Source organism: Schistocerca nitens, chromosome 3 (genome assembly GCF_023898315.1).
Source record: "Schistocerca nitens isolate TAMUIC-IGC-003100 chromosome 3, iqSchNite1.1, whole genome shotgun sequence".
Taxonomy (NCBI): Eukaryota; Metazoa; Arthropoda; class Insecta; order Orthoptera; family Acrididae; genus Schistocerca; species Schistocerca nitens.
Genome location: NC_064616.1, coordinates 714,808,878 through 715,385,593, shown reverse-complemented (window position 1 = coordinate 715,385,593; position 576,716 = coordinate 714,808,878). Strand labels below are relative to the sequence as shown.

The window sequence follows — 576,716 nt, the reverse complement described above, 5'->3', positions numbered from 1 at the left end:
ACCAATGCATATCACATTGCAATTTTGGAATAATTTGCTGCAACACAGTTCATATTGGAGGACTGACAAGGCACTGCATGGTTCATGAAAGATGGGACCAGAGGACATCGCATCAAACAAGTGTTTTGCTTTCTTGAGAAATCTGAAATTATATCTGTGTTAATCCAAGAAATACATAATTTAAAGCATCAGTGTGTATTATTATTAGAACAGAAAAGACAAAACACACCTGAAGAACAAAGTGATTGCCTCAACGAGCAAAATAATACAATTAACAAATGCAGTCCTAGTGGACAGTGACGGGCATGAACTAGCAGATATTGTGAATCAGTGTAAACGGTTAAAAGCAACCAGTTTTATTAAGCCAAATGCCTCACTGTCAGAAGTAGGGAAGGTAGCACAATCTGCTGAGTGTGCAAAGCTCATTCAAAATGATTTTGTTGTTCTGTTAGGGAGATCAAATGATGTAAATAAAAATGAAACAAAGGAGGTTACACAGAATCTGAAAAGATACCTGAGCCATCTTACTCATACAAATGTAATAGTTTGAAATTTACCGCACAGGCACGGCCTGCCTCAACGGTCCTGTGTTAATAGTGAAATCACAGTGGCAAATAAACAACATACAAGCATTTGCAAACATTTCAGAAATGTGCAAATTATTGACAAACAATATTGGTTGTAGATTTTATACAGAACATGGGCCACATCTAAACAAGTTGGGAAAGCAGGTAGTAGCCAAACAAATAGCTAATACTGTTTCAGAAAAACAGAATAAAACATCTGAGAAGAAACTGGCACTTAATTGACCCAATATAGTGCTACATCAACTGTGGAAACATCATCATATCAAAATTTAGTAGCAGCTGAAGCACCATCTTCAGCAACGATGGCAGCAACACCACCTTCAAAAACAATAGCAGCAAGGTCAGCTGCAGCACCTCTCATAGCAGCAAAAGCAGAAGTTCAACCAGCAGATAAAACATAATGCCGACAGAAACAACTGTAGTACCAACATCAGTGACAATAGCTGCAACCACAGCATCAACAATAGCTCCAGCAACAGCAATATTAGAATGTACATCAATGACAGTGTCTACAATAAGAAGCAGTGAAAAAGAAAATGTGACCACCTTACCAACCAAACGGAAAACAGTGCCTCCCACTCATCTGAGTGATTTTTTAGTTGGAAGCAGAATAGGGAGGAAAACCAGAAGAAAAACAGACAGAAGAAGTTGCCTAAGGTAAGTGATGCGTCATAAATGAGGAAGACATGTCAAACCCATAGTCAGTCAGTGCCAACTGTCAATGAAAATTGTCTACTCTTTTTGCATATTAATATCCAGTCAATGAAAAATAAGCTCTTGGAACTGCAATATTGGTTGGAAATACTTCACTGTACTGTGCTTTTGGTAAATGGACATTGGCTATCTCATACAGAAATAGATTTGAGTGCACCTAATGGTTATGAACTAGCTACAGGGTACTGTGGAACTAACATGAAGCATGGTGGTGTAGCCAAATATATTTGTAAGGGACTGAAATTGATATATGAAGCTACAGATATAAGTAGTTTCTGTACTGAAACATATTTTTAAGCAGCAGCTGTATTGTTTCCAAGTATTGGTATATTAGTTGTCACTGTGTATCGCACTCCTAATCAATATGAGGACTTGTTTATACAGAGTCTTGAAAAACTCATAGTATTCTTCCTTAAGAAGAAAAAGTGCAAAGTTTTGATATTCGGTGATATAAATATAGACATTAGAATTAAAAGCACAACTGTAAACAATCTACTTAACACATTAAGAGCACTTAACTTTTACTGCATAAACTATACACCCACGAGACAGAATGCATGTCTTGACAACATAATCAGTAATTTTCAAATACATGAAAGTCAGAGCAACATAATTAAATTAGGCATTTTAGATCATGATGGGCTTTGGCTTAAATTTCCACTACATAATAAAATAGGAAGCTATTCAGATGAGCCAGGTAGAACAATAAGGAGACTAAATGAAAAAAAGCTATCTATTTAAAATCCAGGTTAAAACAAATAGACTGGTATGAAGTAATCACAGACACTAAGAAAGCTAATGAGTCAACCATTAAATTCCTAGATGTAGTAGTAAAAATATTTGAAGAAATCTGCCCTAAACAGTACCAAAGAACCCACAAGAGTAACACCCACCCCTAAACTAAAAGAATGGTACACACCACAATTAAACAATTTAAGAACAGTTATGCTCATGTATCGTGACAGGTCTCACCATAGTGAAACATATAAAAATACCTACCAACTAGCCAGAAAATACTATAGGTCTGAAGTCAAGACAGCAAAATACAAAGCCAATGACACATTCATAATCAATTCCACAAATAAATGCAAAGCAGCATGGAAAGTCATTAAAACAGAAATAAACTGCCAAAAGAAAGGAAACAGTATACAAATTCCTCCACATATATTAAATGCACATTTGGCGAATCCTGTCTCTGACATTAAGACAGAGGAAGATGTGAGAAAGGCAAAAGCACTGCTACCTACAATACACAGAAAGCTGAGTGATAAATTTGAATGGGCATTAGTAACTCCTAGACAGGTCAGTGCATCAATGGCCAAGCTCAGTAACTCCAGAGCTGAAGACTATTGTGGCTTATCTAATTATGTTATAAAAAATAACAGAGAAGAAATAATAATCCCCTTAACAAGGGTAATAAATAAGATACTAAATGAATGTGTTTACCCAGATTGTTTATCATACCTGTGTATAAGAAAGGTGACAAAGATTTACCTGACAATTACCGACCCCTTTCGCTAGTTCCCATAATTTCAAAAATAATAGAATACTGTATCCAACAGCAAATGAGCCAGTATTTTGAATCGAATAAACTGCTATGTTCCACACATTATGGGTTTAGAACTGGTCTCTCAACTGTGAAGGCAGAAGAGAGCATTGTCACTAAAGTATACGACTCCTTTGAGAATAAATCCATAATTAGTGCGAGACTGTTGGACCTTAAGAAAGCATTCATTCAATACTGTATCCTACAATATTATTATAAGAAAACTATAGTATTATGGAATAGGGGAGAGTAGTCTCTAACTATTACAATCTTACTTATGCAATAGAAAACAAACAGTGGCTATAAATGATAAAAGATCCAGTTTCATGCCTGTTACCAAAGGAGTGCCATAGGGCTCCGTACTTAGACCTTTTATTTATGTAGTCTACATAAATGATTTGCCTTCTTCATTACCTTGTGACACAGCACTGTATACAGACAATACAATGCTAATTACTCAGGGAAACAACTTGAATGAATTACAGAATAATGTAAAAATAGCAATGGAGGACAGATGCACCAGCCGGTTTCAGGCAAATTCATTACAGATAAATAATAATAAGACAGAAGATATTGTTTTTAATTTGAATGCCCCCAAACATGAAAACAAATCTGTAAAACTACTAGGGTTCCATATCAACCAAAAACTTAACTGGGAAACTCACACAGACATGCTATGCAAAAAACTCTCAGGTGTAATCTTCTTGTTACATAAATTGAGAGGTTCTAGTAGTAGAACACTCCTACTATATGCATACTTTGCCTTCTTCCACTCTAATCTCATTTATGGAATTACACTATGGGGAAACTGCCCAATTTCAAAGACTGTGTTTAGAGAGAGAGAGAGAGAGAGAGAGAGAGAGAGAGAGAGAGAGAGAGAGAGAGCAATCAGCTGCCCAGAGACTCGTGTAAGCAGCATTTTAAAGAATTAAATATAATGACAGTCCCTGGCTTGTATATTTATAGTTGCCTGATATATGTCAAAGAAAATTTAAATAACTTTGACTTTAGGATGGCAATGCATCTACATAATACAAGAAATAGACATCCCGTTTGCCACACAATCAAAGATTCACTGCAGTTATAAGTATCAAGCACCCACATTTTTTAACAAATTGCCCAAAAGTGCACATTCTATGCCCATGGATAAATTTAAAGTAAAAGTAGCAAAATGGATAAAAAGTAAAGTATTTCATAAAGTTCAAGAATTTCAAGAGAGTGCAATAAATGATATTGGATTTTGATGGTACGTTTTGTGAAAGGGGTATATATTACAAAATTAAAAATATAATATTATGCAGGCAATTCGTCTTGTCAAAAATATGTATGTATAGATGTATACAATGTATCTGTAACTTTTATTATATGACACCGATTACATGTAAAATGTTTAAAGGTGAATAAATATGAATATGGGAACAGAGTGATTGTGTTGGCATATAGCAAATTTACTGGCACGTCAATGGATTGCCTTCCACATTCACCCAATCTGACTCCTGCTGATTACTTCTTGTGGGGCACATTGACAGACATTGATTACCAGAAACATTCAGCCACACTGGATAAACTTTAATTGGTGATCTGTGTGGCACCTGAATCCATTTCCATTGATACACTACAGGATGTGACGGCAAATTTCGTTGTTCATTTGTGTAGCCTCTGTACTGCTGTTGGTGGACATTTCAGTAAGTTCATTATGCGATTGCAAAGACTACTTGCACAGAATTAGTTTAATTATGCATGCTGATACTGTATGGGCTGCACAGCACACAGCACCATTTGTTAGTAGCTTTTCAAACTATTTTTGAACATCTATATAATACGTGTATAAAATTCTTACAGTGTTCACGATAAACAATCCTTTTGTTTTTGTTGTCTATTGACCTTAGTTTCCAAGATATTTAATGCTCAAATCAGGGACTGCTTTGCTGGACACCCTTTAGCTTTTATCTATTAATTAACATTTTAATACAATTCAAATGTAATACATGTTTTAACAGTTTTTAGTATGCAAATAACCCCTCCCCTTTCCCTTCCCTGAACCATGGATCTTACCATAGATGGGGATGCTTGTGTGCCTCAGCAATACAGATAGCCATACCATAGGTTCAACCACAACAGAGGGGTATCTGTTGAAAGACCAGACGTACATGTAGTTTCTGAAGAGGTGCATCAGCCTTTTCAGTAGTTGCAAGTGTAACAGTCTGGATGATTGACTGATCTGGACTTGTAACATCAACTGAAATGCTTAGCTCGGCTGGTACTGTCAGCAGCTGTAAGCAAGGGGATGCAGCAGCCATAATTCTTCCTGAGGGCATGAAGCTCTACTATATGGTTAAATGATGCTGATGTCCTCTTGGATGACATATTTCTGAGATAAAATATTCCCCCATTCAGGTCTTCAGACAGTGAATTCTCAGAAGAATGTTGTCATCAGGAGAAACAAAACTGGTACACAACAGATCAGAATGTAAAATGTTAGATCCTTTAATCATGCAAGTAGGTTAAAAAATTAAAAATGAAAATAGATAGGCTGTAGTTAGATATAGTAGGAATTAGTGAAGTTTAGTGGCAGTAGGAACAAGATTTCTGGTCAGGTGAATACAGGGTTATAAAAATCAAATCAACTTGGGGTACTGCCTGAGTAGGACTAATGAATAGGCCTACAAAATAAAAAAATAAAAAATAATAGGAATGCAGGTAAGCTACTATGAACAGCATAGTGGACACATTATTGTAGCCAACATACACACAAAGCAAACACCCACAGCACTATTACAAGTTTATATGAGCACTAGCTCTGCACCTGATTAAGACATTGACAAAATGTATGAGGAGGTAAAAGAAATTATTCAAATAGTTAAGGGAGATGAAAATTTAATTGTGATGGGGGACTGGAATTATAGTGGGGAAAAGAAAAGGATGAAAAATAGTAGGCTGATATGGAGTGGGGAAAAGGAATGAAAGAGGAAACTGCCTCTAGGACTTTGCACAGAGCATAATATAATCATAACAAACACTTGGTTTAAGAATCACGAAAGAAGGCTATACACATGGAAAAGATGTGGAGACAAAGAAACGCTTCAGACTGATTATATAACCGTAAGACAGAGATTTTGGAACCAGATTTTAAATTGTAAGACATTTCTAGGTACATCTGTGGACTCTGAGTACAATGTATTCATTATGAGCTGTAGATTAATGTTCAAAAACTACAAAAAGGTAGGAAATTAAGGAGATGGGACCAGGATAAGTTTAAAGCGTAAGAGGTTGCTGAAAGCTTCAGAGGTAACAGTAGGCAATGGATGACTAGAACAGGGGGATGGAACATTGTAAAAGATGAATGGGTAGCTTTAAGAGACGATATAGTGAATGCAGCAGAGGATGAAATAGGTAAAAAGACCATGTTTAGCGTAAATCTTCAGATAATATGGGAGATATTCAATTTAAGGGGACTGGTCCATGAATACCAGGAGAAACCTTGAAAAAATTGTCAATTTTCTAAACAGTGTAACCCAAAGAACAAGATTTGTAAGCCCATATAATGCTCACTACATTTTAAGTCATCTTTCAAAACATTTTTATGTATGAACCACAGCTTTAACTCTCACACATTTTTTAATTGTATTTTTTTGTTGCAAATGAAATAAACCATGCTAATTATTTATGTACATCATAGGTACACATTACTCAAAATACAAACAAAGTAGAAGATTTATATTTTTCCTTTAAGTTCTTCACACTATTATCTTTAAAGCAGACTATTGAGAAGATGGTGCTGTCATACATTGTGGTACAAAAAAAATTTAAGTTTGATCAGGGATTATCAAAAATTTTGGAAATGAATTCATGGTTTTTCTTCAAAAAAGCATTTTATTTTCAAAGTTAAATCACAAGAGTAGTCTACTTTTTAGTTAAGCATGTTTTAAGACAGTATACAAAATTTCAGCGCTCTATTTTTAACCCTCAGTTGGTAACATCCATCTCTTAGGCAGGTATAAACACACTCAAATTTCTAGGTGTTAAGATAGCAGCTTTCACTTAGTTAATACTCTGCAGAAATCAAACCTGCATTTGGATCGGACTTCCTTAACTCTTGTGCAAAAAGGTGTGCAGTATACTGCTGCACCCATTTTCAATAAGCTGCCACACGAAACTCGAATTAAAAAATCTTAGCATTAATTCATGCACTTTCAAATCGAAACTGAAGAGTTTCCTCATGGGTCACTCCTCCTATTCCGTTGAGGAGTTCCTTGAAAAATTAAGCTTATTTTTATTGTATTGCTGATAGCGTTTACTTAAACTTATGGACTAACTTATTTAAGGTTCACGAACATTTATTTTTATCTGTTATTACGTTGTGTTGTAATTTCATGTACCATGTTCCATGACCTTGGAGATTTGCTCCTCTATTTGGTCCTACAGAACTTTATGAGTAAATAAAAAAATAAACACGAATTAATTTAACTTTCAGGAAATTCAAGTTAAAGTTAAACTTGCTATTTCTATTAAACTTGCATGACACTAATGTATCCCAGGTCAATATTCATCTTGTGTCCCATGTTGTTCTTCCTCCCTTCTTTTCACACCTATCCTTCTTATTCTAGGTTATTTGGTGGCTTCCAACACTGATTTTTCTGCTTCAAAGAGTGTCCTTTGATTAATAGCTACTAGAGCTCTATGCATCCACTAGGCACTCCCATCAGTTCCATAACATTGAGCTTTGACACTGCACTGTCACTGAAACATAGAACAGCATCTAGAACACCTATTTTCAAAGTATTTAGTCCTACTGGAACAGTTTTGGTATCCATTCCCATATACAATTGTTGAAACTTACCATACAAACATTTCTCTAATAATCTTGTGTCACTAAGATCCCGATGTACAGGTTTTATAACTTCCATTATAGCAAATGGCAAAGAAGAAAGAATGTTTATGGTTGTAGGTCATACCTTGACTAACAGCCCTCTGGTAGCCACACGTTGAAACACTGGCTGGTAGGCAGAGTGCATGACATGGGTTGTCATCTGTGGACCATTTGTGAAAGAAGCCCATACTGCCTTTTCATTCCTCAAGGTCATTTTTATTTTGTCTTGTGGTTTGTCCATAATAATACTGCAACCTGTCTGTTGGGCCAACCACATCCACTAATGCACTTACATCAGCTAAATTCTTTCACTTCAAATTACTCTTCAAGTTCCTCACACTTGTACCTGCCCTTTTCTGGACATATCCCACACATTCCATTACTTAAATTTTTGTGTCGGCATTAGGATGGATTCACAAACTTTTTTGTATCCTTTTGAATCTCCATCTCCTAGGAAAATGTATACATCACACCATGTTTCTCCACTGACCTGTGAAATGTCACCACAAAACCTTTAGATTCCATCCCTCCACTATAACCACTAAAGCCAATCAAACATTTATGGTTTCCAGTTCCACTAGTAAAGCCTCACAGTACTTGCTAATACTTTCCACATCAATGACTTAATCATTCCCCAAGGAGGTAGCTGTCACTACACCATTTAGCAAACTATGACCGCTTCCCTGCCAGGATGCATCCAGGGCTGCAGACATACATCTATTGCTTCATTCATGTCTACACTTCCCTAAACAGCGTATTTCATACTATCATTTGCTACTTCTTCTAAAGTCTATAGAATAATTTTATTGCACCTGTCAAGCCTTTTAGGCAGAGAGAAGTCCATAAGAGCACAGAAAATTTGAGCATCTCATGGAATAAGCAAGTTTAATGTTTGTGTTATACACTCTCCGTTTAGTTACGCCACAAGTACAATCACATTCGCGTAAATCACAAAGAATTCTTCATTTCGATGCACTTCCTCTTCTAGCATGTGTCTCCTCAACTACCTTCACACCACTATTGCCACATTCCTTACACCACCAGAGAGCTTTTTTATTAGTTCAGATATCAACACAAACAACCTGAGCCAACAGTTTGCGTCTCTATATTATCAGCATTAATACTGTCAAGCCCACTGCCCACATATTTCAGTTTTAGCTTTGAAGCACTTTGAGTAGTTGAAACTGACTGAAGTGTTGTATCACGTTGTATTTCAGTATTAACAGAGTTAATCCATTCGGTTAAGCGATTTCCATAAAAGTTACGTTGTTTAGCACCAAACTTCTTAATTCTTCCCATTGCTTTCAAGTGGAATAAGAAACTAATGCACACAATTACTTCGCTGTAGACAAATTATTTGCGCCAAAACAACAGCAAACAGTGACTACTGACTAAACTCTCTGTATAAACGAAAGATAAGGAACTGTAAACCTTTCGCAGGTTAGCCAACTTAAGGGACCAAAAAGTCGTAAAAACGAAACAAATGAGAGCAAAACTTTATTTTCAACATACCTGACTGTGTTCCATGGGGACGTCGTGGTGCATACAGCCACTTTTAAATTCCTATAATTTTGGTACTTTCCGTGGTCCATTTTCCTGAAAGTAAACTTTTTCTTCCTCAGAAAACTCCAGAGAATTTCTTGGGACAAAAATTAAAAGATCGATTTTTTGGCAGTTATTCATGTAATGAAAGGAGAAAATTTAAAAAATGCAGAAAATGAAGCAGGTGAAAAAGAATACAAATGTCTAAGAAATGAAATTGACACGAAGTTCCAAATGGCTAAGTAGGGATGGCTAGAGAACAAATGTAAGGATTCAGAAGCATATTTCACTAGGGGAAAGTTAGATACCATCTACAGGATAATTAAAGAGGGCTTTGGGAAAAGGAAAGCATCTGTATGAATGTCAAGAGCTCAGATCAAAACCAGTCATAACCAAAGAAGGGAAAGGTGGAAGGTACATATAGAAGGTCTATACAAGGGACATGAGGGAAGAGGACATAGATGAGGATGAGATGGGAGATACCGGTATGATACTGCAAGAAGAGCACTGAAAGACCTAAGTCAAAACAAGGCCCCAGAAGTAAACGACACTCCTTCAGAACTACCGATATCCTTGAGAGAGCCAGCCATGACAAGCATATTACATCTTGTACACAAGATGTGTGAGATGGGTGAAATACCCTTGTGGCGACCATCGACCACGAGTAACTGCCACCTGCAAAGTGCAGAGTAAAGTGTCTTTGGGACTCATGGCTCTTTGGCTTGTTCTAGGAGAGTTGGTTTATGATGTTCACGTTGGGATTCTCTGTATTGTTTTCTTTGTGTTATGTGTAATTATACGAACCTTAATAAAAGTGCCTGATCATAATAAGTTTGGAGTTTTCTGTGCACAGTTAGTTGCTATATGCAGAATACCCACATTGGTGACCCTGAGTCGCGAAAATACGTTGCATTCGCTCGCTATGTATCACCGGTTTCGCGCCAATAGACAATGTCGCAACCGCCAGTTCTTCCTGCAGTGCAGGAGACCGCTACTGCAGGATGGACCTTCGACTGTGAAGCGCAACGCTTTACCCCATGTGCTATTAATACACTGGGAATGTTTGTGTCTCCGGTGTTTGCTTTGACCGTCCAGGCGACCCTAACCTCTGCAGGCACACCACACTGAGCATTGTACACATTGTTGCGGACACCTTCTACGGCATTCTACACTTGACAGAATGCTCCTCAAGAACAAGATTCTGGAAACCCTTTGCCTGAGTTTCTACTGCACCCTAACATGGACCATACAGCTGTCCAGTTTCAGGGTCCACACGCATGGCCGCCCCCTCCTCAAATTGGTCCATCGTTTAACATGTCCCCCTCCACGGCTGTCAAAAGGATACTCGCGTCAACCGCACTGTGCCATGTATATGCCTATCTGCCCTGCCACCCCAAGCACACCTTGGGTGATGCACCAGCTGTGGTCCTGCCCTGTCACTTGGCACTCAATTGCGATTTCGCACCTCTGCTCGAAATTTTACCTGCATCGGCTATTGATCCTTCCATGCCTGCCGCACCATGCTTGTGTGGCCGTACAGATTTGCTGCCTACAAGGACTGGATATCACGTCTTGCCTACACAGCTACCAGACGTCCAACGCATCAAATCACCCATCACAGAGGAAGCACACACGTGCACTACTCATTGAATGCCTTTCTCATCTGCCAGCCAATATTATTCACAAAATTATTTATGACGAGACTTTAGGTGACAGAACCCCCCCCCACAGCTGTAACGACACTTGTGTGCACAGGTCAGTACTGAGATCTTGCCAAACATAGCGCTCTGGGCACTGTTGTTGGTGAAGCGGCCACAAGAACTGCAATTACATTTGCTTCCACATATTGCAGCATCACTCAAGGATAAAATACAGCTGGCAGACCAGACATACACAATTATTCAGCACTGCCACCTCCCTTCACACAACACAGTGCCTAATACTGCCGAGGTTGGTAATCCTATGACTATACTTCCACCATCGGGCAGTAGAGGCTTTGCGCGTGAATATCGCGGGCAGCACATGGAACTGCAGCCATCTAGTGGCCAAGACCGGGAATCGCCAGGGGGTCAGCGCCAGCCTCTCCCCACCCCCACCAGGCTAGCGCCTGCTCACCCTGTCTTCCCCTCGCCTGTCACTTCAGCTGGCAGGATGAGTACAGCTAACTCACGCATATGTTGGTTCCACTCCACTTACATGGACACTGCTTGCAACTGCCGTCTGCCCTGCACATTCTGAAACGCCTCATATACAAGACTTCATGCAAGTACTTAGCGGAGCACACATCTCAGTGTCTTGGACTACCACAAGGTGTATTGACAGATACCCATGGAACAGACTGACATACCCAAGACAGCACTGATCACACCTTTGGGCCTCTACGAATTTTGTTACATGCCTTATGGTCTCAAAAATGTGGCCCAAACTTGGCAACGTTTTATAGACTCACTTCTGTTTAACTGCACATATTGTTTTGCACACCTTGACAACATTCTTATTTTTTCCTCAATGACAAGTCACAACTTCGATGCACCGCTGTCACTTTTCTGGGATACACCATCTCCTCTGAAGGTATACACCCCCCTCCAGAGCGGGTTGACTGTATTTGTGATCTACCTCCCAAGTGTCAGTTCGTGAATTATGCCAGTTTTTAGGAACTATCAATTTGTACTGTTGTAACCTGCCAATGGTGGCAGCAATTCAAGCCCAGGAAACAAACCTCAGGCAATTGCCAGGTACAGTGGTCTGATAAAATGGTGATAGCTTTTGAAGACCTTAAATCAGTGTTAGCATGTGGTGTCAGACTTGCCCACCCTTTGCCAGATGCCTGCACTCTATTACAGCAGATGCAAGCAATTTTGCAATCAGTGCAGTTCTTCAACAGCACGTCAGTGATACAACTCATCCACTCCATTTTTTCCCCAAGAAACTATCTACGGCTCAACGTAAATGGCCACCATTTTGTGGTTTATGAAGCTGTAAAATATTTCTGCACAGACATCGAAGGAAGAAATATAACAATTTTCACATATCATCGCCCTCTCATGGGGGCTATCGATAACCCCACTGTTGACTTCCCCCATGTAGGTTTTGGCAGATGGACTTAATTTGCCAATATACAACAGACATCCATTAAATCCGATGTTCAGATAATGTGGTGGCTGACTACCTATCATGCATCAATGCAATTTCATCCCCTATTAATTTTGATAAATTGGCAGGCTTACAGGACAATGATACAAAATTGCGCAACCTCTGACAGAACCCAGATACTTCCCTCCAGGTCATCTCCTGCAAACTATCAGGCTCAGTCAGGCCACTGTGGTGCGATACGTCCATGGGCACTACCCGGCCTATTGTTCCCCCTGTTCTGCATCACTGAGTATCCACTACGTTACATAACGTTTCACACCCTGGTGCTAAGGCTACTATGTGCCTTGTTACAGAATGCTTTGAGTGGCCAGGAGTGAAGAGGGATTGTAATACTTGGGCTCGTGTTTGTTTACAGTGCCAGCGCAGCAAAGTCAGCAGGCACACATAACCCCTTCTAGGCAAATTCAAAATCCCGAAAGGCTGCTTCCAACATGTGAATCTGGACCTCGTAGGACCGTTACCCATGTCTGCTGGTTTCACGTACATCCTGTCTGTCATTGACCTCATTACACATTGGGTGGATGCAATACCGCTGCAGGACATCACAGCGCATTCTGTAGCATGCGCATTTGTATCCTTCTGGATAGCTAGATTTGGCTGTCCTACATCCATCACCACCGACCAGGGAAGGCAGTTTGAATCCCTGCTGTTTAACAAACTCTGTGTACTCTGTGGGGTAGATAGATTACACACTATGGCTTACCACCCACAGAGCTATTGACTGTTTGAGCGGTGGCACTGGACTCTAAAAGCGGGCCTTATGTGCCACAGTGGTGAGTGGTCTGATGCCCTTCCCTGGGTTATGTTAGAAATACACACAGCTTACAAGGCAGACCTCCAGGCTTCACTTGCGGAGCTCCTGCATGGCAAGACCCTACTTCTCCTCGCAGAGTTTGTCAACGACGAAGCAAACGTCAACCTGTCTGATCTCCCCGCTCTAATTGAGCATGTCCAGATGCACATAGCTGCAATCCACACGCCCCCTTCATGAGTACACACCCACCCTCGGGTCTTTCTGCATTCAGCACTGGACTTTTGTGAGGTCTTTATATTACAGGATGACACAGTCAAGCCAGAATAACAGCCGCCTTACTCTGGTCTGCATCGAGTAGTGGCTCACACGGACAGTACTATGGACATCCTCATCAGTGGCCGTTAGCAGACAGTTTCCCTTCAATGCGTGAAACCAGCCTGGACAATCGAGGAAACTGTACCACACCCTCCCGAGTCGAGTGTTCCTTCGTCAGGTGATGATGAAGAGTTAGCAGGTCATGATGAGTCAGCAGTAGCTGACTGAGACAGACGCAGCAACAGGAAAGTAATCGCATTTGTCATTTACGAGTTCCTAACTAGGAGCGAATTGTATTATATCATCTGTGTGCTTTAATAGTCCAGTTTCTTGTGTTTCTGCATATGGATTGAACATCTAATAGCCACAGTTGTCGCGTTTTCGTTTGCGTCGGAAAGTAAACCGATTTTCTGACATACTAAAAGTTCCCAATCAGGGGCAAATTATTTAGTTTCACCTGAGTGCTTCAGTAGCTAGGTTTTTGAATATCTGCGTATTACTAGATACAGTTCATGCATTTTCGTCAGGGTCTACAGTAGAGTTCCGCAGCACGTGCCGATAGTCTGCTTATCTGAATAGTTTAGTTTTCCACGGCCTATAGTATGGACAGGGACTGCGGTTGTTGTGTGCAGATGTGAGCCAAGTTGGTGACACTTCGCTCTCGGCTTCAGGCTGTGATGGCCTCGGTTACACAGCTTGAAGCTGTAGTGGATGGGCACCACTGTTGTGGGCCACCCGTGGGGACCCAGCAGACATCCAGCACGTCCGAGTCATCCGATCGGTTCTCGCCAGTGGCCATCCCAGTTACTGCTCGTACTGAGGCTGACACCTCACGTGTGGTCGAGTGGGAGGTCGCCCCGGGGTGAAACAGAATGACTTCCAGGCAGCCGCACGTAAGGCCTCCCTGGTTTGTCTGACAAACAGGTTCCAGGTTCTGTCTGTGGCTGACATTGTCGCTGAGCCAGATGCTGTCGTCTGTCCTGTTTCAGAGGAAACCACTCAGCCTGCAAGTTCCGGGCAATCGCAGAGGGTGGGATTATTGGTAGTTGGGAGCTCCAACGTTAGGCGTGTTATGGGGTCCCATAGGGACTTGGCTGACAAGAAGGGTAAGAAATCCAATGTGCACTCCGTGTGCATACCGGGTGAAGTCATTCCAGATGTGGAAAGGGTCCTCCCGGATACCATGAAGAGCACAGGGTGCAGCCAACTGCAGGTGGTGGCTCACGTCGTTACCAATGATGTATGTCACTTTGGATCAGAAGAGATTCTCTCTGGTTTCGAGCGGCTAACAGAAGTGGTAAAGGCTGCCAGTCTTGCTTGCAAGATGAAAGCAGAGCTGACCATTTGCAGCATAGTCAACAGGACCGATTGTGGACCTCTGGTACAGAGCCGAATGGATGGTCTCAATCAGAGGCTCAGACAGTTCTGCGACCGTGTAGGCTACAGATTCCTCGACTTGCGCCAAAGTGTGGTTGGGTTTCGGGTTCCACTCAACAGATCAGGTGTCCACTATATAGCCCGCATCTCGTGGTCGTGCGGTAGCGTTCTCGCTTCCCACACCCGGGTTCCCGGGTTCGATTCCCGGCGGGGTCAGGGATTTTCTCTGCCTCGTGATGGCTGGGTGTTGTGTGCTGTCCTTAGGTTAGTTAGGTTTAAGTAGTTCTAAGTTCTAGGGGACTTATGACCACAGCAGTTTAGTCCCATAGTGCTCAGAGCCATTTGAACCATTTTTTTGTCCACTATATGCAGGAGGTGGCTACATGGGTAGCGTGGACTGGGCGGTTTTTTTAGGTTAGAGGGTCTCGGGAAAACACAAGAAGGTCCAGGCTGAACACAGGAAAAACGTAGATACAGGAACCATTGGTTTAACAGTTGTAAATTGTCGTAGCTATGTGGGGAAAGTACCAGAGCTCGAAGCGCTAATAGAAAGTGTAGTGGACTGACAAGGCAGCCAGTCCACAGAGACGGGTAGCCGAGAGGGCACACGTACACACACGCCGACTGGCGCGAAGTCTGGAACAGGATACGTGATGAATGTGATAAAGAAAAGAACGTAGCTACTAGAACACTTTACTTTTATATCGTCCTTTGGTATACAGCATTCTTGATGATACAAGTGAGACTCTTTAGATTCATGAAGTAACTAATGGCGCCTTGCTAGGTCGTAGCCATGGACTTAGCTGAAGGCTATTCTAACTGTCTCTCGGCAAATGAGAGAAAGGCTTCGTACGTGTAGTCGCTAGCAATGTCGTCCGTACAACTGGGGCGAGTGCTAGTACGTCTCTCGAGACCTGCCGTGTGGTGGCGCTCGATCTGCAATCCTGACAGTGGTGACACGCGGGTCCGACATGTACTAATGGACCGCGGCCGATTTAAAGCTACCACCTAGCAAGTGTGGTGTCTAGCGGTGACACCACAGAAAGCACTGATGCTCAAATCGTTATAGGCACTGAAAGCTGGCTCAAGCCGGATATAAGCTCAGCCGAAATTTTTGCGAAGAACCTAATGGTGTTCCGAAAGGATAGGCTAAACACGGTTGGCGGTGGCGTGTTTGTTGCTGTCGGAAGTAGTTTAACTTGTCGCGAAATTGAAGTAGATACCTGTGAGTTAGTATGGGCAGAGGTCATTGTTGGCAACCGGAATAAAATAATAATTGGATCTTTTTACCAACCTCCCAATTCAGATGATACAGTTGCTGAAAGGTTCAAACAAAACTTGAATCTGATTTCAAACACGTACCCAACTCCTAAGATAATAGTTGGTGGTGACTTTAATTTACCCTCGATATGTTGGCGAAAATACATGTTTAATTCTGGAGGTACGCATAAAATATCATCCGAAATTGTGCTAAACACATTCTCTGAAAATTATTTCGAGCAGTTAGTTCATGAGCCCACGTGAATAGTAAACGGTTGTGAAAACACACTTGGCCGGCCGAAGTGGCCGTGCGGTTCTAGGTGCTGCAGTCTGGAGCCGAGCGACCGCTACGGTCGCAGGTTCGAATCTTGCCTCGGGCATGGATGAGTGTGATGTCCTTAGGTTAGTTAGGTTTGATTAGTTCTAAGTTCTAGGTGACTGATGACCTCAGAAGTTAAGTCGCATAGTGCTCAGAGCCATTTGAACCATTTTTTGAAAACACACTTGACCTCTTTGCAACAAATAATCCTGAGTTAATAACGAGCATCAAAACCGATTCAGGGTTTAGTGAAGACATGGTTGTCGTAGCGAGACTGAACTCTGTAATCCCCAAATCCTCGAAAAATGTACCTATTCAAAAAAGCAGATGAAAGTTCTCTTGACGCCTTCTTGAGAGACAATCTCCACTCATCCCAAATTAATAATATAAGTGTAGACCAGATGTGGCTTAAATTCAAAGAAATAGTATTGGCAGCAATTGAAAGATTTATAGGCTACCAAATAAATTAACAAACGACGGAGCTGATCCTCCTTGGTACACAAAACGGGTTAGAACACCGTTGCAGAAACAACGAAACAAACATGGCAAATTTAAACAGACGAGAAATCCCCTAGATTGGCGATCTTTTACAGAAGCTCAAAATTTAGAGCGGACTTCAGTGCGAAATGCCTATAACAGTTTCCACAACGAAACTTTGTCTCGAAACTTGGTAGAAAATCTAAAGAAATTCTGGCTGTATGTGAAGTATGTTAGCGGCAAGAAACAATCAATGCCTTCTCTGCACGATAGCAATGGAGACACTATCGAAGACAGTGCTGCCAAAGCAGAGTTACTAAACACAGCCTTCCGAAACGCCTTCACAAAAGAAGACGAAGTAAATTTTCCAGAATTCGAATCGTAAATAGTCCCAATTAGGTTCCTTTCAGAGTATGCTGATGCGTTAGCTCCATACTTAACAATCATATACTACCGTTCGCTCGACAAAAGATCCGTATTCAAAGACTGGAAAGTTGCATAGATCACACCAATATTCAAGAAAGGTAGTAGGAGTAATCCACTAAATTACAGGCCCATATCGTTAACGTCGATATGCAGCAGGATTTTAGAACATACACTACTGGCCATTAAAATTGCTACATGAAGCAGAAATGCAGATGATAAACGGGTATTCATTGGACAAATATATTATACTAGAACTAACATGTGATTAAATTTTCACGCAATTTGGGTGCATAGATCCTGAGAAATCAGTTCCCAGAACAACCACCTCTGGCCGTAATAACGGCCTTGATACGCCTAGGCATGTTCGGATGAGGCGGAGCACCAACCTCTGTGGGCGACGGCGTGACGGCAGCCTCAGCGTCCATCGGTTCCGGCACCGCGGGGGAACACGGCGGTGGCCGGAGGTTGGGCCGTGGCAGCGGCGAGAGGCGTCCGCCCGGCGCAGGGGACCAGACCGGCGACAGCGGCGGCAAGAGCACCAGCGGCGGAGGCGCCATCGGTGGAGTCTTGGGCTGAGGCGGCGGAAGCCGCGAAGCATACAGTTCTGCCGGAAAAGAACCAGCGGCAGAAAACCGAGGGCGGCATAAACGGATCTGGTTCCGCTGTTGCTTTACAATGCCGGAGGGACCAGATTCAAAAATGGTTCAAATGGCTCTGAGCACTATGGGACTTAACAGCTATGGTCATCAGTCCCCTAGAACTTAGAACTACTTAAACCTAACTAACCTAAGGACAGCACACAACACCCAGCCATCACGAGGCAGAGAAAATCGCTGACCCCGCCGGGAATCGAACCCGGGAACCCGGGCGTGGGAAGCGAGAACGCTACCGCACGACCAGGAGATGCGGGCGAGGGACCAGAAATGACAAATAAGGCGTGGCCAAGCTGGCAAAGAATGCGCCTATTATATCTCTTAAAAAAATAATGTGTAACTATTTATTTAGAGGAAACTCCTAGTAAATTTGTTTTTACTTTTATTTATCGTGATCTGTTACTGATTTTTAGTGAAGTTAGTTTTTACGTTTAGCTTTCAAAAAAATACAAAAGAGATATAATAAGCAAAATAATGAATTTCGTAGGTTGCCAATTGACGTATTATACCTGGTTTTATCGAGCGCCAGGCTCCCTTCAAATTACTGTAAATGCAATAGTGTAGTATTACTCACCTCCAGTTCACTGATCTGAAATTATTACTATCACAGAAAATAGACAAGTTTTAATAAAATTATTTCACTGGATTCCTTCAATTAATCTCACTGAATATTTTTACATAATTTCTTCCGCTCCAGCTATCAGACATTGTGCTTTGAAAAAATATTTTTAAATTTGCCGCGTAATAGCAGCTAATTGTTAACAGTCAGATCACTGTTACGCGCTCCGCAGAAGCTGCAAACATGCTAAATAATTTTCATTAAATATTCTTTTCATAAGATAAATGTGGCGTACGTTCTTGAAATAACACACGAAGATCACTTTATACTAATATATTCTTACTAGGACACAGTTTAGGACACAGTTTACACCATTAAATATTTGCAGTTACGTTACGACGGAAACAAATGCTAGCGCAACACAATAGCTTGCGTACCTTATTCCAGCTAACACCAGAACGAACAGAACAAAACAGACTAGACAGAAGAATGAGCATTGCATTGTGTTTTATACTCTTACAAAGATAATAATACTTCATTTAATTACTTACACATTATAATCTCATACAATAAAAATAATGTCTCTTCTGCATCTATCGATCTATATTGTATATTTTTACAGTTAGTGTTATTACCTTTCGCAGATAAATCGATGTTTGCAGTTCATTTTGAGTCACATAGTCATTTTTATTTATGTTTCACCTCGATAATGGTGAATTTTGCAAAAGGGACACTACACGCCCCTTCTCCCAGCGCTGCCTGCCAGAGAAAACACAATAGAACACCAAATCATGCGGCGCCAAGCCAGAACGAGGCGAAGCAGCGGGAGCGCGCTGCGGTGGGTGCAATAGCTGCAGGAGCTGCCGATGGGCGCGGCCATGTAGCAATTCCGCTGGGGGAACGGGTGACGCGCGGCTAGGAGCGATATGAAGCAAGGAAAGTCCATAGTGCGTGCTCGCGAGAGTGAGTGGCGCGCGACTTGCCCATTTGCGACTTAAGCATAGGCACAAAGCGTTCAGCCTCGCCGTTCGACTGGGGAAGGAACGGGGCTAAGGGCGGGTGGTTAATGACATTAGGAGCAAAGAACGCTTCAAACTCTGAGGACACAAATTGGGGGCCATTGTTGGAGACAATAACTTCAGGAAGGCCATCAATGCAGAAAACAGATGTCAAAGCCCGAATAATACTGGCAGATGTAGTAGAAGACATAGGTACAACAAAAGGAAAGTTGCTGTACGCATTAATAACTATCAACTAGTGGGTGTCCCAGAAAGGAACTGCAAAATCAATATGAACGCACTGCCAAGGCGCAGTAGGAGTCGGCCACGCAAAGAAGCGCTGGCGGGGAGCAGATTGATGCTCTGCACAAGAGCGACAATTAGCAAGCAAATTCTCAAATGGTTCAAATGGCTCTGAGCACTATGGGACTCAACATCTTAGGTCATAAGTCCCCTAGAACCTAGAACTACTTAAACCTAACTAACCTAAGGACATCACACACACCCATGCCCGAGGCAGGATTCGAACCTGCGACCGTAGCAGTCCCGCGGTTCCGGACTGCAGCGCCAGAACCGCACGGCCACCGCGGCCGGCCGCAAATCCTCAATTTGTTTGACAATGCCGACCCAAGTGCAGTGAAGACGCAGTAATTGCTTTGTCCGCACAATACCCCAATGACCAGCGTGCAGTAATCGGAGGATTTCCGACTTCAACGAACGAGGTACAACCACACGAGACTGATCATTATCAGTTCGTAACAAAATAACACCGTGGTGTACAGACACGTTGTGACGTTGCGCAAAGTAACGTCGAACAAGTGGATCACGAATCTGCGTGGCAGATGGAGACCATTGAATGCGAATATACTGCAAAAGAGTCTGCAAAGAAGCATCGGCGGCTGTCGTGGAAGCAACGCGACGAAAATCCACCGGAAACCGTCAGCTAATTCCTTATCTTCCGAATCACTAAACAGGCAGGACAATTCGGAAGATTCAAACACTTCATCAGGGCCGATAGGCAGACGAGACAAAGCATAAGCATTGCCATGCTAGGCCGTAGGCCGAAACAAAATTTCGTAATTGTAGTTAGACAAAAACAAGCACCAACGTTGCAACTTTAGTGCAGTATGGGCCGGAACTGGCTCTGACGAGTGAAACAACGACGTCAAAGGCTTATGGTCGGTGACCAAATAGAACTTGCGACCATACAAAAAATCATGAAACTTTGTCACTCCATATACAACAGCTAAAACTTCTTTCTCGATTTGAGAATAGTTTTGCTGGGCAGAGTAGAGCAACTTAGACGCAAAAGCGATCGGGCGATCGACAGAAGTAATGTGATGCGAGAGAACCGTCCCGATGCCGTGAGAAGATGCATCGAGAGTCAAAACAACTGGTTTGGAGGGATCAAAAGGAATCAAACAGCGATCACTCAACAAAGCAGATTTGAGCTTGTGGAAAGCAGCGTCACATTCCGAAGACCAAACAAAAGAAACGTTCTGTTACGACTTCTGCACCACTTGTTAGCAGCAGACACCGTGGCTCCGCCAAAGACTGAGATGGCGTGGAGTTTTACAATTATTTATTGAACTTTCTATACAATTTCTCCCTCGTCGTCGCTGCCCAGCCCTGCGGATCCCTCCACCTGGCTGCTGCTGTGTAGATTCTCCGACAATGTGCGCAACGCGCGCCGCTGATCGCACTCGGGAGCCTCAGGCCACCAGTGCTACGCTGAAGCCAGGATGCCCTGTGGTTGAGATGAACTCGTCTCCGCTCGGCGCCTCAGTACGGCACGTCCACGGAGCCGAGTCGCCGTGAGGTCAGCTGCCGACACCTGCTGCACCGGCGGCTGGGAAGCCGTCAGTCACGATGTCTGCGAGGTCCCGTCATGGACAGACCACGCACCGTGGGGCCGGGTTGCTGTGAAGTCTGGGCGTCAGTCCCTGGCGGCGCCTGTGACCAAGACCGCGCTGCGGCCGGTCCTGCTGGAAGTTCTCGCTGTAGTTAATCAGCCATGGTGCCGACCGAACTCGGTTCGACCTCCAGAGCTGAAGTTGACAGCTGGCGGCGAACAGATGACTCCTGCGAGACGGAACAGACTTCTGGAATCGTCACCTACGAAGACTGAACATTCGGACATGGACCACGTCCGTCCTCAGATCCCAACTGCTTCCTAATGGCTTCCGTCTGTTACTGCCTGTGCTCCACTATTTATATCCGGCAGGAGGACGTTTTTTACCCTCGGTGGTAGCTTTTTGTTCTTACTCCCGCAGTCTATTGCAGCGTAACTTAGCATGCTGGCCTCACTTCCCTTTACTCAGGACTCTCCAGGCTTCGCTCGGTGCTCGGTCAGTGTGCGTCCTTGCGTCAGCCTGTTGGTAGACTGCTGCTGTCAGCAAGGCTATCTGTGCGTGCTTACTTCGCAATGCCTCGGTCGCCGGCGTGCCTCTGTTTTGCCATTCTCCACTACATGAAGCAACGCTTACTACATGTGGCCGCAACACTGCCTCCTCCTAGAAATTAAATTCGTTCCCGAATTTACCCTATACGTTAACTCTAGTTCTATCCTATATTCTACTTCTTCCCTACATCCAGGTTGCCATGACTCATGCCCTACTGGTAATCCACTCTACAGGAATCTCATGGAGCAGTCTTGCATTAACATGCTGAATCCTCTGTTTTAATAAAACCAATAAATAGAATCAACATGGTAATAGTACTGGTTGAAATACCAATGGTCACTATGCTACATTTCCCCTTGGTATCGTACTCCTCCACATGCCTTAATAATTGCTGCATTGAAATTTGACCTTTCTCCGAATCTACTAGTTTATCTATCGCTTGCAATAGTGTAGCATCCAAGGTGTTGTTAATATACGTCAAATTTTCTCCTGGAGCGATGCTGAATGACGCATCTGGCCAGTACAACGTCAGATGAGTATCTGTAACCTTTGTGACTCCCGTGACTGTCGCTGGTAAGCTGAAACGATCCCCTACTATTTCGCAATTTGTCCCGTTGATTAGCAAACCACTGTCCCGTGATTCCATCTCCATGGTTGCTGACCAATTCCCATTGTCATAAGACTTGGCTTATATCCTCTCTGTAGCCATGCGGGATTAGCCGAGCGGTCTAAGGCGCTGCAGTCATGGACTGTGCGGCTGGTCCCGGCGGAGGCTCTAGTCCTCTCTCGGGCATGCGTGTGTGTGTTTGTCCTTAGGATAATTTAGGTTAAGTAGTGTGTAAGCTTAGGGACTGATGACCTTAGCAGTTAAGTCCCATAAGATTTCACACACATTTGAACATATGCTCTCTGTAGCAAATACTGAATCCAACCAATGCCTCCCAACTTGCTGAAAATGTGGCGTAGGCTTCACTATTATTCTCTGGCACTCCGAAGCTTCTACTTCTGCCCTAAATAACTGGATCTCACACGAGCCCTTGCCCGTGAAAACAACCCGTGATGGACAAATGGAAACTGACTCCGTTAGACATCTACTCAACTCTAAACTCGACATAGTAGCATGAGTATCCCCCTCCTTAGAAATTAATAAAACCTCCTGTGTCCTGAACTGTACGCCCTTCCCCATGCACTCCCATCTGACCGGATAATGATGCACTGTGTAACAGTGATACTGTCTCCCCACACTAGTTACTGGAAATCTAATCTCTATATATATCTTAACTAGATCCGTTGTTACCTTAATCGTAGACATATGATAAAAAAGTGACATACTCTCTTCAATTCTCGGCACTACGTGCTCTACCCCCTCTGGTAACTCTCCCTCCGGCTGCTTCAGACTCCGTCTGAATTTTTCTGGTGACATCAACGTCACACTCACCTGCCCGTGCAATGCGTGATGTACTGCCTTTTGCAATCCATCCATCCTCACTTGTGTGTCACCAATACTGTTAACCAGTTCCCGCAGCAATTTCGCCATTCCCAGCTTCCTATCCACTATATCCAATCGCGTTTGTACCTGTTCCACATCCGTATTCAATAATTTTTGTGTTTTTTCTGTATATGCTCGTAACCCTGTAGCCATCCCACGCACCACACATGTCACATTCAACAACTCTGTACCTAATCCAAGTGTGTGTATATCCACTAACTTCACTATGCTTTCCTCCCTGTTGTGAATAACTGTTAAAGAATTGTTCAAACCCTCAATATCATCTCTATCCGCTGTTCCAAAAATTGTTTTCAGCAACTTCCCACCTGCATACAACCAACCCCTCTTTACTCTCTTTCTCCTCCCTGGAATCATGCTCACGATTTGGTGCAGTTGTTCCCTTATTTCCTTACATGATCTATCCAAAGCCTCCTACTCTTCTTGCATGTCCCGTAATATTCTGTTCTCAGATACAACCGTTTCCACACTCGATACTACCTCCTGTAGCTGCCTCATCTCGTTCCTTACTTGCAGGATGTTGAGTGCCAGCCGAAGCATCCACTCGTGAATCATGAGGACTACATCCGGTTGTTTCCCGAACAACACCCCACTTCGCATCGGCATATCCTGTTACTATTCTCTTGTACCCCAGCCTGCGTTACCTACAGAATGGAGAGAGAAGGAAAAACCTCCCATCACTACCCATTAATACCAATAAAATAACCCTAGTCTGTGCACAAAAATAATACACACATGATAATTACTGGTAACTACACATCTCTCGAACGCAACTTATAATTAATACCCGGTTTACTGTCTGCTTCTGGCGCTTCTTTTCGCTTTCTGCCAGAAGGAGAAGTACATATACACGGATCTACTACCCCCTGGAACGGCTTAACTCTACTAACGTGAACCACCGTTGTCTTGGTAGGCAACTGTAATTTTACATTGACAGGTGATGTCATTTCCACTGCCTGGTACGGTCCCTGGGACTTGTTTGTGAACTTCTTGGTTCTCCCTTTTGGAACATACGGATTAGCTAGTAGCACCCATTGGCCTACTCTGTACTGTGGCAACTTCCTCGTTGTACCGCCGGCCGAAGTGGCCGTGCGGTTAAAGGCGCTGCAGTCTGGAACCGCAAGACCGCTACGGTCGCAGGTTCGAATCCTGCCTCGGGCATGGATGTTTGTGATGTCCTTAGGTTAGTTAGGTTTAACTAGTTCTAAGTTCTAGGGGACTAATGACCTCAGCAGTTGAGTCCCATAGTGCTCAGAGCCATTTGAACCATTTTTTTGAACCTCGTTGTACCTCCCATCCGTTCTTGTCGTTCCAATGCTTTCGTGTTAGCTCGTCTAACTCTCTGCCATACTTCCTTAACAGTTTTCGCAAATTGCCTTACATGCTCGCCCTCTGCTCCCAGCCTTGGACGAAGCATGTCAAAAGGTGATGACATCTTCCGCCCATACACCACTTCATACGGCGACAATCCTGTCGACGTATGTACCTTACTATTATATGCACTGTTTACGAATTGCAAGTACATATCCCAGTCGGTGTGTTGACTATTTACATAGACTCAACATCTTAGCAATCGTGTGAAGCACTCTCTCCGTTTGTCCGTTTGCTTGCGGATGGAATGAACTAGTCCGTAGTTTCTTTACCTTCACTAACTTACACAGTTGCTTCATCAGATCAGACGTGAAATTAGTACCTTGATCCGAGATTAAGGACTGAGGTATCCCATACCTGAGTAACCAATTATTAACTAAAGCTTGTGCCACTGTACTTGCTTTATGATCTGGTAATACGACCATGACTAAATACCTAGAAAAGTGGTCAATCACTGTTAACACATACTTATTCCCTACTGTACTTCTATTAAATGGGCCTAATACATCAATTCCGATTTGTTGGAAAGGTCTGTCTGCCTCTGGTAATCTTCGAAGCTGAATCTTTTGATGACTCAAGTCCGCACGCTGTGCGCATGGCACACAATTCCTGACGTACTCGTCCACGTCTTGACGTCGTGTCCTTCACCAATACTTCTCCACTATCCGCCTATCAATAGCTCTTCTCCCGCCATGTCCTGAAAGAAAATGGTTATGCGCCTGTTGCAAAACTTCAGATCTTAACGCTGCTGGTACCATCACGCACGCGCTGCATCTCGTCAACCTGCAAAGTAACCTGTCCTGTACTAGGAACTGTGGTTGCTTTCTGAACAATTGGCAATCACTATCCACGGCTTGTTCCCTTTTCCACTCATTTTCAGCCACCCCTGGTACTTGTAATACTGCCACTTTCCTGCTCAATGCGTCAGCACTGACATGTTTCACACCTGGCTTGTGTATTACCTCATAATCGAACTCACTGAGTTTCAGCGCCCATCTCACTAGCCTACTCGCTGGGTCTTTCAGACCTAATAAACATTTCAGAGCTGAATGATCCATCACAATCTTAAACCTTCTACTGTACAGATAACATCGAAAGTACGAATTCCCGTATATTACCACTAACAATTCCTTCTCCGTCGTGGAGTTCAAAAAAAAATGGTTCAAATGGCTCTGAGCACTATGGGACTCAACTGCTGAGGTCATTAGTCCCCTAGAACTTAGAACTAATTAAACCTAATTAACCTAAGGACATCACAAACATCCATGCCCGAGGCAGGATTCGAACCTGCGACCGTAGCGGTCTTGCGGTTCCAGGCTGCAGCGCCTTTAACCGCACGGCCACTTCGGCCGGCCGTCGTGGAGTAATTTTGTTCCGCCTTGTTAAGTTGATGAGACACGAACGCAATGGGATGTTCTTTGCCATCAATTTCTTGCCCAAGTACAACCCCAAGAGCGTGATTAGACGTGTTACATTATAGTATAAACTACTTCGAAAAGTCTGGAAACTTGAAAACTGGAGCTGATGTCAGTATCCGTTTCAACTCTTGAAATGCTTTCTCGTACTCTGACGTCCACTGTAAGGTAATACTTTTTCTTAGCAGCTTAGAAAGTGCCCTCGCTATTTCTGTGAACCCCTGTACGAATTTTCGATAATAGCTCGCAAGACCAATATACGATTGCAGTTGTTTAACCGTTTGCGGAAACGGAAAATCTCGTACTGCAGAAGTGAGACGAGGATCTGTCCGTACACCGTCCTGACTGATAACTTCCCCAAGATACTTTACTTGAGCTTGCGCAAAATGGCATTTGTCCAAATGTAATGTTAGCCATGCTGCCCCTAATCTTTTAAACACCTCCTCTAACCGTACCACATGCTGCTCTATATGTCTTGAAAAAACTATAATGTCATCCAGATACACCATGCATTTTTTCGGTTTCAGTCCGCGAAGGACTCCATCCAACAGCCTCTGGAATGTTGCTGAAGCGTTTTTTAGTCCATATGGCATTCTTTTATACTCGAAGTGACCACAATACGTCGTAAATGCTGTTTTCGGCCTGTTCTCCGGACATACTTCAATCTGGTGATAATCGCTTTGCAAATCCATTGTGGAGAAAAATTTACACTGCCCTAGGTTGTCTAACGTTTCTGTGATATTCGGAATCGGATATACGTCCGCCACTGTCCGTTCATTCAAATGATTTACCTTGTCACGAAGCGCAGACGTGCTGACGGTTTGCTTTACATCATAGTCTAGCCTCGAACTATCGATGCCACCTTATCCATTAACTCTACTGTGGCTACTACTAACCCCTTCGGCAGATCGACATCATCCCACCCGAAGTTATCTAAACTCACCGGAACCATAAACTGCCCATTTATGTCCGTTACCCGTGACACACTCCTACGAATAAAGCAATGCTTTTCGTCTAAAACCTCATTACTCGGTAGTGGCTCTACCAAGAATAACCCCTGCTGTGGCACATCGACATCCACCTGTACCCAGACCAACTTCCGTTACCTGTTCGTACTTTGTCACACGAAATAACTTTTAATGCACTTCTACTCAGTTTAGTTGGTATCTCCTTAGCTATCGGTGCACCTTGCGACTCTGAAACATTTGCAACGGCTGTACCCATTGAGAACAAGTTCCCATCAAGTACTAGCGTATGTTGCGAAAGGTCAATTTTTTGCGTGATGTTTAATCAGAAAGTCCAACCCAAGTATCCCTGAAAATCCCAATTCCACAGCCGACAACACCTCTATTTGCTCCCGGAACCACACGTTCCCTATCTTAAACTTGAGCTAAGCTGTCCCTAGTGCATCTAAGTTTTTATCACTTACTGCGCGCAATCTATACCTCGGAGCTTCCAATCCTTTCTTGCCCATGAGGTCCACACTGACAACTGATACATGCGCTCCAGTATCCACTAAAACTCTTCGCCACTTATCTTTTATCCAAACCATCAAACTACAATCCGCCTCTTAATGCACTCTCTGAGTACCTCTTTTTACTGCGAATGTCTCCCGACGGCAGGAACACTCCCTTTTTCGTTTAACAGTTTTTCACTTGCTGTATCATTAACCCGTTTCTTTGCTTTACATTGCCGCGCCTTATGCCCTATTTTCTGACAATTGAAACGCTGTGGGTCCCTTAAAATGACCTTGCTTCCCACAACGGTAACACTCTTTGGAAGACGAAAAAAATTTCTTGTCATTGCGACTTCTAGTGGCGTTATCCACTTCCTGCAAATGTGTAGCTACGCGCAATGCTGCTGCTAAGTCACTTGGATTTTCCATCCGTATCCGGCGTGAAAAATCCGGCGAGACCCGTCGCAAAAATTCGTCTAAAGCTCTATCCTCTGCTTCTTTCAATAGAACTTCATTTGCACTCGCATCTTGCGTTAACTCATACGTGTGCGCATTCGTTCTCCTAATTCTGTCTGAAAATTCTTCTCCCGTTTCACCTGTTTTTTGCATCATCCTCCCCAACTTTTCTCTAAAAAATCTGGCACTGTTTCGTTTCCTAAACCTTTGCAATAATCCCTCAGCCAACTCTGTGAACGTAGTAGCATCCTTTAACCTTTCGTGGTATGCCACATAAGTCTTTGCGTCACCTACTAACCGTAACCTCGCCATTTGCAAACACATTTCATCCAACCAGCCACACAGTCTACCCGTACCACATACGTCACCAATAAAAACATTCACATCCTCTGATGTTTTACCCGAGAAGGAAGGTATCAAATTAGGCGCTGAACAATCTGCGACTCCGGAAAAGACAGTACCCTTGCATTCTAAACTATCGCTTCCCGAGCCTGATTGAGTATTTTGCAACAATTGTTGCTCCATCCTCTGCATGTGCTGCTTTTGCAACTTATTTTATTCAATCAGTTTCTTAACTGGCTCTGTCAATGCGACTACGGCGTCACCTGTCTCGGTTGCACGAGTCTCTGGCATTTTCCGTGTGGTATACCTCACCTCACAAAAATAAAATTGTGTTACCCAGAAGCAAGTTAATTCCTAGCACGTCTAATGGCAAGCCATCTAGATTTACCACATTGCCTCGTTACATGACCATAGAAGCCACATACATCACAAGTGCTTGGTACAAATTTATTGCAAGGAGCGACGTGACCTGTTAATCCACACACTACACATTTAGGTGGTACTAAGTTAACGTGACTATAATTCCCAAGAAACTGCGATAAGTCTACAGTGCTGCTAGGCCTTTCAAATGACACTCTCACATCCCTTAACGTTATCCTCGACATGTCCGCCCCCGGTAGCTGAGTGGTCAGCGCGACAGACTGTCAATCCAAAGGGCCCGGGTTCGATTCCCGGCTGGGTCGGAGATTTTCTCCGCTCAGGGACTGGGTGTTGTGTTGTCCTAATCATCATCATTTCATCCCCATCGACGCGCAAGTCGCCGACGTGGCGTCAAATCAAAAGACTTGCACCAGGCGAACGGTCTACCCGACGGGAGGCCCTCGTCACACGACATTTCCGTTTACCCTCGACATGTCTAGCTACACAGAAAACATAAAGAGAAGGCAGTTGCTGGACTCGCCCTCTTCAGTGTTTCTCAGTTGCTCCGCACGGTGCTAGCCAAAGTCGTGGCGTGGGTGCACCTGAGACCACTTGTTACGACTTATGCACCACTTGTTAGCAGCAGACACCGTGGCTGCGCCTAAGATTGAGACGGCGTGGAGTTTTACAATTATTTATTGAACTTTCTTTACAATTTCTCCCTCGTCGTCGCTGCCCATCCGTGCAGAACCCTCCGCCTGGCTGCTGCTGTGTAGATTCTCCCACAACGAGCACAACGCGCGCCGCTGATCGCACTCGGGAGCCTCATGCCACCAGTGCTCCACTGAAGCCAGGATGCCCTATCGTTGAGATGAACTCGTCGCCGGTCGGCGTCCCAGTACGGCACGCCCACGGAGCCGAGTCGCCTTGAGGTCAGCTGCCGATGCCTGCTGCACCAGTGGCTGGGAGTCCGTCAGTCACGATGTCCGCGAGGTTCCGTCATGGATAGACCATGCGCCGTGGGGCTGGGTTGTTGTGAAGTCCGGGCGTCAGTCCCTGGCGACGCCAGTGACCAAGACTGCGCTGCGGCCGGTCCTGCTGGAATTTCTCGCTGTAGTTAGTCAGCCATGGTGCCGACTGAACTCGGGCCAACCTCCAGAGCTGAAGTTGACATCTGGCGGCGAACAGATGACTCCTGCGAGCTGGAACAGACTTCCAGAATCGTCACCTACGAAGATTGAACATTCGGACACGGACCACATCCGTCCTCAGATCCGAACTGCTTCCTAATGGCTTCCGTCTGTTGCTACCTGCGCTCCACTATTTATATCCGGCAGGAGGACGTTTTTTTCCCTCGGTGGTAGGTTTTTGTTATTACTCCCGCAGTATATTGCAGCGTGACTTGGCGTGCTGTCCTCGCTACCCCCTACTCAGCACTCTCCAGGGTTCGCTCGGCGATCGGTATGTGTGCGTCCTTGCATCAGCCTGTTAGTAGACTGCTGCTTTCAGCAAGACTATCTGTGCGTGCTTACTTCGCAATGCCTCGGTCGCCGGCGTGCATCTGTTTTGCTATTCTCCACTGTGTGAAGCAACGCTTACTGCATGTGGCCGGAACAGTTATTACGCCGAACGCGATGCAAAGGCGCTGCAATATGCGCTGTATTTGGTATAAACCGAATATAATATGTAATTTTTCCCAATACAGACCGAAGTTCTTTCAAGTTCCTGGGTGCTGGCAAGTCTCTAATCGCCCTGAGATGTGACGGCGAGTGGTCGATACCCTGTCTGTTAATCATATGTCCTAAATTGCGAGGCCAAAAAGTTCAAATGCGTCCATGCCAAAAATGTTCGTAGCATTACTAGAGTGGAGCACATGGAAAGACACTGTACGTGTCGTTGCACCATATGTGGCTTGCAAACTACACACGCCGAGCACTGAGATTTCCTGTCAAGTAAATGCAGTCGGCGTGGAATGCAAACAACAGAGTGGGGGCGAACGAAGCAAGTCATACACTGATTTGTTCAGTAAAAAAACTGACGCACCAGTGTCCAACTGCATGCGAACAGTATGTCCACAAAAGTTCAAAGTCACAAAAAGTTTCCTCGCGTCACGCTGAATGCGAGAGGAAGTGTCTGACAAAACTTGATTCACACGACGAGCTGTAGAAGCACATGAAGCAGAAGGCTGTGAATAAATGGCATTAACGTCCATAGGCTGATGGGAATCATGATCACGGCGGTTCCCATTGCGGTGACGACCATGTGAGTCACGCGAACAGGAGACAAGTTGTGAATTGGAGTTTCTCTTATTACACACAGCTTGCACATGTCCTTTCTTATTACAAAAATAACACTGTGCTTGACGGGATGGACAACTTCTAGGAGCTAGAGTCTGGAACCAACGACCGCTACGGTCGCAGGTACGTATCCTGCCTCGGGCATGGATCTGTGTGATGTCCTTAGGTTTGCTAGGTTTAAGTAGTTCCAAGTTCTTGGGGACTGATGACCTGAGCAGTTAAGTCCCATAGTGCTCAGAGCCATTTGAACCATTTTGATGGACAACTGTCCCATGGGTGGGCATGAAAGCAGTTCAGACAAGATTTCAGTTTCTTAGTGGGTGCCTGGTTTGAAACTTATTTACTTGCGCGCGAGCGGCGCGGCGTAGCGTGCTGTGATGGGGTCAGGCGGGAGGGCACGTGTTGTGCCGCACTAACAGTACGCACACACGGGGCCACGTCGAAGGCGAATGCAGCCATGTCTAATGTATCTTGTCTGTCTAGCAAGTCCACTACCTCCTGCAAAGACGGGTTTTTAAATTTGAGGATTTTCTCGCGGATGTGGTGATCCGCCACATTCTGCGCAATAGCATCTCTAATCATTATATCCGCATATGAGCGTCCACATCAGCAATTAAAGTCACAATCAGACGTTAGTCCCTGAAGGTCCGCTAACCAAGATTTATTGGACTGAGTAGGGCCACGCCGGAGACGAAAGAATTTGTAGCGTGCAACTAGCACATTTACACTGTCACGGAAGTGGGAGTTCAAGGCATCAATCACTTCGTCGTAAGTTTTAGTTTCTGGGCGGGTGATGGGAAACAATTTTACGAGCACACGGTATAATACAACACCCGCGTTGGCAATGAAAAAGGCAAGCTGTTCTGTACCTGCTATGTTGTATGCTGCAAAGTGTGCCTCCAGCTGGGCAATGTATTCTGGCCAGCGTTCAACGTCAGGACTGAAGGCACGAAATGGCGGCGCTGGAGGCGTCGTCGGCGTTGGTACAGGCCGTGGCGTCGGAGGCGCCGTAGTAGCTGCAATTTGTAGTGCGACCAGTCCATTTATGGCAGCAAGCAGTTGCGTCATTTGCTGAGCCTGAAAACGTACAAGATCGGACAGCGAAGCCTGTTCCCGTGGCGAAGCCATGGGTGATACAAATGAAAGTTTTAGAGCGAAGGGTGGAAGCTCTCGCACACGCAGTCACATTGGGCTAGCACGAAAAGAAAGCAATACCGAGCAAAAAACAGATAACAGGAGAGGAAAAAAAATTTAGTCCCTGCTCGTCGCCATTATTGTGTATCCCGCCTGGATAGGCAGCGCGTGGATCTGCGCCTGTGAACTGCTTCTGCAAAGTAGGCCGAGAGTGAAGGCCGCGAGTAGGAGCAGGAAAAGGTGAAGTACTTCGGTACTGTGTATAGGTTAAAGCTCTTTTACTGGTCTATGAACATATACAAATTATAGTATTACTTAATTTTGCGGCCGGCCGCGGTGGTCTCGCGGTTAAGGCGCTCAGTCCGGAACCGCGCGACAGCTACGGTCGCAGGTTCGAATCCTGCCTCGGGCATGGATGTGTGTGATGTCCTTAGGTTAGTTAGGTTTAAGTAGTTCTAAGTTCTAGGGGACTGATGACCACAGATGTTAAGTCCCATAGTGCTCAGAGCCATTTGAACCATTTGAACTTAATTTTGCATACAGATGAGCGCGTAGGTGCAAAGCCGTTCATGTATAAAAGGTAAGAGTTACGCGTAGTTGTGTGGTATTTCAAAAGTCTAATCAGGAAACATCGCGTTTCTCTACCGCTTGAGCGACGTCAGGTAAGATATGTTAATACATATACTTATTTATTTGTAGTGTGTTAAGTGGAGACTTGTTATTTAAAAAGATTTTGTTTCTTTTCATTCTTGTCGAGCGTGGCAGCAAGATGATCCAGTGGGGACTCCAGACGCAGCGGACGACGAGTGCTAACCACTATTGCATCGTGGTCGACGGCTGGAAGAACCGTTGAAACATCATGCTGACCATTATTAAAATATGTTTTATGTTTTTTTATAAAAAGGAAAGGAAGTTCAATGTTGAATGTGGAAGGATAAAGTTTGTAATTGGATGTCAATTGGTTATCAACTGTTAAATAAACTTCGAGTTGGAAGTTGGAAGAGTCAATTGACTCTGTTGTTACGACGTGCATCGTAAATATTACTTATGTGTGAGATTTGCAAGTTTTATTAAAATTCAGACTTCTTGAAGAGGTTCTGGCAGGGTTTTGTCGAGAGTCTGGATGATTTTCAATCGTTGACTGGTTTGAAGTTTTATTGGTGAGAGGTCGACACGTATTGATATTTTGAAAATAATCGATACTGTGAAGTGTGTTAGGATTCTGGTTTGAAACTTTATCGGCGATTGTGGTCGGGAGGATCGGTTTTAAAGTGGAATATTTCGTTGAATGAGAACAGGATTGATTCTTTAGTGACATTAATTAGTTATCTAAGGAAAAATCAGGAGAATTTCAATATATTCTGGCAAAGATATCAAGAAGTGTCAGACCGCACAATGAATATATAGAAACTCTGTGACTTTGTTGAACTGTCAATTTCTTTTTTTTTTTTTTTGCGATAAAACTTGTCTACAACAGGGACTGGTGAATTTTACTGCGTCTATCCTTATCTTTTAGGTTGAATCTGCTACAGAATGTTTTTCTTTCTGGATTTTTCAAGTAACTGGGAAAAGATAATTTTATCTGCGGCGGACCGTCGATGATGGGTACACGGTTAGGCTGTTGTGAAGCCTGTTGGTTTGCAGATTGCCTTTCTTTCCCCTGCTGCAGACATCGTTGCTGCGACAGGATCGGCGGTTCAGCGCATTTGGACAAACTATCATTGAAGTAACAAAGGCAAAGTCTGTCATGGCTAGCCCCCTATGAAGTAGGAGCTAAGTTGCTTGGTCGTCTGCTCTTGATCAAACGGCTGATCTGGAGCGGCGCTTGTAGAGCTGCACAGCGCTGGCTAGAGGGTTGTGTCGTCGGTGTCGGTGTCGTAGTGCCAACCTAAGAACTTGTACCTACGCCGTGGCATCGTAGCTATTGATACCACAATGCGACCTTCCAGATCTTCTGACCTAAATCCACGTACCTTCTGGTTGTGGGGATATCTGAAAGTCCGTGTCTATCAAGGATGTATCCAGATTGTTCATGATCTGAAAGACAGCATATGAAGACCCATCTCTCTGACTGGACTGGATATGCTGCAACTACCTTATGAGTACTAACAACTGCAAGGTATGAATATATGTAGATTGTACATTGTGATCTACCGAGACCGATTCCCTTAATCTCACTAGTATATAATTAAATGCTCTCTCCAATTTATTGGTAATGTCATATTTTGCAGGTAATATACAATATTGTTACAGTAAGGTAAAAAACTGTGTCCATGTGTGTGTCTTCAAAGAGCCTGTTGGATTCGTTCTGTACTTTTTTGTTCCACCCATGTGTCTCCTTCACTGCTCTAACTGAATAACACACAACAGTACTCATGAATGGAGTTTTCTGTAACTCAGAAGGAATCATATTGACTTAAGTTTGCAAGGGCGCTATCTAAGTTGAGGTAAATGTTGGAGAGAGAACACACTTCACAAAACAAACGTAACTGGTATTGAAAAAATGTTCAGAACATATGTTTAACTTGTATAATAAGCTACCTATGGAAAAGAATACTTCACAGCGACCATGAAATGTTGCTCTAGAAAACAAAGGTGAACTCCTTGGGAGACATAAAGAGATAAATATGGTCCATCTGGGATTAATTATTACAAATAAAAATGATCGCATTCTTGTAGACTGGTGACAGAGAGAAAAGGAAGGTGATGGCATGCAATGGGATGTGAACCCACATGAGTGTAATTTACACTAAAATTGGTTATCCATTTTATGTATCCAGAGAAAGTGGAGTGCATAGATATCTACAGACAGTCACTCAAAAAGTGACAAGTTTAGAAAACTGCCATTTTTTGTACAAGTAAGTTGATGAGCTTGAAGACATGTCAAGCTCCAACAACCAAATTTTGCAACAGCCACACAGAAGTTGTTAAATTCCAAACACTGATAATTACTCACCCACGTTTTTGTAGGTTGCCTACATTAACACACTGAAGGTAGGTATGATATCATAAATATGTGCTAAATGAATCATTTCATGTTATTTAGTTAGCGCACTGGAATCGTGTTCAGGAGGACAGTGGTTCAAATCTGAGTCCAGGCATCCTGATTTAGGTTTTCCGTGATTTTCCTAAATTGCTTCAGGCGAAAGCCCAGATGGTTCTTTTCAGAGGGCAAGGCCAACTTACTTCCCCATCTTTCCCTAATCCAATGGGACTGATGACCTCACTGTTTGGTGCCCTCCCCCGAATCAACCAACCACCCATGTTATTTAATTGATTAGGCCTGACACCTTTTTGACTTAATAATCTGAAACTATAGCCTCATATGATTAAATCTGCAAAGCATAGAACAAAATTGTCAACAACGTAGGAAATAAAGGTAGGAAATATTCACAAAAGATATTTCTATCCATATACTAAAATGTTAGGCTGACAACAAAATATCAAAATTGAAAATAGAAAAAAAAAGTGAATGTGAAGGAACAGGGTAACAAATATTGAAAATGCTTATCCAACATTTGTATCATTGTAACAATTTGTTTGCACTGAATGAGGCGAGGCACCAGTTAAACACTGCACTGACATTTGGAATGGGTCGCCACGGTTTTCCTGAAATCAATGAAGGTGAATGTAGGGAAATTTCCTTTCAAAGTACATAGCTAATTTCTTTTCTCATCATTCTCCTATGTCTTTCATCTCTAATGGTCTTGTCATCTATTAGGTGGAATGTTAAACCCTAATATTTCTTCCGTCTTTATTTTACTTGTATGCTTATAATCATTAACATCTGATCACCTTAATGGACATATTGTATGGTCTAGGATTGAACCAACATTATCCATATCTCCCTATTGTGAAATGTTACCATGCAGGATTTGTGATTCTATAATCGCTTCTCGAGGCAATGTTACCATTTCATCAACACTGTGAAGAAGCCAGCTGCTGAATATTACACCGTTTCAAGTTTGAAAAAAAAAATTACGGCCTTTTTTTTTTATTCTTGCACCGCAAACGTCATGATCTTTACCCGACTGATGCATTTGGGTTATTGGGCGGATCCAGCGCTCTGTTTTGGAGTGTCACAGTATTTTACTGTCCCCCCTCCACCCCCACCCCCATTGAAACTTATGTTTGCACCCACATTTAACATGCTACAAGTGCCCAGGTACATCAGTAGTGCCGGCCGCGGTGGTCTAGCGGTTCCAGGCGCTCAGTCCGGAACCGCGGGACTGCTACGGTCGCAGGTTCGAATCCTGCCTCGGGCATGGATGTGTGTGATGTCCTTAGGTTAGTTAGGTTTAAGTAGTTCTAAGTTCTAGGGGACTGATGACCACAGATGTTAAGTCCCATAGTGCTCAGAGCCATTTGAACCATTTTGAACATCAGTAGTCAACAGAGTGCTTTTGCTTTTTGGGGAAACACGGCTCCCAGGATCCCCCACTTGAACCTACTCCCTTGGATCTGTGGTGTCACCGCCAAACACCACACTTGCTAGGTGGTAGCCTTTAAATCGACCGCGGTCCGTTAGTATACGTCGGACCCGCGTGTCGCCACTATCGGAGATTGCAGACCGAGCGCCGCCACACGGCAGGTCTAGAGAGACTTCCTAGCACTCGCCCCAGTTGTACAACCGACTTTGCTAGCGATGGTTCACTGACAAAATAAGCTCTCATTTGCCGAGACGATAGTTAGCATAGCCTTCAGCTACGTCATTTGCTACGACCTAGCAAGGCGCCATGTTCAGTTACTATTGATATTGTAAATAATGTACAGACAAGAGCTACGTTCAACATTAATGGATTAAAGTTAAGTATTCCACCAGTTACCTCCTTTTTTCTGAAGTCTAAATTCCTTGTCCTGTTCCAGCCTGCGTGAGCTAAAACGCGTGCCTTTCGGCTTCCTCTAGTATTCCGGGATTGGCTCTCCTGCCAATCCACAACAGGATCCCCACCTGTTTGTGTACATAGCTAAAAGTATGGTACAACATCGTTGTGTTCTTCATGGTCTACTATGATTGTTCTGATGTGTAGGCCTATGGCCTGCAGAGTAGCAGGATGGTCCGTTAGGAGAATTGCGCACAAGTTCCACTTGCTGCGTCAGTTGTGCAACGATGCTGATATTAGTGGCCACGTGAACATTCACACTCATAGATGACGTTCTGGATGTCCACGCAGCACAGACGCCCGCCAGGATCATCGTATTGTAAGGGCAGCAATCGCAGATTGTTCAACTGCCACAGCACAGATAAGAGGGCTTATGAGCCCAGACGTGTCAACACAAAATCTTGCAAACTGGTTATCGGCAGTGGGACTACGTGCATGTACAGCTCTAGCCCGTCTTCCACTCACGCCACAGGATCAATGTGCATCGCTCAACTGGTGCTGTCAGAGAATCATTTGGAAAAAGGTCTTCATCGATGAAAGCAGATTCTGCCTGCACACAAGTGATGGTCGTTCACGCGTGCAACGTAGACCTGGTGAGCGCTGCCTCGTCGAGTACACTCATTCAAGAGACACTGGCCCAACACCAGGCTTTATGGTCTGGGGTGCGAGAAGGTACAACTCTCTTTCACCTTTGGTGTTTCTGGAGGGGATGCTGACTAGTGCTCAGTACATGCAGAATGTTGTTAGACCCGTTCTAAAATAGTTCAAATGGCTCTGAGCACTATGGGACTTAACATCTGAGGTCATCAGTCCCCTAGAACTTAGAACTACTTAAACCTAACTAACCTAAGGAGATCACACACATCCGTGCCCGAGGCAGGATTCGAACCTGCGACCTTAGCGGTCGCGTGGTTTCAGACTGAAGCATCTAGAACCGCTCGGCCACAGCGGCCGGCAGACCCGATCTTTTGCTGCTCTTGCAACAGGAAGGTGACGTGTTGCTCCGACTGGATAATACTCGTCCACACATTGCCTCTGAAACTCAAAGTGCTCTGCAAGACTTTTTTAAAAATAGTTTCTGTGAGAAAGAGTATAACTAAATCATGATGCTATCATTAAAAATATTAAAATAATTATTAAAATGGTAATACTAGAGAAAACTGCAAAGTTCTTTAAAGGTTTTGGTAAACACCGCATGCACGAAACCTAAAGAAAAATCAAAGTTCACGAAAATGATGCGAAATCCATATCCGAAACCGCCTACAATCACAAAGCAAGAGATTATGAATAAGTTAAAAAACGTAGCCCCAGGAGAAGATGGCACCATCGCCGAGATGACCGAGCAAGGTGGTGAAGTCTTTAGCACACGAATCACATTCGGGAATCTACATATATATCATATGAGAAAACGCAATACGTTGCAAGAAAGGACGACAATACACATACCACGCACAGAAGATATAAAAAGATTAAACGAGTGGAAAAATTCAAGTATATAGGTGAGTATATGCAATTAGGGGATCAAACGAGGCATCAAACATAGGAAGAACGGAGAAGCCTCAGAATGCGCTCAAACTCACAGGGATGTACTATAATACAAGAAACTTATAAAGACAGGCCTGAGTTAGCCACTATAATACAGAACGATCACAATAGGAGAATGAGGTATCACAAAAACAGAAAAAATTGAACGTAAAAATCTCAGAAATATTTCTGGAGGAATACACAGTGGTGGAATATGGATGAAGGCAACAACCAAATAATAATACAAACACACAGACAGTCAGAGGCATGATCAGAAAATGCTGGAGAACATTCTATGGACACATACAAAGAATGAATAACAGACTCACGAAGAGGACTTTTGATATAGTAAACAGCTCAAACAAATAAAGCATTTGGCTTCAAAAAATTGAAGAAGACTTAAAACAAGCAGGAGTCAATAGGGAAATGATAAATGAAAGAGGCAAATTCAGAAACAAAATCATGAACACGAAATTGGAAATAAAAGGAATGAAGAAAACATGGAAAATACGGTCAGAGCAAAGGAAACAGAGACACAATCAAAGAATGAAAAGATTTTGGAAAGAGAAAAAGAAGATGGAATCAAGAAAAGATTTAATAATCACGCAACATTCAAGTGAAAACACTGTCTTAAGGATAAAAATGTGTAATAAAATGTGTAATAAAAATAAATGTTAATCATATTGTACTGGGCGGTCAAAACAATTCGAAAAGTTTGTAAGGGTTTTGCAGGGTACGTTTCGTTGAGAGATAATTATTAAGAAAAAAAATCGCTATGTTACGCCGTTTCCGTGTTAATAAGCACTGAAGTTAGCCAATCAGCCAATTGCGCATAGAAATTCAAGCGGCTTGCCAGAGACAGTGTCGCCAAATGTGTACTTCGTTTGGTTTCCTAAATCCGAACAAAAGAGTGATATAAAAATTGGACATTGGATGGTAGTAAGGACTAAAACCAATCCAAATGCTGAGCAGTCTCATGCGCTATCATCTACGCTATAACAACTGACACTAACTGCATCTGGCAGGCTGCTTGAATTTGCGCATTCAACAGCCTGGATGGGTAACTTAAATACTAATACACTCGAAAACGGCGCAACATTTTCACTTCTTTTTTAACTATTATTTCTCAGCACTGTCTCCCCGGAAATACCCTCACAAGCTTTTCAGACTATTTCTGACCAACCTGTATAGCTATGCCGAAAATAATAATAATAATAATTATTATTATTATTATATGGTGATATTTAGGATACAAATAGATGTAAAAATTAATTTGCAGTATGAATGTAAAATGACTCGTTCCACATAGTGACGATTCATTATGCAAAAGCCGGCCGAAGTGGCCGCGCGGTTCTGGCGCTGCAGTCTGGAGCCGCGAGACCGCTACGGTCGCAGGTTCGAATCCTGCCTCGGGCATGGATGTGTGTGGTGTCCTTGGGTTGGTTGGGTTTAACTAGTTCTAAGTTCTAGGGGACTAATGACCTCAGCAGTTGCGTCCCATAGTGCTCAGAGCCATTATGCAAAATGATCTGTGGAACATGAAAGTAACTAACTAAGTAACGCAAGTAGGCTATCTCCAACGCGCTGTTTTAACCGAGCTATTTATCATGAAGCACAAGTGGGCTAGATCCGGCAGCAAGGATTTACTGTAGCACTGCGTGAGGTGAGGGAGAGGGGTTACAGGAGGGTGGAGGGGGGGGGGGGGGGGGGGAGGGAAATCTGGTAACTCTGTGTGGGAAGATGAAGAGGGTGACCTACATCTACATCTGCATCATACTCCACAAGCCACCTAATGGTGTGTGATGAAGGGTACTTCTGGTACCACTGCCGGCCAGGGTGGCCGAGCGGTTCTAGGCGCTACAGTCTGGAACCGCGCGACCGCTACGGTCGCAGGTTCGAATCGTGCATCGGGCATGGCTGTGTGTGATGTCCTTAGGTTAGTTAGGTTTAAGTAGTTCTAAGTTCTAGGGGACTGATGACCTTAGCAGTTAAGTCCCATAGTGCTCAGAGCCATTTGAACCATTTTGAACCTGGTACCACTAACTGTTCCCCCTACCCTGTTCCACTCGCAAATGGCACGTGGGAAGACTGTCGGTAAGCATCTACATTGGCGCTAATTTCTCGAATTTTCTCGTCGTGGTTACCTAGAGGGGGAGGGGAAAATCTGGCCATAATGCAACCTGCCCCTGTACTCCCCTTCATCCACTGCTACTGTAAGTTGAAAAGGTTAAATAACAATATAATCAAGAGAAAGGGAAAAAATCTCTCAGTTTTTTTTTTCTTTGTTTCTGTATAAGTTACAAGGTGTAGAACTTAGCTTCCGCCGTTTGCCGATAGGTGGCCACAACGGTAAGTAGCGGTCGAAAGAAACAGATCGCAGACGTCAGGCAGTTAGCTTGGATCTCGGTCAACATAACCTCATTCAAACATTAGTCGATTTGTGTCTGCATCATAAAGTTGTTCTTGATTGAAAATGTCAGTTTACGAGCCTAATTCTCGTCATTTGCAGGAGGTGTTACTGTTTTGTTTCAATATGAAGGAAACAGCGGCTGAGTCTCATCGAATGCTGTTAAGTACATATGGTGAGGACGCTATTAGTGAAAGAACGTGTCGTGAGTGGTTTCAACGCTTCAAGAACGGTGATTTTAACGTCGTAGACCGGCATAGTGGTGGAAGAGAGAATGTTTTCGAAGATGCAGAATTGGAGACATTGCTGAGTGAAGACTCGCGTCAAACTCAAGAAGAATTGGCATTATTAGTGGGAGTGACACAGAAAGCCATTTCAAAACGTCTCAAGGCTATGGGCATGATTCAGAAAGAAGGAACTTGGGTCCCGTGTGAGCTGAAACCAAGAGACGTTGAACGGCGTTTGTGTGTTTGTGAACAGTTGCTTCAGAGACAAAAACGGAAGGGATTTCTGCATCACATTGTGAGCGGGGACAAAAAATGGGTTCATTACGATAACCCTAAACGCAAAAAATCATGGGGTTATCCCGTCCATGCTTCCACATCGACGGCCAAACCGAATATTCACGGCTACAAGATCATGCTCTGCATTTGGTGGGACCAGCTCGGCGTCGTGTACTATGAGGTGTTCAAACCAAGTGAAACAATCACAGGTGCTCGTTATCGAACGCAATTAATGCGTTTGAGCAGAGCATTAAAAGACAAACGGCCGCAATACAGCGAGAGGCACGATAAAGTGATTTTGCAGCACGACAACGCTCGACCCCATGTTGCAAAAGAGGTCAAAACGTACTTGGAAACGTTAAAATGGGAAGTCATACCCCACCTTCCGTATTCTCCAGACATTACTCCCTCCGACTATCACCTGGTTAGATCAATGGCGCATGGCCTGGCTGACCAACACTTTCGATCTCATGAAGAAGTCACAAATTGGATCGATTCGTGGACCGCTTCAAAAGATGAACAATTTTTTCGACTCGCGATTCGTACACTGCCCGAAAGACGGGAGAAAGTAGTGGCCAGCGGTGGAAAATACTTTGAATGATACATGTATAACCAATTTATTTAATTGAAGCCTTAAATGTTGGGCAAAAAACGGTGGAAGCAAAGTTGTACACCTTTTACTATGGACTGTTTCGAATTTGGAAAAATTCATGGGAAGTTGTCTACCTTCCACTGTGTTATAACTAGGAATAACACAATAAATACATCATCATTCTACAGTTTATTGACACAACACCAAGACAAATTATTCTGTTACCGAGCGCCACGTTGTAGATAAGCACTTTATGGAAAATTATATAAATTGATGGTGGTTATACCGAATAACCGCCTTTCGCTGGACGGACCACTGCGAGACCCAGGAAGAGAGTCAGTGGGATTCTGGAAGGCACTGACAGGGATGTGGAGCTATGCCGAAGACAGTGGCCGAAGCCAGCTGCGCTAGGTTTCTCGACTGAGGATCAGTGGTCCAAACAGCCCGATCGAGTTGGTGCCGCAGATTCTCGATTGGGTTTAAATCCGGAGAGATTTGTCACCGAGGGATTTCAGTAAACTCATCCTGGTGCTCTTCGAACCACGCTCGTACACTGCGAGCTGTGTGACATGTTTCATTGTCCTGCTGCTAGATGTCATCATGCCGAGGAAGAACAAACTGCATGTAAGTGTGGTAGAGGGCCACAAGGATAGATTCATACTTGTGTTGCTCCAGTGTGCTTTCCAGAATGATAATATAACCCAGGGAATGCCATGATATAATTCTCCAGACCATAACGCCCCTTCTTCCGGTCTGGAGTCTCCCGAAAATTGTTGCAGGGTGTTTGCTTTCAGACGTTTCACGCCGTACACGCCAACGTCCATCGGTCCAGTGAACCATAAAACATTATTCACCTGAAAAGGCCACCTGTCACCACTCAGTGGACGTTCGGTTGCGGTACTGACGTGTAAATACCAGCCAACGTTGCTGATGCACAGCGGTCGGTACGGGTTAACGAACGAGGTGCCTGCTGCGGAAGCCCATAAGCAGCAATTGTCACCGAACAGTCGTTGAGGAGATACTGTTGGAAGTCTCTTGGTTCATCTAGGCGGTGAGCTTCGCTTCGCTAATTCACGGAGCGTCATGCTCCGGTGAGTTTTAGATGAGCGGGCCGGCCGAAGTGGCCGTGCGGTTAAAGGCGCTGCAGTCTGGAACCGCAAGACCGCTACGGTCGCAAGTTCGAATCCTGCCTAGGGCATGGATGTTTGTGATGTCCTTAGGTTAGTTAGGTTTAACTAGTTCTAAGTTCTAGGGGACTAATGACCTCAGCAGTTGAGTCCCATAGTGCTCAGAGCCATTTGAACCATTTGAAGGATGAGCGGATCACGCCTTTCCTACTTTTCCTGGGGGTGTTGAGTGCTGTCTTCTCGTCTGAATCGTCCTCACGGTTGCGTTTCTGCTTGTGGGTCGTCTCGCTCATGTTGTGGCGTTCCTTTACACCAGCAACAGGTCTGGCCACCTTGTGGTCGGGCGCCAGTGCACTTGGTTGCCCAAGTTGCGGACGAGGTCGTTCTCCGACATCCGCGCGGCCGCATAAAAACGATGCGCCGCTTGCCGGAATCGGTGTGTAAGCAGCGGGACTCCCGCTATCCTGTGGAGTTTTCCGGTGCTGAAATCTGGTGGCGGGTGAAGCGCTAGCCTAAGCGCCTTGTTATAGACCGTCTGCAGCTTTGCGATTGACGAGTTGGATGCGTTGCCCCACACCACAGCAGCGTACTCCAACACTGGCCTGATTAGTGTTAGGGACAGAGTAATGCCGCAGTGTGGGGGGGAAGGGTCGTCGCTGGGTTGAGTAAGGGGTATAACATGCGCAGTCTGATCTGGGCGGTGAGCTGCTCGACAGTTGCCTGTACACATCTCCGCAGCCATCATTCACTCCTGTCCACATTACGACAAAGACTGCACTGTTTTCCGCATCCCTCCAATCCGCGTTAGATACCCTCCACTACTAGTGCTGCTGCGTGTGAGTAGTTATTGCACCTTGACATCGAATGTAGGAGGTGGTCACATTAATGTAACTGAACTGTGTGTAACCATCTTTGTTCTCATTGGCACAAACAACCAAGCTGTTTGTTGCTTCTAGGATACTTTTATCTGAGACATTAAATGATAAGGATGGGAAGAAGATCATGATATAATGTATTGTCGCACTAGTTTGAAACTATAATTAAATTATCCTACATCGTTATTTATCGAAAGTAACGGCATGTCGCTTGGAATATTTTCACTTCATTTTTAACGCTTTTAAAATTTAAAACTTGCAGTTTTAACTAAATACAGTTTTCATGTACTTTTTTGATAGAAGATGGCTCTGTGACAAATAACTAAATAACTCTGGAATAAACAGTAAGCAAAATAAGCAACATCGATATAACATGCCGGCGACGATGAGATCGTTAAAGACGATGCTCAACATCGGATTGGTGAAGCGTGCGAGAGGAAATCGGCCTTGTGCTTTCTCTCCAGCGACTAATAAAATCATAGAAAACCTATATATGGAAGGCCAGACGTTGGTCTGAAATGCTGTACTGCCTAATGTGAGTCCAGCGTCTAACGACTGCGCAGCCTTGCGCGGTGAAACACAAAGTACCCTAAAATTTAGCTTGTTACAATTTCCAAGACCAAAGACATTCCAGTTATGTTAATTTGATAGAAGAAAATTATAATTTACCAGCAAAAAAACTGTTTAACAATTTCTGGATAAATAGTGTCGTATTATTTTGAACAAAACATTTAGCCCTTCCTTTTGATGTACAAGTTGGTGAGAAGTTCTAAATTTTCGATAATCTCATGGAAGTCTGCTTGTAACAACAATCGGAATAACATGTTTCCATTCAAATAGACTGAGGTGACAAAAGTTGTGGGATAGCGATATGCAAATATACAGATGGCGGCAGTATCGAGCGCACAAGGTACAAAAGGGCAGTACATTGGTGGAGCTGCCATTTGTAGTGGGCTGGACATCATGTACCCAAACAACAATGAAATTTTTATGGATGCCAATACTCCATGTCAATGGGATACAACTGTCCGTAATTGATCTGAAGAACATCCTGGACAGTTCGAGAGAATGATTTGGCCACCCAGATCTCCCGATATCAATCCCATCGAACATTTGTGGGACATAATCGAGTGGTCATTTCGAACACAAACTCTTGCACAGGTAACACTTTCTCAATTATGGACGGATATAGAGGCGGCATGTCTTAGAAATTCTGCAGAGATCTTGTGATGACTTAATGATTCCATTCCACGTCTAGTTGCTGCACTACACTGGGCAAAACGATGTTCGACACGGTATTCGGAGGTATCCCATAACGATTGTCACATCTGCGTACAACACGACAAGGTGGCAGGCCTGAAGCTCAAGAGAAGACCATCAATGGCGAGGAGGAATATCATTGTAAATTAACTTTTTATTCGAAGTGCTAAACATTTTCACGGGTGTACTTTTTTTGCGACAGTGTATGGAGCTGTAGAAGGTAACAGGCCTACTATAGCGAATCGATGCTCTGGGACTGTAGCCACGTACACTTTTCAAAAAAATTAGGTGATCACCCACTACATATGGATAAATGTGTGTTTCACGCTGATATACTTGGGACGATTTAGTTTCGGTGCAGTATAATACGGTGCATGGTCACGCTGACTAGAAAACACTACTTTGCCCCTCAGTGACATGGATTCGAAGAGATTAATGAGTATTTAAAGTGAAAGTTCAGGGAACGTGTGAGGCACCTCATTCGAATGATGTGGCGCTGACAGTGGGCCAAGCGTGGTGGGAGCACAAGCGTTCATATACAGAGCCGGCCGTCCTACTAGCGGATGAGACCTGTTGCGCAGAGCACAGGAACATAACCCTTCTGCCCTTCCTCCCCCTCACCGTACCAATCTTCCTCCTCCCGCCACGAGCACGTCTACGATCGTCTCCATGTAGTGGCGGGAACAACCGAATGAAAAGAGTCGATTCAATCGGTTGTTTCCCTATGCAACTGTTAGACCATTCATTCTTTTGAGTGAAACCAGTCTGTGGGGGGGAACCAAATGATCGATTGCAGTTGTACGTATCCGTAGGGTTATTATTTATTAATTTCTTTCCAGTTAGGGTGACCATATTTTCTTCGGACAAAAGTGGGACTTTCACACATTTTCTTGGCCAAAAAGTGGGACAATTTTTATTTCTCGTTAAATATCACTTTTAATGCAAACATTTCTTCTTCCTCTGCAAATATAGCCTTCACTGATATTTGTGTGTGTGTGTGTGTGTGTGTGTGTGTGTGTGTGTACAAAACCAAACAAAGAATGGAAAGACTGGAAAGAAATACATTTCAAGTTTTCAGAAATTTACTTATTAAGAAATGTAACACAGAATGTAGAAAGACATACAGTAACAATCACTACAAAAAATGTTCTTAGTGAACACAATGAATTTATGGTTTTGTGGATTCCACACTGCAATCATATTTCTTCGAAGATGAAAGTTCATTCAGCAACTCAGGTTTGCCTAATAGGTATGAATAGAAGTCAGTGCAACTGTCTTTACTGAAGTTAGTAAAATACACTTAACGCTCCTCACCGTAAATCTATTCCTCTCATCTGTCCACTGTGACGATAGTAAGCTGAAAACTCTTTCAACATTTGCATTGTGGGAAGGGAGTGAAAAGAAGTACTACGCTATATTAAGCGATTCTCTGAACTGTTCATTACACTGGCAAGATCTGAAAAACCTACACCATTTTTCATGTCCCATCAACTGATTCCATTGTTCACTGTCTGTTTCCACTTGTTGTTATACAAATGACTGTATATGAACTATTTCATCAAATAAGAGGCTGTCATTTATTAGAATGCCCTTTTCATTTAGCCACATTAAAGTATTTTCAACTACTGACCATCCTGGTGGTTCTGTGAGCATCATCCATGAGAATACAGAAAACTCAGCTATTCCCTGTAACCATGAGGATAAATAGTCTACTGAAGCATCATAAAACGTTGATACTGCTATGTCAAATTTCTTAACAGGCTGGTCATCACAATCATTCAGCAGTTTTTTCACACTTAGTGGTACAAAATATTCATGTTTCCTTGAATTTAGACTTGTCAAAGCTTTATTTAAGACTGCTAATACTTCACATATGGAATTATTCTATTTCTCAATGCTGAGAATGGATTGTTGTAAAACACTCATTTGTGAATGTACAAAAAGTAAATAACATTCATTTATAGGATCACTGAAAAAACTCCTTAAGATTGCAGGGTACTTAGAATTAGACAGTGAGAAAAAGTAAGATTTCAAAGGTTCATACATTTTCAAGATCCTTTCCATGGCTGGCAACAATGAAAGCCACCTTGTTTTGGAAAAGGAAAGTAAATTTTTGTAAGTGACACCAACAAATTCACAGAATTCAGTGAGTTCTGCAACACGAATAGAATAAATATGAAAATGGTTGTACAACTTCATGACAATGCAGTCAATGTCAACAGGTAAAACATCACAAGCACTTTGGAGTGTGTATTGAACAACATGTGCTGGACAACCTATGCCAACAATGTTGGAGTTTTGTAATTTTTTTTTCAGATGTGTGAAAACATTATTACCCTCTTTCTTCATTAATCACCCAAAATTACAGTTAGTATTGTCTGCGCCAAATGCAACACACTTTTAGATGATACTGAATGACTGTATAACATGAGAAAGATAATTGGAAATTGTTTCGGACTTTTCGTTCTGCAATTCATCAAGATCAAGCAATTTCGTCTGCATTCCACCCTCACTTACAGAAAAATACTGAACTATCACAGGAAAAATTTTCTGATGCCCATGGTTGCTAGCATCAGTAGATATTGAAAAGTATTTTGCGCTGTTTATAGCAGCTATTACCTGTTTCTGGAAATGCGGAGCTATAACATTGTTGATAATTGCTTCACACTTTGTTCTTCCACACGAAACATTTTCTGCAATCTTAGAATCAGGAAATTTTTTTTGTTTAGTTGAACACTGCAGTCATTAGAACGATAGCTTTGGTGGTGTTTAACAACATGGAATGAAATGGTTCCTTCTGTTGCAGCTACGTTTTTCTGTTCCTATGTATTTGAAGTAACAAAATATCTCGTCATTTTTTGCGAGGAACCTGCCGATCGAAGATTCTTCCTGTGTTTCTCTGATTCCATATGATGCTTGAGATCTGCAGCACCACCATGAGACACGGATACAGCACAGTTACATACGTTACATTTTGCTGAACAGTCATTTTCTGTAGCAGTGAAGCAAGGAAATTTCCTCTGAAGCTCTTCCGAAAACTTTGATTTTCGTTTCGGCATCGGCACGACGTGCTAGCACTTCACGAAACTCATACTGCGTGCTGACAACAATGGCAATCAAAAGCAAAGAAAATAAGAGTACGCGACAGTTATAGTGCTTAAGCTGTACATTATCAGGGGGTACCAACGTACGGAATGTCAGTTTCAATTGATAGTTTATAAAATCGACACTCAGAAAATATTTTAACCACTTTTTAAATGTCTGAAAATAATCCTTGAAAATCGGTACAAATTGCTTGTTTAAAAAAAAGTCGGGACAAATTTTTGAGCCTCAAAAAACGGGACAATCCTGATTAATCTGGACGTATTGTCACCCTATTTCCAGTGAAATCAGTCGGTGGTAGCAAAAGAAATGAAACAGTCGACGCAGTCCGGTGCATTCAGTTCTGAGCGGAAACATTCGATAGTTTTCCCATTGTTAAGCCATTACTGTTGACTGTACTCTGTTATTCCTTATTGTCACCATTATTGCTGTTCCGATACTTGCTTTTTATTGTGTGTCAGTAAGCGCTTTTAGTTCAGTTACTCGTTCATATTTATCACAGCCGTTTTCTTTGTTTTTTTCGTGAACTTTGCGTCTGCGTCAAATACAGAAAAATACGTGATGTGAGAATGGAGAAAATCATATTACTACATCAAAAGTGATCCTCAAGATAAATTCAATGTGATACACATAATCAGATCCAGATTATTAAACTATATTAATTAAACAAATTCAATCAAAGTTAAAGAATGATGAAAAAAATTTTTCCGACAAGTAGCAGTATATGCGTAAGAAGCAAGTGATTAAGTCACCAAACAATTAAAAATATTCTATCTCACATGCTTTCTGTTCACGTCACCTCAGCATTTACCAAACTAGAATTATCAAAGTTAGGTGCAAACAAGCAGGAAGTGAGAGACCAGAGCCTCAATGAATTTAAATAAAAAAGCAATTGTTCAATTATTTAAAAATAATTTTACAATCTAGGACCAGTTACTAACATTTTAACCCCCCCCCCACCCAAATTCCATATGTAGTGCTAGGAGTGCAAAATATGTGTATTTAAGTAAACAAATACATAAAATTTGACTGTGCGGCTGGTCCCGGCGGAGGTTCGAGTCCTCCCTCGGGCATGGGTGTGTGTGTTTGTCCTTAGGATAATTTAGGTTAAGTAGCGTGCAGCTTAGGGACTGATGACCTTAGCAGTTAAGTCCCATAAGATTTCACACACATTTGAACATTTTTTGAACATAAAATTTGAAAATATTACAGTTTCAGAAATACCGTTTTTATTCACCTCTCCTTGAAATAAGATACATTACTTGTTTCTAACTAAATTTGGTAAGCCTATTCATGGTTCACGTATAACTGAAAAGGCAGAAAAAATGTGTAAATGAAATTACTCAAAGACAGAGTGAAAACAGTCATATAACTGCTGTAACACCAGACAATTGTGTCAGTCAGTTGTCTCACATTAAGTGTAACCACTCAAACCGAGAAACTGAGCCAAAATGGTCGTTTAACTGCCGTAATTGTCACAGAATTGTGTCACCCGGTTGTCTCACATTAAGTGAAACCACTCAAACTCGGATACTAAGTGAAATCATTCATGTAACTGCTGTAACTGTCTGAGACTTGTGTCAGTTATTTGTCTCAGATTAAGTGAAGCCACTAAAACCTGGAGACAGAACAAAAACATTCATGTAACTGCCGCAGCTCGTCGGTTGTTTCACATTAAGTGAAACCACTCAAGCCCAGAGACTGAGTGAAAATATTCGTATAACTGCTGTAACTGTCAGAGACTTGTGTCAGTCGGTTGCTCATAGCAAGTGAAGTCACTCAAACTTGGAGAGTGAGTGAAAACTTTCAAATAGGTGACATGACTACTGAGACTAGTTTTCTGTGGTTGTTTCGTTCGACTGAAAAAAAACCGACTGAACGAAAAAGCAATTGAGTGGCCAATCGGTTGTTAAAACAAGTCGCTTGTCCCATCACTGCGTGTGTGACGGACCGTTGCTCAGTGTTATTTTCTGGGCTTTCCGCCTTGTTTCCACACGACTACAGCATTAATAACTCTGGACGAAGATCTATTTAAGAGTGTAGAAACCTCCAGTGTTGAACGAAACATGAGGAAGGAATATTCAGGTTAAGGTTTAACATACCATAGACGATTAGAGACAGAGAATGAGCTCGAATTGGGAAGGAAAGCTGTCGTGCTATTTCAAAGGAATCATCCCGGTATTCGCCTTAATCGATTTAGGGAAATCACGGAAAACCTAAAGCTGGATGGCGGGACGGCGATCTGAACTGCTGTCTTCCCGAGTACAAGACCAATGACTTACCACTGCGCCACTTCGTTGATTAGTCGTGGAGAACGACACCCAGCAAGCTGACCATAATGAAAGTTTATGAGCTGCAAAATTCAGCAAATTCCTATGTCTCACGCTATCTAACTGAAACGGTAACCACGTTTTCCCTCAGTTCTATGTCACTGTATCTCTGTCACTTTTATCGAGAGTTGTATTTATTCTTTCTGGTCAAACAGTTGCCACATATCACTTATTTCTTGACCCAGAAGTTGTAAAATGTCAGTTTTAACATATTTTATTTTGCAAGTAAAGTAATGTGTACTTTGCTTGGGGCCAGCTTTGCTTGTATCTATTACAACATTTCCGACAGTGTAATTTTCCTGGCAAAGGACTGAGATGTGGGAGGATAAACTCCTTAATCAACGGGTTAATCGTTACAGTTCACAATTTATTTCTTAATTTCTCCATTGTATCTTATGGAGTAAGAGTTTTGGAAATTTTTAAAACATACGTGATGGGCAGTTGATAGATACGTGAGAGCAGTTATTTAGACGTAGGCAATAGAGAACCACCAGCGACACCACTTCAAATCCACTGAAAAAAGAAGGATGCATATATATTAACGACCCACATTCCATTGACACTGAAGTGATGAGAGACATTGTGAAATAGATTCGCATTCTGCAACCGTGCAGTGACGTCAGCGGTTTGTGACATAGGGATATTTTTTGTGTCAGACCGTGACTCGAATCCAGATTTCTCACTTATCGCGAGCGAACGCATAAACCACTTCCGCTACCCGAGCACGCGTCCAGGTCCGAACCAAATTTCCGTATGTCACGTAATCATAGCCCTTTTGCTCGCACAATTTGTGGCTCCCACACAGGAAGACAGATACTATATTGTCATTTTAACACGTCAAGGCATAGATACATCATTGAAAGTTACAATGTTTGTGTTTATAAACTGTAATTTTTTTTTGTAAATTTCTGGTAAGTTCCTATGGGACCAAACTGCTGTGGTCATCGGGCCCTAGGCTTACACACTACTTAATCTAACTTAAACTAACTTACGCGAAGGACAACATACACACCCATGCCCGAGGGAGGACTCGAACCTCCGACGGGGACAGCCGCGTGAACTGTGGCAAGGCGCCTCAAACCGCACGGCTACCCCGCGCGCCTTATAAAGTGTCTGTTTCTTCACAGTATAACGTCCTTCAGACATGTATGCATGCAGACACAGTATAAATATAGACATTATGACCATTAGTGGTGATTAGGGGCGGATCAGAAGCTCAGATGAGCAAGAATGGGACAACAGATAAGCCTCTTTCATTCTTTTGAAGTAGACATTCTGCTTTTTGCTTGAATTGATTTAGGGAAACAGCGGGGACCCTAAATCTCTATGGCCAGATGGGGATTTAAATAGCCCTCTCCTTGTACATAAATCTAGTTTCCTAACCATAGTGCCACATCGCATCTAAAAATTCTCTCAAGTGGCAATAAAAAGCGCTTTCCCAGTATCTTGCATCAGTAGTCGGAGTCCATATATCCTGGCAAAGGAATGTTTTAGTACGGGTGGAACTTATTGGAAGTCTACGTTCCGGAAATAAGTTTCGAAATTAGTAATTTTTGTGACCAAGGGACGAGATGTATAATCATAAGCTTCCTGATCGATATTTGCAGACTGGCAGACGGTTAACCACGCGCAAGTCTCGTTCTATATTTCTCCATTACCTTTGTAGACCACACAACATACTTACATTCAGTTATGTACCGAATAAGGTGGCGCAGTCGGTAATAAAACGGATTCGCGTCCACGAGGAGTGAGGTTGAAGTCCTGGACCATTCTGTCCTACAGGGGTTGGACAAAAATATGGAAACATCGTGGGAAATGCATGCTTGAACATAAACGCTGATGCTAGCCAAGCTTGCACGTTGAGTTGTTGAATTTGCCAACGAACGGCACCTTTGCATTTCTCTCAAAACGTCGGAAGTGTCAGTCGTGGTTACAACAGTCTTCTGTGTAGTTGTGAGTGCAGTATGTCAGAGCTAAGTGAATTTGAACGTGGGAAAACTGTAGGTACTCGTATGGTGGGAGTCGAAGTATTTGGTGTCGCAAGATGAATGGTATCGAAAATTTATAAAATGGTTCAAATGGCTCTGAACACTATGGGACTTAACTTCTGAGGTCATAAGTCCCCTAGAACTTAGAACTACTTAAACCTAACTAACCTAAGGACATCACACACATCCATGCCCGAGGCAGGATTCGAACCTGCTACCGTAGCAGTCGCGCGGTTCCAGACTGTAGCGACTAGAACCGCTCGGCCACCACGGCCGGCGAAGATTTATACCGCATACATGTAAAGCGGAAAAATATCATCCTTAAGTCACCATGCAGGGAAAGCGTGAGTTAAGTGATCGTGACGGACAGTCATTGAAGAGGATTCTGACGAAAAATAGGAGGATGGCAGCAGAAAAAGTCGCTGACGAACCCTGTCAGTACCAAAACAATACGAAGGAAGTTCCATAAATTGGAAATTGCCTGGCAAACTGATATTGCAAGATCACTAATCAGTAATGCAAATGCTCTAACAGGAAAACGTGTTGCCGGAGCCATAAAACCTGGACTATGGAGCAATGGATGAATGTAACTTGGCACGAAGAATCTTGTTTCACACAGTTCCAACTTATGGCCGAGTTTACGTCCCAAGAGTGAAACATGGCGACGGTCCTGTAATGATATGGGTATCATTATCGTGATATTCCATGGGCCCATGGTTACTCTGCCGTGTCACTTTACTGCCAAGGATTACGTGACCATTTTGGTTCATCAGGTCCATCCCATCGTACAATGTTTGTTCCCAAATGGTGATGCTGTGTTCCAAGAAGACAGGACGCTTGTTCACACAGCCCGAATCATCCAAGCCCTGGTGTTTTTTTTTTTTTTTTTTTTTTTTTGCATGAGGATGAAGTATTGCCCGTAGCCACCATAGTCAGCCGGCTGCTGTGGCCGAGTGGTTCTAGGCGCTTCAGTCCGGAACCACGCTGCTGCTACGGTCGCAGGTTCGAATTCTGCCTCGGGAATGGATGTGTGTGATGTCTGATGTCGTTAGGTTTAAGTAGTTCTAAGTCTAGGGGACTGATGACCTTAGATGTTAAGTCCCATAGTGCTTAGAGCCATTTTTGAACACCATAGTCACCAGATCGTAATGATATTGAGCCTTTGTGGTATAATTCGGAGAGAAGAGTGCTTGATCGCTATTCACCTCCATCACTGTTACCTGTACTTACCTCTATTTTTGCAGTAAGAATGGTATAAGATTCCCTTGAAAACAGTACACGACGCGTATTTACCCATTCTCAGACGACTGGAAGCTGTTTTGAAAGCCAATGGGTTTCGTACACCGTATTAGGCATAGTAATGTGTTGAATTTTTGGTGTTTCGATATTTTTGTACAACCCCTGATTTTTTAAAGTTGTTTATCTGTATCTCCCGGCGTGGAGACTGTTTTAAATAGAGCTATGGTCGATTTTCCTCCTTACTGTTACTTATAGAAGGCATAAGCTTCGCTAACGATATAGACTTCAACGAGACCTTAATCTACAATCTTCCTTCGTCTACGGTTATTTGATCAGCATCAAATGGTTCAAATGGCTCTGAGCACTATGGGACTCAACTGCTGAGGTCATTAGTCCCCTAGAACTTAGAACTAGTTAAACCTAACTAACCTAAGGACATCACAAACATCCATGCCCGAGGCCGGATTCGAACCTGCGACCGTAGCGGTCTTGCGGTTCCAGACTGCAGCGCCTTTAACCGCACGGCCACTTCGGCCGGCCTGATCAGCATCGCCCATACTTGAGATAATACACGACATTGCACGAACAGAAGATATTCTGATTAGAAGTAATTCATATAATTGGCTGTAAACGTTTGTGTAGCGGGATTCTAGCACTTGAAGGTGTGAACATGTTTCGTACCATGCACATTTTTGGCGCGCGTTATAAAATTTGTGCCCGTCTGCACCAAATTGTCGTGCGGCAATCCAGGTTTAGAATGTCCATGGTATATGTCGACCACTCAAGCGAATGCAGAGATTATTCTTGTAATCATATTTCCAGTGGTCTCGTTATTGGCGGGACGTTAAACTCTGCTATTTCTCGTCATGTTTACATAAGAGACCTACATGCCAGGCTAGGGCAACACTGCATCTATGGTATCTTGTAGCGATTACGGAATTAGGCGTTCAAGAAGCTTCCAAAGGAGTTTAAGAGTGTAATTTCACTTTAATATCACGGAGAGACAGTATCTTTTATTAGACTCGGACCTTGAGAGGTTGATAACCCCAGCATTTTCTAGGAACTTATGAGATAGGTCGTTTTAAGGAAAGTTTTGTAGATACCAATAAGCAGCTGTACAAATCTTAAGTGAAATGATGACATAAGCAAAGACTCTCTTAATATTCGAGATAAGCGTTGTGGCGTATATACACATCTACATCTACATCATACTCCGCAAGCCACCTAATGGTGTGTGGCGGAGGGTATTTTCGGTACCACTATCTGATCCCTCCAACCCTCTTCCACTCGCGAATAGTACGTGGGAAGAATGATTGTCGGTCAGCCTCTGTATTGGCTCTAATTTTTCGAATTTTCTCCTCGTGGTCAATACGTGAGATATATGTGGGGGGAAGTAATATGTTGTCCGATTCCTCCTGAAAAGTGCTGTCCAGAAATTTCAGTAGTAAATCTCTCCGTGATGCACAACGCCTCTCTTGCAATGTCTGCCAGTGGAGTTTGTTTAGCATCTCCGTAACACTCTATCGCCAGCTAAACGATCCCGTGACGAAACGCGCCCCTCTTCGTTGGATCTTCTCTATCTCCTCTATCCGGCCTACCTGATAAGGATCCCAGATAGATGAAGAATACTCAAGAATCGGGTGAACAAGAGCCTTGTAAGCCACTTCTTTCGTGGATGAGTTACATTTCTTTAAAATTCTTCCGTTGAATCTGAGTCTAGTGCCTACTTTTCCCACTATCTGTTTTATATGGTCATTCCAAATGGTTCAAATGGCTCTGAGCACTATGGGACTCAACTGCTGAGGTCATTAGTCCCCTAGAACTTAGAACTAGTTAAACCTAACTAACCTAAGAACATCACAAACATCCATGCCCGAGGCAGGATTCGAACCTGCGACCGTAGCGGTCTTGCGGTTCCAGACTGCAGCGCCTTTAACCGCACGGCCACTTCGGCCGGCGGTCATTCCACTTAAGGTCGCTCTGGATAGTCATGCCTAGATATTTTATGGCAGACGTTGTCTCCAGCTGTTTGTCATCAATAGTGTATCTGTACATTAGTGGAATTCTTTTCCTACGTATGCGCAACATGTTACATTTCTTTATGTACAGAATCAGCTGCCAGAGCCTGCACCAATCATCAATTCTCTGCAGGTCGTTCTGCCAGTACTTACTATCTTCTGGCGTTTCTACTTTGGTGTAGACAACCGCATCCGGCTCTTTCTACTAGATCATTTATATATATTGTAAACAGCAACGGTCCTATCACACTTCCCCGTGGTACTCCGGATATTGCCTTTACATGTGTAGATTTTGTTCCGTTAAGAGCGACGTGTTGAGTTCTATCTGCAAGAAAGTCTTCACTCCAAACGCAAGTCTGCTCCGATACTCCGTAAGCTCGTATTTTTTTCATTAAACGGCAATGCGGGACGGTGTCAAACTACTGGTCACTACTGGTCATTAAAATCGCAACACCATCACGGATAGCAGATGACGAAATGTTGATCATAGTGCGAATACAGTATAGTAGAAAGAATAAATGATGAAAGTTTTGCTGGTGATTTGCGGGTATACACGGTAAGAAATTTAGAACACAGAGCTGCCAACTCTGACAGCAGTAATTACTATCTCAGCTGAGCTTGGAATGACAGACCCAGGTAGGAAATCTGGAGAATGTGCTGGCCAGGGCAACGGTCGAACGCCTCTTGTATCGAAGTAGGACAGGACAACACAGGCAACATGCACAGTTGTGTAACCTTGTTGAAAATTAACGTCATGAAGACCTCGAAAATAGGGCATGTACGTCGACCTTGACACGTCAGAAATACATCGCTGCTGTCCAGATCACCGACTTTGCGAACCAGAGGTGATCATGTGTATCCTTCCCAATATAAGTTTCTGTGCGAAATTTAGGCCAAACTCACCTCCCATTCTAAAAAAAAAAAAAATTGTACGTACTACCAAAACTATGTACCCACAAATTGTTCTCCAACTTAAACTCGTATGCAAACCTTTGGCTAAACAGAACCTTATTAGAAAAGAACTGTAACCGGTCTGGATACAACTTGTCTTTATATTCAATGCGCAACTGAAGTAAAACAATGATCTACCCATAATAAAAATTTCCACTTACCTCGCATCTTGTCAATAATGTTGCAGATTTCTCGAAAGCACGATAGCAAACAACTGCTAAGCTAGACTTCTAAATAAATATTCAAGCTGTTGCATACTACATGGTGCAAAGAGGTATTGCATAATGATAAACCTTCTTTAAGCAGTGGGATGGGAAGAGTAACTTTCATGTGAAATGATATTCCAAGACAACGATTTTAGACTGAAATATGTATTCAAAAAGTCAGAGTAAAATTTCGCGTGATCTTCGCACATAACAATGGTGTGAACAATACTATGGTTAGCAAAGTGAACAATGATTTGAAAGGGGCACATTGTTCACAGAAAATTTCTATAAAAACCAAGCAGCTTAATCAGTTGATATCTTAATGTATGGTTAGGGAAGTGGGGTGGTCTTTCTCTCAGCTCTGAGCAAGTTAACTAGCTGACTATAATTATCCTAAAAAATTAGCTGCGCAGTGGTGCAGTTTTACCTGAAACTTCTTTTCTTCAGAAATAATAACGTTATTCAAAATGTATATTCTTTTCGCCTTCCAATATTACCTCATATTCATCCTTGCTATCATTTACAGTATATCTTTCTTCATCTAACAAATACAATCACAAGTCAACATGGCACTACTGAATACGTCCATCACCTACCACATTCAACTAAGAGTGTATCAGACTGTGCAGAGTCAAATACTGTGCCACAACAATACCAAAGATTGTTTAACAGCAACACAGCTTGCTCTCTTTCTGACGTGCACATCGATAAGTTACAAAAATCAAAATGACATGACCAGCTTAGAGATGTAACAGGATTCCATACCATAATGCCATGTGCTGGGCCCGTGTTACTACGATGAATACAGTTTGGAAAAGTTCGGTTTCCTCAGAGGCACCACACATAGATACGTTAACTGAGATTCTGTGCACAGAAGCGGAAGGACGTGGTGCCACTCCTGCGTCCAACATTGCCATTAGATACAACTCTAATGACCCATGTCTCTCAGTTACCGCATCAAAGGAAACCGCAACTATGGTCACCATTCTGACAGTCCGTGGTGCTCCATACGCCGTTTCACTGTCCGGAGGGACACTTGTTTTGCAACCGACAAATCAGTTTGCTGACTTAAAGTAAGTGACGTGGCTGTACGACCTCACACAGGTGAGGAAACAATATGTCTGTCCTCTCTGGCGCTGCTTGCACGGGATCAAGGTCGTCCTGGTCCTCCCCTAGCCCTCAGGGAAAGGAAAAATGTGGTGTGGTCAGGTAATTTTCTTTCAAGAAAATGATGTAATGGACAGTATTTCACAGATTTTTAGTTTCGTCATAACTGGAACTTTTTTACGGCTACTTACAAGTTGCCATTCGTCGAGAGCCCTTGCACGGGGCCGCTGTTATACTGCAAGGTATTGAGTATGGTCCTTCTGAACCCGTAGATTCATATTCGCATGACAGTCGTGGGATTCCGATAAGTGGGATCAGTAGGATCGCGCAACGGTAAATCACAGTCTCCATGGATCGCAATCCTGTCCAACTGTCAAGTTTTTCGACATGTCCTGGTAGGCATTTCTCCTTCTGCCACGAGGTGTAACATTATCTTCTCAAAAACAACCAACATTCAAATGTGATTTCTAAACAAGAAACCTACTATGTACTCTTGCCCTATAGACACAATGTGGGTGGCGCCACCCCTACCTACTTACTTCAGTTGCTTTGAAATGCTAATGATAGTACATTTCACGCCAAACTGGGACTGGTTACATGTCATGTTTATGGTGTTGCAATTTTAATGTGCAGCAGTATTGGTTCAATAGTCAGGACGCAAGCATTACGAATAATTTGGGGTGATTAGGAGAAAAAAAACTCACCTTACCATTGAATTCGACACATATGAATCGACTGTGACGGAATTATGGAGTGTCTTACGAAATACAGGACTGATATACCTACATACGTTAAAAGGAGAGACGCGTTACTAGAGGAGACAACGAGAGCAAAATGTGTCACCGATGACGTTACCGATGAGTCATAAGTTTTCCCCACCGCCTCCCCCTCTAACAAAGGCCAATTGTTCTATGTATAAAAGGGTGGGGATTCAAATTTTGGCGCAAAATTTAAAATTGGCTGGAAATCAGAAAAATAGCCCAGTTGCACTAGTGTGTTTCCTGTGGAAGCAGAGCGGTTGTCCTAAGTGTAAGTTGGTGGGAAATTCAAATGGTGCATTGCCATGCTGGCTGAACTGGAATACTGGGACAGGCTCTATGGAACCACAATTCAATTCAGACCTGTTGGGCCATTTTTAAGAGTGTAGAATCCAGGTATACTGCCTCACATCTGGAATACTGGCACTGACACTGTGACGTCACACTTCAGCTCAGACCTGTGGGGCTATTTATAACATGAAGAATTCAGCTCTGGGCTTACTGGAACTGGTTCTACGACCCGAGTTCTGCAGTACGGGCTCTATGACGCCTGAGGTAACGGATGTTTTGTGTAGGCCCAGGCCTGCCTGCTGACCTACCTGAGGTGTTTTTCCCTCCAAGCTACTACTCAGTGAGAAGTGTCTGGTCACTGCTAACTCTATGTTTGGATGTCTCCACTTGCGTCTTTATTTAAATGGGAGGGTACAGGTCGCCCCCACTATCCGCGCCGCTCTGTAACGAGCGGGGAGCACGAGACCGCCCTGCCCGGGCCGCCGCCGGATACATGGCTGCTAGCGCCAAAGGTTTACACATTCCGCTTTTAAGCTGCCCATGCTTGCCTGTTAGCCAGGCAGGCAAGCTGCCATACATTATCAGCAGAATGGGCAGGCTGCTCTATTCCCATCCAAGCCAAGCTGTGCCCAACCCGAGCGCGCTACAGTAGCCTTGCTTGTCTGCTCGTCTTCCTGCTGCGCTACGCTACATAGTGATTTACTTTGTAAGCTTTCATAGCAGTGATATGAGTACGGTTCAGATGTTGATGAAAAGTCTTATTTTTACCCGAATATCACAAGACGAGACTCAATGAACTACATATTCATTTTAGTCATTGTAGGCGAGAAAATGGCGGATTTTATTTGTCTTTTTTTCAAATGGTTCAAATGGCTCTGAGCACTATGGGACTCAACTTCTCAGGTCATTAGTCCCCTAGAACTTAGAACTACTTAAACCTAACTAACCTAAGGACATCACACACATCCATGCCCGAGGCAGGATTCGAACCTGCGACCGTAGCGGTCGCACGGTTCGGGACTGCGCGCCTAGAACCGCGAGACCACCGCGGCCGGCTCCCTTTTTCATTTTCGGTATATTTCAGACTTATTTACTTATTTCGATATGAAAGGTTTTCTGTCCAACTTCACCCTCGTTCGATTAGATCTGGCTATTCTCAATTGGAACCAACATCAAGTCGCTTCTAATACACGTTTTCCTCAGTCAGCAGAACCATCTCCGAAAGTCGAGATCCTTTGACTTATGAGCCTGAAGATGTCTATAATACTGCAAAACCGACTAAAGTAAGATCTTGGAAGTCTGGTTTCTGTAGCATTAGTGTGTTTCAAATATGTTATACCAATTTTAATTACTTTTTCCAGAATGTTTATTGCAGGTCCACTGAATTCATTCTAACCAAAATAGTTGATTCTAAATTCACCAAATGCATCGTAGAAAACGCGAAGTTTATTTTTCTCACTATATTAGTCTACAACGTACGAGGGCAGTTCAATAAGTAATGCAACACATTTTTTTTCTCGGCCAATTTTGGTTGAAAAAACCGGAAATTTCTTGTGGAATATTTTCAAACATTCCCGCTTCGTCTCGTATAGTTTCATTGACTTCCGACAGGTGGCAGCCCTGTACGGAGCTGTTAAAATGGCGTCTGTAACGGATGTGCGTTGCAAACAACGGGCAGTGATCGAGTTTCTTTTGGCGGAAAACCAGGGCATCTCAGATATTCATAGGCGCTTGCAGAATGTCTACGGTGATCTGGCAGTGGACAAAAGCACGTTGAGTCGTTGGGCAAAGCGTGTGTCATCATCGCCGCAAGGTCAAGCAAGACTGTCTGATCTCCCGCGTGCGGGCCGGCCGTGCACAGCTGTGACTCCTGCAATGGCGGAGCGTGCGAACACACTCGTTCGAGATGATCGACGGATCACCATCAAACAACTCAGTGCTCAACTTGACATCTCTGTTGGTAGTGCTGTCACAATTGTTCACCAGTTGGGATATTCAAAGGTTTGTTCCCGCTGGGTCCCTCGTTGTCTAATCGAACACCATAAAGAGCAAAGGAGAACCATCTGTGCGGAATTGCTTGCTCGTCATGTGGCTGAGGGTGACAATTTCTTGTCAAAGATTGTTACAGGCGATGAAACATGGGTTCATCACTTCGAACCTGAAACAAAACGGCAATCAATGGAGTGGCGCCACACCCACTCCCCTACCAAGAAAAGTTTAAAGCCATACCCTCAGCCGGTAAAGTCATGGTTACAGTCTTCTGGGACACTGAAGGGGTTATTCTGTTCGATGTCCTTCCCAATGGTCAAACGATCAACTCTGAAGTGTATTGTGCTACTCTTCAGAAATTGAAGAAACGACTTCAGCGTGTTCGTAGGCACAAAAATCAGAACGAACTTCTCCTTCTTCATGACAACGCAAGACCTCACACAAGTCTTCGCACCCGAGAGGAGCTCACAAAACTTCAGTGGACTGTTCTTCCTCATGCACCCTACAGCCCCGATCTCGCACCGTCGGATTTCCATATGTTTGGCCCAATGAAGGACGCAATTCGTGGGACGCACTACGCGGATGATGAAGAAGTTATTGATGCAGTACGACGTTGGCTTCGACATCGACCAGTGGAATGGTACCGTGCAGGCATACAGGCCCTCATTTCAAGGTGGCGTAAGGCCGTAGCATTGAATGGAGATTACGTTGAAAAATAGTGTTGTGTAGCCAAAAGATTGGGGAATAACCTGGTGTATTTCAATGCTGAATAAAACAACCCCTGTTTCAGAAAAAAAAGTGTTGCATTACTTATTGAACTGCCCTCGTACATGTCTGAAAGAAGAAGCTTTTCTTTCATACAAAGCTTTTTTTTCAGTACGTTACAAACCACTAGGATGTGGTTTTTAATATCCATTTAGCCATATTTTTCCCCCATTTCAATCAATGTTTATCTTTAATTTAGAGGTCCTATATACGTACTACTAAATGGCCTCAACGCCTTAGCAAGCATTGTTACTCAGTTGTCAGCCACTTTTTCCCTGGTCAAAACGTTTATGGAGGGAGGAAACTGCTGCTAAAATTTAAAAACATGTAACACGCTTGAAGTTCCCGAATTAGTGTTTAGTAACTTCTTAAAGAAATTTCATTGTGAGATGCCTACTGATTTATTTGAAGCTGCCTCATAAACACTCGAAAAGATTTCCCATGCTGGACTTGAGCTCTGTTTCGTGACTGGTATACATTCGGGAATTGGTAACTTCTCCTCGTTCTCCTTTAAGTTTGGTTTGTTCATTCTGCTACTCCCACCGTTATTATGACGGAAGCGCCAAAGAAACTAGTATAGGCATACGTATTCAAATACATGCAGAAGACGGCGCTGCCGTCGGTTACACCTATATAATACAGCAATCGTCTGGCGTAGTTGATAGATCGGTTACTGCTGCTACGCTGGCGGGTTATCAAGATTTAAGTGAGTTTGAACGTAGGGCTGTAGTTGACGCACGAGCGATGTGGGACAGCATCTCCGAGGTAGCGACGAAGTGCGGATTTTCCCGTTCGACCATTTCAAGAGTGCACAATGAATATCAGGAATCCGGTAACACATCAAATCTCCGACATCACTGTGGCCGGAGAAAGATCCTGCAAGAACGGGACCAACGACGATTGAGGAGATTCGTTCAATGTGACATAAGTGCAACTCTTCCGCAAATTGCTGCAGATTTCAATGCTTGGCCATCAGCAAGTGTCAGTGAGCGAACAATTCAACGAAACATCATCGATATGGGCTTTCGGAGCCGAAGGCCCACTCGTGTACCCTTAAGGGCTGCACAACACAAAGATTTACGCTTCTCCTGTGCCTGTCAACACCGACATTGGACCGTTGATGACTGGCAACATGTTGGATTGCCATATGAGTCTCGTTTCAGATTGTATCGAGCGGATGGACGTGTACGGGTATGGAGACAACCTCATGCCGGCCGGAGTGGCCGAGCGGTTCTAGGTTAGTTGGGTTTAAGTATTTCTAAGTTCTAGGGGACTGATGATCTCAGAAGTTAAGTCCCATAGTGCTCAGAGCCATTTTGAACAACCTCATGAATCTGTGGGCGCCGGCCGCTGTGGCCGTGCGGTTCTGGGCGCTACAGTCCGGACCCGCGGGACTGCTACGGTCGCAGGTTCGAATCTTGCCTCGGGCATGGATGTGTGTGATGTCTTTAGGTTAGTTAGGTTTAAGTAGTTCTAGGTTCTAGGGGACTGATGACCTAAGATGTTAAGTCCCATAGTGCTCAGAGCCATTTGAATCTGTGGGCACTGCATGTCAGCAGGGGCTGTTCAAGCTGCTGGACGCTCTGTAATGGTGTGGGGCGTGAGTAATTGGAGTGATATGGGACCCCTGATACGTTTTAATACGACTCTGACAGGTGAAATGGTTCAAATGGTTCAAATGGCTCTGAGCACTATGCGACTTAACTTCTGAGGTCATCAGTCGCCTAGAACTTAGAACTAATTAACCTAAGTAACCTAAGGACATCACACACATCCATGCCCGAGGCAGGATTCGAACCTGCGACCGGAGCGGTCTCTGACAGGTGACACGTACGTAAGATTCCTCTCTGATCACCTGCATCCATTCATGTCCATTGTGCATTCAGACGGACTTGGGCAATTCCAGCAGTACAATGCGACAATCCACACGTTCAGAATTTCTACAGAATGGCTCCAGGAACACTCTTTTGAGTTTAACACTTCCGCTGGTCACCAAACTCCACACTCATGAACATTCTCTCTCTCTCTCTCTCTCTCTCTATTCGTTTAGTCGGTTCCGACTCTTCGTAACCCCATGAACCAAATCACGCCACTTTTTCCTGTCTTGCACTTTCTCCCGTAGACCTTCCAGGTTGGAACACATTGCTTCTGTGATGCCATCAATCCATCTCATCCTCTGACGTCCTCTTCTTCTAGTTCCTTCAATCTTCCCCAGCATTAATGTTTTTTCCAGCGAGGCATGCCTTCGCATTGTGTGTCCAAAGTAGGTCAGCTTTTGTTTTAACATTAGACCTTCCAGGAAGAAATCTGGTTTACTTTGCTCCAATATTGATCTGTTGGTTCTCTTTGCAGTCCATGGAACTCTAAGAAGTTTCCTCCAACACCACAATTCGAAGGAGTCAATTCTTCGCCGTTCAGCCTTTCTAATGGTCCAGGTCTCACATCCATACATCACAACTGGAAAGACCATAGCCCTCACAATACGGATCTTTGTTGCTAGTGTTATATCTCTGGACCTTATAACCTTGTCGAGGTTTGACATCGCCTGTCTACCGAGCAACAGGCGTCTCCGGATTTCATGGCTGCAGTCGCCATCAGCAGAGATCTGGGAACCGAGATAACTGAATGTGGTCACTACCTCCATGGTTTCTCCTGCTATATCCCATGAATTGGTAGGTGTAGTTGTCATAATTTTCGTTTTCTTCACATTCAGCATAAGACCGGCCATTTCACTTTCGTCTTTCACCTTCAGTAAGAGTGTTCTCAATTCTTCTTCACTTCCTGCCAACAGGATCGTATCATCCGCGTACCTGAGGTTGTTTACATTTATTCCAGCTATTTTAATTCCTGTTTCTCCTTCATCTAGCCTCGCATTCCTCATAACATGTTCTGCATACAGATTGAATAAGTACGGTGACAGTATGCAGCCTTGCCGGACCCCTTTCTGAATCTTTATCCATTTCGTTGTTCCATACATAGTTCTCACCGTGGCTTCTTGGTCAAGGTATAAACTCCGTATCAGATGAATGAGGTGATCTGGTACACCCATGTTTTTCAGTACGTTCCATAATTTGTTGTGATCGACGCAGTCAAAGGCTTTGGCGTAGTCAATAAAGCAGAGGTACACATCTTTCTGGAATTCTCTCGCTTTTTCCATAATCCACCGAATGTTAGCAATTTGATCTCTAGTTCCTCTTCCTTTCCTAAATCCAGCTTGTTCTTCTAGTAGCTCTCGATCTAGATATTGGCGAAGTCTATTTTGTAAGATTTTCAACATAACTTTGCTAGCATGTGAAATAAGTGCGATTGTATGGTAATCTGAGCATTCTTCAGAACTTCTCTTCTTTGGAATGGGGATGAATACTGATCTTTTCCAGTCTTCTGGCCACTGCTGCGTGATCCATATTTTTTGACATATTGAGTGCAGCACTTTCACTGCATCCTTTCCAGTGACTTTAAACAATTCTGCTGGTATTTCATCATGTCCACTAGTTTTGTTATCAGCCATATTTTCAAGGGCCCACTGGATTTCGCTCTCCAAAATATCTGGCTCTAGTTCTAAATTAACATTAACATCAGCAGTAGGAGCCCTGTCATGATGCAGTTCTTTCTTGTATAGGTCTTCTACATATTCTGCCCATCTTTCCTTAACATCCTCTGCTTCACTCAGATCTTTCCCGTTTCTATCTTTTATCATTCCAATTTTTGCCTGGAATTTTCCTTTAATTTCTCTAATTTTCTTATAAAGATCTCTTGTCTTCCCCATTCCGCTACTATCTTCAACTTCCTTGCACTGTTCATTAAAGAATATTTTTTTTATCTCTTCTAGCTAATTTCTGAAAATCTTTATTTAATTCAAACATAGCTGATCTATCTCCCTTGATTTTTGCTTTCCTTCGTTCTTCTGCAACTTGCAGTGCCTCAACTGATAGCCATCTAGCCTTCTTACTGTTCCTTTTCTTGGGAATGTGTTTCTCTGCGGCCTCCTTGACAGTATTAGCTACTTCTGTCCACATCTCTTGCGAGCTTTTGTCCTCCAGCTGTAATACATTAAATCTGTTTTGTACCTCTACAGCATAGTCGGAGGGTATAGAGTTAAGGTCGTATCTGCAAGTTGGGATACTTTTTGCTACATTCTGAAGTTTCAGCCGAAATTTTGCAATCAGGAGCTCATGATCTGATACGCAGTCAGCCCCAGGTCTTGTTGTAGCTGACTGAACCGCGCTCTTCAACCTCTGATTACAAAGTATGTAATCAATTTGGTTCCGGTGTTGGCCATATGGCGAAGTCCAGGTATATAGGCGTCGTTTTGGTAGTTGAAACAGTGTATTAGTAATTATCAATGAATTTTCTTGGCAGAATTCTAGGAGTCTCTGTCCAGCCTCATTTCTCGTACTAAGACCATATTTCCCTGTTATACCTTCTACAGCTTCATTTCCCACTTTTGCATTCCAATCTCCAACTATGAAGATGATATCCTTTTTTTGGTGTTGACAGTAGTAATTCTTGTAAATCTCCATAGAACTGGTCAATAATTTCCTTTTCAGCATCGGTTGTTGGTGCATAAACTTGAATTACTGTGATGTTGAGGGGCTGACCTTGAAGTCTGATGGACATCATTCTATCATTTTTATATTTGCATCCCATTACAGCTTTTCTCACTTTATCACTAACTATGAAGGCTACTCCATTACTTCTGTTGTTATCGTGCCCAGAATAATACACCATATGGCCATCCGAAGCAAATTCTCCCATGCCAGTCCACCTCATTTCACTTATTCCCAATATGTCGATGTTAATTTTCTCCATTTCTCTTTTCACTATGTCTAGTTTCCCTTGATACATGGATCTTACATTCCATGTTCCTATGCAGTGCTTCTCCTTGCACCATCTTACTCTTCGTGAAGCTCCTCTCAACCTGGTTCCCCCCGGAGATCCGATCGGGGAACTTGAAACTCCGGAACATTTTGAGCTGAGCGAAGCCATGGGGTTTTCTTGGGATAGTTCAGTGGTGGTTTCCCGTTGCCTTCCACTGTCCTCCAACTCCTATCTGCTCACCGACTCGGTTTCCCGCTGGGGTTGGTTACCCAACCTTCCGCTGAGTTGCTCGGCTTAAGAGGGGCACCACGTGTAGGTAGGGAGTTGGAGAATTGAGGTGACAGAGGCTGTGAGAACTCTCTTGCTGAGTTCTTGTAATCGCGTATCACCCCCATTTTATGCTAGAGTCTCATGATGTCTGCAGAGACACCCCCCCCCCCCCCCAGGTCATTTCCTGGGCCCACTCATGAACATTACTGAGCATATTTGGGATGCCTTGCAACGTGCTGTTCAGAAGAGATCTCCATCCCGTCGTACTCTTACGGATTTATGGACAGCACTGCAGGATTCATGGTGTCAGTTCCCTCCAGTGCTACTTCAGACATTAGTAGAATCCATGTCACGTCGTGTTGCAGCACTTCTGCGTGCCCGCGGGAGCCCCACACGATATTAGGAAGATGTACCAATTTCTTTGGCTCTTCAGTGTAAATGAGCAGCAGTGAAACTACGTACGCAAATATATACCTGGCTACCCTGTAGTCACGGTGGACTAACAGCACAACCTGTTGTTGGGTGCAGCAGTCTAAACGGGTCCAATGAAGCTTGCCAGGCTGGCCTGCTTTAATCACTGTGCTTCAGTACACCTGTACTCACGCGTCTCCGTTGCGGCAGGTTGAGCTGCTTAAATGGTTGCGGCGGAGACAGGGGCCGGCAGGCTGGAAGGAGAATTTGTACACTTCTGACTAGCGCTACAAGTCACCGGAGCAGCCGTCACCGCTCTAGCCGGCAGCTCCTAGGCGAATGAATGCTTCATGCAGGAGCCGCTACCCATGCTGGAGCGTTAGCGTCGCTCAGCCAGTGCCGCTAGCTGCTACCTGCACTCACTGAGGGCTTGCCGCCCGACGTGACTGACGTGGTACGTGGCGCTAAGCTGCCTATTCACGGGCCGACCACTCGGCCAACCACCTCTGCCGAACTCGTCTGCCCCGACACGTTCATATTTGTGGTATACGATTTTATAGCGTTTTGAGTGTAGGGTCTGGGTGCATCACCTCTACCGGCGCACTGCTACCTGCTAGCCACCACATATCTTCCATCCACATTCAGTCCTTTTTCCTTCTGGTTTGGCATGGCGAAAACTGTCAGGCGACAGGGCACTTAGATGCTACGCAGTCGCTGTGTGCGCTTGCAATCTTTCTTTCTTTCTCTTTTTTTTTTTTTTTTTATTTTCATTTTGTTCGCATTAGTTCGTTGCATCTGCTCGGGGCGGACGTCGTAAGACATCCATTTAAGTTCGTTGTTGATCTGTTAACTCAGTTTTTTTTTTATTACAGAGGGCACGCTACCCTCTGACCGAACACGCTGAGCTACCGTGCCGGCTGGTCAGATGGATCGGTGACCCGCTCAGTGGGGGGGGGGGGGGGGGGGGGGGTTGTTCGCCGGCTTGTGAATGGGCAGCTTTACCGTATTATTTTAGAGGTCGGGCAACCGCAGCAAAAAATGCACGTGACGAACAAAATCTCCCGCCCTGGGTGTAAAGACACTTTTATTAACTTCACAACCAGCTTCGCATCAGTGGAGATGGATCTTCAGGTGATCTGTTAAAGAAGTTGAAGCATTAAAGAATTACAATGGCTTTAAAAATCGCTGTGTCCTACCACAAAGCACAATATATCAGTGAGAGCTGGGTACTCACAGGTTTTTTTACTTTTTAAATAGTCATGGTGCGCCAAAGTCAATGCAAAGGACCAAGTTTCATCGTTCATTGTCAAGATTAAACCAATAGTGCGCTAAAAGCGGTTGTCTGTGATTGAACTGACTGGGATCACGCCACACCAATAAGTGATGGGAAGCTGGATAAAACAATTTAAATTTCTGACTCTAGTGTAATTATGTGAACTAACTAAGAACACCACATTAGCATGATTTAAGTCGTGTGATCGGTGTAACGCAACTGGTTTAGTCGTAGATTCCACACAGAGTCGTGGTAACATGTCTATTCAAGACATAGGCACAATGTTATTCCTCGCAAAGATTTTAACTTCATGTCCCTGCGTCTTACATACAGCTCCAATACATCGATCACTCACACTTTTCATGGAGTTACCAACATTGCGTTCCGAAATAAATATATATACCATCGATAAGTAATGATTTCAGTTTGCCATGTGCAATCGGCGAGGTAAGATTACCATCACGAAACGCCAGGCTCCATCTTAAACTTACATCATGTAAGTACCTTCAATGTGGGAAGGCGTGCCGGTGCCCAGCACGAATCCGCCCGGCGGATTAGTGTAGAGGTCCGGTGTGCCGGACAGTCTGTGGATGGTTTTTAAGGCGGCTTTCCATCTGCCTCGGCGAATGCAGGCTGGTTTCCCTTATTCCGCCTCACTTACACTATGTCGGCGATTGCTGCGCAAACACTGTCTCCACATACGCGTACACCATAATTACTCTACCACACAAACATTAGGGGTTACACTCGTCTGGTATGAGACGTTCTCGAGGAGGCGGGAGGGGGGGGGGTCTACTGGGGGCCGAACCGCACAGTAACCCTGGGTTCGGTGTGGGGCGGCGGTTGGGTGGGGTGGACTGCTGTGGCCTGTTGTGGGGTTGTCAACCACTGAGGGCTACGGCGGGGCGAAGCCTCTCCGTCGTTTCTAGGTCCCCGGTTCAGTACACGATACCCGCCGTCAATGTTCTTGCATACACATACTGATGTAACGTACTGTGGGTCTGTGGTTTAACTCGTTTTATTTTCCTATTTCCAGATGATGTTGTGGAGTACCCTCTTACGAAAGTGTCTCAGCAGGAGTACATATCCACTTTCAATATGTCTTTCACCCTAAATTCAAGCAGATGTAAACGCGTTAGCGTTGGAATGCTCTCTGATCGTGAATTCAACTTAGCAGTGGTCTTTGAAAATCACCATTATTATGGTACTAAAGTAATGTTAACTCCTATAGAGTGGCACAGGCTGCATGACAAACTCAATAGCCATTGCAGGCACATTTACTTGAAATACTCAAACAACATCTACAGTCACACTCCGTGATTGCAAGATCAATGCCGGTGGCTTCCAACGAACAATAAATTTTTCAATGAAACGGGATCGACTTATATGCAGGAACAAACTTCCAAGAAATTAATGTACAGAAGTTTTGTCATGCAGCACGCACTCGGCTAGAGATTGAGGTGGCAGCCTTACGTTTCCAGCTTCTACGAAACATTATGGGCCAGTTAACAGGAACTTCTGTGGCAACTCCGAATCTTACGGAAGAAGATATAGCTCAGTATTTAGATGGATGTTGCACGTCACTATGTATGAATTCACAACACTTAATGTACGCATACAATTGAGATCTTATCTGAGTATGTGTATATTCTCAGCTATCTGTAGAAATAGATGAAGCATATGTATGACAACTATGTCCTTATTTTATCCTGTAAAATCCCTTGTATGATGTAGGTATATAGTATTGAACATGAACAGATGGGAAAAGCATCCTCTCCGCGAGAATTTCATTGTAACTAATTGGTCTGGAAATGATTTGGAAAAACAGAATAAGAAGAATGAAACATCACTGCCCAGTAACATTAGATCCGTTACTGCAGTCCATCGTCTTGTGGGAAAACGAACGCCTTAATGTCCCTGCTAACGCATCCAGATGGTGTTCGTTTCGAGAATGTATATATATTTTCAAATACACTGTTTCAGTACTAGCTACTTCAGGAAACACTTTCAGATGCTAGTAGAATTACATATAAGACTTCCACCCAAAGTGAGGCGGTCCCACCATCTATAAAAGTAAAATCGATCACTGTACTCGTATTCGACGATTTCATAGTGGAAAATCAGGATCAAATACACAAATACTTCTGTTTCTCACCATAGAGGACTTGATATCTTTTATCCAAGCCAGACATGTTCAAGGATCCCAAAGCAACTGATAAGAGATAATGCAAACCTTATTACTGCTTTCAAACAGGATAATATGAATTTCAAACATACACTCCTGGAAATTGAAATAACAACACCGTGAATTCATTGTCCCAGGAAGGGGAAACTTTATTGACACATTCCTGGGGTCAGATACATCACATGATCACACTGACAGAACCACAGGCACATAGACACAGGCAACAGAGCATGCACAATGTCGGCACTAGTACAGTGTATATCCACCTTTCGCAGCAATGCAGGCTGCTATTCTCCCATGGAGACGATCGTAGAGATGCTGGATGTAGTCCTGTGGAACGGCTTGCCATGCCATTTCCACCTGGCGCCTCAGTTGGACCAGCGTTCGTGCTGGACGTGCAGACCGCGTGAGACGACGCTTCATCCAGTCCCGAACATGCTCAATGGGGGACAGATCCGGAGATCTTGCTGGCCAGGGTAGTTGACTTACACCTTCTAGAGCACGTTGGGTGGCACGGGATACATGCGGACGTGCATTGTCCTGTTGGAACAGCAAGTTCCCTTGCCGGTCTAGGAATGGTAGAACGATGGGTTCGATGACGGTTTGGATGTACCGTGCACTATTCAGTGTCCCCTCGACGATCACCAGTGGTGTACGGCCAGTGTAGGAGATCGCTCCCCACACCATGATGCCGGGTGTTGGCCCTGTGTGCCTCGGTCGTATGCAGTCCTGATTGTGGCGCTCACCTGCACGGCGCCAAACACGCATACGACCATCATTGGCACCAAGGCAGAAGCGACTCTCATCGCTGAAGACGACACGTCTCCATTCGTCCCTCCATTCACGCCTGTCGCGACACCGCTGGAGGCGGGCTGCACGATGTTGGGGCGTGAGCGGAAGACGGCCTAACGGTGTGCGGGACCGTAGCCCAGCTTCATGGAGACGGTTGCGAATGGTCCTCGCCGATACCCCAGGAGCAACAGTGTCCCTAATTTGCTGGGAAGTGGCGGTGCGGTCCCCTACGGCACTGCGTAGGATCCTACGGTCTTGGCGTGCATCCGTGCGTCGCTGCGGTCCGGTCCCAGGTCGACGGGCACGTGCACCTTCCGCCGACCACTGGCGACAACATCGATGTACTGTGGAGACCTCACGCCCCACGTGTTGAGCAATTCGGCGGTACGTCCACCCGGCCTCCCGCATGCCCACTATACGCCCTCGCTCAAAGTCCGTCAACTGCACATACGGTTCACGTCCACGCTGTCGCGGCATGCTACCAGTGTTAAAGACTGCGATGGAGCTCCGTATGCCACGGCAAACTGGCTGACACTGACGGCGGCGGTGCACAAATGCTGCGCAGCTAGCGCCATTCGACGGCGAACACCGCGGGTCCTGGTGTGTCCGCTGTGCCGTGCGTGTGATCATTGCTTGTACAGCCCTCTCGCAGTGTCCGGAGCAAGTATGGTGGGTCTGACACACCGGTGTCAATGTGTTCTTTTTTCCATTTCCAGGAGTGTATTTACCATGCGCATGCGAATGACATTAGATTAATTTATAAATCTATAAATTTATGTAAATGCTGGGTTCATCCACAGCATAGCTTTGTAGTAATCGATAAAACAGAACAGTTGACGTATGGATGGAACCGCGCGACCGCTACGGTCGCAGGTTCGAATCCTGTCTCGGGGATGGATGTGTGTGACGTCCTTAGGTTAGTTAGGTTTAAGTAGTTCTAAGTTGTAGGGGACTGATGACCTCATAAGTTAAGTCCCATAGTGTTCAGAGCCATTTGAACCTATTTGAACGAAGCCTGTAAATATCGTATTATTGCGTACGCAGTAAGTAAGGATCTCCCAGGACGTCACGCTGCAGATAGAATATTAGCCGACCAAGCCAAGCAAATACGTTCAAGGCAGGATATGGCTACTGGCCAGCGTACCGCCACACTTTTAGTAGATAAGGCAATGCATGCAAAACTTAAACTGGGTATGAGGTTACATTTCAGTCGAGTTATAAACACTGGCTGCAGATAAAAGAGCCTCTAAAGGAAAACTGATTAAAACGCCCAGAGTTCTACCACCACCAAACACATCGGGTGGATTCATTCGTTTCGTAATTCCAGGCTTGACGGGCCTTTCAGCGGTTGGTTCCGTGAATGGGGGTGTAGCAGTTATCGTTAGAACAGTGAACAATGCGGAAAACGCTCAGCAACAACATGACGAAGCCAAAAGGCATAATAGATTCATGGACTCTGTTTCTACTGGGAAAGGATTATATTTAAAAGCTCATAGGAAAGGGATTGGATTGTTCAATTAAAAAAATTAGTTATGCTGCTGGCATATCACTTACAAACATCGATCTGATTAAATTTGTCAAAAAGTTCTCTATCCCAAGATTTCGTCGGCCGTTCATGCAGAATACATTACTCGAGAATATATGAAAACCTAATGAAGGTGGAATTCTAAATTTAGACGTTGCAGGAGGACGTAGAAATCACTGGGTGACATATGTTAGAAGAGGAACGCAAAATAGTATTTATTATTTCAACTCATTTGACGATTTGCGTCCCACAGAGGAATTACGCCGCTACTTTTACGGCAACCATATATTTTATCATTTTCAACGCTACCAAAAGTTCAATACATACCTCTGCGGACACCTATGTCTCATGTTCTTCCTGGCAGCAACAGGAAAGATACAAACACGTGAAGGTACAACAAGGTTCCAAACACCACTGCATCAAACTGCAATCTGCATTTGGCAAATGGTGAAGTTTTGCAAGTACCCCATCGTGCATAGGGCATTAGTGATTTAAACGAAAATTTGAAACAGGCAGTACCAGGTTTCGAGTTATGAGTGATTGTCAACACATTTAAAACCGAAATCAGAAAAACCAAGCACATAATAGACTTTACAGAGGAAAATTAATTTGGATCGTTACTAGGTTTCTCAACGTATCAAATCCTGCTAAAAGATCTGATAAAATTTTACAAGTCAACTCATTCAGTGGATGTACTACCAGCTAACACAATTCGAATAGAGTGAAATATTGCAACGAATTCATTTCTCAACGACAAACTAATCGTTGCATCTATGGGTTTCTCCCTACAGTAGGTCTAAGTACAAAATTGTGGAGACACGGTAACGCAAGTTACATGCCAGTGACTATTCAAACATTAGACCATCTTGAGTTGAGGACTGTGGATCAGAACTATCGTCTCGTCGATTCTCACGGTTAAGAGATCGTGATATGTCTTCATTTGAACAGGATGGGCATATGTTATAAAACCGGTATACAGAGTCAGCAGCACATCACTTTACAACAGAAACAGAATTTATTAACGCCAAAGAATCGTCAGTTTCTTAAATCGCTAGGCTTAAAACCAGGTAATAATTATGTCATCACTCAACATAACCTCTCAAGTCCAGTATGATTAACGAATTATTCGTGGAAAATACTTCTCCCACAAACCTTTTACATGAACAGCATTTTAGAGTAATGATGAAATCCTCATTGTGAACCAACACCAGGATGCTTTGACAATTCCGAGCAGGAGTTTCCTATACTTGGAAGGTAAATTCACGAAGGAGGATGGTACTCCCACTACAACATTGCATCTCGCATTTGCATTCTTGTTTCAAGAGATAAGATACGAGCAATAGGAATGTAGGTGTAACATCATCCTAAAAAAAAAAAAAAAAAAAAAAAAAAATAAATCTGCTTCACAATCAGAAATGAAAGGTTAAGAAAATGCAGGATGGTTTATAGATAAACCCCCATCAGCAAACGTGTATAAGCGATTTAATTCATACATACATATGCTTATAATGAGGGTGTCAACGGAGAGGAGAACGAGATTGTGCTTGAGAAATTAATTTGGAAGGTGCCTCATGCCTCTGTAAGCGATGAAATATCTTTAAAACTTTTAAAATTACTTTGATCTGAAACTCACCTGACTTTAAATTTCAGATCATGGAAGCTGTTTGAATATCTTCTACTCACAAGCTCATGCCGTCAATCATGGACCGTTAAGACCTCCGCTACGGTCGCAGGTTCGAATCCTGCCTCGGGCATGGATGTGTGTGTTGTCCTTAGGTTAGTTAGGTTTAAGTAGTTCTAAGTTCTAGGGGACTTATGACCTCAGCAGTTGAGTCCCATAGTGCTCAGAGCCATTTGAACCATTTGAACGTTAAGACCTCAGCCCAAACGAAGACATCTCAATTTATCATGCTCGTATTTCAGACTGACAGGAAAGCGAACCTCAAATGTGATTCAAGTGAATTTGACAATTGTAGTTTAACAAACGCTCGAGTATACTTAAACGTTGAATTTTACTCGTAGGACAACTCACAGCAAGATTGATCTGACAGTGTATACAACCTGTTTTTTGATACGTATGCTAGGTTTCGTTCTCCTTACTACGAGAGTGAAGAGAATGCAGGTTGCCTGCTCGGTAGAAAGGAGTTTGAGGTGATAGCTCCAGTCGCTGTTATAGACTGCTCTAAACTGAATGAATCAGCGAAGGATGGTAGTATTGACGTTCTATCGAATTTGAAGCCTCTAAAAATGTTCCAAAAAACGCAGCAGCATACACATTAATACTAACTGATCAGATCATCAATTACAACCCACTTACCGGAATTGTGGAAAGACTTTATAAATGTAACACAACAACTAAACTATTTCACAACGCCATCTCAAACTGCTAACATTCTAATCGAAGTCCAAAGCTTTGTCGGTGAATATAGGTGTTTATACCATAAAGATGTTGCACTTTTCGAATTTACGAAATAGGGGTGAGTTACCACAACATATTCGACGATTGTGGCTCGAAGTAAACCTTTCAAAGACGTCAAGTGCCTCAAAATGCATAAAAGTGTGTCATGGGTGAGCCGATGTTATCATGACATATACTGGGAAGAACATCTAGTGACATTACTTCGAAATTTCGATCATACAGACTCAACTGTTTACGTGAAAAGTAGTGAGAAATTTTTATGGATACGTGATATTTTCAAAAACACCTTTGTTATAGACCTACAAAGATATGAATGTACTCCACTGCATCGTCGTAGACTGGAGATGAGGCATAATTATTATGTACAGGGTGACAGTTATTGAACTATATGAAAAAAACGTAAATTAGCTACAAATCACGATCTGCACACACTTTATTCAACATGCAAACGTCACTACAGATACTCGGATTTAGGTTATGATATGTTCGATATGCCCGCTATCGTTGGCGTGATGTGGTGCAGCCGAATAGCGAAATTCTGCATGACTCGCTGAAGTGTCGGAACATCAGTGCGTCGATGGCCCCCTAACGGCTGTTTTCAGCTCAGCAATGGTTTTGGAGTATTGCTGTGCACCTTGTCTTTAATATAGTCCCACAAAAAGGACTCACATGTGTTCAGATCCTGAGAATATGGTGGGCAATCGAGGCTCATGCCGGAGACGTCTGGGTACCCAAGAGCCAGAATGCGGTCCCCAAAGTGCTCCTCCAGGATATCAAACACTCTCCTGCTTCGATGCGGTCGAGCTCCGTCTTGTATCAACCACATCTTGTCGAAATCAGGGTCACTTTGGATAATGGCAATAAAATAATCTTCCAAAACCTTCACGTACCGTTCGGCAGCCCCCGTGCCATCAAGGAATATCGCGCCGATTATTCCGTGACTGGACACTGCACACCACGCAGTCACACGTTGAGGGTGAAGAGGCTTCTTGATCGCGAAACGCGGATTCTCAGTCCCCCAAATGTGCCAGCTTTGCTTACTGACGAACCCATCCCAATGAAAGTGGGGTTCGTCGTTAAACCAAACCACATTCTCATCAAAGACTTGTTCGTCAATTCTGTGGACAATAGTATCCCTGGGGCTTAATTGGCTAATGGGTTTGAATTTTGTATGGAAAGAGCTACTGGTCTTCAACAACAATTTGTCACAGTGTCTCCTGGTTGATTCCCACCTGTTGTGCTGCTCGTCTGATCGATTTCCTGGGGCTGGTTTGGAACACAGCGCGTGTCTTCTCGATGTTTTCAGGCGTTATCACCCTTTTTGGACAACCGACGTTGCCAACAATGTAATCACTAACATTACCCGTTCTCTCAAACTTGCGAATCAAATTCTTGATTGTTAGCACACTTCGACCGGTTGTCTTCAGCTTGAACTAGATCGCAAACTTCCTTTGAGCCACAGCTGGGCTGTTATTGCTCGCGTAGTAGGCCTTCACAAACGCTATATGCTCAGGCACGCTGTACCATGACAATTTCACGTGCAAATGGAAGACAACAAAAAGCGCGTGCGCATGCGCGTACTAATTCGCATCATGCCCCACGCCCAATCGTGCAGTTTGAACGTCCTAACGCAAACTGTTCAGAAGTTATGACGATGTTATTTCACATAGTTCAATAATTGACACTCTCGATGTACAACGGATAACGTAGAAGTGCTATTTAATTGAATTATAAGTAAATTATTTTGAAACTAGGTCTCAAGTCTTCTTCTTTGGCAAACACCCTCCCTCTATGGAGCTATGGTGACATGCAACCACTCCTGGTCAAAGTTGCAAGCACACTGACCTCATTTTACCCCCACCATATCTCCCACTTCTCCAAACCACCTCTCCACCGACCGACACTATAGAAGATGACTGAGTAGTCATTGTTAGGCATTGTTTCTCCTCAGTCTGCTTCTAGCGTCATGTGTGCCTCTCTGTCTCTAATTTTAGAATTCACCATCATGAAGAGGTCGTCCAGCAACAGCAGCAGCAGCAGCATCGCCTGCAGCAGCAGAAGGCATCCTCGTTCTGAGGATATTTTCCGCAAAGACAGTGTCCCAACGTACCTTTTCAATGATGAGACGTTTGTTAGTTTAGTGCACTTTGTTGAGGAGGATGAAAATCTTGAACCTACGTAACATTCTTATATATATATTTGTGTGTTTGTGTTTATCTGTCTGTTTTTTCAATACGTACAGATTGTTATGTTGTTGTTCTATAGTTGGTGAATGACGCCAGTTAATATTCGAAGCCCTAGCCTGTTTTCAGCATCTGAATGTTGGCATGCAAACATTACTCCGTCACAGGGTGATATTGACATCCCGTTTCCAGCGTCATCACCATCTAAAGGGTGGCAGGTGAACATTATCCCTTGTATTCACATGCTGCTCACGCTATCCCAGCCCTCTGTCATACAGAAAGATTCTAGATGAAATATCTCTTATTTGTCTGTTTTTTACTTAACCAGTGTATTGTTCTCGTCGCTTTCTCCATATATGTGTGCATACATGTTGGCTGCCACTACTTTTTATGCATACTTAACAAAATCGTTTTTGTTCTAGTGCGCCAGACGCAGCAAGTCATGCGCTACATGTGAGGCAAGACAATTCCCAAAAGCCAGGTGTCAGATAGTGGTGATGTTGATGATTATGATGATAAAAATGAGGATGATGAAAATGGTGATTTTTATGTATCTGTTTTAGGTGTGCATATTATATATATATATATATATATATATATATATATATATATATATATATATATATGTGTGTGTGTGTGTGTGTGTGTGTGTGCAAATTTTCAGATATTTGTAGAACTGCTTGACTGTGTGAGTGTCTAAATTTAAGTGCCTAAATTTTTTTCCGATACTTATAGACTGTTGTTCTGTGATGTTACAACTTGAAGCTGCCGTCCACCATCAAGTGTTTGAACCAAAGAATAAAAGGGCAAATACTGATGCATTTAAGATTCGCAGTTCTTTCAAATGGACTGATATCCCCCCACAAATCATCAACATGTACAACTGATCTGTCCACCAGCATGCGTCCTCATTTCAGATGGCTCTGAGCACTATGGGACTTAACTTCTAAGGTCATCAGTCCGTCCTCAATTCATGGAGGTTTTCGGTAAGGACAGTATCCCATCGAACCTCTTCAAAGATGAGGTGTTTGCTGCTTTAGTGTTCTGTGTTGGGGAAGATGAAAATCTTGAACGTAAGTTCCATTCCTGTAGTCCGTAGCTCGTGGTCGTGCGGTAGCGTTCTCGCTTCCTATGACCGGGTTCCCGGGTTCGATTCCCAGCGGGGTCAGGGATTTTCTCTACCTCGTGATGACTGGGTGTTGTGTGATGTCCTTAGGTTAGTTAGGTTTAAGTAGTTCTAAGTTCTAGGGGACTGATGACCATAGCTGTTAAGTCCCATAGTGCTCAGAGCCATTTTCTCCATTTCTGTATATGTGCTTGTTTGTGACTGTCTGTCTGTATTTTCAATACTTACGGATTTTTATATTGTTGTTCTAAGGCTGATGAATGACGCTAGTTTAAGGGCGACTCAAATTAATGTTCCAAGCCCTAGGCCGTTTTCGGCATCTCAGTGTTGACATGCTAATATTGCTCTGTCGCAGGGTGATGTTGACGTGATGTTCAACTGTTACGTAAGTACGCCATGTGATCAAAAGCATCCGGACACCTAGCTGAAAATACTTACAAGTTCGTGGCGCCCTCCATCGGCAATGCTGGAAATCAATAAGGTGTTGACCCAGCCTTGACCTTGCCGACAGCTTCCACTCTCGCAGGCATACGTTCAATCAGGTGCTGGAAGGTTTCTTGGGGAATGGTAGCCCATTCTTCACGGAGTGCTGCACTGAGGAGAGGTATCGATGTCGGTCGGTGAGGCCTGACACGAAGTCGGCGTTTCAAAACATCCCAAAGGTCCATTACAGGGATGTTATTGTCGTGTAACCACTCCGCCATAGGCCGTGCATTATGAAGAGATGTGCTCGATCGTGTTGAAAGATGCAACAATCGCCATCCCCGAACAGTGGGAAGCAAGAAGGTGCTTAAAAGATCAATGTCGGCCTGTGCTGTGATAGTGCCACGCAAAACAACTAGGGGTGCAAGCCCCCTCCTTCAAAAACACTACCGCCATAACACTACCGCCTCCGAATTTTACTGTTGGCACTACACACGCTGGCAGATAACGTTCACCAGCCATTCACCCTACCCACACCCTACCATCGGATCGCCATATTGTGCACCGTGATTCTCACTCCACACAACATTTTTCCACTGTTCAATCGTCCAGTGTTTACCCACCTTACACCAAGTGAGGCGTCGTTTGGCATTTACTGGCCTGATGTGTGGCTTATAAGCAGCCGCTCGACCATAAAATCCAAGTTTTCTCACCTCCCACCCAACTGTCATAGTACTTGCAGTGGATCCTGATGCAATTTGGAATTCCTGTGTGATGGTCTGTATAGATGTCTGCCTATTACACATTACGACCCTCTTCAACTTCAAAATGGTTCAAATGGCTCTAAGCACTATGAGACTTTACATCTGAGGTCATCAGTCCCCTAGACTTAGAACTACTTAAACCTAACTAACCTAAGGACATCACACACATCCATGCCCGAGGCAGGATTCGAACCTGCGACCGTAACAGCACGCGGTTCCGGACTCATGCGCCTAGAACCGCTCTTCCACAGCTGTCGGCCCTCTTCAACTGTCGGCGGGTCTCTGTCAGTCAACAGAAGAGGTCGGCCTGTACACTTTTGTGCTGTACCTGTCCCTTCACGTTTCCACTTCACTATCACATAGGAAACAGTGGACCTAGGGATGTTTAGGAGCGTGGAAATCTCGCGTACAGACGAATGACACAAGTGACACCCAATCATCTGACCACGTTCGAAGTCCGTGAGTTCCGCGGAGCTCCCATTCTGCTCTCTCGCGATGTCTACTGACTACCGAGGTAGCTGATATGGAGTACCTGGCAGTAGGTGGCAGCACAATGCTCCTAATATGAAAAACGTATGTTTTTGGGGTGTCCGGATACTTTTGATCACATAGTGTATATCTTCTACTTGAGTATGTGCGCGCCTTCGTGTGTGTGTGTGTGTGTGTGTGTGTGTGTGTGTGTGAGTGTGTGTTTTAGTGACTATATATATTTTTTACTTAGCCAGTGTCTTTCTTGCTGTTTCAGAATTATTGTGTTAATGTTCCGAGCCCAAGCCGGTTTCCAGCATCATCAGCATCTGAAGGGTGGTGGGTGAACATCCCTTGTATTTTGATGCTGGCCACGCCATCCCAGGCCTCTAATGAGATCTTCTTAAGGCTAGTGTCGTTCAGTGACAGCCTGAAGATGACAGAACCGATTCCCCATGTAAATACGAGTATCTCTTATTTGTCTGTTTTTGCTTAATCAATGAATCGTTCTTGACTTTTTCTCCATATATCTGTGTGTACATGTCAGATATCTCCTGAATGGGATTTTCGCTCTGCAGCGGAGTGTGCGCTGATATGAAACTTCCTGGCAGATCGGGACCGAGTTCGAGTCTCGGTCCGGCACACAGTTTTGATCTGCCAGGAAGTTTCATGTCAGATATCATTTTTTATGTACACTTAACAAAAACGTTGTTGTTCTAGTGAGCTAGATGCAGCAAGGCATGCTCTATGTGCTAGGCGAGATGATTCCTGCAAGCCAGGTGTCAGATAATGGTGATGATGATGATGTTGATGAGGAAGATGATGATGAATTTTTATGTATGTAGCTGTTTTGTGTGTGTGTGTGTGTGTGTGTGTGTGTGTGTGTGTGTATGTGTGTGTGTGTGTGTGTGTGTGTGTGTGTGTGTTTGTGTGTGTTTGTGTGTGTGTGTGTAGAATTGTCTTCTGATACTCATGGGTTGTTTTATTGTTGTTTCATAGAAATGCTCAGTGCACTTGAAGTAGCCCCTCACTCAGGCAGCCTCCAGTTCCGTAAGATAATGAGCTCTTGAGGGAGCTGGAGGACAGGCTCGATAGGGCTACATGCGGCCCTGAGTCAGTGGGGCAAGGCAGAATTCCTAAGTTGGATATTTTTGGAACTGCTTGACAGTGTAAATGTGTAAATTAGTTCTGACACTGATAGACTGTTGTTCTGTGACCTTTCAGAGCTGCCATCCCTGTCACCTGCCGCATTAACACCTGCATCATCCCCGTCATGAACAAGAGCACTAGGAGCTGAAGTGTGACGAGTAGTCCCATCTGCTTCAGTGTCCTGGCCTCGACTGGTAGAGCAGCAGCACCTCTGCCAGTGGTGGCCAGGTCTTCGTGAGGAGCCATACCTGTGCCGAGAATCACATAGTCGTGAGCGACATCACCATCACAAACACCTGGGCCATCAAGATGGGATTTCGGTCGTGATAGAAGCGATCAGCTGTCGGCCAGTAGAAACCCCTCCACCCATTCTGACAGTGATTATGAGGACGTTCAGGTATGTCACACAGAATGACCATTTTCAGTTATTCAACATTCATTCGGAGATCTTCCTTGCGTATCAGTAACATGGTCAGGTATTAAGACCAGATTCTTTTCATGAATGGGTGCGTGCCTGTTCTGAAAGGAAAGTGTCCTAGTTCTTAAAGTATCCTCTGTATCTCGCCATTAAGTTCCTGATTATGATATGCTGCGAGTTCACTCTCCCACTTAAGCAGCGTTTACCGAAGAATGCAGTCACACATAATCAAGGTAATAGTATCGAGATAATGCAGGGCACGTCATTTGCTAAACTGTTTGTTGATTGTACCCTGAAGCCCATACAGGACCAGCTCTCTGATTTCCAACAAAGAGATTCGGGTAAAGCTCTCTGTACAGTTCTGTATTTGGGCGGTCACTCAGATTTGCATGATCCTCAAACATCTACCTCTCAGAGGATATGGCTAGAAAGCAGGGCATTATTGCCGTCCAAAACAACGACCAGTACTTCTTTCTGTGGTCACTTTTGGCTTGCAAAAGCAATTATAAGAAATATGCCCAGCTATGTGGAAAATACCATTTGAATATTAGTGGATGTTATAAAGACAACGATATTATTCTCCATGAGTCCTCAGGGCATTGGTAAATTTGAGAGGCAGAACCCCCATATATTTATTCATGTTATGCTTTGAGGAAATGCAAGTCAGATGATGGAGTTGTTACACACATGGTCGTTGCATCCATTTACTTTTATAAAGTTGCTGGTAAGCGACTGAAACATGTAGATTTACTGTTAATCTCTGAGGGTGACAGACAACATTATTGTTGGATCAGAAGCACGTTCAATCTTCCCTCCACCCAAATGTCGAAGCATAATGGTAAACAGCAATTTTTCCCTAGGTGACTGAACTCGTTTCAGATGAGTGAGAGTTTAACAAAGCTTTGGGTAGATTGCTCTACCAAGGTAGTGTTGTAAAGCCTACTGAGGAGAATAAAATCTTAGAGGTTAATAATTTTCTCCACAATGAGCGAGTCACTTTGCCATATACGCCAACTCTGAATGTCTTCCCGCTCCCGTGGCAGACTGTAAGGACAATCCTAATGCCTGTCAAAACACTCACACAGGATGGCACGTATCTTTTGCAGCTGCTCGTCAAGCTGTATGCTCGTATGATTGAAGACTTAATCATTTTGATTCGTACGTTGGGGATAAGCATGTGGACTGGCTGCTCTCTGAGATTGGAAACTTTGCAAGGAAAGTTGAAGGTATTTATGGCAACATCGTTCGTATGACCAAAATGCAGGAGGATAAATTACTGTACAAGAACACAGCTGACTGTTTTATTTGGGGGCAGCTTTACACAGACAAGCGGAAACTGATGTAGGGATCATTGCATCTAGCCAGCAAATTCCACAGTGCTGCACACAGTGCATGCAACTTGAATTACCAACTCCTACTTTTATCCTAAATTTAAGTAGGTATGATGCTCACTTCCTAGTCGAGCCCTTGGCTGATTACGGAATGAGCAAAGTCCAGGTTACTGTCCTACCTGCAGCAATGACAGATACATTTCATTTTCGAAGAAAATCTCCAAGAAAGCTACACTGTAGTTTCTCGACTCACTTAGATTCGGGCAGGCACCACTACAGAAACTTACTGAAGCGATGCATCAGGACGACTTACACCTCACTCGAGCTGCAGTTCTTGATGATTGAAAGTTACAGCTTGTAACGAAGAAGGGGTTTTTCCCATGCAAATATCTGGATTCGCATGAGTAACTCAACGAAACCACACTACCTGACATAACCGCACTCTCCGGCGAACTTTCAGCCACTGCCATACCAGATGCGGAGTGTAGAGATGCAGCAAGTGCATAGCAGGAGTCGAAATCTCTAATTTAAAGCAATATGTCAAACTTAATATCGACATGGATGTAGATATTTGTGAACTATTCTGCAGTGCATGGGTAGACACATACAAACTGGGTCTTGCTTACTACTACACTGTACTGGGGCTTTCGTGGGATGCTATGTTGAAAAGAACATGTGTAAGCATTGAACTCTTGACTGATTTGGACATGCTGTTGTTTTTCGAACGAGGGATTTGCTTTAGTCTTTGTCAGTATGTCCATACGCATGTAAAGGCAAACAACAACAACTTATATGGGCAAGCCATGTAGCAACCTCTACCTAATGAAAGGTTTCAAAAAATGGCTCTGAGCACTATGGGACTTAACATCTGTGATCACCAGTCTTCTAGAACTTAGAACTACTTAAACCTAACTAACCTAAGCACATCACATACATCCATGCCCGAGGCAGGATTCGAACCTGCGACCGTAGCGGTCACGCGGTTCCAGACTGAAGCGCCTAGAACCGCACGGCCACACCGGCCGGCAATGAAAGGTTTCTGTGGCTGTTTTATAAGCAGTGCACCAGATTGGGTAAAAACATCAAATATGTACGGTCAGATTCTGAAAGGTTTTAGAGGTAGCTTTAACATACCCTATCAGTCTGAATGATGAGCATGGTGATTTCCCACTGCGTCCAGAGCACTGAGTTCCAAAAATCGATCCCCACCACAAGCTGATGAGAACGCTGATGGGAAGAACAGGGTTCGTACTACATTACCGTAATCTCCAGCAACGTCTCAAGTTCGGGTCGAAACAAAATAGATTCATTCGTGCTATTACCTTTAGGCAGCGTCTCTGGTTGAAGGAATACACGCATTTCAACACTGAAAAGAGGACTCTCGTGATGTGTACATTTGAGAAAGATTTTCACAAACTTATGAGCAATACCGTTTTCGCCAAAACAATGGAAAATATCAGCGAACATCGCGAAATTCACTTAGCTACCTGCTGGAAGGGGCATTTTGGGGCAGCAGATTATATTGCCAGGCCAAATTTTAAATGGGCCACAATCTTCACCAAAGATTTCGTTGCTCTGGAGGTGGCTAAGGTTTCGTTAGACTTCACGAAACCTGTTTTTGTGGGTATGTGTATATTGTATCTATCCAAACTCCACTTCGTAAATTCATAGTTAGTTCATTTTAATACCGACAGCTTCATCTATTGGGTGAAGGGTTGTAATCCATATGAAGTAATAAGCTGTCACCCTGACGCATGCGACACGTGGTTATGCGGCCAATAATCCTTATGGCATAACACCTGCCTACTATAAAACCATAAGTCTCATGAAAGACGAGGGGAATGGGTCATCAACTGTGGAGTTCATAGTCTCCGTTCAAAAATGTACGCATACCATACAGACATAGGTGTAACCCTAAAATGGGCTAAGGGTATGCAGCGAGTCATTTTTGCTGACGGGGTTGAAACCTTACAGTACGCACACTATTCACTTGGACGATAGAGTACGTGTGCTTATGGGAGGAAGGGGGAATGTTTGTGTGGATGTGAAATAGTATGACTTAATTGTCATAGTGTTTATAGGTGCATACAGACGCTCTAAAATTCCCCTTACAAACGTCTAGGACTTGTACAAGGATCCGAGTAGATAATATTTTGAATTTGAACCCATGTCTGTAAACGCACCATCTCCATGCAACACCCGTTTGAAAACATGTTGGTAACGAGACCACTTTTACAGGTAACTTATTAGACGTGGCCCAGTACGTCACTTGTTTTACAATTCCACTCGTTAATAACCAAAGGAATAAAAAGGAAACTTAATCAGTTTTCACAAACACTACTGTTTACAGTTAAATTTAAACCGTTTATGTCCTTTTCAAAGGAGGATTAGCATTCTGATCCACTACAAGTTGGAGGTGGCATGCCACCCCTCTCAGTTTAACAGCGTTGTTAGTAAGATTAACACTCATATTTTAGGGCATGATCTCGGTGTTCCCCAGTGCAACATCTGATACGTGTAGTTAATAACTTTTTCTACACGAGGAAATTGTGGGCAGAATGTTCTTGTAACTGCATGTGTAATCTGTAGAGAGTGTCTCTGTGAAGGGGGGGGGGGGGGGGGGGGACATAATGGAGGCGACCAAGAACAGGCAGGGAGCGAGATGAATTGGGGGCCATAAATGATAAATGCCAAATGCAGCGACCTGGCATTACGAGTGATTCTGGGAAACAGTGGTCAGTGGTTCTTACCTGCAGAGGGACTTCTGGCCAAAGCTCTCTTTCCTTCCACTTAGGGTCGGACAGAAGGAACCATTTCGCAAAACATTTTATCTGGGCCAGGCGCCAGTCCATCACGGAAGATGGCCAGCAGATGGCTGGAAGTAGATGGAGGAGCCATTTAAGAGAGACTGCTGTAAACTGAGCTTTTGTGCAAACAGTGGGAAGGAAAACTCCATGCATACTCATCTTAAAGGTTGGGATGATACAGACAGAGTGGCTGGCATATGGGTCTCATGGAAGTAGGACTGTAAGAAGTCCCCCGCCCCCCCCCCCTCCACCGCTTTTGACGCCAAGTTCTTTTAGTGAGCTTCGAAAACATATATTTCAAGGGCACGACTGTCTGGGAAGGTTGACAGCCTTTTTTCACAAATTGGAAATTGATTAGACCACTCTGTAAACGAGGAACTGTGGTCCCGTCTAGGTCGATGTTTTTGCCGTAACATGGATATGCTTACATTGAGAACGACGGTTCCGTGGTCTAAAGTCTTCTTTTTTCATACAAGAGAGATTTGGAGGCGCTGATTTGCTCCTCTCAGTATACACAAAGGAGAGGCTTGCCCCCCAGGGTGGGAACGCTGGTGCTGTGTTCGGATTGGCTACGAGGCCAAGAGAACAGTCAAGAGGGGAGATTTAATGAGTAGAACACTGTTTTATTGGTTTGTGCAATATGGGGGTGGTTTCATTTTGATAATTCGGCTCCCGTACTGAGGCTTCATGGAAACTGGTTGTGATCCTTTGAGGACTCGTCTTCTGGTCCTCCCTGGTGGAGAACTTCAGGTCTTTCCCTAGTGGGTGAGACTTCTGGTCTTTATCTTGTGGTGGACTAGGAGTCTGTGGTAGCTTCCAGCTGTACCCTCAGTTGAGCTGCATATCATCTCGGACATATCGTGTGCCACAAGTACAATTCCAGTACGCACTGCCGTGCCTGTGAGTCAAATTGGTTTGGCAAGACCAGCGAACGGGTGCACCTCAACCTGAAATCTACTGGGATTTCAGGACTCTAATGGAAGTTTTCCGCCTTCTGATAATCAGAACACCAGACCGCGTAGTTTACATATTTTGGTGGACACGTCAGAACATTACAGGTGCCGCAGCGACCGCTCCTCGCCCACACCGCACCGTTTTCTGCTGCCACTTGAATCAAGGTGAAAGGGTAAAGTACTTCTGCACTGGTACAGGGTTGTTAAACAATATTCACAGCTCCCTGTTCTCAAGTGAACCATAGTTTGTGTCATACTTGATCATAGCTGATTCGATTTGAATAGAGTTGGGCCTCACAGAGGATTCAGATAAACAAATGTATGCTTTGCCTATCAAACACCATCCCGTATCTGATTTGTGTTTGTCATTTTTGCACAAGATCTATCAACAGGTTCTCCAGAAAGTTGTAGTTGCTAAACATTTAATAAAACGTTTCATTATTTTGTAAATTAAATATGTCACTGTTCTCGTTCATACTCCCTCTACTATTCCCTGTTTTCATCTTACTGTGGTGATATGCTGGCCGCTGTGGCCGAGCGGTTCTAGGCCTTTCAGTCTGGAACCACGCTACTGCTACGGTTGCAAGTTCCGAATCCAGCTTCGGGCATGGATATGTGTGACGTTCTTAGGTTAGTTAGGTTTAAGTAGTTCTAAGTCTAGGGGACTGATGACCTCAGATGTTAAGTCCCATAGTGCTTAGGGCCCTTTGAGCCCGTTTGTGGTGATACATGAGTACACCAACAATTTAATGTTCAATATTATTAAATTAGTTAATGTGACTATTAATTTTACTTCTGAAAGTGATTACATGTATAGTGCAACAAAAGTGCCATGAGTAAATTCACTAATTCATGTAGAAGACTCATGCGGGTAGCATATGATTCGAAGGTTATTGACAGGATACTATTTTTCTTTATGCAAAGATAAAAAAATAACATTTATCTTCACTCAGACATTTATTTATGATTAAATCAAGCGACAGCTTCCAAATAAGGTTCGATGTGGTGACCACCAAATTCTGTGCACACATTGTACCTACGAATGATGATGTTCTCTTCATCGTGATGCAGTACGGCCTCTTCCAGCACGGGTGTGCAGAATTTCCCAGGAGCACCACAATCACTCCTGATGAAGGTGAAGGTATCCCTTTCTCGAAGCCGATTGTGTGGGACATTGTGGATAGCGATCTTGATAAAGGCGACAAGTAGTTGTTCCATTACCGTGAGCTTCGCCATACAGAAGGGTCGTGCCGGTGTATCCTGCAAACGTGTACTCAGCCATATTGCTTTAACACTAACAGACAAGTGAATGAGGCTCGAACCAGATCAGACGTCAAATGATATCAACCGATCCGACGTAAGCACCCCTCACCTCACCATGATTACCCTGTTCTCTCCTTACCTAGCAAACCTGTTTTCAAACGGTTGTAGCACGGAAACGGTACGTTTCCGGACATGGGTCACAATTCAAAGTATTGTCTACTCAGTCCCTTCTACAAGTCCTGGAAGTTTGTAAGGGGAATTTAGAGCACCCTGTATTCAGCCTATTTGGAAATTGTCGTTACAGACTTCTACGACATGAAGAGGCGAGTGTGTACATAATATTTTGAACGGGAACCTATGTCAAGAAACGTCATCCAATGACTCTACAAAGCGTCAAAGTTACAGGCGCCGGCACCAGTAAATGTATATATGTATCGGGTGATTCCGTGATGATGATTCAGAATTTCAAGGATGATGGAGACGGATAAATGTATCAATTTGAGGTAAGACTCACTGGTTCGGAAACGAACGAGTCGAAAATTTACAAGCGATAATCGTTCTGATACCTCTGGCAGTGGAATACATGTACTGGTAGTGTTGTTGCTAAGGATTTAAGGTATGCAACTTTCAGAGGCGGTAGTATGAACTAAAACAAGAAAAAATATCTTATAAACATGGGCTATAAAATACATATCTGAGGAGTTGTGTGCACTTGTTCATCTTCGCTAGTGCGAAACACGTCTCCTCTATCGAACAATTGCTCATAGCTCTTAAGGTATGCATTTTAGAGCCCATGTTTACTGGACATTTTTTCTTGTTTGATCCATACTACCATCTCTGAAAGTTGCCTACAATATACCCTTAACAACAACAGTACCGGTACATGTATTCCACCGTCAGAGGTATCAGAACGGGTTTCGATTATAGCTTTACATTCGTTCGTTTTCGGTACAGGGACCCTTACTTCAAGTTAATACATTTATCTTTCTCCTTCATCCATGAAATTTTGTAACATCATCACGGAATCACCCTGTACGTACGAGCATTCACAGCAACCGGCGGCTAAACTTCGACAATGTGTCGCGTCGTTGGATGACGTTTACTGACATGGATTCCTATTCAGAATATTATGCACTCACTCCTCTGAACAAGTTCTAGAAGTCCGTAACTGGAGTTTCCGAACACCCTGTATAGATCTGTGAGTGTTGTGTATGTGTGTGTGCGAGGCAGTGGCGGATACATATGAGTGGCGCGCGGGGCGTGCCCCTCCCCCCCCCCCCCCCCCCCCACAGTGTCCACGGTGGCTCAGATGGGTAGAGCGTCTGCCATGTAAGCAGGAGATCCCGGGTTCGAGTCCCGGTCGGGGCACACATTTTCAGCTGTCCACATCGAGGTATTTCAACAACACCTGTCGGCAGCTAAGGTTGTCAGTTAGTCATCATTTACTCCAGGGAAAAGCTGCACGGTCATCAACAGTAACTGTTCTTTCGAGAACAAGTTACTGTCTTCGTATATATAGTTAAAGAGGCTAACCAGCCATTGACCTTCGTCTGTGCGAATATGCACAGGTTGCCCAAACTCTTACGGGAATCGCCAAAGCGTGCGCGAGTAATGAGTGGGTGGGCAAATGTCTATACGGTACAATACATATGTAGAACTGTGGACAGTTGGGAATATGAGTCTCAAGGGAAGCGTGCAAGGGATAAGTCCCTGCAGTCGCGCTGTTCATCTGTGTCCTCGGTGGCTCAGATGGATAGAGCGTCTGCCATGTAAGCAGGAGATCCCGGGTTCGAGTCCCGGTCGGGGCACACATTTTGAGCTGTCCACATCGAGGTATTTCAACAACACCTGTCGGCAGCTGAGGTTGTCAGTTAGTCATCATTTACTCCAGGTAAAAGCTGCACGGTCATCAACAGTAACTGTTCTTTCATGAACAAGTTACTGTCTTCGTAATTGTAACTTCGTTGTATCATAAGATGGTATTGTCTTGTATTTGTGCATAATCAGTTTAAATAAAAGTTTCTCAAACTTTGCATGTAACTTGGTTACTTTTTATTACGGTAAAAGTAAAGGTAGCTCCGGATATCTTTAGCGCCCCCTCCCTGAGGTTTTTCTGTGTCCGCCACTGGTGCGAGGTGTATTGTTTTCTGCAAACCGTGTGTCACAGTTATTTTTTCTGCACACCGTGTGTGTATTAACTGTACATTAGGTCAAGTTTCACTACTGCTGCCCACACCAAAAGAGAGCACATTCGCCGCGCGGGATTAGCTGAACGGGCTAAGGATCGTTTAGTATGTAGTGGGACGGCTCCAGTGTGGCACTTGGCACAACAGATATTGGCGTTCCTGTTACGCTCCGCCCCTCACACAATTTCGTCAGACACACTTTTTTTCCCCCAAGAATCTTATTTCCCGGTCCAAAAAAACCAATGCGGTGACATGGGTGCGGGGAATGGTGGTGGGCTACGTATATAACGAATCGGAAAAGGACAAAATTGATTTTTGGCATTTTCTCCTGGATGGACACACGAAGCTGCAACAGCATACGAAATATAGGCAAGACCTCGCTAATTACTTGCGACTTACATTTACCGACCCGCCGGCCAGATGGGGTGTGACGGGTGAGAGATGAGATAGACGAAGAAGCCGAGATAGACATCGATCACACTTACGGACCCTTATTTAACTTCGAGAAGACGACCCAGTCTTACATCAACGTCTGGAGAACGAGTCGATAGATGGCTCTCTTGCTTTATCGAACGTCGGGTCGTGAGCAGATGTCGCCCCCGACACGAATTTCATTTCATTGCTACAGGAGCATGTTTCTTTTGTATTTGTACTATCCGCAATGTCTTCATGCCTTTCATTTGGACATTTTCAGTTTTATTCATTTCGTTGATTAATTAATTTTCTCATTAGCCACTATTTGTCAACATAGGGACTTTGTAGACACTATTTATGCGATAGTACCACAAAATGTATGTCAGCAAAGGTGGTAAGCCTGACATTCGATTAAAAAAAAAAAAAAAAAAAGGCGCTGCAGTCATGGACTGAGCGGCTGGTCCCGGCGGAGGTTCGAGTCCTCCCTCGGGCATGGGTGTGTGTGTTTGTCCTTAGGATAATTTAGGTTAAGTAGTGTGTAAGCTTAGGGACTGATGACCTTAGCAGTTAAGTCCCATAAGACTTCACACACATTTGAAGATTTTTTTTTGAGAGCACATTTAGTTAAGCGTCATTTCTCAGAGGAGAGAGCCGACTGAGCGAAATGGCGCTGTTTTTAGCACCCTGGACTTGCATTAGGGAGGACGACGGTTCAAACCCACGTCCGACCATCCAGATCTAGGTTTTCTGTGATTTCCCTAAATCGCTCCAGGCAAACGACGGAAAGGTTTCTTTGAAACGGCGCGGCCGATTTACTTCCCCATCCTTGACACCGTCTGAACATGTGCTCCGTCTCTACTGACCTCGATGTCAACGGGATGCTAAACCCAGTCTTCCTTCCTTCCAGAAGAGCTATAAATAAAAATTCCACACCAAAGTGTTGCTAAAATATAGATGTCTTTCAACTGAGCCACGAGTATTCAAATGGTTCAAATGGCTCTAAGCACTCTGGGAATTAAAATCTGAGCTCATCAGTCCCCTAGAACTTAGAACTACTTAAACCTAAGGACATCACACACATCCATCCCCGAGGCAGGATTTGAACCTGCGACCGTAGCGGTCGCGCGGTTCCAGACTGAAGCGCCTAGAGCCGCTCGGCCACACTGGCAGGCTCACGAGTATTCCTATTATCTCAAGTTTGGTTAAATCGTGTAAGTCTATATGATGTAAGTATACCAAGTTGATGGAAAAATAAAAGTCCATCAACTGTTTGTAAACTGTGAAAGCTGTTTGAAAATGTAACGTGTGAGACATATTTTTGTGTATATATTCCTACAAATTGTTAAATTTCTTCAGTAAATATGATATACAGTTTATGTTTGTAATATCTAATTGTGAGGCATATCGTTTATCTATGCTGAAAATATTTCAAAACTTTTTGTTGTAAGTAAGCATATTTTATGTACTTTATTTTCATCGTATTGTTGTCTGTGTTTCGAATAAATGTATTATTATGTGAAACAAATCAAATAGCCCAAAATGTGGGACATATTTTTATATTAAAAAAATTCTCTGTCACCTATCCTGATGAACAAATAAATGTATTTGTTAAACTCTAGTCATTCATTTTCCTTCATTCTAGCCTGCCATATGTATATAATTGTTCACAATATGCAGTTGTATCAGCATTGCACGTGTTCTTTTTATAAGAAATGGCACATTTATATTTCAATTTAAGCGGAGACAACTATCTTACAATGGGTGGAGACATCTCTATTGCACGTGTCCTTTCTACACTACTGGCCATTAAAATTGCTACACCACGAAGATGACGTGCTAGAGACGCGAAATTTAACCGACAGGAAGAAGATGCTGAGATATGCATATGATTAGCTTTTCAGAGCATTCACACACGGTTGGCGCCGGTGGAGACACCTACAACGTGCTAACATGAGGAAAGTTTCCAACCGATTTCTCATACACAAACAGCAGTTGACCGGCGTTGCCTGGTGAACCGTTGTTGTGATGCCTCGTGTAAGAAGGAGTAATGCGTACCATCACGTTTCCGATTTTGATAAAGGTCGGGTTGTAGCCTATCGCTATTGAGGTTTATCTTATCGCGACTTGCTGCTCGCGTTGGTCGAGATCCAGTGACTGTTAGCAGAATATGGAATCGGTGGGTTCAGGAGGATAATACGGAACGCCGTGCTGGATCCCAACGGCCTCGTATCACTAGCAGTCGAGATGACAGGCGTCTTATCCCCGTGGCTGTAATGGATCGTGCAGCCACGTCTCGATCACTGAGTCAACAGATGGGCACGTTTGCAAGACAACAACCATCTGCACGAACAGTTCGACGACGCTTGCAGCAGCATGGACTATCAGCTCGGAGACCATGGCTGCGGTTACCTTGACGCTGCATCACAGACAGGAGCGCCTGCGATGGTGTACTCAAACGACGAACCTGGGTGCACGAATGGGAAAACGTCATTTTTTCGGATGAATCCAGGTTCTGTTTACAGCATCGTGATGGTCGCATCCGTGTTTGGCGACATCGCGGTGAACGCACATTGGGAGCGTGCATTCGTCATCGCCATACTGGCGTATCACCCGGCGTGATGGTATGGGGTGCCATTGGTTACACGTCTCGGGCACCTCTTGTTTGCATTGACGGCACTTTGAACAGTGGACGTTACATTTCAGATGTGTTACGACCCGTGGCTCTACCCTTCATTCGATTCCTGCGAAACCCTACATTTCAGCAGGATAATGCACGACCGCATGTTGCTGATCCTGTACGGGCCTTTGTGGATACCGAAAATGTTCGACTGCTGCCCTGGCCAGCACATTCTCCAGATCTCTCACCAAATAAAAACGTCTGGTCAACGGTGGCCGAGCAACTGACTCGTCACAATACGCCAGTCACTACTCTTGATGAACTGTGGTATCGTGTTGAAGTTGCATGTTCAGCTGTAGCTGTACACGTCATCCAGTCTCTGTTTGACTCAATGCCCAGGCGTATCAAGGTCGTTATTAGGGCCATAGGTGGTTGTTCTGAGTACTGATTTCTCAGGATGTATGCACCGAAATTGCGTGAAAATGTAATCACATGTCAGTTCTAGTATAATATATTTGTCCAATGAATTCCCGTTTATCATCTGCATTTCTTCTTGGTGTAGTAATTTTAATGGCGAGTAGTGTATAAGGAGGGATGCATTAAAACTGTTAAAATATGAACATCTATATCTAAACGTCAGTCAGACAGTGGAGTGGACTTATCGATAGCTCTGCAGAGCAAGTCACAGGTGAGATGCCGGTTCCCCCGCTCATTGTTGTACTAACAGCCCAGTGTCCGGCGGCGGCACGGGCGTGGTGGCCTCGTGCACCCGCACGTTACAGAGCGGCGTGGAAGGTGGGGACGACGTTGACCCTCCCATAGTGTTTGTTTAAATAAAGACGCAGAGATTGGAGGGAAAAACATGTCAAGTAGGTCATCAGGCAGGCCTGGATCTGCACAAAATATCCTTTATCTCTGGCGTCATAGAGTCAGTACTGCAGATCTTGGGTCGTAGAACCAGTCTCAGTAAGCCCAGAGCTGAATTCTTCGTGTTATAAATAGGCCCATAGCTATGAACTGGATTGTGACGTCATAGAGCCAGTGCCAGTATTCCAGCTGTGAGATCGTATACCTGAGTTCTGCACTGTTAGAAACAGTCCAACAGGTCTGAACAGGATTGTGATGTCATAGAGCCTGTCCCAGTATTCCAGGCCAGCCTGCATGACAATTCTGAATTTCCCACCAGTTTATACACACGACAACAGCCGTGCTTCTATAAATAACATACTAGCGCAACTGTGCTATTTTCTGAATTTTCCACCAATTTTAAATTTTAATTTACGGCATTTTATACAAAGGGCAATTGGTCTTTGTCAGGCGGGAGAAGGCGTGAGGGTTGGGTAACCCATGACTCATCGATGAAGTGATCGGTGATGTCACCGATGAAGTCTTCAACGACACATTTTGCGCTTTTTTCCTCCTTACTACACTTCTAACGTATTCAAAAATAAGAAAAAAATATATTTATGATTTGGCGTCCACTCAATGGCGAGGATAGTGAAGATGTAATGACAAATTCGAATTAAACAGGGCTGGATCAGAAAATTGGCTGTAGCCTTTTCAAAGAAATCACTTAGTCTTAAGTGATTTAGGGACGTCTCAGAATACCTCAGTCTGAATGGCCAGACGGGCTCTGAGCTTTGCTCCACCTATCTTGTAACTATTGTGCCACCTCTTTTGGCCACATGTGAAACGAACAAGTTTGAATTACCTGTAAAGGTGCCGTGATACAAGTGCCCATGCCTACGCTAAATAACTTCAGAAAAATACGGGCATGATTTCTTGGACAAAGACATGACTCATCCCTTGCCCAGACTGTCTTAGTGTAATATACAGTCTATCCCTCGTGACTTTCATACGAATTCTGCCGAACCATCCATACAAGTTAGTGCGAGATAACAGTTCCAAGACGTCGACTGGCTGCGTGCTGCTAAACGGATACACTGAGCTGAACAGCCTGCGCTAAAAAATGTCTATATAGAACTCTATGAAATTATGCCATTGATGTATGAGCTGGACTTGCTCAGGATGGGAAATGAGCGGAAAGCGGGGCGTCCAGTGATGTTGGGAGAAAATCTTCGAAAGAAGGGATTTATACCAGTCACTAGTGAAAGTTTTATTTCAACAAAAGCCTACACCTAAGAAGTACCTCTAACCCAAACTCCCTACAGCAACAGGAGGCTGTCACAGTTAAACTGAGAGGAATTGTGCCCCTAAAGAGAGGAACTAGTGGACACGTATGGTCGCGGACCGTGCTGGCAGGCAGCAGAGCGTCCCGAATACCGGCACATTCTTATCAACACGTCCGACGCGAACTCATGTGACTGCCCCTCTGTCCTCCCATTAATGGTCAGAGGGTGCTTCAGTGAGCGTCGCTCCATCAGCGGTACTCAAGCATAGCAACCCTTTTCAGCGGTACAGCCGTGGAACAATGTTGACGTGGACTGAGCGTGGGTGTTATGCAAAACATCCAGTACTATGCCGGCCCAGACTCAGCCACTGTCTGGTCAAAGACGCAGTACTGTATGCTATATGAAAGACAATCAAAATGAAAAATTGGAAAAACTATTTTCCTCTCAATAAAACTGCTCACCATGTACATTTCCTCCCTCTTCTATGGCAGCCGTTTTACGGATCCGAAAAATGAGTTAAAAGTTATAAAACTGAATGCAAATTTAAATGGTTCCCTCAGGAAGTTCTGCCGACATTTATGATAGGATGGGACCTTAGAAATATTGGGGAGGCGGCTGAAATATACCAAATCGTTTAAAAAGGGGTATGGGTTATAAATCATTTTTTTTTAATTTATTAAATTAATTAATTTGCTTTTGACATTTGTGAAATTCAAGTGTAAATGACCACATAGAACTTCTTGCAAAATTAAACAAAATTAAGCATAATTTCATTGAATTGGCCATGTAAGTTGAGTGTTGATGTGGGCTTGCTGATGCGAAGCCGTCGGAGTGAGAGCGTCGTCAGGAGAACGACGAAGGCCGGAGCGGTCAGTCAGACAGCGCCTGAGTGGTGCGCGGCAGGGCTTGGGCGCCGCGATGTAGGGCTGCGGTCGAAACCGACAGGGCTGGTGTTGTCGTCGGGTGATGGGCAGGCTCGGTGAGCAGGCTTCGCAGATCATAGGCGACTGTAACACTCGAGGACGGAGCTGCATCAGTGGAGGGCCCGGCAAGAACTCCAGTGTATGGGGCCTCTCACAAGTAACAATAGCACAGTTGTTATTAACATAAATGCCACATAAAGGACCTCGTTCGGCAGATAAAGACAATTAGACACTCTCCGTTACTGTGGTTTACAAAAAATGACTAATTATCTACGTTTCTTAATAAAAGTTGCAGAATAACACTTGTGCCTGATTTGCAGGACTTTTAAAGTTCAAATACAAATAATCCTTGACACACAATTATTCGCTAAAGTGATCCTGCGTAATCCCGTGCCAAGATACAAAATTTGACAATTTAAAAGGAACATGAATACAATAATACAGACCACTAATCTCTACATCTTAACATAAAGGAGGGCCATGCCTGTAGTGTGACTAGGTATTAAACACGATACTCGACCGATGGCTGTTGCTCGTGTATTGCTTGGCGTCGTGGCTTAAAACATTTACGAATGCCATTGGCAAGCAAGATCTATACAATAAAGCAAAAGACGACTAGAGTTACAGGGATAGACGTAGCACTGGGAATAATCACTTGGTGCATGTAGTCTTTGGCGTTCCATTCAATGATACGCACATCTGCACGTTCAGGAGTCATTTGTCCATGTTCTTTAGTTAGTAATTTGTTAATAAAGTCTAAAAGTAGAATCAGAATTATTGGATAACACCGGAAAACTGTCTGGCTGTCGTAACGCAATAGGTACTTCAGGAACGTATAGCATAAAGGGCTTAAGACTAGCATAGTGGGAGTAGGTTGAATGAAAATGGAGCTTAACAATGGGTGTAACTATGTCGCAAGAAAAATCTTAAACAGGAGTCCACATATGACGACCTGACTAGTCTGAGACAAGGGCATAGACTGATAGCAAATCAAAATTATTCAGATAGGTTGTGACACAGAGTATAGCAAACTGTTTCCGACAGGGACGAACCAAGGTTCATGTATCTTAAGGATGATACGAGGGCAGGGAGAGGTTTCAATCTCTTCTAAGAACAATGCGATTTCACAGTTCCGTAACCCAGTATTAAATGATGGTGTAGAACAAATGTAATAATTGTGTACATAAATGAAAAACATTAAGAGATATCAACGCATGAGTTTGACGATCTTTACAAAGGATCAGGACATGCTGACTTTGTCAGAGGAAGAATTTCAGGGTGACTGGCTAGGCAACTGGAAAAGAGTGTAGGCGGTAATACTCGAATACACAACTGTCACAAGTGACAGACAGCAATATTAGTGCCCGTAAAACGTCTACCAATCGCGATAAGTACACCTCGGCAACGGAATAGTAATACTGCAGATTCCCATGTAGGATAAACAGTCTGCATTGACGACAGTAAATGAAAAGAGATATTACTAAGTGTTTGGAAGAACAGTTCAGTGGGTAATAGATTAGGGTGGAAGTTTTGTTGTATACCTATCTGAATAATAGCAGGCTGCGTAGTAACATGTAATTGGATTGGAGGTGTTATAGAATAGAGTTTGTAGTGCCTTAATTACTTCCAGGGTAGAGGTTAGGTTTCACAGTCCTTATACATAGTAACTAATTCATGTTGACTGAATTCCTCAGTTCGTCATATTGTTGTATTAGTTCAGTAGCTACACTAATCATTTGTTTGGTGGTAGACAGGAGATAGCGTTCTCTATGTGCCAGTCGCACATGCCGGCATACGAGGATTTCAAGGTTTTGGGAAGTAAAAAAACTAAATTGTCGAAGGGTTTTATCCCAACAATTAGCATCCGCTTGATCGGGGGTGCCTAATATTATTTTCAGCACAGCGCCGCCTGCGTTGAACCCAGTTCGCTTGGTTCGTTGCAGCGGCACGGCGTCCGAAATACTTCAGTTGTTCCTGGATGGTGATAAGCACCTCTTGAACGTCCCGTAAGGTACGATGTATTCTGCTTTGGCCCGACCTTCGCAGCAATTAATCAATTGGCAATCTGTTGTAAAGCTACTTCTTTTTCTTCTTTTAAAAGTGCCAATTTCTACACAGCCACTATATTGACTTGGGGGGGAGGGGGGGGGGAGGCGTACAACGCATTATCCAACCGTATAGTAGCAGCACTGTCTAATACTAGCCTGGATGGCTAAAATGTCTTAACACACCATGTTACAATAGGGCGAATAAGTCCTAGTACTATGTTAGTTTATCAGCTTCGAATGCAAAAGATACATTTCACGTAAGATGACTGGCAGCAGGAAGACCGTAGGACCTGTACGTCAGTCGTTCAATTTTCTACGTCTACATCTACATCTACATGATTACTCTGCAATTCACATTTAAGTGCTTGGCAGAGGGTTCATCGAACCTACCATTCCACTCCCGAACAGCGCGCGGGAAAAACGAACACCTAAACCTTTCTGTTCGAGCTCTGATTTCTCTTATTTTATTTTGATGATCATTCCTACCTATGTAGGTTGGGCTCAACAAAATATTTTCGCATTCGGAAGAGAAAGTTGGTGACTGAAATTTCGTAAATAGATCTTGCCGCGACGAAAAACGTCTTTGCTTTAATGACTTCCATCCCAACTGCGTTTCATTGGCAGAACACTTAGAAGATGCAACAAATCCACTAAAGAGACAGCTTACACTACACTCGTTCGTCCTCTGTTAGAATATTGCTGGTCGGTGTGGGATCCTTACCAGGTGGGATTGACGGAGGACATCGAAAGGGTGCAAAAAAGGGCAGCTCGTTTTGTATTATCACGTAATATGGGAGAGAGTGTGGCAGATATGATACGCGAGTTGGGATGGAAGTCATTAAAGCAAAGACGTTTTTCGTCGCGGCGAGATCTATTTACGAAATTTCAGTCACCAACTTTCTCTTCCGAATGCGAAAATATTTTGTTGAGCCCAACCTACATAGGTAGGAATGATCATCAAAATAAAATAAGAGAAATCAGAGCTCGAACAGAAAGGTTTAGGTGTTCGTTTTTCCCGCGCGCTGTTCGGGAGTGGAATGGTAGGGAGATAGTATGATTGTGGTTCGATGAATCCTCTGCCAAGCACTTAAATGTGAATTGCAGAGTAATCATGTAGATGTAGATCATATCTGCCACACTCTCTCCCCTATTACGTGATAATACAAAACGAGCTGCCCTTTTTTGCACCCTTTCGATGTCCTCCGTCAATCCCGCCTGGTAAGGATCCCACACCGCGCAGCAATATTCTAACAGAGGACGAACGAGTGTAGTGTAAGCTGTCTCTTTAGTGGACTTGTTGCATCTTCTAAGTGTCCTGCCAATGAAACGCAACCTTTGGCTCGCCTTCCCCACAATATTATCTATGTGGTCTTTCCAACTGAAGTTGTTCGTAATTTTTACACCCAGTTACTTAGTTGAATTGACAGCCTTGAGAATTGTACTATTTATCGAGTAATCGAATTCCAACGGATTTCTTTTGGAACTCATGTGGATCACCTCACACTTTTCGTTATTTAGCGTCAACTGCCACCTGCCACACCATACAGCAATCTTTTCTAAATCGCTTTGCAACTGATACTGGTCTTCGGATGACCTTACTAGACGGTAAATTACAGCATCATCTGCGAACAACCTAAGAGAACTGCTCAGATTGTCACCCAGGTCATTTATATAGGTCAGGAACAGCAGAGGTCCCAGGACGCTTCCCTGGGGAACACCTGATATCACTTCAGTTTTACTCGATGATTTTCCGTCTATTACTACGAACTGCGACCTTCCTGACAGGAAATTACGAACCCAGTCGCACAACTGAGACGATACCCCATAGGTCCGCAGCTTGATTAGAAGTCGCTTGTGAGGAACGGTGTCAAAAGCTTTCCGGAAATCTACAAATACGGAATCAACTTGAGATCCCCTGTCGATAACGGCCATTACTTCGTGCGAATAAAGAGCTAGCTGCGTTGTACAAGAACGATGATTTCTGAAACCATGCTGATTACGTATCAATAGATCGTTCCCCTCGAGGTGATTCATAATGTTTGAATACAGTATATGCTCCAAAACCCTACTGCAAACCGACGTCAATGATATAGGTCTGTAGTTCGATGGATTACTCCTACTACCCTTCTTAAACACTGGTGCGACCTGCGAAATTTTCCAATCTGGAGGTACAGATCTGTCTCCAGATGAGTGCGTATTATTGGTTAATCATAAGCAGACGTAAGCAAACATCGAAGAGCCCACGTCCTGCGAAGACCTCGCTTAGTGGACACTAACCCCTTTGCAGAGATGGTAGTAGACCTTTTGTGTTGTCCGTCACGCCGATGTGGGCGTGGAGGGGCTCCAGCTTATTTAAAAAAAAAAAAATTGTCGTTGGACGAACGGGTGAAATATGGTGTGTGGAATGTGGCAACATGAAACACCGAACTTGAACAACAGCCGATGGAGCAAGCCACGTTCATGTGTGTAATGATAATGCCTCGTGTCAATCCAGAAGTGAAGAAGAGAGGGAAATTATGAGACGTTGTGGGCTTCCAAATGCTTAAAAATCACATGAATTGCGGTTCGTGTGGAAGTGGGCGTAGTCTGAAGCCTGAAGTTGTTTGTCTTATGTCCGATGGATTCGGTAAGCAAAATCGGTCACACGTCGAGAAGTGTTGATTCAAGTGGCAAGTAACAGAGAAATCCAAGCACACTCAGCTGCAAACTTCAGTGTACAGTTACACAATAGTGTATATTTCCTGTCAGTGGCTAGGAGAAAGGCATGAGGCTGATACAGGTAGTTCAGCAAAATAGATACCAGATGTAGCATGGGAATCCATCCGTGATGGTGCTCTAAGGTGTTGTAGTGTGTGCAAAGTGTACCTGTTAGTGCAGTAATATGAGCAGCAAATAATTGTCAAGTACGACCGAACGGCAGTACGGGGTACATCAGAGCAAATCCAGATGGCACTCCTGCTTCAGACTGCCATTGGTTATGCAGAGGAACTCGCATAGGTGTACTTGGTAGTACCTCAGCAGTATGCCTTTTAAAATTCGCAGTATCAAAATCATCCAAAGGTGAAAAGTATGTCACATCACGTGTTCGTATAAGTGTCAGAACATACGAAAAACGTAAAAAGGAAAACATATGTAGCGGTGAAACAATTGAGAAGCCCGAGGACAGGACTTAGAGCTTGTGTAAATGTGTTGCGTGTTGTGCATGAATACATGGCGCCGGTATGCGGCTGAACACCGCCTGGCGCATTACGCATTCCGTACATAGATAAGGAACACGGCGTGTGGCAGCTCGGTCGCTGCCCATGTTTTCGCTCTGGTTTTTACGCCCCGTAAAGTAATGAATTAACGAGGGGATCGCTGCCCATGAACAAAAGAAGTGCTATCCTGTTGGTAAGTTAGGTCCAAGGAGACAGGAGCTCCATCCTCTTATGGTTTGTTAAGTAACGCATTGAGGTTGAAATATGGCTCTGAGCACTATGGGACTTAATATCTATGGTCATCAGTCCCCTAAAACTTAGAACTACTTAAACCTAACTAACCTAAGGACATCACACAACACCCAGTCATCACGAGGCGGAGAAAATCCCTGACCCCGGGTTGAAATATGGATTCGGTATCGAAGCGTAGAGGAAACCCAGGGCATGTAATTGGTAGTGTACCACGCGTAGGTTTGGGAAGCAGTTAGAGAACAGCAAGGAGAATTACAGCAGTAAACCCTACAGGATATGTGGCGTTTCATTACGTCGAATTATCGAGAACGAAATGCCTATTACTAGCGTCAAGTCACTCCCATCTCCTAATTTTCTGAGAGTAAAACTAGAAAGATACACAAGCAATGACTGTTCCTTAAGTTGTGTTGTTATTGTGAACGCTCGCCCTTTATCCGGTTTCTCAAGAGCTAAATTAAACTATCGAAAGTAGAACTCGAGGTCCCACCGTGATATACAGCTAACTGAAAGTCTCAGAGGAAGTAGGCGTACCATCACGCATAGGCACAGCCACCATCTAGTGAAAGTGCTACAGAATCAAGCCGGAAAAACTCCTTCAAGTGCATAGACGAGATGAGAGTTCGCCTCAGGAAAGGCGGAGTAACCGCAAAACGAATACAACTGCCCTCATTTATTACTTTGTGCGTTCATGCTTGCTCTTTGCGTAAATTCTTGAAGTTTTGAGGGGATATTTTCCTAGTATGTGTATGTCACATTTCTTTTAGTTGCTGTCAATAGTGAGTAGGGCCTACAAGAGATCTATAGGTGTGGAATAACAAAAGTAGTTGCTGTTCGATAGGTCAGGGAAACTACATCTCCGTAGGAGATATAATTATTCGAGCGAAGAATAACACAGGCAACAGAGCGTGACGTTTCACCTCCGCTTGCATCTTACTCGATTATACACTCCTGGAAATGGAAAAAAGAACACATTGACACCGGTGTGTCAGACCCACCATACTTGCTCCGGACACTGCGAGAGGGCTGTACAAGCAATGATCACACGCACGGCACAGCGGACACACCAGGAACCGCGGTGTTGGCCGTCGAATGGCGCTAGCTGCGCAGCATTTGTGCACCGCCGCCGTCAGTGTCAGCCAGTTTGCCGTGGCATACGGAGCTCCATCGCAGTCTTTAACACTGGTAGCATGCTGCGACAGCGTGGACGTGAACCGTATGTGCAGTTGACGGACTTTGAGCGAGGGCGTATAGTGGGCATGCGGGAGGCCGGGTGGACGTACCGCCGAATTGCTCAACACGTGGGGCGTGAGGTCTCCACAGTACATCGATGTTGTCGCCAGTGGTCGGCGGAAGGTGCACGTGCCCGTCGACCTGGGACCGGACCGCAGCGACGCACGGATGCACGCCAAGACCGTAGGATCCTACGCAGTGCCGTAGGGGACCGCACCGCCACTTCCCAGCAAATTGGGGACACTGTTGCTCCTGGGGTATCGGCGAGGACCATTCGCAACCGTCTCCATGAAGCTGGGCTACGGTCCCGCACACCGTTAGGCCGTCTTCCGCTCACGCCCCAACATCGTGCAGCCCGCCTCCAGTGGTGTCGCGACAGGCGTGAATGGAGGGACGAATGGAGACGTGTCGTCTTCAGCGATGAGAGTCGCTTCTGCCTTGGTGCCAATGATGGTCGTATGCGTGTTTGGCGCCGTGCAGGTGAGCGCCACAATCAGGACTGCATACGACCGAGGCACACAGGGCCAACACCCGGCATCATGGTGTGGGGAGCGATCTCCTACACTGGCCGTACACCACTGGTGATCGTCGAGGGGACACTGAATAGTGCACGGTACATCCAAACCGTCATCGAACCCATCGTTCTACCATTCCTAGACCGGCAAGGGAACTTGCTGTTCCAACAGGACAATGCACGTCCGCATGTATCCCGTGCCACCCAACGTGCTCTAGAAGGTGTAAGTCAACTACCCTGGCCAGCAAGATCTCCGGATCTGTCCCCCATTGAGCATGTTCGGGACTGGATGAAGCGTCGTCTCACGCGGTCTGCACGTCCAGCACGAACGCTGGTCCAACTGAGGCGCCAGGTGGAAATGGCATGGCAAGCCGTTCCACAGGACTACATCCAGCATCTCTACGATCGTCTCCATGGGAGAATAGCAGCCTGCATTGCTGCGAAAGGTGGATATACACTGTACTAGTGCCGACATTGTGCATGCTCTGTTGCCTGTGTCTATGTGCCTGTGGTTCTGTCAGTGTGATCATGTGATGTATCTGACCCCAGGAATGTGTCAATAAAGTTTCCCCTTCCTGGGACAATGAATTCACGGTGTTCTTATTTCAATTTCCAGGAGTGTAGAAGTGTATTTACTATCTAACATGACAAAATAAAATAAATATTGATTACGGAGTAGATTACGCTCCTTATGGACACTGGAAGGCTAGTGCTTTGTGTGCCTTGTACCATTGGCTGCGTACCCGACTAGGGAGAAACTGAAGTAAGTTGGTGCGCAAAGTAATTAATGTACAGTCTTAGACATAAAAACTGACCGCCGGCCGGTCAGTCGTTCTCTTAAGATGGCCAATAAAATCGACCGCCCCTGACAACGCAAAGTCCAGCCATCTGCACAATCTGGCAACACTGTTAGATGCGGGCCGGCCGGAGTGGCCGAGCAGTTCTAGGCGCTTCAATCTGGAACCGAGCGACCGCTACGGTCGCAGGTTCGAATCCTGCCTCAGGAGTGGATGTGTGTGATGTCCTTAGGTTAGTTAGGTTTAAGTAGTTCTAAGTTCTAGGGCATTGATGACCTCCGCTGTTAAGTCCCATAGTGCTCAGAGCCATTTTTTTTTTGTTACATGCGGAAGTGTCAGGAGGAAGTGTGATCTACTTCCGAGACCTCGTTGCGTTCCGTGAGCCCGTGGTCTGGTGTTAATGGTCGCAAATTCCGAACTTACAGCCGCGTGTTCGCGTCTAACTGCACTTTATTTTATTTTTTTGGTCACTTTTCAGCCCTCGTCTAAAGTTATGAGTCTGACTGAACATCGAAGATAACTGGCTTCACATCCTACCCACCAGTAATAACTAATACTTCGAGAAACAATTCCACACGACAGCTCGTGGGTGCATCGCGATCGCAACAGCTTACGCTCGAGTATTTCCTCGCGCTGCAGCGCCTACCGGCCACCGGCCAGACGCCACCCGCCGCCTGAAATCGGGTGCTGAGCAGGTGAACGTGACGCGACGCTACCAGTGTATGTATCAACTGCCATTTTCGAATTTGCAGTTCTAGGTATCATCTTGCAGTTACGCATTGGATTTCGCATACTTGAAAATCATGAACTACGGTTAAGCGTTGTAAAAGTGGGTCGCAAGTGGAAAGAGGTGTAACATTTGCAACACAATATTCACTTTTGGTATAATAGAGGGGTGAATGCAGAGGAGGCAGCTCGAAAGATTTTAACTGTGTGTGGAGTGAGAGCTTTTCCGGAAAAATACGCCAGAAAAAGATATTCTTGTTTCAACAAAAATCGTTCTGGCATGAATGATTTTCCGCATTAAGGAAGTCTCGACTAATGATATAAGTGATGCATTACCATTTAACCGTCATGCGACACTTACATTCAACAAACATGGTCCAGAAGTCTGGTGTAGGTGTACCGCATGCACTAATTCGAAACAAAAAAAAAAAAAAAAAAACCACAGCGCAGTGACTATTATTGCAGTTTTGCTTGAACGTCAACAGCTCGCTCATTGAGCATTCTTACGTAATACTGTAGCTGGTGACGAGTTTTCATGCCGACATCGTTAACTTCCTAAGTAGAAATGAAAGGCTGAGCCCTACCACAAGACGTAAACTCGAACAAAGAGTAATGTGAACACAAAATTTTCCATCTGATAGCTCCATATGTGTGTTTTGCACTACGAATTCTTCCACAAGGGTTTGTCCATCACAGCTGGAAATTGTTGCCAACAATTGAGATGCCTTTCGCTCGCAGTGTAAGAAAATCGACCAACAAAACTACATCATGTATGCTACTGCATGATAACGCACTCTGTTGATTTGAGAAACAAAGCTATCCAGGAGCTTGATAGGGAAGTCATCTTTCAGGCACTTGTATTGATAGGGAAGTCATCTCTCGGGCACTTGTCCCTCTTATCGTTTACTCGTAACCTTTTACCTTTCCCGCTCTTGATCGATCAACCGTCAAGGCGGTTAGTTTCTAGACGAAAATGCTCTTCAAACTACACTGGTTTAATGACATCGTTAGATCGAATAGGTATCCACAGCCATAGAATTGGTAAACTACTTTAGCATTGTCAGATTGTTTTACATATTGTGGAAGAATATACTGTTGCTGATTAATTTCTGTTTGATGATTACTGTTGTGTTCACTAAACTGTTGGATTCGCAATTAAAATTTTCACTATACTAATACAAATTAAATTCGACATACTACAGAAACATCACGACGGCAGTCTACCTCAATAAAGCATTAAGTGCCCGTAACATGACTGTGCCTATTTTAATACGAATTGGTAGGATATTACCAACTTTTGAGACCGATAAGGTATGTATTAACTTCATGTCCTGTATCATTATCAAGTATTATGGAAATGTGGCAGTTCATAGATAAAATTACGGATTCACAACAACAAAAAATATGTCGGCAGAAAACAAAAGTGGCATTACGAATATTTGCAGTACCAGAAGGTTTGCGCTCTGACACTAGGGAGTACTGAAAGTAGGAAGATGTCCTTTGCTCTAGCGTTGTCTTACGATTGCCTTATTGAGTCGCTACCTGCCTGCTTGTAGTTCTGCTACAAAAATAATTAAAAACCTGGCTTTCAGCGAATCTCGAAAGGCGATCGAAAGCAACTTGCACCTGGTAGGCAAGCACTTTACCTCGGACGTAGCGGGAAGGTACGGCATATGTGTCTTACTTATTGACCCAGTAGTCTCTATGACAGATAAATCGCAACACAAAACACGAGAGTAGTATTTCCTGTGTGGAACAACGTTCGTGGACTCAAAAGCATTAACTGATGTCCTTTTATCAAATCTAAAGAGACAATCACTCGCATTATTCAATTCAAATGACATGATAATATCAAGTGAATTTAGCAGGATAGATCTGTACCATCAAAGAATTAACTCGTCGGTCACAAATTAGCCATACATATTCTGTGTAGTTGCATTGTTTCAATTATACTAGCAGGAAGGATACCAGCTGATGTGTTCTGCGAGTGACCTCGGAAGTGACTACAGCTTCGTCTCAAAGCTGCAGGTGGCAAGGGCCGGAATATCCTCATTATATGTCAAGGAGTCTTATTAGCATTTCTCTAACTAGGTTTAGGGGCTAGAGTGTAATTACTTGCAACACGTCGATGCACTGAGTGCAAACGATACATCATAAAGTAATAACTGCGAAATTATTTATGTTTTACTGTCTTAATCGGTCCCAAAACTTAAAAGCGTATTCACCAGACACGATTCACAATAATGGAGCTTCTCCAGTGGTTGAGTTGGCAACGTATCTTTGCTATACAATATTGTTATTGAGATCACTGTCATTGGCACACCCTCCAGAAGACAGGCATGACCTGGCTTCCTGTTGTCAACTTTTCTGACGGATATTCTGCCGTTGCTCGAAATCTGAAGACTTAAATTGAATTCGAATATTCCATATAGTGAAAATCTGATGTTTCTATTCTTCCATCTCTAACATTCAAAAGATAGTTACAACAAGCGGCAGAAAAGTGCCTGTGAACCAACAATTAATAGAGCAGTCATAATTAGTGGAAACTGACCAACACCATCTGAATTCTGGTAACTGTGAATAACTTCTTTTTTCGTCTGCACAGCACCGCAGTATGAACTTAAGGGTTTCGTAGGATTCCTACACTTAATTTCGTTGTGATCGTTTTCAATTACAGTTAAGGAGGAGCAAAATCATCACATTTGAAATATACTTTTCCAGCGGAATTTGGAACTTTGCCTTCAGTTGCAGCAATACAGTGTTAATCAATTAAATGTCGAAGGAAGGCTGTGCAGGCTGCCACAGGGCGTTAAAATTACAGCTACGGCGGCAGATGAAAATTTGTGCCTGACCAGGTTCGAACACAGATTCGTGGTGTCTCTACATATACAGGATGTTTCCGAAAGAATAGTAGATATTTTAGCAGGTGGAGGTATAGACGAATTGTATAAAAATTCCATATAAATGCGTCCAATTTTTATTGAGTACGAAGATACTGCTGTTACAACGTAATCCTAAAAAACTCAAAGTAAAGGGAAATGAGGACGTTCAAAGTTTATTTTCAAAAATTCCCGTCACAACTTCAGTTCCCAATTTATAACACCAAGTGTAGCTCTTTGCGTTCTTTTATGAGGTCTACACTAGTCATAGCCCGAACGATTAAATCGGCTCTTAGATTTACGTTTTCTTTGTAGACTTCACCTTTCAACCGCTTACACAGGCAAAATTCCAAAGCGATAAGGTCCGGAGACCTTGGTGGCTAAGAAAAATACCCATATCTACTGATCCATCTTCCGCGAAATGTTGACGACTAGAATGTGCAGGAGCCCCGTCATCCTGGAGGAACATACGCTTTCTTGTAGCCAAAGGAACGTCTTCCAATAATGCTGGAAGCTCATTTTCAAGGAAGTGTAGACCACACAGTACTGTAAGGACCAACAAATGAAACGAAAATGCATTGAACCCAGCTGTACTCAATAAAAATTGGACACATGTTAATGGCATTGTTTTTGTAGTTTGTCTATACTACCACCTCCTACAATATTAAATATTACTCCTGAAACATCCTGTATAATTATTCAGGTCTCGATGGACCATCGAATGTTTTTAGTGCTAGACGCACGAAATTGTCCAAACCCTCGCGGGAATACAGTGTGGTTTCGAACGAGTGGAATAATGGCCGGCGGGGTACCGCGTATGTGGTATTCGGCAAAAATGGGAATTTGCGTCTGACTGGGGGCGTATGTAGATAGGTCCTGCAGGCAGGTTGACCGTTGTGTCCCGATAGTGCAATGGTCAGCGCATCCGCCTAGTAAGCAGGATGTCCAGGTCTGAACCCCAGTCGGGCACAAATTTATTTCTGCTGCCGTTACTGTATTTCAACGTCCTGTGACAATGTGGACGTCTGTCTTTCGATATTTAAGATGCAATTGTTTACTGAGGCAATACGGGAGATTTGCGAGCATTTATCTTGCCATCCATATAACGGGACTTCAATGGCATCCATTCCTTAGTCATTGCTTTGTGATGTCGCTAACCCATGTCATATACATGCGAATCAGATTCTAGCGCATATTTAGTCGAATAACGAATGGTCATTATACAAGTATTTATGAACAGTAGAAGCAGGATTGCAGCGAGCTGATCGTTTAACCAAGTGCAACGTAGACTACCAGTGTAGTGAGCCATTTCAGCTGCATAGCCGACGGTAATGCTTGTCAAGCAACCTACTGCAGAGTTAATGTAATACCCGCACAATGATCTCAGTAGTCATACTGTATCATTAGCAGCTCGTGAATGGAATACTGTGTTCGTTAAATCAGATTACTCAAGCTGATACCAAATAAAGAGGAGCGACGACACCACCTCACTGTCATTACTTAGGTATTCAGCGCTAGATTATGTGCGCCATCATTAACGTTATTGTTTGACAGCATAACACCACAACACCCACTGACAACCTGTACCATTATCATCACACAGTTGTTACTCGCAGTGATTACAAATTGCTGCTGTTTGTCAAGAAATGCGGAAAGCGCGTCATGGATGTGAAGTTCCATTCGCATCACGTCTAGGACAGAGAGAATCGTAAATAACAGTAAGAGATTACCCAGCGAATGGAAGAGGCCACGTATTGTCTCGAGTTCTTGCAGTTTCATAGCAGTGTAGTTCCCGGTGGTTTCACACTAGCTGGTTCTTTTGGCTGTCGGAATACTCATCTGGGCATAATCAAAGTGTGATTGCTAGAACACCCAACTACGTTAATATCACCTCATTTTTGACTGAATATGCATCGGAAAGCGACGTTAATTTGACGTTTCCGTCCGTCTCCTGACGACTTACTGATTGAATTCTGCAGCGCACTCTCAGTTGTTGCCTGCCGCATGAATTCTATGAAGTGTTGTGGCAGCTGGCAGTCATTTCTGAATACAGACATGTTCAAGTATCTTCACTGCTCTAGGGCAAATCGTCTTTGTTGCATTTTTCCACACCGTAATTATCACAATAACGTAAGGCTCATTCTGCAGAAGAACTTGATGCCCTCAAGTCCTTAAATAAGAATCTGCGAGCGGTAGTAATGCATGAAAGGAAACAATGTTGTACAAGAGGATGGAGAGCTCCCTGCTTTTTGCGGTTCCCTTCGGTTCGGCCTACGATAAGAATCTGCTGTCATATTATGCTTCAGAACCCTAAACTGTCTATTTTTCACTTCATACTAAAACAAGAGCTATGACATGCGAAGGAGAAATGACTTATATGCTTTTCCGAAACTATAGATTTTTTGTGTTTATTTTCTCACGTCAGGGGGGCCGGGGTGGCCGAGTGGTTCAAGGCGCTATAGTCTGGATCCGCGCGACCGCTACGGTCGCAGGTTCAAATTCTGCCTCGGGCATGGATGTGTGTGATGTCCTTAGGTTAGTTAGGTTTAAGTAGTTCTAAGTTCTAGGGGACTGTTGACTTAGAAGTTAAGTCCCATAGTGCGCAGAGCCATTTGAACCATTTTTTTTCTCACGTCATACTAAAACAAGGGCGTTGATATGATAGGAGGAAATGAAGTATACGCTTCAAGACATAATATTTCTTTTGTGCTACTAATACGTACATGAAAGCTCTGCAGTTAATTTTTGTGTGTTGGATAAATTTTGGTATCACCTATTGTCTTGGAATTCAAACAGAGTGGACATTTCTTCGCTGGTTAATATTCTGATGACTAATGAAATGATACCCTTTCCATTTGTTCCATGGCGCCTCAGAGTACAGTCTCACGTTGGTTACTATAAGATCATGCAGGCAGTAAAGCCAACTCACTGCAGCCAGAGCCGAGGTGATTTCTTTCTGTTTATGGCGCAGCGTCTGCTGCAGTGTCCACGCTCAGCCAACATTAATAAATCGCGGCGGCATTGGGTACTGCGAATCTCAGCACTTGCGAGTCGCGGCAACAGGAGCGCACTGTCTCTGCTAACTAAATTATAGAGTTAATAGATTATACTTACTTAACGTAATATGCAGGACATGGGTTTGATAAAAATTCAGTTTGTAACTATCCATCACATCAAAATACTTTACAGTTATATTTGATACAATTTTCATTGTTGCTTGTCTCTAGCATGTTAGTAGCATTAATTCAGATTGGTCGTGAATACAAACACACGCACACACACACACTCACACACATAGAGTTATTGATTCCAGAGGGAGTGACGCCTGCTGTCTGTTGAACAACACATGCACCCATCAGTTCCTCAGTTGGCGCCGAGTGGATGAGATTTTTCAGTTACCTTGCACTGCAAGAATTGTAAGGAGGAAACTGAAAGTAAAAGGGCTTGTATGCTAAATAGCTGCGACAAACCAAAGTTTGAGTGATTATTATCATATGATTCTCCACAGGGGTTTGGTGGACGAGTATACTTTTAGTAACTAACTCACACACCATCATTACGTAAGATTTCACAAAGGCGTCGGGGCATTGATTCCACTAAGGTCCTCGATAGCTTGATGTTTTACTTCACACCATTCGTTCTCTATGTTCGACTAAAGGTCGCTTGCATTTGTAGGTCCAAATGGCAATGGGCTCGTTATCTCTGCCCACATATTCTGTATGGGGTTGAGGTCCGGGGATCGTAGAACAGCTTTATCCTCTCTTGGCCTGAAACCAATCCTGCACTGTTGTGCTCTGTTGGCTGGGCATGTAGTCTAATAAATAAATTGCTATCTCGTTACTTCATATATTTACATTTAAATAACGTATTTGTAAAAAGCACATTGTATTAGTATTTTCCATAGTGTTTAAGAATTCAAACCCTGTGATAGGTAATTGATCTAGATTCAACAGTCCGATTAGGAATGGTTTACCGAGTCTATCATATAATGAGAGACGTAGTCGGAAATCCACGTTACGACTGACCGGCTGAATTCGCTTAGAACGATCTGGTATCGAACTGAAAGTGCAGAAATTGGATAATTTGAACGTCTGTATTGCAACAATGCTGCACACATAAATTCCTTTGATGGAGTAACAGGTAGCAATTGCTAAGAAAAAGTGAGGAATATGTTAACTAGCAGCAATGTAACGTCATTATAACCTATATTTACGTACTGCAAATATTCAATCGAACAATACACATGTATTTCAGTGGTGGAAAAATTCACCATATCGGATTTGCTGATGACATAATAAAAGTAATAATAGCAATAATAATAATAGTCCCGTGTGAGGTTGTTACATTCTCCACCGGGCGCCTCCGCAGGTGGCGGATAGGGGAAACGTCTTCCAGATACGGGTGGTACCGCGGAAATCAAATACTTGGGGTGGACCAAATACTAACACAATCCTCAATGGCTATTCAACCCGTTGAACCCAAAAACCAGACACGTCTGAGTGAAAATCGCCAGTACTCTGGTCAGATTCTGTTAGCGCAATGAGCTCGGCTGAAAATATTTGGTTCCAAGGACTTTAACAACTTCTGGTCCTATCAAGTCCTAGTATCATCCAGGCCAAACCAATGAAACACAAGCAAACATGAACTGTGCAAGTAAATTCAACTTTACCCCATGTGGTACACAACCCCCCCTCGACAGAAGGCAACTGGTCTTTCGGATTCTGGGGAGTCCTGTCTAACACAGCAGAGAATATGGGAGATCTCTTGTAAACTTCCCTACAAGCAGAAAACATGCATTGGAACACTAAATATCAATACATTGATCCAAAAAGGAAAACTACATAATCTCACATAAGAAATCGACCGACAAAGAATTCTCATCCTTACTCTTCAAGAAACATGACTAACTGACAATGAAGCCTTGCATTACGGAAACTATCGCATCTTCAAAATCAAAACGCAACAGAAGGTAGCGAAAGACGCACCAATCTACGGCAAGACATTTCTCCTACACAGATCCATCATCAACTCTGTCAAAGAAATCACACCCATTAACAATCGACTTACGACTATGCGCATTCGGAGCACCAAAAAGAAACACACACTCATCATTGCACATGCCCTCACCAACCTTGAAAATAAGAAAAACCCCGAAAGTGTTGAAAAATTCTGGAACACATTAAAAAAAAACCATAAGCAAAATTCACCAAGACGGCGTGAAAACCCTAATCGGAGATTTCAACGCTCAATTTGGGACATAAAATACCTACAGAAAAATCATCGTTAAAAATTCAGCACTCCAAAACACTAACACAAACAGCACACATCAGATTGACATTTGGCAACCATTGAACCTCATAATGATGTTTACCCACTTTAGGATAAAAACAGATTAAAAGAAAACATGGCGATCCTCGATCGAGCATCTTGATGAATACCAGATCGACCACGTTGTCATCTCCTTCTCCCACTACGGAATTATCGACGACATTCAAGTCCGAACATTGAGTCAAACCGCTACCTCACACGAGTCGAAGCGAAATTCTCTCCGAATAGAGTTCAGCTAAAAAATCTCTGTATCCAAAAAATAGCTACATCCCAGCTTTAAGAAACCCATATCACAGTGGAATGGGAGAATGGACCAAGGAACAACTGGACTGACTTCTGCAGTAGAGTTATGAGATAAGCCACAGTGTTAGTAGGCTGTTTATGTTTTCTTATTGGCAACGTTACGTAGCGCTCTGTATGAAAATCACTGGCTGTGCTGTGTGAGGTCTGTGGCTAGTTTGCATTGTTGTCTGCCATTGTAGTGTTGGGCAGCTGGATGTGAACAGCGCGTAGCGTTGCGCAGTTGGAGGTGAGCCGCCAGCAGTGGTGGATGTGGGGAGAGAAATGGCAGAGTTTTGAAATTTGTAAGACTGGATGTCATGAACTGCTATATATATTATGACTTTTGAACAATATTAAGGTAAATACATTGTTTTTTCTCTATCAAAATCTTTCATTTGCTAACTATGCCTATCAGTAGTTAGTGCCTTCAGTAATTTGAATCTTTTATTTAGCTGGCAGTAGTGGCGCTTGCTGTATTGCAGTAGCTTGAGTAACGAAGATTTTTGTGAGGTAAGTGATTTGTGAAAGGTATAGTTTAATGTTAGTCAGGGCCATTCTTTTGCAGGGATTATTGAAAGTCAGACTGCGTTGCGGTAAAAATATTGTGTGTCAGTATAAGCACAGTCATGTATAATTGTTCAAAGGGGACGTTTCATATGTCGACCCTGCCAGGATACCTCACTGGAATCTTCTGATTTTTTCTTGTAGTTTGTGTAATTAGTGTGGCTTTTGTTTATTGCTAGCGCGTAATTGTAGAGAGAATCTCCTTTGTAGTTGCAGTCTTTCATTGTTGTACAGTAAAACTTGTGGCATGCATGTAGATTTGCACCAAGTATTTCGCATTTGCGCTTGCGATTAACTAGAAATTATTTTCAGTGCTATGTTAATGTGTTGTCTTATTTTTGCTCTTCAAATTGTGCTTTTCTGTGTTATCGTGTGAAATATTGTGACAATTATGGCGTGTGAAAAAAGTAATACTAGACTCCAAAGTAAACTGAGAAATGACAGTGAAGACGAAAACAGTGCGTTAGCGCCACCGTGTAATGAATTAACTAATACAAAATTGTTGAGGCTTTCGTGGCCACTTGTTGACAAACTGCCTATTGGCTTCTGTCTCGGGTTCTTCGGCCGACGTTCATCTACTGATTTTTCTGACGTTTCGCCAGCACGAGTGGCTGGCATTGTCAAAGCTTCACCCTCCATTGCCGGTGGTGAACTGGAGCCGAGCTCGCGGGCGCAGACTATATGTACCTGGCGCGCCAACGTCCGAGGGCTTCTCCGCGGTCATTTCCGGTGCGGTTCTCCTCTTGCTACCTGCGACGGTCGTTCGCTGCAGTACGGGAAGCCAGGATCCGTTGACCTTAAGGCTTTCCTCTTTCTTGTTCAAACTGTTCGCGTGTTTTTGTATTTCTACAGCTTCTCTGAACAAGCGCGTGTGATAGTGGTTCTCTACAGCCAGAACTTCCGTGTCGGCGAATTTTATTACGTGGTCGGTCTCATTCAGTGCGTGTTCTGCCACGGCCGACACGTCACACACAGTGGTCAACCTCACTGAACGACAATTGACCGAAGCGGAAGTGTCTGTTCTTCAAAAAGGAGGGAATTTCGCTATCATCCCGAGAACCATACCTATGGAGGACATCATTGCCAACACCGAAGCAGCCATTCGTGCCCTTCCTTGTGAAAGGGCAGAGGAAATACGCACGGAAACAGCCAGGATACTGCGCCGAGCAAAACCGCCAGCTTGCAACCTGAAGAAAGAAGAGGTACAAGCCATTAAGAATCTCAACGCCGACAAGAGTATATTGGTACTGCCTGCCGATAAGGGGAATGCGACCGTCGTAATGAAGACCGAAGATTATGAGCAAAAGATCCGAGACCTATTAGATCCGACGACGTACCGAAAACTAAGCGCAGATCCGACGCAACGTATCACACGGAATACGAATCGATTGATCAAGGCGTCTTCTCTGCCGGCGGACATACAGAGAAACCTGCGCAACACAGAAGCCCTACCACCTCGGCTGTATGGATTACCCAAGATCCATAAGAACAACGTTCCACTGAGACCGATCGTTAGCGCTCCTGGATCACCGACATATAAGCTGGCAAAACACTTGGCCTCTCTGCTCCAACCACACGTGGGGAAGACCGACACATACATTAAGGACTCAGGACATTTCATTGAGAAGCTGAAGAAACTGAAACTTGCACCAAACGACATCCTGGTCAGCTTTGATGTTGTTTCGTTATTTACGAAAGTGCCACTCAGTGACGCTCTGGAGCACATCAGTTCCATTTTCCCGCCAGACATCAGAAAGCTCTTCCATGCATGTCTCACCACGAGCTATTTCACGTGGAATGGCGACTTCTACGAACAGCTGGAAGGCGTCGCCATGGGTAGTCCTCTCAGTCCAGTGGTGGCCAACTTCTTCATGGAACAATTCGAAGCACAGGCACTGGACTCGGCCACTTGCAAACCTAAGGTGTGGTACAGGTACGTCGATGATACTTTCGTGGTGTGGAGCCATGGTGAAGAACAGCTCGGTGACTTCCTAAGACACTTGAACAGCCTCCATGCCAACATAACATTTACCATGGAAGTAGAAAAGGACAAGAAACTGCCATTTCTAGATGTGCTGGTCACAAGGGACGGCGAAAACCTGGGACACAGCGTGTATCGAAAACCGACTCACACGGACCGATACCTGCACAAACTGTCAAACCACCACCCGAGCCAGAAAAGGGGCATGATTAGTACGCTCGTAACGAGAGCAGGACGAATATGTGAGCCGCAACACCTCAAACGAGAAATGCAACACCTGGAAACAGTCCTGAGGAGCAATGGGTACTCCACAAATTATATTAGAAGTGTAACTGAGCCAAACACTCGGCGAAGTAAGGAACCAGAAAAAGAAATGTCGGGTACGGCCTTTCTGCCATACATTCCCAGAGTAACGGACAGAATCGGCCGTATATTGCGCAAACATGGCGTAAAGACGATCTTCAAACCGACAAGGAAGATCAAAGAGTGTCTTAGATCGGCGAAGGAGAAAAGAGACCCACTTTCAATGTCGGGAATATACCGCATACCATGCACATGCGGAAAAGTTTATGTCGGGATGACTGGACGATCCATTAACACCAGGATCAAGGAGCATAAGCGACATTGCAGGTTGGGGCAGGTGGAGAAATCGGCCGTGGCAGAACACGCACTGAATGAGACCGACCACGTAATAAAATTCGCCGACACGGAAGTTCTGGCTGTAGAGAACCACTATCACACGCGCTTGTTCAGAGAAGCTGTAGAAATACAAAAACACGCGAACAGTTTGAACAAGAAAGAGGAAAGCCTTAAGGTCAACGGATCCTGGCTTCCCGTACTGCAGCGAACGACCGTCGCAGGTAGCAAGAGGAGAACCGCACCGGAAATGACCGCGGAGAAGCCCTCGGACGTTGGCGCGCCAGGTACATATAGTCTGCGCCCGCGAGCTCGGCTCCGGTTCACCACCGGCAATGGAGGGTGAAGCTTTGACAATGCCAGCCACTCGTGCTGGCGAAACGTCAGAAAAATCAGTAGATGAACGTCGGCCGAAGAACCCGAGACAGAAGCCAATAGGCAGTTTGTCAATTAACTAATGTTCAACGTAGTAATTTGGTAATTGTGCATAGGGAAATGGAGCGGGCTGCAAGTACTGGTGTAGGCAGTGAAACAATTAGTGAACAGGGAAGCATTATCGATCGATCGGTCGGCAACAGTTCGCCCCAGGAATCCGAAATGACAGGACACAATCTTGCAAATACTGTAGATTCAGGTTTTGGGTCCTCACAGTTTTCTCAAATAAGTCAAGACACATTTTCTGCTTGTCAAAATGTGAATGTTGCCGGTGCAACTTCACTGCCGAAAAGCACTGAGGAACATGTTTCAGACACCAGTGCGTTGTTATTACAGTTAATGCAACAAATGGGACAAAGGTTACAAAAGTTAGACACAACGCTTGAACAAAATCAGAAACAAATGGGACAAAATCTTCAAAAGTTAGACACAATGGAACAAAATCTTCAAACGTTAGACACAATGGAACAAAATCTTCAAAAGTTAGACACAATGGAAGAAAATCTTCAAAAGTTAGACACAATGGAACAACACCAGAGACAAACACAGCAACAGTTAGACGCAATGGAACAAAAGCTTCAAAAGTTAGACTCAGTGGAACATAAGCTTGAACAAACAAATGAAGATTTAACTACTGAGTTACATAACATTGAATCGAAATGTCAAAAAGTCTGTAATGACGTAAAAACACAAATATGTGAGCATTTTCAACCTATTTTTTCGCGGCATGAAAATGCATTACAGAATCACGAAGCTGCCATAAAAGAACTGCAAACTATTGTTCATGAAAATCATGAGATCTTGCAAGCTAAAATTGACTCAGTTGCATCTACCGATTCGGTTACGCAACTTGCAAAAACCCAGGAAAACTTAAAGGACACAGTAGATACTCTGAAAATTGGTTCAGAAAGACACATGGAGGAAATTAGTTCATTATCAGAGAAAGTAGTTGAACTTTCGGATCAGCTAAATAATTTATCTACTAAGGTAGATGATAATCTGAATGACACAAAACCGGTAGTCTTTAATGACACAGAAGAGTGCGAACAAATTAGGAAATTCAAACAAAATCAGAATCAAATTAATACGCAACACCAAAGAGAAATCCGGGAAGTACAAGATCAGCTGACACACATAATACAAGAATTACGTATTTCAGAGGACACTCGCGCCCCAATACGGGAAGAGGGACATAGAAATACGGAACAGCCACAAAATAATAACACAGCGCATTTCGGAAATTATGAAAGAAATTGGCAAGGTGCACCGAATTTTGAAATGGAACCGCCGAAACGACGTAACAATGACCGATATGCGACTCGCCGACATGATGATTTTGACTATAAGCTGTTCATTACTACACGTAAATTTAAAACATTTAAGTATTCTGGCAACGACATTCATCCACAAGCGTGGCTCCATCAATTCTCTCATTGTTTTCCTCCCAACTGGTCATTAGAGCACAGATTAGAATTTATGTGTGGCTATTTAGAGAATGAACCAGCTGTAAGAATGCGATCGGTCATTCACGATTGTCACAGTGAAGGAAAATTGTACCATGCCTTCCTCTCAGCATATTGGCCTCAAACTACACAAGACCGAGTAAAACATAGCATCATAATGATGAAACATTTCGAACAATCTGAATTTTCCAGTCTTGTGAAATATTTTGAAGACATGTTGCACAAGAATCAGTACCTGTCAACCCCATACAGCCCCTCAGAACTCATCCGCATTTGCTTAATCAAATTACCTGAACATTTACGACATATTATTTTGGCAGGACGTTGCAAAGACGACATTGAAGCTTTTCAGGGACTCTTACAAGAATTAGAAATTGACACTGACAATCGCGGAATGCGAAAACAGGAACACAACAATTACAGGTCACATCCGTCGCAATTCCGCGACGAAAGAAATAATAACTGGACACGACAAGGCTATTCTCACAACACAAATCGTGACCAAAACAGACACCACCGGTATGACAACCGTTGGCAGAGTAGTAATAATTACAGGGAAAGATCACCTCTCCGCGGTAGTGACTATCACAGAGACAATCAGAGAAACAGACAATATAGGAACCAAAATAATTATTATCAAGGGAGACAGAATAACTTTAGACGCAACGGTCCAGCGCGCAGTTACGATTCAGGGAGAAATTCTCCACTAAGTGACCGACAAGAAAGAAACTATGGAATCTACCGACATGACGATAGACGATATGATCGTAACGACAGAGCTGAATTGCATCAGAACTGGCGGGATTCAAACAGAGCAGGGCTCTCTCGACAAGGTGAATTTGTAGAAGTTAGGTCTCCAAATCCCAATAACGACGCGCACCAACAAAGACACAATAGGCAATGACTCATACCGCTGGCAGCCACAAAACGTACGTATGAAACTGACGACGCAGGTGCCGTAGGTAGTAATTACGTAAAAATGGAAGACATTAGGGACATCTTACTCCAGGAACACGACGTAAAACATAACAACATTGCATATCCTGTGATTCACATGACAGTAAATGACGTAAAATTTATGGCAGTACTTGACTCTGGCAGTCCCATTTCAGTAATTAGTGAAACAGCCTTTAGCAAATGCAACAAATCGAACGATTGTCCCACACTTCCGTTACGTAAGATTAAATTACAAGGTGCAATCTTTGGAAAAAGTGTAGATGTACGCCAACAAACCAACTTAGAATTCTTTTGTCAAAGCCACAGCTTCTCTATGAACTTTCTTATTGTTCCATTATTGTCGACGGAAATTATATTGGGAGTAGACTTTTTGAATGAATACAAAGCAATCTTAAACTTTCACGATGCTGAAATAAGTTTAGAGAAAGAAGGTAAGTCAATAGCTTTGAAATTTGAAGATTGGCTCTCAAACCATGACGAAGAAATTAATCGGCTTTACCTCTTAGACAACAGTTCGGAATTTTCGACGGAACTTGACACTAACAATCACTCTGCAAGTACTGACAGGGATGATATCGACGGCGCATTTGATACTAATGAGTTAATTCAGAATAAAATTCAAACAATTGAGAATTGTAATGACAGTGATAGGCAAGACCTTTTTGAGATTTTACAAGCACATTCCACAGTTTTTACTCACAAAACAGGAACAATCAAGGGATTTCAATACCAATTTCGTGTTCGTGAGCATACTAAATTTTGTGTTAGACCATACGTAATTCCAGCACATTATAGGGACCGTGTTAGAACAGAAATACAATCTATGCTTGACGAGGGCATTATTGAGCCTGCAGTAAGCTCATACAACAATCCATTACATGCTGTTGAGAAGAAAAATGGATCGATCAGGCTTGTCTTAGATTCGAGACAAATCAATACTATCATCGTTCCTCAAACAGACAGGCCGCAAACGTTAGAAGAACTACTTCAAAATTTTAATGGTGTGAAAGTGTTGTCTTCTATTGATCTCAGATCCAGCTTTTATCAGATTGAACTTCATCCAGAATATAGAAAATACACAGCTTTCCTTTGTTTCGGCGTTTGTTATCAGTTTCGGAAACTTCCTTTTGGTTTGAACATTTCTTCGGCAGCATTCATTCGCGGGCTAAATTCCATATTACCTGAGTTCTTAAAACGTCACATCACCTTATATGTGGACATGTGGACGATATTCTGATAGCAGAAGCCTCATGGGAACAACACAATCGCATCCTCAACAGCGTGTTACATATTTTTGCAGAATTTGGAATTACAGTTAACTTGGAAAAGTCTGAATTCGGTAGGACAAAGGTGAAGTTTTTAGGACATATTATTTCTTCTGAAGGCATTCAGCCGAATCCTCATAATTTAGAAGCCATCAGAGCCATTGCAGTTCCATCAAAAAAAATAAAAAAATAAAAAAGTCCGCAGTTTTCTAGGTCTCATAAATTTTTACCGTCGTTTTCTGAATATGCAAATTCTAGTTACACCAAAACTTTGTTCTCTCATTGGAAAAAATACTATTTGGAACTGGGACGAACAAGCACAGTTGGAATTCAGTTCTTTGAAAGAATCGCTACTTAACGCGCCAATACTAGCTCATACAGATCTGTCACAAGATTTCTGCCTTAGCACGGATTCTTCTAAAGTCGGTCTTGGTGCCCATTTATTTCAAGAAGCCACAGAAAATGACACTACTGTTCAGAAAACCATTGCTTTTGATAGCCGAGTGCTAACAAAATCTGAAAAAATTATTCAGTTACTGAATTAGAAGCTTTAGCTATCGTTTGGGCATTTAACAAATTCCGTTTCTTTCTTTCTGGCTTGGTTCAAATGGTTCTGAGCACTATGGGACTCAACATCTTAGGTCATAAGTCCCCTAGAACTTAGAACTATTTAAACCTAACTAACCTAAGGACATCACACACACCCATGCCCGAGGCAGGATTCGAACCTGCGACCGTAGCAGTCCCGCGGTTCCGGACTGCAGCGCCAGAACCGCTAGACCACCGCGGCCGGCTCTTTCTTTCTGGTAAGCACGTAAAAGTATACAGTGATCATCGTGCATTACAATTTCTTATGTCTTCAAAATTAAATCATGACAGGTTAAAACGTTGGGCATTGTTTCTGCAAGAATTCCACCACACAGTAGTCTACATTCCCGGCAAGGAGAACATTGTTGCGGACGCACTGTCACGCGCACCGGCTGGGCTTGAGAAAAGTAACACAGAAGGCAACCTCGAGAAAAATTTCAGTATTCTTTACATTCAGAAAGTCGCCTTTGAAAACTTCATCACTACATCTTTAAAGGACATTGCTCATGAACAAGATAAAGATCCGATTTGGAAAGACATCAAAAGTAAATGGCATGAAAAGACACACACACACAGATTCGGCATTATTACCTGGTTAGAAACAACATACTCTTCAAACCCTGCACTGTTGATGACAAGCTATGGGTACTTTGCATTCCAGACGATTTTGTTAATAAGCTCATTTGGTACATTCATTTCAGCTACGCACATTTTGGTCCACGAAAATGTTATCATATTCTTCGAACGACTTGTTATTTTAACAATATGGAAAAGAGAATTCGAAGAGTCTTGTCTATTTGTAAACTTTGTCAAAAGGCGAAACCATCTACTATCTCACATCGTGCTCCGTTGTTTCCTATTATTCCTTCTAAATTAAAAGAATTTGCTGCTGTTGATCTCTTGGGACCCCTTGTCAGAACATGGAATGGATTTTCGTACGTTCTAGTCGCTGTTGAACTTACTTCAAAATTTGTTTCTTTCACTCCGTTACGTAAAGCCACTGGACGGTCTATATCCAGCGCCTTTGTTAAAAATTTCTTACGTGAAGTTGGCTATGTTGCTAAAGTCATTTCAGATAACGGACCGCAATTCAGATCTGCTGTTTGGTCACGCATGCTTCGGAATCATAAAATCAAACCTGTTTTTATTTCATTGTACTCACCACATTGTAACCCGTCTGAACGGATTATGAAAGAAATCAATAAGCTTTGCAGACTTTATTGTCACAGAAAGCATCAGCATTGGGACAGATATTTACACTTATTTCAAAATGTGCTGAATGAAATGCCTCATGATTCCACTGCTTTACCACCTACTCTTGTACTGAAGAATGAAGAACCACCGAACAGTTCTAGGCGCGCAGTCCGGAACCGTGCGACTGCTACGGTCGCAGGTTCGAATCCTGCCTCGGGCATGGATGTGTGTGATGTCCATAGGTTATTTAGGTTTAAGTAGTTCTAAGTTCTAGGGGACTTATGACCACAGCAGTTGAGTCCCATAGTGCTCAGAGCCATTTGAACCACCGAACAGAATCAGAGAGCTTGTACTTTTCCCGAATACACGTAAACTTCGACACAAAGACATAATTGATTTGGCTCTTAAAAATATAATATCTGCAGCAGACAAAAGGAGAAAACTACACGGTAAAGCAAATGCAAAGAAATTGTATATTGGTCAGAAAGTTCTCATTAAAGCTCATTCATTGTCACATAAGAAGAAACACTTGAGTCACAAATTCTTTCTAGTTTACCATGGACCTTACAGAATCCGACGGATACCACATGATAATTGCGTTGAAGTTGAAACTCTGCGTACTAGGAAGAGTAAAGGTTTACACCACATTTCACATGTAAAACCGTTTCTTGAAAGATAATCTGCTTCTTAACTTTGTCTTTGCCATAAAACTTTTCACTTTACATTACTAGTATGCTTTGTCAGACTTAGAATCTGTTAACATGCAGCAATGTTTGAGGTTAAATATCCAGTCAAGAACCAAGAGAAATTATTTAAACAGAAATTACGAATACATTGTTATAGTGAGCAGACGACAAAGTGTTGTTATTTGTACATTCTTGCCTGGTAGTTCCACTATCACGTAACGACTATAAGGATCACATACTTAGAACATATATCGGCAACGCTAATGAGATTTTCATGCAACATTTTGGTTTACTTGAAAAGACATTCTTTATTTGAAGTACTTTCAGTGGAATTAGAGATGACTTAGCATTTGGTTTCTGTGACAGCTACACGATTATATCACGACGCTACTAATGTGTGACACAATTTACATTGTTGCTTTTGTGCTGTATCTGCTTTATATCTACACAGTTTTTTCTGAATTCTTCTGTAAAGTAAAACATGTTTTAGTAGCAACTTTTGTGGTATAGCTACAATGAGACTGCCTTTTCCGTAGCACAACAATACGTTACAGCACAGTAGTTTCTTCATCACGGCAATAAGCGTAATAACTAAGATATCTATACGCAAAGCATTTCACTTTTGTTTATCATGAGGTAAGTACATTGGCTTCTGCAGAACTTAGCTTTCGGAGGACGATAACTACGACACTTCCACAGAGATTATCTTCCAACAAGACGCACAGTTTAGCGCTACAGTACACGTATTTGAGTGACTAATTTTGTACTTAAAACATTTATTTAAATATTGTTGTAGTATGGTAGTTCAACTTAGGAAAGTTGTCAAGAGGGGTCAAATCATGTTTGTAGCACGTAAGTTCAAATGGTTCAAATGGCTCTGAGCACTATAGGACTAAACTGCTGAGGTCATCAGTCCCCTAGAACATAGAACTACTTAAACGTAAGGACCTCACATCACACACATCCATGCCCGAGGCAGGATTCGAATCTGCGACCGCTGCGGTTGCGCGGTTCCAGACTGTAGCGCCTAGAACCGCTCGGCCACTCCGGCCGGCCATTGGGAACATCAAGAGACTACCAGACGACGGAATATAATGGTTTCTTCGACACATTGTAGGCCATAGGATAAGAGTGAATCAGTATTTGCAAACTATGAAGCAGCTTTCATGCTACTTGCTGTTCATATCTGCAGGAAATAGATGTCTCCTTGAGGATACAGCAGCTCAGCACCTGACTTCATTATATGTTCTAAAATGTTAACATACGCTTCAATATACCCTGTTCCCCGAGCCGAGATGTAGCCCCAAACGCCAACAGAAAAGCGTCCACTTCTCTGTCTTTCCACGATATACTTCGGATTGCAACGCTCTCCCCGTGACCGGTACACATACAACATCAAAATCGTTTATCTGTTAAAAAAAACGCTGACGAATTCAATATAACCACGTATGTAACAAAGGCGATGCCAATCAAATTTAACGAAAACTAAGAAATCTCTCCCAATTGACGGCAACTGAGGAACTGATTGGTGTGTATACTGTCGAACAGACATCGGAAATATCTCTCACTGGACACACGGGATCGCCCACTCCTACTTACCGCCCGATACAGCCTGTTTCCATATAGTTTTTCCACGAACGCCTAGCCGTCCTCTTTGGTACTCCGCACCTCTTACCGGCTTCAGAAGGGCAGTAATTTACTTCCTCATTCACTGCGTTAACACGAACTCCTCTCTCTTGATTCCACTGAGCATGCATTATGACTATTGCTTTTCTTATGTAAAGCACAATTTATGTACCGTGTGTGTGTGTGTGTGTGTGTGTGTGTGTGTGCGAGAGAGAGAGAGAGAGAGAGAGAGAGAGAGAGAGTATGAATGTTCGAGTAGGACTGATTCTGGGAGGGGGGAAGGGCAGTAAGAGTCGAGGATCTCAGCGCCCTCACGTAAACTGAAGACAATTTATTGTGACACTGACGAATACATACGTATTTAATACAAAATAACAAGTTTAAATGGCTAATGAGATGGAAAACGAAACAAGTTACAATACTGGTAAGTATATATCAGGGATGATTCTGTACTGGGGATGGGAAATGACAACTTGGTCGCTCTGGTATTCACCAAGATGCTGGATCGAGGATCGCCATGTTTTCTGTTTTCCTGGTTTGAGGATTGTGTTAGTATTTGGTCCACCCCAAGTATTTGATTTCCGCGGTACCACCCGTATCTGGAAGACGTTTCCCCTGCGGAGGCGCCCGGTGGAGAATGTAACAACCTCACACGGGAAAATGTCAATCAGACGTGTGCTGTTTGTGTTAGTGTTTTGGAGTGCTGAATTTTTAACGATGATTTTTCTGTAGGTATTTTATGTCCCAAATTGAGCGTTGAAATCTCCGATTAGGGTTTTCACGCCGTCTTGGTGAATTTTGCTTATGGTTTTTTCTTAATGTGTTCCAGAATTTTTCAACACTTTCGGGGTTTTTCTTATTTTCAAGGTTGGTGAGGGCATGTGCAATGATGAGTGTGTGTTTCTTTTTGGTGCTCCGAATGCGCATAGTCGTAAGTCGATTGTTAATGGGTGTGATTTCTTTGACAGAGTTGATGATGGATCTGTGTAGGAGAAATGTCTTGCCGTAGATTGGTGCGTCTTTCGCTACCTTCTGTTGCGTTTTGATTTTGAAGATGCGATAGTTTCCGTAATGCAAGGCTTCATTGTCAGTTAGTCATGTTTCTTGAAGAGTAAGGATGAGAATTCTTTGTCGGTCGATTTCTTATGTGAGATTATGTAGTTTTCCTTTTTGGATCAATGTATTGATATTTAGTGTTCCAATGCATGTTTTCTGCTTGTAGGGAAGTTTACAAGAGATCTCCCATATTCTCTGCTGTGTTAGACAGGACTCCCCAGAATCCGAAAGACCAGTTGCCTTCTGTCGAGGGGGGGTTGTGTACCACATGGGGTAAAGTTGAATTTACTTGCACAGTTCATGTTTGCTTGTGTTTCATTGGTTTGGCCTGGATGATACTAGGACTTGATAGGACCAGAAGTTGTTAAAGTCCTTGGAACCAAATATTTTCAGCCGAGCTCATTGCGCTAACAGAATCTGACCAGAGTACTGGCGATTTTCACTCAGACGTGTCTGGTTTTTGGGTTCAACGGGTTGAATAGCCATTGAGGATTGTGTTAGTATTTGGTCCACCCCAAGTATTTGATTTCCGCGGTACCACCCGTATCTGGAAGACGTTTCCCCTATCCGCCACCTGCGGAGGCGCCCGGTGGAGGATGTAACAACCTCACACGGGACTATTATTATTATTGCTATTATTACTTTTATTATGTCATCAGCAAATCCGATATGGTGAATTTTTCCACCACTGAAATACATGTGTATTGTTCGATTGAATATTTGCAGTACGTAAATATAGGTTATAATGACGTTACATTGCTGCTAGTTAACATATTCCTCACTTTTTCTTAGCAATTGCTACCTGTTACTCCATCAAAGGAATTTATGTGTGCAGCATTGTTGCAATACAGACGTTCAAATTATCCAATTTCTGCACTTTCAGTTCGATACCAGATCGTTCTAATCGAATTCAGCCGGTCAGTCGTAACGTGGATTTCCGACTACGTCTCTCATCATATGATAGACTCGTTAAACCATTCCTAATCGGACTGTTGAATCTAGATCAATTACCTATCACAGGGATTGAATTCTTAAACAGTATGGAAAGTACTAATACAATGTGCTTTTTCAAATACGTTATTTAAATGTAAATATATGAAATAATGAGGTAGCAATTTATTTACAGGACCACAGGCCCATCCATCAGAGCACAGCAGTGCAGGATTGGTTTCAGGCCAAGAGAGGATAAAGCTGTTCTACGATCACCGGACCTCAACCCCATACAGAATATGTGGGCAGAGATAACGAGCCCATTGCCATTTGGACCTACAAATGCAAGCGACCTTTAGTCGAACATAGAGAAGGAATGGTGTGAAGTAAAACATCAAGCTATCGAAGACCTTAGTGGAATCAATGCCCCGACGCCTTTGTGAAATCTTACGTAATGATGGTGTGTGAGTTAGTTACTAAAAGTATACTCGTCCACCAAACCCCTGTGGAGAATCATATGATAATAATCACTCAAACTTTGGTTTGTCGCAGCTATTTAGCATACAAGCCCTTTTACTTTCAGTTTCCTCCTTACAATTCTTGCAGTGCAAGGTAACTGAAAAATCTCATCCACTCGGCGCCAACTGAGGAACTGATGGGTGCATGTGTTGTTCAACAGACAGCAGGCGTCACTCCCTCTGGAATCAATAACTCTATGTGTGTGAGTGTGTGTGTGTGCGTGTGTTTGTATTCACGACCAATCTGAATTAATGCTACTAACATGCTAGAGACAAGCAACAATGAAAATTGCATCAAATATAACTGTAAAGTATTTTAATGTGATGGAAAGTTACAAACTGAATTGTTATCCAATCCATGTCCTGCATATTACGTTAAGTAAGTATTATCTATTAACTTTATAATTTCGTTGCCGGCCGGAGTGACCGAACGGTTCTAGGCGCTACAGTCCGGAACAGCGCGACCGCTACGGTCGCAGGTTCGAATCCTGTCTCGGGCATGGATGTGTGTGATGTGATGTCCTTACGTTTAACTAGTTCTAAGTTCTAGGGGACTGATGACCTTAGCAGTTTATAGTCCTATAGTGCTCAGAGCCATTTGAACCATTTTTTTAATGTTCCCAATACTGTTGTTGCATTTTGTTCTGGTCATGATATCCTGAAAGTAGAGATTCCTCTTCGCCCTCGTAGCTCCTTGCATCTCACGTTGTCCGTAAATACATTGAAAAGGATGGTGATGTATATAAAGATGTATGAAATGATTTGCTTCTTCCTTCTGTTTATTTTCTCCATTTACCTTTCTTTGCGTCCCGTGATGCTTTCAGATTTTTCATTGTTTGCATCCATATTGTCCTAGTCGATGTCCCTTGCATGTAACCTACTGTTGCTTCCAGAAAGTTCTCTACTTAATTCCCTAGAGTTATAGAGATGTAAATCACGTATAGTTGATTTTGCAGTACATTTATGCATTACCTCTTTGATGTGTCTAATTGTTGAAATGTCTTGGCTGTAAATGCTTGCTTTGTTATTACAACTCTTCTATTCACGTGTACTAAGCATCTGTTATCGTTAACTAAAGACCACATTCGATGTAGTTGAAGAGCTCTACGTGATTAACTTTTAGTACGCAATGCTTTTCCGCCTGCATTGATCTCACTAGTATTTTTCCCCATTGCCGTCCATTCTGTAGTCTGCTTAATTAGATGTTACTTTGTATCATCTCTTTCGTAATGCGTTGAATGACACCTGCATGGTCATTTTTATTTTCTGAATTTTCTATTACTACTACTGCTACTACCACCACCACTACTGCTACTAGTATTATTTATTTCTTTACATTGTTTAGACCCATACGGAACCACATAAAGAAAATTACGATCTGTTGCTGTTATTTTTCTTGTTCTTCCAGAATTCTTTTAGCATCTCGCTGTGATAACGCGACTTTTTCTGTCCATTCTCTCCTAGCTATGTTGGATTTATCCTCTGGTACAGTTTCCTAGCGGTGGATTTTATGTCTGATGACCGCAGAAGTTAAGTCCCATAGTGCTCAGAGCCATTTGAACCATTTGATGAAATGTCCACTCTATTTGAATCCCAAGAAAATAGAAACCTTCTCTCAAAGTAATCTGAGGTGATATCAAAATTTATCCAACACACAAAAATTAACTGCAGAGCATTCATGCACGCAATAGTAGCAGAAAAGAAATATCATGACTTGAAGCGTATACTTCATTTCCTCCTTTCATATCAACGCCCTTGTTTTAGTATGACGTGAGAAAATAAACACAAAAAACTAAAGTTTTGGAAAAGCATATAAGTCATTTCTCCTTCTCATGTCATAGCTCTTGTTTTAGTATGAAGTGAAAAATAGACAGTTTAGGGTTCTGAAGCATAATATGACAGCAGATTCTTATCGTGGGCCGAACCGAAGGGAACCGCAAAAAGCAGGGAGCTCTCCATCCTTTTGTCCAACACTGTTTCCTTTCATGCATTACTACCGCTCGCAGATTCTTATTTAAGGACTTGAGGGCATCAGGTTCTTCTGCAGAATGAGCCTTACGTTATTGTGATAATTACGGTGTGGAAAAATGCAACAAAGACGATTTGCCCTCGAGCAGTGAAGATACTTGAACATGTCTGTATTCAGAAATGACTGCGTGCTGCCCCAACACTCTATAGAATTCATGCGGCAGGCGACAACTGAGACTGCATTTCAGACTTCAATCAATAAGTCGCCAGAAGACGGACGGAAACGTCAAATTAACGTCGTTTTTTCGAGTAATACTCAATCCAAAATGAAGTGATATTAACGTAGTTGGGTGTTCTAGCAATCACACTTTGATTATGCCCAGATGAGTATTCCGACAGCCAAAAGAACCAGCTAGTGTGAAACCACCGGGAACTACACTGCTATGAAACTGCAAGAACTCGAGACAATACGTGGCCTCTTCCATTCGCTGGGTAATCTCTTACTGTTATTTACGATTCTCTCTGTCCTAGACGTGATGCGAATGGAACTTCACATCCATGACGCGCTTTCCGCATTTCTTGACAAACAGCAGCAATTTGTAATCACTGCGAGTAACAACTGTGTGATGGTAATGGTACAGGTTGTCAGTGGGTGTTGTGGTGTTATGCTGTCAAACAATAACGTTAATGATGGCGCACATAATCTAGCGCTGAATACCTAAGTAATGACAGTGAGGTGGTGTCGTCGCTCCTCTTTATTTGGTATCAGCTTGAGTAATCTGATTTAACGAACACAGTACTCCATTCACGAGCTGCTAATGATACAGTATTACTACTGAGATCATTGTGCGGGTATTACATTAACTCTGCAGTAGGTTGCTTGACAAGCATTACCGTCGGCTATGCAGCTGAAATGGCTCACTACACTGGTAGTCTACGTTGCACTTGGTTAAACGATCAGCTCGCTGCAATCCTGCTTCTACTGTTCATAAATACTTGTATAATGACCATTCGTTATTCGACTAAATATGCGCTAGAATCTGATTCGCATGTATATGACATGGGTTAGCGACATCACAAAGCAATGACTAAGGAATGAATGCCGTTGAAGTCCCGTTATATGGATGCCAAGATAAATGTTCGCAAATCTCCCGTATTGCCTCAGTAAACAATTGCATCTTAAATATCGAAAGACAGACGTCCACATTGTCACAGGACGTTGAAATACAGTAACGGCAGCAGAAGTAAATTTGTGCCCGACTGGGGTTCAGACGTGGACATCCTGCTTACTAGGCGGATGCGCTGACCATTGCACTATCGGGACACAACGGTCAACCTGCCTGCAGGACCTATCTACATACGCCCCCAGTCAGACGCAAATTCCCATTTTTGCCGAATACCACATACGCGGTACCCCGCCGGCCATTATTCCACTCGTTCGAAACCACACTGTATTCCCGCGAGGGTTTGGACAATTTCGTGCGTCTAGCACTAAAAACATTCGATGGTCCATCGAGACCTGAATAATTATACAGGATGTTTCAGGAGTAATATTTAATATTGTAGGAGGTGGTAGTATAGACAAACTACAAAAACAATGCCATTAACATGTGTCCAATTTTTATTGAGTACAGCTGGGTTCAATGCATTTTCGTTTCATTTGTTGGTCCTTACAGTACTGTGTGGTCTACACTTCCTTGAAAATGAGCTTCCAGCATTATTGGAAGACGTTCCTTTGGCTACAAGAAAGCGTATGTTCCTCCAGGATGACGGGGCTCCTGCATATTCTAGTCGTCATCATTTCGCGGAAGATGGATCAGTAGATATGGGTATTTTTCTTTGCCACCAAGGTCTCCGGACCTTACCCCTTTGGATTTTTGCCTGTGTGGATGGTAGAAAGGCGAAGTCTACAATGAAAAAGTAAATCCAAAAGCTGATTTAATCGTTCTGGTTATGAATAGTGCAGCACTCATAAAAGAACGTAAAGAGCTACACGTGGTGTTATCAAGGGAAGTAAAAAGGGTGTTGTCGTGGTGCGGGAATTTTTGAAAATAAACTTTGAACGTCCTCATTTTCCTTTGCTTTGATTTTTTTAGGGTTACGTACTAACAGCTGTCATCTCTGTACTCAATAAAAGTGGACACATTTATATGGAATTTTTATACAATTCGTCTATACCTCCACCTGCTAAAATATTTACTATTCTATCTGTATATGTATATATGTGTGGTGTCTGTGTTTTAGGACATGTCCGGAAGAAAAGACACCACGAATCCGGGTTAGAACCTGGTCAGGCACAAATTTTCATCTGCCGCCGTAGCTGTAATTTTAACGCCCTGTGGCAGCCTGGACAGCCTTCCTTCGACATTTAATTGATTAACACAGTATTGCTGCAACTGAAGGCAAAGATCCAAATTCCACTGGAAAAGTATATTTCAAATGTGATGATTTTGCTCCTCCTTAACTGTAATTGAAAACGATCACAACGAAATTAAGTGTAGGAATCCTACGAAACCCTTAAGTTCATACTGCGGTGCTGTGCAGACGAAAAAAGAAGTTATTCACAGTTACCAGAATTCAGATGGTGTTGGTCAGTTTCCACTAATTATGACTGCTCTATTAATTGTTGGTTCACAGGCACTTTTCTGCCGCTTGTTGTAACTATCTTTTGAATGTTAGAGATGGAAGAATAGAAACATCAGATTTTCACTATATGGAATATTCGAATTCCATTTAAGTCTTCAGATTTCGAGCAACGGCAGAATATCCGTCAGAAAAGCTGACAACAGGAAGCCAGGTCATGCCTGTCTTCTGGAGGGTGTGCCAATGACAGTGATCTCAATAACAATATTGTATAGCAAAGATACGTTGCCAACTCAACCACTGGAGAAGCTCCATTATTGTGAATCGTGTCTGGTGAATACGCTTTTAAGTTTTGGGACCGATTAAGACAGTAAAACATAAATAATTTCGCAGTTATTACTTTATGATGTATCGTTTGCACTCAGTGCATCGACGTGTTGCAAGTAATTACACTCTAGCCCCTAAACCTAGTTAGAGAAATGCTAATAAGACTCCTTGACATATAATGAGGATATTCCGGCCCTTGCCACCTGCAGCTTTGAGACGAAGCTGTAGTCACTTCCGACGTCACTCGCAGAACACATCAGCTGGTATCCTTCCTGCTAGTATAATTGAAACAATGCAACTACACAGAATATGTATGGCTAATTTGTGACCGACGAGTTAATTCCTTGATGGTACAGATCTATCCTGCTAAATTCACTTGATATTATCATGTCATTTCAATTGAATAATGCGAGAGATTGTCTCTTGAGATTTGATAAAAGGACATCAGTTAATGCTTTTGAGTCCACGAACGTTGTTCCACACAGGAAATACTACTCTCGTGTTTTGTGTTGCGATTTATCTGTCATAGAGACTACTGGGTCAATAAGTAAGACACATATGCCGTACCTTCCCGCTACGTCCGAGGTGAAGTGCTTGCCTACCAGGTGCAAGTTGCTTTCGATCGCCTTTCGAGATTCGCTGAAAGCCAGGTTTTCAATTACTTTTGTAGCAGAACTACAAGCAGACAGGTAGCGACTCAATAAGGCAATCGTAAGACAACGCTGGAGCAAAGGACATCTTCCTACTTTCAGTACTCCCTAGTATCAGAGCGCAAACCTTCTGGTACTGCAAATATTCGTAATGCCACTTTTGTTTTCTGCCGAAATATTTTTTGTTGTTGTGAATCCGTAATTTTATCTATGAACTGCCACATTTTCATAATACTTGAGTATGATACAGGACATGAAGTAAGTACATACCTTATCGTACTCAAAAGTTGGTAATATCCTACCAATTCGTATTAAAATAGGCACAGTCGTGTTACGGGCACTTAATGCTTTATTGAGGTAGACTGCCGTCATGATGTTTTTGTAGTATGTCGAATTTAATTTGTATTAGTATAGTGAAAATTTTAATTGTGAATCCAACAGTTTAGTGAACACAACAGTAATCATCAAACCTATTCGATCTAACGATGTCATTAAACCAGTGTAGTTTGAAGAGCATTTTCGTCTAGAAACGAATCGCCTTGACGGTTGATCGATCAAAAGTGGGAAAGGTAAAAGGTTACGAGTAAACGATAAGAGGGACAAGTGCCCGAGAGATGACTTCCCTATCAATACAAGTGCCTGACAGATGAGTTCCCTATCAAGCTCCTGGATAGCTTTGTTTCTCAAATCAACAGAGTACGTTATCATGCAGTAGCACACATGATGTAGTTTTGTTGGTCGATTTTCTTACATTGCGACCGAAAGGCATCTCAATTGTTGGCAACAAATTCCAGCTGTGATGGACAAACGCTTGGGGAAGAATTCGTAGTGCAAAACACACACGGCTGGCCGCGGCGGAGGTTCGAGTCCTCCCTCGGGCATGGGTGTGTGTGAGTTTGTCCTTAGGATAATTTAGGTTAAGTAGTGCGTAAGCTTAGGGACTGATGACCTTAGCAGTTAAGTCCCATGATATTTCACACACATTTGAACAAAACACACATTTGGAGCTATCAAATGGAAAATATTGTGTTCACATTACTCTTTGTTCGAGTTTACGTCTTTTGGTAGGGCTCAGCCTTTCATTTCTACTTAGGAAGTTAACGATAAAGATATCATAACTCGTCACCAGTAACAGTATTGCGTAAGAATACTCAACGAGCGACCTGATGACGTTCAAGCAAAACTGCAATAATAGTCACTCCGCTGTTTTTTGTTGTTTCGAATTAATGCATGCAGTACACCTACACCTTCTGGACCTCGTTTGTTGAATGTAAGTGTCGCATGACGGTTAAATGGTAATGCATTACTTATATCAGTAGCCGAGACTTCCTTGATGCGGAAAATCATTCATGCCAGAACGATCTTTGTTGAAACAAGAATATCTTTTTCTGGCGTATTTTTCCGAAAAGCACTCACTCCACACACAGTTCAAATCTTTCGAGCTGCCTCCTCTGCATTCACCGGATAGAGTAGCATGGAAAGCGGCATCAAACCATTCTCAGGACTGAAGACCACAACAACAACAACTGTTGTGATCGCGACGTAGCTACGAGCAGTCGTGTGTGTTTGTTTCTGGAAGTATTAGTTATTACTGGTGGGTAGGATGTGAAGCCAGTTATCTTCGATGTTCAATCAGACTCATAACTTTAGACGAGGGCTGAAAAGTGACCAAAAAAATAAAATAAAATACAGTTAGACGCGAACACGCGACTGTAAGTTCGGAATTCGCGACCATTACCACCGTACCACAGGCTCACCCAACACAACGACGTCTCGGAAGTGGATCACACTTCCTCCTGACTTTTCCGCATCTAACAGCGTTGCCAGATTGTGCAGATGGCCGGACTTAGCTGTCAGGGGCGGTCGGTTTTATTGGCCACCTTAAGTGAACGACTCAGACTTAGTCTCTGTGGCGGCCGGCCGGCGGTCAGTTTTTATGTCTAAGACTATACGTTGTGACTGGGAGGGGGGGGGGGAGCATCATTCAATGTTTGTAAAATATATGATATACGTTAGAGAAGATCATAAAAATGCGTTAAACTACTGTATCACGTTAGTGATCAATGGGTAGCAGTGACGTCCGTAGCTGATGAATAATACCAGAGATTCGAACTCCTTATTGGCTCTGAGCACTATGGGACTTAACAGCTATGGTCATGAGTCCCCTAGAACTTAGAACTACTTAAACCTAACTAACCTAAGGACAACACACAACACCCAGTCATCACGAGGCAGAGAAAATCCCTGACCCCGCCGGGAATAGAACCCGGGACCCCGTGCTCGGGAAGCGAGAACGCTACCGCGAGACCACGAGCTGCGGACAAACTCCTTATAGAAAGATGGATTGCAGCTGTAAGCCCTCTGGGGCATGTGGTGTTTCATTACGACGAATTACCATGTACGAAGTGCTTGTACGATGGCAAGCCTCTTGGCCCTCCCACAAATGGTAGTAAGACTCATCACGCCAGTCTGTCTTCCATTATTACGTTTGATTCTGCATAATTGCAAATTGGCTTTAATATGCGATGGGCATAAAATCATTTTGCTAATCTCTGGTCCTAATTTGCATGTCAGTTAGTGACACCAACATGCAGCCACGAGCTAACTTTCATAACTGGCGACCAGTGCCCTAGGATCGATCCTCCTGGAATCTTCCCATCAAAACGTAGAAGTTCTTCCACAATTCTCGCCCATAAATTATTTGACTTGTCTTTTCAACATTAGTCCCATGGTAGCTTTTAAGACCTCGCGCATTTGTAGTAATGGTTGTTCTTTTTCTTTATTTAGCGGCTTTTCTTCAGTGATAATTCATGGTTCTGTGGGTTCTGTCTCACATATACTCTGAGTGTTGAATATCGGCGTTGTCACTGGCGTCGATAACCTATTTATGTTTTGTGCCTTTTTGGTTTTTGGAGGCGTATTTTTTTACGTTAAATTCTGCATGTCAAGAAGCGTAAATGTGTAGGTCAGTTTTATTTTTAAAGAGTTTTTGTTCGGGTTATGTCATTGATGCATGGACTCTGACGCGGAGTAGAGCACGATTATTAAGAGACGAAGGTCGCGCAGAGCCGTGTATCGTGATGGAGCACTTTGACGGCAGCGATGAGAACTTAACCGGGGACGAATTAACGTACGGTACCACAGAGCAGTCAGGGCGACATGTGGATGATTACCACTCGTCGGAGGTAGATCATGGACAGAAAGCATGGACACTTGAAGCTAACGCGGTGTTTGACATGACAGAGGGTAGGAGACATATTAAAGACAGGTCGCTCAGTCGTTGCCATTTCAACAGCATTTCGGAATCGCGAGTCACGTCAACAGTTATCGGTATGGCTGACGAACTACCACAAGATCAGGTGATTGCTCTCCTTAAAGAGATATACAAAAGGAGGACAGAGAGTATAGCAGAAATTAGAAAGCAAATTCAGGGCGCTGAGGAAAGGAAAGAGGACAGCTCGAAAGAACTACAAAAACAAATTACCCACCATACTGACGAATTCGGGGGCAGAGCAGCGGAGATGGCTCAAGTGAGTGCGGAAGCGAGACAATGGAGCTTGACGCTAAAAGAGGCGCGCGCCTACCTAGGATAGAAGCAGCAAGGGCAAAGAAATGGCTCTTGTTGCGGACAGCCGAGCAAAACTCACGAAATACACAACGAACAAAAATGTTACGACCTTGAGCACACGAGTGGGACAGACAGAATGCGGCCGAGCTGAACTCAACAAATTAACAAAATTGGACGACCGGGTAGCTCAGATCGAGATAACGCTCAGAACAGGTAACTCAGACATAAATGCATCCTATCCGGCACAAAACTATTGGTTCCCGGCGGTGTGAACGATGCCAAAGAGATCTACACCCAATACCTCAAGGCAAAATACGTGCGGGGACATGACGAGTGCGCACTCGAGGATTAACTTAGAACAGAAACAACTCCGGATACATTTAGCGGTGATTCAGGCCTTTATAACGGTAACAGACGGCATGAACTAACGCAAAAATCGCACAAATTCACATATCTGATTCCATGATATCCTCACGTGCGAGAAACAAACCACTTTGTCACTACTAAAGTTTCGACACTTCAATGAAACCGGGAATAAGCTGCACCCCAAAATTTGGATCAGACAGTTTAGTAGGGCGCTTCCAGCTTCATGGCCCACCAGCGCAAAATTAGAGTTTATTTGTGACACATGTCGAGAGAAGAGCCGCGAAAAGGATGAGCGATGTGGCGGCAAACTGTCAATCCTATGATCAGTTCAAGGAGGCGTTTCTCGCCGCTTATTGGTTACGAGACAGAACAAAACAGGAGATAGTGATATGGCCGGACTTTCAATCGTCAGGATGTTTGAGACTTTATTGCGGAAGGATCAGTTTCTAGACACGCCTTGCAGCGCATCAGAAATAATTTGGTTCTGTGTTGCAATGCTCCCGACATATTATCAAAAAGCTTTAGTAGGGAAATGCGGGCACAGTGCAGAAACATTCAAGACTTTACTTTGTGAGTTAGAGCTGATATATGAAAAATAAATCGCCAGGGACAAAAACAAGTTAATGATGGGAACAATCAGAAACTATGGCAGAACGACGATACGAGAAACGAAAGTGGTCGGCGGAAGGTGCACGTGCCCGTCGACCTGGGACCGGACCGCAGCGACGCACGGATGCACGCCAAGACCGTAGGATCCTACGCAGTGCCGTAGGGGACCGCACCGCCACTTCCCAGCAAATTGGGGACACTGTTGCTCCTGGGGTATCGGCGAGGACCATTCGCAACCGTCTCCATGAAGCTGGGCTACGGTCCCGCACACCGTTAGGCCGTCTTCCGCTCACGCCCCAACATCGTGCAGCCCGCCTCCAGTGGTGTCGCGACAGGCGTGAATGGAGGGACGAATGGAGACGTGTCGTCTTCAGCGATGAGAGTCGCTTCTGCCTTGGTGCCAATGATGGTCGTATGCGTGTTTGGCGCCGTGCAGGTGAGCGCCACAATCAGGACTGCATACGACCGAGGCACACAGGGCCAACACCCGGCATCATGGTGTGGGGAGCGATCTCCTACACTGGCCGTACACCACTGGTGATCGTCGAGGGGACACTGAATAGTGCACGGTACATCCAAACCGTCATCGAACCCATCGTTCTACCATTCCTAGACCGGCAAGGGAACTTGCTGTTCCAACAGGACAATGCACGTCCGCATGTATCCCGTGCCACCCAACGTGCTCTAGAAGGTGTAAGTCAACTACCCTGGCCAGCAAGATCTCCGGATCTGTCCCCCATTGAGCATGTTCGGGACTGGATGAAGCGTCGTCTCACGCGGTCTGCACGTCCAGCACGAACGCTGGTCCAACTGAGGCGCCAGGTGGAAATGGCATGGCAAGCCGTTCCACAGGACTACATCCAGCATCTCTACGATCGTCTCCATGGGAGAATAGCAGCCTGCATTGCTGCGAAAGGTGGATATACACTGTACTAGTGCCGACATTGTGCATGCTCTGTTGCCTGTGTCTATGTGCCTGTGGTTCTGTCAGTGTGATCATGTGATGTATCTGACCCCAGGAATGTGTCAATAAAGTTTCCCCTTCCTGGGACAATGAATTCACGGTGTTCTTATTTCAATTTCCAGGAGTGTAGAAGTGTATTTACTATCTACCATGACAAAATAAAATAAATATTGATTACGGAGTAGATTACGCTCCTTATGGACACTGGATAGCTAGTGCTTTGTGTGCCTTGTACCATTGGCTGCGTACCCGACTAGGGAGAAACTGAAGTAAGTTGGTGCGCAAAGTAATTAATGTACAGTCTTAGACATAAAAACTGACCGCCGGCCGGTCAGTCGTTCTCTTAAGATGGCCAATAAAATCGACCGCCCCTGACAACGCAAAGTCCAGCCATCTGCACAATCTGGCAACACTGTTAGATGCGGGCCGGCCGGAGTGGCCGAGCAGTTCTAGGCGCTTCAATCTGGAACCGAGCGACCGCTACGGTCGCAGGTTCGAATCCTGCCTCAGGAGTGGATGTGTGTGATGTCCTTAGGTTAGTTAGGTTTAAGTAGTTCTAAGTTCTAGGGCACTGATGACCTCCGCTGTTAAGTCCCATAGTGCTCAGAGCCATTTTTTTTTGTTACATGCGGAAGTGTCAGGAGGAAGTGTGATCTACTTCCGAGACCTCGTTGCGTTCCGTGAGCCCGTGGTCTGGTGTTAATGGTCGCAAATTCCGAACTTACAGCCGCGTGTTCGCGTCTAACTGCACTTTATTTTATTTTTTTGGTCACTTTTCAGCCCTCGTCTAAAGTTATGAGTCTGACTGAACATCGAAGATAACTGGCTTCACATCCTACCCACCAGTAATAACTAATACTTCGAGAAACAATTCCACACGACAGCTCGTGGGTGCATCGCGATCGCAACAGCTTACGCTCGAGTATTTCCTCGCGCTGCAGCGCCTACCGGCCACCGGCCAGACGCCACCCGCCGCCTGAAATCGGGTGCTGAGCAGGTGAACGTGACGCGACGCTACCAGTGTATGTATCAACTGCCATTTTCGAATTTGCAGTTCTAGGTATCATCTTGCAGTTACGCATTGGATTTCGCATACTTGAAAATCATGAACTACGGTTAAGCGTTGTAAAAGTGGGTCGCAAGTGGAAAGAGGTGTAACATTTGCAACACAATATTCACTTTTGGTATAATAGAGGGGTGAATGCAGAGGAGGCAGCTCGAAAGATTTTAACTGTGTGTGGAGTGAGAGCTTTTCCGGAAAAATACGCCAGAAAAAGATATTCTTGTTTCAACAAAAATCGTTCTGGCATGAATGATTTTCCGCATTAAGGAAGTCTCGACTACTGATATAAGTGATGCATTACCATTTAACCGTCATGCGACACTTACATTCAACAAACATGGTCCAGAAGTCTGGTGTAGGTGTACCGCATGCACTAATTCGAAACAAAAAAAAAAAAAAAAAACACAGCGCAGTGACTATTATTGCAGTTTTGCTTGAACGTCAACAGGTCGCTCATTGAGCATTCTTACGCAATACTGTAGCTGGTGACGAGTTTTCATGCCGACATCGTTAACTTCCTAAGTAGAAATGAAAGGCTGAGCCCTACCACAAGACGTAAACTCGAACAAAGAGTAATGTGAACACAAAATTTTCCATCTGATAGCTCCATATGTGTGTTTTGCACTACGAATTCTTCCACAAGGGTTTGTCCATCACAGCTGGAAATTGTTGCCAACAATTGAGATGCCTTTCGCTCGCAGTGTAAGAAAATCGACCAACAAAACTACATCATGTATGCTACTGCATGATAACGCACTCTGTTGATTTGAGAAACAAAGCTATCCAGGAGCTTGATAGGGAAGTCATCTTTCAGGCACTTGTATTGATAGGGAAGTCATCTCTCGGGCACTTGTCCCTCTTATCGTTTACTCGTAACCTTTTACCTTTCCCGCTCTTGATCGATCAACCGTCAAGGCGGTTAGTTTCTAGACGAAAATGCTCTTCAAACTACACTGGTTTAATGACATCGTTAGATCGAATAGGTATCCACAGCCATAGAATTGGTAAACTACTTTAGCATTGTCAGATTGTTTTACATATTGTGGAAGAATATACTGTTGCTGATTAATTTCTGTTTGATGATTACTGTTGTGTTCACTAAACTGTTGGATTCGCAATTAAAATTTTCACTATACTAATACAAATTAAATTCGACATACTACAGAAACATCACGACGGCAGTCTACCTCAATAAAGCATTAAGTGCCCGCAACATGACTGTGCCTATTTTAATACGAATTGGTAGGATATTACCAACTTTTGAGACCGATAAGGTATGTATTAACTTCATGTCCTGTATCATTATCAAGTATTATGGAAATGTGGCAGTTCATAGATAAAATTACGGATTCACAACAACAACAAATATTTCGGCAGAAAACAAAAGTGGCATTACGAATATTTGCAGTACCAGAAGGTTTGCGCTCTGACACTAGGGAGTACTGAAAGTAGGAAGATGTCCTTTGCTCTAGCGTTGTCTTACGATTGCCTTATTGAGTCGCTACCTGCCTGCTTGTAGTTCTGCTACAAAAATAATTAAAAACCTGGCTTTCAGCGAATCTCGAAAGGCGATCGAAAGCAACTTGCACCTGGTAGGCAAGCACTTTACCTCGGACGTAGCGGGAAGGTACGGCATAGGTGTCTTACTTATTGACCCAGTAGTCTCTATGACAGATAAATCGCAACACAAAACACGAGAGTAGTATTTCCTGTGTGGAACAACGTTCGTGGACTCAAAAGCATTAACTGATGTCCTTTTATCAAATCTCAAGAGACAATCACTCGCATTATTCAATTCAAATGACATGATAATATCAAGTGAATTTAGCAGGATAGATCTGTACCATCAAAGAATTAACTCGTCGGTCACAAATTAGCCATACATATTCTGTGTAGTTGCATTGTTTCAATTATACTAGCAGGAAGGATACCAGCTGATGTGTTCTGCGAGTGACCTCGGAAGTGACTACAGCTTCGTCTCAAAGCTGCAGGTGGCAAGGGCCGGAATATCCTCATTATATGTCAAGGAGTCTTATTAGCATTTCTCTAACTAGGTTTAGGGGCTAGAGTGTAATTACTTGCAACACGTCGATGCACTGAGTGCAAACGATACATCATAAAGTAATAACTGCGAAATTATTTATGTTTTACTGTCTTAATCGGTCCCAAAACTTAAAAGCGTATTCACCAGACACGATTCACAATAATGGAGCTTCTCCAGTGGTTGAGTTGGCAACGTATCTTTGCTATACAATATTGTTATTGAGATCACTGTCATTGGCACACCCTCCAGAAGACAGGCATGACCTGGCTTCCTGTTGTCAACTTTTCTGACGGATATTCTGCCGTTGCTCGAAATCTGAAGACTTAAATGGAATTCGAATATTCCATATAGTGAAAATCTGATGTTTCTATTCTTCCATCTCTAACATTCAAAAGATAGTTACAACAAGCGGCAGAAAAGTGCCTGTGAACCAACAATTAATAGAGCAGTCATAATTAGTGGAAACTGACCAACACCATCTGAATTCTGGTAACTGTGAATAACTTCTTTTTTCGTCTGCACAGCACCGCAGTATGAACTTAAGGGTTTCGTAGGATTCCTACACTTAATTTCGTTGTGATCGTTTTCAATTACAGTTAAGGAGGAGCAAAATCATCACATTTGAAATATACTTTTCCAGCGGAATTTGGAACTTTGCCTTCAGTTGCAGCAATACAGTGTTAATCAATTAAATGTCGAAGGAAGGCTGTGCAGGCTGCCACAGGGCGTTAAAATTACAGCTACGGCGGCAGATGAAAATTTGTGCCTGACCAGGTTCGAACACAGATTCGTGGTGTCTCTACATATACAGGATGTTTCCGAAAGAATAGTAGATATTTTAGCAGGTGGAGGTATAGACGAATTGTATAAAAATTCCATATAAATGCGTCCAATTTTTATTGAGTACGAAGATACTGCTGTTACAACGTAATCCTAAAAAACTCAAAGTAAAGGGAAATGAGGACGTTCAAAGTTTATTTTCAAAAATTCCCGTCACAACTTCAGTTCCCAATTTATAACACCAAGTGTAGCTCTTTGCGTTCTTTTATGAGGTCTACACTAGTCATAGCCCGAACGATTAAATCGGCTCTTAGATTTACGTTTTCTTTGTAGACTTCACCTTTCAACCGCTTACACAGGCAAAATTCCAAAGCGATAAGGTCCGGAGACCTTGGTGGCTAAGAAAAATACCCATATCTACTGATCCATCTTCCGCGAAATGTTGACGACTAGAATGTGCAGGAGCCCCGTCATCCTGGAGGAACATACGCTTTCTTGTAGCCAAAGGAACGTCTTCCAATAATGCTGGAAGCTCATTTTCAAGGAAGTGTAGACCACACAGTACTGTAAGGACCAACAAATGAAACGAAAATGCATTGAACCCAGCTGTACTCAATAAAAATTGGACACATGTTAATGGCATTGTTTTTGTAGTTTGTCTATACTACCACCTCCTACAATATTAAATATTACTCCTGAAACATCCTGTATAATTATTCAGGTCTCGATGGACCATCGAATGTTTTTAGTGCTAGACGCACGAAATTGTCCAAACCCTCGCGGGAATACAGTGTGGTTTCGAACGAGTGGAATAATGGCCGGCGGGGTACCGCGTATGTGGTATTCGGCAAAAATGGGAATTTGCGTCTGACTGGGGGCGTATGTAGATAGGTCCTGCAGGCAGGTTGACCGTTGTGTCCCGATAGTGCAATGGTCAGCGCATCCGCCTAGTAAGCAGGATGTCCAGGTCTGAACCCCAGTCGGGCACAAATTTATTTCTGCTGCCGTTACTGTATTTCAACGTCCTGTGACAATGTGGACGTCTGTCTTTCGATATTTAAGATGCAATTGTTTACTGAGGCAATACGGGAGATTTGCGAGCATTTATCTTGCCATCCATATAACGGGACTTCAATGGCATCCATTCCTTAGTCATTGCTTTGTGATGTCGCTAACCCATGTCATATACATGCGAATCAGATTCTAGCGCATATTTAGTCGAATAACGAATGGTCATTATACAAGTATTTATGAACAGTAGAAGCAGGATTGCAGCGAGCTGATCGTTTAACCAAGTGCAACGTAGACTACCAGTGTAGTGAGCCATTTCAGCTGCATAGCCGACGGTAATGCTTGTCAAGCAACCTACTGCAGAGTTAATGTAATACCCGCACAATGATCTCAGTAGTCATACTGTATCATTAGCAGCTCGTGAATGGAATACTGTGTTCGTTAAATCAGATTACTCAAGCTGATACCAAATAAAGAGGAGCGACGACACCACCTCACTGTCATTACTTAGGTATTCAGCGCTAGATTATGTGCGCCATCATTAACGTTATTGTTTGACAGCATAACACCACAACACCCACTGACAACCTGTACCATTATCATCACACAGTTGTTACTCGCAGTGATTACAAATTGCTGCTGTTTGTCAAGAAATGCGGAAAGCGCGTCATGGATGTGAAGTTCCATTCGCATCACGTCTAGGACAGAGAGAATCGTAAATAACAGTAAGAGATTACCCAGCGAATGGAAGAGTCCACGTATTGTCTCGAGTTCTTGCAGTTTCATAGCAATGTAGTTCCCGGTGGTTTCACACTAGCTGGTTCTTTTGGCTGTCGGAATACTCATCTGGGCATAATCAAAGTGTGATTGCTAGAACACCCAACTACGTTAATATCACCTCATTTTTGACTGAATATGCATCGGAAAGCGACGTTAATTTGACGTTTCCGTCCGTCTCCTGACGACTTACTGATTGAATTCTGCAGCGCACTCTCAGTTGTTGCCTGCCGCATGAATTCTATGAAGTGTTGTGGCAGCTGGCAGTCATTTCTGAATACAGACATGTTCAAGTATCTTCACTGCTCTAGGGCAAATCGTCTTTGTTGCATTTTTCCACACCGTAATTATCACAATAACGTAAGGCTCATTCTGCAGAAGAACTTGATGCCCTCAAGTCCTTAAATAAGAATCTGCGAGCGGTAGTAATGCATGAAAGGAAACAATGTTGTACAAGAGGATGGAGAGCTCCCTGCTTTTTGCGGTTCCCTTCGGTTCGGCCTACGATAAGAATCTGCTGTCATATTATGCTTCAGAACCCTAAACTGTCTATTTTTCACTTCATACTAAAACAAGAGCTATGACATGCGAAGGAGAAATGACTTATATGCTTTTCCGAAACTATAGATTTTTTGTGTTTATTTTCTCACGTCAGGGGGGCCGGGGTGGCCGAGTGGTTCAAGGCGCTATAGTCTGGATCCGCGCGACCGCTACGGTCGCAGGTTCAAATTCTGCCTCGGGCATGGATGTGTGTGATGTCCTTAGGTTAGTTAGGTTTAAGTAGTTCTAAGTTCTAGGGGACTGTTGACTTAGAAGTTAAGTCCCATAGTGCGCAGAGCCATTTGAACCATTTTTTTTCTCACGTCATACTAAAACAAGGGCGTTGATATGATAGGAGGAAATGAAGTATACGCTTCAAGACATAATATTTCTTTTGTGCTACTAATACGTGCATGAAAGCTCTGCAGTTAATTTTTGTGTGTTGGATAAATTTTGGTATCACCTATTGTCTTGGAATTCAAACAGAGTGGACATTTCTTCGCTGGTTAATATTCTGATGACTAATGAAATGATACCCTTTCCATTTGTTCCATGGCGCCTCAGAGTACAGTCTCACGTTGGTTACTATAAGATCATGCAGGCAGTAAAGCCAACTCACTGCAGCCAGAGCCGAGGTGATTTCTTTCTGTTTATGGCGCAGCGTCTGCTGCAGTGTCCACGCTCAGCCAACATTAATAAATCGCGGCGGCATTGAGTACTGCGAATCTCAGCACTTGTCGCGAGTCGCGGCAACAGGAGCGCACTGTCTCTGCTAACTAAATTATAGAGTTAATAGATTATACTTACTTAACGTAATATGCAGGACATGGGTTTGATAAAAATTCAGTTTGTAACTATCCATCACATCAAAATACTTTACAGTTATATTTGATACAATTTTCATTGTTGCTTGTCTCTAGCATGTTAGTAGCATTAATTCAGATTGGTCGTGAATACAAACACACGCACACACACACACTCACACACATAGAGTTATTGATTCCAGAGGGAGTGACGCCTGCTGTCTGTTGAACAACACATGCACCCATCAGTTCCTCAGTTGGCGCCGAGTGGATGAGATTTTTCAGTTACCTTGCACTGCAAGAATTGTAAGGAGGAAACTGAAAGTAAAAGGGCTTGTATGCTAAATAGCTGCGACAAACCAAAGTTTGAGTGATTATTATCATATGATTCTCCACAGGGGTTTGGTGGACGAGTATACTTTTAGTAACTAACTCACACACCATCATTACGTAAGATTTCACAAAGGCGTCGGGGCATTGATTCCACTAAGGTCCTCGATAGCTTGATGTTTTACTTCACACCATTCGTTCTCTATGTTCGACTAAAGGTCGCTTGCATTTGTAGGTCCAAATGGCAATGGGCTCGTTATCTCTGCCCACATATTCTGTATGGGGTTGAGGTCCGGTGATCGTAGAACAGCTTTATCCTCTCTTGGCCTGAAACCAATCCTGCACTGTTGTGCTCTGTTGGCTGGGCATGTGGTCTAATAAATAAATTGCTATCTCGTTACTTCATATATTTACATTTAAATAACGTATTTGTAAAAAGCACATTGTATTAGTATTTTCCATAGTGTTTAAGAATTCAAACCCTGTGATAGGTAATTGATCTAGATTCAACAGTCCGATTAGGAATGGTTTACCGAGTCTATCATATAATGAGAGACGTAGTCGGAAATCCACGTTACGACTGACCGGCTGAATTCGATTAGAACGATCTGGTATCGAACTGAAAGTGCAGAAATTGGATAATTTGAACGTCTGTATTGCAACAATGCTGCACACATAAATTCCTTTGATGGAGTAACAGGTAGCAATTGCTAAGAAAAAGTGAGGAATATGTTAACTAGCAGCAATGTAACGTCATTATAACCTATATTTACGTACTGCAAATATTCAATCGAACAATACACATGTATTTCAGTGGTGGAAAAATTCACCATATCGGATTTGCTGATGACATAATAAAAGTAATAATAGCAATAATAATAATAGTCCCGTGTGAGGTTGTTACATTCTCCACCGGGCGCCTCCGCAGGTGGCGGATAGGGGAAACGTCTTCCAGATACGGGTGGTACCGTGGAAATCAAATACTTGGGGTGGACCAAATACTAACACAATCATCAATGGCTATTCAACCCGTTGAACCCAAAAACCAGACACGTCTGAGTGAAAATCGCCAGTACTCTGGTCAGATTCTGTTAGCGCAATGAGCTCGGCTGAAAATATTTGGTTCCAAGGACTTTAACAACTTCTTGTCCTATCAAGTCCTAGTATCATCCAGGCCAAACCAATGAAACACAAGCAAACATGAACTGTGCAAGTAAATTCAACTTTACCCCATGTGGTACACAACCCCCCCTCGACAGAAGGCAACTGCTCTTTCGGATTCTGGGGAGTCCTGTCTAACACAGCAGAGAATATGGGAGATCTCTTGTAAACTTCCCTACAAGCAGAAAACATGCATTGGAACACTAAATATCAATACATTGATCCAAAAAGGAAAACTACATAATCTCACATAAGAAATCGACCGACAAAGAATTCTCATCCTTACTCTTCAAGAAACATGACTAACTGACAATGAAGCCTTGCATTACGGAAACTATCGCATCTTCAAAATCAAAACGCAACAGAAGGTAGCGAAAGACGCACCAATCTACGGCAAGACATTTCTCCTACACAGATCCATCATCAACTCTGTCAAAGAAATCACACCCATTAACAATCGACTTACGACTATGCGCATTCGGAGCACCAAAAAGAAACACACACTCATCATTGCACATGCCCTCACCAACCTTGAAAATAAGAAAAACCCCGAAAGTGTTGAAAAATTCTGGAACACATTAAAAAAAAACCATAAGCAAAATTCACCAAGACGGCGTGAAAACCCTAATCGGTGATTTCAACGCTCAATTTGGGACATAAAATACCTACAGAAAAATCATCGTTAAAAATTCAGCACTCCAAAACACTAACACAAACAGCACACATCAGATTGACATTTGGCAACCATTGAACCTCATAATGATGTTTACCCACTTTAGGATAAAAACAGAGTAAAAGAAAACATGGCGATCCTCGATCGAGCATCTTGGTGAATACCAGATCGACCACGTTGTCATCTCCTTCTCCCACTACGGAATTATCGACGACATTCAAGTCCGAACATTGAGTCAAACCGCTACCTCACACGAGTCGAAGCGAAATTCTCTCCGAATAGAGTTCAGCTAAAAAATCTCTGTATCCAAAAAATAGCTACATCCCAGCTTTAAGAAACCCATATCACAGTGGAATGGGAGAATGGACCAAGGAACAACTGGACTGACTTCTGCAGTAGAGTTATGAGATAAGCCACAGTGTTAGTAGGCTGTTTATGTTTTCTTATTGGCAACGTTACGTAGCGCTCTGTATGAAAATCACTGGCTGTGCTGTGTGAGGTCTGTGGCTAGTTTGCATTGTTGTCTGCCATTGTAGTGTTGGGCAGCTGGATGTGAACAGCGCGTAGCGTTGCGCAGTTGGAGGTGAGCCGCCAGCAGTGGTGGATGTGGGGAGAGAAATGGCAGAGTTTTGAAATTTGTAAGACTGGATGTCATGAACTGCTATATATATTATGACTTTTGAACAATATTAAGGTAAATACATTGTTTTTTCTCTATCAAAATCTTTCATTTGCTAACTATGCCTATCAGTAGTTAGTGCCTTTAGTAATTTGAATCTTTTATTTAGCTGGCAGTAGTGGCGCTTGCTGTATTGCAGTAGCTTGAGTAACGAAGATTTTTGTGAGGTAAGTGATTTGTGAAAGGTATAGTTTAATGTTAGTCAGGGCCATTCTTTTGCAGGGATTATTGAAAGTCAGACTGCGTTGCGGTAAAAATATTGTGTGTCAGTATAAGCACAGTCATGTATAATTGTTCAAAGGGGACGTTTCATATGTCGACCCTGCCAGGATACCTCACTGGAATCTTCTGATTTTTTCTTGTAGTTTGTGTAATTAGTGTGGCTTTTGTTTATTGCTAGCGCGTAATTGTAGAGAGAATCTCCTTTGTAGTTGCAGTCTTTCATTGTTGTACAGTAAAACTTGTGGCATGCATGTAGATTTGCACCAAGTATTTCGCATTTGCGCTTGCGATTAACTAGAAATTATTTTCAGTGCTATGTTAATGTGTTGTCTTATTTTTGCTCTTCAAATTGTGCTTTTCTGTGTTATCGTGTGAAATATTGTGACAATTATGGCGTGTGAAAAAAGTAATACTAGACTCCAAAGTAAACTGAGAAATGACAGTGAAGACGAAAACAGTGCGTTAGCGCCACCGTGTAATGAATTAACTAATGTTCAACGTAGTAATTTGGTAATTGTGCATAGGGAAATGGAGCGGGCTGCAAGTACTGGTGTAGGCAGTGAAACAATTAGTGAACAGGGAAGCATTATCGATCGATCGGTCGGCAACAGTTCGCCCCAGGAATCCGAAATGACAGGACACAATCTTGCAAATACTGTAGATTCAGGTTTTGGGTCCTCACAGTTTTCTCAAATAAGTCAAGACACATTTTCTGCTTGTCAAAATGTGAATGTTGCCGGTGCAACTTCACTGCCGAAAAGCACTGAGGAACATGTTTCAGACACCAGTGCGTTGTTATTACAGTTAATGCAACAAATGGGACAAAGGTTACAAAAGTTAGACACAACGCTTGAACAAAATCAGAAACAAATGGGACAAAATCTTCAAAAGTTAGACACAATGGAACAAAATCTTCAAACGTTAGACGCAATGGAACAAAATCTTCAAAAGTTAGACACAATGGAAGAAAATCTTCAAAAGTTAGACACAATGGAACAACACCAGAGACAAACACAGCAACAGTTAGACGCAATGGAACAAAAGCTTCAAAAGTTAGACTCAGTGGAACATAAGCTTGAACAAACAAATGAAGATTTAACTACTGAGTTACATAACATTGAATCGAAATGTCAAAAAGTCTGTAATGACGTAAAAACACAAATATGTGAGCATTTTCAACCTATTTTTTCGCGGCATGAAAATGCATTACAGAATCACGAAGCTGCCATAAAAGAACTGCAAACTATTGTTCATGAAAATCATGAGATCTTGCAAGCTAAAATTGACTCAGTTGCATCTACCGATTCGGTTACGCAACTTGCAAAAACCCAGGAAAACTTAAAGGACACAGTAGATACTCTGAAAATTGGTTCAGAAAGACACATGGAGGAAATTAGTTCATTATCAGAGAAAGTAGTTGAACTTTCGGATCAGCTAAATAATTTATCTACTAAGGTAGATGATAATCTGAATGACACAAAACCGGTAGTCTTTAATGACACAGAAGAGTGCGAACAAATTAGGAAATTCAAACAAAATCAGAATCAAATTAATACGCAACACCAAAGAGAAATCCGGGAAGTACAAGATCAGCTGACACACATAATACAAGAATTACGTATTTCAGAGGACACTCGCGCCCCAATACGGGAAGAGGGACATAGAAATACGGAACAGCCACAAAATAATAACACAGCGCATTTCGGAAATTATGAAAGAAATTGGCAAGGTGCACCGAATTTTGAAATGGAACCGCCGAAACGACGTAACAATGACCGATATGCGACTCGCCGACATGATGATTTTGACTATAAGCTGTTCATTACTACACGTAAATTTAAAACATTTAAGTATTCTGGCAACGACATTCATCCACAAGCGTGGCTCCATCAATTCTCTCATTGTTTTCCTCCCAACTGGTCATTAGAGCACAGATTAGAATTTATGTGTGGCTATTTAGAGAATGAACCAGCTGTAAGAATGCGATCGGTCATTCACGATTGTCACAGTGAAGGAAAATTGTACCATGCCTTCCTCTCAGCATATTGGCCTCAAACTACACAAGACCGAGTAAAACATAGCATCATAATGATGAAACATTTCGAACAATCTGAATTTTCCATTCTTGTGAAATATTTTGAAGACATGTTGCACAAGAATCAGTACCTGTCAACCCCATACAGCCCCTCAGAACTCATCCGCATTTGCTTAATCAAATTACCTGAACATTTACGACATATTATTTTGGCAGGACGTTGCAAAGACGACATTGAAGCTTTTCAGGGACTCTTACAAGAATTAGAAATTGACACTGACAATCGCGGAATGCGAAAACAGGAACACAACAATTACAGGTCACATCCGTCGCAATTCCGCGACGAAAGAAATAATAACTGGACACGACAAGGCTATTCTCACAACACAAATCGTGACCAAAACAGACACCACCGGTATGACAACCGTTGGCAGAGTAGTAATAATTACAGGGAAAGATCACCTCTCCGCGGTAGTGACTATCACAGAGACAATCAGAGAAACAGACAATATAGGAACCTAAATAATTATTATCAAGGGAGACAGAATAACTTTAGACGCAACGGTCCAGCGCGCAGTTACGATTCAGGGAGAAATTCTCCACTAAGTGACCGACAAGAAAGAAACTATGGAATCTACCGACATGACGATAGACGATATGATCGTAACGACAGAGCTGAATTGCATCAGAACTGGCGGGATTCAAACAGAGCAGGGCTCTCTCGACAAGGTGAATTTGTAGAAGTTAGGTCTCCAAATCCCAATAACGACGCGCACCAACAAAGACACAATAGGCAATGACTCATACCGCTGGCAGCCACAAAACGTACGTATGAAACTGACGACGCAGGTGCCGTAGGTAGTAATTACGTAAAAATGGAAGACATTAGGGACATCTTACTCCAGGAACACGACGTAAAACATAACAACATTGCATATCCTGTGATTCACATGACAGTAAATGACGTAAAATTTATGGCAGTACTTGACTCTGGCAGTCCCATTTCAGTAATTAGTGAAACAGCCTTTAGCAAATGCAACAAATCGAACGATTGTCCCACACTTCCGTTACGTAAGATTAAATTACAAGGTGCAATCTTTGGAAAAAGTGTAGATGTACGCCAACAAACCAACTTAGAATTCTTTTGTCAAAGCCACAGCTTCTCTATGAACTTTCTTATTGTTCCATTATTGTCGACGGAAATTATATTGGGAGTAGACTTTTTGAATGAATACAAAGCAATCTTAAACTTTCACGATGCTGAAATAAGTTTAGAGAAAGAAGGTAAGTCAATAGCTTTGAAATTTGAAGATTGGCTCTCAAACCATGACGAAGAAATTAATCGGCTTTACCTCTTAGACAACAGTTCGGAATTTTCGACGGAACTTGACACTAACAATCTCTCTGCAAGTACTGACAGGGATGATATCGACGGCGCATTTGATACTAATGAGTTAATTCAGAATAAAATTCAAACAATTGAGAATTGTAATGACAGTGATAGGCAAGACCTTTTTGAGATTTTACAAGCACATTCCACAGTTTTTACTCACAAAACAGGAACAATCAAGGGATTTCAATACCAATTTCGTGTTCGTGAGCATACTAAATTTTGTGTTAGACCATACGTAATTCCAGCACATTATAGGGACCGTGTTAGAACAGAAATACAATCTATGCTTGACGAGGGCATTATTGAGCCTGCAGTAAGCTCATACAACAATCCATTACATGCTGTTGAGAAGAAAAATGGATCGATCAGGCTTGTCTTAGATTCGAGACAAATCAATACTATCATCGTTCCTCAAACAGACAGGCCGCAAACGTTAGAAGAACTACTTCAAAATTTTAATGGTGTGAAAGTGTTGTCTTCTATTGATCTCAGATCCAGCTTTTATCAGATTGAACTTCATCCAGAATATAGAAAATACACAGCTTTCCTTTGTTTCGGCGTTTGTTATCAGTTTCGGAAACTTCCTTTTGGTTTGAACATTTCTTCGGCAGCATTCATTCGCGGGCTAAATTCCATATTACCTGAGTTCTTAAAACGTCACATCACCTTATATGTGGACATGTGGACGATATTCTGATAGCAGAAGCCTCATGGGAACAACACAATCGCATCCTCAACAGCGTGTTACATATTTTTGCAGAATTTGGAATTACAGTTAACTTGGAAAAGTCTGAATTCGGTAGGACAAAGGTGAAGTTTTTAGGACATATTATTTCTTCTGAAGGCATTCAGCCGAATCCTCATAATTTAGAAGCCATCAGAGCCATTGCAGTTCCATCAAAAAAAATAAAAAAATAAAAAAGTCCGCAGTTTTCTAGGTCTCATAAATTTTTACCGTCGTTTTCTGAATATGCAAATTCTAGTTACACCAAAACTTTGTTCTCTCATTGGAAAAAATACTATTTGGAACTGGGACGAACAAGCACAGTTGGAATTCAGTTCTTTGAAAGAATCGCTACTTAACGCGCCAATACTAGCTCATACAGATCTGTCACAAGATTTCTGCCTTAGCACGGATTCTTCTAAAGTCGGTCTTGGTGCCCATTTATTTCAAGAAGCCACAGAAAATGACACTACTGTTCAGAAAACCATTGCTTTTGATAGCCGAGTGCTAACAAAATCTGAAAAAATTATTCAGTTACTGAATTAGAAGCTTTAGCTATCGTTTGGGCATTTAACAAATTCCGTTTCTTTCTTTCTGGCTTGGTTCAAATGGTTCTGAGCACTATGGGACTCAACATCTTAGGTCATAAGTCCCCTAGAACTTAGAACTATTTAAACCTAACTAACCTAAGGACATCACACACACCCATGCCCGAGGCAGGATTCGAACCTGCGACCGTAGCAGTCCCGCGGTTCCGGACTGCAGCGCCAGAACCGCTAGACCACCGCGGCCGGCTCTTTCTTTCTGGTAAGCACGTAAAAGTATACAGTGATCATCGTGCATTACAATTTCTTATGTCTTCAAAATTAAATCATGACAGGTTAAAACGTTGGGCATTGTTTCTGCAAGAATTCCACCACACAGTAGTCTACATTCCCGGCAAGGAGAACATTGTTGCGGACGCACTGTCACGCGCACCGGCTGGGCTTGAGAAAAGTAACACAGAAGGCAACCTCGAGAAAAATTTCAGTATTCTTTACATTCAGAAAGTCGCCTTTGAAAACTTCATCACTACATCTTTAAAGGACATTGCTCATGAACAAGATAAAGATCCGATTTGGAAAGACATCAAAAGTAAATGGCATGAAAAGACACACACACACAGATTCGGCATTATTACCTGGTTAGAAACAACATACTCTTCAAACCCTGCACTGTTGATGACAAGCTATGGGTACTTTGCATTCCAGACGATTTTGTTAATAAGCTCATTTGGTACATTCATTTCAGCTACGCACATTTTGGTCCACGAAAATGTTATCATATTCTTCGAACGACTTGTTATTTTAACAATATGGAAAAGAGAATTCGAAGAGTCTTGTCTATTTGTAAACTTTGTCAAAAGGCGAAACCATCTACTATCTCACATCGTGCTCCGTTGTTTCCTATTATTCCTTCTAAATTAAAAGAATTTGCTGCTGTTGATCTCTTGGGACCCCTTGTCAGAACATCGAATGGATTTTCGTACGTTCTAGTCGCTGTTGAACTTACTTCAAAATTTGTTTCTTTCACTCCGTTACGTAAAGCCACTGGACGGTCTATATCCAGCGCCTTTGTTAAAAATTTCTTACGTGAAGTTGGCTATGTTGCTAAAGTCATTTCAGATAACGGACCGCAATTCAGATCTGCTGTTTGGTCACGCATGCTTCGGAATCATAAAATCAAACCTGTTTTTATTTCATTGTACTCACCACATTGTAACCCGTCTGAACGGATTATGAAAGAAATCAATAAGCTTTGCAGACTTTATTGTCACAGAAAGCATCAGCATTGGGACAGATATTTACACTTATTTCAAAATGTGCTGAATGAAATGCCTCATGATTCCACTGCTTTACCACCTACTCTTGTACTGAAGAATGAAGAACCACCGAACAGTTCTAGGCGCGCAGTCCGGAACCGTGCGACTGCTACGGTCGCAGGTTCGAATCCTGCCTCGGGCATGGATGTGTGTGATGTCCATAGGTTATTTAGGTTTAAGTAGTTCTAAGTTCTAGGGGACTTATGACCACAGCAGTTGAGTCCCATAGTGCTCAGAGCCATTTGAACCACCGAACAGAATCAGAGAGCTTGTACTTTTCCCGAATACACGTAAACTTCGACACAAAGACATAATTGATTTGGCTCTTAAAAATATAATATCTGCAGCAGACAAAAGGAGAAAACTACACGGTAAAGCAAATGCAAAGAAATTGTATATTGGTCAGAAAGTTCTCATTAAAGCTCATTCATTGTCACATAAGAAGAAACACTTGAGTCACAAATTCTTTCTAGTTTACCATGGACCTTACAGAATCCGACGGATACCACATGATAATTGCGTTGAAGTTGAAACTCTGCGTACTAGGAAGAGTAAAGGTTTACACCACATTTCACATGTAAAACCGTTTCTTGAAAGATAATCTGCTTCTTAACTTTGTCTTTGCCATAAAACTTTTCACTTTACATTACTAGTATGCTTTGTCAGACTTAGAATCTGTTAACATGCAGCAATGTTTGAGGTTAAATATCCAGTCAAGAACCAAGAGAAATTATTTAAACAGAAATTACGAATACATTGTTATAGTGAGCAGACGACAAAGTGTTGTTATTTGTACATTCTTGCTTGGTAGTTCCACTATCACGTAACGACTATAAGGATCACATACTTAGAACATATATCGGCAACGCTAATGAGATTTTCATGCAACATTTTGGTTTACTTGAAAAGACATTCTTTATTTGAAGTACTTTCAGTGGAATTAGAGATGACTTAGCATTTGGTTTCTGTGACAGCTACACGATTATATCACGACGCTACTAATGTGTGACACAATTTACATTGTTGCTTTTGTGCTGTATCTGCTTTATATCTACACAGTTTTTTCTGAATTCTTCTGTAAAGTAAAACATGTTTTAGTAGCAACTTTTGTGGTATAGCTACAATGAGACTGCCTTTTCCGTAGCACAACAATACGTTACAGCACAGTAGTTTCTTCATCACGGCAATAAGCGTAATAACTAAGATATCTATACGCAAAGCATTTCACTTTTGTTTATCATGAGGTAAGTACATTGGCTTCTGCAGAACTTAGCTTTCGGAGGACGATAACTACGACACTTCCACAGAGATTATCTTCCAACAAGACGCACAGTTTAGCGCTACAGTACACGTATTTGAGTGACTAATTTTGTACTTAAAACATTTATTTAAATATTGTTGTAGTATGGTAGTTCAACTTAGGAAAGTTGTCAAGAGGGGTCAAATCATGTTTGTAGCACGTAAGTTCAAATGGTTCAAATGGCTCTGAGCACTATAGGACTAAACTGCTGAGGTCATCAGTCCCCTAGAACATAGAACTACTTAAACGTAAGGACCTCACATCACACACATCCATGCCCGAGGCAGGATTCGAATCTGCGACCGCTGCGGTTGCGCGGTTCCAGACTGTAGCGCCTAGAACCGCTCGGCCACTCCGGCCGGCCATTGGGAACATCAAGAGACTACCAGACGACGGAATATAATGGTTTCTTCGACACATTGTAGGCCATAGGATAAGAGTGAATCAGTATTTGCAAACTATGAAGCAGCTTTCATGCTACTTGCTGTTCATATCTGCAGGAAATAGATGTCTCCTTGAGGATACAGCAGCTCAGCACCTGACTTCATTATATGTTCTAAAATGTTAACATACGCTTCAATATACCCTGTTCCCCGAGCCGAGATGTAGCCCCAAACGCCAACAGAAAAGCGTCCACTTCTCTGTCTTTCCACGATATACTTCGGATTGCAACGCTCTCCCCGTGACCGGTACACATACAACATCAAAATCGTTTATCTGTTAAAAAAAACGCTGACGAATTCAATATAACCACGTATGTAACAAAGGCGATGCCAATCAAATTTAACGAAAACTAAGAAATCTCTCCCAATTGACGGCAACTGAGGAACTGATTGGTGTGTATACTGTCGAACAGACATCGGAAATATCTCTCACTGGACACACGGGATCGCCCACTCCTACTTACCGCCCGATACAGCCTGTTTCCATATAGTTTTTCCACGAACGCCTAGCCGTCCTCTTTGGTACTCCGCACCTCTTACCGGCTTCAGAAGGGCAGTAATTTACTTCCTCATTCACTGCGTTAACACGAACTCCTCTCTCTTGATTCCACTGAGCATGCATTATGACTATTGCTTTTCTTATGTAAAGCACAATTTATGTACCGTGTGTGTGTGTGTGTGTGTGTGTGTGTGTGTGTGTGTGTGTGTGTGCGAGAGAGAGAGAGAGAGAGAGAGAGAGAGAGAGAGTATGAATGTTCGAGTAGGACTGATTCTGGGAGGGGGGAAGGGCAGTAAGAGTCGAGGATCTCAGCGCCCTCACGTAAACTGAAGACAATTTATTGTGACACTGACGAATACATACGTATTTAATACAAAATAACAAGTTTAAATGGCTAATGAGATGGAAAACGAAACAAGTTACAATACTGGTAAGTATATATCAGGGATGATTCTGTACTGGGGATGGGAAATGACAACTTGGTCGCTCTGGTATTCACCAAGATGCTGGATCGAGGATCGCCATGTTTTCTGTTTTCCTGGTTTGAGGATTGTGTTAGTATTTGGTCCACCCCAAGTATTTGATTTCCGCGGTACCACCCGTATCTGGAAGACGTTTCCCCTGCGGAGGCGCCCGGTGGAGAATGTAACAACCTCACACGGGAAAATGTCAATCAGACGTGTGCTGTTTGTGTTAGTGTTTTGGAGTGCTGAATTTTTAACGATGATTTTTCTGTAGGTATTTTATGTCCCAAATTGAGCGTTGAAATCTCCGATTAGGGTTTTCACGCCGTCTTGGTGAATTTTGCTTATGGTTTTTTTTTAATGTGTTCCAGAATTTTTCAACACTTTCGGGGTTTTTCTTATTTTCAAGGTTGGTGAGGGCATGTGCAATGATGAGTGTGTGTTTCTTTTTGGTGCTCCGAATGCGCATAGTCGTAAGTCGATTGTAAATGGGTGTGATTTCTTTGACAGAGTTGATGATGGATCTGTGTAGGAGAAATGTCTTGCCGTAGATTGGTGCGTCTTTCGCTACCTTCTGTTGCGTTTTGATTTTGAAGATGCGATAGTTTCCGTAATGCAAGGCTTCATTGTCAGTTAGTCATGTTTCTTGAAGAGTAAGGATGAGAATTCTTTGTCGGTCGATTTCTTATGTGAGATTATGTAGTTTTCCTTTTTGGATCAATGTATTGATATTTAGTGTTCCAATGCATGTTTTCTGCTTGTAGGGAAGTTTACAAGAGATCTCCCATATTCTCTGCTGTGTTAGACAGGACTCCCCAGAATCCGAAAGACCAGTTGCCTTCTGTCGAGGGGGGGTTGTGTACCACATGGGGTAAAGTTGAATTTACTTGCACAGTTCATGTTTGCTTGTGTTTCATTGGTTTGGCCTGGATGATACTAGGACTTGATAGGACCAGAAGTTGTTAAAGTCCTTGGAACCAAATATTTTCAGCCGAGCTCATTGCGCTAACAGAATCTGACCAGAGTACTGGCGATTTTCACTCAGACGTGTCTGGTTTTTGGGTTCAACGGGTTGAATAGCCATTGAGGATTGTGTTAGTATTTGGTCCACCCCAAGTATTTGATTTCCGCGGTACCACCCGTATCTGGAAGACGTTTCCCCTATCCGCCACCTGCGGAGGCGCCCGGTGGAGAATGTAACAACCTCACACGGGACTATTATTATTATTGCTATTATTACTTTTATTATGTCATCAGCAAATCCGATATGGTGAATTTTTCCACCACTGAAATACATGTGTATTGTTCGATTGAATATTTGCAGTACGTAAATATAGGTTATAATGACGTTACATTGCTGCTAGTTAACATATTCCTCACTTTTTCTTAGCAATTGCTACCTGTTACTCCATCAAAGGAATTTATGTGTGCAGCATTGTTGCAATACAGACGTTCAAATTATCCAATTTCTGCACTTTCAGTGCGATACCAGATCGTTCTAATCGAATTCAGCCGGTCAGTCGTAACGTGGATTTCCGACTACGTCTCTCATCATATGATAGACTCGGTAAACCATTCCTAATCGGACTGTTGAATCTAGATCAATTACCTATCACAGGGATTGAATTCTTAAACAGTATGGAAAGTACTAATACAATGTGCTTTTTCAAATACGTTATTTAAATGTAAATATATGAAATAATGAGGTAGCAATTTATTTACAGGACCACAGGCCCATCCATCAGAGCACAGCAGTGCAGGATTGGTTTCAGGCCAAGAGAGGATAAAGCTGTTCTACGATCACCGGACCTCAACCCCATACAGAATATGTGGGCAGAGATAACGAGCCCATTGCCATTTGGACCTACAAATGCAAGCGACCTTTAGTCGAACATAGAGAAGGAATGGTGTGAAGTAAAACATCAAGCTATCGAGGACCTTAGTGGAATCAATGCCCCGACGCCTTTGTGAAATCTTACGTAATGATGGTGTGTGAGTTAGTTACTAAAAGTATACTCGTCCACCAAACCCCTGTGGAGAATCATATGATAATAATCACTCAAACTTTGGTTTGTCGCAGCTATTTAGCATACAAGCCCTTTTACTTTCAGTTTCCTCCTTACAATTCTTGCAGTGCAAGGTAACTGAAAAATCTCATCCACTCGGCGCCAACTGAGGAACTGATGGGTGCATGTGTTGTTCAACAGACAGCAGGCGTCACTCCCTCTGGAATCAATAACTCTATGTGTGTGAGTGTGTGTGTGTGCGTGTGTTTGTATTCACGACCAATCTGAATTAATGCTACTAACATGCTAGAGACAAGCAACAATGAAAATTGCATCAAATATAACTGTAAAGTATTTTAATGTGATGGAAAGTTACAAACTGAATTGTTATCCAATCCATGTCCTGCATATTACGTTAAGTAAGTATTATCTATTAACTTTATAATTTCGTTGCCGGCCGGAGTGACCGAACGGTTCTAGGCGCTACAATCCGGAACAGCGCGACCGCTACGGTCGCAGGTTCGAATCCTGTCTCGGGCATGGATGTGTGTGATGTGATGTCCTTACGTTTAACTAGTTCTAAGTTCTAGGGGACTGATGACCTTAGCAGTTTATAGTCCTATAGTGCTCAGAGCCATTTGAACCATTTTATTAATGTTCCCAATACTGTTGTTGCATTTTGTTCTGGTCATGATATCCTGAAAGTAGAGATTCCTCTTCGCCCTCGTAGCCCCTTGCATCTCACGTTGTCCGTAAATACATTGAAAAGGATGGTGATGTATATAAAGATGTATGAAATGATTTGCTTCTTCCTTCTGTTTATTTTCTCCATTTACCTTTCTTTGCGTCCCGTGATGCTTTCAGATTTTTCATTGTTTGCATCCATATTGTCCTAGTCGATGTCCCTTGCATGTAACCTACTGTTGCTTCCAGAAAGTTCTCTACTTAATTCCCTAGAGTTATAGAGATGTAAATCACGTATAGTTGATTTTGCAGTACATTTATGCATTACCTCTTTGATGTGTCTAATTGTTGAAATGTCTTGGCTGTAAATGCTTGCTTTGTTATTACAACTCTTCTATTCACGTGTACTAAGCATCTGTTATCGTTAACTAAAGACCACATTCGATGTAGTTGAAGAGCTCTACGTGATTAACTTTTAGTACGCAATGCTTTTCCGCCTGCATTGATCTCACTAGTATTTTTCCCCATTGCCGTCCATTCTGTAGTCTGCTTAATTAGATGTTACTTTGTATCATCTCTTTCGTAATGCGTTGAATGACACCTGCATGGTCATTTTTATTTTCTGAATTTTCTATTACTACTACTGCTACTACCACCACCACTACTGCTACTAGTATTATTTATTTCTTTACATTGTTTAGACCCATACGGAACCACATAAAGAAAATTACGATCTGTTGCTGTTATTTTTCTTGTTCTTCCAGAATTCTTTTAGCATCTCGCTGTGATAACGCGACTTTTTCTGTCCATTCTCTCCTAGCTATGTTGGATTTATCCTCTGGTACAGTTTCCTAGCGGTGGATTTTATGTCTGATGACCGCAGAAGTTAAGTCCCATAGTGCTCAGAGCCATTTGAACCATTTGATGAAATGTCCACTCTATTTGAATCCCAAGAAAATAGAAACCTTCTCTCAAAGTAATCTGAGGTGATATCAAAATTTATCCAACACACAAAAATTAACTGCAGAGCATTCATGCACGCAATAGTAGCAGAAAAGAAATATTATGACTTGAAGCGTATACTTCATTTCCTCCTTTCATATCAACGCCCTTGTTTTAGTATGACGTGAGAAAATAAACACAAAAAACTAAAGTTTTGGAAAAGCATATAAGTCATTTCTCCTTCTCATGTCATAGCTCTTGTTTTAGTATGAAGTGAAAAATAGACAGTTTAGGGTTCTGAAGCATAATATGACAGCAGATTCTTATCGTGGGCCGAACCGAAGGGAACCGCAAAAAGCAGGGAGCTCTCCATCCTTTTGTCCAACACTGTTTCCTTTCATGCATTACTACCGCTCGCAGATTCTTATTTAAGGACTTGAGGGCATCAGGTTCTTCTGCAGAATGAGCCTTACGTTATTGTGATAATTACGGTGTGGAAAAATGCAACAAAGACGATTTGCCCTCGAGCAGTGAAGATACTTGAACATGTCTGTATTCAGAAATGACTGCGTGCTGCCCCAACACTCTATAGAATTCATGCGGCAGGCGACAACTGAGACTGCATTTCAGACTTCAATCAATAAGTCGCCAGAAGACGGACGGAAACGTCAAATTAACGTCGTTTTTTCGAGTAATACTCAATCCAAAATGAAGTGATATTAACGTAGTTGAGTGTTCTAGCAATCACACTTTGATTATGCCCAGATGAGTATTCCGACAGCCAAAAGAACCAGCTAGTGTGAAACCACCGGGAACTACACTGCTATGAAACTGCAAGAACTCGAGACAATACGTGGACTCTTCCATTCGCTGGGTAATCTCTTACTGTTATTTACGATTCTCTCTGTCCTAGACGTGATGCGAATGGGACTTCACATTGATGACGCGCTTTCCGCATTTCTTGACAAACAGCAGCAATTTGTAATCACTGCGAGTAACAACTGTGTGATGATAATGGTACAGGTTGTCAGTGGGTGTTGTGGTGTTATGCTGTCAAACAATAACGTTAATGATGGCGCACATAATCTAGCGCTGAATACCTAAGTAATGACAGTGAGGTGGTGTCGTCGCTCCTCTTTATTTGGTATCAGCTTGAGTAATCTGATTTAACGAACACAGTACTCCATTCACGAGCTGCTAATGATACAGTATGACTACTGAGATCATTGTGCGGGTATTACATTAACTCTGCAGTAGGTTGCTTGACAAGCATTACCGTCGGCTATGCAGCTGAAATGGCTCACTACACTGGTAGTCTACGTTGCACTTGGTTAAACGATCAGCTCGCTGCAATCCTGCTTCTACTGTTCATAAATACTTGTATAATGACCATTCGTTATTCGACTAAATATGCGCTAGAATCTGATTCGCATGTATATGACATGGGTTAGCGACATCACAAAGCAATGACTAAGGAATGGATGCCGTTGAAGTCCCGTTATATGGATGCCAAGATAAATGTTCGCAAATCTCCCGTATTGCCTCAGTAAACAATTGCATCTTAAATATCGAAAGACAGACGTCCACATTGTCACAGGACGTTGAAATACAGTAACGGCAGCAGAAGTAAATTTGTGCCCGACTGGGGTTCAGACCTGGACATCCTGCTTACTAGGCGGATGCGCTGACCATTGCACTATCGGGACACAACGGTCAACCTGCCTGCAGGGCCTATCTACATACGCCCCCAGTCAGACGCAAATTCCCATTTTTGCCGAATACCACATACGCGGTACCCCGCCGGCCATTATTCCACTCGTTCGAAACCACACTGTATTCCCGCGAGGGTTTGGACAATTTCGTGCGTCTAGCACTAAAAACATTCGATGGTCCATCGAGACCTGAATAATTATACAGGATGTTTCAGGAGTAATATTTAATATTGTAGGAGGTGGTAGTATAGACAAACTACAAAAACAATGCCATTAACATGTGTCCAATTTTTATTGAGTACAGCTGGGTTCAATGCATTTTCGTTTCATTTGTTGGTCCTTACAGTACTGTGTGGTCTACACTTCCTTGAAAATGAGCTTCCAGCATTATTGGAAGACGTTCCTTTGGCTACAAGAAAGCGTATGTTCCTCCAGGATGACGGGGCTCCTGCACATTCTAGTCGTCAACATTTCGCGGAAGATGGATCAGTAGATATGGGTATTTTTCTTAGCCACCAAGGTCTCCGGACCTTATCGCTTTGGAATTTTGCCTGTGTAAGCGGTTGAAAGGTGAAGTCTACAAAGAAAACGTAAATCTAAGAGCCGATTTAATCGTTCGGGCTATGACTAGTGTAGACCTCATAAAAGAACGCAAAGAGCTACACTTGGTGTTATAAATTGGGAACTGAAGTTGTGACGGGAATTTTTGAAAATAAACTTTGAACGTCCTCATTTCCCTTTACTTTGAGTTTTTTAGGATTACGTTGTAACAGCAGTATCTTCGTACTCAATAAAAATTGGACGCATTTATATGGAATTTTTATACAATTCGTCTATACCTCCACCTGCTAAAATATCTACTATTCTTTCGGAAACATCCTGTATATGTAGAGACACCACGAATCTGTGTTCGAACCTGGTCAGGCACAAATTTTCATCTGCCGCCGTAGCTGTAATTTTAACGCCCTGTGGCAGCCTGGACAGCCTTCCTTCGACATTTAATTGATTAACACTGTATTGCTGCAACTGAAGGCAAAGATCCAAATTCCACTGGAAAAGTATATTTCAAATGTGATGAGTTTGCTCCTCCTTAACTGTAATTGAAAACGATCACAACGAAATTAAGTGTAGGAATCCTACGAAACCCTTAAGTTCATACTGCGGTGCTGTGCAGACGAAAAAAGAAGTTATTCACAGTTACCAGAATTCAGATGGTGTTGGTCAGTTTCCACTAATTATGACTGCTCTATTAATTGTTGGTTCACAGGCACTTTTCTGCCGCTTGTTGTAACTATCTTTTGAATGTTAGAGATGGAAGAATAGAAACATCAGATTTTCACTATATGGAATATTCGAATTCAATTTAAGTCTTCAGATTTCGAGCAACGGCAGAATATCCGTCAGAAAAGCTGACAACAGGAAGCCAGGTCATGCCTGTCTTCTGGAGGGTGTGCCAATGACAGTGATCTCAATAACAATATTGTATAGCAAAGATACGTTGCCAACTCAACCACTGGAGAAGCTCCATTATTGTGAATCGTGTCTGGTGAATACGCTTTTAAGTTTTGGGACCGATTAAGACAGTAAAACATAAATAATTTCGCAGTTATTACTTTATGATGTATCGTTTGCACTCAGTGCATCGACGTGTTGCAAGTAATTACACTCTAGCCCCTAAACCTAGTTAGAGAAATGCTAATAAGACTCCTTGACATATAATGAGGATATTCCGGCCCTTGCCACCTGCAGCTTTGAGACGAAGCTGTAGTCACTTCCGAGGTCACTCGCAGAACACATCAGCTGGTATCCTTCCTGCTAGTATAATTGAAACAATGCAACTACACAGAATATGTATGGCTAATTTGTGACCGACGAGTTAATTCCTTGATGGTACAGATCTATCCTGCTAAATTCACTTGATATTATCATGTCATTTCAATTGAATAATGCGAGAGATTGTCTCTTGAGATTTGATAAAAGGACATCAGTTAATGCTTTTGAGTCCACGAACGTTGTTCCACACAGGAAATACTACTCTCGTGTTTTGTGTTGCGATTTATCTGTCATAGAGACTACTGGGTCAATAAGTAAGACACATATGCCGTACCTTCCCGCTACGTCCGAGGTGAAGTGCTTGCCTACCAGGTGCAAGTTGCTTTCGATCGCCTTTCGAGATTCGCTGAAAGCCAGGTTTTTAATTATTTTTGTAGCAGAACTACAAGCAGACAGGTAGCGACTCAATAAGGCAATCGTAAGACAACGCTGGAGCAAAGGACATCTTCCTACTTTCAGTACTCCCTAGTATCAGAGCGCAAACCTTCTGGTACTGCAAATATTCGTAATGCCACTTTTGTTTTCTGCCGAAATATTTTTTGTTGTTGTGAATCCGTAATTTTATCTATGAACTGCCACATTTTCATAATACTTGAGTATGATACAGGACATGAAGTAAGTACATACCTTATCGTACTCAAAAGTTGGTAATATCCTACCAATTCGTATTAAAATAGGCACAGTCGTGTTACGGGCACTTAATGCTTTATTGAGGTAGACTGCCGTCATGATGTTTTTGTAGTATGTCGAATTTAATTTGTATTAGTATAGTGAAAATTTTAATTGTGAATCCAACAGTTTAGTGAACACAACAGTAATCATCAAACCTATTCGATCTAACGATGTCATTAAACCAGTGTAGTTTGAAGAGCATTTTCGTCTAGAAACGAATCGCCTTGACGGTTGATCGATCAAAAGTGGGAAAGGTAAAAGGTTACGAGTAAACGATAAGAGGGACAAGTGCCCGAGAGATGACTTCCCTATCAATACAAGTGCCTGACAGATGAGTTCCCTATCAAGCTCCTGGATAGCTTTGTTTCTCAAATCAACAGAGTACGTTATCATGCAGTAGCACACATGATGTAGTTTTGTTGGTCGATTTTCTTACATTGCGACCGAAAGGCATCTCAATTGTTGGCAACAAATTCCAGCTGTGATGGACAAACGCTTGGGGAAGAATTCGTAGTGCAAAACACACACGGCTGGCCGCGGCGGAGGTTCGAGTCCTCCCTCGGGCATGGGTGTGTGTGAGTTTGTCCTTAGGATAATTTAGGTTAAGTAGTGCGTAAGCTTAGGGACTGATGACCTTAGCAGTTAAGTCCCATGATATTTCACACACATTTGAACAAAACACACATTTGGAGCTATCAAATGGAAAATATTGTGTTCACATTACTCTTTGTTCGAGTTTACGTCTTTTGGTAGGGCTCAGCCTTTCATTTCTACTTAGGAAGTTAACGATAAAGATATCATAACTCGTCACCAGTAACAGTATTGCGTAAGAATACTCAACGAGCGACCTGATGACGTTCAAGCAAAACTGCAATAATAGTCACTCCGCTGTTTTTTGTTGTTTCGAATTAATGCATGCAGTACACCTACACCTTCTGGACCTCGTTTGTTGAATGTAAGTGTCGCATGACGGTTAAATGGTAATGCATTACTTATATCAGTAGCCGAGACTTCCTTGATGCGGAAAATCATTCATGCCAGAACGATCTTTGTTGAAACAAGAATATCTTTTTCTGGCGTATTTTTCCGAAAAGCACTCACTCCACACACAGTTCAAATCTTTCGAGCTGCCTCCTCTGCATTCACCGGATAGAGTAGCATGGAGAGCGGCATCAAACCATTCTCAGGACTGAAGACCACAACAACAACAACTGTTGTGATCGCGACGTAGCTACGAGCAGTCGTGTGTGTTTGTTTCTGGAAGTATTAGTTATTACTGGTGGGTAGGATGTGAAGCCAGTTATCTTCGATGTTCAATCAGACTCATAACTTTAGACGAGGGCTGAAAAGTGACCAAAAAAATAAAATAAAATACAGTTAGACGCGAACACGCGACTGTAAGTTCGGAATTCGCGACCATTACCACCGTACCACAGGCTCACCCAACACAACGACGTCTCGGAAGTGGATCACACTTCCTCCTGACTTTTCCGCATCTAACAGCGTTGCCAGATTGTGCAGATGGCCGGACTTAGCTGTCAGGGGCGGTCGGTTTTATTGGCCACCTTAAGTGAACGACTCAGACTTAGTCTCTGTGGCGGCCGGCCGGCGGTCAGTTTTTATGTCTAAGACTATACGTTGTGACTGGGAGGGGGGGGGGGGGGGAGCATCATTCAATGTTTGTAAAATATATGATATACGTTAGAGAAGATCATAAAAATGCGTTAAACTACTGTATCACGTTAGTGATCAATGGGTAGCAGTGACGTCCGTAGCTGATGAATAATACCAGAGATTCGAACTCCTTATTGGCTCTGAGCACTATGGGACTTAACAGCTATGGTCATGAGTCCCCTAGAACTTAGAACTACTTAAACGTAACTAACCTAAGGACAACACACAACACCCAGTCATCACGAGGCAGAGAAAATCCCTGACCCCGCCGGGAATAGAACCCGGGACCCCGTGCTCGGGAAGCGAGAACGCTACCGCGAGACCACGAGCTGCGGACAAACTCCTTATAGAAAGATGGATTGCAGCTGTAAGCCCTCTGGGGCATGTGGTGTTTCATTACGACGAATTACCATGTACGAAGTGCTTGTACGATGGCAAGCCTCTTGGCCCTCCCACAAATGGTAGTAAGACTCATCACGCCAGTCTGTCTTCCATTATTACGTTTGATTCTGCATAATTGCAAATTGGCTTTAATATGCGATGGGCATAAAATCATTTTGCTAATCTCTGGTCCTAATTTGCATGTCAGTTAGTGACACCAACATGCAGCCACGAGCTAACTTTCATAACTGGCGACCAGTGCCCTATGATCGATCCTCCTGGAATCTTCCCATCAAAACGTAGAAGTTTTTCCACAATTCTCGCCCATAAATTATTTGACTTGTCTTTTCAACATTAGTCCCATGGTAGCTTTTAAGACCTCGCGCATTTGTAGTAATGGTTGTTCTTTTTCTTTATTTAGCGGCTTTTCTTCAGTGATAATTCATGGTTCTGTGGGTTCTGTCTCACATATACTCTGAGTGTTGAATATCGGCGTTGTCACTGGCGTCGATAACCTATTTATGTTTTGTGCCTTTTTGGTTTTTGGAGGCGTATTTTTTTACGTTAAATTCTGCATGTCAAAAAGCGTAAATGTGTAGGTCAGTTTTATTTTTAAAGAGTTTTTGTTCGGGTTATGTCATTGATGCATGGACTCTGACGCGGAGTAGAGCACGATTATTAAGAGACGAAGGTCGCGCAGAGCCGTGTATCGTGATGGAGCACTTTGACGGCAGCGATGAGAACTTAACCGGGGACGAATTAACGTACGGTACCACAGAGCAGTCAGGGCGACATGTGGATGATTACCACTCGTCGGAGGTAGATCATGGACAGAAAGCATGGACACTTGAAGCTAACGCGGTGTTTGACATGACAGAGGGTAGGAGACATATTAAAGACAGGTCGCTCAGTCGTTGCCATTTCAACAGCATTTCGGAATCGCGAGTCACGTCAACAGTTATCGGTATGGCTGACGAACTACCACAAGATCAGGTGATTGCTCTCCTTAAAGAGATATACAAAAGGAGGACAGAGAGTATAGCAGAAATTAGAAAGCAAATTCAGGGCGCTGAGGAAAGGAAAGAGGACAGCTCGAAAGAACTACAAAAACAAATTACCCACCATACTGACGAATTCGGGGGCAGAGCAGCGGAGATGGCTCAAGTGAGTGCGGAAGCGAGACAATGGAGCTTGACGCTAAAAGAGGCGCGCGCCTACCTAGGATAGAAGCAGCAAGGGCAAAGAAATGGCTCTTGTTGCGGACAGCCGAGCAAAACTCACGAAATACACAACGAACAAAAATGTTACGACCTTGAGCACACGAGTGGGACAGACAGAATGCGGCCGAGCTGAACTCAACAAATTAACAAAATTGGACGACCGGGTAGCTCAGATTGAGATAACGCTCAGAACAGGTAACTCAGACATAAATGCATCCTATCCGGCACAAAACTATTGGTTCCCGGCGGTGTGAACGATGCCAAAGAGATCTACACCCAATACCTCAAGGCAAAATACGTGCGGGGACATGACGAGTGCGCACTCGAGGATTAACTTAGAACAGAAACAACTCCGGATACATTTAGCGGTGATTCAGGCCTTTATAACGGTAACAGACGGCATGAACTAACGCAAAAATCGCACAAATTCACATATCTGATTCCATGATATCCTCACGTGCGAGAAACAAACCACTTTGTCACTACTAAAGTTTCGACACTTCAATGAAACCTGGAATAAGCTGCACCCCAAAATTTGGATCAGACAGTTTAGTAGGGCGCTTCCAGCTTCACGGCCCACCAGCGCAAAATTAGAGTTTATTTGTGACACATGTCGAGAGAAGAGCCGCGAAAAGGATGGGCGATGTGGCGGCAAACTGTCAATCCTATGATCAGTTCAAGGAGGCGTTTCTCGCCGCTTATTGGTCACGAGACAGAACAAAACAGGAGATAGTGATATGGCCGGACTTTCAATCGTCAGGATGTTTGAGACTTTATTGCGGAAGGATCAGTTTCTAGACACGCCTTGCAGCGCATCAGAAATAATTTGGTTCTGTGTTGCAATGCTCCCGACATATTATCAAAAAGCTTTAGTAGGGAAATGCGGGCACAGTGCAGAAACATTCAAGACTTTACTTTGTGAGTTAGAGCTGATATATGAAAAATAAATCGCCAGGGACAAAAACGAGTTAATGATGGGAACAATCAGAAACTATGGCAGAACGACGATACGAGAAACGAAAGGAACGGGTATCCTGGAGCACCAGGGAAAAGAGTAGGACAGTGATACCAAAGAAACTACGGAAACCTACGGTACAAACAAGATAACGCCCGAAGATCTTACCGAACTGGGCGAGATCAGGGGCACAATCAACAGGAGGCGAGCGGTTGGAGTGGACCTAACCAAAATCAACAGGACGGTGAAAGAATTGAGAACCTAGGTCCCAAACCCGTCTCAAGGACCGTGAAACCTAAGCCCTAGCCGCAGCTGGCGTCAGAGGCGAGCGTAAGCGGTCCACAGTTGCTCCACTAACACTTCCGGAAAGGACCCGATTCGTGTAATCGGGTACGAGTGCATCCATGAGATATTTAGAGAAATAAAGGAGACGCACGCAGTGAGGATCTGCCCCCTGCAATTTCGGTTGCTGTAGGCGAGGCTACGTTCGTGCCATTGTGGACAGCGGTAGTCTCATAATGGCCATTTCCAAAGAGACATCCCAGCGCTGTTCAGAAACAGGAACTGTCCAGAACTCACTATGAAAAAGACGAAGATCAGAGGTGCAATTGCAGGAAAGGGCATAGTAGTCAACCTGCAGACGAGACTCGAGTTTTCATGTCAACGGCACCGTCTAGAACCAAACCAAGCCAGACCAAGCAATCGAGCGGATTTTTGGCATGAACTTCTTGAGGGAGTAACAGGTGATTCTCGACCTGAGTAGAGGAGTGGTCACCTTAAACAAGGAGACGGAAATTGTACTTAAGTATGACGAACAAACAATAGGGGCAAAGTTGCTGCCTGATATTCTGAAGCTTTGCTGCACTCAAGGTCAAGACGAAAAAGGGCTGGTCGATCGATCGGTAACGGTGGTAATGTTTATAAAAAGGAAGAGAAAATGGGAGAAGATTTTTCACAAACAAAAGGTGGGGAAAAAAATAAATGGCAGTCTGCCGTTACTGGCCAGGAGGCCCCATCCGATGAAGTCCGCTCGCCAGGTCCTATTACAGGTGACGCCACATTGGGTAACTTCCACGTCGGTGACATTCAAGACAACACAACAGACAGTCCATGAGAGGAGAAAATCTCCAACACGGTCGGGAATCAAATCCGAGCCCACTGCATGGTAGCCAAAAATGTTGCCACTTTTCATTCGGTATTGTTCGTTGCGTTAGGTCTGGACGGACGTCACATGACATCCGTTCAAGCTCATCATTGATTTCTTTACTCAGCGTTACAGGAAGAAAACCCGAGGAAACAAATGAGAAATACATCTCTGACCTCAACTCTTCAACAGACCGTCAAACCCTCGAAGAGCACAGGCCAGAATCAAAGCGTAGGATACGCTAGGGTTCCTTACAATCCTCGGAGGACATCAGTCTGCAAAATACAGAGAAAGACAATGAAGCGGTCATTGGCAATAATAGCAGCATCAATAAGATCATGAATATAAGTAACATGTACTTCAGAAACAATACTTCTTCTTTCGCAGCCAACGTAACTAGCTAAACAGCAGAAACGTTGAAGGACAAAACTCTGTATTCGAGTGTGCTAAAGGAAAGCTGTCGAATTCAAGTCAAAACAGCTTTCAGAGCTCATTTACCAGTGCCTGTGGTAAATCCGCTAGCAACAGAGACTTTTCAGTATCTTAAGTAACACACATACTGATTAATTCAAACACTGTAGCCAATGTAACACAGAGGGCTGCGGTGTGGAATGCGGGGACAGGGAACAGTTCACACTGAGCAATCCACACAGCGTTACAGGAGGAAAACCTGAGGAAACAAATGGGAAATGCATCTCTGATCTCACCTCTTCAACAGACCTTTAAATTTTTGAAGAGCACAAGCCAGAATCATAACGTAGGAATCGCCAGTGTCCCTTACAATTTTCGGAGGACAAAAGTCTGCAAAATTCTAAGGAAGACAATGAAGCTGTTATTGACAATGATACCAGCATCAATAAGATCATCAGTATACCTAACACGTAATTCAGAACAATACTTCTTCTTTGGCACCCAACATAACTAGCGAATACAGCAGAAACATTGAAGAACAAAACTCTGTATTAGAAGGTGCTCGAATGAGCTTTCAGAGCTCATTTACCAGTGCCAGTGCCAAATCTGCTAACAACAGAGACTTTTCAGTATCTTCGGTAGCACACAGACAGATTGATTCAAACACTCTAGCCAATGTAACACGCAGGTATGCTGTATGAAATGCCGAGACAGGAAACAGTTCACACTGAGCAATCAAAACAGCGTTACAGGAAGAAAACCTGAGGAAACAAATGGGAAATACATCTCTTATCTCACACCTCTTCAACAGACCTTTAAATTTTCGAAGAGCACAAGCCAGAATCATAACGTAGGAATCGCTAATGTCCCTTACAATTTTCGGAGGACAAAAGTCTGCAAAATTCAAAGGAAGACAATGAAGCGGTTATTGACAATGATACCAGTATCAATAAGATCATCAATATACGTTACATGTGCTTCAGGAACAATACTTCTTCTTTTGCAGACAACATAACTATCGAAAACGTAGAAGCATTGAAGAACAAAACTCTGTATTCGAATGTGCTCGAATGAGCTTTCAGAGCTCATTTACCAGTGCCTGTGCCAAATCTGCTAACAGCAGAGACTTTTCAGTAGCACACATACAGATTGACCCAAGCACTCTAGCCAATGAAACAGCGGTCTGCGGTGTGGAATGCCGAGACAGGGAATAGCTTACACCAGTATGAAGAGATTTTGCATCAGAAACGAAGGAGCTCTAATGTTCAACTCTGGTAAACAGAAGACGTAATTAGGAATCTTATAGTCTTCCCACTGATGTTGCGTGACGCGCACAAGAAAGAGCTTGAATGTGCACTCAACAAGAGTCGCAGCCAACATAACTAGCGGAAACAGCAGAAGCAAGCTCCGTGTTGTCGAGAAGTGAGTCAAAGCAGGAATGTCTCAAATTCTTTTTCGTATTCGACGGGCCGTTTCGAGTGCAGGGGATTGCAAATATCAAACGCGGCAAAGCATGAATCGCCGGGGACAAAAAAATCAATTAGATTCCACTACATTTGCCATATAAAACATTTCCTAGAATAAATGTCACCAATGGTATGCTTGTTTTATTTTAGATACAGGATTTCCTTTTCATTGCTTTTCGTTGTATGTGTAGTTGTATGAAGGGTTAGATGTATTTTTTATTGTCTAGGATATTTTTCGTTTTTTTTTTTTTTTCATTTTTGTGTGTGTGTGATGCCGATCGAGTGACACATACCTACTCATAAGAACACGAGTTCTGGCATTTGTATGGTCCTGATAGTACATGTATTTTAGTATATGTAACAGAAGTGCTCTAGTATATCTGTAATTTCTTTCTCAAGTGACTGCTATGTTGTTGTGGTCGCCTTTGACGTTCCTTTGGGTAATCGTCTTTAGCAATGACATATGCTGAGTTTTGTCTCGTGTTTTTGTGGGGTTGTGGGGCATGAGGGCGAGAGGGCGAGAGGTTACTTTATCGAGCATTGAGTATACTTTGATAGAGCTGCACCTGTCTCAGTTCATTCCTCGGTTCAACAGGGACACTCATTTGTGAATGGGACAATTTCAGTTGTAACTGTTATTTGTATATGTTGCTGAGGTGATCACCAAGGTCGCCCTCGCCGCTGTTGCGTAGGGTCATCTGGTTGAGATTTCTTTTTGTGAGCGACAGGCCATGCCAGCACTGGGTGCACCAAGTTCCATTACCAAGTGCGTATGGTGCTAAGGTGGCCGTCATGCCCGTCCTTGCCACTTGCTGAGTAGGGTTATCGGCACGGATTTAAGTTCGGCACAGCTTCATCTCACCTTTGTGTGAGAGTGCAGACTACCGAGACATGGAGATGCGCAAAAGTGGAGGAATAGGAAGTACCCCATGACAAACCCAAAACTCTGGGCCGAGCACAGTAGATGTTAAGTAGGCCATTTGATAATTGCTTACGTCTTACTTTCAGGATGTAATTGTTTGTGAATGGAATTTCACTCTTGACTCCTATGCAGCAGTACAATCAATCTGGAACAACTGTTTGTGTGCATTGACAAGTTTCAGGAGAGAGCATACTGAGTAACAACGAATGTGCAAGAAGACTCACACACAATCTGACGGACCCTGTCGACGGCACGTCACCATATGGTACAATACCTCACTTTGGTGCTAAGATCTGTGGCCTCACCAATTAGCGTAATGAAGACGCTAGAGAGGTATAATCTATCCTACCATCCTGTTATTTTAGATCTCAATACGCATTAGGACAATTTTTTTCATTATCTTATAGGTGTCATACCATATATTTTGTCTGATGTGACTACTAAGGAATTATTCTTGACAATGTTGTGTGAAAATTTCTTTTCTTGGGTGAGAGTATGTTTTCAATATGTTCACAGCAGCTGCACCCACAAAATACATTGGAAAGAGCCTGAATATTCCTGGACAGTGCGCTAATGCAGACTAGATAACAGTTTTTATAGGTCTCAAACATCATAGTTATTCACATCCTACTTTCCTTTCTAGTTTTACCACGTTAAATTTATTGATTTCCTTATTTTGGCCGGCCAGGGTGGCCGAGCGGTTTTAGGCGCTACAGTCTGGAACCGCGCGACTGCTACGGTCGCAGGTTCGAATCCTGCCACGGGCATGGATGTGTGTGATGTCCTTAGGTTAGTTAGGTTTCAGTAGTTCTAAGTTCTAGGGGACTGATGACCTTAGAAGTTAAGTTCCATAGTGCTCAGAGCCATTCTGAACCTTATCTTGCATGTTAGATCATAATTATGTGTATATATAAGTACAATATAACTTCTGCACAATTTCAGAGCAGTAATGAGTTCATTGCAAATAAGTGTGTGTGTATGTGTGTGTGTGTGTGTGTGTGTGTGTGTGTGTGTAAGTGCAATTTAACTTCTGCACCATTTCAGTGCAGTAATATGTTCATTGTAAATAAGTATTATAGTAGTTGTATTACACGTTTATTACCTAATAAATAAATAATTCAGTGTCTTAGTATTTGTAAAATGATTCTTTCATATAGTGTTCATTAAAAAATGACGATCATTCCACTTGGGATCTGTGGAATGGTACATTAGCTTATTTGTTTGAGTTGTAAATATTTGTCATGTATTGTTGTTTTTCTGACATGTTCTACATCCTGGTGGACCTCCTCACTACGGATCAATTGGAATGAAAGTAAATCTAATCTCTATAAGATGAAGAAGTTGTTAGTGGAGGGTAACCATATGTATCAGTTTTCATTAGCAATAATCAGTAATCTTAAAATAGTCAGTGAGGGGATATACCACAAAAACAATTCGCTTTAGTTGTGCAACGTAAGTATCCTTAAGATAGACGATAACATATTTTCTTTGCTACATTTCATCTTATCTTTGAATATTCCTTTATAAATGTCGTTAAACACATTACCATTATAAATTTTGATTATATTTAGATATTCACTTAGGGTCACTTCCCAATAATTATAATCCTTAAAATTATTTTTTTAAGTGATTGAGCTAGCGATGGATGCTACTGATAACACTTTAGGTAAAGGTTTTGTAAGGTTTGTGGTCATTGCATAGACGAATTTGAGTCCTGGTACTGTGGAGACAACTGAGGTCGAGAGGCAGAATCATTTGTGAATGCGCGCAGTGAACGGCTCTCAAGGGTGCTGCACCAGACTTGGGGGAGCTGTCCTCCACCATGCAGCTGGGAGTGGATAGCTGGAGTGGGCGCATTCCTGCGTGACCTGCAGGCGAGACGGCCAAAGATAGAGGGAGCCCCGCCGCGACCGCCTCCGGGGCCAACTTATTCTCGCCGTCGCTGAGAGGGCGCGTCCCACACCGGCATTGGTCTGTTGCTCAGCTCAAGCCGTGCCACACCATGGCATCTGGGCCGCGCCAAAGCCCAGGTTCAACACGCCTTCTGTGGGGAAGCTGCTGACAAGGGAACCTCCCCATCGCACCCCCCTCAGATTTAGTTATAAATTGACACAGTGGATAGCCCTTGAAAAACTGAACACAGATCAATCGAGAAAACAGGAAGAAGTTGTGTGTAACTATGAAAAAATAAGCAAATTATACAAACTGAGTAGTCCAAGTGTAAGATATGCAACATCAAGGACTGTGTAAGCTGAGGAGCGCCGTGGTCCCGTGGTTAGAGTGAGTAACTGCAAAACGAGAGGTCCTTGGTTCGAGTACTCCCTAGAGTAAAAATTTTACTTACTTTATTTTCACAAAGTTACGATCTGACCGTTCATTCATTGACGTCTCTGTTCACTGTAATAAGTTTAGTGTCTGTGTTTTGCGACCGCACCGCAAAACCGTGCGATTAGTAGACGAAAGGACGTGCCTCTCCAATAGGAACCGAAAACATTTGATCGCAAATTCATAGGTCAACCGATTCCTCCACAGGAAAACACGTCTGAAATATTCTATACGACACTGGTGACGGCATGTGCTTCACATTACAGGAATATGTTGTCGACCCACCTAACTTGCACACTTGGCGAATGGGTAAAAAGTTTCTTCTACCTTGCCCGATTTAGGTTTTCTTGTGGATGTGATAATCACTCCCAAAAAAGTGATGAAGACATAAGAGTTTGTCACATAAACTGCAACAAATGAATGCAAGTTTCATAGTCGCACAGTTTTCCCTGTGCTCTGTCAAAACATACGTTTTTAACGTTTTTCCGTGTGTAGACCGTCAAATCCTGCATGTGTCCAAGCAAATCTGAACATGTCCTGGAATTTTGGAGAGCGAAGTTGATCATGTCTGAGTGCATGAACTTTTATAATTGTCTGAAAATAAAAAATTAAAACTTTTCACTCGAGGGAGGATTGAACCAGGGGCCTTCCGTTCCGTAGCTGCTCGCGGTAACCACGGGACCACGGTGCTCATCAGTGTACACGTACCTTGATGTGGCTTATCTTGGACACGGACTACTCAGTTTGTATATTTTGCTTATTTTTTTCATAGTTCCATACAACTTCTTTCCTGTTTTCTCGATTGATCTGTGTTCAGTTTTTCATGGCCTATCCCTGTGCCAACTTATAACTAAATCTGAGGGGGGTGCGATGGGGAGGTTCCCTTGTGAGAGCAGCCGCCTAGCCACACCCTGGTCAGGGGCGCCTGCAGCGTGCTGAGATTCCAGGGCTGTCCGTAGACATTCTAGCCTAAGGGCGGGGATTGAGGTATCTGTCAACCTGTCCACCTGCTGTAGGGCACTTCCCAAACATGCGGTCAGCGGACGAACTGGGAGTCTACAAGGACGCCGACTCATCAGACGCCTCACCTACCGTGACATGCACATTACTACTGGGGAGCCACTATAGCGCAGCCCTACCTTTTTGAGTGCAGACGTCTACTGACTTCAAAATGATGGGTCATCCGGCTCCCACACATAGAACCGCTCGGCCACCGCGGCCAGCATCAGAGCTACTCTTTGGTCGTAATTAGTATGTCAGTTAGGAACACCCACACGCTGCCACAGTCATACTTCCGTGTTTATTACTAGCACCAGGGTAATTTACTTCGCTGCGTGTAAAAGTCGTAGATATCCTAGCAACGGCTGTCCTTAAAGTTGTTTTGTTGTTGTGAACGCTCGCACTGTACTCGGTTTCTCAAGAGCTAAGTTAAACTGTCGACAGTACAACTAAAGGTTCCATCGAGGTATAGAGTTAACTGGTAGTGAGAGAGGAACTGGGAATATCGAGACACAAATGCGCAGACACCACCTAATGAAAGTGGTACAGGATAAAGTTGGGAGCAATGCACAAAGGCATAGACGAGATGAGAGGTGACCTCAGTAAAGGCGGAGTAACCACAAAACAAATAAAACTGCCCTCGTGCCCATTACATTCATCTGTTACTTTACCGTGTTCATTGTTGCTCTTTGTGTAAATTCTTGAAGTTTTGAGGGGATATTTTCCTAGTACGTGTAGGTCACAATTCTATTACGCGCTCTCAAGAGTGAGCAGCGCCTACGAGAGAAGTACAGGTGCGGGATAATAAAAGTAGTTGTTGTCAAATAGGTCAGGAAAACAACATCTAAGTACGAAATATACTGGGTTGGTGCATAAGTTGACAGCGTTTTTCCATAAGTTTAATAAACACAACAGAGACACATAACAGAGACTTTAGTCATCCATTGTATATTCTCCTTCACTATTTACAACAGTCTACCAACGCTGCTTTAACTTTTCGATTCCGCGACTGTAGAAATCACGTGATTTTGGGGCAAAGAACTCGACGAGTCATGTTCGCAGAGGTTTTTCATTTGGAAAGAATATTCCTTGAATACTGTTCGATACAGAGCGGGAAAAGTGAAAATCTGAGGGTGCCAGACCAGGTGAGTAAGGTAGTTGCGGAACGACTTCCCAATCCAACTCCCGTCTAGCGTTTTTTGTCGGTCTAGCAGAATGCAGATGGGCGTTATCATGAAGTAGCATCACTTCACTCAGTCTTCCTAGTCTTTGTTCTTGGATTGCGACTGGAAGAAGTCTCAGTTGTTGACAATAAATGTCAACCTCGGGGAAGCAATTCGTAGTACACCACACTGTCGTAGTTCCACCAGATGCATAGCTTTATCTTTTGTGGATGCACACAGGTCTTTGTACGGAGAGTTGCTACTTTGTTTGAGCTCAACCATTCATTTCTGGTCCTTATGTTAGCATAAAGACACCATTTCTTGTCACCGGTAACGATACTGGATAGGAATGGTCGGCGTTGCTTACGAGCCAGTCGATAGGGAGCAAGCAGAGAGCACATACGACCATCCGCTGATTTTTGTGATTTTGGCTTAGGGAATGTTTTACCCAAAGACCCGATTTTTGAACGTTCCTCACTGCATGCAAATGTCACACGATGGTGGAATGATCGCAGTTCATAACATTTGCCAATTCTCTTGTTCACTGACGTGGTTGATTGTGGATTAATGCCCTTAAATTATCTTCATCAAACCCCGAAGGTCTTCCTGAACGTGGAGAGTCACTGATGTCAAAACGATCCTCCTTAAAAGGAGAAAACCATTTTCTTGCCGTGCTCTGTCTAGTGGCATCATCTCTAAATAGAGCGCAAATATTTCTGGCTGGCTCCGCTGTTGTCATACTTCTGTTGAACTCAAACACAGGAATATGTCCAAAATGTTCCGATTTCTCCACTTGGCACTTCACTTTCTAGCATCCACAGTTCCACTCACCATCACAAAATGACAAAATCACAACATGTAAACTCAAATAGTAACAGTGAACAACAACTAAAAAATGACCTACGATAAATAAACCAATAGAACATGCAAAACAAACGCTACAAGCTTTTGCACCAACGTAATAGTTATCCGAGTGAAGAATAGTACAGGTGACGTTTTATCCGCCCTTCCATCTTACTCGATTCCGGAAGTGTATATACGATCAGCAATGAGTAAATAAAACAAATACTACATTCTCGTTTCAGAGACTCTGACTAGTGTTTTCTGTGTCTAGAATCTTTGGCTCCATACCCAGCTAGGGAGAAACTGAAATACATTATTGCCCATTAAAATTGCTACACCACGAAGAAGACGTGCTACAGACGCCAAATTTAGCCGACAGGAAGAACATACTGTGATATGCAAATGATTAGCTTTTCAGATCATGCACACAAGGTTGGCGCTGGTAGACACCTACAACGTGCTGACATGAGGAAAGTTTCCAACCGATTTCTCATACACAAACAGCAGTTGACCGGCGTTGCCTGGTGAACCGTTGTTGTGATGCCTCATGTAAGGAGGAGAAATGCGTACCATCACGTTTCTGACTTTGATAAAGGTCGGATTGTAGCCTATCGCGATTGCGGTTTATCGTATCGCAATATTGCTGCTCGCGTTGGTCGAGGTCCAATGACTGTTAGCAGAATATGGAATCGGTGGGTTCAGAAGGGTAATACGGAACGCCGTGCTGGATCCCAACAGCCTCGTATCACTAGCAGTCGAGATGACAGGCGTCTTATCCGCATGGCTGTAACGGATCGTGCAGCCACGTCTCGATCCCTGAGTCAACATATGGGGACGTTTGCAAGACAACAACCATGTGCACGAACAGTTCGACGACGTTTGCAGCAGCATGGACTATCAGTTCGGAGACCATGGCTGCGGTTACCCTTGACGCTGCATCACAGACAGGAGCGACTGCGATGGTGTACTCAACGATGAACCCGGGTGCACGAATGGCAAAACGTCATTTTTTCGGATGAATCCATGTTCTGTTTACAGCGTCATCATGGTCACATCCGTGTTTGGCGACATCGCAGTGAACGCACATTGGAAGCGTGTATTCGTCATCGCCATACTGGCGTATCACCCGGCGTGATGGAATGGGGTGCCATTGGTTACACGTCTCGGTCACCTCTTGTTCTCATTGACGGCACTTTGAACAGTGGACGTTACATTTCAGATGTGTTACGACCCGTGGCTCTACTCATCATTCGATCCCTGTGAAACCCTACATTTCAGCAGGATAATGCACGACCGTATGTGGCAGGTCCTGTACGGGCCTTTCTGGATACAGAAAATGTTCGACTGCTGCCCTGGCCAGCACATTCTCCAGATCTCTCACCAATTGAAAACGTGTGGTCAATGGTGACCGAGCAACTGGCTCGTCACAATACGCCAGTCACTACTCTTGATGAACTGTGGTATTGTGTTGAATCTTGCATGGGCAGCTGTACCGGTACGTGCCATCAAAGCTCTGTTTGACTCAATGCCCCCGGCGTATCAAGGCCGTTATTACGGCCAGAGGTGGTTGTTCTGGGTACTGATTTCTCAGGATCTATGCACCCAAATTGCGTGAAAATGTAATCACATGTTAGTTCTAGTATAATATATTTTTCAAATGAATACACGTTTATCATCTACATTTCTTCTTGGTGTAGCAATTTTAATGGCCAGTAGTGTACGCCGGTATTCAAGGTAACGAACGTAGTGACCGGGGACTATCATTTAAAACCTGTAAAATATGAAGGGCTTATTTCAATAGTGGTACAAGTCCATTACCTCCACTTTTCTGCCTATAATGCTTCTGAAATTAATGATCCAAACAAACAGAAAGAACGGTTCATCTCTATCAAGAAGCCATATTCTTCAATATTTCTGGTATCTTAACTGCAGATTTTTCAGCACTCATTTAACTTGAGGACTCTGTATCTCAAAACGAACAAAAATGGAATTGTACCACTATTGAAATAAGCCCTTCATATATAAGAGACGTAACAAAAGGCCATGAAGGTGTGTTAAACCAATGTATCACGTTAGTGTTCTATGGGCGGGAGAAACGTCTGTAGGTGATGAAGGACTCCAGGGACGCGAACACACATGCAGAAATAGGGACTGCAGCAGTAAACCCCCCGCGATAAGTGGTGTTTCATTATGTCGAAACAGCGTGTATGAAATGCATATTGCTAGCTCCAAGGTACTTCACTTTGTTAGTTTGCTGCGAGCAAAAGTCGTACAATACACAAGTTGCGGCTGACCTTAAAGTTGTTTGGTTGCTGTGAACACTCATACTTTACTCGGTTTCTTAAGAGCTTCGACACTAGACCTAGAGGTCTCACCGCGGTATAGACCTAAGTGGAAATCTTCACGGAACTAGGAATGTCGTTACACATATGCGCAGCCACCATTTTGGGATAGTGATACAGTATAAAGTTGGGAACACTCCGCAAGGACATAGACGAGAGGAGAGGTCACTTCAGAAAAGTCGGTGCAACTGCAAACAGATAACACTGCCTTTGTGGGCATGACATTCACCTGTTACTTCGCCACGTTAGTTATTGCTCCTTGGGTAAATTCTTGAAGTTTTGAGGAGATATTTTCGTAGTTCACGTTGGTCGCAATTCAGTAAGTAAGGACTACTAGAGATGTTCACATGTGAAATAACAAAAATAGTTGCTACCTGATGGGTCAGGTAAACGACATTTCCATAGGGGATATAGGTACTCGAGTGAAGAACAGCATAGGCAGTGGTGTGCTTGCATCTTCCTTGATTCCAAAAGTGTATTTACAATCATACATTACTAAATACAACAAATATTACCTTGAGAGAAGATTACGCTCCTTTCGGACATTTTCTCGTTTGAGAGTCCCAGGCTAGTGCTTCATGTGCCTGGAAACAATGGCTGCGTAACCGACTAGGGAGGAACTGAAATAAGATGGTACACAAGGTAATGTACTTCGTGACTGAGGGTGATTGCTCAACGCTTGCAAATTGTATAATAGACGTAGCCAAAGTTCACACAGATGTGTTGAATAAATGTATCATGTCAGTGATCAATGAGCAGTATTTATGTCCACAAGAGATTACGAACACCAGAGGCGCGAACAAAAGTGCAGAAAGAGAGATTGCAACACTAAAGCCTACTGGGTATGCGGTGTTTCATTACGTTGAATTACCGTGTACGAAATTCTTATTACTAGCCCCAAGGTACTTCAGTCTATTAGTTTCCCGCATGTAAAAGTAGTAGGATTTCCAAACGTCGGCTGTCCTCAAAGTTGTTTTGTTGCTATGAACGCTCGCATTTTACTCGGTTTCTCAAGAGCTAATTAAAGCTGTTGACTGTAGAATTAGAGGTCCCACTGAGGTACAGAGGTAACAAGAAGTCTCAGAGGAACTGGGAATATCGTCACGCATTTGCGCAGCCACCACCTACTGAAAGTGATGGAGGATAAAGTTGCAAACACTCCGCCAAATGCATAGACGAGATCAGAGTTCACCTTAGGAAAGGAGGAGTAACCAGAAAACAACTAAAACTGCCCTCGTGCACATGACATTTATTTGTTATTTTATCGTGTTCGTTATTGCTCTTTGTGTATATTCTTGATGTTTTGAGAGGATACTTTCTCAGCACATGTAGGTCACAATACTATTAGGCGCTCTCAAGGGTGAGTAGGGTGTACAAGAGATGTGCAAGTGTACAACAACTGGTTAGGTCACTCAGTTTCCCTCAAAATAAAAATGACTGACGGGAAATGCAGAGATCTATGACAGGCATTCATACGTAATTATGATGATCAGAAGGTAGGGTGCCAAAGTAACGTCGGTAGAAAGTAGGGAAGCCGGAAGTGTAGATAGGGAAAGATGTGTTGGAGACCTAGTGTAGGCCAAGATGAAAGGGCTTTTCCCTAGAATTGCCCAAACACTACTGACTGATCATCAATACGTTGTTTCGCCCAAAACATCGGCCGTCTGCTTGGCTGACAACCCGAAACACCGATGCCTTACGGGAAACCAGGTTGAAACTAAGCATGGAATACTGCAGCAAGGGAGGAGCAATACCTCGTTGATGTTGAATGGTAAAAATGAGATGGATTTGGTACTGTCGGAGCGACTCAGTCCAGATTAACCTCGACAGAAGAAGGAAGTACAGAATAAAGTTGGTAACGTGGCGTTAGGGTACGAAATACTGCGGTGGAATCAAAAAATAACTGTAGCGATTACGGGTATTATTCATCAGACTTTCATTGGCAGAACGGATACACGCACACCGAGCCCCGCCAGTAGCGTAAGGAACCTTATTACCAGCAGTTCATTCCAGAAAATGCCGTGTCACTAAAATTAACCATTCCATCAGTATCAAGCTTCATTGTTACTCAGTGATGTTATGGTAAGTTGATATTATCCCGAATGGTGCCTCTAGCGCAATGTTGTGATGTTATTAGTAGAATGAACCATCATAAACTCCCCTTGACGCAGTTAGCTACTTCTGCTACTACTTCTACTGTTAGTTATTATGGAAATAACCTACTCTACCCTATGCCTGATTAGAATTGCTGCCGTAATACAAATCAATGGGCGATATGGCAGTTCGAATAATGGTGCACATGTTCCATTTAAAATCAAACACCCTAACAAGGTATGAGCTTCCACAATGGGGACTAATGAATCACTGAATCATTCACAACGGGAGTAACTTTAAAGTTAGGGGGAAGGTTTTCCCTAACAATGGTGTTTATAAGTGAACAAATAAGAATTGACGCAGTCTATCTACCTTTATCAACACATGTTGGCTCATGCTGAGCAGTATCTAGCTGCATTACGGCAGTACCTTTCATTAATTATCTGTATTCAGACGAAAAAAAATGCATTTATCTCTATGGCAAAGCTCAGAGGGAGTGGAAAACTGTCACTCTTTCACACCAAAATACATAAGATTTAACACACAAAAATGCACAAATAGTGAGGCATAGCTCAAGAACCTTACTCTAAACACAATAAACATTATTAGTAGCTAGAACAGTAGTGGACGTAGCCGAATCTTCCCATAATTAATTCTTATGCAGCTTCCTCCTATCTTTTATTTCGCAAACTCTGGAACTTGTGAAGCTACTTTAAAAGTATTTGCCTCTTCTGAGGGTACTTCTTCATCTTTACATCTCATGTTATCATTGCTTCTTGACTCTTGTTACAAAAAAACTGTTCCCTCGTATCTGTTTAAACTGTTACTTGCACTCTTATGTGTTTCCTTATGGAACTTCCTAACGTCGTTAATGGTAATGAATCAGCACACCTCTGTTCCAAATGCGAATCCTCGTGCGTTTTCGTACTTCATTTACTTGTGCTCAGCTCGTCCGCGCTGGATCAGTGACTCTCGTAGGCGGCGTCGGTAGTTCTTCGGTGACAAACCCACCTGTGTAGATGAGAAGTTTCATATTAATGCGATGAATAATGAGAGCTCAGTAATAATCGTAATATGCAGTATGTCTTCTTAAAGTAGCACTGTACTGGCTCGGTACGAAATATGTAAGTTGCGTCTGCATTTAAGCGAATAAATTTTAAAAAATGGCTTATGAGTACGGAATCTAGTTCGTCTTCAAGTGTAGGGTGTATATGGCACTAGTGGTAAATTAACAATTCGTTTTTCACTATAGGGTTCAAAAAATGGGTTCCAATGGCTCTGAGCACTATGAGACTTAACTTCTTAAGACTTAAGTCATCAGTCCCCTAGAACTTAGAACTACTTAAACCTAACTAACCTAAGGACGTCACACACATCCATGCCCGAGGCAGGATTCGAACCTGCGACTGTAGCGGTCGCGGGGTTTCAAACTGAAGCGCCTAGAACCGCTCGGCCACAACGGCCGGCTCACTATAGTGGTTACTAGAAGTGATATAACATGTGATTTATCGTCCTGTTGGCAGTAGTTGCCTGAGTATTCAAATGTCATATTGTACAATGTAATAGGACAGAATGTAAAAACGCAAAAGAATATCTCCATTGTGGTTGATTACAGTATTAACTGTCAAAAACTTGCAATAGCTTTCGCACTGTGACTGATCACTAAATGACGATCATGTACCCAATTGCGTTATTCCGGTGTCTTGTACTACTGTTCTTTTCTTCAAAAGTTTGATTAAGTCCGACATGTTTGTCCAGCAGGGGCTTCATAATTCAGACGCTTAGGGGGCGGGCTCGCTACAATCTCAGAGTTTGTATAAACTCTTCAGAGTCGTGCTTTCTGCCACTAAGTCCGATGTAGGTATTCTAGGATGTGTAGGAGTGAGCATATTAAGAAATATCAACTATATGTGATTACAACATCACCTACGCTTGAGATACAGGCAGGATTAACCCCATTTCGCTCATTGCTAAGGTGCTATTCCAATAACGGAGAGCCTAGGCAATACTGAAGGGTAATACACTATGTGATCAAAAGTGTCCGGGCACCTGGCTGAAAAAGACTTACAAGTTCGTAGCACCCTCTATCAGTAATGCTGGAATTCAATATGGTGTTGGCCCACCCTTAGTCTTCATGACAGCTTCCACTCTCGCAGGTATACGTTCAATCAGCTGCTGGAAGGTTTCATGGGGAATGGCAGCCCATTCTCCACGGAGTGCTGCACTGAGGAGAGGTATCGGTGTCGGTCGGTGAGGCCTTGCGCGAAGTCGGCGTCCCAAAACATCCCAAAGGTGTTTTATAGGATTCAGGTCATGACTCTGTGCACGCCAGTCCATTACAGGGATGTTACTGTCGTGTAACCACTCCGCCACAGGCCGTGCATTATGAACCGGTGCTCGATCGTGCTGAGAGATGCAATCGCCATCCCCGAATTGCTCCTCAACAGTGGGAAGCAAGATGGTGATTTAAACATCAATGTAGGCCTGTGCTGTGATAGTGCCACGCGAAACAACAAAGGGTGCAAGCCCCCTCCACGAAAAACACGACCACACCATAACACCACCACCTCCGAATTTTAATGTTGGCACTACACACGCTGACAGATGACGTTCACCGGGCATTCGCCATACCCACACCCTGCCATCGGATCGCCACATTGTTTACCGTGATTCGTCACTCCACACAACGTTTTTCCTCTGTTCAATCATCCAATGTTTACGCTCCTTACACCAAGCGAGACGTCGTTTGGCATTTACCGGCGTGATGTGTGGCTTATGAGCAGCCGCTCGACCATGATATCCAAGTTCTCTCACGTCTCGCCTAGCTGTCGTAGTACTTGCAATGGATCCTGATGCAGTTTGTAATTCCTGTGTGATAGTCTGGATAGATGTCTGCCTGTTACACATTACGACCCTCTTCAACTATCGGCGGTCTCTGTCAGTCAACAGACGAGGTCGGCCTGTGCGCTTTTGTGCTGTACGTGCACCTTCACGTTTCCACTTCACTATCACATCGGAAACAGTGGAGCTAGGGATGTTTGGGAGTGTTGAAATCTCGCATGCAGACGTATGACACAAGTGACACCCAATCACCTGACCACGTTCGAAGTGCCGGCCGATGTGGTTCTAGGCGCTACAGTCTGGAACCGCGCGACCGCTACCATCGCAGGTTCGAATCCTGCCTCGTACATGGATGTGTGTAATGTCGTTAGGTTAGTTAGGTTTAAGTAGTTCTAAGTTCTAGGGGATTGATGACTTCAGATGTTAAGTCCCATAGTGCCCAGAACCATTTGAACTACGTTCGAAGTCCGTGAGTTCCGCAGAGCGCCCCATTCTGCTCTCTCACGATGTCTAATGACTACTGAGGTTGCTGATATGGAGGTTGCTGGCAGTAGGTGGCAGCATAATGCACCTAATATGAAAAACGTATGTTTTTGGGGGTGTCCGGATACTTTTGATCACATAGTGTAGCAATGGAATGAGGCGTGGACTGCAATTTATATTGGTGAGGGAGACGTACTAGGGTTGTCCATGCAGGTGTGGTACCTGTAGTGGCAGTATGATTAATGGATAGTTCATCCGCCTCTTCAGCAGGTGCGGCGCTGCTATAAATTTTAATTAATTGCTTTGGCTTACATTGCTATCGTAGATAAAGGTGAGAATCAATAGTTCTCCCGAGTGCCAACTACATGTGACTAAAATTTCTGTACATCTGTTTGTCTGTCTTTCCACCAAAAGAGAGAGGCTATCCTAGCATTCATTGCACGTCCCCCATTATGGCAGGCCTTTAAACTGTCATGACATTGTGCCGTAACAGCTGCTGCAATTGTTTAGATATTACCACTCTGTTACCTAGGGGGTCTTGCGACGTACTGGGTATTCATACTTTGCCAACCTCGACCCCAGCGAATTACGTGAGTACTGGGTTCTTTTAAACTTAACATCCATACAAGGGCGTAGTGATCAGTGACCACAGTGCAACTGCGTCCTTATAGGTAGCGTTTAAAATAAGTAACTCCAAACATAGGGACTAAAAGCTGTTTCTTGGTAGTACTACATTGGTGTCCAAAATAAAAGCAGCAAACCACTATTTCCCTGCCCTGTGTCTAATTGACAATACAATCATACAACTGACAACCAGATATCCGCACGATCGTGTCCTGCACGGAAGATGGCACTCCGGTAAACTGACAACCATGCCAACGATGACGTCAGGGCACCCATGAAACGAGATAGTATTGCCGAATAACCCCACGTCAAAAATCCCTTTGTCCACAGTCACTAACGGTACAGAATAACAGAAAGAAGATGCCGATCAGACCATGCGGTGGAAGTCTATAGAAAGAAAGGAAGCAGAACAGTTTCAAACTGATATGGCCCGATGGCTTAATGTGAATCGTTCTGTTGTTTCTCGGATGCAGCCACAGTTTATAGAGACCGAAACTGTGTACCGAAGACCAGGACAGGGCCGAACACGTGTGACATAAGAAGAGAGGACCGTTATTTGGCCGTAATGGCACAACAGTACTCCCACTGGTATGTGACCTCGCAGTATCCACTGGACGTGTTGTATTTAGGCGAACGGTGTACAGAAGGCTTCGGCGGAGTGGCCTTTATTGTCGGAGACCTGCTCTATGTCAATCTCTGACGCGTCTTCACAAAAGGGAACATCTACATGCCACCTGGACGGTCGAACAGTGGGCCAATGTTGTTTTCACAGATGAGTCCCAATTTAGTCTGGAGAGTGATTCTCGATGGATTCGCATCTGGAGGGAACGTGGACAACGATTTCGGGACTCAACATTGTGCAAAGAGACCGATATCGGTGTGGGCAGGGATTATCTTTACCACTCGAACTCCTCTTCATGAAATTGTAAAGGTGAATCGGCAAGGTTTCACTGCTGTCAGGTATCGTGACGAGATCTTGGGACATCAGTCGCGGTTTTTGGGAGGTGCTGTGGCCCCAGGCTTCGAACTTATAGACGATAACGCTCGACCTCCTAGAGCACGGGTGGTTGATGTTTTCTTGGAAACGGAAGATATTGCACGCATGGCGTGGCCTGCTCACTCTCCAGATTTGAATCCCATAGGGCATGTCTGGGATGCACTAGGGAGACAGATTGCTTCACGTCAGCATCCACCTACCACTCTCCAAGACTGCGAACAGCTCTGCAGGAAGAATGGGCGTTATTGCCTCAAAATGAGACTGATGACATCATTCACAGCATGGTACGTCGTTGTGAGGCCAGAAGTGGTCACATCCCATACTGAGCACATTAACCAGTTGTCGGAATGTGTGTGCAAATCCGTTAAGTTGAAAAAAACGAAGAACATATTTGTCTACCGTTATTCATGTTTCAGTTGTTTTCGTTCTGTATTCTTCACATTATTTCTAATTTACTATCACCTGTTTATGCTGTTTTGTGGCAAAATAAACTCAACCTTGCAAAATTTCCGCTTGTTGCTTTAATTTTGGGCACCAGTGTATAATTAATCTCAGCTGAATTCATCGGCCTAGAGGTGTAAACTGTAGGCCCTTCACACCATTATATTCCTGAGAAAGAATTGTGACCATGGCTTAGTCAATGCGTCTGTCGAAAGAATAAATGGTTTTTAAAAATATCGGTAATTAAGAAAGTTGAACTAGTTAAATAGTTTTTAATTTTGTTCATAGCTATCTCACACTCCTCGGTCGACGCGAATTCAACAACCTTCTTTAATAACTTCGTCAGTGGTTTGGCTATCGTAGCACAGTCCTTCACAAAACAGCGATAATAATTTGCTGTACCGAAAAACGATTGCAACCCTTTAACGTATGCACATACAGGGAAATTGTCTACAGCTTCTATCACCCTAGGGTCTCGCTTAACGCCATCTTCACTAACAATATTTTCCAGGTACTGGACCTTTAGCAAATGAATACTTCTCTGTATTCAATCTTAGATATGCACTTTTCAATCTAGACAACACACGCCTTAATTTTTCTACGTGTTCCTCAATCGTCCTTGCAAAAATTATCATATCATCCACATACTCAAGACACATAGTAAGCTTCAAACTTCTCAATAGTAAGTCAGCGAACCTTAGAAAAGTGGCAGGCGTATTCCTTAGATTAAAAAACATACAGAGAAACTCATATAATCACAAAAGCGGTTTTGGGTCGATCTTGTCGCGCAATCGGAATTTGGTGATACCCAGAGTGCATGTCAAGGGTGGTGAAATGCTTACAATTCCCTAGTAAGTCCAACGTTTCGTCGATATAGGGTAGATGATAAGTGTTAGGGGTGGTGAGTCTGCTTACTGCTCTCATATGGACACATAGACGATAGGATTTTCCTCCATTTAATGATTTATTTGGGACCAAGACGATAGTGATGACCATGGGCTTGTAGAGAGTTGAATTATCCCAGCAGCCAGCTCCTGTTGAATAGTTTCTTCAGCAGGCGATTGTAAATGATATATTAGTCTCTACCGCTTCTGAGCGATCGGTCTAACATCTTCTGTGGGAATTTCGTGCTTTACGAGGTCATTTACAGGTAAATACTGCCATTCCTTGAATATCCATACATATTCCTCTAGAACTAAGTACAAAAGATTCTGATCTGACTCAGGGAAATGTGCCAACTTCTCTGGTAACTGATTCCTTAACAAGGGCATAATTTCACAAACCTTTCTCACTGGCAAATTTTTCTTCCTACTTTCCTTAAACTGTTTTCACACTGAACTTCTGTTTCTGTGACCTCTTCTCCACCTACCAATATTGTTCCACGTGGAACACCGATATCTCGTTGACTGAAATTGTCAATGCAAACTGGCACTCTAAACTTCCTTCCTAAAATTTCTGATTTACTTATGCTTCTCTCACAAGGATTTGTAACCGGTTAAGAACGTACTTCTGGCTGTGGGGATCGACTAGAAAGTCCGATCAAGGCAGTTTTCGAGTTTTCACACAAATCCAGAAAACTTTTCCCGTATCTCCGCTGATTCTGTCAGATTTGGTAGGTTTTAACGCCCATGTACGTGGTTCTCGTGGAACTTGTGGAAGACGCCTCATACCTCAAGTTCCTCGCGACTGAGGCACACGCTTACAGCCAAAACAGTGGGTTGCCTCACTGAATTGAATAGTTCGTGGCTTGTAATCTGTCACCGCCTGAAAACGGGGCAGGCATCAAAATCTCGTTTGTCTCTCCTCATTACTTCTATGTGAAACCCATATTTTTTCCCACTGATTTACAGATCGACAAAACAGATCCAGCCATTATTATTACCTTCTCGCCTAAGCCACTTATATCCTACCACGACGGCTTGAGCGCACGTTTGTCATGTTACGACACAAATAAAATACTAGTTTGAGCTCCTGTATGTACCAAAATACGAACGCTCTTCCCTCTGAGTTTACCTTCTAACAATAACTTTGCCACCTCATTAATCCTTCCCATCTTAACAAGGTTCATAGTTCTTGCTAGAGGCGAGGGTGGGTGGCAGGGCCTGCCCCTCACTCCATTGAGTGTTGTTCCACTCGGGGTTGCAGAGAAGCCCTTTGTGGCAAACTTCGTCTATTGTGCTGTGGAAAATTATTGCTTGGATGCCCTATAGTGAGGCATTTTGTGCAACAAGGAGCGCGAAAACGCTTTCTGCCTCGTGATGACTGGGTGTTGTGTGATGTCCTTAGGTTAGTTAGGTTTAAGTAGTTCTAAGTTCTAGGGAACTGATGACCATAGATGTTAAGTCCCATAGTGCTCAGAGCCATTTGAACCATTTTTGACAACGCTTTGCGCTGTTGTTTGGCATTCCACACCGCTGACAAACGGTGTTATTGGCAAAAACTCGGCGCAGTTCATTATTTCATGCAGGGATCGCAACGAGTCATCCTACTTCTTCGAATATTAACGTCAATCGCACTGTCTCATGCAGAGAAGTGGGGGAAGCTACTTCTATCTCACTCTCAGTCTGTGGGTTAATTGCCCTTATGAACACATCGCCGGCCGCGGTGGTCTAGCGGCTCTAGGCGCTCAGTCAGGAACCGCGCGACTGCTACGGTCGCAGGTTCGAAACCTGCCTCGGGCATGGATGTGTGTGATGTCCTTAGGTTAGTTAGGTTTAAGTAGTTCTAAGTTCTAGGGGACTTATGACCACAGATGTTGAGTCCCATAGTGCTCAGAGCCATTTGAACCATTATGAACACATCAATCGCTCTGGCTTCTATCTCTTCGATTAGCACATTACTACAGGTTTGATCCTTTCCTTAGGAAACCTCTCAGACAAACAGAAGCTAAACGATGTCAAAGTTAGCGTAAGGAGGGTTATGCGTGAAGCGTTCAGTGAATTCGAAAGTAAAATTCTATGTACCGACTTGACAGAAAATCCTAGGAAGTTCTGGTCTTACGTTAAATCAGTAAGTGGACCGAAACAGCATATCCACACACTCTGGGATGATGATCTCTGACATCGATCTGTTGTAGAATTTTAGAACATGTTTTTTGCTCGCGTATTATGCCATTTCTGGAAACCCAGGATCTACTCTGTAGGAACAACATGGATTCCGGAAACAGCGATCGTGTGAGATCCAACTCACTTTATTTGTTCATGATGTCCAGAAAATATTAGATACAGGCTCCCAGGTAGATGCCATTTTCCTTGACTTCCGGAAGGCATTCGATACAGTTCCGCACTGTCGCCTGACAAACAAAGTAAGAGCCTACGGAATATCAGACCAGCTGTGTGGCTGGATTGAAGAGTTTTTAGCAAACAGAGCACAGCATGTTGTTCTCAATGGAGAGACGTCTACAGACGTTAAAGTAACCCCTGGCGCGCCACAGGGGAGTGTTATGGGACCATTGCTTTTCACAATATATATAAATGACCTAGTAGATAGTCTCGGAAGTTCCATGCGGTTTTTCGCGGATGATGCTGTAGTAAACAGAGAAGTTGCAGCATTAGAAAATTGCAGCGAAATGCAGGGAGATCTGCAGCGGATAGGCACTTGGTGCAGGGAGTGGTAACTGACCCTTAACATAGACAAATGTAATGTATTGCGAATACATAGAAAGAAGGATCCTTTATTGTATGATTACATGATAGCGGAACAAACACTGGTAGCAGCTACTTCTGTAAAATATCTGGGATTATGCGTACGGAACGATTTGAAGTGGAATGATCATATAAAATTAATTGTTGGTAAGGCGGGAGCCAGATTGAGATTCATTGGGAGAGTCCTTAGAAAATGTAGTCCATCAACAAAGGAGGTGGCTTACAAAACACTCGTTCGACCTATACTTGAGTATTGCTCATCAGTGTGGGATCCATACCAGGTCGGGTTGACAGAGGAGATAGAGAAGATCCAAAGAAGAGCGGCGCGTTTCGTCACAGGGTTATTTGGTAAGCGTGATAGCGTTACGGAGATGTTTAGCAAACTCAAGTGGCAGACTCTGCAAGAGAGGCGCTCTGCATCGCAGTGTAGCTTGCTGTCCAGGTTTTGAGAGGGTGCGTTTCTGGATGAGGTATCGAATATATTGCTTCCCCCTACTTATTTATTTTTTTTATTTATTTATTGATTTATTTAACCTGGCAAGATTAGGGCCATCAGGCCCTCTCTTACATCTAACCGGGCATTCTACTTATTTTACATTCATATGTTTTAGTAGGCATGTTAAACTACATCTAGTATAAAAAGTGAAATAAACAATTAGAAAGGTACACCTGGAAAAATACATACATATAGAGTTTATATTCTTAGATCACAATTACTGTTATAATTAGACATTATTGAAGAGACAGATTTTAGATAGGAGTGCTGGCAGCAGGGAGTATGAGGGAGACTCATGGTGAAGGGAGGAGAAGAATAGAGAGACATGATGAAACATAATTAAGGAAATATAAAGGAAAAGAAGATTGCGTGGCTAATAGAGATAGTTGAAGAGGAAGGCATCTCAGGAGCAAGATAGCTTTGCTATTTGACAGATGAGGGGATTGCCCTTGTACATTAATTTTGTGGAGAACTTTATGAGGATGATAGTAGGAAATGCTTCAACTTCTTCTTAAAAGCAGCAGGAGATTGAATTTGGCGGAAGGTAAGGGGCAGTTTGTTCCAGAGGCGGACAGCGGCAACTGAGAAGGAGTTTGCAAAAGTTTTTGTTTTGTGAGTGGGCACAGTTAGGATACCAAATTAGAGTGACCTCGTGTTTCGATTATGATGACATGACAGGTTTTTAATCTCTGAAGCAAGGTACTGGGGTGCTTGCGCGACGAGGAGTCGGTGGAGTAGACATAGAGTGTGGTAGTCACGCAATTTGTCCGGCCGCAGCCACCCTAGCTCGGAGTATGAAGCATTAACATGATCATATCGGCGAATGTTGCAGGTGTAACGCACACAGGCATTCATGGTTAGCTCTAGCCGTCTTTTGTTTTCACTACTCATGCCTTGTTGAATCACATCACAATAGTGGAGGTTCGGTAGAACGAGTGCTTGCACGAGCTGGCGTTTCAAGTCCTGTGGAAATATGTTCCGAAACTTTTTGAGAGCATAGAGACAAGCAGACGTTTTTCGGCACACTGCGACTGTATTCTCCGCCCAGTTGAGATGCTCATCCAAAGTTACACCCAAGTTCTTCACTGTTTTCTGATATGGTATTGGAGTACCGTCGAGCAGAATAGGAGGTAGCCGTTCGCGGAAATCTGAACTTATTAATTTCTGATGGGCTATTAAGATTACTTGCGTCTTTTTTGCGTTTAGTTTAAGCCCCAGGTTTTTCGCCCATGTCACTACTGAAGACAGATCATCATTCATCTGAGCGATTGCAGTGTTTACATCTTCAGGTCTGACGCTTAGGTAAAGCTGGAGGTCGTCGGCATAGAAATGATATTTACAGGAGGACAGAACCGACGAAATATCGTTGACATATAAAGAAAACAAAAGTGGTCCTAAGACTGATCCTTGGGGCACTCCCGAGGAAACATGTTTCCAGGAAGATTTTTCATTTACGCAGACAACACATTGCTGTCTGTCTTTTAAGTAGCTTTCAAACCATCTCATTGCACTATCAGAGAAATAAAGCTGTTGCATTTTTCTGAGCAATATGTCAAAGCTAACAGTGTCAAAAGCTTTGCTGAAGTCCAGTAGCGTCAAAATAGTTGCCTTTCGATTGTCGATGGCATATTTCAGGTCATCAGTTACTTTAATTAGAGCAGTGTTTGTGCTGTGATGTTACCGGAAACCGGATTGAAATTTGTCATATAGGCTGAATTCATGCAAGTGTTCAGTGATTTGGTCATGAACAATATATTCAAGTGCTTTGGAAACAGCAGGCAGTATGCTAATTGGTCGGTAATCACTAGGCAGTTGTGGGTTTTCGATCTTAGGGATGGGTCGAATTAGGCTTCTTTTCCATGCAGTGGGATATATTCCGTTCACGAGGGAAAAATTAAATATGTCAGTTAAGACAGGTAGTAAGATATCGGCAACATTCTTAATCATGGTTATACCGATACTGTCGTTGCCTATTGCATCAGAAGAGATTCTCATTATTGCTTTTCTTGCCGTATTTGTTGTTACATGTTTTAGATGGAAGGTATCGTTGTTAGTTATCCTGTTTGGGGATTCTTGTGGACGGTAATTATCAGCTGTGCTGGTATTCAGAGGTGCAGAGAAGAATTCATTTAATTCGTTAGCTGACACATGAAAAGTAGTTTCCGATTTTGCCTTTCCGACCCCCAAGCTACGGAGATTTTTCCATAGAGTCGTGGGCGTCAGATCGCTGCATACAAGGGAGCGAGCGTGCCTGATTTTAGCATTGCGAATGCATTGTTTCACTCTGTTCCGTAGCTTTCTATATTCTTCGAAACGCTCGGGTTTCGGATCTGCCTTGAAACGCCTGTGGGCAGCATCCCTATTAGTCATCATTTGACGTAATTCAGCTGTCAGCCATGGAGCCGGAGATTTTCTTACACGGATTGTGCGCACAGGTGCATGTTTATCATAGAGGGCAGTGAGTTTTTCACCAAGTTCATTAATTTTGCCGTCGATTGTGGGTTTTCTGATTATTTGATGCCATGAGATTTCTGAGCAATCGGCTGTTAGAGCGTCAAGGTCAATACGTTTCATGTTCCTACAAGTTATGTAACGCGATTTGATCCTTGTGGGCTGCACAGAGTAGGCCAGGAATATTACATCATGTGCTGAGAGGCCAGGGGCCGATGTTTGACCAACATCTCTTACTTTGTCAGTCTGTTTCGTTGCGATTACGTCTATAAGAGTATGACTGTGAGCCGTATTGTGTGTAGGTTGTAATGGAAGAATGTTCATGCTATTGCAACTAAACAGTCTTCTTAGATTTATTGCGGAGGGAGTGTCTCTTAGCAGGTCTATGTTCAAGTCACCCATTACGATGACATGTTCGTACTTATACCTCCCGAGGAGATCACGAATGTAAAATTAGAGAGATTCGAGCGCGCACGGAGGCTTTCCAGCAGTCGTTCTTCCCGCGAACCATAAGCGACGGGAACAGGAAAGGGAGGTAATGACAATGGCACGTAAAGCGCCCTCCGCCACACACCGTTGGGTGGCTTGCTGAGTATAAATGTAGATGTAGATGTAGACAAACGGTGTTATTGACTAAAACTCGGCGCAGTTCATTACTTCATGCAGGGGTCGCAACGAGTTATCCTACTTCTTGGAATATTAACGCCAATCGCACTGTCTCATGCAAAGAAGTCGGGGAAGCTACTTTTATCTCACTCTCAATCTGTGGGTTAATTCCCCGTATGAACACATCAATCGCTCTGGCTTCTGTCTCTTCGATTAGGACATAACTACGGGTTTGATGCTTCCATTAGGCATAAGTGCCGCAAGATACCGTTCTAATGCGATCAGCGAACGCTTCGAACTCCTCTCCGTTCTTCTGTCGAAGAGTCGATAACCGATCTCGGTAATAACTGACACCTCGTTCGTCAGAGTAGCGTTCCGCTAACCCATTGGCAGGACATCGAAAGTGACTGCGTCACGCAACATATCAACTGATACCACATACCTGCGTGCATCGTCAGAAAGTTTTAATTTTGTTAGTTCAAAAGAAAGGTGTCAGGCGAAGAACATGTCCGCCGTGTATCACGGACATTTTGGAGGAATGTGATGAGATTTCTACATCTACATCTACATCCATACTCCGCAAGCCACCCGACGGTGTGTGGCGGAGGGTACTTTGAGTACCTCTATCGTTTCTCCCTTCTATTCTAGTCTCGTATTGTTCGTGGAAAGAAAGATTGTCGGTATGCCTATGTGTGGGATCTAATCTCTCTGATTTTATCCTCATGGTCTCTTCGCGAGATATACATAGCAGGGAGCAATATACTGCTTGACTCTTCGGTGAAGGTATGTTCTCGAAACTTCAACAAAAGCCCGTACCGAGCTACTGAGCGTCTCTCCTTCAGAGTCTTCCACTGGAGTTTATCTGTCATCTCCGTAACGCTTTCGCGATTACTAAATGATCCTGTAACGAAGCGCGCTGCTCTCCGTTGGATCTTCTCTATCTCTTCTATCAACCCTATCTGGTACGGATCCCACACTGGTGCGCAATATTTAAGCAGTGGGCAAACAAGTGTACTGTAACCTATTTCCTTTGTTTTCGGATTGCGTTTCCTTAGGATTCTTCCAATGAATCTCAGTCTGGCATCTGCTTTACCGCCGATCAACTTTATATGATCATTCCATTTTAAATCACTCCTAATGCCTACTCCCAGATAATTAATGGAATTAACTGCTTCCAGTTGCTGACCTGCTATATTGTAGCTTCTTTGTATTCGCAGCACATTACACTTGTCTACATTGAGATTCAATTGCCATTCCCTGCACCATGCGTCAATTCGTATTTTCACCCAGTTTTCCATAAAATGAAGGTACAGAAGTAACTACAGGGAGAGAACTGGCAACATTAGGCACACATAAGATGGGAGCCACTGCAGGAGCTCTGGAGGAGCTCGCAGCTGTCTGTATCGACGCGCGCCGGGTTTCACTGTAGGGCTTACGTAAAGCTTCATCGAGATTCTCTGTAACTCTAATTTGCCAAGTTATTATTTATTTATTTACTTATTAAAATTATAGAGTAACTCACAGCCTTGGTTATTATGGTGGGTCGTTTGCTATTAAAAATTAGCAACGAGCTGCAGAGACAAACTCTTCATCTTTTTCTACAGCTCTCTCAGTGCTGTTGCTCGTATTTTTCTTGCCTTTTACATTATTACATTATTAATTAAAGAAAAATGTGGTACATGAGGTACATTTTGGGAAAGGAAAATTTTTAACTATATTCTTAAGAAGAAATAACAGAAGAAAGGAAAGATTTAGATAATAAAAGAGGTCCCTTTGCCTGGCTATTTCAAGTGGCAGGACTTCGGTAAACACTTCGGACCTGTCTCATCTGAAGTAGCATGTTATATTCTACTATGGTTACTATTTTATGTATGTATTTCGTGGGATTAGCGCTACCTGGCTTGTGTGTGAGATTTAACAGTACTATTTGTTACTACAATTACTTCCTCCACTTGACCACGCCATAAGAGGAAGAGGAGCCTCGGAAGGGTGTCTTCGAGCCTCGTCTCCCCGAAAGGCATTTCTCATCGGTGCTGTGCATTCGTGATTGTGTAGTTAAGTCTTATGATACTGCATATGTATGTTTATGTAAAATATTATAAAATTCACATGCTTTACAGTTTGCATCTCATATATTTTACGTATTACACAATTACATGTTCTAAAATAATTGTCCAAAAAGCTAAAGAATTACTTGTATTCCTTTATACAAACAGGAAAAACGTTATTTTATTTGTTATTTCTGACTTATCTCTAAATTTAATGTAGACATTACTTGTAGTATTGTTGCAGTCGTGTGATTTGCTGCTATGTCGTATATTTATCTGCATGTGACGTTACTCGATTGTTTGCCAAGTTCCATTTGATTAAGTTGTGTTTGTAAGTGCGTGAGACGATCTATCTCATTATTTGAAGCAACAGCGGCTGCAGAAGCCGTTTCTCGACGCTCTGGCAAAGTACGCGAACGCGTATCAGGCACGGTTACAGTATTAGGGCCTAGATTTGTGTAGATCAACAACGTTACGTAAGAGGGGTCTCGATAGTAACCTATACTAAACAGCGACGAGTTCCCGCGGCTGAAGCTCGCAGCGCAGACAGTGGAGAGAAGTAAGGACGCATTACAGCGACACTTACGTCGTGTATCGACGGAGGCAGCGGCGAAGGCGATGGTGCCGGCGGACTACCGGTACGGCAGCGCCGGATGTCGAGATGACGGGGCGGCGGCAGCGACATTTGCGTGCGGCGGTGAGGCTGCATGGGCCCTCGGCGGAGCGACGAGAAGACAGGACAGTACGCAGGAGCGGCGTGGTCGGTGGCGTGCGTCAGACTGCGCCCGCAACGATACGAAGACTGCTGCAGAAGCGTGGCGCGGCCCGGGAGAGCACGCCCACGCAGCAAAGACGTCGTCTACGGCCTAATGCATTAACGGTACGTTCGGCACGCGCTGACACGCATCGACTGCACAGTGTGCGCATTCAGGCGCAAACAGGATGTCGAAGTTCCCTACCATGGCCCAGGTTACATACTAACTACCAGGCCAATAGGCTCTGCCAGCTCGTATCCATCAGATTGAAGGGGCAACAATCGGCAGACGGAAACGTGTCAACCGGACGTAAAGGTGAGCTTATCCCATTTCAGCGGACACCACTTTGTACGTGGTGGACTTGCTCGTGATCGGAAATGAGCAAAAGTGGCGCGTCCGGTGGTGTTGGTAGAAAACCTTCGAATGAAAAGACTGATTCCAGTAACTGGTGGAGGTTTTATTTCTCCAAAAGCCTACATCTAAAGGATACACCAAACTCAAACTCGCTACGGCAACAGGAGGCTGCCACAGTTAAACTGACGGGCACTGCGTCCCCAAAGGGAGGAGCTAGTGGACACATCTGGTCGCGGTCAGAGCTGGCAGGCAAGAGAGCGTTCCGAATACCGGCGCATTCTCACCAACCCGTACCGCGCGGCCTACGTGACCGCTCCCCCTGTCGTCCCATTGGCTGGCAGAACGTGCTTAAGTGGGGGCCCTTCCTCCAGCGGTACTCGAACGTAGCGTCTAGAGGTGGGCCAAACGGTTATTCTGGAGTAACCGTTATCACAGTTCCAGTTATTCTTTGATAACCGTTATCGTTAACCGTTATTAATAACTGCCAAGTTATTTTTCGCTAGCGAATACCGAATACTCCGACAGTTAAATAACGACATAGTTGGAATCCATCAGTTTAGTTATCAGTATAACTGCGAGTAGTGTGAAATAGCAGGAATGTCGTATGAATCGTGTCATAACCTTAGCTTATTAACTCCGGGTACATTTTAGTTGATGTTAGAACGATTATTAGTGTTTCATATTATATGTTTGTAGGTTATCGGTCGCTATTAGAAATATTATCTTCGCAGCTGCGACAGAAAGTACGCGGAACTTCGCCAAAGCACTGTTTAAGTAAAATGTTAACAACGTGCGTTTTTAAGTATGAAGTAATATGTAAACTGAGTGCTGTAGGTTAAATTCGAAGCTTAATTTCTTGTGCTGCTCACATAATAGAATAAAGTGTACAGCCTTGTAATACAACAAAAAATATACGTAATGTGACAGATTCGTTTACTGCTGTGCTGTAAAAGCTAGTCCTATTGGGGAAAGTGTGAGTACGCTAATCCAAGTTTTATGTCAGATTTGAAAACTGCTCGATTTCTCCAGCGACAGCATGTTTATAACATATGAAGACATGCAGATCGAAAAGGTTGACAGTGTTACATTTCTGGGACTACAACTCGATAATAAATTCAGTTGGGAAGGGCATACCACATTTTTTCATTCTATTATTTCATAAGGGAGCATATCCTGTGGTAACTTATCAAACGTAGCAAAAGTTTTTCGCATGTAAAAGCGTGTAATAAAAATCGTTTGTGGTATCAATTCAAGAACATCATGTAGGAACCTGTTCAAGGAACTTTGTATTCTAACCACTGCTTCCTAGTATATTTATTCCTTAATGAAATTTGTTACAAGTATTTCTAACCAATAGCTTAATACATAATATCAGTACTAGAAATGGGAACAGAAATCTACATAAAGACCTAAAATTACTTACCTTGGTCCAAAAGGGGTCCAATATTCAGGAACATGCATTTTCAATAAACTGCCAGCAAGTCAGCTACCATTAAAAACTTGGTTTCAGATAAGGCACGGTTTACAGTGTGTTTGAAAGACTATTTGATACAGAAGTGTCTGATTCCACCCATCATCAATATGCCGGAAATGGCTATTTTAACTGTGTATATGACGTCACTACATACACATGGCAACAAACACGAAGATACATATAAATAATACAATAACATTTCCCACCAAAAATACAATCAAACCAATGGGACAACTGCGGGAAGTTGGGGGTTTTAGGGTGAGGACAAGCTAGTAAAAAAAAACACACCATGATCCAAAAACACAAAATGAAGAACAAAAAGAAAAAAATACAGCATTCTGCTACACCAACAAAAATCTGCAGGAATCGGACACTTCACTTGAACAATACAGGTCAACTATAGGTGACCATACCAAAACACCAATACCCACAACTAAAAGTACGAAAATTGGAATCAGACATTTCCCTTGACCTACATAGGTCAACCTCAGATGACGATACTAAAACATCAACACACACAACTATGAAAATGGGAATCGGTCATTTCCGGTGACCTATATAGGTCCACCACAGCTACTGATGCCAAAAAACCAACACCTACAACTGCGAAAAATAAAACCACAATCCCAAAAGTCCACAAATCAATCATCCCTACATAAATTAAATCACATTCAATACTTCATAAATACACAAAACATCACAGCTAGAAAAAAAAATTAATAACCACCAGCAAATTCCGGCACTGCAACCTAGATCGACAACCCCCCCCCCCCCCCACACACACACAAAAACCAACCCATAAACACCGTGCCGTAATGACATTCATACACACCACATCACCTTTACGTCGAAGCAGACGGGTGGAATCAGACGCTTCCATTGACCCCTCCTTCTACTCTGTAGATGAATATCGTAACAGAGACTGATAGACCAGCTTAGGTAAAAATTCTGCTATATTTCAGTTTTGACAGCACTTGGTTGCAAAAGTCAAGATCGGGTATTCTGTGTACGATAAATTTATTAAAAGTACGTAACTGTGTTTTATTCTGTCAGTGTACCAATTCTGTAAATATTAGCAGTTACTGTGATATATTCACATATTTTGACAATCTCCTGACAAATGATGAGGATAATAATTATTATATTCCACTGTATTATGTTATACTTTCTGACATGTTATTTGTCATTCGCGATGGCCAGCGGCTATTTCCGTAGCAGTACGAAAATATTTGTTCGCTCCAGTTACTATCCTCTCTGGAAATATCACCTGGTACTACGACCTTTAACTGGAGTCACCGAGTCAGGAACATCTAGACACACAGTTATTCCGTTACCAGCTTCCAGGTTATCTGTGGTGGTAGCCCGATAACTACCAGACAACTAGAACTACGAGCCAATAACGATAACTGCCAGAGGAGAATACGGGTCTCTGACAGTTATTTCCATAGTCGCTCGAATTCCTTAGTAACTTTCCTTGTACTACCCGTCCAAGCTAAATTAACGTGTAAGGCGGTGGCTTAAGGGAACGACCGTACTTGTTAATGCCTGTACTGCAGCTCCTATCGGCCACGGCTCGGACATTAACTTTATTTAATTGTTTATGCTAAAAGTAACGAAGGCCCACGAAATAGTACACAGTTCTTATCAACAGATGGCGCGCAGTCTCGCAGTTATTCCCATGGTCTATAGAACGCCTTCCATATGCTCAGTACGATCTTCGGTCAACAGATGGCGCGAGGCACTGTTGACAATAAACAGTTATTGAAATAACTGCCAGAATCAGAGGAACGGTTATCGCAGTAACCGTTACTTCTCAGTAACCGGTTATTTCTATCAGTTACGTTATTTTTTGCCACCTCTAGTAGCGTCCCTTGTCAGCGGTACCACCGTGGGATGATGTTCACGTGGACTGAGCATAGGTGTTATGCAAAACATCCGCTACCATGCCGGCCCACGTTCAGCCACTGTCTTGTCAAAGAGGCATTACCGTGTGTCATATGAAAGAAATCAAAATGAAAAATTTGAAAAATTTTGAATGCAATTTTTCCTCTCAATAAAACTGCTCACCACGCACATTGCGTGAGTCGAGAATTGCCAGTTTTCTGGCGTAATAACAATTAGTAAGCACCAGGTACCTAACTGTTTTATTAGCCGTGTTTCTAAACACAACTTATTATTTCCCCTGAGGTCCTCCAGATCACTTCACATAACGACAAGTGATTTAATCTTACAAGTTGACATCAGAGTCCAGATGTACACTGCCCTATGACCTAAGCATGGTCGGCTGGTGTGGCCGTGCGGTTCTAGGCGCTTGAGTCTGGAACAGCGTGACCGCTACGGTCGCAGGTTCGAATCCTGCCTCGGGCATGGATGTGTGTGATGTCCTTAGGTTAGTTAGGTTTAAGTAGTTCTAAGTTATAGGGGACTGATGACCTTAGATGTTAAGTCCCATAGCGCTCAGATTCAATTGAACCATTTTGAACCCTAAGCATGACTCTCAGTTTTCTCTGTGGTACTCCTGCTCACATAACATAGCAACAAGTGATTTAATCTTCCAAGTTGACTTCGACGTTCAAATGTACATTCCCCTATGACCTTCACTTTCCTCTGTGGTCCTCCAGATCACATTGTTACAACTGATGTTACAGGCTAACATCAACGTCCAAATGTACACACCCCTATGCTATGCAACATTGGCAAGTGCTACAAATCACATAGTATACGTATTCTGTAACCCCTAAGTTCTATGGCATTTGCGTTACAGGTATATAATAACAGAGTTCAGAGATTAAAAAAACCTCAGAGTATTTTGTCCATTTACTTTCAGATTGTGTTTTACAACAACGGAACAATCTTGGCTGAGGAAAAAACTATTCATTGCTTGGAATAAAGTAGGCAAATTTGTGGCTTCCATCTCAGAATCATATGTAGAACATTATTTACATTGCTGGGAATAGTAATATCTAGCGACGTAGATTTACTGCCGTATAATGTGCCCTCAACAACCAACCACCATTTGAAAACAACAGTACGGAAAAATTACCTACACTATCCACTACTGATTCTTACTAAAGCGCTGAACACAGAGAGAAGAAGATTAGGCGTCAATGCCCTCTCGAAGACGAGTTCATTAGACATAGAGAACATTTCGCGCTGGACAAGAACGAGACAGCCAATTGCTGTAGCCTTTTCGGAAGAACTATTGTTACTTTTTCCTTAAGTAATTTATGGCAAATACGGAAAATGTAGCTCTGGGTAGTCATACGGGAATCTTAACAACACTCCTCCCGGATGAGGGTCCATTGCTTAACGGTTGCGCCACACCGCTCGGGTTAAAAATCGTTAACAATTTAACCCATAGTTCTGAACGATCAAACGGATGTAAATAAAGTAATTTTAGAAATAAATTGAAACCATACCCAGCTGACAACTTTTCTTATTCGTAGAAGATTTTACTAAGAGGTGATAGGTATACATATTTTTTCTACAATGGAGAACCTAAAGTCAGTTTCAATGTATGGTAACTGGACTAAAACAAAAAATAGGTCTAAATACAACTATGTGATTGGACAAAACCTTTCACTGATTCTCTGCCAGATTCCTGTGTCCCACAGCGTAACAAACTGCCATGCACCGAACTACTAAAGTTATGTAAGTGATATGCAGTGTCTTTGAATGATGAGTCATGTACAACATTTATACCTGTCGGTGCACCTGGCTGTATGGAGAATCTGTTGGTTAAATGCGAACTCGAAGAGATTTGGAATTGCTAATGCGAACGTTTCTGTTATGTACGCTGTGATTATTGCAGTATTAGCTTCCGAAATAAATGACGAAGAGATAAACAATAGATAATCAAAAGAGCTTAAGTAAAAAATGGGAGCATGAGATCAAGTTTGCCGTTTAAAAACACATGTAACTCTTCTAGCAAATGCTCATTCTGAGACACTTCTTCTTATGTATTTGCTTAGCACTAGAAATCTGGTCTTGCCTTCGACAGCATCTGAAGTGAAATATCGACTTCCCTGCAATGATTTAGAATGTTTCTAAATTAGGACAGGTTGACGCCAGCACGATTTTTACAACATGCCCTACGACTCTCACCTTAATCCTTTCGTGTAATGAGTTCGTGTTTGTCTACAGCTACATTTATCCCCCGCAAGTGGCCTTTCGGAATTTAGTGCATGGTTAGTCTGTTACCACTACGACTTAATTCTTTCCCGTTCCAATCACAAATGTGTTTGGGCGGGAAGACTAGCTGTCGGTAGTCCTCGGTACAACCTATAATTTCTAATTTTTCTGCCACGGTCATTTTCGCGATATGTGTGTTAAGGAGTAACGTGTTTCCTGACACTTCTTGGACACTTTTCAAAGGAAATTAACCTCTCGTTGAGCACAACGCCTCTGTTACAGCAATCGGCACTGGAGCTGGATGAGCGTCTTCGCGACTTTCTCAGACTGGCGAGCAGTACCCAAGAATCGTTCGAACGAGGATTTTTTAAGTTACGTCTTTCGTAGATTAATTATGTTTCCTTGGGAGTTTTACAATTAATCTCTTTCTGACATCTGATTTCGGTACAACTTGTTTTATATGGTCATTCCACCCTAGTGCTACGGACGATTACTCCCAGATATTTTACGCTTCTTACTGTTTCCAGTGATTTATCGGCAATAGTGTAATCGGAAAATAAAAGGCCTTTCTATTTGCAAGCAATACGCTACATTTATTTATGTTGAGAGTCAACTCCCAGTCTCTGCATTAAGTGTCGATCCTTCGCAAGTATCCCTACATTTTGTTACATTATATTTGCGACAGCCTATTAACAACATCTTCCATGAATAGCTGCTCGGAGCTCCTGGCGTCATCCACAAGATCATTTATATACAGCGTGAACACTAACGCCTCTACAACACTCTCTTTGCAGTCTCTCGAAATTACTTTTGGGCCTAACAATTTCGCGTCGTTGATATGAACATGTTCTGCTAGGAACTCTTGAATGTAGACACAAAGCTTGTGCAATATTCCACAAGCTGCTCGCTATGTGACAGGGCACGACTCAACTGAAAGCCTTCCGGAAGTCAAAGCACACGACATCGATCTAATAGCTACCTTCAGGATCACAAGATTTCTATTTCTGGAATCGTTGTTGGTTCGTATAGACGAGATTTTCATTTACCAAAGAGGCACCTAAACGTAGCTGTAAAATGAGTTACATAATTCTACAGACTGAAGTTAGTGACATAGGCCCATAATTATGTGAATCTGTCCGATGATCCTTAATGAAAACAGGAAAGATCTGCATCTTTTCTCAATCGCTTGGAACACTTCGTCGCCCCAATGGTCTGCTCCTACAATGGAAGAAAGTTCTTTCGTCAAATTTGCACTGCCTCACAAAAAAGTGAAGCACCCAGAAGCGGCGGAGGAAACGAAATAAAACTTCAAGAATTTTTAACATGTTGCAGCCCTGTCAGCGTTCTACTCCTACAATGGAAGAAAGTTCTTTCGTCAAATTTGCACTGCCTCACAAAAAAGTGAAGCACCCAGAAGCGGCGGAGGAAACGAAATAAAACTTCAAGCATTTTTAACATGTTGCAGCCCTGTCAGCAACTGTGATAAATTAATACGTCAAAGATCCGCCTCAGTTGCGAAAAGTTACTGGTCTTTACCCAGGTTTCAGCTAGAGTAATCTAGCCTTCTTCAGAAGCAGAAGTTTATTTTATGCTTCTGAAGAAGGCGAGATTACTCTAGCTGAAACCTGGGTAAAGACCAGTAACTTTTCGCAACTGAGGTGGATCTCTGACGTATTAAATGAAACTTCACATGTTGAGAGGATATGTTATGTTACATTCCTGGAAATGGAAAAAAGAACACATTGACACCGGTGTGTCAGACCCACCATACTTGCTCCGGACACTGCGAGAGGGCTGTACAAGCAATGATCACACGCACGGCACAGCGGACACCAGGAACCGCGGTGTTGACCGTCGAATGGCGCTAGCTGCGCAGCATTTGTGCACCGCCGCCGTCAGTGTCAGCCAGTTTGCCGTGGCATACGGAGCTCCATCGCAGTCTTTAACACTGGTAGCATGCCGCGACAGCGTGGACGTGAACCGTATGTGCAGTTGACGGACTTTGAGCGAGGGCGTATGGTGGGCATGCGGGAGGCCGGGTGGACGTACCGCCGAATTGCTCAACACGTGGGGCGTGAGGTCTCCACAGTACATCGATGTTGTCGCCAGTGGTCGGCGGAAGGTGCACGTGCCCGTCGACCTGGGACCGGACCGCAGCGACGCACGGATGCACGCCAAGACCGTAGGATCCTACGCAGTGCCGTAGGGGACCGCACCGCCACTTCCCAGCAAATTAGGGACACTGTTGCTCCTGGGGTATCGGCGAGGACCATTCGCAACCGTCTCCATGAAGCTGGGCTACGGCCCCGCACACCGTTAGGCCGTCTTCCGCTCACGCCCCAACATCGTGCAGCCCGCCTCCAGTGGTGTCGCGACAGGCGTGAATGGAGGGACGAATGGAGACGTGTCATCTTCAGCGATGAGAGTCGCTTCTGCCTTGATGCCAATGATGGTCGTATGCGTGTTTGGCGCCGTGCAGGTGAGCGCCACAATCAGGACTGCATACGACCGAGGCACACAGGGCCAACACCCGGCATCATGGTGTGGGGAGCGATCTCCTACACTGGCCGTACACCACTGGTGATCGTCGAGGGGACACTGAATAGTGCACGGTACATCCAAACCGTCATCGAACCCATCGTTCTACCATACCTAGACCGGCAAAGGAACTTGCTGTTCCAACAGGACAACGCACGTCCGCATGTATCCCGTGCCACCCAACGTGCTCTAGAAGGTGTAAGTCAACTACCCTGGCCAGCAAGATCTCCGGATCTGTCCCCCATTGAGCATGTTCGGGACTGGATGAAGCGTCGTCTCACGCGGTCTGCACGTCCAGCACGAACGCTGGTCCAGCTGAGGCGCCAGGTGGAAATGGCATGGCAAGCCGTTCCACAGGACTACATCCAGCATCTCTACGATCGTCTCCATGGGAGAATAGCAGCGTGCATTGCTGCGAAAGGTGGATATACACTGTACTAGTGCCGACATTGTGCATGCTCTGTTGCCTGTGTCTATGTGCCTGTGGTTCTGTCAGTGTGATCATGTGATGTATCTGACCCCAGGAATGTGTCAATAAAGTTTCCCTTTCCTGGGACAATGAATTCACGGTGTTCTTATTTCAATTTCCAGGAGTGTATTTCGGTGATTAGCCGGCCGGGGTGGCCGAGCGGTTCTAGGCGCTACAGTCTGGAACCCCGCGACCACTACGGTTGCAGGTTCGAATCCCGCCTCGGCATGGATGTGTGTGATGTCCTTAGGTTAGTTAGGTTTAAGTAGTTCTAAGTTCTAGGGGACTGATGACCTCAGAAGTTAAGTCCCATAGTGCTCAGAGCCATTTGAACCACTTTTATTTCGGTGATTAGAAACTGAGTCAAATTTACAAAGGGCTTGCCATGACCAACCGATTTATCAGTATGATGTTGCACCTCCTAGCCTGGATGCACGCACTGATTCGGTTGGGAAGAATGTGATAAGCTGTTATATAGCCTCCTGAGGCAAACTCGCCCACAATTGTTGTAATTGGTTCTTCGTATTCAGGGTTTTTAGAAATGATACTGAAGTCGACGACCGAACTTGTCCCATCCATGCTCTTTTGGGGATAGAGATGGCCATCTTCCTGGCAGCAGGGCTACCTCAGTATCACACCAGAAGTTTATAGAGATACGTGCCATTTGTGGACGAGCTTTGTCCTGCTGAAAAACGACACCACAAAACTATAGCATGAGATGTAACACATGAGGTCTCAAGGTGTCCAGATTGGCGTTAGCGACATAGGCCCATAATTGTTTGAATCTGTCTGATGATCCTTAATGAAAACAGGAAAGACCTGCACCTTTTCTCATTCGCTTGGAACACTTCGTTGCTCCAACGATCCATTATAAACTACTGTTAGAAGGGAGGGGGGAGGGGAGCAAGTTCTTTAGTCAGATTTACAAAAAAAGTGAAGAACACAGAAGGAGAAGAAGAACCGAAATGAAATGTCACCGGTTGAAACGGTATGTGACGTTATATCGTTGATTAGAAAACGAATCAAATTTAGAAAGAACATGAAATACGAGCCCTCTTATCAGTATGATGATGCGCCCCCTGTGGCCTGGACACATGCAGTGATTTGTTTGGGAAGGGTTTCATAAGGCGGTTGTATCCTCTCCTGACGCTAACTGGCCCACAATTGTTGTAACTGGTCTTTGACATCGTCGGTATAAGGAATGGGATGGAGTTTACGTCCGAGCTGGTCGCACACATCTTGAATCGGGGACAAATCTGGGAAGCTTACTGGCCACAGGACTACCTCAACATCACGCAGACAGTTCATAGAGGCTCGTGCCATTTATGGAAGAGCATTTTCCTGTTAAAAATGGAACCTCGAAACGAATGAGCACACAAGATCTCCGTGATGTACCGTCGTGTCGTCATAGTTCCCTCAGTTATTAACAGCTGTGATCTGAAGTCATACCTTGACCCCAGCAGTAACACAGATGTGCCACAAAAAAAAAAAAAAAAAAATAAAAAAAGGTTCAATTGGCTCTGAGCGCTATAGCGCTATGTGACTTAACTTCTGAGGTCCCCTAGAACTTAGAACTAGTTAAACCTAGCTAACCTAAGGACATCACACACATCCATGTCCGAGGCAGGATTCGAACCTGGGACCGTAGCGGTCGCGCGGTTCCAGACTGTAGCGCCTAGAACCGCTCGGCCACCCCAGCCGGCGGTGTGCCTCACCAAAGCATAGAAAAAAAATCGGACCTGTCCCCAGGTCGCCGCCATAATCATAGACGATGGTCATCCAGTGTAGTGCAGTACCAAGTTTCATCGCATAATATAACGTGACGCCATTCATCAGCATTTCATACTTCCCTGTCACGACACCACTGCAATCGCAGCAGTTTGCATTGTGATTTTAAAGGTAACCTACACATGGAATGTTAATTCCATTGCCTAGCTGCTGCTAGTGTCCGGCCAATGGAGTGGAATGACACAGTGTGTTGAAGGAGGTTCATTGCTTGCTCTAGAATGGCACTCGTAGGTGTGAAGTACACTACTGGCGATTAAAATTGCTACACTACGAAAATGACGTGCTACAGACGCGAAATTTAACCGACAGGAAGAAGATGCTGTGATATACAAATGATTAGCTTTTCAGAGCATTCACACAAGGTTGGCGCCGGTGGCGACACCTACAACGTGCTGACATGAGGAAAGTTTCCAACCGATTTCTCATACACAAACAGCAGTTGACCGGCGTTTCCTGGTGAAACGTTGTTGTGATGCCTCGTGTAAGGAGGAGAAATGCGTACCATCACGTTTCAGACTTTGACAAAGGTCGGATTGCAGCCTATCGCGATTGCGGTTTATCGTATCGCGACATTGCTGCTCGCGTTGGTCGAAATCCAATGACTGTTAGCAGAATATGGAATCGTTGGGTTCAGGAGGGTAATACGGAACGCCATGGTGGATCCCAACGGCCTCGTATCACTAGCAGTCGAGGTGACAGGCATCTTATCCGCTTGGCTATAATGCATCGTGCAGCCACGTATCGATCCTCGGTCTCCGAGCTGATAGTCCATGGCTGCGGTTACCACTGACAGGAGCGCCTGCGATGGTGCACTCAACAACGAACCTGGGTGCACGAATGGCAAAACGTCATTTTTTCGGATGAATCCAGTTTCTGTTTACAGCATCGTGATGGTCGCATCCATGTTTGACGACATCGCGGTGAACGCACATTGGAAGCGTGTATTCGTCATCGCCATAATGGCATATCACCCGACGAAGTGGTATGGGGTGCGATTGGTTACACGTTTCGGTCACCTCTTGTTCGCATTGACGCCACTTTGAACAGTGGACGTTACATTTCAGATGTGTTACAACCCGTGGCTCTACCCTTCATTCGATCCCCGCGAAACCCTACATTTCAGCAGGATAATGCACGACCGCATGTTGCAGGACCTATACGGTCCTTTCTGGATACAGAAAATGTTCGACTGCTGTCCTGGCCAGCACATTCTCCAGATCTCTCACCAATTGAAAACGTGTGGTCAATGGTGGCCGAGCAACTGGCTCGTCACAATACGCCAGTCACTACTGTTGATGAACTGTGGTATCGTGTTGAAGCTGCATGGGCGGCTGTACCTGTACACGCCATCCAAGCTCTGACTCAATGCCCAGGCGTATCAGGGCCGTTATTACGGCCAGAGTTGGTTGTTCTGGGTACTGATTTCTCAGGATGTATGCACCCAAATTGCGTGAAAATGTAATCACATGTCAGTTCTAGCATAATATATTTGTCCAATGAATACCCGTTTATCATCTGCATTTCTTCTTGGTGTAGCAATTTTAATGGTCAGTAGTGTAGTTACACTGTGCTTGGTGCACTGTACGGTGATAATTCCTTGTGGTCAGACGTGCCGAAACAATGGCGACGAGTATGCCTGAAGTCACGTTCCCATGCAGCCCAACATCGGGTCACTGGCACATCCGCATGCTCCAAAAATCTGGATACCGCACGATTCGACCACCCGGCCCGGAGGAGGCCCACGATCAAGCCTCCCTGAAACTGTCAGGTGCTTATAGCGCTGCATCATACGCGTACGCGGTATCTCCATGTCCTTCACTATGATTACTCAACATCTAACGCTATTCTACCTGTTACAGACAATTGCGCCTTTAATCACTTTAATACCCACCGATCGTGCTTAGGTTTGAACCGAATACGAGTACAGTGTGCTAACCACTGCGCCACATCGTTCGGTGGCGCTTAAAGTCAGGATACTAAAATTACGGCCTACAAATAATAAAAAGATGTTAATCACAGCGACACACTGAAATTTTTCGCAAAGACAAAAGTCTACGCTGTTGTGTAAGAATTGACGTTGACACCTCGCACTGCACACAACTAGACATTCAGTTCATTCTAATTACTCCGATGACATCAAATCACAAAATAAGTCCCGCTGCTGCCTGTGCGTTTTCGCGTTCCGTTTGAAAATAATGGCATGCGTAAAAGGGAAAGATCTATTGTAAATCCTGTTTCTGATAGTAATTAAACGAATCTGTTCATCTGTCTCCGTGGTGGACGGGGTGACGAACGTACTATGTACGGGACGGGTGTCAAGAGCACCGGCGACAGTCTGACGGCAATTGGCTCCATTGCATAATGGCTGCCATGGGCATTGTCGCTGTTCCCTTTCTGTCGATTGAATAACAAGATAAATTACAGCTTCAATCCACACCCTGCGGCTGAATGCCGTTATCCGGCACTCTTACTTTATTAAGCGGAATTGACTCTCACGCCAGGACACGTGCACTTGGAAGCATCCATCGCGCTTCCTCGAGTGGCCCTTCACGAAACTAGGCGTTAGAGATAGAGACAAGATGCACGTATAATAAATATAGAAGGAGAAACTGACTTGAATAAACTAAGCTTTCAAAATCTTCCCGTGTTTTAGGGGAAATCATGACCTCAACATCGACTGGATATCAGAAACGCGAAGTCTCTTTCCTCGCTTTCCTTTGTAATCCTGGGAAGCAATATTTCTAATATCCCGAGAAAACAGAGATTGTCAGGCTCTCGGTTTAAAAGATGATGTAACACACAAAACAAGATAGGTATACGTATGACGGTTATAAAAACGTCCACAGCCGGAATGTAAGCAAAGATCTTCCACAGAGTCTTAGATCATGTGTGATCAACAGATTTAAAGTAGCCAAGTGATCTACTAGAGGTAATGATCGCATAAGTAATATCCTTCGGCAGAATGGTATAAGCACTACATTTTTTGCTCAGTATAATATAAAAGACTTTTCCAATCCCAGCCTGCAATGGTCGTGCTTGGTCGCCTTCATACCGCGGAATTTACACTACTGGCCATTAAAACTGCTACACCACTAAGATGACGCGCTACAGACGCCAAATTTAACCGACAGGAAGAAGATGCTGTCATATGCAAATGATTAGCTGTTCACAGCATTCACACAAGGTTGGCGCCGGTGAAGACACCTACAACGTGCTGACATGAGGAAAGTTTCCAACCGATTTCTCATACACAAACAACAGTTGACCGGCGTTGCCTAGTGAAACGTTGTTGTGATGCCTTGTGTAAGGAAGAGAAATGCGTACCATCACGTTTCCGTCTTTGATAAAGGTCGGATTGCAGCCTATCGCAATTGCGATTTTTCGTATTGCGACATTGCTGCTCGCTTTGGTCGAGATCCAATGAGTGTTAGCAGAATATGGAATCGGTGGTTTCAGGAGGGTGATACGGAACGCCGTGCTGGATCCCAAAGGCCTCGTATCGCTAGCACTCGAAATGACAGGCATCTTATCCGCATGGCTGTAACGGATCGTGAGCCACGTCTCGATCCCTGAGACACCAGATGGGGACGTTTGCATGACAACAACCATCTGCACGAACAATTCGACGACGTTTGCAGCAGCATTGACAATCAGCTCGGAGACCATGGCTGCGGTTACCCTTGACGCTGCATCACAGACAGGAGCGCCTGCGATGGTGTACTCAACGACGAACCTGGGTGCACGAATGGCAAAACGTCATTTTTTCGGATGAATCCAGGTTCTGATTACAGCATCATGATGGTCGCATCCGTGTTTGGCGACATCGCGGTGAATGTACATTGGAAGCGTATATTCGTCATCGCCATACTGGCGTATCACACGGCGTGATAATATGGGGTGCCATTGGTTACACGTCTCGGTCACCTCTTGCTCGCATTGACGCCACTTTGAACAGTGGACGTTACATTTCAGATGTGTTACAACCCGTGGCTCTACCCTTCATTCGATCCCTGTGAAACCCTACATTTCAGGAGGATAATGCACGACCGCATGTTGCAGGTCCTGTATGGGCCTTTCTGGATACAGAAAATGTTCGACTGCTGCCCTGGCCAGCACATTCTCCAGATCTCTCACCAACTGAAAACGTGTGGTCAATGGTGGCCGAGCAACTGGCTCGTCACAATACGCCAGTCACTACTGTTGATGAACTGTGGTATCGTGTTGAAGCTGCATGGGCGGCTGTACCTGTACGTGCCATCAAAGCTCTGTTTGACTCAATGCCCAGGCGTATCAAGACCGTTATTACAGCCAGAGGTGGTTGTTCTGGGTACTGATTTCTCAGGATCTATGCACCCAGATTGCGTGAAAATGTAATCAGATGTCAGTTCTAGTATAATATATTTGTCCAATGAATACCCGTTTTTCATCTGCATTTCTTCTTGGTGTAGCAATTGTAATGGCCAGTAGTATATGAAGTGACGTGTAGTTATGGTAAAAGCGAAACTGAAGAACAACAAAAGAACGCGTTTAGGAACACGAACGCCACACTCGTTTCAAACAAAGGGTTTAATCTGTGGTAGCGGAAAACCAGAAATAGTGTGACCAGCATATGGAATTTGACAACGCTCGAATACTGTCCAAAGAATGTCATATGTACAGAAGGAAATTCCGGGGAGCATTCGGAATCTCTAAGAATGAGTGTAATTTCAGTAGAGACGGCAGTTGTAGGCTTCCGGGTTCGTGGTTTCCCGTCATCGAGGGAGCCTCGACCTGGGAGGAACATAAACAACTCAGGCGGCTTGGCGGCACAACGATAATATTTTTAGACCATTATTCCCCTATTTTCACACTACCTTCTATCAGTACGTACCAAATGCAGATGCCCCATCAGTGGTAGCCCGAAATCTTTTATCCAATAGCTCCGTTTCTTCGAAAAATCCCGGGTTAACAGACTTTTGTAAGTGGACATTGATTTTCGACAGTCTTCAGACGCCTGTGGTCACAAGTGATTCCTGAAGAGAATCCCAACAGGGGTGTCGAAACGTAGAGTTTCGAAAGAATCTGAAGAGGAATATGCGGCCTAATTAGTTAGTCTCATGTTCGAAGGGTCGTTTGCACGATAAAATGTAACGATGTGGAACGAGTCATTTTACGTTCAAATAACAAAGTAATTCGTAAATATGAATACATGCTGACAATATTTTTAAAAAATACAGACGTGATTTAGTAGTTCCTAATAACAGGCTTGTACACATTACAATAATAGAAACTCTTCTACGGTATAGAAGATGTTATCAAGGATAAACTATTTCAGTTTGTTCTCAAATTTTACTTTGCTATATGTCAAACATTTGATTCTCTGTGCAAGTTATCAGAAATTTTGGTTGTAGCGTTGTGCACTCCTTTTTGTGGTAAAGGTGACCTTAATGTGGAGCAATTGTAAGTAGGCTGTTTAGGTTTTTATGTTGGTAACGCCACGTAGCGCCCTGTATGAAAATCACTGACTGTGCTGTGTGCTAATTGTGGCTGGTTGGCATTGTTGGAATATTCGCTATTGTAGTGTTGGGCAGTTGGATGTGAAAAGCGGGTAGCGCTGCGCAGTTGCAGGTGATCCGCCACCAGTGGTGGATGTGGGAAGAGAGATAGATGGCAGAGTTATTGAGAGCGGACGATCTGGACGTGTGTCCGTCAGAGAAACGAAATTTGTAAGACTGTATGTCATGAACTGATATATATATTATGACTTTTGAACACTATTAAGGTAAATACATTTTTTGTTCTCTATCAAAATCTTTCATTTGCTAACTATGCCTATCAGTAGTTAGTGCCTTCAGTAGTTAGAATCTTTTATTTAGCTGGCAGCATTGGACTCGCTGTATTGCAGTAGTTCGAGTAACGAAGATTTTTGTGAGGTAAGTGATTCATGAAAGGTATATGTTATTGTTAGTCAGGGCCATTCTTTTATGGAGATTATTGAAAGTCAGATTGCGTTGCGCAAAAAATATTGTGTGTCAGTTTATTGATGATCAGAATAAGTAAAGAGAGAAATGTCTGAGTACGTTCAGTTTTACTCAGCTGTCTCTGTATCAAATAACGTAGAGATTTACCAGCACAGTAATTCATAAATTTTTCTTAGGAGATGTTTCACAACGACTGTTATTTTTTCTTCCGGTGTTGTAACTATGTGCATCATTGTTCCTTTTGAACTGCATAGGATTATTTACAACACACTACATGCGGGAATAAATATACTGCAAAGCAGTATCCAAATGCCTAATAATTCATTATTCGTTTTTGAACAAATGTGGGACGTACTATTTATGCCTCTGGCTGCAGAAGAAAGATCTCTTGAAAGCTATCGTTGTTCGTTCCTAAGACACCAGCCTTAGTCAACATCGTGGACGATTTACTGTGTTACAGCATTTAGTTTTCGATGAAGGCTTTCCAAGAAGTGCTGAAACACGGAAGGCGGAAGCGTCGTGAATAGGTGTGGCTCTGAGCACTATGGGACTTCTGAGGTCATCAATCCCCAAGAACTTAGAACTACTTAAACCTAATTAACCTAAGGACATCGCACACATCCGTGACCGAGGTAGGATTCGAACCTGTGACCGTAGCGGTCGCGCGGTTCCAGATTGTAGCGCCTAGAACCGCTCGGCCACTCTGGCCGGCGTGAGTAGTTGTCTTCAGGCTTTTGCGTGAGCTTACCAAACACGCAACCGACGCTCTGCTTCACCCCAATGAAGTTCAACGACGGTCCAGTTAGTACTTTATACAGTGTGATTTTTTCCACCGTGTACAAACTCTAGGAATTGATCGATGAGAGGACACAGAACAAAGAAGGTCTAATGAACTTATATCCGGAAATGCATGGTTTTCATGCTAGAGACCATTTATTCAATCATACTCTGTTAGAGACTGCGGCGTAATACGCGCTGTACCATGCAACCACAGTTACAGTATGCATGGTTTCCTCGTAGAGGGTGGTATTGTTTCCTCATACGTCATGCCCTAGCGCCCTCTCCTGCCGTAGAAATTGGTAATGTTGTGTCCGATTCACTTCTGGTGCTGACTAACTTGTAATGGATGTGATACAGCATTGTACACAAAGGTCCCGTATTCGAATCGAGAGCTTGCCGACAGGGTGTTTACTTATGGAAAGGCAAATGGCAACGGGCGGAGGGCAGCAAGGTTGTATCAGGAGACCTATCGCACGACGACAACAACCACAGTATTCAATGTTTGCAACGGCGTTTCGCCGTTTGTTGAGACAAGGTCGTTTCAGGAAGCAGGAAATCATTAAGGACGTACCCGAAATGTTCGGACTCTAGACTAGGAGGAAATTGTGATTAACAAATGGTTCAAATGGCTCTGAGAACTATGAGACTTACCTTCTGAGGTATTCAGTCCCCTAGAAATTAGAACTACTTAAACCTAACTAACCTAAGGACATCACACACAGCCATGCCCGAGGCAGGATTCGAACCTGCGACCGTAGCGGTCGCGCGGTTCCAGACTGTAGGGCCTAGAACCGCTCGACCACCCCGGCCGGCTGTGATTAACACTACGGAAGGCGACCGCCGTGTTAGTACCAGGCAGTCCGCCCGCCAGTATATAATAAGCCAGGTGACCGAGTGGAACGTTCTCCATGACAATTATTACTACACTTATTGCGTATAGCGTTGCAAGACTTACTAGCGACAGATTTCCCACATCAGGAGTAGTTTTGTCACTGGTTTCTTCATCAGGCAACCACAATACCGGGATTTTTGTCATTCACAGATGAGGCCACCTTTATGTGAAGTGGTATCTACAACTTCCATAACAGTCATGTGGGGGATAGTATGCAGAACCCCCATGGCAAGGGACAGCGAATCATCAGCACCGATGCAGCCGGAAAGTGTGGGCCGGGATAATTGGCGACCGTATTTTGGGACCAGTTTTCTTCCATGTCGCGTAACAGGCCACACTATCGGCGATTCTTGCGTGTGACTTTGCCTCTCCTGCTGGAAGAAGTGCCATTGATGATTCGAAGGGTTATGTGGCAGCTACATGCTGGTGCTCCAGCCCACTTCGCCGTTAACGTCAGGACGCATCTCAATCGTGTCTTCCCTGGTCAATGGATCGAATGAGGGGGTCCAGTTGCTTGGCCTGCTCGTTCACTGGATCTCAAGCCACGCGATTTATGGTTATGGATCCATTTCAAAAGTATCGAGTATACTGAGTCCATCCCAGACGTGGAGACACTGGAGCAGCGTATTCATACTGCGTTTGACACTGTTCGCAGCCTGGCTGATGTGAACGTATGTGACAGAACATGCTACGGCGAGTACACGCATGCGTTGAGACACACGTAAATCATTTTCAGCACATACTGTAATGTAGCTGCATGGTACAGCGCGTATTAGAAAGCAGTCTATGTAACAATGTATCATTGAATAACTGCTCTCTAGCATGGAAACCATGCATTTCCGGACGTAAGTTCATTAGACCTTTTTTGTTCCGTATCCTCTCATCGATCAATCCCCAAAGTTTGTACACAGTGGAAAAAAAATCGCCCTGTATAGGTCAGTCTAGCAATTCCAGCTGATTTGCTTCGAACTACGATACCTTGGTGTTTTCTATGCGAACAGGAGGACAATCAAGTTAGTTCAGAAAATGTCTAATTTCGTATTATTATCGACGTACTGGAAGCGAGACAACGAATAGAACATTTTCGTAAATACCTGTGTTGAGCTCTGATACGTCTAATAAGCAGTAATATCTAAGTATGTATATTCATACAGTATAACATACCGCTGCAATGTGGTGTGAATCCTCACTCGACACCAAATGTTATGGACACACTCTTCCAAAGAAAAATGAACAATGTTAGGAAATGGATAGACTGCTACTCACTGTAAAGATGACCCATTGAGTTGCAGCACTGTTCTAGGCGCTTCAGTCGTGCTACGGTCGCAGTTTCAAATCCTGCCTCGGGCATGGATGTGTGTTTTGTCCTTAGGTTAGTTAGGTTTACATAGTTCTACGTCTAGGGGACTGATGACCTCAGATTTTAAGTCCCATAGTGCTTAGAGCCATTTGAACCATTTGATTTGAGTTGCAGAGAGGCACAACGAAAAGACTGGTACCTATTATAGCTTTCGCTCAAAGCTTTCTTCAGTAAAGAAAACACACACAGCCATACACACGAGCAAGCACACCTCAAGCATACATAACCACTACCACCGCCAGCTCCGACCGGGTCTTTTAATTGTGCCTGTCTGCAACTCATATTTACAGTGATTGGCAGTCCATCCTTTTCCTAATATTGTTGATATTCCAAACTGGATTTTTCATTGTTTTAAAGGAAAATGAAGGTGCTTTTTTTGCAATACTATTAGCGTCATCGAGCACCATATCAAGTCCTTAGGTTGTCTGGTATGGCTGAATCATTCTTCTGATCAGCAGCAGGGAGGCGTTAGGCTCACCACGGTGATACCAAAAATGTTAGAATAAGGGGAGATGGCACTACTTATGCCGAGCACAGCCATTGATTGGAGCCTGGAGCACCATCTTGCTGTGCCCAGGAACTGAATTTCTTGGTTAAATACTGTATGACACTTGCCCTCTTGGCTTTGATACGTCTAATAGGCAGTCATTTCTCAGTAGCCGCGCTGGATTAGCCGAGCGGTCTAAGGCGCTGCAATCATGGACTGTGCGGCTGGTCCCGGCGGAGCTTCGAGTCCTCCCTCGGGCATGGGTGTGTGTGTTTGTCCTTAGGATACTTTAGGTTAAGTAGTGTGTAAGCTTAGGGACTGATGACCTTAGCAGTTAAGTCCCATAAGATTTCACACACGTTTGAACATTCATTTCTTAGTATACATTTTCATCTACATCAACATCCATACTTCGCAAGCCACCTGACGGTGTGTGGCGGAGGGTACCTTGAGTACCTCTATCGGTTCTCCCTTCTATTCTAGTCTCGTATTGTTCGTGGAAAGAAGGATTGTCGGTATGCCTCTGTGTGGGCTCTAATCTCTCTGATTTTATCCTCATGGTCTCTTCGCGAGATATACGTAGGAGGGAGCAATATACTGCTTGACTCCTCGGTGAAGGTATGTTCTCGAAACTTCAACAAAAGCCCGTACCGAGCTACTGAGCGTCTCTCCTGCAGAGTCTTCCAATGGAGTTTATCATATCCGTAACGCTTTCGCGATTACTAAATGATCCTGTAATGAAGCGCGCTGCTCTGGGTTGGATCTTCTCTATCTCTTCTACCAACCCTATCTGGTACGGATCCCACACTGCTGAGCAGTATTCAAGCACTGGGCGAACAAGCGTACTGTTACCTACTTCCTTTGTTTTCGGATTGCATATCCTTAGGATTCTTCCAATGAATCTCAGTCTGGCATCTGCTTTACCGACCAGCATAAAATATCGCTGCAATGCGGTATGAATCCTCACTCGACACCATATGTTAAGGACACACCAATATGGCGAAGGTGGCTTCACTTTAGTGACGTAAGGTCATCTCCCCTTATTCTAATCTCTTGGGTGATACTTCTGTGTGACATCACTATGACATGTGCATGCCCGGTTTGATGTCTATCGACTTTCGTGGTCGTACTGAATTCTGAGAAGTGGCAAAAAGCATACTGGATTTCTTCGTTTTACTTGAAATGCGTATTTGATAGATTTTAAAATTACAACATTTGTCCTATGAATATATTCTGATTCAAATATTGAGAATCTCACGAAAACGCGTCGTTATTGGTACCATTTGTTACAATCAAATGTAAGGTAAGGTAAATAATATCGGTGGTTAATGTCTTCAGGACATTTAAGTACAAAACAGAAATGATCTGTATCAGTTCACGATGACGCATTGAGTAGGGATATCGGGCTATGAACAGAAATTTAGCTGATGTCGGGCTACTTCAAATATATTTTTTTTCTTCTTACTTCGTTTCTCTGAATTATTCTGAGACCTTCTTATTAATTCAATAAAAGTGTGTTCTGTAGTATTTGATGTTGAGTACACATAAGAGCACTCTCCCAGAAGTGAGTTGTCACTATCAATAATTTACAAATTAAGCACAAACCACACAAATGCCAGTAAATATTCAAATCGTCTAGTAAAATAAACTAGGTACTATTTAGAACGAAAAACATAGAAAAGACTGATACAGTTCAAAAAAATTAAGAAGTAACTTTTCCTCTGCTGTCTACAAAGTATAAAAGAAAATTTACAAGCTACTAATTTTAGGAGGCTTCTTTTCCAGGCAAAATCGTCTTCAATTAAAGTACATATGCAGACGAAATTTGCCTTATTCTGGTACTATTACATGAATGTTCCTGCTGCTGTTCATTTTTCTCTCAGTGAATTGCAATTTTTTGCACAAATTAGAACATACTTCACGCAAGCAGCACACTTTTACCAATGGGGAAGCTTATTGTAAAGTATTTCTCATAACACATATGTGAATAACGAGTCTGTGCGCCCCCGGTAGCAGAGTGGCCAGCGCGACAGACTGTCAATCCTAAGGGCCCGGGTTCCATCCCCGGCTGGGTTGGAGACTTTCTCCGCTCAGGCACAGGGCGCTGTCCTAATCATCATCATTTCATCCCCATCGACGCGCAGGTCGCCGAAGTAGCGTCAACTCGAAAGACCTGCACCCGGCGAACTGTCTACCCGACGGGAGGCCCCAGCCACACGACATTTACATTTACAATAACGAGAATGAAGTTGGCAGGTTCTCGCATTCAAAGAAAGAAAAGACAGCATTAGTTTCCAAAATTGCAATCAATATACCATTTGAAAATATGAGTTGCTGCTTTAATTCGTGTGCAAGAGCGGGTACAACAGTCACAATGATACTCCGTATTTGCAATCGTCTCATAGTTTCAGAAGAGTGTTGTAATAATACATTTATTAGTCTATTGTGCTAAGCACGTATACTGTACTTTTATACACATAACTAGACGACATTCCGTTGTGTATGTGGTTCGCAAATGAATTAACAGCTGAGTTAAAACGAAGTCCACAATCAAATTAAATCGAATAAGATGATGCAGGATGCGGCTTTTCCACAGGTGTGCAAACTATGAATACGTTTCCATTTATTAATACTAATGAGGCACATAGAATGATTGTGCATTTTCAGACAGCGTTTCTGAAATGAATAGAACCTGGTTAGCGACACATTACTTTCACGGTTGGAAATAATTAGGTTTTGAAAACAATAACCAGTCACATTATTTCTAAGAATTATTAAGTTACGGCAACAATTATGCCCGGTATGAACTTCATGCTACGGGAGGCCCATAGCGCTCAGACTCAATACGATCACGAAAGTCGATAGGCCCCCTAACGGTCGAAACTGGACACGGATAGGTCCGTGGCCCATGATAAATCGGGCCTCAAGCACACATATGTGACGTCACCAATCTAGTGTTCTGCTAGCCGACAAAAACACCCGGAGACTGCGCCCCACATTACACTGTAAAAGATCTTTGTCAAAGATTTCGTCGAACTCCTTTCACCAAACTGCTTCACTGGAGTTATTACACGATTGTAAAATTTTCCGCTAATGTTGTTTGGGAATGGAAGTTAAACAACTAATCACCTGTACAAAAGAAAGTGTTGGTCGTGAGCGCATTGCTTGAAAAGAAAAGAAAGAGAAATGGAAATGATGTGGGTGAAACCGTGCACAGCGAAAGGAAAAGCTAGAAGTGTCCACCAGAATTTGTTTCTTGAGCTATAGTGCCAGGACATAAAGAACAACGAAATTTTTTTTGAGAATGGGTGAACTAACATTCCAATTTGCCTTCATGGAAGTCGATCCTCATATTTGCATATACGATACTCATTTAGCAAATGACATTTCTTAATTTCGCTCAACATAATCGATGTGTTTGGATAGCGTTCAGGTGATTTAAATAATGAAGCACAGCACTAGTTATGTGTTTTTCACACTTAATATGACGCCTTTTGAGAATTTATTCTCATTATCAAGAGGAAATATTTACTCATGTATTTTACGTGGTGTTTGTATGTGTATTATTCTGCTCTCTTGCCTTGCAGGTGTATTTTTATGTTTTGCTGGAATCGGACAGATTTCTTTTGTCCGATTTTTTGAAAAAAAAAAGTGGTTCAAATGGCTCTGAGCACTATGGGACTCAACTGCTGTGGTCATCAGTCCCCTAGAACTTAGAACTACTTAAACCTAACTAACCTAAGGACAACACACACATCCATGCCCGAGGCAGGATTCGAACCTGCGACCGTAGCAGTCGCACCGATTTTTTGAAATATCACATAAAATGCTTAAGTAAATATTTTTATTTGATCATGAGAATAAATCCTCGCAATAGATCGTGGTAAATGGTGCACTGTTTCATACTTGAATCGTGAATGCTATTTCTGCTAAAGATTCCCTCATTGTTTTTAACAACAGGCGAAAGCTATTCTAGCTTGGAATATAGTACTGGAATCCGTCAGTGCACCATTTTACGTATTATTACAGAAAAATGTGAACCAAAATATAAATCTTGAGCTTTTTTTTCTTTTTTTGCTATGGGGAAGATGTTACCAGATGGTGTCAAAGGCGACAGGAACGAAACGGTCACTATAGAGGGCGAGAAGTGTGGGGCCCGGCTGTATATGTGCTAAGCTACTTAAAAAATATGTAAAAAGACTTACTCCCTTTTATAAAAATACTGAAAGTGGATAGTTAAAATGTAAAGTACTAATAAAGCCCAAGTGGTAGTACAAATTCCCTCTTTCACAATTACAATACCATATTAGTGGACAGACACAAAGGGTAGCCTGGGAAGCTAACGACTTGTGATAATAAAATAGTGGGTTATCTGTGTAGTCAGTCAAAAGGTGCTAAAAGACCTTTATGTCGCAGATCTGTCTGTGCGTTCGAGGTAGAATCAGGGAATCTTTTCAGAGCACGGTATATCTTGACTTTTTCTAAAATGTTAAGGATATTGTCTTTGCTTTCGAAATGTATTACCTGCATATTCTTTCGGATGTCAGTGCTAAGGTGACCAGCTGCGCGCAAATGCTCGCTTAGTGCTGACTTTGAACTGAAATTATTGACATGCTCTCTAAAGCGGGTTAAGAAGTTTCTTCCCGTCTGACCTATCTACTTAGCATTACAATCATCACCACCTAAGGAGGAATTTAGATTACAAATAAATAGATTTATTTCACTTATGTACACTTTGAACACACTTGGCTTTTCACATCTCCATCTCCTTCTGCATCTTTTCTTTTTATATGTAAACTTAACATCATCCACGGTGTAGCAACTTCGAATGCAACTGATTGCTGAGGCTATTTCATTGTAAGATTCCATCACCTTTGTGTTATGAAGAACTTCGTATTCTTCATACTTTGCAATGGTCACAGTGCCCGCATCTCGCGGTCGTGCGGTAGCGTTCTCGCTTCCCACGCCCGGGTTCCCGGGTTCGATTCCCGGCGGGGTCGGGGATTTTCTCTGCCTCGTGATGGCTGGGTGTTGTGTGCTGTCCTTAGGTTAGTTAGGTTTAAGTAGTTCTAAGTTCTAGGGGACTGATGACCATAGATGTTAAGTCCCATAGTGCTCAGAGCCATTTTTTTTGTCACAGTGGTGGTAGCGACACACCAAATATACTTCATTTTATAGCTTAAATGCACTAAATCAAACGAGGCGACACGTAAGCAACGGCTTTCGCTCTAACTTTTATCAAAGATCTTACCGAGCGGGGTAGTGCAGTGGTTAGCCCCTTGGACTCGCATTCGGTCAAATGCCGGGATGGTGCCTTCGAAATGGCCGTTTTCCTTCTTCATCCTTCCCTAATCCGAGCTTGTGCTCCGTCTCTAATGATCTAGCCGTCGACGGGACGTTAAACACTAATCTCTTCCTCCTCCAAAAAGATCTATGCTAAAAGCTTCCCTACTACGTTGATCACGTTGCTGACGTCACACAGATGTGCGTTCAGACCTATATTTATCGCTGGTCATGGGATACGTCATAGTGACGTCATGAAGATGTATCACTGCGGTGAACCTGACGTCTCCCAAGGCAGCAAACGTTTTTCCAGCGAGACTGTCGAGCGTAAACACATAAGGCTAATAAAATTGTGGAAGTATAGTGCAATTCGTTACAATATTGCTTGAACATGTTAATCTGTGGGACAATTTATCACAATTTTAATGTAACTGGATGTGTGTGGTGTCCTTAGGTTAGTTAGGTTTAAGTAGTTCTAAGGACTAGGGGATGATGAAATGGTTCAAATGGCTCTGAGCACTATGGGACTTAACTTCTAAGGTCATCAGTCCCCTAGAACTTAGAACTACTTAAACCTAACTAACCTAAGGACATCACACACATCCACGCCCGAAGCAGGATACGAACCTGCGACCGTAGCGGTCGCGCGGTTCCAGACTGTAGCGCCTAGAACCGTTCGGCCACTCCGGCCGGCAGGGGATGATGACCACCGATGTTAAGTCCCATAGTGCTCAGAGCCATTTGAACCATTTAATGTAACAGTTATGATATTTGGGATAGTTTGTTTCAATTTTGTGGAACAATGGTGATGTATGGGGGTGTTTGTTACAAAGACAGGAATAAAATGACTAATTTAACGATGTAGTCGAGCGTAGCAGTAGTAAAAAAGATGTATAATGTAATTCTACATCTAAAGTGAACTTATGCTCCCAATTCAAGTGTGCAAGAATTTAATTCTGGTAAATTTAGCGGAATACTTCCCGTAGGATTTCTAAACACATATGTTAAGATGCTTTCAATCTTCGATAAGAAAACACTGTAGCGTATTCATGAGAAGAATGCATAAAGCGTGGTGAAACTGTAAAATTACTTCAGAATATTCGAGTAAACTACCTTTCTTCCATTTTTTCTGAATCATTGTAGATTCTGAAATTTTCCTTGATACTTCTTTAAGAACAAGTGCACCTGAACACTGCGTCTCTACAGCGAAAAGAGTGAAAACGAAATCCAATAGGTGAAGGACAGTTAACTGCACTAGTCATGGCGTGGCAGCAATACTAAAAAAATAAATAAATGAATAAATAAAAAAAGAAAATAAACATCCAGCACACATTGGGAACAAGGTCACCAAATGTTACGTAAGGACTGCCACGCGGAATCCACCTACAAGTAGTAAAGATACATATTTATCAGTGCATCCTCCCAAGCGGGAATTGCACAAGCTGCCACTACACTTGAAATCAGTATTTTGAGCTAAATGGCGAAATTTTTTCCGATGCCCAACTGAATGTACTTTGCGGGATGCGTCAGTGAAACGTGTTTCCAGTTGGCGTTAGTCCAAGTAGAAAATTTAAGTATTTCTGAATATGTATGTAGGGACTACATCTTCACCACAAAGATTTCTCAAGGTTCATACATGACCAGTCTCTTTGTGGGCAATGTTCAGCCAAAACGTCAACGTCGGCAAAACATTTAATCTGATCGTCACTTTTGGAGGCCTAAAAAAGTACCTGCTACGGCCACCTAACTGCACAGCGTACTGCGTAAATCAGTATTCAGACATTCTCCACAGAAATTCCCGTTAATGTTCAGGTACCTTGGTCAGTGTAAGAACGATCGATCAGGAGGCGATAAATAGAGGTTTGTGAGGATAAACCTCGTAACCACGTTTTATAAACCACTGCAACTTGTTCGCAACTCAGGAGTTCTCCAGGTTGGTTTGCCTGTATTTTCGTCTTCTGGATCTCTATATCACAAAGAATAAGAGCATAGTTATCACTAATGCTCACACACTGTCTCACTGACAGTCTGGATCGGACCGAGCTGCTGCACAGGCAACTGCATTGAACGGAGCTACTGAGTCATGCCGCACTACGGGCGTCGTTGATTGTGTCGCAGCGCTACTGTGATTAAGTAGAAACGAAGAGTGAAACGAAGAGTGAAACGAAGAGTGGCACTGGAAACGAAATACAGAATATAGAAACGAAGAGTGGCACTGGCGTAGTCGTCACGAAGAATAAACTGGAAGGAGTTGCCTCTATGCCTGTTCTTGATGGTCCTTGTATACTTGTACGTAGTAATTTTAATTTTAGTGTTGTTAATCATCATACTTCCAGTCAAGGTAACCGCTGATTTAAGTTACCGTTGTAAGAACTCGCCTGTAATATTTCTGATACATTTCGTAAATTACAACCTTCTGTCGTAAACGGATTTTTGAAATTTCCTGCGGCCGGCCGCGGTGGTCTCGCGGTTCTAGGCGCGCAGTCCGGAACCGTGCGACTGCTACGGTCGCAGGTTCGAATCCTGCCTCGGGCATGGATGTGTGTGATGTCCTCAGGTTGGTTAGGTTTAAGTAGTTCTAAGTTCTAGGGGACTGATGACCACAGCAGTTGAGTCCCATAGTGCTCAGAGCCAAATTTCCTGCGAAACACTTCGGAAACAATAGGAAGTTAACTGAATTCGTGTTCAAACTTGTCATATACTATCTGATCAAAAGTAGAAGGTGTATAAAGTAGACTTGGCCACTGTTTCTATGTTTCGATACAGTGTATCGATACGTGGAACTGTTTCAGTGTTTCGGAACGGCTGTGGTTCACTGTTTCGAAACAGTGGTGTTTCATTCCGCCCCTGTCTCGGATAACCGGACCAGATTCGATCACGAGCCAGACACAGAAACTGTATCGTTGTTTCAAAATAAGGCTGTTTCAGACCACCTGTGCTTGGAACTGACTAATTGTTTCGAAACAGTGATGTTTCATTCGGCTCTGTGTCGGACGAGATTCGGGCTCGGCACAGGTACTGAAACACAACATACCTCTTCTTGAAACACTTTCAAGACTGTCGAAGTCTTTTTGACAAGCAATAGCATGAAGCTTAAGATATCAGAAAATAAAGCTTCGTTTCTAGCTGACTGTATTATTCCGAAATGGCCGGCCGGTGTGGCCGTGCGGTTAAAGGCGCTTCAGTCTGGAACCGCGTGACCGCTACGGTCGCAGGTTCGAATCCTGCCTCGGGCATGGATTTGTGTGATGTCCTTAGGTTAGTTAGGTTTAATTAGTTAGTCGGCTCGCAGCCGTGCTAGCGTGCGGAGCTGCTCCGCGCGTCTTCCGACGTTCCGCTCTTGGCGGTGTTTACTTCCGCGTCGCGGTGTTTGTGTCTATCGAGTCCAGTACTAACGTACACCATGGCGCACTCGTACCGCCGTGCAACGATCAAAGTAACGTTTCAGGCCGAACATCCAAGACCCAGAGCATTCGAAGTCGAACAGTTTATACGTGAGGATCTACGTTTGAACCCCCAGGACGTACTAGGCATACATTTTTCCATCACTGGAAGTGTTGTCTACATCAAGATGTCGACGGAGGAACTTTGCAATGACATCATTCACCGTCATGCCACCGGACTGAAATTTAAACACTCTGATGGACATATGGGTGCTGTGACAATCGCCCATGCTGGATTCGGTCTCCGGACATTGCGGGTGTTTGAGCTCCCGTTCGAGGTGCCTCAGGATGTGGTCATTGCCGCTTTCCAACCATATGGCACCGTCTTGGGTCACGTCGCGGAGAAGTGGCAAACATTTACCACCTACCCCGTATTAAATGGCGTCCGGCAAATAAAAATTGAGCTGACGAAACATGTCCCATCGTACCTGCTGATTGGCGGTGTGAGGGCCATCGTCATGTATGATGGACAGCCACGAACGTGCGCAGGATGTGGCCAGGAGGGACATGTACGTTCCGAATGCTTACACCGCCGTTTAATACAGACGCCGTTACGTGAAGAGACCGAGGCTTCGACGGTCACGTCCTTACCCATCACCTACGCCAAGGTTGCACAGGACCCCGTCGTACCAATCTCGATTGCGTCAGCAGCTTCGTCAACGCCACCCGCCGCAGCACAAAGCGCCGAGGACACAAGCACGGCGTCGCCTCCAGTGCTCGCTTCAGGACCGTCCGGTTTGCTGACCGAAACCGATGTTCGTGTAGGAACCATGGACGTCGACCTCGGTGTCGTGCCGACGTCTGCCTTTGTCCAGACGGGTTCGGCATCAGACGACGGGCGACCACATTCTGATTCAGAAGGCCACATCAGAAAACAGCGGTCGCCTCGCAAACACAGGAAACGACGACGAACGCCTTCCGATGACGCCCTTTCTCAGACGGCCCCACGAGATGTCGACCTGATGTCTGACGGTGATCTCCCACATTGCGTCCAGTCACGCGATGTGGCAGCAACAGGCGCCCCTCCTGTGACGCCTACTCTCCCAGCCAGGGACGTGTCCTCGCCGTTGTCCACGAATGATGCCGGCGGTCCCCCTGCCACTCATGTTGCGGAATCCACAAAACCCGTTCCGGAAGTACGTGACCGTCACATGTCCACGTCGTCAGCTTCCTGGGCCGATGACGTTGAAGAAGAAGCGGAACAGACTGCCAGCGTGTCTGCACAGGAGTCCACCTCGGCGACACTGGGGCTGGCGCCCCGCCAGTAATTATCACCACTGCGGGACCACCGGCGGGTCTCCACCCGCCGGCTACTTCTACCGCACGTTCTGCAAATACTGAGGATGGCCGCACACAGCGATATCGTATCGCCACGATGAGTCTTGCCACCATTCGTGCCCCCCATAAACTGGCCATGTTCAGAGCCACTATTTACTCTGCGGATGTGGATATAGCACTCTTACAAGAGGTGTTTGTGGCTGACTTCCTAGTTCCCACCGGATACAACGCCCATGTTTCCCCCGCATCCGATACCGGTAGCGGCGTCGCCATCCTGCTACGCGACGGACTCCCTGCAGAGGACGTCATCTACCTCCCCACTGCGCGAGGTATGGCCCTCACACTGTTCGGCGTGCGTATTATTAATATCTACGCTCCGTCCGGCACTGGCCGCCGTCATGACCGACAAACTTTTTTTGCCGAAAGCGTCACGGCCCTATTCACCGGTCCGCAGGACGATTTGGTACTCGGTGGGGATTTTAACTCGACACGAGAGCCCGCGGACCAACTCCCGCGACATTCCCCTTGTGCATCTCTCTCAGTGGTCATCGACCGTCTCCGACTTGTTGACACATGGAAGAAGCTCCACGGAATTCAACCGGGTTATACATTCTACACCTCTCACTCGTCAAGCCGCATAGATCGCATCTACGTTACCCGCTCCCTTGCTGATGGCACACGTCATGCGGAAGTCTGGCCCTTGCCCTTTTCAGACCATGATGCGTACCTCTGTGACATCACTCTCGCCCGACAGCAAGTGTGGCATAGTCGTGGTCTGTGGAAACTCAATGTCGCTCACCTGACCTCCTCAGATTGTCGCCGTATGGTCGAAGAAGCGTGGGCACGCTGCCATCATCGTCGAGAAGCCTATGACTCCACCTTATCATGGTGGCTCTCCTGTGCAAAGCCGACCCTCAGGAAGACTCTGATGAGTTATGGGAAGGGATTAAAGGCGTGGCAAACTAATACCCTGCTCTTCTACTACACCATTCTACGAGACTGTACGACGATGCCTTTCTCGCCAGCCCGGCAGTCGATGGTCCATCGCACGAAGGCGCAGATCTCCTTGATCATGCGGCGTAACTTGGAAGGCACTGTAGTCCGTTCTCGAGCTTCTAATCGAATCCCTCAAGAACGTCCGTCGATGTACCACCTCCTTCAGGAAAGACAACGACGACGACGAGCTCTGATCCAAGTCCTCACTGATGTGGAAGGGCGCCGGCACGACACCCAACAAAGCATCGGTCGTGCTCTCCATGCTCATTTTGCCGGGCTATACGCAGCCGTACCGCATTCTGCAGCACTGATCACAGAAGTCGCTCAGCTTGCTACGAACACTCTTCCAGAGGATGCAGTGCATGACCTCCAAGACGACGTAACCACCGATGAAGTGCTAGACGCTATCAAGGCGGGTTCCGATAACAGATCTCCTGGACCTGACGGTATCCCCATCGAATGTTATAAAAGTTGTTATGTATGAATGTATGTTGTATGAATGTATGAATGTATGTTGTATGAATGTTATAAAAGCTATTTGTTGGCTTCCACGTGGACGGCAATCGCACAAGAGCTGATGTCACCGATGACAGTGGTCCCGAGCGCCTTTCTAGAAGGAATTATTATCCCCGTACATAAACCGCGCGGGTTATCGAGGGTCCAGGACTATCGACCAATTACTTTGCTCAACAGCGACATGAAAATATTCACACGGCTACTGGCATCGCGACTCAAGAAGGTCGCCTGTTACGTCACATCCTGCGACCAGACTTCCCTAGGAGGCGACAACAACATCCGTACGGCCCTTTGCCGTTACAGAGACATGATAGCATTAGCGCATCATCAGCGTCTCCCTGGCGCCTTGGCTTCACTGGACTTTAGCCAGGCTTTCGACCGTGTTGACCACTTCTATTTACGGACAGTTCTTCAGCATATCGGTTTTCCTGGCGGTATTGTAACGGTGATTATGCGCCTGTTGAGTAGTGCAACCTCTCAAATCATGTACAATGGTCGTTTTACACCGTCCCTGGTCATCGCACGATCTGTACGTCAAGGATGCCCTCTTTCCACGATTTTGTATGCTTTCGCCTTGGAACCCCTACTCCAGGGCATGCGCCAACGTTTGGAAGGCATGGCTGTGCAAGGCCACCGTTTTTGTTGTACAGCCTACGCAGACGACATAGTACTATATCTGCGCAGTGAAGATGAAGTACGAGCAGCACTGACATGGGTGGCGACTTACGGCGAAGCGTCGGGAAGCTGCCTCAACGTGTCAAAATCCAAGGTCCTGCTCATTGGTGAGGGCTTGCCGGAGAGATGCGCTGCCCCCTTTAGTGTCGCCGCCACCATACGGTGTCTTGGACTTGATTTCACAGCAGATCTGCGCCGCTCAGCGACTATCAATGGTAGACGCTTGCTACAGACAATCAGAGCAAATCTCGCAGATCACCGGCTACGAGCTCTCGACGTTATCCAACGCGCGCAATACGTGAACATGTATCATGCTTCCCGTATACCACACGTGGCTCAAGTACTACCAGTCCCAAATCTCCTGGCGTGACGACTGTTGATGGCTTTCGGCTCCTTCGTCAGCTCGGGGATGTTATTCAAGGTGCAGTATGAATCCCTTGCACTGCCACGAGATCGTGGCGGGGTGGGACTCATCCACGTGCCGACTCGTGTCAAGGCACTATACGTCAGCTCCCAACTAAAACTTTGGCATCGTTGCCCGCAGAGCCTTACTAGCCTCCTGCTTCACAACTTTGCACCGGCCTCCTTGTCCGCCCCAGTACTGGTATCGACCATTCCAACCCCCTTTTATTACATCCAACGATTTTTCCTGGAGTTCAGTTATATCTACCGGTCCTTACCACTTCCACGTTTGTACCTCACGAAACCAGTCTCCGAATTGTTACAACAGTGCCGCCCGTCCAACCCCATCGAACGTAAGTATCCACAGTACGTGTGGCGACACATATGGAAGGCGATCCATGCGCGTTTTCTCGAATCAGACATTCAATCAGCGTGGTACATCACCGTGAATGGCAAACAAGTTAACCGAGATCGTCTGCACCGCATACATCTCGCCGATTCATCCCTCTGCACCCACTGTGGAGTGGATGACACGGATGTCCACCGGTTCCACTGTGGCACAGCGCTAGACGTCTGGACACCTGCGCGGCGAATTTTGGCGTTTCTTACTCGCCAGACACCGGCTCAGATCGACGTCCACATGCTATTGTACCCCGATAAGACTTTCTACCCCTCCGCCAAAACTAACTCTGTGAATTGGATCTGTGGCCACACGATCCGCTATCTTTTTACTTCTGGCGACAAATCTACGCTAGGATATTGGACTTATCTCAACGAACGACACTGCGTCCTGATACGCAACCCACGCTATAAACAATATTTTTCCAATTTCTTACGGAGCACTTTCGATGACCCACCTAGTAGCTGGAACGTCCAAGCCCTGAGAAGCTGAAAACTGTATAAAACGAACCGACCTGAATAGATCTGCTACCCAGAACCCACGCCTACGCCAGGAGAAGACACGTTTGGACGAGCTGGCATGCTGTAGGCGGATACACTTCAAGAGCTCCTGTAAGAACTGGACTTTAGCTACACGTCGCACGATGACTTACAAAGCTTTTCCTTATTTATTCCTCATAGTTTGTTCTTAAAGGAAAAAGAAATTTGATTTTGGCTTTGAGAAACTTTTTTTTGTTCCAAAAGATTGCTTCTTCGCCGACAAGACGAAAAAGACTCATTTTTGTTTACTGGAAGGAGAAACCAGTATAATTGGCGTCTTTGTTTTCTTTTGCAAAAAAAAAAAAAAAAAAAAAAACTTTTCCTTATTTATTCCTCACAATTTGTTCTTAAAGGAAAAAGAAATTTGAGTTTGGCTTTGAAAAAAAAAATTAGTTCTAAGTTCTAGGCGACTGATGACCTCAGAAGTTAAGTCGCATAGTGCTCAGAGCCATTTGAACCATTTTTTATTCCGAAATGGCGTAACATTTGCTTTATAAACACTAACCAAACAGTAAAACAACGCATACTATTCACATTCAGAATAATAAATATGTGAAAATAATTCAGTTAAATTACACTTTTTTTTTATAACATACGCTTCTCTGTTCATGTACAGTAATCATATTCAGAAACGCAAGTAAGCCTACAACATTTTGAATTAAAAGAGGCGTAGAGTCACATATACATAAATTTGAAGTAGGTATAATAGCAAGCAATCTGTTTGACATATCACTGATAGTGTAATGGTGAACAGGAAGGGCTGGGAAGCATAGTGAATTTATAGTAACGGTTCGAAACACCTTGAAAGACAAAATTTGTTTCTGTTATATTTTGTTATTTATTCGAATTATTTGGCGTTATTTGTGAGTCTATAGTCACTGTGCCTATTATCCACAATGATTCCCTTTGTGTGCATGGAAATTAGCAGGATGGGTTTATTACCCATACTAACGGAATGTGGGAATCCCAGTAGCATATCCGTTGTTTCTGCAGTTTGCTCCCACCTCCAGTTCAGTTCGTGGGGGTTGTTCTGTCTTCAGCTGTGGCTGTCCTCAGCCAATTGAAAATTATGAAAGTCACACGACACGAAAGCAGCGCATTTGCTGCAGGAAATACGAAACTGCCAAGACGCCTAAGTGATAGTTTCATACTTTCTGCGATATGATTAGCGCTCTCGCACCTCATTTGTGTTTGTATGGACATACTTATACAGTAGACATTCAAGATGATAAAATGTGTAGGTTTATTAGATTACAAAACACAAACTGTTTCACTGTTTCGAAACAGCGTATCGAAACATTACATGGTACTGTTTCATTTGTTTCGAAATAGTTACGTGTTTCAGTTTGCCCATCTCTACTATAAAGAAAAATCATCTAATTTTAAAAAATCGTAAGTCTTCTGTTATTTGAGATACCGTATGTACATGAACAACGTACTAACCATCGAGTGTCCGCAGCTCGTGGTCGTGCGGTAGCGTTCTCGCCTCTCGCGCCCGGGTTCCCGGGTTCGATTCCCGGCGGGGTCAGGGATTTTCTCTGCCTCGTGATGACTGGGTGTTGTGTGCTGTCCTTAGGTTAGTTAGGTTTAAGTAGTTCTAGGGGACTGATGACCATAGATGTTAAGTCCCATAGTGCTCAGAGCCATTTTGAACTATCGAGTTTTGTATGGTTCCCGCTAGGTAGCAACAGCGTGTGCTCACTTCAGTTCAAGTAAAAATGATGTCGCGACAACAGAAAGCATTTGGTGTTCTACTTTTTGTGCAGTGCGGGTGAGTCATAACTGTTAAGCGTGACTTTCGTAGTCCGTATCGTGTGGATCCTCCTACAGCATAGAGCAGTAGACGATGGCATGAACAATTCCGAGAAACAGGTTGTTTGTGCTAATCACCGGGCCGTCCCTGAGTGACACAGACGTCGAACGCATCCGCCATAGTTTCACGAGGACTTCACAGAAATCCGTTCGCCGTGCAGCTCCACAGCTCAACATGCCCCCGATGTCCATCTGGCCTCTGTTGCTTCGACGTTTACACATGAAGCCACACAAAATTCAACTACTGCAAGCTCTCCGTGAAGGTGACAAACAACGTGTGGAGTTCTGTAATTTCGTTCTTGGCAAGATAGAGGATGACAGTTTTCTTCCAGGCTTAGTGTTTAGTGACAAGGCAACATTCGATTGAAGTGGAAAGGTGAACCGTCATAATGTGAGAATATGGGGTACGGAACAACCACATAAAATTGTACAACATGAGAGGGACGTTTCAAAATTTACTGAGTTTTGTGTAGTTTCACGGGAAAAGGTGTATTGTCCGTTTTTCTTTGCCAAGAGCACTGTTACAGGAAACACATATCTCAATATGGTTGAGAACTCTCTTCTCCCACAGTTGGAGACTGATTCGAACGACTTCATTTACCAACAGGATGATGCACCGCCTGGAAGTGCGGAATTTTTCAATTAAAGGATAACTGAACGATGGATCGGTCACACTGGAGCAAATGATTCAGCCTTATATTACTGGCCTCCAAGGTCACCAGATCTGACTCCTATGTGATTTATTTCTTGTGGGGGTTTATGAAAGACTCTACCAACAACAATGAATGAACTGAGACACTGCATAACAGCAGCTGTGGAAGCTGTAACTCAAGACATGCTCGCTGCAGTGTGGTAACAATTTGAATACTGCATTGACATATGCCATGCATCTTAAGGGAGGCCTATTGAATACCTATGAAAAGACATGAAAAATAAGTTTTGAGTTTCCCATACATCAAAATACAAAATTCATTGTATATGTTTATTAGTTTGAGAAATATATAGACATGCCAAATTGGATGAATCTTTTTATACACCCTGCATATGGACACTCCTGTCTAATGCAAATTTGACCACTAGATGTCATGAGAGGCGACCTGCCAATATAAAAGGAGGCGGGGAGTATTGTGTTTTCAGTAGATAAGCAGTAACAACAGATTGGGTTAGTCAGGAAAGTTCAGTGACTTCGTACATGGACTAGTCACTGGATGTCACCTAAGTGATAAATACATCAGGGAGATTTCAGCCCTTCTAAAGCTACCCACATCGACTATTGGTGATGTGATTGTGAAGTAGAGATGTGTAAGAATAACAAAAGCTAAACCAACACCAGAGAGAAATTATGTACTTATGGACAGGGATTGTCAAGCATTGTAGAAAGTGGTTGTAAAAAATCGCATGAAATCAACAGAAGAAATCACTTGTGAGTTCCAGAGTGGTAGTAGCAGTCCAGTTAGCACAAAGACTATACATCATGAGTTAAAAAGAATGGGGTCCAGTTTTCGAGCAGCTCCTAATAAGCAACATGTTTCTGTAGTCAGTGGTAAGCAAAACATAAGGTGGTTTTAAGAGTGACGCCACCGGACAAAGTATGACTGGAAGCTAGTGATTTGGAGTGATGAATCACAGTATACCATGAGGCAATCTGGTGGAAAGATTTGGGCGAATGTCTGGAGAAAGTTACCTGCCATCATGTATAGTGCCACTGGTGAAGTATGGAGGAGGTTGTGTTACGGTATGGGGGTATATTTTGTGATTATGTTGTAGTCCCCTTATTGTGCGTCATAAAAACCTAAATACAGATGGATATGAACACATTTTACAGCATTGTGTACTGCATACGGTAGAGGAACAGTTTGGAGATTATAATTGTTTGCATCATCATGGCAATGCACCCGGTCATAAAACAGCGTCTGTGAGACAATGGTTTGTGGACAGTAACATTCCTGAAATGGATTACTCTGCGCAAGGTCCTAACCTGAACCCAATGGAACCCCTATGGGATGAGCTAGAACGTCAATTTTGCTGCAGACGTCAGCATCCAACACCACAACCGTCTCTGGTTTCGGCTCTTGAAGAAGAATGTGGTTCATTCCTCCACAGACATTCATCCATGTTGAAAGTGTGCCCAGAAAAATCCTAGCCATCATAAAGGGGAACGGTGGACACATCCTTTATTAATTTCCATTAATAACACAGGTCTGCAAAAAAATTTTTTTTTGAAAATTCTTTTAGTTTTGATAATTGATTTTATGTAGTTTTTGGCGATTATTTAAGAAATGATGTTGTTTTTTTCTATTGTGTAAGGTGTGTCTATAATAAGAGGTAAAACTTTTAGAAAATATCCTAAAAAGGCAATTTTTAATGTCAGTAATATTTATTTACAGTGTTATTAAACCACATTAAACATAGGTTAGAGTAAGAAAAGTTGATAATGCCTTATTACAACACTATTAGAAATCTTTATAGAAAAGTTTCCTTTTTCCTTCCAAACTTCTTTTTGTACTTTTCCAGCTGTGGAGTTGAGGATTTTCTCTTTTTAACATCCAATAGTAGTCAGCCATCATGTTGACATCTGAACATCCTTGATATCTTCATTCCATTTCTTTTATGACTCGATGGAATCGTTCTCCTTGTTCTTCACTGACAGCGCCAAGATTTTTCAGAAAATAGTCCAGATCAGAATGAAGGAAATGAACTTTAACACTCATGTTGCAGCCCAATCATTTGTTGTTAGTTAACACATCGGCAACAATGTTCTTGTACTTTGGGTCTTTCTTATTTCCTAGAAAGCTGGTTACCACTTTTTTAAAAGCCTTCCAGGGTTTCCTGGTTTTCCATTTTCAATTCGAAGTTTTCATCCTTCATAAGTTTTCTTATATCAGGCCCAACAAATTCCCCTTCTTTAAGTTTTGACTCAGAGAGGCCAAGGAATTGCTCACAAGATATCTAAAACACTCTCCTTCTTTAGGCAATGTTTTGACGAATTGTTTCATTAGTCACAACTTGATGTGAAGTGGCGGAAGTAAAATGTTTTTAGAATCCACTATATTCTCCTTCTCAACGTTCGTGACTCCAGGAACCAAAATTTTTCTTACTGGCCATTCTGTTTTAACATAATGGTGTTTATAGTTATGGCTGTCCCATTCTCAGAGGACGCAGAGGAATTTTGTTTAGCCACTCTGTTGGCCTAGTAGCATAAGGATCACTTTCAGATGGTCCACTTATGATCAGAGTACTTAGGCTTGTTAATGACCAATTCAAGGTTCTCGCAACATTTTTTCAAATGAACTGAATGTGCTCCTGGTACAGATGCATATAGGTTCCCATTGTGCAGAAGAACAGCTTTCACGCTTATTTTGGAGGAACCAATGAAAAATCTCCATTCATTATGTTCGTATTTGATACTGAATGTCTGCATCAACCCAGGAACATTAGCACAAAAGTAAGGCCACCCCCTTGAGAGAAAAAAATGGTACAAACTCATTTTCTCTACTCCTGTACCAATAAAAGGATGTTCCAGGAGACAACAACCCATTTTCTTTAAACCCCGACCCTAAAACCTCAGCTGAATCTTCTGGAAGCCTCTAACCAAATCATTTAGTTCCGGCTGTGTGAAGAGTTTTGGCTCATTGTTGAGGGGCTCATAACTACCTTCATTATCATCGTCATCACTGCCTTAAGACAACTGATTAACAATATCTAGAATGGTTTCAACTGTAGCTGGAGGACAAATTACGGGTAAATGAAGCCCATACGGAACAGGACGCATAGCTGAAGGAATGTTTGGATGCAACATTTCCTTTTTATTTTTCAAATTAAAACCTTGCTCACAGCAAGAGCAAAAATAACTGTCTTCACTGTGATTTTTAGGTTCTCTCCAAATCATTAGTATTGCGAAACGAAATGATTTCTTCTCACCATGAAACCTTTGTCTCAGTTCTTCTACGCTCTCAGAACACACTTTGTGAGGAGCCCATGACTTGTCTTAATTGGCCAGTTTCATACGAAACTAGGCAAAGTATATCTTTTTAACAAAATCCGAAATGTTTCTCTGTTGCTTTTTAAGAGTACAAAGCCCACAAAGAAAGCAGAAACAATCAGGAGAGTTAACTATCTCTGGAAGCCTTTATAAACACAAAACTATATTCCACTCCACCAAGAAACAATGGAAGTGTGCTCAGCAGAATGGTTACATCCACACTGACAATAGGTTGACACTGCAGTGGAGAGCAGATGGTATGTGGAGGGGAAGGACGAATAGTGGAAGGGGTACTGACACAGACAGCATACTGGCAGCAAATATAGTGTGAACCAGTTTTACCGTGTAGTTTTTTTAACACAAGAAAGGCCGTCTCATGGTGGCAACCTAAATTTGGACTGATTACATTTGCAAGTTAACTTAATAGGCTAAAAATGTTAAATTTTAAAGTTATTATTTAGATTTTACTGTAAGGTTATAGTTTGTAATTATGTTAAAAACAGCTTAAAAGTAGAAATTCAGTGTGTGATTGTGGGTAAACAAAGGGTAATGGAATTTTTTCACTATTTTTTCTGTATTCGTCACAACAAACACGTTAAAAATCATTATAAAAATTTGAAATTGTCAATAATGCATTTACCCTCTCCAGGATACTGCACATTCAAGACAATATAGTTAGTGGCAGTCCGTCCAGAATGGGTAATAATAATGATTTAAACAATAATTATTATTATTATCGATTATAGCTAACAAAAAAAGACGAAAATCATAACGATGACAGTGTCCTGTAATTTGTAATTGCTGTCCCATTTGTAAGGCGAATTGTAGGGGTGCATTCCAACCAATCGACAAACACAACATGGTATACATATATAAGTATAAACAAGCATTTTCTTTGTTTCACTTCTCAGGGAATTAAGCACTAGGATGTGTAGCGATAATGTTAATTCTTAATCTCCCATAAAACTAAAAGAATGTTCTGCATTTTTCTCGCCACTGTGCTCCACACTGGATGCACTTTGGCGACAGCGGTTAGTCGCCTTTCCGACTGAAAAACCACATGTGTGTGCAGAACTAGTGTAACGTTATTAGCATCTGTTCGTTTCACAAAAATTGAGAGTGGTAATGATAACTGAAATTATTAATGAGATATGTAAAATTCATAGTGGATGACTTTGACAAAGAGCATACCGTGAATTTTACACACTACTGAACGATTAGGATAAACGTCATACAGACATTTGAAACCCGAGTTACTTCTTGGGAAGATGTATTCATATAGAATAATGGTAATACTTAGAAGATAATATACAGAGTGTCCTAGGAGAAATGGTCAACATTCAGGGATATGACTGGAACGATCATTTGAAGCAAAAAAGTCTAGTAAACACGGGTTCTGAAATGCATACCTTAAGAACTATGAACACATCATCTTCGCTACTGTGGAACAAATCTCTTCTACTGCAAGCTGTTTGCTTTCCATGTTTTGAGAGGTGGTAGTATGGACGAAAACAAGAAAAAAATGTCCAGTAAACATAGGCTCTAAAGTGGATACCTTGATAGCCATGAGCACTTGTTCAGTAGAAGCAGCGAACATGTTGAAGTGGTCGAACCTCTTAAGGTATGCAGTTTAGGGCCCATGTTTACTAGACAATATTTTCTTGTTGTGGTCCATACTGCCTCCTCCCAAAATACGGATAGCAAGAAGCGTACAATAGAAGAGATTTGTTTCACAATATCGAATATGGAGAAATGCTCATACCTCTTAAGGTACGCATTTTAGAGCCCATGTTTCCCAAATTTGTTCGCTTGGGAATGATCATTCCTGTTATATCCCTGAATTTCGACCATTTCTCCTGGGGTGCCCTGTATATCTACAACCAATTTGTTATTCTGTCTCGTTTACCTTTCCAACAGCCAAGTAGGATACTTTTTCTCTCGGTGGAATTCACTGTTTTACAGATGAACCAATTTCGTTTAAGAAAAACTTCATAGGTCGTCTATTTACGTTGTTATTTGTTATACTTATGCGTTTCTTCCCCTGTGTGTATCTTTATTGGGAGAATAGTGGTACAAAAAATATCACTTACTCACTCAGCCTTTGCAGTGTATTACGGTACGAAAACAAAGCAGGCAATAAAATATAGAGTAAGGAGACAGAAAACTCAAAATACGCTACTGTAACAAGGGTAAGCGCGACGAAAACAGATTAACTTCCGACGTTAGCAGACAGCGCCCGTCTATATCAAAATTTTTTCCACATCACTCAAGACGCTGAAGTTTCATATTGCTCCGTTCCGCCGACAGTCTGAATGATTGCTGCCATATTCTTGAATATTTTGACGTAAAGTTCCGTGAATCATGTTGAGAGAAGTATAGCTTGATGCAGAATGCGATCCCCGGAACAATGTGGCCTACTTCACGAACAACAGGACTTGATAGAGTTCAAGTCGTTTTAGATGATTTAAAAATAAGAAAGTGTAGGACCTACTGGAGTTGGAACCATGCGCTAACACATTTTCAGTCTGAGATAGATGCACTTAATAGTAAAGTACTAACATAGCACATTCCAACTTAAAGGAATGCGTCGCAGACTGATGCATGTTGTGGATGAAGTTTGTTTAATCAGAGTTTGGTAAAATAATTATTGCTGGTGCCTCTGATTTTTTCTTTAGCTTACACTGCATCGATGCTAACTTATCGATTTGTCTATTATCTTCCATGACTAGGGAGCACTAAAACACGCACACGGAAGATTCTCGTTGAGATTGCTTATCTAAGAAGCTGAATCGATAGAAATCAAATAATTTCGACTGGTGTTGTGTTCGTTTTGGTCGCTCCCAACGTTAAATGTGAATGTCGTGTGACTAGGGCCTCCCGCCGGGTAGACCGTTCTCCGGGTGCAAGTCTTTCCATTTAACGCCCCTTCGGCAACTTGCGCGTCGATGGGGATGAAATGATGATGATTAGGAGAACACAACACCCAGCCCCTGAGCGAAGAAAATCTCCGACCCAATCGGGAATCGAACGCGGGCCCCTAGAATTGACATTCTCTCGTGCTGACCACTATTTTTTCGTTCTCTCTCTCTCTATCTATTTTTTTTCACCCAGTTCCTGAGGGGAGAAAATCTCCCACCCCAGCCGGGAATCGAACCCGCGCCCCCATGCGTAACATTCCAACGCGCTGACCTTTTTTTTTGTGAATGTGCAACAGCTAGGACTTTTTTGTGGGGTACCTAACAAAAAGAAATAAAGCAAAATCATAGCCATCCCTACAGGGCACCACTACTTGTGTCCCTGCCAAACAAAAATGAACTCTTGCCTCTTCAGGCGTTGCCTTCCTAACTAAGCTATACGTAACCATCCCCCATCTAACATGTGAAGAAACTAAAGTATAAGGGACTAACGTGTGTGCGCCAACCCACAAAAACACCATGAAGGGAAGGGTATTTCTAGTAGGGAGCGGAAGTTTTTTTTTTTTTTTTTTTCGTTATATAGATATCAATGTGCGAAGAGTCATAAATAGTCAAGCCTGGAAAACTAAAACAGAATGAAGACACCATCGAAGATAGTAAACATAAATAACATGAAAGTAAAGCTACCACTTCATAGTCAGGCTTCCCAGCGACTGCGCCCACTGATAAAGATAGCTCAATGTATGATCGTTTGCACTTCGTTCTGACCTCATCTACCACTGCCTGGAACATTCCAACTACACGGCGGGCTGTGAAAGGCACTCCATAGGTAGTTTGCGAAGCATCGTCGATATCTGGTATGCCCGGTGATAGCATGATGTCTTTCTTGCAAATAGACCCAGAAGTCAAGTAAATTCTTGTGTCCGTCACGATAGAGGTAATGGACCGCATGTCCACGTATTCAGGTGACGGAGTTGGTCCGAGTCTTGGGGTAAAATGTCTCATTCGGAAACAATAACGTGCGTGCAGATATATGCTCCGGCGTAACTCGCAAGAGATAAGCCAGCATCTGCCGCACTAGGTGCCAAACCGGCTCCGCCTCGCCACAGCTGAGGCGGTGCTCGTCAGAATCTGCTGTATTACAACCCACATAATTGGGAGATTCTGCCATGTGGATATTGCAGAGACGTTCTTGCATCGCCAGCTTCCCGTTAACGACTACGTACCATTGGGAAACAACATCCGAATCACGCATAGCATCGCGTACAGTCTTCCACACCACGCGCCACCGTACATCAGGATATTTTAGTTCGACCACATTTAGGGGGCGGCCTTGCAGCATGTCGTGATATAGGCGTCGAGTTGTGGCCATTTGTGGTGTCGTGAGCGCTACACTGGAATAACTTTGTTCTAAATAGAAACGTCCTATATAAAAGAGGGGCGCTGGGATGTCCTGTAGCGGCACCGGCGCTCTCGGCGAAGCAGGTTGTAGCGCCATCAGAAGCAAACTCGTGAGGCTTGCAGGAGAACGGCGCAGCAGACATGAATGTGAGCTAACATAGAGACCACTCAGCTACCGGGGGCGGACGCTCCTAACGTTATCCAGCAGAAAACATTGTGTTTAGGGCGATTATGTCCACGAAAATACTCGGAGTTAACGGTTGGTCGGTTTTAGGGAAGGAGACCAGACAGCGAGGTCATCGGTCTCATCGGATTAGGGAAGGACGGGGAAGGAAGTCGGCCGTGCCCTTTGAAAGGAACTATCCCGGCATTTGCCTGGAGCGATTTAGGGAAATCACGGAAAACCTAAATCAGGATGGCCGGACGCGGGATTGAACCGTCGTCCTCCCGAATGCGAGTCCAGTGTCTAACCACTGCGCCACCTCGCTTGGTTCGGAGTTAACGGTCACAGAAATGTTCCATGAATGACTTTCAAATCATCCTATTTGTTAATATGTCAGAAGCTTTGCAAATTGTTTTATCTGCCAGCTAAAACAGGCCGCGAACTTAAAATATTCAGTACCAGTCAACAAGCCGAGAGTCTTCTTGGAGTGCGCGTGTAAGTACGACGTACAGCAGCACATATTATAGTTTTATCAAGTGCTGAGAAAATTTGTGCATCTTAAGAGAACGAGATAACAAATAAAACATTACTTATATTGTAGATATGTAGGTCTCTCAGATGCATACCGGAAACTACCTTCTATTTGAGGCCAGTGGGATATATCAGATGTATTGAGTGTGTCAAGTTATTTCTTTGCTTTTGTAACTATTATTTTGTAATAATGGTTTTATATTAAGATTTATACAGATCTCTGAAAAACTTGTCAGAATTTGCTACTACCTTGTAAGCGAAGAAACAATTATAGTTTGTCATTCAGATGGAATAATCGCTCTAGCAATCTAACAAAGACATGTGTTAAACGCGGGACACTTACGCCGATGTTGTGCTGCAGATCTCGATGTGAAATGTAGTTCCCTGATTCATGGTGATAGCAAAAAGAGAATCATTGTGAATTTATAGTGGGGTAATTGTTTCTTAGATCTTTCCGTATCGTCGTATGGGACGAAATCATAAAATGCTGTTGACGGCTCGACTGGAACAGTCTTGTTCATTATTTTGCGACGGGAATGGGATATGTGAAGACACAAGCTGTAATTTTATTCTTTTTCTGATCTCTATCAATAAAAATAAACAACCAAACAAAGCTTTCTTTTCATTAACTGATTATCCACTATTGCTCACTATACGTTTAATGACATCCTTGGGCCTAATCTTTCCTCTCCGCCCTTTAGATAACTGTTAAAGCCATGTACTGCTTATTATAAGATTTGATGGCTTTGATTCTCCATCGTCGCTGTTTGCTTCGGATTGTCGTGTTTTTTTTTTTTTTTTTTTTTTTTTTTCCTCGTTGGTATGCGGGAGAGAATGTTTGTGAAAAGCTACTGCGCATTTGTTAAACACTGAAAGTAGATGTTTAATAACAAGGACAGAGTAAAAAATATAGAAGAAATACGAATCGTTGCATACACGGAATGATAATGATTGGGCGTGCAACAAATAAAAAGAAAACACACAGTTTAAAGAAACCTGGCAGAAATATCTTGCGGAAACCTTGCTACTTATTCGAAAGCGGCGCCCTTGTGTAAGTTTCTATCTTTCCCGCTAGAAGCGCTAGTCAAACTAATGGCGCGTACAAATTTTAAGTGTTTACGTCTGCTGTTTCTAGTCGTATCGGTTGTGGTTGTTGTCGTGCAATTAGTTTTTAAGTGAACTATGATCTTATTAACGTTGTGATTTACGCACTCGGCTGTAGCGGCTTCTGTTCAAATGTAAATGCACCCCAATTCTTAATTTATAAAGGTAAGTTTTCCCTCAAACAAAGGTGTTGGTTACGGGAAACGGCGTTCTCTCAACGCTGAAGTTTAGATTTCTGTATGAAAAAGTACACAAGTAGCATTGCATATGTAACTGAGATATACATTCTGTTTGAAGCTATTCTTATCCCTCGTGTAAGCTGCCCTTACTTCGTGTACATAACGTGTGAATGTTGACTCATACAACTCTTGCCAGTGTATGTAGTTACGCAAACCGTTGGATGTGGCAAAATACAAAAATAATATCTACGGCGCGTGTAAGACGGTCACCACGAATGTTTTATGCAGATATGGAACGTTATTATAAGTAAGAGTAAGGACACTGTCATGAACAATAGCAGCAACAACAGTAGACGTACCATTGAGTTGGGCCGTATGTCATAACAAAACATGCCTTGTTATTTTTAAAACAAATAAAATTTGTAGTTTTTTTGGGGGTCCCCTACCGCAACGTTAACACTAGACAAAAACTGAGAGGTTCCAAAAGTTGTAGAGGACTACATCCATTCAGAAAGCAAATGTGAATGATTTGATGTTAATAAAATATGAATACTTTAATTCAAATGACTGAATTAAAAGTTGAATTTTGCCATAATTGCCGTACAATACTATTTGTAAGACATAGTTGCAGAAATAAATTGACAGGTTTTGTGGAAATACAGTGTAAGAAGTATCTCATGTTTAAGTGTAATCATCTAATATGGTCAAATATTAATTTCTTAAAGCCCCATCCACTTTATAGGGACTTGTTTAAGAAGTTGCCTGTCATTTGATTTAATGTTTAAAGAAATGCTGGTCACTCTTCAGTCCATCATAAACCAGATCATTATTTACTTATTTTAAGTTAAGTATCTGTGCTTATCATTTTGTATTCAGGGTCTGGGATGTTTTTTTGAGATCACAAGTGTGCTGACATTATTGGTTAAATACATTTACAAGTCATGCATTCAGTTAAATAGGATAGCATCTACCAAAATTCTGTGAATTGAAACAAGTCCCCACTGTTTATCTTTGTACTCATTGTACTTTCTTCCTCATTTAATGTAATAGCTGAGTACTTTTTTGCCATATTGAATTATTCAAAAGTAATTGTCACCGTCTTTACTTAACCTTTGTTAGGCAGAGGTTGAAATTTCTGTCTGTTCTATTTTAACTGGAACTAAAGTTGTATTGTGGCTAACCCATGAATGTAGCATTAAATTGTGTGTGTATGTGTTGAATGTACAACAGACAGTAATTATGAATATCGCATCTGAAGACCAATGCTGTAAGACGAAATAGTGCGGGTTTTACTTTGAAGCAACTTCTTTCATACTAGGTTATTATTATGTATCTTACTATACAAAAATGTAATTCAAGGGATGATTTGTATGTGCTGTAGTGGCCTCCTTAAAATACTACACCTTCTGACCTTGAGATTACTTCTTGTAGTCAGTTATTAATTCACTTCATCATCCTCATCAGGCAGTTGACTTGACCTGTTGGCTAAATACCTTCTTTTGACTTGTCCATGCATTACATACCTCAGCTGCATACTTAACATCGTGCTTCTGCAAGTTTTCTTTGTGTTTTCTCAGCTTCCATGAGGTCAGCTCCTCAGTCTTCTCTCATCTCATAGTTTCTTTTATAAATTATCTCTTATCTCATTTTGCTCTTCTTGCCACTATCAGTCACGTGAGCCCTAACTTGTTCAGTTTTTAAACCAAGTATTTTCACTTAGCCCTAGTGTAATTTCTCAGTCATATGCAAAGTTAAGGTGAACTTTAATTTCTCTTGAATACCGATATATAAGGATAAATAATGTAGGAGTAAAGTGCCATAACAGTTTAAAAGTTTGAAGCTTCCTGGCAGATTAAAACTGTGTGCCGGACCGAGACTCGAACTCGGGACCTTTGCCTTTCGCGGGCAAGTGCTCTACCAACTGAGCTACCCAAACCCGACTCACGCCCTGTCCCCACAGCTTTACTTCTGCCAGTACCTCGTCTCCTACCTTCCATGAGGTAGAGCACTTGCCCGCGAAAGGCAAAGGTCCCGAGTTCGAGTCTCGGTCCGGCACACAGTTTTAATCTGCCAGGAAGTTTCATATCAGCACACACTCTGCTGCAGAGTGAAAATCTCATTCTGGAAACATCCCCCAGGCTGTGGCTAAGCCATGTCTCCGCAATATCCTTTCTTTCAGGAGTGCTAGTTCTGCCAGGTTCGCAGGAGAGCTTCTGTAAAGTTTGGAAGGTAGGAGACGAGGTACTGGCAGAAGTAAAGCTGTGGGGACAGGGCGTGAGTCGGGCTTGGATAGCTCAGTTGGTAGAGCACTTGCCCGCTAAAGGCAAAGGTCCCGAGTTCGAGTCTCGGTCTGGCACACAGTTTTAATCTGCCAGGAAGCTTCATATCAGCACACACACTGCTGCAGAGTGAAAATCTCATTCTGGAGTTTAAAAGTTTGTTGAATGCATCTGTGAGAACCTCTTTATTTCTTGATTACTATTGATGAACTTCCCTGCTTTATCTCTCAGCATTAATCTTGAGAGTTCATATTTTTGTAGATATCTGCCAAAAGTTTTGTAAAGAATGCTCAAATGTGTAATCCAGTGGTGGAATTTATCTATGCATATGTGGTGCAGCTAACATCCACCCTTTCTGAAGTCAGAATGTTTCCAGGTTTTTAATTTCTGGGGTTTCCTTTTAAAGCATGTAGGTTTTGAGAAAATATTGTGATTTCTGCCAATCTTTGACAATTTTGGTTGCCCCACTTCTGCACTAGTTGTCATCTCTAGATAGTATATGTATCCAGAATGAATTTTCGTCATGGTTCTAGGTTTGAATCCCAATCTATCATACAGTTTTAATCTGCCCTGAAGTTTCAAAGCAACACTCACTTTGCTGCAATGTGAAAATTGTTTCTGGAAACAATTATGTGGGCTGTGACTGGGCCGATTCAATCCACCGTAATCTTCTGAATGGCTGCCGACCAAAGTTTAAAGGTTGCCTTCGTCTTCAAAAGATCTTCAGTGGTTGGCTGTGTAAGGTGTCACCCGTGGGTGAGGATAAATGCTCAAATTATAATTCAGAATGTTATGCAGAAAGCTAATTGTTGGTTACACAGTGGCTGATGTTATGAAATTGTGTAGAAGACCAGAAGCTGAACAGCACCCTCAAGCCTTGAACCCTAATATCACTGGGGTTAAAAAAAAGCGAGAGTTGGCCAAGGGAGGGTGATAGGATAGGGTATAGGAGCCTGATACAAGGGGAAGCAGTGTCACACTCAGCTTGGGATCCCATGGTTACCACCCACGTACTCCAAACTCATTGGCTGTGTGATCAAGAAAGTGAATTGTCAACTGCTATCTGGTCTATATTTTATATTAAAGATGCTCTTTTGATGCATTGGGTGAGAGTTCAGGTGATATCACATCTCGTTTGCTAATGTGCCTGCAGAAGGCTTTCCTGTGTGGGCTCTCTTGCAAGTATATCTTTTGATCATCTTGAAGTTTGTGATGTTACTTGACAGCAGAGTATCCTTTCTAAGCTATACAAATGAGACACTCTGATATTCATTGGGCCCTTTCTCTTCAAACATCATCACATTTCTAGTTGAGAATATTTGTCCAGCTGGTATGAAGATGGTAGTAGTGTCCTTGTAAGCTCTATTTTCTAAAGTATAAATGTCTTTGCTGCAGCAATAAATGACATAGGAAGTCCACTACTTCTTTGTGGATGACAATTTATTTTTCTACTTCTGTTGCAGTCTTCTCACAGCGAGCCATGAGTGGCAACTAGTAATGAAAAGGGGGGGGGGGGGTATGAGAAAACATAGTTTTGTATGCTGATTTTAAATATTCTCTTCATATATTATACCTAACTGCATTACCGGTATGAGGGCTCTTATAAGTGTTAAAAATCTGTGTAGGTTCTGAGCCTATCATTTTAAGAAACCTCATATCACACATCATCCTCAAGTTCCTAAACAAATAAATGTTAGGAGGAGACAGAGAATGGTGTGGTCTTTATGTCTGTCATGTTAAGCTGCAATTCTGTGTCTATGATTTATTGCTCCATGCTGGTTTATCTGAAGCTTCTGTTTATTGTGCATAATGAGGGAATTGAATTGGATACAGGGTATGTGGAAACAAATTTCTAGTTCTAAATATGAATTGAAATAATGTTATTGCACAGAGATTGAGCAGATTGTCAACCTAATTACTGTTTAACAGACATGATTAACTTTTAGAATGTTGTAGGTTAACAACGTACCCCTTATTGTGTTTATATAAACACTATTTCTTGTAACATAAAAGAGAATGAAAAAAATGTAGTTAGAATTTTCTGACCTGTTGCTCACTCAGAGGTCCAAAGTTGGATTGTCAACATCTCTTAACAAGGTGGTCCAAATGGTGGATTAGAAGTGTACATCTGGACAGATTGAAGGCAAGAGAAATTACTCCATTGGGATAACCATTGATAAACAGGCCTGCACTGGATTTGGGTAATATGGCATTCATCCTGTCTCCCCAAACTGGATATGTTGGGCACATATGGGTCGAAATGGCCCAATTTGTGATAGCTTATGTGGGTAGGAGCCTGGTAGAGTGTTCCAAGCAGTTACAACTCCATTTTATGGTTATCCTCTGCACAGAGTAGTTGGTGGAGGGTATGTTGACCTCCATCCCAGGACTGGCATGCTGCTGAATTCAGTCGCCAGGAAGTTGTAGCTGTGGCCAATAATCTTTGGTAAAACATTCATGGCAGAAATGGTCATGGCAACTGCGAGCTGCTATAGCCTAGCTGATTTTAGACAGTGCCTGTGCATTCCTGTGTCTGTGGCGTGCAGCCAACCGTGTCAGTGGCTGTAAGTGTCCAGTTTGGGCAAAATGATTCCAAAATAAGTTCTGTACTGCTGCTTGTGATAATGGCTGCAGTACGTGCTGGAAGGTGCAGGGCTTTCTTCCATGCACCAACTTTGCTAGTATCTTTCTGCCGATTGGAATAGACCTGTAGGTGCAAAAGGAGATGGTTAAAGCCTCTTCTGTGGATCTTTGGTTCATTTCTTTCGTGTATGCCCCTTAAATTTATGTGTTAGCTTTGTACAATTGAGGGTGAAATGGGAATGTTAGAAAATGCATAATACTATTTTGGGCATTGATAATTTCTGAAGTTTGAGCTGTAAATTGAAAACTATTATCAGAAATCATGCTTTCGACAGAGTTCTTACTTTAGCTTTAGTGATGTTGCTGTACAATAGCATCCCAAGAGGAAATTTAAGAAACACATTAACGACTGTTAGCCACATGAATTGAGAAAATGGCCCTGTCAAGGTTCAGTTGAAATGGGCCATGGGTACAGTGCATGCACTGATAAGCCAAAACATTTTGACCACTGCCCACTGTGATATTGGATGCAGTCTGGTGGCACTGCGGGCACATGAAGCGATAGCAAAAGTATGTAAGTGGAACAGACATGGACAGGGAATCACCCTAGTGAAGATATGGGTTGCAAATGGGGAAATCCGTTGAGATAAGCAACTTTGTCAAAGGGCAGATTATTATTATTATTATTATTATTATTATTATTATGAAGAGCCTATGAATGAGTATCTAGAAACTGGTGAAGCTGGTCGAATGATCACATGCTACTATTGTGAGCATCTATGGAAAGAGGTAGAAGGACAGTGAAACTACCGCTAGGTGCTGAATGGTTGGACATCCACAACTCTTCACAGAACTTGGGGTTAGGAGGCTTGTTTGCTCTGTAAAGTAAGATAGAGGGTGATCTGTGGCATCTCTGATGAAAGAACACAATGTTGGTGCACATAGAAGTCTTTCGGAGCATACTGTGTCATACATTGTCGAACATGGAGCTCAGTAGCATACCACCCAAACATTTTCACATGTTGACCCAACGTTGTCATCAGTTAAGATTGCAGTGGGCATGGGAACATCAGGATTCAGTTGTGGATCATTGGAAATGAGTCAGCTCTCCGGGTGAATCACATTTTTGCTACACTAGGCTGATGGTCGTCTCCACAAAGGCTGTCATCAAGGTGAACGGTGGCTTCAAATGTGCAGCTCGCCACGGATGCAGGTTTGTGGGAGTAGTATTATGTTATGGGAGACATTCTCCTGCACTTGCATGGGGCCTTTGGTAGTAATTGAAAACACACTGACAGCTGCAAACCACGTGCATCCCTTCATGCTTGATGTCTTCCCTGACGGTGATGTCATCTTTTGGCAATATAATTGTCCATGTCTTGGAGCCAGAATTGTGCTACAGTGGTTTTAGGAGCATTATAGTGAGCTCATGTTGTCATGGTGACCGAATTTGCTTGATGTAAATCTTACTGAACCCATCTGGGTCTCCACCGGATGTCATCACTGCATATGAAAAACAGCAGCCAATTATTTACATGAATTACATGACCTGTGCATAGATATATAATGCCTCGTACCTCCACAAACCTACCAGCAAACTGTTGGATCCCTGGTATGCAGAATCAGTGACGTATTTCATTCCAAAGAGGGACCAACAAGCTATTAAGCAGATGGTCATAATATTTTGGCTCATCGGTGTATTTATTTCCTTGCTGAGTCTTGGCAGGAGCAGGTCGCCTTTCAATGCGATGTCACACTGTTGTGGCTGACCAGTAAGACAAGTAGATAAACTCCCCCCAGTGGTTCATGTGAGAACATGACGGGAGTGGAATCACCATTTGCTGCTCTTTGCCCTTTGTGCACAGTAATAAAATGACTTGTGAGACAGTGGTCCTGGGAGCAGTAATGGCATAAGGTGGGTCAGTGAACTGTTCAAGCTAACCGTGCTGGAAATGCTGATTCACACCTATAAGAGTGCATAATGAAATGTATTGCATTATACTGAAAGCTTGGACTGACTTGGCTCTCTCCTCATCCAGGCGGAACTAGAACACTTCTGGTGAGTCAGTAGTTGGATCTGGTCCTATTTGGAGCCTAGAAAGTGTATTTGCATTTGTGTGTTGAATTTTCAGCTGGTGTACTACTTTATAGTGATGGATGCTCGGGCACATGGTTGATCAATTGCACAGCAGAAAATAATTTGCAAACATGAAATAATTCAGCATAATAATTTGCTGTCACTTGCACCAGCATTAGTTAATATGGGATAAAATGAGAAAGTATTCATTACTATGCCACTTTATCCATAATACAGGAATTCTATCATACCCCCTGAACCTGTTGCAAACAAATTCCAGTCATTAAGCATTTCTTCCTGATAATATATCCTTGGGCCCAAAAAGCACTATAAGGAGTGTGTGATCTGTGACCAAACTGAGCTTTGCAACAAACCAATAAATGTAGAAATTTTTAAACATGTAAATTGTCATCACGATCTGCATACTTGTAAATTTGAGAGTAGTTTTGTTGCTCAATGTTGACCATCCTCATGATGTAGGATATAGGATGCTCATTGTTTGGTTACCGTATTGTCTTTTCGTGGCGAGGATCCGAAGTATATATAAGTGTAATTAACGTCATTTCAGGTGTATATGATGCTAAACATGGTGCCAATTTGAGGGTTGACTTGAGGTGCATAAAAGCTTAATTACAAGCGTGCAACCAGACAGCCTTTGTTTTCAGCTGTTCTATGGGGTGTATTGTGTCAGATGTGTTACGGATAAAGTTTCATAATGAGGAATCCTTTTTTTGTTTATTGTTAACTCATGCTGGTGCAAGTGATAGCAAATTATTATCTTAAACTATTTTGTATTAATTTTTGTTCCTGTGAAAATGGTCAACTAAATCAATTACCTTGCCCTAAAAGTGTAAGTGTATAATGTTAGGTAACAGTAGGTATTCCGTTATATCATCATTTTATTTGTTTTGGAGTAACATATCTTGATGTCACACCTGTAGTCAAAAATACTGTCAGTATTTTTATTTCATGCAGCACTTGGAAGAGTACAATGTAGTTCTGGTCATGGAGCGATTTTTCCTGAGTCAGAATCTATGTGACATGTCAATGGAGCCTTGGAGTTGCGCCAGTTGAATAGGGGAGAAGGGAATTTCAAACAGCTAGCCATCATTGACTCAATGAAGCATCAGTTCCTCAAATCCCACAAATCTATTTAACTTTAGATACTTTTTGAAATGCTAAAGTTGTTGTTTACTCTGTTACCACTTTGACAAATAATCACTGTGGCCTCATAAAATAGTGAACAGTGTGTTGTTATAACTCTTTATTAAGATGCAGGTATCAAATTTGTTGTTCTCAGCTGAAACATTACTGTTTTTAACATGTATCTATGAGGATATTTTCATGTCTGTCTGTCTGTGTGTGTGTGTGTTTCAAATTTTGCATAAGATATGAAACATCACTTCCTGGTGAGGTAGAGACTTGAAATTTCAAACATAGCTCAGAAGTGGATGACAATGCAATATTAACTCACTTTCTTGTTGGTGTGTTTGGTAGGGATGGGGGTGAAAAAGTTTGACAACATCTGGCATCTCGACTGTCCTGCAGAACCAGCATGTTGTGCGGGTAGTATTGGCAGGAGTTCCAGGCAGTATGTGAGCAGATGGGCATCAGTGTGCAGTGAGAGAGGGAAGAAGAGATGGACAGAGATATGGGGAGGAAGAGATGTATGCAATATACGTGACAACCTGTACACAGGTGAAGCCTGGTTCAAAATGCTGGTGTGTGTGTGTGTGTGTGCGCGCGCGCGCGCGCGCCAGTATAAATAATTGTGTGTCTATATTGGTATAAATAATTATTTAAATAAAGAAATATATTTCATCAAGATGTTTAAAATCCATAAAGAAATTTCACACATACAAGACTGAAAAGCAGAAAATAATTATTTAAAAACAAATTTTTAAAATAACAAGTTTTTAAATAGGGCTAAAAAGTATAAAATAATTTCTGCTAACCCCCATCCAGATAATCCTAAAAATTTGTGCATGTAAAGTTTTAATAGCTGCGACAGTAGTTGATGTAATGAGAAAGTAGGACATATGCAATACACAATTAATGCATGAATAGATAACTTCCTAACTAATATCTATTGTACGTGCCCCATGTTTTTCATTATAAATCTAGTAAGTATTGCCATAGCTATTGAAAATTCACAAACACAAAGTTTCAGGGGCTAGGAGAAATCTCCTCCCTCCTCCTCCTCCTCCTCCTCCTCCTCCTCCTCTTCTTCTTCTTCTGTATACAAATTCAAATACCCTGCTCACTTCTTTCTGTATATTTGGGCTGATCTTAGGAACTATTGTAGAGATTTTGATACAATTGTTGCTACTGGGTAAACTGATTTGCGAGGAAGGTTCATGTATCTTTAATTTGTGAATATTTCCAGCAAATTGGCTGAACAATGATGAATTTGCCAATCACCAGCTTGCAAACAATGCCATTACCAACTAGCAGTGAATGGCAGAACTCCTTGCATCTACAGCTCTGTGCTATACAACGCAACTGTGACCAAACTGAGTGTGCATAAATGCTCTTGCTTCTTTTGATTTATCAACAACAGGAGGAACACATTGGGTGTGGCGCGGTCAGTGTAGACACGATGTATCGTATTCAGACATTATTTGTATGGACATTTTGAAATTAATCTGCATTTTGCTTGTGGCACAGTGTAATCAAAAGGGCACCAGCCAAAAAGTAGCAGCACTGTTCCTAAATGTTGGTGGATTCGTGAGCTGCTTAAAGAAGGAAACATTCATGGACATGATCTTCTTGAAACATTAAAAATGGGAATATGGAATGGAATTCAGAAACTCCTAGCAGATGACTACAGAAAATTTCGAAATATGTCTCTAGATGGTTTGGGGATGCATTTAAAAAGACGATGACAATTTCAGACTATCAGTTTCTGCTTCCCTCACATTTGCGATCAAAGTTCACACACATAATTGACTGCACATTCTTTGAACACAGGACAGTGAGTTACTTAACTTTAATGTTTTGTGCACAGTTGTTTGAGAGTAATTACATAGCAAAATATCATGTGAATCCAAAATCAGTGGTTTTTACTTTTTGCGTAAGACATAAAACATTTCTCAAAAACCTACTTCATCAAGGGAAGCACCTTTGATTTGTTAACATTATGTATATTTTTTCAGCAGTGAAGTAGGTGACCCAACTCTCTGCTTCCGTTGAATGAAACCTGGATGCAGTCACAATTATTTGCATGTCAGTGCGAAAAGGCCAACTGCAAAGAACTGAAGCAATGAATCAGAACAACAAATTAATGTGTACTGAGATTTTCAAGAGGGATGCCATCATGGGCTACACATTTAGAACAAACATGTTTTGTTCGGTTGTATTTTCTTTTATTTATGACCTTCACAAATAATGCACTCAGCCAGCTTCTGGTACATGATATGCTACAAATTCAGTACATATGCAATCACACACACATACTCTCATGATTCACATAGAATATTTACATTGGTTTTTAGTATATCTACTGCTGAAGCAGGTACTATTTACATTGGTTGTAAACATATTAATCACATTATGCATTGTCCTGTCATTGCCACGAGATGTCACTCCAAATACCAAATAATTATGGAATGGATAATATTTATGTCTCCTAAGAAGTTTCCTGGCATACACTGTTTTGAGTTATATGAAACTAATGATATTCAGAATTTTATGCTTAACTCTATATACAGTGCCCTGTAAAAAAATTTATCCCTACACCAGACAAGTTGTCTGGACGCAGATATTTAGTGCTATCCATGCAAAGCCAGGGGGTTATCTAGTCAGTTTATCATTTTTAGTCAGATTTAAAAATGTGTTACATTAAAAATTTATTTTTATTTAAATAATTATTTGCTTCTAGTATAGTAGAGTGGGATGTCTTTTGCTGCTGTTTATGCATTCTCCATAAGTTAATACATTGTCAGCTAATACTTCATTACCAAGAATCAATGTAGAGTGAAAAATATTTACAAATTGACAATGCTGTAACATTAAATAATTTACAAGTAACGTAAATGATATGTACTTCAGCATATGTTCCAGTAAGTCTGATCTATGATGACTCTGATCCTACTGTACTTCTTTCAGATCTTCAAAATCTGCTAACTAGCTATGCTCGAGTCAAATGACTGCCCCCTCCATTTGTTGTTGTTGTTGTTGTTGTTGTTGTTGGGCTCCGAGCTGGTTGTCACGACCTACAGCAGTACCAGTAACAACCAGGAGCAGCATTCACCAGTTAACCAAATCGACTGCGCAGTCAAGTGCATGAGTTTGTAAACTGATCTTCCACTGTTATTTCCTGAAGATACAGTACAGTAATAGTGATTTTGTGCATTTCATAGTCATAAAGTTACTCAGTCATGTCTTCTTTCAAAGGTTTCAGCTCTATCTCCAAAAAATCATTGTATTTATCATATTTTTGGCATGGTGAGAGTTTGACATATTCATACCTATCTTAACATGATCACACTTTTTGTTCTCTGGTCTGGTGATGCTGCACAATTTATCATTTCTCTCTTATTGACAGATTAATGACTATATTAGCAGAAGAAACTAACAGTTATGCACATCAGCACAGTCCTGGTTCAGAGCAGTAGTGACCAATTAACAAGTGAAGAAATATATGTTTTTCTATCACTTGTAATGTTGCAAACTGTAGTGAAGTCTATTGAACAGCAGTTATGCTGCTGATCACATAACAAAATAGATTGTTACCCCGTTCTTCAGAGAAAGAAAAGTAAATTAAATGAAAACATGCGCTTCGATAGATTGAGGCAGCTAAGGGTATCTTACAGTTTTAGAAGAAGAAAACATTTGATCCAAATTACTGTCCCAGTTCTAAAATGAATAAAATGTGGGCCGTACTTTGCAAGCTGCTGGAGAAATATATGAAATATTACTATCCTGAAAGAGTTATTAAAATTTATCTAAATCTCAGTAAATATGTAAGGGCAGTCTTGGCAGGGTACAAATCAATATCACTAAAATATTGTGATTTGGCATCAGGTATTTTATGTTGTGTGAAATCAGAAGTACATATGTAATGTACACCATAATGTGTTCTGGGAAGGGTGCAAAATTTGATGATGTAGAACTCTCTATTATTTCACAAGTTAAACCATGGACCTCAGTGGGGGGGGGGGGGGGGCTTCATGCCTCAGTGATACACATAGCTATACCTTAGTTGCAACTGCAGTGGAGAGGCCAGATTAACCTATGGCTCCTAAAGAGGGACAGCAGCCTCTTCAGTACTTGCAGGGGCAACAGTTTGGAGAGTTGACCGACATGGTCTTGTGCTGGTACTCTGAATGGGGGAAGCTACAGATGTTATTTTTCCCAATGCCGTGCAACCTGCTGTATTGTTCAGTGATGATTTATGTCCTCCTGAGTAAAATATTTCGGAGGTAAAATAGTCCCCAGTTTGAATTTCTGGGTGAGGACTACTCGGGAGGATGATGTCACCAGGAAAAACATAACTAGCATTCTACAGGTTGCAGTGTGGAATGTTAGATTACTGAATTAGGTACATAGTTTGAGGATTTAAAAAGGAAAATGGATAGGCTGATGTTGTGATGTGTGATGATAGGAAGAGTAGGACTACTTTAGTCAGTTGAGTACAGGATAAACAACACAAAATGAAGTAGGGAATGCAGGAGTAGGTCTAATAATGAATAAGAAATCATGAATGTTGGTGAGCTACATTAGCATAGCCAAAATAGACACAAAGCCAACATCCACCACAGTAGTACAAGTTGAAATGCCGACTAGTTCTGCAATTGATGAAAATATTGAAAGAATGGGTGATGATATGATGAGCTAAAAGGGATTAAAGGAAAAATGGTAGGAGAACATGAACTGTGGGAAAGGAATAAAAGAGCAATCTGCCTTGTAAAATTTTGAACAGAGCACAATTTATTCATCACCAGCATCTGGTTTAAGAATCATGTAAAATTGTTATATATGTAGAGGAGATCTGGAGACACTGAGAGGATTCAGACTGATTATATACTGTTAATACAGAGATTTTGAAACCAGGTTTTAAGCGATAAGACGTTCTTAGAGGAATGTATGGACTCCGACCATAATTTGTTTTTCGAAAACTGCAAGTTATTGTTTTTGTTTCATTTACTTTTCTTTTTGTGAAGAAGGGGTTAGAATTTATTGTGTTGTGTGACAGCAGTGTAAGTGCTGTTTAGTAGAATGCAGTACAGTTTGTGACATTACAAGTGACAGAAAAACATGAATTTCTTCACTTGTTATTGGTTACTACTGCTCTGAAGCAGAACTGTACTGATGTGCATAACTGTTAGTTTCTTCTGCTAAGACTCTCACTAAATTGTCAGTGAGTAAGAGATGATGAATTGCGTAGCATCACCAGACCAGAGAACAAAAAGTGAGGTCATGCTCAGATTGGTATGACTGTTATGCTCACACCATTGCCAAAAATGAAATTAAGGAGATAATTTGCTATTATACTTGATTACAAGCTTTTGATCAGTGCTGTGCATAAAGGTAGGCATGTGACAGCATGCGCTGCCTAATGTGTTCCAAAACACTGAACATAATTATGGGATTTGTCTAGGAACCATACATTGGATTCTGTTGGTGACAGAAAGGTAGGGTCAACTGTTATAGCCCTTTGGCTAGGGACCATTTGTATACACTACAGAAGGATCATCTCACTGTAACTATTCTACGGTATGGACTCAAAGTTTGTATGTCACACACTTCCTCCAGCTTAGTCAAATGGAAAAAAATCAGATGGTTCTTTTTGTATTATATGTGATCTTTGCTGTGTTTAAGGAGTTAATGGAGACACCATTTAGTTCATCATTTACTTCCAGGGCAGTTTCTGAGAAAACCAGAAAATGTGGCTTTTGGGTACAAAAATCAAGTTGCTAATTCCAAAAGGCTATGCACAGTGAATGGCTAATATTTTCACGACATATTCCTAAGATTTTGATCTCAAACAGTCTTGAAAATTTTCTTGAGGCATAATCTGTATCGATTCATCCAGGGGGCTTACTTCATAGTCTCGGATGTTATTGAATTTAGCATATGTTAACCCTTAAACTGCTCTGGACGTGTTAACGCGCATACCTTTGTACCTGTCCCTGTGTGCTCTGCACGTGTTTACACGCGCCACCAGTCCTTCTACCTGGTACTCTGAACGTGTCTACACGTAGAAACGTTCAGAGTACCACGTAGAAGGACTGGTGGTGCACGAAAACACGTTCCGAGGACACCGGGACAGGTACAAAGGCATGCGCGTTAACATGTCCAGAGCAGTTACAGGGTTAAAATTCAGGAGTAAGTAAGAAACACGTTTCTTTTTCTCCAAAAAAATTCCTCCTCTGAGATACAGGCTTCCAAAGATGACACTGCGAACACCATTTTGAAAATGCAAATTTTGAAAAAAAAATTTAAATGCTGTATCTCTGTAACAGTTCTAGATATTTTGTTCGAGTTTTTTTATTTGAAAGATAGATGCTTTATAATTACAATGGTATCCTCTGTTTTGACATATATGTCAAAGTTCTTTTACTGTTGCCTTTTAAATTTTGTTCTATTGATTAGAACCATGTAGTACTACATTCTCTGTAAAGGAGAGCTTTCTCTTTTAAGTTGGACAGGTTTTATTTTTAAAAAATCATTTTTTAAACTTTGAAGGGTAATTAATGTATGTCTTCACTGAAGTTGTTACTTACTAATTTCTTTGTTACAGTGTTTATTTCTATTGTCTTTGTGGCAGTTATTTATTATCACTTTCCTTGTTGCAGTTTGCAGATATTTCTTACACCTTGTTGTAGTTTCTTGTCATTTCATTTGTCGTGGTTGTTCATTGCAGGTTTCTGTATTGTAGTTGTTCAGTGGCACATTTGCAGTGTGTTTTGTGAAAAGGCCTGTTTGAAATGTCTTCTGACTGGGGCCACAGGAGAGTGAAGTGAAGTGTGCTGACTATTTGCATATCCATAAAAGGGTGATATATAAGACAAACAAAAAACAGACTTTGTTCAGGTTGGAAATAAGTGTTCTCATTTGAAGACTTTATTTCAAAGTGAAGATGTTTCCAGTGATGACATTTTGTGTTCTAAATGTTTTGACAGAATAACAACAATGATAGTATCTGAACAAGATGAAGCCTCCCATGGTGCAGATCGTGCAGATTTGGCATCAATAGAGGAAGAATTAAATACCCTGAATCAATCAACTACAGAGGTAGTTGTTAGTCTTGTTAAGAAACTGTGGTCAGTGAAGTATAGTCTTAAGCTCTGTGCATCAAGAATGTGCAGAGAAATTACTAAAGCTATGAATGAATACACTACAGCAAAACTGACCTCACTCTTCAAAGTAGAAATTTTAGCTTCAGAAGAAAATGAACCAAAGCACGATTGTGCCTCCTACAGTGAAATGGTGCAAGTTTTAACTATTATTCCAGAGACATTTTCAAATAAAACAATTTTGAACCATGTTCCATCAGTATCAGAGTACATGGTATACAAATCAAGAAATGTGAGGTCTGTAAAAGGAGTCTTTGGAAGACCAGATCCCTGTTATGGTTATCCTGTTTAAGCAGCTCAAGTTCAAATAGTGCAGTCATTTTATCTGGAAGATAAATGGGACTGTTCTCGCCAGAGTGCTAACAAAAAAGACACTATAAATGTAACATTTGAAGGTCAAAAAGTTGTGAAAGTGAAGAAGTACATGACTCGCAGTATTAAAGAAACCTTTGCAATTTATAAGAGCAACTATACAACTCCATACATTGGAAGATAAAATTTTATGCACTAGACCTACGTGGGTAGTTCCACACCCACCTAGAGATGTCTGTTTATGTGTGTACTGCACGAATTTTGAACTTTGTGTGGTAACTTTGAATAATTTTCTGGAGCACGTGACATATGACACCTTGGTTGGGCCTGTGAAGTCATTAATAGTATGTGGCGTAAAGCAAGATACTTGTTTGCTTCAAGAATGTGGTGACTGCCGTGGAAAGGGAGGACTGTCTTTACAGACACTTGGCCTGGAAGACATAGCAGATAACTCTGCAGAAATTACATATGCGACATGGGAGGAAACTAAACTAATTAAGAAAACTGTTGCCTTTGACAGTTTCATTGATGAACTTGGTACATGGTTAGTGACAGCAGTAACACATCAGCATCTGAAGAATTTTCAACAACAACATGTTGCAGAAGTGAAAAGGTGTTTACAGGCTGAAGAACTATGTTTAGCATTTCACTATGATTTTGCTGTGAACTGGTCTGTAATTCTCCCACAAGTACAAGGTTATAATTAGAGTAATGACCAGGTTTCAATTTTTACAGGAGTGACATATTTTCAAAACAAGGCCACAAGTGTTGGAGATACAAGTGATGACACAGGAAATGATTCAGCACATGCTTTGCTAGCAATGCGCAAAATTCTTCAACTGCAAACAGGGGCAGAGAAGATCATCATTATTTCTGATGGTGCTCCTAGTCACTTTAAAAATCATTACCAACTGTTTAAATTGAGTAAGTCGCTTGTGCCAACTGACTGGGTATAAAGTGCTATTGGTCACGGGAAGGGGCCTTGTGATGGTGTAGGAGGCCTGCTGAAGCACCATGCTACAAAACATAATCTTGCCAGACCAAATACAGCTGTGATTCAGAATGCTGAGGATTTTACGAGAGTCGTGAAATCTTATACATCCGCAGCCCTCATTCTTTTCTCCAAAGAGGAAATCAAAGAATTCCATGAGCAGAAAAAATAAGAATGGTCCAAGCAAACTACTCCTATGAAAGGAATTCAGAAGATACATTTTTGGCCCCAAAGTGATGGGCGAACTCATATTGCCTGCACTTTAAGGAGCAAGAAAGAAGAAATTTAGTTTGTTTGGCCAACACCTCAGAAACAGCAGGATATTATTCAGATTCACAACCTGAGAAGGAGGATGTTTGTGGCATGTGTGTATGACTGTGACTGGTGGATTGCAGAGATTATAGACACCAGTTATGAGTTAATCAGAATTGTAGTGAACTTATGCTACCACATGGACCAGTTGCTGGATATAGGTTTCCAGCTGAAGGTCAGCAACAATGCCATCAGTGCTCACTTACTGTTTACTATGTTTTGAAGAATGTAAGTGTTCCAGTTCCTATTGGTCCTACAGGAAGGCATCAATCTATATCAAAGGAAGATAGTGAAGCAGTGGAACACATGTTTAGTTCATTGACTGGCTAATTTCAGTACAAAACAGAGTGCACAGAAGTTATATAAATTGAAACGTTCAAGTCTTTGGACCTCTCACATACATTTTGGGACCATTTAAAATGCTTAAAAAATGAGTCTCTTACTCATCTTTCAAAACTAAAATTATGTTAAATAAGGCTAGGTTTTGATTTTTATGAGCTTGTTATGTGATAATGTGGTAATAAAACAGGTTTTATGTATGGTAAAAATTTAAATTGTTTGTAAATCCTGTTGAACCTAAAAGTGGAAGCTCTCATTTCCAGGGAATGTCAAACTATATGGTACTAATCAGCAGAAAAAAATCAAAATTTTATGGATTGGCATTCTTGAAAAAAGAATCCATAAATTATTTAAAAAAAAGTCAGAATGCTATAGTAAAAGAACTTTGACAGTAAGACCAAATGGAGGATTTCTTTGTAATCCTTAAAAAAACAGAATATGTAGAACTGTTCCAGAGGTACAGCATTTTAAGATTTTTTCCAAAATTCTTATCTTCAAAATGATCAGCGTCATCTTTGGAGAGCTGTATCTTAGAGCAGAAATTTTTTTGGAGAAAACAAAAAAATACATGTTCATACTTGGTCCTTCATTTTAACATATACTAAATTCAATAACATCTGAGACTATGAAGGTAAGAGTTTTTCCTAGCCTGCCTGATTTGATATGGACTATGCCTTGATATCTTTATCAGTTTTCAAGATACATAGGTTCAAATTTACCCTACTTGTATGTGTAAAATATGCACTGGTGTGAGGTGAAAACGTAGTTCATAAAATGATTTAGCATGGAGAAATGTGTTGCGAAGTGTGTCTGAGATCATCGTAAGCGTTTTGGGAACCCCATGTTGTTCTGAAGCACATGCAAAATTTTTGTGCACGTAAAATATGGTATGAGGTGTAAAATTAATTTTGCCTTATTTCAGTTTCACACAGCTAAACTATCAAAATTTTGCTGACTCACCACATTCTTTTCATGTGTGTGATGTGTTCTGATGTTGAAGGGGAAAAAAGGGAACCAGTGGAAAAATGTCCCTATCAGAGCATAAAAAACGTGAATATGCTCCTGTTTAAAAGACTCTGACTGAAATGTGAGGTACCAGCAACTTCATTCTACGTTCCTCAGCACCTTTAAAAATGTTCCCAAAAATTTTGGGTATGTGAACATATTCACACTTTTTTATGCCAAGTGAGGAGACAGTGGCATTGAGAAAGAGATGGAAAAGTGATAATATTGGAAGATAGTAGACAATGGTTGTGCTATGGAAAGAGCGAAGGAAACAATGTGTGAGAGAAAGAGAATGACACAATGACAATGGAGTGACGGAACAGTGCTAGGAAAAGGAAGAGGAATAAAGTGAAGGAACAAGTGGAAGTGTGACGTTGAGAAGAGACAGCAGCAGTGGGAAGGAATGAATGAGACAGTGGCAGTAAAAGAGAGCAAGGAGACAGTGACAGTGGCCAGCAGCAGCAGCAGCAGCAGCAGCAGCAGCAGCAGCAGTAGCAGCGGAAGTAGTAGTAGTTGGACAGAATGAAGGAGACTGTTGCTGTGAGACAGGATACAGTGACAAAGAGACAGAAAGAGATAATGAGAATGAGTTGGGTTGAATGAATGAGAATGGGCAAATGAGAGTGGATGGTTATGAGCGACCTTTGGTATGGACTAGGAGGTGTGAATGAATTACAGTTAAGGGAGCTTGTGGTAGTGAGAGATGAATTGCACATTTAAAAGAGCCCCAATACACTCACAAGCCAAAACTGGTGGGAAGATTTTTTTAAAGGTACTGAGGAAGATAGAATAGGTAGCTGGTATGTCACTTCTCAGTGAGAGCCTTTTAAGGAGGAGCATATTCTTTTTTGTCTTCTGGTAGGAGCATTCTTCTGCTGGTGGTGTACTTATATTAAACACTGAAAATCTTAATAACACTGGCACAACCATGACCATGTAAGTACTAAAAGAGATTTAGTACAAGGGTCGTTCAAAAAGAAACGAGCCAGAGGCATAATTACAGAAACCAGTACCTGAATGTAAGAAGTATTGACCCTGGCTGTTGAGACACTTGTCCCACTGTGACACAAGGCGATGAATGGCTGTCTCATAAAATACCCAGGGCTGCGATGTTAACCAGTTACACACATACAGCTGGTCGTCGTCATACACACAAGTGCAGGAAAAGTTATGCTGACATTCTTCTTTGGTCAAGATGGCCCACTTCTGATTCACTTCCTGCAGCACGGGACAACAGTGAATGCCCAGCATTCCTCGCAAACCTTGACCACCCTTTGCCAAGCGATCAAATCAAAAAGACCAGGCAATCTCACCTGTGGGGTCGTTCTGCTCCACGACAATACAAAGTCTCATATGGCCAACACAGTCACAGCACTCCTGCAGAAATTCAAATGGGAGGTTCTTGGCCACCCTCCATACAGTCCGGACCTCTCTCCCTGTGATTACGCCGTTTTTGGTCTCCTTAAAATGGCTCTGAGGGGCAAATGATTCACCCCATACGACAACATCCAGCAGTGTGTGCAGAACCGGTTAACATCGCAGCCCCGGCAATTTCAAGACAGCCATTCACCACCTTGTGTCACTGTGGGACAAGTGTGTCAATAGCCAGGGTCAATACGTCTAACATACAGGTTTCTGTAATTATGTCCCCACCTCGTTTCTTTTTGAACACCCATTATAGGTCTCAGAATAATTGACACCCATTTGTGGTCACAACTGAGATACCTAACCTTGAAAGTGTGAGAAGTAAGGTGGCAAGCCACTGCAAACTGTGCAATGATTAAGAGGAATGTTAATAGTAATCCATGTGTTAGATGGATCCATTAAGCTTGGTGATTGCCTTGGTGCTATTTAACAGGAATAAAGAATGTGCTGGATGCAGGTTTTACCCCTTCCTATCTCTTCTTTCTCCCTTTTATCAACAACATAAACTGATGAAGAAAAAAAACCCTACACACATTCAGCACTCAACAGGTCCATTTAAGACCCAACTATCACCCTTTGTGAAGTGGTGTGTTGTCATATGTGAAGAAAGAAAACATATCCAGTCAGGTGACTGAACCTCCCAGCTCCCAGTGCCATTAATACTTCTAACTTGATATTTTCTAAAATGATTTTTCACTTCCTTTGAAATTTTACAATTTAACAGTTGAAGAGGCAGTAATAAAAATCCTGCTCTGGCCTTCAGGCATCTTGAATCATTTAAAGAGAATAATGGTATGTTTACTTGCCTAAAACTATGAGCAGTCTGTTGTCTGAATCATTGCTGGATTTAAACCTGTGCTTGGTCTTTAATGATCACACTACTGATGGTACATTAAAACTATATAGAAAAAAGCTTTGTTGAAAGAAATTCAAGAATCATTCAGTTTTCGCTTTTCTTAGACAAGAAGTTAATGCAAAAATTGCATTGCAGTTAGTTGAAGCTGTGGGCAAAAACTAGCAGATGACTGAAAAGTCTAGAACATTAAAAAGTTCTATGCTTGTAGTGTTACTCTAAAAGGCTCACTCAACTCAAATACAGATCATATAAGAATGCTACAGTATGTTGCCAAATAAGCTGCCATATTTTTAAACATATATCACTCGTTTGTGGTAGTTGTTGTACACATATTTCATTGCAGTGCTTGTCGGTTGCAGGTATAGGTGCTGATGGCCTACTACTTCAGTGATAACATACACACTAAATCACTAACTCCAAGAGAACACCAGGTAAGCTTTGATCTTTTTTGTTTTTTGTTTTTTTTTTTCATTTTTGTGGTTTTGTGGAGATTTCCTGGTACAGAATTATCAGGCTCTCATCTTCAGAGACTAATTTGTCATGATAATGAAATTAAAAAGAAAAAAAGAGAAAACTTCGCTAAAAGACTTGAGCATATGACAGTGCTGTGATGAAGCAAAACACCATAGATGTCAGTATGTTGTATGTAAAATATTTTTTTACTGAATTATGGAGAAATCTAAATGATCAACATTGGATGATTCTCTTCCACACTCCTAATTTTGGATCTCATCCTGGTCTTAATTATGCTTTACAGGCAACAGTTTGGGCCTCTGAGGCATAATAGAGGGTACATGGCACTAGTATTATTTATCACTTCTAACCAGTTCATGCATACAAGTACGATTGTTCAGTGGTGAAGGCAGTGAAATGGTATTCTGGGGAGTTGTGGCTTAGATCCTCACTGTATTGTTTTAACTTTTCCACAGTTTCTTAAACTCACACCAGATAAACACCAGGATATTTCAATAAACACAGACATAGCAGTCTCCTGTTCTGCTCATTTGGCCTTTTCTACACATCAGGATTCATGAGATAAGCACCTACTTTTGTATTTCAACTCAATAAGTTGCCTGTGCATAAGTGACCAGAGTTACACAGGAATGTGCTCAATCTCATCCATTAGTGGTTTCCTGGCTGAGATTCATGATGTGGACTCTAGGATTACTGTCGCAAGTGTACTGAAGTTACATGAATATTTTGGAAAACAAATTTTGATGAGTGAATGGTTAACAAGGCTACGAAATAGGATCTTATGGCAATCTAAGGAATCTGTTGCATGACATGTGTTAGTGAAGTGTTAAAGAAGGTTTAAACGGGGTAAGAAGTTTATTTTCCTTCTCGCGCCTATAGCACGGATTTTAGGCTTAATTTCAAGTGCGCGTATCGTAAGTAAACAGTGACTTAAACTTATATGTAATCACCAGTTTTTTTATTCAGTAATCTTTCAATTTATTTATATCTGCTTGAATAGTTTCTAGGGTCCTTTGTTACTTAAATCAGTTTATAAGATTTCTGTTTTTACCATGAGTGAGAAGTGTGTGACATGCCATAGGATCGTTAGTTCTGGGGTGTGGTGTGATGGGTGCTATAGTTTCTTTCATTGAAGCGAATGTAATGGCATGGGAAATGGGGACATAAATGAGGCTCACCAGTGGTATTGTAGGATCTGCAGTAGAGACAGGAAAATACTGGAACAGGAAGGGCAAATTGCAGCTCTTCAAGCTGACTTAGACAAGGGAAGGGAGGAACTGGACAGGTTAAAGAGGGAGAAGGCTGAACCAAGGTGGGAAGTGGCAACACGTAATAGGGGGAACAGGCAAAGGAGAGCATCAGACAGTTTTGTCATAAATCTTGAAAATAGATTTGACCTGTTGCCTCAGTCAGAATCGGATGAGCCTCATGCAGCTGAAGCTGTAAAAAGGGCACAACAAGCTTTCAAGGACTTGAAAAAGGTAGGGAAATTTGTAAAGAAAAAGAAAGTTCTGTTGTTAGGTAGCTCCCATGGTAGAGGTGTTGGCCAACTACTGCAGGAAAATCTAGGTCCAGAGTACCAGGTCACAAACTTTTTCAAGCCTAGTGCAGATCTGGGTCAGGTAACAGAGGATGTAGGTTCTTTATGCAAAGATTTCTCGAAGGAGGATGCCGTGGTTATAGTGGGTGGTCCGGGAATTGCATTGACAGGGACTCTGAATATTCCATAGAGAGTGACGTGGTGAAGATAGCATCAGCAACGAAGCATACGAGTGTGGGATTTGTGTCTGTGTTGAGACGCCATGATCGGCCTCATTTGAACTTTTCCATCAGGAGGGTGAACTTGGAGTTGGAGTGGCTGCTTAGGACGGATATAGGGTCCCATATTGGTTTGATTCCTGTGGATGCTATCGATAGGTGGGACTACACTAGGCATGGCCTTCACCTCAATAGGAAAGGGAAGGGAAAACGTAAGGGGGGGAAGGGGGGGGCACTGTCACAAGTGGTAAAATACCAGTGGTCACACGTGTCAGAGGAATGTCTTTTTTAGGATAGGGAAGGGGGAGAGAAAACGAGTTTTAAGAGAGATTGGCAGACACACTCAGTTTGAGAAAACACATGAACAGGAGTCAGATTTTAGCATACAGATTCCATTTAAACAATGTTTAACAGAAAGTAATCAGAAACTGCCAGTTCATCTTCGCCAAAGCAGTTATAATCCCATTAGTATGCAGTATCAGTTATCTTTATTACACCAGAACATTCCGGGACTCAGAAATAAAATTGATGAACTACTCATTTGTATTGATGAAATGAATTCATCTAACCAAATTGACATAATCTGCCTCTCTGAACATCAAGTGACCACTGGCATAGATATGTTAGACATTTCAGGATTTAAGCTAGCTTCCTACTTCTGCAGAGTAGATATGGATGGAGGAGGAGTTGCCACATTTATTAAAAACTGCCATAAATTCAAGAACATTGACATTAATAAATTCGGTTTAGACCAGCATCTAGAAGCATGTGCAACAGAAGTAGAGTTCCATAGCAGATCCTATATAATAGTAACTATTTACTGAGCACCTGCAGGAAATTATAATCTATTCATAAATCATCTAGAAGCTCTTTTGGGTTATTTAACAGGAAGAAACAAAGAAATTTTGATTGCTGGTGACTTTAATACTGATTTTCTAATGCAATCTTCCAGTAAACATTTACTGCAGTTAGTAATGTTGTCTTTCAATCTAACTCACACTGTAAACTTGCCAACTAGGATCACTAAATCCTCAAGGACAGCCACTGATAACATTTTTATAGACAAATCAAAGGAACAAAATCATATCATATAAAACCTGTAATAAATGGACTATCAGATCATGACATGCAGCTCCTTGTTTTAGATGTAAATTCTGAGCAGATTATCAAGACTGCTAAGTCTGAGTACAGGAGAGTAGTCAGTCAACCAAAAATTGAGTGTTTTAGAAAACTGCTCAAAGATATGAACTTGAAAGATGTTTATAGTGCCCATGACATGAATGAAAAATATAATACATTCATGAAAAATGTCAGTACCATGTTTGAAAACTGTTTTTCTCTAAAAGTTACTCAAATTAAATATAAGTCTATAATAAAACCATGGATTACACAAGGAATAAAGATGTCCTGTAAGACAAAAAGGAAAATGTATCTGTCGACCAAGAATAGCTCCAATACTGATGATTTAGCTAAATACAAGGAATACTGTAAAATATTAAAAAAAGTAATTCAGACATATAAACAAATGCACTACGAGAAGAAGATAGCAATGTCAGGGAACAAAATAAAAAAAATATGGGATATAGTGAATGAGGAGACTGGTAGAACCAGAAAGGAACAGGAGCAAATAGCATTAAGGGTAGATGACACATTAGTAACCGATGGGCATAGTGTGGCAAATCTATTTAACAAGTACTTTATATCTGTTACTGATAGAATGGGATTGTCAGAATCAGTAAATAATGCCCTTGAATATCTGAAACTAGCCTTTACAAATAGCTTCAAGTACATGAATATATCACTCACTTCACCAAAAGAAATAACTTCCATAATAAAATCTTTAAAAACAAAGCATTCTAGTGGGTACGATGAAATATCAACAAAGTTAATTAAGGCATGTTCTTGTGAGTTTAGTACAATTGTAAGTTACTTGTGTAACCAGTCAATTATAACTGGGACATTTCCTGACTGGCTAAAATATGCAGATGTTAAGCCTCTATTCAAGAAAGGGGATAAAGAGATACCATCAAACTACAGACCGATTTCACTTTTGCCAGCATTCTCAAAAATTTTAGAAAAAGTAATGTACAGGCAGCTTCTCAACCATCTGACCACAAATAACATATTATCAAGAACACAGTTTGGATATCTGAAGGGTTCTGATATTGAGAAGGCTATTTACACCTACAGTGAAAATGTACTTAATTCATTAAATAACAAATTACAAGCAGCAGGTATTTTCTGTGATTTGTCAAAGGTATTTGATTGTGTGAACCACAACGTCCTTTTAAATAAATTAGAATTCTATGGTGTCACAGACAGTGCTGCAAAATGGTTCAAGTCATACCTAGCTAACAGGAAACAAAGGGTGTCAGTACAAGGAACTAGTGAATTAAGTCATCAGTCATCATCAGAATGGGAAGAAATTACATGTGGTGTCCCACAAGGATCCATCTTAGGGCCATTGCTTTTTCTTGTGTACATTAATGATCTCTCATCAGTTACACTGCCAGAAGCAGAGTTCGTTTTGTTTGCAGATGACACAAATATTGCAATAAATAGTATGTCGAGTGTAGTTGTAGAAAGATCTGCTAATGATATTTTCATGGATATTAATAAATGGTTTAAAGCCAACTCATTGACATTAAACTTTGAAAAGAATCACTACATGCAATTCAGAACCTGTAAGAGGTTTCCACCCAGCATATGCATAAAGTATGAAGAAGAGCAGATAGAAGAGGTTGACAGTCTTAAATTCCTGGGATTACAACTTGATAATAAATTCAGTTGGGAGGAGCATACCACAGAACTACAGAAACGCCTTAACAAATCTGTATTTGCAATTTGAGTGTTTGCAGACATAGGCGACATAAAAATGAAAAAGCTTGCATACTTTGCCAACTTTCGTTCAATAATGTCATATGGTATAATATTTTGGGGTAACTCTTCAAGTCAAACAAAAGTTTTCAGAGTCCAAAAGCGTGTAATACGTATTATTTGTGGAGTAAATTCATGGACGTCATGTAGAAACCTCTTCAAAGAACTGGGTATACTAACCACTGCATCCCAGTATATTTACTCCTTAATTAAATTTGTCCTAAATAATATATCTCTTTTTCCAACAAACAGCTCACTTCATACACACAATACCAGGAACAAAAATGATGTGCACATAGACTTAAAAGCACTTACTTTAGTTCAAAAAGGGGTCCACTACTCAGGAACACTCATCTTAATTTGCCAGCAAATATAAAAAATTTAGTTACAAATAAAGATCAATTTAAAAGGAGCCTGAAAGACTTACTAGTGGCCAACTCCTTCTACTCGATTGACGAATTTTTTAATAGAAGCAAATGATGTATTGTATATATTCATACTACTAGTATTGTTATTTCAGCTAAAAAAGAGAAAAAGTTGACATGTTCCACATCCACGAGGATCTCCTCAGCAGGGATCTATGGAATGAAAAACTAATCTAATCTAATCTAAGACAGACTTATTTTCAGGCACACCAAAAGGGGTGCTGTAGCTTTGTATAGGAACACACTTCTTTGTGAGTGCAATATCTTCCTTACCATATCACATAGCCCTATTGAGTTTGATCATTGTGGAGATGGAGCGTGTAGCCCTCATACCTGCAGGTGACAAGACAGCCATTCAATGATTCCTCTTGATGTATAAGGTTAAGTGAGCTCTACGAGGAAGTTGACACAATTTTTTTAGTTGTTTATGATGTTTGTATCTTGTGTCTGTTCAGTTTCCTTATATCCTTTACTTTTATAAGGTATACCCAATTGAAAAGGAGGCTTCGCTGTAGTGGTGTTGTGTGTAATCCCAGTGGGTGGATGTGTGTGCCAAGAGATGGTGTGGTGGTATCCCCAGTTGTGCAAGCAGAGTGAATAGCTTTGCTGCAATTTCCTCTTACCTGGAGAATTGTCTCCTCAGTTTGTTGGATGATGAATTCCTCCTGATCATCACAAAGAGCAGCTATCCAATATCTTTGTGCTGGAGGGCAACATGCTTCACAAATCTATCGCTGGGTGAAGGCCGTATGCAGTGAGCAGTGGGTCACATGGAGCACAAAATTCCTGTGATGTCAGCATCCTAAGGTGGGATGTGTAAACATCCTGGGCAGGCACACGTGACAACTGCTGACACCATTTCACCTGTGGAAGAGAACATACAGGTGAAATGTTTTATCTCTTCATGTGACACTGCTGTTGAACTGTCCATAATCAAACTAACTGTGCATCACAGAATCCTCAAGAAGATTATGGCAAAGTTTGTGCACAGTGGGTGGCCAAGTATCTTTCAGAGAATCAGAAGGTGGCAGGGATGGGTGGTTGCCCAACCCATCTGTTGAGATACATGGAGTGACATTACATGTGGCATGCAATTAAATGTGGTGTCACCACTTTGACCCTGTTTCTAAACGGATGCGCATGGAATGGTGGCATTCTGGCTCCCCTCATCCAAAACAAGCCCACTCTGCCTCGAAGTCAGAAAAGATACTCAGTCCCCTCAGTCCCCCTGTGGGTCCGGGGGTTAGAATAGGCCCGAGGTATTCCTGCCTGTCATAAGAGGCGACTAAAAGGAGTCTCACACGTTTCGGCCTTTATGTGGTGGTACCCTGTAGGGTTTGACCTCCGTCCTTCTAAATTTTCCCGAAGAGCGAGCCAATTGGGGAAGGGCACCTTACATGGTGCATTGTGCGCTGAGACCTCTTGCATCCTTCATCAACATGGATCTGCACTTCAGCTCATTCTCCAGCTGTTGGCCGAGGTCACCCTCCTGGGTGCATTTTCCGCCGTCCACTGTGCTGTATCACTTTCTATGCTGCGACGATAATTGACTTCTTAGCTCGTTTACACATGATATCCAGACTGGTAGCCAGTCCTCTGTGATGTTTGTTCCACCATGTACCTTGTTGGCTGTAGTCCCCTGACCACACAGGGATTGTTCTACTGATGCCTGCTCTGTTAACTCCCCACGTATGCCAAAGAGTAGATCCCGTCACCCTTAGGCATCGGGATTCCTGGCAATGGCCATCCTGCCGGGTGGCCTTTGCTGCAGCTAGGTGGCGCCTGTGGGGGGGACCCATGGTCAGAGTGGGTTGCATCAGGGCGGATGAAATGCCATGAAGCATAGTACGTCATCTCCTGCTGGTGGTCCACCACCAGCAGTCTCTAAACGGTCAACGTCTAACTTCAGTGCTAAGAAATATGACCCCAAATCGTTCCCCTCCCTGGCCATACCATGGGAGGAACGCCAGGCTAAGGATGGTAGCGAAGCTTATTTGCCCCAGTACCTCGTATGTATGGGAGTTGATGGGGAATCCTTCCTGTCAGTGAAGCCTCAGTTTTTTGTGGAGCAATTAAGAGGACAAGTTTGTGGAGGTGGAGGGCTTGTCCAAAATGCGGTTAGGGTCAGTCTTGATAAAAACAGCATCCTCTGCCCAGTCATGGGTATTTCTTGCTTGTGACAAGTTGGGGGATGTTTCTGTCACCATCACACCCCATAAGAGCTTAAAAATGGTCCAGGGTGTTATATTCCACCGGAACCTTCTTTTACAGTTCGATGATGAGCTGCATGCCAACTTTAGAGCAACGAGGTGTCCATTTCTTCCAGCCCATCCATCGGGGTCCGAGGGATAATCAGGTTGCCACCCATGCTATATTCCTCCCCCATTGTGGTGCTTTAAGTACTGGAAGTTCGGGTATATGTCTTCCTGCTGTACTTCCAATGTCACGTGTCGAGATTGTGGACATCCCAGTACTCTCTGTGCCCCGCCTCCCATCTGTGTCAACTGTGGAGAGTCCCATTCCCCTTGCTTGCCGGACTGTAGGATTCTACAGAAGGAAAGGAAAATAATGGAATACAAGACCCTGGACCAACTGACCTACATTGAGGGTAAGAGGAAATTTGAAAGGCTCCATCCTGTGTGTATGACAACAACTTACACTGCCGCTCTAACTACTGTTCCAGCCCCATCTGTTGCACCAATTCCAGTCATCTCTCAAAGCCGGGTGGGGGGCACTTCCCCCACTGTTGCTCCCACACCACCTACTTAGGGAGCACCCCCCTACCCCCCCCCCCCCCCCCCGCCACCCTCAACCATCAGGGATATCAGTCCCCACATCTCAGCCAGAGAAACGTAAGTCTCATTCGTCTTCTCTCGCTAGGAAGGGGTCCCTTGGTTCACTCCCTTCCCAGGTTTCTACTAGTGGGAAAGATGACACCCGCCAGTGGTTTTAAGTGCCCAAAAGCAGCTGGTCGTAGGGCTTCACACTAATCCTCAGTCCCAGAGACTGAATCAGTGAAGCCCTCCCAGCCAGAGAAACCCAAGGAGCAGTGAGAGAAATTCAAAAAGAAGACCCCAAGACCAAGGGAATTGTGGTGGCACCCACACCACCGCTACCTACAAGCTCTGCATCTGAGGATGAGGTGGCGATTCTGCCGTCCGCTGAGGACCTAGATCTCGCCAGACCCTCAGACACAATGGATATAGACTGCTCAGGCAATAAGTCGGTGGCAGCAGGTGACCCTGAGGCGTAAACTGCCTCATTGAATGTTCCATGCCTTCCCAGCCTCATGATCACATCAGCCTCCAGTGGAATTGCGGCGGTTTTTTCCACTGCCTGGCTGAGCTGTGGCAGCTGTTAAGCTTTACACCTGCTATCTGCATTGCCCTCCAGGAAACCTGGTTCCCAGCAATGTGGACCCCTGCCCTCCGCAGCTATAAGGAATATTACAGGAACTGTAGTGACTGTAATAGTGTTGGGTGGAGTTTGCGTCTATGTCCTGAACTCGGTATGTAGTGAACATGTGCCCCCTTCAAACTCCTCTTGAAGCTGTGGTTATCAGGATACGGATGACACAGGAAATAGCTGTCTGCAACGTATGTCTCCCTCCAGATGGTGCAGTACCCCTGAATGTATTGGCTGCGCTGACTGATCAACTCCCTAAACCTTTCCTACTTTTGGAAGATTTTAACGCCCATAACCCCTTGTGGGGTGGCACTGTGCTTACTAGCCGAAGCAGAGATGTCGAAACTTTACTGTTACAACTCGACCTCAGCCTCTTAAACACAGGTGCCCCCACACATTTCAGTGTGGCACATAGCATATATTCAGCAACTGATCTCTCGATTTGCAGTTCTGGCTTTCTCCCATCTATCCACTGGGGAGCACATGATGACCTGTGTGGTAGTGACCACTTCCCCATCTTCCTGTCACTCTCCCGGCATCATGTCCACTCACGCCTACCCAGATGGGCTTTCAATACAGCAGTAAGGCTGACTGGGAAGCCTTCACCTCTGCTGTCACCATTAAATACCACCCCAATCCCCCCATTCGCCACATGGTGCCACCAATGTTGTGGTTGAGCAAGTCACTACAACGATCATTTCTGTGGTGGAAAATGTGATCCCTTGTTACTTATGGTGCCCCCTGGCGAAAGTCAGTACCTTGGTGGACACTGGAAGGCGCTGAGGCAATTAAAGAGTGTCAGCGAGCCCTACAGTGACATAAGCGGCTCCATGCCCCCATTCACCAGCTTATCATAAGACGAAAACAGGAGTGTTGGGATAGGTATGTCTCAACCATTGGGTACCATATGTCACCTACCCAAGTGTGGATGAAGATAAGACGTGTTTTTGGGTAGCAGACCCCAGCAGGTGTCCCTGGCGTTACCATCGATGGCATGCTATCTACTAACGCCAACGTGATTGCCGAGCTCTTTGCTGAGTGCTATGCTCGAGCCTCTGTGTTGGAGAATTACCCCGCGCCCCCCGCCCCCCCCCCAGCCTTTCGCACTCTCAAATGGCGGATGGAAGGGCAAGTCCTCTCGTTCACTACACACCACAGTGAACGCTGTAATGCCCCATTTACAGAATGGGAGCTTCTCAGTGCCCTTGCACATTGCCCCGACACAGCTCCTGGGGCACATTGGATCCACAGTCAGATGCTTGAACATCTCTCGTCTGACTACAAGCGACATCTCCTAGTCATCTTCAACCGGATCTGGTGTGATGGTGTCTTTCCATCGCTATGGAGGGAGAGCACCATACTACCAGTGCTCAAACCCGGAAAAAACCCGATTGATGTGGATAGAATCGCCCCATCAGCCTCACCAACGTTCTTTGTAAGCTGCTAGAATGTAGGGTGTGTCGGCAGTTGGGTTGAGTCCTGGAGTCACGTGGCCTACTGGCTCCATGTCAGAGCGATTTCCGCCAGGGTCGCTCTACCACTGATAATATTCTGTTCCTCAAGTCTGCCATCCGAACAGCCTTTTCCAGATGCCAACACCTTGTTGCCATCTTTTTTGACTTACGCAAAGCTTATGACACAATCTGGTGATATCATATCCGTGCCACACTGTATGAGTGGGTTTTCCGGGGCTCGCTCCCGATTTTTATCCAAAATTTCCTGTTGCTCCATACTTTCCATGTCCAGGTTGGTGCCTCCCATAGTTCCCCCCATATCCAGGAGAATGGAGTCCTGCAGGGCTCTGTATTGATTGCATCTCTATTTTTAGTGGCCATTAATGGTCCAGCAATAGCTGTAGGGCCATCCGTCTCACCTTCTCTGTTTACAGATGACTTCTGCATTTCATACTGCTTCTCCAGTACTGGTATCCTGAGCGGCACCTACGGGGAGCCATTCACAAGGTGCCGTCACGGGCTCTAGCCTACAGCTTCCAGGTTTCAGCTGCAAAGTCGTGCATTATGCACTTCTGTCAGCATCATACCATTCGTCTGGAACCAGAACTTTACCTTAATGACAATCCACTTACTGTAGTGGAGACATATTGATTCTTAGGGCTGGTTTTTGATGTCCAGTTGACTTGGCTTCCTCACCTTCGCCAGCTTAAGCAGAAGTACTGGCAGCACCTCAATGCCCTCTGCTGCCTGAGCGACACCAACTGCAGCGCGGATCGCTCTACGCTGCTGCAGCTCTACAGAGCCCTTGTTCAATCCAGCCTTGACTATGGGAACCTGGTTTATGGTTCGGCGGCTCCCTCAGCATTGCATTTGCTCAACCCAGTGCACCCTGTGGTGTTTGAATAGTGAGGGGAGCTTTTAGAACAAGTCCGGTGACAAGTGTCCTGGTAGAGGCTGGAGTTCCTCCGTTGAAGGTTAGGCGTGCACAACTGCTCATCAGTTATGTTGCACATATTCATAGTTCTCCTGCGCATCCGAATTACCGTCTCCTTTTCCTGCCCACGGTGGTACATCTCCCGCATCGGCGGCCCAGGTCAGGGCTTACAATTGCAGTTCACATCCGATCCCTTCTGCCCATTGAGGTCCATTCACGTACACCTCCATGGTGTAAACCTTGGCTGAAGCTTCGCCTGGACCTTTCACATGGCCCTAAGAACTCAGTTAACTCTGCTACTTTCCGCTGTCACTTCCTCTCGATTCTCGACGCGTACTGGGGCCATGAAGTGGTTTACACTGACGGCTCGATGGCTGATGGTCACATTGGCTTTTCCTATGTTCTTGGAGGACATATAGAACAGCACTCCTTGCCAGATGACTGCAGTGTTTTCACTGCAGAGCTAGCAGCCATATCTTGTGCTCTTGAGCACATCCACTCATGCCCTGGTGAGTCATTTGTCCTGTTTACTGACTCCTTGAGCAGACTACAAGCTATCGACCAGTGCTACCCTCGTCATCCTTTGGTAGCGTCCATCCAGGTGTCCCTTTATGCCCTGGAACGGTCCAGTCATTCGGTGGTGTTTGTCTGGACCCCAGGTCACGTCAGATTCTCAGGCAACGAACTTGCCGACAAGCTGGCCAAACAGGCTACCTGGAAACCATTTCTGGAGATCGGCATCTCTGAAACTGACCTGCGTTCAGCATTACGCTGAAAGGTTTTTCACCTTTGAGAGATGTAATGGAATAATGTCAGTATGCACAACAAACTGCGTGCCATGAACGTGTGGAAGACCTCCATACGGGCCTCTCGCAGGGACTCTCTGGTTCTCTTTCGGCTTCTCATTGGCCACGTTTGGGTGACACATGGCTAGCTCCTGCGCCGCGATGACCCACCTCAGTGTCGGTGTGGTGCCCCGCGGACAGTGGCACATAGCTTCTTGAGCTGTCCTCCTCTGGCTACCGTGTGACGGACTTTTCAGTTACCGGACTCGTTATCATTAATTTTAGCTGACAACACCTCATCAGCTAATTTAGTTTTATGTTTTATACGTGAGGGTGAGTTTTAACATTCGATCTAAGTCTTAGCGCATGGCCTTTGTCCCTTTGTGTTCTCCACCCTAGTGCTTTTATGCTGGATGTTTTAATGTGTTGCAGAGTGGCTGGCTTATCCTTCTTATTCTTATGGTTGGCCAGCCACAGTCATCTGCTCTCTTGGTTTTATCCCTTCTACCTGTTTCTTGCATCTCTCTGTGGTTTTCTTGTCCACTTTTGTCTATTTTAGTGTTTGTTGCCCTTCTGTCGTTCTTGTGGTTTTTCCTTCTTCCAGCTTTGTTTTGTGTTTTCGTTTGTTTTACGCCCACCCTTGTGGAATTATTTTAATCAGAACAAGGGACTGATGACCTAGCAGTTTGGTCCCTCCCCCCCTATTTTAGACCAACCTACCAACCAAAGATACTCAGTTTCTTCTTCTACACGTCGGCTGGGTACCACGGGGTGCAACAGTTAACACTGTGCAGCATTGGAACATGGTGCTGTGACTCACAGCCTATCAAGAACAAGTGCAGGGTCAAGCTCTTGATTGGGGCAGTGCTGCTACAGGACAAGGCCTTCAAAAATTTCAGTGGGAGGTCCTGGAACATTCTCCTTATAGCCCCAATATCTCCCCAAGTAACTTGCATATTTTCGGTCCTTTAAAACGATATCTTAAAAGCCAGATGTTCACCTGTGACAAGGAAGTGCAGGACACTATTGAAAACTGGACCCATGAACAGCCCATGAGTTCCTATACTGAAACCATCCACTCCCATCCTACGTGCCAGGATTGTTGTATCAATGTCCGTAGCAATTATTGATAGCTGTACTGTTTCTCGTGAACTAATTTTACCATTGTTATTAAAATTCCTTTACATGTAACTGCTGTCTCCTTTTTATTTGGGCACACCTTATACTAAATACTGTATTGAGTTTTTAGACATTTCCTCATTGTCTTATCCATTTGATGTTCTGAACTAGATGTGTTGCAGCAAGTCAACTGATTTCAGTGTCACACCAGCGGCAGCTGGTCAGTTTTTAGGATTGAGAGACAAATGACTAAAATCTGGTCCCTTAAAACAGTAATAATCATAATAATGTCCTGCCCTCTGTCCATGTTTGGTAATATTTACCTCTGTCAGTTCGTATTGAATGAACATGAAAGCATTGGCCCTCTTTCCATTCACGGATGCCGGACTAGCTTCGTACTTCTGTATTTGCTTTGGCCATGTGTATTTTTGCAGTATTGCTGTTGGTACGCAGGAAGGGTCAGAGCAAATAGTTCTTCAGTCACCATGTGAAGACAGATTTTTAAAATTTTCAAGTAACTTTTTGCATTTCACAAGTCACCATCCCTTACTAGGCTAGACAGTGGTTTGAACTACTCTGATGAACACTCACCAGTCAGCCTGTATTCAGAGTAAAGACACGTTGACTGTCAAAATTTTACCAGTAAATTGTCAAAGTGCTCGTAACAAAGTTCCTGAATTTATTGCCTTTCAGGAAAGTTTTCACTCTCATATTATTCACAGGATCAAGAGCTGGCTGAAACCCGAAGTGGAATGTTCTGAGATATTTAGTGATACAGGGAAGTAATATGAGAAAGACAATTAGGGGCCATATGAGGGGGAGTGTTCATTGTGGTTGACAAAAATATTTTCTGTATTGAGATCGGAGTTGTGTGTGACAATGCAGTTATATGTTCATGTATGACTGGCCTATGGTGCTTTTAAAATAAGTTGTGACTTTTGACAGTTCAGTATGGAGTTGAGTGGAGGGAAGCATAGTTTCCGGTTAGAGCTGGTGCGTCAGCAGGTGACCACAGTATAAGGCCAGGCCTCCTAGGTGTGAAACCTGTCAGGCTCACTTGTCTGCGTGAACAGAAAGCCGCCCAAACCAACTGATCTGCAATCTTTATCAAACACTTTTAAAGAAACTATCCGGTAATAAACTAATTCTTGCACACCTTATAGTTTATTAATTCGTCAGATTCATGCAGGACCAGCTGTCATTTCATTAATGGTAATTGTTATTGTGATATTTCGATAATAGGTGAACTTCTGCAAGAAATTCCTATTTTCCAGTGAAAAATAGGTATCGCTATGAATTCGTGGTTGGTGCGTGGTAGGTTATAGGTTGCTGTGTATTAAATGTAGACGATATATTGAATTATTCTTTAAACTTGTAAGGATATAGATGTTTGTTTCCAATTCCAAGAAAATTTAATGTATGTAAAGCACTCTGTGACAAACTTGTGCATCAGTGCAAAAACTAGGATAAAATATTCATAAATTCCTCATATCTCATAAATGGTTTGAGATATCCAAACAAGATATTGGCAAATAATAGCACGTAAAGACGAGAGTGTTTTGCCATACGATTAATATACGAAACTACCATAGTTACCGCGATATTCAAACCACTATAGATTTTTTTCAGTGAAATAATTGAATTGTTGAGAGCCATCGATAGCTGGAGAAATGAGAACTGCTGTGGGTTTTGTGACTGTATAAGTGAAGAAGTTAAGAGTTTATTTTTATACTGGGAATGAGCTGTTTCATAAACTATTGACCTGACTAGCACCCAGTTGTTAGTTTCGTAATACACTGTTTCAGGAGTCTGTCATAATTTCAACTGCACTAGAATGTTAGTGAGATGAATGTTTCTGAACTCTGCTATGTTTTGATAAAAGAAGCATATTTTAAAATGATACCAAGAGAAGTTACATTTTCGTCAAAACTCGTCACAGTCCTTCATGAATCAATGTCTCCCTAATAGCCTTCTTGGTATGGCTGACAAATCAAGACCAGTTCTGTCGTGCATTTTCAGTGGCTTCTTTCGTCAGCATTTCAACCTCACTGAGCATGAACTACTTATTTTTTGCCACATTATTTTTCACCTAGGCTCATATACTCTGTTGGATTTAAATGAGCATGATATGGAGGAAAGCTGATTAAATTATTCCCGTTACCATTAGACAGTTTGTCGATCCGGTAGCATGAAGTTTTGGCTAGTACAGCACCAAAAGTTTGATTACCTTTGCCTTATTCGTGCTAGATTCACCCTTGTTTCATGGAACATTTCTTTGTACCCGCAAAATATTCGTTTTTTTTTTTTTTTCACGGCATCACAACAGAGTGGTAATCAGTTTTGTTCATTATTATTATGGAATGTTTTGCAGCAGAACGTTGTCTTCCCAGCACAGCAATGTATTCTCTGGCGACACTTTTATTGAAAATTTAGTATTCAGATCTATTGCACTGTTGTTATTACTGTAGCGCCAACACAGAACACTTGTTCACAATACCTGATGACTACAGAACACTTTAACACCAGAAAATATGACATTACAGCAAGAGCTGATGAACACTGATGCATCTAATCTGTGCTGTTTATTCATGGTGTGACAACAGGTGCGCATTACCAGTCAATCCGCAAGCTGCGTGGTAGGGAAAGCTGGCTCACCGTTGGTGTTACCCGGGCGACAGGGTAACGTCCCCCTTTGGGCAGCCAAACATCAAATGTTGCAACTAATTTTAAACATACTATAGGTGAAATCAAGTTCATTGTTGGATGTTTTTGCTGGCCCCTTACTCAACTGTGACAGTTTGAGTCATTGGCAGGAAGTCTATGGTCAGTAGTGCGGAAATAACTATATCACGCTATATTAGTTGGATGCGACTTTAACCTGCCAAGTATAGACCAGGATGTCTATGGATTCACTGCAGTGGTACAGACAGTCATGCAAAGTACTTTTGAACACATTTTCTGAAAACTGCCTTGAGCAGCTAGTTCGGCAGCCCACACACAATGGAAATATCTTGGACCTTTTAGCTACTAATAGGCTGAACGTTATCTACAACGTCATTATAGAAGTGGGGATTGGTGATCATGATGTCATTATAGCAACTATGGTTGTGAAAATTAATAATTCAGTTGAGAAAGCTAGGAGAGTGTTTCTGCTAGAAAGAGCAGATAAGCAATTGTTAGCATCACACTTAAAAAGTGAATTGACAACACTAAGTTCCAGTAGGATGGATGTAGAGGAATTATGGGCAAAGTTTAAGTAGATTGTAAATCATTGTCTGGAGAACCATGTGCCTAGTAAGTGGATTAAGGTTGTAAAAGACCCACCTTGGTTTAATAATGAGATTCAGAAGATATTGAGGAAGCAGAAGCTGTTGCACACTCAGATGAAAAAAGAACCCACAAATGATGACCAGCAAAAGTTATTAGAGATTCATGTGTCTGTGAAAAGATCTGTGTGCAGAGTATACAACTGCTACTAACATCATAACTTAGCAAAGGATCTGGCAGAGAACACAAGAAAATTCTGGTCCTATGTAGAATTGCTAAGTGAGTCTAAGGCTTCCATCCAGTCACTTGTTGACCAGTGTGGGATGGCAGTTAAAGATAGAAAAATGAAAGCCAAAGTTTTAAATTTCACATTCAAGAAATCGTTCATGCAGAAGAATTATACAAACATACTGTCATTTGACCATCAAACAGAGTCTCGTATGGACGAAATAGTAATAAGCATCCCTGGCATAGAGAAACAACTGAAGGAATTGAAAAAAAAAATAAGTCACAATCTCTGGATGGAATCCCAATTTGGTTTTTAAAAGACTACTGTATGGCATTGGCCCCCTACTTAGCTTGCATTTATTGCAAATCTGTCGCTCAGTGCAAAGTCCCAAACAACTGTGGAAAATAGTGCTGGTGACTCGTGTGTATAAGAAGGGTAAAGGAACAGACCTGCAAAATTACAGACCAATACCCTTAACATGTTTTCTGCAGAATCCTTGAACATATTCTCTTTTTGAATATAACAATTTTTTTTTTTTAGTCTGAGAAACTTATATCAGTGAATCAGCATGGTTTCATAAAGCATTGCTTGTGTAAAACTCAGCTCGCCCTTTTCTCACATGATATACTGTGAACTATGGCTGGAGAGCAACAGGCAGATTCCATATTTCTAGACTTCAGGAAAGCGTTTGACATGGTGCCCCATTACAGGTTGTTAAAAGAAGGTACAAGCATATGGTAAAGGTTCCCAAATATGTTAGTGCCTCGAAGACTTCTTCAGTAGTATGTTGTCGTCAATAGTACATGTTCATCAGAGACAAGGGTATCTTCAGGAGTGCGCCAGGGAAGTGTGATAGGACTGCTGTTATTCTTTATATATGTAAATGATTTGGCAGACAGGGTGAGCAGCAGTTTGCAGTTGTTTCCTGACGATCCCGAGGTGTATGGTAGGGTGTCGAAGTTGAGTGACTGTAGGAGGATACAAGATGACGTAGACATTTCTAGTTAGTGTGATGAATGGCAGCTAGCTCTAAACATAGAAAAATGTAAGTTAGTGTGGATGAGTCGGAAAAACAGACCCTTAATGTTCGAACAGCATTAGTAGTGTCCTGCTTGACACAGTTATATCATTTAAATATCCGGGAGTAATGTTACAAAGCAATATGAAATGGAACGAGCATACAAGGATTGTGGTAGGAAAGGTGAGTGGTCAAATTTAGTTTATTGGGTGAATTCCAGGAAAGTGTTGTTAGTCTGTAAGGGAGACCACATATAGGATGCTAGTGTGAACTGTTGTTGAGTATTGCCAGAGTGTTTGGGATCCATACGAGATCAAATTAAAGGAAGAAATCAAAGCAATTTAGAGGTGGGCTGTTAGATTTGTTACCAGTAGGTTTGCACAGCACGCAAGTTTTACAGAGATGTTTCGGGAACTCAAATGGAAACCCTGGAGGGAAGGTGATATTATTTTCAAGGAACATTGTTGAGAAAATTTAGAGAACTGGCATTTGAAGCTAACAGAAGATCGATCGTGTTGCTTCCAACATACATTGCGCGTAAGGATTATGAAGATAAGATGTGAGACATAAGGGCTCATATGGAGGCATATAGACAGTCGTTTATTGATGAAGATGTAGATTACAAAAATTTAATAAGTAAGTAAATGCAGTGCTGAAAACTAGTCAGTAGAGCTCAAACATTCGTGGACAAAGAGAGCCTCACTGAAGAAATGAACATGCTTGAATAATTTCTGAAGGAATAGGTACTTGTATCAGCAAACTGAGCAGATTTTGCTGCCAAAGAAAACTACTTCTGTGAGAGGAATGGAGATCAAAGTATATAAAGAAAAGGAAAAACCAAGGATCATTGCATGATTCACGTTATCCTAATCACTGGAGAAAAAAAAAAAAGATACTGGAGACTTCTACAGAACCCTAACATCATATGTATTTTATGCCTCTCAGAAAATATAGGTGCTCTGCTTTGTAGCATTAAAGGCTTGCTAGATTCCCAAAAACTAGGCATTTACTGCACTCCATGACAATGTGACATGTCGTATGTATGACATACTATCCTGAGAATGGAGGACAAGTACAAAGAACATGAATGGCATACTTGACCGAAGAAATGAAGTAAATCTGCTGTGCAGTGACATATAAAAATACCTGTATGACAATACAAGTCCTAGTGTTATGTTGCAGGGTAATTCAGGACTGTATCAAAATTTGTTTGCCAGAAAACTTAAAATGGTAACGGAAGTTTTGATTTAAGCAAAGCTTTGGGCCAGAGTCTCAGTTTATTAAAATCTGGTCATTCATCAAGTATGTCATGTTGAAGACACCCAGGAGATGGATAATGGGAAACAACAAACGTGCCACAAAGGCTGTAGTTTGTAAGTAGCAATGCGTCGCCAACAATGCCTGTCTGGTTGACACTGGGTCTGTTAGTGTATTTTGCATCATTTTCTGCACCATATTCTGCAGATGAATGGGCCAGACATCGAAAGTCACCAACCTGGTTAGAAATCTGGAAATATACAGTCAGTACAAGTCTTCTTTACTTTCATTTCAAATGTTGGAGTTACGCTACATTCTTGCATGCACCAGATAAACATATCATGAACCATGCAGCTCTTCTTGTCAGTCTCTTTCATGACTCCCATCTGACAAGGAGCCAAGGTAAGTTTCAGTGCACTCAAAACGTGGCTTGGATGATAATGATCATGGTTACTGCTGTGATCCTTCTCAGATAAAAATAGTGGGTGCAGTGGCCATAATGAAGATAAATCTGTGCAAACATTCATTCTCTTGTTGTGTTTCTTTGTGAGCAAGACACTGTATGTAGGTATAAACATTTTTGGGCATTCTGCCAATTCACAATGTAACTTCCTGGCAGATTAAAACTGTGTGCCGGATAGAAACTCGAACTCGGGACCTTTGCCTTTCACAGGCAAGTGCTCCACCAACTGAGCTACCCAAGCACGACTCACGACCCGTCTTCACAGTTTTAATTCCACCAGTACCTCGCCTCCTACCTTCCAAACTCCACAGAAGCTCTCCTGCAAACCTTGCAGAACTAGCACTCCTGGAAGAAAGGATATTGCAGAGACATGGCTTTGCCACAGCCTGGGGGATGTTTCCAGAACGAAATTGTCGCTCTGCAGTGGAGTGTGCGCTGATATGAAACTTCCTGCCAGATTAAAACTGTGTGCCGGACTGAGAATTTATTCTGAAATTCACAGTGTATTTTGATGTATATGCTCATTTTATAAGCATTAATTTTGTGAATACTAGGTTCCAGCTACAGTGAAAGTGTACTCAAAATGTTTCAAATGAGCCTGTTGTGTATCACTTTAGAGCCCTTCACTGCACTAGTATTGTCTTTCCAAACTTAAAAGAAACTGTTAGAAAGTAATGGTGTAGAAGGTGGAAAAGAGAAAAGCAACTCTCTAAGAACAGTGTTTTGACACAGGTTTTCATGTGATAATCATTTTGCTGCTTTTTTATGGTAACCTTTTTAACATTTACATATCAAAATCAGTAACTTATTGCAATTTTGGCTATTTTACTTCTTCAGTCATCTTTTGCATTTACTCTAACCTCAGGAGGAATGAACATGAGTGCGTCATTCTAGGCTTTAGTTGTCTATATGAAGTTTTGCAGTCACTGCATCTTATGATCAACAAAGATGGTAATTTAATATCACTACATGAAAACTTAAGAAATTTGTACTGTGTCATGATTAGTCATGCACAGTGCTGGTTTCAGCCTGCCCAGCCTGTGTTTCACGGCCTGGCCCGTACAGTCCATGGGCCGGCCTGCCTGGCCTAGTGGTCTGGTGAGCCGTACACAGACTGCCGGGCCAGAGCCAGTGAACTGACATGGCCCAGCAGCTCGCAGCTTCCCCAGCCCGCAGGGCTGCGCATTGAGGTTACTCGTGGTGGAGCCTATCCCTTAATAACTCTGCTATGTAACTTCGACAGCACACCCACGGAGATGGAGTGACAAGCAATGTGATGCTTGTAGTAATGGGAATAACAGAGTCAAAATCAGTTCTGTCAGTTGTTGGAAAACAATGGACTCATTCAGTTCTAGGTTCAGAGGTTGAATAAAATCATTTGTTCTTCTGACAGAAACCAGTCTGTCGGAGCAATTCAATGACACCATCGACACTGTCTACTTTAGTTTCTAATATTGACTGATTTATTAATTCCTGCTTTTCAAGTGAAACAAGTCTGTAGTTTTTCTGTTGTTTGGAACATGTTTCTGTTCTTTCAACAGAGACTGTTTCATTTCACTGAGCATTCACTCTTCCAAGTAAAACCAGTGTTTATTACTTTCATTATAAATGTGTACAGATTATTCCATGATGATATTTGTATCTGATATAATGATGGCCGTAAGATAAAACTTGTAATGAGAGTCTTGTAACATTGTGATCAAGACGGAAATTTGTGTAAAGAGCTGCACTAAAACATAACCTGTGTTTCAGGAGAAAGAATCTGACTAACTGAACATTAAAATATAGTTCTGCATTTCCATTTCTTATTACAGTACCGGATACCGATATTGGATTTTGATTTGTCTCCCATTTAATCGACTGGCGTCTTAGATTACAGCATTTTATGAGCGAAAATCGTGAAAGAAATAGCTAGGACTAGAAGGCCTACCTATGATAAAAAAATGTAAAAACATGGGGAATCGCAAATTTCCTTGTAATCCCAGATTTTATTTAATTTCAGTGTATTGCAGTATGTATACATGTTATTAGAGTGCTTGTGGCACTAGTAGCAATTACAGAATATATTTACTGTATATAAATTCTTGTAATTATGTCTTAATTTTCAAACAGCACAAATCAAACATACGTTGGTGGGATTAAAAGCATTGCATTCTCATAGAGAGGAATACCTGATAATCAGTTATTGTAATAATGAATTGACTCATATAGGAATCACATAGCACAAAATGTGAATGAATCATTATCTCCCTTTATATCGTAAGACTTTGCAAACAGATGCAAGTCACGCCGCAGCATAGGCAGAGGGCTGCAGCAGTACTGTGAGAGGAGCACACGACACAATGGGGTGATAAGCTGACAGGCTGGCCCATCAGCTGGCTGGCTTTGGCACAGCAGTCTGCACTCAGCTTGCCAGACGGGCGGGCCAGGTGGGCCGGCCCACAGCCCGTATGGACCAGGCTGCGAAACACTGGCTGGGCAGGCTGAAACCGCCACCGCACTTGTAATTTGAAATAAGAACTGCCAAGGGCAGATCATAAATAAAAATGATGACGCTGAAATGGACAAAAATATTTCATTTCTTTTGTGTGTAATATGGCTTAATTGTCATTGCTGACAATGTGCAAATCCTACGTTGATGTTATCATCAAGCTCCTAAATATGAATGGTTTGTGACTGCTTTTATCTAGTACATCAGAGAAGTGTTATAATTTGAAATTTATGACACTGATGAATGCTTGTACAATGTAGTGTTGGTGTTTTTATGGGTGAGACTGAAATGAAAGGCGGGGGGGGGGGGGGGGGGCTCAGCTCTACTGCTGATACATATACTACTCTTCCTGAATATCATAAAGGAATGAACTCTCTCTCTCTCTCTCTCTCTCTCTCTCTCTCTCTCTCTCTCTCTCTCTCTGGTCGATGGAAAACCTGTAGTAATGTCAAAAAGTGTTTAGGAGTTAACAGGTTGCATTGAGTTACAGTCTGCTGCCCAGGAACATATTATGCCACCTCTCCTCTCTTACCAGGCTGAACCTGATAATGGAAATTTCTTCCACCATCAGGATTTAAACTAGGCACCTATTAGTTGGATACAGTTGTAATCCCAATTGTGATTCTTTTGCCACGTTTGTAAGTCAAGAAATGGTTCCACAATAGGTATTGAATGTTGCCTCTTGCTGACTTAAATTTTTTTACCAATGCTTTTATTGTTAGCTATAGAACAAAATTTCTCGAAAATTAAATAAGAAATTAATTAATTAAATAAATTAATGCTCTTGACAAAGCAGATGGAAATAATACATGGTGTAGCCTCCATCATATCCCATAACATGGCTTTCAAAATGAGGATGTATAAAAAATAGGTAATTGCTGTCCAGTACATGTGCTGTAAACATGCTCTGTCAGCTTATAAAGCAAAGAGCTACCATTGTTAATTTCATCATTTCGGAAACATTTCCTAGTCATTATTGTATGTCAGCTACTTTCTTGGTCCTATAGTAACAGTCTCTTTTGTCTGTCCAGTAAGAGGCCAAATAAATTATGGAAAGTCTGATAGTAGTTCAATAAATCTAATAAATAATTACAGATGCTTTGTGTTTTGTGAAATATTTCTATATTTTTTACTATCTTCCTCAATGATTGCTCATGAATGAAAATACACTCCTGGAAATGGAAAAAAGAACACATTGACACCGGTGTGTCAGACCCACCATACTTGCTCCGGACACTGCGAGAGGGCTGTACAAGCAATGATCACACGCACGGCACAGCGGACACACCAGGAACCGCGGTGTTGGCCGTCGAATGGCGCTAGCTGCGCAGCATTTGTGCACCGCCGCCGTCAGTGTCAGCCAGTTTGCCATGGCATACGGAGCTCCATCGCAGTCTTTAACACTGGTAGCATGCCGCGACAGCGTGGACGTGAACCGTATGTGCAGTTGACGGACTTTGAGCTAGGGCGTATAGTGGGCATGCGGGAGGCCTGGTGGACGTACTGCCGAATTGCTCAACATGTGGGGCGTGAGGTCTCCACAGTACATCGATGTTGTCGCCAGTGGTCGGCGGAAGGTGCACGTGCCTGTCGACCTGGGACCGGACCGCAGCGACGCACGGATGCACGCCAAGACCGTAGGATCCTACGCAGTGCCGTAGGGGACCGCACCGCCACTTCCCAGCAAATTAGGGACACTGTTGCTCCTGGGGTATCGGCGAGGACCATTTGCAACCGTCTCCATGAAGCTGGGCTACGGTCCCGCACACCGTTAGGCCGTCTTCCGCTCACGCCCCAACATCGTGCAGCCCGCCTCCACTGGTGTCGCGACAGGCATGAATGGAGGGACGAATGGAGACGTGTCGTCTTCAGCGATGAGAGTCGCTTCTGCCTTGGTGCCAATGATGGTCGTATGCGTGTTTGGCGCCGTGCAGGTGAGCGCCACAATCAGGACTGCATACGACCGAGGCACACAGGGCCAACACCCGGCATCATGGTGTGGGGAGCGATCTCCTACACTGGCCGTACACCACCGGTGATCGTCGAGGGGACACTGAATAGTGCACGGTACATCCAAACCGTCATCGAACCCATCGTTCTACCATTCCTAGACCGGCAAGGGAACTTGCTGTTCCAACAGGACAATGCACGTCCGCATGTATCCCGTGCCACCCAACGTGCTCTAGAAGGTGCAAGTCAACTACCCTGGCCAGCAAGATCTCCAGATCTGTCCCCCATTGAGCATGTTTGGGACTGGATGAAGCGTCGTCTCACGCGGTCTGCACGTCCAGCACGAATGCTGGTCCAACTGAGGCGCCAGGTGGAAATGGCATGGCAAGCCGTTCCACAGGACTACATCCAGCATCTCTACGATCGTCTCCATGGGAGAATAGCAGCCTGCATTGCTGCGAAAGGTGGATATACACTGTACTAGTGCCGACATTGTGCATGCTCTGTTGCCTGTGTCTATGTGCCTGTGGTTCTGTCAGTGTGATCATGTGATGTATCTGACCCCAGGAATGTGTCAATAAAGTTTCCCCTTCCTGGGACAATGAATTCACGGTGTTCTTATTTCAATTTCCAGGAGTGTAATAAAGTGTTGCAAATGGACTGCTAAGATATTATTTGTGGCAAATGAATGACTTAACAGTTCCATAGGCTTAATTCCCTTCTGTTTTTCACCAGAAGAGGTCTGTCGAAAGACATTCTTGTTGTTTGACACTTTTGAAAATAAATCTGCAACATTTCATTCCACTTTTCAGTGGGATATGGCTCGAGCGAGCCAGGTTACAACCATGACACATGCTTGAAGCCATTTAGAAACCATACTGCATCATGTACCTTATGACTGTTGGCAAAATTTTATTCATGCTCAATCCCCTGTTTGTGGTACAATGATAGCATGGTGTTTTAGTGTCTGGAATGACCTCTGCTTGTCATCTGTGCTCTGAAGACCCAATATTTTTATTTTACTTTTATTTATTTATTTATTTACCCAGCCAGCCAGCCAGCCATCCATCCATCCATCCATCCATCCATCCATCCATCCATCATCTTACAATGATACAGGATTTGTCATCACAATACAATGAAAATAAACAGCTCAAAAATATACATCCATACAGAAGTATAAGTACGCTTTAAGAGGATAGGACACATGGTAAGTCACAACCTTGATGAAGGAACCACACTGACATTTGCCTGAAATGACATAGGAAAACCAAAGAAAGCCTAAATCAAGATTCACATAGGTAGCAAGCTCCATCCTCCTCAATGTGAGGTTAGCATCTTAACAAATGCACTGTCTTGTTCAGTTGGTCTCTATAGTAAACACAGTCTTTATGTAAACACAGTTTTACTCTTCATCAAGTACCTCCGCTGAGGACTTCAGAATGATGAACTCGCTGCTATACCCTTCTACTGACTCTATTCCATTTATAAAATTGATCCCAGGCCATCAAACATGCCACTATTCCCCATGCCGTTCTTTGTGTCCTCCTCTCAGCCTACCTGAAAAACTGAGTCAGCAACACCCCCTCCCCCCATGATGTGAGTGAGGTGTTGAACTCAGGATAACAACAAGACATTACTGTCATGCACTACAGAGCTTGGCCCATTATAGTCTTACAAAAACATTGCAATACTGTAATGTGACAAGGTGATGTGGTTATCCCCTTCCAAAATTAACCACTGCTCTGAATACTCTAAGTAATCTTTGACTGTCTAGTATGCATTTCTTAAAAAGAATATTTTAGCTGCCTTTTTAAACAGGCGTATTTAAGTAATATTCATCTCCTGTGGAAATTTTTTATACAATTTTATTCCCTGATAGAAAATGCTGTTTTGAGGTTGTTTTTTTTCCCCTTTCCTTGGTAAATGTTAGTCCAACTTGGCTCTTGTTCGTTGATTATGCATGGAACTATTAGTGAAATACTTAGTGACGTTTTCCCTGATATGCACAAGAAGTGGTAGATGTACTCACTTGGTGCAATAAGGATAGAAAATTTTTTAAACAGTTCTTCACAATGAGCCTGACTACCACTTCTAGTTATTACTCTTTCTGAAGTTTATAAATTGTATCCATATTTTGAGCTTTCAATCCCCTGAAAAGAATCCTGTAGCAAAGAACTGAGTGTATGCGAGAATAGTATGTTACTCCAAGAATCCTAAGGAAATGCAATCCGAAAACAAAGGAAGTAGGTTACAGTACACTTGTTCGCCCACTGCTTGAATACTGCTCAGCAGTGTGGGATCCGTACGAGATAGGGTTGATGGGAGAGATAGAGAAGATCAAACGGAGAGCAGCGCGCTTCGTTACAGGATCATTTAGTTATCGCAAAAGTGTTACGGAGATGATAGATAAACTCCAGTGGAAGACTGCGGGAGAGACGCTCAGTAGCTCGGTACGGACTTTTGTTAAAGTTTCGAGAACATACCTTCACCGAATAGTCAAGCAGTATATTGCTCCCTCCTGCGTATATCTCGCGAAGAGACCATGAGGATAAAATCAGAGAGATTAGAGCCAACACAGAAGCATACCAACAATCCTTCTTTCCACAAACAATAAGAGACTGGAATAGAACGGAGAACCGATAGAGGTACTCAGGGTACCCTCCGCCACACACCGTCAGGTGGCTTGCAGAGTATGGATGTAGATGTAAATGTAGAAGATAGAAACCTAATATCAAAATGTGCTGATGACATTCTTTTTGCCAACATATTTGTGCATTCATTCTTTGTTAATTGGGAATCAGTATTCATCCCTAAAAACCTAGTGCTTGTTACACCATCTATAAATTTATCACCTATGCTTAATGTGACAGCATTTGTTTCCTCTTTATGCTGAAGTGCATATTGTTAGTTTTCTTTATGTTCAATGAGAGTTTCATTGGCTTTCTCTAATAGGAGTTATTGTTCTATCAGTGACTGTGATGTTGCTGTCATCAGATTGTTCTATCAGTGACTGTGATGTTGCTGTCATCAGCAAAGAGAACTTTTTCTCCCTGTCTTATACCCTCTAGAATGTCATTGACATATAGTAAGAACAAAAGTGGACCCAATATGCTTCCCTGAGGAACAACTATGTTTCCTGTCTGACAATTCGTTTACTAAACATTTATCATCAGCAGATGTGTGATCTCTCTATACCTTCTGCATCCTGTTTTCCAGGTGAGACTGAAACCACTTGTTTGTCATTCCTCTTACACTTAGTGATTCTAGCTTGTTTGGTAGTATTTTATGCTCAGTGGTGTCAAAAGCCTTGGACAAGCCTAAGACCATGCCTATGACATGGACATCCCTGTCAAGAGCTTCAAGTACCACTTTTGTGAACTCTGCAATGGCTGATATTGTACTTCTCCCACTGTGGAAACCAAACTATGCCTCATTAAAAACTTTGTATTTATTTGTATAACTTATTAGCCTATCCTTCGTGACTGATTCAGTTATCTTTGAGAATGCAGACAGTAGTGAAACTGGCCTGTAGTTTCCTATGCACTCTGCAGTACCTTTCTTAAGTAAGGGCACAAATTGTGCACACTTTAGGTATTCTGTAAAAATACTAGATGGGAAGGACACATTTATAACATTTGCTAAAGGGGCTTGTGTGCTCTATGTGCACACCTTCAGAACAGGGACAAGAACATCACCTATACCTGCTGATTTCTAATTTTTTAATTTCTGTATTGTCTTCCTGACTTCAAGGTCTGTCTTGGGGAACATCACCATTTTGTTTGCTGTGTAGGTCATTGTGGGTGTTTTAGGAAGATTTTGTTGCAGCTTCCCCGCAGTACTATAGAAAGGGTCATTTACAAAATTTGCCGGTTCCTGAGAATTTTCTATAATTCTTCCCCCATCTTTGATTTGTATATTATTATATTTGTGTCTGATGTTTTATTACATCCTGTGCCACTTTTCTATTGTTTTCTCGATTATATATTATTTTGTCATTGAATGATTTTTTTTACAGCAAGGAGTACCCTCCTGGATATTTTTTTATACCTGTGATAGTAATCTAGGAAATGTGGATTAGCGTAAAAAAATCAGAAATTTTTATTAGTGTCTATGAGGACTTACTAATACCCACAGTTGTCCATCTGTTTTCCTTGGCCACTGCTACAGAAGTGGCTACTTTTGAAAATGCATCAAAAATTAATGGAAACTGCAGAATTTAGAGATTTTTATTATCTCCGTCATTTTCCATATACTCTTGATTTCAGGTTTGATTTGCTGATGCCCTAGAAAATGTATGTATTTTACATTCTGAGAAGTATGTTTTGTAGGCCTGTAGTTTTGAAGGTTTCCCAAACTTGTCTTCAGCTTTCTTACCTGACAGTAATGATCAGAAAGGCCAAGATCTTACATAAATATCTGTAAGTACATGGACTAAGATTGATGCTAAACTCTTTTATATCTGAGTACCAGTTTTACCATTTGTGCCACACAAAAAGTGCTCAACGTGTTGCGTAAGGTGTTACTAATTTTATGTCCAAACTGGTCTTCATACATGTCTCTACACAATGTTACGTTAGTTTTGGGAGCTGAGACTCTTTCCAGGACTTTACTTAATTTATTAAAGAAATTGTCCAAATTACTGTTAGGTGAGCAGTACACACACAGAATGATTCTACATCTATGTGTGTACTCTATAATTCACAATTAAGTGCCAGACAGAAGGTTCATTGAACCACCTTCAAGCTATTTCTCTTCTGTTCCACTCTTGAATTGCATACAGGAAACACACATGTTTGAACCTTTCTGTGTTAACTCTGATTTCTCTTATTTTATTATGATCATTGTTTCTCCTTGTGGACGAGAGTGCCAGCAATATATTTTTGCTTATCGTATCCGAAATGCTGTCTCCCCTATTTCACAATAACAAAACAAGGTGCCCTTCTTCTGCCAATAAAACAGTCTTTGGTTTGTTTTCCCCACAACATTGCTCCAATTTAAGTTATTCGTAATTGCAATCCGTAAGTATTTAGTTGAATATACAGCATTTTGATTTGTGTGATTTATCACGTAACAAAAATGTAGCAGGTTCATTTTAGTACTCATGTGGGTGGCTTTACACTTCATTATTTAGAATCAGTTGTGAATTTTTGCACCATACAAATGTCTTGTCTAAATCATTTTATAATTGGTTTTGATCATGACATGACAAATGACAGCATCATTTGCGAACAGTCTAAGAGGGCTGTTCAGATAGTCTCCTAAATAATTTATATAGATTAGGAACAGCAGAGGGTCTGTAGCACTTCCTTGGGGAATACCAGTTACCACTTCTGTTTTACTCAATAACTTCCCATCAGTTACTATTAACTGTAACCTTTCTGACGGGAAATCATGAATCCAGTTGCACAACTGAGACTATACTGTATAGGCATGCAATTTGGTTAGATGTTGCTTGTGAGGAATGGTGGCAAAAGCGTTCTACAAATCTAGACATAAGAAACCAATTTGAGGTCCTCTGTCAATAGTGTTCACTACTTCTTGTGAATGAAGAGCTTTTCGTGTTTTGCAAAAAAGATATTTTCTGAATCTCTGTAGTCTGTTTGTCAACAGGATTTTGAGGGAATTTGTAATGTTGGAATGCAGTAACCCAAAATCCTACTGCAGATTGACATCAGGTGTGTGTGATGCAGCAGATTGTTCCTACTTCTTTTCTTGAATATTGGTGTAACCTGTGGAAGTTTTCAGTCTTCAGATACGGATCTTTTGTGAAGCAAGTGGTTACATACAATTGCTAAGTATAGAAGCTATTGTATCAGTGTATCCTGGAATGAACTTAACTGGTATACAATCTGGATCAGATGACTTGCTTTTATTAAGTGATTTAAACTGCTTTGCTACACTGAGGATACCTACTGCTAAGTTACTCATGTTGGCATCTGGTCTGGATTCGAGTTCTGGAATTGAGTTGAGGAAAACTGTGTTTAGAATGCCACATTAGTTTCACTGTCATCAATAATGTTACCCTTGGTAACACACAGTGCGAGGTACTGACTGCATCTTACTGCTGATGTACTTTACATAAAACTGGAATGTCTTATTTTTTTCTGCCAGATTTTGAGACAGTTTTTCATTATGGGAGCTACTGAATGCATCTTGCATTGAAATATGCACTAAATTTTGAGCTTCAGTAAAACATTGTCACTCTTGGAGATTTTGTGTTCTTTTAAATTAGGAACATTCTTCATTGCCTCTGCAACAGTGTTCTGACGTTTTCTGTGTACCATGGGGATCTAGTACCATCTCTTATTTACTAAGCTACATCTGGTCTGTGCTTTCCTAGTTTGGAAGGAGTGGAGATTGCTTATTAGGAAGCAGTCAAGTGAATTTTTATCTACGTTTTTAACTAGGCTTATTTCGCGTTTATTTTTGATGAATTTGGATGTGACAGTATTCAGTCTTGCTACAATGACACTGTGGTCACTAATCCCTGTATCCATCATGTTGCTCCCTATTTGCTCAAGATTATTTGTTACGAAGAGATCAGTTATATTTTCACAACCATTTGCTCTTAGAGTGAGCTCCTGAACTAATGGTTTAAAATAGTTTTTGGAAAAAGCATTCAGCACAGTTTTGGATGATGTTTCATGCCTGCCTCTGACTTTAAATATGCATTTTTGTGAAACTGTTGAGAGGACATTGAAGTAACAGCCAACTCTAATTGTATGAATATTGTACCTATTTGAAATGAGACTCAAGTTTTCTTTGAATTGTTCAGCAACTGTATAATCTGAGTTGGGGGGAGGGGGCGTTGGAAATCAGTAAAAGGAACCAATTATTAATTTATTTTGGTAGTAAAGTATAACCTCTATGCATATTACCCTCACAGGGATTACTTACTTCAGTTTCTAACAGCAATAAATATTCAGCCACCACTTGTATTTAATCTATCATTTTCAACATCAAAAGGTCCTTTGTAAAAATTTCAGCTGAAAATATCTCTTGCTTTAGCCAGCTTTCTGTACCTGTAATGATTTGAGCCTCAGTGCTTTCTATTAGCACTTAGCACTCTGGTTCTTTCTCAACACAGCTACAGCAGATTACAACTACAATATCAATAATTGCTAGGTCACACGTCATCCTTTATTTGCTCTACACCCTTTGAGAATGAAGCCCTCTCGGTACCTTCCCCAAGACCCTCTAACCTAAAAAACCGGCCAGTCTTCTCCATACAGTGCCCGCTACATATGCAGCTGCGTCTTGGGTTTAGTGGACCCATAACCTTGTGGTGCATGTCGAGGAATCTGCAGTCTACATTGTTGCAGAACTGTCTGGAGCCTCTGATTCATACTCTCCCCTCTGCTGTACTACTGTTAGTTCCTTTTGCATGTAGGTTTTCTGTGAATGATCTTGCCCTCAGTTTCAAAAAGACACAAGATATTAAGGTCTGCACACACTCATATATGGGGTACTATACCAATGATAACTGTTACACATGGAGAGGAAGCAATAAATAGGGTGGAAACATCAAAATCCTTACATGTCCATATTGATGAAAATTTAAACTGGAAAAAACACATTTTGGAACCCCTAAAACAACTTAGTTCATCCACATTTGCACTTTTTCATTGCAAATCTTGGGGAGAAATAATTCAGTAAGTTGACATATTTTGCATATTTTCATTCAGTAATGTCATATGGAATAATGTTGTGGGGTAACTCATCTTTAAGAAAGAAAGTCTTCATTGTGTAAAAATTTGCTGTAAGAATAATATGTTGTGCTGACCCACGATCATCTTTTAGACATCTGTTTAATGAGTTGGCCATTCTGACAACTGTTTCTCAGTATATTTATTCCATTTTGAAGTTCATTGTAAATAATCCAATACTGTTCAAAAAGAAGAATGGTGTGCATAATTACACCAGAAGGAAAAATGACAGTTATAACTCCACATTAAGGTTGTCTTTAGCACAAAAAAGGATGCACGATATTGCAACAAAAATTTTTGATCACTTATCCAGTGACAGAAAATGTCCGATAGACAACAAAGTAAAATTTGAAATCAAAACTGAAAAAGGTTCTCTTCAACAGCTCCTCCTATTCCATAGAAAAATTTATATTATTGTAATTTGTAAAAGGTGGCAGGTAGGAATTACTAACTCCCATGTGTATATAAAAAAATAAAGTAAAAAAATCTACAAATGTTCAGCCTGTAGCCATACTTACAAATTAATTTGCAATCTGAATGTAAAATGAATCATTCCACATCATTATGATTTATCGTGCAGAATGATCCGTGGTACATGAAACTTATTAACTAACTAATATAAATGAAATGGTGTGCTCCAATATGCTGCTGCATATATGGAAACTACCACCTTACTGAGTTAGTTAGTTCAGTGGCCACCAATTGAAAATGTTTCTCCACAATAATTGTGATCAGATCTTCTCTAATCTTTAAAATGTGCCAGCCTCTGATGCAAATACGATTCCCCAACCTTTAAGGTAGTTCTACAGTATCAACTTCCACATTCATATGACAGTAGCACAATACACTGATTTTATTTTAAGTACACCAGTGCTGTTTAATGCATACCACCTTACTGTTCAAACTTCAGTAGGTGTACTTTACTTTTAATGGACTGCACATTTTATGAAGATTGGATAGTGACGAGTAAATTTCTGTGATGTTTGTACACTCTGGTGTGTTGCATTCTATCATCTGTATATGTGATCAAGAACTCTCTAAACTGATTGGATTACTTTTAAAGGACGGGAGCCTGCTGTTGTGGTTTCTCCTAAAAAAAGGCTTAGTCCTCATATCCCTGACAACATGTGTTAACTCCACCAGCCTCTCTTTCCCACTTCTGCTGAGGTGCTGACCATGCCTATTGTCGTTCCACCTCCCGATAGTTGCCACTGTCAATATGTAGCAACTACTTGTGTTTTTTGTTTTAAATGTTGAGTTAAGCAGGTGTTGAAGGAAATTTGTTGTGATGTTTCTTACTCAAGTACCTACCCATTTCTTTTCTCTAATGTGCTCCCTTTTTTGAGTGGAAATTTAATGTGTTCACTTCCCAACTGGTTTCATGGTATGTTTTCTCTTGTTACTTGCTCAGATCACCCTAAAAAAATGCCAAACTTTTTCCACAAGTCTGTGGCAGTGACTTCGCCTATATTCTCAAAACTGAGTTATTGCTGTGTCTTTAATGACCTGTAGTGGCAGCTGTCAGAGGGACATTGAACACAGCAAAAGAAAACTGGGCATCCAGTCTCATGAAGGTTACTCCTCTGAAAAAATTCTTAATCAATAATTTCTTTCTGGTCATGGAAACACATTACTTTCTTTTAAATTTGAAAGGAATGTTAGATATGTACATTGTAATAATCTTAATGAGCATGAGAAAATAATATACCTTTTATTATAAGTTTCATTTTTGCTCCATTTCTGCACTTTCAGGTGTCTGATTCAAGTTGTCAATTTTCTAATGCTTTATCAGTCTGTTTACAGTTACATATGCTATCAGGCATTGCAGTGTAGCTGGGTTACAGTCTGCTAAGAGTGATGGCAGTTGTTTATTTGCTGAATTTCATTTGCCTTTATTTCAGCTGGTCGTAGTATCAAATGCCACAGAGAACAAAGCAAAATTCAATACTTACATGTTAGCATCACCTACTCCAGATATGAGGACTTTTGATCTCAACTTATGTCTCTTGAAAAACATTGTATAATGTCATGAATTTTATAGTTCTATTTCATATAACTTTGTTACAACATACTGAACACTGTGTTTTAGCTAAATGATGCACTCAGCTGTGCAGGATGAATTGTCTGCATCTACATACATACATACATACATACATACACTGCAACCCGCTGTGAAGAGTATGGCAGAAGCCAGTTGTACAGTACCAAAAGCTATGGTTTCTTCCCGTTCCACTGGCATATGGAGCCCTGGAAGAATGAATGCTTAAAAGTTTCTGTGTGTTCTGTAATTGGCGTAATCTTTTCTTTGTCATTGATGTGGTATTCACTTCAAAGATTGGTTTGATGCAGTTCTCCACGCTACTATGTTCTGTGCACACGTGTGTGCATGCCCCCCCCCCCCACCCCCCCCCCCCCCCCCCACACACACAAACACACCTCCAATACTAAGTTTGTGAGCCATTGATGCCTCAAAGTGTCGTACCAACCAATTCCTTCTTTTAATCAAGCTGTGCCACAAATTTCTTGTCTCCCCAGTTCTATTCTGTACCACCTCATTAGTTACATGATGTACTGTTCTAATCATCAGCCTTTTCTGCGGCACCAAATTTCAAAAGCTTCTGTTCTCCTCTGAACTTTTTATCATCATCAATGGTTCACTTCCATACAAGACTACACTCCAGACGAATGCCTTCAGAAGAGACTTCCTAACATTTAAATCTATATTTGATGTTAAAAAAAAATTGATCTTCTTTAGAAACACGTTTCTTGCCATTATCAGTCTACGTTTTATATCCTCTCTACTTTGACCATCAGCAGTTATTTTACTGCCCAAATAGAAAAAAAAAACATACACTACTCTTAGCATCTCATTTACAAATCTAATTCCCTCAGCATTGCTTGATTTAATTAGTCTATATTCCATTAGCCTCATTTTGCTTTTGTTGATGTTTATCATATATCATCCTTTAAAGACACTATACATTTCATTCAATTGCTCTTTCAAGTCCTTCAGTGTCTCTGACAGGATTGCAATGTCATCGATAAACCTCAAAGTTTTTATTTTTTTCTCCCCAAAATGTAATTCATTTTCCAAAATTTTAATTGGTTTCCTTTACTGCTTTGCTCAGTGCACAGATTGAATAACATGGGGGATAGGCTAAAATTCAGTCTCACCCCCCTTCTCAACCACTGCTTCCATTTCATGCCCTTCAACTCTTATAACTGCCATCTGGTTTCTGCACAAGCTGTAAATAGACTTTCGCTACCTGTATTTTACCCCTCCTACCTATAGAATTTCTTTTCATTATGGGAGTGATAAATAGGGGGAAGAAGAATAGGTCTTACATTCTTCCCATAATACTGGTTCTTGAAACTATGTAAGTAGGTTTTTGTGAGATAACTGGCACTTATGTTCAAGGGTCTGCCAGTTCAGGTTATTCACACTTGTCCTACACACCTGAGCAATATTCTAAGGTGGAATGCACAAGCGATTTGTAAACAGACTTCTCTATAGTCTGATTGCATTTTCCTAGTAGCCTCCCACTGGTCCAAAGTTTGACATCTGCCTTTCGTACAATTCAACATATATGATCATTCAATCTCGTATCTTTATTTCATGCCCCCTGCATGTTAAGTGTAGGTATGAGTTGACTGACTCCAGTTGTGACTTATTAATGTTTTAGTCATAGGACACGACTTTCCTGTGTTTTATGAAGTGAACAATTTTGCATTTCAGCAAATTTAAAACAAGTTACCAATCTTTGCACCACTTTGAAGCCATATCAGAATCTGACTGGATATTTGCGCATCTTTTTCCACATTGTTTTTTGCTACACATAACTCCATCACCTGCAAAAAAAATCTGAGGTTACTGTTAACATTGTCTACCAGGTCATTAACATACAACATGAACAACAAAGGTCTTAACACACTTCCCTAAGATATGTTGGAAGTTCCTTCTACTTCCGTTGCGTCTCCAGCCAAGAGAACATGCTGTCCATTCCCTACAAAGAAATCCTCAATTCATTCGCAAATGTTGTTCAGTATCCCATGTAACCAAACTTTGTTAATAAATGTTGGTGGGGTACCAAGTCAAATGCTTTTTAAAAGTCAAGAAATATTATATCCACTTGACAGTCTTGGTCTATGGCCTTCTAGATGTCGTGTGAGAAAAGAGAAATTTGGATTTTGCATGGCCAATGCTTTTAAAATCCATGTTTCTTGGCACGGAGGATGTTGATCTATTCAAGATATGAGCTGTGATTTCTTTCAATCACTGGTCATAGTGTTCTGTTAAGGAGATCTGCAGTACATTATGGTTAAAATTGGAGCTAACTGAAACACAACTAGCTCTTTACTCACATGAAGTGTTGAGTACTTTTGACAAGGGATTTCAAATTGACTCTGTATTTTTAGATTTCCACTAGGCTTTTAATACTGTACCTCACAAGCAGCTGGTAGTCAACTTGCATGCTTATGGAATATCATCTCAGTTATGTAACTGGTTTCATGATTTTCTGTCAAAGAGGTCACTGTTCGTAATAATTGATTAAAAGTCATCAAGGAAAACAGAAGTGATTTATGGTTTTCCCCAAGGTAGTGTTATAGACCCTCTGTCGTTCCTTACCTATATAAACACTTCAGGAGACAATCTGAGCAGCCATCTTAGGGTTTTTGCAGATGATGCTGCCGTTTATAATGTGGTAAAGTCATCAGAAGAGCAAAACAAATTGCAAAATGACAATCAAATCTAAAGGCTGTAAATTCAGCTAAATACCTAGGAATTACAATTATGAACAACTTAAATTGGAAAGAAAACATTGAGAATGCTGTGTGGAATGTGAACCAAAGACTATGTTTTTTGGGCAGAACACTTTGAAGATGCAACTGATCTACTAAAGAGACTGCCTTACAGTACACTTGTCCATCCTCTTTTGGAGAGCTACTGTGCAGTGTGAGATCATTACCAGATGGGATTAATGGAGTACATCAAGGAAGTTCAAAGAAGATCAGCACATGTTTTATTAGCGAGAAATTGTGTCATTGATGTGATACAGGAATTGGGGTGGATATCTTTAAAACATAGGTGTTTTTTGCTGTGGTGGAATCTTCTCATGAAATTTCAACCACCAACTTCGTCCTCTGAATGCAAAAATATTTTATTGATACCGACCTACATAGGGAGAAATGATGATCGTAATAAATAAGAGAAATCAGAGATCACACGGAAAGATCTAGATGTTCATTTTTTCTGTGTGCTGTTCAAGATCGGAGTAATAGAGAATTATTGTGAAACTGGTTCAATGAATGCTGTGCCAGGCACTTAAATGTGATTTTCAGAGTATCCATGTAGATGTAGATGAACTCAGTCGCAAATTCTGCAAAGAATGTGACCGGATTCCATCAGGACCAGGAACACACTGTTTGTTGAATTTTGTGACTCTGTTGTGGGAAGGAAGGTTGGAAAAATAATGAAAGTTTCAGTTTTCCAGAAACTTAAATTGGTTTTGCTGAAAGTACATAATCTTCAAGTTATGTACCCATTGCTTCATAGTGAACATGTCTCACTATGCACCTGTGAGAAGATTGTTCAGAAGTACTTCACAGATAGCTATAGGTTTTTTGAAAGATGTCAAAGTGATACCTGTGGTTGATAGCTTCCATTATGGGAACTCTTGTGGCAAATGTGGTGAAATTGTGAAAAATGACACTTCCTGTTGTTAACTTCTTTTTTGTTTAATCTGAAGGAGGTGGACCCTGTGATCGCAAGAAGTTGATTTTGGTTTGTAACACAATCTATCAGCTTAAGATAGGTTGATGAAGATAAACAGATGTAAGAAGAATCACTAGTAGAATGTCTTCCATTTCTATGGGTACAACTACAACCATGAAATATGGTAGCAGATTAGTGTTCTCCAGGGGCTTGCCAAATCACAGATTCCAGTAACATGCATTCCTGTGTTATTACACCAGCATTATCAAAATGGAAGTTAGCATAATCACTGATTTTAGAATAATCCTTAAATTTTAATATTTGAGCAGTGCACCTACATAAGTCACATGTTTTGTCTAAGTGTGCAGAACTGCCTTTTTCCTCTTCCTGTGCTTAGCAACGAGAAGTTATAAAGCAAGCAAAAGACACACATCATTTTCTGCTGGATGTAACACGACATCTTCAGTGATTACATTACTGTTGGATTGCCTCTGTAGCCAAATGGTTAGCGGCACTGCTTTTTGTATGGAAGGGCCCCAGTTCGATCTGTCGTATCTCCCCAGATTTTTCTGAGGTAGGTAGGTGTGGAATGGGGTCCATTCAGCCTTGTGAGGCCTGATGAGGAGCTGCTTGAATAAAGAAGCAACAGCATCGGGATTCATCTACTGACAATAATAGCTTGAGGGATTGGCGACATGCTGATAGCATGTCCCACGATCATAGATCGCTCCTCATACTGCGTTGTAGGCAGCAGTTGGCCAGTGAGAACAGGCCTAAGGCCTAATCCGTGAATGGCATTTATGCTAACATAACTATTGTGAAAAATAATAAGCAAACTCACACTTAAAAATATCAACAACCTACTGTCTAATGCAGTAGACGGAACCTCACCCGGAATCAAACATTGGAAAGTCCAGGTTGAAATATCAACAATATTAGGAAAAGGATAGATTACTACTCACCATAAAGATGACATGTTGAGTTACAGAAAGCCACAACAAAAAGTCTATTAAAGATTTAGCTTTCGGCAAAAGCCTTTTTCAGGAAAGAAAAGACACGCACATTCATACAGGCAAACACACGACCACCATCTCCGGCAAGTCAGACCAGGATGCTGGCATTCTGGTCCGAGCTGCTGGTGATGGCTGTCATGTGTGCTTATGGTGTGCTTTCTTTTTGTTTGTTTGTTTGTTTGTTTGTTTGTTTGTTTGTTTTTTATTTTCTGGAGAAGACTTTGGCCAAAAGCTAAATGTGTAAGTCTTTTTGTTGTGCCTGTCTGCAACTCAGTGTGTCACCTTTGTGGTGAGTCTCATATAGAATAATGCATGTGAAGGCTTCATGTGTGCAACAAATTTAAATGTTCAAAAGTGGGTGGTCTTCATGAAAATGGACTCAGCCTTAATTCATAGGTATGCACATGCTGCAGCAACTGTAGAAATTTGTTGTATTTGAAACTTCGTGGCCAATACTGCATTTCACTGGCACTCAAACTAGGCTCCATACTTTTGCCGGCCATACTCTTACTGACTGAGCTACTTGTGTGACGTGTTGTTCATATGCATAAGAAGCAGCATCTTGGAGGTCTTTGGATGACATTAGTTGAACAAGAGTCACCGAGAGGAAGGTCATTGTTTTGTTAGATAGAAGTTGCATGTTAATTTCCATTATTCATCACTTAGGGGAAGTTTATTTTATATTAATGTCACATTTTTGTTGGTTTTAGTTTTTGTAGTGGAATGTATCTGCTAAACCTTTTTAGGATATCATTTAGATTTGATATGAAGTTGTCAGTGAAATTTTCTGATTACTTGATTGTGATTAGTTTTCTTTTCTATCATTATTTAGCCAAAATTGGTGCATAGATGGATTTTGTAAGCACAAAAAATCATTTGTCATAAATTTAGTTTCATGAACACATTATTGTAATGAATTGTGAATAATTATGTTGAAATTGTTAAATTTTCCAGACCAGAGTGAAATAGTTGTAGTAAATTTGTTGAGTCCTAGAATTCATAATCAATAAATTTGTGAAAATACCTGATAATTGTTTGTGGGGAGTATTTTTATTTGCATATCGTTTATATCAGTTTATCCACTCTTATTCTTTGTAACAGGACATTTTATTTTCTCAGGTTGAACTTCTTGATGCCGCAAAAGAGCGAAACATAATTGTATGTCTTTGCTCGAGCTCTGGGAGAGTATTCATAGCAACAAAGTTAATCCAGGAATTTTCAAATGCAATACGAAGGTAATAAAAAGCTCTTGCAACATGTGTGTGATGTAATTTTAGAGCAGAGCATCTCATAGAAGTAAAGTCTTCATCATAAGAGTGACTGTGAATTGAATTCATATTATTTCATTAAACTGAGAATGGTCTGGCTCACCCTCCTCACATCGTTTGCGAATTGTATTCACACACAAAAGCATTTTTATTTTTGTGTCATTCTGTTTTCTGGCGCCATGTGGCAAAAATTTAAATCTCTGTATGTGGCATTTAAAATCCACTTGCTGATTTTAGATATTTTGATGGGAAAAGTGTGTAAAACATGTGATGAAAGGCTTAAATTTTTCATCATTTTTCAATCCTAATAAACCAAAAATACACAAATGCCATAAATTTTCGAATTCTTAGTCCCATTACAAGGAGCCATCGCTGTGTTTGCACTTATCATTTTTTCTGCTCGGAAAGAGTATTACATTTTTTTGTTTACATTCAGTATTAGTTTTTAAGCACCAAAATTATTATTTTGAACCCTTCAAATAAGATAACCACTTACTATGAACAATAATGAAATTGCTATGTGCTGAAATAGCACACTGCTCAGTAACTATTAATTTCTGTTTCTAATATCTGAGAGATTAGTGTAAAAAAATAAATAAATAAAAAGTGGAAATACCAAGCAGTGTTCAAATCTCTGTCCTATTCTCAGACATACCGGTAAGTCTTTTTACTCTTTCCCCAAATCAATTTTAGGATGGTTCATTTGCAAACTCAGGACCGATTCCTTCCTTGTCTTCCCACTGGACCTTGAGCTTCTCCTCCAGTTACCACAGAGTTGGTAAGACATTTTCCATATATATAAGACTCTGCAATCCCCTGTAAAGCACATGACAAAGGGCACTTTGTGCCATCAATAGCGACGTCTGTCATAGTCCATTCACTAATGGAGCAAAATAATTTTTTTTTGTATATGTGCCTTGCCACGTGTGTTACTTGTCTTATCTTAATCTCACTGCCCTTAGGTTTGATGATGTAGGTTTGAGACAGCAGAACTATTGCACAGTCTCCTTTGAATACCAGTTCTGTGGATTCAGCCAATAGGATTTCATGGCAGAAATGCCACCCTTCTTCTAAGGATTCTCAGTGAAGTTCACAAAGGACCTATGTTATACTTAAGTGTGGGCTGAACTGACAAGTTATAATCTTATCAGTGCATCTATGTATGTGTTTAATGTCTTCTGACATTTCTGTTTGATACAACCTCCAAATATTGTAGTCATGCTTCAGAGTAGGTCACACTAATATCTTGTATGCTGTTTGCATCACCGATGTGCTGCATTTCTCCGGAACACCTCGAACTTCAGTTCACTTTTCTGACTATGATTACATGTGGTTGTCCAATTTACTTTGCTTTGTAGAATTACCCCTTGATATTCACATGACGTGCATAAAGATGTACACGCATTTTCCTGAACACAGTGTACAGTGCATGGCAGAGGCTGATCTATACACCTATTAGACATTTATTTTCCTATTCAGCTCTCATAGAGTGAGGGAATAAAGAATGTCTGAATACCTTCATATGAGCCCTAATTTCTCTTGTCTTATCTCTGTGGTCCTTAAGTAAAATGTACGCTGGTGGCAGTAGAATTGTTCTGCAGTCAGTTTCAAATGCAGGTTCTCTAAATTTTCTTAATCATATTCCTCGAAAAGAAAATCACCTTCCCTGCAGGAATTCCCATTTGAGTTCATAAAGAATCTCCATAACACTTGCTGGTTGTATAACCTACCAGTAACAAGTGTAGCAGCTCGCCTCTGAATTTGTTCATTGTCTTCCTTAATTTGACCTTGTGTGGATCCCAAGCACTCGAGCAGTACTCAAGAATGTGTCCTATAAACTGTCTCCTTTCCAAGTGAACCAAATTTCCAATAAACAGCAGTTGACCATTCGCCTTCCCTACTACGATCCTTATGTACTCGTTCCATTTCACATCACTGTGCAAAGTTACCCCTAGATATTTAATTGACTAGGATATGTCAAACAACACATTGTAAATGCTATATTCTAACATTACAGGTTTGTTTTTCCAACTCATCTGCATTAACTGACACTTTTCTACATTTACAGGCAGCTGCCATTCATCACACCAACTAGAAATTTTGTCAAGTCATCTTGTATCCTCCTACAGTCAAGTAATAGTAACACTTTACTATACACTACAGCATCATCAGCAAACAGCTGCAGACTGCTGCTCACCATGTCCACCAGATCATTTATGCATATAGAAAATAATGACTGTTCTATCACATTTCCATGGGGCACTCCTGATAATACAATTGTCTTTGATGAACATTTGTTGTTGAGGACAAACATACTGGGTTATGTTACTGGAGAAGTCTTTGAACCACTAACATATCTGGGAACTGACTCTGTATTCTCAGGCATTTGAGAACTTGCAGTGTCAAATGCTTTTCGAAAATCTAGGAATATGGAATCTTCCTGTTGCCCTTCATCCATAGTTTACAGGATATCAAGTTAGAAAGGGGCATGAACAATGCTTTCTAAAACCATGCAGATTTGTGGACAGAAGCTTTTCCATCGGAAGGAAATATATTACATTCCAACTGAGAACATGTTCAGGAACTCTGTAGCATATGGATGTGAAGGATATTAGTCTGTTATTTTTGTGGGTCATTCTCTTACCCTTCTTATATACAGGAGTCACCTGCACTTTTTTTCCAGTTGCTTGGGTCTTTGTGCTGGGGAAGAGATTTCTGCTAAATGCGAACTAAGTAAGTTGCCAATGACATAAAGTACTCTTCGAAAAACTGAATAGGTATTCCGTCCACACGTGGCGACTTTTTTGTTTCCAACTCTTTCAGTTGTTTGTGTACGCCAGTGATGCCTATTATTATCTCCTCTGTTTGGGAATCTGTGCAGTGATCAAGTGATGTCATGTTTGTATGATTCTCCTGCATAAACAATTTCTTAAATGCAAAATGGAAAAAGCAGGCTTTCCTTTTGCTATCTTCTACTGCCTTGCCAGACTGGTCAACAAGTGACTACATAGAACTCTTAGACCCCCTTGGCGATTTTGTGTAGGACCAGAATTTTCTTTGGTTCTCAGAAAGATCTCTGATGGTGGAAACTGTTGTATGCTTTGTACATCGATCTTTTTTTTACAGATGCGCAAATCTCTGCTAACTTTAGCCTGTTGTCATACCCCGTACATTTGTACCCCACACACTTTTGAACCGAGAGTGCAACAGCCTTTGCTTTCTCAGCATTTTTCAGATTTAACTGTTAAACCATGGTGGGTCTTCTCCATCTTTCATCCACTTACTTCACACATACTACTCCAAAGCACAATTTACAGTCCATTTGAACTTTGCTTATAATTCTCCTATGTCCACCATACTGGAACTAAATTATGTTAATTCATTTTCTAAGTGGGATATTAACAACTGCTTATGTGCTCTTTTCAGCAAAAATACTTCTCTAGCCTTCTTGATTAATTTATTAGTTTTAGTAACCATAGTTGGTATTTTGACATTTTGGTCACTAATCCCTCTCTCTATACTGATGCTGTTGGTAAGGTGAGTCCTGTTTGTAGCTATAAGTTCTAAAATATTTCCTTTGCATGTGGGCTGTCACACTAGCTGCTCAAGACACGTTTTCAGAAAACGTGTTCGAAAGAACTCTGCGTGACTGCCTGCCTGTCTGTACCCCATAAATGTCCCAGACTATACTCGGTAAGTTGAAGTCGCCTCCAACAGATATTGCGTGGTCTGGATATTTCTGCACTCCTGACTGTAAAATTTCTTTGAATGACTCTAAAACTGTCACAGCAGAATGGGATGGCTGGTAAAAACATCCAACAATTAACTTGATTTCGCCTAGACCTGTTAAATGCAACTAGATGACTTCACTGTCACACTCAAATTCGACCTCAAGAGACAGTATTTTTGTCAGCTGCAAGGAGCACTCCCCCTCCTATACTGTCTAATCTTTCTTTCTGATATATGCCCCATGACACACTAAATATCACAGTGCTTTCTATGACATTTTCAGCTAACTCTTGGTCCCATGAAAAATTTGAGCTTGAGAAAGTTCCTGGAGGGCAGTAAATATAGGATCATTGTTATGAATACCTCTACAATTTACTGATAATATTTGACAGTCAAAGTGTCTTTACTCTGAACGTGGTCTTATTTCACTATCTGCGTGTCATGTGGGGAGTGTTCGTCAGAGTACCTAAAACTGCTGCCTAGTCTGAAAAATCCCCATGTGTTCTCTGCAAGTGCTTTTCTTCCCGAGTAGCTGCTTCCTTTGTGTTTTGCACCCTTGACCTATCAAAGGGAGTCCTGCAATTCCCCCCCCCCCCCCCCCCCCCCCTTGAAAGCCAAAGCCTTTGGCTGAGACTCTCCACTCAGCTCCAAACCAAAGGACCCCAATCGACTCTAGGAACAATGGTGCAAATTGCGAGCCCAGCTTGCACCCCATTTATAAGGCCAGCAGCCTTCACCTTTACTACCAGTACCCTTTACAAACTGGCTAGCCTCAGAACCCAAACAACAGGCGTCATTGGTGCCAACGTGAGCCACAACTTGCAGACAACTGTGCCTGTGCCCTACACGCTCGACAGCCGCAGGCAAGGCCTCCACCACATCTTGGATGAGGCCAACCCAGCAGACATACCGAGTGCACATTGACTTTATTTCTGGCCCTGAATGCTATTTCACTAATGGGCTCCATAACACACTTAACATTGGCGCTCCTGATAACTAGCACACTCCTGCCCCCTGCTCAGACACTGCTGAAGGAACATCCATCTGTCCACTCACAGGGCAAACAGGCGAGGCCAGACAGCCAGCTTCCACATTGGCCCTCCATCTCAAGTGACACGAACATTACACCAGCCACCACTCACATTGCAGTGAGGCAGACCAACCACATTGGGTACACTTGAAGGTACCACAGCAGTAAAGCCCATGGGTGAAACAAGTGACACCTGTGGTGTCCTGTGTGATACGCCAGATTGTCCACCACTGCTAGCTCCCAAGGCAGCTGCCTGAAGATCACTGACCATAGCCAAACCATCTTCAACTTTTTGAGGACTGCATCCAGCGCCTTCTGCATCTGCACACAGTGCGCACACATCCTACCCATTCAAGCAGGCCTAAGTGGAGAAGTAAACTATAAAAGCCCAGGCGTACATCTTGCTAAGCGACATTTCCTGATTATTAGCTCTGCTCCAGTTGTTCTTGTTTGGCAGTGAGAGTAGACCCTTCTCTTCTTAAATAGATAATGTTACTGTTAATTTTTGCATTTTTGAGATACATTAACAGCATGGTAGGCAGATGGGAAGGAAAGTACGTTAGAGTTCTACATCCTGTAGAAGACAAGGTCATTAGGGGGTGGAGTACATGCTCAAACTGGAAAAAGATGGTGAAGGAAATAATTGGCTGTGTCCTTTTTGTAGAACCAACACTGCATTTGCTTTTAGTGATTTAAGGAAATAATAAAAAACCTAAACGTGGATTACTGAATGGGGATTTGAATTACCTTCCTCCCAGATGCCAGTCCTGTGTCTTATCATTCTATCGTCTTCCTCTGGGTGGTAGATAGATGTTCAATTTGTGAATATCTGTTCTGGAATAATTACACAACAGAATGGTGTAGAGTAGCACAGTTTTACAAAACAGGCAGAAACTGTTTTAAACACGTTAACACACATCACTTTATTATAATTACATGGATGTTTGTACTTTCTGCTACTAAGTAGATTTGTTTTATATATCATGCATATGGTGCAACATGAAATTTGTCAACCAATAAGAGATAAAGTACATATAGTAATGGAGAATGGGATTAAATAAACCAGATTACATACTGCCAGGGTGAATAATTTGTTTATGGAGTAATAGTAATTCTGAAAGGAAAAAAAATAATAATTCAAGAGTAGTTGTACAAGGTGTCATGACATATCATTGTATAAGCTGCCATTTTACATTTTTGGACAGAATTAGTTGCTGTTCCCTTTTCTTATATTTTACACTAAGCACATTTCTAAAAACTTGTTAAATATTTGGCAGCTAACTATTTATTTACATTACCTGTTAGTCTTTAGTTGTGGCCAAAAGGGCCCTAAATGGTAAGTGGCTTGAAAAACTGAACAGTGGACAGACTTTCATAAACAGTTTCAGTTATCTCATTTCATTTTATCTGCATTTGGAAGTAGTGAAACTGGGAATCTATTGATGATGTTTTGAGTGTTCAATTTCTCTGTTTCACTAAAGGTTTCATCTTTGATTAATATTATTACCTTTGCCAAGGTCAAAACGTAAAATCTTTAGTTGAATATGAGGCAAATTAAATGTCTTTCAAGACAATGGCAAGGTCTTGCATATTTAGGTCTGATAATTTTAACACATTTCTTTGCAGGCCAATTAAGAATGGAGGCAAACGTTCAGTATATCTTGTGGACAGCGTGGCACTGGTGGGACACCAAGCAACCTACATCAATAACTTGACAGATTTAACTGTTGGTGAATACAGTGAATTCTCAAGTGTAACCGACTGGGAGAAAGAGTTAATGGAAAATCAGGTACTGCCTTAACAGCTACTAAAGTGAATTAATTAAAAATCAATTGTCTTGTACTGTACTGACAGATGTAAATAAGCAATACGGTCACAATTAATTATGTAATGTTAATGATGATGGTTTTTGACTGATGTAAAACTTGTTTCTCAGTAAGTGTAAATGATACTTGTCATAGTGTTGTGTAAACATTATGTTGCACAGATAAAAGGAATAACAAAGCAGTACATCATCATTTGAATGATGGCTCTTGTAATGTGATACTTTTGATGTTCAGTTGTTGAAATCTAGGACTGCTTTATGCTAGATGTGGTGCTTTGGGACAAGGTTTACATGTTGCTGCCTTTTTTATTGCTCTCTTGCTTCACATCTATATACACACACCACCACCTCAACTGCAGAAGGCCTTAATGACTGAAAGAATGGATTATGAATATGGAATGTAAAATTCCTTCTGAACAATTAGCAGTTCTGTGATTTTTGTTGGGTTTTTAATGCATGTGAGCCGTAGCTGCAGAACCTCCACATCTAATAATATTTGGTTGCAGTATTTGAGGGATATTAAGGGGGAAAAATTTCTCTCTTTATGCCTCAGTTATCAAACATCTGAGTAACACAAAGTGTGATGCATCTCTTTTTGCAAAGAAATACTCAAAAGATTCAAGTATCTCATCTTGCTATGTAGGTAGAATTGTAACAGTGTCAAGACCTAGCATTTTACTACATTTCAGGAAATGGATGTTTGAATATGTGTGGTGTCTACCATCTTGATGTAATATTGGAGTAGTGACAAGTTTTGAAATGATAAACAAAATACTACTTTATTTAACTAGACACTTTTTCACATTTATTGACACATTTGTTGTTATGATAATCAGCTTGCCAAAGATAATAGATACAGTATAGTCATCACAAATGAGCATGCACATTCTTCGACAAAATGCTTGACACAAGCTCCAGGTTTTTAGTTCACTTTCTCTACACATTTGTAATGTCTACATATGACAAAGGAATATACATTTAGCTATTCACTACACAAAAAAGAGCCAAAATGTTTGACATGGATATTTTGTGTGTTGTTAGGTAAACTAGAACTGCCTGAATCATTGCCCAGAGGTTCTACTTACAGAGGAGCATATGAATATTATTTAAATTAGCCATCATCTTTTACTTTATAACGAGAAAGTACCCCTGTATTACTGAAAAATTGATAAAATTATATAGACTATATGGTGTATACCATGCATACTCCTGTGAAGATTCCCAGATCTTGCCAAAAAGTCTAAGATACATAATTTTCTAGATCAGATAATTAACATGTTACACTAGTGCAAGTGGGCATTTTTGAAGTAAGAAAAATTAGGGCTACAAAATTAGGTATTTTAATTTTGGAAATACTCATTGGTTAAAAATGGAACATTCTAGAAGTTGAAAACTTCAATTTGCAAATAACTTTTGAAATAAGATCTTTTTAGGAAAAAATAAGATCTTCATTGACAGTAAGAGTCTAAGAGCTTTCAGATGAGCTATATTGCTACATTCAGACTTAGTGGAATCTCGTTAGCATGTCTTTGAAAGGAACGCAGATTTTGAGCATCATAAGCTGATTAAGGGTACCATATGTGGGGTAATATGCAATCTCATAATGCGACATTTCTCAACATGCTATATCAATAAAATATTACTCATTTGGAATATCATACCCAAGAGCAAAAATGTGTTAGGTACAGCAACATTGGCAGAATCCAATATATAGGATGTGTACAGGGCTGCCATCCAGCAACTGAAATACAGGAAAGTCATGTGACGTGAGAGTGTAAGCTCTAGTGTCCAAAATGCGAACCTGGCATGTGATGTAGGAAAAACAAAAATATGCTAAAATTACAATTTTTATTACACTCTTCAAAACAAATGAACGTCATTAATTTAGCATCTATCCATTAGTGAATTGCTGAATAGGACTTGTCATTTCAACAAACTGTTGGTACATTGCACATCTTGTTAGCCTAACTACACTATAGCACAATAAAATACAGTGCATTGTCATGTCTTCATAATGGTTTGAAAAACATATCAATAGTTGACTGTTTCTTTTGTCCTAGCTTTAATACTGTATTGGCTATCGTACTTAACATGTTCATCTCTACTTCACAAACTTCAAAACTCAAATCATAATGCTTAACTGCATCTAGTGTTTCAATATCTTTTGTTATTGTAAGACTTGATAAAGTTCTGGCTAATTCGTGTCTTCACTTTCTTCGTGGTTCTGTGCCAGCTGTCCCTGTAACACTTCATCACTTGTCATGGGCTGACAGATGGCAACATCTTCGTCACATTCAACATATTCCTTGAAGCTAAGATAGTCAGTGTATCCCTGTTTACTCATTATTTTCTGCCATTGTTCAGCTGCAGTTACTTTGTTTTCTGGCATGTTGTGTTCTGTGAGTGTACGATGAAAGGCAGCATTCTTGAAGCAGTTTGAGATTGTGCTTTCTTGCACAGAATCCCACTCACTTCTTGCAAAATGCATAGCATCTAAGATCATACCATTTCACATTGTAGAATGAGGACAAACCAGCCTCTGCTAAAAAAGAATTTTCCTGAATTTTTGTTTCAAGCATTTTATCAGTTGGGGGGAAAAAACACTGCATTTATATTGGATAGATCCAACACATCTTGTGGATGCACTGCACACTGGTCAACTTTGCACTCCAGGTGTGCAAGAATTGTTCAAATATAGTTCTTGTTTCCCATGCATTCACATTAGACACATATTTACATGGAAATATCAGCACATTTCTGAATCACCATGGACTCTTCGCCTTTCCAGCGTTCAACTTTCATTTCAACATAATAAAAGAAGTTAGCCTCTCTTTACTAGTTTTTTTGGCTTGGTATTTTCTCCTCTGAACTCGAGAGTTTTATCAGATAGAAAGTGAAAAAATAAGCCCATTTCATCTGCATTAAAAACATTTGTGGGACTTGATGAAACAGTATTTTTCCACGACTGAACAGTGTCAATGTTCATGCTTCCAGCCTCAACTTGAACACATTTATACAGTAAATTATGTCTATTCTTGAATCTTTTGATCCAACAGTTGGATGCTTTGAAATTAGCAAACTGCAAATTTTGTACCATATATATTGCTTTAGTATGAGCCACTGTACCATCAATTGCAATGTTCGAAGTACGCACTTGTTGTATCTACTTTAGTAGGACATTTTCCAGTTCTGGTAACTGACTTACACACTCTTGTTTTTTATTTACCATTTCCTACTTCTGAACTTACTATTTTTCTTTACTTCACTATTGTATTTAATGCTGATGGAGGAATGTTCAATTTTTGTGCAATATCAACATGCTTCATGTGTGACATTTTGTCCACTTCCTGAATAATGTTAAACTTTTCTTCATTTGTTAAATGTATGGCTGTCTTTTTATCCATGATGTATTGGTACACCAAATAACACAAAAAAAGGTCATGGAGAGCGAGTGTCAATAAAATGCTAAACACAAAGGAGGCCAGCAATTGAATTACATGCTAATCAGTTCCTTTGGGCACTACAGAAGTCATCAGAACTAAAGCCAACATGTACAGACTATTTATGCACGTCATTTCTGCCATAGCAAATGATCTGTATGACTTGCAGAGTTGCTGTCACTGAATTTGTGCACACACGGCTGTGAACATCCTACTCCCACCGCTCTCACAACTCTTGGTGCAAAAGTTACAGTGGGTATCAGTACCAATACTGCCAAATTTGAACATGCAAAGTGGAGAGGGAGAATGCAGAAATGATCCCATTTAACATGCATTAAATGCAAGTGGGACTGGGACTTCCAAAAATGGACATAATATGCCAGAAAACACAGTAATGAGGCAGATTCTAACGATATTCCACTGTATTTACCCCAAATTCTATCTCTGCCTGTTCATGAAACATCTTAGATGATGAAAATTTCTTTATGTAAACTATTTCCATGTATTTTTACTCACAGTATTATTGTTAATGATTAGTAAACTACCTCTTGAACAATTATTTCTGCTGAAATTGGACCTGGATATAAAATTAACTCTCTTGTGTACTTGCACCGTATGTGCTCTTTGTAAAATGTGATCAATTAAAGAGAAACAGCTATTACTGTTGGGAATAGCATTAGAACAAGTGGGTTGTTCCAGGAACAAGTGGATAGTTCTAGCTTAACTCTGTTACAAATTCTTTTGAAAATTGTCCAAACATGACTTTGCATCAAACATTAGGTGGCTTCAATCTTGCACTATGATTTCCCATAGTCATTCACATAAAATGCACTTTACATCAACTATTTCATACAATTTTAATTGCTGATGATCCATCACCGTATTACACACTTTTTGTGAAAATTTTGCCAGTAGTTGAAGTTTGAGGACCTTACGTGGATCATTTTTGAGGGAAATATGACTGTTTGAATTCAGATACACATCTTATCACTGTTGAAAATGGACAGCCTAATCATAAATTGTTATAAAATTTGGAAGAATTTGTTTTATGTTGAACTGTCGTAAACAAAGAATTTGTGTGTGTTTGGAGGGGCGGGGGGGGGGGGGTGGCGCACAGGGTGGCATGCACATTTGTGCTGCATGTCCATGTGCATCAGTATTTTATTACAAATTAATAAGAGTGCTGTTATTTTGATTTCAGGTGCTTGTAATGACAAGTGACGTTTGCAATGATGTCATCAGTAATGGCATTCTTAGGATTGAGGACATAAATGTGCTTGTGCTTGATGAATGTCACAATGTTTTACAGAACCATCCAATGAGAAGGGTAAGATCTATTAAAGTTTCACATCAAAATTTATTAATACACTAAATGAGAGTGAGGATTCAGAGTAATGCCCATTTTTTGACAGAGGGGTATGGTTAGAGAATTTGGGAGTTGTCAACTTTAATTCACAGTGCAAAATTTTCAGTATGACAGGAAAATGGGTATTGTAGTAACATATTTATAATTTCAATTGAGACTTATCAAGAAACGCTTACAGGAAAAGTAAAAAAAGCTGATAAAGTATTCCTAACAATCACTGAGGAGACAACAGATTGATTACATTCTAGTGAAAGCACGTTTTAGGAACCAGATAAAAGAATGCAGGAGCTATCCATGTGCAGACCTAGGCAGTGATCATAGCCTGGTCCTGATGAAACGTTCACTGAGATTCAAATGTTTGAAGAAGAAGCCAGCAAAACTTAAATGGGAACTAGAAAAAATGAAAACCGAGGGACTGGCAAAGCGCTATGCTCATGAAACAGACAACCTAGCTAAGAATTTTCAACATGGTGGAGTAAATGAAGACTGGGATCAAATTAAATCTGGTATTTACAAATCAGCAGAAAAGATAGTTGGAAGAACTCAACCCAAAAAAAAAAGAGGAAATGGATTACAGCAGATATTATTGAGCTTATAGAAAACAGGAGATTATACAAAAATGCAACTGATGAACAAGGAAAAGCTGAATACAGAAGACTAAGGAATTTAGTTAATAGAGCAGCTAGGAAAGCAAAATAAAATTTTCTTGAAGGAATGTGCAGAGAAGTAGAAGAAAATATGCAAAACGGAAGAACTGATTTAGCCTACAGAACAGCAAATCTATTTCTTAACAAGCGTAAAACAACACTCTCAGGCACAATAGAAAATAAAGAAGGGAAAATGCTGTTTGGTGAGGACATGGTGAAGAGATTGAAAGAATACATAGAGGAGTTGTATGCCGGAACACATCTTTCGGAGGAAGTAATAGGAAGAGAAGAGCAAGTAGACGAAGATGACAAGGGAGATGAGATTCTGCAAGAAGAATTTGACAGAGCTCTAAAATAACTATGGGACAACAAAGCAACGGGTATTGATGACATCCCTGCAGAACTAATAAAGAATGCTGGTGACAGCATGAAAATGATGCTACTTAAACTTATTAGGTCCATCTGTAACACAGGAGAGATACCGACAGACTTCCAGAAATGTATCATTGTTCCTATACCAAAGAAGGCAGCAGGTACAAAATGTGAACATTACCGAACTCTAAGCCTAATATCACATGCATCAAAAATTCTCATAAAAATAGTTCTGAAGAGAATTGAAGAGAAGGTGGAGGATATGGTGAGTGAAGGTGAGTTTGGTTTCAGAAGGGGATTGGGAACAAGAGAGGCGATTCTAGCACTGAGACTCGTTATCAGAAAGCAATTACAGAAAAATAAACCAACTTACATTGCCTTTGTAGAGAAGGAAAAGGCATTCTATAACGTTACCTGGCAAGAGATGTTCAGAGTGCTGAGGAAAAGTGGAATAAAGTACAAAGACATCTGTGTGATACTCAGTTTCTATAAGAATGAGGTGGCAGTGATTAGGAACTGTCACCATGAACAAGAAGCAAATATTAGATAAGGGGTAAGGCAAGGATGTGCTCTCTCCCCTCATATATTCAATGCTTACATCCAGCAAGCTATAGACCAAGTTCGAGAAACTACTGAGGTGGGGATCAAAATTAATGGGCAGAAGATAGACATTCTACGTTATGCAGATGATATTGCTATAGTGACGGAGACGAAAGAAAATCTAGAGGAAGTCCTCAGAACAATGGAAAAAATTCTATGCAATCAGTATGGAATGAGAATAAACAAGAAAAAGACTAAAGTGATGGTATGCAGTACAGGAGCAGAATATGAACCTCTGAGAATGAGAATTGGAAAAGAGGAACTGGAAGTGATAGAGGTATTAACTTACCTCGGAAGCAAAATCACAAGAGATGGTAGAAGCCGGAAAGAAATTGCGACCAGAATACAAAAGGCCAAAATTGCATTTAGTCGGAGAAGGAACTTACTCACCAGCAACAACATCAGTCTGAAAATAAGGAAACATATCATGAAAGGTTTCGTTTGGAGAGTGGCCCTATACAGATGTGAAATGTGAACAATTGGAAGAGAAGAGAGAAGACGGCTAGAGGCCCTGGAGATGTGGTGCTATAGAAGGATGATCAGCTGGAGAAAAGTTACAAATGAAGAGGTGCTTAGAAGAGTGCTGGAAACCAGATCTCTGTGGAGGCACATCCAAACAAGAAGAGACAAACTTGTAGGGCACATCCTCCGACACAACAACACCATTGGAACAATAGCAGAAGGAGCTATTGAGGGAAGGAATTGGCGGGGATGACCAAGGATATCATACATGCAACAAATCATGAGTGACGTTGGATGTAACAAACATGTGGAAATGAAGAGGAAGGCAGACAGAAGAGAGGAATGGCGCTCTGTTGCAAACCAACCTCAGGGTTGAACACTAAAAGAAAGAACTATCACTGTTAATGTAACCTTTCGCAAACTGTTCAATTAAATATTACATCAGCTTTAAAATGTCGCTTGTTCAGTGAAGTATGTCTACTTTTTTCCCTGTATGTATCCTGTACCGTTAAAAAGTGGTTGGCATGTTTGTTTTATTTTCATGGTGAGCCGACAAATTTAACTGATGAATAATTTACCTGGTGTGAAGTACATGAATATTTTTGTGATCTGTTTTTATTATTGTAATGTAGTGTAGCTAATGTTGACTTTCTTTTTCCTGTCCTGGCTTCATCCTGTATTTTCAGGGGGGTTCACATGTTAATCTGGTTTTGGCAGTGTTAGTGATAGAGGGTGGCCGAATGCCCTTCCTGGCTGTTGTCACGTCTCCCTCTTCTCCCCCAAGGATGGAATTTGTGTACCCCATCTGTCTGCACCTAGTGTTAACTCCGGTCAAAGTGTGAAAAGGTTTTCACTATGTTTCCAAGTCATGTAACTTAGGTGGGTCATGGGTACCAGCCTGGTATTCACCTAGTTGGGTGTGGGGGAACCATCTATAAACCACATCTAGGCTGATGAGCACACTGGCCATCATTGTTAATCTGTATCCGGATCCTGTCCAGGCCTATGCATAAGCTGAATCTCAGAAGCGGCATGCTGATATGCGAAGCTGGCCCGGCGGCTGTCATAAATGTTGATGGTATCCCATTATTCTTTTAGTGCTATATGTTAACTGACAGTTGCTATGACCTTGTTTATCTTACTGAAAACCAATAAATAATTTATTTTTTCCAAGAAGCATTTCAATAAGTACACTGCCTGGAAAGTATGTGAATGATTACTTCATTAGTGTTGTTCGAATTCATTATTGCTACCAGGCCTGGTAGGGTATATAAGGGCTATGAACAGCATCAGATATATATTGATCATTGCGAAGAGATGACACATATTCGGTCTTGTGTTGGACTGAATGGGAATGTGAGGGCAGACATACTCGTTAATTTTCCAGTCCACCATGTCTGACCTTCACAAGGAAGCATCACTGTATTATGCACCAAGTACATTACAACCCCTTCACATTCATATCTTCCATCTGAGAACAAGTAATGAATTTTTGGCAACATTCTATCTCTCCCCACACCATTGGTCAGAGACTACAAACAGCCATACTAGCAAATTACTATCGCCTACCTAGGCTGCCATTAACACCACATCTCTTAATTCATGCATTTGGAGTGCTGCCATGACCAGGAAGCGTTGACTGCTGATATGTGGTGTCTTATTGTGTTCAGCGGTAAATTGCTGTTATGCACTACCCTGGGTGACCATCGTTCACAAGTATGACAAGAACCTGGCGAGAGAGTCCAGTCTTCTGACGGTTTGGAGGTGCACTGCGATGTTACTCCTGCTGTCATGTGTGGGAAGCCATCAGGTATGACTTCAGGTCCTGGCTGGTAGTGATTGAGGGAATTCCGATGGCACAAAAGTATGCCACAGACACCGTGCATCCTCTTGTGTTGTAAATTTTACTCAATTTTGTTATCACTGAAATAACATTGTGTACTCCCTTAACCAGGAAACTTACATTTTTTCCCTCTTCTTTTTTGGATGCTTCACTTTTTTTGTCAGGCAGTCTAATTAGTTTTCTCTCTTTTAAAATACCTGCTAGTTTATAGTATTATATATTTTTATAATAGCAGAAACTCATGCCATCTGTCCAGTATTTGTTATTAATCGAATATTAGGCCTGTCACATCCTGCACAGTGTCTTTCCTACTTGTTGTTCTTGTCAAGTCCTTTTTTGTGTGGATTACTTGAGTATGTATTTAATTTGATATTTTCTGCCTCAGGTCATGCAGTATGTGTCATTGTCTCCTAAAAGACCTCGAATTCTGGGACTTACAGCACCAATCTTCAACAGTACAGCAGATCCTGGTCGCTTGGAAGGTGAAATGCAGAGATTAGAAGCTGCACTTCTCAGCACAGCAGAAACAGCAAGTGACATTGTTTCAGTACTAAGGTAATGCAGTGTTTACTTCATGAAAACAATTTTGTTTCCCCCAAGATATTTCACCCTAATGACAATGTATGATTGTTCAGTAAAATTAGTCTTTAATTTCAAATACAGCTGTTCCCACAAATGAAGGTGTTAGAAAGAAAATCCAAACTGTGCATCCTAATAATTTGGCACAGCATTCAAGGCACATGATTATCATTTGGAAAGAGTGAGGTTCAAAACTCCATACAAACAGTTTTGCAGTTTCAGTGACATTTGTTATAAAGAGTAATACATACATACATACATACATACATACATACATGCTTACATACATTAATCCTTGTTCCATAGATCATGAATACGACATTTCGTAATGATGTGGAACGTGTCACTTCAACATAAGTTTTCTTTACACAAAATAATTAATTATACATTTTTTTTGTACAGTTACCTACTTCATATCTAAGAATTCATCTAATGAGTAGAAGGAGTTGTCATTCAGAAATTCTTTTAATTTGCTTTTAAATGTTGGTTGGGTATCTGTCAGACTTTTAATACTATTTGGCAAGTGACCAAAGATTTTTGTGGCAGCATAATTCACCCCTTTCTGTGCCAAAATGAGATTTAATCCAGAATAATGAAGATCATCCTTTCTTCTAATGTTGTAGCTAAGCACTTCGCTGTTATTTTTGAATTGGGATGGGTTATTAATGACAAATTTCATAAGTGAATACATGTATTGCAAAAGGTACTGTGAATATCCCAAGTTCCTTAAATAAATGTCTGCAAGGTGATCTTGGGTGGGCTCCAGCTATTATTTTGATTACACACTTTTGTGCAATGAATACTTTCTCTCTTAATGACGAATTGCCCCAAAATATGATGCCATATGAAAGCAGTGAATGAAAATAGGCATAGTAGGCTAATTTACTGATATGTTTACCACCAAAATTTGCTTTGCAATAACCCTAATAGCATAAGTAGCTGAACCTAACCGTTTCAGTAGATCATCGATGTGTTTCTTCCAATTCAATTTCTCATCAATGCACACACCCAGATATTTTGAGTATTCTACCTTAGCAACAGACTTCCGTTCATAGTCTATATTTATCAATGGTGTTATGCCATTTACTGTACAGAATTTTATAAACTATGTTTTCTCAAAATTTAGTGAGAGTGCATTTGCAGAGAACCACTTAATAATTTTCTGAAAGACATAATTTGCAATTTCCTCAGCTGATTCTTGCTTCTTGGGTGTGATTACTATACTTGTATAATCAGCAAAAAGAACTAAATTTGCATCTTCATGAATATAGAGTGGCAAGTCATTAATATGGGACACCATTCTTGATAGCTCCCCAGTTAGAGGACTCTGCTGGTTATTGTAGACTATCTGTACTGTTAATTTCAACCTTCTGCATTCTTCCAGTTAAGTATGAATTAAACCATTTGTGCACTGTCGCACTCATACCACAATACTTAAGCTTATCTAGAAGAATTTCATGATTCACACAATCAAAAGCCTTTGAGAGATCACAAAATATCCCAATGGATGGTGTTCGGTTATTCACTGCATTTAATATTTGATCAGTGAGAGCATATATAGCATTTTCTGGTGAAAAGCCTTTCTGAAAATCAAATTGACATTTTGTTAGTACTTCATTTATACAAATATGTAATGCTACTCTTGAATACATTACTTTTTCAAGAATTTTGGATAAAGCTGTCAGAAGTGAGATCGGGAGGTAGTTGTTAGCATCAGATCTATCCCCTTTTTTATGCAGTGGTTTAACAATAGCATATTTCAGTCTATCTGGAAAAATTCCCTGTTTCAGTGAGCTACTACATATGTGGCTGAGAATCCTACTTATTTGTGGGGAACAAGCTTTTAGTTCTCTGTTGAAAATGCCATCAATTCCATGTGAGCTTTTACTTTTGAGTGAATTTATCATTTTCCTAATTTCAGCAGGAAAGGTGGGTTGAATTTCAATTTTATCAAAATGCGTAGGTACTGCCCATTCCATATACTGCCTTGCATTTTCTAATGAATAGCTGGAACCTATTTTCTCTACAACACTTAGAAAATGATTAGTAAAAATGTTTTCTACTTCTGACTTCTTGTTAACAAACTTTTCATTGTGTTTGTTAGAAATAGTCTTCCTGTGCTCTCAGTTGCTCTGTTTCCCTTTTCACAATATTCCAAATTGTTTTAATTTTATTATCAGATGTGCTAATCTCAGACATAATGCACATACTTCTGGACTTTTTAATAACTTTTCTTAATATAGTGCAGTAGTTTTTATAATGTTTCATTGTTTTGGGATCATTACTACTCCTAGCTATGAGATACATTTCCCTTTTCTGTTTACAAGATTTTTTTATCCCTTTAGTGAGCCACCGAGCGAGGTGGCACAGTGGTTTGACACTGGACTCGCATTCGAGAGGACGACGGTTCAATCCCGCGTCCGGCCATCCTGATTTAGGTTTTCCGTGATTTCCCCAAATCGCTTCAGGCAAATGCCACGATGGTTCCTTTGAAAGGGCATGACCGACTTCCTTCCCCATCCTTCCCTAAGCCGATGAGACCGATGACCTTGCTGTCTGGTCTCCTTCGCCAAATAACCCAACCCAACCTTTAGTGAGCCATGGCTTTTTACATGGTTTCTTACAATTGTATTTCACTGTTTTCTTAGGGAAACTGTTTTCAAATATACTCACAAAGGTATCATGAAATAGGTTAAATTTTAAATTAGCATCATGTTTCCTGTACACCTCATCCAGTCTAACTGTTGCAAGCTTTCCCTAAAATTTTTAAGTGTTAGATCGTTAATGGAATGCACTATTTTGGAGGACTGTTTTGCATTACTGTTTGGAGCTATATCATATACTGTAACTAGCTGTGCATCGTGATCAGACAGACCATTCTTAACAGGAAAAGTTTTTAATTGATTGAATTTATCTTGGTCTATGAAAATGTTATCTAACAGTGTGCTGCTTTCCTGTACCACCCGAGTAGGAAAATCAATAACTGATGTCAAATTGAAAGAACCAAGTAATACTTCAAGGTCATGATTTCTGTCTGACCCTTTCAGAAAATCTAGATTGAAATCCCCACAAATTCCTTTGACTGATACGTAGCATAACAAAGACTCAAAGTTCTTAAAAAATAGTTGAAAATTTCCCAATGGGGAACTATACATGGCTACAATTATAAAAGTGCCTTTATTCCGTTCAAGCTCACATGCACATCCTTCTGTGTGTTGCTCCACATTTTTCACAATATGACTGATTTTAATATATATGGCAACCCCCCCTCTCTCCATAGTGTCTCTACTTATCTGTACTGAAATCTTATATTCACCTACATATACCATTTCCATACCTGTGACTGTATGATGTTCAGACAGGCATAGTACATCTATTCCACCCTCAGTTTCTAAATCTTCTATACAAACAAGAAGCACATCTACTTTATTTTTCAATCCCCTGATATTCTGATGCAGTATATTAACATTATTTTTCACTGTACTGTTATGTCGATCTTGTGATATTTTCACATCATTAGTACCTGCCTGTCTGAACTTTTCATGAAGCTTAATTTCAATCAATGTAGGATGATTGGATACTGATCTTAGCCTAAAAAAGTTCTCCCATGAGTTTCAGTGCCCCCTCCCCCTAAAGATTTTGCTATCATCCCAGCCAGTTTACCCTTCCCTTTCCTATTGAGATGCAGGCCATGTCTTGTGAAGTCCCACCTGTCAATACCATCAACAGGAACCAAACCTATGCTGACAAAGAAGCCGCCCGAAGCAGCTGATCTAGCTCCATATTGGCCCTCCTGACAGAGCTGTTCAATTGGGGCCAGTCATACCGCATGAAAGCAAGAACCAAGCCAACATTTGTATTATTCTTTCTCTAAGAAGCCGTTCTCCCAAGATCCTCCTTTCAATGTTGAAATTTATTTTCTGTAATGTGCGAAGTAGTTTGTGCTGCTCAAATGTACTTTTCTCATGAATCTCCTTCATTTGCAACATAAATATGAGGAAGAGTTGCACTAGGCCTCTGAATATCTTATAATGCTTTAATTTTTCGTTCTAACCCGTTGACTGCCTGACCTTGTGGATAATTTTTGAGTCCATTGAATAGTTTCAGCAACAATATGTGAGCTCTGTTTTTGTTGTATTTTCACACTGAAGCTGGTAGTGTGTGTGTTTTATCTTATGGTGCCAAATGATGGAAAAAGTTTGATGGCACAGGTGCAACTAAGAGTTGACATACTATGTTGCAAAATGCATAAAACATTTTTAATTTCAGGAGACTATTGGACACTAAAATTTTCTATTTTATATGACAATGATTTTGCTATCCCACATCATCATCATCATCATCATCATTTTGTCAGAGCTTCATAAATTATTCTGTTCCACTGCTGTTAAAGAGCTAGTTAATTTTATGCTCCATTACTGCTCTCTTCCTCATCATTAGCCTTTGCGTTCTGGTGTGTTCTCCACTGTTTCTCCTTCATAACATACACATGAGCTGTATTGTTTTGATTTTTTGATTTGATTGGCCATCTCAGAGCACTAATCATGGTGCTACATTGTTAAACTCGAGGATCCCTTTTGGGAAAACTTGCTCACAAATTGTAGTGCAAGTATTTAGGATTTCTGTATTTCCCTAAACAACAATAGATGAATACCAGTATAATTTCTCTGAAGAGTACAGTCAAGATTTTCAAATTCCATATGTTGTTCACATGTCATTGTTAATTTTCCTAACATAATATGATTTCTTACGTTCGAGAACGGGCCCTGAGTGACTCTCCTACATAATTGCTGGATTTCCACATAGTAATAGTAATAATAATAATAATAATAATAATAATAATAATAAACCCCGTGGAGGCCCAGGAAAAGAATAGGCCTCCGGTATGTTCTGCCAGTCGTAAAAGGCGACGAAAAGAACGAACCACTAATAGGGCTAACCCCCCTTTTAGTGTGTTTAGTTGGTTCAGGACAGAACTAAAGAAGCCTTGGACAAGCGCCATCATGGTCGGGGACAACGTTTGAACCCTATGCCCGCCCACAATGGTAACGACACTGCTAGCCAACTGGAAAATGATTTAAATCCAAATAGAGGTGTTTTGCAGGATATGCTTCCTGCAACCACCCTAGAAGGAAAACAGACAGAGGATGAGATGGTCAGATGAAGTTAATCGACACCTCATGTTCTGTTATTACCAAGCAACAAACCTAGGAACCAACACAACTGGATACAGATCACAAGTATACACAACATTTATTACCAGATACCCAGAATTAAAATTTTTAACAGAACGACGACTAGCTGACCAGATCTGTGTAATAATCAAAAATAACAGGATACCCCAGTCAAAATTAGAAAACATCAAACAACAAGTACAACAAATACTGGAACAAAATAATGTGCAATCAGAAGAAGAAGAAAATACGGTAATGGACTTAAACATCCCAGAGCAAACAAACAAAGAACAACACGCATCGATCAAACAATCAGAGGAAAACGAAATCTTAAGACAGCCACCAGAACAAGCACAAATAGAACTCGAAGTAACACACATGTTAGATATAGAAGAAAAATTTCAGCTGACATATATAGAATACAAAGACACAAATACAGACATTAGACCGTTCTTGCATAGACCGCCAAATAACCCGCAAGTCGAAACAACAATAAAAACTATCAACACAATCATACGCAACAAAATAAATGAAAACACAACTATGGAAGAGTTACAACTACTGATTTATATAGGAGCACTCACTACAATAAATATACACACTAGGCAGAGACAAGAACCAACCAACACACAGAAGAAACCCACAAAACTAGCATGGCAACACAGGCTACAGATCAGAATAGAAAAACTGAGAAAAGACATCGGACAGCTAACACAATTTATAAGAAATGAAATGTCAGAAAAAAAACGAAAAAGATTAGGTAAAATCTCACAACAAGAAATGATAGAGCAATTAGATGAAAAGAAGCAGAAATTACAAGCATTGGCCAAACGACTTAGAAGATACAAAAAAAGTGAAAATAGAAGGAAAAAAAACCAAACATTCAACACAAACCAAAAGATTTTACCAGACAATAGATAACACACACATTAAAATAGACAATCCACCAAACATAAGACATGGAACACTTCTGGAGCAACATATGGTCAAACCCGGTACAACATAACAGGCATGCACGGTGGATACAAGCAGAAACAGATACATACAAGATGATACCACAAATGCCTGAAGTGATAATTTTGCAACATGAAGTCACCCAAGCAATTAATTCTACTCACAATTGGAAAGCCCCTGGAAAAGATAAAATAGCAAATTTCTGGGTAAAGAAGTTCACCTGAACACATTCACATCTAACTAAATTATTTAACAGTTACATCGCAGACCCATACACATTCCCTGATACACTTACACATGGAATAACTTATCTGAAACCTAAACATCAAGCAGACACAGCAAACCCAGCTAAATATCGCCCCATAACATGCCTACCAACAATATACAAAATATTAACTTCAGTCATTACACAGAAATTAATGACACATACAACACAGAACAAAATTATAAATGAAAAACAAACAGGCTGTTGCAAAGGAGCACGAGGATGTAAAGAGCAACCGATAATAGATGCAGAGGTGACATATCAAGCTAAAACTAAACAAAGGTCACTACACTACGCATACATTGATTACCAAAAAGCTTTTGATAGTGTACCCCACTCATGTTTACTACAAATATTGGAAATATGCAAAGTAGATCCTAAATTGATACAGTTCCTAAAAATAGTAATGAAAAATTGGAAAACCACACTTAATATCCAAACAAATTCAAATAATATCACATCACAGCCAATACAGATTAAGCGTGGAATATACCAAGGAGACTCATTAAGTCCTTTCTGGTTCTGCCTTGCTCTGAACCCACTATCCAACATGCTAAATAATACAAATTGTGGATACAATATTACTGGAACATACCCACACAAAATCACACATTTGCTATACATGGATGATCTAAAACTACTGGCAGCAACAAATCAACAACTCAACCAATTACTAAAGATAACAGAAGTATTCAGCAATGATATAAATATGGCTTTTGGAACAGACAAATGTAAGAAAAATAGCATAGTCAAGGGAAAACACACTAAACAGGAAGATTACATATTGGATAACCACAGCGACTGCATAGAAGCGATGGAAAAAACAGATGCCTATAAATATCTAGGATACAGACAAAAAATAGGAATAGATAATACAAATATTATAGAAGAACTAAAAGAAAAATATAGACAAAGACTAACAAAAATACTGAAAACGGAATTGACAGCAAGAAACAAGACAAAAGCTAAAAATACTTATGCTATACCAATATTGACCTACTCATTTGGAGTAGTGAAATGGAGTAACACAGACCTAGAAGCACTCAATACACTTACACGATCACAATGCCACAAATATAGAATACACCACATACATTCAGCAACTGAAAGATTCACATTAAGCAGAAAGGAAGGAGGAAGGGGATTTATCGACATAAAAAACCGACATTATGGACAGTTAGACAATTTAAGAAAATTCTTTCTAGAACGAGCAGAAACTAGCAAAATACACAAAGCAATCACTCATATAAATACATCAGCTACACCACTGCAATTTCATAACCACTTCTACAGCCATTTAGATCACATAACATCAACAGATACGAAGAAAGTAAATTGGAAAAAGAAAACACTACATGGCAAGCACCCGTATCATCTAACACAGCCACACATCGATCAAGACGCATCCAACACATGGCTAAGAAAAGGCAATATATACAGTGAGATGGAAGGATTCATGATTGCAATACAGGATCAAACAATAAACACCAGATATTATTAATAAAGATCCCAATACCACAACAGATAAATGCAGACTTTGCAAACAACAAATAAAACAGTAGATCACATCACAAGCGGATGTACAATACTAGCAAATACAGAATACCCAAGAGGACATGACAATGTAGCAAAAATAATACATCAACAGCTTGCCTTACAACATAAACTTATAAAACAACACGTTCCCACATACAAGTATGCACCACAAAATGTACTGGAGAATGATGAATACAAATTATACTGGAACAGAACCATTATAATAGATAAAACAACACCACATAACAAACCTGACATCATACTCACCAATAAAAAGAAGAATTTAACACAACTAATCGAAATATCCATACCCAATACAACAACTATACAAAAGAAAACAGAAGAAAAAATTGAAAAATACATCCAACTGGCTGAGGAAGTCAAGGACATGTGGCATCAGGATAAAGTTGACATTATACCAATTATACTATCAACTACAGGAGTCATACCACACAATATCCACCAGTACATCAATGCAATACAGCTACTTCCAAACTTATATATACAACTACAGAAATCCGTAATTATTGATACATGTTCAATTACCCGAAAGTTCCTAAATGCAATATAACATATACCGTACAGTTAAAAGGAAGTCACACTTGATCAAGGTCCGCGTCACTTTCCATTTTTGACCAGACATAACGTCTGAGAAAAGAAAGAAAGAATAATAATAATAATAATAATAATAATAATAATAATAATAATTTCTTCTGCCAATTCCTTTCTTTTGGTAGATTAAGAAACTTCTGGTCTGAAAACATAATATTTGAGTATCTTATGATTGTGATTGCATGTAATTCTGTTTGGTAAGTAGCAGCTTTCATTTTCTTTCTTTGACTGACATTTTATTTCTTTTTAGAACATTTTATGTATAAATGTTCTTGTTTTAAAGATTTTATTTCTTTTTAAAAAGTCTGAGAAGTTTATACTAGTGAGCTGGTAAGTTGGTGTGTTGAAGACCTCAAACAGTTTACCTGATCTTGGTTAATTTATTTCATTTATGTTTTTATTAATTGTCTGCAGGTATAGCACAAAACCAAAAGAATTTGTTCTGGAATGTGCGCCTCATCAACCAGGTGAATTGGATAACACTTTAGAGGATATCATCACTGATGTGTTAAACTTTATTCAGGATCATCGATACGATCCATTAGAAGTGTATGATGATGAATTTTTTGAGGAGCTGAAGGATATTCCTGACCCGAAATCTGATCCACTAAAAATCCTCAACGAATTCTTAGATGTGCTACACACACTAGGTGAGTATTTGATACAAGGTCTTTTAATGCATGTTTATCTTAGAATATCCAATAATATGTTCTTCAGCTTCCGTTTGTATGCAGTGAGCTTAGACCAAGTACTTGTCAAGGGGTATGACTGCTGATTGACTGCTGATTGGCTGCTGTTATGTCATTGTGTTTGACTTTTCTATGTACAAATGAAAGAGGCGAGTAGAAAGCAGTGAAAAAGCTAATAACCTAATAAACATAGATGCAGAAACCAATGGTCTTTCCATTACAACTTATTATGACTGAGTACATGAACACCTTATAACAAGAGCCACAAGGTTTCAGCCTGCAGATATGCACGAGGACAAACACAGTGCAAGTGTTCCAGGTAGCCACCATGGCAGGCTTCATCATGTCTCCTCGTCGATGACCATATACATTCAAAAACCTCAGGCATGTACCAAATACACTGACAGACATCCAAAATGCGTGTCTGGAGTTTATCAACACTGTCTGCAGTCTACAGGGCTGGGGTACAGCAAAGCTTTTAAATTCCCCCCTCCCCCCCCCCCTCACACACACACACACACACACACACACACACACACACACACACACACACACACACACACACAAAAGCCAGTGAGTTCAAGTCAGGGGACCTGGGAGACCTGGGTTTTGACAAGCCACAACCTAATGAACGTGTTGTTGAAACACTGTGTACCGGTATGATATAATTAAATGGGGGCAGTTTATCATTTTGTAATATATGCCTAATTTGCAGAGTTTCGAAATAAATGTAGCGTTAAACATTAACTGTGTTGTAACATTCACTGGTGTATTTGTTGTTATCACGGAAATTAGTGGCTGCTGGAAGTATGTTTATTGTGATCAGTTGCTTGCTTCATTGTCCTCTACTGCACACATTGCGTGTGTGTCTATAATAGTTAAACACCATGTAAACTTGAGCTGATGACAATGACGTGACTGTTAGCCTGAGAGCATTTTATGGAATGTTAGTGCCATAAGACTCTGCATTCTTATACAGGGTGAACCATGACTTTCAGAGGTTGTTCAGGGATACCTACTGAGTATTTTGATACAGGGGACCAACAGTCTCTGGCAGCTCTTTGCAGAGTTATTGCATTTCATTTCGTTCCTTATCCCAATTAGTTTTGAATCCGTATTGCACTTGTGATAGTGCACAACAGTCCAAATATTGACGATACACGCTGTGTCTCTTGTTTCCGTGTGCTCACGGTATTTGCTGTTGATGACAGGGTGCCCTCGTCACTTCATTGCCCTCAAGTTTGCATTCAGTACTGCTCGATTCTCCCTAGGGTTGTATTTTCCGACAGCGTTAGTTGTGCGTTAACAAACATTGATAGCAGTAATATGGTTAGGTTTATTGATGAAGAGTTAGCCAATATGCACTTTGTGTGTGGATTCACTGAATGCATTGGAAGGACTTCACAGACACTTTTCTGAGCTATTCCCACTCCAGTGGCAACCACATCATTATACTTTTGCAATTGTACATAGGTGTCTATGAAAAACTGGATCCTTCTGTGTTAGAACATGAGATACTGACTGTGTAAGGCATGCCAGAACACCTTATATGGAACAAATGTGTTACATACAATTGGTGATGTAGTTGGCACATTGCACAAGCTATGAACACAACCAGTCTACTGTTTCGAGTCTTAAATGAACAGCAATTGCACCCGTATCATCCACAAAAGGTGCAATCATTGCAGCCATCAGACTACCCATTTTTAGGACATTTGTATATTGGTTCCTGCAGCTCTGTACAGAAAACCCCAATTTTCCTGCCTCCATATTGTTTATAGCTTAGGCCATGTCTACAAGAGAGGGCAAAAGTGGGAGTAGCCATGTATGTGATGACAAAAATCCACACGCACTGGTGCGTCAATCCTTATTTGGCAGATGCTTGCTGTGAATGTATGGGCTCATTTTGTCAACAATTTTGTGATTGGTCTTTACCTACTTCCTGATACATTGAACAGAGACATGTATCAAATGTTCCTTCAAAATCTCCTCCCACAGTTCCTATATGATGTGCCACTGAGAATCCATCAGCTTATGTAGTTTCAACATAATGGTGCTCCACTGCACTTGGCAACTGATGTTACGAACCACGCTGAAATACAGTTTGGACGACAATAGATTGATTGCAGTGATCCTGTTCCATATCCAGCTCAGTCACAAAACACTACACCAATGAACTACGGGTCATTACATGTCAAAACAGGCAATAATTCAAGGATTTGTAATTCTGTATTTTAGATTTTCACAAAACTTTGCATATTTGCTTATACTTCTGACATAGGAATTTCTGCAATATCTTTCTGGTCTCATACTACAACTGTGATCCTTTCAAAAAACACAGACAAACAGTTAAAAAATATCTGAGGTCAGTTTGCTTGTCTTTTATATTAAGTGCTAAAAGAATCTATGTAAAACCAGGCCAAAAACTGTGCACAACATGTCGTAAGATTTGTGAACAGAAAACTGACATCAGTGAGAGAAACGAAAGTGATGGGTGGAGGTGACATTTCACAAATCAGTACTAAAAAGTCAAAGTATTGAGGATGCAAATAAAACTTAAAACATGATTTTAGGTGCTCTCCCTGAGAACTGCACTCCATTCCAAATAACAGCAAGGCTTCATATGGAAAAAAGAAGCTATAAAAAGTGAATCATGTTTTGGAAAGAGAAGAGTGCCGGACATTAGATTGCAGTATTGAAGATTCTGACCGTAGAGAATATACTCAAATGTTAGCAGGAGCAAAAGACAAAGTTAGCATTCAGAAGAATGTGTATATGCAAAAAAGACACATCCTTTGCAACTTTAAGAGAAATGTACTCTAGTTGTAAATGGGAGAATCCAAACATTAACATTGGTCTTTCTAAATTTTGTTCACTAAGACCGAAGTGGTGTATTCTAGCTGGTGCTGCCATCACTCATTCAGTGTGTGTGTGTGTGCATGGATGGTATCCACCAAAATGTGAAACTGCTTTTGGATGCAGAACACAGTGAAGAAACATACAAAGAACTTATAAAATTTCTTGTATGTGACTCTGAAAACTACGACTGCATACTTACTCGCTGTGGTAATTGCCCCAGTGATGACAAACTGTCAGAATTATTAAAACAGAAATTAGCTTATAAATATGCTGATGATGAAATTGAATTCATCCGGTGGATAAACGCAGATCCATGGGCAGAACTGATAAAGCAGTATGCAACCATTGGTGAATACATAGACTTCTTGGTGACAAAATTATAGGCACTTAAACCACACTCATTTATATCTAAGTGTCAGTCAAAAGCATTGAAAAATCTGAAAGAAAATCTAACCACAGAAAAAGTAATTCTGTAAATAAACTTTGCTGAAAACTACAGTTTTGTAATTCAGAGAAATTCAGAGTTACCACTGGACAAGAAGCAGCTGTACAGTCCATCCCATGTGTGTTTATGTGGTAAATGAAGAAAGTAAATTGGTTATAGTGAACCATTGCTTTATAATTGATGATACGGAACATGATGTAGGATTTGTAAATGCTGTCCAGTAAGAAATGGTTAATTGGCTGGCAGAGCATTATCCACTAGTGAAGAAAGTACATTGTTTCACTAATGGATGTGTTGCTCAATATAAGAATAGAAAATGCTTTAAAAATTTGTGTGAACACAGAAACGATTTTTCTGTTGATGCTGAGTATTCCTTTTTAGCTATTAGCCACGGCAAATCTGTGTGTGATGGTTTGGGAGGAACTATAAAACATAAATTGAGAAAAGCTAGTCTTCAACTAGTGGATGATGCACAAATAACAAATGCATCTGGTGTTTTATGATTTCTGCAAAGCTAATATTGACAATTTTGTTTCACTTCTTAGAGAAAGTCAATATAGATTTCCTATGCAAGAACCTTGAGAAGAGATTTTCAACAACCCGCACAATATGTGGTACCAGGAATTTTCACCATTAAAACCACTTTCTCGTGATCCTTTAGAAATTAGAAGAGTAATGTCTTCTGAATAGCCTTCCTGATTTTTTTCCTTCAATGAAAATGCCTCACAATGGACATGCACTCGTCCTCAACAAAATCCTTTTGTAACAGCTGTATATGATGACACGCGCTTCTTTGGCTTCACCAGAAATGTCTGTGATGAAGAAAGAGACATTGAAATACTTTTTCTCTACCCACCTGGACCAGCAGTGTCATTCTTTTGGACTGAGAAGGAAGACTCTTGTTTTGTGCCTTTGAGAAAACATTTTATGGGCTGTTGGTGTACCTAAATCAACATCATTAGGCAGAATGTATTACTTTAATGAAAAAGATATGACGTTAACAGAAAGTAATATGTCACAGTGGATTAAAAACAGACATGCTCTTAAAAAGTTTCATTGATAGTTTCAGGGATCTTCACTGCTGAACATTTACATTTTAAATTAACATTAGTGTCGCTAGAATAATTGTTGTTTAAAGATGCTAATTTGACACCCTAAATAAAGTTAATCCATGTAATGAAAATGTTTCAATTAAACTTTATAACTTTTTGCACTGTACTTTCATGAGGCAGCCTTACTATAGGTTGTCAGTTTGCATAATGTGATTTGAATGATCTTCTGAGTAGTGATGTGTTATATGTTAAATGAATATCCAATACCTATCAAAACTCAGCGAGGTGCTTCTTATTATTTTTTCTTAAAACATGTTTCAATAAAAATTAATCTTGTATCAGCTGTCGGAAAGTGTTTTACATATTTAAAAATCACTGTTTGAACCACAACATCTCAAGTTGATTTTCTATATTCCCATAAGTCAAGAATAGCTATTAATTATTTTCCCAATAAAGATCCATTCCTTCTGTGACATCTGGGGAAACATGATAGTGATGTGTTGAAAATAAGATACTTCCTGTTGTTATTGTCTGAAGTAACGCAATCCAAATGACAAACTTCAGCTGCAGCATTTACATTTGTAAAAAAATTCCATTTTTTCCCCTCAAACAACATAAAGTATGTGGAGAAATTTTGCATAGACTATTGTCATGCAGAAAGTAACAAGTAGAAAAAGTTTCATGAAAATCTGAAGCAGTGGATGTCAGGGATGGATGGTCTTATTTAGAATTATCATTTTTTTTTTTCATCACAACACAAAGTACTGTGATTTCAGATTTGTGTGTGTGTGTGTGTGTGTGTGTGTGTGTGTGTCCATTCATAGAAAACCCATTAATATATTTTTTTTTATTACAATGTGTACTGTCTTGGGAATTATTTAAGACCAGTTATAAGTTGCCACCAGGTTGGAGAAATGCGATAGAAGCATTTTTCAATGTGTCTGTACTTTTTCCGAAAATTGGAAAGTGACACACACTTTACAGCTTAAATAATTACATGTCTGTTAAGTGTGTGTGGCTCTTAACTTTAAAAAAAATTCAAATCAAAAGCTTCATAAACACCTGAGTTATGGGCATTTATGTAGGTAGGTACCATTTTGCATTGAAATTTGTGCAGAACGCAGTTAGTTGAATATCACTACATTTAAAATTCGATATTAAAAAAAAAAAAAAAAAAAAAAAAAAAAAAAGAGTTTTAGTCTGAGAGCAAAGAGATTTTGTACAAGTTCTTACGTTATAACTATAAGCAAATGTGCAAAATTTCATGAAAATCTGTCACGATGGGCGACATGACCTGTTTGATTTGATGTGGAATGACGCCTACTTCTTCAGAAGGCATGTGAAGGACTTAGTTCACAAGACTCCAGTTGGTTCTTGCACACACCTGATTGCTAGGTTCATTGCAGCCAAAGAAGTATTATGCCAAACTCATGGAATTCTCGAGGATGTAATTCAGCCTATGGTGTGTCACTGTACACACTGCTGTGATCGTGGTGGTAGACAATTTGAACAGTACCTGTAAGCGAACAGTTCTGCATTTGTTACCTGCTGTACTATAAACTGACAGAACAGAGTGAACACACTGTAATAAAAGTGTATAGGAACAGCTATAGGGATTTTGATCGGGTTTTGGGTAATAGATACACTGGTTCATGAGCAAGGAGTTTGTTTATAATTTATAAAATTTCAAACAAACTCACTGAATTATGATGTATTAAAGTTAAGTTGTGAAAATGATACAATTTCCACATAGAAAACAGCCGCCATAACTCGAGAGAGCAGCAGTGCCTTGAGACAGTGGAAAGCTTGACTAAATCCTAATTTGGTGTGATGGTCTAGTGCTGAGCATTTGACTACCAGCTGAAAGATTGTAGGATTGAATCTTGGCTAAGTCACTTTTTTCACTCTGTCTCATAATCTAGCATTCACCTCTCATTCATGTGGAGATTCGCCAGAAATGAAATGTGGCCTGGATTCCATGTTACACTGTATCTCCCCTTTTCCTGTTGGATAACCGATAAGGGACATGCAAGTCACTTGAGTGACATTCAGTTGAATGTAGATGTTTCAGAACACCTGCACAACGAAAAAACCTGTGGTATTTATTTATGCATAAAGTAAAATGCAGCATTGGCTGCACCTTTATTTTGTTTATATAATGAAAGTTTTGCAGAAGCACAGAGATGACTCAACTTTCGGCATTCTGCTTTCCTTGAATCGAACCTAGATGTGGACAAAATTCCTTGTGTGACGTGGCAAAGAAGTCGGCCACAAACAATTCATGATGAAGAATTGCGGCAACGAGTCTCAAAAATGCATCACAGTGAATACTCAGCTTCACAAGAGGAGTGCTGTAACACAAGCTTGACATGTACATTATGCATTGTTTTTTCTTATTTTTTGTTTTATTTGTATTACCTCAGCCAGACTCTGATACATACTGAATCACACACACACACACACACACACACACACACACACACACACACACACACACCTCCCCCCTGTGGGTCCCGGGGTTAGAATAGGCCCGAGGTATTCCTGCCTCTGATACATACTGAATCTCTCTCTCACACACACACACACACACACACACACACACACACACACACACACCTACCCCCTGTGGGTCCAGGTGTTAGAATAGGCCCGAGGTATTCCTGCCTATTGTACGAGGTGACTAAAAGGAGTTTCACACATTTTGGCCTTTATGTGATGGTCCCCTGTAGGGTTTGACCTCCATTCTTCAAAATTTTCCCGTAGAGAGTGCCGATTGGGGAAGGGTGCCTTACAATGTGCATCGTGTCCATTGTGCATTGAAATCTTCAGTCCACTTTCTCGTCGTCCCATTGCAGTCCTACCCATTCTCCATCTCTTGGATGAGGATACCTTCCTGGGTGCGTTTTCCACCATGCACTATGCAGTGACGATTTCTGCGTCGACGATGACCATGGACTTCTTTGCACCTGATATCCAGCATGGTAGCCAGTCAGTTGTGGTGGGGCCGCCATGTATCCTCTTGGTTGTAGCCCCCTGACCACGCAGGGATCGCTCTGCTGATGCCTGCGCTGTTAACTCCCAATGTATGCCAAGGGGTAGATGCCCATCCCCCTGGGGCATCAGGACTCCCAGCAATGGCCATCATGCCATGTGGCCTTTGCTGCGGCTGGGTGGCGTCTGTGGAGAGGGCCCCTGGACAGAGTGGGTGGCATCAGGGCGGATGACACGCGATGAAGCATAGGCCATCATCTCTTGCCGGCAGTCTCTAAGTGGTCATGAGCTCAATTCAACGCACAGAAGTACGACCACAAATCGTTCCCCCCCTCGGCCACACCATGGGAGGAACGTCAGGCTAAGGATGGCAGCAGATCTTATTCGCGCTGGTACCTTGTATGTTCGAGCGCTGATGGGGAATCTTTCATCTACATCTCTACATCTACGTACATATTCCACAATCCATCATATGGTGTGTGGCGGAGGGTACCTCGTACCACAACTAGCATCTTCTCTCCCTGTTCCACTCCCAAACAGAACGAGGGAAAAATGACTGCCTATATGCCTCTGTATGAGCCCTCATCTCTCTTATCTTATCTTTGTGGTCTTTCCGCGAAATATAAGTTGGTGGCAGTAAAATTGTACTGCAGTCAGCCTCAAATGCTGGTTCTCTAAATTTCCTCAGTAGCGATTCACGAAAAGAACACCTCCTTTCCTCTAGAGACTCCCATGACGATGAAGCCTCAGTTTGTTGTTGAGCATTTAGAGGACAAGTTCGGGGAGGTGGAGGGCTTGTCCAAAATGAGATCTGGGTCTGTCTTCATCAAAACAGCATCCTCTGCCCAGTCACGGGAGTTACTCGCTTGTGACAAGCTGGGGGATGTTTCTGTAACCATCATGCCCCATAAGAGCTTTAATATGGTCCAGTCTATCATATTCCACAGAGACCTTCTTTTGCAATCCGACGATGAGCTGCGCGCCAATTTAGAGCGGCGAGGTGTGCATTTCATCCTGCATGTCCACCGGGGTCCGAAAGATAATCAGGTTGCCACCGGTGCCTTCATCTTGGCCTTTGAGGATGATACATTGTCCGAGAAGATCAAGGTGATGGTCTGCTGGTGTGATGTAAAGCCCTATACCCCTTCCCCGATGCAGTGCTTTAAGTGCTGGAAGTTTGGCCATTTGTCTTCCCTCTGTGCATCCAATATCACATGCTGAGATTGCGGACGCCCATCACATCCCAATACTCCATGTGCCCTGCTTCCCATCTGTGTCAACCATTCGCATTGCTCGCCTGACTGCAGGATTCTCCAGAAAGAGAGGAAAATCCTGGAGTACAAGACCCAGGACCGACCGACCGACACTGAGCCTAAGAGAAAATTTGAACGCCAGCATCCTGTGCGTATGACATCGTCTTACGCTGCCGCTACGACAGTTCTGGCACCATCTGCTCCGCCAACCCAGGTCACCTCTCAGAGCCGAAAGACTACACCTGCCCCTTGATGGTGGGGGCTATTTACCTCCCTGTTGCTTCTGCACCACCTACTTCAGGAGCAACAACCCCCCCCCCCCCCCCACCCACCCACCCAACCATCGGGGACATCCGTCCCCACTTCTAAGCCGGAAAAGTGTAAGTCTTCTTCGGCTTCTCTCACAAGTAAGGGGTCCCTTGGGTCACTCCCTTCCCAGGTTTCTTCTAGTCGGAAAGATGACACCCGCCAGTGGCTGAAGAGACCAAAAGCAGCTGGTCGTAGGGTTTCACGCTTATCCTCAGTCCTGGAAGCTGAGACAGTGAAGTCCTCCCAGCTAAGGAAACCCAAGGAGCAGCGAGATAAATCCAAAAAGGAAACCCCTAAGACCAAGGAAATTGCAGTGGCACCCACACCACCGCTACCTAGAAGCTCTGCAGCTGAGGATGGGGTGGAGAGTTTGGCGTCCGCTGAGGACCTAGATCTCGCCAGACCCTCAGACACAATGGATATAGACTGCTCAGACAATAAATCAGTGGCAGCAGGTGACTTGAGGCGTAAACTGCTTCACTGAATGTTCCATGCCTTCCCAGTCTCACAATGTCATCCTGCAGTGGAATTGCGACGGTTTTTTCCACCACCTGGCTGAGCTACAGCAACTGTTAAGTTTTACACATGCTATCTGCATTGCCCTCCAGGAAACCTGGTTCCCAGCAAAGCGGAACCTAGCCCTCCGCAGCTATAAAGGGTATTACAGGAACCGTAGTGACTATAATAGTGTGTCAGGTGGAGTTTGCGATTATGTCCTAAACTCGGTCTGTAGTGAACATGTGCCCCTTCAAACCCCTTTTGGAGCTGTGGCTGTCAGAATAAGGACGACATAGGAAATAACTGTCTGCAGTGTATATCTTCCTCCAGATGGTGCAGTACCCCTGAATGTATTAGCTGCACTGATTGATCAACTCCCTAAACCTTTCCCGCTTCTGGGAGATTTTAATGCCCATAACCCCTTGTGGGGCCGTCCAGTGTGGCCGAGCGGTTATAGGCGCTTCAGTCTGGATCCGCGCGACCGCTACGGTCGCAGGTTCGAATCTTGCCTCAGGCATGGATGTGTGTGATGTCCTTAGGTTGGTTAGGTTTAAGTAGTTCTAAGTTCTAAGGGACTGATGACCTCAGATTTTAAGTCACATAGTGGTCAGAGCCATTTGAACCCTTGTGGGGTGGTACCATGCTTACTGGCCGTACCTCTTGAAATACTGGGGCCGTCATACATTTCAGTGTGGCTCATGGTAGTTACTCAGCCATTGATTTATCAGTTTGCAGCCGAGGACTTCTCCCATCTATCCACTGGAGAGCTCGTGACGACCTGTGTGGTAGTGACCACTTCCCCATCTTCCTGTCACTGCCCCAACGTCAGGCACACAGACTCCTGCCCAGACAGGCTTTGAACAAGCTAGACTGGGGAACTTTCACCTCTGCTGTCACTGCTGAATCTCCCCCACACGGTAACATCAATATGATGGTTGAGCAGCTGACTAGCACAATTGTTTCTGTGGCAGAAAACGTGATCCCTCACTATTTAGGGTGCCCAAGGCATAAGGCAGTCCCTTGCTGGTCGCTGGAAGTCGTTGAAGCAATTAAGGAGCATCGGCGAGCTCTACAGCAGCGTAAGTGGCACCATTCCCTGGAGCACCTCATAGCCTTTAAACAGCTCCGTGCCAGTGTTCGCTACCTTATCAAACAATGGAAGGAGGAGTGTTGGGAGAGATATGTCTCCACCAATGGGTGCCACATGTCACCTTCACAAGTCTGGGCAAAGATCAGACGTCTTTTCGGGTACCAGGCCCCATCAGCTGTCCCCGCTGTTACCATAAATGGCTAGTTATGTACCGACTCAAATGCGATTGCCGAGCACTTTGCTCAAGCCTCTGTGTCAGAGAATTACCCCCCAGCCTTTCACACACTCAAACGGCTGCTGGAAGGGAATGTCCGCTCATTCACTACACGCTGTAGTGAATCCTATAACGCCCCATTTACAGAGTGGCAGCTACTCAGAGCATTGCACATTGCCCGGACACATCTCGTGGGCCTGATCGCATCCACAGCCAGATGATTAAACATCTCTCATCTGACTACAAGAGACATCTTCTCATCATCTTCAACCAGGTCTGGTGCGATGGAATCCTTCCATCACAGTGGCGGCAGAGCACCATCAGTCCGGTGCTCAAACCAGGTAAAAACCCACTTGATGTGGATAGCTATCGTCCCATCAGCCTCACCAATGTTCTTTGTAAGCTGCTGGAACATATTGTATGTCAGTGGTTGGGTTTGGTCCTGGAGTCACGTGGCTTGCTGGCTCCATGTCAGGGTGGCTTCTGCCAGGGTCACTCCACCACTGATAGTCTTGGGGCCCTCAAGTCAGCCATCCGAACAGCCTTTTCCAGACGGCAACTCCTGATTGCCGTCTTTTTTGACTTACGTAAAGCATACGACACAACTTGGCGACATCATATCGTTGCCACATTGTATGAGTGAGGTCTCTGGACACTGATTCAGATTTTTATCCAAAACTTCCTGTTGCTCTGTACTTTCCGTGTCCAAGGTGGTGACTCCCATAGTTCCATCCATATCCAGGAGAATGTAGTCCTGCAGGGCTCTGTGTTGAGTGTCTCTCTGTTTTTAGTGGCCATTAATGATTTAGCAGCAGTTGTCGGGTCCTCTGTCTCACCTTCTCTGTATGCAGAGGACTTCTGCATTTCGTACTGCTGCTCCAGTACTGTTGTTGCTGAGTGGCGCCTCCAGGGAGCCATCCACAAGGCGCAGTCATGGGCTCTAGCCCACGGCTTCCAGTTTTCAGCCTCAAAGTCGTGTGTCGTGCACTTCTGTCAGCATCGTATCGTTCATCCGGAACCCGCACTTTACCTTAACGATGATCCACTCACTGTAGTGGAGACATATCAATTTCTAGGACTGGTTTTTGACACTCAGTTTACTTGGCTCCCTCATCTTCGTCAGCTTAAGCGGAAGTGGTGGCAGCACCTCAGTGCCCTCCATTGCCTGAGCAACACCAATTGAGGTGCAGATCGCTGTACGCTGCTGCAGCTCTACAGAGCCTTTGTCCAATCCCGAACTGACTATGGGAGTGTGGTTTATGGTTTGGCAGGGCCTTCAGCATTGCATTTACTCACCCCTGTGCACTACTGTGGTGTTCTGGTCCCTTCTCCCGCCTTTAAACCAACCAACCAATACATACACCTATAATGCATATAAAATATTTTTATTGGTTGTAAACATATTACTTACATCGTAATATGCTCCCATCATTGCAATGAGATGTCACTCCAAATGCCAATTCAATATGGAACCCACAACATATGTGCCTCTAGACAACTTTCCTGGTGTGTGCATCTTACCCACGTAAGTTATGTGAAAGTGATGATATTCAATTACTTAACAGTGTTCTCTGAATTTTATTTGTGATCTCCAAACAAAACACGCTACGCCAGTCATACCATCTGGCTGTGGATACTTGATGCTACCTGTGCAAAGCCGGGCTGAGCCATTGATATATCCTGTAATGGAACAAGTGTGTAGGTAATGTGCTGTATTTGTGCAGTGACACAGCTGAGCAAATCTTAAAACTTCTTATATGTGACCAACACTACAAGAACACAGAGTATAATAGTAATATGTACATTCATTAATTGTATATCACGAGTAAGATAAACCTGTAAATTCTATGGAAAACTTACGTGGAAGTGTGAAGCTATTGGTGTGTATTATGCCAGTGGGAAACAAAACTTTCGGTGTTAAAATAATTAATTGAACAACCTAAAAGCAAAAGGCCTGCATATTGCCTTTTTGGAGGCTGCTTGGAGAACTGTTGTCACTCATATAGTATGCAAGCATCTTCAGACAATCAGTTTGGCATCACAAAAGATTTTCTTGAAAATATTGCTTCCAGATGACATCTTTCAGAGCAGCTGGTAAAGTACTTTCTCACAATTTATTAACCACCTTTATTGTTCATAGACAAAAATTACAATTGTGTTGCTCGACTTCTACAAACTCCTGATCAACACCAAAGCTTTCAGCATTTTTTTTTTAATTTTTTGGATGTTACTGAAATTAATACCAGTTATCCTGATATTTCCTGTGGCACAGTTCAAGTCATGCAGCAGTTGGGCAACTCTTTTTAAATGACCTTAGACTGGCAGCATTCAGGTGATCAGGAAATTAGAATGCAATTTGAAGACTTTTAACCACATGTTGTGAAAGGTGTAGCCTTCACTTCCAGCGTCCATATCATAACTAACTTGCATCTTGAGTTTCCAGTAAAAGTTTCCCTTTCTATGACCATAAACTAGTTGCAGAGAGAGGCACTTCAAATGATTAGCCTCCACTTGGAAAGTAGGCATTTCTCTCATGAGCAGTTTAGGATGTTTTGCTTGTTGCTCCACACCATGCACTGTAACATGCTTGGATCCTCCTTGACTGCCCACAAGATGGTAAAGGCATTGCTGCTCTAGCCTGTCCCACTCAGTGGTGGTCATTGTGAGGTCATCTAGTGTGTTTAGGGGATTCTTGTGATAGTCAGGTTAATGTCAGCAGATATTGTGGACCATAGCATTTAGTTGATTTCTCTGTCCTAGAGGAAGGTGTTGTTGAATTGAGGTGCAGTATGCATGTACATTACTGTATTGAAAGACAAATCCATCACCAAAATGTTAACAGCAGGAATGGACAATAAGTTCGAGGACCCTGTCCCGACACTGCACAAACCTCACATGAGAGATGTAAAACATCCATATGTGATACTGATCCAAGACATGGCACCATTGGTTCAGATTCCGTTCTAGTAGTTCCCTTGCCCACCTTCATTACGTGGCATGGTGCTGAGGGTTTTGACTGTTGTTTGTAAAGGACACAGCTATGGCGTACACCAATTCTGTGGACAGCTTCCAGTACTGACATTTCTTGTTGACAATATGCTTGTGGTATAAGCTTGAAATTTGACCGTTTGAGGAATTGTGACAGACTGTACAATGTACGCAGCCCACATTGTTCCATTCATGATTGGAGATACAGTGCATTCTATTGAACTTCATTGTGGATGCAGGTTTAATTTTACCTCAATTACACTGGTGGCTGTATGTGGTGGTTTATCAAAAGGTATTGAGCAGGAGCTACAGTAAATTAATTTGATTTTATTATGTCTCAAGGAAATGTAAAACCTGTCACTTGTTCGTTATTCTTTGACTCACTAACATTTCAGCAAACTTGTGTTGCAAGGCAACAATGATCCATCATTTGACAATGTGAACACAAACAAACCGATATGAAGTTTAGTTGATGGGTGTGCCTTGTAACTTTGCCTACCCAATGCTATACTGCACTGCCCAAGGTTTCATGTTGGTGTACGTGTCTCTATAATTTTTGTATGTGAACAGCTTATATTTTATTGATTCTGCATTAGGACAGCCACATTTAACGTAAATCACCTGATATCATAGCATAATTTGACACTGTCCAATATGCAACCCGAAATTCACAGTGGGTTGTCAGTAGCTAGTTGCAAGCCATTTCAAAGAGTAATCCAGAAGAGCAGCACATGTGATATGCAGGGATCAGTGGTTGCAGAGTGCAACAGGAAGTATAGAAGCTGTTAGTGACATTTAAAGAGAATCTGAATTCATGATGGATGGCCGTGGTGGAGCAGATATTGTATGGTTTGTTAATCTGCTGTGATTTGCAAGTGGCCAATTGCTGTGCCAGACTAGAATGTCTGGCCCACTAGGTTAGTAACTAATTGCTACACTGGTCAGTGTCAGATCACCGAATCCAAAGCACACAGCATTCTTTATTTGAAACTAGGCTCGTAAGGACAGAAATCACCAGATTTGTGCCTGCTGTTGTGAGGAGGAGACTAGCCTGGTGCTGGGTGCAACAGCGACTCCATTTCCATTTCTCATCCATGTAGTATGGCTGGAACAACTGGATGTTGATGTTCATTGGCTCCTAGAACTGACAGTACTGGCATGCTGCAGTAGGTGTTTTTGCATGGGAGTTGTGGCAGTGGTTGTTGGTCTAGGACAAAGTATGTTACAGGGCAACTGACTGGAAGCTGGGCAACTGACTGGAAGCTGCAATGGTGTTCCTGATTTTGATGGTGAAACAAGAGTGCACTCTCTGTCAACTCTGTACAGCAATGCTTGCACACGCAATTTGGTTGCCAGCCATAAGTGTTTGCTCATTCGTGGGGTGTCTGTTGCAGTAAATGCACTCAGGTGCTGGGCTGTCACCTATGCAACCTCTCTGCTGAGCTGTTTTCATAATTTAACATATACTTTTAAGTGCTAACGAGTGTGATTAAACTGTTACGTGAGTGTTCAGTCAACCTATTTGCGCATATGCTCCTGAAATGTTCTAACTGTACATCATTTGGCCTCCCTGGTTAATTAATAGGGAAGTGTGTGACTTCAAATGCTCAGAACTGCGTGAAAATATGCTTTGAACTTAACTTCATCTTTGCTGCACATTGTCCCAGTCCCTTGGTGGACTTGACATTAGCCAAGAGTGCACCTCTTGGACAGGTTCTGGGAGAACCCCAAATGGGATTGAGTGCATTAAAGTCACGGTGCAGTGGAAAGGGGTGAGGGAGTTGCCGGGTGCCAGCCTTTGAAGACTCACCACTACAGGGTACAGAGGCTGGAGTATCATGCTCCACAAGATGTACAAAGGCGCCAGCATTCTCCCTCTGTTGGACTGTGGGGTCCTGGGCAGAAAAACTGTTGGCAGTGCGCACCGTCCTCATGGAGGTCGGCTGGGTGAGGGTATAACGTGGCGAGACCATTGAAGAGGATCTCTGAGTCAGCGAATGAGAAGACCGTTTGCCCTTGTTTGATTTCTTGGAGGTTTTGCGGTTGGCAGATGATGATTCAGATGTTTGTGGGCTGGAGGGACAGTAAAAAGTCTTTGGGGAAGTATTTCTTCTGTCCTTTCCGGCCGGCTGGTTGTGTAGCAAGTGACTTCATCCCGTGAGGCGTAAGTTGGGTGGCTGTGTGCACAGCTGGAGGAGGAGGATACGGGGATGCTACCATGACACTGGGTAGTGCTACAACCACAGTGCTGAATTTGAGGTCTCATGTATGCGTGGCTTTTTCCTTCGTGGAACGAGATGTAACAAGAACAGTATTGTAAGTGCCTTACGGTAATATGCAGGGTTTCCGACTAGCCAACAACTTGTTAGTGTGAGTAACAGGGTAAGGCACTTTTTTCTTCAGCCAGATCTCCTGGATGGCCCACTCATTGAGATACATGGGACAATTTCAGGGGGAGGCTGCTCGGCCGCCATTGCAATTGATACAGTAGGGAGAAGGAGGTGGACAATCACCCTCATGAGCATCCCTACCACACATCTGGCCAGGCACTGACAGGACATTCTAGTGTGGCTGTCCCTCCGTTGGCACCACTCCCCTGTACACCTGTCCAGAAGGACTCTCAACAGTGATGATTGAGGTGCTTTCATCTCTGCTGTCGACCTTGGCTCCCTGTCACATGGAGGTATCAATGAGTCAGTGCAGAATACAACTATAGCCATTCTTTTAGAGCAGCTGATTTAGTGATCCGTTGTTCCTCGGGACCACCCCGATGGAAGACAGTACTTTGGTGGTCATCAGAAATTGCAGAGACCATTAGAGATCATAGGCAGGCTCTACAATGTCATAAGTGGCACCCATTGATGGAGCACCTCATTGCCTTCATGCAACTCTGTGGTCGGGTCTGCCACTTAATAAAAAGATGGAAGAGAATGCTCAGAATGGTATGTTTCAACCATCTGACCATGTACCTTTCCTTCGCAGGTTTGGGCTAAGATCAGACGTCTCTGCGGATACTAGACACCTGCAGATGTACCTGGTATTATCTTGAATGGCGCTTTTTACACTGACCCAGATGCCATCGTAGAACATTTTGTTCTGTGTTATGCTCAAGCCAGTGGGTCTGAGAATTATCAACCAGCCTTTTGTGTCCTCGAACAGTGAGGGGAGTAAAAGCAATTATCTTTTACTACACATTACCTGGAGCCATATAACACACCATTCAGCTAGTGGGAATTCGTCAGTGTCGTAGCCCACTGCCCTAATACAGCCCCAGGGGCAGACCGCATCAACAAGCAAATGCTCAATCACCTATTGGTTGATTGTCAGCGTCATATCCTTGACATCTTTAATCACGCCTGGAGCGAGGGCAAGTTGTTATTGCCCAGTACTGAAGCCAGGCAAGCACCCTGTAAAGATGGACAGTTATTTCCCTGTTAGTCTCACCAGTGTTATCTGTAAGTTGCTTGAACACATGATGAGTCAGTGGCTCCTAGGGTCTTGGGGTCTTCTGGCTCCGTCCTAGGGTGGTGTTTGCCAAGGCCATTTCACTACTGATAATCTAATCTACCAGGAGTCTGCCATCCGAACTGCTTTTGCCCAATATCAGCACCTTATAGAAGTCTTCTTTGACCTGCAAAAGACTTATGTTACCACATGGCGACACCACATCCTTGCTCCCCAGGGGGCTTGCCACTCTTTGTCGAGTTTGTTCTTGGCTACCATGAAGCCCCAGCCTATGGAGCATCTTTTCCCTTCCGTGCTGCATGTCCATCCTCTCGCTGTTCTTTTTCCCTTCTGTTGAGGAACATGTCTGGGATGTTTTTGGAAATGTGTTCTGGATTTTCAGTAACCTGACATCAGAACAGTCTCTCCAGTGTTTTTTGTTCCTTTTTTCTTTCTTCGTTTCCCTTCTAAACTTCCTCTGCTTTGGTATTTGAGGTTCTTCTTTTCCTTCTTCCTCCCTATGCACTCCTAAAGGCCGGTTAATGAGTCTGACGGGTAACAGGTGATTGGGTAGCATGTAATTTCCAGCCTCGAGTCAACAGGTAGGGTTCACACGTACCCCTTGCTACAGGCCAGGCCCAGGGAGGGATGGTTGCCTGAGCTGTCACCTTCCCAAATTGTCAGTAGGTCCCTCTGTCAGGTGTTCGGGAGGTGTGATCTGAGGTGTGAACAATCACCTAAGGCGGGTGCACCCCCCTCTGATGGGGGGGCTCCAGTTAGAAGGAGCATGCCATTAGAGATGCTAGCAATCATGGGCGATTTTCTCGCAATGAGCCAATCATCCCAGCAATCATCATCTTCACAGTCTACGTCTACTAAATGTAAATGGAATGAGGCTGACGATTTGAAGACCGTTCCAGCTGCACAAGGGTTCCTCATGGTTTCATGTACTTTAGACAGCCAGTCCTTCGCTACAGTAATTCCATCGAAGATCAAAGCAGGCTATGAAGCTATCACAGTCCAACCATATATTCCGAACTTGATGAGCTGCTACCAGTGTCATAGTTACAGCCACACTCAAATGTCCTGCCAGTGCCTGCCCAGATGTGTAACCTGTGGTAGGGATGCTCATGAGGGTGATTGTCCACCTCCTTCTCCCCACTGTATCATTTGCGATGGCAACCAAGCAGCCTCCTCCTGAAATTGTCCCATGTATCTCAATGACCAGGCCATTAGGAGATCCGGGTGAAGGAAAAAGTGCCTTACCCTGTGACTCACAAGTTGTTGGCTAGTTGGAGACCCTGTGTTTTACCACCCAGTACTTTCAGTACTGTTCTTGTTATATCTCGCTCCACGAAGGACAAGGCCATGCAGACATGCAACCTCAAATTCAGCACTGGTTGTAAAATCGCCCAGTGTCATGGTAGCATCCCCATATCCTCCTCCTCCAGCTGTGCAAGAAGCCACCCAACTTACGCTTCATGAGGTGAAGTCACCTGCTACACAACAGACAGGCTGGAAAGGACAGAAAAAATACTCCCCCAAAGACGTTTTACTGACCCTCCAGCCCACAAATATCTGAATCATCATCTGCCACCCGCCACGGCTCCAAGAAATCAAACAAGGGCAAACGGTCTTCTCATTCGTTGATTCGGAGATCCTCTTTAACGGTCTCGCCACGTGATAGCCTCACCCAGCTGACCTCCATGAGGACGGTGCGCACCACCAACAGTTTTTCTGCCCTGGACCCCGCAGACTGACAGAGGGAGAATGCTGACGCCTTTGTAGATCTTGTGGAGCAGGATCCTCCAGCCTCCGTACGCTGTAGCAGTGAGTCTTCGAAGGCTAGCACTCAGCAGCCGCCAAGGTGACACCCCTTCATTTTTTCCCTCCTCCCCAGTCATCATCACTCTTGTCCATTGGAACATTCATGGCCTTTGATCCAACAAAGAGGAATTACAGCTGCTCTTGGAATCTCAGCATCTACTTGTTCTCTGTCTCCAGGAAACAGAATTGCGTCCTCACAACTGCTTTGACCGCTCACATTTCTTTCCGGTCGGCTTTGACCTTCACCCCGAGGACGGCATTCCATTTCATGAGAGAGTCATGCTGATATTCTGGGATGACGTTCATAGTCAAACCATCTTCCTGACTACCTGGCTTTAAGCTGTTACAGTTCACATGTTAGTTCCTCACTTCACCTTTTCCCTTTGTACCATTTACATCCCTCCATCATTCGGTTTCATCAGGGCAGACTTCCTCCAGCTTACTGATCAACTCTCTCACCCCTTTCTGCTGCATTGTGACTTTAATGCACACAACCCCTTGGGGTTCTCCCAGAACCTGTCCAAGAGGTGCCCTCTTGGCTGATGTCAATCAGCTTAACCTCATTTGTCGTAACAGGGAGCACCAATGCTCCTTTCAGACTCCATGCACACCTATTCCCATTTGAACCTCTCCTTCTGCACAGTCCAGCTTGCCCGTTCTCTCAGACATGTACTCGAGTGACCATTTCATGTGTGCTATCCATTTGCTGACTCTTACCCCACCTACGTGCACACCCATATGGCAGCTTTCTAAGGCCAATTGGAGGCTTTACACCTCCCCATTGACCTTCGGCAAACAATGTATCCCCAGTGGTGATGACCAGGTAGAATACCTTACCAACATTATCTTTACCGTGGCAGAATGTTCCATTCCATCTTTGCTGCGCTATGTCCCAGTCCCTTAGAGGACTGAAGCATGCTGCAATGCAATTTGCTCGTGGATTTGTGCTCTCTGCAATTATGACCGTCATCCTATAATGACGAACTGCTTTTGTTGTAAAAAGTTGTGTGCACATTGTCATCATGCTCTTCGGGATAGCAAAAATGCAGGGTGGATGTGATTTACTAGTTCTTTTAACAGTTCCACTCCCTCTTCCGTTGTGTGGGCCAACCTCCCATGGCTTCCTGGGACCAAGGTCCATTCCCCAGTTTCCAGCCTGGCAACAGCAGAGGATATCATAGTGGATCCTGTTGCTGTCTCCAACACCTTGAGCCATTATTTTGCAGATATTTCTAGCTCCACCCACTATCACCATGCCTTCCTACATCGGAAACAAGTGGAGGCGGCTCAGGCGATACCCTTCTCTTCTCAGAATTGTGAGTGCTACAATGTCATCTTTACTATGAGGGAGCTAGGTTATGCTCTCATGTTATCCTGATCCTATGCCTCAGGCCTGGATGATATTCACATTTAGATGTTGCAGGCCCTTTCTCTTGCACTCGAGCACTTTCTCCATCATATGTAAAATTGCATCTGGGCAGAGGGCACGTTTCCCAGACACTGATGTAAAGCCACTGTCATACCTAACCCTGGTAGGGAGAAACACCTTCGTTCTAGCTACCACCCCATTTCTCTCACTAGCTGTGTTTGCAAGGTGATGGAATGTATGATTCCTGCCCGACTGGTATGGTGGCTCGAGTCTCACAATTTACTTACCACTGCACAGTATGGATTTCGAGTGCGCCATTCTGCAGTTAACCATCTTCTCACTTTGTCAACATATGTCAAGAATGGTTTTCTGCAGAAATACGAGACTGTGGTTATGTTTTTCAATTTGGAGATGCTGGAGGACTGGTATCCTCCATACTCTCTACACATGGGGCATCTGATGTCGCGTGCCCCATTTCCTTCAAGAATTTTTAAAACACTAAGTTTTCAAGTTTTGTGTGGTTTCTCCCTTGTCGGACACCTTTATCCAGGAAAACGGTGTGCCTGAGGGTTTCATTCTGAGCTTCGTCCTCTGTGCTATCACCATTAACCTTGTTATGGCCTGTCTCCTGTCAGGTATCTCTGTCTCCCTTGTTTGACGATTTTCCCGTCTATTGCAATTCTCCACAAACTAGTCTTCTTGAGCGGCATCTTCAGCGTTGTCTCAATTGTCTTAACTTGTGGAACATCGACAACGGCTTTCGCTTTTCCACTGGCAGAACCGTTTGCATGAATTTCTGGCAGTGCAATCGGTTTCTTCCATGGTCTTTGCATGTTGGGTCTGTTGCTCTTCCTTTCATTGAAACTATGAAATTCCTGGGGCTCATGCTCAATAGGAAACTTTTTTGGTCCTCCCATGTGTATTACTTGACTGCCCACTGTATGTGGTCCCTCAGTGTCCTACATGTCCTCAGCGATACTTCCTGGGGAGCTGATCTGACCACCCTCCTCCGTGTGTACTGGTCCCTTGTCTGTTCAAAACTAGACTATAGGTGTTTCATTTATGCATCTGCATGTCCCCCCCATCTTATGCCGTCTCAATACAATCCACCATTGTGGCATCCGTTTGGCTACGGGCCCCTTTAACACTAACCCACTTGAGAGCCTGTATGCAGAAGCTGCTGAACTACCGCTGTCATAATGCTGTGATTTTCTCCGCAGCAGACACACATGCCATTTATCTTCCATGCTGGCCAACCATCTTACATCTCCTTCTTCAATGACTCCTTTGATCACCACCATGCCTTGCGTTCTCTGTTACCTCATGGAGTTTGTTTTTATTTATTGCTCCGGCAGCTTAACTTCGTGCTACCTGCCACTTTAACAATGGGTCTCAATCCTTTGCCACCATGGTTTCGTGCTGCAGCCCATGTTCACCTTAGACTTCATTTGCTTCCTAAGGACACTACTCCAGACTCGCTCTACCACCATAAGTTTCTGGACCTTCACACAGAACTTTGCGATAGTGCCTTTGAGTACACTGATGGCTCTTGGACTGACCGTGGTGTCAGTTGTGCCTTTCTCATTGGCACCGACGGTTTTTGGTGTCGGCTTCCAGAACACTGCTCAGTATTTATTGTGGAGCACTTCACCCTGTATCAGGCAACTCAGTACATCAGGTGACACAGGCATTTCAATTGTGTCATCTGCTCTGACTCTCTAAGTGCCCTTCAGAGCCTCTGTGTGCTGTACACCGTCCACCCCTTAGTTCAACGGGTCCAGGAAAGCTTTCACTTGGTCACTCTTGATGGAGCTACGGTGGTGTTTATGCGGGTCCCTTGTAACATTGGTCTGATGGGAAACTAGGTTGCTGAGGCCAAGGCTGCAGCCCTTGAACCTCAGCCTGCTAGTTCTTCCATTCCCTCCAGTGATCTCTGTGTTGCTGTCTGTCAGCAGGTGGTGATCCTTTGGCGTCACCACTGGTCTTCCCTTCATAGGAACAAGCTTGGAGGAATTAAAGCTCTCCCAGCAGCTTGGCTGACCTCATCTCAGTCCTCTCACATGAGGAGATCATTTTAGCTAGGTTGAATATTGGGCACCGTTGTTTTAGCCATTGCCATTTGTTATGTGCTGGTCCTCCAACATTTTGTGCTCATCGTCCTCAACCTTTGACGGTTCGCCATTTCCTGATGGATGCCCTTTTTTTAACCACTTATGTTCTCATTTATATTTGCCGTCTCAGTTATTGGTTGTTGTAGCGAACAAAACATGGGCTGTCAACCGCATTTTACTTTTTATCCATCATAGCAATATGATGATGGACATTTAATCTTTAGTTCAGGACCTCTGATGTCTCTATGGTGAATTTTATGGACCTTTCTCCAAGTCCCTGTTTTTAACTGTCTTTGCTTCCGTCGATTGGGCTTAATGTGTAGTTGCTATTACCTCCTGTTCCGTCTTCCTGTTCTATAGTTCTGAAGTTCTGACGTAAGCACATGTAACCCTAGATGTTCGTGCGCCATAAAAAAAAAAAAAAAAAAAAACAACCACATCCTTACTACCTTACATGAGTGGGGTCTCCATGTTTGCTCGAAATTTTTATCCAGAACTTCTTGTCTCATTGTATTTTCCAGATTTTGTACCTCACACAGTTCTCCCTATGTCTACAAGATTGGGGTACCGCAGGGCTCCGTACTGAGTGTCGCTCTCTTTCTAATAACTGTCAATGGAATAGCAGCAGCTGTGGGGTCCTCAGTATAACCCTCAACTTTTGCCTCTACTGTTGCTCCTCTAGTGTGGTGTCGTTGAACGTAGGCTACAAAGTACCATAAAAAAGGTGCTGGCATGGGCCCTCACCCATGGCTTTCGGTTTTCAGCTGCCAAGACTCACATGTTGGACTGATCTTCGATGCTCAGTTGCCGTGAATTCCCCATCTTTGCCAGCTTAAGTGAAAGTGCTGGCTGCCCCTTAATACACTCCACTGCCTGAGTAACACCAGCTAGGGTGCACACCGCACTACCCTTCTGCAGCTTTACAAAGCCCTGATACAATCCAATCTTTTATGGGAGTCTGGCATATAGTTTGGCATTGCTCTGAACATTGCAGATGTTGGATCTTATACATCGGTTCAGTTTGCAACAGGAGCCTTTCGAATTAGCCCTGTGAACAGCTTACTCGTGGAGGCTGGGGTCCTTCCACGGCGGATTAGCCACCAGCAACAGCTTGTCAGTTATGCTGCACCCATTCACAGATCACCTAAGCATCCAAAGTACCATCTCCTCTTTCCAAACACGGAAACTCATCTCCCACAATGGCGGCCCAGATCAGGGAGTACTTTCGCAATCCTCATCCCGGACCTCCTCTCTGAACTCCAGTTGTTCCTTCTACCAATTCTCCTCCAGGCCCACACAACCGAGCGAGGTGGTGCAGTGGTTAGCGCACTGGACTCGCATTCGGGAGGATGACGGTTCAATCCCGCGTCCGGCCATCTTAATTTAGGTTTCCCGTGATTTTCCTAAATCGCTCCAGGCAAATGCTGGGATGGTTCCTTTGGAAGGGCACGGATGACTTCCTTCCCCGTCCTTCCCTAATCTGATGAGACCAATGATCTTGCAGTTTGGTCTCTTCCCCCAAACAACCCAACCCAGGCCCACTCACTTACACCTCGGTGGTGCAACCATGACCACAGCTTCATCTTGCCCTATCACAAGGTCCAGAAGACTCGGTTCGTTCCGAAGCCTTCTGCCACCAATTTTTCTCCATCCTTGGTGCATCCTGGGGTTCAGAAATAGTCTATACTGATGACTTGATGATTGATGGTCAGATACAATTTGCTTATACTCTCACAGGACATAATGAACTGTGCTCCTTGCCTGATGGCTGTAGTGTTTTCACTGCGGAGTTTGTAGCCATCTCTCGTGCTCCTGAACATACCCATTCCAACACCCGTGAGTCCTTCCTCATCTGCAGTGACTCCTCAAGCAGTTTGCAAGATCTTAACCAGTGTTTCCCTTGCCATCCCTTGGTCATTGCTATCCAGGATTCCCTGTATGCCCGGACCGGGCTGCAGCTGTGTGGCCTTGGTGGTCCACCCCTGCCCTCACCCTAGCTGCTCTTCTAATCTCTCTTCCCCTAGCCATGTATCTGGTCTTTCCTAGGCAGTTTCTGAGTGGGGTACCTCTGGTAAGTGGTAGAGGGGGGGGGGGGGGGGCTGTATGTCCCCTCATTGCACTCTGATTTTGGGAGCTTCCAGCTGCTCCCTACATGGGGCACCTCGCCTGTCTTTCTACCTATGTCTCACTTTCTTCTTTTCTGTCCCTTATCTAGCCTTCATTGACCTTCAGTAGACCTTATGGTCTTCTGCCTCTGGGTTTTGCGTGGGGGCCACCTCTGATGTATAGTTATATAGACCTCTCCGTTCAAGGAAAAAAGAGCCTAATGACCTATTAGTTTGGTCCCTTTAATCATCCAACCAACTGGTGTTACGAGCCTTTCTCATGCAAAACTGTGTGTCTTACTGCAGGAGACATTTGCATGATCACCTATTCAAGGACTAAGAGAGGAACTTTGGTAATGCAAAGAAACAAAATGTCAATATAATAGGACCGAAGACAATAAAATGTTGCTGACCTCTTGATATGTACTACTTTAGGTAATATAAGCTCTAATGAGATGGATCATTGATTTTGTAATACTACAGTGTGAGAAAACACTAGTAAAGTTATATGATTGTCATTTCATCAGACTTAACTCTGTGCTGTACAATATACTTTTTGCACTGAAGTACAAACTTACATTAAAATATGCATGACAAAAGGAAGGTTATGATTTTAACATATGATTTCACTGAAATCCTACACCCACAGTTTTAAGACTGAATAGCTGTCCAACACTACCAGACCAGTAGAAAAAGTTTGCTGATCAGATTATGTAAGTACCATATTTTAAGCAGAGGGAAATGTATACTTTTGCTCCTATTATGTTGATGTTTTGTTTCTTTGTGTTACTGAAGCTTCTCTCTTAGACCTTGAATACTTGGGGTAAGATATGCAGTTTTGCATAGAAATTGGTGTTAGCGATTTATATTTTGAGCACATTTTCATACAGTGCAGAGTGTTTGGAGTCAAGCACATCCCTTGTAATCATAGAACAGGGGCACCAGGAGAGACTTAATCCAGTTTTTGGCAGAGAAAGTTTCAGAAGTCTCAGCAGTAGATTGAAAAGACCACAAATTCAGAATATTTTTGACAGCATGGAAGTGATCAGCAGTGCAAGAAATTTGGAATGACCATCACTATTAGCCACCTGAAATGTTAGTAGAGGCTTGCTGTCGCTGCCATAACTCAATTGGGAGAAGCTAAGGGTAAAATACAAAAGATGTACTTTGTTGTTGTGGGCAGTCTTGGGCTGACTTCTCAATAACTTTATTGATGCCAGAACACTAGGCATTGTGAAGGGCTAGTGATATCTATTGCCCATTTTGATGCCCATTATCCTCTTTGCACAATTTTAAAATGATTTGTGACACTGCACGTTGATATTTCTGAGAGTTCAAAGTATTTTTATGTGATGACACTAGTAAAAATGACTCGGAATCATTTATAAAACCATATCACAGAGAATATCAGTTGTTGAAGAGGTGCACAATCTTACGTAAACTTTTAAATGTACAGTTAAGTAGTATCTCAACAGTGAAAATGTTGGATCTTAGTTTGGATGTCATGGAAGTCCACACTTGCCCAATTGGAGACAAATCCAGAGATAGTGCTGGCCAGGGAAGTTGCTCCACACCTTTCAGAGCACGTTGAGTTTCATAGGCAGTATGTGGGTGAGTATGTCCTGTTGGAACAACACATCACCTTCCCATTGCAAGAATGGCAAGAGAACAGGTCTAACAATATTCTGCATGTACCAAGCACTGGTTAGCATCCCCTCCAGAGACACTAAAGGTGAACAAGAGTTGCAGCTTATCACACCCCTGGCCATAAGACCTGGTGTGGGGCCATTGTGTCTTGGACAAATGCACTCTACGAGACAGTGCTCACCATGCTATGTTATATGCGCAAATGACCATTACTTGAATGCAGGCAGAATCTGCTTTTATTGCTGAAGACCACAGTGATCCTCTGACAGCACCAGTCAAGCCGTGCACATCAGTGCTGTGGCACGAGTGGAAGACTGGCAAGAGGCGTGCACGCCCGTAGTCCCACTGCTAATAACTAGTTCACAACAGTTCGTGTTGACACATCTGGGCTCACAGTCCCTCTTATCTGTGCTGTGGTAGGTGTACAATCTGCTGCCCTTACAATATAAAGATCTTAGCAGGCATCTGCTGTGTGGATGTCCAGAACCTTGTCAATGGGAGCAAGAATGTTCTCGTGACAACTGATACCAGCAGTGTTGCACAACTGACACAGCACATCCAACTTATGTGGCAGTTCTCCGAAAGGACCATCCCACCACTCGGATGGCCACAATTTGATCCCTTTCAAACTCATTCGTTTGGCTGTAGGGAACACTCCTTGCGTGGTTGCCTGCTTGCTTCACACATTTGCACTACTGTGAGCCTTCTGGCTACGAGCATTCCCTACTAAAGGGTAGACACGGAGGTGCTCTGGTAGCTATGCCACTATGCAGTCTCTCGGCGGGCGACATTGAAACCATTATCAGTACATATACTATCCCACAGGTGGCATAATCGGATCAAAATCGACGTCATCTTTGCAGGTGTGACTCCTGCGACTGCCAACCAACTACTTGTACAGAACTATGTGAACAGATCAAGGAGCCGCGGCATAACACATCGTAGGGTGGTATTTGCCATCTGTATGATTGACTGGATTCAGAGTCAGTGTGTGTATTGCTGCCCGTGGAGGCTACACCACATACTAATACAGGTGTTTCAGCACGGGTTGATACGTGGTACCTCATAACTGCTTGTGCCATTGTTCTATAAATGCAATCATTTCATGTACTCCATATGCACTGATGTAACAGTAAATCTTGAGTGAATTGGAAACCTCTAAAGGGGTGGACTTTTTTTCCCATCAGCGTTTTACGCAGGCGTTTTTTTATAGGCTTTGGTTTTCTGTGACTCAACTGTAAAATTTTTGTAGTAGCAAGAAGTAAGAGAACCACATATGTATCTTCTCACCTATAATTCATTCCTCAGAAGGCTGCTGCCACTAGAATACATTTTTACTTTGAATTTGAAAACAGCTGTGTTCGAGGCTGTATTCCCCAGCAACAAATCTTTTTGTTCAGTTGAAATACAAGTTTACCTCATTTTCTGCAGATTAAGGTACAGTGATATGTTGCATGAAGCTGAGACATCATAACAACTGTGTTTTCAGCATATGTGTACTCATTTTGCTACAAGTGATTGTCCCAAACTTGTGTAGTGCATAATTGTCACTGAGCTGTTTCTTCCAAATCTTTTCACTTAGAATGTGTTCCAAGGTTATGATTCCTTTTACTATATTTGATGTATATTCTCATTGTGAGAATAATGTCTGCTACTGGAATTTTTTGTGCAGTTCATGTGTCAATATGCTATCTCGCTCTTCTTGGCCTTGCTGTTAGAAACGATGAGCTTAATTGTTCTTAAGACTTAGATTATTGGAAAACATTCATCAAAGCAGTTATCCAGAACTTCTTATTCCTAAACTATTTCAGCATTATCAGCTTGAAAATCAACTGTTCCTGGAACAAAACAGTACTGTTCTGCTTCTTTATGAAGCTATATTAGGAAATGTATGAAATGCCAGTACTCTTAAGACTTGCTGTACAACACCTGTTAATTTTAGTACTGTTAAATGTGTGTTCTACATTTATACCTGTGGCAGCTCTGTTGTCCATATTTTGCTTGGAATACAGACAATGGGGTGAATAAGTATAGCTACTCAAAATATATTGCTGGCATCGAGCAGGGGATAGGCACATAAACAGAAAGTTGAACACAGTAGCACAATTTACAAACTTTCATTCTTCTGCTTCTTCTTTCTTCTTCTTCACAGCATACAACAAACATGAACAAAGCATAATAATCAATCAAATGGAGTAGGAAGTGTTTTTTCTCCTTATTGTTTCAACTTTTTATTGAAATCATCATACAAATTTGGTATTAGTAAACCACTACAACCAATGTGTGTTTATTGTTTCTGTTTATTTGTGCTATTGGAACTTAAAAATCGTACATGAATAATAAGATCAAGAAAAATCTGTTCCAATATTATGAACAATAGCTGCAATATTGGCTTCATTACAACTATTACTTTGCTGCCTAGTACAGTGCAACTGCACAATAATAATTTGTTGCAATTATTAATCACTAACAGACAACATATGACCAAACAGAATTGATTTGGCCAAGTGATGATCATTCACATAGCAGTTACTGTTCATGCTCATTCAGATAGCAGTTACTATTCATGCATCCAACTTTGTCCCATCAGGCTTTTATGCATATTTATCTGTTTATTCTGTGGAAAAGCATATGTACTTCGTGTGTATTTACACTTCCATTATTTACACTTTTGATAAGATTTTTTTCTTTTTTTAAAAAAAGAACCCTTTTGTGCTATGTAGTGTACTTTATTCCTCACCTAAAATTGCTCTTCAGGATGTTATCTATGTATATCTTTCATGCATTTGTACATCTCCTGTTGGTGATATTCTGTATTTAATGTGTTTGTGACATTCCGTTGACATTGATAAACCAGTGAATGTGTGACAACAGTTTGTTTAATTTTTTTACTTATTTAAGTCATTTTAACACTGCTTCCATTTTGCTTTAGGCCCATGGTGTGCTGACAGAGCAGCATTCTCACTTTTGCTGCATGTAGAAAAACTAAAAGTGAAGACACCATATGAGAGGCATTTTCTTTTGCTGTGTATGATTTCAACTGTACTTGTGAAAATTCGGTAAGTTTGTCACAACTATTTATAAAATGAAATTAGAAGTACTTCGCCGATTTTTTTTGTTTGCTACTTGAACTTCTATAACTCATATATTTGAAAGATGCCCTGTAGTTCCTATTGCTGTGAGAAATAAGATCGTTACCTTATGAAATAAGAAGATAAATTGAAGTTTGAGCCATCAGGAAAAGCTGATTGTATGCTATCTGGAAGTATAGCATTGTTGTAAATGTGGAGTGAAGAAAGAGTGATGTCTTACAATTGTGAAAAACTAATGCAATGGAAATGAAGCTAAAACATGTACTAGCTGGTTGGAACACCTGTTACGTTGCTGATGAAATCACTGTCACTATATAGTAGCTCTATTAACAAAGAGAAACCTCAGTCCGAAGTTGAGAAGATGAATCCATTAATGTAGAGCACTGTGATGTGTGCCGTGCTAAGACCCCTCTGTGCCCGCTTTCCCCATCCACCTTTTTTTCTCATTTACACGTGATGCTTCTAAGTATTTGCCTAGACGGACATTGTGGCTCCATAGTTGCACATGGGACAAACATAGCTCTCAGTTCCCAAAAATTTTCAACACCTTATGTGGGAAGTTGAACACCGACAACAGCCAGTCAACAATGGCAATTATGAATACTAATCCTCCTGATCAAGAATCTCCAAAGCTTCAAGCAGAAAGAGGTTGTGCCTGTCATGTCTGAGGGTCATGGAATGCATCAGTACATGAAAGTATAACATAAAAGTAATATCAGATAAAAATAAAATGTTTATGAATGTGAACAAGTCAGTCCATAAGTTTAAGTAAATGCAGGCGACAATACAACAAGAATCAGCTGTAACGACATACACAGAAAAAACAAGAGGGAAGTCGTTTCACATGGAGAGAGACTTCTAAGAGCGTCGGATAAGGACATCACATTTCCAGAGGAGACATGCGATTACTAATCCCCCAATTAGTTTCAGAGAACGTAGATATGTATAAACTATAACAATAAATATTTTTGTGAAAACATGGCAGAATATTTCTAGTGACCATAGTTAACACAATGAATCCAGTGCCCTCAACAAATGGATCTCTGATGAATATTTATCACCACTCTTCTCCCTTCTCTCCTTTGTCTCAAATGACGATTATTTGCCTTCATTTTATTCATGGATTTACTGTCGTACTATTTTTATCTGACTCTCAGGCTTCCATTAGTGTTAGTATCACACTGACAACAATAACAGCATAGGACAAGAACTAGGAAAGAACTTAGCCTTAACAGTTCTAAAGGATCCATATCAACATTTGCCTAGTACAATTTGGGGTTACCTGAGGATTATTCAACCAGAAAGGAGATGAAACTCGTCGGTGTATATGAATTTCATCTCTTAAATACTGTGTCATTTTGCTTAATTTTATCCCACTTTTCTTGGGGAGTATCTTGTTTCCACAACAGTGCTTTTTTATTGTTCTATAAATTTTGTTATTTTCACCTTCAGACATCCTTTCCTACACTAAATCATTATTTATGTATTTGGCTAATATTTTGATTTTTTGACATCTCATTGTAATAAACTATCACTCTACAGACTTAATATCTTCCTAAACATCAGTGTTATTTAAAATAAATTATCTGTTCACATTTAGTTCTTTCTTTATGTATATGTGAACTTATATTTTTTAACTCCTTCAACTTTTGTACCAGCATAACAAATTTCTGTGGCCACTTTCACAATCACCAAGTCACTCTCTGCTTGAATATTAGTTCTCAAAGCACTTATTGATGTGAAGTATATTTACCTATAAATCCAATGCTTCTTCCCAGCTTAAAGAGACTGTTGATTGTTCCCATTTCAATATATTCCTGTGCTTCTTCCTAAAAGTAAAACAATAGAATTATTATAGCTCTGAAAAAAATTATTTAGTTGCACCAATTATGTAATAAACAATTTTAAGACATAAAAGAAAAATCATGACTCACCTTGTGAAACTCCCACCAACAAAGGGTGTGGCTATTATTCCATCAATGTTGATAGTAAGATTTGGTTTCTTTGAAGTTGTTATCTTTTCAACTTCTAATGCATACAGTGTTATTGGTTTATTGGGAAAATGTTCCATCACAAATTCTTTAATGATTTTAACCCTCATGTCTGGATTATTAATCTGAAAATAAAAATATACTAGAATTGGTCTAATATAATTATTATGCTCCTATTTAAAACTACAGAAATTGAAAAATAAAGAAATCTACACACATTACAATAACATATCCAACAGACCTGCAATAATGCATTAACTACATTTTACACTTATATGCAATAATTTGTCAGCCTCTTGCCTGTAAAACTAGTGTGTGTTTTGCTTGTTGTAATATTTCAAAATATGTGTTTAAATATTTATGAAGTATAAATATAATTCAAGGGCTGGTTGTTCTGTGGGTGAATCTGTGTTGTGTAATGTAAGGTAAAACACTATAAAGTGTGTATCTCTCATCTTACACCAAATAATGCAGTTTTAGAAATAATTTTAAGTGCAATTAGTGTTAGTTAAATTAACTTAACTTTTTATAAATCTGCCTACAGAAAGACAAAATTCCAACATCTGTTCACCTACACATCCTTTGTCACCTGCTAGGTTAACATGAACAGCTCGACTGATTTTGTATCAAAATGCATTAATTATTCAACAGTGTTATCCTTCAGTCAATGCGTTTTTACTCAACATATGACCACTGCATAGATAGCATTCCCAAAATTTGATAACTGAAGATTCAAAAAACATCCATGATTTATTCTCAGGATGTCACCCATCTGCATATTTATTGGACATTAAACATAAATGTTTGGATTTCAAAATGGCATTATACTGAGATATTTTTACAGATTATGAGCACAAAATTTTTTTATTGCTAATTTATGAGCACTGACTTGTCTAAGGCATTTGATTGTATCAATCATTACATTCTGTTGGAGACATTACATATTGTGGGTTAAATTGTTAGCTGTCTGCCTGCTTCCATTAATGTTCTTGCTCTACATTAAGGGGCGCCGGAAAGGTTCAAAATCTTGAAATACTCAATTTTTACTTTTTTCCATTTTAAAAATCTACAGACTTTCCCCTTTCGATTGATAAATAATTTATTCAGTTTAGAAGACTACAACTATTTTAAAAATATTTTTGGAATACAAGGGTTGGAACTTTAATAGTGGAAACTATTTATTTACTGCTCGTACAGAATAGATATGTGTTTCAAAGTTTTACTGACCTTCAAAGAAGTCACCACCATTGTGTATAACCCATTGCCAGCAATGTGGAAGTCGTAGGATACTCTTAGCAGTGCCAGTTGTGTTGACAGTTCGAGCGGTGCGGTGTATTGCCGGACGAATTTGTAGCAGTTCTGAAGTGAATGCCATGAAGTGTTCCTTCAGTTCATAAATTGAATTGAACTCACAAGGGCTTAAGTCAGGGGAGTGCAGTGGGTGGTGTAGCACTTAACAGCCCCATCAGTAAAACAAATCAGTAACAGCTTGCACTGTACGTGTGTGAGCATTGTCCTGCAAAATGATGGTTAGGTCCTGCAGAAAGTGCCATCACTTCTGTCTCTGTGCTGTTCATTTTTGGAACACAATTTACGACCAGCTTAGCAAGAGACCTCAGTGCTCGAACTATCAACACAACTGGCACTGCTAAGAGTATCCTCCGATTTCCACATTGCTGGTAACAGATTATACCCAATGCTGGTGACTACTTTGAAGGTCAGTAAAACTTTGAAAGACATATCTATTTTGTACGAGCAGTAAATAAGTAGTTGCCACTATTAAAGTTCCAATCCTTGCATATCTTAAAAAAGGACAATCGCATTACCACAGTTCAGGAAAAGAAATAAATATAGCTGTAAGCACCAAGGGTGAATGGCCATTTGAAGTAGAACGTTATGAATTTACCTGTGCACTTACCCCACCTTACCGTATTTGTAGTTAAATGTGCTTCACCTGAAGTCTTTGTTGATCATTTGGATGGTCATCTATTATGATGTACAGAATGTTGTAGTCTTCTTGAAAGAAGAGAAAGTTGGAATGAAAGTAGGAATTATCAATCACTGGAAGTGAAATAAGCACATATGGACTGAAGCCCCAAAAAGGATAAAACTGCCCACAACCCTTTTCATGCGAAATGGCATCTAATATGTTCAAAGAATACATACAAAAAACATAAGCATCAGTTCAATGTGAAATCATTGGCAGGCAGAAGTATTTGTTCATGTTTGTGCGCTTGAAATGCTACTCAGTGAGTCTTCTGTCACATGAACACCAGTTTCAGAAAGCAGAGAACCAACAGCAAGCAAAGTAACATCATCAACAAAATAAATACCATGTATGAGTCACCCTTGTTTATGTCATCTTTGAGTTCCTACAGGAACCAACAATGCAAAATTCAGAAATCAGGGACAACACAATCCAATTGAAACACACCATAAACCTAAGTTAATAATAACTCTGTCATTCTAATCATGATCTCCTTCAGTGAATCAGCAAGTACCTTCAGGTCTATCTCTTCTGAATTTCATTCCCTACAGCTTATAAGACTGAGAGGTATGGTAATCTTCACATGTAAATTACTCACACACTGCAGTAGAGCATTAACGGGGTCTAGCCTCGTGTTATGGAACTGAATTATCAATACAGAAAAAAAGCCATGCACTTGTCCCAAGAATGAAATTTTAACTTAACAGTGGAGTTTACACTGTTGTTAATCTGCCTGACAGATTAAAACTGTGTGCCTAATCTTAACTTGTTCTCATAATATTGCCTGTAATGGGCAGTACTCTTACCAGTTGAGCAATTTAAGCATTATCACAGTACTGGAAGATGTACTGCCACACTCCTGTTCAGGAGACTCAGCTCATCCAGCAATCCCTTAGCATAGTGCATCTGTTAAAATCTTTTGAAAGCTCTGTGCAGTGAGTTGTATAATAAGATCAGCAACAGCTTCTCTGTCAGGTACATCTAGTGATGTTAAATTTGTAAATGAAGGAAATTCATTTTTGCTCTAAATGAAATACAGATTTGTACATGACTGTTCAGTCAGTAAGATTATTGTTTATGAAAAGCAAGTGTCCGAGCTCCTGTCTCAGTCTGTCACGTTTTTAATCTGGCAGAAAGTTTTGACCTGTAGTGGTATTTATAGAAAATTATTAAAATCACAAAGTGACACATAGGCTGCCCTGTACTTCAATACTTCAAGAGGTGCACCTCCCAGTACTGTCAACAGAAACACTAAAAAAATAGATCGCAACTGTTCTAGCTTTTGGAACAGTAGAGTCCTTGTTCAGAGAGGAAAGAGATTTGACTGGTGGGCAGTTCACTCAGAACCCAGGCTATGTGGGATCAATTTCTTATGAAAAGTGCATGTCCAAAGAAGGCAAGGGACTAAGGCTGAAGAAAAATGAGTCAGTCTAATTTGGTAGTATATTTGTAAGCACTATGTCAGCTTCATTTCAAAGCTGACAGGAAGAATCAATAGAATGGGAAGTAAATATGGAATAGAAGAGAAAAAGAAAATAAATAGAATAATACTATTAAATAATAATAAATAGAAATATGTAGAAAAATGGAGGGTCTTTTTTGGGGGGGGGGGGAGGCGGGGGAGGAAGGGCGGTTGGTAGTGTTTGCACTACTTCGCAGGGAGGGCGGCAGAAAAAGGGGAGGAAATAGACTTCAATCAATCACCTATATAGGGAAGCAGCAGAGTCAATGTAAGCTAAGGGAGATGAAGTACAGGATGGTGGCAGGAGTGAGTGGCTATCTAAGGTGACGAATTCCCATCTGAAGAGTTTGTGGAATGTTATGCTGGGTACGAGGATCACGACTGAAGGTGGCATAGATCTTAATAATGTGCTGTCTTTGACTTTTTACTTTCTCCAAAATTTTCTGATGTTTAGGTCCACAGCCGTAAAATATTGATTAAAATAAGTCATGGTTCTGCCATGCCTTTATATTATTTACACAGATACTTTATCTATATTACTAAACAGCTAACCTTGTTCATGGCGCGCAGTCCAGTTTTGGTTGGCTATTTACTGAATTTCTATTGCATCAAAAATTTGAAATTCAGTATTTCATATTATTATTGACTGAATATAAAAATTTGAAATGCTATCATAATCTCATCAAGAGAGGTAACCTTGTTTTAAAGGTTTGACGCAGTAAGACAAGTGTTACAGTTAGAAACAGTTAGCCTGTTGTGAGGCAACATAACTTGTGGTATGCAAATTAGCCAGACTACATTCATCCTGTATTTGAGAATGAGAGCACTTGGTGACTTCCAATGAACTTTATACAGGGCTATTACAAATGATTGAAGCGATTTCATAAATTCACTGTAGCTCCATTCATTGACCTATGGTCACGACACACTACAGATACGTAGAAAAACTCATAAAGTTTTGTTCGGCTGAAGCCGCTCTTCAGGTTTCTGCCGCCAGAGCGCTCGAGAGCGCAGTGAGACAAAATGGCGACAGGAACCGAGAAATCGTATGTCGTGCTTGAAAAGCACTCACATCAGTCAGTCATAACAGTGCAACGACACTTCAGGACGAAGTTCAACAAAGATCCACCAACTGCTAACTCCATTCTGCGATGGTATGCGCAGTTTAAAGCTTCTGGATGCCTCTGTAAGGGGAAATCAACGGGTCGGCCTGCAGTGAGCGAAGAAACGGTTGAACGCGTGCGGGCAAGTTTCACGCGTAGCCCGCGGAAGTCGACGAATAAAGCAAGCAGGGAGCTAAACGTACCACAGCCGACGGTTTGGAAAGTCTTACGGAAAAGGCTAAAGCAGAAGCCTTACCATTTACAGTTGCTACAAGCCCTGACACCCGATGACAAAGTCAAACGCTTTGAATTTTCGGCGCGGTTGCAACAGCTCATGGAAGAGGATGCGTTCAGGTGTTTTCAGTGATGAAGCAACATTTTTTCTTAATGGTGAAGTGAACAGACACAATGTGCGAATCTGGGCGGTAGAGAATCCTCACGCATTCGTGCAGCAAATTCGCAATTCACCAAAAGTTAACGTGTTTTGTGCAATCTCACGGTTTAAAGTTTAAGGCCCTTTTTCTTCTGCGAAAAAAACGTTACAGGACACGTGTATCTGGACATGCTGGAAAATTGGCTCATGCCACATCTGGAGACCGACAGCGCCGACTTCATCTTTCAACAGGATGGTGCTCCACCGCACTTCCATCATGATGTTCGGCATTTCTTAAACAGGAGATTGGAAAACCAATGGATCGGTCGTGGTGGAGATCATGATCAGCAGTTCATGTCATGGCCTCCACGCTCTCCCGACTTAACCCCATGCGATTTCTTTCTGTGGGGTTATGTGAAAGATTCAGTGTTTAAACCTCCTCTACCAAGAAACGTGCCAGAACTGCGAGCTCGCTTCAACGATGTTTTCGAACTCATTGATGGGGACATGCTGCGCCGAGTGTGGGAGGAACTTGATTATCGGCTTGATGTCTGCCGAATCACTAAAGGGGCACATTCGAACATTTGTGTACGCCTAAAAAAACTTTTTGAGTTTTTGTATGTGTGTGCAAAGCATTGTGAAAATATCTCAAATAATAAAGTTATTGTAGAGCTGTGAAATCGCTTCAATCATTTGTAATAACCCTGTATACAATTTCAAATGTTTATGAAACTTTTTCTCAATGATGACCCCACAAAATGATCAAAGGGGAAATGTCTACTGCTTATTGCAGCATGATGCATGATGTTATAATTTATTACATTTTTATATTTTCTCCCAACATCATTATAATTTATTATTTATTTACTACTAACTCTATTTGCAATACATGTTACAGACAGTATCCACATATACCACTGACTGTACCTGCAAAATTTTGTAATTGTATGACAGAGTGAGGGATCTTCAAGTTGTAAACATCAAGATGCGAAAAAAAGTAGCTTTTGCTTAAAACAGAGCACAAATTACCCAGACTGTACTCATCCATTGTTGACAATGAGAGCACTCAGAAAATTACAACAAACTATAAACATAATTTCCGACCTTTCCTGAACGTTTTCTTACATGATTAACATAAAGTACTGTATTTAACACATTACATTATTTGTAAAGTAATCAGGAGTTTGAAGCTATTTTATACATTGGAGTTTGATTCTTTAAAGAATTGGGGGGGGGGGGGGGGAGTGTTATTGGCTCACCGTTATTGACTAATTTCAACATAAGTGTACAAGTGCACATGCTATTAACAGCTGTCGAGGGTAGAATACTGTTTATCTCTGCTTTTATAATATAGAATAACAACATATTTTCATGAAACTAAGAAGCCACTAAGCATTTATACTCCAATGCAGGCTTTTGTGGCTGGTATTTATACCCTTGATGGCATTGATTTTGTATGGCATTGGGCTGTGATCTAAGGTATGTTTCTATGTGTAAAGTTTTATCCCTTGCTGCTGGAAACATCCTCAAAGGCCACAAAAATGTCCTTAGTTAATTTTCGGTTTAAACATGGTATCAATACTGTCTCTTCCTACAACTCTACTGATGCAGTCTGTGACATTTTTATGTACGAGACAAAAACTTTTCAATGAGCTGTTTCCTTTTCGCCAAAAGCTCCAGGTCTTCTACATCATATTGTCATGTTTATCTCCTTGTTAGAGTACCTATTTTTCTAAAAGTTATTCTGAAGTGATTGAGATCTTCGTCCAAACACGGTCTCACAGATTCTTTTAGCCCAGTTCACCAGTGTCTTAATTATTTTTCTTTTCTGCTTGGGATGGTGATTGGATATCTGTGAAGGTGTCTTCAAGTATGAGTGGGCGTTTTTTTTTTTTTTTTTTTTTTTTTTTTTTTTTTTTTTTTTTTTTTTTTTTGCGGGCTTTGTGCTCCAAAGTTCCATCAGTTTTTCCAAGTACCTGCACATCCAAAATTGAAATTTGACGTCCTTTTTCTGTTCTGAACTTTATATTAACATAATTCAGAAAATTTCCAAATTTTGAGTGTTTATTTTAACCATAAGACAAAATAGGAAACAGCATGGTTGCACTGTGTAGTATACCAAAAGAAAATATTATTGCTAATATCAGGGTATTGCTTAGGAACAAACCACCTAACAGTAATTTAATGAAATGTGAGAAGATAGCTCTTAGAGATTTTAATTTAAATAAAGACATTCTTATCTTCCAGGGGTAACAACAATGCTACATGGTGAGGAGGAAAAAAAGCTACCATGGAAGATACAGAGGGATCAAGACAGATTCTAAAAGTGTTACTACCAAGGGTGTATTCACAAATCTTTGTTACTACTATTGGTTGCCAAACCTATGTGATTGTCAAATGCTTAGCCACTCTCCTACAGTCATTCGTACAAAAAACTGACACTTACGTTAAAGATACTTTTAAGTTTATCAAAAAATTAAAATCCACCATGTTGAATAAAAAGAGAGATTCTCTAACATTGATACCAGAATAGAGTCCAAAAGCAGGGTCATCAGTGAAGTACAAGACTTAGCATTGAAACCATGTTTATTGAGGACACAAAGATACATATAGAACAGAAATAAATCTGGATAAAGAGTGCTGCTATTTATACAGACATTAAATATTCCTGAATATGTAAACATTACAAACAAAAAAATTTCAAGAAACTTCTAGAAATGATGATAAATACTAAATAACAGATATATACTGCTGATCAGATTTGAATTGTTGACCCACAGCATGCCAGCCAGCGACACCAACCACTACTCAACATTGCCTACAGCACAGCTCGTGGCATTGCCAGTTGTCCTAGAGAAACACTGTGATCTACTGTTTCAGAAGTTCTCATTCGAGACAACTACAGCATCCTGTATTTAAATCTCGTCAGTGGTCCTCTTTATGGCAGTGCTGGGGGTCCTTACGTTCAGATCATGTTGTCACACATTCTTTACTATGATGAACATCGAGTAGCCCCTCCCATCAAAGCTTCAACATCATTGAGTGGGCCACCAGTTTCTCTGAATGAGAAACTCCATCATTCATCTGCACCTCGAGTCTGTAATACGGCTTCATGCAGAGTTCATGGACAGCATGTCTGTGCTTTTGTATTCTTGATGAACAATTGTAATCCTCAACTTTGAAAGTGATGTCCAACAAGCAATGAAGGATACAATACAGCCCACAGTAACATTTTAATAGCTTTTCTGATAGTCCCACATTCTGCATAAATGTAAAAATCTATACCAACTTTTCCAGGCCATGTCTCACTGGCCGGTGCTTGCTGTTATAGTGCTCTCAGTCCCTCTCCTCAGTGTCCAAGGACCGTATGTGAGTCAGCTGCTTACTACTTTGGTCCTGGTGAGGTGTTGTTTCATTAGTATCATCTGGTTGAAATGGAAACAGAGTATCCATTGATGTTTGGCATTGCAACCATGGAGCAGAAAGAACGGTATGAAGCCTGTTGCCTCTTGCCTTGCTGCATTATATGTGAACATCATGACTGGCAGTATTATATCCCAATCTTTCTTTTTGAGATCAATGTACATTGAGATAATATCTGCCAATGTCTTATTAAAGTGTACTGTGAGACCATTCATCTGTGGGTGGTAGCCAATTGCCATCTTGCAGGTGATACTGCAGATTGAAATTACCTCTGATAATAGTTTCACCTGGAGAACTTTTCTACAATTAGAGGACATCACACAATGCATTCCATGCTTCAAAATGGTATCTTCTGCAAGAAACCATGGAATTTCCAGAACTTTGGCAGTTGGCACAGGTTTGAAGACAGCATAGCGGGTGAGGTAGTCGGTGCAGACTATTATCCATAGATTCCAGGGTTGCCACAAGTTCTGGAAATCAGGGAATTTCAAACATGTCAGGGAAATAGGAAAATGTCGGGGAAAACACACACACACACACACACACACACACACACACACACACACTGGAAAAATCTCGTTTTTTGTCTCAGTAGCTGAAATCGTTTGTTTACTGAGATGTGCATCACACTGACTAGGGGCAGCTAAGTATGTGCGCCGCTTCCCCCTTCCCCGCAGCCTGCAGTCAGTGCTGCCACCACTTGGTGCCGCTAGCCTAGCAGCTGCCGACGAGAGGCAGGGAGGTGTGAAGAGTCGTTTGTTTGTATCTGATTCTCACACTGTTGACGCAGCAGTCGGAGACGGAGGTCATGTGTGCGTGAGTAGTGTCTGAGTGATTGTGTGAATGTGTGTGCTCTCATTTTCTGACAAAGGCTATGGCCAAAAATTTATTTGTGAGAGTGTGGTTGTCTTTTCCATGTGCCTGTCTGCGGCTCAGCAATCATCTTTAGGATGAGTTGCTGTCTGTCCTCATTAGTGTTGATTCAAGAGTATTCGTGCAAGTTGTCTGTTGCATGGATTGATCCTCACAGAATAGATTAGATTCAGTTTTTGTTCCATAGACCCAAAAAATGATCATTTTTGTGGGTGTGGAACGTGCCATAAAGAATAACATAAAAAACATAAAACATTTAAATATAGTAATTATTACCCTGATCATTTGTTCGGGAGATTGTGAGAATAGGTGAATACATTACTGTAAACTGGAGCTACTAATATTTACAGAATTAGTACAAGTAATGAAACATTGTTATGCACTTTTAATAAATTTATCATACACAAAATATTTAATCTTGACTGTTGTGACCAAGTGCTGCCAAAACTGAAATCTAACAGACATTTTTACTTAAGCTGATCTAACAGTCCCTGTTAAGATATTCATCTATAGAGTAGAAGGAGTTTCCTATCAAAAAATATTTCAAACTCTGTATAGACTGTGCTTTATTTGAAACCAAGTTTTTAATGGTGGCTGGCAGTTTATTGAAAACGTGTATTCCTGAACATTGGACGCCTTTTTGGACCAAGGCACGTGATTTTAGGTCTTCATGTAGGTTGTTCTTATTCCTGGTTTCAATACTATGTATTGAACTATTGGTTGGGGATGTAGATAAAGAATATTACTTGCAACAAATCGAATTAAGGAATAAATATACTGAGAAGCAGTGGTTAGAACACAAAGTTCCTTGAACAGGTTTCTACATGATGTTCTTGAATTTACGCCACAAATGATTCTTGTTACATGCTTCTGCACACTAAAAACGTTTGTTCGGTTTCATTATTTACCCCAGAACATGATCCTGTATGACATAATAGAATGGAAGTAAGCAAATTATGCAAGTTTATATATATGAGATCATTCTCACTGCAAATACAGACTTTCTTAGGCACTTAAGCAGTTCTGTGGTATGCCCTTCCCAAATGAATCTATTATTGAGTTGTAATTGTGGGTCTTTTCAAAGTTTAATGGCAGTGAATTAGCTTTAAACCATTTATTAATGACACTGAAAATTTGATTAGCAGCTATTTCTAAATATGTACTTGACTTGCTGCTTATTTCAATGTTCGTATCATCTACAAACAAAACAAACTTAGCATCTGGCAATGTGACAGACGAGAGATCATTGATGTACACAAGAAAAAGCAAAAGAGTCAAGGTGGAACTTTGAGGAACACCACACAAAATTAATTCCCAGAGAGATGGAAAGTGAGTGCTTACTGCACAGATATTTCACGACAACATCCTTGGTAAATGATAATTAATTGAAACCCTCAGCTGCCGACAGGTGTTGTTGATATAGCTTGATGGGGACAGCTGAAAATGTGTGCCCTGACCGGGACTTGAACCCGGAATCTCCTGCTTACATGGTAGATGCTCTATCCAACTGAGGATACAGATGAATAGCGCGACTCCAGGGACTTCTCCCTTGCATGCATCCTTGGTTTCCTGTTAGTTAGATAAGACTTAAACCATTTTGCAGCATTGCCAGTGACACCGTAATATTCTAATTTACTTGAGAGAATGCTGTGGTTCGCACAGTCAAAGGCTTTTGACAGGCCGCAGAAAATGCTAGTAGTCTCTAATTTATTATCTAATGAATTGAGTACATTTTCTGTGTAAGTGTAAACAGCTTCCTCTATATCAGAACCCTTAAGAAACCAAAACTGTTACTTGGGAAATATATTATTTGCAGTCATATGCGTAAGGAGACATTGAACACAACCTTTCCAAATGTTTTTGAAAACGCCGGAAAAAGTGAAATTGGTCAATAGTTTGATGGTATTTCTTTATCCCCCTTCTTCTAGAGCGGCTTAACTTCAGCATATTTTAGCCAGTCTGGAAATGTTCCACTGACAAGAGATTGATTACACAAATAACTTAAGATAGACAACTTGCATGAGCACTCTAACTTCATTGATATGTTATCATACCCACTGGAATACTTAGATTTCAAGGATTTTATGATGGATGCTACTTGTTTGGAAGACGTGAGTGTTGTTTCCATTTTACTGAAGTTATATTTAAAGACTGGTCTCAGATACTCCATTGCACTGTTCACTGAACCTGATAACCCCAAGCTGTCAGTAACAGAAATAAAATACTTGTTCAAGAGGTTTGAAACACTGCATGTACTTATTACCAATGTCTCACTTAACTTTAGAGCTATCTGTCCCTCTTCCCTTTTGGCTCCACCTCTCTCTGTCTTCTCTATATCCCGTACAGTTTTTTCTATTTTGTTGCCTGATGTGATTATTATCTTTTTGTCATAATGAAGCTTCTTCGATTTCTGGGTTACTTGCTTCAATATTTTGCAGTATTCTTTGTAATGTGTTACAATGCTAACGTCAGAGCTGTTCCTGGATTGTAGATGCAGTCTCCTTATTGTCCCACATGATATCCTTATTCCTGTATGTATTATTTATTTAAACGTCAATTTCTGTAGAAACAAATTGAGGAGCAAATCTCCAAGGTCATGGAACAGGTCAGTACATGAAATTACAACATAAAAGTAATAACGGATAAAAATAAAATATTTATAAACCCGAAACAAGACAAGCCATAAGTGTAAGTAAATGCAATCAAAAATACAAGAATCAGCATAATTTTTCAAGAAACCCCTCGACAGAATAGGAGTAGTGACCCATGAGGAAACTCTTCAGTTTCGCTTTGCGAGCGCATGTATTACTGTTAAGGTTTTTGAATTCTTGTGGAAGCTTATTGAAAATGGATGCAGCAGTATACTGCACACCTTTCTGCACAAGAGTTAAGGAAGTCCGATCCGATCCAAATGCAGGTTTGATTTCTGCTGAGTATTAACTGAGTGAAAGCTGCTTATTGTTGGGAATAATCTAATATTGTTAAAAATAAATGTCAGTAAAGTGTGTGTGTGTGTGTGTGTGTGTGTGTGTGTGTGTGTGTGTGTGTGTGTGTGTGTGTGTGTGTATGAATGTCAAAATAACCAAACTCATGAACAGGGGTCGACAAGAGGTTTGTAAACTTACACCACTTATTGCCCGAACCACCCGTTTCTGAGCCAAAAATATCCTTTTAGAATGGGAAGAGTTACCCCAAAATTTAATACCATATGACATAAGCGAATGAAAATAAGCAAAGTAGACTAATTTTCACGTTGAACGGTCACTTACTTCAGATACCGTTCGAATAGTAAAAATGGCAGCATTAAGTCTTTGAACAAGATCCATAACGTGGGATTTCCACAACAGTTTACTATCTATCTGAACTCCTAGAGATTTGAACTGTTCAGTTTCACTGATCATATGCCCATTCTCTGAAATTAAAACATCAGGTTAGTTTATTTTCTACAAGCAATGAACTTGGGTCATGAACTGCTCTATTTGAAACCGAGCCAATGTTGCACACAACAATCTTTACTAACAAGCTAGTGTCATCAGCAAACAGAAATATTTTAGAGTTACCTGTAATACTAGAGGGTATATCATTTATATAAATAAGGAACAGGAGTGTCCCCAACACTGATCCCTGTGGCACCCCCCACTTGACTATACCCCACTCAGACCCCACACCACAGCCATTCTCAACATTGTGAATAGTGACCTTTTGCTGTCTGTTGCTAAAGTAAGAGGTGAACCAATTGTGAGCTACTCCCCGTATTCTGTTATGGTCCAACTTCCGGAGCAATATTTTGTGATCAACACAATCAAACGCCTTAGTCAAATCAAAAAATATGCCTAGCATTTGAAACCTTTTGTTTAATCCATCCAGTATCTCACAGAGAAAAGAGAATATAGCATTTTCTAGCATTTTCAGTTGTTAAATGACTTCTAAAGGTGAACTGTACATTTGATAGCAAATTATGTTATCTAAAATATGAATTATCCTTTCATACATGACCGTTCCAATAACTTTAGCAAACACTGATGGCATAGAAATAGGTCTAAAATTGTCTACATTATCCCTTTCTCCCTTTTTAAAAAGCGGCTTTACTGCTGAGTACTTTAATCGTTCAAGAAACTGACCATTCCTAAAGGAAAAATTACAAATATGGCTAAATACAGGACTAATATGTGCAGCACATTACTTTAATATTTTGTGAGGCACTCCATTATATCCATGAGAGTCCTTAGTCTTTGGTGATTTAATTATTGACTCAGTCTCCCCTTTGTCTGTATCGCAGAGGAGTATTTCAGACATCAGTCTCAGAATGGCATTTGCCAAGAGAGTTGTATGATTCCCCGTGGAAATTAAATTTGTATTTAATTCACCAGCAATACTCGGAAAATAATTGCTAAATACTGTACATATTACATATATCTGATTTATCAGTAACAAGTATTTTTGCTACGAACGGACTTTACAGTGTCGACCTTGTGCTGCTGACCAGGCACTTCCTTCACAGCTGACCATATGGTTTTAATTTTATCCTGTGAATTAGCTATTCTATTTGCGTACCACATACTCTTTGCCTTTTTAATAACGTTTTTAAGCACCTTACAGTACTGCTTGTAATGGGCTACTGTAGCTTGATTGTTACTACTTCTGACATTTTGATATAATTCCCACTTTGTTCTACATGATATCCTTATCCCACTAGTCAGACACCCAGGCTGCCTTTTACTGCTAGTATCCCGTTTAGAACGCTCTAATGGAAAGCAACTCTTAAAGAGCATCAGAAATGTGTTAAGGAAAGCATTATATTTGTCATCTATGTTATTGACACTATGAACATCCTGCCACTCTTGTTCCTTGACGGAGTTTTAAAAACTCTGTATTGCTGTTGGATTAAATTTCCTAAATAGTTTGTAATTATATGTGACATTTGTTTGAGTACAAAATCCTTTTAGTGTTAAAATTTGTGTGTCATGGTCTGAAAGGCCATTCAACCTTTTACTAACAGAATGCCAATCTAGTAATGAAGAATGAATAAAAATATTGTCTATGGCTCTGCTACTTTTCCCTGGCACCCTAGTTAAAAAAAAAACACAGTATGCATCAGAACATATGAATTTAGGAGATCTACCAACATACTTTTTCTTGCACATTCATATACAAAATTAATAATGAATTCACCACATGTAACTAATTTCTGGTACTTCCTACAAAGTGAATCAAGAAACCTCTGTAGCCTGAGAAGAAATGCTCTGAAGTCAGAGCTAGAGGACCTATAAACAACAATAATTAGAAGTTTAGCTTCACTAAATTCAATTGCCCCTGCACAACATTCAAATATCTGTTCAATGCAGTTCTGTGATACGTTTATGGACTCAAATGGAATACTGTTTTTTTTTTTGTGTATATGGCCATTCCCCCACCCTGCAAGGAACTCGAAAAACAGCCAGCTAATCTGTATTCTGGCAAAGGAAGCCTCTGAATTGTCAAATTCTTTAAGTGGTGCTCCAATATACCAGTAATTTCAGAGTCAACATATATAGGCAGTTCACTAACTTTATCTGCTTGTGTAGTCTGTGGTTTTAGACTTCTGTGTGATTTTGAGTTACCTTTATGGGAAAACAGTTTGCAAAAGTAGAAGTAACTTTTTTAATGAATGCTTTGTATTTTCCTTTTGAGTCGGAAGTACTGTAAACATCTCTGCAGTTAATGTCTCTTAGCAATTTTCTAAATTTCTCAATTTTTGACTAATTTATTACCGTCCTGTACTCAGATTTAATAGATTTTTTTATCCTGGCAAGTTTCAACATTTAGCACAAGTTACTGCATGTAACTTTTTTCCTAGATTTGTCTACAAAAATATTATCAAAAGCAATCTCAGAGCATTTACATATCCTTGTTGCAAAGTTCACAGTAGGCACTAAATTGAATGACAGTGTTACAGATTGCAATACTTTTTCACTGACAGAGCTTTTCAATTAATCCACATTAAAATCACGAGCAACCACTATTTCCTTGTTTTTTACTGTGAGATGGGACAACAGAGCTTCCAGATACTTTATGAGGAGGTTAAAATTTCCTGAAGATGATCTGCATATCCTTACTATTAAAAAGGATTTATTATGAAATACTACTTCTGTTGCACAAGTTTCTAAGTGCTGCTGGTCACAAAATTTATTAATATTAGTGTTCTTGAAATCAAAACAGCTTCTGACATATGTGGCAACTCCTCCTTTCTCCATATTCTCTCTACATAAGTTAGAAGCTAACTTGAATCCTGTAACATTTAACATATCTATACCAGTGGTCACATGATGATCAGAGGGGCAGATCATATCAATTGGTTTGCTCAACTCTAATTCTTCAACACAAATAAGCAACTCATTAAGCTTACCCCTTAGTCCTCGGGTATTCTGATGCAATAAGGATAACTGATTTTGTACACTGGCTGAATTACAACTGGATGAATGTAGTTGTCCTGTCAATTTTTGAGTATATCTAGTTTCCATCAGAGGCTGTCTGCATGAATTGTGTACATTAAAATTTGCTTTCTTACTGCCTGTTTTAACAATGTGAATGTCATTTTCAGCGTGTCTCTGAGTATCTATTGTTTCTGCCCTCCCTACTCCAAAAAAAAAAAAAAAAAACTGCTGTTCTGTCGCTTGTAGCAACTGGTACTTTACCACTTGTGATAGTGCTCCCCTTAAGTTATTTGCTGTTAGCCCAGACAGTTTTCCCTTCCCGTTCCTGTTGAGGTGAAGGCCATGCCTAGTATAGCCCCAACTACACAGTCAACAGGAACCACACTTATCCAAGCAGCCTTTCCACCTCTAAACTAACTCTCCCAACAGAAGAGTTTAAATGAGGCTGATCATAGTGCCTCATAACAGACACAGGCCCATACCAGTATGTCTAATTGCTGAAGCTATCTTTACCAGGTCACTTTAAATTGAATAATTAGGGTTCATGTCTATGTTGTTGCCTGCCCCACCCACTATTACCATGGTGTCTTCCTTTGTGAAGTCTTTACACAGTAACCTACATCCTCTATCACCTGATCCAGACTTGCACTAGGTTTAAAAAACTTGTGATGTGGTATCCTGACCCTAGTTCTTCCTGCAACAGTTGGCCAACACCTCTACCATGTGAACTACCTAACAACAAAAATTTCTTCTTCTTCACAACTTTTTCTGAGTTCTTACTTTTCAAAAACTTTTTGAAAGTTTGTTGTATCCTGTCTACTCCTACATCTGCTTGTGGCTCATCAGTTTCCAACTGGAACAACAGATCAAATCTGTTTTCCACATTCACAACAACACTTTCTGAGAAAGTTCTATTCCTACTTCTTCTATAACCTGTTGTCACTTCCCACCTATCTTTTCTCTTTTCCCCCCATAACCAGTCTCGTTTCATCAGCATGGGGTCTGTGACATTTGAATAGCTGCCCACACGAGTAGACTACCATGACAGGGCAAAACCGCAGGCCATTTCTGTGGGTATCTGTAACGGATCAGGCTTGCCGACCTGAAGTCCATCGTTTCCCACTAATGTACAGGCAGTGCCCGTCAGATCTAGCCTCACAGATCTGCCCACAGACCAGGTCTGTTTGTATGTGATTTAATGTGGCGGATTTTTGTGGTTTATCCATGGACCATGGACCCCGGTGCTCCTCGGCAGGCCACAGGCCATGGGCGATGGATTTCAGGAATTGCGACTGCCTCATTGCAAGTACATTATACAGTATGGTGGTTTATCGACATTTTATTTATTCTAGTACATTTTGGCACTTCAGAAGTAGTTTGTATATTAGAAAGTATGGGCGAAAAGTAGTAGTGTACTCACATATTTCTTGAAAGAAAAACCAGCCATTACCTGTAAAATGAGACATAACACATTGGGTAATACCCGACAATAACAAACATAGTAGAACTAACATTTTATTGGTGGTCACCTATAGTATTTGTTTACTCAACTCTTCCCTGTCTTATACACTTCTTTCAAGAGGCCTACATTTTCCTGAGGTTGTTTGTGAAATCAGTGAAGGTATTTTAAATCTGTCTTGCGACTCCAACGAAATGTGTATTTTTGTCCCCAAATGTGTTTTGTTTTATTGAAATAAAATAACATCTTAATGAAACACGTACACCATCTAAAAACAGTTCATTACAAAAGATGTAGATTTTAGTACTTACCATTTTTACTCACACATTTAGAAATACAGAAGTCCTTACATTTTTTGTCAACTTACGTCTTTACTTACCCTTGAGATCTCAAAATTTGTCAGGGAAAAATGCTGCAACTTGTCTGGAAATCAGGGAGTTTCATTTGGGGAAACTTGTGACAATCCTGGATTCCCTTTTGTCAACTTAGGAAGTTTCCCAAAGAGGTTGATTCCAATCTGGCAGAATGGCACTGCTACATGCAGAACTAGTATCACATGCCACAGTGGTATTTGTGGCGCGTACTTACATTACTGGCATTCCTAATGGTGGCTCACATACTGCCTAACAGATTGGTAGAAACCAGATAAGTGATACCTTTGTCTGATTGTGTCTAGAGTCCTCACGAATCCAATGTGACCAGATGTTGAAGAAGTGTCATGGAAATACTTCAGGATATGAGCAACCATTTCTGCTCCATTACAACATAGCTCCTCTTACACAGTGCTCTGTTTATTAATTGGAATTATCCTTTGGTTTGTTCTTTGTCCTTTAATACTTCTATGGTTTTTGGCAGTGCTATGTCGTCCCTCTCTCAGCAGTAACGTCTTTTAATGCATGACAGAGATTTGGTCCATGCTTCTGTGTTCTGCCAAAGAATTCTTGGAAGGCAGTTGGTGTCCTTGTGTTTGTGTATGCTTTTTTATACTACTGTGATATCATACTCCTGAAGCCTCTGTGCCTGTCTCACCAGTCGACCTGATGAATCCTTGAAGCTAGTCAGTCAGCAAAGAGACTGGTGGTCCTTCATAACAATGAATGGTTTGCCAAATAAATACAGCTGGAATTTGTTGGTGGCCCAAACAACTGCAAGGCACTCTATCGTGTTTGGGTTGTAGTCTTTTATGAGCCTCAGTAGCTTTTCACAGTTTACAAAAGTTTCATAGATAAAATGAGTATCTGGGCTGACGACACAAAATCAACTCATTGATGACGGTGGGGTAACATCATCTTCAATGCCAAACACCCTTCCAGAGCAATCTCTGTTGTGTGTGCCTGTTGGAATAGTTTCATCAATCTGGAGCTCTGATCTTCCACAGTCTTTATCACTGCTTGTGATGCCTGCAAGAAGTCCCATCTCAGAATAAATTTATGACTACATTATGTGAAAACAAATTTGAAGGGCTGTGTTCTGTCATTGATAGTTATTCTTGGAATACATTTTCCTGGATGTATTTCCCATTTGTGACCTTCAGCAGAATCACTTTCTTATCACAGACTGTAGTCTTTTTTAGATGGCAAAAATAAATGTTCATTGTAGCAGATAAAGAAGCCTCCGAATTGATTAGCACCCAGACAGAGGGATCTTTAATGAGATTTCCCGACATCTTGGTAACTGTAGTCCATGGAGGGCTTTCATCTGTGGTGGCCTCAACTCCATAGATCATTGCCTTGCTTAGTTTTCCTGAATTCAGCAGCTAGGCCAGTGGCTGGTATCTCTGAACGGCAATGAAGAGAGCCGCAGTGTAATTGGGAGTGACCGCATCCTGGGTTTGGCCATGGGCTTTGTCCCACAGGTCAACTACATACATCTGCAGTCAGCTGGTGTGAATACCACTGTTATGATGGTTTACTTCTTGTGGCCTAATAGTTATTGACCACTCATCTCTTTTCTCTGCAGTGGCGTACAACATCCACAGTGGAAACTCGCCATTGTGTTGTTATCTGTCCTCCAAGGATCTTTTCTTATGCTATGCATTCTACTTGGAGGAGGAGTTGGTTGTACTTGTGCTGGTTGGATACTGGGTTGTTTGATGGTTGCAAAACAGTCTTTGCATCATAATTTGCTTGTGACTCACCGAAGTCTGCAATGTACTGCCTCTGTGTTTGTCGAGCATGCTACGAAGCACTGTTCGCGTCAGCAGTTACATTGTTCTCATTACATGTATGGATACTGTACCCTCACAGACTAGTGGAGAAGATTGTTGCTAAAGATCGACACACCTCTTCTTCAACATTGATGATGCCTGATGTTTGGGGTTGACATTGAGGCTGCTCTCTCTTGTGTATCAGTATGACATTTCTATCTGTCATAAACTGCTGTATCTTTTTTACTACCTGATGAGGTGAGGTCACGGTGGTCTTCCATAAGTGTCATAGGGATCGTATTTGCGAATTGGTCATACCTCTTTTGTCCAACTCTTTTCTGTTGCATTTCCACAATGCAGTGACACGATTTGATGAATTCCTCTGTTTTTGTTACTTTATTTATTTCTTTGTTTATATGGCTCAAATGCAGTGTAAAAATGCAGGTATACAGTATTAGTATATGTATATAACAAGAGTACAGAAAGAAAACACTACATATAAAAGTAACTAGATGTCAGACTCCAGGTTCCTAATCCATATAACAGTTGTGTCATCAGCTTTCATGAGGTCGCTCCAACTCCCCTGTTAGGAATGCAAGGGGCATTCAATTCTAACTGTATAGTAATAGAGTAGCATGGAGAGCTGCATCAAACCAGTCTCAGGACTGATGACCACAACAACAACAGTAATCGGAGGTGCATATATTGCTGGAAAGCCTCACTTGGCCACGTATATACTGCAGTAGCTAATACTTGCCTGCTTACCTTTCAATGCTACCAGATTTCTTGGATACGCCAACATTAAAGACTGTTGTATCACCATATTCGTGTTTTCCAGAGTTTTAGAATGCTATTTAAAAAGAACGTTGGAGCCCCACAGTCACTAACCAGAAACTCTGTAGCACCCCATTCGTAAAGTGAATCTGCACATCAACCACATCCAATGCGAGCTCTGTTCAATTTGACCCACAATTTCCTGTCGAGTTTTGTGCCAGCAATATCACAGTTATACTTCTGGATCCACTCGTGCTCTTCAGGATTTTCAATTAGGTGACCGTTCTGATCCCACAGGTCTCTCACCTTGATATTACTGCCATCTAGATGTTCTGCTAGTCATAATGGTGGGTTTCATGAGTGGTGTCTGTTTCGTTGTAGACTTGATATGTCTTCCTGTATAGGTAATGCCAGGTTCTCTTGTAACTTGTGGTAGTCTCCAAGCAAGGCCTCGCTTGTACCAATTGCGGGTGGATATTTGTTGCTCAGCAGAGGAAGCCAATAAATCAGTGTTGGTCGGATTGTCCCAGTTATTAACCATGTAGCGTGGTTCAACTGGCTGTCAATCAAGTTGGTGTGGCAGGTGTTTAGACACACTGGGACACAATACTCAGCAGCTGAGGAGACCAGTGCAGTGGATGATGTGCGTAAGGTATCTGCTGAAACTCTCCATGTCATTCCACACATTTTTTGATTAATATTGTTAAGAGTTTTTGTTTTGGCAGTGATATTTTCAAGATATTTTCTATATGAAAGGGTGCTGTCAAGGGTAACACAAGGCACTTGGAATACTTGTTATGGCAAAAAGTGTTTCTGTTACCTTGTTTGTTGTTCAGATCTAATGTACATACTTCAGTTTTACTTGTACTGAATTGAAGTTACCACTTTCTAAAATAGGAGCTGATAACAGCTAGATCTTCTGTGAGAATTGTTTCCGCTTGTCCAAGATCTTCGGTTCTACAAGCAAGAGTGATATCTGCATAACAGAATTTTGTTGACCTGATATTGGGGAATCGGAGACATACAGGGTGTTACAAAAAGGTACGGCCAAACTTTTAGGAAACATTTCTCACACACAAAGAAAGAGAATATGTTATGTGGACATGTGTCCGGAAATGCTTACTTTCCATGTTGGAGCTCATTTTATTTCTTCGCTTCTAATCACATTAATCATGGAATGGAAACACACAGCAACAGAACGTACCAGCATGACTTCAAACACTTTGTTACAGGAAATGTTCAAAATTTCTCCGTTAGCGCGGATACATGCATCCACCCTCCATCGCATGGAATCCCTGATGCTCTCATGCAGCCCTGGAGAATGGCATATTGTATCACAGCCGTCCACAATACGAGCATGAAGAGTCTCTACATTTGGTACAGGGGTTGCGTAGACAAGAGCTTTCAAATGCCCCCATAAATGAAAGTCAAGAGGCTTGAGGTCAGGAGAGTGCGGAGGCCATGGAATTGGTCCGCCTCTATCAATCCATCGGTCACCGAATCTGTCGTTGAGAAGTGTACGAACACTTCGACTGAAATGTGCAGGAGCTCCATCGTGCGTGAACCACATTTGTGTCGTACTTGTAAAGGCACATGTTCTAGCAGCACAGGTAGAGTATCCCGTATGAAATCGTGATAACGTGGAAGAACATGGGGCCCAATCAAGACATCACCAACAATGCCTGCCCAAACGTTCACAGAAAATCTGTGTTGATGACGTGATTGCACAGTTGCGTGCGGATTCTCGTCAGCCCACACAAGTTAATTGTGAAAATTTACTATTTGATCATGTTGGAATGAAGCCTCATCCGTAAAGAGAACATTTGCAATGAAATGAGGATTGACACATTGTTGGATGAACCATTCGCAGAAGTGTACCCGTGGAGGCCAATCAGCTGCTGATAGTGCCTGCACACGCTGTACATGGTACGGAAACAACTGGTTCTCCCGTAGCACTCTCCATACAGTGACGTGGTCAACGTTACCTTGTACAGCAGCAACTTCTCTGACGCTGACATTAGGGTTATCGTCAACTGCACGAAGAATCGCCTCGTCCATTGCAGGTGTCCTCGTCTTTGTAGGTCTTCCCCAGTCGCGAGTCATAGGCTGGAACGTTCCGTGCTCCCTAAGACGCCGATCAATTGCTTCGAACGTCTTCCTTTCGGGACACCTTCGTTCTGGAAATTTGTCTCGATACAAACATACCGCGCCACGGCTATTTCCCCTTTCTAATCCATACATCAAATGGGCATCTGCCAACTCCGCATTTGTAAACATTGCACTGACTGCAAAACCACGTTCGTGATGAACACTAACCTGTTGATGCTACATACTGATGTGCTTGATGCTAGTACTGTAGAGCAATGAGTCGCATGTCAACACAAGCACCGAAGTCAACATTACCTTCCTTCAATTGGGCCAACTGGCGGTGAATCGAGGAAGTACAGTACATACTGACGAAACTAAAATGAGCTCTAACATGGAAATTTAGCGTTTCCGGACACATGTCCACATAACATTTTTTCTTTATTTGTGTGTGAGGAATGTTTCCTGAAAGTTTGGCCGTACCTTTTTGTAACACCCTGTATAGGTTGAGTAATAGAGGGGCTAAGATGGGGCCCTGTGGTGGACCATTACTTAATTCCCTCTCCTTGCTCACATTTTCTCCCAAGTAAACACAGAAATATCTATTGTTTATCATGGTGTTGGTGAGAGTTACAGTTTTTCAGCATCAGATTGTTTTCAGTAATTTGTGTATCATCCCTTTTCTCCAGACTGTGTCACATGCTGCGGTTAGGACTACGAATGTGACAGATGTCTTCACATAGTCTTGGAAATCATCTTCTATGAAAGTTGTTAGGGCCAATATCTTGTAGCAGCAACTGCTGTGTGGCCTGAAACCTGCTTGTTCAGCTGGGATATGTTCCAGAATGAAGCTGCTAATTCTATTGTAAATGAGCCTCTTCTCAGAGAGTTTATAAGTACAACACGAAAGGCAAATTCGTCTGAAACTTTTGAGAGTGGTCAGCTAGTTTACCTGGTTTCAAAATTTCCACTATTTTCCTTCTCTTTAGCTCGTTGGGCAGTGATCTATTATCTAGAATGTTGCAGAAGAAGCAGACCAGCCATTTTTTTCCCACCATTACCCATGTTTATCAGAAATTCCAGGTGTATATTATCCAGACCAGGTGCTTTACCTTATTTAGTTTGTTTCATGGCCTCATCCAATTCAGTCAGTGTAAATGGTGAAGAGAAATTGAATTTGTTTGGGCTGTGAGCTTTTAGAGAGGCAAGTTCTCATATTTTATTTGGGAAGTATGGTGTTTGCCACGGGATGATTTAGATGTTTCAGCTATATGGTTAGCAATTTGGCTACCTGAAATACTACTATTGTGACCAAGCTTATTGGAGGCTCTGCCAAGCTTATGCAGAAGGCTCCATGCCTTTCTACTTTAATGTTTGACAATTTCTACTGTCTCACACCATCATACTCTTTTTAGCAGCGTCAAGACTTTGGAGGAGGTCTGCTGCAATATTGCTGTCACCAGTTTCACTATATTGTTCATAAAATTGCTTGCAGTGTTCATTCTACCCTAGTATATATGCCTTTCTGTATCCATGAGGATAAACCTTTTAGCAACAGTAAGAACGGCCATGACAAATTAAGGGTAGTTTTAGGTTCTGGTGGAATAAAACAAATATATTTAACTTGGTGGTTGGCAAAACTCCTCCAATCAGCCCTGCTGAAATTCCATCTCGGTTGCGGTACAGATCTCGCTACTGGGACAGAGCGCCCCATATCAAGGATAGCTGGCCTGTGTTGGATGTATGGGGAATTAGGTATGACTTCTTTGGATGTAGGCAATGGGTACCCTCTGCAGTGCTGGGACATAAAGCAGAGATCCGGGTTGTAATATCTTTGCCAAGTGGCTGATCTGAACATTCCCAAACCCGTGACATCATAAACAAGATCTATATTTTCATTTTCTGCCCAGTTGTTGAGTGCAATACTGCATTCATTGTCAGATGCATAGTTTCAATGACCATGGTGACTATCAGTGGATGGGGAATAATCGGCAGAACATCCAGTGGCCACTGCACATTTGGTGGCTTGTAAATATTATTTATAATGGTCTCCTCCATTTGTATTGAGACATAATGGATCTCATTTTCAGTATTTGTCGAAATGAGGTGAGAACGCTAGTTATAGCTCCCTACATAGGTTTCAACACTGTACACACTGTGATTTGTAGCACCCATAATATCGTAGCCATGGATCCTACTTCTTTTATGCAGGTCTTCCATTGTTGGAGAATGTGTTCTGTGGATTAGAACAGTGTCAGTATCATTGTCAACAACGAGTTTAGATAGGTGCTCACTTGCAGCTCGGCTAATGCCTCCCGTGTTTAAATGGCGTACTTGGACTGAAGGGCCAGTCGGTTAATCATTTGGTCCTGTGAAAAGGTTCATTTTTTAAGGTCTTTTGATTTTGATTTGTGTGCATGTTTGTAGCAAGCAAATTCAATATTTGGTCTGGCTGCTGATTCGTTCTAGATCATTTAGTCTCTGTATGTCCATCTTTTCAGACACCTCAGCTATTCAGTACAGAATGTAAATCAAACATCTTTCAGCTGTCTTAATTTTCAGGCTTATTTTATTTGGCTGCCAATTTTGGCAATATAATTCGCCATCTTGAGGCCCCTGTGTACAGACAACAATGATAACAATATGAAATAGATACAAAAGGGGGTGGTGCAAGTCATATGTACAGTGGTAACATGTGATACCATAATAATATTAAAACTGTACAGGAAGTTACAGTAAAGTTACAGATAAATTAAGGAATGAAATAAAAGAACAATTGCAAAATGTATTAACATAAACTAGGGAACAAAATATATATCTCGTGTAATTGTAAAAAAGTATCTACTAAACAGAGATCAATATTGCATTTATGCCTAGGTAATCACGGTGCAATGCCAATGCAATGCCCGTGAAACAACTGGATGAAATAATATAAGTCATATACTGATAAGCACGGATTGAAGGTAAAACATTTGATTACATGCTGTCATATACTAGCAAAACATAAACACTTACTGGAGGTCAACCCCATAACTATGTCTATCATCATGTTCCATATACTAATAATAACTAATAAAGTGGGAATATAAAGTCACATCAATTCATGAGGGTATTTTTCTTCTGTCGTTGCAATTACAAATTTTTTTTTTTTTTTAAACCAGATGCATTTTGCTTCATTGAGGTAAAGCATCATCAAGGGTCTGTAATTGAGTTATTTACATTTTGATTTGTTTTTAGATCAAAAAACAGTATGTTAAGAATATGTTGATTTGTACTTATGGTGAGTTTTCGGCCGATTTCTCACTCGCATCGGGTAATGCCATCTGCTAGCACATCATTGTTCTTCATTACACCGTGATATTTTGCTCCCTAGATTATCTTAATACATTGTGCATCTGTTCTTGTATTTTATTCCTAATTTATCAGTTACTTTGATTAACTTCCTGTACAGTTTGGTATTGTTATGTTATTACATATTACAACTGTATATATGACTTGCACCACTCCCTTTGTTATCTATTTCATACTGTTACCGTTGCTGTCTGTACACAGGCTCCTGAAGGTGACATAATGTATCTCCAAAACTGATAATCCAATAAAATAACAGTTTGGAGATTTAGGCAGCTGAAAGGTGTTTGATTTGACATGCTGTCACTCGTTTAGCATTATCCACGGTGCACTTGTAGTATTCCACTATGGATGTGAGCTAGTTTACACCCCTGTTGCAACATATTTTCCCAGAAGAGTTTGGTATGTATCTTCTGTGACTCCTGTCAATTGTGATGTTTTGTCTGCACCTTTTATATTTGGGTTCACAATGTGGTGTACCACTGGAACATTCTGTCTGTAAGACTGTGTCATTTCTTCATAATGTTGGCCTGTGTTCTTCAATTGTTCTACCACTAAACAGGCATGCTGCTAATTATCACCAATTGTTTTTCTTCAGTTTGGCCGGGAATTTGTCCCAACTATTAAGCTTATCTTCCTTCATTGTTATCAGACCACTGCTAGACTGGTCCATCCATATAAAACTACACATTTGCTAAGAATCTACTGGTCTCCTGAAAATTAGGACATTGGGGACAACATGCTACTTGTATTCCAGTTCCTGTCCATACGAGTGATGGCTTTGATATTACTTAAATGGAGCCTTGCTGATGTAGATGTTTTGAAGTTCCTTGCTCTCCACCAAATGATAACCACAGTCAAGTCCAATTGAGAAAGCATGTTTATTAAGGACAGGAATGTACGGACAGAACAAAACTGCCCCCTTTACTGAGGGTGCTGCTATTTATACAAGCATTGCATATTCAAGGATATGCAGACACTACAAATATAAGAAATTTGAAGAGCCTTCTATAAGTGATAAATACTAAATAAAAAAAAAAAATTGCTAGTGGTTAGGTTTGAACTGATGACACATGTCATGCCAGCCAAAGATGCTAATGGCTACTCCACATAGCTGGTGGCAGTATTATGGTCAGTTTTTATATTATTTCACTGTTTACCATGGGTCCTCTGAATGATGTGGTGGCACAGTTAGAATATATTTTCACAAATGCAAATTTCTTCAAACAGTGTCTCACATCAACTTATTTTTAATGAACCAACTAATTCTATGAGCAAACATATGAGTTGCCTTTAGGGAACACACTCAGTGCAGTTGTAGCAAATTTTTATGTGGACTACCAAGAAGGAACCTACTAGTTGACTTAGGTACATTGATAAACACTTTCCTGACATGGCCTCATGGAGAAACCAAACTCAGTAAATTTCAAAATTGTGTTAATAACATTAATTCTTATGTAAATTTCGCAATGGAAAAACAAAAAGAAGATCAAATTTCATTTTTGCAGTGGAACTCCAGAGCACAAACTCTACTGAAAGCCCACATATATGGGCAGATAGCTCCACAGAAATTCTGATCAGAAAAGGGGAGTGATTAAAATGTTGGTGGATGGTGGTAAAAGAATCTGTGAGTCACAGTGTTTAAAGGATGAGCTCAATCATTTAAGAATTACTTTTAGAAGGAGTGGCTACTCTGACAAAGTGATAAAAAGATCACTATATCCTAAAAGTTATGGAGTTTCTGCTTAAAAAGAACCAGCTAAAGAGAAAGTGATGTTTTACATGAAGAAGGCTCTATGGTCTTTCAGCTATACAAATTCTGTTTCAAATTGTGTGTGGAAAACAATAAAAGACTGCAAGTAGATATACATGTTAATGGAATTTTCAAAAGATAATGTATGATAGCAACAGGTAGTCAAACACATTGTTACATTTTGGCTCATTGTATTGGTTTTGTTTGATCTCAGAGAACAATATTAGATAAGATAATATTACTTATGATATTTATTTAAAAATTGTTTGCTGCTCCTAAATATTTGCAAATTATGAAGTCACTCAATTTGCACCTTTTTCACCTTTGACAATTTCCAGGTGACTCAGCTCATTGTCTTTTATATGTACTGTACACTTCCAAATGGCGTACTTTTCCAGTCTGATAAATATAATTTTCAGACTTTGCTGATATATTGGCATTACTTAGAGGGGAATTTGCAGCAGGTTTGAAAATTGTTGATCCATATGTTTGCTTCTTCTTACCCATCTATGGAATACCACAGAACTAAATGCATTTGAATAATAACTAGCAGAGGCATTGAAAGCTTAAAACTATTACATTTATTATTCTTTTAAAACAATCTTGTGATAGCTACCTGATCTCTTCATTAAAACTGTTTCTACAAAACAGCACAATAATTCATACTGTTTTTATTCCTGTAACTTCAGTCTCTGCCCAGTATCGCAGACCAAGTCCAAGGAGCCAAGTGCCTCTGCTACACTGTTTTGAATCATTTGACAAAGTCATCTGTGCAGGTGCTTGTGTTTTTAAATACTTACTTACATTTTCAGTGAGATTTTTTTCATCTCTTCATGTATTAGAACACGTCCTGTTTTAGCCATTGTAAGAAACAGGAAAAAGCCACTGCAGTTTGGAAACAAAAACTCCAATCTAATTCACACCTAGAAAGTGCCAATAGCCTGTCTCTCAAAGAGAGTTATTTGACTTATGACTTCCTCCCTCATACATGTTCTGAAATGACTGTGACAGGAAAATCAGAGAAATTTGAGCCCATCTGGAGGATTGCTGACAACCATTTTTCCCACACACCATACATAAATTGAACAAGAAAGAATGAAATGAAAGTGATACTCACACCATCCCTTACCACACACGTTAGGGTTGTTTGTGGAGGATACATGATGTAGAGACATGTAGTAGTAGGACGCGTCCCCAGCACACTTGTACTCACTACTTGGTGCCACTCTTTCACTTCTGTACTAACGAAGCAAGCTTGGATTCTACACATTTCACATGTGTATGCATTGAGAAGACGTTTGATCATTAACACTGTACAGGTTCATGAGTTTCGGTAAAGGCTCAACAGAATTGCTGCCCCATATATGTGACTAACATCATTTATAAGTTCACATAAATTAAACTTCATTTCGTGCCCTGCAGAGGATAACAAGATCATTCCAGTAGGTGTATTTTGTTCCACTTTTTTTCTTCAATAAATGATAATTTGTGTAAAGATATTATGTGAAAATTATTTTTAATGAACCTAGTCATTTTATCATCAGCTTCAGTTCATAAGTGGCATTAATGATTTGATATTTTAACTGCTGTTAGTAGTTAGATCTGGTTGTAATGTATTCTCAAATGACATTGTCAGTGTTGGTATGATTGATTGCACCTATATCTGAATATTCTGCGAGTTTTTTAGAATAGAGTTTTTAAATTTACTCTTTCTGATAAAAGATACAGGAGGAAGGCTGTATGTAGCCACATGTGGATACTGGACCATTCATTGTGACAACACAATGACCATCTTGTCTTCATCTCAGTAATGGACCATACAGCTATTTTTGCAGCACTGCAACTAGTGTGGGTCTATCTGCAATTATGGTTTGATGTACTATGTGTGATAGTTTAGGGCACCGTTAGATACAGTGTTGGGTCTTGATTCTTGAATTTAAGGACAATCTGAGTAAAAAAACACTACATGAAGGAAATTGTAGGGTCTGGGGTGCTATCCATTTTTTAGGGTTTCCCACATGCAGTTTTTCAGCAGGGCAGAGCATTCTTCAAAGACTATCAATGCCTCTGTTTACCTGGCCTGTGTTTTGTGTCAGACTTTTCTGGAATGTATCTATAATACGGGAAATTTTTGAAGAATGTAAATAATTTTGGAGTAAAGATGACCACTCGATAAATAACAGAAATGTTGAGTCACCAACAGGCATGCTCAAAAGAGAATTAAAACTTCGCCAGCTTTTGGAAAAAAATCCTGTGAAGAGCTAGAGTAAAAATACACATGCCTTTCCCAACAAACACACACACACACACACACACACACACACACACACACACACACACACCCACCCTTTGTATTTGTACCGTAGCTCTTCATAGGATTTCTTCCAAAAGCTAGCAAAGTTGTTATTCTCTTTTGAGTGTGCCTGTTGATGACTCAACACTTCTGTTATTTAGAGAGTGGTCGCCTTTCTCCTCAAAGCTTGCACAGTTCTCTATTTTGCTTCCCTGCCAATGACTCAATGCTTCTGCTACTCACTGAGTGGTTTCCTTTACTACTAATTTATTTTTTCTGGGATGTAGTTGGACATCATCATTCAGCAGCCACCATTAAAGCTTAAGTGACTCACATACAAACCATATGGAGGAAAATTACACATCCAGACACTCATTGTTTCTATGCTACCATATTTAGAGGCCCTGGTTGTAACAGGCAAGAGCTCCAAACTATTTTGGGTACGCAGCCAGAGAACTGTACACTTTAGTAATGCAAATAATTTCTGTATTGTCATTTTCCTAGTCTGTGGTACAACATTCATTTCAGTCACATGTATCCTTCTGGGTGTTGCAATTTTCATGAGCATTGATGTATGTGAACTGTACATTGCAGAAACATATTACCACATGGGTTTGCATTTCTTCTCAGTCTCTCCAAAACATTCCTTGAAACTTGAAGTACATTGTGTTTGCTTCCTCAAGATTTTGTATTATAATACAGTGAAATGCGTGAATAGCATTTTGTTAGATAGGGGAACTGCAGTCTGGTTTTTGGCACCAGTACCATTTTGCTTAATTTATAAATTTCCAACCATTGTTTGTGGTGTAGCTGTTATTGTTATTTTATACCAGTTAACTTTGTTTTTTTTGTTAGGAGTGTTCTTGTGCCATATGCACAATTTTATATTCTTGCTCATTGCTCATTTCCCATTCCAAGCTTATGCTGTCCCAACCATTTTGTTGAAAGTGTAATTTATACTGTTCTCATACTGAAAATACATATAAACTGCAGATAGAATTTCTTTATTAGTGCTCAGTTGTTTGCTAATGAGCAAATGCTCACACAAATGGGGCTCACATGTCTCTCTTGATAACAGTTATGGCAGTCATTCGGTGCTCTCTTCTGTGATGGTCTACAAACTACCTGGCCAGTTAGTTAGCCTGCCTTGGAATGCATGTGGTTCCTGTAGACAGGTAATATCATACTACTTTTCCTTACCAGTTTTCTCATCTAGTATGCAACAATCCAGTTACACATGGTATTTAGTTGCATGAACCTATTATCATTGCAAGTCATTTATGATTGAAGTTAGTGAGATTATGAACCATGGTCATTTTCATAATGGTCCGTGGTATTTAGTCCTTAATTTTCACAAATCCCAAAATTTCTCTTCAGCTGATGAGAAATACCTAGAATCAACGGGTAACATGTTTGTCTTAAAAATTTCTCATTGGCCTGTCTTGCAGCATTATCTATATCCTTGTGTAAGTGTGCCACTTTCTTGTTTAATGTCAAATATTTTTTACCATTTGCTGCTCAGTATGAATTTCCATTGTCAGTCTTTTGAATCAGATTTTACGTGGCAAGTCACAGTTCATCATTAGGCATGTTTTAATGGATTTTATATTAAGTGCATTCTTCACACATTTTATGGAGTAATCTTGGCTGCCATGTAAAGTGCACAAACATTTTCTTATGTTAATTACTTGTAAATGCTCCTGTGATTAAGGTAACTGGAAGTTGGAGTTATTTCAATATACAGTTATTTCTTTCCGAGCTTCACATAGTTCGCATTTTCAGACCCAGTTCAAAAGATGGTCAACTTCCTCATATGTCTGTGGTCTCTATTGAAGTGTAATAGTTACTTTTCCTCAATTTCTTCCATTATAGCGTACTACAAAAATAAGGACTCTTTATTAAATTACATATACCACTCATATGTTGCCAAGAACATCATATATTATTAATAAAGTCTTTTTTCTTAGGATGCTCACAATTTAAACGATTCCTTTGGTGCCCTTATTAGAAGTGACTTCCTCTGTCAATGAAAACTTTGTTATTCATACTAAAGTAACTTGGTGTCTTCCCTTTCTCGAGTCCCCAGTTTAAGAAATATTTGTCAGTTTTTACATTTTTCTTTTAATTTAATTAATTTATTTTTCATTGAATGCAATTAATCCTTTCTTTTGCACAGTCTAGTCAATACTATGTTTGGGTTTTTGTGTATTTGTGATCTCAGGTGCCATTGACACAACTCCATTGATCTTTCCAGTTATTTCTTCAACTTTGCATTTCATTTTTTCAGCTGAATAATTCACTCATACAGTTGTCGTGCTTATTGAGGGACATGCTCCATTAGTTAACACAATTGTCCCTGGATAGCTTTGTCTGTGGGCGTGCAAATCATTGTTCACAAATGTTAGGATTTATGTCTTTGTTTTGAAATCTCGTCTCATGTTTTCATTCTTGAGGTTTGTTCACCATTGTCCCTTGGAATTTTGAGCCAGTGTGGACACCTTATTTGGTTGCATAATTTGACTGTGACTAGTATTTATGTTTGATATGCATGTACCTTAGTAGATGCAGAAAAGGCATGAGCTGGACAGAAAGTTTAGACCTGATGCCAGCACAAAAGGCCAGTATTTTCATCTGGTACCTAATGGTCTCAAAAGACATTTTCAAATTGAAAAATTGTAGTAAGTAGGTATCAGCATTTTTATGACAGAAGAATATGGTGCTCAGATTTTATCCTGCTTAAGAAATGACCCAAATTTATTTTTTCATAATAAATTTATGGGAGAGTTATTACCTTTTTTCCATTAGGAAAGTTTGAGTGTTGTAGTGTATGAAACTAGAATGTGCGAAATCTTTCTGAAACTCCTATATTCCAAAGTACACCAGGTTGAAACTCAAAATAAGCAAGGAAAAGTGGAGAGAGAGAGAGAGAGAGAGAGAGAGAGAGAGAGAGAGAGAGAGAGAGATTGATTTTTATCAAGTATTAGCACAATCCATATTACGAAAGATCCTTGCATTCAGTTGGTGAAAAAGCAATGACACCTTCCTATGGATTGTTTGGTGATTACAGAGCTCTTTTCATCCAAGCAGAAATTAAAATTAAAAAGCGACATACAAATTAATTAAGCTTGTAGCCGGTATGATTTTCATAGTGCTCATTGTTACAACATTCTAATGTAAAAGTAGTATGCTATACAACGTTTCGAACAAAATCTGCAAAAAATGCAACATGAGTATGTAAACAATACACCAGTCACATTAATCACTATAATTTCTGATGTCAATATTTTGTGATTGCAATGCTTTGTTGTTCTGTTTCAGGGCTGTATGTGATGATTACTTTAAGGGCCTCCCTGAAAAAGAAAAGATACTAAAGTTTTCTTCACCAAAAGTACTTCGTCTCTTAGAAATCATCAAGCAGTTTAAACCTGTCCGATGTCTTTGTGTTAGAGAAGAAAATCAGTCTGTAAAAGACACTAAAATATGCACTGTTCCTGAATGTTGTGGTGTGATTAAAAACAGAGAATTTCCAGAAGAAACTATTTCTGTATTAAGTTATGACAGATCTTTACTCCTGTCACTAAACTTTTCGCCAAGTGTTGATGCAATCAAAATTCAGAATCATGTGAAATGCAAAGACTTACCCTTCAGTATATGTGATACAGCTGAATGCCAAAGAATGTCGAATCACATATATGATAATAACAGCATGAACTGTTTTATAAAGCATCGTTCATTTCCAGTTTGCATATACAACTGTTCTCTACGGACCTGTGGGGATGAAGACATTCATGGAAAGCATGTCCACATGAATGGTAGTACTCTGAAGATTGTTAGTGAACAATTTTCAATAGCCAACGTGTTAAGAAATGTTTGGAATTCGTGTAGGAGCAGCTTGCATTCCAGTTCAGAAAGTTTGTGTCATGTTGAACTAAATAAACTGTCTCCTGTGAGCTTATTAACCACTTTGCATATCAATAATTGTGACTGTATTCACTGTAAATACCATGCTTATGTTTCCTTACATGAGGGATATAGTGAAGAAAATAATGTGGATGAATGTGTTGTTAGTGTGCTGTCAAAGAATGACGTATCCACTTTCTGTGAGAATTTGAGTAGTGAAGTGTCTTTAAATAATACATTGACAAAATCATATTTTGATAACTATGATGATGATCAGAAGAGTGAGCCTTCCACTCCCTGCAGAGCAGTAATTGGAAGAGGACGTTCATCAAAACAACTACGAAAGGCTGGACCTGGGTCTGGAAAGTTCGATGTTCAAGGCAGAAATTTCCGAAATGCCTTGCAGGATGACGCAGATGCACTTTGTGGCATAGTGTTTGTTGAGAAGAAATTCACAGCTAAGATCCTGTATCACCTTTTAAATGTTAGTTTTTGCAAAATTATGTTTCCTCTTTATGTTGTTTCAGACTGTGTATAAATTGAAAGATTTTGCCTGCACATCTAATTGCATATGTGCAGTGAAACATTAGAAAAAAATAGAAATTTTTGAGTGCAATGTATAGTTTGCTGTGTTTACAGAGATAAGGTTAGTAGATAATCAGTTTCTAATGAATTTCATAGTGCCGCAGAAATGATTCTTGTGTTATACAGCAGAAATAGTTCCTAAGTTACCTATAACATGTAGTTATGTGTTGTCTTTCTGTGCTCTCCTTCCCTGAACAACCTTGCATGATCTCAGCATAGTTTATTGGAATCACAGTCTGGTGAATTCATATCTTACCTATATCATGTATAACTGATATTGTTTCTAACGTATTTCATTAGAACATATAACTCAAATGAGAGAGGCTTAGAGAAGTTGTTGTCCAGGATCAAATACATCCTGCATGTACGTGCTAAAAAACTTGCGTTCTTCATACATGACAGATAAATTCTGTTTTCATGTATTTCCAACAGGGATTTGGAACTGTACACTATTGTATATGTTCATATGAAATATGGTGCTAAGTATGGCATTGGCACAAGGAATTTTGAATGGATAAAGGCTAATATGTAATTAATTGTGATAGGGAAGTAATAGCTTAACACGCAGTTGATAACCAGGTAATTAGAGATCTGTCATTATGCATAAGTGATGTCAATCAAGTACATGCAATGTTTTCTGTTTGTACTTATAATGACTGTTAATAAGTGTGTTACTCAATCCACAGTAAATCTACTTCTTTCAAAACTGCCATTTTCACATAAACGTTATTCAGTAATTATGTATTTACCAATTCACATTACATGGGTTGAAGCTGTGTGCAGGATGTGGTCCAGAATCGAAGTCCCAACATTTTTTGTCAGCAGTCTTATCAACTGGTTCATTTCATTACACGTTTCACTGCAGAGTGGTGGATTCCATTCCCAAGCCTAGTTTTTATTGTACATTGCTTTTGCCATCTCTGACATACAGAATGGAACTTTCAACAAGTCTGGCTCGGAATATCATTTCATTTTATTTACAAAACTTAACTTTTTTTAGTCACTTTTGTTACCATAATTAGTTTATGCATGGTGAATTTCAAAAACGTGCTGTTGAAATACAAACTGTCAAATTATTCTGTATTGAAAAGTAATGGAAGCAGAAAAAAGTATAATGGTTCATAAATTTTATTAAGATAGTCACAGACCTGTATCTTTCCCATTGTAATATGGGTAAACTTAAGTTTCATGTATTTACTCCTTGAAAGTTTACATGCAACAAGCCCCACATATCTGAAATGGGAACATTTAGATAAAAGGTGACAAACGTTCAGAGAACATGAATTCAGTTCTCCATCTGGTCATCCAGATTTATGTTTTCTGTTGTCTTCCTAAACCACTTAAAACAAACACCAGGATGATACCTTCGAAACATGACACAGACTTCCTCAGATTCTCCTATCTGATCTTGATCTCCATTTCTAATGGTAATAAAAGATTGCAAAAACTCGCATTGGTTGAATGGTAAAATTCAGTGAACAGATCAAAAGCTACCATACAGTGGATAAGTCTGATGTTAAGGGCAAAGATAATTGACAGAAACGCAAAATTTTAAATTCTACCTATGAAAATATATTCATATATGATGATTCTGTTGCTGTATCACTTTTTTAATGGTTTACAAACTCACCACTGAATGATATTGAAATAAGTACTCCTGGTCTTGAGAAACAATTATGAATATTCAAATAGATCTAGGAACCTGGCCCGATGGAATTCGTTTCCTTTCTTTGCTTTTCCTTTTAGACTTTTACCTCAAATGTGCTGCAGAATTAAGCCCTCTCTGAGCTAATGTTTCTCAAGAATCTCATGCACTGTGAATAATCTTGTATGACTGGCAAAGAACACAAGTCATTTTTGTTAATAAAAAAAAAAGATAAAGTAATTGTTACACAGAACTACAGGCCAGTTTCCCTAATGTCTGTCTGTTGCAGATTCCTACTGCATAATGTAAACTTAAACCTTATGACATTGCATGAGGACCTTCTCGCAAGGAAGCAATACATAATTTGTGTAAAACACAATTGGCTTTATTCTCCTTACAGGGTGGTTTTGTTAAATGAACACAAATTGTAGAAAACAATTTCTGAGAGAATAAGGAGGAAAACAGCTCATATGGACATACAACCCACACTGGAGAGGGTGCAATGTTGTACACAATGGCAGCACACTCACACATCAGTACTGGGGGGCATCCACTTCACCCTGAAGCAGACTCACTCTGGCATGGCCATGTGTCGTGTAGTCCAGCACTGAGAGATGACGGCCTGGTATACCAACTGGAATCAGGCCAGGATGGTCTTTATATGTGGAATGGCAGATGGCAGCAGGACTATATCAGGACAAGTATTCCTACTGACAGCAATTGCTCCGCAAACTGTTTACAACAGAGTTTCATCATTTGTATGACAAGCACCCATTATGCTTGTGCCACCATTCGATTGCAGGATGACACTTTTGAACATGCACATCAGTCACTGCTGCAGAGTGTTCATGCATGCGTAGAGGCATGAGGGGGCTGCTTCAAACACCTTGTCTAACGGTAGCCTCATTACATCATGTCAGGTACCATGCTTTACTGTACAGGCATTATGAATTAATAAATATGATAGACACTGTGCATTTCCGGCCACATGCCCCTAAGACTTTTTTTGCACCTTATCCTCTCAGAGGGCTGCAGTTTTTCTCCATTTACCAAAATCATCATGTATGTATCTTGTAAACAGTATATGCAGGTGAACAGATGGATAAACTCTTCATAGGTTTTTTGAAGGTGTTTGACACTACCACATTATTGAGTGGTGACTGAGATACAGGCTTATATCCTAACAAAAATGTGATTAATTCGAAGAATTTCAACGTGATATAGCCCAGTAAATTATAGTGCATGGCAGTGTTCAACAGAAATGAAATTTATATTGCATGTGTCTCAAGGATGTGTAATAGGACTGCCAGTGTTCTCAATATACATAAACAATTTCTCCAATAAAGTCAGCAGCACTCCTGGTTGTTCATTGACAATGTTGTTTTCTACAGAAAAGTATTGTAAGGAAGTACAGAATGATTAATAAAGCATTTCCACATGTTGTATTGAATGACAGAACTCTTTAAATATGGACATATGCGAGATCATGCCTAGAACAGAGTGAAAGAACACAATATCTTCTGGTGATGAGAGGCTTCCACATCATTTAAATATCTTTGGATCATATTACAATCCTTTAAATATCTTTGTATCATATTAAGATTCAATATGGAATAGGAAACTGGTAGTAAGAAAAATGGACTGATGACTCAATTTGATTTGGAGAGTTATAGAAAAGTGATAGAGGAATTTTCATACTAAATGCTATGAGCAAAATTGTAAAGTGCTGCTTCAGACTTTGACGTTCATATCAAGTAAGCATCACAGTAGATATCGAATAAATTTAGGGAAGTGCTATGGAAATGGTAATGGGTCAGTGCTGCTCATGCAGAACACAGTAGAAATACTCACGGAATCCTTCTTCCTTATGGGTTACACCTACCAACTATTTATAGTCTGTCATTCTACATCTTTGTTGTGCTTCTCAAACATTTTTCCCCCACAGTTTATTCCACAGCATGCTCGTGGTTGTCTAGTGGGTAGAGCACTAGACTGTGGCCCTGGAGCTTCCAGGTTCAATCCTGGATAGGGATGGGCATTTTCATCCTTCCAGTGCCTCCAGGACATCCAAATGAGTATTGGGGATTTTTCTCAAAGGTAAATGGCAGCTGGGGCTAGGGGCCTGCCACCCAATCCCATCCTAGTATGTGGGATACACACAGCCTGCAGTCAGGCTGAGTGTCTGGTGACAGACTTGTATCACAGGCATTACCTTTATCTTTATGTTATAGCATGTTTTGGCAGACTCAGATTACATTTCTGAGGACATAGTTATGAAAATTAATTTATTTAAGAAAGATCTTCTGTTCTTACAAATCACTGGAATGAGGAAAGAAGCAGCATTGGACAGAGGATGGGCCACATAAGCAAGGTGTCAAGACACTGTATCTTAGATTACAAAATTACAAACTTGTGTTATTTGTTAGGGCCTCCACAGTAGGGATAACATTCTGAAATACATGGTTAGGGCTTCAGAGGTATAGGCAAGAGTTATAGAACATTGCCCACATGATAGGAGTGAAAGGATATAGTTTGGCATAGGATAAAGTGTGACCACCATGAGTGGTGGAAGAAGATACAGGACCAATTATGAGAGGAGGTAGCCGAGAAAGATAGTGAGATGTTTATTTGGAGTGTAAAGACAATATTGAAGTAAGAGGCAAGATGTATGAATCTAGTTGGGAGGTGAATAAGAAGGAAATGAATGGCAACAAGAACCATGAATGTGACTAGGAAGGGGAAAGAAACAAGTGAGGGACAGGGGCTAACAAGATAAAGACCTTGAAGGTCTGCAGAATTGAAGGATTTATTGAATGCACAGTTCTCACCTGCTACGTTCAGAAAAGTATATTTGGTTGAGGAATACATCCAGATATCAGGAAGATTGTGAAGCAGCCGTTGAAGCTGACCACATTGTGCTGAGAAGCATACTCTACAACAGTGCAGTTTAAGTTATCATTGGCTACAGTTCACAATGGGCTTTGATACAGCTGAGCAGTTGGTGCGTGACCATCTACACACAGAAGGGTATATAGTGGTTGCTGTGAAGTTTATATGAAACTGGATCTTTTACAAGGGTATGATAAAGGAGCAAATAGTTGGGAGCACAAGTGCTGTAAAGACAAATTTTGTACTTGGGGTACACAGTAAAATACTACTTTTAGGCAGAATTTTGAAAGGGTCTGTCTTATTTTGGTGCAGAGTAGATGTCAGGGTCACATTGTGGAAAAGGGAGTTGGAATTGGTGGGGGGGGGGGGTGCCACTTTCATGGTTGATTATCCAGTATGTGTGAACTAAGAGCATGGAAGGATGTGGCACAAGAGATTCATGTGTCATCCAGGTGAGGAGAGTGGAGCCATCAAACATTTTAGAAAAGGGACTGATTTTTCACTGCAGGTGTCTCAACTTTGAGTGGGAAAGCTGTAAAAGGAGAACACTAGTATGAATGCAGTATAGTCTCCTATAACTACTCTTCAGAATTTGATTTAAGTAGCTATAATTTAACCTCTATTGTTGCCCTTAAAGACTTGTTGTGTTATTGTCTCTCAGGGTATCATGTTAATCTTCATATAGCAGTTTTTGTTAGTTTTCTTCCTATTGTGCCAATAGGTTATCGTGACTAGATAGTGATTCTTGATGTCTGTGTCTTATTTATTTGCATCCAACAAAATTGAAATATGATTTTTGCTAAAAGAACTGTCTTGACATATTTTTGAACAGTTTATTTTTTAGGGTTTCATACCGTACGTGGTAAAAACGGAATCCTTATAGGATCACTTTGTTGTCCGTTTGCCTGTCCATCTCGTAAGACCCATTTTTCTAAGGAAATGGTGTATATATTAAGTTGAAATTTGTGTCAGATACTAAGGTCTACAGTCCCTCACTGGTGTAAAAAATTCAAGCTTGTAAGTCAGTGCAGTGAAAAGATACGGCCATTTATGTCACATATTTTGATACTCGCAGACTCACTTGTCAAAACCTAGAGCTGAATTGTCTTGGATGTGGGTCTGGTGGTCTGGCAATCAAGCACAATATTATTATCTTTATACATAGTTAAGTTTGTGCAGAACCTGCAGACCATGAATCCTACTCACACTTGAATATTTTTAGGGCCGTTGTTTTGTTTTATTTCCCGATATTTCGTAGTTACAGTTGCAAGCTTTTTGTGGTATACTCTTTTCCTCAAGTTATCTACAGAGAAGGTGATAGTGATCTGGTCATAAAATTTGAGTTGAATTTGTATTTTCGACAGAACTACAGTGCCCTGTTTTTTACCATATCACCTAAGTTGACTTTGCCTTTGTGATTAAATTTCCACACCATTATCTAACAATATAAGATAATTATTAAAGACCTTACGATTTCTTTGTTGGAAGTAGGAATGGGTGTTGCGTGAATGAGTTGTTCAGACTGAATGCTCGACTTGTATAAAGTGTGAACTAACCATTCAGTTTCAATGAACTGATATTTCCAATACTTCACAATTCTCACACTTCTTAGTATTCACAACTCATTTGATTTGGCTGTGGCTCACTTACCCACTCTCTTTCCCAGGCCCATTACATCAATGCTGTGTCACTCGTTCCACCTTCTCTTCACAGTTCCATCCTCTCTACCAGCTGTGATCTTACACCATTAAAGATATAAACAGAGACACTAACACTGGCAGTGCAGTCATTATGCAAGTAAAATGCCTGTGTTGAGAGTCTGGAAGCGAAGCATGCATAGAATCCGTGGCCAAAAGATAATCCTCATTGTAGAAATGTTTATGTCACATCATAACTTAAATAATTACATAAATGACACTTTGAGGATTAGTGTAATTAAATTAAAAAGATATTTAAATGAATAAGAATAAACAAATTGGTATCATTTCTGAAGTGAATGTTTAGAGATTCCCATTTAGAAACATGATTTGTTCCACTCTTTTCCTGTCAGGCAATTTCTTCTGTCTTCTATATGGTGTCCTGTGTTTGAGAACACTCTTTCACACAGCGTGTAGGTTTGCAACAATACACAGTCGCATTTTTGCAAGTTCAAAGAGTGACAGGTATACTGACTACCATTCAGACCACCACTGCAGTGGAGTGCCTTCCCTCTATAGCAGGGGTTCTTGCAAATCTTTGCCAACTTCCATTATTGCAGCAGATCTTGGATGTGGATTACTCTGCTGCCTGGAAAATGCCTCATCAAATTCAACCCAGAGATATGAAGTAGATTGGTGATTGGGACTGGGATTTTTGTAGTAGGAGTGGATGCATCCATTGCATATTTCTCATAATGCCTGATAAGGTTTAATTTTACTGTCCCACTAGAATTTTTATCAGAAAATTCGTCTAATTTGAACCAGGGATTCAATGAGTTGCTTCTGTGAAAGTTGAATTTTTTGCTATACTGCAAAATTGCTGGTACTCCATCAGTCATCTGCTGCACATCACCACGAATTTCAGTGTTACTGACAACTCTGTAACACCATATTTCCGATGAGTAGAAATCTGTGGATAATTGATAGTTATGAGTGACATCAGATAATTCTTGACATCAGCTATTATTTGCAGTGTATCAGAGGTTGAATTCCACCTTGTTGTGGTATCATGTTTTAGTGTCAGGACAGTCTTTTCAACTGTTCCTGCATCATTTCGAGTTTCATGCTGGTCTGCAAACTACTTTTAAAAGATCAAAGATTTTTTAACTTTGTTCAGAATGAGATGAATGTGCTGAAGCCCATTTTGAACAGTTAATTTCAGCGTTGTGCAAAACAGGGAATATGTTTCCAGGCTGAGAGTCTTATAGCTGCCACAATATTGGCAGTATTATATCTAACTACACACATGACATTTTCTTCAGTGCCCCGTTCCAAGATAACACATCACAGTTCTTCGGAAAGGTTCTCTAAAGTGTACCTTTCATCGTATTTAAAGTGCTCGAGGAAGGAAGGTGCCACCTCCAGGTCTTTAACAAAGTATGCTGACAGTGTAAAATAGCTCTGATTTCTGATTGAAGTCCACCCACCCATCGTCAACACAACTGCTTCTGCAGTATTAATTTTGGTTTTCGTTACTTCCTTTGTCATGGCATACTGTTGCTGGGGAAGTGTGCTGGAAATGGTCTTCCGTAAGTGCTATTTGGTTTACCTATGATCTTTTGAAAATACCTGCTGTCAGCTACACTAAAGAGCAGATAACCTAACCACAATCTCTAGAAATATAACATCTATCTTCTGGTTTCTTTTGTTAGACATAGGCTCCACAAAGCACATAGCCAATGTGTCTTGATATTGAGGTCAGCTTATTGCTGTTGAAGTGGCACTGTTATCCTCTGGCACTGGCTGCTGTTCGGTTCTGGCAGTTGTTGAGGTCAGTTGCACATCATCTGGGTTATCTTTCGAAGAAATGTTGAAAGGTGCAGGAGCAGGAGGCACTAAATTCCTGACAGACAGACAGACAGAGAGACTGTTTGATGCATCATACGAACATAATGAGCAATTTTAAATGTATTTCGTCCTCTGTATGAAACAGACCTTGAGCAAAAGTTGCATTTGACTTCCCAGTCACCTAAACTGGTGAAGAAATCTCAAATTTCACTACTTTTCCATGATAGTGAGCTGTTAGCCATAGTGAAACAGTGAACAGAAACAAAAACACCCCAGGGAAAGGGGTGGCTCCTTCATGCCCTTTATGCCACCCCCTGCAGCCTTTTTATGCTGATTCTGAATGGCGGTGTGTCTAGAATAGTTTCCTCAGCCTTTTTTCTCATGTCAACACCTTGTTGTTTGAAGCGTTACAGGAGAAAGTTATAGGCACATTTGAGCCAGGTTTCAAACTTGAGCATCACAATAGTTGGGGATTACAATGTTTCGAAAAAGTAATCCTATGATTGTGTTGCACATTGTAGTTTAGTATTGCTTACTTTTTTAATCCAATAATAATAATGATGGTGATGTTACTGTCATTAGAGAGAATACTGAATTTAAAAAATTTATCAATTTTGGGGGGGGGGGGGGGGGAGGAAGAGGAGAGGTACTCGATTTTGTTTACCTAGGCATAAATTGTGTGTGATACAGTACATTTTGAGTTTTATCTCCACAAATACTCATTAAAGTTTTCTATATCTAGTAAGAAAGCATATAAGAAGTAATTTTGGTAAAATTTATTTTAATTTCATAAGTGAGCCCATTTTGATACACAGATTTACTATAAAAGTACAAATAAATATAAAACTTTCTTCATATGCATTTTGTTGTACTAGAAACAATCTTTTCCTGTAACTATTCACGGAAATCTCATAAATGATGTAAACTATCGATGAAAAGCTACACATGTTAACAGCAGACATTATTTCATGCCTAAAGCAAAGTTAGAGGGATTTTGTTTGAATGTGATAGAGATACATTTTGGTGTGTTCAAACATTATAAGTATGACTGTTATAATGGTGTAATTTTTGCTTGTTACTTATCCTTTGTGATTACTATTCATTTCTAGAACTATGTTTACAGTATTGTTTTGAAGTTTTGTCTTAGTATACAAGAAATTACTGCTCAGCTCTTTAAGCTCCCATTCATAGTCACAAAACATAATGAAAATTTTCTTAATGGAAGTGAATATAGTTTCATATATTGCTTCTGTTAGATCATTTTATGCCATAGGATTCAAATATTTTTATATATTATTTGTAACTTGTACTTATACATCACAAGTAACACAAAGATTTTTTTAAATAAAAGCTATAAAAAATGCAACGCACTAAATCATTGTGGACATTGTTCCCACCTCTGAAACATTGATTCATTCAGTATCATATGCTTTTAAACCTCACAGATTTGATATTTAAAGCCTGCTGCTGTCATACGTCATGCATTTAAATGTCAAGTGGAACCCACATATGATAGGAAATTCAATTGTGTTCATCACCATTTATTTTCAATTCATAACTAAGTGCAAGTAATGTGAATTTGCACAAAAAGAAACACCTTTGTGCAATGCATGCCAATAGCGGCAGCAGTACTGATGTGTTGCTTGCATTGATCAATGGAAAATACTTCTTCAGTGACCTATATCAGGTCGATAATTAGCCGTGGTTCTAAGTTCAGAGCAGCTTGTTCCATGGCATGGCAATGTTTAAAGGAAAAAAAAGTTGATTTAGAGAGATGGAGGTGAAAGAATATGCATACCAAAACTTCCTTGGAACCAAGCATTATGGATGGATGGTCATATTCAATACAATATTTTCCCCAATACAGTGCTTTTGTGCTTGTTGTCATCATTAATGTGTTATGTTAGTGTGACACTGTTTTACATTGCTGTTGTAGGAAACTGAAAAGTTGGTACATCAGTCACTGTCATCTTCCAGTGTAATGTTTTGTGGACTCGGTCCTCATTGATTATGTTCTTATGTAGTTTAAAGAATTTCTTGGTGCCATTAATTTATTGCAATTCCTGATATATAATATTTCAACATCTTTAGGCAGATTTGTGTGCATTATTTGTTTTAATCCATTTTCATCAAGTGCAGTATCAGAATAAATGATAGGAAGTGATTAAGTGTTGCTTGTTTCAGAAAGTTAACAGGTCAGGTCAGAAAAAGATGAGATTTTATTGAAGTGTCAAAAGTTAATAACTTATAAAACAGGAAGGAGCATACAGCCACCATCATCATCATCATCATCAGTTCCTTTATTGTGGATGGTCCAGGCTACTTGATGTCTTCCTTCCTTTTTTTTTTTAATATAATCTGAGGTAACAAAACAACTATTATATACAACATGAGGTAACTTAGTTCAGTATGACTGAAATTGTATCTGGAATATTGATTACTGATTACACAATACAGTTAAGTATTGACATATCTTGTGAAGGATCCAGTGGTGGGTCATTTGCTGGTCCTTCATCAAGGTTATCAGTGTGTTAGCTAAAATTGAGAATATCATTGTCATTGGTCAAAGAAGGTTCTCCTGCATTTTTGTGGACTCTCTTGTAGATGAGACAAATTTGTGAGCAATATAAGTCTGCCTTCTTACACCCACAACTATTGCATTGGTCTTTCTTGCATCTGCATGAATTCTGTTTTAAAATTGCATCTGGTGCAAGGTTCTGGAAAGTGGTGACTGACACGAAACCTCTTTTGGTTCCCAATCTTCAGAAGTGTGCTAATGCTAATAGTCTGGTCTCAGCTAAACCTCGTAAACAACCTTCAGGAAGTGCTGCCATGCTGCTGCCTTAGTGGGGGGGGGGAGGGGGGGGGGAGGGGGGGTGTAATGAAGTGAAATTGGATTTAGTCTTGTCTTGGAGGAGGATGATAAATATTGCTTGTACCACAAGTTATTGAGTGAATTCAGTTGGACAGCGTAAATATTATTGAAAAGTCCAATTAAACTACTGCCAAGCATAATGTAACTTGTAGCTCCCATGAATATCATTAAGAAATGAAAAATCAAAACTATGTGGTAATATTGGACAGTTCATGGTCATCCTGATGACTTGCAAGAATATCTTGTGTACTGTGGCTGATCAAATGTTAAAGTGCAGGTAATTTAGTTTAATGATTTAGTCACCTCTTCTCCAATCAACAGTGCAGTGTATGATAATTACTTGGAGATCCATTAATGAATGGCTGGCAATTAGCCAATGTTGCTTCATATGGGCCATCGCTTTTGTCTATACCATCCAGGAATGCACAGAATTTCTTTGTTTTTTCCATATAACCACAATAAATGAGGTACAGATGAGATTACCATATCAGTGGATGGGTATTTTCATGAAGATCTAAGATCTTTCTGAAAGTGACTGAAATAGACAGCTCCTAATCTCCCAACATATTCTGTCAAAGATTGCAGTTTTAGTCAAGGGAATAAATTTCTCAGGAGCAACTGCACTTCTTGAGCTAATACATAGTATGCCACCCTTTACATGAAAAGTATTGTGCCCATCAGTAGGTTGAGCATTAAAGTTAACATTAAGAAAAACAGAATTTGTTTACTGGTAGTAGATGACTTATGATTCTTGACACTTCCAAAACTTCTGTGTAAGATGGACAAAATCCTAGGGATGACAGCACACTAATAGGATTCTCATACTGTTTGTCCAGAAATGCTGCCAGTCCAAACTGGTCTGGTAAAATACACGATTTTCATCTCAACTGTCATCAAATTATACAGGGTGAACCAAAACTACACTTACAAACTTTCAGCGGTTCCTCAGGGATACCTTCTAAGTATTATGATACAAGGTATCCATGTTCTCCTTTTTCGTGTTACAGAGTTATTGCATTTTGTTTGATTGCATTGAAAATAGTACACAACAGTGCAGACATCAACAGCATGTGCTCTGTGTCTTGTTTGGAAACAAACTTGCGGTACTTGCTGTAGACAACAATAATGTCCACTTTACTCTTCACCCTCTAGCTTTAATTCAGTACTGTACTGTTCCGCTTTATGTTTGTATTTCTGGTAGTGTCAGTTGTATGTTAACAGTGATACATAGCAGTATGGGTAGGTTTACTGATGATGAGTTGACTAATATGTACTTTGTTTATTATCTCACTGAATGCAGTGGAAGAATGGCATGATGATGCTTGTACTGAGCTCTTCCTGCTATGACAACAGCTGCAGCACAGTCCTTGTGCATTTGTACATAGGCTTTTACAAGAAATCAGGTGTGTTGTACATTTTTGTGATTGCATATTAAAGTCTTTTCCATTTCTGTGGTTCTGTTTGCTCAAAAGTGAAAGTAATTGGGGTAACAAACTGAGTAAATCACAATTATATTATTACTCTCTAATGAGCTGCCAGAGAGTGTGGATCCCTTGTATCAAAATACTTTGAAGGTATCCATGAACGACCACTGAAAGTTTGTCAGCAGAGTTGGGGTTCACAGTGTAATACTAGTACTATAGATTTCTTTTTCTATATGTCATGATGTCCACATTTTTATGCAGTATTACAAACTGTAAATACGCAAAATGTGGGTAGTATCATACCATATCATAAACTTGGTTTCATATGTCTTTAACAATTAGAGGGAATTATGTGCCTCCTTTCTTCTTGTTGAGACAGCAACTTTGTTTATACTATCTGTTGTCCAAAATTTGATAGCTTATATTTTGAAAACACCAAGGCTTTTTATTGTTTGCAGTAACTGTTGTCACTATACCACATCTGTATTTCTTGAGTTGAGATTTGACTATCGCAAAGAAAATTGCCTTTATTTTGGTCCATTAACTCATCCAGGTAAAACTGAGACTTCATTGTTTTCAATAAAAATGTAAATATTTTGCACAGCTGTTTCGATTTCGCTGGCAAATGAACTGTGTGATGTGTCTATCTCCGTTTTTGGACAATTGTGCAGTTTTCTCATACACAAATTGTGATATTGGCTATCAGCAGCCACCAAGTTACTAATTGGGGAAATATGTTCCGTTATGCCTTGTTCAGTGTCATCACCACATTCTGCAGCTCATTTTATAACTCTAACCTGTTACACAATGTTGTGATCCGTGTTGTTCTTGTTTTCTTCCTGTGCAAACTCAATTCTTACACAAAAACCACACAAAAGGCAGTGAGTTTGAAACTGGAAGGTACTTCACAAGAATGTGTTGTTGAATGTGATCAGCCCTGCTTAACCCATTTGAGATAGGCAGCAATCACTTTTTCATTTATGTACAGTTTTCTACATTTTTCATGCACTTCAATCAATCTTTTTAACTCAAGATGCACTGACCATCATTCCTCTTCTTGCCTTATTCAGTAAAGTTGTCCAGCCTTTCACCCCATTGTGGTCACCTTGTTCGTTCCATCATGCATCACTTCATGACAGCTAAAGCACACATTTGCAGACATAATGAAAAAAAAAAAAAAAAATACAAACACTGTGGGCCTCTAAAATGAAACTGAACTGCATTTGTTGGTGGCCAAGCAGGTTGCGAGACAGGCATTTCGGGAGTCTAGATTTTAACGAGCAGTGAATAGCAATGAAAGGGGTGAAGTCTTCCCAAGGCAGAAAGAGAGTAGTAAATGTAACACATTCTTTGTCACCTCGCTGTGCCTAAACTATTTGTCTAACAAAAAAAAGTCATAGGTTATTAATTTTTAGTAAATTTAATCCATTTATTTACTGGGTAGTTCTTCCTGATAAGCGCATATTTTCCAAATTATGAGCCAAAAACCAACCAAACACATGATTGTTCGCTTTGCTTTGCATTTTTGTTATGTTTCACTTCTTTGTGCAAACTACAAATGCATGTTCCTCACCACAAAAGTCATAGAGCAAAAATATGAAAACTCCAGAACAAGGGTTAACTTTGAGTTTCAGAAGGCGGAACTAAAAATTGCACTCTGTTTCTACCTGTGTTGATTCAAATAAAGAGATTAGAGTGTAGTACATCTGATGGTTTCTGGGGTACAAATTAACTATTGGCCTGTGTATTATATAAAATTCCATATCTCAGAAAGAGAAACTGTTCGTTTCTGAAGAGGTCAAGTATAATTTCCTCATCATATTTAGATAAGTATAGCTACACTAGAGATTCAGCATAAATTTATGTTTCATTTGTGATGTAATTTATTTCCTTACTGTTAGCTCTATATTTTTTGTAGGAAATTCGTCGTAATGATGAAGATTATAGTTTTGTGGCACCACAATATACAGTTGACAAAGAAGCTGATCCTTTGACAGAGCCTCGGGAAGCAGAAACTGAACACAGAAAACAAGAAGAAGTTTTAAAGAGGTCAGCAGTTTTTTCCATTTATACATTTTTAATTTTTCTCCATTTTTTTCACCGTATAAGATATTGGAAGTTTTTTTTTTAACTTACAGAATTTTAAACTCTGTGACAACTACTGTACAGATTAACAGTCTATGTTATGCCTGTTTTTTTATTATTAATTTTGTTTTTTTGTGTACACAAACATAACAGGTTTCGTATGCGAGAATGTAATCTTCTCATTGGCACATCAGTTTTGGAGGAAGGTATAGATATTCCCAAATGTAACCTGGTTATTCGTTTTGATGTTCCTTCGATGTATCGCTCGTATGTTCAGTCTAAAGGACGTGCTCGTGCTCAGGATGCCTACTACTTATTAATGATTGAAGAGAGTAGAACTGAAGACTTTGTTGAAAACTTGGCCCAGTATTTTGAAATTGAACAGGTAATATTGGTTTTCATTTTATTTTAATATAATTACCATATGCTTAAGATAAAAGCTGTTCACAATATGATCTCTGTTTTAGGGTACTGTATATCAGAAGATAATGACACTTGACTAATTGTATTATCTGTTGAGCGTCCACTCAAGCAAACTGCTGAGAGAGCTGTATTTGCATTTGTGGGGCTCTTGAGATATTGACATAGTAATGTTTATACTTATTGCCAACTGTGCATGGGCCTTAGGAATTGGTGATACTTCTACTGTTTGTACATCCTAATTTTGTAGTTGATTCCTACTTGTCTGGGCTATCTACACTAAAAAAGAAATAATAGGCATTCAAAAGTACAGCAGGGATATCACTGTTGTTTCTTTTAGGTCTTATATATTGTGTGAATCTGTGTGTTCCCATTAATTTCTCATTGTACAAGTGCTGTAACATTCCTATACATTTTGTGTGCATGTTTTAGAATCTTCCAAATGTCCCTGTAAATTGTAGATACTTAAAAAAAATGTGATTAATTTGCTTTCTTCGTTTCCATTTTATTTATTAATGTTCATTATTGTGTTGCATTTTTTTCTTTCCATTTTGTTCTTTAGGTTATCTTTATCAAAAAGTTGTGTTATTGACTTCTGATATGCATTGAACATCTCCTTTGCTTATAATATCTTTTGTAATTTGACCTCCTTTATAATGAAAGTAGGTGATCTCTGCTGTACATTGTCATGAAACATAAGAAATTTTGAAATTTTATGTAACTATAATACAGGCATACAAATTATGCAAACTAATCTTTTGTGGGGCTGTGTTTTATTTTCCTCTTCTTGTTTAAATGAAGTCAGACACATTTCTAAATGTATACTAATACTGCTTTACAGTATTTGTTCGTTGACAAGAAAATTAAAAAAAATCATATAAATCATAATATTGTACACAATATTTTGAAATAATCATAGTCAGCAACTCTACAGCATGAGAATACAGTCACGGAATGTGATCTTTGTGTAACAGTTGCACTTTACTGCTTTAGGGATTTCCTGCCCCCATCATTCACATGAAAAAGGCTCATAAATTTAAATAAAACAAAACATTCAAGGTTCAGTACTTGTGGATCTTGCTCAAGATGAATCCTCATTGAACACACTGCATAAGAGAAACTACAGTCTTTAAATGATGCTCAATCAAGTGCATCCCATACTTGTAAGATAAAATGTTTAGATAAAGTTCTTCATGAAAATGCTACAAAGAGGGGGAGTACACTACCTACTCTAAAGGAGGCAAATTCGTTACAGTATTGTCACAACATTAACCTGTACATAAGCCAAAAAGTTAGAAATACAACATCTGTTGGGTTAAATGTGGAATCTCCTAAATACACTAGCAAAACTGGTGCAAAGGTACAATAAGAAGTGTTAATGCATCTGAAGCAAAGCTATTTTGCCTCATTTTTCACACCCTTGGCATTTTTAGATTACGTCAAATTACTTATAGAGATACATAAAGTGGCATTACCTGATTGTGGGCTATGGAGCATCAAGCTTGTATTAGGATTAATCATACTTGCAGTGTCCTTTTTTCATAAATGTTAAATTTTTTTTTAGTTCTTCAGTGGCTAGTAGGGACATTACTATCCAGTCAAACCTCATGGAAGGGAACAGAAATACTCAAACTAACACTTCCTTTGAAATGTTTCAAAAGTTCAGTAGGCAACTGTAACAGATCATATATTGAGTCTGGGTCTTTTCATTGTATTTATGAGAGCGAAGACTAGAGGGAGGGCTTTTCATCAGTGGAACATGCAATTTGTAGAATCAGCACCCTCTAAATGTGGAGAAACTAATAAATTAAACAGTATATCAGTTATCACTGTACTTAACAAACTGCAACACAACACTGAGAAACCAAAGCACAAAGAAAATAAACATTTGTGCAATACAGTTTCCTAATATGTTACAGATTTCTTTGCTTTCCCTCGCATAAGACACTTGGTGTCTAGAATGTTTGATTCAGCACATCTTAGTCCCAAAACACATTTCAGATTATTATCTGATATCGAGGAGCTCGAGGATGTTTTACACAGGATGATAAGATCAAAGAACTGCTCACAATTACATGTGGCTTGAAACAGATTAGGCATTCATGATTCATGCCTATAAAGGTTGGGTAACTTTTCTGTGGTGTTTTTGAAGTCACGTAGTCTTTCTTGTCAGGTATAACGCATGTATATTAATTCAGTATCACACTGTAGTTTTATGATTACTCTTGTATTGTGTGATTGCCAAATCGGCTTTCACATTGTTTGGTAAGACAGACTTTCTAAATCTGCTTTCAGATGTAGTACATTAGGAACATAAGTTTCAAAACCTACAACATTTACAGTGTTGGTTAGCGCTGAGAGTTCAGGAAACATTTCAAGCCTGAGACCACACTTATCTCAAAGTTACTCACTCAGTTCACGAAGATATCTTTTAACATCAGTTTAAAACATTAAAATGTAAATCCATCATTCAACGTATTACTTAATATCGTAATGGAGACTAATGTATTCAATAAATGTTCATAAATGTTTATTTATGGATACACTCACTAAGTAATATCAGACTGTTAGCAGTTTCAGCCATGCAAGAATAATCTTCAGAGCATAAAATGTTTCAGCAACATATTCAACTTATGCTGCTGTGACATTTTGTATTATTAAGATTGCTGTTGCATTGTCAAAATCAGTAACAGTGTGAAATTACTCTGTGCGTGTGTCAGTGAATAAACTTCTTTAACAAATGCACCTATCTCTAGTCATTTCCACAAACTAAGATATTTGTTGGTAGAGTTAAGTGTGGTAACCTAACACTTTGGCTTGGCTGAACCAATGATAGGTTGTATCCCCTAATTCAGGGACAAAAGTGTCTTGAACTGCCAGTGAGTAAGCCCTTTTCCTCATATGACATTAGTAAGACAGTTAAAGTTATTACATTATTCATTTTTACATTTTGTAAACACTGATTTTGCTGGTGAATTATGCAGTGTATCAGAATTCCAAACATAATTTTTCCAGCCGTTTCTGAAGCACAGTCTTTTCCCATGGAAACTGAAACAAAAACAGATTTTTGTTCCTCCATCCTGTACATATTCTATTACACTTTGTTTCATTAAGTAACTTACTTCATTTGACAAGCCACCTTTCAGGGCAAGTATTGTACCTTGCATTTATCATTGATTTGTCGGATATAATCTGACACTTTATTTACTACACAGTGCTACTGTCAATCAAATTTCTTTTTTAAGCTTTAGTATTTTATGGCACACTAAACATCTCACATGGACATCATAGCACAGAAGAGGTATGTAACATTAGAAACAGTTGATAGTGAAATTATGTTATCAGTATTTTGCATATTTATGAGCATATTCTCATAAGGCACTGAAAACTGGAAGTGCCTTCTTTGCATTACCTGTTGTACTCCTCACTCTGTTTTTGCATCTAGGAGCTCCAGACTCTCGATTGGCATTGTTTGTTTTTGTGAGTTTTGGCTGGAAAATGTGTTTTTAGGTTCAGCACTCTCCCCAGCCTCAACATCTGACACTGGTGGTGAACAGCCACTTCTGATAGACACCTCTTAATGTCCTTAAATTAGATTATTTTACTATGCATATTTTTTATTGATTTTGTGCGAATAGAAACAGTTATATGTAGTAGAAACTTGAACAGTAACGAAAGTAATTAGGTAGCAAAATATACATCTATTAAAATGACACAGCATAAGTGTTTTCTTGCAAAAAATAATTCACATATTTTAGAAAATGTCCCTGAATGTGACATAACTCAGTAAAGGGAGCATATTATCAATAAAAGTTTTAAAAGCTTGAACAAAATTAAATAAATTACATACTGAAAGGGGACTTAAAGTATAAAATAAATAACAATATTTTTAAAGAAAAGAATAACACCAAACAGTCACATAATTTAAAAAATGAAAATAAAATAGACGTAGCCAGAACAACAGTTAACAGAATAAAAACATGGAGATGGGATGCTTACGTAAATGATATACAAAATGATACTTGCAGTAGAGATCAGAGAGTATATTTAGTACTAAGGGATTTGAAGAAGTTAGAACAAGGAGAAGAGAGTTGACCCTTTCTTAAATCAAACCCTGAAAAATGTCCACAGTGTTTCATTGACATTCAAGCATTACCAAAATGAAGGTCCATTTGGAATGGGTAAAACACAAAATATGCAACATTTTGTATTATTAAGATTGCTGTTGCATTGTGAAAACCAGTAACAGTGTGAAATTACTCTGTGCTGGGTAAAACACAAAATATTTATGTGCACACAATAACAGTTGAGGAAATGTGTGCTAGTTAAGTTACCAGGAGACAGAAAGGCTTACTGGTATTTGTCTACAGAAGGTGAAATTCCAAGTATTGACAATAAAATCACTTAAAGGCAGGGGAAGAACAAAGTTTTCCAAGCATTTGGAACTTATATGTTTGTCAGGGAGGGAAGAGTGTTTGTTGGGGAAAGTTAGAAAGAAGGGACATGTCACTAAGACCCCAGGTGAAGAGGAATCCACTTTGTTATTAGGAAAAGAGGAGCCAGTCTGGCTCCTTGTAATTCAACATTCTTCTCAACTGAATATTTCTGTGAAAGAAATGCTGTGTAATAAATAAAAGGATACATAATTCCTGAGTTGTTCATTACATCTACATCTACATGTTTACTCTGCAGTAAACAGCACGCAAGTGTGAACCACTTAAGTGCCCGGCAGAGGTTTCATCGAACCATTTTCATACTTCTTCTCTACCATTCCAATCTCGAATGGCATGTGGGAAAAAGGAACACTTAAATCTTCCCGTTCGAGCTCTAATTTCTCTTATTTTATTATGATGATCATTTCTCCCTACATAGGTGGGTGTCAACAAAATATTTTCACATTCAGAAGAGAAAGTTGGCGATTGAAATTTTGTAACTAAATCTCGCCGCAAAGAAAACCGCCTTTGTTTCAGTGACTGTCACCCCAACTCGTGTATCATATCAGTGACAGTCTCACCCCTATTGCGCGATAACACGAGACAACCTGCCCTTCTTTGCACTTTTTCGATGTCCTCCGTCAATTCTACCTGGTAAAATCCCATACCGTGCAGCAATATTCCAGCAGAGGACGGACAAGTGTAGTGTAGGCTGTCTCTTTATTGGGTTTGTCAACAAAGCACAGTCTTTGTTTCGTCTTCTCCACAATATTATCTATGTGGTCTTTCCAATTTAAGTCGCTCGTAATTGTAATTCCTAGGTATTTAGTCGAATTGACAGCCCTTAGATTTGTGTGATTTATCATATACCCAAAATTTATTGGATTTCTTTTAGTACCCACGTGGATGACCCCTCGCACTTTTCTTTGTTTAGTGCCAATTGCCACTTTTCGCACCATACAGAAATTCTCTCTAGATCATTTTGTAATTGGAATTTATCATATAATGATTTTACTAGATGGTAAATTACAGCATCATTTACAATCAATCTGAGGGGGCTGCTCAGGTTATCACCTAGATTCTTTATGTAAATCAGGAACAGCAGAGGGCCTATGACACTACCTTGTGGAACGCCAGATATCACTTCTGTTCTATTCGAAGATTTACCGTCTGTCACTATGAACTGTGACCTCTCCGAGAGGAAATCACAAATCCAGCCACACAACTGAGACGATACTCCATATGCACGCAGTTTGATTAATAGTCGCTTGTGAGGAACTGTATCAAAAGCCATTGGGAAATCTAGGAATATGGAATCGATCTGAGATCCCTTGTCGACAGCACTCATTACTTCATGGGAATAAAGAGCTAGCTGTGTTGCACAAGAATGATATTTTCTTAATCCGTGTTGGTTATGTATCAATAAGTCATTTTCTTCAAGGTATTCATAATGCTTGAGTACAGTATATGCTCCAAAATACTACTGCAAATTGAGGTCAGTGATATGGGTCTGTAATTCAATGGGTTACTCCTATTTCCCTTCTTGAATTTTGATATGACCTGTGCTACTTTCCAGTCCTTAGGAACAGACCTTTCGTCAAGTCAGTGGCTGTATATAATTGCTAAGAAAGGCGCTATTGTGTCTGCGTACTCTGAAAGGAACCTGATTGGTATACCATCTGGACTGGGAGACTTGCCTTTCTTAAGTGATTTGAGTTGTTTCGCAGCACCTAACATATCTACTTCTATGTCACTCATGCTAACAGCTGTTCTGGTTTAAAATTCTGGAATATGTACTTCGTCTTGTTTCGTGAAGGAATTATGGAAAACTGTATTTAGTAACTCCGCTTTAGTGGCACCATCATCGGTAACATTTCCATCACTATTGCGCAGTGACGGTATTGACTGTTTTTTGCCACTGGTGTACTTTACATGCGACCAGAATCTCTTTGGGTTTCTACCATATTTTGAGACAATGTTTCATTGTGGAAACTATTAAAAGCATCTCACATTGACGTCTGCACTAAAATTCGAGCTTCCGTGAAACTTAGTCAGTCTTGGTGTTTTGCATTATGAATTTGGCATCCTTTTTTCCTTGCTTCTGCAACGGTGTTCTGACGTGTTTTGTGTACCACGGTGGATCAGTCCCATCTATTATTAACTTATGCGGTATGAATCTTTTGCTGTCGATATTGTATCTTTGAATTTGAGCCATATCTGGTCTACACTTTCTTAATTAGCTTGGAAGGAATGGAGACTCTCTCTTAGGAAGACATCAAGTGAATTTTTATCTGCTGTTTTAAAGAGATATATTTTGTGGTTATTCAAAAATTATCATATTGCAAACACATCTATAACTATTGTATGGAGCACTCTCCAATATGTATTCCAATATGCTTCCACAAAAGTTGAGGGCTTTTGGTGACAAACCGAAGATGTTCAGTCCCAAGTTCCCAATTTGAATGATTTTCTCATGGTCAACTTAGTTATAAATATCTAATTTACTGAAATTAATGGACTAGTGGACAGTGCTTTGAGTATACTGATACTTGATTGTGTTGTAAGTGAAAGTCTCTAAAAGGCATAAGAAGGTATGAAAGCTGCTGATGTTAAGAAATCACGCTCTTGCTTATCTGATTCAACCATTCTGGTCATAATTTTTGATGGTTTTTGTCCAAATTATTCCAGGTAAATGATGGGAAGATTGCTGTCAATATGATTGACAACCACCCCTTTCCTTGCCCATTATTAAGACATCACACTCTTGCTACAAAAGAGACACAACAAAAAATGTTAGGTTTTTCATATATAAAAAAAAGGTTTTTAGCAACAATGAAACATTATTAAGACAAACAAATCTACCAGCACTAATAAGAATGGAAATAAAACCAGGATCAAATGGTATTTTAGTCATTTCTGCCATGAACCGCAAATAACTGTCCTTTGTTTGAGCTATGTCACTTTTAGTTTCATGATAGACATATAGCTATCATTCTATAGACTTTGACACTTTTCTAACACAAAACAAATACACGTCACTTTTGATGGTCAATTTATGGTTATTAATAATGTTTTCTTTTCTGATTAAGTCACACATTGTGGGAAATAGTGTTTGACTTATAGATATTTTTGGTGTCCATTGCTGCAAACACCAGAAAATGTTGAGAAAGTCATTATAATGAAAATTACAATAATTCTTGGGAGTGATGTTTTTATTGATGAGATGTTGAATATCCTTCTTCTTGTTCGAAGGCAGAGAAAATTGATTTTAAGCTTTAACTGATCTGAAAATGAAAACAATCATTGTACTAGCAGATAAATGAGCACAGTGCAATATTATACATACACTACTGGCCATTAAAATTGCTACACCACAAAGATGACGTGCTACAGACGCGAAATTTAACCGACAGGAAGAGGATGCTGTGATATGCAAATGATTAGTTTTTCAGAGCAGTCACACAAGGTTGGCGCCGGTGGCGACACCTACAACGTGCTGACATGAGGAAAGTTTCCAATCCATTTCTCATACACAAACAGTAGTTGATCAGCGTTGCCTGGTAAAACGTTGTTGTGATGCCTCACGTAAGGAGGAGAAATGCGTACCATCGCGATTCCGACTTTGATAAAGGTCGGATTGTAGCCTATCGCGATTACAGTTTATCATATCACGACATTGCTGCTTGCATTAGTTGAGATCCAATGACTGTTAGCAGAATATGGAATCGGTGGGTTCAGGAGGGTAATATGGAACGCCGTGCTGGATCCCAACGGCCTCGTATCACTTACAGTCGAGATGACAGTAATCTTATCCGCATGGCTGTAATGGATCGTGCAGCCACATCTCGATACCTGAGTCAACGGATGGGGACGTTTGCAAGACAACAACCATCTGAACAAAAAGTTCAATGATGTTTGCAGCAGCGTGGACTATCAGCTCAGAGACCATGGCTGCGGTTACCCTTGACGCTGCATCACAGACAGGAGCGCCTGCGATGGTGTACTCAACGACGAACCTGGGTGCACGAGTGGCACGTCATTTTTTCGGATGAATCCAGGTTCTGTTTACAGCATCATGATGGTCGCATCTGTGTTTGGCGACATCACGGTGAATGCACGTTGTAAAATACATTTCAGATGTGTTACGACCCGTGGCTCTAACCTTCATTCGATCCCTGTGAAACCATACATTTCAGCAGGTCCTATACGGGCCTTTCTGGATACAGAAAATGTTCGACTGCTGCCCTGTCCAGCACATTCTCCAGATCTCTCACCAATTGAAAACGTCGGGTCAATGGTGGCCGAGCAACTGGCTCGTCACAATATGCCATTCACTACTCTTGATGAACTGTGGTATCGTGTTGAAGCTGCATGGGCAGCTGTACCTGTACACGCCATCCAAGCTCTGTTTGACTCAATGCCCAGGCGTATCAAGGCTGTTATTATGGCCAGAGGTGGTTGTTCTGGGTACTGATTTCTCAGGATCTATGCACCCAAATTGCGTGAAAATGTAATCACATGTCGGTTCTGGTATAATATATTTGTCCAATGAATACTCGTTTAGCATCTGCATTTCTTCTTGGTGTAGCAATTTTAATGGCCAGTAGTGTATTTATTAACACTTAAGGCATGCCAGCAACCTACCTAAGAGGCTCTGAAGACTTTGAAGGCATAGTTTTCTATTTATGTTAATTAACTCTCTTGAACTGTGTATCTTTGTAAGATGTCTTTGAATACATTGGGACTTTCTCTTTTTACGTTTAGTACCTTAATGTCATGCCACTTTGATTTCCTCTTATCTGAGTCCACTTTAAAATTTACACGTCGCCTTTCCTACAAAGCTTTCACAGAAAAGAAAAAAAATCTTCCTATGTCAACTGGTGAATATAATATGGTGACCCATCTTCTTCGTCATATTGATTAATGTAACATACTGTTCCGGCACCTATATTGGACTAGCTTTCACATGCCTTTTTACTGGTTTCTCAGTTGTGCTGTCTATATTGTTGTCTTCATTCTGCAAAGGTTCTTTTATCAAAAATTTGTGAGTGATACTACGGATATTGTCTGTATGTACAGAATACCAGTACACTGTTTGCAAATACCTATTTCTCTGCTGTCCACAGCATTTATCTGAATAGAAGATGGGATATTTATCCTCAGACCAGCTCTGTTCACAAGCAATTCTATATAGTGTATTGCGCAATTTCCAATTTCAACAGCTCCTCGCCTCCCTTCTGCTTCAGACCAAAAAGAGTATTAGACTTGTTTTATGTAGAGATCTCAATCTGTATAATTGTAACACTTTATTTTAATCTTATAATAAAATAATTGATAAAATGTTGATGCAAATGTTTAGGTGATGACATACCAGCCTGAAGGTCATACACAGCAACATTAGGTTTGTCAGCACCCTTTTCTTTATGAGAAAGCTCTTTCCCTTCTTGATACTGGTTATTAGAGTCAAGAAAAGTTTTCTTGCACTTGTCACCCGCATTTTTAAACAATTTGCATAGGTCGCACTACTCTTTCTTTTTTTTTTTGTTTCATAAAAAGATGTTAAATTCACCATTGAATATGCGATTAGACATTACTGCATTAGCAAATGGCAAACACTACTTCTCACAATTTTCCTTGTAGTCCCAATAGATATACCTACTAAACTTTTACCACTTTCAATGAATGCATGAGTAGTTTGAGCCATTAAATAGGGAGATTCAACTCTGGGTATAGCATTAATAAAATTCCTTTGTTTCAGAATCTACTGTGGGATATTTGTCATCCATTGTCAGTTGCAACAAATTTGGTTCAGATTTCCTTATCATAGCTTTCCAGTTGTGTTGGTTGTTTATATCAATAATAGTCTTGAAAAATGGTATATAAACCCATATACATATATTATTCACTTCAAAATAAAATGCTAAATTCATTCTTCTGACTTTCTCTGGGGTTAGTAATGATACTTGGGTTTGACAGGCTTAGTGTGTGCAACTGTAAATTCCTATTGCCTCTGTAAATCCGCAAGATTCCAATAGCTATCAAAAATTTCTTATCTATCTTCATCATTAATTTTTTCCAAGCGCCATAGTCTACAACACGCTTCACATAGTGGACACATTTTTCTTGCTGGAAATTGTGTTTTTCTCTTTGAAGGTGACACTTATACTCTTCCAGAACGTCTCATTGTTTTAGCCTTTCTAACTGCCCAATTTTTTGGAATTCTCTTTCTTTTATTTCCTTTCTTCTCAGTTTCTCCTTCTATTAGTGTTATTTCCACCTGTAGTTTCAGACCATACATCTCACGCAGGAACTGAGAGCGAAATTTGGATCTTCTATTCAATCGTCATTTAATACATCAATGTCAGACACATGCAGGCAGGACTCTGACCTACATGCAACAGCATAAATGTCACTTCTATCTCCTTCAGAACTGGTAACAGCCACAATTGATCCTATTTCACTATAGGATTTCATTATGGATGATGCATTTGTATGACAGTGTAGCTCATGAAGTTTTATTTGTTCTTCCTTAGTTACCTAGGTCTTCCTAGGGTCTAGGGAAACTGCAGCAGGACGTCAGTCTAAAAGGGTGGAGTGCAAACACAGGAAGGTGGACCTAGCAACAATTGGTATTGTAGTTGTGAATGTTGTAGCTGTGTTGGGAAAGAACCAGAGCTCCAAGCCCTAATAGAAAGCACTGAAGCCCAAATCATTACAGTACAGAACACTGGCTAAAGCCAGAAATAAGTTCAGCCGAAATTTTTACAGGGAACCTAACCATGTTCAGAAAGGATAGATTAAATAAAGTTGAAGGTGGAGTGTTTATTGCTGTCAGTAGTAGTTTACCTTGTTGTGAAATTGAAATACACAGTTCCTGTGCAAAGTTGTGGGTAGAGGTTACATGTGACAACCAGAATAAATTAATAATTGGTTCATTTTACTGACCCTCTGACTCAGACAATAACAGTTGCTGAAAAGTTTAAAGGTAATTTGAGTCTTATCTGAAATAGGTATCCCCCTCATACAATTACCAGGTGTAGAAATATGAAACCAGAATTTGGTTGCAATAATTACATACTTGTTGTCTTCATCCAATAAGGCCTGTAATTCATTGTCTTCAAACATTTTCGGTGATTTCCCTTGCTCATCATTTCTCACCTCAAAATCACCACTTCAAAAGTTTTTGAGCCACTCGAAACACTGTGTTTTCCCAAGCGCATGTTCACCGAAAGCTTCGACAAGCATTTGTTGCAATTATGCAGCAGTTTTCTTCAAATGATAACAGAAAACCAATGCTGTCCGCAAATCGTTGTTCTTAGGCCCAAAACTTTACATGTTTACGTGTTTGAAACAGATACTGATGTATGCAACTTGGGTTACTGTGTGTTGACATTTGTCATCAGCCGTTACAGGAAGCAGATGACATTGCAGACACAGTCTCATGGGACCTATACTGACGGCTAGGCTAGCACCATCTGTAGGGAAATTCCGGTTTCATACGTCTGCACCTGGTATACTTAGTGCTGACTTCAATCTACCCTCAATATGTTGGCAAAAATATGTGTTTAAAGATGGCAGTAGGCATAAAATGTCATCTGAAATTGTTCTGAATGCTTTCTCAGAAAATTATTTAAATCAGTTAGTTCAGGAGCCCACTTGAAGTGTAAATGATTGTGAAAACATATTTAGCAACAAATAATCCTGAGCAAATAGGGAGCATCATGATGCACACAGATATTAGTGACTGCAAGGCTGTTGTATTGAGACTGAATATCATAACATCCAAACCCACCAAAAATAAATGCAAAGTACATCTATTTAAAAAGCACATAAAAATTCCCTTGATGCCTTTCTAAGACACAGTCTCCATTTCCTCCGATATGACTGTGTAAGCATAGACCAGATGTGGTTTGAATTCAAAGAAATAGTATCGACAGCAGTTGATGAGAAATATGCACTGAGGTGACAAAAGTCATGGGATGCCTTCTAATATTATGTTGGACTTCCTTTAGCCCAATGTAGTGCAACAATTTGGCATGGCATGGGCTCAACAAGTCATTGAAAGCCCCCTGCAGAAATACTGAGCCATGCTGCCTCTATACTTGTAAATAATTGTGTAAGTGCTGCTGATGCAGGATGTTGATCTCTTGATTATGTCCCATAAATGTTTCATGGGATTCATATGGGGCTGTTTGGGTGGCCAAATCATTTGCTCAAATTGTTCAGAATGTTCTTCATACCAGCCACGAACAACTGTAGTCCAATGACATGAAATTGTTGTTAGGGAACATGGTCATGAATTGCTTGAAATGGTCTCCAAGCAGCTGAACATAACCATTTACAGTCAATGATCAGTTCAGTTGGATCAGAGGACGCAGTCCATTCCATGTAAACACAGCCCACACTATTATGGAGCCACCACCAGCTTGCACAGTGCCTGGTTGACAGCTTAGATGCGTGGCTTCATGGCATCTGCACCACACTTTGGCCCTACCATCAACTCTTACTAATTGAAATTGAGTCATATCTGAGCAGGTCATGATTTTTCAGTCGTCTAGCGTCCAACCAATATGACCACAAGCCCAGGAGAGGTGCTGCAGGCAATGTCGTGCTGTTAGCAAAGATTCTCGCATCGGTCATCTGCTTCCATATCCCATTAATGCCAAATTTCACCTACCTTTTCTAATGGATAAATTCGTCGCAAACCCCTCATTGATTTCTTCAATTATTTCAAACAGTGTTGCTTGCCTGTTAGCACTGACAACTCTATGCAAACGCCACTGCTGTCAGTTGCTACATGAAGACCATCGGCCACTGCATTGGCCATGGTGAGAGGTAATGCTTAAAATGTGATATTCTCAGCACACTCTTGACACTGTGAATCTCAGAATGTTGAATTCCCTAACAATTTACAAAATGGAATGTCCCATGTGTATAGCTTCAACTACTAATTCATATTCAAAGTCCTGTTAATTCCTGTCATGTGGCCATAAGCACAATGGAATTTTTTTTTCACATGAATCACCTGAGTACAAGTGACAGCTCCACCAGTGAACTGCCATTTTATACCTTGTGTAGGCCTACATGAATTTCAATTCAAGATGCTGATAATAGTTTCCACAATGAAAGTCTGTCTTGAAATATGGCTGAAAAACCATAGAGATTCTCGTCGTATGTAAAGTTTACCAGCGGCAAGGTGCAATCAGTACTTCACTGCATGATAAAATGCTAATGTCACTGATAACAGTGCCACTAAGGCAGAGTTACTAAACACTGTTTTCTGAAACTCTTTCACCAGAGAAGGCAAACTATTCCAGAATTCGAATCTAGCGTAACTGCCAACATGAGTAGCTTAAGATTAGATATTGCTCGGTGTAGCAAAGCAGCGTAAATCACTAAATAAAGGTAGGGCCTCTGGTCCAGATTTTATACCAGTCAGGTTATTTTCAGAGTATGCTGATACAATAGCTCCGTGCTTATCAATTATATGCAACTGCTTGCTAATTGTAAGTTCTGTACCTAAAGACTGGAAAGTTGCACAAGTCACACCAAATACCCAAGAAAGGAAATAGGAGTAATCCGCTGAATTACAGACCAAAATCACAAATGTCAATTTGCAGTACGGTTTTGGAACATATACTGTGTTTAACCATTATGAATTACCTCGAAGGAAATGATTTATTGCCAAATAATCAGCCGTACTCGGAAGATATCATACTTATGAGATGCACTTACCTCTTGATTCTCATGAAGTAATGAGTGCTATTGACCCGGGATGTCAAATTGATTCCATATTTTTAGCTTGCCAGAAGGCTTTTGATACTGTTCCTCACAAGTGTCTCCTAATAAAATTGGTTGCCTATTTCAGTATTGCCTCAGTTGTGCAACTGGATATGTGAGTTCCTGCCTGAAAGGTCACAGTTCGTAGCAATTGACAGAAAGTCAGAGTAAAACAGAAATAATATCTGGCATTTCTTAAGGAGGCATTATAGGCCTTCTGCTGTTCCAGATCCACATAAATGATATAGGAGACTCTCTGAGCAGCCATCTTAGATTTTTTGCAGATGCTACTGTGATTTACTATCTTGTAAAGTCATCAGACGATCAAAACAAATTGGAAAAAAGATTTAGACAAGGTATCTGTATGGTGCACAAAGCGGCGATTGGCTCTAAATAATGAAAAGTGTGAAGTCACCCATACAATTACTGAAAGAAATCCACTAACTTTCAGTTACATGATAAATCGCAAAAACCTAAAGCCTGTAAATTCAACGAAGTACCTACAGATTACAATTATGAATAAGTTAAATTGGAAAAATCACATATACAGGGTGATTTTTTCTACTCTGTGCAAACTCTAGGGACTGATCAATGAGAGGATATGGAACAAAAAAAGTCTAATGAAGGGACCATTTATTCAATCATACTTCGTTACAGAGGCTGCGGTCTAATACACTCTGTAGCATGCAGCCACATTTACAGTATGCACGGTTTCCTCCTGGAGGGTGGTACTATCCCTCATACATCATACCCTTGCACCCTGTCCTGCCATAGTAATTGATAATATTGTGTCCGATTCACTTCTCTTGCTGACTCCACTTGTAGTAGATGTGATACAGCTTTGTACACAATGGTTCTGTATTCAAATTGAGAGCTTGCCGACATGGTGTTTACTTACAGAAAGGCAAATGACAACGGGTGGCAGCCAGCAAGGTTGTATCAGGAGACCTATCCCTTTTGACAACCACCACAGCATTCAGTGTTTGCAACAGTGTTTTGCTGTTTGTCTGAGACAGGGTCATTTCAGGAAGCAGGAAATCACGAAGAACTACCAGAAATGTTCGGACACTAGACTTTGAGAAAAATGTGAGTGACACTGTGGAAGATGACTACCATGTCAGTACCAGGCAGTTGGCCTGTCAGTATATGGTAAGCTAGATGACCAAATGGAACATTCTCCATGACAAGTTTTACTATCCTTATAACTGACAGCATGTGCAGGGCTTACTAGCAACAGACTTTCCATATTGGGAGCAGTTGTGTGTCTGCTTTCTTCACCACGCAACCACGAATCCAGGATTTGTGTCACCCATCCTATTTACAGATGTGGCCACCTCTACACAGAGTGGTATCTTCAGCATTCATAACAGTAATGTGTGGGATAGTATGCAGAACCCCCATGGTACGGGACAGTGAATCACCAGCATTGGTGCAGCTGGAAAGTGTTTGGAGGGATAAGTGGCAACCGTATTTTGGGACCAGTCTTCCTTCCATGTCGCCTAACAGGCAAATTATTGGCATTTCTTGTTGGTGACTTTGCCTCCCCTGCTGCAGGAAGTGCCATTGATAATTCGAAGGGTAATGTGGCTGCTACATGATGGTGCTCCAGCCCACTTCGCTACTAATATCTGGACACATCTCAGTCGTGTCTTTTCTGGCCTATGGATAGAAAGAGGGAGTCCAGTTGACGTGGCCTGCTTGTTCGCCGGATCTCAACCTGTGCGATTTCTGATTATGGGGCCACCTCAAAAGTATTGTGTATGCAGAGCGCATTCCAGATGTGGAGACACTGGAGCAGCATATTCATGCTGCCTTTGACACTGTTCAGGTACAGCCTGGCTGATGTGAACGCGTAAGACAGAATGTGCTATGGCGTATACACACGTGCGTTGAGGCACATGGAAACCATTTTCATCACATACTGTAACTGTGGCTACGTGGTACAGTGCGTATTAGACCACAGTCTCTATAACAATGCATGACTGAATAAATGGTCTCTAGCATGGAAAACATGCACTTCCTGACATAAGTTCATTTGGTCTTTTTTTGTTCTGTGTCCTATCATCAATCACTCCCTAGAGCTTTTACATGGTGAAAAAATCACCCTGTAAAATGTTACGAATAAAGCAAACCTAAGACTGTGATTTATTGGCAGAATACTTAGAGAGTGCAGCAGGTCTACCAAAGAGACTGCTTACACCACACTTGTTCGCCCTCTTCTGGAGTATTGCTGTGCGACATGGGATCTGCATCAGATGGGATTGAGAGAGGACACCGAAAAAGTTCAGAGAAGGGCAGCTCATTTTGTATAATCAATAGTTGGGGAGAGTGCCATGGACGTGATATGTGAATTGGTGTGACAATCCTTAAAATGAAGGTGTTTTTTCAGGATCTTCTCATGAAATTTCAATCACTAACTTTGTCCTTTGATTGCGAAAATATTCTGTTGGTACCCACCTACATGTAGAAATGATGATCATGATAAAATATGAGAAATCGAAGGTCACAGAGACAGATTTATGTGCTCGGTTCTCGTGCGTGCCATTCGAGATTGAAACAGTAGAGAGATAGCTTGAAGATGGTTAAGTGCATCCACTGCCAGGCACTTAATTGCGAATTGCAGAGTAATCATACAGATGTAGATATACTTTGTGAGGCAAGTGACGGATAATTTTTTTGTTTGTGGAGAAAAATACTTTTGTTCCAGTGTTTCTAAATAGGTTAGAAATTTTCTGTGATGCCTTAGAGGATAATGCAAGCTTTTGAAGAAGTGTATACCATAAAAAAAAAATTAATGAATAATGGGTACATAGTAAAATCAATTGGCAGTGTCCAACAAAATACAGGCCAACATCAGCAATAGAAACACTACAGAAGAAACTACTAACACAACACTAATCTTAAAGCACATTCCCTATTCAGGTGCAGCATCACCAGAGGTTGCTGATTTAAAAACACCGGTATAAAAATATCTTTATCCACAAACAGCAAATTTGGCTGTCACTTGCTCACAAGATCTGTTACACACAGCAAAATTTTCTGGAAACATGTTACATGAACAAACTGAGTTCAACAGTGACTTTTTTCATACTTTTTCCTAAAAAAGTAAGAATTTAATAGTTCCAACCATTTTACAATGTAAGGTCACACCTGATATAAGCAGAAATAATTTGTTTTGGAAGTGACCCCAGTTTATCAGTAATAATGTAACATCTATGTATCATCTTAAAACTACCTCATCCATGTGTATGTGGAAATGTAACATCTCTACATTTGGATATTCTTTGGCTTGTTTGAATTTTGTTTACGAATATATTGTGAGAGGGAAAGTGCTTATATGTGTTGATGACTACACATACTGTACCCAAAAATATGTAACCCACTACTGGAAACAGTAAGTAGTTTTTAATTATTGTCCTGCTTTTGTAAAAACTGTAGTCGCAGTGTGTCACTTTGTAGTATACGTGTGTACTCCTAACAGGACCAGTAGTAACCTATTTTCAAATCATGATGTAGATTAATAAAGCACCTGAAGACGAGCACCCAAGGCTCAAAACGCATCATGTATTCAATATTATTGTAGTTTCACTAATTCCAAGGTTGTGTTATGGCTGTACAAGAGCATTTGAAATGAAATAAATAAATGTATGAGGAGGTTAAAAAAATATTGTGAAGATTTTGAAAGTTGATTACACAATGGTGCTCATAGTCTGAAGGAAGACTTGAAAAGTGCCAAATGCCAGAATGCTACACAAAGAAGCAAAGACACTTTATGGAAGGCTTATATCATTGACAGTGAGGCAATGATCTGTTGTGCAACAATGGTTTGCACATTTTGTGTAGTGTAGGTGCAAAAGGCATTGAAATCCACTTTAAAATAAAAATGCTGTTTAATGTCTCATTTTCTCATCTACTGCAAGGTTATGGGTGGATTAAGAAGTGATGCTTTTACATCATCATGCCTGTGACAGTTGCTGCATGGACTAGTTCAATCAAACCAGTTTATGTTACAAGATGACACTGCAGCAATAAAGGACATGTTACAATAAATGAAACAGCCTTAAATGTAGGAATTATTGTTGTCTCTGGTGTGCTGAACTCCATAAAGTATCTGTGAAATAGGTGCTACTAGAGTTGGAAGCAGACTTGACACATTTAAATGATAATGCTTGTGAGTAATGTGTGTCAAATTCAGGTAGTGGATTACGTGGGAGAATTGCCATTAGGAGATGAAACGTGCAAACCATAACAAATCATTAAACCTGCACAAACAAATTGCATTAAATTATCAATAGAAAAATAAATGCTTATTCACTTTCTGGCTGAAAAAGGGAGGGGGGAGGTGATTTCAAGACAATACAAAACAACAACAATGGTGACTAATACTAAATGCATGTACCTGCTCGAGAGCCTCCTTTACCACAAAATTAGGAATAGTCAGCCAAGATCACGTTTTTTCTTTTTCTTTCATTCCTTCTCCAAACAACATTACTGCGCTTAGTATCTATTTGCCTGAAGTTGTTCTTTGTGTACATCAGTTGCTGTTTGTTGTTAGTATGAACCAAGAAGTTCAAGAAGCATATGCAACCACAGGTGGATGAGATTCCTATGGAACCTTTTTGAAAAATGAATTCAGGTAGTTAATTCAGTGGTATTTACTCCCAATAAACAAAAATACTTTGGCTGGCTAGTATTTATCAGACCATGTCTTGTGGTGCACAGTGTGTTTCTTCTTTATTGTATCTGTCTTTTTACTGTTTTCAAATGGAGGCTGTCCACCATGTCCTGTTCTGAGCATCATCCTTCATATATTTGTATGTTCATTCTCTTTCTACCTATTCCTCTCATTTCTTCAACTTTTCCATCTTTCAACCTACAGTTCTTTGTTGCAGGAAATTCCTATGCTGTGTATGTCCCAGCCAAGATTTTTTCCCTCTATCCAATCACTTAAAATAAATTTCTTTCCTCCCATATTTTCTTCAGTCATAAGTCCGTCAGTCCACTTCACCTCAAGCATTCTTCTCCAAAGCCACATTTCAAAGCTTTCTAAACATTTTCTTCTTTTTATTGTCCATCATTAAAAGGTAATATTTTGAATAATTCTCATTTTTATTCATCAGTAAAACATTAAAAGTACTTGCAGGAACACACAAATTGACGTAGAGATTTCAGATTTGTGTAAGTGCACTCTTGTTCAGAGTCCACATTACACTGTAGGTGCACTTAGAACTTGCTGGATTAGTTTGTTCAGAGGCTGGAGGAAGGCAAGAGTTTATTACATTCAACGAGACCACATCTAGTGAGATGCTGTGGTATTCAAACCAACCTGTGGGCCAAGGACCGTGTAACTTTTGCATCACTGGTTGAACCTGTGAGAGAAGAGCACGTAGTTAAGGTCATTACTGCAAAGTCACTTTTCGATACTGTAAATACAAAATTAAACTTGCCATTTAATTTCAATTAAGTGATTTTCACCTACAGGTATACTTTGACCCAGACAGAATGCAACAGAAAGTGGTCATATAACTGAAATTAGGAATTTCATGAAAATAGTGAATGATAAGCTTGAGATGAAAACTGACTTAAAATTCACCCCCGATGTACTAGTCACCAGAAAATACAGCAGTTGGTTCATTTGCTTGAAAATCATCCAACATATGCCTAACTCATAAAATATTCACGTGCCAGTAGCTTGAACATACCACTTAAAAGGGAAAGCTGCCATCAACCTGAAGGCTGATTTGAACACCACAAAGCATGTCCCTATTACAGGTGGGAAGCTGTTGCCTTCCTCCAGCCTTCGAACTGACTTATCTAGACAGTTAAGAGCCACCTTCAGCTTAATGTGGCTCCAAACCATGTTGCATATTGGCATTTTTCACATTAACAAACATTGTCAAATGTGAAAAAAGTGAAAAATGACAGATAAAAATACTAAGACTGGCCGTGGTACTGACTCTTTCTTTGAGTCAGAATACAGTCTACATAGTACACTCTTGATTTCCTGAATCTTCATTTCCTCGATAGAAGCCATAATACATGTTCAGATTAAAACTAAGTATCTATATGTGCAACAGACGTCTGAGCCACTGAGAAACATACCACTATGGTATATAAATGTCAAGCTTTGTGTGGGATATGCAATTCATTTGTGCATGTGTTCAATATGATGTGCTCCTCTTCCCCAGAATACATCTGTTGCGCTATATAGATACTTAGTTTTAATCTGAACATGTATTATGGCTTCTGTTGAGGAGATGAAGATCCAGTAAATCAAGAGTGTGCTATGTAGACTGTATTCTGACTCAAAGAAAGTATTTAAGGCCTTGTAGCATCCTATTTTTACAATCTTGACCCCCTAAGTATTAAAAGACTATTCCGAAGATCTATGTTGCCTCTTAAAAAAGACAATAATTGATGACATCAGAGGAGATATACAGCTCGAGATAGCAAACATAGGGTGTCTGCTGCTCTAGACCATGGTGGTGGTAGCTATCTACCTTGATGTGTGTTCAAGTATGTGGGCAAATACTGTGATTGTATCATGTTTACTAGAGCTGTGCGAGGTAATGGCCAGACTAATTGGAGGATGGTGTGCCGAGGTATGACAAGTCTGTCATAGGCAATGCCCTGCATGAGTGTGTGTTGTGTGTATTGAACCGGGGACCTAGAAACGACGGAGAGGATTCGTCCTGCCGGAGCCCTCAGCGGTTCACAACCCCTTAATAGGCCAGAGCAGTCCACCCACCCCACTGCCACCCCACACTGAACCTAGGGTTTATTATGCAGTTTGGCCCCCAGTGGTCCTAACCACCCCCTCTTCCCCCAGGAACGTCTCATACCAGACAAGTGTACCCGAAATGTTTCCATGGGAGAGTAATTATGGTGTACACATACGTGGAGACAGTGTTTGTGCAGTAATCGTCAAAATTGTGTAACTGAGGTGGAATAAGGGGAACCAGCCCACATTCGCTGAGGCAGATGGTAAACCATCTTAAAAACCATCCACAAGCTGGCCAGCACACCGGACCTAGACACTAATTCACCAGGCGGATTCATGCCGGGAACCAGCATGCCTTCCCGCTCGGGACACAGCGCGTTAGACCATGCGGCTAGCTGGGCGGGTGTCTTTCATGTACTCACAAATGGTGTAAACCTGGACACACTTGTGGATCCTTGCACCACCTGTTGTCATCTCCATCTTACCATTTGATGACGAATGTAAAGGTCTTGGTAGATGTCTTATTGCAGCAAGATATTCTTGGATTGTTATATGCCTTCCTTGCTCAGAATAAAAATGAGGTACTTAATAGAAGGTTCTGTGAAGTCAGTGTCCAAATTTTGCATATATTCCATCCTGGTTGCCCCTGTGACATTAATGCCTTCCTAGTGGCTCATGCACACCAATGCCAGGTATTCAAGAAAACAATGGAACATGGTAGGTGTGCTGGCCACACAGAATTTCAGATGTTAGTGCTGATGAAGACCAAAAGATGTGACCTTTTCAGTTCCTTTGCTGGTTGCAGCTGGAGAAGTGTATCTGTTACATCTGTTTCAGAGAAGAAAAAATAAATAAATTCACTTCACTTAGCCTGTCAAATAATTTGAAACACTTAGGAAAGAAATGAGTATTGATTACTGCCTGTATATTGATCTTGGTCGTAATGTCACCACACTACAGCAAGACCCCAAGAGGCTCCCTAAAGAAGTCCACCTGTTCGAGGATATGGGCTTTGTGAACTAATTTCACATCTCATCATCCTTGACAATATACAGTTTGTATTGGGTATGGAAAAGACAAGGCACTGTTGATACGAGCTTTGAATGATTGCCAACCTTAATCAGTGAATTCATGTCACTGATCATCCATATTATTACATCTGATATCATACTAAACTGTACAGTGATTAAGAATCCAAATATGTTAACTGCACATAAATCAAAGAATTTTTAGGCATTTGATATGTAGTAACTAAGAGTATGTAGAACCCTTGTCCATGAAATGTCCATCAAAATTTATTCCTTGGATATTTCTTGAAGATTTATGTTGACCTTTGTGATTCAACAAGTTATAGTGTGATGGTGTAAGTGTGGGTGAACATACAGCCTGGAGAAAAAAAACCTGATAATAAGATCAGAGTGATGTAGGGGACATTGAATCAAGGAAAATTCTCCAAATAACTACAGGTCGGGACTGCACCAATTGTATAGCTATGGCCATAAAATGACATCCAGTCAGCAACAAGCATGTGGAAATTTGTCCTGTAAGTGAGCCTGTTTAGGTATGTGTACCTGTCTGCTTTTGCCCACTGCTGTTGTTGTTGTGCTGCACTGCACTTGTTGCCGTGGGCTATACTGCACTGGTATCACAATCAGTGAGTTAGCCAACATTCACGTTCCTTATGGAGCAATGGGATACAGTGTTGTAGGTGCAAGTAGACTGTATACTACTGAACACTTCGTAAACAGAAGGCTACCAGTACTCAAAATCTTGGCTGTGGAGAAACACTTGAAAGAAACAGGCATGTTTGCACTCAAAACGGCTAAAATGGGACAGTGAAGAACAGTGAAGAATTTGGAATTTGATGAAGAAATATTTCAGTGTTTCAAAACAATGCCTTCAACCAGCATCAGAACAACAGCTCACAAACCCATTGTCACTCATCAGCTTGTTTGAAGTGTAATGGGGGATAATGGTTTACATCTGTACCATGTATTAAAGTAGAAAGTAGAAAATTATCCTAGGTGAGCAAATTTTGTGTTTGGGAATTAAGGTAGTGCTTTATGTCTCAACAATGTGAATTTTCTCTACTTTATCTTATTTATGAATGGGGGTATTTTTACTAGGGAAGCAGTAATTAACATACAAAACGATCACTAATGGCCATATGAAACTACTCATTACATTCTTAAACATGGTCACCAGGAAAGGTTTTCGGTGAATGTGTGGGCAAGAACTGTCTGTGACAACTTGTTTGTATCTTTTATTCTACCTCCTCAATTAAATCAAAAAAATTATTTACCATTTTTACAAGTAAGATTGCTTATATTTTTGGAAGACATTCCTCTCCATGTACACGGAAGGATACTGTTGCAGTAGTATGGTGCTCCATAGCATTCCCATTGTCAGTCAGGTGCAGTGGGAAATGAGAGTGGCCTGTCAGGTTGCCTGGTTTAACACCACTTGACTTTTTTGTGTGGGGATTTAATGAGAGACTACATATATCAGACATCAATCATCTGTGAAGAGATGGTCACCATATCATTGAGAAACAGCATCAATAATTTCTTCAACCATATCAACTTTGTAGTGATGTTGGAGCCGTTAATTTCAATCATTTTCTTGTGTGATCTAAGAAAAAACATGTTTAAATTTTATTTCTATTTTCTTTTTCACCATTGTCTTAGTTGACACTTAATGATCTGCTATACGCATCTAACATTAGGGAAATTTAAAACATCTCAACTTTAGATCTCATTTATACTACCATTGAACATCTTGACTATCTTACTGCATTGTTGTTTCCCTGCAGTAACACTCGTAAGCTTCACAAATTAGAAGCATTACTGTATAGTTGATTTAATAGCCAAGCTGTACCCTGTAAACACCACAGAAAATTAAGCTGTAATGTAACCAGCCATGGGTATGAATTTAAAGTGTGCCTAGCTTTGACTGTTCAGTTGAAATCATTATCATCAGCTAATTTAATTAGTAACTACACCCCTTTGCATAGGGGGTACTGATTAGGATAAGTTAGTTTAAAAGCACCCTCTTCACCTGGTACTGATTGGCTGTCTTTTTGTCACTTTAGCTCCACAACAGTGCATTTCCGAGCTATGGTTATCTGGAAAATTTTGCTCAATTTGACATCCTGTACCATACTTTGACTGTATTATTAGGTTATGGGCATGAAGTCTTTCACAGCAGAGTCCTTGGATAAAAATTTCTTAGCAAGCTTGCCATGTCAAAATTCTTAGTTCATTTTCCCTACTCTGTGTTGGAACGTTCAGTGCCTGCTTCATGTGAGGGACTGATGTGCTTGTGTCCACTTGAAAGTGCATTGATAATTATTTAGTATGTTGGTAAAATATAAATTTATTTGGCTTCCGTATTGCTAGTGACAAGGTGTTCTCACTTGTGCCAATATATACAGTCCTTGCTCTAGTGAGGACCATCATGTGGTACATGTAAAAAGAGAGAGAGAGAGAACTAGAACAGCAGGGCCATTAGAAACAAGTGCCTCTTGCCAGTGAGGCAAACATGATAGATGATGCAGAATGCTGATAATGTGCAGTACAGGATGTACTGAAACATACGAGGATCAAAGCTTTCACACATGGTTGAACTTAAGTTATACTGACCTATGAGTGGACCATGATGGCTGCTGTTGGTCAATGCAGAGGTTTTCTACATCTACATGAGTTTGTCAGAACTGTAATGCTGGTGCCAGTTAGCTCAGCTCCCAAAGACTGGGTGTTGACTAAAACTTTCTCTAAGTAGGGACCAGTGAGTGCAGAGCTGATATCGTTGTCTTATGAAACATAGATAATGATGTCCTTAGTTGAGAAGCCTACATGGGATTGTTCACACTTTTGTTGTGATCAAACAAATTTACTAGGGTGATAAAAGCTGTGTAGATCTGCAACTGTATTGGCAGTTTCTGCCATGGGCTAGCGCCAGGAAGGAAACTATTTTGTCATCTGTTTGCACTGCTGTGATGTTTGTCCCCATTCTGCTGGGCTTATCATCATTGTGCACAGAGAAATAAATGTATTCAGTATCTACTGTCATGCTTTCTTCTCCAAGACAGAAAGTTTTGAGAGAGAGTGAGAGAGTGATTGAATGAGTGTGACTTTTAACAAGGAAGCCATTATGCAATACATTGTTAAATGTGAGAAATGAACTTCCAACATAATTATTCAAGTAATGAGAGGATTGACACACTACTGTAAACATAGTGAAATTACAACATTGGCTTCAGGCATTTGTGGTGCAGTTACAGAAGAGATGTTAGTTTCTCATGAACAGGTACTTCAGCATGATAGTTGTTTATATATCTGCACTAAGTATTATTTGTGCTGTACGTATCAACTGTCATGTATGAACATTTTTGCAGATGCTTCTTAGAAAATGTGCCAATAAAGAACCTTCAGAGGAAGAAGAAATGGAAGCAGACAAATGGACTGACATGATAGAAGCATATAGTCCGCCATCAAGCCCGAGCCATTCGTCAGTTAACATGTCAACTGCTGTAGCATTGGTGAACAGGTATGTACTTTCTCCAGGATTTAGTGATACTTTTTAGAGTAACACACACAAAAAAAATCTTCAAATGTGTGTGAAATCTTATGGGACTTAACTGCTAAGGTCATCAGTCCCTAAGCTTACACACTACTTAACCTAAATTATCCTAAGGACAAATACACACACCCATGGCCAAGGGAGAACTCAAACTTGTGCCAGGACCAGCTGCACAGTCCATGACTGCAGTGCCTTAGACCGCTCGGCCAATCCCGCGCAGCTAGATTAACACGCAAACCTTTTTGTATGCCTGTGTGATCGATAATATTGTTGCCCCACCATCTTGATCCTCATATTCTAAAAACTGACAGCTGAGGAAAACTTAGTGCAATTTCTGTTTAAATTTGTTATTTCAGTTAGTATTAACACTCGCTCTTTCTACAGTGTCCTGTAATATCGTGTAAAATTTCAGTGAACATTTGAAGAAATAAGTTCAATATTTTGGGAAGCAGATAGGAGTGCTGAGTCCCTTATATCTGTCTCTTCTGGATGTTTCTGAGTGGTGTTAATATTAACGTATGCAGTTCCTATAACAAAACCTGCATTAAATGAAAGAGGTAATAATTTTTCCAAAACTGTATTTAACTGTAGATTTCTGCATATTGTGCTGTCCCATATTGTTGTAAACAATCTAATTGCTCTCAGGATTCGAAGGCCTGGCTATTGGATTGGAAAACGTATTTCGCCTACTATCAGTGGACTGTCTGTAACTTGTTTCTTAAACATCTGCACAAATATCCATAAAGAAAAAATTGTATAAGAGTTCAAAGCTAAGTAGATTAAAACTTGTGTCGTCATCAAAACACTTTATGTATATACAAAGGATTGTGTTTATTTACTTTTTAGTCACCACCTCCTCCTGCTGCTAGCTAATAACTGTATACAAGAGCTCTGCTGACCTATCATCTGCACATGCACTAACTTGCCTACAAAAATGAAGAAAAAGCTAATTAGAACTTAATGCATCTTCACGGGAATATATTTGTGAAGTTTGTAAATACTGGAGAAATAACTTTGTTGATGACTAATTGCCAACTTCATAAATATTTAATACCTTTGAACATTACCTCTGCTCCAGAGGGCACACAATTCATCTCATACATCCAGATCAGTTGCTCGAATGACTCTAGGATTTAGCAAGCTCCAAACTATTCCCAAAACTATTTAAACGTTTAGCCAACCAGCTTAGTGATGCTAAATGGAGTGACTGGGTTTTGACTGAAATGTGGGTGTTCTCAGTGGTCAGCCTCTTTCTTCCACCAATAGAATTTCTCTTGTAAATTCTGTATTCAACCAAGATTTCTCACAATTTTATTTGCCTCTTAATATTACCTGTAAGACTATCTGATGTCGTTAGAAAATCTCAAACACTTAAACAAGCCTTCAACATCAACATTCAGCCTGCATTGTGAATCTCATGTGCTAGATAAGGCATCCCATCTACTCATGGCTGCAAGCAAAAGCAAGAATCTCTAGCCACTGTCGCCTGGACAGAATTTCAGAAACTTAGTCAGATGCCAGCTCTTGCCTTGTTCACAGCTACAATTACTTCCCAAGGTGCAGCCATCTATCAGATCAGGCTCAACTGAATGTAAAATCACTACCAGTCAAAATCAAAAACTCTGAACACTTGTCTTTATCTGCTCAGAAATTATATTTACAAAATACATTTAAAATCAATGAATAAATCGTGTTTAAAGATATAAAAAAAGAGATACCAAAAGTAAACAACCTGGGTTGACTCATCTGGGAGGAAGGGCTGAATGGCGGTGCTTATATGAAATCAATCAATCATTGCAGGCACTAACCAGTCCACTAAAACTAGTTGCCATAATTGTGTATTCCTACTGGAAAGACACAGTGTGATCTGTATTATCTACCAGCAAATGAGCGTGTCAGACACAAGGCTTTGAGTCATCTTTATTCATTTCCACCTCCTGAAATACTTACCATTATGGGGCTCTGTTGTCACCTGCTCAAGACGTTGAGTAATACAAAATATTTTATGGCAGAAGATAATATTTGCTGAATTTATGGAATAAGACACATTCCACCACTACTGTAGGATAATCCATAGCCAACATCAAGACAGTGTCCTGCAGTGAGTGAACTGCATTGAAGATGTGATCCACTGTGTTTCTGATGCATCCTTTTCTAAGACCTGATGTCAACACAGCCTGTCCCTTGATGGAATGGGGACTGTTGCTCCACGATCGGGAAAAAGCGTACTACCAACTTACTGTGTGTTTCTTAGAGAGCAATGATTTTTAATCAGCAGCAGATAATTTGAAAGTATTTGCAGTTTGAATACAATCTGTAATCATGCATTATTTACCTTGGATAAATGTCCCTCCAGTGCCTCAGACCTGCCATCACCATTTGTGATGCAGGCAGTATCAAGCGCAAGTCAAGATAGCTACATAACATCTTTCTACCCAATGAATATAACCAAGGATTGGAAAATGTAGCATATATTTTTGTCAAAATTAGCATCTATTTTTTTGTTGGTGAATGATTAGACGCACAAATTTAAAAGCTTGTCATGCTACATGAGTGAAGACAAACAAGCGTTAGTTCTTTGAAACCGACTGTTAAAAAAGTGCTGATTAGGAACTTATTGAGTGGAATATTTGCTATTACGAAAACTACAACACGTTTATCTTCCGAAATGGCCTATGTTTTCTTCATGTGGCTGCATATTAAGCTTTCAAAAATGATTCTTCTGTTGAAACGCAGCATCATTTTCCCGCCAGTGAATACCGAGTTAAGGTATTTATGGACGTTACTTGTCTTTTCCCGCACAAATTAATGATAGAAAAATCTGCAGACTATTAATTTCGACCATCTGTTGGCATTCCTGGCTGTGGACCCTTGCTTGACAATGCTGCAGATAGAACTGACATGGCAATTAGAAATATACAATAACTCTATTTTAACAAGGCAACAACTGCGGTGCAATCAAAAAATGTTACAGATTCTCCCTCCCCGATCGCTGTAGTGCGGAGTGCGGGCACTATACGCATGGAGCCAGATGGCCATGAGCAAGAAAACAAACTAGTTTGAGCATCAGAGGAGAACAGCAGCCTATGGTAGAGATGACACATTGTCCCAGGGATCGGCGACCTCTTCTGGTATTCGCAAGGGTCGTAATCGAAATCCATGATGGACCTTGCTGCACATATTTCAAAATAAGAAAAGAAAACAAGAAGCAAAGCACAAGACAAAGCATTCAGTGATGGCTAACGCAACTGCATATTGAAGTTAGCAGAGTTGTTATCAAAGGTGTTCAACCCGACCTCTAGTGGTATCTGATGCAAACCCAGTTCAAAACATCCGCTACCTAATTTTTGACATTAAAAGTGTCCGAATTATACCATTTTTTGAACCTTAGCTAACTAACAAACATATGAGTTTCTTTGTTATAAAATGCTAGGCCCTGCGGCTGAGTACTATGTTGCAATACACGGCGTGATCTTAAACAGACCATTCAACCGCCAAAATTCTAATGGCACCAGATCATTGAACACAATGATACGTCGTTGTGTTCATACACTTTTTATTTTTTAAACAGATTCTTACTCATATTATCTACCCAAGTTGGGTTTCACCAGATGATGTACAATCCCAGTAACTAAAAATTGGCTACATTTTCGATAGTTATATGCAGAAAATGAAGGTATTTCAAACTGTCTCTGATAAAATAGTTCATCTGGATACAATTCTCTCTGAAATAGCGTCTGTTAAGTGAAATTGCATTTTTGCATATTGGGGCAGAATTCGCATTTATTGCAAAATACGAATTTTTCTGGTTCTAGATATAACAAAGAAGGGCCTACACCCTGCAAGAGAAAGACAGAAAAATTATAATAGCGGAGCAGTTCTCAGTGGTGCAATGAATTTGTTTCAAGATCGTCACTAAACAAGTAGGCAATGTATTTCAACATAGAGGCAACAGACTCAATTTTCATGAGTTTCCCAGGATCCAGAATTTGTAAGGGTCCACCAGTGATACTGTGCTAGCTCTCAACACTGCAGAAGTGTGAGAGATACATTGTGAGTGCAATGCTCCTTACATAGGGGAAACTAGAACTCTTTTGATTACCAACATAGTCGAACATAGTTCTATGTTCATTTGTGACTGCACAATAAAATAAGTAATTGCAGAACACCTTCCTAGCTGAGGGTAGCATATTTTTGTAAAGGAAGTGTGAATGTTAGCGAGTCAACAGTGGGTGCACCACCATAAAATAAGCTAAGGAACTGATATCTTGAAGTGTCCAACATCAATGTAGTCGACAGTTCTAGGCATCCTACATCCTGGGTGCCTGTGATTGTACTATTATGGACCACTAGTGGGTTCTGTCCAAAGGGGATAATGTTCACTAGGTCCATGGCACTTGATAAATCACACATGCCTCCCGGGTCATGCCAAATGGTGGGCACCTCAGGGAGATCAGTCGTTATTTACTGGGTATGGATTTAGCAATCACAGGTTTCCAGAGCTGGGGATGGGTAAGTGCTGCCAGTCCTCTGTGACATTAAGCTCAGGCCATGCATCAGCAACCACAGTGCGCTGTGGTGGTGGAATGATGTATGTCACAGGAGACAGTGATCTTGGCTTAACAATCTGGATCAAGAGAATGATAAAAACCTCAAGGGGGAAAGAAAACCTCAGTCTTAAGGTGTGCTGTGTGCTGGTGAAATGCATGGCTGTTGATGCGGTTCAGCCTTTTGCTAGCAACCTTTGGGAACCTGCCGAACCTCAGTTGTGTAGTGCTTACTGAGGCAAGTGGGACTCGGTCTGGGTGTACACTTACATCTCTGGGTGCTCATGGGACTTCAATGAAACCAAAAGTCTCTGTCTTCTATACACAGTGGTTTGGGTGGTCTATTGGGCAGTATTAATGCCCAGACTTCATAGTGTTCTTGTGTGGCTAGTCCACCTGAAATGTTTGTGAATGCCAGAGAAATCATTGATAGTAATGGACCACATCCTATGGTGAATAATGTATTTATTGTTGTTAAACATGTAGAAGGTTTGTTTGAGGAATTGTCACCTTTTTACATCCATGAAACTCTAGAGGGTCTTGCAGGACAGCTTAAATCTATCAGGGGCTGCACAGTGGTGCACTCCTGATCGAGACACTGAAAGCAACTCAAGTAAGCAATTTGTTAAATGCCAAATTACATGGAGAAGATGTGTTTGACAGTGAGCTAATACACACAAAAAACCACAAGACTAAATTGTTGTAAGGCATTTGAGATGTGCCAGGACACAATAGATATAAATACTACAGAACTCCAGCAGGAATGTGGGAAAGCAAATGTGTACTGAAGTTCAGAATTTCATCAGAAGGGTTGATGGTGAGCTCTAGAAGTCAGCATCTTTTACCCTGACACTCAGTCTGCCAAAGTTGCCGGATTATATAATGGTGGGCTTGATTGGCTTCAAAGTTAACTGCTTTGTACCTAATGTGAAGTGCTGCTTTAAGTGTCAGTGCTTTGGTCTTGCCACCATGGGTTGTGATGGTCAGGCTGTGTGTGGAAGATGTGGCTCTACTGCCCACAAACCTGATATTCTGTGTAGTGCTCCACCCAAGTGTGTCAGTTGATCCCAAGCCCACCAAGTTTGGAGAGAAGTGTGTCCTGTCTTTTGCAGAAGAGAAGAACCTTCAGGCAATCAAAGTCACCAAACACATCTCATACTCTGACATGAAAAATGTGTCTAAGGACACACAACCACCCACTTCTGTGAAGTTGTTTGCCTCAGCATTTAGACAACCCATACAGAAGCCTATTGTTGGCACCCAGTCTTTGACAGCTGAGTGGAGCACATTGACCTGCAGTTGCAAATGCAGCTGCAAGCCAGTGCTGTTAGTCAAACAGTGAAGCACGATGATCGCAAAACCTAGTGTCAGGGAGGGTAACAGACCACTACAGCAGATAGCAGAAGAGCCCCAACAAAATGTTTCTGTTAAAATCACCTTAACAGTGTCCCCAGAATCCAGACATGGGATGAAAAACAGCAGGCCAAAAACGATCAGGTCCAAAGCCATCAGACTGTGCGACCTTGGTCCTGTCTGATGGGTCATATGACAACCATACCATCAGTGGTAAGGATGTCGAAATCTGCCTGAGGGAACTGGCGAGTCCCTCAAGTAATCCCCTTCTGCTGCAGTTTCTCTCCATGGAAGAATGACATGGGAAAAGACAGAGGAAAATCTCGCCTTTAAGATGGTTTCCATATTTCATTGGAACTTGAATTGGTTCATTAAACATGAGGAGAAACTACATCAGTTAGCTCAGGGTAGATTGATGTATAATATGTCTTCAGCAGACTCATTTTAAATTATCTGATGCTCATGAGCTAAGTGGCTACATTTTCCACCAAAAGGATCACCTTAGTTGAAAGAGAGCTAAAGGAGGAATAATTGTTTTTGTAAGTAACACATACCGCTCCTCACTGCTCTCCATCACAACCAGTCTTCAAGCTCGCCCACTTGTGCCCCCCCCCTCCTCCCCTCCCCTCCCCCCTCTCTCTCTCTCTCTCTCTCTCTCTCTCTCTCTCTCTCTCTCTGTGTGTGTGTGTGTGTGTGTGTGTGTGTGTGTGTGTGTGTGTGTTGAACATGGAGCAGAGTGTGCATTTTAGCACTGCAACAGGGTCATTCCCTGCTATTGATATCTTGATATGCCCTCTGGCCCTCACACACACCAGTCAGTGGGATGTGGTTGAAGACTTGCACCAAAGTGATGACTTCCAGATCTGGATTCACCTGCTGCAGAGAGTGGTGCAGAAAAGAAAGCCACCATGATGGTAATCAGTAGAGCAAACTGAATTCTTACAGTCAGCTGGCTATGTATGAACACTGTGAGAGCATCAGAATCAGTGGATCACATTAACGACATGATCCACCAAACTGTTGAAGCATCCATTCCACAGTCTTCAGGCCTGCTGAAAAGTCAGTCTGTCCCTCAGTGGAAAGATGAAGTCGTCTCTGCAATCAAGGCCACATGGATGTCTCTGTTTAGGTTCAAGTGCTGTCCAACTGCAGAGAACCCTCCAGCGTTTAGGGTACAAATATCAAAATGTTCCCGAATTATTAGACAGCAAAAAGAGATTGTGGCAACAGTTCCTGACTGCCGCAAACCATTTCACCAAAAGTACAGTTGTATGGGAGATCACCAAGAGGATATCTGGGGAAAGAGGGAGGGGCCCAGTGGCTGCTGTAATAGGTTGTAGGAATCTTGAGACCAACCTGAGAGATGTTACCCAGACTATGGTGGCCTATTTTGCCACACTTATGGCCACTGCCTGATGAATACTACATCTGCCTCTCCTCCACTTAGGAGCTGGGTTCTGCTTTATCTGCACCTCATGACATTCACCTGGTCATTATAGGAATAATTATACTGTGTTGCAGCACCTCGTAGGGATTTTTAAAACTTGAGAAGTTTCGTACAAACCTTAGTAGTTATCATATTGTTGCCTTCACTAGTGCTGTGGGAAAGACCTTGGAGCAGATGGTCAACCACTGCCTTGTCTGGATCTTAGAATCCAGGGTTCAGGAGATACCTCTCTGCCTTCAATAATCTGGCCCTCCTAGAAGCGGCTATATAAGCAGTCGGCAACTGGCAGACTGTGATCCAGGTCCGGACCCTGGAAGGTCAAAAACTGGCCCACCAAAAAATTTGGAAGTATAAATTATGCACTCATATTATTTGAAAAATATTCATCTGTACATAATAATTTGTTTGAGCACTTCTCTTGAAAACTGGCGTTCTACGGATCGGAGCGTGGAATGTCAGATCCCTTAATCGGGCAGGTAGGTTAGAAAATTTGAAAAGGGAAATGGATAGGTTAAAGTTAGATATAGTGGGAATTAGTGAAGTTCGGTGCCAGGAGGAACAAGACTTCTGGTCAGGTGACTACAGGGTTATAAACACAAAGTCAAATAGGGATAATGCAGGAGTAGGTTTAATAATGAATAGGAAAATAGGAATGCGGGTAAGCTACTACAAACAGCATAGTGAACGCATTATTGTGGCCAAGATAGATACGAAGCCCACACCTACTACAGTAGTACAAGTTTATATGCCAACTAGCTCTGCAGATGACGAAGAAATTGAAGAAATGTATGATGAAATAGAAGAAATTATTCAGATAGTGAAGGGAGACAAAAAATTTAATAGTCATGGGTGACTGGAATTCGAGTGTAGGAAAAGGGAGAGAAGGAAACATAGTAGGTGAATATGGATTGGGGCTAAGAAATGAAAGAGGAAGCCGCCTGGTAGAATTTTGCACAGAGCACAACTTAATCATAGCTAACACTTGGTTTAAGAATCACGATAGAAGGTTGTATACGTGGAAGAACCCTGGAGATACTAAAAGGTATCAGATAGATTATATAATGGTAAGACAGAGATTTAGGAACCAGGTTTTAAATTGTAAGACATTTCCAGGGGCAGATGTGGACTCTGACCACAATCTATTGGTTATGACCTGTAGATTAAAACTGAAGAAACTGCAAAAAGGTGGGAATTTAAGGAGATGGGACCTGGATAAACTGAAAGAACCAGAGGTTGTACAGAGTTTCAGGGAGAGCATAAGGGATCATGTGACAGGAATGGGGGAAAGAAATACAGTAGAAGAAGAATGGGTAGCTTTGAGGGATGAAGTAGTGAAGGCACTAGAGGATCAAGTAGGTAAAAAGATGAGGGCTAGTAGAAATCCTTGGGTAACAGAAGAAATATTGAATTTAATTGATGAAAGGAGAAAATATAAAAATGCAGTAAATGAAGCAGGCAAAAAGGAATACAAACGTCTCAAAAATGAAATTGACAGGAAGTGCAAAATGGCTAAGCAGGGATGGCTAGAGGACAAATGTAAGGATGTAGAGGCTTATCTCACTAGGGGTAAGATAGATACTGCCTACAGGAAAATTAAAGAGACCTTTGGAGATAAGAGAACCACTTGTATGAACATCAAGAGCTCAGATGGGAACCCAGTTCTAAGCAAAGAAGGGAAAGCAGAAAGGTGGAAGGAGTATATAGAGGGTCTATACAAGGGCGATGTACTTGAGGACAATATTATGGAAATGGAAGAGGATGTAGATGAAGATGAAATGGGAGATACGATACTGCGTGAAGAGTTTGACAGAGCACTGAAAGACCTGAGTCGAAACAAGGCCCCCGGAGTAGACAACATTCCATCGGAACTACTGATGGCCTTGGGAGAGCCAGTCCTGACAAAACTCTACCACCTGGTGAGCAAGATGTATGAAACAGGCGAAATACCCTCAGACTTCAAGAAGAATATAATAATTCCAATCCCAAAGAAAGTAGGTGTTGACAGATGTGAGAATTACTGAACAATCAGTTTAATAAGTCACAGCTGCAAAATACTAACACGAATTCTTTACAGACGAATGGAAAAACTAGTAGAAGCCGACCTCAGGGAAGATCAGTTTGGATTCCGTAGAAATACTGGAACACGTGAGGCAATACTGACCTTACGACTTTTCTTAGAAGAAAAATTAAGGAAAGGCAAACCTACGTTTCTAGCATTTGTAGACTTAGAGAAAGCTTTTGACATTGTTGACTGGAATACTCTCTTTCAAATTCTAAAGGTGGCAGGGGTAAAATACAGGGAGCGAAAAGCTATTTACAATTTGTACAGAAACCAGATGGCAGTTATAAGATTCGAGGGACATGAAAGGGAAGCAGTGGTTGGGAAGGGAGTAAGACAGGGTTGTAGCCTCTCCCCGACATTATTCAATCTGTATATTGAGCAAGCAGTAAAGGAAACAAAAGAAAAATTCGGAGTAGGTATTAAAATCCATGGAGAAGAAATAAAAACTTTGAGGTTCGCCGATGACATTGTAATTCTGTCAGAGACAGCAAAGGACTTGGAAGAGCAGTTGAACGGAATGGACAGTGTCTTGAAAGGAGGATATAAGATGAACATCAACAAAAGCAAAACGAGGATAATGGAATGTAGTCGAATTAAGTCGGGTGATGTTGAGGGTATTAGATTAGGAAATGAGACACTTAAAGTAGTAAAGGAATTTTGCTATTTGGGGAGCAAAATAACTGATGATGGTCGAAGTAGAGAGGATATAAAATGTAGACTGGCAGTGGCAAGGAAAGCGTTTCTGAAGAAGAGAAATTTGTTAACATCGAGTATAGATTTAAGTGTCAGGAAGTCATTTCTGAAAGTATTTGTATGGAGTGTAGCCATGTATGGAAGTGAAACATGGACGGTAAATAGTTTGGACAAGAAGAGAATAGAAGCTTTCGAAATGTGGTGCTACAGAAGAATGCTGAAGATTAGATGGGTAGATCACATAACTAATGAGGAGGTACTGAATAGGATTGGGGAGAAGAGGAGTTTGTGGCACAACTTGACCAGAAGAAGGGATCGGTTGGTAGGACATGTTCTGAGGCATCAAGGGATCACCAATTTAGTATTGGAGGGCAGCGTGGAGGGTAAAAATCGTAGGGGGAGACCAAGAGATGAATACACTAAGCAGATTCAGAAGGATGTAGGTTGCAGTAGGTACTGGGAGATGAAGAAGCTTGCGCAGGATAGAGTAGCATGGAGAGCTGCATCAAACCAGTCTCAGGACTGAAAACCACAACAACAACAACAAGCACAGGGGAGTGCATTGAAGAGCGGGGACAGAAGGGAGCAAGCTGGCCGACCGATCTGCGTAAAAGGTCTGTACACACAAATGCAACACAATGATTTTATTTTATGAACAATAAAATTTTATAAACCACTTGCAGACTCTGGCGACTTTTGAAACCTCTATTAAAATCAAAGAAGGCATATTCATTTAAACATCATTTTTGTGTTTGTAACCCGAATGATAGCTTAAAGCTACTTTATGAAACTTCAGCGGTAGTGATCTTTGACAACAAAGCACCTCCTTTGCAGTGTGGCTCCTTTGTGGTCTGACAGCATACTCTTAGATATGGAAGTAGCTCCTTCGTGGTGCATCAGAACATGCTGTGTGCCAGACATCGGTACTTTTATAAGGGAAAAATCTAAACAAGTACAAAAATTGTATCACCACTTCGTCAGTAGTTGTTACAATCTCATATGGAGTGTTTCATTATTATTGAGGCTTATAATGTTTCTTTTGCATTGATGTTGTTGTTGTTGTTGTGGTCTTCAGTCCTGAGACTGGTTTGATGCAGCTCTCCATGCTACTCTATCCTGTGCAAGCTGCTTCGTCTCTCAGTACCTACTGCAACCTACATCCTTCTGAATCTGCTTAATGTATTCATCTCTTGGTCTCCCCCTACGATTTTTACCCTCCACACTGCCCTCCAATACTAAATTGGTGATCCCTTGATGCCTCAGAACATGTCCTACCAACCGATCCCTTCTTCTGGTCAAGTTGTGCCACAAACTCCTCTTCTCCCCAATCCTATTCAGTACCTCCTCATTAGTTATGTGATCTACCCATCTAATCTTCAGCATTCTTCTGTAGCACCACATTTCGAAAGCTTCTATTCTCTTCTTGTCCAAACTATTTACCGTCCATGTTTCACTTCCATACATGGCTACACTCCATACAAATACTTTCAGAAATGACTTCCTGACACTTAAATCTATGCTCGATGTTAACAAATTTCTCTTCTTCAGAAACGCTTTCCTTGCCATTGCCAGTCTACATTTTATATCCTCTCTACTTCGACCATCATCAGTTATTTTGCTCCCCAAATAGCAAAACTCCTTTACTACTTTAAGTGTCTCATTTCCTAATCTAATACCCTCAACATCACCCGACTTAATTTGACTACATTCCATTATCCCCGTTTTGCTTTTGTTGATATTCATCTTATATCCTCCCTTCAAGACACCATCCATTCCGTTCAACTGCTCTTCCAAGTCCTTTGATGTCTCTGACAGAATTACAATGTCATCGGCGAACCTCAAAGTTTTTATTTCTTCTCCATGGATTTTAATACCTACTCCGAATTTTTCTTTTGTTTCCTTTACTGCTTGCTCAATATACAGATTGAATAATGTCGGGGAGAGGCTACAACCCTGTCTTACTCCCTTCCCAACCACTGCTTCTCTTTCATGTCCCTCGACTCTTATAACTGCCATGTGGTTTCTGTACAAATTGTAAATAGCCTTTCGCTCCCTGTATTTTACCCCTGCCACCTTTAGAATTTGAAAGAGAGTATTCCAGTCAACATTGTCAAAAGCTTTCTCTAAGTCTACAAATGCTAGAAACGTAGGTTTGCCTTTCCTTAATCTTTCTTCTAAGATAAGTCGTAAGGTCAGTATTGCCTCACGTGTTCCAGTATTTCTACGGAATGCAAACTGATCTTCCCCGAGGTCGGCTTCTACTAGTTTTTCCATTCGTCTGTAAAGAATTCGTGTTAGTATTTTGCAGCTGTGGCTTATTAAACTGATTGTTCGGTAATTCTCACATCTGTCAACACCTGCTTTCTTTGGGATTGGAATTATTATATTCTTCTTGAAGTCTGAGGGTATTTCGCCTGTTTCATACATCTTGCTCACCAGATGGTAGAGTTTTATCGGGTCTGGCTCTCCCGAGGCCGCCAGTAGTTCCAATGGAATGTTGTCTACTCCGGGGTCCTTGTTTCAACTCAGGTCTTTCAGTGCTCTGTCAAACTCTTCACGCAGTATCGTATCTCCCATTTCATCTTCATCTACATCCTCTTCCATTTCCATAATATTGTCCTCAAGTACATCGCCCTTGTATAGACCCTCTATATACTCCTTCCACCTTTCTGCTTTCCCTTCTTTGCATAGAACTGGGTTCCCATCTGAGCTCTTGATGTTCATACAAGTGGTTCTCTTATCTCCAAAGGTCTCTTTAATTTTCCTGTAGGCAGTATCTATCTTACCCCTAGTAAGATAAGCCTCTACATCCTTGTTGCCACACTTGAAGGTTGTTGGCAAGAAGTACTACAAGAAGAACCAAAATTTTAGCTCCTGACAATAAAAGAAGTTTGCTCAAACTTCTGCAAAAGGTGCCTTGCTACGCCATAGGACTAAATGACTCATGTGATGTTGTTGATAAAGAAATGTCTGTTTTCGTATGATTTTTGGGTATTGAAAGTATAGAATTTAGGACAGGATTACTAACGATATTGTTGTCGAAAGGCAAGACTTGTGGAAAAGATTTATTCGAGACTCTTTGATGACGTCATGACAAAATCAAACATCAGTGATGATGAAATAATCTCTCTTTCAACTGAAAGTGTCCCAGCAGTAATCGGCAAAGAAAAAGGACTATTAAAGAGAATCAAAGATAAGAATGCTGAGCTCCTATCTTATCAGTGCGTAATTCACCAGGTAGCCCTTTGTGGAAAACTTAGTGTACTCTGAGAGAAGTAATGGAGAGATTGATCAAGATGATTGATTTTGTGAGGTCTCGTTCTGGTCTTCAGCACAGACAGTTCCAAGAGTTTGTTTCTGAGTGTTATCTGGCACATTGTGGCTTACAGAAGTACAACAATGTTCTCTGGCTAAGTAAAGATCAAGTGATTGAATGTTTTTGGCAAATAAAAGATGAGGTAACAGCCTTCTCTGAAAACATGGATTCACAAGAAGCAAGAAACCATTTGGAGTTCCTAGGGAATGAATGCAGTAAGCTAGCTGTGGTTTTCTTGAAAGACATTTTGAAACATTTAAGTGCACTCAATACTGAGCTACAAGGAAATGTGAAATTAATATGTGATCTAATACAAACATGTCTTCTTTCCATTGCTAGCTGGATATCTTTAAAAAGACATTCAAGTCAAGAATTTTTTCACTTCCGACAATTTTTTAATACAAAAATAATTCTAAAGTAGAAATGTCAGTATTCTCAAATTTTATGTCAGATCTTAAGAAAGAATTTGCAGCAAGAGTCCTAGTCTTTTCAGAGATAGAGATACTATCACTATTCTTAAAAGTGCATTTTGAAGTTTCTCCAGTTTCATAATGGGCAGATGTGGCTATGAAGTAGTTCTGCCTTCCAAAGCCGTTATTCCAAATGGAGATAATAGACTTGCAGGAAAACATTTCCTTGCAAATGTATAAAACTGCATTCGCTGAAGAATTTTGGAGTAAACAAGTCCCAGCTAAATATGAAAATTGCAAAAAATCAGCCTTACACCTAGCTACTATGCTTGGCCCCACATATATTAGTGAAATTTCATTTTCAAAAATTAATTTGTTGAAGAACAAGTATCACTTGATATTAACAGCCACCCACCTTGAAGACACCATTCGCCTAAGCTGCTCCCCACATAAAGCTAACTTTAAGAAACTGGCTCAAGAATTCAAATGGAATCTGTAATTTCTCCCATTTATACTGCAAATGTAATTGCTCTGATTTATTTTTAACTACAAATATGCCTACCTATAGTATTTCATATTTTGTGAGTGAAAATTAAAATAAACATCTGTAAGGAATATGAGGTAGCTTTATAACTCGATAAAAAGTTTCAAAAGTATCCGCACCCCAGCTAAAATTACTTGCCGACCCCTGGGCTATACAATAAGCTTCCTGTGTCAGCTTCACCTAATGGCTATATTTTTGACATGGAGGAGGTCTATGATACTACTTAAAAGCATATTATCCTCAGACAGCTCCATGATAGGGGTTTTTGAGGATGCCTTCCCTTCTTTATACAGTTCTTCCTCTCACCACACTATTTTAGATATTGAGTTCGTGATATCTGCTCTGATCACTTTGAGCAGGAGAATGGTGTCTCTCAAGATAGTGTTTCAAATGTGACTGTCCTTACCAAAGCTATTAATAAATTCCATTTCCAACATATTTTATTTTATAATATTTATTTATTTTTTTTATTTATGACTTCTCTGCCTTTTGTTCCTCTGAAACTATGCCACAACCCATCAGTTGCAGCTGACCAATTGACTGTTGAAGGGATGGGTGGAGAAGAGAGCTTTAATTTCTTCCCTGAGAAGTCTGTGTGCTGTCTGTTTAACCATTCACATTTTGTTTTAAGCTTTACTGAGTTGCAGTTGGGGGACACTGTTCTTAATTTTTTAGACACAGTAAGGTTTTTTGGGCCTCACATTTCAGTCTAAAGTTACACAGTTGCCACACCTTAGAGACCTGAAAAGAAAGTTTCTAAAAGCATGAAGTATTTATTTTAAAAGTCTAATTGTCATTCGCTGTGTACAATCAAATGTGACAATGGCACGTGGCATGGCAGATGGCGTAGCAAGCCTTTCAACCTGCTTGCCACACCTTTACATGATCGTCAACATCATACCCTTAGCAGCTATGATAGAGCGGTATGCTACCTCAGCAAAATAAATAGTTGCGGAAATAAATAAAAAACAACTGTTTTAAAAGAAATTACATATGTTCATTGTGCATTGAAATTAGACACTTCTTTTTCATAATGAGTGGAAAGTATTTGCAGTGTTAATATGGGAGATGATCTTCACTGTCCTGTCTTGAAGGAAAGATCATTCCTTGGTTTCTATTCTTTTCATTGCTGAGAAAAGCTGCTCACAAGAGTATGTGGATCCAAACAGGCACATGATTTGTGTGGCATTTTTGTGTTCCTCGGGAAATGTTGTTTGCTGTAGTGAATGATACCACTGTGATAAATTCAGTGTGGTGTTGTGTCTGTCTTTCAGCAAAGTTGAATTTTGCAAGTCAGTAACTTCCAACTGGAGTATCCAGCTTAGCCAACAAATTGTACTGTGATAAGATATTACTCCTGTGTCCCCATACTCCGCTTCCATATCTTTCAGGAAACCTTTGAACTGGCGATGATTCACACTGTGACACTGCATAAAATTCGCCCACTTGACCACAACTTTCATTAAATCACCTAGTCCAGCTGTTTTAGTACACAGCACTCCATGGTGTATCAGTCAAAATGCATTTCCCAAATTCGTTCTTGAGTTTACTATTTAAATGAGGAGTGAAATCCTGATCATTTGTGACACACTATCTGCAGCTGCAGACTGTAGCTTATCCCAAGGCAAATTCATATCGTCCACTGATTCACAAACAGCTTCAAAAATATCAAGTTCTGTCACAGTGTAATCAAGCAGCACCACATCCACGAGTTCCTCAGTTACTTGTAGCTCCAAATCGACATCACACACTAATATTGAAAGTTGAGCAAAGTCAGATATATCTGTGCTTTCATCAAGTGCTAATGAAAATGCAACAAAGGTCTCAGCTCTTTTCCTGAGTTGTGAGTCTAAATTCACTCCAACGTCCAGTATTTGATGAGACATTGTTTGATTTGAAAGGCAAACTCCTTCAATTGCTAGCAGCTCCCTTAGAAACAAGCGTTCTGCAAGTGCTACCATGCACGATTTTATGAGAGGTCCTACAAAAAGTGGCTTACAACTCATTGCTGTAATGTGAGCAACTGTGTAGCTTGCTTGAACTGTTGCTACAGTTCCATTTTCTTCACTATCATTCACCTGAAAAGTATAAATGCATTACAATAGATGAAATATGTAATGATGCTGTATGTTATTCTTCTTAGTAGAATTAAATAGTTTGTGACATACAAGGCAGTGCAGATGTCCATCCCTCTCAATAAATAGAAGTGAATCCTCCAACTGAGGTACAGGACTTCCACAACTGACCATAGCTGCCACTGAACACAGATTATTGTGTCAGTTGCAGCTTAATGCAGCCAGGGCACAGTGAGTTTGCTTTTCCCCACCACGTGGGCTCCAAGCCGCTACAGTGAGTGCTCTGGAGTGCTCCTCCTCCCTGGGGCACTGTTGGAAAAGCCTGGTGTATGGGGAGTAGAACGACCTTGTCTGCTCCAGTTTTGCAAAGCCTTTGGGGAATTTCTGCTTGATTTTGGGTGCATGGTGTGGTGTCACTGCCAGACACCACACTTGCTAGGTGGTAGCTTAAATCGGCCGCGGTCCATTAGTACATGTCGGACCCGCGTGTCGCCACTGTGTGATCGCAGACCAAGCGCCACCACACGGCAGGTCTCGAGAGACATACGAGAACTCGCCCCAGTTGTACGACGACGTTGCTAGCGACTATACTGACGAAGCCTTTGCTCTCATTTGCCGAGAGACAGTTAGAACAGCCTTCAGCTAAGTTAATGGCTACGACTTAGCAAGGCGCCAATTGTCACAGTGCATGTATCTTACGAGTCTCATTTGTATAGTCAAGAGAGATGTATCACAAGGATTGATTAAAAGTTAAGTATATTCCAAAGATACGTATTTTCTTTATAGTATTCAATACGTATCCTGTTCCAGACTTGACGCCAGTCGGCGTGTGTGTACGCGTGCCTTTCGGCTTCCTCCTCAGTGTGGCGTGACTAGCTTGTTACGCCACAACACATGGTGTATGCATCTATAAGACCCTCTTATTTAAAAATGTTGGACGTAATGCCCCATGAAGGAGTTTGGCTAGATACTGGGACCTTGAGAACCAGCCCTATAATGAACCTTCGTGCTGAAGCTAGTGAACTGGTGCTCACATCCGGCGACAATTCCACATGGTGCGACAGGCCTATGTACTGTCCATATCATACACACTTACATACCATACCGTGACCAAATCGACAGTTAGTGGTGAGACCCTGTGGGATTCACGCAAAGGATTGCCTTTTAGTGATGGGTGTGGCTGGTTTTAATGTTTTACACCAAGGGTGGAGCAGTTCCCCACATTGGCTCCTACACAGGCCCATAATTATTTTGTACTTGACACATTATAAGAAAGATTGCACTCTAGATTTTACATTTCTATCTCTTTTTCTTAACATTTTAGGTAGGCATCATGGTTTTAAAGTTGTGTGCACTGATGGCTTAAAACAAGGGGACTCACGCAAATGTTCAGTAGTGTTCACTAACTGTGTCTTCAGGATTCACCTTTCCCGTGAATATGCTGTGTTTTCTGCAGAGCTGCATGGGATCTTGAAAGTACTGTAGTAGAAGAAGTGTTTTCAGGGCAAACTAATTTCTCATCTGCTCTGATTTTCTTAGTTGCAGTTTTTTGGTAAGCAGGATGCAGTGTGTTATCTTGGATGGAGAGCTATTGTCAGATGTAGAAGTAACTTCGGGTGTACCCCAGGGAAGTACATTGGGTCCCTTGCTGTCATGCTGTACGTTAATGACCTTCTAGACAATATTAATAGTAACCTCAGATGTTTTGCAGATGATGGAGTTATCCGTAGTGAAGTACAATCTGAAAGATAGCAATATTCAGATAGGATTTCAAAGTGGTGCAAAGATTGACAACTTGCTTTAAATATTCAGAAATGTAAAATTGTGCACTTCACAAAACGAAAAAATTTAGTATCGTATATGGGAATTGGCGAACTCCTACAAAGTTAGTTAGTTAGTTTCATGTCCCATGGATAATTTTGCACGATAGATTGTAGTGATGTGAAATGAGTCATTTTACGGTCACATCACAAATTAATTTGTAAATATGATTACATTCTAAACATTTCTAAGTTTTTTTTTCTCCAAAAAGAAAAAATAAATACAGATGTGAATTAGTAAGTCCTACCCACCACCTTTTACACATTACAGTAATAGAAATCCTTCTACAGAATAGGAGGAGTTGTCAAGGAGAAACTTTCTGAGTTTGTTTTCAAATTTTACGCTGCTGTCTGTCAGACAGTTTATATCACTGGGTAAGTGATCAAACATTTTTGTTGTCGCATTGTGCATGACTTTTTGTGCTAAAGACAACCTTAATGCGGAGTAATGTATGTCATATTTCCTTCTGATATTTTAATTATGTACATCATTGTTCCATTTGAACAGTAGTGAATTGTTTACAACAAACTTCAGGAGGGAATAAATATATTGTGAAGCAGTACTCAGAATGCTCAAATCCTTACAGAGATGTGTACAAGATGATCATGGGTGAGCACCACATATTATTCTTACAGCACGTTTTTGCACACTGAAAACTTTCTTTCTTAAAGATAACTTACCCCAGAGGATTGTTCAATATACTTTGGTGTAACATTTTGCAGGAATGTGAAATGGAATGATCACATAGGCTCAGTTTGGACAGTGTCACAGGGATGATGAAGAAACTGAATCAGCTGACACTTGAAGATAGATGTAAATTATCCTGAAAAAGCCTACTTACAAAGGTTCAAGAACAGCCTTAAATGATGACTCTAGAAATATACTGCATCCCCTTACTTGTCACTCACATAGGGATCATGAGGACAAGATTAAATTAATTGCAGCAGACACAGAGACAATTAAATGATCATTCTTCCCACACTTAATATGTGAATGGAATTGGAAGAAACCCTAACAACTGGTACAATGCTCTTCACAGTGATTTGCAGAATATAGATGTAGTTGTAGGTATAGTTTTGACATGCATACACATTCAGTATTGGGTATACTTTTTACAATTATGTTTAAGATAAAACTTTTTATGTACTTTCCACCAGATGCATGACAGACAGCCAAATGATAATCAAACTTGTCCCACACTCTTGAAAGCATGTCTGGGGGGGGGGGGGGGGGGTACTGCATATGCGGTTCTGTTGAAAAATCAAACTTTTGGCATGTTCTCACAATTTTGGAAAAAGCCAAATCTCTAACATATCTAGGTATGTGATTCCTGTTTGCATTGTTTCCCCAAAGAAGAAGGGACTGTAAATCTTTTCTTGGAAAATGATGCTAAACATACGAAACTTTGTGTAGTCTCTCTTGTGCCCAACTACATTATGTGGCTGCTGTGATCCTCAAGTTCTTATGTTGTTTTACTTGACTTTTCCAGTTAATTGGAAAGTACCCTCATCACTGAGTCCTAAACACGAAAGGATATAGGTATTTTCCATTGATTGAATTCACAAACCTCTACACATTGCTGTATATCTCTGTCATGACAGGGTTGTAGCTATTGAATCCTGTATGGTTTGAAATTCAAACATCACTGCAAAGCATGTTACACACACACACACACACACACACACACACACACACACACACACATGACAGATGGCTAACCCTTGGCTGGCAAGATGAGTAGGCTTCTGTAGACTGTGTGGAAAATTCTGCTGAATGTGATCAGCATTTTGAATGAGCACACAGGGACTAACTATGGTTTCAACTGCAACATTTTGTCGAGTGATATACTCGTCATCTTCTGGCGAAGTGTCGAGATTTTGCGGATGCCAGTCCCTTTATACCTGCAGCATGCCCCCCACCACTTGGTTGCAGGAGGCTGGGTCCAGGGGAGTCGGTGGGCGGGGAAAGGGGATGTGTCGCTCGTGTCTCCATCAGAGCATTCCGGTCGCGTCTCGCGAACTGGACGGTTCTTGGTGCGTTCACAGCATATTACAGCTTATGCTGGATTCCAGGCTGCACTAAGTTGATAACCTTTGTTCCTGTTCACAAGATTCTTGTGGACCCGTATTTCTATCGATTCTTGAATGAGGCTGTCCCAGCAGCTCCTAGCTTGGCACAGCACCGTGGTGTTCTCGAAATCAAAGGTGTGGTTTTCTTTGATACTACGTTCAGCTATAGCAGATTCCTCTGCCTCTCCGAGTCGGATGCATCTGATGTGTTCCTTGCACCTTTTTGAGATGCAGCACTGTGTTTGTCCAATGTACTGTGCACCACATTCACAGGCAATGCTAAATATGCCAGATGTGTTGAGTTTGAGTGGTACTTTAACTGAGCCCAGCAGCTCTTTCATCTTCGGTCGTGGTCGGAGGATGGTATTTGTGTTCAATTTTCTGAGTAGCCTCCCAATTTTGGCTGAGAGGTGCCCCAAATATGGCAGAAAGGCGAGTCTCTTGTTAACTTCTTCTTCTTCTTCTTCTTCTTCCCAAAATTTGTCAGCCTGTCTCCTCTTGAAGGCCCTACCAATCTGTGTTTCACTGTACCCATTTTTCTGAAATACCTCTCTTACGTGGTGTAATTCGTCTGAGAGGCTTTCTTTGTCACAGATGACACCCACCCTATGTACTGAGGTGGTTAGTACTGACTGGCGTTGCACTGGATGGTGGCAGCTGGTTGCATGGAGGTACTGTTCTGTGTGTGTCTTCTTTCTATACACAGAATGCCCCAGTGTGCCATCTGCCTTCTTCCTAATCAGTATGTCCATGAATGTAATACAGCTATTCTCCTCTACTTCCATTGTGAAGGTGATATTCTCATGTGTGCTGTTTAGGTGGTCCATAAACTCCCCCAGTGTCTGCCTGCCATGCTGCCAAATCACGAAAGTATCGTTGACAGTGGAAGAAGTGCCTGAGTTTACGGTGAGCAGTTTGTAGGGCCACCTCCTCAAAGTGTTCCATATAAAGATTTGCGATCCCTGGAGCTAGGGGAGATCCCATGACCACTCCATCCACTTGTTCATAATGCTCTCCATTGCACTTGAAGTAAGTGGTTGTAAGTGCATATTCAAAGAGCTTCACTGTTTCAGGCGTGAAGTGCTGATTAAGGAGTGCCAAGGCGTCTTGTAGAGGTACTTTCGTGAACAAGGAGGTGACATCGAAGCTCACGAGTAGGTCATCTCTCTGTATTTGGATGTCCTTCAGTATTCTCACGAAATCTGCGGAGTTTTTCACATGATAAATGCTGTGTCCCACCAGTGGTTTTAACAGTGTTGCCATGTATTTGGCCAGTCCATAACTGTGACGGTTGATAGTGTCTAGGATCAGCCGTAGAGGTACCCTATCTTTGTGAATCTTGGGCAGTCCATACAGGTGTGGTGTTGTTGGCGCTCTGGGATACAGCCATTTATTCACTGCCTCTGGTAGATCAGATTTCTTCAGTAGAACCACGGTTTTCCTGGTCATTGTCGAGGTAGGATCCTTGTTGAGTTTCCTCTAAGCTGGGTCTTGCATCGGAGAGCAGATTTTCTGTTGGTAGTCGACTGTGCGAATCAGCACCATTGCATTTCCCTTGTCTGCTGGGAGGACCATGGTGTCAGCATCATCCCTCAATGCGCAGATAGCCTCTCGTTCCAGCACAGTAATGTTGGCTTTCAGGAGTCGTGACTTTTTGATGATCCTGCAGGTCTCCCTTCAGATCTGCTCAGCTTCCTCCTTGGGTAGGCCCTGAATTGCTTCCTCTATGCTGCTGATAATGTCCTGTTTCGTTATGGTCCTTGGTACAGGCGTGAAGTTCAACCCTTTCGTGAGGACAGAAGTTGTGGCTGCATCCAGCACCTTATCTGTCAAATTTACAATAGCTCTGGTGCTATTTGTGACATTCTGGATCGGCTTAGCTCCAGAGAGTCTGTCGAATTTGCTGATCTATTTTGCAACAGCATGCCGTTTCTGCACCTCACTGTCGGTGTGAGAGCTCCAGTCAACCCACTCCCAAGTATGTGCCGTTAATGTGCGAGGAACACATCAGATATGTCCAACTTGGACAGACAGAGAAATCTGTTATAGCTGAACATAGTATCAAAGAAAACCACACCTTTGATTTCGAGAACACCAGGGTGCTGTGCTGAGCTGGGAGCTATTGGGACAGCGTCATTAAAGAATCGATAGAAATACGGGTCCACAAGAATCTTTGGAACACTGACGAAGGTTATCAACTTAGCATGGCCTGGAATTCAGCATTAGCTGTGATACACTGTGAACGCACCAAGAACTGTCCAGCTTGCGAGACGTGACCAGAATGCTCTGATGGAGACAGGAACAGTGCACCCCCTTCCCCCTCCAGCCTGCCTGCCGACTCCCCTGGACGCAGCCTCCTGCGGCCAGGTGGTGGGCGGGCATGCCACAGGTATAAAGGGACCAGCACCTGCAAAGTCTCAACACTTCGCCAGAAGATGATGAGTATGTCACTCGTCGAAATGTCGCAGTTTGAAGACACTGCCACCCGGCTGCTGGAAGCCTGAGAACTCTTCACCAGATATATACACTGGGAAAGCATACATTCACAATCAGTGTCTTGAAACTATTGGTGCCATCATCGACTGCTGTGGGCTGCAGGAGGTGCAGTGCCATAATGTTGGTGAAAATCACACCTCACTGTTGTAACTGAATTGCATGTGTTGAAATGGAGAACACAGAATGCATTTTTTTGTTGTGTTATCACACAGTTGATAATGAATGAACTAGTGGCACCAGGTAGACCTCTGCTGGTAACTTACAAGTGGCTTTAAGTTAAATTTTTGGTTTCAGTGCATATGTTATAATTCTTCCCAAGTTTCTGTTGTCATTCGTGTGGAAGATAGAGTCCTGTGAAATGGAATTAATCTTTTTGAAAAGCCCTATATATTTTATTATATCAAGACAGTCTGTTCAGTTTGATTTTGGTGAAAGTGACACTGACTCCAGAAGTCTACAAGTTTATATTGATAATGACATAGTTTCATAATCATTTTTACTTTATCACAAGTTTAGGGCAGACATGAGCCTAATGTACACAGCAAGATGTAATGTTGGAGATTATGATGGTGGTGGAACTAGTCTAGTATGTTAATGTATACCTTACATTAGTTACACTTCAAATGCACTCTCCATCTTAAGCATATTTCAACAATAGATTCAAGTTGTAAAATTTCAGTTTTAAAATTTCATGAGTGGTATATGTGTTTCAGGTATTGTGCAAAACTACCTAGTGATACATTTACAAGACTTTCCCCACTGTGGTCCCTGAAAAGTGAAGAAATTAACGGAAAGACCCACTACATTTGTACTGTGCGCCTTCCTATCAATTCTCCTGTGAAACACAATATTGTGGTGAGTGTGAAATTTCATATTTTATGCTGATATTGAAAAAAATTGGTGTTGTGCAAAATATGAAACATTTGTTCAAACATGTATTGTTAAAAATGGTATAATGGCAAATGATATACAGGGTCTCCCAATGCCTACGAGGGTTCTTGCACGACGCATTGCAGCATTAGAAACATGTCGTATTCTTCATCAAGCAAGGGAACTTGATGATAACCTCATGCCAGTTGGAAAGGAACGTTTTCACATACATGAGGAAGGTGACCAAGTTGGTGACCCTGATGACCCAGAGGACGTTGCTTCTCGTGATTCATTGGAGCCAAAGCCAGGAACAACAAAGCGCCGGCAGTATTACTATAAGCGTGTATGTCTAACTTCTTATCATTGATTTTCCTATTAATCTATTTTAAAAAATGTTATATCAGTGTCAGTATTTAAAAACTTAGAACAAATGAAAAGTAAGTAGTTAGATGGAAATAGGGGAAAAAGTTAAAACAGAACTGTGCTGATAAAAACAATGAGGAGAATATTCTATATATGTGTATACATCACGGGGAGGTTGTTTCATTTGCAACAGACTTGAGTACAGATGGTCAACATTACAACAAGAAAACAAAAATGCTTGACCAAATAGACATAGGAGAATTGCTCATGATTGAGTTCCATGAGTCATTGGGGATTAGTTCTGGTATTCACTTAGATATGAGGAAAGGAGGACTTAGCAATTTGATTCACTCAAATCTTTGTATGGAGAGTCATTGGCAGGATTGAAGCTGCAAAGTCACAGTATGAGGCTGCAAATGGCACTGGAGTGTCCCAGGGTGGAATTTCACAAATGACACCTCACTTTCGAGCAACAGAATCTGTCTGAAAATCGGAGCAAAGTCATTCACTATCAGCTACTGTCATACACCATCATTACCTTTTGTTCACTGTTCATTGAAACAGTTGGCAAAATGCATCATAACTTCAACAGATCTTGCATACAGTTACAGGATGTAGAATATCAACTTCAACTACTTGCAGTCCACTTCAAGAACATGTCCTCTATGTGTATGGGCTTTTGCCACGTGCTGTTATTGACATGACACCATAGTGCCCAAGTATATTGGGCCAAGGAACATTGATGGTTGAAGTATTCCCAATGAATGGAGTTATGTTTGTTCTCTAACAAACCAGACTTTAATGTGTATCCTGATGAATGATGTATGTACATTATGGGGCGGCATGGGATGCAAAATCACCTCCTTTAGTACATGAAACATTTCATTGTCATTGTAGTGGAATGACAGTGTAGGTAGGAATTAGAGAAGATAGTGTACCTCCACATCATTCAAAATGGTTCATTCACAGTATAGGGTTTACAAAAGAGATCCTTCAATCTTCTGTTCTGTATTACATTAGTCACACTGTCAATTGTTTCCTTTTTTGTGGCTGACATTGCTTGCTCCATAGAAGTCCACTGATAGACAGCTTTTTACAAATGAATGTAACAATTGAATGTCATGGCAGGCTTGCTCCTTGCTTTGCCCTTAAATACTTTCGATTATATGGGGTATGTGCTTGGACCAGTATTCACATGACCGTTCAAAATCCAGAGATTACTCTTCTTCAGAAGTAGCAAAAGGTGCCTTGGAATGTATTAATGATCTAAATTACTCCAAGTCATGCAGGAGTGAAGAAGTAGTAGCTGTGTGGGGGGCCCAAAATCCATATGAACTATTCCAGTGGCACAAAAATTCTTGTGTCTTGACACACATACTCCTAAATGATAAACCACCAACATCAATATATAGTACAATACCTATATTCTCCTGTGTATAATATTATAGTGAAATGAAAGCTTAACATAGCCATCTGATACCATAACTGTTTTGGTTAATGTATTTGAGTAGTCATGTTCTTGTATCATGTGTTCGAATTCGGATACTGCATGTCCAGATTGGGATAACCTTTTTAGTAGAACCCAATGAGATATTATTGGAGTGGCAAAGTGACAATGTTCAGAAGTGAAGAATATATGTGAAATAATAGCAGCAGTACAAGAAAGAGATGGAATTTAATGTTGTGTTGGCAGTGTGGTTGTGAGGTGGACCACTATGTTTTTAAAGGTGTGCTCATGTTGATTAAATGATACCACAGGTATCTTAGTACAAATTTTCAAAACATATGTTTAAAATTGTATTTATATTTCACTCCGCTTCATTGTATACGTAGAATTTTAGTGTTCTATCATCTTGCACAAGAACTAAGATCCCTGCTTAAGGCACAGATAGCCAAAATGCTTGTATGGGTACTAAAAGCTGAGGAAGTTTTTTACTTTTATTTGAATGTCACATGTTTAGTTGACAAATGTTCTTCAGGAACAGGGAACACATTTGCTTAATGATGATTTTCATTTTGTAGTATGTGACGCTGGCCACCAGTGCTTTGTCTTCAGAGTTCTGCATATGTGCATTTCATCTTGCCTTTACTCAGTCACTTCCTTTATCTCTTGGTGCTCCATTTTTCACAGGATATTTTGTGAGAGGCTTTCAAGATGAACTTCTTCAGCAACAAAGAATACTGTAATGAATTATTGATCCATATGTTAATTACTGAAGGTTATGCCTATCGCATTATTTGTGAGTATCAATAATAAAGTACATACAGCACAATGTCATGGTCCTAAAAAATATATGCAGGAGCTATAAGTGCTCCTGCACATATTTTTAGGACCATGCACTTTATTATTGATGCTAGCAAATAATGCATTAGGCATTATTCATTATGTTTTGAAGAAGGGCAAGAAATTAAACTTCTAATATGCAACTGGTTGCTTATTATTTCATTATATGTTAGATTTGACATCCGTTGGGTTAATCGTAGAGCAAATACTACTGTGTCTTAGGTAAGTTGGCTTTTAAGCAGGTTTTATAATAATTTACTGCCTTTCTACAACTTTATTTAACAATAGCTGCAAAGAAATTAGTACAAAATGGAATTGGTACCACAGTCTGTGCATGAGCAGGAATATATCGACATGTTTGAAAAGCTACACATTGAAATTGGATATGAGTTTTATGTGGTGCTGAAACAGTCACTAACACAGCATACAGGTTTTTTTTAGATTTAACCACTAAATCAAGACTGGAGACATAGTAAAAGGTATGTACAAAGTCAAGCAAATATTATGAGTTATTGACAACACGAGAGACAAATGTTAATGAAGAGGCTCTTCATGTGGCACTATGGTTTTAAAACCTTGTCTCTATCATGTTGATGGCCATGACTTTGACAGCGCTGCAGTTGGTGTTGCTGGAAGATGCTGCATTGTAGATATGAGACTGCCCTTTTCTCTTTCCTCCCTTCCCTAAAGATGAGATGCTGACTGCTGGAGCTGTAAATTGTAGTGGCAGTGTTCTGCTTCTATCACTACAGAGACAGTGGACACTGTTGCAAACCACCTTGCCTAAAAATAAATCGAAGGCAAATCTGTGATTGGTATCTGACATCTCAGTGTCAACACACTCCTATGTCAGTTCTTATAATACATTGTCATGATTTTGTCTCTGCTTTATTTGACTGAGATGTATCAAAGCATTGCTAGTCAGTTATAAATTAACCATTTGAGTACCAGTGGTTTCTGCCTGAAGTCACCCTTTTATTGATTTTATTTATTTTGAAGTACCAATGACTTTCGTAAGAAACAACTGATGCTATTGCAAGACGGGGACTTCTAGTTGTTTATATATGACCATATTGAGGGGAGCATTGACAGTGAAAGTAACTGTACCTAAGTTATTGTAATCTGAATGTGAGTTTGTACTATTACTTTTATGAGTATTATTGAAATGAAACCACTAGGAAAGTATGTAATTTTGCTAAATTTTATGGCCATTTTTGGGTTTTATTTATGACTTTAATTTCTTTTAGCCATGATGAGTTCATGGAAGTTTTTGTATAGGAAAAATGTGAATTTGCTTTCAGATATATCACATAAAATGATAGGAAGTAGAAAACTGTATGCCTCTGTGATTCCAAAGTGAAACCACCTTCTTAAAAGAACTGATGTTTTCTCTTTGGTAATTTATTTTTGTATTCATTGCTTACTATGATAATAAAGGTTAATTATGTGGAAAATTTTAAAATTATATTTTGTTCATATTGTTGGGACTAAAATGGTTATGAAATATTATCAGAACTGTGGATCAGTCAAACTACCTTTAATTTGTGTTGTATTATCTCACATATATATACTGTACTGGCAGCATTAAATAGTTGGTTGGAAAACTGTAATGCCAAGACACAACGCTGCTTTATAGAAATGATGTGTTAGCATTACTACACGTGAGCTGTCATTTATGATATAGTCATTCCCATTAATAGAGATATTGCCATATTCTATTGCTGTTTTCATTGTCCCTGCTTTAAAAAAGGATTTCAAACTAATTTCATTTTTTTGTCTGAGCTGTCAATTGGCAAGCACTTGAATAAAAAAATAGACCTTTACACTGTAGTTGTCAGGTAGTTTTTCCAGTTCACTCATCAGGAGAAAGGAAAATGTAGGCAGTAGTTAAAAATAAAGAAGAAGGAGTAAGATGTACTCTGAAGACTCACACATCACACTGGTTCTGTTTCTCATGAAGTCAGGCTTAAATGAAAGAGTGCTGAATATTGTAGAGAGAGTAATACTTAAAATTAAAATATTAATGTTGATTGTTGGGCTTAAAGAAAGTACAAGTGACTATCAACAAGTAGAAAAGGGGCTTGTAATGTGGAGATTGCATGGAAGTAGGGAAATCTGGGAGGCCCTCATCACTCTGATGTGGCTGTTTCATACAACAACACAAACTTATGCATAAGACAGCAATAGGTTTCATGTACAAAAGAGAGAAACCTGAAAACAGTAATTTCCCCGAACCTTCTAACTAGATTTTGAAAAGTGGAACGCCATTGAATTCGCCTCTTTTGTAACTATATTACTAGCAGCAGAAATTACTATAGTTCCATTGGAAAAAGTGAAGTTGATACTGATATCTCTGTAATAGTGGTGAAAAGCTGTTGTATGTCATTTGGTGAGGACTTTCTCACAATTATTTGGGTGGGTACAGAATTACGATGTCTTACACAGTTCAGGAAATATCTGAGATGAACAACTTAACTGGATCACTCAATATATCATTCAATTATAGAATGATCTAGTTATAATCACAAGACAACTGCAAATTTGTATACCCAACAGTTTACTGTTTGAATGTGTTGTCATTAATTTTCTGTCTGTATTTGTAAATACTAGTTTGTTTCTAAATCACCACATCTTTTCTGTGCATTTTTGTTTTTAACATGTCTTCTTTTTGTGTATGCAGATCTCTGATGCTCTGACAGATTGCCGTCCAGTTGCAGGCAAGCCATCTTTGTTGTATAACTTGTCAATGGTGTTAACTTGTCCTTTGCCTGAGGAACAGAACACAAGAGGTAGGAAGATATATCCTCCAGAAGACTCGCTGCAGGGTTTTGGGATTGTAACATCAAAGACTATACCGAAGGTATGTCGTTCAAAGTCTTTGCTCTTTGTTGGTTATATCTAATAAAAGGCTTGTGGCTATTTTTATAAATAGTTCATTCATTTTCAGTGATATAACTTTTGTACCAATCTAAATGATACCAGTGTGATTTTGTAGCCCATAGTCAGAGTATAAGTTACCATGTGAAGTGCTCCAGTATCATTTCCAAGGGAGGGGAGAATTAGAAAGATCACAGTGGGCTGAACAGTTTGTGTAGTCACAGAGCATGAGGTACATGAGACTGCTGTTGGATGTTGTTGATGATAATGATTTTTTTCTTTGACATCTTTAAATTACTTATCTCTGGTTCACTCTTACTACTTTCATACAGAGTGCAATGTTTGCTATGCCAAGTAGGGTTCAATTTTTTAAACTCGGTTGAAGATTTTTAATACATATATGCGAAATCTGCCTTGGAAAAATATATCATAAATACAAGGGCACTTTCAAACTGGTAGTGTAGCTGAACAGTGTCATGGTTCTTAAAGTGTATGTGTAATTACCAAGCAAGACTGGAAGTTTCTAGCTGAATGAATCACCGTTGTATATTTCTTGTTTAACTTTTGCAATGTCTGCCTTTGTATTTCTTTTGTTTGACTATTTATCATAAATTGAGATTATCTCATAAATATCCAGAAATACTGCCTTTGGAAGTTTTCTAATTCTGCTTAAGAAGAGCTAAATGGATCGGTGTTTTATTCATTTAATTGCAGTTTCTTTATGTATCAGTTCATTGGCCATGCAGTATTACATTCTGTGATCATTCGAGTAACACCAGCAAGTAATTTCTTTATTTTTTTGTGCTGTGCACTTGACAAGATGAAGAATAATGATGACAGTTGAATGGTTGTAGTATGTATTACTAAATTTACACATTGCTCATTAGTTTAATTCAGGATAATGTTTCTTGAGTTTGACATCGCTTTCTGTGTATATACTCCACATGCCTGTGTACAGTACAAGATGGAGGGAAATTCTTACTATTATTAGTGACTCTATCCTACTCCATTATCCTATGGAGGAAGCAGAAGAAAAGGACTGAGTGTACGCCTCAGAATTCTTGTATAGTATCTCTTGAACAGTGATTCTAAGTTTACCTAAAAGATTTTCATGAGGAAAATGTTGCCTTTTTCCCAGAGTCTTATTAATTAGCTGTAAATTCTCTCAGTGTTTGCTATCAAGCCTACTTTCTGATTCCAAATACTGAAATAGGGTTTGTTTGTCCCATTTCATAGTACTAGCCCCAGATATTTAAACTATATTAAAGGCTCCAGATGCTTACCATTAATTTTGCAATGAGATACTATCTGGTTCTTTCTCTATGTTATGCACATAATAATACAATTGTAAAGAGATTTGCTTTTTAGTACACTAAGTAGAAGTACTTTTCAAGTCATTCTACATTTCCTTATCATCATCCAGTGATGTTACTTTACTGTAGGCAAGAGCCTAAGCATACAATCTGAAAGTGATGTTGACCCAATCTGATAAATGGTTCATATACGTTGACAACACTTGTGGCGCAGTAACACTTTCCTGTGCCACACATGGTGTTTCTTTCACTTATTTTGTGTGTCCACTGTTTAATATAATGTAGTAGCATCTATTAGTCAAAAATTTCTCAAGTCAATCATATTTTGGAAATACTCCATATGGTCATACAAGGCTGGTTTGAAAAGTTCTCAGAACAGAATAGAAAAAAAGTACTTAAATCACTGAAACTTTTAGTGTTTTTCAATGTAGTCTCCTTGTAAATTAATGCACTTGGTCCAATGATGTTCCAGTGCCTTAATCCCATCTCAAAAATGAGTTTCCTCCAGGGCTGCAAAATAGTTGTCAACTCTGGCTATCAATTCTTCATGTGAAGTGAATCTTCATCCACCAAGAATAATTTTCAGTTTTGGGAAGAGATGGAAGTCTGACAGAGCCATATCAGGTGAATAAGGCAGGTGTGGCAACAGTTCATACCTTATTTTGTGGAATTTTGCCATGGTGATGGCACGCGATTTGATCCAGTGTCATGAGTCACGACACCCATCTTGCAGATAATTTTTTCATTTCTGTTTCTTCAGTTAAAATGTGATATACCCTTTCAGATGACATCTGGCAAGTGTGAGCAATTTCACACACTTTCAATCAGCAATCCTCCATGACCATTTTGTACACTTTTGCAATGATTTCTGCAGCAGTGACACATCTTGGCCGACCACTGCATGGATCATCATCTAACCTCTCCTGACCAAATTTGAATTCATTTTTCCACTTAGCAACAGTTGAATACGAAGGAGCAGAGTCTCCCAGTGTATTCTGGAAATAAGCATAAATGGCCTTTGCTTTCATACCTTTCTTTACGAAGTACTTAATCACTGCTCGAATCTCGATTTTTTCCCATTTTCGCAAATCAGTACGCAGGAACAACAACAGAGCCACATCACCACCACAGCTCTCTTCCAAGAGCACTGATGTGACACATGTTTACAGGCAACAGTCCAATGAGTATCATGTGAACAAATCGTTGCGCTAGTGCTGACCTCTCATGGTGATCCAGAGAACTTTTCAAACCACCCTCATATGTTGAGTATCAGTTGATAATGTTGTGCATTGTCAAATTCCTTTTGGAAATCAGGGAATATGAATTGTATCTGTTCACCTGAATCATCCATTTTTAGATGACTGTATCATTATGGGTACTTTTAATGCAAGATTGGGAATAAAGTTGAGGAATAAATATTTTGTGGCAAAATGTCTGGGAAAAACAAAATATTTATCCTAAATGCATTCTTCAAGAAAAAACAAAAGACAATTATTAGTTAGGGAAAAATGGAGAGAGAATATGTCATCATTACACAAACAAAACATTGTATCTCAGACATACACTATTTCACAGAACACAAAAAATTTTTCGGACTCACAATTTTTAATTGATGCAAGTCCTACTACTTTAAAGTGATGCTGAGTCATAAGCTAAAGTAACAATATCTCCTGCACATATTATTCAACAATTTTATGGTATTAATGATCCTATTTATTAAAATATGAGGTTGTGAAACAAAAGTCAAATTTTTGCACTGAAAAAATACTGGTGTGCAAAACTTAAGAACAAAAGTGACTTTCATATGATGTGTTTCTTCCAAGTAACAAAACTCGGTGAAACTCGAACTGTACACAGAAAGAACTGCTACAGTATAGTACGGAAGCTAACTGAAAGAAAAACACAGTAAGATCACAGAAAATGACACTTTTTTTAAGGCAATAATTACACTGAAGTCATGGACAGTAGTGCATGCTGTGCATTGTGCTCCCACACTGGCCACAAGCTTGGTAAGGATTTCTTGTGGTAGTGCATTCCATTCTTCAACCAGCATGGTTGACAACAGCTGGATGCTCATTGTTGCATGAGGATGTGCCGGAATACATCTTCCCAACATATCACACACTTGCTCAGTGAGATTTAAGTGGGGGCAATGGACAGACCAACTCCTTTTTGGTCCAGTCCCATGCTCTTGGCACCATTGCCAATGGGCCACTGATGTGGAGATGTCAACTGAACAGAACGTGCTGTTCATCGATCAAAGAGACCATTAGCGTCGAGCCTTCCTTCTCCTTCACGCCAAATATAACATATTGCTAAACAATCCTCAAAATTATGAACAGTGAAACTGTGACATGCTAGCTGCTGTGGAGCATGATATTGCATGCCTTGCAGTCCTATTAAATATGGCTGAAATTACACCCTTGTTTTATGTGGGTTGCTTCTTGTGTGTTGCACAGTGTAGTGGTTATCTGCTACTGTATATGACCATGGTTGACCACCTCCTCTCCTCCATGCAGCAGTATCTGTAGTTTTGACTGCTCCCTATGCAGGTGCAATGACACTGTGAGCAATGCCCAACTCCTGGGCTAAACTCGTCACATTTTGACCTCCTTCCTGTTTCCTGATGATTCTTACCTATGTGAAATGAAACAAATGTCTTCAGGCCAGGTTGTAGTGCAAGACATAACAATAGCACACCGTAACTGCTCCCTGATTCACACACACACACACACACACACACACACACACACACACACAGTCTTTTCCCATTCCAACTGCCATGTGTTTTGGGGCCAGCCCCATTTGGCACTGTAGTCACACTGGCCACCATGTGATGTCCAACTTTCTGTGTATGCCTGGGAGCCCTCTGGCAACTTCCATTTATTTCCACCTTATAGTTAATATGTTGTGTTACTTTATCCATCTCAAACTTAAATTTGCAGAGCGGTGTAGTTTCTTATGTTATTAACAGAACTGAGCATACAAACACATAAAACAAATCTGATTTGAATTTAAAAATCTGTCCTCAAAAAATAAAAGTTATGGAAAAGTTCTCTGTGTTTTTCTCACAAATTGCTGACATTAAATACAAAGAAAATTCTCATAAAGAGGATGATAATGTCTTGGAATAACTGATCTTATAGACATACATCATGATATTTTTGTGCACAAATTGGGTCAGCTCCTTTGCACAGATTATTCTATATTCCTGATGACTGTTTTGAGGCATAAGGGAAGTAATTTCCTGTTCTCTTCAAAATCCAGTTTATATTCAATACCTACATATAGATTTACCTCAGAGCGAATATGTCTGTAACACACAAATCTCATACTTGATTCGCTAGATGAAATGAGAAGTCTTTAAAAAAATAATGAGATACATACTTTGCTCTATACTGGTCCTGTTTGTCATACTTGCTTCCTTTATCACTTGAATGTAATTAGCCAGGGAATAGAACACCTTGTTTCTCACTCTGCATTCAGTTCTGGAATGCACATTTCACATTCCATTTGAATGTATCCCTTAGGTAAGTATTTTTGAATGATTGTCATACTGTTTGATATGCTGTCATGTTGTAAGACATTTAAGATAAGTACATTTTGGTTCTGAGCACAAAAGCCAACATTATAAAATATTTTATATTTATTTTTGCCACAGTCTTTTATTTCTGTGTCTAAAAGATCTTTCATGAAAGTTGCAAACACATTAGCGTTGAGCCTTCCTCCTCCTTCACGCCAAATATAACATTGCTAAACAATCCTCGAAATTATGAACAGTGAAACTGTGACATGCTAGCTTCTGTTTTTACTGCTTCAGATGTCTTTTTATCTTTAGACTTGTCCTGCCTTCCCTTTCTTTCTTTATCTGAAGAACAATGTACTGACTCTCTGAAATATTATGTACCCTAATTTGTAAGAGGAACAGAATCACATTCATCTTCCTTTGGATGAAATAAAGAATTTTTAGAAATGAATCACTTTCAGCAGTAGGTTCAATATTAAAGCTATTGCACTCATTTCCTGTGCTCTGTACAATTTACTAAATGATGGAAAAATGGGGCAATAATAGGAAGACAACTTGGAAATTTTATCTAAATATTTATGGACATTTTCTTTCAGTGCAGTACTTTATTCTTTCAATTTCCTTATTGTTTTGGGATAATTAGCCTCTTTACCCTGTTAAGCCTGACCACTGACTGACCATTCACCAATACCTAAGGTTTAAAGGAACATTTCTTTATTCATGGGTAACACATCATCTTGTACTTTTAAACTGTCCTGGAGAGTACATTTTCTTTTTGATGTGCTTTGTTGGTTTTTTGTTTCACTTCTTTTCTGTGAACTAGGGTCCCAGCATAAAAAAATCTTCTTCTTGGATATTGAAGAACACATTCTCTTGTTCTTTGGCTTGCAGCATAATTTCAGTGACCATTGTGGATCCATATTCTTAGATTCTCTTGTTATTTCAAGTTTTTCTGCTTTTTCCTTATGTACAGTATGTTTGTATTACATACCTTTTATTCTACAAATTTTAGCTTCATTTATTTTTCATACAGATGGATCCTTTACCTTTTTGCATGTTTTCTTGTTGTTTTGTTACCTTCATTACTAGGTTCTGCATTCATAACATTATTCAGGATGTTTACTTCTTCAGCTTGACTTCCGTTTGATTCTGATTATCTAATACTACTTCATTTTTAACGCTGCAACTCAACATAAATATTCATGTTGTGCTATTTTCTGGTTTCTTATTTCCTCTTTTTTAGGGCTTAGGGACCAACATTCATACTCTGTTTTCTTTTTGGGTTCAGCTCATCTACTTCTGATCCGTTAGTGAACTGTGCTTTTATTAGGCTCACGACTTGTGCCCAAACTTATAAAACCATTGCCTTATGTTATATGAATGCAAGGTTTCACAGTGATAAAATTCACATGGTCATCATGCCGTGTCAAGTAGTTTAAAGCCCACAAGCTTTTGACTGAGTACTCCTCAGCTGTTGTCAAGAGATGACTTGTGTCGGAAAGATTTAACAATTTAAATAAATTTAATAAATTTAGTACAGCTGCAAGGTTGTCGCCAATGTTAAAAATAAATATTACAAGCCTTGATCGCCAAAATGATAATTGTAATAATAATATTGACTATGTTTTCCTTCTTGAAACTCTGTGGCAGGAAACCAAGTAAAGTTGCAAGTGGTGGGGTCGTAGACAGTATGACATGTGGACATTTGAGTCAGTCCTGGAAGCATGTTTGGATAACTAATGCAGCCAATGTCAGAAATATTCCACAACTGCGAATAAATTTCGTAAAACTCTAAATAATTATAACACTGGCACAACATTGAAAGGAGGGCAGTAAATTACCAGACAGAAACATTCTTCTGAGATAGAAGATTTCATTCCTTAAGATTTGAATGTTAGTGTAGTAACCAGAATCTGAAACAATCAGGAGATGCTGGCCGAGGGTATTGACAGTGAGTTGGCGAAAACCCCAAGGACAACATCGTTGATGGATGAACAGTAAAAAAACATTATGGAATGACAATTTTGGGGTGTAAACCAGATTGAGAGCCTAAACATAGCAATATGTGAAACCAGGCAACACTGCATACAAGGAACGATACGTAAGTGCAGTCGGAACATGACTACAGTCCAGATCTCTGCACTGATAGGTTTATAGTGCAGCTACGGGTGGTGATAGGCAGGCATGTTGGGCATGCCTCACACCTCGCAGCTGTCACCTAAGTCCATGTATTCTGGTGGACTTTCGAACTCTTTGGGCCAAATTTGCATTGGAATTTGTCTTTTGTGGCCAAAGTGTATCCAGAATTGAAATACTGGAGGTTATGTGTCAAATATGATATACATACACTATACACATAATTAAAATATAATTGAAAATCACACCACTTAACAGGCCTAAATTTTTTATAAATGGCTCTTAGACTGATTGCAGTTAGGACTAACCAACTGACAGCCACAAGCAATATAACCCAATGAAGACACAATATATGTAAATTTAATTTCACAGAAAAATAATACCAAAATGTGTAGGATGGAAAAATGTTTTGTGGAAAATACGTCATGAACTTCATTTAAGCAACCATGTCATTACAACACCATAGATTCTAACTATGCTGCAGAAAGTCAGCTTTACAGCTTTATGGAACAGAATCTCCCCCCCCCCTCTCTCTCTCTCTCTCTCTCTCTCTCTCTCTCTCTCTCTCTCTCTCTCTCTCTCACACACACACACACACACACACACACACACACACACACAGAGAGAGAGAGAGAGAGAGAGAGAGAGAGAGAGAGAGAGAGAGAGAACAATTACAAAACAGCATAGTCCATATGTATAAACGATGATGATTGGCAGTCATGTGTAATTCTGCTGTCTCATTTCCTGGCCAATTTTACAATTCAAATATAATCCCTCTCATGGAAACAGTGTAGAGTCAACACATACCGAAACATTACAGTGATGAAATCACACAAGAAAAAGAAAAAAAAATAGTAGTGCCATTCTTATAGATATACCTTTCTCCATCTGGTTGGACCTATTCTTCGGACCAATGAGACATTCAAAATTCCCATTAAAACATTTTGTCAAAGCCAACTTTCACTATGGTTAAAGGTAAGTGTCACCGCACTGCATTTCTTTTGTTATGAGCATACCATAAGCTCAGTGTTCTGCATTTGACTCTTACATGTCCCAGTGCAGTAACAATGACCTTTTTAAATCAGCAACACAGCAACACTAATTGACCACTTCTACAGATATTGTAAATGTATACTTGGTTTTCTGCCATTTACATGTTTATGTTATTCACATTCAAAGGAACAATACTAACAGTTTTCTGCAATTAACTATTTAATTAGAAACCAAAATTTGTTCATTAAAGAGCATAAAAACTATGAAAATCAGCACAGACGGATCATGTATGAGAAATTAGAACACTATACCAACCATAGGTTTGACCACCACATAAAAATAATTAAATCTGTAGCTGTTTGATTATAATACCCAGAAACCATTGGGACTACAGATTGGTGAGAGGAAATCTGGACACAAAGCTAAATTCATTCTGAAATTTGGGCCCGTCTGTTCACAAATTGAAGAATAAAGGCCAATTCATGCTTGCCATCAAATTACATCACATCACAGTTTGTGGGGAAGAAAGTTTTGATGGTGGCGTCATTTGCTAACATCAGAAGTTAACCTATTTTTGCCACACTCACTCGAGTTATAGTAGTGGATTTCGTGCTTTTGTTTCTTTTTAATCTTTGTTTTGTCATTGTGCATTGTTTTTGTAGCTAATTGCAAATTTCCATGATGACTTGGATATTTCTTCCATTGAGTGTTGTTCCACAAGTGAGGTCAGATATTTGAAAGCAAAACATTTATTTAGGTTTTACAATAACTGAACAGAATTGACGCCCACACTGTATGTAAATAAGAACATAGTTGATGAAGCAATTTTCATTGAATAACATTTTAAGTGAAAAAGTCAACTTTAATGAAGGAGGAAAATACAGTTGTTTATGATGTTGTTAGTTACATAAGGAGAAAAACATAATGGATAAGGTAGACAGGCTCTATTTATTTCTTTATATATATTGTTGGAGGTATTTGTGTGTTTATGTTTTTGTTAGCAAATAAATGTCAATGTTTTGAAATGTTGTTTCACTCCTCAACACTTAACTGCACAAAATTAATCAAGTACATGCATCATTAAGTTTGCTTCAGCCATTAATAAACTTTATCAGTGTTAGTTCCTCAGTTTCAATACTATACTCTGACTCTTTGTATGATGAATGGTAACTCATAAGCTCACTTTAACTGTTCATTATTGGACTGAGTGAATTGATGTGATGTGATGTGATGTGATGTGATGTGATGTGATGTGGTCTGGTCTGGTCTGGTCTGGTCTGGTCTGGTCCCACTTTGGGGCCCTTACTTTTTCTTGTGTATATCAATGACCTTTCATCAGTAACATTACCAGATGCCAAGTTTGTTTTGTTTGCCGATGATACAAACATTGCAATAAATAGCAAATCAAGTGTAGTCTTAGAAAGATCAGCCAATAAAATATTTGTGGACATTAATCACTGGTTCCTAGCCAATTCTTTGTCACTAAACTTTGAAAAAACACACTAATGCAGTTCAGAACTTGTAAGGGGTGTCCCAAGAGTATATGTCTAACATACGATGACAAGAAGATGGAAGAAGTGGACAGTGTTAAATTCTTGGGATTACAGCTTGATAATAAATTCAACTGGGAGGAGCACACCACAGAACTGATGAAGCGTCTTAACAAATCTCTGTTTGCAATGTGAATTTTATCAGACATAGGGGATATAAAAATGAAAAAGCTGGCATACTATGCTTACTTTCATTCCATAATGTCATATGGGATTATTTTTTGGGGTAATTCATCAAGCCAAGCTAAAGTTTTCCGGGCACAAAAACGTGCAGTAAGAATTATATGTGGTGTGAACTCAAGAACATCCTGCAGAAGCATGTTTAGGGAACTAGGGATACTAACTACTGCTTCCCAATATATTTATTCCTTAATGAAATTTGTCATTAAAAATATATCACTTTTTCAAACCAACAGCTCAATTCATGGAATCAATACTAGGAATAAGAATAATCTTCACAAGGATTTAAAGTCACTTAGTCTAGTGCAAAAAGGTGTGCATTATTCAGGAACACACATTTGCAATAACTTGCCAGCAGCCATAAAAAGCTTAACAACCAATGAAATTCAGTTTAAGAGAAGCCTAAAGGATTTATCGGTGACCAACTCCTTCTACTCCATCGATGAATTTCTTAGTAAAACCAACTGATTTGTATATAAATACAACATAACTTCTGCACAATTTCAGTGCAGTAATGTGTTCATTGAAAATGTGTGTGTGTGTGTGTGTGTGTGTGTGTGTGTGTGTGTGTGTGTGTAATCTAACTTCTGCACCATTTCAGTGTAGTAATGTGTTCATTGTAAATAAGTATTACAGTAGTTGTATTACATGTTTATTACCTTATAAATAAATAAAAAACTTTATTTTAAATTCAGTGCATTAGTATTTGTAAAATGACTTTTAGTGTTCATTAAAAAATGATGATCATTCCACTTGGGACCTGTGGAATGGTACATTAGCATATTTGTTTTAGTTGTAAATATTTGACATGTATTGTTGTTTTTCTGACATGTTCCACATCCTGGAGGACCTCCTCACTACAGATCAATTGGAATGAAAGTAAATCTAATCTAAATCTAATCCATGACGTGACATTGCAGTCAGCATGAATACACCCTAACCTGATGGTGATCTTGATACGATGTGATGGCCAGTGTGAATTGGCTTTCAACGTGGGAAAGTGTCAAATGAAATTGAAAAACTTGTTTAATGCTCTGCACTGAAGAAATATTTTAATTAAATAGTAGAAACGATACTGTAACATTCTTCCGGAAACTACTACACACATCACTGGTGTCCTGGTCAAACAAATAAAAATTGTGTTGACGAAACAAAAGTAGATGAATAGGATATGAAAAATGTGGATAAATGTGAATAAAACTATTGTAGAATTTTCTGAACTAAGGAAAGTCATACAGAGCGGAGAAAATCTCTGACCCAGCCGGGAATCGAACCCGGGCCCTTAGGATTGACAGTCAGTCGTGCTGACCACTCAGCTACCGGGGGCGGACATTTCCCATATATATCCACATCAGAGTCATGCTATGTTACATATATGCTGCAGAAACATCATCAAAAGGAAACTTTTTGATTGGCCCTTGTATAAAGACCTGAAATGTTTTACTTTAGTGTCAGTGATGAGTAGTCTATAGAATTGGTCAAGTATTGTGACTGTACAAAGCAGTATAGGTGGAGTAACTATGGCAATGGAAAGGCCTGCTAGAATGTAAATAATTAGGAGTAAAGGTAACAATTCACTGTTTAATGGAGGCACTGAGTCATCTAAGGGCACAAAAATATGCCTGAGAACTTTGCTAGATTTTAAAAAAAGTCTAAAAACCAACAAAGTTTTCAGTCTTGTTTATGTGTCTTTCAATGACTCAGTGCCTCCCCTACATCATGAGTTGTTACGTTTACTACTAAACAATATAAGATGGCAGTAATTGTATTGATGGAAACTATGTAGATTTCAGCCTCTCTACTGATACTACTATTACAAAAATGTGTGTTCCATTTTCCATATTGTATATTATGGAAATATTTAAACTCTGTTAACTGTGTTGTTTTTGGTATCACATATAATGTGTGTGTGTGTTTTCTTACAGATCTGTCCCTTTCCTATCTTCACACGCTCTGGTGAAGTTAGTGTCAACCTAGAACTGTCAGACACAAATGTGGTTTTAACAAAAGAGAAAATTGGTATGATCGTAACATTCCTGAACTACACTTTCACGAGTGTCCTGCGACTGCAGAAGTATCTTATGATGTTTGACCCACAGGCATCAGAAAATTCTTATTTTATCGTACCTACGAGAAAAAGTGAGTACTTGTATTATTTTTTTAAATAAAATTTGAGTAGTGTTGAAAACACAGTACCTGTTGTAAATTGGGACTTGCGAAAATAATGATCTGCAATAAAACAGAAGTAGTTCACTTTACTGAAAACCTCTACATTTGCTCCATAGACTCCAAGAACGTTAAAAATGCAAAGACTGCAAGCAAGATGTGGGAGCAGGTGTGGATTAGCGTAGCAGACATGTATCAGTTGGTTTTCCAGCCACAAATACTTGTATGCATGCCAATATATGAACTCTACAAGGAAACAGTGGCCATAATTAGCAAACTAAACAGAGGAAAAGTGTGGTGACAGTAGCAGCAATAGAAAAAGTAGTGCCAATGCATGGGTATGAGTTACATAGAATCAGTAGTGGCTTTTTAATAGCAGAAATTGGTGTTTTCTTTTGTTTTAGTTTTGTTTTAGTATCATCACAGAGATAATATTAATAATTATTGTAGACATTAAGAGTACAGGAAAAGAATGTGCTTTGTCCACTTTTTTCAAACATTAGTTATCTCTATGACATGTAGGATTCCGTGTTTAATATTGTTAATCAACCTGTCTGATAATATGAACAGTCCATTTTCTATAATCCATTTCAGATTGGTCACGCAGGGAATGACTGTGCTAATGTCTCTTGGTACTGAAAAAAAATGTGCTTTGTCTGATGCTGTGTATTAAGTTTTAGATTTCTTGTGAGTTGGCAAACAATGTTAAAGCAAGAGCAGAGAATTTTCCTTATTGTGCATTGTTGGTACAAGTGAAAACTGTTGCTTTATTTTGAGGCATTCTGTTTAGTAATGCAGGAGTTGTAAGTAATTCATTTCACTTTTAATAGTGTATTAGTTGTGTTGAATGATGAATACTTCATCTGAGAATGAAATGCAGAGACCTTCAGATTGTAACAGTGTCAGGAAAAGGCAACTGTGAGAGCAAATGAATATGGTCATGAAGAAATTAAGGTTTCAGTCATATGAACTAGGAGAAGACTACAACTATAAGTTAGTGTTTGACGAAGTAAGTGGTGAAGAAAGATCAAATATTATAAGAAAATTTAACGATATGGAAGGTAGGCCTCATTAGAATACTTCCAGTTCACAGAAGGCAATCAAGGAAGAATGAAGATGGAGCTCAGTTTTGAGAGTGTAATTTTAACTATAGAGTGAGAATGGAATGTGGTGATATTGTACATGAAATCAGTCTATGCAGAAAAGCCTTCTCGGCAGTACATGGAATAATTAGATGACAACTGAGGAAAATTCAGAGATTTATGTAGTTGGGTGAGTCTCTTTCAGATAGAAGGGGTAAGCATGGAAATAGACCATGGAAAATTAAGGATGGAAATAGACCATGGAAAATTAAGGAAGAAATAGGGAAGACAGTAAAAGATCACATTGATTCAGTTAAGGGTAGATAAAGTCATTACGGCAATGACAAGACTGAGAAGTTTTATCTCTTGGAGGAACTCCCAGAGAAAAAAATGCGTGACATGTTCCAGAAAAAGTTCTTAAATTTGGACATTTCATGTGAAATGTATAGAACTGTATTCAGCACCAAATTCAATGAAGCTTTTTGTTATCCAAGGAGTGTTACATGCTCATCCTCTGATAAGTACACCTCTCAGGTGAAAGTGCTGAATGCAAGAATGTGTGCAAATTTAGATAATAACATGAAGAAACAAGTCATCAAAGAAGTTAATAAGATCACCATTTACTGCAAGGTACACAAAGCCAAAGCTGAAACATTTTATTCAAGGAAGAGAAATGATTTTTTAAGAAGCCAAAAGTCTAATTAAACAGAAGCAATCTTCAGGGACTACCAAAAACATTTGTGCTTGCCAAACTCGTAAGTACTAACATTGTCTGTTACAAAAGGCAGTTGTCTGTTTAGTCTTTCAATATTCATGATCTTTCAAATGCAACTACTGTGTTCTACATCTTAACTGAAGATATTGGAAGAAAAGGGGCCAATGATGTTGTTTCTTTTGTAAATCACTGTGTGACAGAGTTACTGAGTGAGAAAGTCAAACATCTTGAAATTTTTTCTGATTCGTCTTCAGACCAGAACAAGAATTACTCTGTTCTAAAGTATCTTAATGATCTTGTGAGTAAACTAAAACTTTTGGAGACAGTGACAGTAACTTTCCATTTTAGAGGACACTCTTTTTATGGAGAATGACAAGAAAGAATATAGGACCGATTAGCACAAAAGCAGTAGCAAAAGTTTCAGTGGATTGAGTGGCAATTGTGGTTGAAGCTTGATGTAAACCTAAGCGTTTTGATGAGGTGGTGGCCAATCAAGATATGATACAAAATTGGAAGTCATTTCTGGAGAAAAAATATTTGAGGAAATGCCCATTCCTAACAAGATCCATCAGAGTGGTAGTCATCACAAAAAATTCCCCACCTTATTCAGCATTGAGAAACTTATAATGGAGCTTTGATTTCATTGGTCGGGTGTGCTTCACAACGTTTTCAAGAGCATTAGTCTGGAGAATATCCATCTTGTGCTTACAGAGATAAAATATAAAATTATAATAAAATATTATTTTAAAATAATTTTATATGGTGGTGGTGGTGGTGGTGGTGGTGGTAATACACTGTCCTGTCACATTAATGTGACCACCGCCTATGTTCGAGGTCAGTGTTATAACTAATCACAGACAGCAGGTGATGGCACTTGTAGTGGAGGGTATGTAAAGTGTATCAGAGGATGTGGAAAACTGTACAGTCATTGTCATGTTGTGGAAATGTAGCAGTTTATCAGACATCCAGAAGGGCATGATCATTGGCTTTCTGGCCAAGGGTGGAACCATTTCCGAAATGGCTAAGTATGTAAACTGTGTGCACGCTGCACCACAGGCCATAGATGACAGGGGTGAATGATAGCTGCGGAGATGTGTACAGGTGAATAGACATGCAGCTGTTGAACAACTGACCACCTAGATGAACCGAAGGGCTATCAACAGTGTATCCTCAATGACCATCGAGTAAATATTGGTGCATATCGCCCTCCGAAGCAGATGCCTAGCTCATACCCTCATGCTGACTACTGTTCATTGACATCAAATTGTGCTCTTTTATGCTCTTAAATTCTTATCTACAAATGTACAGATTTATGTTGTGTATTTTAATAACCCATGTAATATGCTGTAATTGTGAAAGAATAAATAAATAATGTTTCTATCAAGGTGAAAATCAGTCTTGGAGCCAGAGAAACATTTTCCTGCAACAGTCATAGCAGCAACTCTCATTACACGAAGTGTGCGAGACAATTTTGGAAGATAAAATGTTCTATTAACTGATTGTCTTATCACACAGCACCACACATTTATGAAGAAGCAGTGATTAAAAAATAAAGTGTTATCACAATAGTATGTAAGTTTTAGTCACACCACTGCTGTGGGTTCTCAAAATAGGGTGTTGGTGACAACCAAAGCAATAATAAAATGTAATAAGTATGTGATTTTATTGCTGAATAAACATTTTAAGAACAACTAAATCACAGTAGACATCATCAGTGTTATGGTTCACAATACTTTATGGTTTCATTTGTAAAATTCATTTCTTACAGAAACCAAAGAATCTCTGGCTGAAGTTGACTGGGAATTTCTAGAACGTATATATAAAGATTGTGATCTTCGTCCACAACCTATTTCTCAGGAAGAAAGAGCACAGTTCGTATTCGATGCTTCCAAATACCATGATGCTGTAATAATGCCATGGTATCGTAATCAGGATCAGCCTCAGGTATTGCAAACATGTTATATGTGCACACCACACCACACTATTTCTGTTGTGATGTATTGACAGGTGCTGTGTTATAAACTTTTTCTTTTTTTAAATAATCGGGAACCTTTTTTATTTTGATTCTAGAAAGACAACTGTGATAATCAAATTTGAAACATAATTGTATTGGGATATGAAAGCTCCTAATAAGTTTTACACATCACGAGAACAGACACTATTTTGTTTATAAAGACAGTTGCATTTTAGTTGTCACTAGAGAAAATGTTTTAACTGTTATTTTTGACAAGGCAGTGGATTATTTCATTAACTGGAAAAACGTGACAACCAACAGAAGGGTTGCAAATTGTGTGAAATTTATGGAAAGAAAGTGGGGAGAGGCGAAGAGGCCATAGACAGTGGTCAGGCCACAGTACTTATCACACAATGAACAAGCATTTATTTTCAGTTCAATTGTGCACTAATCAGATTTTGAAGGTGACTGATAGAGACGGAAAGATTTTGTGCCAGATAACATGAAATAACAGATTTTTAGAAAACTCCTGAGACAAAGACACACATGCAGGACAATGTATGATCAAAAACTATTCGATGGGAACTGCAATAACTATCACCGGTAAAAGGCTGTTTCAAAATCATTGATTACACCATGCCCTGCCTTGGAACAGTGAAGCTGGTGTAGGGAGCATATAAACTGAACATAACTACAACAGGTGAATGTCACCTGGCTAGACAAATTTGTCACAATTGAAGGATTTGTTTACAAATCACCAACAGTAACCTATTGTAACCTATTATGTTGACTGTCTGAGTCCTACATGAAGATGTGGGTTGTATTGCCACACCGTGATCTTGGCTCATTTGTAGTCCTGCATGGCCAAGTTATAGGGCAAGATTATATCAGGATTGTGAATGACCGTCTCTCACCAAAACTGTACACTGTGTTTCCTGGCAACAACTCTTGTATGAAGATGATAAAGCTCTAGTTCTCAGTTAGGGAGTAATCCAGTACTGATTTAGTGGGCAATGATGAAGTCAGCACCTCAAGTGCTCATCCTCTTCCCCCACTCCCATCCCCTTAGCCCTCTCATTTGAATATAATTGAATCTTCATGTGATATCTGGCCAAGGTGGCACAATCCTAAAACACTAGATTCACCTTTGGAATGGTTACTTTGAAAAGTGTCACCATCCTCCCACAATCTGCACTCTCTCTAGAATGATTAGGATGTAATCTTCCTGCTTCCAATGACACTTTCTGAATAACTGACCTTTTTGTAGGAGGATTACAGTGTATCCCTTTGACTAGGGTGCACAAATTGTATTTGTGTATCTCACATCAAAAGAATATTGGTTCAAATCCTCAGGTGATCATCCAGATTTAGGTCTTCCCTAAATTGCTTATAGCAATAACCAGAATAGTTAATGTCCTTTTCCATCTTTCCCCAGTCTGAGCTTGTGCTCTGTTTCTAATGATCCAGTCATTGGCAGGACATTAAACCTTAACCTTCCTTCTTCCAATGACACTTTTAAAATTAACAATTCTTTTGTAGGAGGGATGTGTACATATCCCTGTGACTGTTGTACATTACTTGTATATGGCCATTCTGAATTCTGTCTAAGCTGTAATTCATTCAGAAGGAAGTCCAACCTGCTGATAAAGATTTAGTCTCTGTGCACAGGTGTTCAAATTATTTTGTTCACCCCTTTATTATAAAAAGTGATCCTAAGAAATGACCATCAGCAACTTATATATTATATCTTGAATCTGATAAATGTTTCACTGTGAGAGGTAGTCATAAAGTTTTAGTTATAACTTTGAAAAAATAAAGGTATATAATTATTCCTTTATTTGTGGATACATATCTCCTGTCCAAGAACACATTGAAATTTCTGCACCACAGTACCTTAGCACACTGTTAGAGGAGCCAGAGCAAAATGGTGCAGCACATTAATAAAGTGATAAAGGGCTGTGTTGTTTTGTTTTTGTTCCTTATGTGGGGTGCTATTGTACCATGGGAATTTTATTGTCCACCTGGACTGCAGACATGTACCTACAAGCAAACAACCAACTTTTTTTTTCAAGGTGATGATTAAAGCTTCATGAAAGCTTGCTTTATTTGTGGCCTATTCTTTATGTCTTTCTCGTGCCATATACATATCACTGTTTTTCTTTTTCAACGTTTGTATTTATGCTGGTATAGTTACTTTACTTAATAATGGACTCCTGTCAAATTTGTTAGTGTAGATACTACACATGATGATATACTGTATTACTTATAGTTTCAAAACCAGATGATGTGTTAAATAGGTTCAAAAGCTTAACATTCTTGGATGTTACAGTAAATGAATGCATCTTCAGAAAATTGAGAGATGCAAATACCAAGTGAGGATTACATTTGGTAAACTTTATCATTACATCAAAATCAGTCATAATTACTAAAAATTTGCACTCATTTAAACTGAACAAAAATTTAATTTTTTGAGTATTTGCTATTAAATGTGCTCAGTAAAGGAAATTAAGCTCCAAGCAAACATAGTAAAACAAAGTATTTCTACTGTACTTTTATATGTGTGTGACTGATAGTTAAATCCAGGATATTTCTCTTGAAATGAAATGGTCCTAATGTACTCATATTCTTGTTTCTATACCTGTATTACTGCTTTAATATTGATTTTTTTTAATTACAGTACTTCTATGTTGCTGAAATTTGCTCCCATTTGAATCCCAAATCAACGTTTCCTGGATCTGAATACAAAACATTTGATGAATATTATTTCAAAAAGTACAATATCCAGATACAAAATGATACACAACCACTTCTGGATGTTGATCACACATCTGCAAGACTTAATTTTCTGACTCCACGGTTAGTTGATGTTATGTTTCACTTGAAATATATCAACTGCTAATGAACCTTGACTACTATTAATTAATTTTGATACTACTTTCCTGTCAGGTTGGTAAAGTTTGAGAAGTTGGAAAAGAAACTAAAAGTGAAGCATACTTCATGCCTAATTGACATCTTATGAAAATAAGATATTTAACTCCAAAGTTTCAAGTAAATGCAGTTTCTTGAGTAATGACAGCACTTCACAAAATCCTGCATAGTCTGTTATTTCTTGTGCTACATGTACTTACATATGAATTACAGCACAGGGTCATCCAATAATGTTGTTTCATTCTAGAAATTTATGTTGGGGGTTACAGTCTAGTTTCCTTCCCAAACGTTCCTGCTTAGTGATGGTGCTCTTTATGTTAGGTCTATTTTTTTAAACTAAGGCCCAGTGAAATCCTATTAATGATGATAAGATATTGAACAGAGCCTGATGCATGTCATCATGTTCGTATATCTAAATAATTTTTAAGAGCCATTGAATCATATTAGATAATACATTAGAATTAATAGAATAAAAATAGATAATGCAGACCTTCTACTTGTATATAATCAGAAACAGAATGTGACTTGGTATAAAAATACAGTGTACATTGCATGAGATTGTGGTTTTATAGTGTTTACTTTGTGTAGTTAGTCTCTCATTTATAATCATGAAAGTCGAAAATGAGTTGTAATCTATCAGACAAATTAGGTGGTGTAAAGTTGCTTGCAAAATACAAAAGGACAAAGAAAAGAAAATACAGTATTCAAAACATCAGAATGGTGTGATGCATCTGCTAAGATATGAGGATGCCTGTTAACTAGTTATTAGTTACATGTTCTATAGATCATTTGCATAATTTTTATCAAAATGATATGGAATGAGTCAGTTTACAGGCTATACATACATGAATTGTTTGTGAGTATGGCAATGTGCTGATCATTTATGGGTTTCAAAATAGTGCAATGGCGTAAATTTAATAAGAATGAACATATTAGTCTTAAATATTACTCCTATAACAAGTGATACACTTCATTTTTTAAAATAAAAGCTACACATGCTGCTAATACTTAATTAAAAATTCGCATGTGGAGCAGAAAGGGTAGTCTGGAAGAGATGATTCTAAGCTAGATTTAGAATTTGCATTACTGTTTATTAGACATTTTATTTTATTGAGAAAATGATCAAGACGCACATAAAACTCCTTTATGATTCACTGAGAGCTTTAGTAAGAAGTAATAAAGGTCTTTTTTACATTGAGTGTTATGGCTGTGGACATTACTGTTATTTCCAAATTGTGATGGGTTATTTAAAGGTATCAGTTGACAGAATAGTAGATGCATTGAGTTATCAACAGGCACATAAACAAGACTGAAAATTTTGTCTGTTTTCAGTGAAATTGTTTTTTGAACTAGAGAACACATACACACATGTAGGTAGTTGAAGCCCTGGTGGAAGATACAGGTATCATCATGCCCAGAAATGAGGAACATCCCACCCACAATCCTTCCCATCCCTCCCAAAGTTTTATTTTGCCACTCTCTCACAATCTGTACAATATCCTGGCCCATCCTTATGCCACAACCACTCCTAATTCTTTACCGCATGGGTCACATCCCTGTAGAAGACCCAGGTGCAAGACTTGTCTGATACAACCACCCAGCACAGGCACACCCTACACTCGCGAGAGAGAGGGGGGGGGGGGGGGGGGGGGGGAGGGGGGATTAATAATTTAATGTAATAGAGGTTAAGTTTTAAGTTGGACCAAATTATTTCTTAATATCTCTAACATACGAAGTTGATCATAGCCTCCTCATATATATTTGCTAACCGTAATTACTGCCATAAAGGGGCTGTCATTCATAATTGCTCTCCTATTTCTAACAACACATGTATACTCAAGTCTACTTGTTTTCAGAAGCTGTGAGATACCCCTGTTGCATATGGTCCATAGCACAATTGGGTTTGGGAGAGTTATACATGCATTCATACTGTTTTCCTAGACACAGTTGTCATCCCATTGTTGGGGTACCACTGCTGCATGAAGCTTAAATTGTCTTATAGTAATTATCATCCTTTCATCTGAATCTGGTAGACAATAAAAACATTCATCTGTTAACCTTGCTCCATTTTGGATGGTTATCGTTGGCCATATAAGATTACTGTATGATTCAGTTTTCAATTTGTTAGATCTAATAATTCTGTTCGTTTCAACAATCTACATATGTACATACTCCGCAAGCCACTGTATGGTGTGTGGTGGAGGGTACCTTGTACTAGTTGTTTCCTTTCCTGTTCCACTCACAAATGGAGCAAGGTAAAAATTATTGTCTATATGCCTCCATACGAGCCGTAACTTCTCTTACACTGTCTTTATAGCCCTAATTTGGAATATATGTTGTGACACTAGAATTGTTCTGCAGTAAGCTGCAAATGCCGGTTCTCTACATTTCTTCAGTTGTGTTTTGGGGAAAGAATGTCGCCTTTCCTCCACGGATTCACATTTTAGTTAATGAAGTATCTCTATAATACTTATATGTTGATCAAACCTACCAGTAACTAATTTAGTATCACACCTCTGAATTGCTTTGGTGTCTCTTTAATCTGATCTGCTGGGGATCCCAAACACTAGAGCAGTAGTCAAAATAGGTGGCACTAGTGTTTCTTATGCAATCTCCTTTATAGATGAACCACACTTACCTAGAATTCTCTCAATAAACCAAAGTCAAACATTCGCCTTCTGTACAACCATCCTTAAGCGCTCACCCCATTTCATATCGCTTTGCATTGTTATGCCAGGATATTTAATCAATGTGACTGTGTCAAGCAGCACACCACTAATACTATATTCAAATATTACACAGTTATTTTGCCTACTCATCTTCATTAACTTACATTTTTCTACATTCAGAGCAAGCTGCCATTCATCACACCAAATAACGATTTTTCGATATCCTGAAAATATAATGTTTCTTTGTTGCACATGTTTCATTTCAGATTATGTTATGTAGTGAAAATATGGTAATGGTCAGTTCTTGGTGGAATGTAAATAATTTAAGTAGTAGAAGTGACAATTCAGCAGGTTACTGAATAATTGAAGTGTTGAGTTGTTGATAAGCACCAAAAAAGACCGAGAATGTTACTGGCTTTCAGGCAGATTCTTCTTCATTGGTATAAAGCCCACAAGCATGTCCCTCCCTCCCCCCCCCCCCCCCCCCCACACACACACACATGCAGATATGCAGTGCTGACACAATGTAGAATATTATGACCACCAACCTACAAACCTGTCTAGGCAATAGCAGCGTCACCTGGTGAGGAATGACTGCTAGTCAGACACATGCATCGTGCATGTAGTATCAGTGAGCGTGCTGTCTATGTGTAGATTGGGGAAGGTGCATGATCTAAGTTTGACAGAGGGCAGATTATGGTGACCCAGAGGCTTGGCACGAGTATTTCAGAAACTACACAACTTGTCAGGTGTTCATGGAGTGCTGTGGTTTGCGTTCAACAAGTGGTGAAACAAGGTCCAGACATCATGGGTTTGGGGGGCCACCCTTGTACATTCTTACAGCCCTCATTACAGTTGTTGGACATCATTGGCTGGGGAGACTGGTAAAACAGGACATGTGACAGACTGTACCAGAACTAATATCAGACTTTATTGTTAGGCAGGGTACAAGTGTGCCTGAACACAAAATGCACCAAACATTCCAAGCAATGAGCCTCCTTAGACAATAACCCATGCATGTGCCAACATTAACACCACAACATTGGCAACTACAACTGAAATGGGCACATGACCATCAGCACTGGATGTTGGCACAGTGGCAAGGCATTGCATGGTGTAATGAATCCTGATACCTTCTTCAACATGCCATTGGGAGGGTGCAAATCTGTCATCTTCCAGGGGAACAGCTCCCTGACACCTGTACTGTGGAGAGGAGACAAGCTGGTGGCAGCTTGATTATGCTCGGGGGAACAGTCATGTGGGCATCCCTGGGTCCAGAGGAGCTCATGCAAGGCACCATGATGACCAAGGAGTGTCATACACTGGTTGCTGATGATGTGTATCTATTCATGATGATGTTGTTTCCCGACAGCAGTGGTATTTTGAAACAAGGTAATGCCCCAAATAACAAGACCAGGAGTGTGAGAAGTGGATCACAGTGACAAGTTCCAATTGATGTGTTTGCTCCCCAACTGTCCAGATCTGAATCAGACCTGACACATCTGGGATGTGATTGAATGTGGTGTCAGAGCTTATTGCCCACCCTACCTAAAATTTACAGGAGTTAGGTGAATTGTGTGTGCGGATGTGGTGCCAAGTCCATCCAGCAACCTACCAAGGCCTCATTGCTTCTGTGCCACAATGTGTTGCTGCTGTTATCTTGGTCAAGGTGGACATACTGGCTATTAGGTAGGTTGTCAAAATGTTCTGGCTGATCAGTGTATGTGCTTTCCAAAGACTCAGTACCTCACCTATTTGGCAAATAGTTGCCTTTACTCCCTAAAGTATTTGTATAATGAAATGTACTTCCATTAATAATGATAAAGTGAGATTAATACCTGCATGACTGCTGGAGGAAGTAAGTGAATTGAAGAAGTCTTTGGAGACTCATTGCAGCAAATGTTTGAGCTTGAAATACTTAAGCTAAAAGAACAAAATCTTATCATAAAAACATAAGAATAATAATAAGTATATACAGTTTCATCAAATAGTACATATTACATACTGTGATGGTAGGAGGAAATGGGACCTATATCATAATATAAACGGTAATCATGGTCCAGTTATAAAATGTCAGTACAGACAATACTGTTAAGTATTATAAGAATGCAGAATGTTTAGAAACAAATCTCCCAAGAGAATTATGTCACATGCACCTACATGAAACAAGCAAGGAGGAAATTGAATCGGTTTTGAATATCGAATCACTGAAGACTAACATGGGTATTACAAATTATTAGGTGGGCTTATGAATATCAGTGCGATACATATCAATTCTCTATTCAGTTTCTGTAATTCTATCTTGTATAAATGAAAGAATTGGACTGCAGCTGGTCAATGACTAGCAGAAAACATATATCCAATGGCCATAAATTTATGGAATAATTTTATTACCAGTTTTGGTGCCTCGTTGGCATCATCTTCAGGCCCCCATACACGGAACGTTATACGCCATCCAGTTGTTTGTGCTTACTAAAGGAACCACTTTATCAAACTGGTTTGCATACATATCTTCACAATAGACGTGCGCATTTTACTCATCTGTATGAGTACACAAATGACTAGCTGGCTTATCTCATTTCATGTATAAGGGCCTCAATTTAGCTTTATGAAATAAGCATTAACAGGAAATACCATTTTTTTCTTTTTATGTAATGCACTTTCAAAGGTGAATGGTGACTTCAGGGTGGTATGTACCTTCTTTGTTTTAACAAAAACATTTGTTTTGACCATTATATACTTTAGCTTAAATTTGGGGATTATGGAATTAAGGAAAAAGCTGACCATAGGTTAAGTTTACGTTTGGCAAACAGGAAGCAACATGTTGTCCTCTAATGTTAGCAAACAAGAAACAGATTTAATTCTGGGCTTCCAACAGAACTGAAAAAGTAAGTGACAAACCCCAGAAAATTTAAATGAAAAGGCTTACTTGGTGGCACACTCCCTTTATTCTATACAAGAGTTTCTTGCTGTGGTTTAGAGTCTTTTGCTATAATGTTTCATTACAGATAATTTCTGTAATTTTAGTTCATTTTATTTTTAAAATTTTATCAGAATTTTGTGAATTATGTGGTGACTTCTTCATGAACAAAGTAAAGACAGGACATTATTGTTGATACCCACATCTTGATATTTTAAGAGCAAGAGAATAAGATGTATGTTATGTATTGGTAACAAAATTATTGTAAACTCTATACAATGGCAGGGTAAACTGCTTCTCAGTTCAGAGAGATATAATAGCATACATAAAACCTTATTGTAATTGAAGCTATTTTTGCTCTTTTTTAGGTATGTTAACCGGAAAGGGGTTGCTTTACCTACCAGCAGTGAAGAAACAAAAAAAGCAAAACGTGAAAATCTGGAACAGAAGCAGATTTTGGTTCCAGAGTTATGTACTGTTCATCCTTTTCCAGCATCTTTATGGCGAAAAGCTGTTTGCCTCCCATGTATTCTTTATAGGATAAACGCACTCTTACTTGCAGATCAAATTAGATGTCAAGTAGCTAATAATATTGCACTTGGCCAAGAGAAACTTCCAGCAGGTTTGGTTCTTGTCAATATGCTTTCTTCCTCTTCTATGTAAAAACATTCAAAGAAATTAGTTGAGTTTTTTTTATTTAAATTACATTTCTTTCATGCTGCATCAGCTGAAACTACTGCTTTTGTCAGACATATTCATTATTGATGCTAGACCGACAGAGAATATTAATGTATCATGAGACTGCTACTTTCTTTTATTTCCTTTACAGATTTTGAGTGGCCTCCATTGAACTTTGGATGGAGTCTAGCAGATGTATTGAAAAGATCCAAAGAAAATGCTGCTAAAGTACCTGAAATCAAAGTGGTTACTTTTGGGCAGGAAACAGTGACATCTAAATTAAGTAAGACAAGTAATGAAGCAGAAGTAAAAGATATTTACTGTGAGCAAAAGAAGAAGACTGCAAATGAGATCTTGACAGAAGAAGAGAATAAATTGTCTGGTGAATGGATGGAAATTGGTACATGGTCAAATGACATGGCAGAAAGAAATCCAATGGAATCAGGTGATATTGATGAATTTGATCCAAATATTGCTCTACCATCAAATTTAACATTGCTTGGAAATGATTCAGAGTTAACAGACTTACATAATGGAGAAGGAAGCAGTGACTGGGGAACAGGAATTGAAGCTCAGTTTGAAGGAAAGGTACGATATGGGTCACCAAGTAGCTGGATGAGAGCAGACCATTTTACTAATTTTGATGGTGACTGTATAGGATATGAATCAGATGAATCTTACAATGAGCTTGTACATGAAACAGACAGTTTTGACTGCAATGCTTTTCAAGTACATTCAGGAATTAGAATTGAATTCAAAAGTGATAATGTTGCAGAGGCTGTAGAGGATGAACCACAGACCAAGCAACCAGCTTTAAAAAGCAGCAGTGCAGTTGTGGCAACGAGTGTTGCAGCCAGTGAAGTGCCATGGAATTGGGACATGGCAGTCGCATTAGATTCACTTGTTAATCATTTCAGTCATTCTGACAGTGACAGTAAATCTGATGCTGAATCTGACAAAATTACAGAAATGTATGCAAATCATTTTGATGAAGCAACAAAGAAGAACATATGTTATATAAGAAAGAGTGGTATACTAATAAGAAAAGATCAGCCTCTGGAGATTGTGAGATCCCTGTCCTCTTGTGCAGGGCAGTTTCAGAATATTCCTGTTGAAATACATATACAAAGGTCTGTAAATAGCAGTCTTCTGCAGAACAGCTTCTCACATTCACATTTTGTAGCTGGCTGTAAAACAGTCTTCAATGTAGGTAAACTTTCACTAGATAATGGCGATGATGACTTAGATACCAAAGAAGCTTTATACACAGCTGGTAGTGTAACAGTGTGTGACAGGAGATTGTCATGGAATGTTGATGGTGATGAGGAGGAAGATATAATTAGTAAATTTAGTTTCGATGCACAGCCAGAACTTGAAGGGCATCCTGGTCCAAGTCCAAGTATAATACTTCAAGCATTAACAATGTCAAATGCCAATGATGGAATTAACTTGGAAAGACTGGAAACAATAGGTGACTCATTTTTGAAATATGCTATCACAACGTACTTATATTGTACGTATGACAATATCCATGAGGGAAAACTAAGCCATTTGAGATCCAAACAGGTAAATAATTCATTTATTTATTGCCTCAAAATCAGTGATATCATTTTTATATTCTTGTGGTTTACAAATTTTCTTTAAAATTCATTCTCAAAAGCTTATTTCACACGTATGGTTGTGGTTAAATTGTCTCACTAGATTTTAGAGATTTTAGTAGCAGTAGTAGTAGCAGCAGCAGCAGTAGTAGTAGTAGTAGTAGTGTTATCATCATCATCATCATCATCATCATCATCTTTTACACCATAAGCACATAGTCATCAGCTGTGGGAGTTCAAGATAGTCAATACAACTAGAGAAGTTTCCCAGAAGACTCGCAATATTAAGCAAGTGCATGAAGTGCTTTCCCCACCAAGTCACTCTCCCATTTGTCAGTGGGAGACGTGCTCTGTGTTGAATGGACACTGAAGGGATGGATCATCCCATTACTTGAACACCCTGTGCTAAACTAGGTGGATAACATTATTTTGGAGTTTCCCACCTGATGGGGAGTTATGTATTATGTAGATATTTTTACCGAAGTTGGCTCAAGGAATGATGAAAAAAGGGATGAATTGAGCACCAGATGAAAAAATAACATATGTCAGTGGCAATGAGAAATGCAGATTTCTTCCAAAAAGCTTAAAATGTGTCTTCAGTGAAGTGAGTGGGGAAACTGAAGTATTAGAAAGGATTGCACACTGTGGAGAGAGCCTAGTCAAACTATTATGATCAGTCCACTGCTATTTCCTTTAGTCACTTTGCACTTTGAGCCACCAATCTGTGTGATGTACGAAGTGTCCAAATTCAAATGGTGTGTGAGATCTAGCAATGTGCATTTATTGTCAGTGTGCATGATATTTCATTTCATCTAAGTTTCAGAGTACCAATACAGCCTTAGCAGTATCAGTATAAGACCTCAGCCACTTGTGTTGTATTTCAGGTATTTAAATCATTAGCTATTGGCTAGCTCTGTTGAATGCTTGGTCATAATTATTTTGAATCTATTTGTCCAGTTAAAAGCTAGTAAATTTTACATTCTGTTTGATTTACATATGGTCTCAGTTTTGCTTTTGATGTAATTTTGAAATGAGGGACAACATTGGTTGTTGAGTATTACATTACAATCAGTCTTCATGTAATCTTTTATTTTCACATAATCTCTTAAGATGAGGGACAGCATTGCTATACGTGGAGGTCATTACACAGTACACACCAACACTGGGATTTCATTACACACTGCTCAGTGTAATCTGTTGATACCCAGGTGCATAATCTGATTTGTTACTTGTTTCCACATCTGAAGGCAAGTCATTGTTATAATTTGCAAGATGTATTGCATTGTCAGGTAGTGCATTACATATGTTAGTTTTGTGATATTCACCATATGATACTACTTTTTAAGCATGTTAGAAATAGTTATATATCATAAAATGAGTAAACAAAATGTGCTATTTGTAAGCGTTGCATAGGCCATGAATCAGCTGCTGTGTTGTGTTTGTACAATGAGTCTTGACATAAATACTTGCTGTATGTATTCTACTGGCAGTCTGTTAAATATGTCGTGGCAGATGGAACACTTTCTTAAAAAAAGTTGATCATTGACTGAGTTATCAATGGAGCTTGCTGAATCGAAATATCTTCCCATTACTGATCAATCATAATATTCATTCAGAATCTGATAGTTTTGAAACTGACATTCTTGGTGCATACCATCTAGGGATGCATCAGTGTATGGAAGGTTTGTCATTGGCCATGAGGTTTTTCTCACATGTTAAGGTCTCTTGCTTTTAAAGACATTGTGACAAAGTGTGACTTAGAGTTTACAGCAAGAATTATTGTAGGATCCTGTTTGTACTCTGTACATAAGTCTTCATTCATACCTTTGGGAAGTCCTTCATTAAGGGGTGTATGTAGATGATAATTAGGTGGTTAGTGAAGAGGTGAACATTAAATTCAGATATCACTGGGTATAATTAGGTGGTTAGTGAAGACATGAACATCGCATTCAATAATCACTGGGTATGAGTCATCATTGCTTACATTATTGAATCATTATTGTGGTACGATCTATCATCAGCTTTCCTGTGCCATATATAATCTTGCTTTCTATGCTCAAAAGCTAGGCCATTAATATGCATACATTTCATACTGATAGTCTGCAGGATTTTTGTAGTATAAAATACATTACTACTATTGTAACCACCTTATCATGATCTGGATTATTGATTAGATGATTGGATGCAAAGTGAAGGTTATGTGTGTATGTGGGGAGGGGTCAGGTAAGGAGTGGGGCTAGTAACAGACAATAAAACAGAATTTTAAGTGTGTAGGATGAGTTACAGTATGAGGATAATCCCAAAAGTAAGGTCTCCTATTTTTTTATACGTACATAAACCTGTTTATTTCTACAGTGGTTTACATCAGTTAACAGCTTGAACATTTAGCTATTTTTGGACATAATCACCATTTCTGTCGATGCATTTTTGTAGATGCTGTGGCAGTTTTTGTATGCCCATGTCATACCAGCTCGCCGCCATGCTGTTCAGAAAGTTATGAACCTCTTCTTTCACGTTGTCGTCCGAGCTGAATCGCTGGGACCACAATTAATGCTGACAAGTACTGTGAGACTCCGAAAAAACTCAAACGGGGAATTCAGAATCGATGAGGAGGACTGTTGAGCAAGAATGTACACATTTTCCATGACAACGCTCGCCCACACATCGCTCGGCAAACCGTTGCTCTCCTGCAACAGTTTCAGTGGAACATAATCACCCACCCATCGTATAGTCCTGACTTGGAACCCAGTTCCCTAGGTTAAAAGAACATTTGGCCAGAAAGCGATTCAGCTCCGACGATGAGGTGAAAGAAAAGGTTCATAACTTTCTGAACAGCATGGCGGCGAGCTGGTATGACATGGGCATACAAAAACTGCCACAGCATCTACAAAAATGCTTCGACAGAAATGGTGATTATGTCAAAAAATAGCTAAATGTTAAAGCTGTAAACTTATGTAAACCATTGTAGCAATTAACAGGTCTACGTATTAATAAAAAAATAGACCTTACTTTTAGGATTACCCTCGTATATTGAGATATGAGAAACGATTCAAATAAAAAAGAACAGGTGAACATAAATTACATGTAATATAGAAAAACAAGGTCATAAAGGGAGGTATTGCACATTACGTAATATAACAGACAGTGAATTGCCAGTGTAGACTGATTGCCTGAGGCTACTCAATTGTATGACAAGTTTTATGATAATCATTGCAATTTACAAACATGAAATGTTTACATGAAATTTCTTGGGTCACTTATCTTTTTGTAGTGAAACTCTCACAAATTGTTGGGGAGAAACTAATGCTTGTAATAATATCATTCAGTATGATGCATAATCACATTGGCTTTCTAGATAGTACTATATGACCTTAGGAGAATGCTGCTGAAATTATATGAGGAATTAATCATCCTAAATGGCAATGTAGAGTAACGAGTAACGAGGCTCCGGTCTTCCAGACAAGACATGTTCTTAGCATGGTGGCATTCCATCATCATCGTATTATATATAAGAGGGAATATGTTTATAATGTTTTGATGGGAAGTTTAGTAATTTATGAAGATAAGGTTGATTACAAAAATCTGTTTATCATTAAAACTGATTATTTAGATATTTGTTAGACTTGGTGGGACTGCAGTGATAGGTTTCAGATTCATTGCCAAATATTTATCAGTTCACTTCTGTTTTCCATGTTGACATGCGCATTAGGTGCGACGGGGAGAAGAGAGCATCAAACATGACGGTGATGCTTTGATGAAAATAGAAGTGCTTGTGTCTGTCACAGTGTCTACCTATATGACATTAAAAGTGAGATTAATGTGCATCTCTTCACCTGTGCTGGCTGTGGTGGCCGAGCGGTTCTAGGTGCTTCAGTCTGGAACTGCGTGACTGCTACAGTCGCAGGTTTCAATCCTGCCTCAGGCATGGATGTGTGTGATGTCATTAGTTTAGTTAGGTTTAAGTAGTTGTAAGTTCTAGGGGACTGATGACCTCAGATTTTAAGTCCCATAGTGCTCAGAGCCATTTGAACCATCTTCACCTGTAGTTAAGGGTGGCTAGTGTAACTTTCACCCTTCCTGTCACTTCCTTCCTTGCATTTGTGTCTTGTAATCATGGCTGTGTAGTGAACTGGGTGGGGACTCAGAACTATTGGAAGGAGTTGCACTCTGTGGAGAGATGCCACAAAAGGCAAAATTAACCATCTTCAGTACCTACTATATTCCCAGTCGGACTTACTCGTTGGAGCAAGAATAACTAAATGTAAGTTGTTGAAATGAATTTTGTGAGATATATGCTGAGACAAACATAAAACCGTAAGGTAAGGAATGAAAGGAACACAATGGATGCAAATGTAAAGCTCATTCTACTGGAAGAACTCTGCTGAATCAAATTAAAGTGGTATGGTCCTATGAAATGGATGGAAGAAACCAGGATAGACAAGAAATTCCTTGAAATGACTATAAATGGGAAAAGACATGTTGGATAGCCAAGGAGAACATGGATTGACATTGTCAAGGAGGATGTCACTGAAAGTAGTCTCCTTGGGGACAGTATCCATGAGGAAGATCTGTACAAGGATAGAAAAAGTTGAATGATGCTTACCACAATCACCTGGAAAACTGAAGCTGTGACCTGATAGTGATGGTGATCAGTCTCACATGTTAATGTTTGTTCCTGTCAGACATAAGATTTTTCACAAATTCCGTATATGGTTATCTATATTAGAATATTTTGCATTTGGTTTTTATTGTTTACTTCACATGAAGATAAATTGACAAGATTCTTTATACCAGATTATCTGCTGTGTTTTGACAATCACTTTTTGTCACACAGTATTGATGTATGAAAATGTTAAGCAACTTCTAGATAGTATTGGACATATGTATGAACTATGAATAATGTTCACATCTGTGCCGAGAGAGACCAGACCAGAGTGGGGCAGGTGAATAGGGGTGGGAGGCAGTTGTGGTATGGAATTAAATCCTTTGTTCCCATGTGCATCTGCAAAGGATCAATTAGTCCCACGAATACAAGAAAATTATAATTTTCATTTCCATATCGAAGTGTCTCCTGTGTTGTCCTTGAATCCAGTATGATAAATGAAGAGGAAAGAGAGAGGCAAAATATCAGTGATGGACAGATATTATTGTTGCCTGGAGTGTGGACATACTCAGGATCCTTGTGGCGGAACTGGAACTTCTAGACTTAAAATCCACTAACATGTCTCATAATTGGCTGCATCCTCTAAAACAAGATGACATTGTTTGTATCAGACACACATTCCACTCTACATTATTCCCTTTTCCAGCATGTTTACAAGTCTTCATTATGCACACTCCATTTAAGACCCTGGATTATTTATCTGGTACTCTACATAATTATATCCCTATGAAGTTTGTTAAGAAATGTTACCTTCAGTTTTTCTTAAAAACCTTAATGCATTTAGTGGTTTTAGGTTACATTGTAATGATCCAGGGTCAAGTTGTGGGTGGAATTAAACATGATTTTGTTTTCTCAACTTGGAATGAATTACGTGTGCCAGTATTGACAGAACATTACCCACCCAAAATTTTTACCTCTGCTCCCTGGGATGCTGCATAGTGGGAAGAGGCCAAACAGAGTGAACACTTGTTACTACGTATTATAACCAAAGGAAACAGTGTGTGTTGAAGCCAGCTGGGATCCCTTTACGTCCTCTCTTGTTTTGCGATCTGCCTCCTTAAATTCATTTTATTTTCATTTTCGCCTAATTGCCATTAACATGTGTGAGTATAATATGTATTTCCATAAAAGAGAAAGGTTGGTGCTCAGTCTTAAGGAATGTACACCAGGTCTAATTTTGTGCTTAGTTTTGTGTATGTAATTAATTTCCTAATTTATGTTGACCATTCATAGTTAATAGCTTTGTTATGTAGTGAAATCATTAATTGTTTTGTGACTTAGATTCTGTTGTTGACTTATAAACAAATATAAATTGTGTACTAATTATAAATGTTTGGAAGAAGAACTACTAAAATTCTTAAAGTATTTATTAGGCTCTATTTGAAAACATTTTAGTAAAGCCAGCCCTTAATTAATTCCAAAATAATTACCAGGTTTGCCAAAAGTATTGTTTGGATGACTATATCTGTTAATTTCATTATTTAAACAAATAATTTGGCATAACCTTTGCAGTAGAAGAAACTATTAAAAAAGGAGGAGTTTTTCAGTGTATTCAGTTAATTGACTGAGTTATGTTTTAATTGTAATTTCTGTAACTTAAATATCAAACAATGTATAGTTTCAGTGCCTATTATTGTAATGATATATAAAGGACAAAGTTTTGGTCCCTACATAGCCAGTTCACAGCCGATGTTCAGACGGGAATTATGTGTTAGTTAAATTTATAAAAATGCATCAACTTAACAGTGGAATAAGTGTAACACAAATAGGCTATGTGTTAGATCAAGTAATGACAGTGATGTTCAATTTATTTGAGAAATAGTGTCACACGTACCTTATTATTCTACAAGAACTGTGAACTATGTGGTTAGGTTTTTACTGCTCATAGATGTTCAATGGCAAACTATTGTAGCAATATGCTGACGTTTGCCTATTAATGAGGCTTATCACATTTACCAATAGTGAACTGGCCATGTAACTGTGTAATATTGGGGGGTTGTGAACAGTGAAAGTAAAGAACTGTGAAACGCAACTGTCGGCTACATCATTTACATTAGTCAGTGTTGAACTTCCACCCCCCATTTTCAGCCAGTGTAACAATGCAGTACATTGACACCCAGTACTATCAACGAGGAAATAAAGCAGGTGAACGTACAAGTGCTGATGACGTTATCTATAAAATGACTATCCATGAAGATAAATTGGATTATGCAGAATTATGAACATTGTAAAATTGATCATAGCAAAAACTGCGTTAAGATTGTTCACTTTACAGCCAATGCTAACATTTGAAGCTTTTCATCATCCCATGCTTTTAAATTGTGGGTGACAGTGAAGTGACACTGCAGCTACTCAATTGCAGAATTTGTACAAAACTGTTCTGCTGTATTAGCAACAGTGAGCTCAGCTGTTAACCATTTTTCATACTGTAGGTCTATCTATTTGTTGTTCATGATATGGCTATCAAGATTACATCTTATTCAATATGCACATCTTTCAGAACCAAAAAGTTGCTCATAAATAGATACTCTATGTGCTGAATAATGTGCTTCTTTTCTTAAAGGATTAAATGATTATTACTCTCTTGACACAAAAAAGATTGTAGTTACATAAATTTTTCTTTGAAGTTGCTCTAAGAAACTCTGGATTTTATCTTCATAGGACTAGTTGAACCCCAGGACTGTTGCAATATTCTCATTTGTCTGGAATACTTTCTGCGGGACTATACAGCATTTTGATTTCTTGTCAGTCTCATTTTATGCAGAATTTACATTTTGGTTGATGTGAATGATTACGGATTATATTCCACTTTAAAGAAAATAAAAAGAGTAAACTTCAGAACAGAAAACAGGAAAATCTTCTAAAGGATTCAACATGGTAACTTTCCTGTAACATTTTACTGCCATTAACAATTATGTTAGAACTATTTGTTTGCTCCTTTCTACGTTTCTAAATTTGTGTTGGGGAATTTCATAGTTGTCAAGATTTTAGATCTTTCCTTGTTTGATACAGATTGTTAGTAATATTTTCATTATATTTCTCATCATTTTTGGCCTCTTCCAATTTTTTATGATCAATAACAGTTTCCATAACAGCATTTCTTATTTACATTGCAGGTGAGCAATCTTAACTTATACAGACTTGGACGGAGGAAAGTGTTTGGAGAAAGTATGATTGCTACAAAGTTTGAGCCTCATGATAACTGGTTGCCACCATGTTACTATGTTCCTCGTGAATTGGAACAAGCTCTTGTGGAAGCTGGTATTCCTGCTAGTCACTGGAACCGTGCTGATATACCTAACTTATTACCGTTGTCACGTGAGGAGATATGTGAGCTTGTTAGAGAACGCTGCAATCAGTTTCAGCGTTGTAGAGATTGTGATGAAGGTGAAGTGTCCATACGTGCAGAAGAGTATGACAGTGTTGATAAAATGCCGTGCTTCATTCCTTATAACCTGATAACACAACATAGTATTCCAGACAAGAGTGTAGCTGACTGTGTGGAAGCGCTTATTGGAGCATATCTCATTGCATGTGGGCCAAGAGGTGCCCTGCTTTTCATGGCATGGTTAGGAATTTGTGTTCTTCCAAGAGAAGAAATTATTTTGAAAAGCAGTGGTCCAAACCTCATTCCTGAGGAGAGACCGGTTGGTAGTTTAAAACCAGCATTTGTATGTGAAGACAGTGATGGGACTGCTGTCTGGAAGCAGGTATTATTATAGACTTTACATATTTATCACTTCACTTTAGGATACTTGTTTAGCTGAGTAATTTGATTAACAAGATGAAGTAAATGATTTCAATAAACATCCACAGAAAGAATAGTGTATTTGCAATAATTGAAGAGAACACTACAGTATTAATAAAAGGCTTTGACATCTAACAATACACCATTAAATTAGATTCTGTAACTTCCAGTATGTAGTTCCCAATTTCTTTGTGGTATGGGTTTGTAAAATAATGTTTCATACAATATAGTACTATACTGTTCACGGCATATTAATTTGTTTATTACATACAGGTGAGATATGGCACACTGCAGTCACCTCCATCACCACTTCTCAGGAATGTCTCAAATCCAGAGCGGAAGTTGGAAGCCTTACTTGATGGATATGATGTATTTGAACAAAAAATTCAGTATAAATTTCGTGATAGGAGTTACTTGCTACAGTCACTCACACATGCTTCCTACTCACCAAACAGACTTACAGATTGTTACCAAAGGCTTGAATTCCTTGGAGATGCTGTTCTGGGTAATATATTTTGGCTTTATCTGAAGTGTAAGGAATTTTAATTTAGTTCTTAATCTCAAGTTATTCTCTTCAACGTGATCATATGAGAATCAGAAAACATCCATTTCCTTGCATATTTCATGTAACACACAATAATTAATTTTGTGTGTGTGTGTGTGTGTGTGTGTGTGTGTGTGTGTGTGTGTGTGTGTTTTTCCTCATAACTGTAGATTTTAATCATCTGTCAAATATGATAAGGAAATAATTATTCTCTTAGGTCAGAAAATAGATACAAGCAGTGGCCATGCTGAATGTTAAAATATTTGTATCAATGCAGCTTTGTAACTCTGAACATACTCAACTATTTGATTTTAATGACATAAAGAAGCAGAAACACACTTATCTTTGAGTGATTCAGAAGTAATACAGCAGTACAAATTACTATGTATAAATTGCACAAACTGTACTTCATTTGATTTTTAACAGTAATGTAGCACCCTGAGGGTAGGACACTAGTGGGTGGTGGTTCGAGGTCATGAGGTTGACAGAGCAAAATGTAGGAATGTGGATAACGCTGAATCAGAGATTAGATGCCTGTCTGAATCCTGGAGGTATTACTAAGAAAAATATTAAAGCACCAACAAACATTTATTGTCCACAAAATACGACAGTTGAGATACTGACATTTGGGTGGCCAGTGATGGCTGGGCTGGAGGAAGTCGGCCACCGCAGTATGCTTGAGTCAGCATAGGTTTGCTGCCAGTAGTGGTGCCAACTCAGCTACAATGACAACACGAGGCTGGCAACCTTGCCTATGTTAGCATACAGTCACACCCATGCCAAGTGAGGCTACACACACCTTCTGGAAGATGATGGCCAGGGCTCCTGTGACCCTGTCATATACTACACATGAGGAAGTCATCTACTAACTGTGCTCAGAGTACAAGAAGTCATGCAGAGAAGTGCTGTGGCCATGCACTAGGAGAGAGACCAGCAGCATCAAAGTCTGCCACAGTAATGAGAGGTGAGAGGCAGCAGTGACACGCCTCCACGATGATGAATAATAATCTGGTAGCAGGCTCTGCTAGTTAAGCTTCCAGAAGGCATGCGGGATGGTGACAGCCATAGCTCCCAATCAGTCTTGACTCATGGTTGGTGTTGCAGCTCACGGGATTTACTGCTCCAAAGATGATGTAAAGCAACTAAATGAGCAGAGAATCGACTGTTGTAGGCCTCCTGTCCTGGCTGGACAGCTGCAGAACTGAATAGAACTCTGCCAGAACATAAGTAGTATTTGTGAAGGATGGGCTCATGGGTCCAACTGCTGTGAGGCTGCAATGACATCATTCACCATTCTTTTCTTGTGCGGGCAGCTGCTGAAATGTATCCCAACTTCACCTTTCATGTAGTGGGCGTATTATGCAGTCATTGTGCTGAATAGTTGTTATTGTGTCCTGCTTCAGCTTTCTTGTGACACTTTGTGCAGTCACCATTATGACAATATCTCTCTGTTGCCTTGATGCTATTCAGTTACATTGCTGGATAGGGTGCTCAGCTCATTCTGTGTTTGCTGCTGCACAACGAGCAGTCCTTTCATGCTGGGATTCCACCTGGCCATTGACCCATTTTGCCTTGACACTTGTGTCAATTGGGAAGGTCTTTTAATTTCTTCTGGCTGCACCAAGCATACTATTATGCTGTACTACAATCCCCCAGTCTTTAAGAAATCCCACTCAAATTTCCCTGAGGTGCCTCTGAAATAGTCTTAACATACATGCACAGAATACAATTACATACAATGGTCGTGGTTCCTCTCATTCTGTCTAGTTCAAATCACATGGTTACTGAATTATGCTCTTGATTCTAAAACCTTATTTTATTATACACTGTTCAGGGAAGTCATATTCGTACAAGGGCACATCTCCTCTGATTTACTGTTTATACACTAATACAATCATTTTTCACACACCACTCACAATCGCACTATAATTCACAATCTCATGTACTGTTCCTCACTTAACATAATTCATTACCCTAATTCTTTCTTATTTATTCTTACTTCTATTAGCAAACCTCTTGACTGGTATTTGACATGCTGGGGGTTCTGGAAGGGGTACAGTTTTTCACTTACAATAGATGTAGGCCACACAAAACATAACCAGAACCACCATAGTGCTAAAAAGTGTGATACTTACAGTGTATGCTCAGCCATTGCTTCTCACAATTCTGTTGTGTGTGTTGAAATATTTGCTCCATAATGAATTGTCCCTTTTCCAGTGCTATGAATTCATCTATAGAATGTAAGTGGTCTGGTTTGAACGTCTCATTTCGGAAGGTTAGGTTTTGGCTGCTAACACATGTATCAGTTTTTCCATCCCACACAAAAAGTAGCATATGTTGGTTTTGTGACAGTCATTCCAGTGACAGTGACAGGGGGATGGAATGTTGCACCTGCTATGACACAGGTTGTGGCAATAAAATTTCCCTCTCACATTTGGCTACTTTTGTCATATACTAAACAGTTGTACATCACATGCCTGCACACTAGTCTGAAGGGTCCTAGTCAAGCTGACAGTAAGAATCTCACTTTGGCAGCCCTGACATTATTGCATAGGTTTCTTTCTGTTGTGGCACCAGTAACACTTCTTGTGACTTTACTTGTACCAATTTACCCATAGCGTTTGCATCATTTCCTTCCTGCTTTCAAAAAAGTGTGCATATTCCAGTGTCTTAGACATAGAGCTTGACAGGTACCCTGTGTCATTATCATTATAACACTATCAAAGCAGAAGAAACCAGAAACATAACATACCATAATAACGAGACATGTGGCATACCTCAAATGTATCATAACCGTGACACACACAATATAAAGTATCTCACATATTGCTGATGACACCACTTCACAAATCTATGCCACTCAGTCATTCTGCCATGTGGTCTAAACATATACAACATGTCTAGTATTTCTTTATCATGGACTTTCTATCTCTCTTATTTTTCTTCTGCACTGGTGAAGACACTGGCACTTTCAGCAAAGTGTCTACTGCTCCTTCAAACTCCAGTCTACACCTGCTTTACATAGCTTCTTGAACACATCATCCAATCATTGTATGTGCTCCTCCATGATTTTAGAAAACACAAATATATCTTCAAGATAAATTGTGCGCTGTTTTGGTTTTAATCCTCTAAGTATTGCATCAAACAACCTTTGGAAAATGGCTTGCGCATTCTTGAGACCAAACAGCATTCTGTGATGTTGGTAATGACCCAATGGGACCATAAATATGGTCTTGTTCCATCTTCTGTAATTACTTCCAAATGGTGAGAACCACTTTTGAAATCCATCATAAATTACACTGATCCAACTTGTTGAGAATGTCAGTTATGGTTGGTGCTAGTATTTGCATTCAGATACCTGTAGTCACAACAAAAAAATCTATGCTTTCTTGTACCATGCAATGACTTTTTGATGACAATGATAAGAACTGTACCCCATGGGCTATCACTATGTTCAGTAATGCTATCAGTCAATTGCTAGTCGATAAATTCCTCCATTATTGCTTGCTGATGGTCCTCTGTATGGTTTTCTATATTCTGGAGCATCATTATCTGTTGGTATTTTCTGTTCTGTGGCTGGTGTTACTGGTAACGACATCCCAGCAGGGTAAACAGCTCCGTAAATCACAATAACAAAGCTTCCACCGCTGTTCTAACTCTTCCTTCTAAATGTTTCACGTTGTCACGTAATGGAGATACCTTGATGGTTTGCTCATGGCAAAGGTCTCCAGCAGACCAATCCAAATCATCCTCCTCTAGGATATCTAAGTTGGCAGCTAGTACACCATTTGACTGAGTTACCTTGCCCATGCCAAAATTATCTATCCTCGCCAGAACCATATAATCACCATCTGTTTCTCTTTCTCTTACATGTACTGAACTTCTACATACAAAACAGTGTGACTTATCTAGCTCATCATTGCATTCTATTGGCTCTACAACACACAATACTTCACTTTGTAAATCAGTACCCACACTTAGGCAGGCTAACTTTCCTGTGCCTCTTGGTACTTTCCCATGGGACTTGATCTTCAGTGCATGCATCTGCAGTTTATTTGGTAACACCTTCATGATTGGTGAACCTTGCAGTGATGTAGCACTTGCAGTAGACGCGCCCAGTGGAAACGATGTTCCAGTGAGTTCGATTGTATACTGTGAAAGGTCAATTTCTGCATGATGCTTATCCAGAAAGTAAAGTCTTTGGGTTGCACAATACTCCTTACTGACATGTTGCAACACTTCCACATTCTCCTGAAATCCTATTATTCCAATGCTAAAATTGAGCAGTGTTGCCTCTCCAATGGTGTCATGTCATTGTTGGCTACCCCACGTGACCTATATCGTGGATGAGGTCTATATAGGTTCAGACTAATGACTAATATGTGAGCCCCTGTGTCCATCAAAAATTAATGTTCCTTTCCTCTTACTATGCCCAACAAGCAGCGTTCTGTTTTTGCATATGTTTTTGCAGTATTTCATTTTACGAGGAATGCTGTACAACAGTTGAGGCATTCCCTTTGTTATGTAATATATGCTTGTCCCGATGTTGTCTATGCTGTATCCTACTTTGACAGTCACACTTCTGGTGCCCTACTTCCCCACATTTGTAACACTGAAGTTGCTGGCATTGCTTTTGAATGTGGCCCATATGCACATGCCATAACATTTTACCTCTGTGGGGAACCTAATAGCAGCAACAAAATTACATGGCTTTTCCATTCTGACCATTTTAGATATATCAGCTAATAGTCTCTGTGAGAAGTGAAGAAATAGGTGAATTCAACAAGGGTTTTTGCCTCTTCTGACACAGATGTACTTTACCACTCTTGGCTTGTAAGGTGTCTACCTGATTTTGTAACATGACATTACTTTCTAACAATGCATCTACTTGCACCTTCAGAAGCTCAACTGCTTCATGCATTATTGCCACATGTATTTCCAGGATTTGTGTCACCTCCATCTGACAAATATAAGGGGCGTTCAAGAAGGTACAAAGCTGAGGCATAATTGCAGCCATTCACCATCTTGTGTCACAGTGGGACAAGTGTCTCAACAGCCAGGGTCAATACTTCTAACTTACAGGTACTGGTTTCTGTAATTATTCCTTCGGCTCGTTTCTTTTTGAACGCCCCTTATACACAAATTGTGAGGGATTACTGCTGCAAGTATACAGCTAGAGACACTCCAAAATTAATCTTCATGCCGTATCATGGCCCAACGAGATTCAGAACATTGCTGTGCATCATGGCCAACCGTTGTACAAGTATCACATGTAACTGGCACTACATCATGCAAAGCAACATTGGATCAGGTAAATTATAATCTTGACATCTAACAGGTTAACCTTCCAATAGGCATGTGTATGTGTCAGATATGCAGCGACAATGTTTGTTACCTTTTCTTGGAAAGCGGTAAGGAGGGAAATCCCCCCTTTGTTCTGGCCTCCTCATTTGACCCTACCCTACATCCTGACCGCTGCACGCTATGATAAACAGCAAGCTAGTAACATGTGTTTCTTATCTGAGGAATACATGCAACCCTCTGTGTGAGTTTTTAACTTTTCATTTTCCATTATTTATTGTTAAGTGTTTAATGCTTATTAGTAATTTAAAGTAGTGTACATTGTGAATTTGTGTGTGTCTTGAATCAACAATGAAATTAAACTGTGTGTCAGATACGCGTGACCTTCAATGCTTGCGTCATGTTATTTATTCAGTTTTGTTTCATATTTATTTCCTAGGTACTGTTGGGGACAGAGAAATGTGTAATTTAAACAATACTTTGGATGTTGAAGCTGTGATAAATGCAATTCTGCATGATACCGATGATGAGGATGATCAGGACAACAGTTTTGTAGAGGACAGTGACATTGATGATGAAGAGCACATATCGGAAAGAGATGGAGATTCTGATATGGAAATGAGTGCTCAGACCAGCTCAGAAGACGATGAAGATGAGAGCACCAAATTAACATTTCAAACTATTCAAAGGAAAAGTAAAAATTTAATCAAGGTTTGGTCGTGGCAAAAAAAGCCAAGAAACAGGCATAGGTGAGGTTAACAAAATATTTTTCTTCATCTGCCCAGAGTAATTGGACCTGTGAAAAACATGACTAATATTCTATATTCATGGAAATGCCTCATCTCTGACACAATGATTCAACATATTGTAGAAAATACCATGAAATTTATTCTTAGAATACAAAATAACTATTCTTGTTCAAGGGACGCTCAACAGACAGATACAGTGGAAATGAAAGCCTTATTCAGGCTGCTTTATCTTGCTGGGTTGTACCACGTGAATCGTCTGAATCTCGACAACTTATGGCAGATGGATGACTTCCTAACCATCACGAGTATAAAAAGATTTTGGTTCTTAATGTGATCTATTTGTTTTAATGACGTGGAAACAATAGAAGAACAAAGAAAAATTGACTTCCTATAAGAATTATTTTTGAAGAATTCGTTGGGAACTGCCAAAAATGCTATTCACTTGGTGAAAATGTCACAATCAATGAAAAACTTGAGGCTTTTTCTGGGGGAGATGCGTTTTCATACAATATATGCCCCCCCCCCCCCCAAAAAAAGAAAAAAAAAGCAAATATGGCATAAAAATTTATGCTTTAGTCGACTCTCAGCTATTTTATACATATAATATGGAAATGTACTCAGGAACCCAACCAGAAGGTCCATTTAGTGAAAGCAATAAACCTTCTGACGTTATGAAAAGGTGAGCAGCACCCATTTTCTACAGTGGGAGAAATATCACGGCCAACAATTGGCTTACAGATTACGATTTGGCAAAGGAATTGGCATAAAAAAGGCACATTATGTTAAAATAAGCCTCAAATTCATCAATAATTCACAGTGACCAGAAAGTGAGAGCCCTGCTCAAATCTGTTTGGTTTTCGCAAAGAGGCAACACTTGTTTCATACGTGCCAAAAAAGAACAAGAATGTTTTGTTGGCATCCAGCCTTCACAATGATGGATCAAAAGAAACTAGAAATTATAACTTTTTATAATCACAAAAAAGGAGGTGTTCACACTGTCAACAAACTTTGTGGGTCTTTCAGTGCTGCGAGAAACAAAACGATGGCCTCTGGTGGTGTTTTTTTTAACGTTGCTGCCCTAAATTCATTTATAATCTTGAAAGGAAACACCAGCAATAATCTCAAGAGAAGAAAATATCTCAGATATCTTTCAAACAGACTTGTGCAGTAACATGTAAAAAGGAGAAGTAAAGTTTTAAATCTGTTGCACACAGATGATGAGCACCAACAGCAACAAAGAAGAGGAGAAGAAGATCAGTGTCAGGACCCTCTGAAGAAAAGATATAGGCCATGTTTAGTCAGTAAGAAAACAAGAATCACCTGTTTCAAATGTGAAATATGTGGACAGTTTATTTGTTTACAGCATTCAAAAAATCTTCACAATGATTGTATTTCAATTTCTAAATAACCACATGTTTCAAATATGAGATATATAGACGCTATGTTTTGTTTACATCATTCAAGAAATGTTTGCATTGATTGTATTTCAATATCTAAATAACTTTAGTATATTGAGAAACCAAAATTTCAGGCATAATCCTGTATAAATTTGACATTCATACACGGAAAGTAAGTATCAGTACTTCGAGAAGCTGTGGGGAGAAAATGTGTGTTTTGAAACATAACTTTATTTTCACATAAATTTTTTATCTTGCTTTTGTTTGTATAACCTATGAATAATACCTAATATTGCTTTTATGATAAAAATTTAGTGTTTAAAAAGACATAAAGTTTATTAACAACAAGTGGTATCTGCGAGATACGTGCGACCGTCCTTGTCAGACAAGAAGGCATGCCTTTTGGAAGGTTAAAAGTGCCACTCTCTATAGTTGCCTTTAAATTTTGATAGGTCAGCAGGCTCCTGCAGCTTCACAAAAGTCACTTGTGTATTTCGGTGAATGTCTCGCCTAGCATACATGGCCATAACACACAAAACAAAAGGACAGTGGAAGATGCACTCATAGGTGAGGCTACAGTTGGAACACTGCAGCCAGCTAAACCTCCAGTGTCAGATGCTGTCCTACACCAACACTCCTGACACCTAATGAAGTGCCCTCAGAGTAGAATGCTACAGTGAGTGGTGGTTTGAAGTCAGGAGGTCAGTGGAGCACCACCCAAGAATCTTGGTAATGCCATCTCTGAGGGAAATGCCTGTCTGAAGCCTGTAGACATTATTAAAGTAGTATTAAGGCATCAAACGTTTGTTGTTACATTTATTGTCCACAAAATACAACAATTGAGATACTGATGTTTGCAAGACCTGTGCTAGCAGGGTTGGAGGAAGTCTATCACCATGGTACGCACTAGTCAGCATAGGCTCACTGCCACCTGTGGTGCCAACTCAGCTACAGTGACAACATGAGGCTGGCCACCTTGCCTGTGATAGCATACAGCCATGCCCAAGCCAAGTGAGGCTGCACATACCTCCAGCAGATGATGGTCAGGGCTCTCATGACCATGTTGTAGACTACATATAGGGAAGGCATTGACTAGCTCAGCTCTGACTATGCAAAGTCATGCAGAGAAGTACTGTGACCTCAGTGTAGAGGAGAAACCGATAGCATTGATGTCTGCCACAGGAACAAGGGGTGGGTGGCAGCAATATCAAACCTCCACATAGCAGATGATGATCTGCTATTTAAGCCCCCAGGAGGCCTGCTGGATGGTGGCAGCCACAGCTCCTCATCAGTCTTGACCCTGTAGCTCACAGCATCTTAAGTCCCTCCAGACTGGACCTGCTGCTCTGTAGAAGATGTAAGGCTACTAGATGAGTAGAGGATTGACTGGCTTAGGCCTCCCTTCCCAGCTGGATGGCTACAAAACTAAATAGAACTCCACCAGAACAGAAGCAGTATTTATGAGGGAGGGGCTTGTGTGCACTGCTAGTGCACATCATCCGGCCTGCTTTTCTTGTTCAGTCAGCAGCTGAAAGATGTCCAAAATCTGCTGTTCAGGAGTGGTAGTGGGTGTATTGTGCAGAGTTAGTGTGCTGAATAGTTTTTATTGCATCCGACTTAGACCTTCTTGCAACACTTTGTGCATTCACCATTATGATTATATCTCTCTGTCGCAATGATTTCGTCAGCTTGGGTACCCAGCTATTTCAGTGTGTTGCAATAACTTCCATGTTTGCTGCTGCTCCATCACTAGTCTCACTGGAATTTCTCATGGCCAGTGACCCATTTTGCACTACACCTTATACTGCCAGGGAAGACCTTTGAAGTTTTTCTGCTTGCACCAAGTATACTATTCTGCCGTACTAAAGTAATTTTGCATTGGCAGGACTGACTGTAGACCTCTGGTACATAGCCGAGTGGAGGGTCTGAATCAGAGCCTCTAATGGTTCTCTGACTGTTTAGGCTGCAGATTCCTCAATTTGCACCATAGGAGGGTGCGGTTTCAGGTTCTGCTTAATAGGTTAGGGGTCCATTACACAGGTAGCGAGGGCTGTATGGAGTGGAGTGGACAGTTTTTTAGGTTAGAGGGTCTCAAAAACTACTGAAAGAGCCTCAGTCTCAAAGGGTGCAGGGCAAACGAGGATGAGGGTAGTCTTGGGAACAATTGGTATTGTAGTTGTAAAGTGTCATTGCCATACTGGGAGGGAACCAGAACTCCAAGCATTAATAGAAAGCACTGAAACTCAAATCATTATAGGTACTAAAAGCTGGCTAAAGCCGGAGTTAAGTTTAATTGAAATTTTTACAAAGGACATAATGGTGTTCAGAGAAGATGGATTAAATACAGTTGGAGCTGGAGTGCTTACTGCTGTTAGAAGTTGTTCACTTTGTAGTGAAGCGAAAGGGAATTGTTCCTTTTAGTATGGATAGAGGCTATACCTGAAAACCAAAATAAATTAATAATTGGTTTCTTTTACCAACCCCTCTACTTATATGATACACTTCCTGAACAGCTGAAAGAAAACTTGAGTCCCATTTCAAATAGGTACCCCTCTCATACAATTTTAATTAGTGGTGGCTTCAGTTTACCCTTGACATGTTGGCAAAAATACTTGTTTAAAGTGGGGTGGTCATGAAACATCATCCAAAATCATACTGAATACTTTCACTGAAAATTAATTTGAACAGTTAGTTCAAAAGCCCACTTGAGATGTGAGTGATTGGGAAAACATAACTGACCTCATAGCAGCAAATATTCATGACCAAATAGGGAGTCACGTATAATAGAAGTGATATCTGGCATTCCACAAGGAAATGTTACGGGCCCCTGCTCTTCCTAATGGGTATAAATGATATAGGAGGCAATTTGAGCAGCCCTCTTGGATTGTTTGCAAATGTTGCTGTCATTTACTATCTAGTAATGTCACCAGAAGATCAGTGCAAACTGCAAAATCATTTGGACAACATACCTGTATCTGCATGGTGTGAAAGGTGGCAATTGGCTCTAAATAATGAAAAGTGTGAGGTCATTCACATGAACACAATAAGAAGTCCATTAAATTTTGGTTGCACAATAAATCACACAGACCTAAGTATTCAAGTAAGTACTTACAAATTACAGTTATGAATAACTTAGATTGGAATTATGTTTTGAGGAAACTGTTTTGTTGGCAGAACACTTCGAACAGTGCTTAACAACTCACAAGCAGAGACCTTATGGAGTAGGATTTAGCCCTGCTGCGGTGACACCTTTCTGCCCGCTTCAGCTATTACCTCTGTGTGGTGCAGGTTTTGCAGGGCACGGCTAGCCCATCTCACAATCCTTTTGCATACATACTGCTATAACGTGCACGTCACCACATTGCTCTTACCACCAAGCAGTAGCTAATGCAACTTTCCACAGGGGTTTCTTACAAATGCGTACAAGTTTCACTTAAGACTAGGTAGCAATGCTACATTGCCCCCTCTGCCAGTAAGACCCACATCCTCGGGTCTTGCACAAGATTGGTTCTCCATTGTAAATTACTTCAACCATCGATTTACAAAATAAAATGCACTCCCAAGATTATACTTAGCTAAATATACATTTCTTATACTACATTAGACTCTATGGCTGCTTGTTTGAACTTTTTCAGCATGTCTATTGCTTAATGTAACTGAACCCACTGCACTTCTTTGCCCCTTACATGGCTTTCTGTATGCTTCCTGTTTTCCTTAAGGGTAACAAATTCTTTTCTTTATTAAAAAAAATACTCTACATCTCACACTTGGGGAATCCAGTGTACTGGAACCTGTATTACCCATGAATCAGGTTGTTGAATGGCTCTTCATCTCAAGTTAAAGCTATGCAAAACAAAATCAGAGTCACCTTGGCACTTGGATGTGCAACACACTATATCAGGGTTACCCATCATCTACCATCCTGATACTGTTAAATGCGCTGCATTAGTTGCTCAGCAGTGATCTGCCCATCCTGTGCCGCTATCATCTGATTCAGAGAGTGAACTAAACTTGGTTTTTTGGTATCACTTATTAATGTAAGGTTATGTTTAGGAAACATCTCCAAAGGTTTGTCTGTCCAGTATAGCTGCAGTTGTGTTACATTTAAGTGATTAATTCCCATTATTGTAGCTGATAAATAAAATGGTGGTCCTGTAATATCACATATGCTTCCATTAATTAACAAACCACTACCACTTAGCTCCATGCATTTCACTCCATGAGCTACCCTTGGTCATAACAAGTTGCCACCATCACTACTATATCGTTATACACCCAGTATACCCCATATAGATGCACTTACTATAAGTATGCCTTCAGTTCCATTGCCTGTTTGTGGCATGGTTGACCATCTGCCTTGCCCCTGAGCAATTGCATGACATGCGTTTCCTCCCTCTGTATCTCACAAGTAGGACATACAGCTGTATCTCATGAGTAGGATATACAGTGACTGCCCCATTTTGCATTGTTGTAGTTCTCTCTCTGCCATTACCACATGCCAGTCCCCATCTTCAGTTATCATTTCTAACCTTGCCAGATAGTTGTGTACTGTGTAACACCTAAATGATGTGTGTATGTCTGCCACTGAAATGCACAACTGTGCACTATCCATTATCACTTTCATAGTTCCCCCGTGATAGTACTAAGGCAGGTGTTAACTGTTAGGCTCTGGTATTAACTGTAGTTTCAGCAATAGTTCTTTCTCCATCTTTCTAAATTCCTTCAGATATTGTTTGCGTGACAGTACCACCAGACTCAATTGGCTATGCAGTGACTGATGAATGGCTTCCTACAAGCTCATTAATTCCACTCTTGTGTCCCAGACACTATCCTCTAGTAATTGCCAAAACCTTATTAGCATTATCCTCACATCCAATGCTTTCATTTGTGCTTGAATTCCCTGTAAATCCCTGTTTAGAATACTAGTAGATGCTCTGGCAGAATCCAATACTTCCCTAGTTAGTTGTCAAAGCACATGTGCATCGTTCAGCTCGCCGCTCTCCAAACTCGCAAACTGTGTGGAATGCCACTCTACAGTCTCTCTATTCCCTTCTGCTAACTCTCTCGTGGCTTCCTCTGTCCTGTTTAGCTCACGCAGGTCATTTGCATCAACTGTCCCAAAAAACTGCCTTGACTATCCTTCCACCAACATGTAATCATGCTCTTTTCTTCCTGCTTCCTTTACACCCTGAATTTGTTCCGTCGACCATGCATATGCTATGAGCAAATTCTTGTAATCCCCTTGACACCTTCCTAAGTACTCCATTACTGTGCACTGGCTGTTGTTAACCCGAGAATACCTCTTCCAGTATTCTTATTCATTCTGTAGTTCCCATACGTTAAATGCCGATCTTAGTGTCCATCTGCAACTGGACAAAACCGAAACTCATCCGTCCAGGTGATGATCTTGAGGACAGGGAGCATTATCATTTCCCCTCCTCCAGAAGCCTGCTGTCTCTGGTCAGCATCTCTCACACAAAAATTAAATATAATCCTTACTCTAGCATATGCCTGTGATTGTACACAACACTACTTTAACAATCCACACAAAACAAATTGCAAGAATCATGATAAAACATAAGACACATCGACTGTCTCCTTGGCCTTAAAGAATACGAGATACAAGATGCATGGTTCTCCTCCTCCTCCTCCTCCTTCTTCTCCTCCTTCTCCTCCTGTTGCTGACTCTTCTGCTCCTTATTTTTTTTTCTCTCTTCCTTGAGTCTACAGGTATTCCTCTTGGGATCAGTTCTGATGCTCCCTTGAACTTTTATGTCAGACATGTACAGTCGTTGACCTTGTTGGCAATTGTAGCTTCACATTTACAGCTGATGTGGTTTCAATTACATGGTATAGCATGTGATATCATGTCATGAACGTTTTTGTTTCTCCTTCGTGACTATATGGACTTGACAACATCACCCACTAGACCACCTTGTGTGGCCCCCCTTGTGTTGAGGTAAAGTTCACATGTACTTCACTGACACCCCTGCCCCTCCAATGCCTTGGTGTTTGCTTTTTAGACTCTATTCCAAACTTCTCTCTCCATTCCTGCAAACTCTTGGACTAATTCTCCATTCATGTTCCCTTCAACTTAATTATATCAATCGACGGCAATACCTTTTTACGATACATCACCTCAAATGGCAACAACCCTGTGCTAGTGCATACTTTCAAATTATACGCACTCATCAAAATAGATAAATATGTATCCCAGTCCATATGGATGAAGTTGATGTAATCCTTCTGATTGTTCGATGAACCCACTCTGTCCTTCTGTTTGACTGGGGATCAAGCGGACTAGTTCTTAATTTTTTCACTTTTGACAACTAACGTGACTCTTTTATCAGGTCCAACATGAAGTTCGTCCCTTTATCCATTATTATTGTGCTTGGCATCCCAAAGTTCAACATCCATGTAATCACCAACACTTGTGTGACTGTGACTGCTTCTGGTCTGGCATCGTTACCATCTCAGTAAAACGGGAGAAACATTCCATTACAGTCAGCATGAAACAGTTAACTGCTGGAGTTTGGTTAAACCATCGTAATACGTCCAGCCCAATAAACTGTAATAGTTTTGTTGCTTCTAGTGGTCTCTGTGACAGTAACATACTGATTGACATAGCTTTTCCTTCTTTTCCAGAAGTACTTTTCTGCCACCCTATGATTCATTGCTCTTCACCCACTACGGCTAGATAAAACATGATCGTGCCTCTCTATAACCATCTCTTCCTTGAACTTTGCTGGTACTACCACTTGTGATCCCAGTCAAGCCTCGTTACTTAACAATCCATCACACATGCTGAGCTGCTTACATTCTCCATCAGACTCTGTGTTGCTTTCCACTCAGCAAGTTATTGATACTGTTCTTGTATCACTGCTACCTTTGTGCTCAGTGTGTCTGCATTTCCTTGTTTCTTCTCCAGTTTGTTGATTACTTTGTAATCAAATTCACTGAGTTTTAATGCCCATCTTGTAAGTCTAGCAGATGGGTCCTTCAAACCTAGTAACCACTTCAAAGCAACATGATCAGTCACTACTTTAAATTTTCTCATGGAACAAACAGTTACATTGTCCAGATGCACTAAACATTGATGGGGCTGTAATCCCTTCAGTACTCCATCTGAAATGTTGTGCTTCATTTTTCAAGCCAAGCAGCATCCTCCTACATTGATAATGTCCACAAAGTACTGAAAAAGCAATCTTTGTTCTATCCTCTGCAATCGCCTCCAACTGATGGTAACCACTCCTCACATCCATCATCAAAAAATATTGGCACTGTCAAAGATTATCAATTGTTTCTGTGGTGTTTGGAATGGGTAAGTATCTGTGGTTGTCTTACTGTTCAAATGGTGTGTGGCGTTCCCACCTGCTTTTAATTCTTCGGTTGTTGATTGCCCTCGGTGTCGACATACTGCGTTGCTACGCTGGCTGAAAAATGTGGTGTGGATTCCGACACACACTACTGTAAATCATGTTGCTGACAAGTGCACAGTTGTGTGTCACAGTACTTTAATTTCAATGTTCACAACCCCGCCAATAATACATAGTTAACGGCCAGTGCACTATTGTTTAACTTTTGATAAGCCTCATTAATAGTTTGTAGGCAAACCTCCACATACTGCTACAATAGTTTCCTGTTGAACGTCTACGGGCAGTAAAATCTAACTACAAACTTCACAGTTCCTGAAGAATAATCAGGTACATATGGAGCAGACACTGTCACTGTTTTTACACATAGCCTAATTGTTTAACACTTATTCCACAGTTAATTTGCAACATTGTTGTTGTTCTAACCAGCACAGGTTACTCGTCAGAAACTCAGCTGTGGACTGACTGTCTCATGACCAAGAATTGGGCCCTTATATGTCATCACAATAATTGGTACTGAAACTACACATTGTTCGAAGTTAAATTTGCAGAAATTACAATTAAAACTTAACTCACTCACTTAACTGAATATATTGAAAAATTGCGTCTTTTTAACAGTTTCTTCTGCTACGAGGTTTGGGCTGAATTATTTGTTTAAATCATGAAATTAACAAATATAGTAACGCAAACAATACTTCTGACAAAACTGTTAATTACTTTGGAATTAATGAAGGGCTGGTTTTGCTAAGCTAAATAGATACTTCAAGATTACCAGTATTTCGCCTTCCAAATGTTTACAATTATTACAGAATTTATATTTGTTTATATGTCAACAATAGAATTTAAGTTACAAAACAATCACTGATTTCACCCTATAACTAGGAATAGTCAAAATAAATTATAAAATCAATTACATCCATAAAACTAAGCAGATGGTGAGCTCAGGCCTGTGAGCAGCAAGTACTGTTCCCCCACCATCATCACAAGGAACAGGTTGATGAGTTGTGTGGAGACGTGTGTAAATGAGGAAATCAGATGTGAGGGAAGTGCTTTGAGGAATCTACACTGTCTTAATTTCTCCTGTCACATTGCAGATCACATTTCAACCTGCAGATCAGTACGAATTGGGTACTGGAAGTTTTTTTTCATTTTCCCATTCAGTTGCACTAGGAATCCTGGTTTATTTTCCAACACACCTGGTGCTCCCTCTGTAGACATATATAGATTAGTAAATCCCATGACAGACTATATTTTCTACACTTTTTTCAATGCCCCTAAGAATGTCACATCCATTTGTGTGCCTGTGATATCTATACTTTCATAAAGTGCTGAAGAATGTGTAACAAACACTTTACAAATTTCTGGAAGCTGGCCCTGAATGTCTGCCATAATTTGTGTGGGACATAAGAGTTTGATAACAACACCACACAAAACTCTTCTACCGGAACTGGACATAAATGTTGAGGCCAAGTATTCTTTAGTAAATCACCATTTGTGAAAGAATGTAAGTTCACCATTTGTGAAAAAGTGTAAGGACTTTGCTAAAAGTAGTATAGTTTTGTACCTCATCTGAATGGCACAGTCACCTTACTTTTCTGTCTCTTCTTCCTCCACCTCTTCAGAGAGCTTCTTTTTAAGCTTTTTTAAAAGTATTTGTCCACACTACAGACCTTCACATTTTCCATTTGCAAATTCTTTTACATGGTAAGGCATTTAGTACCTTTGTAAAATGAAATTAGCGAATAGATTCAGTGTCTTATAATACAATAAACATTTTGTATACCCATATTTTTGTATAGAGAAATAATATTCCTCATTCTGTGAATTGAAAAGCGAAAACATTGTCAGTGTTTCACAGTGCTAACTCATCATTGCTGCTCTTAAATGACACCGCTGTCAAAACTGACCCTCAGCTATTTAATAGTTGGTGCTTCTCCCATGTTGTCATGAGCACATGGTGTGTGTGCATTTCTCTACACACGAAGATAATGCAATTTGTCTGCTTGCGAGGAAGAGTGTGTGCAGGCATGTGTAGTCATGCTCAAAATCAGTGAGGTGTTAAGCCTTGTCTAACCCTAAAATCATGCTGTAGCCTTCACATACATGAGACACCACTTCTATACCCTGCTTAATTTAGGCTGACTCCCATAGCTTCTCTACATCTACATCTACATGATTACTCTGCTATTCACAATAAAGTGCCTGGCAGAGGGTTCAATGAACCACCTTCAAGCTGTCTCTCTACCATTCCACTCTCGAACGGCGCCTGGGAAAAACGAGCACTTAAATTTTTCTGTGTGACCCCTGATTTCTCTTATTTTATTGTGATGATCATTTCTCCCTATGTTGGTGGGTGCCAACAGAATGTTTTCACAATCAGAGGAGAAAACTGGTGATTGAAATTTCATGAGAAGATCCCATCGCAATGAAAAATGCCTTTGTTTTAATGATTTCCACCCCAATTCACGTATCATGTCTGTGGCACTATCTCCCCTACTTTGCAATAATACAAAATGAGCTGCCCTTCTTTGTATTTTTTCGATGTCATCCATCAGTCTCATCTAATGCGGATCCAACACCGCACAGCAATACTTCAGAACAGGACGGACAAGCATGGTGAAGCAGTCTCTTTAGTAGACCTGTTGAACCTTCTAACTGTTCTGCCAATGAATCGCAGTCTTTGGTTGGCTCTATCCACGACATTATCCATATGATTGTTCCAATTTAGGGTATTTGTAATTGTAATCCCTAAGTATTTAGTTGAATTTACAACCTTCAGATGTGTGTGACTTATCGCGTAATCGAAATTTAGCAGATTCCTTTAGTACTCATGTGAATAACTCCACACTTTTCTTTATTCAGGGTCAATTGCCACTTTTCGCACCATACAGATATCTTTCTAAATCATTTTGCAATTCGTTTAGGTCATCTGATGACTTTACAAGACAGTAAATGACAGCATCATCTGCAAACAATCTGAGACGTCTACTGAGATTGTCTCCTATGTTGTTAATATAGATCAGGAACAATAGATGGTCTTTAACCCTTCCTCGGGGAATGCTGGATATTATTTCTGTTTTACTCGATGACTTTCTGTCTATTACTACAAACTGTGACTTTTCTGACAAGAAATCACGAATCCAGTCACACAACTGAGGCAATAATCCATAGGCGCACAGTTTGGTTAGAAGACGCTTGTGTGGAACGGTGTTGAAAGCCTTCTGGAAATCTAAAAATATGGAATCAATATGACATCCTCTGTCGATAGCGCTCATTACTTCATGAGTATAGAGAGAGAGTTGTGTTTCGCAAGAACGATATTTTCTGAATCCGTGCTGACTATGTGTCAATAAATCGTTTTCTTTGAGGTACTTCATAATGTTTGTATAAAGTATATGTTCCAAAACCGTACTGCAAATCGACATCAGTGATATGGGCCTGTAATTCAATGTATTACTCTTACTTCTCTTTTTGGGTATTGGTGTGACTTGAGCAATTTTCCAGTCTTTAGGTACAGATCTTTCTGTGAGCGAACAGAACAACCCTTAGCTGACAACACTACCATGCTTATTTCTTATGCCTAATTCAGCCACTTCGACTCCCTGCATTGTCTTGCATATGGCCAAAATGATGACATGTAAAACAGACAACTGCCACAGACTTGGCACAAGGGGCAAAATGCGCAAGTAAACTACACTATGCTCATCACATGGACTCTGATGACTGATCCTTACTATCACTCCTAAATTGGCGGATGTCCACCAGTTCTTCTGGCCTCACAAAAGTAACTTTGCAGTTACAATGACCCTTCATTTTTGATGCCATGTCTGTCACAAAACACAAACAACAGTTTCACTCACCCCACAGTGAAGGCACTGTAGGTTGCAGGGGTATGCTCCAATGTCCACTGGTGGTGTGACATCAATGCTTCTGACAGCACTCTGATGGGGGTGGCATGACCTGTGGCACCACTTGGCACGAACTACGTTTTGGCCTGTGAGGGCAGTGGGCTGGTGGGACCCAGTGGTACACTGGTGATTGAGAAAAACACTTTATTACTTTTAGTTACACATTTCTCCAGTGTGAATGTGAGGCAGACATGCCTCACTGTAGCATGGCAGACTGACGATGGTCAGTTGGACGGCTTGCCTCCACTGAGTGGGATGGTACACGTGTCAGCGCCTTGCAGTGCTGACATCAGGACAGGCAGCAAGCCGGCAGCCCTTCAGTAGGCCATGGCTGTGATGTCAACAGCATGCTTCCTCTTCTTGCTGTGTCTGCCTTCTGTTGTTGAACGCCCACACCCTGTTGGCTCAGATGCATCTTGTGTCTGCTGTGGTGAAGGGAAGATTGCTTTGCACAGGACATAACCCCCTGCCTGCTGGCAGGAGGCTGTCATTGGCAGGCACAGACGGTAAATCTGGTGCACTGTGGCACCAAGTGCTGCAGGCTGGACTTAGTTTGGAGGTGGCTGACACAACCTGGTCTCAAACAAATGGCTGCAGCTGGTGGTGCCCAGCCATCCCATCGTCTGGTGTAGCCGTGGTGTTGTGGTAGTACTGCTGGGCTCCTAATTCCACAGTTATTTATACTGCTCCATAGCATGAGAGTTGATTAAAAATCATTACAGCTGTAATGCCTGATTAAGAAATATGAATGAATTTAATAATGAAATTATGTGGCACGATAATGATTTTAGTTTATTTGTTTAATTTGTAGTAGTAAAACCTCATTTACAGTGGCCTTCACATTTGTGGTTGCATAATTAATTAGTCTTAGAAATATGTGTGGTCTCCTGTCAAAGCTGCACACAGCTCTGCCCTCCCTACCCTGCACTGTGATAATGGAAGGGAGGGGGTACAGTGCTCACTACTTGCATGCTTAAGCTAGCTTTCTACTGGTGGAGCATGTTGAATGCGGAGTGCTGACGTAGAATATGCAACAGGTCTACTAAAGAGACTGCCTAGACTACACTTGTCCATCCTTCTCTGGAGTGCTGGTGTACTGTAGGATTGGCGAAAGACATTGAGAAAGTGCACAGAAGGACAGTTCATTTCTTATCATGAAATAGCAGAAAGAATGTAATGGATGTGATACATGAGTTGGGGTCACAATCGTTAAAACAAAGATGGTTTTTGTTTGGTTGAGATGTTTTCATGACACTGAAATCAACAACTTTCTCCACCGAATGCAAAAATATCTTGCTAGCACCCACCTACATAGGGCAAAATGATCATCATAATAAAATACGATAAAAAGGAACCTGCATGGAAAGATTTAGGTGCTGATTTTTCTTGTGCACTGTTTGTGGGTGAAACAGTAGAGTAATAGTCTGAAGATGATTCGATGAACCTTCTCCCAGGCATTAATTGTGAGTTGCAGAGTTGTCCTGTAGATGAGAAATTAGTAGTGAATACTGCCACCAGGTGCAGTAATCTCAGAAAGATGGTAGGTTCTTTGCTGGAACAGTGATTATGTGCAAATCTGTGGAAACAGGCAGTGGTACTTGACAGATTATTGTTTGAAGCAGTATGTTGCTTTATTTTAGTGTAAGCCTGCATTCACTTAGTAGTCCACTGAAAAGTGATTCCTTTCTTCTATAACCTGTGTGACATGGGAATGATTGATGGCACATGTAAATTGAAATTTGCAAAATACTTGATTGTGAATAAGGATTGCAGCACTTTGAGATTCCTTCATCTGGAAAACTTGTCAATGATAGCTAGAGTAAGACATGTTAATCTAATGCCATCCTTGTTTAGGATGTTCCTAGAAAGACGTCACCACAGTTCTTCATCCTGTAATCTTTATACAACGTGCAAAAATTGACAAAGTGTTCTTGGTGAGTAGAAGCTGTGGTATTGTCTTCTAAATAATTAACATAGGATGAAACTGACAGCAGTATCTGCCCCAAATAACGTTAGAGTATCGTAAGGGCCCTTACAAAGCCAAAAGTCATTCTCTTATATGATAGAGTCTGAATTAAGTGTTAAATACCAAAATATCATAAATTTTTACTAAGCTTTGTTAGGTTTTTTTTTTTTTTTTTTTTTTTTTTTTTTTTTTTTTTTAGTGGCGTTGTGCATGCTACTGTAGTTCTTGGAGAGCAAGGGGTTTCTTCAATCTGGAAGTGGGGTTGCAGAGCAGGATGATCTTGCAGATGGAGGAGAGTCAGAGCAAGGGGGCTTGGTCCTATGTTATATAGTTTTGCAGAACTATGTCAGTAAGGGCTATGTGGAAGGATGGGTTGCACCTGGATATGAGTAATTTGTCAGGCCATTTTGGAGAATTCCCTGAGGTAGGTGACAATGCAGGAACAGTATGTGGAATTGGGTTCTGCCTACAGATTGAGAAACTTAACCATATTGGTACATGTGGAAGGAGCAAGGATCCATGGCATAGTTTAAAACATAGGTAAAACATGCGAAAAAATCTTAACAACTTAAGAATTTTTGAATGATGAAACCAATTTAAGTATAGTAAAAAATCAAGCTGGACAAAATAATATTAGATGACTGCAGTTCACTTTGATCCCTAACCAAATTCCCTTCAACTGAGAGTAAATATGAAAAAAATTACTTGGAATGTATATTCGTTTTTCAATAACAGACACACAACAACTATTAATATTCAATACTGTTGAGAGTACAGCCTGTTTTTTTAACTCAGGAGGTTTCCAGGAAATTGAATGTTTCAAACTGATTCCATATACTCAAATAATTGTGGGATCAAGTACATTTAATGTTGAAATATACTTAACGTATTATGCAATTTTCTATGCCACTGATTATTCAATAACCTCTTTATGTTTCAAAAATTAATACCAGAACAACAAGTTCCATCTAGCAGTTCACAGTGCGAGAGTATGTTGTGGAACCTCAGTATGCTTAGCCATGATTTTGCCACAAATGCCTGTAATTCTTTCAACTATCCTCTTGTTTTCAGTGGTGGTTGGACCACATATCAAGTACACTTGGCCATTGAGATTAAATGAAATTATGTGCTTGTCATACAATTGGTGAATTACTTCGGCCAGTTTTGGGGCACTATGAAAACTGTATCGTTTTGATTTTAAGCTGTGCATAGTTTTTGAACTTTCATTCAAAGAATTCACAGCAACATATCAGGCATATGTTAGTTTTCATTGACTCATTATTTATTTATTCATCTGTAGAACAGTTTACAGTGTATGGATGTTGTCAAATGTTTGTACAGTATTTCTTATTAAAATAAACAAGTCTCTTACTGTATTGATAGCTCCAATACTTAGTCCTATTTTTCTAATCATTTCATAAATTGTTGCATAGAACAATGTTCATGAACATTAAGTTACTATTTATAGTTATTTTAAATGTTAATTTACAATATAATAGTTACTATTTAGTAATTACTTTTTTTAGCCTTTGGCTAGAGGTGTGGGAATAATTTATGTCTTTTATTTCTTGTGGCAGTCTGTTGTACAATTTTTACAATTTTATTCCATTGTATAATACACTATTTTGAGTTTTTGACCTGTTTCGTATGTTTAGTTACACAGTCTCTGGATTTGGTTCCATGGTCGTGTATTGTGCTGTTTCTGGTGTACAGATTAAGATTTTTTCCATATATATGTTGTGTGTGATAGATGTATTCACACAGGTCTGTGAGAATTTCTAACATTTTTTAATAATCCTTTACAGTGTGCCCTGTTACTACTATTCATGCAGGTCTTTTCTGTTTCTTGAAAATAGCCTGTATGTTCGCAGCACATTCCTCAGAACATTATCCTGTAACTGAGGATTGAATGTGTCTCTCCAAAGTAGGCTATTTTAAGGCATGAAATATTGTGCACCAGTGCGAGAATACCCAGGGCATAATGTGGTGAGGATAACCTCTTTGCCAAAATTCTCGAGTGTTCTGTCCATTTCGATGGGCAGTTGACATTCATTCCCAAGACTTTGGTATCAGCTACACAATATAGTACATCATTGCTGACTGTCAGTGTAGTATCATTGGGATTTTTATTTAGTCAGGAGTTTATGCAGTTTGTGTTTTCCACATTTAAAGTTACTCTATTCTTTAATGACCAGTTGTGGGTGTCTCTGAGAGTTTAATTGAATTTTTTCTGCTAACTGTGTTGAATTTTTGTATGTAATCACTACAGTGCTGTCACTGCAGTTATAAAAATCCTATTGAGGAGGGGGAGGGGGGGGGATCATACTATTCTTTGGTATCATACTGAACATCATAGTGTATTTGCAGTTTAAGGGATACTTGTAAGGGTCATAGTCACTGTACTGTGATTGTCAATGAAAATTCTGTGTATTCATGCATCTATGAAACTAGAAATAATCTTAATATGACAACCACTTACTTTAATGCCATTAGTGTTCTTTTTAACCTTAACTGAAAGCTGGTTGTGCCACTCTTTATACTACGTACCTTCTTTATGGTGAAAATCCTGCGCAATCTATATTTGTTTGAATGGAAGTTCTGCTTATGAAGTATTCTTTGCATACGTCGTTACCCATCTGCATTGTTGATGCAAGTTGACAACTGAACATAGATTTTCTGGTTGATTGTGACTTTTGCAACACTGACATTTTCCACAGTCAGGCTTTATCCTGTTAAAGGCAGAACCCATATCTTCAAAACTCTGAGCAATTGTTATAATAATAAATTAGTGAAACCAGCTTATGGTACACTGGCCTGTAAGAATGGTGCAATTTTGTTTTATTGGTGATCACACAATCACCACTATTTTCAAGTGCTTTCATAGCAAATACTCATTCCAACTGTATGGCAATGAGTACTAAATTATGTTACTTCTGTTCCAAAGAACTATTGCAGCTTCAGTTTTGTAACATCCAGTTCAAAAATTTCCCATTTCTCGTGCTATCCATATAGCAACAGCATCATTTTAGTTAATATTCGTTATTTATTTACTGTTGTGTACCATTAGTTGTACATTGAAATGAATCCCAGCTGTAATCAAGTAGTTTCATAATTAATGTCACAACCAAATCCTTTAATGTATAAAATATTAGACAGTGCTTTCTTCCTCTAGTGTTACACTAACAAATCCTCTTAAACACAAAAAATTAATCATTGATGGATTGTTAAACTCTGAGGTAAATAAAGGAATTCTCCAGAACTCTTCTACAATACCATCACTGTAACATCCCACGCTCGTGACAGAGCAGGTTGGCACAGTGGATCAGACAATGGACTCACATTTGAGAGGACAGTGGTTCAAATCCTCATCTGGAAATATGCATTTAATTTACCCATGCTTTGCCTAAGTCAACTACGGTAAATGCTTTCTTTCGAAAAGATATTGTCGATTTCCTCAGCCATCCTTCCCAGTGTGTACCTGTGTTCTGTCTATAATGATATTATCAGTGGCACATAAACTCTAATCTTCCTTGGTTCCTTCCTTCCTTTCTTCCCTCCCTTTGAATTGAAGTAACATGGCAGTTGTAAAGAGTCTTGTAAGAACTAAATTTATTTTATGCATAGTGTTGTTCTGTAAGATATAAGCAACATTCCTCAAATTATATGTATTCTGAGAATGGTGGTTTACAGTGAGCACACCAGGCAACTTGACCAATGCCGGCTGGATATTAGTTGATTACAGCCAGGATCTGACATATAGTTGTTTTTGTGGTGCCAGTCTCAAGCATTCTTCAAAGTAGTTCAATCAAAGAAGTAGTGATATCAATTCAGCAATACTTTAAGTAATTTCTATATATTTTTGATTTTTTCTAAAGCTTCCATATGCAGTGCTAATGTTTTATTCATATTCTTGCCATGTGTTTCTTTTGTTGAATCTAGATTACCTTATCACTCGTCATCTGTATGAAGATTCACGTCAACATTCTCCGGGTGCTTTGACTGACCTACGCTCAGCTCTTGTGAATAATACAATATTTGCATCACTTGCTGTTCGTTATGGCTTTCACAAATTCTTCCGTCACTTATCACCAGGATTAAATGAGGTTGTTGATAGATTTGTTCGTATTCAAGAGGAAAATGGACATACAATTAGTGAAGAGGTAGTGATAATTGTGCTTTGATAATTCTATGTTAAATTGTTGGATACTCTGGTGAGATATTTATATGCCTATTTTTTTTAATTCAGTACTATTTAATTGAAGAAGAAGAATGTGAAGAAGCTGAAGATGTTGAAGTCCCAAAAGCACTGGGAGATGTTTTTGAGTCAGTTGCTGGAGCGATCTTTCTGGATAGCAACATGTCTCTCGATGCTGTTTGGAGAGTGTACTATCGGATGATGAAATCAGAAATAGGTATTTGACACAGCTATAATTTTATGTCTTAGTTAGCATATCAGGTACTAGATTCATGGGAATGACAAAGATTCATAGTGCTTTGAAATTGTATATGATTTGGTATACATTCTTGGTAATTAGCGTAAAAAGATGATTCACTGATTTTTTTGTGTGTGTGTGTGTGTGTGTGTGTGTGTGTGTGTGTGTGTGTGTGTGAATTTGTGACACCCTTTGTCTTTGTGACAGCCTTCACTCTTGAAAACATACATGGCATTAGTGGCTAAAGCTTTCCACAGCCCATTATTATGAAATCACATATAACTTTTAACTTTTGTAGTCTCTTATGAAGTCTACTTGACGTGGACTGGTATAATAAAGAATTAAGATATTCTCTGTACAATTAAGATGGCAAGGAATAGGTGGAAAACACTAGAAGAAGGGACAAGGTTCTAAGACATATATTACAACTTAAAGGAATAACTTTTATGATACTGGTAGCAGCCATAGAGGGCAAAAATTGTAGGGGAAGACAGAGATTGGCATATGTACAACAAAAAATTGGAGATGTTTGATGTAAGTGTTTCTCTGAGATAAAGGATAGGAAATCATGAGGACTGTGCCAGAGCGATCGATAAAAGTATGCAATGCAAAATATTCAGCCTCTGAACATGTTACTTTGTTACTCATACACTCTTGTTTCGTAATTACTTCTACAGAAACCATATAGTGGGAACTACAAGACTGTTGTGCTGAGGGAAACATAGTGATACCCCAAAATGTTACTCCATGGTGAGCTGGCAATAACTGTTTGCAATGTGATATGTGCCTGGCATTAAGACTTTTATGCAGAGCAACATGAGATGGAAGAAACAAAGTCAGTGGTTCTACTCTGACATTCTGCGCATGTGACAGAGTTAGTATAGAACAACTTTCTGGGCCTCAACCAATAATAAAAACAGAAAGATTAAATGCAGACAGTTAAGTCATTCTCCAAGGAAACAACAAACTGGAACATGTATTGAACTTTATGCAATATGTACTACTGAAGAGAGTAGAAGGACATATAGAAAGCACAACTGGTGTCTATCAAGTTGGATTTAGGATGGGAAGAGAATACTTGGAATAGACATTACCCTAAAAACAAATGATAGAGCATAGGGTCTTGAAGAATAAAACTACAGTAGTAAACGTTGTGGACATCATGAAAGTGTATGACTCCACTGACACAGAGACTCTTGGAAGGATCATAAAGAACAGAGGACTATACTGGTAGACGAAAACTGATAATGGAAATTCTCTGAGGCACAAAGTCAAGATTAAGATTCAGATGAGCACTGTCAGAAGAGTCTGAGATAAAGACCAGTGTTAAACAAGGAGAAGGAGTGTCACCAATTTTGTTCAACGTAGTGCTGGTTGAAGTGACCAGACATTGGAGAACAATGAACAATGAAAGGAAATAAATAAAAGATGCATGTGGGGAACAAAAAGGGCAATAGGGCTCAAGTGGACTGCCTTGCCTTTGCATACGATACAGCAGTAGTGAAACAGAAGAAGGTGCAAAGAAACAGCTTGACACTCTAAGCAATGTAGCCAGTGGAATGGAAGCAAGGATTTACTACAGCAAGACAAAGACACTGAATACCACTGGGGATTGAAAAAACTCCAGAAGGCATTGTGCAAAATGTGGACAAAGTGAAATACCTTAGAGGATACAAAATGGGGAGAAACAGGAGCAATGAGCAAATGATAGAGTGGCTGAAAAAGATGAGGTCACCTTTCTGCATGACCAGAGATGTATATGCAATAAAAAAAATATATCTACAGATGTGAATATGAGACACTACAAAGCCATGGTGAGGAATGCAGGACTATATGCAGCTGGGATGGTAAAACTAGGAAGTTAAGGTGCAGGACAACTAGAGAAAGTATTGGGCCCTGAAAGAGGTGATGAGACATGGATATAAAAACCTAGGGAAGAAATGTACTGGAATATGTGCACATCATCAAGACAAATCAGACTGAAGGGGACAGGGTTTGTGGGACATCTGATCAGTATGAGTATGGATAGAATAACAAAAAGAGTGTGCGAAACAATGGAGAGAACAAGAGGAAAGACAGGTATCAAGTGGTTTATTGAACTCAGGAAGGATTGGCCAGAATTGGGGCTCAAGGTAGAAGGGAAGCAAAATTGGAGAAGCAAGTACACTCCAACCAACATGTCGTAGATCAAAGACAGGGAAGTATACAGTAAAGGATAGAATGACACCACTGGAGCAGACAAAAGAAGAGGACAGTGAAGATCTTTCAAGAAGAGTGAGAGAAAAGAAGAAAATTAAATCAATGAAGGGGCTACCCCTAGTGTTACAGAGGTTATAATGAAGAAGAAGAAGAAGAAGAAGAAGAAGAATTGCAGATCGAACTAACAAAATAAATGATCCTTCACAGATAATAAAGATATGTGAAGGGAGGCTCTAGTATCATTGAAGAGTACATCTGTGTTGAATATAAAATGATGACTGAAGAGACATGGAAACTTACAGGTTTTGGATTTTAGAGTGCAGAATTTTTGCTCATATGTGCTTGTCCATTATGCAGCAACTGCAGGGGACTCCCCAACACCCCTATATATGCACAGCTCACTACTTTTAAAATGTAAATCCCTCTTAGAGACAACACAATTGACCTCCTCTTTGCAGAAACCTTTCATCCTAGTTACAGGACCTAGTATCATTTCCAAGTCATCAAAAATATAAAAGTGAGTTTGGCTTTGAAACTGATGTTGAACTTTTTCTTAACCAAATCCCCAATAGTTTCAAAATGTGTAGACAATAATTTTCATGCAGATGAATAATCTCATACAGTCTCATTCAGTAATATTTATCACTTATGCTTTCATCAGTTTCTGCACTTTGATTTCATAGTGTTGCATGTTGAGTGTGGGCTCATGCTTGAGAAATTTCCCAAAGAGTAAACCCTTGCAGTTTAATAACTAATCTGATCATGAGTTTTCTTCAATCAGTTTGGTTCATTTTTGGATTATATTTGTTGTTATTCCCAAGAATAAATCATAGCAGCAGGTGTTGTCCTTGATGATGATTAATGACAAAAATTAGTACCATTCCATGTGATACCATTGCAGGTGGTTGAGAGATACAGCTGGTGTAGGTTTTTGTTCCCAGACCAAATTTTCATCAGTAGTTCACATAGTCATCAACACTGGTGCACATTGAATTATGTCTTACATTGACAAATATGTGAAATTTCACTACTGTGTCCCATCAATGTTCCCAAGTTTGCAATAACCTAATTGGACATAATGACAAACAGGGCATTCTTTAACTTTATATCATAGTTTTCATTGTCATTCATTAATTTGGGACTCATTTCTGCAAGTCCAGTTGTGTGTGTTTAATTCCATGTCATTGGATCCTATTTCATAACATTCTAAGCTACAGATGACATTAGAACTTTAGTAGCAATTTATGTATATTATTTACAGAGCAATTCAGCACTAATGTACCAAAATCACCAATCAGAGAACTTCTTGAACTGGAGCCAGAAACAGCAAAATTTGGGTGAGTTTCATCATAACTAATCATTATCTAGGATAGTAATTTACTGAGGAGGAAAAATTAATGAAACTAATTTTTTATTTAAGGAAACCAGAGAAACTGGCCGATGGCCGTCGTGTGCGTGTCTCAGTGGAAGTTTTTGGAAAAGGAATTTTTAAAGGAATTGGTCGTAATTACCGAATTGCCAAATGTACTGCAGCAAAATGTGCCTTGAAGCAACTTAAAAAGAAAGGATTACTTTCTAAAAAGTTATGAAGTATGTTAGAGCATCATTCTATTAATTTGTTTTCTCAGCCAAGAGACTTCCAGCAAATTAATCAAGGAGTCTCTGTAGTGTTACAGTTTACTTACTGTTAAGCAGTATACCGTTTGTAAGTTTTCTTTAGTTATATTATTATTATTATTATTATTATTATTATTATTTTCCAATGAAAACCTGGAGTTTACAATTTTGCTTTCTGCATTTTCCTCCACTATCTGCTTTAGATGTTCATAAATGGCATGTTTCCACTTGAGTTTTGTCACTATTCTCAGATTTATGTTGGAATTTCCTCCTTTTGATTGACATTATTTTTATTGATAAAACTAAATTTGGGTGGTGTGGAAAGAACAGTGTTGTCCAAATAATTTGGAAATTACGGACATATGTAAAGAATTGTCATAGCCAATAAACAAGGTAACAGTTGCAGGCACTACTCTAATCTGTGCTACAACAGGAAAAAGGCCTTTTGAACCAGCATTTGAAGTAGTTTGAAAGGAATCATCATATAAATCTAACATTATGGACACATGCAGTGGACAGACTTCATTGGGAGAATTTAGAAGGTACAGTTGGTTCTCTTATTTATGGCCTGCATGATTGGGTTTAAAGTCACTTGTCCCAATCACCAGTTCCCAAGTGCTCACTTCCTAAATGATGTCACTTCTGTTATACTTACTCATGTGAACCATTCATAAAAACACAAAAATCACTGATTAGTGCAACAGATCCATCACATGTACTGTTACTGAAGCCCTAATTTTGCATTTAACTGCCTACACAAGCAATTCCTACGGTAACAAAAGCTCCATCACTCCAGGTGAATTACAATTCCAAGAAGTAAACCACCACAAGCAAAGAATAATAATCTTTCTCCAAAACATTTATCAAGCTTTAAATGAAAAGTAATTGCAATGTATTTTAATAAATGGAAAAATAAATCACTGCAGAGTCACTCCAGTCCACTAAGTTTTTAAAAGAAAGACAGTGAATTGCTGGAATTAATCCTTCACATTTATTCTGAGAACACTTATACAATTATTGTACCTTGTAATCTCTAACTGTTTGAAAGTGAAATTCAATTTCTGGCATTGTCTGTTAGGCTGGCCTGGTGCATGTAAATGAGTATGTCAGTTGCGAATGGACACAGTGCAAAGACTCACTCTAATACATTCATATGTTGTTCTTAATTCTGCAGAAAATATCAGTAGATGGTTTGTGTAGCACCACGTGCTCCTCGATTGTTTTGTGCCTCCGAGTTGGTCAGCCAGCTACTGTATTCCCCAGTACATGGTGTTGCATGGCATCTTGTACCCTCTTTAATGTTGACATGAAACATATGTTTCCCAAGCATTAATGAAAGGATTTTTCCACATTTGTCACCTCTCTTCCATCAACTGCCAAACATTTTCAGTGCAACCATCTGGCATTATTACTTTACAAGTGTAAATAAAAAATACACATGTACGGTCAATATAGTGTGCCTGTTATTATTGTATGAGTAAACCAGCTGTGAATGAAACTTCTGTAAAGACTATTATTTACTGTAGTTTTAAATGGATGTGTAGATATAATCATGATAGATAAAACTTCTTTGGTGACCTTAGTCAAGAAAATTATGAAATTTCTGTACAAAAACTGGAAATGAAAGTCAAAGCACTTACTTTCATTTCAGTCTTTAATAACTGTCTATTTTTCTTTCATTTCTATTTAATATTGGACTCATTAGAAAACTAAAAAATATCCATTATTTACTCTCTCTTTAGTGTATCATTCACAAATTTAATAGAAAAGTAGCAAATCCTACGCAAAAAGCAGTCCTCTTCAACTTGTTGTAAAAAAGTGGTTTGTGTCATGTAGATGTGGATTTTGCTTTTACAGGCCACTTTGTTGTGGCTAAATGGCTTGAGGTTGCAAGTTCTGTTCCAGTCACAGGTGGAATGTCTGGAAAGAGACTGCATGTCATGTGTTTCTGTGCATATTGACTTACACATGCTCTGTTACCATTATAGTTACAAGTGAGTTATTACAGATTTTCTTTTTCACACATTTTGACTGCTAATTTTGTACTGGTACTTTTAATTTAATATTAATTTTTGATTCAAATACCAGTCTTTCTACTCAAGTGCAGTAATTAAGTGTATTGAACATTTTTAATGAAAACAAGTTGACTAAATAAATTACTCTTGTCTGTATTCTGCATCATCATTCAGGTGATCTTTGAAACTAATTAAAAGAACTGCAGCACAAAGTCTTTCTCTCTCATTCATTTCACTGTTCAGTTGCTGCATTACATTCATCTCTTTTTTTCTCTTTGCATTAAAAGAGATGCTAACACTGTGTAGGAGCCCCCCCCCCCTCCCACAAAAAAAAAAATCATTTGATCCCCCACTACAACCCTCTCTTCTTCTCCCCACCCCACTCTCCCCATAAAATGAATAATATGACACACATCTTTGTGAAAGATATGTAGTACTACTATCGGATGGGTGTTACTGGTCTAATCATGTGTTCTTCTGAACCTCTTGCTGATTTACGTGACATGCTGTGCATTAACAAACAGTTGCAGATGATATATTTTTGTCTGTATAAAATTCTGAATTAATTTTTAGTTTTTATTGTATTTACATTCTGTACATTAAAAAATGTAAAATCCAGGTTTCATTGTATGCTAGTTGTTTTTATTATTGCTACTGATACAAAACTATAACTGTTACAGTCCTTAAAGTGGCTTTAATGTTTTGATATTTGTCTTTCAATCACTGTTAAATAATTCTGGCTTTACTTGTGTGTAAATGACATTATGAGTAAATTATACTATTCCAGAGAGAACCAGTATTATTTACTGTGTTTCTTATATGAACAACCATGTTAAGCTGTGATTTCTATGTGAGTTACTGTGTTTTCTTTTTACAAACACACAGAATTTACAACTGTATAAAGAAATTACAATTTTTGTGTGTGTAAAAGTCAATTGAGATATACTTAAATTAGTATTAGCAGTAGTGTGGGGCTATTTCTTGCAATATTGGCTGAGGAAAATAACACACACTACTACCACGTGTATTAATGTTTGTTGCACCTGTGTAAATTAAATTAGTAGCACCATTTCCAAGTAACTTTGTACACTGAAGTTACAAGCCATATTTTAAATGTACATATGATATGCATACAGTGAGCTGTATTATAGTTTTATTTCTTATGTTGTCTTTTATTGTGTACTTACAAATTGATATAACTTTTAAACAAAAGGTCTTTGTATATTTTTGCTGTGAATAGTTGCCATACTTCTTGGCAGCATTGTTTGTGCACTTCAGTCAGTTATGACAAAGAACAATATTGATTAAATTATGGTTTATCTATATTTAAGTGTAAATTCTTTTAATCCTGATACAATTATTTGATTACTGTCAACAGAAACTGCTATGTAGAGCAATTTATTTTATGCGTTTGACAGCAGTAAGACTTAAATTGTGTATGTACGTATGCACATACAAAAGGAAATAGTTTGACTCTTGTTTTATTATGTTTTGCATGATTCTTACATGACTGCCTGTTTTATTACCTATTCTATAGTTGTAAGCATATTTATTATTGTTGATATGTAAAAGTTTTGTAAGCTACTTCTTACACCGCACTAAGAGCAAATGAATGATTGTTTATTGGACTCCACTTATTTTGTAGCAACTATTTTGTTGACATGACAGATACTAGAGTTAAATTTTAGTACCTGCATCACTGTCCACCAAATATCAGATCATTGAAAAGTTTACCATTCCTGTCTCATAGAACAATTTGTTACTGTTATTATTATTATTATTATTTTATTATTATTATTAATCATTTTAACTATTTTCATGATCCTTATTGTTATCTCTCATAATGGTGGTAATGGTGATTGTGACAATCTTAATCTTAATGTTGATGCATTTGTTACTGCTGCTGCCATTGTTATTGATGTTCAAACTTGTCGTTGCTGATCGTAGTTTATTCTTAGCACATGGCTCTGTCTTCCCCAACAAGAAAAGAAAGAAGCAATGTAAAGGTGCAAGGAGTTAAGAAGAGCAATGTATACTAATGAAATGTTGCTATCTGTACAAATGTTCTTGTCCCTCCCTTCTCACCACTACCCTGAATAGCATCCTCATCCCTATATTCCCTTTGCCCCACCCCCCTCTCCCCGCACGCACGTGCGCGTGCGTATATTGTGAACTGCACAATAAAAGCCTTCTACTTAGACAATAGTTGCCAGTTGCAGCTAATACACTTCTACTTAGACAATAGTTGCCAATTGCAGCTATGACAATAGATAATTAATTGCACAGAAATGCTATATAATTAGAAAAGAGATGTGATTTTAATTTAATTAAGTACTGCAGCTTGTTATTGTTGACTGTAATTTTTAAGATACATTTGGTGAAACAATGCTGTCTTTCTTTTGCATGTTGGGAATTGTTCAGTTCTTTTGGTAGCATATGTGGTAGGTAAAATATCGCCTATAGTAGAAGAAAACAAATTAATGAAAACAAAATTTAGAAATTTTATATTGTTTCATTAAGAGAACCAAATAAATACACTGTTAATGCTGTTGTCCAACATGAGTTGAGATTCTGCTTTGATTCTTTGGAGACATAACTGTTTCAGAATTTAAATTAAAATTTATGTTAATACTTAGTGCTATCTTTAGTTTATCCCCACTGTTCAACATTTGATGACTGTTAAAAATTCTTTGCATATAGTGTTCAAAAATGAAAAGTACATATTAACACATGGATTTCAACATTCATTTCACACTTACAAAAGATTCAATTTTATATAATTATGAACAGCTTTTCAATTGAAGTCACATTTCACTGAAAGAATACCCTGCCAAAATGTGAGGAAGGTATCCATAGCCACTCCGATATATAATTTTTTTGCCTATTTTGTAGATATGTCTGATTTGAATGTGGGTATTCATGGTGAAACAGATCTGAATATTGGATCTGAAATGATTTCCAGCAAGTACTCTGCAGACATGAACTAAGAGGGTTCATCATATCTGACTGTCTCAAGAAATAAAACTGGCATTGAGTGGTTCTCCTACATAATTTGAAAAGGCTGGTATACTTTCTTCAGTAAGCCATAATGACTTGTTCTGTCACCCTTGTCAAACTGATTCAGTGACTCACAATCTTATTGTTGATGAGACATTAACTCTTAACATTCATTCCTTTTTTCCTTGTAAGATTGACCTGTTTGTATTAAAAATTCAGTACATTATTTTTATAATTTGACAAATGAGTGAAATGGCCATACTAAAATAACACAATAAACTTTAGTTTATTCACTGTAGTGAACAACTGAAACACAACTTTAGTAACCCTCATTTTTTGTTATTAAATAAATACTGACATTCTCAGCTGTTAATAAAACTTTTTAGGATTTCAGATGAGTAAATGAATAAAGAGTGAATGAAATACATACAGATGGGTGACTGTCTTTTTTTCTGATGTCTTTCTTCTCAAAGTACCATCTGAGCAGTGTGATGTATCTCTCCTGTATACTTCTCCTTTTGTGAGGCCATCCAAATATACATAAAGACTTATTGTTCATTTTGTTGTGTGCCCTGTTTACACTGCCTCATTTGCTAACCAGATGAATTGAATCCTTTCAACCTTTCAGATTTAGTTGTTGACTCTAGTGTCTTTTATTTTAAGCATTCACTGAGAGATTTTTTTTATAATGATGTGCTCAGTGAGAAGTATTTTCCTGTTAGGAAAATACTGAAATAAGTAATAATTAGCTTTAAGAATTAGTTTAATGCACAAGTCAGAGAGGTTTTAATGCAATACGAAAAAAGTACGGAGTGTAGCCTCATCAGAAGGTGCTGAAGAACAAGTTAAAGTAATTGTGAAAATCTGAAATTGTGGTGTGTCAATTTATCATACGTAGTATGAACATGTATAGTTGCTCCATAAGCTCCAAATATTATGGAAATGTAAAAGTGATCACCATGTAGAAGTTGTGCATTGTATTTGACATTTGTAATTCCACTTTTCAGGTAAAAACATTATCTGCATTGAAAAGATTAATGTTATTGTCAAACTAAATGTTATAGTGTCAATTAGAACACATTTTTTGGTTCTCTCTTTGTTCTTTAAACTGTACAGCAGAATTTTTCTGGTAAATTATACAATTTTTTGTTGAAATATTGAAGTTAATGTAAAATATTTTACAATGTGAATGAAATGATCATGTTTTGCTTTAACAATTTGTTCAATGTTTAACTAGTCTAGAATTCAGACATCTATCATTGAAGATAGATGGCGCAGTCAGTGTACTGTTCTGTGAAATAACATCTCTCATTTCCTTTTCTGTTTTAAGAATTTAATACATGGAAAAATTAGTATGAAAATAATCAGTGCCACTGGAGATAAATAAATATTTTTACCATAAAATTTTTGTTCCGTATAGCTTGTTCCACCTGCCATCCCAAAAGTTCAGCAGCAACATTGTAATTCAGAAAACTATTATATATGTCACGTCAAAATCACCTAAAGTCCATATTAAAAAGCAGGGTCATCAGTCAAATACAACACTTAACATTGTAAGTCCCAAATTGAAAATCAGGGTCATCAATAATATAAAACACTTAGCACTGAAAGTATGTTTGTTGCAGACACCCCCAGACAGAGAGAACAGAACTGCCTCTTGGATAGAGAGTGCTGCTAGTTATACAGACATTGAATCTTCCAGAATATGCAAATATTACAAATGTAACAAACTTTGACAACTTTCTAGAAATGATAAATACTAAGCAACAAATATTTGACAGTGATTGGATTTGGACTGACAACCTGCAGCATGACAGCCACTGACGCTAAACGCTGCTTCACATTGCATGCAACACAGCTCACAGCAGTGCTCTCTGTTGTAACCCAATGTGGGTCACTACGTACTTTCTTTAAATGCTCACCTTCAGGTCAGAGGTGACACAGGGTTTTGAGGTCATTCATTTCTTGGTATGTGTGTGGCTGTGTACAGGAATGAAATGGCAGTGGACCAAACAGATTTTTCACGCCTCTGTGCTTGGAGACAGTACAGACAGACTTGGATGTTAAGCTAACAAATGACCACTGTGGACTATAACTGTCAAGATTTGTGTATACACAGTAATACATCGTACTACAGACCAAAAACCAGTGTAAGCAACATATATACATAGGTACATGTAGGCAAATTTAAGATGGAAACTGGTAAACCTAGCCCAGAGGTACTTACAGGTAAACTTTGCAAACCCTTCTTAGTGCACAAAGTTAATTTGGTCTGATGTCTCACTCTCATAGGTTCTGCTGTAGGCTCATTCATCCAAGGTGGCTGTCACTGGATTTCTTCTGTTCACTGGAACTCTCAAAGTCTACCAAACTCTGCATTGCTTGGTGTTTGAGGACTTCTGTATAAGCGATTGAGGCTGTTTGCTTATAGATGATATGTGACTGTGTCACTTTTTACTTCCAATTCTCCGTCAATGAGCATGAAATCAGCAGTTTCTCAATGTGTGTGACCTCTTGATGGACTGATTAAAGTGGCTTGTACTGTGCACCTATATGTAAGTTACAAGTTTCTCTTGGCTGCCTAATGTCCATTCCCTCTGCACAGCTCTGTCTCAGTATGCCAGTTTGGTTCCAGTTCTATCCGTAACTGTAATGGTCTCCCTTTGACCCACAGTGTCTTCATTCTCTCACAGAAGTCTCTGCCTAAAATCCTTTCATATGGGACATCAAACTCATCCTCTACTATCTGAAACATGTGTTCTCCTCCCCCCCCCCCCCCCCCACACACACACACACATACACATACACACCACCACCACCATCTAGCCTCAGCGTTAACATCATGGCTCCATGTGTCTCTATTAATTCTTTAATGATCCCTTTAAGTTTTATTCTTTCATCAGTGTTACTGCCCACCATAATCTTCAATGCTGATTCCTTAATTACGCTTACCTGAGCAGCACTATCTGCAATGAAACTCATGGTTCCCACACGTCCCTGCATGCAACTAACCATTACAAAATAATACCTGCCTTTGTAGTTTACTGAGTACAACTTTATGGCACAAGTCAACTGGCTAATCGTGCCACTCTTTCGTTTTCCAATTTCTCAGTCTTCAGTTCACTAGCCTAGCATTGGCATTACAATGTCCGGCTAAGTGCCCTGATTCCTTACAAATATGACATGTAATCGGTCTCACCTTGTCACATGGTCATAGGTGCCCCTGAAGACTGCATTGACAACAAACCAGTGGTTGCTTGCTCCCAATTTCCCTGTGATTATGACCTCTATGTAGTGTTTCCTCTTTCTTCTCAGCCATGGTGAAGGATAGGGTGCCATTTTCTCTGTTTCCTACAACTCTGCTGCACAGTTTCTATTTTCCTAATGTGTTTGTCCATAGTGTAGTTACTCATATGATGGCCTTCTCTCTCACAGCTAAAACAGTAATCTCTCAGACTACTGGATTCTCCGAACATTTCTTTATAAGAGACAATAGACACTTCTTCTGTTAATGCTAGATTTGCTACTTGTGCTAATGTTAAATACTCTCCTTGTGCTTTATGACTGTTTTAATCGTCTCATTTTCGATTACCTGGATGAATACTGAACTAGCTTCCTAATTAGAGCATGGGTACACTGAGCATCTGATGCCCTCATCACTCTGTGGATAGTTTCTCAAAATTTTTCTTGCAATGTGTCAATGCAGCTTGCCCATTAGGCCACACTTTTGGCCCTTTTCCATCTACTATAGAATAATAAACACACATGGTAATCTAAAGGCGTTTTTGACACAGAGTTCTCCAATAAGATTCCTTTCACATCTGCTCAAGTTGCTGTAAAATCACGTACAAGTAGTTTACTCCAAGCTGCACCTACAACCCTATTTTTAACAAATTTTAATAGCACACTATGAGTACGACTTGGTGTTAGTTCGAATGCTAGGTCACAATTGTCTACTAGTTCTCTAAGTTCATCTTTATTTACATCAAATGCCATTAGGATTAATTTAAAAGCCTGAGACAAGACTATATGCTCAGTGGGAACCTCACTACCTTCCAGATTCATATTAGATGTTTTTGTGTTCTTTTTGCAGCTGTAGATATGGCTTCCATACTATATTGTGATCCACTCACTGTGTTTCTTGGTCAGGCGGTGGTACTGTGTTGATGTCTTGTGCTGGCATGAGATTGGAATTCGGTATGGTCAGCACACAACTGCTACTATTCAGGTGTCATTGCCCCCTCAATTGTCATTAAATGCTGCGATAGTGTCCTGTCTTGTTTACTGCTGTTGGCTGCTTGCTGTGGTCTCATAATTCTTCAACACAGGATGGTGATTTCTTCTCAATTTCTTCTTCTTGTCTTGCTCTGGCCGTACACTAAAAATGATGGCTCTGCCTGGACACAGTACCTGATGTACCTTGAAATCTCAAACCAGTTTGTCCTAAGACGGGACTTTGTCATAATAGAAAATCCTATCTTCCATACTCTAAAGCACCTTACTTCTTAAAAGTAACACTATCCAAGTGCCTTTCACCTATTCCAATACACTTTCAATATGTTGTAGTCTAGGTCAAAATATGAGACACTCATTTTTTTATATGTGCCCATAAGGCAGCTGAAGTGTTGAAACCCCCCCCCCCCCCCCGAAGGAGGTGTACAAAACTGTTGAAACATGATTTCTATGGTTGCCACTGTACTTTGCAGCTGTGCAATCACATCTTTAAAAAATTCAAAATCCTCCCCTCACCTCACAATTTTTGAAATGGTAAAAAGTTTATGTGCAGTAAATCTTAATGGTATATTTAACAACAAATTCACCCTTATATGATAAAGTTACATCCCAAAGCTGCAGCAGTTAGATATAAGTTGGACGTTCCCCTACATACCACTATATGCACGCTCTGTCCACCATGTGGTTCTTGTCATACATGATGATAGTGTTGTTGCAATTTCACAGTGCAACCACTAAAGATGGGCTCCTGAAGGATTTGACTGAAACAATACTGACTCACTATCTGTTGAGTCCAGGAATAACCAACATGGAGGTGGCACAAGGCTATTCCTCTTCTGCTTTTTCATGGTCCTTTTTATTTGTTAGTTTTGTTTTGTTTCTTTGGTTTTTTATTTTTAGATATTACATTTGACATCTGCTTTGTTACTTTACAGCATTTTGGTTGTGATACATTATCTTTGATAGTCAGTGCAATAATGAGGGGACGTTGTATTATCCATTGCAAAGAAGTGCTGCATACGCATACACATCGTACACATCTGATTATTGCAATATTGTTGCACAATTTACAGCATGTATCACAATACTTAAAACAATGGTTAACAGGAGGTGCACATTTATCAGGTTTTTCTCTGCTGTATCTGCTCTTGAACGATGCATACCTAAACATGTTCACAAAACTATTATGAATGGAAGATTGAATTTTCAGGATATTATTCCTCAGCTGCAAATTTACTTCATAGCCACATAGTAGAATTACATCAGAGAACTGTTTTATAAAATTCTTCCACAGTCTGGATATGTAAACATCAAGTGGCTGGATTATGCTGGTTGTTCCAACAGGAATCGTCATACATTGTATGTCCTCATTTCCTTATTCAATACATTTGTGATAGATTGCCAGAAGAGGGTATTGCAGGAAAGATCAATCTACACTATAAATTATTACAAATGCTGTTTTAAGTATGACCATGTAGGAAGCATTAACATGGACTTATTCTGGCCACATGTGTATTATGACCTATACTGTGACCATGTACTCCAAGGGGGAGGACGGCGACAAGAGCGTGACCACCTCAGTCTACCCAGGACCTCCACACACGCACGCAAGACTGCGGCTTGTTTACACTAATACATGTATGCAGCAGGGCAGGTATAGACATTGAATCGCTCGGCAGAAACACAATGATGAGAAAGTGTGGGATGGCCAGACAGTAGGACAGGTACGCATTAATGTATGCATGCATTTCAGCTGCATGCATACAGGTGCTGTCATTCAGTAATCACCACTCCTATTCACAGGCAGCTGGAACTTGCAAACTGAAAGTTGGATTGAAACCAAATAGCATATAAAGAGAATAACAGATTGAGTGTACACCCATTTATTATGAATACAGCATGATGAATCCAAAGAATGTATTACACCTGTTACACAAAAGCTTCAATCGTCTGCAATACAATATTGACTCTATCATTACTGATGAAGAAACATTGTTCGAATTATGTTTAGTGAATTTGATTAAAGAGTCCATCAACACTGACATATTTGTAGACAGTTATAGTATTATGAGCTATGATGACAAAACTGTATTTCCTTAGGCTGTTGCTGTGGAACAGGTTTTTGAAGAGGATTATGAGGATGTTGTGGAAGACAGTAACAAGAGTAAAATTGTAATAAATTTGGAATATTAAAATAAAGGCAGTTGCATTTTGGTGTAGAAAGAAGAGGAATAAGAGCTTAAAAACAGTCCAACATAATTTCATAAAGTTTAAGGATACAAAATCACTATATATAGAAGGGAAACACAAGTCACTGAAGGAGGGACACGAAGAGACAAATTATTACAGATTTCCAAACATGTACTGGAACAATTCCAGAATGCATTTGATAAATCATTACCTATTCATGACTTGGAGCTGAAACAATTGGCTTTGAGGACAAGAGATGAAGTTAATTTGTCATGCAACCTATTCATGGCATCTACAAAATGGTTTCACCAATTTAAAGTGAGGCATAGAGTTATTTCCAGAATAATTAATAAATTTGTTACTCAGAAACAGTTAACCAATGAAGAACGATTAGTAGAACAAGCTGTTGCATTTGTGGCAAACATAAAATTGAATATTGCATCATTAGAAGATGACAGTGTTTACAACTCAGACCAATCTGGATTTAATTTGGAGACTCATGCAGGTCGGGTTGTTCCCTATCCTTTAAAGGAACATTAAAAGTTTAATGTCTTGCTCAATCATTGAATTCATTAACCCATAGCTACATGATACAGCCAATTCTATCTGCAAGTGGTGTTTTACAGTCCCCTTTGCTCATAGCCTTGCAGGAAACAGGTGGTCACTTTGGACCTATTGTTCAGAAAACTATGTACAAAGCCAATAGTATTGTTGTATTTGCTTCAACATCTGATACATTAACATCAGGTCTCGCTATTTAACGGTTCGCAGATGCTTACTTACCTACTGTTTGTGAGTGATCTATTCTGTGTTTGGATTCCTGGACAGGGCAACCAAAAAAGAATTTTAACAACTTAGACAAAGGTAATGATATAAAAGTTATGATGATTCCTGCTGGAACAACCTGTATAATCCAGACTGTGGAAAAATTTTCTAAAACAATTCTATGATGTATTACTACTATATGGCTATGATGTAAATTTCCACCTGAGGAATAATATCCTGATAATTTAACATTTCATTCATAACAGTTTTCTTCCCCTCAATTTGTGAACATGTTGAGGTACGCATGGTTTAAGAGCAGATACAACATAGAAAAACCTGATAAATGTGAACTTCCTGTTATTTATTATTTTAAAAATTGTGATACATGCTGTAAATTGTGCAATAATATTGCAGTAACTTCCTGGCAGATTAAAACTGTGTGCCGGACCGACACTCGAACTCGGGACCTTTGCCTTTCGCGGGCAAGTGCTCTCGGTCCGGCATGCAGTTTTAATCTGTCAGGAAGTTTCATATCAGTGCACACTCCGCTGCAGAGTGAAAATCTCATTCTGCTAACATCCCCCAGGCTGTGGCTAAGCCATGTCTCCACAATATCCTTTCTTTCAGGAGTGCTAGCTCTGCAAGGTTCGCAGAACTTCTGTAAAGTTTGGAAGGTAGGAGACGAGGTACTGGCAGAAGTAAAGCTGTGAGGACGGGGCGTGAGTCGTGCTTTGGTAGCTCTGTTGGTAGAGCACTTGCTCGTGAAAGCAAAGGTCCCGAGTTCGAGTCTCGGTCCAGCACACAGTTTTAATCTGCCAGGAAGTTTCATATCAGCTCACACTCTGCTGCAGAGTGAAAATCTCATTCTGAATATTGAAGGAATCAGATGTGCATGATGGTCAATTTCTATGTGTATAGAGCACTTCTTTGCAATGGATAATACAATGTCCTCTCATTACCGCACTGACTGTCAAAGATAGTGCAACACAACCAAAATACTGTAAAATAATGAGGTAGATGTCAAACATAATACCCAAAACCAAAACACAAAAGAAACAAAACAAAACAAATAAAACATAGGCCATGAAAAAACAAAAGGGAAATAGTCTTTTGCAAACTCTACGCTGGTTATTCCCACACTTGACAGAGAGCAAGACCTTATTTTTGTCAATTAAATCCTTCAGGAGCCCATCTTTCATGATTGCACTGTGAAACTGCAAACAAAAATTTTGCCATGTACGACAAAGCACCTATATATCAGTAAATAGGGTACTTCCAACTTATATCTGACTACTGGGACTTTAGGATTTAACTTTATTATATCTGATTGAATTTGTTGTTAAATATACTATTATATTTACTACACACATACTTTTTGCCATTTCAAAAACTGTGACATGAGGAGAGGACTTTGAACTATATCAAAATGTTTAAACATATGATTGCACAGTTGTAAAGTATAGTAGCAACAATAGAAATTATATTTTGACATTTTTGTTATATCTCCTACTGTTTTGACAGTATGTGCTCAGAAAGATAACAACTTCGTTTTCCTCAGAACGGTTTTCACCACTTCGACAGCCATATGGACACTATTAAAAAATATGTGTCTCATATTTTGACCTAGACTACAACATATTTGAAGTGTATCAAAATTGGCGAGTGGCATTTGGGTAAAGATACCCAGCCAACGATTGGAGCCTAGACCCCCACATCTGGCACCAGTTTTATATGTCGTAACCTGACCTAGGTCATGACATATTTACTTTATAAGCTCACCCTCAGATCAGAGGTGATGTGAGGTTTCGAGGTCATCTGTTTCTTGGTAAGCCAGGTACTGGGTGTCGGAATGAAATGGTGATAGGGTTAAGCTGGAATTGTTCAGATCTCTGTGCTTGAAGACAGTACATAAAGACTTGAATGTTAGGCTAAGGATGTAATCATTTTGGTGATAGAGGAAATGAGACTCTGGCTTGGCTTACTGCTCTGCTTTGTATTGCTTCTTCATGCGTTACTAAGGAACGTGCAGAAGAGCACAGACATTGATTTATAAAAAAGTAGATGATGCGTACTAAATTCTTCACTCGGTTGCTAGAACAAATGTCCACCCCAGCCTATAACTTTGTTAAGATTTGGGTATAAACAGTAACATATGGTACTACAGCCCATGAACCATTGAGGTGTCAAATTCTATTGCTCTATTCAAGCCCTTGGGTTGAAGTATTTATCACAGATCAAGCGACATGTAGACATAGCCCAAAAGTACTTTCACGCAGGCCTTGAAAGTCCTGTTTAGTGGAAAAAGTTAATTAAGTCTAACTGCTCTCTTATATAACATCTGGCGTAGGCCCATCCATTCAAGGCAGCTGTCACTGGTTCTCTTCTGTTTGCAGGAACTCTTGAAATCTGCTAAACTATACATTTCTCAGTGTTTGAGTGCCTCTGTACAGGGTGTTTGGGGAGGAAAGGTCAATATTTTACACAGTGATAGTATAAGTAATTCTGAACAAAAAATGTTATATGAACATAGGTCCGCAAATGCTTCATTAGGGAGGTATGATTACTGAAAGGAGCTTTAATCCTGCAAAATTGATGTGCACAACATGAATGTATACGCAATACAACTGAACCGTAATGTGATTTTCTTGAAAACAATGTTACAGAGAAGTACAGGTATGTTAACACATTTTTACATAATGTAGCATTTAGTACATACTGCATTACAAGATGCATGTTACATATATTCAGTTGAAAAAGACGAACCACGTCTTTTACAAATGGCTTTAACACTTATTGTACAGACGTTGTACAGTTCACAGAACAGGTTCGAATATCCCACCATGAACTCAATGCACTTTTGTGCTCTAGCGATAACATGTTGTGTTGCTTGTTCAGTTGGCTGTGATTGGTTTGTAATCAATTCAGCAGCGTCCATGATACGATGAAGCAGTTCATCTCGTGCATTTACCTCCACTTTGTGCACCTCTGATTTCATTCAACCCCATAAACAGAAATCTAAAGGTGTAAGGTTAGGTGATCTTGGAGGCCAGTTAATAGCACCAGCATGGCCAATCTGGCGATTAGGGTAGATGTGGTTGAGATGGTCCCTCACATGTAAGGTAACATGTGGAAGGGCACCGTCATGTTGAAAGTACATTTCAGTTCACTTGGCTAAAGGAATGTCTTCCAATAGTTCCACAAATGAATTTTCCAAAGAATGCAGGTACCTCTTGCGCGTCAATTGCTGACTGATAATAAATGGACCTATCAAAAGGTTACTGATCATGCCACACCAAACATTTATGACAAAACAAACTTGGAAATTGCTGTTCACTGAAGTGTGTGTAATTTCCTGTGACCATTGATGATTATTGCGTGTGGTGTTTATTCCATGTCGTGAAAACTTGGCTTCGTTTGTGAATAGTGTGTATGGAAGCAAATGAGTATTCTCAGTTACCCAGTGACAGAATTGAAGTTGTTGGGAATTGTTGCCAATGTGGAGAGTTTGGTCACGCTGTATGTGAAATGGATACAGGTTTTCCTCATGTAATGTTTCCCATGCACATGTCTGTGGGACATTCATACGCTGGGACATTCTTTGTATGCTCATACCGGGACTTCGCACTACACTTGCGATAATTTCTTGCTGTTCTTGCAAAGTTTGTTGACATGTACGCTCGGACAAAAAATGTCTACTTGGAGGAGAGCCTGTTGCACACAAAGTGATAAATACTTTGGTAAACACCCTGTGATCAGGTAATCATTGAGTCAGAAAGTGCCTGTGGTATTCTTCTCTGGCAGCAGTAGCACTACCATCACAGAAGCCATAAACGTACACCATATCTGCATATTTCTCATTACTGTAGATGTGTGGCATTGTTAGCAGCGTTTGTACAACCACAGTTAGCACCATACACTACACAGCTAACCGATCTGTCACTGGTACACTACACAATGCGACTTGCATGGCTTAAATGCACAAACAACGGGTGATTGTACTACATACTAAATACATCACATGACCATAATAAATGGTAGGTTGCATAGCGTAAACATGGCATGTACCCATGCATTGTTTGCAAGAAAATCACGTTACAATCCAGTTGTATTGTGTATACATTCACGATGTGCACATCAGTTTTGCAGAATTAAAGTTCCTTTCAATGTCCTTACCTCCCTAATGAAGCATTTGCAGACCTATGTTTATGTAACATTTTTTGTTCAGAATTACTTATACTATCACTGTTTAAAATATTGACCTTTCCTCTACAAACACCCTGTATTTGGCATTGAGACTGTTTGCTTACAGATGATATCTGACTGCATTGCTTTTTGCCTCCAGTTTCATGATCAGTGAGTGTGAAATCAGCAGTTTCTTAAAGTGAGTGACGTCTTATTGGACTGATGAAAGTGGCTTGCACTGTGCACCTCTACCTAAGTTACAAGGCTTACATCCCTTTCCTGGAGAAACAGCAACCCGTTGTTTCAGAAGTTCTAATTGGGACCAACTACAGGAACCCAGATCAACATCCTGATAGTAATCCTCAGTGTGGCAGCACTGAAGGATCCTTGCATTTCAGTTGTCTTGTCACATCCTTTTCACTATGATGAACATCGAAGGTAGACTCTCCTGTCAAAGCAATGCAGTCAATGAGCAAGCCATTGGTTTCCTTGAATACCAAACACACTTCATTGATCTGCACCTCAGGACTGTATGTAGGGCTTCATACAGAGGACATGGTCTTCTCTGTGCTTTTGTCTTCATGGTAAAGTGTTATAATCCTTGACTTTGTATGTGATGTCCGAGAAGTGACAAAGGATATGGTATGGCCTAAAGTAATGTTTGTGATGATCTCACTTTCCACTCATGTGAAAAAGTTTATGCAAATTCTCCCAGGCTGTATCTCACAAACTGATTCTCTCAGGCTGTATCTCACTGTCCAGTGCTTGGTGTCATAGCACTCTCGGTCCTCCCGCTTTTTTGGGGACCATATGCAAGCCAGCTGTCTTGCTTCTTTGGTCCTGATGATGAGGTGTTTCAGGTAGTCATTCCAAGTATTGTCCAGCCAAAACTGGAGACTTGTATCCATTGCCATTCCAGTCTTGCGACTGTGGAGCAGAAAGCATAGCATGGTACAATTGGTATTGGAAGCCATAATGGTAACTGTGACTCCTGCTTAAATTACTAGCATTCCTAACAGTAGCTCACTTAGTATCCAATGAATCGCTGATTTTGTCTAGTCTTCATGAATCTCAGGTGAACAGATGTTGGAACACCATGGAAATACTTCAGGATAGCTGGCAGTATTATCTGGGATGATAAGCAACCATTTCCACCACATTGGCTTAAAGTTCCTCTTATACATTGTTATTTTTATTAATTTGGATTCTCCTTTGGTCAGTTCCTTCTCCTTCAGGGCTTCTATGGTTTTGGCAATGCTGGATCTTCCATCTGTTCAGCAGCAGTGTCATTTAATTCAGTAATGCTTATGATTTCATCCACACTGTTGTGTTCCAGCAAAGGATTCCGTGAAAGGCAGTCAGCTTTATTGTGTTTGTGTGCACTTTTGAATACCACAATGAGGTCATATCCTAAAGCATCAGTGGTCATCTCACCACTTGACCCCATGGATTCTTCAGGCTAGTCAGCCAGCTTAGGAAATGGTGATCCCTAACAATGGTGAATGGTTTGCAAAGTAAATACAGTCAAACTTGTTGTTGATCAAAGCAGTTGCAAAGTACTCTTTCTTAGTTGTACAGTAGTTCATATCAGAGTTGGAGAGTACTCAGTAAGCATAAGCTATCATCTATTCAGCAATTCAGCACCTACTGGAAGATGCACTATAATGGCACCTATCTCATAACTGCTGGCATCTGTGCGAAATTCTGTCTTGGCATACTCATTGTGTACAATGCCAGGACTGGAGTAGATGTTAGTGGCTCCTTAATGACAAGTAAAGATCTTTCTGTTCCAGGAAATTTTGGCATCTCCATGCAGTAGTTCTTACAAGGGATGTGCCTTGGTACATAAGTTATTTATGAATCACCAACAATGTGAGCACATTCTGAGAAAACGTACTACATCAAAAATGTGCCAAGTGGTTGGAAAATCTGTGACTGCTCTTATTTTCAATGTAATGGGATGGACTCCATCATGATTAACTTGGTATCCTAAGATTTTTATTTCTTGGGTGATGAAAAGGCACTGCTTCTGATTCAAATATTTGTATGTACATCATTGTAGGAAATGATGGTGTGGACATCAGCTGGTCAACTTGAAGTAAACAGCAGTACACCTTCAGCTGTAAATTTTGAATTCTTTATAGAGAGTTCAAAATTTGTGGCTCAATCTGTACAGCTCTTTACTTTTTCTGATTCAGGCATAGGTCTGTGATCTGAACACACTTCAATGCTGTTATTAGGTGACTTAGATGTTCTTCAGATGTCTTAAAATATGACAATGTCATCCATGTGGCAAAGACACATTGTCTGTTTAAGGTCTTAAAGCATATTGTTGATCGAAAGTGATAGGAGCATTACATAGTCCAAATGGAATAATTTTGGATTAATAGAAACACTCAGTTGTTATGAATGCAGTCTTTTCCTGCTCAGCCTCATCAATCTCCATTTGCAATTAGCCTGCATACGTGGTCATAGCTGAGAAATACTTCGTTCCTTTCAGACAGTCTAGAGTGCCATAAATGCATGGCAATGGGTAGATATCTGTTTTGTGATTTTGTTATTCATTGGTAGTTGATACAGAAACACCATATGTCATTGTCTTTTTTCCCAAAAAATGACAGGAGAGGACCAAGGACACTCTGAAAATTCAGTGTAGTCATTCTGTAGTGTCTTCTCCATTGCCTTCCAGATTATCCTTCATTTAGCTGGTGATACTCTATATGGGTGCTGACTAATTGGTGGATGAGGCCCTTGTTGATGCAGTGTTTTACCAGTGGCACCTTGGTGTGTCTCATCTCTATATCCAAAAATTAATGCAGAATGGCTAACACTCACCGATGTTGTTCCTTAGTCAGGCCAGACCCTACAGGCAGTTAGATGGTAGTTCTCCACACTGTTGTCTGTAGTGAAAGTGGAGCACACTTCTTTGCTGATGGCACTGAGTTGCCCATCTTGGACTGGTTCAACTGTTCCTAGACATGTATCTTCAGAGATGAGGTCTGGTTGCTCATGACAGTTTAATGATTCAAAGTTTTTCTTCACCACCTGCAGTGCTTATAATCACTGCTAATACGTAAATCTCTTTTGTGAGCTTGGGTTGCTTTTTGCTATCAACAGAAGCTTCACAGTTCAACTGAGAATTTAGATTGATGACTGGAACTTACCTCACTGATGACAGCCAGATTACAACATCTTCAATGGCAAACGACTGCACAGAGCAATCTTTGTTATTTGTGCTTGTTGGAATCCATTGGGCCTCCTGAGTATGTAGACCTTGGGAATAATATACTGCTTTTGTTCCAGTTCCTGTCCATGCAGGCAAAGGCTTTTGTGCTACTTAATTGGTTCTATGGCAATGTAGTTGTTTTAAAGTTCCTGGCATCTTCACCAGAAAATGTCACTTCGTAATAATCATTAAGTACAAACCAAATGCAAGCTTGTCAGTGAAGTACTACACTTAGCACTGAAAGCACCTCTATTATGAACACTAACATACAGACAGAACAGAACTGTCTGGTGCAAGGAGAGGTTTGCTATTTATACAAACATTGAATATTCCAGAATCTACAGATATTTCAAATGTGAATATTTCAAATGTAATTTTCTGGTGATCAGATTTGAACTCGTGACCTGCAGTACACCAGCTAGTGACTGTAACTGCTGCTCGACTCTGCATGCAGTACAGCTTTGCCAATATAAACATTAAGTATTCATTGCTGTTTCTGAATTGGCAAAAGATACGACATTCAGTCACATTAATGTGAACACTGCCTATATTTGACATCAATGTGCAATAACTACTCACAGGTGGCAGGTGGCAGCACTAGCAGCGGGAGGAAACAAGAAACAGTGCAGTCATTGTCGTAATGTGGAAATAGATTTATGCAGTGTCCAAATGGGCATGATCATTTGCTTTTGTGTCAAAGGTGGAAGCATTTCTGAACTGGCTAAGTTTGTATACTGTTCATGTGCTGCCATGGTTAAAGTAAAGTACACTGTGCATGCCAAAATGGTGCTATCCAAAACTGGCACAGCTAACTGTGGTGCATCATGGGCCATAGATGACAGGGGTGAACAATGGCTGCAGAGATGTGTATGTACAACTATTGAGCAACTGACAGCAATTTGAACCAGGAGGCTACCAATAGTGTCTTGTCAATGACTATGCAGCAAAAGTTGCTGTGTATTGGCCCCCACAGCAACCACCTGGTTCTTGTACCCACACTGACTGCTGTTCAGCAATGAAGGCTGGAATTTGCACACCATGACCAAAACTGGACATCCACTGAGTGGCAACAAATGACCTTTTCAGATGAATCAAACTTTATGCTCCATTGGACAGATGGCTGTTGGACTGTCGGAAGGGTCCAGACCAGAGGAGGGACCTTTATGGTCTGGGGAATGTTTTCATGGTGTTCCCTGGGCAATCTCAACATTCTGGAAGGCACAATAGATCAACATATGAATTCATCTATCCTTGGGAACTGAATGGCATGCCATTCGGGAATGAAAGAAAAGAGAAGACTGTGCGAAGAGGTCAGCCAATTGCATGCTGACGGACCTCCCTCCAGGATGACAACATGACAGCAGTGGCCCCTATGTGAAGAAGACATAAGCGCCACACCTGACTTGTCACAGTCCACTTTGAGAGCAGCTTCAACATTAGCCACTTAATTAACGACACATCGTACCTTCTATCATTAGCAAATCTCTATGTAGCACAAACATGTATGTGTTTGCCTATTCCAAAAAAAAAAAAAAAAAAAAAAAAAAAAAAAAAAAAAAAAAAAAAAAAAGCCGATTATTTTGTATGTTGCCCTCTGCTTGCAACACATCTATCAAAGTTAAGTATTGTAACTGTCTTGTTGTTATAAAACTCATTAATATGAATTGTTTGATTGTCTAGTGAACTGAGTATGCAGGATTCCTATACACAACAGGTACCATGTCCATCCCTACATGCAGTTTGTTTTTCTTGGCATGATGGCGTCTATTATCAGGACAATACAACTTCTCCCACAGTTCATAATGTATGTGCATGGGTCAGAGAGCACCAATATGAGTATACCACTCTCTCCTGACCACCAAACTCCCTGGACATAAACTCAATCAAGAATTTGTGCAACCATCTTGATCAGTCTGTTCATGCCATGGATCCTCAACCTAGAAATCTAGGGCAGCTGACCATAGTACTGGAGCTTCCATGGCTCCACATCTCTGTTGGTACCTTGGAGAATCTCATTGACTCTCTTCCTGCACATCTCACAGAAGTCTGAGGTGCAAAAGGTGGTTATACAGTTTTCTGACAAGTGGTCAGATTAATGTGACTGGACAGTGTATTTATTACATAGTACTATAATTTTCATGCCTACGCTGTTATGTATTATAAGAAAAACAATAAATTGTATAAGTTATATTTCTCAGGAAGAAATAAATACATAAATTCATAATTCTCAATACCCAATATTGCCATACCACTCATCCCTTATGCACATTCTTCCTTGTTTTGCTTCATTAACTCATTGCCAGATATTTCTTTCTCTTATTCTCTATTTCATCACCCCCTGCTCCCAATGTAGTTTCATTTTTCATTGTTTTATACTAGCTTTCTTAACTGACCTAGTTTTTCTGTGTTCAATTAGTGCATTATTAATGTGTTCAAATAATTATTTGAACATCTTAAAAGTTCAGTGTTGGAGATTATCTTTGTCTCACAGACATGCCCATTTTAGGGATTGATTTATTCTGATGAAACTACATGTGTAGTCATAGTGTACAAGGTGTGTTCCATAAGTAATACGACCAAATCCATAAAAAATCATTTATTGAATATATTTGTACAAATAATCAAAAATTTTCAAAATAGCACCCTCTTGCATCAATATATTTCTGGAGGTGGTGTTTCCATGCCTGGAAGGCATCATGGAATGCCTTTTCCAGAATGTCCTTTAGAGCTGATGTAACATGCGCCTGGATGCTTTCAATCGTGACCCAAGGTTTTCCTTTCATGACTCCTTTTAACCAAGGAAACAAAAAAAAGTCAGCAGGAGCCAGGTCAGCACTGTAGGGAGGCTGGGGAACCAATGGGGTCTTGGTCCTGGCCAGGAAGTCATTGACAATGAAGGCGCTGTGACTCAGCGCATTGTCGTGGCGAACTTTCCAGGTGTCCTTGATGTCACTTTGGCAACGCGAGACCCTCCTTTTCAGTCTTTTGAGCACTTCCAAGTAGAAAGCTGAGTTCACTGTAGTCCCAGTAGGTATGAATTCATGGTGGACAATGCCTCTGATGTCAAAGAAGACAATGAGCATGGTTTTGACCCTGGACATGCTCTTGCGTGCGTTCTTGGGACGGGGCGACAATGGTGTGTGCCACTCTGAACTCTGTCTTTTTGTCTCAGGGCCGTACTCAAAAATCCATGACTCATCGCCAGTGATAACTGAGTTTAAAAAATGAGGATCATTTTCACACATTTCCAACATTTCTCAACACCGAAGCACTCATATGTGCTTGTGTTCGTCGGTCAATACTTTTGGGACGAGTTTGGCACACACCTTTCTCATGTTCAAATCTTCAGTCACATTGCGGAAAATAGTTGTTTTTAACATGTCTAGAGTTTTTGCTATCAATTGAAGGCTCAACCGACTGTCAAGAGTTCAAACAATCGTGCACACATGTCAAATTTTTATCTACTTGTTCAGTTGATGGCCGTCCACTGTGAGCTTCGTCGGTGATCTCCTCTCGGCCCTCCACGAACAACTTGTGCCATCGAAAAACTTGTGATTTGGACAAGCAACCAATCCCAAAGGCATGCTGAAGTAATGGAAACGGTTCGGTTGCGGACTTCCCAAGTTGAACACAAAATTTGATAGCGTACCATTGCTCTACAGAATGATCCATTGTGCTGTGTTACATAAACTCAAAATGGGGTTGACAGAAACACAGGTCCTGACTCTCTGGCAGCTCACAGCTAAAAAGAGACAAAGAGCGTTTTGAAGCTAACACCCCCCTCCACTTAGCCCAGCCGGTTACAACACGCTGTGGTGTACTGATGCGTCAGAAAAAAATTGGTCGCATTACTTATGCAATGCACTCTGTATGCATACAAAAGTACTGAACAGCAAAGGATGACAGTTTTTATCAAAATATCAATTGGAGTTCAGAAAGGCAAAGTTTACATTTCAGGACCCAGTTTGGCTTACAGTTTTAATGTGCCAGAAGGTTTAGAACCAACTGGAGGTTTTGTGTCCCCTGTCAGCTTTGTTTTGGCTTGAATGGCCAAGCTCATTAGATAAATACACGCCTGGAAATTGAAATAAGAACACCGTGAATTCATTGTCCCAGGAAGGGGAAACTTTATTGACACATTTCTGGGGTCAGATACATAACATGATCACACTGACAGAACTACAGGCACATAGACACAGGCAACAGAGCATGCACAATGTCGGCACTAGTACAGTGTATATCCACCTTTCGCAGCAATGCAGGCTGCTATTCTCCCATGGAGACGATCGTAGAGATGCTGGATGTAGTCCTGTGGAACGGCTTGCCATGCCATTTCCACCTGGCGCCTCAGTTGGACCAGCGTTCGTGCTGGACGTGCAGACCGCATGAGACGACGCTTCATCCAGTCCCAAACGTGCTCAATGGGGGACAGATCCGGAGATCGTGCTGGCCAGGGTAGTTGACTTACACCTTCTAGAGCACATTGGGTGGCACGGGATACATGCGGACGTGCATTGTCCTGTTGGAACAGCAAGTTCCCTTGCCGGTCTAGGAATGGTAGAACGATGGGTTCGATGACGGTTTGGATGTACCGTGCACTATTCAGTGTCCCCTCGACGATCACCAGTGGTGTACGGTCAGTGTAGGAGATCGCTCCCCACACCATGATGCCGGGTGTTGGCCCTGTGTGCCTCGGTCGTATGCAGTCCTGATTGTGGCGCTCACCTGCACGGCGCCAAACACGCATACGACCATCATTGGCACCAAGGCAGAAGCGACTCTCATCGCTGAAGACGACACGTCTCCATTCGTCCCTCCATTCATGCCTGTCGCGACACCACTGGAGGCGGGCTGCACGATGTTGGGGTGTGAGCGGAAGACGGCCTAATGGTGTGCGGGACCGTAGCCCAGCTTCATGGAGATGGTTGCGAATGGTCCTCGCCGATACCCCAGGAGCAACAGTGTCCCTAATTTGCTGGGAAGTGGCGGTGCGGTCCCCTACGGCACTGCGTAGGATCCTACGGTCTTGGCGTGCATCCGTGCGTCGCTGCGGTCCAGTCCCAGGTCGACGGGCACGTGCACCTTCCGCCAACCACTGGCGACAACATCGATGTACTGTGGAGAGCTCACGCCCCACGTGTTGAGCAATTCGGTGGTACGTCCACCCGGCCTCCCGCATGCCCACTATACGCCCTCGCTCAAAGTCTGTCAACTGCACATACGGTTCACATCCATGCTGTCGCGGCATGCTACCAGTGTTAAAGACTGCGATGGAGCTCCGTATGCCACGGCAAACTGGCTGACACTGACGGCGGCGGTGCACAAATGCTGCGCAGCTAGCGCCATTCGACGGCCAACACCGCGGTTCCTGGTGTGTCCGCTGTGCCGTGCGTGTGATCATTGCTTGTACAGCCCTCTCGCAGTGTCCGGAGCAAGTATGGTGGGTCTGACACACCGGTGTCAATGTGTTCTTTTTTCCATTTCCAGGAGTGTACTTGTAATAAGACAAAGATCCATGTTTTAATTCTGGCCAGGCATGCAATGGTTTCAACTTTAAGTGGTGTGGGTGTTCTCTGGTGGAGACTGGTGGATCAGAGTGAGTCAAAAGCAGCTCATAGACACCAGAAACCTTTATTAACTTCCCAAAAATGTATATTGGTAATTCGCACCCACATCAGGTGTGTGGGCATCATACTCATAGACCATGATGCTTGATATGTAAAGGCAGTCTGCCTGCTTAGCTGGTTGGTAACGTGCTTGCCTCCCATGCACTGGTCCCAGGTTCGATTCCCGGACGGGTCGGAGATTTTCTCCGCTTGTGGACTGGGTGTTGTGTTCTCTTCATCATCATTTCATCCTCACCATCAGCCGCAAGTCGCCCAATGTGATGCTGAAAGAAATAAGACTTGCACTTGGTGGCCGAACCCGAATGGGACATCCCAACCAACAATACCACACAATCATCATACGTAAAGGCAGAGCAGCTCACTGTGGCTACATGTAGCTCAACATGGTGACAAGGAGATCTTGCAAAATGTGCATACTCAGGTGGCTGTCAGTGCTGGCTCAGCTGTCACTTGAGGTGGCATTGTCAGGCTTGACCCTAAGTGAGGCTGACCGGTGGCTGGCCTGTATTATGTAACAGAGGCATCCAGGTATGAACCACGGACCTGTGTCTGGTTGGCGGCATGTGGTGCTGGTGAACACTTGGTGGATCAGTGACTGGAGCACCTCATATCAACACTCAGCTCATCAACGCTGCAGCTGGACCCTCTGGTGGGTGTTCCTGTCAGGATGACAGCTGAGCAGTGATGGCTTCATGGTGGAAGCCCACACACAACAGATGCCGACTTGATGACTCATTGATTTGGAGACCAGTGTGACCAGATGTCCAGTATTTGTATGCACCACAGTGGGTTTGTTGCATTTTGACCACCACAAGTATCATGTGTGCCACATGTTGAAGCATCCCCGGTTTTGGTAACTCACTGGCCACCAAATGACAGGTGGGCTGTAGCACCTAGATGGATGCTGTGTCATAATGGTGCACCAGCAGATTATGGCAAGTGGCTCTCTTATAACAACAAGCCCTCGTACTTTAGGCTAGTGCTGTTTTACTCTTCTCCTCTTGGGAGAATTCAACCCTCCGTATTCTGTGTCATTGTAGTTGGAACTGGTTCACTTTTCAGAGTTCATATCAGATACACTCGTTTAGTGTTTGGCTCACAGCAGCTATAGAAGTCCATTTGTGACTCTTCAGCAGCTAAGTTTCTTCCTCATGGGTGCTGACACTATTAGCTCCAGCTGTCTCAAAATGAATATTGTGAATTTGAGGCTTTGTAGTACTTAAGACATTCAAATTATGATTATAAATAATACACCAAATGAAAGAGCAACTCAATCAGATTTTCTTACAAGTGTTCAGTTTCAGCGACATATGGCCGGGAGAGCGGTGTGCTGACCACATGCCCCTCAATATCCACATCCAGTGACGCCTATGGGCTGAGGATGACATGGCGGCCGGTCGGTACTGTTGGGCCTTCATGGCCTGTTTGGGAGGAGTTTAGTTTTTTTAGTTCAGTTTGTGCACCATTTGTCACCTGGCACACATGAAGTCGATAGGCGAGTTCTTCCCAGAACTTGCTAGAATTAAAAATCACATAGTGTCAGATTGGGTGAATGTAGAGGCCATGTGAAACAAGCTCAGTCACCCAGCCCCTTATGGCCAATCCAGCAGTCAGGTACAATGTAATTTAACCTATCATCTATTGAGCTATGCCAGTGAGGTGGAATGCCATCGTGCTGCCAAATAAAGTTCTGTGGTTCATCTTCATCCAGTTGTGGAAAGAGCCATAGTTCTAGCACGTCAAGATAAGAAACACCTGTTGCAGTTTCTTCACCATGAAATAAAAGTTCATAAACTTTCAACTGGGATATGGCACAAAAAGCATTCTGTTTAGGGGAATCTCATTGCAACTGTACCATCTCATGGAGATTTTCTGACCTCCAGATGTGCACATTATGTGTACTCACAATTCCACTTAGATGGAATGTTGATTCATCACTGAAGACAACATGATCCAGAAAATCTTTGTCATGGAGCAACATTTCATTTGCAAAGTTGACATGTAAACTGTAATCTGTAATCTGTAGAGCTTGTAACAGATGCAAACAATAAGGATGCGATTGTAAGTGTCTCCTTAAAATCTCCACACAGACGTCACTGAAATTGCTAATTCATGACTAGCCTTCTGAATTGATTTCTTGTGGCTAAGTTTGAAAGATTCTCACTCATTCAACAGTTCTTCAGTCACCCTTGGTCATCCTGTACTCTTCCCTTCGCAAAGACAGGTGGTGTATTCAAACTGATTTTATCCTTCATGGATAGTATTAACACTTGGAGGATTACAATGGAACTTAATATGAAACACACATTGCACTATAACTACAGATACAATGCTTGCAAACTGTAAAACACAAAAAGCTTTCTGTTCACTAGTCACCATGTATGCTGCTAGCACTTTCTAACAGAAGACACAGGGAACAGTGTATTCACATGTACATGGGTATGCAAACAAAACTGTCTGAGTTGCTTTTTTATTTGATGTATTATTTATAATTGTAAGTGAATGTTGTAAACATTACAAAGCTTAAAAACCTAATATTCATTTTAAAACACTCGGTATAATCCTGCAGATGGAATATTGGTACAGGCACAATCCGTATGACTCTATATTTGAGATAGCAATGGAAAGTTCCTAGCATTACCAAAATTTTGAATTTGACTGATGTGGAGGATCCCCATGTGATAATTTTGTGCTGATGATTGTTATATGATTCTTTGTATGTCCAAATAGTTGCTCCATCAAAACCTGATCGCTCTGGTCAGCTAGCATTTGATCCAAGGTGGTGAGCACAGAGTGGCACTCAGGTAGCTCAGATTTTCTCTAGGGAGTATTTTGAAGGAAACATTTAGTAGATAGAGTAGTGAATACATGATATTTAAGAATGTAGTTCTGGTAATTATGGTGGGTAGCTGGAAATTGGTACCAGATACATCATAATGGGTTCCATTAACTATTAGACTTTGTCCTATAGTGTTAATTATAGTATGTTACTTAACTGTCCTTGGTTGTAGCACGTGCAGACAACAATTAATGGGTCTGCCACCAAAGAAAGCCAATGTGAGCTTACCCATTCTAAGTATTTGTCTGTGAGGACACTCATATGTGGGTTTCTCTGCACAGAGATGGTTGAGCTCCGATGATCCTGGGACCATATGTATCAGCCTTGTAGGACATACTGTGACTCACTCAGCCTGACACTTAGCACCTCTGAAGTGGAGAGTAATGTGTGGGGCTTCCTGTCAGATGTAACCAGTAGTATGTCACACAACTTCAATCCTAAGGATTTCTTCAGAGCCCCTTCATCTTAAATGAATAAATTGACTTCTCAAACAATCAATTTTCCAGAATTTTAAAGAATCCTTAACCTTGAACCTGAATCCCCCCTTCTTACACACACTTGCACTCAATCTGAAACAAGTTTGCACTAGAGAGAAAACTACTTTTAAACAAGCCACTGTTACTACACTTCACAAAATAGTCAACATATCTACATAATATCAATTTTCACTACCAGACCAAATTAAACTTGCTAAGTTTCTAGTATCATCACTCTACATACTATAATGAAGTACCTGGTGAGCTCAGCGTGTATGGATAAGATGGAGAAATGGTAGTGGTAATTTATTAATTTCACTGGGTCTTATCTTTCTTTTCCACCGCTCCCCCCCCCCCCCCCCCCCCCCCCTCCTGCCCCCAATTCAAGGGAGTCATTGGTAATTGAGGCAGCACATCCAGGGCATCCTTAAACAGACAGACTTGTCCCACATCCACCATTCTGGTAAGAATCAGAACATATAACTTTACATTGACCAGAGATATCATTTCAATTACCTCGCACCTGGTATTGTGCAACGAATTTCTTTATCTTTCCTTTTGGAACATAGGGCTTCGTCAATATTACCCATTGACTGTACACAGTGCTTGAGCAACTCAACTTTTTCTTTTCTGCACACCTTCCTGCCCATCTAGGGCATTTGTAATTGCTTTTTTAACTTGAAACCACCTGCCCCTCAATCTCATAGCAAAAACTGCTGATAAGTCCTTATGAGCAGGTGGTTTACACATCCTGTAAAAGGAGGACATCTTTTGTCCATAACTAACCTCATACAGTGATAACCTGACACTTTGATTCACTTTTGAGCTACAGGCTGCTACCACATGTGATACTAGAGCATCCCAGTCACTATGGTGGCTAATAACATTATTTTTTTATATTTTTTTTATTTTTTTATTTTTTTTGTTCTATACCCCCATTCTGTCCTCCCATTTGCTTATGAATGTAATGCATTCATCTGCAACTTCATAATCCATAAAAGCCTACATAACTGTTTGATTAGCTCAGACATGAAACTAGTACCGTGATAATTTACAGTGGTCTTCAGAGTCACAAAATTTAAAATTCATTGGTCTCAGTTGCCTGAGCTACCATCTCTGCATGCTGATTCAACACAGTAGTCATAGTCAAATAACCTGGAAAGTGATTGATTATAGCAAAACTGGTACTTTTTGCAGACAGTACTAGTATTATAATAAATCTCATTAGAGAGGAATCAACACAAGAGTTGCTAAATAATATTTTACAGAGAATTATTAAACGGTTCCCTAAATTTTGAAAAAAAAATGCACTACATTTAGCTCTTACCTTAGGGGGAAAAAAGGACGGGTATACACTCACACACACACACATATCCATCCACACATATACAGACACAAGCAGACATATATATATATATATATATATATATATATATATATATATATATATATATATATATATATATATATATATATAAAAACAAAGATGATGTGACTTACCAAATGAAAGTGCTGGCAGGTCGACAGACACACAAACAAACACAAACATACACACAAAATTCAAGCTTTCGCAACAAACTGTTGCCTCATCAGGAAAGAGGGAAGGAGAGGGAAAGACGAAAGGATGTGGGTTTTACGGGAGAGGGTAAGGAGTCATTCCAATCCCGGGAGCGGAAAGACTTACCTTAGGGGGAAAAAAGGACGGGTATACACTCGCACACACACACATATCCATCCACACATATACAGACACAAGCAGACATATTTAGAGACCATAATACATATGGCATGGTTAAAATGCCAATCTTTGGGTAACTCATATATATTTAACCATATGATTGCATGGTTAAATATATATGAGTTACCCAAAAATTATTCCATAAGATATTACTGGGTGGACATATGTCATAAATATAAAGCACAATTTGAGAAGAACAGTGATGTCCATATCTAAAAGACTACAGCAAAAAATGGCCTTTATTGCCCATTTTTAAAGCTGTCAGTGACTCAGAAAAGAGTTTAATATGAGGAACAAAGAATTTTAATAATATGCCCAACATTATAAAATGTCCAACAGGTAGGCCGGCCGAAGTGGCCGTGCGGTTAAAGGCGCTGCAGTCTGGAACCACGAGACCGCTACGGTCGCAGGTTCGAATCCTGCCTCGGGCATGGATGTTTGTGATGTCCTTAGGTTAGTTAGGTTTAACTAGTTCTAAGTTCTAGGGGACTAATGACCACAGCAGTTGAGTCCCATAGTGCTCAGAGCCATTTTTTTCCCAACAGGTAGTGAAGCAAGTTCAAAATCTAAGTTAAAAGCATTTCTCCTGGACAACTCCTTCTATTCCACTGACAAATTTCTACTTAAAAACTTGTACCCAGTTAAAAAAAAGTAGTTGTGTGAGTAGGACTAAAAATAATGATGTGAACACTAACTAATATATATATATATATATCATTTAAACTGACTCATTCCACATCATTTTGATAAAATAATTGTTCAATTATCTTTGGAATATGTAACCACCAGCGACTTTGCAAAAGGACTGAGAATGTCCACATCAATCATCTGGAATAGTATGTTGGCTCCTAGAAATCTCTGTAATGCAAGGTGCTGTGACTTGGCTCAGCCATTTTTGCTGTGCTTTGCCTCTGAACATAAGAAATTTTTATTGTGTAAATTTTACAAATAGGCCACCTTTCCCATGCATCACCTTTCTCTTGATGTGACAACTATCAACCAGATTATGCCCAAATAGTCTGAATTGTCATCAGCAAAGCTGCCCTGCCAATCAAATCATGCCACAGAATCACCTGAGTTATGAGACTGAGGGTTGTCAGAGACATGGCTGAAAAACATCTCACTCTTCCGTTCTGAGCCACCACCACATGCTAAATAGCTTAATCTTCTTTACGTTTAAATTTCCCTTCCCTATTGAGATTCGTCTGTGGTTACTGGAACTACCTTCTCTCATCTCACTGGCAAAGTTCACCATATAATCTTCATAGGCAAGTGGTTCAATATAATTTCGTTTTCTGAATGCAAGTTGCTTACATTTTTTACAAATGTACACTGCAATTCAAACACAACTACTGCACAAAAGTGGGTGCACTGTGCACGGGGTACACAGTTTTTCATGTACTGCTCCATGTCTTGCTTGTACATTTTCCACCAGTAATTTTCTCCAGTGCATCAATTAGTAGTCCATGAACCTCCATGCTCTACTTATATAGTCATAGGCATGCATCAACACTTCATAGTGTACACTTGCCAACACAAACATACATCATCCACACTTTGTTTGTACAATACTCTATTGACAGCATAGAAATGGGCTTGAGCTGCATGCTTGTGAACCTCAATCCATCAGCATTGACATGCATTTTCCCAGGGCAGTGTACTATTTCAAAATGAAACTCACTAAGTTGTGAAGTCCATAAGGTCAAGTCATTAGTAGTTGAATCTTTAAGGTGCATTAGCCACTTCAACACTGCGTGATTTGAAGCACCTACCAATGAGTAGCAATTGAAATATGTGACGCCATAAATCTCCTTCTCTGTAGTTGAGTAATTTTTTCTGCCTTATTTAGTTGCATAGATGCAGAGGTCGTCAGGCACTCTTTCCCATCTATTAACCCTCAAGTGGGCATGCCATTTTCCATAACCAAAGCAGGCACGTGGCATATTTTGTATGCCTGTAAATAATAGCTGTCTTTATGTTACCAAGGTAAACATGTATGTGCAAAATCACAGTTTAATTTTAGTTTAGTTAAACAATGATAAAGTAAACTTAGGCTATATGAGCTAAAAATGGTTTAATTTAACAATAATAAAATAAGCTTTCATTATATCACACTGTTGCCATGTGAGTCATTTTCTTTCACAAATCGTAAATTTTTCTCAGCTAGCTCGCTGTATGTTTTGTATTGCTACTACTCACTTGGATGTATGACAACACAATGTATCACTGTGTTAGCTGAAGCAATACACATGGACTTGAAATTATAAAGCAACAGTGGAATGGTACAATACAATGTTATTTGCAGTCGGTGAACTTTATACTTAGGCATGCCCGCTCAAGGGTTAACTGGCTTAACACACACCCTAAGGTATGATTGCTGGCATCACTAGATAACATGAATTGCTCTTGATAACCTGCAAAAGTGAGGGGAAGGACCAGAGGTCAGTAGGTCCTTTAATCACACAAAGACTTGCTCACAGTGTGCAGTCCATTGAAGCTTTATTCCCTTTTTTAACAGATATGAAAGAGGTCTTTTTACTTCCATAAGCTTTGGTACAAGCTTCTTGTAATAATTAGCCAAACCTACAAAAGGCTGATGCTCATTTTCTGTAGTAGGAGTGAGAAATGAAATTCCTGCATGGCTTGCATGAGGCGGGGGTCTGTTTATACAACAACATTCTGGCAGATACAAGAAGGCCCAGAAGTATCTGAACTAACAAAGAGAACACAAAAGTTTTGCGAAAAACTAAATAGTATCATTTCAGTTTGATACACTTTTCCCTGCAGTGTTCAACAGTTTTGATACCCTGTGTATAGTAAGAACTATAATGCTCCACAAAATAGCCATCAACTGTAGACTCCACCTTTTCATTTTTGGCAAATCTTGTACCACCAAACAATTTATTCAAGACTTAATACAGATAATAATCACAGTGGACTAAATCTGGCAAATAGGGTACATGAGGAAGCAATTTGAACTTCAACTCATTGATTTTGTCCATGACGATAATAAACATGAGAATCAATGCATGTTTGTGATGAAATAAAACTTCATTTTTCGCTAAATGGAGCTGTTTTTGCTTCGTTTCATCACTAAGACACATCAGTATGGTGTCATAATACTCATCTTTTTGAAGATAATCAATTAAAATTATCCCATGCACAAAAAACTGATGCTATGACCTTGCCTACAGATGTAGCTGTTTTCACCTTCTTTGGACAAGATTCCCCCATTTCTGCCACTGTTTTGACTGCTCCTTCATCTCAGGTGATAAGAGATGGACCCATGTGTCATCCATGGTTATGAATGAATGCAAAAACTTGGCTTCACTGCTGCAAAACATCACCAAACACTCAAATGAAACATTTTCATGACACTGTTTTTGTTCCCGTGTGAGTAAATGCAGCATTCATCTTGTGCACAGCTTTCTCGTGTCCCAATTTTCAGTCAATATGCAATCCATCACACTAGTCAGCAAAGATGAAGTCCAAAGATTGATTAGTAGGCACTGGATCAAGCGCACCTATCACAAGACAGGCCAGAGACACACTTGCAAGCAACACGCAGTTGATGCCCTTTCGACAGCATGTATTTAGGCTGCCACTGCTGACCAGAGGGCCTTGATCACTCACTCAATCATCCAGTTTGGTGTCTGTCAGTTACTTGCACAGCAGGTTTAGTTCGTCACAGGCTGTGACTGTACATAGTAACCAGATTAGTGACAATAGCAGGACTAGTTTACCTCAACCAGAATTGTACATTCCTAGCAGTGTGAAACTAAAGTATGTAATAGCAAGCTTACCATCAGTCTGCAAGAGGACTATTACTGATGAACTTGTACCACAACACATGGACTTTATTCAAGTTAAGTAAAGTTTTCCAGTTAATGTAAATAAAGAACCATATTAATCCATGTGTGCATTTGTGTTGTAGAAAGAGGATACAGGCCACCCATAACAATATCGTCTCCCTTGCTTCCTCATGGTACAAGACTACAGTGGCAAATGAGGATAATTCATTGGCAATCGAAGATAATCGACTTGGCTGAAGATTTGGCATGCTTCTCTTGTGTTTTAGCTTGTAGGGGTGGTTGTGTTCAAGTATTTCTATTTGCTAATTTGTTGTTGTGTTCATGCATGTATTCCATGAGGGGATGTGATGGATCTAACACAAGTTTTCAGTTTCAGAACCAACATATCGCTACCTTGATGATGACAGTACAACAACTACCAGCTGCCCAAGCTGCATCAGTCACACAACCACAACCAACCAACCAACCAACCATCCAACCAACCAGTCCAACAAGTGCCACCAACCAGCATACCAACATTCTGACAATCTGAGGAAACAGGGGGAATGGACTGAATACCTGACTCAGTTCCAAGAACATTGCCAAGGTCATTGTGTTCAAGTTACCATAAAGTTACAATACTTCCTTTAAATTGTGGGATCCCCAGGTTAATACAAAAACTATTCCCAACCGTGTCTTGTGATGAACTCGCTGCATTGACTCAATACTGTGACCAGCAAGTCCAGTTAGTTGCAGCTGGATATCAGTTCTTTCGCTTGCGGAAAAAGCTGGAACAGACCTACCGACAATGGGACACTGAATTAATGGGCACGACAAGGAAGTGTAAATTTACGTGTAGTTGTGGCAACTTTTACAGTGATTTAATGATACATGATGCAATAACATTCAATGTCCCAGATAGCAGAATATGGGAACAGATCTTAAAGTACTCTGATCCATCACTACCCCAAGGATTGCAAATCTGAGAGCAATATGATTCGGGTGCCATAGTGGCCAATAAGTTTGACCAGGCCCCAATTTGTCAGGTCAAGTCGCCCCTTGTTCGCAACTACCCCAAGCTGCCACAACAACAAGCGCATATGCAGCCACATGGACAGCCAAGTACATTTGTGAACAGGGCTGTGAATTTAGTGAAGCCTTGGCCTAGATGTTCTGCTCACAGTAAAAGACAGGATTGCCCATCATGTAACTCAACATGTTACAAGTGTGGAAAAAAAGGCTACATCCAAGCAGTTTGTTTGCAGGTTCACAAAAATGCCAATTTTGCTTGCTCCCAGAAAAAACAGGCACGAGCACATGCAGTGAACATTGTGTTTTCAAAACCTGCAGCAGGTTCTGACAAAAGTAAAATTAAGGTTGTTACTCCTTCTCACCCTAGTGCTGTGCAACAATGTTCTAACAAACTGTTTGTCTTATTACAAATTGCTGTCCATCATGTGAACTTTCAGTTAGACACAGGTGCCTCAGTAACTTTGCTTAATTGTGCCATGTACAAACAGTTAGGTTAACCACGCCTTTCTAAATCTAGCAAGCACCTCAGTGCTTACAATGGACAGGAAATTCCAGTGCTTGGACAGTGTAAATTGCCTGTCACTTACAAATAGCACACTAGGACAATGAATTTTACTGTGCTGAAGTCAAGAGACGGTGTGAACATATTTAGCTTAGATGCCTTTGATTTGTTTGGACTTTGCATCCCAGACAATGTACTTTCATTGTCTGCTTTTGAACCAAAAGACAGTGTAGCTAGCTTGCTTAAAGAATTTCATGAACTATTTTCAGAAGGAATGGGAAAAGCTAATAACTTTGTAGCACATGTTACATTGAAAGACCATGCACAGTCCAAGTTTTTCTGGGCCTGCCCCATTCCAATTGCTTTAAGAGGCAAAATAGCCAGTGAACTGAAAGAATTGCAAGATAATGGTGTAATTGCTCCCATTAAAGCTAGTCAATGGAAAAGTCCTCTCGTTTTGTTGCCTAAGCCTTCTGGTTTTTTTCACATTTGTGTTGACTTCAAGTCTACAGTCAACCCACAGACAGTAGTTGACACTTATCTGTTTCCTCACCCTGAGGAACTCATCGACAGTCTTGGTGCAGGATGTTTACTTTTCTAAGGTAGATTTGCATGACCCTACTTGCAAATTCCATTGGATGAAGAATCACAGAAAGTGGTTGTTGTAAATACACACTTAGGACTGTTCAAGTATTTGCATTTGCCCTTTGGTAGTGCTTCCGCACCCACCATTTTTCAACATTACTTGGATCAGCTGACTGCAAAAGTGACATTTTGTTCAAACTACCTTGACGATATTGTAATCTCAGGTTGTACACTAGAGGAACACATTGACAGTTTGCATACTCTTTTTTTTTAGTATAGTCAGAAGCAGAACTTAAGTGTCATCTAAAAAAGTATGACTTTTTTCAAAGTGAACTACAGTACTTAGGTCATGTGATAAACAGTCAGCATGTGCACCCTCTTCAATGCCATTTGCTTGCAATCCATGATCTACCTGTTCCTCACAATGTGTCTGAACTGCAGTCAGTTCTAGACAAGATGACATACTACATTCGTTTCATACTGAATGCCGCTCAGATCATGGCTCGCTTGCATTGCAGAAATGTATTGTGTGGACTAAAGACTGTGAAGACACATTTCAGGAACTCAAAAATGCTTTGCTTGATAACAGATATTTAAGGCATTTTTACCCTGCCAAGCCCGTAGTTTTGCAAGTCGACACTTCTTCCTACAGAATCAGCGCTGTGCTTTTGCACAGAATTGGTGCACAAGACAGGCCTATTGCTTTTGCTTCAAGGTTGCCCACTCAAATTCAATGCAATTATTCTCAGATGGAAAAAGAGTCCCTCGCTATTGTGTATGGGGTGACCAATTTCCATCACTATCTGCATGGTCACAAGTTCTTTTTAGTAACAGATCACAAGCCTTTGCAGTCCATGTTTCATCTGTCAAAGATGATTCCTACACACACTGCTCAAAAAGTGCAACATTGGGCTTTGTTGCTTTTGCAGTATCAGTATGAAATTGTGTACAGACCTACAGCAAAGCATGGCAATGCAGACACCATATATCACCTTCTGACTGGCCCAGACTCTGATTTTGATGCAATTGCCACATCTTGTTGCCAGGTTGATGTGCAGGGCTCTGAATTTCTGGAATATTTTCCCTTACAATACAGAAAAATTACACTCACCACAGAAGCAGACCCAGATCTCAAGCTTTTGTTGCATTACATTTGCATGTCTTGGCCTTGTTCATTGAACAGTATCCAGAACTCAGTTATTGTGCCAATATTTTCCACGTCTGCATAACCTTTCAGTTCAACAGGGTGTGATTCTAGTTCAAAACGACAGTGAACAATCACGTCTGCTTATTCCCAAAGTGTTACAGAAGGATGGATGTGTTGTAATTGCTCCATTAAGGGCACTGGGGAATTGTTCACACTAAACAGTTTGTATGATGGCAGGGCATGGACACTCACATTGAACAGATGACGTCACAGTGTTGTGCATGCACGGAAAACCAATCTGCTCCACCACAGACATTCTCTGTTTGGCCTAAAACTCAATCTTCATGGCAAGCAGTGCACGTAGACTTTTCAGGACCATTTTGGAACACTTCTTGGCTCATAGTGGTAGATTCTTTTAGCAAGTTCCCATTTGCGGTACCTATACCTTCTACCACATCATGTGGCACTATTCAAATGTTGTCCTCCATATTTTGCATAGAAGTATCGCAAGAAGTACTTGTATTAGGCAATGGACCAAAATTGTCTTCACATGATTTTGAACAGTTTTGAGAATGAAATGGCATTCATCATCTAATATGTGCTTGGTTTCACCTCCAGTCCAATGGAGAAGCAGAACCCTTTGTGTGGACTTTTAAACAACAGATGGCAAGCTTTTGCACCATCCACACATGGGAACAGGCACTGCAACTCTTTCTCATCTCCTATCGCTCCTACCCGCAAGATGGACCATCACTGGCAGAACTTCTGCATGGCCGCTGCCATCGGATGCTGCCACACTTGCTACCACCACTGCAGCATTTGGCGCTGCCAATGGTCCACAAGTATTGCTTTGCGCCATGCAATCTTGTTCTTTTCAAGATTTATGGCAACTGTGGACTCTGGGAAAGATGTGTGATCCAGGAATGCATTGGCTCTATTATGTACTTGATTGCATGCCCCGATGGTTTGCAGCACTGCCACCAGAACCGAATTCATGCATGTCATTTGCCCTGTGATTCAGCTGCTTTTCTTCCCCCAGATTCATGGCCTCATGGGACCACACGTTCTCTGCAGCCACCTGCTGATGCCACCAGGGCACCCCCTCAACCAGAATTGTACATTAGTGGCAGTGTGAAAGTAAAGTTTGTAATAGCAAGCTTACCATCAGTCTGCAAGAGGACTATTACTGGTGAACCTGTGCCACAACACATGGACTCTATTGATGTTAAGTAAAGTTTTCCAGTTAATGTAAATAAAGAACCATATTAATCCATGTGTGCATTTGTGTTGTAGAAAGAGGATACTAGCCACCCTTAACAACATCCTCTCCCCTGCTTCTTCTTGGTACAAGACTCTGACTGATGATAGTCATCCAGTACCATTTTGTGGATTTTCTTCCCAATTTCTGGTCTGATTATTTCATTTGGTTCACCATTGCACTGTTCATCTTGCCAGTTTGTATGGTCTCACTGAAACTCTGCCACTCAATTTTTCACTGTTGTAGACAAAGGAGCAGGCTCCCCCAAATCAGAATCTAGCTCTGCTTTAATGTTAGCTGGACTACAACCTTCCAAATGAACGTATTGTATCGTGTAACAATAACCAGTTTTATCCATGTTTACAAATTTGCTGAGAGCAATCGCTATTAATGGCTGCGAAACAAATACCAAATGACTTAGCATCATCAAACTTCAAAATCAAGCTCTATTAGGTTGATACTTTCTATCATAGTCACTTATTTGAAACCTATACATCAGGTTGGGTATTTCTGCAACAGCCCTCATAACATGGCCCAAATTCATTCTAAATGTGAATTCTATGCTGACTTATTGATGTAGCTGGCAGTAGTCTGGGAGGGTTGAATAATTCTACATATTCCACTAACAAGTTTTCTGTTACCTCCTGTCACTTCCTTGTAAATGTATTACTTTTCCCCTAGTGTGGCTGAATTGACAAACTGTTCCACCTTAGAACACTTTATTCCAAACTATCTATCCAGTTGATCTTCCTCCAGCACTTCCAGGTTGGCTATTAGTGCTCCACTTCTACTGATCCAAAATCATGCATGTTGATGTACTCTACCTGACTTTCATCGGTCTCTTGCATGTATGACAAACTGTGGTATGAAAAGCACTATTCCTTGTCCATTTCCTCGTTTTCTGCCAAGAATTCAACTATACACAATGAAAGGCTTCAATTATACACAATGTATTAGCTGGAAAATCTTATTCTATGACTACCCAAACTAGCTTCTCTGTAATTTTCTGTATTTTACCATGTGAGTCAAGTCTAAGGGACCATGCACACAGTTTAGATGGCTTGCTAATGTCCGGGGCATGTCTTGTGGCATTAAAGTTTTTCTGGCAGTAAAGCCTAAACCAGAATGATATCCCATCCAGCTCTACTGTGCATGGTTCCAGATTGACTTCGGCATTATATTTACTCAGAAAATCTATCCCAAGTATGACATCAGAGCTTTTGCAAACTCAAACAAGTGCTTCCACTAAGTCTGAAATCTTTCTCTCCCACTCAGAAGTTCGTTCATGCTGAACTGTGTACAATGAGCTGGTTTCAAAGTCCTTACAACAAATATACCCTGACTTGATATGAGATCACAGGTAAAATTTACACACTCTTTCTCTTACATAACTGGCCAAATAGTAGTGTGCCACAGACAGAGCAAGTTCACATTTATTGGGAATTGTGCACTGTGGCTGCATTACCCTCTACTTGCGGTGTGAGATCTAACCTGAGACCATCTTCCCTGTGCCTGTGGAAGCCTAGATAGACATTGTCATTCTGAGTATCCAATTCACTTACACTTTCCACACTGAGGTTTCCCACAATTTCACTGAATGTCACTAGCTTCACCACATCACTAGCACATGATTTCTTCATTAAATATTGCCTTCTTTTCTAAAGTCCTAGTCACCACATTTATCTCTTCTAAAGCTATCAAAGTCACAACAGCTTTGTTTGTGGATTTTAGGAAGTCTACCCACACATTGTGGAAATTTTAACTAACAACTCCTGTAAGAATGCATCCTGCACCCTCTGTTCTGCCTCCTGCAGAATGGCCTTGTTGTCATTGTTGTCATCCATTAGCTCATAAGTTTTAATGTTTAACTTTCTAATCCAGCCAAGAAATCTTTCTGCAGACTCTCACTGTCTTTGTACTATACTACTAAGCTTCTTGTGATAAAACCTAGAGGTATTTTTTCTCCTATACTCTTCCATCAGTCCTTCTTCTACATTGTGAAAAGACTGATCTCATTACATATGCCCAAGCATTTCACCCCTCCCCCCTTCACCCCCTCCTCCCCACCAATTTTGCAGTTGTAAGCAAATTGTCTATAAAAGTCAAAATATCTTCTCCTTTAACTAATGAGGCAGTACTGGTATGTAGGACAGGTAGGGATAAGTTAGAAAATGACTGTTCCCTTCTCTTTACCCTCAGTTTGACCCTAGGCCCTCCAATGCTGCAGCTGGACCCCCTGGCAGGCAGCTCCTTGGAGGAAACTCATACTACAGCAAGCACTGACTTGGTGATTTGCCAATTTGGTGACCAGCATGGCTGGATATCCATTATTTATATGCATTAAAGTGGGTGTGTTGTCTTATGGCCTCTGCTAATGTCACATATGCCACATGCTGAGGCATCCCAGGTTTTGATAACTCAATGGTCACTGACCAACAGGTGAGATGCAGTGCCTAGTCTGGTCCTGTGCTGTACTGTGTCAGCTTAGTATGACAAGTGATGTTCTTTTCTGCTTTGTGCCATTAAGCAATGTATTCACTAGTTTGTAGGTTCAAAAATTTAAAGATTTTGCTACTATGATTTTATGCTATAGATTTCATCATGGTTGGTTACACTAATTTCATTTCTGTGAATTTGTTTCAGTTGATGTACATGTCTATTGCAGGGCAAGCTGTAATCATCCATTTGTATATTTAATTATTTAAATTTGTAGATGATTTTGAGGAACACAGGATGTGAAACTTAGTACACAGAGCTGCCTTCTCTGGCAGCGACAGTGGGACTAATCTGGTTGAGCATCAAGTAAAATTGAACTCGAATTACATATATGCTGCTTCAACTCTATGTCAGAGTTCGTCAGTTATAGGGGCTGGCAATGCCAGTCTCTCAGGAACTTGAGACCAAATGTTTTCAATGAGAAACCATGCTGGCCAGAACAACAGTTGAATACCCTCTGCATCAAGATAGATCAGGAGAGCACTAAACATGTGGTCTTGCATTATCTTGCTGAAAGATAGTGTCATGGATTCCTTGAAGCCACTGGTATTAACATTTTAAAAATGGGATGCCTGCTATCACATTGCTGACTATGTGGGCTACAGGTGATCGTAGTGTATAGCACCCCATACCAACACAATGTATGCTGGATGAGGGCCCATACGGTGATGACAAATGCAATCTAACAACATTCTTCCATCTCTTTCTATTGCCATACCAAGGGAAGCCACAATAATGGTTGTGGTGCTGGCAGCCTACGAGGTGCGGCTAGAAAAAAACCGGACTGATGCTGGAAAATTACAATTTCATGTTATCTCCTTCAATGTACTCTCCTCCTCGGTCTCTACACCACTCCATACGAATTTTCCACTGTTCATAGCAATGCTGCAGATCATTTTCGGTAAGTCCATACATTACTTCCGTCGCTTTTTCTTTTACTGCTTTAACAGTCTCAAATCTAGTTCCTTTCAAAGCTGACTTGACTTTAGGGAAAAGAAAAAAGTCACAGGGGGCCAAATCAGGTGAGTAGGGTGGATGATCTAAGATGGGAATGTTGTGTTTTGCCAAAAACGTCTTCACTGACAACGCACTGTGAGCTGGGGCATTGTCTTGGTGAAGGATCCATGACTTTTTTCTCCACAAATCGTTCCGTTTTCTCCGTACTCGCTCACGTAGGGTAGCCAGGACACTAATGTAGTAATGCTGATTCACTGTTTGTCCCTCTGGTACCCAATCAATGTGCACAATCCCTTTGATGTCAAAAAAAAAAAAACAATCATCATTGCCTTGAATTTCGATTTTGACATTCGTGCTTTTTTTTGTCGTGGAGAACCAGGAGTTTTCCAATGCATCGATTGGCGTTTAGTTTCGGGATCGTAAGTAAAAAACCACGATTCATCGCAAGTAATAACATTTTGTGAGAAGGTGGGATCACTTTCAATGTTTTCCAGGATGTCAGAACAAATCATTCTTCGGCGTTCCTTCTGTTCAATTGTGAGACACTTTGGAACCATTTTTGAACACACTTTGTTCATGTTGAAACTTTCATGAAGAATCTGCCTAACACTTTCCTTGTCAACTCCTGTTAACTCAGACACTGCTCTGATTGTTAAACGGCGATCTTGTCGAACAAGTTTACCGATTTTTTCAATGTTTGCATCAGTTTTTGCTGACAATGGTTTGCCAGTGCGAGTGTCATCACTGGTGTCTTCGCGGCCATCTTTAAATCGTTTAAACCACTCAACCACTTGTGTTCACGATAAACAATCATCGCCGTACACTTGTTGTAACATTACAAACGTTTCACTTGCAGATTTTCCTAGTTTGAAACAAAATTTGATGTTAACACGCTGTTCTTTCTGTACACTCAACATTTTCCGACGCACAGACAAAACGTCAACTACTTAAAACAGACGCCACGGGCAGACTGAGTGCAGGAGGCAGATGAAACTCGAGCAGTAGGCGGAGCGAGAGTCACGTGACAGGCCACGCGACTTTCAGCCTTATTGCATTCGTTTTATTGTTTCACCAGTACTAGTCCGGTTTTTTTCTAGCCACACCTTGTATGACGCTCAAGATCTCTTTGCACTGTCTGTGAATGCTTTTCTTGATGAAAATGGCCCCATATAATTACTCATGGTGCATGACATGCCGTGGCCATATGATCCTGCTTGGCCGATTGAATTATGTCTGTCCTCTTGATTGCTAGTTGCTTGGGGCCACTGAGATTCTGCATGGTACTGAGTATGGTCGTCCCTAACCCACTGATTCCATATTTTCACGACACCACAGATCTTGACCAATGTTAGCAGCGGTAGTGGGTATTAATAAACTATAGTCTCAATAAGACACCGTCCTGTCCCTGTATAACTCCACTGCACACTGGTCGATATTTCTCCTTCTTACATGAGGCATAACATGATTTTCTCACAAACAAACAATATTCAAATGCAATTTCTAAATGATATATCTGCTGTGTAATGTTTCCTTAATGCAAAATGTGGTTGGTGTTACTCTTATCTACTTTTTGTAGTCATACTCAAATGGTTATAGTTTACACATGCAAACATGCTGTATACTACATGCCAGTTCAACATCTGTTGCATACCATCTTCATGGTGTTGCAGTTTTAATGGCCAGTTGTGCAAATACCTGACCTACCATTATAATAAGACTTTGTTGTATGTGCTAGCTAGTTTTATTTTTTTGGCAGATCAATAAACATTATAAAACTATTTTATAACTTGTTTTTATTTCAGTCACAGCTGTAAGCAGGTATAAGTGATTATGACCAATTTCACTGATTAGAGGCCACCTTCATATCTGTAATACATAAAAATTTATTATGTACAGATAGATACAAGGTATGTGCTGCATGATTAGATATGTATAACTGTTACACATCAATAATACACCCATAATTACTTCAGTTTTGAAGAAACCATCTATAAAAAAATATGCCATATAGCAATAGGCACCAGTATGGCACAATCCTATGCCATCCTGTTCATGAGCCATCTAGGGGAATCATTCCTATGCCATCATGTTCATGAGCCATCTAGGGGAATCATTCTGGACTGAGAGTGTGGACACCCTATCTGCATTCCTACAGAACCCCAGTACCTTCCCTCCATTCACTTTACTTTGTGCTCCTCAACATAACAAGCCACCTTTCTCAATGTGGACTTCCACCTCAAAGATAGCTCCATCAGTACTCCATCCATATCAAACCTAACATAACAACCACCAGCAATATCTCCACTTCATCAGCTGTCACCTATTCCATACCAAGAAGTCCCTTCTGTGGCTGTCACTTCTGTAGTAATGAGCAGTCTCTCACCAAATATCCCAAGGGTCTCACTGAGGCCTTCACAGACCAAAATCACATGCCCAAACTTGTACAAAATGGATCTCCTATGACTGGTCTCTTCAGTCCCCTACCACCTTCCAGCCAAAAGGGGGCACTCCTCTTGTGACTCAGTACCATGCAGTAACTCATTCTCCACCAGGGTTTCAATGATCACCCTTGGTGCCCTCAAATGGTGAATACTCTACCCACTATACTTACCATCTCTTCCACTGAGGTATTCCACCACCTACAGAACATATGCATGTCCTTGTCCATCCCTACTACTCCACACCCTTAATTTACAAGCAGTTATATGATCTACAACCTGCAATCACTGTGCTGCTTTCTACATGGCATGACAACCAACAAGTTGTCTGTTTGCATATATGGCCATCAACAAACTATGGCAAAGAAACAGATGGAACACCCAGTTACTGAACATGCTTCCCAGCACAACATGCTTCACTTCAATGACTGATTCACAGCCTGTGCCAGCTGGATCCTTCCTGTCAACACCAGCTTTTCTGAATTGCTCAGGTGAGAACTCACACTGCAATATATCTTATATTCCCATAACCCCTCTGGCCTCAACCTTTTCTAGTCCCTGTCCTTCACCCACCTATCTCCTTCTCTTCTCCCACTCCAGCACTACACATCTTTCTATTCCTCCAGTGCACCCACTAGTCTTTTTCCCCACTCTACTTCTCTCCTTTTTTGCTCCCCCACCCCTCCCTCTCAAACCTACTAACTGTTCAATAAAGATTTGTCATAATTTTCTTACAGTCATAATTTTTCACACTAGAATTTAATATTTTGATATTCTGTTGGCTTAACATATAACAAACATGCCACACTAGTTTCACTGTTGGCACTCCTAATCCCTGTCTGCGACAGGCAGGCAAGCTGAGACATGTTCAGTATTGCCTGCAGCAGCAAATTGATGTGACATGTGATGAACAATATGCAGCTCTGAAATTCTGCTTTTGTCTCAACAAATCTTCAACTGAGGCCTTTGCAATGTCACAGGTGGCCTATATGGAGTCAGTTATTCTCTACAGCACAGTTCAGAGATGGTTTAAATTGTTTAAAGAGTGGAGACACTCAATTTTAAAGGAAGGTGAATTTAAGTAATTTTAAAAAATAAAACCTAAGTGAGTATAAATGAAATGCCAGTGTGTGTGTTGTGGGACTGTATACACAGTATCAAAGACCCTTTACTGCACATCATAAATGAATCCATCAGCACAGGTTACTTCCCAGACACACTAAAGCCTGCAAAAATTGTGTCTCTATGTGAGAAAGGTGACCAAAAACATAAAAAATTCTAGGTTTATCTCCTCCCTCTCATCATTTTCAAAAGTAATAAAAATCATAATGAAAAATGGACTCAAGAGTAACTAATCAAGGTACAGTCTTCTCTGTAAAGAACAGTTTTGTTTTAGGGCCACAAAAACCCAAGATAATTTCAGTCATACCATAAAACACCTTTCTAACACAGAATACATTAATAATGGAGTCCTTCATGGATATGTGCTGGATCCAGTACTCTTGTTGGTATAAGAGATAGTGCATGAGTAGTTGAGGCATTTAATATTCCCACATCACTTTTATTTCTGAAATGAAAGATTTAAAATTTTACGCACTTATAGTATGGTCCACGGAAATGCATTTCACTTCATCATGTGTTCAATACATGCTCCCTAGCAGCGGACAACTACATCAAGGCGAGTGCACATATTCCTTACAGCTCTGTGGCATAACTCTTCATTTATCTTGTTGCACAACTGCACTATCTGGGTGTACATTTCCATACTGTTCCATGGTGTCAAAGTGAACAGTTTCTCTTTCAAATATCCCAACAATTAAAGTCACATGGATTTAAATCTGCACTTGATGGAGGTCAAAAGAATTCCCATTGCTGTGAGTAATGTTGGACATCACACAACTGATGAATATTTCCTGTAGAAAATCCAGGTACAGCATTAGCCATGCGAGGTGTTCCATAAACCACTGTGTGTTCACTGGAAGATTTGCAGCAAGAAGACATGGAACAAAGCCTTTCTCCAATGTTGCCTTGTATCAGTCAGCACTGACAGTTTCTTTGAAAAACACTGGTCTGATTAGACCACCACTGGAGAGAGCTACCCACACTGTCACTTTTTCTCCATGTGTCATTTTTTCATGAACATGAACATTTTGTGGTTTTCTCTATCCCAAAATCAAACATTTTGTTTGTTTGCTGTTCCATTGAGATGGAAATAAGCTACATGTAAGAACAATGTGTTTAACATTACTTCACCTCTCCCTTTTGCCCATAATTTCTATTCCAGTCTTTTCTGTCTGTTCTGCTCTATCAGCTTCTGTAAAACTGTCATTTTGCAAGGGAAGAGCTTGGGATCACCCTGCAAAATTCTTTGTGCAGAATGACGAGATACTCCATCTCTCTTGTTGCTTGTCTGGTCTTCAGTGAATGGTGATCTGTAGTGCTGCAATGTTTTATGGAGAATGAACAGTCAGTGCCTGACGGCGTTTCTCTTCCAGCAAACTGCCTTTTTCAAATTTTCTCTTTAATCAGAGCATTGTGTTCCTTGATGGAGCCCAATGCATGTGGAATTTTGCCCCCCCCCCCCTTTTTTTTTTTTTTTTTTTTTTTATTTTGGTGGTGCTGTGACACTTTTCAATTCAGTGTAAAGAAGAACTGCCTTAAAATGCTGCTGACATTTGACTTTATCCATACTGGATGAGAGGTCGTGGTTGTGAATGTCAATGTTAAAAAATATATCGGCTAAACCACAAGTGGTTGAGCCGATATATTTTTTAACATTGACGCTGCTGACATTCATGTTCAGCCATG

At 40.9% G+C, this 576,716-nt stretch overlaps 1 protein-coding gene and 2 long non-coding RNA genes across 3 annotated transcripts; 1 reads left to right on the top strand and 2 right to left on the bottom strand.

The window, feature by feature from the left end:
- Nucleotides 1–6,700: 6,700 nt before the first annotated feature.
- On the bottom strand, nt 6,701–9,103 carry LOC126249734 (uncharacterized). Its single transcript, XR_007545650.1, has 2 exons — nt 7,688–9,103; nt 6,701–7,587 (listed from the first exon to the last, which is right to left on the bottom strand). It is a non-coding gene; the product is annotated as an uncharacterized LOC126249734 (long non-coding RNA).
- Nucleotides 9,104–96,834: 87,731 nt separating this feature from the next.
- On the bottom strand, nt 96,835–199,811 carry LOC126248687 (uncharacterized). The gene is made up of 3 exons (XR_007545525.1): nt 199,050–199,811; nt 184,724–184,843; nt 96,835–97,160 (listed from the first exon to the last, which is right to left on the bottom strand). It is a non-coding gene; the product is annotated as an uncharacterized LOC126248687 (long non-coding RNA).
- A 45,124-nt stretch (nt 199,812–244,935) lies between these two features.
- LOC126249733 (endoribonuclease Dcr-1-like) lies at nt 244,936–529,459 on the top strand. The gene is made up of 26 exons (XM_049951411.1): nt 244,936–245,056; nt 265,909–265,980; nt 305,010–305,125; nt 311,544–311,706; nt 316,384–316,509; nt 320,858–321,027; nt 330,007–330,242; nt 359,416–359,542; nt 394,377–395,442; nt 409,780–409,910; nt 410,100–410,331; nt 435,697–435,848; nt 459,428–459,569; nt 459,688–459,927; nt 464,912–465,091; nt 476,732–476,945; nt 480,538–480,713; nt 483,401–483,579; nt 489,609–489,862; nt 490,070–491,484; nt 499,296–499,889; nt 500,201–500,432; nt 525,105–525,325; nt 525,412–525,577; nt 529,059–529,134; nt 529,218–529,459. Exons 2-26 carry the CDS (start codon nt 265,921–265,923, stop codon nt 529,384–529,386), a joined length of 6,837 nt encoding a protein of 2,278 aa, XP_049807368.1. The 5' UTR covers nt 244,936–245,056; nt 265,909–265,920; the 3' UTR covers nt 529,387–529,459.
- The last annotated feature ends 47,257 nt before the right edge of the window (nt 529,460–576,716 follow it).

Coding starts and splice junctions, on each gene's coding strand:
- LOC126249733 (XM_049951411.1), top strand. CDS start 265,921: ATGGCCTACTACTTCAGTGATAACATACACACTAAATCACTAACTCCA. Junction 410,332..435,696: donor AGTATTTTGAAATTGAACAG/GTAATATTGGTT, acceptor ACATTTTTGCAG/ATGCTTCTTAGAAAATGTGC. Junction 483,580..489,608: donor CTTAATTTTCTGACTCCACG/GTTAGTTGATGT, acceptor GCTCTTTTTTAG/GTATGTTAACCGGAAAGGGG.